Source organism: Lepus europaeus, chromosome 2, assembly GCF_033115175.1.
Source record: "Lepus europaeus isolate LE1 chromosome 2, mLepTim1.pri, whole genome shotgun sequence".
Taxonomy (NCBI): domain Eukaryota; kingdom Metazoa; phylum Chordata; class Mammalia; order Lagomorpha; family Leporidae; genus Lepus; species Lepus europaeus.
Genome location: NC_084828.1, coordinates 288,810 through 856,486, shown reverse-complemented (window position 1 = coordinate 856,486; position 567,677 = coordinate 288,810). Strand labels below are relative to the sequence as shown.

Below are 567,677 nucleotides of genomic sequence, written 5' to 3'. Positions count from 1 at the left end.
GGCCCTGGGGCAGGCTCACTCTGCGGGATAAAGACCACCACCCTGGTGCACTGCTCCGTGCTGTGCTGCCCAGGGCCCTGGGGCAGGCTCACTCTGCGGGATAAAGACCACCACCCTGGTGCACTGCTCCGTGCTGTGCTGCCCAGGGCCCTGGGGCAGGCTCACTCTGGAAGGGCGGGGTTTGCTCAGCTCGCCCTTCCGAGGCTTAAAGGCCTGAGAGCACAGTGCAGGCTCCCACAAGACCTTGTGTTGGCAACAACGGCCGAAGGGCATGGAAAGGAAGAAACCAGGCAGGAGCCGGGCCCCGGCTTTTCCCACAACTCAGCCTCGCGAGAACTCACTTCCTGCACTCCCTTCTGGGGGCACTGCCCCCGTGACCGGCCCCAGCTCTCTCAGCCCCTGTGGGGCACCGGGCACCCCAGACCGTAGCACCGGGAGCATCGCAGTGAAGCTGCAGCACCCAAGTCAAGGAGGAAACCTGGAAAGAAAAAGAAAGCCCAGGAAGAAGGTGCTTCCAAAGAAGCAGCAGTAAGACCAGCGCTTTCCACGAATCCGCAAGCCGAGGGGAACGGAACGGCACCTCGAGAGCATCACAGAACGCTGCGGCTGAGCGGGGATTCCTTTCCGGCTCTTTCAAAGAATTCGCTTCCCAACTATGAACGCTGGCGTCCAAGTCTCTGACGAGATCCAGCAAAGCTCAGCTCCCTGGGGACTTGGCACGCCGTCACTTGGCCGGCATGAGAGCACCTGCAGGCGGTGTCCCAAGGCGCTGACCACTGTGAGTTCACAGCGCTACTTGGACCCACGGAATGGCGAGGCTGGAGGGTGTCACGCATCCTCCCGGCTGCACCAGGAGAACCACCAGTGAGGTGACCTGTGGCCCTTGCCCCGGCGGTAGCTGTCAGCCCATGCGTCCCCTCCCATCCCCGGGCTTCCAGACTGCTCCGGGGACCCTCTGGGTGTCAGGGTTTCTTCTGACAGCTTTGTGGGATGGGTCAGTGAGGACAACCTCAGAGAATCTGCAAGTGGCATCTTCGCCAACCCAGTAAGGATTCAGGACTTGGCCCTACAGCAGCATCCAGCTCGCTCCTCGGGCACAGACTGAAGGCTTCACACAAACTTTGACTACGGACACCATGATGGACCTGGTTCCTTAGGGCCTGGGAGCCCGCGGCCACCACGGGGCACACAAACTTACAAGCTGAGGGCTGATGATGGTAAGGAAGAGAGCTTCTGCTGAAGATGGCACGGACAGGGCACAAGGGCAAGGTGGCCGGGCCCTCGGCGCCCCAGGGGTCACTGCCCCGAGCAACCCCCTCCGCTAAGCGGTGCTGGCCCCGGGCACTCGTCTCTAGAAGCAGGAAAAAGGGACAGATGTCTTCACAGCATGAGCCTACAAAAGGTTGCTGGCGTCTGTCTCCTTGCCGGGTGCCCGCTCTTGCGCTCTCTCGCTCTCTCTCGCTCTCTCTCACTCTCGCTCTCTCTCACTCTCGCTCTCTGTCCTCTCCCTCCCTCCCTCTCCTCTTCCTCCTTCCCTCTCTTTTTCCCTCCCTCCCTCTCTCTCCCATCCCTTCCTCTCTCTCCCCCCTCCCTCTCTCTCCCCCCACTCTCTCTCCCTTTCTCGCTCTCCCTCCATCCTCCCCTCCCTCTCTCTCTCCTGTTTGGGCAGCTGTGGTAGAAGCACAGGGGCAGAGGCTCTGCCATGCCCTTGAGTGACCTCATGGAGACTGTCCCCAACTGCGCAGCCAGGGCTCGGAGGGAGGCCTGAACACCAGGCTACAGTCTGTGGTCTCGTCTGAACCTCGCACAATGAACAGGCAGCGTCTGGCTGTGCTACGACAGGTGAACGTCCAGCAGCAGTAACATTTAAATCAGTAAAGCCTAAAAGGCGATGAGCAGTGAGTGTGAGCACACGGCTGGCTGGGAGGACGCTCGGCAGGTGGGCATGAGGGAGATCAGAGGGGGGAAGCCACCCAGGCCACAGAGGTCAGAGGGAGGAAGCCACCCGGGCCACAGAGGTCAGAGGGGGGAAGCCACCCAGGCCACAAGGTCAGAGGAGGGAAGCCACCTGGGCCACAGAGGTCAGAGGGAGGAAGCCACCTGCCACAAGGTCAGAGGGGGGAAGCCACCTCTGCCACAGAGGTCAGAGGGGTAAGCCACCCAGGCCACAGAGGTCAGAGGGGGGAAGCCACCTGCCACAGAGGTCAGAGGGGGGAAGCCACCTGCCACAGAGGTCAGAGGGGGGAAGCCACCTGGGCCACAGAGGTCAGAGGGAAGAAGCCACCCGGGCCACAGAGGTCAGAGGGGGGAAGCCACCCGGGCCACAAGGTCAGAGGAGGGAAGCCACCCAGGCCACAAGGTCAGAGGAGGAAAGCCACCCAGGCCACAGAGGTCAGAGGGAGGAAGCCACCTGGGCTACAGAGGTCAGAGGGGGGAAGCCACCCGGGCCACAGAGGTCAGAGGGAGGAAGCCACCTGCCACAGAGGTCAGAGGGGGGAAGCCTCCTGGGCCACAGAGGTCAGAGGGGGGAAGCCACCTGCCACAGAGGTCAGAGGGGGGAAGCCACCTGCCACAGGGGTCAGAGGGGGGAAGCCACCTGCCACAGAGGTCAGAGGGAGGAAGCCACCTGCCACAGAGGTCAGAGGGAAGAAGCCACCCGGGCCACAGAGGTCAGAGGGGGGAAGCCACCTGCCACAGAGGTCAGAGGGGGGAAGCCACCTGGGCCACAGAGGTCAGAGGGAGGAAGCCAACCGGGCCACAGAGGTCAGAGGGGTGAAGCTACCTGGGCCACAGAGGTCAGAGGGGGGAAGCCACCTGGGCCACAGAGGTCAGAGGGAGCAAGCCACCTGGGCCACAGAGGTCAGAGGGGGGAAGCCACCCGGGCCTCAGGGGTCAGAGGGAGGAAGCCACCCAGGCTACAGAGGTCAGAGGGAGGAAGCCACCTGCCACAGAGGTCAGAGGGGGGAAGCCACCTGGGCCACAGAGGTCAGAGGGGGGAAGCCACCCGGGCCACAGAGGGAGGAAGCCACCCGGACCACAGAGGTCAGAGGGGGGAAGCCACCCAGGCCACAGAGGTCAGAGAGGGGAAACCACCCGGGCCACAGAGAACAGAGGGGGGAAGCCACCTGGGCCACAGAGGTCAGAGGGGGGAAGCCACCCAGGCCACAGAGATCAGAGGGGGGAAGCCACCCGAGCCACAGAGGTCAGAGGGAGGAAGCCACCTGGGCCACAATGATCAGAGGGGGGAAGCCACCCGGGCCACAGAGGTCAGAGGGAGGAAGCCACCCGGGCCACAGAGGTCAGAGGGAGGAAGCCACCCGGGCCACAGAGGTCAGAGGGGGGAAGCCTCCTGGGCCACAGAGGTCAGAGAGAGGAAGCCACCTGCCACAGAGGTCAGAGGGAGGAAGCCTCCTGGGCCACAGAGGTCAGAGGGGGGAAGCCACCTGGGCCACAGAGGTCAGAGGGGGGAAGCCACCTGCCACAGAGGGAGGAAGCCACCCGGGCCGCCCTCGTAGAGCTGTGTGCACTGAAAGCTCACCCCCATGGCTGTGCTCTTATTTCCAGTTGCACACGTGACCTAAAAATGGAGTCTGTGTCTCTGTGACCCAAGTCCTCAATGGCCAGCCTCAGCCGTGGGCAGTGCATGGTGGGAACACATGAAAGCGGCAGGGATACTGAAGGGACATGGTGTTGGTGTTGATGGTGACAATGCTGGGGAGAGGTGTGATGGAGACCAGTGGTGGTGTGGAGCCTGAGAGGGTGGTGGTGATGGTGATGACGGTAATGGTAGCAGTGGGTGACGATGCGGGGGAGAGGTATGGTGGTGGCCAGTGTGGTGTGGTGATGATGGTGATGATAGTGATGGTGGTGGTGATGATGATGATGGTGGCAGTGGGTGTGGTGATGATGGTGATGGTGGTGACAATGGTGATGGTGGCAGTGGGTGTGGTGACAATGGTGATGGTGGCAGTGGGTGACGATGTGGGGGAGAGGTGTGGTGGTGGCCAGTGTGGTGTGGTGACGGCTGTGCATCTGAAGGTAGTGATGGTGGCAGTGGGTGTGGTGATGATGGTGGCAGTGGGTGTGGTGATGATGGTGATGGTGGTGACAATGGTGATGGTGGCAGTGGGTGTGGTGATGATGGTGATGATGGTGATGATAGTGATGGTGGTGGTGATGATGATGATGGTGGCAGTGGGTGTGGTGACAATGGTGATGGTGGCAGTGGGTGACGATGCGGGGGAGAGGTGTGATGGTGGCCAGTGTGGTGTGGTGACGGCTGTGCACCTGAAGGTGAGAATGGTGGCAGTGGGTGCGGTGATGGTGGCAGTGGGTGAGGTGATGATGGTGATGGTGGTAACAATGGTGATGGTGGCAGTGGGTGTGGTGATGATGGTGATGATGGTGGCAGTGGGTGTGGTGATGATGGTGATGGTGGTGGTGATGATGATGGTGGCAGTGGGTGAGGTGATGATGGTGATGGTGGTGACAATGGTGATGGTGGCAGTGGGTGACGATGCAGGGGAGAGGTGTGGTGGTGGCCAGTGTGGTATGGTGATGGCTGTGCATCTGAAGGTAGTGATGGTGGCAATGGGTGTGGTGATGATGGTGATGGTGATGGTGGCAGTGGGTATAGTGATGATGGTGATGATAGTGATGGTGGTGGTGATGATGATGGTGGCAGTGGGTGTGGTGACAATGGTGATGATGGTGGCAGTGGGTGACGATGTGGGGGAGAGGTGTGGTGGTGGCCAGTGTGGTGTGGTGACGGCTGTGCATCTGAAGGTAGTGATGGTGGCAGTAGGTGTGGTGATGATGGTGATGGTGATGATGGTGGCAGTGGGTGTGGTGATGATGGTGATGGTGATGATGGTGGCAGTGGGTGTGGTGACGATGGTGATGATGGTGATGGTGGTGGTGATGATGATGATGGTGGCAGTGGGTGTGGTGACAATGGTGATGGTGACAGTGGGTGACGATGCGGGGGAGAGGTGTGGTGGTGGCCAGTGTGGTGTGGTGACGGCTGTGCATCTGAAGGTAGTGATGGTGGCAGTAGGTGTGGTGATGATGGTGATGGTGATGATGGTGGCAGTGGGTGTGGTGATGATGGTGATGATAGTGATGATGGTGATGATGGTGATGGTGGTGACAATGGTGATGATGGTGGCAGTGGGTGTGGTGATGATGCTGGGGAGAGGTGTGGTGGTGGCCAGTGTGGTGTGGTGACGGCTGTGCATCTGAAGGTGGTGATGGTGGCAATGGGTGTGGTGACGATGGTGATGGTGATGGTGGCAGTGGGTGAGGTGATGATGGTGATGGTGGTAACAATGGTGATGGTGGCAGTGGGTGTGGTGATGATGGTGATGGTGATGATGGTGGCAGTGGGTGTGGTGATGGTGATGATGGTGATGGTGGTGGTATGATGATGGTGGCAGTGGGTGACGATGCGGGGGAGAGGTGTGGTGGTGGCCAGTGTGGTGTGGTGACGGCTGTGCATCTGAAGGTAGTGATGGTGGCAGTGGGTGTGGTGATGATGGTGATGGTGATTGATGGTGGCAGTGGGTGTGGTGATGATGGTGATGGTGGTGACAATGGTGATGGTGGCAGTGGGTGACGATGTGGGGGAGAGGTGTGGTGGTGGCCAGTGTGGTGTGGTGACGGCTGTGCACCTGAAGGTGGTGGTGGCGGTGGCAGCTGCTCTACACCCCTCCCTCTATCACCATCACAGAAAGACAGAATGTCCTTCAGTGTGGTTCCAGGTCTTTGAAAATGTGGGCTCCCTTGGAATTACAAGAACCTTCAAGGACCCAACCAAACAAGTGGGCCCTGCTCCCTGGAAACCACGCCAGACTTAGCTCAGACTTTGGAGGCCTGCCCTCTGGGTGGACCCTGGCTGTGCCAGGCTGTGCTGGCTGGCATGGCCTCACCCAAGCAGGCCAGGCCGGCCCCCGCTTAGGCGGAGCAGGGGCAGCAGGACATGCCAGGGACTCCGCTCAGTGAGCCCGGCCAGAGGAGAGGCAGCAGTGGCCGAGGCACAAATACGCTGTGGTATTGTGCAATCCGCAGGCAGTCTGGAAACTCTCGGAGGCGGGGGAGGGAAAATGCCACTGGACAGGAAGTTAAGATCTGGGTTTTCCTCCCACCTTGCCCCCTCCCTTCACCCAGGCGGGACCCCCAGCCCAGCTCTGGGCAGAGACTGCGGACGCTGCTCCCGCAGGCAGCTTCCCCTCTCTGGGAAATGACCCTTCCACCCAGGGCCGGACCCTGCGGCCACAAAGGACCCCTGGTTGCTGGTGGCTGGCGTCCGCAGGAACTTTCCCGAGGCAGCAGCCCTCGCCCGGCCGCCCGTGTCCCCGACCTGCCACCCCTGATGTCCTCGCCCAGGGAGACGTAAACAGTCGTCCACGCCACTCTCACAGCTCTGGCACTGTCATAAAACCGAAAGACAAAGACACAAGTGTCCGGCAACCAAGACCTCGGGGAGAGACGGTCAGAAAAATGAGGTGGCTGGGGGTTGAAAGCCTAAACCCAAGGCTCTGAGCCGCGCCCTGTGACGCACGCTGACTCCTGGGGGTGGGGAGGGGGAGGGTTGTCACCATTTTCCAAGCTGCCCCTGGAGAGGGCCGGGAGCTGGGGGTGGGGCGAGAGCACCCTTTGGGTCAACTCCAAGAGCGCACTCCAGGCACCCACATCCGGACATGGGAAGGCCACAGAGACTTCTCCCCACCACCCCTCGGGGCCTCCCACGGCCTGAGACGCTGTAGGCAGGACCCCTCGTCCACCCTGTGGTGCTGAGTTACCCACCAGCCTTCTGCACGGCCCCCTCTTACCCCCTCCCCCAAAACAAGACTGAAGGCAGCAGGAACACAGCAGTCACAGGACCACGGCCCTGCCCTGCTAGTCGGCACTACCGGCACCAGGTCTTGCCCCGCAGCGAGGTCAGGCGGCCGACCCCACGGGCCGAGTGGGATGGTGCCCAGGACACAGGGCAGACTACAGTGGTTGGAGCTGAGGGGGCTGCAGGGTCCTGGAAGATAAGCAACACCCCGGCAGCCTGGAATGGGCGAGGACAGGGTGGGCTCAGAGCCAGGCACTCAAGGGACACACAGAGGACACCTGCCCACACCCTGGGGCAGGAAAGGCCGAGCCAGGCGCTGTGAGGCTGTCTCTGCAGAGCCTGCCTGGGTTCTCCTGAGACCGGGGTTCCGGCCCCACCGTGGCACGCTTCAGGGACCCCACACACCGCCTGGAGCCATGGAGCCTGTGGACAGGAGGCTCGGAACCTGCTGCCTCTGCAGCCCCGGCCTGGGCCCACTCTGCCAGGCGCTGCCCACAGACACGAGGGACAGGAGCAGCGTCTCGCCCTCAGCCTCGCGGTGTAGCAAGGCCAGCCGCGCAGGCTCGGGCAGGTGACCCAGGCCCTGGCCTCCGTTCCCGCGTAGACCTGGGCAGGCTTTTGGAGGCCAACCAGGAGTCCACGACCACCCACCTGCTGGCCCCTGGGGGCTGAGCCGCCATGTGTGACTGCTGCCATTGTGACCACTGAGAGACAAGCAGAAACCGAACACGCAGGGCCCCATGCCGACATCTGTTACCCGGACCCCCTAGGGGAGCCACAGGGCAGCAAGGGCAGGGGCCCACCAAGACCCCAAAGCAAGCACCCAGCCTCCCCTGCAGGGACCCCAAGGTGCCGACACCTGCTGAGGCACAGGCAGCCTCTGAGGGCAGCACCCTCCCCCACCTTGCCGGGCAGCCAGAGCAGGGCTGACCCAGCCTCTGCACACCAGACCTCCAGCTCCACGGGCCTGGGCCACAGGGCCACTCTGCGGGAACTCGGGTTCCTGGCCACTGGAAGCCACAGCCCCGTGTGGCAAGTGGACTGCACTGGCTCCAGAACTAGAAAGGCAGGGGTGCGACGCAGCAACCCGTCCCTCGTCCTGGAGGGAAGCCCGGCACAGCCCTGACCTGGGTCCCTGGGTTCTCGCAGAGAACCTCCTGCCTCACGGGGCCTCGGCACCCCAGCTTCCTCCTCCCTTCCCACGGTGCTGTCCCTGCAAGGCCCGCCCCGTGGGACGTCCAGGTGGTCAGGGCCAGGGGCGGGTCAGCATGACCCCGGTGTGGCCGTGTGAGTGCCGCTGTCCCTCCCACCCCTCTTCCCCCACTGCAGTGGAAAACAAAGCGAGGGCTACGAAAGGTCTCCCGATCTGTAGCGGGGTGCCACGTCCGACCCCGCAGCGCAACGGGGGTCACCAGGGGGAGCCCGAGTGCTCTCCAGGGCCCCACCCCTGCCCCCCAGGATGAGCACTGCTGTGGGTCACGCCTTGGCCGTGGAGGGGCATCAGTTACCTCACACTCACTGCCCCCACACTGAGTGGGGGTGGCCTGCTGGCCCAGGGGTCCTCCACAACCAAGACCTCAGCCTCGACCCCCTTCGTTACCTGCCCCAGCAGCAGGCGAGGGAGACACGCTGAGGCTCTAGGGATCAGTGGCCACTGGGGTCTTGTGCCCAGCTGTCCTCGTGGTGCCCGAGCTGCCCCTTTCCCCAGCTCTAGGACCCAACAGGACACGTGCCACAGGGTCCTCCCTCCTGAGACCCGGCCACCTCTGCCATCGGGGTTCCGGACAGGAAAACTGGCTCGAGTTCAACAAGGGAGCAAAGGGCTGGGGTGCTCTGTAGGCCCTGCCCTCAGCCAGGGCGGCAGTGCCGTGTCCGCCGTGCCCAGCACCAGCCCACGGCGGAGTCTGCCCCTGACCTGAAGGCCTTGCCACGTTCTGAGAAGGCAGCTGCTAGTCCGTGCTCGTCAGTCTCCAACTGCGTCCGGACAAAGCGCCCTCAGAACCCAGGCCCGTGGGTCCCGGCTCCTGCAGGTCCTGCCCGTCACTCTCGCCGCTCGTGGGGTGCACGACCGCCCTCCTCCCGGAGCAGGTCCAGCAGGTCCCAGCCGAGCGGCCCTGGACTTCCCCGAGTCACTGGCTGGGTGGAGCTAGGATGGCCTCCATCGAGGGGGGATGGGAGGACCCCTGCAAGCTCTGAGGGGCCAGGGTCTGCACAGCCGCCTCCTGGGCTTCCACACGACGTCCCAGCCCACGCTCAGGGTCCTGACACTCACCGGGCCTGGCCGAGCCCCAGACACGCCCGGAGCGGGGGCTCCTCACTGCCGTCTGTGCAGCCCCAGCTCCTCCAGGTCGGAGGTGGGAGTTGTCTGCCCTCAGGCTCTCATACTGAGCCTGCCTCGGCCCCCACCCCTCTGCAGGGCCCTCAGTGCAGCCAGGCGGTGGCCAACCCAGCGTCCCCTGCAGCCGCACAGGTCACCCTGGCGACTGGTCCCTGTCTCACGCTCTCTGCTCCTCCTGCTGCGCTTTGCTGATCGGGACCCTCTGAGAAGCAGGCGAGGCAGTGGTGGTAGACGTGAGAGGCGTACGGGGCCCGTGCCTGTGAGGGAGCCAGGGGAGGCAGCCAGATGCCACGGGGGCCCTCGGCCCAGGGCAATCCCTGCAAAGGAGGGAGGGAGGCGGGGGCTGGTAGGGAGCAGGTGGGAGGGGGAGGAGCTAGTGGGGGGCGGGGCTGGTGGGAGGGGAGCTGGTGGGGGGCCTCCCTGCTCTCAAGCAGCTGGCCTGGGTCTTCTGTTCACACACAGTTCTGACACACGGGCACACTTAGCCTCAAACATGCATACTCACACCCCAGCCCCCAGCACCCACTCCCACTGGGAAGGCTGCAGGGCAGGACAGGTGTGGCTAGCACTGCCTGGAGAGGGCTGGGCCGTGGACAGTGGAGTGGGCACAGAAGGGCTGGCGCTGTGGCGTAGCAGGTAAAGCCACCACCTGCAATGCCAGCATTCCATATGGGTGCCAGTTCGAGTCCCGGCTGCTCCACTTCCCATACAGCTCTCTGCTATGGCCTGGGAAAACAACAGAAGATGGCTCAAGTGCCTGGGCCCCTGCATCCATGTGGGAGACCCAGAAGAAGCTCCTGGCTCCTGGCTTCGGATCGGCTTAGCTCCAGCCATTGCGACCAATTGGGGAGTGAACCAGCAGATGGAAAACCTCTCTCTCTTCTCTCTCTCTCTCTCTCTCTGCCTCTCCTTCTCTCTCTGTGTAACTCTAACTTTCAAATAAATAATCTTAAAAAGAAAAAAAGAAGGCAGGGGCTCTGAGGATGGGAGCAGACGGGAGGCCCCAGCTCCTGGGCCAGCACCTTGCAGGCCTAAGGGGCACAGGCGGGGGCGTTCAGGGGCGTCCTGTCCACTGGCTGCCTGGTCCTCTCTCGCTGGGAAGGTGCCGCCCACCACCCTGGGCATGCTGAAGGCTCAGCCATCTCGCAGACCCCACCATGGACAGACCGTGGACAGGCCCAGCCGGGCCCACGTCAGAGATCTGCAAAACCCCTCCTGTGAAGAGCAGCCCCATGCTAGCCTGCCTGGACCCCGGCCCTGCCCCAGCCCTGCTGCACCCCCACCTCCAGGGAAAGCCCTGCGGGGAGCCGGGCCACCAGCCCCTGGCAGCATGTCCGGCCGCCCTCAGCCTCCCCACAGGCGCCTTCATCGGCCCCGTGCCCACGGCCGGGGCGCACAGCGGGGCGCGTCCCGCAGCCAGCGCGGACTCAGCCTCCCGTGCCGGCCTAAGCAAGGGCCGCTGGGCCCGGAGGCCTGGGTGCGGGGCGCGGTCTCACAGCGCGGCCCGGGAGGAGGGGCGGGGGTCCCGGCGGGGTCCGACGTCGCGCGCCCGAGCGAGCGTCCGCGGGCCCGCAGCGCCCCCCGGTGGCCGCGTGGCTCGGGCGCTCGGAGGCGGGCGGGGCCGGGGTATAAAGCGCGCGGCCCCGCCCGCCTGCCCTCCCGCGCCGCATCTCGGCCGTCGGCACCGCAGCCTCCGCGGACCTGTGCAGCGACGGCGCCGCGCCGAGCGGTGAGCGGCTCCCCCGGGGGGCGCGCGGGGCCCGGGGCACGCAGGCTCGGGGTTGCGGACGCAGCGGGCTGAGCCGGACAGCCCCAGCTGTCCCCAGCTGTCCCCAGCGGAGGGGCCCTTGGGGGCAGCCTGGCTGCGGAGGGAGCGTCCCGTGGTGACCGCGGGCACCTCCTGCCCACTGAGCGCCGCCGGGGCTCAGTCCCTGTCAGACCTTGGAGTTTGGCTTTCCCTCTGGCCTGGGGGGCCTCTTGGGGAGGGGGCGGCTTTCCCTCTGGCCTGGGGGGCCTCTTGGGAAGGGGGCGGCTGAGCGGCCTACGTCGCCCCCTGGGCGCTCCTCTGATGGGGGGGAGTCGCTCTTCTTCCTGAAGGAGCTCAGAGCCTGAACACTGGGCTGCGGGAGAGGAGGGGTCCCTGGTGCTGGGGGAGGGGCAGAGAGGGGAGCCCGGGCTACACCCCCCTACATCAAACAGGAGGGCCCAGCCTCCCCCCACGGCTCTGCCCCGGAGCCCACCAGGGCACCCTCAGGGGCAGATTGAGGGGTGCTCAGAAGGTGAGTGGGAGCTCGGGTTGGTGGTGCCCCCACCCACTGCCCTGCTGGGCCAGGCCCCACACCCACCCTGGCACTCCTTGAGCCTGTAGTGGAGGCCCTGGGGCGGGGCCCCACAGGGCAGGGGGGCAGGCTCTGAGAGGACCCTCTCTTGGGAGCCAGCACTCACCTGGGGGGCCGAGTCCCACAGCAGGTCTCCCTGGTTTCTGTGGACCAAGTGGTTCTAGCTGGGAGAAACCAGCTCATACTTACTTAACCAAATCGGCATCTGGCATTTGTGCCGTGCCTGGTCTCACAGAGGCTGGAGGCGGCACAGGCACTGGGGCCGGAGCAGGAAGGCAGGAGGCTGGGACTGGGAGTGGGCCAGGGCACTGGGGGCACGGGAGACACGCAGGGACCCAGCACGGAGCCTTGCTGGCCAGTGTCCAGGGCTGCTGACCCTCTGCGCGTGCGGATCCCAGCAGGCTCCTGGTCAGAGGGAGTGCCTGCCCCAGGCACACATGGCCACAGGGGCGGGGACACTGCAAACACAGGCAGTCTGTTGAGGGGGGTGGGCATGAGTTCTTTGTGTTGTAGGGAGCTGGGGGCGGTCCAAGGCTCCCAAAACCCAGGGTGGGTAGAGATCCGCGGGGCCTCAGCTCGGGGGTGGCTCAGCCCACCCCCCTGGAGTCCAGAGCCAGGTCCCAGGGACAGAAGTGGGCAAGGGTCTGGCGCAGTGGCGAGCTTGGGAGGCCGGTATGGCCTGAGCGCCCGGGCTCGGGTCCCAGCTCCACTCCTGATTGCAGCTTCTGCTGCCTGCACCTTCTTGCTGGTGCCAACAGGTGATGGCTCAACTTGGGTCCGTGTCACCCACGTGGGAGACTCGGATTGAGTTCCAGCCCAGCCCTGGCTGTTGGAGGCATTTGAGGAGCGAGCCCGTGGATGCAGGCTGGCCATCTATGCTTTTCGAATAAATGACAATTTAAAATTTTTTAGAGAACAGGTAATGTAGCTCTTGAGGTTGTTTCCCGAAGAACACAGACGGCAGACTCTGCTCACACACAGCCCCACGGTCACGGAGTCCCTCCTGCGCCTCCTTGGCAGACTGGTGCTGCGGGGGGGGGGGGGGTCCCTGGCATGGGTGGTGCTGCTTGGGCCCCTGCCTGGCCCATGCCCCGGTGTAGAGCACACTACAGAGCAGCATTCTCGGGAGAGCCAGAGCACCGGGGGCACCCAGGCCAAACGGTGGGCCAGCCTGGGGGTACCTACTGCAGATACACACCTGCTGCAGACACACCTGGTGCAGATACACCTGGTGCAGATACATACCTGGTGCAGATACACCTACTGCAGATACACCTGCTGCAGACACACCTACTACAGATACACCTGCTGCAGATACACCTACTAAAGATACACACCTGCTGCAGACACACCTGGTGCAGATACACCTGCTGCAGATACACCTGGTGCAGACACACCTGCCACAGATACGCACCTGCCGCAGATACACCTGCTGCAGATACACCTGCTGCAGATACACACCTACTACAGATACACACCTGCTGCAGACACACCTACTACAGATACACACCTACTGCAGACACACCTGCCGCAGACACACACCTGGTGCAGACACACCTGATGCGGATACACACCTACTGCAGACACACCTGGTGCAGACACACCTACTGCAGAGACACACCTGCTACAGATACACCTACTACAGACACACCTACTGCAGACACACCTGGTGCAGACACACCTACTGCAGATACACCTGCTGCAGACACACCTGCCGCAGATACACCTGCTACAGATACACCTACTACAGATACACCTGCTGCAGACACACCTACTGCAGACACACCTGGTGCAGATACACCTGCTGCAGACACACCTGCCACAGATACACACCTGCCGCAGATACACCTACTACAGATACACACCTACTGCAGATACACCTACTACAGATACACCTACTACAGATACACCTGCTGCAGACACACCTGGTGCAGATACACCTGGTACAGATACACACCTGCCGCAGACACACCTACTACAGATACACACCTGCTGCAGATATTCCTGCCGCAGATACACCTGCTGCAGATACACACCTGCCGCAGACACTGTTGTGAGCAGGTGGGGTGGAGGACCAGCTCCCAGACGGGCAGACTCTGGGGCTGAGGGTCCGAAGAGTGTTGGTGCCTCCCAGCCCCTTGTCAGGTGCCCCAGGAGGAAGGGGAGGACCTGCGCTGGCCCTTGCCGGCCCGAGTGTCCTGTGTGTCTGGTTTGCACACAGCACGCTGTTTGATCGTGGGCCATTGTGGCTTCACTGTGACCTGCCGGCTTGTGATCTCCCGGTGTTCCTGATGGCTGGTTGTTTTCTACTGATCTGTAAGACCTTTCCCCCGTTTTGTGTGGTGATAAACACCCATGAATTGTCCTGCCTGTTTAAGTACACAGTCCAGCGGCGCTAAGTGCGTCCATCTTGTTATGCAGTCATCACCAGAGCTCGTTTCGTTTTGAGAAACTGAAACTCACTCGACAGGCACCCCTGCGACCTCCTCCTAGTCAGACAGCGGCCGCTCTGTGGCTAACTGGGCGCTGACGTAGGTCACTCAGCTTAATGTTCTCCAGGTCCACCACCTGGAGCGAGTGTCAGAACCCCCGTTCTTTACAGAGCTGGACGGCTTCCCACTGGACCTGACAGCTGGGTTTTGTGCGGCGCCTGTGGGCTGCTGGGCGCGAGGGTGGCTCCCTGTTTCCACTGTTGTGAGTGATGTCGCCGTGAACGTGGCTCAGGGTAGCCCCAGAGGCGGGATGACTGCCTCGGCTGGTAGAATTCCGCCTTTAATCTTAACCCCACCGGGCATTTTCCTGAGGAATCTCCAGACGGCTTTCTCCATGGCTGCACGGCCTTGCAGCCCCGCCCGCTGGGCACGCGTGTCCCTGCTGCTGCACGTCCCGGTCCACGCGGGTTTTCCGGGCCTCCCTGTGGTTTCAGTTTGCATTTCCCAGCGATCGCGTCTTTTCTGTCCCTTATTGGTCATTCGCACGTCTTCTTTGGAGAATTCTCAGTGGAACTCATTGGCCCCATTTTTAAATCAAGTTTTTGTTGAGTTTTAGGAGTTTCTATATCAATCCCTTATCAAATGTGTGATTTTCAGATAATCTCTCCCATTTCCTGGACTGCCTTTTTGCTCCATTGGCAGTGTCTTTGATGCACAAACCTTTAGAATGTTCGTAAAGTCCCATTCGTCTATTTTTTCTCGTGTTGCTTTTGCTTTTTGTGTCGCGTCCAATAAATCACTGACAGATCCAGCGTGGTGAAGTCGTTGCTGTGTTTTCTTCTAAGAATTGTGAAGTTTTAGGTCTGAGGTCAGGGACCCGCTTTGGCTTTGTGTCTGCACGCGTGGGTGAGGCCGGCTTCATTCCCCGCGTGTAGGTGGTCGTTCCCAGCCCCGTACACACAGACATCGTTTCCCCGCTGCACGGACTTGGCGGCCGTGTCAGAAGCCATCTTCCCATACGAGCGAGGGTCTAGTCCTAAGTCCCCTGTCCTGTTCCCTTGGCCCAGCGGCTGTCTTCCTGCCGGAAGCCCGCTGTTGGTCGCTGCAGCCGTGCTGCGTTTTGAAATCAGGATGCGTGAGACCTCGGCTTTGGTCTTCCTCAAGGTTGTTTTGGCTCCTTAGTCTCTTTAGAGTCTACATGAATTTTAAGATGGTTTTTTTTATTTCTACAAAAAAATCACTGGGATTTTGAAGGGATTGTGTTAAATACGTCAACAGAGTTGTTGGTGTTATTGCTGGTATTGTTGTCTTGCAATATTAAATGTTCTAATCCATGAATGTGGGTGTCTCTCCTTTTATTCATGCCTTCTTTAATTTCACTCAGAAATGTTTTGGTCCTTTACGTTTACTAGGATTTTGTTGTTTCTGACACTATAGCAAATGGAATTGTTTTCTTCTGTGACGGCTCCTTGTTAGTAGACAGAAATGCAGCTCAGTTGTGTGTGCTGACTTTGTATCCTGCTACTTGGCTAAATTTGGTAATTAGTTGTAATACTTGGGGATTTCTACATACAAGATCCCATCCGCGGCAGATGGTTTTCTGTCTGCTGTGCAGTTTGACCGCCGTGTGCTCTGTTCTTGCTGAGTCGCCCTGGCCTTCCGGGGCTGTGTTGAATACCGTCAGTGAAAGCAGGCACCCTCACCTGGGGGAAGTCCTCCACCGTGGGGTGTGGGGTTCACCGCCGGCTCTTCCTGCAGTGTGGTTTGTGTTACATTGAGGTGGTTTTCCTCTGTCATATTTCTCTTGACTGTTTTTATCATGAGAGGGTGTTGAGTCTTGTTAGATGCTCTTCTGCTTCAGTTGAGATGATCGTGTGTTTTTTCTCATTCGTTCTGGTGATGTGACGCATTGCGCTGATCAGTTTCCATATGTTCAGAGCTGTTGCAGTGGATTCGTTTCTGAGAGGAAGAGCGCCGTGGGGGCAAGAGGCGCCGAGTCACCACACAGACCCTGGGAGTCGGATGAAAGCGGGCCTGAGGCAAGCAGCCCGCAGACTCGTTTATTTCAGTTAGTACAGCTGCTTACATAGCCAAGGCAGCCAATCCAGTCAAGAGGTGGTCTATGCCCTAACCAATCACAGCCTGTTGCCAGACAGTTTCCAAAGCCATCCAATCACAGCCTGTTGCCAGTCAGGCTCTGTTGCCAGGCAGTTTCTGAAACCATACAATCACAGCCTGTTGTCAGTCAGGCTCTGTTGTCATGTGGTTTCCGAAGCCATCCAATCACGACCTGTTGCCCAGCAGTTTCTGTTGTCAGCAGCCATCTTGGACATGACCTTCTCACCTTCTTATTCCACCACACAGAGCCATCCTTGCATTCCAGGATAAAGCTCACTGGGTTGTGGCACATAATCCTTTTATATTGCGTTGGGCTCTGTTTGCCAGGATGTTCATGAGGGTTGTTGGTCGCAGTGCGCCTCCCTCGCCCTGACTTTGCCTTTGTTCGCGATGCTGGCTTCGCAGAATGAGCCAGCGCCTCCTCAGCCTTGATTCTGTGGCACGTTTGCCAGGGACTGGTGCTAACCCGTTAAACGTGTGGGGACTTCACTGGTAAAGCCGGCAGCCCAGGGATTTTCTTGGGAGATTTTTATCAGACTCACGCCCCTTACTAATCACTGGCTGCTCAAATTTTCTACTTCCTCGAGGTGTTTCTAGGAATGTATGCACTTCACCCAGGTGGTCCGGTCTGGTGGCACACAGTCGCTCACGGCACTGTCTTGCAGCAACGTCCCGCTGTCGTTTGCGATTTCAGTCATTTGCGTGTTTTCCTGCTTAGTCTGCTTTGCTGAAGGTCTGTCCATGCTTTGATCTTTCAGAAGAACTGACTTGGTCTACCTGGTTTCCTCTGCTCTTCTTCTGTTCTGTTTTATCTCTAATCATTATCCTTCTCCTCTTGGCCAGCCCTGAGTCAAGTTCCTTCTTGTTGTCCCAGTTCCTTAAGCTGTACAGTCAGGTTGTTGGTTTCAGACCGTTGATGTTTCCTTGAGGTGAACGTTATGGCTGTGAATGTCCCCTCGTCCCTGCATCCCCTCTTTCACTGCATCCTGTAGTTTTGGTCATTTCTGGTTTTATTTCATCCATCACTAAGTATGTCCCAGTTCCCTTCTTGTGATTTTCTGTTCTGTACTGGTTGCTTGAAGTGTTTTGTCCAGAGACAGGCAGGGCGTCTGATTCCAGCTTCCGGCCGTGCCGACCATGGGAGGCAGCAGACGGTCCCACCCACGTGGGAGACCCGGATCGCTTTCCCAGCTCCAGCCCTGGCCAGCCCAGCTGCTGCTGGCTGCGGGGAAGTGAATTGGCCGATGAGAGCTCACTCCCTCTCTCTAGCTGTCCCCATCTCTGACTCTGTCTCTCTGCCTCTCAAATAAGAGAGAGGAAAAAAAAAAAAAAAGAATGTGCTGCTTACTTGCCGCCCATTTCTGACTTTTCTGGTTTCTGTGGTTGATTTCCAGCTTCACTTCCCCGTGGTCTGAGGAGACACTTGGTCAGGTGCCAGTTACATCTGGTGAGTGGCACCTTCCCTTGCCGTAGGCCCCTCCCTCTCTGTTGCGGTGACTTCCGGGGGACTTAGAGGGCTGGTATCCTTCTACCCCGTGTTTCTCCTCTGGAACCCAGACGTCAGAGACCAGCACCCTCTGGGGGAAGTCAGGACGAGCAGCAGGGCCAGAGAAGACCTGCGAGGACCCTCAGTGGACCCTGCAGGCTGGCTCCGGGCACAGATGCCGCCTGTAGCCACCAGAGAGACCAGGGCAGAAAGCAAACCCTGGGAGGGGCAGGGCCTCACCTCGGAGTTCCCACGTTACTGAATTCAGAGTTTTCAACAACAACGCAAAAAAAACCACCAGGTGTAGAAGAAACGGGAAGGAGATAACTGACAGAAACCAGCTCTGAGAAGGGCTTTAGGAAAACTGCCTTAAGAGTTTGGTGATCAGAAAAGGAGGGTGTGGGAAAGTCCAGGAGAGAACAACATGGCGGGGAGAACAAGGTGCGGAGGGCGGGGGGGGGAGAGGAGGTGGGGGGTAGATAATGATATGGGGGTGGGGGGTGGAGAACAAGGTGCGGAGGGCGGGGGGGGAGAGGAGGTGGGGGGGTAGAGAATGATGTGGGGGAGGGGGTGGAGAACAAGGTGCGGAGGGCGGGGGGGGGAGAGGAGGTGGGGGGTAGAAAATGATGTGGGGGAGGGGAGGAGAGAACCACGTGGGGGGGGGGAGAATGAGGTGCAGAGGGCAGGGGGGAGGAGAGAACGAGGTGGGGGAGAGGAGGAGAGAACCACATGGGGTGGGGGGTGGAGAACGAGATTCGGAGGGTGGAGGGGAGAGAAGGAGGTGGGGGGGAGAGAATTATGTGGGGGAGGGGAGGAGAGAACTACATGAGGGAAGTGGGGGAGAGAACAATGTGGGGGTGGGGGAAAGAAGATGAGGTGGGGGAGGGGAGGAGAGAACCACATGGGGGAGGTGGGGGAGAGAACAGTGGTGGGGGGTGATGTGCAGTGGGGAGTCGAGAGACGCTGTGTGAAGAAACCAAGCCATTCCTGAAGACCCGAGCAGCTAACGAGAAACCAAAATCAGGTCCTGGAGCTGGGAGTGTGGTGACTGAGCGGGAAAAGCCGCTAGAGGAGTTGGGGGCTCACGTGAGCGGCACAGGTCTTGCCCCCCCATGCTGCACCCCCAGGACCCCCACCTCAAGTGCACAGACTCACTCCTATCACACCGTGAGCCCTCTCCTCCCAGCCCCCCCATGCTGCACCCCAGGACCCCCACCTCAAGTGCACAGACTCACTCCTATCACACCGTGAGCCCTCTCCTCCCAGCCCCCCCATGCTGCACCCCAGGACCCCCACCTCAAGTGCACAGACTCCTATCACACTGTGAGCCCTCTCCTCCCAGCCCCCCCATGCTGCACCCCCAGGACCCCCACCTCAAGTGCACAGACTCACTCCTATCACACCGTGAGCCCTCTCCTCCCAGCCCCCCCCCGTGCTGCACCCCCAGGACCCCCACCTCAAGTGCACAGACTCACTCCTATCACACCGTGAGCCCTCTCCTCCCAGCCCCTCCCTGTGCTGCACCCCCAGGACCCCCACCTCAAGTGCACAGACTCACTCCTATCACACCGTGAGCCCTCTCCTCCCAGCCCCTCCCTGTGCTGCACCCCCAGGACCCCCACCTCAAGTGCACAGACTCACTCCTATCACACTGTGAGCCCTCTCCTCCCAGCCCCCCCCCGTGCTGCACCCCCAGGACCCCCACCTCAAGTGCACAGACTCACTCCTATCACACCGTGAGCCCTCTCCTCCCAGCCCCCCCCGTGCTGCACCCCCAGGACCCCCACCTCAAGTGCACAGACTCACTCCTATCACACTGTGAGCCCTCTCCTCCCAGCCCCCCCCCGTGCTGCACCCCCAGGACCCCCACCTCAAGTGCACAGACTCACTCCTATCACACCGTGAGCCCTCTCCTCCCAGCCCCCCCCGTGCTGCACCCCCAGGACCCCCACCTCAAGTGCACAGACTCACTCCTATCACACCGTGAGCCCTCTCCTCCCAGCCCCCCCGCCCTGTGCTGCACCTCCAGGACCCCCACCTCAAGTGCACAGACTCACTCCTATCACACTGTGAGCCCTCTCCTCCCAGCCCTCCCCCCCCCCGTGCTGCACCCCCAGGACCCCCACCTCAAGTGCACAGACTCACTCCTATCACACCGTGAGCCCTCTCCTCCCAGCCCCCCCGCCCTGTGCTGCATCCTCCAGGACCCCCACCTCAAGTGCACAGACTCACTCCTATCACACTGTGAGCCCTCTCCTCCCAGCCCTCCCCCCCCCCGTGCTGCAGCCCCAGGACCCCCACCTCAAGTGCACAGACTCACTCCTATCACACCGTGAGCCCTCTCCTCCCAGCCCCCCCGCCCTGTGCTGCACCCCCAGGACCCCCACCTCAAGTGCACAGACTCACTCCTATCACACTGTGAGCCCTCTCTTCCCAGCCCTCCCCCCGCATGCTGCACCCCCAGGACCCCCACCTCAAATGCACTCACAGACTCACTTTCTCTTTTCTGTATTTTACCATAAGTGCATTTTACCGTAATTTTCTCTTCTGTATTGTACCGTAATTGGCAGGTTTCTTTGCTTATTTTATTTGCTCCGTTGTCCTGCAGAATTTTCTAGGGGCTGCGCAAGCGTCCCCATGCCATCCTGCACCTCCCTCTGTGGGGGACCAGCCAGCAGTGGGTCAGAGGGCGTGCAGACCACCGGGAGGCAGGACAGCTGGGCGCTCCTGGATCGGGGCCAGTCTTTGTGGTTGCTGTTGTGTTTCCCTGCAGTGTAGCTGTTTCTAGAAGTTTTCATTACATTCAAGAGTCACGTGGTCCCCAGCACACTTCATACAGGCCTCTGTTAGTTTTCATTGGTTTCTTTGAGAAGCAGATGGACAGACAGAGAGGCCGGGACAGAAAAAGCTCTCATCTGCTTATTTACTCCCCAAATGCTTGCAACAGTGGGGGCAGGGCCAGGATGAAGCCTCCCTCCAGGTGTCCGTGGGTGGCGGGGACCCAAGGCCAGTGCTGTCCCCACCGCCCCCAGGGCCTCCGCTGGCAGAGCTGCAGTCAGGAGCCGGAGCTGGGAGGTAAACCCAGACGCTCCCATGTGGGCGTGGGCATCAGAACCCCTGGCCAGAGGGCGCCGGCCTCCTCCAGTCAGCCCGTCCGCCTGGCGGTTGGGGGCTCCTCTGTCCCCAGGGTGTGTTCCGACCTCCAGGGTAATCGCTCAGACCAGCTGTGGGACTCAGTGGTTCCCTTGTCTCCAAAGCCTCTTGTTCGCCGGCTCCCCTGTTTTTACTGAGCCGTTTCTGGAGCCTGGGATCTGAAACTGCCTTCTCTGACCTCAGGGGCGGGGCAGAGTGAGGCCCCCCAGGCCATGGTGCCCCTGCCCCGCCCAGCGCCCCAGCCACGTTTCTGCCGCCTTCACTCCTCTCCTCCCGCAGTGGAGAGGGGACGGCCTCCCTTGGCCCGCCAAGGGTAGGGATGACTCGGCCGAGCATGGCACCCCACCCCACCCCAAGCCCACACACAGAGCCTGTGCAAGGGGAAGGAACAGGACCAGAGGGATGGGGACTGGCCAGGGTCACGTGCAGTTCCCAGGAGCCCCTGTCTGAGGCTGGCACTGACCCAGGCGGGGAAGGGGCGGGGGGGTATGCTGCTCCCTGGCGTGTCCATCCTAAGGAGAAGGGATGGGAGGACCTTGGATGTCCAAACTTGGCCCAGAGAGCTCCCCTTGGGGCTGGGGGAGGGGTGTGGCCTCCCAGCCCAGTGTGGGTGACAGGGCAGGCTCAGGAGCAGGTGAGGCTGGCAGGGCCCCGAGTCCTGCGATGTCCTGGGCACCCTTGCAGTGTCTGAAGCGGCCTCTCCTCCTCTTGCAGGTCAGCACCCAAGATGCTGGCCATGCGGCAGGGCCCCTTCCTGGCCCTCCTGCTCTGGGGCCTCCTGGGGACCCTCCGTGCCCAGCAGCAGGAGGTCATCTCACCCGACATCTCCACCTCTGACAGAAACAACAACTGCCCAGGTACCGGGGGTGGGGACAATGGGGCCCTGGAGACAGGTGACTGTGACCCCCACAGCCCCCATGGGACACAGGTGACTGTGACCCCCACAGCCCCCATGGGACACAGGCGACTGTGACCCCCACAGCCCCCATGGGACACAGGTAACTGTGTCCCCCACAGCCCCCATGGGACACAGGTGACTGTGACCCTACACACATCCCCCATGGGACACAGGCGACTGTGACCCCCACAGCCCCCCATGGGACACAGGCGACTGTGACTCCCACAGCCCCCCATGGGACACAGGCAACTGTGACCCCCACAGCCCCCCATGGGACACAGGCGACTGTGACTCCCACAGCCCCCCATGGGACACAGGCGACTGTGACTCCCACAGCCCCCCATGGAACACAGGTGACTGTGACCCCACACACAATCCCCCACGGGACACAGGCGACTGTGACCCCCCACAGCCCCCCATGGGACACAGGTGACTGTGACCCCCACAGCCCCCCATGGGACACAGGCGACTGTGACCCCCACAGCCCCCATGGGACACAGGTGACTGTGACCCCCACAGCCCCCACAGGACACAGGCGACTGTGACCCCACACACAGCCCCCCACGGGACACAGGCGACTATGACCCCCCATAACCCTCCATGGGACACAGGCGACTGTGACCCCCCACACAGCCCCCACAGGACACAGGCGACTATGACCCCCCATAACCCTCCATGGGACACAGGCGACTGTGACCCCCCACACAGCCCCCACGGGACACAGGCGACTGTGACCCCCACATCCCCCCATGGGACACAGGCGACTGTGACCCCCACAGCCCCCCATGGGACACAGGTGACTGTGACCCCCCACACAGCCCCCACGGGACACAGGCAACTGTGACCCCCACATCCCCCCATGGGACACAGGTGACTGTGACCCCCACATCCCCCCATGGGACACAGGTGACTGTGACCCCCACAGCCCCCATGGGACACACACAACTGTGACCCCACACACACAGCCCCCAGTGGGATACACACAACTGTGACCCCCACAGCCTACCATGGGATGCAGGTAACTGTGACCCCACACACAGCCCCCCATGGGACACAGGCGACTATGACCCCCCATAGCCCTCCATGGGACACAGGTGACTGTGACCCCCACAGCCCCCCACGGGACACAGGTGACTATGACCCCCCATAACCCTCCATGGGACACAGGCGACTGTGACCCCACACACAGCCCCCCATGGGACACAGGCGACTGTGACCTCACACACAATCCCCCATGGGACACAGGTGACTGTGACCCCTCCACAGTCCCCCACAGGACACAGGTGACTGTGACCCCACACACAGCCCCCCACGGGACACACACAACTGTGACCCCCACACACAGCCCCCCACAGGACACAGGTGACTGTGACCCCACACACAGCCCCCCACGGGACACACACAACTGTGACCCCCACACACAGCCCCCCCACAGGACACAGGCGACTATGACTCCCACACACAGCCCCCCCACAGGACACACACAACTGTGACCCCCACACACAGCCCCCCATGGGACACAGGGGACTGTGACCCCAACACACAGCCCCCATGGGACACAAGTGACTGTGACCCCACACACACAGCCCCCCACGGGACACACACAACTGTGACCCCCACACACAGCCCCCCATGGGACACACACAACTGTGACCCCCCCCACACACAGCCCAGGGAAGACCCTGGACACACATGACTGTGACCCCTCCACAGCCCCCCACGGGACACGGGCGACCGTGGCCCCTCCCACGCAGCCTGGGGAAGACCCTGGACACAGGCGTCCGTGGCCCTCCCACGCAGCCGGGCAGGCCCGTGACCGGCCCCTGTCCCCACAGAGAAGGCCGACTGCCCCATCAACGTGTACTTCGTGCTGGACACCTCGGAGAGCGTGACCATGCAGTCCCCCACGGACAGCCTGCTCTACCACATGCAGCAGTTCGTGCCGCAGTTCATCAGCCAGCTGCAGAACGAGTTCTACCTGGACCAGGTGGCGCTGAGCTGGCGCTACGGCGGCCTGCACTTCTCGGACCAGGTGGAGGTGTTCAGCCCGCCGGGCAGCGACCGGGCCTCCTTCACCAAGAGCCTGCAGGGCATCCGCTCCTTCCGTAGGGGCACCTTCACCGACTGCGCGCTGGCCAACATGACGCGGGAGGTGCGGCAGCACGTGGGCCGCGGCGTGGTCAACTTCGCCGTGGTCATCACCGACGGCCACGTCACCGGCAGCCCGTGCGGGGGCATCAAGCTGCAGGCTGAGCGTGCCCGCGAGGAGGGCATCCGGCTGTTCGCTGTGGCCCCCAACCGGAACCTGAACGAGCAAGGCCTGCGCGACATCGCCAGCACGCCGCACGAGCTGTACCGCAACAACTACGCCACCATGCGGCCCGAGTCCACCGAGATCGACCAGGACACCATCAACCGCATCATCAAGGTCATGGTGAGCGCCACCCCGCCCAGACGCAGCGCGTGCCTGGCTGGCGGCGGGGCTCGCGGTGACCGCTCGCTCGCTCTCTCTCCCTCTCTCTTTTTCCGCAGAAACACGAGGCCTATGGAGAGGTGAGTGGCCTCCCGTCCTGCCAGCCCCGGCCACCCGCCCCCGCCCCAAGGCTGCTGACCCCGGAGCGGACGACAGGAGGATGGAGCGGCCCCTCTGACACTTGAGCTTGGACAGAGGATTCCCGGCCAAAGCCAGGCCACTTAACTGCCCAGGCCCACACGCACGGGGGCAGGGCCTGGAGAAGGCGTTGGTGACGCAGCCTCCTGCAGCCTGGGGCCCTGTGACGTCCCCCGGCCCTGTGTGTCCCAGCCCCAGCTCGGAGCTCTGTCCTCCCTCCACACAGCTGCTCACAGTTCCCTTCCCTTAACCCTCACGGTCCATCGTTGCCTAACCCAGCTCGGTTTCCAAACCCTGGAAGGTTGACTGAAAACCAAGCTGTCCCCCGGGCGTGGGTGTGGGGCCTCAGACCCCACGCGTCTGCCCCTCCAGCCCAGCTCTGTGGGACCACCCGGCACCTCCAGGGCCCCTGGCCTTCCCCCGGGCAGTGTGTCCTGCCACCTGGCCTTGTCCCCGTTCTCTCGTTTCAGTGCTACAAGGTGAGCTGCCTGGAGATCCCGGGGCCACCCGGCCCCAAGGGCTACCGCGGACAGAAGGTGAGACGCCCGACCCCCAGGTGAGGCCAGCGAGCACGTGGAGAAGCTGAAGGTCTTCTCCACTGCCTCCCAAAGTGGCACTTTGAGAAAAGTTAGAGCTTTTTGGAAAACAGCCAGTTGCCCCGTGAACACAGTGGCCGGGCAGTATGGCCGCTGTCCCCGCTCCGTGAACACAGTGGCTGGCAGTGTGGCCGCTGTCCCGTGAAGCGCCCCTCCCAGCCTGGCCTGGGGGTGGGCTTCCTCACAGCAGAGGCATAGAGAACAAAGTGGCTGCCACAGCGGCTCCTGTCAGTCAGTTTGTAAAGAACGGCAGAGCAGGACGTGAGGCCGGAACGTCACTCGTGTCATGGGGAAGTGATGGACAGTAGCCTCTGTCCTCTCTCTGAACCCGGTGGGCGCTGCGGGGCCACCAGGTGTCTGGAGCACCTGTCCCAGGAGGCGGCGTCACCTCCTGTCTTAGTCTCTCCCTGTCCTGGTGGCAGTGCCTACGCACCAGAGGGCAATGAATTTGCCACTCAGGGCAGCCTTGGCCCCCAAGGCTACCCTTATGGGTGAGAGCTGCTGAGAGGGGCAGGGTCTGCAGTGGACACTGAGGGGCCAGGAGGGCCCCAGGACAGGGCACAGCTGGGACGTTCTGGAGGCCTCTCCACCCTCTTCCTCCTGGATCCCTTGACGCCCCCTGCCCCACCTCTTGGCCCTCCAGCTGGGAGCACGTTGATTAGCAGTGTGTTTCCAGTGAGTCCTGCTGTGTGCAGATTCTAGTTCCAGGAGGCGTAACCCACGGCCCTACAGGGATTTCTGAGCCCTGGTCCGCCTGCAGGCACAGCCCTCCCCAGTCTAGAGGAACGAACGCGGCCGAGAGTGCAGCCCAGGCCTGGGCAGTCGGGGCTGGGGTCGCTGCGGCCAGCTCTGCCGGTGCAGAGGGACCCCATGCTGTTCTGGCTGGGTCTGCAGGCCCCTTGTGGGGAGGCACCCAGCAGGGCTCCAAGAGGCACTGGTCCTCTGCAGGGGGCAGGGGACCGTCCAAGCGTCCCAGGCTGCCCACTGCCACCCCACCTTCCTTCACCGTTTCCCTCCCGTCTGCTTTTAGGGTGCCAAGGGCAACATGGGTGAGCCAGGAGAGCCAGGACAGAAAGGGCGGCAGGTGAGTGTCCTCGCCCCAGCCCCACCGGCTGCTCCGCGCCAGGCTGCCGCTCCATGGTGGCCCTGGGGTGACATCACTATTCTCTGCCCTGCTTCAGGGAGACCCAGGCATCGAAGGCCCCATCGGCTTCCCAGGACCCAAGGTAAGTGGCTGTGGCCCCGCCCCCACCCCGCCCCCCCTCCACAGTTCAGCTGTGGTCCCTAAACCAGGCTTCTGCAGGACCCCCCTCCCCAACTCCTGGCTCACAGCTTCCTGCTGCCACCCCCGCCCACCCCGTGCCCACCCCCACCGCCAACTCCACCAACCTGGCACCCACGCCCACCCTGTGCCCACCCCCACCGCCAACTCCACCAACCCAGCATCCCCGCCCACCCCAGACCCCACCCACCCCAGATCCCGCCCACCCTGTGCCCTCCCCCACCCCAGACCCCACCTGCCCTGTACCCACCCCCACCATCAACTCCACCCACCTGGTGCCCCGACCTGCCTCAACCTCCTCCTGACGCCCCTTTTCTCTCTGCACTCAGGGTGTCCCTGGCTTCAAAGGAGAGAAGGTACGTTCAGGCTCCGAGTGCCGGGGGCGCCAGTCCCTCCTGGGGGCAGGCCTGGCCTCCTGTGGGGTTCTCCTGGCCTGGTGCCTGGCCCGGAGACACCACAGTCTGTAACACTGCTTCTGTCTCACAGGGTGAATTTGGAGCCGACGGAAGGAAGGTAAGCGGGCGAGTGGGTAGGCGCCCCCCTCTCTGCTCGGGGACGACAGAATGGGGCTCATGGTGCTCTCCTCCTTCTCTCCCCAGGGGGCTCCCGGCCTGGCTGGCAAGAACGGGACCGATGGACAGAAGGTAGAGTGAGCCCCGCCCTCCTGGGCCCGCCCTCCCGGGACTAAGGTAGAGCGAGCCCCTGCCCTCACCAGGCCCCCTCTCCCAGGACTGTCCCCGCCTGACCGGCCATCCACTCATGCACACACAGCAGCCCCGGGCCTCGCTGGGCAGGTGGCTGCAGCCGCAGGGCGGGTGCCAGGACGAGAGCCTGGGACCAGCACTGAGCCTTCTCCGCCCCTCCCCTTCAGGGCAAGCTTGGACGCATCGGCCCTCCTGGCTGCAAGGGAGACCCCGGGAACCGGGTGAGTACAGCTGTGCCCTCGGCGGCCTCGGCCCCAGGGGCGCCAGGCCAGGCTGGGCAAGGCAGGCAGGGGAGCCCTTCGGCTTCTCCCAGGGTTCAGCCAGGGCTGGGGCCACATGTATGGTCGGCCGGCCGGGCCAGGCAGCTCCTGATGCCCTGAGACCAGCACCTCTGGAGCTTTGGCACATGGCCTGCTCCATTTCCAGGCCTGGCCTTGGCAGGGTTCTCACAGGGCTGGGGACCTCACGGCAAAGCGCAGGGTGGGCCACGTCTACCCTGGCTGCAGCGCCATCTGGCCAAGAGGGCAGCCCCAGGCAGCAGCCCCAGTACACCTCTCAACCTCACCTTTCTCTCTCAGGGTCCCGACGGTTACCCAGGGGAGGCAGGGAGCCCTGGTGAGCAGGGAGACCAAGGCGCCAAGGTAGGTGACCTCGCCCAGGGGAGGCCACAGGGCCACCACCGTCCTGGGCCTCCCTGCCCCCGCTTGGGGCCTCAGAGATGCAGCCCAGAGTGAGGTGCCCAGGCGAGGGCTGGCCCCCAAAACTGTCAGGGGCCACGGGCCACGCGAGCCCCTCCTGGGACCTCAACAGCTCACGTCTCTCTCAGGGACTTGTGCACCCCAGCTGGGGACAGCTGGGTGACAAGCACCTCCTCTGGGTGGAGCCACACCCGGACCTGAGGGGTCCTGGGAGGAGGCCCCCAGTGCCTAGGACCCTCCAGCAGGCTCTCCCGGGAAGCCTCCCGCTCAGACCCCAGGCACCCACCCCCTCCAGTGCATTAAGCCGCCTGTGCTGCCACAGGACAGTTTAGAGTGACCCGGGCCTGGTTTTCGGCCGGCGCCTGGCATCCCAGGTGCCCAGGTGTCCTGACCATGGGGGTACGGAGCAGGGAAGCCCCCAAGTCCCCCCCGCCAGGGTCCTGCTTGACTCAGGGTGCTGCACCCTTGCCCCTGCCAAGGGCGGGAGAATGATTTCTCCGTACCCTTCCAGGGGGACGCAGGCCGGCCAGGACGCAGAGGGCCCCCGGGGGACCGCGGGGACAAGGGAAGCAAGGTAAGTCGCTGTGCACTTCCCCAGCCACTGCCCGTGGCCAGGAAGGACGCCACACTGGCCGCATGCGCTGCTCTCCCGGGTGGGGGAGGGGTGGAAGGAGCCACTGCTGGGCGACGAGAGGGGCACAGATCCCAGTGGGGGCACCGGGCATGCACTGGCCGGGGACAAGGCCAGCTCCCGGCCACCTGCCCTGAGCCTCGGCTGAGCTGTGTCCTTGCCCACAGGGATACCAAGGCAACAACGGAGCCCCAGGAAGTCCCGGCGTGAAAGGAGCCAAGGGCGGGCCTGGGTCTCGCGGCCCCAAAGGCGAGCCTGTGAGTTCACCCAGCCCCTGCACGCCCCCAGTACAGAGCTGCACACAGGTGCCCTCGGCCAGCCTCCTGCCCGAGCGCTCTCCCTGCCCTGGCCTCTCTGAACTCAGGTCCGCCCATTGCAGCTCCAGGGGGCCACTGGGGAGCAGGCGGGGGGCCAGGGGCAGCGTGCTGTGTGGGCAGGGCTCAGCCAGGCTCCTGCCCCACCAGGTGGCCTCTGCTGGGCTTCCCAGTCACCCGAGGGCTGAACACAGGGCATGCGGGGGTCGCCTCCAAGGTCTAAGCCCCTGCCTGGGAGTGGAGCGGAGCTAGCGTGCTGACACCCACCCAGGACGTATAGCTGGGCCAGGATCCTCCCGCGCCATCGCTCCTACACCCAGCTGGGACCCAGCTGAGCAGCAGCAGGACCGGGGTCCGGGGGCCTTGGCTGCAGCTTCCGGAGGAGCCGGAGTCAAGGTCCCCAGACCCAAAGCCAGAAACCCCCTGGTGAGAGGACATCGGGTCCCTGCAGTGGCCCGTGGGGTATCCCCTTCCCCGACACATCTGTTCTCTGCAGGGGCGCAGGGGAGACCCTGGAACCAAGGGCAGCCCAGGCAGCGACGGCCCCAAGGGAGAGAAGGTGAGAGCTGGAGTCGTCTCCTGGAGCGGGGAGGGTCTGGTGGCATTTGTGTTTGCGCCAGGGTCTCATCTTGGCGTGCACAGGGATCTCCTGTCCACCCCAGAACAAAAGGACTTCCCTCGCCACAGAGAGCAGCAACCCCGCAGGGTCTGGGAAGTTCCCCAACGCCAGCTTCCTGCTGAGGGTCCTGCTCGGGCACTGCTCTCCTGGCCATGCCACACACAGCTGTGTGGGCTGTGCACTGCTCGGCCCTGCGGTGCCCCGCAGGCACTGGGTGTACCAGCTCTCAGGGCCGCCACTTCCCTGCAGATAGGGGCGAAGCAGCTTCCTCCCTGGGGGAGCCAGGATCCCTGCCCGCCTCAGGGGACTGTGGAGGCCAGGGGCCTGCAGGACGCTATAGGACACGTGGCCCTCCACACTGAGGGCCTGCACAAGGAGTGAAGGGACCATCCACACCCAACCCTGCCTCTCTCCTCACAGGGTGACCCTGGCCCAGAGGGGCCCCGGGGCCTGGCTGGAGAGGTCGGCAGCAAAGGAGCCAAGGTATGGGGTGGGTGGCAGGGGCCAGCTGTCCCTCAGGAGGGGCACTAAGTCCTCAGCTGCAAGGGGCTGCACCTGCCCCTGCCCCTCCCCCACCGCGCCCAGCAGCATCTGCTCTGGCCAGGCCCCCTCAGTTATAGCTGAGGGCCAGGCCGGGTTGCAGCAGTAGAAGCTGGTGGGGCTGTGCTCTGCCCCCAGACCCAACCTCATCCCCTCCATTTCCAGGGAGATCGTGGCTTGCCTGGACCCAGAGGCCCCCAGGGGGCTCTTGGGGAGCCTGGGAACCAGGTCAGTACAGCATGCCAGGAGCTCTGTGGCCAGGGGTCAGCCCCATCTGCCCTCTGACCCGCCCTGCTGGGTCCTGGGGTCCTCCTGCCTGCCCCGGTGCCTCACTGTGTACCCACCCCCACCCCAGCCTCTGCAACCTTGCACTGCCCTGGAGGGACCTCCTAGGGCCCCCACCCTGCCCAGGTGAGGGCTCTGGGGGCCTGGATCTGGGCCTAAGTGGATCAGGAAGAGAACGCTGGGCCCACGGCCTCCAGGGCAGCACGAGGGGCTAGGGTACTGGGGATGTGTTGGTGACCCCGGGGCATGGGTCCAGCCCAGCTGTGCAATCCACGGTCTCTCTCTTGCTCTCAGGGATCTCGGGGAGACCCTGGTGATGCGGGCCCCCGCGGCGACTCGGGACAGCCAGGCCCCAAGGTAGGCCCCTCCTGCCGCAGGGTGAGGTGGGTGTAGGTGGCCACCTGGGGAGCCACTGAGGCTGCGTCTGAGCCTCCTGCTGGCGGCTGCAGAGTGCAGCTGGCCCGGCATGGGGCTCTCGGGACGCAGGCAGGCCTCCGCCCACCCCAAGTCAGGCCCGCACGGCCTTCCCACGATCTGTGTTGCCCCGTGTGGTGGCCGCTCCTCGGCCTCACTGCACACCGCGCCCCAGGCTCACAGTGGATGGGGCAAAGCGGGCCCTACTCCCAGCCGTGCCCAGCGCTCCTCGTCCACTCCCACGGCGGCGCTCTCCTTGGCCTGGGCACCGTCCCCAAGCCTCAGCCCATGCCCCATTCATGCTCACTGACAGCCTCCTCTTTCCAGGGAGACCCTGGCAGGCCCGGATTCAGCTACCCAGGACCCCGAGGGGCACCCGTGAGTCATGGAGGGGTGGGGACTGCTGAGAGGGGGGAGGACGGATGCTGGGGGACCCGAGATTCGCGGGAGTTTCCTGGAGACCTCTGCATTCTCAGGGAACCGACTACAGCTTAGCTTGTGTAAACGGCGTGGCGCTAGCCCGATTGGCGTGCGCTCTGATAGCAAGAGCCCCGTAGGGCGGGAGGCAGGGGGCCGCCCCCCTGAATTCTGCTGCAGGAGGCAGCCTCCTCCCGCCCTGGGCTCGAATGCAGGCTTCTGTGGCCAGGGGACCCTGACTTTTGTTTGCTTTCCAGGGAGACAAAGGCGAGCCTGGCCCACGGGGCCCTGAGGTATGTGGGGCCCTACCCGTCTAAGCCTCTGCTGACCCCACAGGGGAGGAGTCTGCACATGGTGGGGGGGATTCACAGCCAGAGCCCCGCCCTCAGGCCAGGCCATGTGGCTCTGGCCAAGCATTCAGCTGGGTAGCCAGCCACATCCAAGCCCCCTTCAAACCAAACCTCAGGGCTTGTCTGAAAGCCCGTCTGTCGCCACTCAGCCGACCCCGAGTCGCCAGATGTGTGTGTCTGTGTCCCTGGTTGACCTCTGAGTGGTGGGGGGAGGGCTGCACGCATGCAGAGACCCCAGCTCTGGGCAGAGCTCACGCGTGTGTCCCTGTCTCAGGGAGGCCGAGGCGACTTTGGCATGAAAGGAGGACCTGGGAGGAAAGGAGAGAAGGGAGAGCCGGTAAGCACCCTCCCCCTTGTAGTAGGCGCTGGTCGGAACACAGGGCGGGGCAGCAGGCAGGTGGGTGGGGGTGGGCAAGGAGGTGGCGGGATGGGCAGGTGAGTGAGTGGGTGCTGACACTGATGGGTGGGTGGACAGGTGGGTGGATTATGGGAGGATGCATGAGTAGATAAATGGGTGGGCTGATGAGTGGATGGATTGATGGGTGGGTGTGTGGATGAGTAATGGGCAAATGGATTGATGGGTGGGTGGGTGTATGGGTAGGTGGGTGGATTGGTAATGGGTGGATGGATTGGTGGGTGGGTGGGTGTGTGGGTGGGTGGGTGTGTGGATGGATTGATGGGTGGGTGTGTGGATGGATTGATGGGTGGGTGTGTGGATGGATTGGTGGGTGGGTGGGCATGTGGGTTGGTGTGTGGATGGATTGGTGGGTGGGTGTGTGGATGGATTGGTGGGTGGGTGGGTGTGTGGGTTGGTGTGTGGATGGATTGGTGTGTGGGTGTGTGTGTGGATGGATTGGTGGGTGGGTGGGTGTGTGGATGGATTGGTGTGTGGGTGTGTGTGTGGATGGATTGGTGGGTGGGTGGGCGTGTGGGTGGGTGTGTGGATAGATTAGTGGGTGGCTTGAGGAACAGTGGAGGTTGGGCTGGTGGGTGAATAGAGGGCCATGGGGTGAGGACAACTGTGGGGCAGCATGTGCGCTTTCAGCCCCCATCTGTCTGAGCTGCTCTGTGGCGGGTGTGGTTCGACAGTGGCCACCTGTGCTGCTCACAGCCTGGACATCCTGCCATGGTGCCTGACTCAGGACCGGGCGCACAGTGCAGCCGCGCCTCAATCCTGACACCCGCCAGGCCCCGCAGGCAGGACCGGAGGGTGTGGGACACAGGGACCAGGCCAGGGGGTTGCTGAAGACCACATGCCCTGTCTTTCTTAGGCTGACCCTGGTCCCCCTGGTGAACCGGGCGCTCGGGGACCGAGAGGAGTCCCAGGACCTGAGGTAGGCCACTGTGGCTCCCTGAGCCAGCCAGGCGAATGCACCAGGTCTTGCGGTCCCGCTCCTGGAGGGCTCCCGGTGTGCAGCGGGTGGTGGCACGGGGTACAGGTCACTCTGCCAGCTCACACTGTGTCCTGTCGTCTCTTCTCCAGGGCGAGCCCGGCCCCCCGGGAGACCCTGGCCTCACGGTAGGTAGCACAGGGGATGGAAGCCCCTCCTCCTAGAAATCAGAAGCCATGGGCAACAGGTGCAGGGGGAGATCAGAGGGCACCCGGCCACCGCCCTGCCACGGCGCTGCTCCACACCCTGACATGGTGGCGGACGATGTCCTGGGGCCCTGGCCGGGAGAAAGCCACCGATGCCTGTGTTGCAGGAATGTGACGTGATGACCTACGTGAGGGAGACCTGTGGCTGCTGCGGTGAGTCCCTGCCCGGGGCGGGCTCGGGCTGGGGTGTGGCCAGGGCGGGGTCGTCCCAGAGTCCCTGCACCTGCCCCCGCCCCTGTTGCCCACAGACTGTGAGAAGCGCTGTGGCGCCCTGGACGTGGTCTTCGTCATCGACAGCTCCGAGAGCATCGGCTACACCAACTTCACGCTGGAGAAGAACTTTGTCATCAACGTGGTCAACAGGCTGGCGGCCATCGCCAAGGACCCCAAGTCGGAGACAGGTCAGGGGCAGGGGCCAGGCAGGACAGGCAGACGGGGGTGATGGGAGTCCAGGCGCGTCCAGCACCGAGGTGTCCCAGCCCAGGCGTGGGAGGCGGGCGAGCCAGACCCTCAGCCTGGGCGTGCTGTTGCAGGGACGCGTGTGGGCGTGGTGCAGTACAGCCACGAGGGCACCTTCGAGGCCATCCAGCTGGACGACCCCCGCATCGACTCCCTGTCCAGCTTCAAGGAGGCCGTCAAGAACCTCGAGTGGATCGCGGGCGGCACCTGGACGCCCTCCGCCCTCAAGTTCGCCTACAACCAGCTCATCAAGGAGAGCCGGCGCCAGAAGACCCGCGTGTTCGCAGTGGTCATCACGGACGGCCGCCACGACCCCCGTGACGACGACCTCAACCTGCGGGCGCTGTGCGATCGTGACGTCACGGTGACGGCCATTGGCATCGGGGACATGTTCCATGAGAAGCACGAGAGCGAGAACCTCTACTCCATCGCGTGCGACAAGCCACAGCAGGTGCGCAACATGACGCTCTTCTCAGACCTGGTGGCCGAGAAGTTCATCGACGACATGGAGGACGTCCTCTGCCCCGGTGAGTGGCTCCGGGTCAGGGTGGCCGGCCCTCCCACCTCGCCTGAAGGGATGCACCCGGCACCCCAGGTGGGAGGGGGCCAGGCCCTTGCAGGGGGCGGAGTTCAGCCACACTCTGAGCCCATCCCTGCGCGGGTCACTGAGGGGCCACCAAGGCATTGACCATGGCCCTGGCCTCTTCCTCTCTTCCAGACCCCCAGATCGTGTGTCCAGAGCTTCCCTGCCAAACAGGTACCGCGGGCGCCCCTGACCCCCACCCCCCATCTCACAGTAGCAGAGCTGCCCCCACGCCCCTGGGGGACAGGGGCTGTGCAGGGCCCCAGGTCAGGCTCTCCCAGTCTTTCTCGGGGTCACCCGGGACCCTGCACAGCCGAGGAGGGACTCAGGGAGGGGCAGCTCCCTCTTCCCCCTCCTGGCACCGTCAGTCCGGTTGGAGCGGACGCTGCCAGCCTGGTGCTGTGCTTGCCTCGCAGCCGCTAGCCGGGGGAGGGGCTGGGGCCCCAAAGACCCCTCAGGCAGGACCGTCCAGCTCCCCTGTCTGGGCCATGCGCCAGGTCACTTGGGAGCAAGCCCTGGACTTGGCAAACAGAAGTGGTTGATTTTAAACCATCCAGGAGCCCAAGGAGCTGATACCCACAGCGGGCAACCCGCTTGCTTCTAACCCCGCCCAGGCTCAGAGCTGCTCCGCGGTCAGCTCTGGGAGCAGAGGCAGCTTGCGTGGGGGAACCCGTGTCCCTTCAGTGGCCGTATGGGTGGCTTCTGGGGTGCAAGGCAGAACTAGGGGTGCCTGAGGCAGAGGGTCTGCTGGCGCCGGGGCCGGAAGGGAAGAAGAACACTGTCCTTGCTCTGATGGGGCCCTCACAGTGCCTCCATGACCACTGCTCCCGGCTCTGCGTGTGGGGCCACAGACCCACAGGAGGTGCAGAGGGCACAGGTGCTAAGCTCCCCTGTCCGTGGGCCTCCGGGGAGTGCTGGGGTGGGCCGCCCAGAGCCAGTTCTGGGAGGAGGGCCGCCGTGGATGCAGGCTGGGCTGCGGCAGGTGCACCCAGGGCTGCAGGCACAGTGCTCGGGTCAGCATCTCTGTAGCTGTGCACAGTCCGTGCACCTCGGCCGCCCCCAGGAAGGGCTCCTCGGACGAGGGCGCCTGGTGAGCATCTCCACAGGCGCTGAGGCCCCCTGCAGAGAGCAGCCGTGTGGTGCTGGGGGCCAGCAACCTGCACACCAGCTCCTACAGAGGGCGTTCCTAAGGAAATGCTCATGTGGCTGTGCGTTGTCACCACACTGAGGCAGGACCTGCAGAGCTACCTCAAAAACTGTAGCCCTGGCCCAGAGGCGAGGGCTGGGGCTGAGCGGGACCCCCCAACGATGAGGGGTGGGGCTGAGCGGGACCCCCCAACCACAGCCTGGCCCAGAGCCGAGGGGTGGGGCTGAGCGGGACCCCCCTCAACCACAGCCTGGCCCAGAGCTGAGGGGTGGGGCTGAGCGGGACCCCACCAGCCACAGCCTGGCCCAGAGGCGAGGGCTGGGGCTGAGCGGGACCCCCCCTCCAAAGGTGAGGGGTGGGGCTGAGCGAGACCCCCCAAAGATGAGGGCTGGGGCTGAGCGGGACCCCCCTCAACCACAGCCTGGCCCAGAGCCGAGGGGTGGGGCTGAGCGGGACCCCCCCTCCAAAGGTGAGGGGTGGGGCTGAGCGAGACCCCCCAAAGATGAGGGCTGGGGCTGAGCGGGACCCCCCTCAACCACAGCCTGGCCCAGAGCCGAGGGGTGGGGCTGAGCGGGACCCCACCAGCCACAGCCTGGCCCAGAGGCGAGGGCTGGGGCTGAGCGGGACCCCCCCAAAGGTGAGGGGTGGGGCTGAGCAAGACCTCCCCCCAAAGGTGAGGGGTGGGGCTGAGCGGGACCCCTCCAACCACAGCCTGGCCCAGAGGTGAGGGCTGGGGCTGAGTGGGACCCCCCCCCAAAGGTGAGGGGTGGGGCTGAGCGGGACCCCTCCAACCACAGCCTGGCCCAGAGGTGAGGGCTGGGGCTGAGCGGGACCCCCCTCAACCACAGCCTGGCCCAGAGGCGAGGGCTGGGGCTGAGCGGGACCCCCCTCCAAAGGTGAGGGGTGGGGCTGAGCGAGACCCCCCCAAAGATGAGGGGTGGGGCTGAGCGGGACCCCCCAACCACAGCCTGGCCCAGAGGCGAGGGCTGGGGCTGAGCAGGACCCCCCCAACCACAGCTCCCAGCCCCTGGCTCCTGAGGCCCAGTTGGGGCCTCCAGTGAGCGGTGCCTTCAGTAGGTTGGCAGCATCTGGGGGCGAGAGGTGCCCGTTCCTGGCCCACAGGGTGATGGAGCCCCTGGGTGGGACAGGGCCCCCCAGGGGGTGCGCGGGGTCAGTGCCGCCATCAGCGCCGCCGGCAGCAGCCAGCCCTGCCTTGCTGGTGTCTGCAGAGTTCCTTACGGAGGGAGGGACCTCCCCGCGCCGCTCTGTCCCAAAGTTCTCACCAGCGGGTGCCAGGTTGCGTCAAATGCTCTTTCTGCGTCTGTCGTCTGTCGCTGCGATCTCGGGATTCTTTCTTGCGCCACCCGCCGCCAGCTCACGGTGTGCACCCCTCCCCACACTGCCGCATCCGTCTGCTCGTGCCGTGTCTAGGGTTCTGCATCTGTGGGCAGGGATGTGGATCCGCAACGCTGGTCTCTGTCTAGCAGGGCGGCGCTGGCATCGTCCAGCCACGGGGCAGCAGGACCTGGCAGGGCTGGGGAGGGAAGTCGCAGATCTCTGGGCCGTGGGGAGGAAATGGGGACCCTCGGAGCTGTGACTCCTTCACTTCCCAGCCTTCGTACCTCACCCACGTTTACCAAGCCTAGCCCCTGACAGCTGCTGGAGAGTCCAGGAGGCAGCTCCGCATAGAGCGAGCCCTCTCAGACTCCGGGGGGGGGGGGGGGGAGCCCTGTATCTAGAGCGAGCCCTCTCAGACTCCGGGGGGGGAGCCCTGTATCTAGAGCCCTCTCAGACTCCGGGGGGGGGGGGAGCCCTGTATCTAGAGCGAGCCCTCTCAGACTCCTGGAGGGAGCCCTGTATCTAGAGCCCTCTCAGACTCCTGGAGGGGGGGAGCCCTGTATCTAGAGGCGAGCCTTCTCAGACTCCAAGTGAGGTGGGGGGGAGCCCTGTATCTAGAGCCCTCTCAGACTCCGGGGGGGGGGGGGAGCCCTGTATCTAGAGCGAGCCCTCTCAGACTCCGAGTGAGGTGGTGAGGTGGGGGGGGGGGGGGAGCCCTGTATCTAGCGCTCTCTCAGAGTCAGGGTGATGGGGGGAGCACTCTGTAGACATAGCTCTCAGCACCTAGGTGGAGCCTCCTCGCCCACATTTCTCGAGTGAACAAAGGGCTGGGGAGAGGCTGCCAGCCCTGACCCGGTCCTGCCCATGGCCCAGGCCTTCCCACCCACCCGGCAGCCCAGTGCACAGCCGCGGGGCCGTCCGGATCGTGCTGACAACAGCTGTGGTGGGGAGAGAAGCTGTGTGGCTGAGCTCAGGAGAGTGGAAAGCGAAGGCAGGGACCCCTGGGACCAGGCATCGGGTTTGCTACTTGGGACGACCCCAGGAGACGCTGGCCTCTCAGCATGCGAGGATGCTGGAGCAAGTACAGCTTGAAAGCCGGGCAGAGGGAGGGACAGAGAGAGAGGGAAGGACAGAAAGGGGGACAGTGAGAGGAGACAGAGAGAGAGCAGGACAGGTACGGGGAGAGGAGCGCCGGGCAGGCACAGGCTCACAGAGTGGGCAGCACTGCCTCCCGGGCGTTCGCTTTCCAGAGATGCAGGGAAGGGTCCCCGCAGGGAAGCGCTGGGGGGCCCGGCGTTCTCAGGCAGTGCTGTAAGGCACCGGGGTCTTCCGGGGACGCCCCCTCGCTGCTGGGAGCCGCACGGCGTGGCCGCATCTCAAGGCAGGGTCTGGCTGGGGCTGCTTCGCGCCGAGGGCTTCCCCGGGGTCTGCAGTGGCCCTGGAGGTGCTGCCCCCATCTCCTTGGCAACCTCTCGGCAACGCTTGCTGCCAGCCCCCCCCCCGGTACCTCCTGCCAAGGCCCAGACGCCACCCACAGCCTGCACTGCCCATGCGCCTCCCTCGCTGGACTTAACCATGCCTCGCCTTGGTCCTAACGGTCTCTGTGAGGCACCCTCGCCCTCGGCAGGGCACCCAACAAGGGGCTGGAGGCTGCCCACTCTGGCCCAAGGCCCTGAATCTTCTCTGGACGCTCCCTTGCAGATGGACTGCAGCCTGGTGGCGAGCCCCCGGTCACCTTCCTCCGCACGGAAGAGGGGCCGGACCCCACCTTCCCCAGCACCATCCCCCTGATCCAACAGTTGCTAAACGCCACGGAGCTCACGCAGGACCCCGCGGCCTACTCCCGGCTGGTGGCCGTGCTGGTCTACACCGCCGAGCGGGCCAAGTTCGCCACAGGGGTGGAGCGGCAGGACTGGACGGAGCTGTTCATTGACACCTTTAAGCTGGTGCACAGGGACATCGCGGGGGACCCCGAGACCGCCCTGGCGCTCTGCTGAGGCCGCGGGGCCACCAGGAGATGGGCGCCAGCCCTCGCCCTCTGGCCGAGCTTCCGAGGGCTGCCCGGGGGGCTTGACTGACAGGCGTTTACTCAGTCTGGAGGCCAAGGGTCTTTAGGGCCACGCTCCCTCCAGGGCCTTGGGGGAGGCCCCCCGCCCCTTCCAGCCCCGGCTGGTGCCACAGTCTTAGCTCAAGGCCGCGTGGCTCCAGTCTCTGCCCAGCTTCCCACAGCTGCTTCTCTGGGTCCCCAAGGACACCAGCCTGGATTTAAGGCCACCCCAACCCAGGACACTCCCATCTGGGTCCGTGACTGAATCCCCCACCAGGTCCCTCTTTGCCACCTAAGGTGACCATCACAGGCTCCTGGGCCCCTCCGCCCAGCCCCCCCCCCACTGAGCTGTCACTCATTTGGGATGCAGGTGAGGGAGGAATGTGAATCCCACTCCAGAACGGGGTGCCCCATTCCAGCTGCACCTCAGAGGTGGCTGAGCCCATGGGTGCCCACAGCCCAGAGGGCATGGTGCGGAGGTGACCCGTCCAGTGGCAGTGGACAGTCCACGCTGGGGTCTGCAGTCCGAACACCAAGACGAACTTGCCAGGGCTGCCTGCCAGTGTCCTGGTCCGGGTCGTCTGGCTCTCGCTGCCCAGCCAAGGGGCATCTGGGGGTGCAGTCAGGGACCCTCGGGGGCCTCCTCCCCGACTCCTGAGGGGGCACCCTCGCCTCGCAGACGGCATGCCCAGACACAGACATGTCCGTGGAGCGTGAGGGGTCGCGGCCTGCGGTCGCACCCTGGGCTCCCGTCCGGGCGCCTCTCAGGCTCACGGTGACCATTCCTCCTGGGTGGGGTCTCTTCCCCACACCCACGGCACAGGTCCAGGCCAGGCTTCCTACTGTGAGGGTTCAGGCAGGGCTGAGCCCGTGAAGACCCCAAACGTGGCTCTCGTGCGTCTCCAGCAGCCTCCCCGGGCTCACGCCATGGACGCCCAGCTGCAGGCCGCTGGTTCTGAGGGCCTGGGCACCTCGGTCCCTGGGCGTGCACCCTTCCAGCGAGCCCAGAGGTGCGGCCTCCCAGCACAAGCTGCTCTTTCTTGGCATCAGAATAAGCTACCTTGTTGATAAGCTCATTAAAGACTCCCGTCTGCAGCGGACTCGCTCCGGGTGTGCTGGGTGCTCCTTAAGCAATCTCATGAAAGCTGGAAGAAGCTCTTGCTGCCGCAGCCGAGCGAGCGCGGACTAACAGAGGCCTGCTGAGGCCGGACACGTGGGGCTGGGCCCCTGGCCAAGCACGGCCCAGCTTAGGACCCCGCTCCCTGGGGGAGTCCCAGGTGTCAGCGTGCCTAGGCTGCTGACCACATCTGAGGGGCAGAGGAGGAGCTGGACACAATGGGGGTTGCCCTCCTCCCCTTTCCCATCTCAACAGCTGAGGTTCTGGGCAGGGCCACAGGGGTGGGGTCCAGTCACCTGTGTGTAGCAGATGGGTGGTCCGTGTCCCCTAGGACACCTGTGTGTGGAGTGGGCAGCCTGGCTAAGCCTGGACTCAGTCCTGCCCCCATGCTGTCAGCATGTCCAGGGCTGGAGACCACCCAGGAGGCCACCAGTGGCTGCTGCTGGGATCTAGCCACACCTGTGCCCATAGCGGGGACACAGGCTCCTGTCTGTCCGGGGAGATGTGGGCCGGCCAAGTGAGGGGGTCGGGGCCAGGGGTCTTCATGGAGTCCCTTCTGTCCCAACACCCCCGGGTGGTGGCCCTTTTGTCACTGGGAGGCCGATGCTTGAGCCAACAGTAGAGGCTTTCTGAACGCTTCCTGCCAAGATGCTTACGTAGCTGGAGGCCCTTGGCTGTGACAGGGCCAGCAGCCCCCAGGTCTGGGAGGGTTTCCGGGTGGGTTGACATGAGGCAGAGGGTCCTGAGAGCACGTCTGAGTGGTTGCCTGGGTGAGGACCCCTGCTGCTGGGTTGCCGTGATGGCCGCCCATCCCCGACGGGTCTATGGGGACCACAGAGGCGGTGCAGGGCGTGGCGGCTGGGGTCCTGGCCTGGCCACCCCTTGCCCAGCCGGCGCCCCCCTCACGTCTCCCCCCCAGAGCTGTACGTGGCCCAGTGCACACAGCGGCCTGTGGACATCGTCTTCCTGCTGGACGGCTCTGAGCGGCTGGGCGAGCAGAACTTCCACAAGGCGCGGCGCTTCGTGGAGGAGGTGTCGCGGCGGCTGACGCTGGCTCGGGGAGACGACGACCCACTCAATGCCCGTGTGGCCCTGCTGCAGTACGGCAGCCAGCGCGAGCAGCAGGTGGCCTTCCCGCTGACCTCCAACCTCACGGTCATCCACGAGGCGCTGGACAGCGCCAGCTACCTCAACTCGTTCTCGCACGTGGGCACGGGCATCGTGCACGCCATCAACAACATTGTGCAGAGCGCGCAGGGCGGGGCCCGCCGCCACGCCGAGCTGTCCTTCGTGTTCCTCACGGACGGCGTCACGGGCAACGACAGCCTGGAGGAGTCTGTGCACTCCATGCGCAAGCAGAACGTGGTCCCCACGGTGGTGGCCGTGGGCAGCGACGTGGACATGGACGTACTCTCCAAGATCAGCCTGGGCGACAGGGCCGCCATCTTCCGCGAGAAGGACTACGACAGCCTGGCGCAGCCCAGCTTCTTCGACAGGTTCATCCGCTGGATCTGCTAGCAGCCCCCAGCAGCCCGGCCCTGCCTGCCCGCCTCCTGTCCATGGTGCTATGCAGACCGCAGCTCAGCCAGGCCGACGCGGACTGCAGCAGACCTGAGGTCTGTTCCGCAGGGAGGCGGAGGGAGGACCTGCACCAAGGCCACCCGCCCACCGCTGGCTGCCCCGACCGCGGGATCCCTGGTCACCCGCTGAGTCCCTGCTGTCTGGCCTGGCCGGCCGCCCCCGCTGCCTTAGCCCTGTCAGCTCCTCCACCCCGCACCCTGCTGGCCCCGCAGCCCGGCCCACACCAACCCGCCCTGGGGCCCTGCCCCTCACGTCCCCTCCCGCTGGAGCTCATGAGAGCAGGCCTGAGAGTCCCTGTGCCACACACCCTCCTCAGTCCAATAAAGCCTTGAGCCCACCTCCTGCTGGCCAGTGCCCGGGTGTCTGTGCCCAGCGGGGCCCCTGTCCCGTGCGTTTCACCTGCACAGTCTCTTCCACACACCCAGACCAGTCACATGCACACGGGGGCTGATGGCCCCTGTGGCCCCTGTGGCCCCTGCATGGTCCCCAGGTGTATGTACTGACGGCCTCCACCAGGGGCCCACCCAGGCTGTCGGCTTTGGGCTGAAAATGATGTTCCTTGATCAGTGGACTCCGTCTAACCCCAGAGCAGCCCCAATCGCATGCATCCCGGAACACCTACAGATGGATAAGCTGGGTGATGGGCACACAGAGCTCTCGCTGGGTATGGGTTTTGCCTTCCAGGTCTAAGAGTGCTCCGTGGCGAGCAATCCCGGGAGCCGTGGGCTCACCTGGGTGGAGGTCCGGGCAGTGGAAACTAAGCACCACAGGTCAGGGGCTAACAGCGGAACGCAGCATCTCACACTCTGGAAGTGGGGCGTCTAAGATCAAGGGGTCAGCAGAGCCTTGGTCCCTCTGAAGGTGCTGGGGACGGTCTGTTCAGGCCCACCTCCAGCTCCTGGCGGGTTCCTGGCTAACAGCAGCCCCACGTCACTCTCCACGTGGCCTCTCCAGCGGGTGTGTGTCTGTGCCCTGCGTAGGGCCCTGCACCTTAACTGACCTCTGAAGACCCTATCCCCAGTAAGGTCGCACCGTGAAGCTTGGGGACGACGCCCTCTCCATCGTGTGTTGCCCAGCCTGCAGGTGCACGGAGGGCTCCCATCACTGCATCACCCTCTGCTCACCTGCCCTCCTCTCAAGGCACCATGGGAGACGCCAGCCAGGAAGAAAGAAGTTAGGCCTCCCCCCTAACTCCTGCACGGGAGCCCGGCCTCCTCGTCAGGCTTAGCCCCCAGGACGGGGACAAGGGTCCCTCTGAAGGGAAAGGATGTTCTGTCTGAGGTGCCGGGCCCTGCATGTGGAGCCTCTGACAGGGCTACAGCAGCGTCAGTCCCCGTGGGAACGACTCCTGGCGCAGGTGGGGGAGGGGCTGCATTCCCCAGCACACTGTCAGTGATATCAGCAGTGATCCAACACTTTCATTATTATTATTATTATTATTATTATTATTATTATTTCGTTTATTCCAAAGGCAGAGTTAGAGAGAGAGAAAGAGATCTACCATCCTTGGGTTCACTTCCCAAATGGCCACCAGAGCCAGGGCTAGGCCAGCCCAAGCCAGAAGCCTGGAACCCCATCTGAGTCTCCCACATGGGTGGCAGGGGTTCAAGCTCCTGGGCCATCCTCTGCTGCTTTCTCAGGTGCATTAGCTGGGAGCTGGATGGGAAGTGGAGCAGCCAGGACTCAAACCGGCTCTCCTATCAAATGCCGGCGTCACAGGTGGCAGCTTCACCAGCTGTTCCACAGTGCTGGGCCCAGTGATCCATCCCATCAAACACAAGCCCAAACATTCCCTCGTCAAACCTTAGCACCCTTGGCAACAACCCAAAAACAGCATCCTCTTAGCAACACCCCTCAGCACACGTGCTAGCCAACAAGCCAGACTAACGTCCCCTCAGCAACGTCCCTACAGCAGCTGGGTGCAGGGACCGGGGGATCCTCAGCAACACCCACACACACCTTCCCCAAACCAACGTGCCCTTCCCAGAGTGCATCACCGCCGTGTTGGCACCTGGGCACCTCACCAACGTCCTGGACAGATGACTCAAACCGAGGTGCTCTCACCAGCATCCCCCCACAAAGAATGCCCGCAACGTGCCCGCATCGATACAGCTTTAACCTTCCTTCATCATCCCCTCCCCAACACGCCCACCCCAACACCCCTCACGAGGATTCCCCTCACCACATCTTCCCAAAGACTCCTCCCCTGTGTCATCTCACTAACGATCCATTACGAAAACTGGCTCAGCGTGACCTCACCAGCATGACCTCATAATATTATCTCACATTACCTCACCAGCATGACCTCATGTTACCTCACCTTACCTCACCAGCATGACCTCATGTTACCTCATCAGCATTACGTCATATTACCTCACCAGCATGACCTCATGTTACCTCACCTTACCTCACCAGCATGACTCATGTTACCTCACAACCTTTCTCACCAGCATGACTCATGTTACCTCTTCAGCATTACGTCATATTACCTCACCAGCATGACCTCATGTTACCTCACAACATTCCTCCAGCATGACCTCATGTTACCTCTTCAGCATTATGTCATATTACCTCACCAGCATGACCTCATGTTACCTCTTCAGCATTACGTCATATTACCTCACCAGCATGACCTCATGCTACCTCACCTTACCTCACCAGCATGACCTCAGCAGCATTACATACCTCACAACACTCCTCACCAGCAGTGTTCTGTCACCTCCATACCACCACAGGCTCTTCACACCACAATGTCTCCAACACCCCGCACCCACGGTGCCGCAACAAGCCACATACTCCAGTGCCCATGCCCAGACACCCCCTCACCAACATGGCCCTTCAGCAGCGATCTTCACCATGACTGCCTCACAGATCAACACCTTACCCCCACACAACCCTCCCCCACCATCAGCCCTGCTGTCTCCCCCTCCCACCTCCCCTTCACCAGCCCCTCCCCTCCACGCCCTCATGCCCCCACCACGCTCCCCTCAGCCCCTCATCCACATGCTCAAGAGAAAGGGGTAGCCTGAGCCCTCAGCTCCTCCCAGAGCCCTCTCTGCCGTGCCCACTCCCCACCCAGCACCGGGCAGACAGCACACAGGCTCTCGCAGGCTACCCACACTGCCCTCCAGGGGCTTGAAACTGCGTCAGTGTTTTCCCTCATGGCCTCCAGACCCAACTGATGCCCCAACAGAAAATTCCACAGAGGAAACCAGGCTGGATAGGAGCTCAGTGGAAACGGGTCCGACCTCGGTGCAGGGGCTCTGGGATGAGGCCGTCACGTGGAGCTCACAGAGGGCTGTACACCCTGTGCCTGCACACCGACACACACCTCTCCCGGCTTTGCTGCCACCATGAGGGCTGCAGGAACCCCTGACGCCCACTGCTCCGAGCAGCTCCAGACCAAGGCTAACCTGGCCTGCAGTCTAGGGTCCTGAGGAGGGGGCCGTAGGTGTCGCTCATGGCAGCAGCCCAGGTCCCCAAGCCTGTCAGGGAAGGAGGGTCTTGAGCCACCAGCCCAGCAGGCCTGGGCCCTGCCAGACCCGATGGCCCCCAACTCCCAGAGCCTGGGGGTCTGCAAGGGGCTCAATTTTCCCCTTCAAAACTGCTCTACACCCAGGAAGGGCCACGGCGCCAGCAGCCGAGGTCAGACCAAGGCTGGGGACACCTTGGTGCAAGGCAGAGGGCCAGGGTCACAGGGACTCTCAGGCCAGGGGCCTACCCACCTGAGGTCCCATTGCTGCCCTAACTCAGCGCTCGGCTTTGTGAGCTGCACAAGCAAACATCCTGGGCCCCGAGGGCCCCGCAGTCCTGGGCGCCAGCAGCTTGTGGAGGTAGGTGGCCCCGCCCGCCCTCCCTGAGCCGGCCCGCCCCTACTGGGCCCAGTGCTCCTTCCAGTTCTGTTTGCGGCGGGGGGGTGGAGGTGGGGGCTTTTCTCACAGGCAGTCGCCTTTCCCTGCCTCTGTGTTGGACGGTGTTTTCCATCCAACAGGGTTCTGGGCATTTACCTTAAATGATCAATGATCATCATCTCAGTGATGATGTCATCTGCCTGTAGGTGATGATGTCATGAACTGTAAGTGATGGTGTCATCTGCCTGTAGGTGATGATGTCATAAACTGTAAGTGATGGTGTCATTAACTGTAGGTGATGGTGTCATTAACTGTAAGCACCGGCCGTTGCGGCCATCTGGGGAGTGAACCAGCTGATGGGAGACCTCTCTCTCTGTTTCTACTTCTCTCTGTAGCTCTTTCAAATAAATAAAAATAAATCCTTAAAAAAAAAAAAGTTGCTTTGGGGCCAGCGCTGTGGCACAGTGGGTTAAAGCCCTGGCCTGAAGTGCCAGCATCCCATATGGGCACTGGTTCAAGACCTAGCTGCTCCACTTCCGATCCAGCTCTTTGTTATGGCCTGGGAAAGCAGTAGAAGATGGCCCAAGTCCTTGGGCCCCTGCACCCATGTGGGAGACCTGGAGGGAGCTCCTGGCTCCTGCCTTCAGATCGGCACAGCTCCAGCCATTGCAGCCAATTGGGGAGTGAACCAGCAGATAGAAGACCTCTCTCTCTCTCTCTCTCTCTCTCTCTCTGCCTCTCTTTCTCTCTCTGTGAAACTCTGCCTTTCAAATAAATAAATAAATCTTAGCCGGCGCCGTGACTCAACAGGCTAATCCTCCGCCTAGCGGCGCCGGCACACTGGGTTCTAGTCCCGGTCGGAGCACCGGTTCTGTCCCGGTTGCCCCTCTTCCAGGCCAGCTCTCTGCTGTGGCCAGGAGTGCAGTGGAGGATGGCCCAAGTGCTTGGGCCCTGCACCCCATGGGAGACCAGGAGAAGCACCTGGCTCCTGCCATCGGATCAGCGTGGTGCACCGGCCGTGGGGGCCATTGGAGGGTGAACCAACAGCAAAAGAAGACCTTTCTGTCTCTCTCTCACTATCCACTCTGCCTGTCAAAAAAATAAATAAATAAATAAATCTTAAAAAAAAAAAAAACTGTAAGTGATGGTGTCATTTGCCTGCAAGTGATGGTGTCATTAACTGTTAAGTGACGGGTCATTAACTATAGGTGATGAGGTCATTAACTGTAAGTGGGGATGTCATTAGCTGTAGGTGATGATGTCATTTTCCAGAAACAAATGTTCTAGTTGTTAGGTAGAGACACCTTTCCCATAAGGGACTGGGCATTGTGCCTTGCTTAAGAGAGACACGTTCCCACCCCAATCACATCCTTCTAGGGCCCATACCTGTCTAACACACAGGCGCACTTTTTTTTTGTATTTGACAGGTAGAGATATAGACAGTGAGAGAGAGAGAGACAGAAAGATCTTCCTTCTGCTGCTTCACTCCCCAAATGGCTGCTATGGCTGGCGCTGAGCCAATCCGAAGCCAGGAACCAGGTGCTTCCTCCTAGTCTCCCATGCGGATGCAGGTGCCCAAGCACTTGGGCCATCCTCCACTGCCCTCCCGGGCCACAGCAGAGAGCTGGACTGGAAGAGGAGTAACCGGGACTAGAACCCGGTGCTCATATGGGATGCCGGCACCGCAGGCGGAAGATTAACCAAGTGAGCCACGGTGCCAGCCCCTACAGTCTCACTTTTCATACACTGGTCTGCCTGGAAGGAATCTGGGGTCTAGTGCTTTCTTCCAGCTGTTTTTTCTTTTAAAAAAAAAAAAAAGTTATTTGATTTGAAAGGCAGAATTACAAGAAGAGATAAAGAAATCTTCCATCAACTCCAACTCCCCAAATGGCCACAACAGCTAGGGCTGGGCCAGGCCAAAGCCAGGAGCCAGGAGCCCCATTCGGGTCTCCCACATGGGTGCAGGGGCCCGAGCACTTGGGCCATCCTCCACTGCTTTCCCAGGTACATTAGCAGGGAGCTGGATTGGAAGTGGAGCAGCTGGGACTCGAACCAGTGCCCATATGACCAGTGCCCATATGAGATGGCAGCGACACAGGCGGCAGCTTAACCCATTCTGCCACTCCAGTCCCTTTCAGCTGCTTTTTCAAGAACTGCTCTGTGGCAGGAGGCTGCCGCAGCAGGGTGCCACGAGTCAAGGAGAACCCTGTGGAGGAAGTGGGGGTCCTGGGATTCAGGACGGCACCACCTGGCGCTCGTGAGACTGCCTGAGTGAGGTCCTTGCCTGCCGTGTCTGGCTCTGCGCACTGAGGTCCTGGCAGCTCAGGGGTTTCTGTTCTAAGCAAAATGGTGCAGGTGCCTACGCTGGCTCAGGGTGTTCCACGCCTCCTGTGAGCAGGTGCAGGTTGTCTCGAAGCTGAGGCCACGGGGTCAGCTCAGGCTCACTGACAATAGGGCTCCTGGTATCTGCCCCTAGACCCCAGGCTCAGCCCTCAGCCCTACCCCCCAAGCCCCAAACACACCACAAAGCTTTGGTGTCAGACTTTACTGGAGGCCACAGGCGACCAAGGGGGACCCCGCCCCATCCGTGGCACCTGTCTTCGCCCTGTGGCCCATGTAGGAGCCCATCAGGTCCCGGCAGGACGGAGGTCACAGCCATAGCCCTCAGTCTCTCGCTGTCATTCCCGCCGGGCCTCCAGGTGGTCCAGGACCAGTGCTGCCTGCGTCTTAGCTTCCTGCAGGAGGCTGGAGATGCGCTGGTGGGTCTGACAGATGGGGCGGGAGGGTGGTCAGCACCCTGCCCCGCCCCTGCCCGCAGCGGCCTCGCCCCCTGCTCGTGAACCCGAACTGGCCCCTGCCCCTCCTGCTCACCTGGTCCTTGAGTGCAGGGTCACTGATGTCCTTCAGGTTGGCCAGCACGTTGAAGTACGCCCCAAACACGCCCGTCTCCAGGGCTTTGGCCGCCACCTGCAAAGAGGCCAGGGGCCCCTTCACCCCTCTGCCCCCGCCCCAGCCCAAGGCTGTGCATCCGAGGCACTGTGGGGAGGAGCCGGGCAGGGCAGCTGTTGACCACGCCCCGCAGAGGAGGCCGGCGCGGTGACGGCCTCAGGACAGCTTCTGCACTGCCGAGGGAAAAGCAGCTCCTCCCTGAGCAGCGCAGCCCGAGGAGGCCGGGGAGGCTCACGGGCTGTTTTCTGACCAACTGGGAGCCTGGTCAGCCCCCGCCCCTCAGCAGCAGTCCTGGGTCTCCCGGCTAATGGCCAGGCCATCCAGGGCCCCTCCTGGGGACAAGGGGACACTTCTGCAGGGTCTCAGAGGCAGACACAAAGAACAGGCATCTCGGGGAAGCTGCAGGAGACAGCGAACCTCGGGCTCCACCCTGCCCTGCCTCAGGCTCTCTGTTCTAGAAAGGGAGGGGCAGCCGTGTGTGCCCTGTGGTATTGGGAGGCCGTGAGAGCCCTCTGAGGCTCTGCCTGTGTGCAGGGCAACCTTGAACAAGCTCCTAGCATGGATCAAGCAAGCCGGCCCTGCTGGAGAAGGTCCAGGCCGCCGAGCTGCCCACCACACCTGGAGCCCCTGGTACCTGCAGGTCGGAGCGGCAGGCCAGGTTCCCGCACAGGGCCAGCTCCTGCAGCGCTGGCCACAGTGAGGCCACCGTCTCCGCCAGCGCCAGCGGCACCCCAGCCGCCCGCCTCAGCCCCTCCTGCAGGGCAGCCGCTCGCCTAGAAAGGAGCCGGTAAAGGTCAAGGTCAGCGGTGGGTACCCAGCCCCACCCACCAGGGCTAGGCACACAGAACCCCGGTGGGAGAGCAGAAGACCACTCCTGACACCAAAACACACCCTGGGGTGCCTACATGGGAAGGGGTCCTCTCTCGCTTGGGGCCCCAGGTCCCCAGACACCAAGGGAGGCACTGAGCCCAGTGCAGGTGGGGGCCCCAGGCGTCACCACCCTCACCTGTCCCTCTCCTCAGCTGTGTTCTTGGGCAACTTCATTGCTTCCTGCAGGAAAAAAGGGAAAGATAAAGACAAAAAAAAAAAAAAAACCCTAAAAACATACCGGGGGGACTGGCATGTGCCGACGGGGACCTGGGATACAAGGGAGACCCAGGCAGGATGTGGGGAACGTGGTGGCCACGCCCACCCACCACCACCAGCATTTCCCAGCTGGGACTGCTCGCTTGAGGGGGCCACAGGCCCCTTCCCTGAGACCCGCTGCTCTCTGGTGTGAGGTCACGCCCTTGGCAGCAGGAGCAGAGACGAGGCAGGGGGCACTGGAGAGGAGGGGTCAGCCGTGCCCCCCAGGGCTCTCGTTCCAGAGAAGGGGACAGAAAGCCCAGGGAGGTCCCCTGGGCCCTCACAACCCCAGCAGCAGGAGCAACCCCGGGGCCAGGGTCCCTTCCACAGCATCTCTCTCTCTCTCTCTCTCTCTCTCTCTCCCTCCCTCCCTCCCTCCCAAATGAGTAAATATCAACAAACAGAAACATAGAGCAGCAACCTTGGAAGGCGGTGCCCCCCCCCCCACCCAAGCCACAGTGTCCCAGCCTCAGCTTTGTCACCTGCTCCGCTCTCACCCCACCCCTGCCAGATCCTGCCTCTGCGTGGGAGCACTGCAGGTCCAGGCCAGCGCCACCTGCAGGACAGCCTGGGGAACAGCTGGGAGGGAATATGGCCACCTCGTCACCAAAAAGTCCTTATCAACCAACCCTCCACGGGCCACAGGTGACAGCCGAGGAGAGACAAAAACACCCCAGCCCCTGACAAGTGTCTGCAGCCAGCCCCGATGCAGAGGCGGGCTTAGTCCTGGGCAGGCGCGAGACCGTTCCAGCCGTGACCTGCAGCCAGGCTCGGGGTCACCGGGCTCACCTGTGGCCAGCCAGGTGTTTCTGCTCCCTGTGCTCCACGGAGAGACTTCTGCAAGCTTTCTACGTCACCTGGGAGTCACTTTCGTGGGAGCCACGCAAGGGCCGTCCTTTATTTCCTCTGGGAGTCCAGATGCTCCCTGCCTGCCCACTGCCTCCGTGCGTGGGACCCGGGCGGCCCTGTCTCACAGCATCTCTGCCACTCTCTCTAAACCACACATCTTTGCTCTTCATTTTTTCCTTCCCTGCCTTTGGTTCCATTTCCTGTTAGCACTTTTCTCCTCTAGCTGTTTACCGTGCCCCTTATTTCTTACAGTCGCTAAATGCAGGGCTCTTTCTAAGTTTTTAATATTTGTGTTCAAGCTGGTGCTTCTCTCTAAATTCCTGTTGGTGTCTAAGGCTCACCAGAACATAAAAGTCTACAAACACAACCGTGGCCTGGGAAAGCTGTGTAAAGTGAAGACCCGAGGAGGTAAAATCAGAGACTGATGGAGCCAGGGTCCAAAGACAAACACAGGAACACAAAGCCTGTCCAGCCCCCTCGCCCTGTGTCTCCACCCCTCGCCTTGCCTCTCCCTCTCTCCTCTTCCTCCTCCTCCTCCCTTTCTCTCTTCCTCTGCCACTCCCGCCCCTCCCTCCCCGGCTGGAGCTGCTTCCAGACCTAGCCCTGTCCTGGGTGGAGTCCGGGACCAGGCGCTGGTCTGCCCTGACCTCCACCGACTGCCCCAGGGCAGGGGCTTTCCCATGCCCACTGCGTGCGCCCGGAGCTGTTTGCTGGCGGAACCCTCTTGTCCCTGCCGTGGTGATGCCAGCTTTTTCTGGCTTTCTCCCGCCCGTGTCCTGCTGCGGCGATGGCCAGGGCTCACTGCCCGGGAGAAGCAGGGGCTCCTGAGTCCCAGCACCCTGCCCCTGAGCCCTCACACTCACCCCAGCGCCCCACACCCCCAGAGCTCACCAAGCAAGTGGTGAAGGCCTTGGCGTCGGCGTCCACCAGGGCGGTCAGCTGCGCTGCGGCCGCGTGGAAGGGCGGGATCAGGCGCCGCATGGCCGCGTCCAGGTGCTCGAACTGACGGCGCCCGTAGGTCATCTGCCCCACCATGGAGGCCAGAGCTGCGCCCTGGGCGAGACCAAGCTATGCCGGGCCCAGGCACAGCAGAGGGGACCCCCTGTCCCTGGGCACCTAGATTCGGGGGCAGTGGGGTCCCTGCGCCATGGGATTCGGGGGCAGTGGGGTCCCTGTGCCATGGGATTTTGTGGCGATGGGGTCCCCGGAAGGTGGGATTTGGGGGCGATGGGGTTCCTGGAAGGTGGGATTCGGGGCGGTGGGGTCCAGCGCGGTGGGAGTCCAAGGCAGTGGACCTCGGTCCCCACCCCAGGAGGCCCTGGCATCCCGCCCAGGATTGTGCTCACCATGGCTGCAGAGGCCGCAGCCACTGAGCCTCCCCCAGGGGCCGCTGAGCGGGCACCCACGTCGCGGACAAAGGTGTGCAGGGGCCGATCAAGCAAGCTGTGCTGGGCCTGGACATCAGGGACCAGGTACCTGGGAGGGAACCGAGTGCCAGGGGCATGGCGAACCCTGCAGCTACCCCGCCCAGGGCGCCATCCCATGGGCAGGGCAGGCAGCAGCTAGAAACCACCAGGAGCTCGTGTGGAGACAGCCCAGGGCCTTGCCATGGTCTAACTGCCCCCCTCTCTGCCCCCAGACCCCGCTGGACACAGGGATGCCCCTGTGAGCAGGTGACCAGGGGTCAGCCTGGTTGTGGTCCTACCAAGAAGGGGCGAGGGGGAGGGGCAGGCTTCTCACTCAATGACGCGCTCCTTGGCGTGGAAAGGGCACAGCGAGTCCAGCCCCAGCCTGCTCACCACCTGGACAGGGCACACGGGGGTGAGGCGGCATCAGCGCATGCGCCTGGCGGGCAGAGGGGCTGTGGAAAGTGGGGTCTCCCACCCTGGAGGAGTCAGCCCCTTGCTCGCCTTAGGCCTTGTGCCCCCTGCCAGCTCTTAGAGGGACTGGGGAGGGGCCCCACAGTGCTCCAGGTACAGGCACCCCATCGCCTCTTGGGGAAACAGGTGCCTGGGAGCCCTCAGCCAACCAGCCTCACCCCTCGTCCCACCGCTGGAAGGGGCAGAGCTGAATCCAAAGGTGCTGGTGTGGAGGGAGGCAGCACTGAGCCCCAGAGCCCCTGTGCGCAGAGCCGGCTGCAGGAGGGACCGCGTGTAGAGCAGAGCCTTAACCTCTGCAGAGGGCTGACCCCCCCCCCCCGCAGCCTCCCTGTGGGCTGACCCCCCCCCCCGCAGCCTCCCTGTGGGCTGACCCCCTCCCCGCAGCCTCCCTGTGGGCTGACCCCCTCCCCGCAGCCTCCCTGTGGGCTGACCCCCTCCCCGCAGCCTCCCTGTGGGCTGACCCCCCTCCCCGCAGCCTCCCTGTGGGCTGACCCCCTCCCCGCAGCCTCCCTGTGGGCTGACCCCCTCCCCGCAGCCTCCCTGTGGGCTGACCCCCTCCCCGCAGCCTCCCTGTGGGCTGACCCCCCTCCCCGCAGCCTCCCTGTGGGCTGACCCCCTCCCCGCAGCCTCCCTGTGGGCTGACCCCCTCCCCGCAGCCTCCCTGTGGGCTGACCCCCTCCCCGCAGCCTCCCTGTGGGCTGACCCCCCTCCCCGCAGCCTCCCTGTGGGCTGACCCCCCTCTCCGCAGCCTCCCTGTGGGCTGACCCCCTCCCCGCAGCCTCCCTGTGGGCTGACCCCCTCCCCGCAGCCTCCCCATGGGGAGGGCTTGGCCGTCAGAGCGTGCGGTGGGAGTAGAGACCCCGGAAGGGGACATCCCCTGAAAACCCCTGAGGAATAGGGAAACAAAACTCTGCTGGCCGCCCCGACCAGAAGTCCCCGAGGGGCACGAGGGGCACGGCTCGCTGCTTGCACCCAAGCTGCCGGCAGAAGCTGCCAGAGGCCCTGGGTGGCTCTGGAGCCAAAGTGAAGTCTTCCTCTTGTCCGGTCCTGCCTGTCGCATTGTGACTGAGCAGCCCCGTTTAACGCGCAGATAAACAACACTCGCTCAAGAATTCCAGGCCCAGAATCCCCGACCTGGGATAGGGCGGGCACCGGCTGGGAACACCAAGCCTTAGACACAACGCAAGCTGACCCTCATCGGCGGCCGCACAGCCTCACCCACGCCCCCCTCCCCCTTCAGCCTCCCTTCCCGACTTTACAAGGGTCTCCTGCTGACCAGCAAAGCCGCGAGGGGACCTGTGCAGACAGAAGACCTCTGGCCCCTTGAGGACCTAAGCTCGCTCAGCGCTCATCTCTGCAGGTCCAGCAAGAGCAGCCCGGGCCCAGCCTGCTTTTCCGTGGATCAGTCGTGCCCCCAAGCACCGGACCCAGGCAAACACAAACCCTCTTCGGAGAGTGTCCAAGAATCCCAGAGATAAAATTGCAAAGAACACGCACGCACAATCAAAAATCACGGACCCTACAGAGAAGCAGTCACCACGCTGGGCTTCAGGAGCCCCGGGCAGAGACACGGCTGTGTGGGTGGCCCAGCAGTTAAGCCAGGCGGCTGGGACACCAGTGTCCCGGCCCAGGGTGCCTGGGCTCCAGTCCTGGCTCCACGCCTGACTCCAGCCCCTGCTAATACCCTGGGAGGCCGCGGGTGGCCACTCCAGCACTCGCATTCCTGCCTCCCACGTGGGAGGCCTGCATTGAGTTCCAAGCTCCTGGCTGCAGCCTGTCCCAGCCCCAGCCACTGAGAGAACTTTTTCCCCCCACTACTCTCCCACCCCTCCTCCCCTCACCGCCTCCCCCTCTCCCCCTCCCTTCCCTTCTCCCTCTCAAATAAACATTATTAAGAGAACGGATAGAGAGTAAACGTGAGAGAAGTGAAGGGTGAAGCCCGAAGTCGGCTGGAGCTTCAGGGCACAGGACCGTATCCCAGCAGTGCCTCCAGGGCGCGCTCAGCAATTAGGAAGGGAAAAGCAGCAGGCTGCCGTGAATAACCCTGGGGAGGGGGTCGACCAGCTGACCCAAGTCAGCGCCTTGCGACCCGGACACCCCTGCCCCTGCCACCTGGGCCCCAGCGAGGGCCGGTCCTTGTACAGGACATCAAGGTCCGTGAAGGGCAAGGAAGGTGAGCAGCTGCCCCGGACAAGAGCAGGGAGAAGACCCAGCCTGAGGCACCAGGGCTTCTGGACCGGAGCCCGGACTGCAGGAAGCCGCGGGACGCGGATGCCGATTCTGTCCTGGCAGGAGAGTGCTGGGCTCCCATCGTGACCGCTCTGCTGCGGCTCTGTAGGGGGATGGCCTTGATCTTTCGAGACACATCCTGAATACATCAGTATGAAGGGCACCTGTCTCCATCATCCAGAAAACACCAGCATGCGCCAGGAACAGAGTGATGGAGGAAATGGCCCAGAACGCCAGCAGCTGGCGCGCTGGACAGAGCCACAGGGAGCTCCTGTGGTGTCCCTGGGCCTTTTCCACAAAACAAAGTGCCCAAGATTCCGCAACAGCCGGGACTAGAATAGACCTGGCCAGGTGCAATTTGAGAAAACCGCGAGAACACGGGGGAAGAAATGAATGGGAGGGAAAGTCAGATGGCAGTCACGGCAGGCGGAAAATGGCACAGTGTAATTAGTGGCGTAAGCCGGAGGCTAAATGGTCAAAGACGGAGTGCAAGAGAAGGTTCTCGACGCCACACAGAAGTGGAATCTGTGGGTCACCAGGAAGCGGCTGCGGCGGGCAGGGCTTGACCGCAGGAGTACCGAGGGAGGCGGAGACAGTCGGGTCCAAGGGACCCAAGTCCCAGAGAACAACAGGTGACCTGGAACTGTGGGTGCCCACCTGTCTTGCAAGAATGGACCACAGCGGGGTGCACTGTGGCATACCTGGTAAAGCCCCTGCCTGCAGCACCAGCATCCCATATGGGCACCGGTTCAAGTCCCAGCTGCTCCACTTCCCACCCAGCTCTCTGCTAATGCAGCTGGGAAAAGCAGCAGAAGACAGCCCAAGTGCTTGGGTCCCTGCACCCATGTGGGAGACTGGGAAGAAGCTCCTCCTGGCTCCTGGCTTCGGCCTAGCCTAGCCCTGTCTGTGGCAGCCATTTGGGAAGTGAACCAGCAGAGGGAAGATTCTCTCTCTCTCTCTCTCTCCCCCTCCCCTTTCTGTCTGCCTCTTGCTCTTTCTCCCTCTCTCACTCTCTCGGTAACGCTACCTTTCAAATAAATAAATCTTTTTAAAAAAACAAAATTACAGAATGACCTTCCCAGGCAGGTGGGCACCAGCCAGGTCAGAGGTAAAAGCCTCCGCGCCTTCCCTCCCACTGTGCCTGTGAGGGGCAGTATGAGCTGGGGCAGCCCCAGGAGACGCCACCCAGAGGGAGGCTCAGGCAAGTATCTGGGGAAGTCCAGCACGTGTCACGCAGTGCGTGGACGTGCTCGGGGACGGCCAGTGCTACCACTGGATGCTCGTGAGACAGGGAGGCAGAGGAGGCCGCTGAGCGTGGACAGCCCAGGCACACACCCAGGAGCAGCCACGCCCACTCGCCCCCACATACCCAAAAATAGACTGAGAGCAGTCTGTCCACACCTGTCTGCTCCGTCAGTACAGCCCAGCCTGGACACAGTCACCCGCCAGAAGACAAAGCTCCCAGAAACCCAGCCATGAGGCTCAGAGGAGTCCCAGGGGCCTGGGCCAAGCGGGAGCCCCCCAGGACTAGAGGCAAAGGTGGCAGTGAGAGCAACAGAGCCACCTCCTAGGAGGTCTCGGCGCAGCTGGGGGACACGCGCACGCAGAGACTGGCAGGGGGCGCTCACACGTGAACCTGCAGCTCACAGAGGAAACCCCCAGATGAGAATCTCGTCTTGAGCAGAAAGCAGCAAAGCAGAGCCATGGGCAGGGGGCCTGGCCCTGAGCAGGGGGCCAGGCCGGGGGCGCAGCCCCTACCCCGGAAGCAGCACGCTCCCCGCCCCGGGGTCCCCGCCCGGGTGCCCACCAGCCGGACACGGTGCTCCTCCTCCAGGACGAAGAGGTTCTCCTTGTCACAGTAGAAGGCCGCGGCGTCCAGCAGCGCTCTCAGGGGCACCAGGCCCACCAGCTGCGAGCCCACCACCGGGAGGCTCAGCGCCTGCCAAGGCCAAGGCGGGGCACGTCAGTGCGGGGGGCGGCGCCTGCCCTGCTCACCTGGAGAGTCCTCCCTACAGGGATGCCCGCCACTCACCTGTACCCACCCTCGGCCACAGGACTGCCCGCTCACCTGTACCCACCCTCAGCCCACAGGACTGCCCACCCACTCACCTGTACCCACCCTCAGCCCACAGGACTGCCCACCCACTCACCTGTACCCACCCTCGGCCACTGGACTGCCTGCCCACCCGCCCACCTGTACCCACCCTCAGCCACAGGACTGCCCGCCCACTCACCTGGGCCTCCCTGCAGGTCTCCTCATAGACTGTGTGCAGCCCCGTGACCTCAAAGTCCAGGAGGTTCGTGGACACTTGAGCCAGGCTCTTCTCCTCCAGGTACCAGCCAATGCCCTGAACCTTTTTCAGACGTCCTGGCTACACAGGAAAAGGTGTCTCCACCCGCCCCGGCCCCACCCGACCTCTGCAGGTGGCAGGGGTGGGCACGGTGGCTCGTGTCTTCTGTTCTCCCTCCCTTCCTCTCTCACCTGAGCCAGCCAGGACAGGCCCTGCCTGGCACCAGCAAGCGGAGGTCCCGAGGGTCAGGCACCGGGAGACCCACTCTGCTTGGACCGCAGAGAGGGCTCCAGCCAGGGCATGCCTCCTGACCAGTGCTCGACCCACACCATATCTGGAGGCTGCCCCCGCCCATCCTGTCCTGCCCACTCTGCCTGGGGGTGACAGACCATGTGACAAGGGAACCTCGTTTTGCCCAGGCACAGACAAGGATTCGAGCCATCGTGTTCTCGTGTCTGCGGAGTGGAGGCCACTGCCTTCCCCCGGCGTCTGCGGCACCTGTGTCTGACCTGCACTGGCTGCAGGTGTGATGGTCAGACAAGGTAACAGCCACTGCAGACTCGGGCGCGCCTGGGAGCGTGACGGCAGCTGGGGTGCCCGAGGGCGCGTGGGGCACGGGAGGACCTGCACAGGGGTCCCAGGAGGCCTGGAGGGGCTCTGGAGACCCTGCAGCGTCTGAAGGTATGTGGGGGCACCAGGCGTGCCTGGGGCTACCTGGGGGTCAGGAAGCAGCTCCCTCTGGTCAGCATGGAAGCACGGCTGTGTTTGAACCAAAGGCACAGCCCTGCCTGTGTCCATGACAAAGTGTTCCCCACCCTCCCAACCCGAACCCCCGAGCCCGCCTGGGACACGGAGGCTGAATTGGCCCCACAGGGTCCCTCCGGAGTTGGGGGCGGGGCCCACCTGGTCCTGCCCACGGCCCTGCTCCCGCAGGTTGAGAGCAATGCGGTGCGCCTGCTCCTTGGTGCTGAGCAGGTTGATGTTGAATGCAATGAGGAACTTCCGTGCCCCTGTGGCGGTGGCCCCCCAGCTGGGGACAAAGGAGCTGGGGCCGAAGTCAGGAGCCCACTCGGCCTTCTTGAGCTGTGAGGACATGCACCCTGGCTCAGGAGGGGCCCAGGCCCACCTGCCCCCACAGGGGGGGCGCAGAGTCCGCCCTCCTCCCCAGGCCCACCCGTCCCTGAGGGCCCACCTTCTCAGGAAGAGCCTCGTACTCCCCCGCCCGGATGGCCGGCAGGGTCCGGCGGCTGACCGTCCGTGCCGCCTCGCCGTACAGGTACACTGCAAGGGAGTCTGCTGGTCAGGCCCCCACGGCTGGAGGGAGCAGGCCAGTGGCTGCCCCCAGCCTCAGCCGGGGCTCCCGGCCCACTGGGGAGGGCCCAGCAGGATGGATGAGGGTGGTCCTAGAGGCACGGCTCCGCGACATGGGAGCCACCCGTGTGCCCTGCTGTAGGTTCCGTGTCAGCGGCAGTCAGGTTGGCTCGCTCCTGCACTGGACAGAGGGGCCCTGCTGGGGGCGCTCACCCGGCACGTCCAGCTCCTCCGCCAGCCGCTGGCCGAAGGCCTCCGCACAGAGCACGCAATCAGCCATGCTGACGTCACGCACAGGGATGAAGGGACAGACGTCCAGGGCGCCCATTCGAGGGTGCTCTCCTACAGAGAGGAGGAGTGGGAGGCTGGAGGCAGGGTCTGGAGGGCTCCTCGGACCCCCATCCTCTCGACACCCTGATCGCACCCCCAGGTGTCCACGCTGACCCAGGCACCCCCAACCCCGCCCTGTGATGACGCCACTCCCAGCCAGCAGTGAGTCCCGCGCATGGCCTCCCAGGGACGCAGACCGGGGAAGCAGCAGGGCCACAGCCATTTGGCATCTTTGGGACAAAGCTCTCCCTCACCCAGAAGTCACAGAAACCACTCCCCAGGGGCCTGTAGCTGGGCTCCTGTGAGCCCCGGCCAGGCTGAAAGTGGCCTCCCAGCCCCCTCCCCTGGCAGTGGGGGACCCAGGCTGCATTCTCAGAGGCTCCTCCAACAGCCCTGCACCTGCTACCGGACCCGGTGCACCGCAGTCCCCGGGGATGATGAGCCCGCCATCCCCCCAGCCCCTGGACACTGTGCTGCTCACCCTGTGGGGCTGTGCTGCTCGCCAGGTGGCCCAGCCTCCCCCGTTGTGCCCACGTGGCCTTTGGGTGGACTCCTACATGCGTCCGACCGACCCTTGACCCTGCCTGCCACTGCCATCGTGTTTGATTTTTCAGGCTGTTGACAGGTCGTTGTCCAGAGCAGCTGTGAATTCTCCCCTCAACTTCCACGACCCGGAGGGAGCCTGAGTTTTACAGGTGCAGCTGGCTCCTTCCCAGTGCCTGTGGGAGCTGTCACTCCCCCCAGTGCCATGGAACTGTCACCCCCTCCCCCCGCCAGTGGCCATGGAACTGTCACCCCCTCCCCCCGCCAGTGGCCATGGAGCTGTCACCCCCTCCCCCCGCCAGTGGCCTTGGGAGCTGTCACCCCCTCCCCCTCAGTGGCCATGGAGCTGTCACCTCCTCCCCCTCAGTGGCCATGGGAGCTGTCACCCCCTCCCCCTCAGTGGCCATGGAACTGTCACCTCCTCCCCCTCAGTGGCCTTGGGAGCTGTCACCCCCTCCCCCTCAGTGGCCATGGGAGCTGTCATCCCCTCCCCCTCAGTGGCCATGGGAGCTGTCACCCCCTCCCCCTCAGTGGCCATGGGAGCTGTCACCTCCTCCCCCTCAGTGGCCATGGAACTGTCACGCCCTCCCCCCCAGTGGCCATGGAACTGTCACCCCCTCCCCCTCAGTGGCCATGGAACTGTCACCCCCCTCCCCCTCAGTGGCCATGGGAGCTGTCACCTCCTCCCCCTCAGTGGACATGGAACTGTCACCCCCTCCCCCCCAGTGGCCATGGAACTGTCACCCCCCTCCCCCTCAGTGGCCATGGAACTGTCACCCCCTCCCCCTCAGTGGCCATGGGAGCTGTCACCTCCTCCCCCTCAGTGGCCATGGAACTGTCACGCCCTCCCCCCCAGTGGCCATGGAACTGTCACCCCCTCCCCCTCAGTGGCCATGGAACTGTCACCCCCTCCCCCTCAGTGGCCATGGGAGCTGTCACCCCCTCCCCCTCAGTGGCCTTGGGAGCTGTCACCCCCTCCCCCTCAGTGGCCATGGGAGCTGTCACCCCCTCCCCCTCAGTGGCCATGGAACTGTCACCTCCTCCCCCTCAGTGGCCTTGGGAGCTGTCACCCCCTCCCCCTCAGTGGCCATGGGAGCTGTCACCCCCTCCCCCTCAGTGGCCATGGAACTGTCACCCCCTCCCCCTCAGTGGCCTTGGGAACTGTCACCCCCTCCCCCCCAGTGGCAATGGGAGCTGTCACCTCATCCCCCTCAGTGGCCTTGGGAGCTGTCACCCCCTCCCCCTCAGTGGCCATGGGAGCTGTCACCCCCTCCCCCTCAGTGGCCATGGAACTGTCACCTCCTCCCCCTCAGTGGCCTTGGGAACTGTCACCCCCTCCCCCCCAGTGGCCATGGGAGCTGTCACCTCCTCCCCCTCAGTGGCCATGGGAGCTGTCACCCCCTCCCCCCCGTGGTCATGGGAGCTGTCACCCCCTCCCCCCAGTGGTCATGGGAGCTGTCACCCCCTCCCCATCAGTGGCCTTGGGAGCTGTCACCCCCTCCCCCCCAGTGGCCATGGGAGCTGTCACCCCCTCCCCCTCAGTGACTATGGGAGCTGTCACCCCCTCCCCCCTCAGTGGCCATGGGAGCTGTCACCCCCTCCCCCCAGTGGCCTTGGGAGCTGTCACCCCCTCCCCCCCAGTGGCCATGGGAGCTGTCACCTCCTCCCCCTCAGTGGCCATGGGAGCTGTCACCTCCTCCCCCTCAGTGACTATGGGAGCTGTCACCTCCTCCCCCTCAGTACCCTTGGGAGCTGTCACCTCCTCCCCCCTAGTGGCCATGGGAGCTGTCACCCCCTCCCCCCCAGTGGCCTTGGAAGCTGTCACCCCCTCCCCCCCAGTGGCCATGGGAGCTGTCACCCCCTCCCCCTCAGTGGCCATGGAACTGTCACCTCCTCCCCCTCAGTGGCCTTGGGAGCTGTCACCCCCTCCCCCTCAGTGGCCATGGGAGCTGTCATCCCCTCCCCCTCAGTGGCCATGGGAGCTGTCACCCCCCTCCCCCTCAGTGGCCATGGGAGCTGTCACCTCCTCCCCCTCAGTGGCCATGGAACTGTCACGCCCTCCCCCCCAGTGGCCATGGAACTGTCACCCCCTCCCCCTCAGTGGCCATGGAACTGTCACCCCCTCCCCCTCAGTGGCCATGGGAGCTGTCACCTCCTCCCCCTCAGTGGCCATGGAACTGTCACGCCCTCCCCCCCAGTGGCCATGGAACTGTCACCCCCCTCCCCCTCAGTGGCCATGGAACTGTCACCCCCTCCCCCTCAGTGGCCATGGGAGCTGTCACCTCCTCCCCCTCAGTGGCCATGGAACTGTCACGCCCTCCCCCCCAGTGGCCATGGAACTGTCACCCCCTCCCCCTCAGTGGCCATGGAACTGTCACCCCCTCCCCCTCAGTGGCCATGGGAGCTGTCACCCCCCTCCCCCTCAGTGGCCTTGGGAGCTGTCACCCCCTCCCCCTCAGTGGCCATGGGAGCTGTCACCCCCTCCCCCTCAGTGGCCATGGAACTGTCACCTCCTCCCCCTCAGTGGCCTTGGGAGCTGTCACCCCCTCCCCCTCAGTGGCCATGGGAGCTGTCACCCCCTCCCCCTCAGTGGCCATGGAACTGTCACCTCCTCCCCCTCAGTGGCCTTGGGAACTGTCACCCCCTCCCCCCCAGTGGCAATGGGAGCTGTCACCTCATCCCCCTCAGTGGCCTTGGGAGCTGTCACCCCCTCCCCCTCAGTGGCCATGGGAGCTGTCACCCCCTCCCCCTCAGTGGCCATGGAACTGTCACCTCCTCCCCCTCAGTGGCCTTGGGAACTGTCACCCCCTCCCCCCCAGTGGCAATGGGAGCTGTCACCTCCTCCCCCTCAGTGGCCATGGGAGCTGTCACCCCCTCCCCCCAGTGGTCATGGGAGCTGTCACCCCCTCACCCCAGTAGTCATGGGAGCTGTCACCCCCTCCCCATCAGTGGCCTTGGGAGCTGTCACCCCCTCCCCCCCAGTGGCCATGGGAGCTGTCACCCCCCTCCCCCTCAGTGACTATGGAGCTGTCACCCCCTCCCCCCTCAGTGGCCATGGGAGCTGTCACCCCCTCCCCCTCAGTGGCCTTGGGAGCTGTCACCCCCTCCCCCCCAGTGGCCATGGGAGCTGTCACCTCCTCCCCCTCAGTGGCCATGGGAGCTGTCACCTCCTCCCCCTCAGTGACTATGGGAGCTGTCACCTCCTCCCCCTCAGTGCCCTTGGGAGCTGTCACCTCCTCCCCCCTAGTGGCCATGGGAGCTGTCACCCCCTCCCCCCCAGTGGCCTTGGGAGCTGTCACCCCCTCCCCCCCAGTGGCCATGGGAGCTGTCACCTCCTCCCCCTCAGTGGCCTTGGGAGCTGTCACCCCCTCCCCCTCAGTGGCCATGGGAGCTGTCACCCCCTCCCCCTCAGTGGCCATGGAACTGTCACCCCCTCCCCCTCAGTGGCCTTGGGAGCTGTCACCCCCTCCCCCTCAGTGGCCATGGGAGCTGTCACCCCCTCCCCCTCAGTGGCCATGGAACTGTCACCTCCTCCCCCTCAGTGGCCTTGGGAGCTGTCACCCCCTCCCCCCCAGTGGCAATGGGAGCTGTCACCTCCTCCCCCTCAGTGGCCATGGGAGCTGTCACCCCCTCCCCCCAGTGGTCATGGGAGCTGTCACCCCCTCCCCCCAGTAGTCATGGGAGCTGTCACCCCCTCCCCCTCAGTGGCCTTGGGAGCTGTCACCCCCTCCCCCCCAGTGGCCATGGGAGCTGTCACCCCCTCCCCCTCAGTGACTATGGGAGCTGTCACCCCCTCCCCCCTCAGTGGCCATGGGAGCTGTCACCCCCTCCCCCCAGTGGCCTTGGGAGCTGTCACCCCCTCCCCCCCAGTGGCCATGGAGCTGTCACCTCCTCCCCCTCAGTGACTATGGGAGCTGTCACCTCCTCCCCCTCAGTGCCCTTGGGAGCTGTCACCTCCTCCCCCCTAGTGGCCATGGAGCTGTCACCCCCTCCCCCCCAGTGGCCTTGGGAGTTGTCACCCCCTCCCCCCCAGTGGCCATGGAGCTGTCACCTCCTCCCCCTCAGTGGCCTTGGGAGCTGTCACCCCCTCCCCCTCAGTGGCCATGGGAGCTGTCACCCCCTCCCCCTCAGTGGCCTTGGGAGCTGTCACCCCCTCCCCCTCAGTGACTATGGGAGCTGTCACCCCCTCCCCCTCAGTGGCCATGGGAGCTGTCACCTCCTCCCCTCAGTGGCCTTGGGAGCTGTCACCCCCTCCCCCTCAGTGGCCATGGGAGTTGTCACCCCCCCCCAGTGGCCTTGGGAGCTGTCACCCCCCTCCCCCTCAGTGGCCATGGGAGCTGTCACCCCCTCCCCCTCAGTGGCCATGGAACTGTCACCTCCTCCCCCCCAGTGGCCATGGGAGCTGTCACCCCCTCCCCCCAGTGGCCATGGAACTGTCACCTCCTCCCCCGCAATGGCCTTGGGAGCTGTTACGTCTCTGTGGCCTTGGGAGCTGTCACCCCCTTCCCCCCCAGTGGCCATGGAACTGTCACCCCCTCCCCATCAGTGGCCTTGGAGCTGTCACCCCCTTCCCCCCCAGTGGCCATGGAACTGTCACCTCCTCCCCCGCACTGGCCTTGGGAGCTGTCACGTCTCTGTAGCCATGGGAGCTGTCGCCCCCAGGGGCCGTGGGAGCCGTCACCCGTGGGGCCACATCCTGGCAGCCTCCACCCAGGCATACCCAGGCAGTGGCACCCCTCAACTCCAGGGCCCTCCTTCAGGAATCCTGCTCGCCAGCCCTGTCAGACCCCACACCCAGAGCCAGGCCTGAGCTTGTCCCAGGACCCCTGCGGACAGAGTTGGGCCCAGCCCCCTCTCACCTTTGTGCCTGCTCATGTCAATGAGCCGCGAGGCTGCACGGGCGGCATTGAGGGCACCCTCCACCACACACTCCGGCTGCCCCACGAAGGTGTAGACTGTGCGGTTGGTAGAGGGGCCGGCATCTACATCCAGGAGCACACAGCCTGGGGTCTGCGTGATGGCTCTGGAGATGGCGTCAATCACCTGGGGCAAAGGTCAGCCCACACCGGGGTTCCCCACTTGGAAGCAGGCAAAGGGGCTTTGAAGGGCCTAAGGAGGCGGCCCTGAGTGCTTGGGGACCTCCCAGCTGAGAGCCTGCATGGTGGGTGACAGTCGCAGGGAGACCCCATCGTGTGGGCTGTGGTCACTCCTGGCCCAATAACTGGCCCCACAGGAGGGGCGCAGGTAGCTCCACTCATGACAGCCAGGTGCCTGGAAGGGTGGCCTGGGCACTGATCATGATCCTCAGGCCAAGGTCACCAAGAGCAGGGCCCCACAACCCCCCCAAGCCTCCTCTTAGTGGAGGGAGGAACAAGCAGGGTGAGGAGGAGCTAAAGGGCCTAGAACCTTCTAGGGCCCCACATCCTGCCCCACGGGCCTCGGGCCTGCCTGGCCTGGGTCCCAGGTCTCCATAGGCTTCATGGGGTGAAAATCGCGTGCTCTGGGTGCTACAGGGTAGAGATGGAGTCAGCCTAGAGGGACAGGCACCGTAACCTTAAGCAGCTCCTGGGTGTGCCCCGGGGGTCTTGCTTTCAGAGAGAGCTCTGAGGCCCATCAAGGACAGAAGACCTGCTCAACCCCCACCCAGGAGTATCAGAAAGACCCCCGAACCCCTCACCAGACCTACTGCCCCCAACTGGCCGCCAGCAGGAGGTGGTTCCTTGGGAGGGAACACTGCCGGCCCTTGGCTGGGCCCATCCGGAGCACGCAGCTCCCCCCACACCACCATATACACCCCCTCCTCTCAACCCAAGCCCCTCAGACCCTGCCAGTCCCATGGGACCCTCACCTCCTGGTTGTTCCCCTCTGAGAAGTTGGGGACACACTCTACCAGCTGAGACATGGCCGCACTGTGATCTGACGTGTCTCACGGGGCAGGCAGAGGGGCAGAGGATGGTGGAGGGGCAGCAGCCGTGGGACCTTTATCCACTCAGCAGTGCCCTCCCCATGGTCGAGCTTCTTATTAACCAGCAAGTCGCAGGGAGCAGGGCTGCAGGCTGAGGGCCGTGACCTGGAACTGGTGGTGCCGGGCCAGGAGCTGTCCACCAGGAGCAGCTGGGGTGTGGGCTCCCCAGAGAGAAGGCCAGGGTCGCTCAGAGGCCCTGGAGTGGTCAAGTCCAGCCTGGATGGCAGGCCAGCCTCTGTGAGACCCTCCAGGTGACCCCTGGACCACTGTTTCTTCATGTAAGGGCTTGACCTTGGGGCTGTGGGGCGGAGAGGCAGTGTGTGAGGCCCCCGCATAGAGCAAATCAGCAGGGACAGGCAGGGGGGTGCAGGGAGGGCGTGAGAGGCTGTGGCTGAGCTGTGGGTTGGGCTCAGAGTGGACACCAGTGTGCATAGGAGTCTGCGGGTGAGTGTGAGAGTGTGCACATGTGTTAACATGAGCATGTGTGTAGATGCAAGGGTCCATGTGTGTGTTAGTGTGAGCATGTGTGTAGATGCAAGGGTCCATGTGTGTGTTAGTGTGAGCATGTGTGCAGATGTCAGGATACATGTGTGTTGGTGTTAGTGTGCATGTAGATATAAGGGTGTGTGGTGTGTGTGCATGTGTGTAGATGTTAGGGTATATGTGTGTGTTGGTATGAGCATGAGGGTAGGTGTCGCAGTGTGTGAACATATTAGTAGACCATGTGCATATGTGTTCATGTGAACATGTATGCAGATGTCAGGGTATATGTATGTTGGTGTGAGCATGGCTGTAGTAGTCAGGATGTGTGTGTTGGTACAAGCATGTGTGCAGAGGTCAGGGTGTGTGTGCGAACATGTAGATGTTATGGTGCATGTGTGTTTTGGTGTGAGCATTGTGTAAGTATCAGAACATGTGTATTTTGTGAGCATGCATGTAGATTAGAGTGTGAAAGCATGTGTGTAGACATCAGGGTACATGTATGTGTGTATGTGTATAGTAGTCAAGACATGAATGTATATGTCAGGGTGCGGTTATGTGCTGTAGTGTGAGCATGTGTGTAGATTCCAGGGAGTGTATGTATACTGGTGTGACCATTCATGTGTGAGTATTGTATGAGCATGCATGTAGATGTCAGGATGTTGTATATTGAGGTGAGCATATGTGTAGATGTCAGTGTGTACATGCATGTTCGTGTTGGTGTGAGCATGTGTGTAGATGCCAGGCTGTGTGTGTATGTTAGTGTGATCATGTGGGTAGATGCCAGGGTGCGTGTGCGTGTGTTGGTGTGAGCATGTGTGTAGATGCCAGGGCATGTGTGTGTGTGTTGGTGTGAGCATGTGTCTAGATGCCAGGGTGCATATGTGTGTGTTGATGTGATCATGTGTGTAGATGTCAGGGTGCATGTGTGTTTATGTGTTGGTGTGAGCATGTGTCTAGATGCCAGGGTGCATGTGTGTGTGTTGGTGTGATCATGTGTATAGATACAAGGGTGTGTGTGTGTGTGTTGGTGTGATAATGTGTGTAGATGCCAGGGTGTGTGTTGGTGTGATCATGTGTGTAGATGCCAGGGTGCATGTGTGTGTGTTGGTGTGAGCACATATGTAAATGCCAGTGTGCATGTGTGTGTTGGTGTGATCATGTGTGTAGATGCCAGGGTGCATATGTGTGTGTTGGTGTGATCATGTGCATAGATACAAGGGTGCATGTGTATGTGTTAGTGTGAACACGTGTATAGGTGCCAGGGTGCATGTGTGTGTGTTGGTGTGATCATGTGCGTAGATGCCAGGGTGTGTGTGTGTGTTGGTGTGATCGGGTGTGTAGATGCCAGGGTGTGTGTGTGTTGGTGTGATCGTGTGTGTAGATGCCAGGGTGCATGTGTGTGTGCTGGTGTGAACATGTGCGTAGATACCAGGGTGCATGTGCATGTGTTGGTGTGATCATGTGTATAGATACAAGGGAATTGTGTGTTGGTGTGATCATGTGTGTAGATGCCAGGGTGTGTGTGTGTTGGTGTGATCATGTGCGTAGATGCCAGTGTGTGTGTGTGTGTTGGTGTGATCATGTGTGTAGATGCCAGGGTGCATGTGTGTGTGCTGGTGTGAGCATGTGCATAGATACCAGGGTGCATGTGTGTGTGCTGGTGTGAACATATGCGTAGATACCAGGGTGCATGTGCATGTGTTGGTGTGATCATGTGTATAGATACAAGGGAATGTGTGTGTTGGTGTGATCATGTGTGTAGATGCCAGGGTGTGTGTGTGTTGGTGTGATCATGTGTGTAGATGCCAGGGTGTGTATGTGTGTGTGTTGGTGTGATCATGTGCGTAGATACCAGGGTGCATGTGCGTGTGTTGGTGTGATCATGTGTATAGATACAAGGGAATGTGTGTGTTGGTGTGATCATGTGTAGATGCCAGGGTGTGTGTGTGTTGGTGTGATCATGTGCGTAGATGCCAGGGTGTGTGTGTATGTGTTGGTGTGAGCATGTGCGTAGATACCAGGGTGCATGTGCGTGTGTTGGTGTGATCATGTGTATAGATACAACGGAATGTGTGTGTTGGTGTGATGTGTGTAGATGCCAGGGTGTGTGTGTGTTGGTATGATCATGTGTGTAGATGCCAGGGTGGGTGTGTGTTGGTGTGATCATGTGTATAGATGCCAGGGTGTGTGTGTGTGTGTGTTGGTGTGATCATGTGTGTAGATGCCAGGGTGCATGTGTGTGTGCTGGTGTGAGCATGTGCGTAGATGCCAGGGTGCATGTGCATGTGTTGGTGTGATCATGTGTATAGATACAAGGGAATGTGTGTGTTGGTGTGATCATGTGTGTAGATGCCAGGGTGTGTGTGTGTGTGTGTTGGTGTGATCATGTGTGTAGATGCCAGGGTGTGCGTGTGTTGGTGTGATCATGTGTATAGATACAAGGGAATGTGTGTGTTGGTGTGATCATGTGTGTAGATGCCAGGGTGTGTGTGTGTTGGTGTGATCATGTGTGTAGATGCCAGGGTGTGTGTGTGTGTGTGTTGGTGTGATCATGTGTGTAGATGCCAGGGTGCATGTGTGTGTGCTGGTGTGATCATGTGTATAGATACAAGGGTGTGTGTGTGTGTGTTGGTGTGATCATGTGTGGATGCCAGGGTGCATGTGTGTGTGCTGGTGCGAGCATGCATGTGCAGTCTCCAGGGGGCAGGCAGGTAAGAGAAGACCCACTACTCCCCAGGGAGGTGGGAGCCCAGCTATGGTCAGGAGTCAGTTCTGGCTCAAGGCTCCACCATGTCCCACTTGGAAGCCATGATTTTAAAGGGGCAGGGGTCTGCCTCCAGCATGGGGCCCTCAGATCATGTGGCTGTCCTGGCTGCTTGTGCGTACCTCAGTCCTGGAGTCCAACTCTGTGCTGCCCTTTGGGGTGTCCTGAACCCCTGGCAGGCCCCTCCCTAGAGCCAGCACACCACAGCTCACATCTCTCCAACTCAGCTGTGTGGGCCTTAGGGACCCCTCCTCTGCTGCGGCCACTCAGGGCACTGGGAGAAGGGAGGCACCCAGCGATCCCGACACCCCAGAGGCTGGGGGCGGGAGAGGAAGGGGGTCTGCTGTGGGCTGGCTGGTGTCCCCAAGTCCACGCACGAGGATCTGACCTCCAGCTCTTCGGGTAGATCTGTATTTGGTGACAGAAGTCTTTACACAGGGGATTACATTCAAATGAGACCACTATGGTGGGTCCCGATCCAAGCGGACTGCGTCCTGGAAGGGCACAGGAGCAGCTCTGTCTGCAGGCCAGCAGAGAGGCCTCAGGAAGGCAGCGCTGTCCACATGTGGCCCTGGACTGCAGCCCCCAGGACCCTGAGACCAGTCCACGGCAGTGGTCACGGCAGCCCAAGCGGACTCACCCAGGATCCCCAGGGGCTGGGGCAGCCAGACACCTGGGCTGTGAGGACCAGGATGCGGTGCCCCACGTGGCGGTCCACTCAGAACCCCAACTCCTTCACGCTCATAGCCACAGTGGACAGAGACAGGAGCCCTGCACCCAGGGCCAAACTCTGGGACTGTTACAGAAAGCTGGACGGGAGAAACTCTCTTAGGTCAAACAGGCACCAGAGGCTGGGTGCAGGATCAGCAGAAGCAGTTTATTAACGTCGACGGGCCCAGTGGAGTCACTTCCCAAGACCGGGCATCCGATCCAGGCTGTGTACAAGACCTACAGGTTTGTCAGCACCACACACTGACAGCTGCAGCGCGGGTGGGCTTTGTGCAGCCTGGGGGACTCAGGACCACCCACGAGGAACTAGACCACACAGGTGCAGGGTCTTAGTCCACCTGTACAGGATGGACTGGGTCCAAGGAAAGGTAAGTGCACCACTCGCCCGTTCCCCAGCCTCCGGATCCCCGAGACAGACGCAGCGGGGAGTCAAGTCTAGCAAGAACTCGTTTATTTCGCGCATAACAGAGCCTTTTAAAGCACAAAACTGCAGAGTCATTGGGGCAGGGCTTAAAGACCCCAATCTCTTAAAAGATCACTTTACAGGGTGATTTCTATAGGACTAGCCATATGTCTATACACTTGTTACTAGTTTTGTTACCTCCCCTGATGTTGCGCAGCCAATTAGTTTTAGTGGTAAATAACTTTGGATTCCGGGCCGGTGCCGTGGCTTAACAGGCTAATCCTCCGCCTTGTGGCGCCGGCACACCGGGTTCTAGTCCCGGTTGGGGCGCCGGATTCTATCCCAGTTGCCCCTCTTCCAGGCCAGCTCTCTGCTGTGGCCCGGGAAGGCAGTGGAGGATGGCCCAAGTGCTTGGGCCCTGCACCCACATGGGAGACCAGGAGAAGCACCTGGCTCCTGGCTTCGGAGCAGCGCGATGTGCCGGCCACAGTGGCCATTGGAGGGTGAACCAACGGCAAAAGGAAGACCTTTCTCTCTGTCTCTCTCTCTCACTGTCCACTCTGCCTGTCAAAAAAAAAAAAAAAAAACCTTTGGATTCCGCCCACCTTACTTCGTTTGGGCGCCATCTTTGAATTACCTCATGTAACTAATTTCCCCTCACACAGGGCATGTGAGGGGGGGGTGTGCAGAGAACGGAGACCAGGACACCTGCCCAGACATGTCTACACCCATGGGGTTACAGCGAGCAGGGATGGGCACACCTGTTCTCCGGAGGGTCTCGTCTCTCCTGTCTCTGGTCACAGCCTAACTTCCTCTTCAGGATGGGCAGTCGGAATTATAGCCTCGACTATTCCGCTTCTCTGGAGACTTCCACATGGCTGCTCTCCGTCCTCACTCCCTGGTGTGCTGTCAGGGCAGAAGCCAGAGGCGCCGCCGCCATCCTGCTGCCGTGGCCTCAGCACCATGGGCACTTTAGTCTTTTGTGGCGTCCAGGGTGCACACTCCAGGACAGATGGACAGACAGGGCTTGGCAGCCTGCCACGCCCACCCTCACTGGAAACCCTGTGCTACCGAGGCTGCGCCTGCACCTGCAGGGTGTGAATTCCCGGGCACAGCAATCCAGGCAGCAGCACACTGAGCAAACTGCATCGCTCGTTAAATGGGAAGACAAGCAGGGCACTGAAAACCCAGCCTACGACTTGTGTTTGGGGGTTGGGAAGGAGCCGCAGGCGGACGACGGCCGGGCCGGCCACAGCCACGTCCCACGGCAGCAAGCACACAGCATGGTCCTGTCCAGATCCAGGAAGCCACTCTCTCTCCTCCGCTCCCTGAACCACTGAGCGGCCTTTTCTCCGTGCTTAGATTAGATTCCCGTCGTCTCCCACGTCAAGTTTTAGATATCAAGTAGACCAACATTGAAACGTTAGGAAAAGGTAGTCAATTGTTTCTGAAGTGAGGGGCTTTACCAAGATCACGGGAAAATGGAAAAGACAGTGTGCCTCCTCCGTGAGCTGTTTGGGCCTCCTTGTATTAAATGAAGAAAGAGTTAGAGTGGGGAGAAAGCACCCCAGAGCCTTCACATTAAGTAGCATCCCTGTGGCGAGGAGCACTATGTTGTTAAAAACGCAGAATGAACCAAAACGGGTCTTGCACGGTCCCTGGCTCTGGGTTTGTGTTAAACCCTCCACCAACGGGAACCAGAGCTCTGATTCCAGGACAGGCCAGGAAAGACACAGGGAGCCCAGGGCGCCTGGTGGTGCTACCAAAGCGCAAAGTGTTTGCAAAGAACCCAAACCCACAGTCGTGCGTACAGAGCAGCGTCCAGCCCAGCAGGGACAACGCTGGTTAGGAGAATCCCATGTTAGTGTGTCTGGGTTTGATGCCCAGCTCTGTGCCTAATTCCGAATTCCTGCCTCCCTGAGAGGCAGCAGTGATGGCCAAGGGACCGGGTCCTGGGCACCCTCACGTGGGAAACCTGGAATGAGCTGCTGACTCCCGGCTCAGCCCAGCGCTGGCTGTTATAGCATGTTGGGGATGGGAGACCAAGCTCTCTCAAACAGATCACAGACAGATGATGGATGGCTGACAGATGATGGACAAACAAATGTAGATGGAAGGGGTCAGGAACGATTTGAGCACGGAAAGCAAAGAGGTAGAACTGGATCAAACACAGACAGCCGTGAGCCCACACACACACGCTATGGAGCAGACATCACAGGACCCTGAGTAATCTACAGAGACACGTGGCCTTGGGGCAGGTGCAGCACAGGCCCAGCTTGTACCCACCTGCAGGGCCAGTGCTGCGTGGGGGACCTGGCCATGAAGCGTCACCCCCGGGCCCTGAGTCCCCTACTCCCTCCCCCACCATCTTCCCACCCCCTCTCATCTTGTAGACAAGAAGGGCATTAGGAATGGGCTCAGCGCTCTGCACAGGACAGTCCCCAGGAAGCCCCACGTGGAAGTGCAGCCCAGAGACCCCCAGCCCGGCCCCAGCACGGCGGACATCAGAGGGGGGACGGTGGGCATCACTTCACCCAGAGCCTCCAGGGGTCACTCGAAGCCAAGCTCAAGAGCCTAGGGGACACCAAGGCCATGGGGGAGGGGGAGGGGAGGGAATGCCCAGAGGCCAGGGCCTCACTCTTCGAAGCCTCTGTAGGAGCCGTGTTCCTGATTTTCTGTTGTTCGCGCTTCTTTGACACCTTGGGGGCTTCAGCAGCTGGAGAGAGGATACCCAGGCCCAGGTAGTTGCCACGGGCAGCTGCAAGCCGGCCAGTCCAGACACATGTGCCCAGCCACTGACCATCACCTGCCTGGCCTGAGCTCCCCTGCCCTGAACTGCCACAGGGCCGGGTAATGCTCCAACAAAACCGCCCAGAGCTGGAAACCAGACCACCAGGGCCTCAACCCTGTCCCGGACCCAGACCACGAGGCCTGCGGCCCAGGCTTCCTCTCGGCCCCAGAGTGCCTGGCGCTCCCCCTGGCGGCCCCGTGTGGCATGGCAGGGCCCGAGCCTCCCACATTCCACACCACCGCACCGTCTTCCTGCGCAGGTGTGGCAGGTGCGGTCGCGTCTGCCACCCCCACCCCGCACCTGCCCGAAGCAAACCCCAGCGCCTCTGGCCAGGCTCTTGCCTCCTTGGGTCCCCAGAACACCCAGCAGCTCCCAGCCTGGCTCCCGGTGCCGCGCAGCCTCGCCCTGCCTAAGACAGCGCCCACGGGTGCGGTCAGCAGCCCCGCCACGCCGGAGCCTCCCCTGCGGCCCCACCTGCACCCGCAGGAGTGGTCGGGGCTGAGTGCAGCTCCGGCCCAGCGCGAGTGCCCCCGCAGCTCCCAGGGCTGGCTCTGGGCACGAGGAGGCCGGCTCGGCCCGGTGCGCAGAGCACCGCTCGCGGGTGGAGGGGGCGGGGAGCAGGCCGGGAGCTGCCGGCTGCGCCCACAGGTGAGGAGCGCCGCTCCCCGCGTGGAGGACTGGGCAGGGGCTGGAGTCCTGGGCTGCGTCCCCGACTTCTCCCCGGGGGAGAGAGGCGCCGCGGCTGTCGGGAACCCCAGCCCTCGGAGCCCGGGCTGCGTGGTTCCGCCCGCAAAGACCCAGCAGGCGCGGCGGCGGACAGGTAAACAGGTGGCTTTAATAACGCGCGCCGGGCGCACGCGCGGGCGGCGGCCGCGGCCCCGGGGCGAGGGCGGCTCCCCGCGGCCCGGCGGCGGGCGAGCGGGCGCGGCGGCGCGGGCCCTGGGCGCGGGCGGCGGCGGCCCCGCGGGGCGCGAGCGCGGTGCGGCGGCGGCGGCGGCGCTCACCAGGCGAAGAGCGGCTTGCTGTCGGCCTTGGACAGCTCGCACAGGCAGTTGAGCAGCAGCAGCGAGTCGCCCAGGAACTTGGGCGGCACCACGTCGATGAGCAGCTTGCGCAGCGCGGCCGGGCTGCTGTGCAGCGGGTTGGCGCGCAGGTCGGGCCGCTGCTTCAGGATGCCGTAGGTGTTGATGAGGAACTCGCTGAACACCGGGTGCACGTCGCGGTTGTAGCCCAGCCGCTCCAGGCGCGCCGTGAGCGTCAGGTAGCGCTGCGTCAGCTCGCGCAGCTTCTTCTGGTCCACCGAGCCGTCCAGAGATTTGACCGAGGTCTGCGGGACACGCGGGCGTGGGCGCGGCCGGGCCGGGGTGCGCGTCCCGCCGCCCCCGCCCCGCCCCGCCCCCGCGCGCACCTGCTTGATCTTCTCCGGGATGTTGGAGACCGTGAAGCCGTACAGCCGCGTCACGCCCGGGAACACGTAGGCCAGGATGCGCCGGTCCAGCTGGAAGGCGATCTCCCCGACGATGCGGCCGTCCTTCTCGGCGCCCGCGAAGCTCTGGATCTCTGCGGGGAGGGCGCGGGCCGCGTCGGAAACCGCTCGCCCCCCGTCCCCCGCTCCCGCCGCCCCAGCCGCCGGGGCACGGCCTCCCGTCCTTAATGTGAGAAGGGCTGCGGGGCGGGCGGGGGCGCCCGTTTTCCAAAGCCCCAGGGCCTCCCTCCCCACCTCCCCGAAACCGGCTCTCGCATCCCCGCCCGCAGCTGCGCCTTTAAACTTGAGATGATCTGAATTTAGACCCGCAAGTGACCAAGACTGCCTTGGGGAGGACAGGCTGGTCCCTCCCCTCCCCCCACTCCTGAGCTTAGAGGGGCACTGGGCGCCTCCCCGACACCCCCCCCCCCCACTGTCGGGTCTGCTCTTCCATCCCTACAGAGGGATGCTCGTCCTGCCCCCCACGGACTCTGAGACCCCTCGGACCTGACCGGCCCCACAGTAGGGCCCAGGCCCTGCCATTGCCACATGTCTGCGCCCACCCAGGCAGCTCTACGCCCGACACTCAGGACAACCCGCCATGTCCTGTTCCCCCAGCCCCTTCGCGGACATGGGGGGTGAGGGGCCAGGCTCCAGGACTCCCTCCTCCCGTGGCCTTGCACAGCCGCTCACTGACTGCAGCGCCATCCTCGAGAAAGCTGTTCGCCCCTGGGCACACATTGGTCCAGCAGGTGCCAGGACCCATGCTGGGTCGGTGTCCACAGCGACCAGGGCAGCCGTGCCCCAGGGGAGCAGGAAAGTTGTGTGTGTGAACATGGGCGCTTCCTGAGGCCGGCGAGCCCACCAGGAGGGCGCTTGGGCAGAGAGAGGGGCAGGACACGCGTGTCCCAGAACACGGGGAATACAAACAAGAAGACGGGCAGCCAGGACAGCCGCTGGAGGACAGCCCCCTCTGAGGTCAGACCAGACGGGCAGCCAGGGCAGCCGCTGGAGGACAGCCCCCTCTGAGGTCAGACCAGACGGGCAGCCAGGGCAGCCGCTGGAGGACAGCCCCCTCTGAGGTCAGACCAGACGGGCAGCCAGGGCAGCCGCTGGAGGACAGCCCCCTCTGAGGTCAGACCAGACGGGCAGCCAGGGCAGCCGCTGGAGGACAGCCCCCTCTGAGGTCAGACCAGACGGGCAGCCAGGGCAGCCGCTGGAGGACAGCCCCCTCTGAGGTCAGACCAGACGGGCAGCCAGGGCAGCCGCGGGAGGACCCGCCCCCTCTGAGGTCAGACTCCCCCGAGCACGCCCCTGCCCAGCCAGGGATGAGAGCGCTGCTGCGTCCCCAGGCAGTCTGTGTCCCCACAGCAGGGCGCACGGCCCCGTGGGGAGAGAAGGACCTGTGCCGTCCTTCAGTCCCTGGCACACCTGGGAGCCCTCCAAGGCCCGGCCACTCGGAGCCCGGGCGGCTGTGCCTCCCCTGGTTCCCTCGCACGCAGACCCTGCGGGAGGAGCCCTGGGCCCTCCTGCAGATGGAGGAGCTGAGGCTAGGGGGCACGCTGCTTCCCCCGTGGGAGAAGTAAGTCTTTTCTGTCAAACCAAAGTGACTCCGTTCTCGATGGTAGCTTCCTTATCTTGCAAGAAGTTCCCCTGTTAAGTGAGTTACAGGATTCTGAGAACTGCCGCCCCGTCCCAACACCACAAACAGCTGCTGCCCATTGCCGCCCCTGGTTTCTTCTGTGAGCTCTGCCTCGTCAAGTCAGCCGTCAGAAATCTCCACTCATTCTGCTTAGACAGCCGCGAAGGGGAAGGCAAGCCCGAGCCTGAGCCAATGGGGCAAAAGGCCCGACCTCCCGCCACACCCCACACCCCCCTCAGTTAGAAGACCAGGAGGCCGCTCGTGGCACCTGCTCCTCTGTTGACAGCCGGCCACGCACCCTTCTGCAGAAGTAAATGTTCTTGCTGAGACAGCCTTGTGTCTGTGTCTTGTTCAACACCCAGTCACTGAAATCATCTTTCTTATTAGAACTGAATCCGCACACTGCAACACTCACCCTTTTTTAAAAAAAAAAATATTTATTTATTTGAAAGAGTTACACAGAGAGGAGAGGCAGAGAGACAGACAGAGAGACAGACAGAGAGAGAGAGAGAGAGGTCTTCCATCCGCTGATTCACTCCCCAAATGGCCGCAATGGCCAGAGCTGCGCCAGGAGCCAGGAGCTTCTTCCTGGTCTCCCACGTGGATGCAGGGGCCCAAGGACTTGGACCATCTTCTACTGCTTTCCCAGGCCACAGCAGAGAGCCGAACTGGAAGAGGAGCAGCCAGGATTAGAACCAGCGCCCGTATGGGATGCCAGCGCCACAGGCGGACAATCAACCTACTGCGCCACATTGCTGGTCCTGAGCCCCATATTTTTGTCCATGTTCTATGGTTTCAGCCTTTTCAGATCTCAAGTCTTTGACCCATTTGGAGTTCATTTTTTTCTGTGGTGTGAAGAAAGGGACCCAACGTCATGTCTTTTCTTTTTTTTTTTTTTTAAGATTTATTTTATTTTTTGAAAGACAGAGTTACAGAGAGAGGGAGAAACAGAGAAAGAGAGAGATCTTCCATCTGCTGGTTCACTCCTGAAACAACGGCTGGAGCTGGGCCGATCCAAAGCCAGGAGCCAGAAGCTTCTTCTGGGTCTCCCACATGGCTGCAGGGGACCAAGGACTTGGGCCATCTTCCACTGCTTTCCCAGGCCAGAGCAGAGAGCTGGATCGGAAGGGGAGCAGCCAGGACTTCAGTGCCCTACGTGGGATGCCAGCACTGCAGGCTGGGGCTTTGACCCACTGCCCCACAACGCCAGCCCAGCATCATTGTATGTGGGCGTCCCCTTGTCCCAGCACCACTGGGTGAAGGCTTCTTTTGCAACCGAATTACTTGGCACTGTTTCTGCACTCAGCGCTGTTCCACTGGCCTGTGTGTCTCCTTGCAACAGGGCCACATCTGGATCGCTGGCTTGCTGCTTCTTCACGGTAAACACCTGGATTGCTGGCTTGCTGCTTCTTCACGGTAAATTGAAACAGGGCTAGGTCTTCTCATTTTGTTTTTTGTTTTTGTTTTTTTGTTTTTGTTTTTTGTTTTGTTTTTTGTTTTTTTGACAGGCAGAGTGGATAGTGAGAGAGAGACAGAGAGAAGGGTCTTCCTTTTTGCCTTTGGTTCACCCTCCAATGGCCGCTGCGGCCAGCGCATCTCGCTGATCCGAAGCCAGGAGCCAGGTGCTTCCTCCTGGTCTCCCATGCGGGTGCAGGGCCCAAGCACTTGGGCCATCCTCCTCTGCCTTCCCGGGCCATAGCAGAGAGCTGGCCTGGAAGAGGGGCAACCGGGATAGAATCCGGCGCCCCAACCGGGACTAGAACCCGGTGTGCCGGCGCCGCAAGGTGGAGGATTAGCCTGTTAAGCCACGGCGCCGGCCTCATTTTGTTCTCTTATTTCAAGACTGCTTTACCTATTCTGGGTCCCCATATTTCCATATGAATTTAAGATTCACCTTCTCAATTTTTTTTTTTTTTTTGCGAGGCAGAGTTAGACAGTGAGAGAGAGACACACAGAGAGAATTACAGACAGTGAGAGAGAGAGAGACAGAGAGACAGAGAGACAGAGAGAAAGGTCTTCCTTCCATTGGTTCACCCCCCTAATGGCCGCTACAGCCAGCGCTGCGCCGATCCGAAGCCAGGAGCCGGATGCTTCCTCCCAGTCTCCCATGTGGGAGCAGGGACCCAAGCACTTGGGCCATCCTCCACTGCCTTTCCGGGCTACAGCAGAGAGCTGGACTGGAAGAGGAGCAACCAGGACTAGTACCCTGCGCCCCAACCAGGACTAGAACCTGGGGTGCCGGCGCCACAGGCGGAGGATTAGCCAAGTGAGCCACGGCGCCAGCCCCACCTTCTCAATTTCTGCCAAGATTCTAGCTGGGATTTTCATAGGTGTTGCAATGAATCCATAATTCAATGCAATCTCTACAAAAAATTAGAAACTATTAAAAAAATGGATCTTCGAATCAATGAACATGAGACTTTTTTCTATTTATTTAGGTCTTCTTTGACTTGGTTCAAATGTATCTTACAATTTTCAGTGTATTTCTCTCCCAGCCACTTTGCAAGGCCACAGAAGGTACCCAGGAAAAAAGACTAAGAGTCAGACACACTGCGTGCCAGGGCAGATGCAGGCATGGGGAGCAGACACACTGTGTGTCAGGGCTGGTGATGGACAAGGGGAGCAGACACACTGTGTGTTAGGGCAGGTGCAGGCACAGGGAGCAGACACACCGAGTGTCAGGGCTGGTGATGGACAAGGGGAGCAGACACACTGTGTGTCAGGGCAGGTGCGGGCACGGGGAGCAGACACACTGCATGCCAGGGCAGGTGCAGGCACGGGGAGCAGACACACCAAGTGTCAGGGCAGGTGCAGGCACGGAGCGCAGACACACTGTGTGTTGGAGCATGGTGCAGTCTCTCTGCATTAATGCCTTCTCTCATCAGAATTGTCTTTCTCCCCATCCCCTGTTGCTACTGAGTGTAAAGTAGTCAGAAGACACACCGCACGCCTGTAATGTCTTCGTGGCCATTTCCAGTTCAGTCGAGCTCTCCAAGAATTATCTAAAGACACACACTTCAAAGAAAGCACATCAATACATCTGATCAACCTCTAGCCAGATCTATCAGGGAACAAGACGAGCAAAGTCACCATTGTTAGGAATGAGCGATGGCACCACGGAGCCTACACACATTGAAAGGATAACGGGACATATTACGAATAACTTTATGCCAATAAATTTCCTAGATAAAAGGACACTTCCTTAAAGCACACAAACTATTAAGCCCCACTTAGGAGAAGCGTCATTTGAACAGTCTCACAGCAATACAATGTAATTTGTGGCAAGAAAAGACACTCTCCTGAGGAATCGAAGCTGCCTGGTTTCAGCGCTGAATTCCAGCAAACATCTTAGCGTGAGCAGCAGTCTGACAAAATGCTCCTAGATCATGGGGGAGGGCGGAACACCTCCCCCTCACTCCCTGAACCAAAACCAGGAAACGCCCTGCAGGGAAGCCTCACCGGATCCCTCCAGAACGGCACAGATTTTCAGTGCACTGCATCTGACAATTAAAAAGTGTAATATGTCACGGCCAAACGGGGTTTATCTCAGCAATGCAAGGCTAGTGCAACTTTCAAGAATCAGTCAGGGGTTTGGCCTGCAGTTCCAATGTTGCTGGGACACCCTCATCCCAGAGTAGAGGACCCACAATCGAGTCCTGGCTCTTTTCCTAATTCCCTGGGAAGCACAGGTTCAAGAAGTCGGGTCCCTAAGATTGCCAGGGCAACTCTGGAACACGGGAAGCAACGCTGAAGAACTCACACTACCGGATGCACATACCCCATCCCTCATCACACAGGGAAGTGACCGCTGTGCAGCTCCACACACGGTGTCCCTGGGATCCAGGCACACGTGGAGACCCCAGGGACAGACTCACACAGGGACAACCTCTGCTGTCCTGCCCCCTTCAGACCTGACCCTGCAGGCTGCAGGAAATCCTGGGAGCCGGTTCCTCACACAAAGTCTCTCCCACACGCACATACGCACAGCACACGGCGCACAAAGGTTCACAGCGGTGTCGAGGCGGTTCAGCGGCGCGGGGAGAAGCAGGTGTCTGTGTGCAAGCCTCACGCCGCAGACAGAACAGCCGCCTGAGCTGAGTCGGAGAGCTCAATGCAAGCCGGAGGAAGGCACAGCGGGCACTCTTTGTGAACTTGGCTGACTAAGAACATGAAGTGCGGGGGGAGAGAGCAGCAACTCGGACGTCATCAAATGAAACGGTTTTGCTCTTCCGAAAACATTATTTAGGAAATGGGGAGGCCAGAGACCCAGGACAGCAGAGGGTCTCGCTGCTAGGTGAGAAGCCGTGCAGCTCCCGACTGCTAACACCGGCCCAGAAGTCGGGGCGCACAGCACAGCACGGCACCGCCGCCGGGCCACGCCCTCGCCCGCTCCACCCCGAGCCCACCCGGCCATACCGTTGAGGTAGTAGCTCCTCCGGGTCCTGTCCGCCGTGGGCAGGCTGCTCTCTGAGAAGCACACCTTCTTGGGCCGCGCCATGTCCCTGGCCTCCAGCAGTGTCTTGTCCACCAGCGGGTCCTGCGAGGGGCTCAGCAGCGGGGACAGCTTCCGGTCGGCGCCTTGGTGGGTGCGGAGCTCGGGGGTGCTGAGGAAAGCCTTGAAGGGCGCCTGGGCCGAGGTTGCGCAGCCCGGGGAGGCGTCATCCTCACTGGAGAGGGGCGCGTGCGAGCACAGCAGGTCCTCCAGGGAGGACGTCTGCAGCTGGGAGGGCGCGTCGGGGACGCTGCTGAATCTTCCAAAGTCTGGAACTGGGGTGGGGAGCAGAGGGGCGGGAGTCAGACACCCCAGAGCGTGGGGCTCCCCACCCCCAGCCGCTGTGTGCCGCCAGCCACCCGGGCAGCCACACCCGAGTGACCTGTGCGTGCCTTCCAACTTGACATCAAAGGTGTCCTCCTGGATGTCTGTTCTGCCAAGGACTCACTGAGATGTACCTGTGTCCAGTCCCCTGGCAGCTGCCTGGGCTAGCTGCCCGGTTACCAGCACCCGCACCCAACTGACTGTTGGTCCATCGCTCTGCTGGTGGAGGTGGGCTGTTTCAGGCCCAGTTATAAAAGCAATGCCCTGACCAGCCCCCCGAGATGTGCCCTTTGCTCCACACCTGGGCAGAGCTGTGGTCAGTACTCCCAGGAAACACCCCCTGCTCCCACACCTGGGCAGAGCTGTGACCAGCCCCCCCAGCCCACTCCCCCTGCTCCCACACCTGGGCAGAGCTGTGACCAGCCCCCCCAGCCCACTCCCCCTGCTCCCACACCTGGACAGAGCTGTGACCAGCCCCCTGGGACACACCCCCTGCTCCCACACCTGGACAGAGCTGTGACCAGCCCTCTGGGACACACCCCCTGCTCCCACACCAGGCAGAGCTGTGACCAGCCCTCTGGGACACACCCCCTGCTCCCACACCTGGGCAGAGCTGTGACCAGCCCCCTGGGACACACCCCCTGCTCCCACACCAGGCAGAGCTGTGACCAGCCCCCTGGGACACACCCCCTGCTCCCACACCTGGGCAGAGCTGTGACCAGCCCCCTGGGACACACCCCCTGCTCCCACACCTGGACAGAGCTGTGACCAGCCCCCCCAGCCCACTCCCCCTGCTCCCACACCTGGACAGAGCTATGACCAGCCCCCTGGGACACACCCCCTGCTCCCACACCAGGCAGAGCTGTGACCAGCCCTCTGGGACACACCCCCTGCTCCCACACCTGGGCAGAGCTGTGACCAGCCCCCTGGGACACACCCCCTGCTCCCACACCTGGGCAGAGCTGTGACCAGCCCCCAGCACACTCCCCCCGCTCCCATACCTGGGCAGAGCTGTGACCAGTCTCCTGGGACATGCCTTATACCTGGGCAAAGCTGTGACCAGTCTCCTGGGACATGCCCTATACCTGGGCAAAGCTGTGACCAGCCCCCCCCCCCCGATGCACCCCCTGCTCCCACACCAGGCAGAGCTGTGACCAGTCTCCTGGGACATGCCCTATACCTGGGCAAAGCTGTGACCAGTCTCCTGGGACATGCCCTATACCTGGGCAGAGCTGGGACCAGCCCCCCCCCCGATGCACCCCCTGCTCCCACACCAGGCAGAGCTGTGACCAGTCTCCTGGGACATGCCCTATACCTGGGCAAAGCTGTGACCAGTCTCCTGGGACATGCCCTATACCTGGGCAGAGCTGGGACCAGTCTCCTGGGACATGCCCTATACCTGGGCAGAGCTGGGACCAGTCTCCTGGGACATGCCCTATACCTGGACAGAGCTGTGACCAGTCTCCTGGGACATGCCCTATACCTGGACAGAGCTGTGACCAGTCTCCTGGGACATGCCCTATACCTGGGCAAAGCTGTGACCAGCCCCCCGCCCCGATGCACCCCCTGCTCCCACACCTGGGCAGAGCTGGGACCAGTCTCCTGGGACATGCCCTACACCTGGGCAAAGCTGTGACCAGTCTCCTGGGACATGCCCTATTCCTGGGCAGAGCTGGGACCAGTACCCCAGCACATGCCCACTGCTCCTACACCTGGGCAAAGCCATGCACAGGCCCACCAGCCACTCCCAACCCCACCCCGTCTCAGCACTTGGGATTCCCAGTGTAGGCTGACAATGTCACGTGGCAATTCCCTGGTCTCCAAACTTTGTGCCCACATGCACATCCTGACAGACACCTGCCCTGGGAGTGTCCCCAAGACAGCAGCTCAGCAGAAGCAGCTTCTCCCTGGCTGCTGCTGCCCGTGAAGGAGGCTGCTCAGATCTCAAGGGTCCCTCAGTCGCCCCCCACCCCAGATACTTCTTAAACTACAGAAGAATATTCTGTGCAACTGGTATCAGTTAAAATTTTCAATAAAAGACCTGGGAAATTCTTTTCAATGACTCAGTAAGTAGGAAACCTCGGGCAGGCATTTGGTGCAGCACTTAAGACACTACTTGGGGTGCCTGCATCCCACACCGGAGTGCCTGGTTCAAGTCCTGGCTCTGGCCCAATTCCAGCTTCCTGCCAATGCAAAGCCTGGGAGGCAGCAGGTGACAGCTCAAGTATGTGGGTCCCTGCCACGCACAGGGAGACCTGGATGGAGTCCTCAGCTCCTGGCTTTAGCCTGGCCCAGCCCCAACTGTTGCAGAAAATGGGGGAAGGAACCAGCAGGTGGGAAATCCCTGTCTCTGTTTCTGTCTCTCTCTTGTACTCTGCCTTTCAAGTAAACAAAATAAATAAATTTTGAAAATTTTAAAAAGAAGTAGAAAGCTAAATGGGTCGATAAAGAAGAAAAACATGTACAAGTTACAAAATAATTATTTCCCAAGGGCTGCAGCCCTGGGTGGCCTGTGAGTAAATCATTTCAAGTTCTCACACAATTCATGCCCCTTGGATTGGAACATTTAAACAACTTCAAAGATGTTCAATTAAGGCTAAAAATTTGTCCCAAATCTAATATCAAATACTCACATAGAAAACTTCGAGAAAGCAAGCCCCAGCCAGGCTCACAAAGAAGAGTGCCGAAATAACTGTGTAAAACTTCCAAACCGATGTCCAGAACACAGCGAGGGGCAGTGACCCTGCAGGCCAGGGCACAGCAATGCAGCGAGCTGCCCTGGGCCCGGGGTGGAAGTGACAGGCCCTCCAGCAAGGCAGAAGTGGGGTCACGAGGGTAAACAGAATGAGATATTCCTCTATTTTTCTGTTTTTTTTAATTTCTTTTAAAATATTTTATTTATTTGAAAGGCAGAATTAGAGAGAGAAAGGGAGAGAGAGAGAGAGAGAGAGATCTTCCACCCGCTGGTTCACTCCCCACGTGGCCACAAAAGTCAGAACTGGGCCAGGCCCAAGTCAGGAGCCAGGAGCCGTCGGATTCTGGGATATGGCCGAGCCCCTCAAGACCACTCACGACAGCACAGGGCAGTCCAGTCTCAGTGCAAAGGGCACCGGTGGCCCAGAGCTACTCCAAAGGAGTCGCCACCATTTCGGCCTCTGAGAGCCGGCCTGCAGCACCAGGACCCCAGCTGGCCGCTGCGGGCCCCTGGCAGTGCGCGGGGAGGCAGAACGAAGGGACAGGTGCCCAAGGAGTGAGAGGGAGGCAGCGCTCCCTCTGGGCCTGTTCAAAATGTACATCACAGGCCCACTAAGCTGAGCCACAGTCCAGGAAGGCCCACACAGGGAGGCCTTGGCCACGTGGCGGAAGGGGACAGAGTGGACACCTGTGATGCCCGCTGTCAGGGAGCCGTCAGTACAGTGGCCTTCTGCAGAGCACGGGGAGTGTCTACTCAACAGCCCAGCCTTTGACCGAGGAACCCTCACCCCTGCCTGGAGCTCGTGAGGGCGAAGCTGCTGAGGCAGTTACGGCCGTTGCAGCAGCTCAGCGGCTCCAGCGCTGCGGGAGCTCCCACGGGCAAGGGGGGAGCTGACGGGCAGAGGAAAGCTGTGCGTCAGTGGGAGACAGGGCCACAACATGTGGCTGAGACACCAGCATCCCCCGGGCGCCCGGGGAGGTCCCAGGCCCTGAGCTCCGCTACAAGCCACACACGGCAGCGACAGCAACCTTCACGGCACTGGGTCTCAGGTGGCACTCTGCTGAGCGTCCCCACCAAGGTCAGCAGCGCTAGTGAGGCCATGTGTTGCGGTAGCTGGCATGTGACCGTCAGAGGGTCTTATGCCTGCTGCTGCCGCTGGGCCATCCTGCACTCCAGAGTTTCCAGGGGGAAACTCGGGGCTCAGAGCCCCAGATCCTGCGGGACACCAGTCTCTGGGAAAGCCCAGCTTAAGGCCTGCAAGCCTTCCGCAGAGATGGCCTCCTGGGCATGCAGTGGGCGTCAGCAGCAGCCTTGTCAGCAGCTCCTTCCTGCAGCCAGCAAGGCTCCCAGGACACCTGCTCAACTGCTGGGGACGGGCGGGCTGGGACGTGCCCTCTGTCCCCATCCAGGCTGAGCAGGCACCAGGTCCAGAGGCACCTGAGCTTGCTGGATGAGAGAATCCGTCCCAACCAAAGGCCAAGGTCACACCCATCAACCATACTCCCAGCCACACTTTCCATGAATGAAACGACTTTTTTTTCCACCAGAGCCAACTACTTCTGCAGAAAGTGATGAAACCCTAGGTTCTCTGTAAAAAGCCTTTGAAGGCTGGGGTCAACCTGCTGGTGAACAGGCCACGGCTCCAGCTCACTCCCCCGCCCACTTGCCCTGCACAGGCACCCTGCAGAGCCCACGCACCGCCTGTTCCAGGCCACCCCGGCCGAGGGCTAACACTCACTACGTTCCAGGTGCAGACCCAGTGGCACAGACAGCAGGACCTTCCCCGAGGGTGTGGCAGAGAGGTCCCCCGGGCCTTGGTCTGCCAGACCTGAGCACAGGACACTCGTGCCTGCAGGGAGCAGGCCTCCTCCACACCCCCGCCGCCCAGCCCGCGCCTCACCTCCGCTCACAGGGGAGCAGGCTTCGGGGTAGGCGGAGGCCTTGGGGAAGAGGAGGTCCCGGCCCCCACGGCCACAGGTCTCCTGGCAGCTCTCGCTCAGCAGCCTCTTCAGCATCTGGTTCTCCTTCAGGAGGCGCACCTGCTTCTTCAGGTCCGCATTCTCGCTCATGAGCCTGCTCATCAGCTCACTCCCCTCAGCCATGGTGCGCCCTGGATGCTCAGGGGTGGGCCTGCGGCCCCATCGAGATGGAAATCCAGGGCCCGCAGATCCTCCAGAAACAGCCTGAGACCACAGAGTTCCACAGCTGCCCTGCCTTCCACGGCCTTGTGATGTCACTGCCCGGCCCTTGCCAGGCCCCTCCCACCCCTCGACCCCGGCCAGGCATGGAAGTCCAATGCCCACAGTGCACACAGGCAAGCACCCCAAATGCCACCACACGGACCGGGGAGTGCCAAGGAGGATACAGGGAGAAGCTGCAAGTTGTGGGGTGGGCAAATTTGGGGTGTGACATCCAAGGCACTAAACCAGACATGGGAGCAGCGTGTGCCAAGGTCCCAAGACCCGCCAGTACCAGCACCTTCCAGGATCAGTGAGGGGTGCGGTGCAGGCCTTCCCCATGCACAGCCCTCGGGCTGCGGTGGGGACTCTACCTTCACCATGAGTGACAAGCTTGGCCCTTTTCGTGGCTCATGCCCACAAGATGGTGCAGCCAGCGTGGTTTCCTGACCCTACAGGGCCAGCAGAGCTCTAAGGCGGCAGGACAATTGGGTTCCTTAGAACCTAGGACAGGGGCCAGCTCTGTGGTGTAGTGGGTAAAGCTGCTGCCTACAATACCAGCATTCCATATGTGCACTAGTTCGAGTCCCAGCTGTTCCACTTCCAATCCAGCTCTCTGCTATGGCCTGGGAAAGCAGTGGAAGATGGCCCAAGTGCTTGGGCCCCTGCACCCGTGTGTGAGACCCGGAGGAAGCTCCTGGCCTCTGGCTTCGGACCAGTCCAGCTCCAGCCATTATGGACATTTGAGGAGTGATGGAAGACCCCTCTGACTCTGCCTCTCTCTTTCAAAAAAATAAATCTTTAAAAAATTTAAAGAAAAACCTAGGACAGTATCTGTTGTACAGGTGTTTATTCTGGTTTGCCCTTGGGACGAACACTTGAGGAGGAAGACCAGCGTGGGTGGGAGAGCGCCTAGGTCAGCGTGATGGGTCACAAAGCCCAGGGAGCTCCGGGAAGGCCCTGGCAGTCACAGCTTCCTACTGGCCAGACACCCCATCACGCAGCAAGTCCACACAGCACACCCATGTCCACCACACAGCCCACGGGAGCAGTGTCTGGGACACCTGCTACTACCTGGCCCAATGGTAGCCTCCCTGCCCCCCAGTCAGTGGACAAGAGGCTCACAGGGCTGCTGGAGTGTGAACTCCTGCTTCTCCAGCTGCACAAAGAAGCAAACCCCGTCGTGTTTCTGACAGCCGAGGTCCAAATGGGGCATCTCCTGATCCCATAGTGCAAACTGCACGTCCCCAGCCTCCAGCCCCCAGTCCCTGAGGCAGGTGCAGGTATGCACGGCCACCCCAAGTAGAATGCAACCCTCGTTCAGCCCAGAAGGGCAAGCTCGTGTCATGTTGCTTCCAGGGCAGCTGGTGAGAAATGGGGCCTCTAGATTCTGAATTTCCCTAATGCATCCCATGACACGCCCAGTCTGGCCCCACAGCTCTCAGCTCAGACAGAGCCACGGAGGAAGGGTGTGCAGGGGCTTCTGGGACAAAGGGCAAAGCTTGACATGAGTCACAGATGCCCCCCCAGGCCCCCTCTGGTGAGGAAGTGCTTTCCCTCCACCAGCCCCTCAGCACTCAGCCGGTCTCAGCACGATGCCTCAGCCTTTCCACTCACCTCCACTCAGCTCGCTCCACTCTTCCGTGCTCCTGAGAGAGATGGGTCTGAATCTCCCTTTCCTGTAATGTCTTCATCTGGTTTTACATCAGTCCTCTAATTAGTTCCCACTCTATCTTCTGGGTATTTGTGTTAGATTTTTCTTCCTAAATATTCCATAGAATTCACCAATGAATGGATTCTAAGTCTTCTGGGGAAGTTTTGAATTTCTAATTCAAGTTCTAAAACCTACACAGGGCTAAATGTCCTATGTCTTCCATATTCATCTTGGTAACAGTAAGTCTTTTCAAGGAGTTAGCTCATTTCATAAAGCCGTGGACTATCGGCACTGAGTAGTTCATGATGCGCCCTAATTCCAGCCAAGGTAGGAAACCAGCAGGTGAGCATGGATGAGGAGAGTCACAGGCTACTCCAGCAGGAGACAAGAGGCAGCTGTGGGTGCAGAGGCGCTGGCCAAGGGGCTCCAGGCACAGTGACACAGGCTCAGCTGTGTGGGACCCACAGTGATGTATTTTCTCACTCTTGCTCTAGACTGTTTCCTTTTTCACTTAAACAAGAGCTTTGTTAATTTTTTCAGAACACCAACTTTTGATTTCACTGAGCAATTGTTTTATTTTGTGATTGATCTGACTTTCCCTCCTGTATTATTCCTTTCCTGCCACTTATTTTAAGCTTTTTTTTTTTTTAAATTATTTCCTTATCTATTTTTTTTTTAAAGGCAGATATACCGAGAGAAGGGACGAGATCTTCTATCTGCTGGTTCAGTCCTACAACAACTGGGACTGGACCAGGATGAAGCCAGGAGCCTGGAGCTCCTTCCCGGTCTCCCACATGGGCCATCGTCTGCTGCTTTCCCAGGTGCATTAGGATGGAGCTGGACTTCAAGTGGAGCAGCTGGGGCGGGCACCGTGGCTCACTTGGTTAACCCTCCCATACAGGTGCTGGGTTCTAGTCCCGGTTGCTCCTCTTCCAGTCCAGCTCTCTGCTGTGGCCTGGGAAGGCAGTGGAGGATGGCCCAAGTGCTTGGGCCCCTTCACCCGCGTGGAAGAAGTATCTGGCTCCTGGCTTCAGATCAGTGTAGCTCCGGCTGTAGCGGCCATTTGGGGGGTGAACCAATGGAAGGAAGACCTTTCTGTCTCTCTCTCTGACTCTGTCAAATAATAAAAAATAAAATTTAAAAAAAAGTGCAGCAGCTGAGACTTGAGTCAGTGCGCATATGGGGTGCCAGTGTCACAGGTGCAGTTTAACCTGTAGCTTCACAATGCCAGCCCCAAGTTTTAAGCTTCTTAATGAGAACTTAGATCATAGATTTTAAAGCTTCATTTATTTACAGTATGTTTTATTTACATCCCACAAAACTTGATGCAATGTCTTATTTTCATTCAGCTTGAAATGTTCTCTAATTTTCCTTATGTTTTTAAGGACTTCCCCCACTCCCCAGTTTTAGGCTCCCAGAAAAATTAAGTGAGAGATAACCTAGGTTCCTCCTATCCCACCCCCTCCAGGTGGCACAGCTGTTAAGCTGAACAGCCATGACACATCATCCCCGAAGTCCCCACCATCACTCACTATGCCTGGAAGCCCCTGTGCTCACCTTCCCTGTCCCTCATCTCTGGCAACCACTGACCTTGTCACTGCCCCGTGTGGCTGGAGTCCTACAGCATTTACACCTTCAAGCACCCAGGGTTCCTCCGCTTCTCTTTATGGCTTGAAAGCTCATTTCTTCTTGGTGCTGAATAATATTTCCTTGTCTGGATATACCAGTGTTTTTTCATCCATTTGTGTGCTTAAGGATGACATCCCAGTGGCTGCCGCACTTATCCATGGAAAGATTTTTGTGTGGGTTCTCAACCCATACAACTCCTTTGAGTAAATACCAGACCATGATAGCTGGACCACAGGGTAAGAGTTTTAGGCTTGCTTTTTATTAAAAAATATATATATATATATATATTTATTTATTTATTTATGTGAGAGGCAGTTACAGAGAAAGGGAGACAAAGAGGTCTTCCATCTGCTGGTTCACTCCCCAAATGGCTACAACAGCCAGAGCTGGGCCAATACAAAGCAAGTAGCTTCTTCCAGGTATCCTATTTGGGTACCGGGTCCCAAGCTCTTGGGTATCTTCCACTGCTTTCCCATGACATTAGCAGGCTGGATTGCAAAGGCTTAATCTACTACACCATAGCTCCAGCCCAGATACTACCAAACTGTTCCAGAGCGGCTGTGTCACTTTGCACTCCCACCAGCAATGACAGCTCCCATTACTTGTCAACATTTGGTCTTGTCAGTGTTCTTGACCTTGGCCATTGTAACAGGTGTACCACAACAGCTCATGGTTTTAATCTGCATTCCTCAGATGAATATAAAGGTAGAGTATCTTTATCTTTAGTTTTCTAATTGGGGAGCACATAGTGTGCTTATTTGCCATCTGTGTGTCTTCTTTGGTGAGGTCTTCGGCCCATTTTTCTTATTGCTGAGATTCAAGTCTTTTCAGATACTAAAACTATCAGATATATCTTTACTCTTTTTTTTTTTTGACAGGCAGAGTGGACAGTGAGAGGGAGAGACAGACAGAAAGGTCTTCCTTTCGCCGTTGGTTCACCCTCCAATGGCCGGCGCGCTGCGGCCGGCGCACCACGCTGATCCAAAGGCAGGAGCCAGGTGCTTCTCCTGGTCTCCCATGGGGTGCAGGGCCCAAGCACTTGGGCCATCCTCCACTGCACTCCCTGGCCACAGCAGAGAGCTGGCCTGGAAGAGGGGCAACCGGGACAGGATCGGTGACCTGACCAGGACTAGAACCCGGTGTGCCGGCGCCTGGAAGAGGGGCAACCAGGACAGAATCCGGCACCCCGACCGGGACTAAAACCCGGGGTGCCGGCGGAGGATTAGCCTATTGAGCCGCAGCGCCGGCCAGATATATCTTTAAAAAAAAAGACTTATTTACTTATTTGAAAAGCAGAGGGAGAGACAGAGAGATCTTCCATCTGCTGGTTCACTCCCCAAATGTCCACAATAGCCAGGGCTGGGCCAGGCTGAAGCCAGGAGTCTGTAACTCCATGTGGGTCTCCCACTTGGTGGCAGGGATCCAAGTACTTGGGCCATCTCATGCTGCCTTCCTAGGTGCACAGGCAGGAAGCTGGATCAGAAGCAGAGCAGCCAGAACTTGAGCCAGTGCTCCAAGACGGGACGCCAGCTCTACAGGTGGCAGCAGAACCGTGGCTCTACAACACCGGCCCTGGCAGACACATCTTGTGCAGTTATTTCCTCCTGCTCTGCAGCTTTACATTCTCTTGACACATCTTTTTTGCAAAGCAGAAATTTTCAGTTTTAAGTCCAACTTAGCAATGTTTTCTGTAACGGTTTGGGCCTTTGGTGGTGCATCTAAAAAGTTGTCATCAAACCCAAGGTCACCTAGGTTTCTTCCAGCATCATCTTCCAGAAATTCTGTAATTTTGTATTTTGCACTTAGGTCTGTGATCCACTGTGAGCTACTTTATGAAGGCCGTAAGGTCTGTCTAGACTCAGTTTTTGCACGTGGATGTCCAGCTGCCCCAGCAGTGGCTGTTGGAAAGTCTGTGCTTTCTCCATAGTTTCCTGTTCATTCCTCAGACACCAGCCCACTACATGAGGGAACAGACCCGCTCTCTCATCAGCGCCTCACAGTCGTGATTCCTGTAGCTGGGTACCAAGTCTCGGTCCCTCGAGCTTGTTTTCCTTGCTTCATCTTTGACCACAGGTTACTTAAAAGTGTTAACTTCTGAATATTTGGGATTTTCCAAGTCTTTCTGTCACTGATTCCTAATTTAATTGTTTTGTGGTCAGAGAATATACTCTCTACGGATTCAATCCTTTTCAATGTCTTGAGACTTATACCCAGCAAATGGTGTGTTTTAGGGATTAGTAGCAAGCAAGTGACAAGAACGTGTGCTTGGGGCTGGCGCTGTGGTGCAGCAGGTGCAGCTTGCATTCTTCTCAAGGAATTCGTTGTCATCTCATCTTCGTTCACTTGTGTATGTGAAGTCTTTTTTTCTGTTTGCTTTAAAGAATTAGTTTCATTTTGTTTTTCATGATTCATTTATTCATTTCAGAGGAGGCAGAGTTACAGAGAGAGGGAGAGACAGAGAGAGGCCTTCCAACCACAGGTTCACTACTTAAATGGTCACAATGGCCAGAGCTGGGCTGCTCCAAAGCCAAGAGCCAGGGGCTTCTTCCAGGTCTCCCACATGAGTGCAGGGGCCCAGGCACTTAGGTCATCTTCCACTGCTTTCCCAGGCCACAGCAGGGAGCTGGATCAGAAGTGGAGCAGCCAAGAGTTTAACCGGCACCCACATGGGATGCTGGTGCTGCAGGTAGAGGCTTAACCTGCTACACCCCAGCACCAGCCCCTTCCTCTATTCATCACTGGTCATCACTTTGGTGGTAACGTCCTGTCTGTGAGTTCACTGTTAGAGCTGCTGTGAGCTTATATAATTCACCAAACTTAGGAAACTTTAGCCATGATTACTTCAAATATTTTTCGGCTTCTCTCCCTCTTTCCTGGGACTTCAATTAAACACATGCAAGGGTATTTTTTAGAGTCATGGAAAATTGATTTGATGCAATTTTTTTAAAAAAGTCCATGCATACATGGAGTCTTCAAAAAGTTCATGGAAAATAAATATTACAAAAACAACACAGGGGCTGGCACTGTAGTGTAGTGGGTAACGCTGCCACCTGCGACACCAGCATCCAATACGGGCACTGATTTGTGTCCCAGCAGCTCCACTTCCAATCCAGCTCCCTGCTACAGGCCTGGGAAAAGCAGTGGAAGATGGCCCAAGTGCTTGGGCATGTGCCCCCCACATGGGAGACCTGATGAAGCTCCTGGCTCCTGGCTTTGGTCTGACTCAGCCCAGGCTGTTATGGCCACCTGGGGAGTGAACCAGTGGATAAAAGCTTACTCTCTCTTTCTCTCTCTGTAGCTCTTCCCTTCTCTAACTCTGCCTTTCAAATAAATAAATCTTAAAAAAAAAAAAAAGCTGTGCATAGATTTCAAATATTTTTGCAGCGAAATAAATTTTATCCAGTTTGAACTATTATTTTATTTGAAAGGCAGAGAAACTCCCAACCCCTGCTTCACTCCCAAAATGGTCACCAACAGCCAAGGCTGAGGCGGATCAAAGCCAGGAGCCAGGAGCTCCATTTGGTCTTCACATGGATAGCAATAAGCCAGGCCTTGAACCCAGGGACTCCAACAGAATCTGTGAGCAGCCCAAACAATATGTTCACGGTTTTGCCAAATGTCTGCCCTAAACTTAATCTTTTAGTTCTGTGTCTCCGTAAACTCAACGTTACCTGACAGGTCGGACGCCTGCTGCATTCTTCTGTCTTCTGCCCATCTGCAGGTGGCCCTCAGTGCTCCCTGCGTCCTGGTGCCTGAGAGCAGGCCCTACTCTCCATTCCCAAGAACCAAGGCCATCAGAGAGCAGAGCTTAGCAGGCCTGCTGTGTCCCACGCCCCGAGAGGCCCGGCTGGGGAGGCACTGGGGTGCTCACGCAGGCCTGCTGTGTCCCACACTCCCGAGAGGCACGGCTGGGGAGGCACTGGGGTGCTCACGCAGGCCTGCTGTGTCCCACACCCCGAGAAGCACGGCTGGGGAGGCACTGGGGTGCTCACGCAGGCCTGCTGTGTCCCACGCTCCCGAGAGGCACGGCTGGGGAGGCACTGGGGTGCTCACGCAGGCCTGCTGTGTCCCACGCCCTGAGAGGCCTGGCTGGGGAGGCACTGGGGTGCTCACGCAGGCCTGCTATGTCCCACGCTCCCGAGAGGCACGGCTGGGGAGGCACTGGGGTGCTCACGCAGGCCTGCTGTGTCCCACGCCCCGAGAGGCACAGCTGGGGAGGTACTGGGGTGCTCGCGCAGGCCTGCTGTGTCCCACGCCCCGAGAGGCACGGCTGGGGAGGCACTGGGGTGCTCACGCAGGCCTGCTGTGTCCCACGCCCCGAGAGGCACAGCTGGGGAGGTACTGGGGTGCTCACGCAGGCCTGCTGTGTCCCACGCCCCGAGAGGCCCGGCTGGGGAGGCACTGGGGTGCTCACGCAGGCCTGCTGTGTCCCACGCCCCGAGAGGCCTGGCTGGGGAGGCACTGGGGTGCTCACGCAGGCCTGCTGTGTCCCACGCTCCCGAGAAGCCCGGCTGGGGAGGTACTGGGGTGCTCACGCAGGCCTGCTGTGTCCCACGCCCCGAGAGGCACAGCTGGGGAGGTACTGGGGTGCTCACGCAGGCCTGCTGTGTCCCACGCCCTGAGAGGCACAGCTGGGGAGGTACTGGGGTGCTCGCGCAGGCCTGCTGTGTCCCACGCCCCGAGAGGCCTGGCTGGGGAGGCACTGGGGTGCTCACGCAGGCCTGCTGTGCCCCACGCCCCGAAAGGCCTGGCTGGGGAGGCACTGGGGTGCTCACGCAGGCCTGCTGTGCCCCACGCCCCGAAAGGCCTGGCTGGGGAGGCACTGGGGTGCTCACGCAGGGCTGTTCTCTACTCGTCTCCAGCAAGGATCTCAGACACCCCTGGAAACCTTGTCAACCGTTATCGCCACCATAATGAAACTGATGGGTGGATGTTTTAACAAACAAGTAACTCTGAAGCTATCCATACTATCCCCAGACTCCTGAGTGAGGAACGGAAGTCACTAAGCCAGCTCCAGAAAAGCCAGTGAAAATGAGATCACTGAGAGGATCAAGATGGCTGCCCCAGGGGTCCCGGTAAATTGACCCTGCTCTCTAGTGAAAGCCTCGGCCTTCAAGGGCAGCTTCTGTGTAATTGTGCGTGCAAGATCCCCCACAAAGGAGAGCCCCAGGAAACCACGGCTGCTCTTGCCCTCACCTGACTCTCCCTTACCCGACAGACTCCCCCTCACCTCTTCCTCACCCGACAGACTCTTCCTCACCCCTTCCTCACCCCGGCAGACTCCCCCTCACCTGACTCCTCCTCACATGACAGACTCCCCCTCACCTGACTGCCCCTCACCCGACAGACTCCCCCTCACCTGACTCCTCCTCACACGAGACTCTCCCTCTCCAACAGACTCCCCCTCACCTGACTGCCCCTCACCCGACAGACTCCCCCTAACCCGACAGACTCCCCCTCACCTGACTCCTCATCTGACAGACTCCCCCTCACCTGACTCTTCCTCACACGACAGACTCCCCCTCTCCAACAGACTCCCCCTCACCTGACTGCCCCTCACCTGACAGACTCCCCCTAACCCGACAGTCTCCCCCTCACCTGACTCCTCATCTGACAGACTCCCCCACTCCTTACACACTCATCTCATAGACTCCCCCTAACCCGAGAGACTCCCCTTCACCTGACTCCTCATCTGACAGACTCCCCCTCACCCGACAGACTCCCCCTCACCTGACTCCTCACCCGACAGACTCCCCCACTCCTTACACACTCATCTCAGACTCCCCCTCACCCAACAGACTCCTCCTCACCCCCTCCTCACCCGACAGGCTCCCCCTCACCTGACAGACTCCCCCTCACCCGACAGACTCCCCCTCACCTGACTCCTCATCTGACAGACTCCCCCACTCCTTACACACTCATCTCAGACTCCCCCTCACCCGACAGACTCCCCCTCACCTGACTCCTCACCCAACAGACTCCCCCACTCCTTACACACTCATCTCAGACTCCCCCTCACCCGACAGACTCCCCCTCACCTGACTCCTCACCCGACAGACTCCCCCACTCCTTACACACTCATCTCAGACTCCCCCTCACCCGACAGACTCCTCCTCACCCCCTCCTCACCCGACAGGCTCCCCCTCACCCGACAGGCTCCCCCACTCCTTACACACTCATCTCAGACTCCTCCTCACCCGACAGACTCCTCCTCACCCCCTCCTCACCCGACAGGCTCCCCCTCACCTGACAGACTCCCCCTCACCCGACAGTCTCCCCCTCACCTGACTCCTCATCTGACAGACTCCCCCACTCCTTACACACTCATCTCATAGACTCCCCTTCACCTGACAGACTCCCCCTCACCCGACAGACTCCCCCTCACCCGACTCCTCATCTGACAGACTCCTCCACTCCTTACACTCATCTCAGACTCCCCCTCACCCAACAGACTCCCCCTCACCTGACTCCTCACCCATCAGACTCCTCCACTCCTTACACTCATCTCAGACTCCCCCTCACCCGACAGACTCCCCCTCACCCCCTCCTCACCCGACAGGCTCCCCCTGCAGACTCCCTCTCACCTGACACATGCGCCCTCACCTGACAGAAGCCAGACTTCCTCCTCTGCCTGCAGCTCATGGCTGCAGTTACACAGACCCTGGTGCACACTGTATGCTCACCCTGCTTCCAGTCCCCTCCTTCTTCCTCTTCTTTCCCCCTTGTTTCAATGTTCCCACCTTAATTCCATTTGGAAGCAAAATAAATTCTAAATAATTTACTGCAGATGGAGAGATGAAATAAATCCAAATGGCCAATTAACCTATAGTTATAGTATCTGCTGAAAAATTAAAGAATGAGAAAGCAACAGTATATAGCACTTATGTGTTAAAAAAAATGACCAATTGGGGCCGGTGCTGTGGTCTGCAGGTAAAGCCACTGCCTGCAGTGCTGGCATCTCATATGGGCGCCGGTTCAAGTCTTGGCTGCTCCACTTCTTTTTTTTTTTTTTTTTTTACAGGCAGAGTGGATAGTGAGAGAGGGAGAGAGAGAGAAAGGTCTTCCTTTTTGCCGTTGGTTTGCCCTCCAATGGCCGCTGCGGCCGGTGCATCTTGCTGATCCGAAGCCAGGAGCCAGGTGCTTTTCCTGGTCTCCCATGCGGGTGCAGGGCCCAAGGAGTGGGCCATCCTCCACTGCCTTCCTGGGCCATAGCAGAGAGCTGGCCAGGAAGAGGGGCAACTGGGATAGAATCCGGCGCCCCAACCGGGACTAGAACCTGGTGTGCTGGCGCCGCAAGGCGGAAGATCAGCCTGTTAAGCCACGGCGCCGGCCCAGCTGCTCCACTTCTGATCCAGCTCTCTGCTGTGGCCTGGGAAGGCAGTCGAAGATGGCCCAAGTCCTTGGGCCCCTGCACCCACATGGGAGACCCAGAAGAATTCCTGGCTTTGGATTGGCACAGCTTCAGCCATTGTGGCCAGGTGGGGCATGAACGAGCGGATGGAAGACCTCTCTCTCTCTCTCTGCCTCTCCTTCTCTCTCTGTGTAACTCTTTCAAATAAATAAACAAATCTTTAAAAAAAATGCCTAAATGAAATTTAAACCTATGTAGCAATAATAGGTACATTCCAGTAAGGAAAATGTTGAGTCAGCATCTCCAGCTGGACATCCCCTCACAAGAGGCTCTGAAGCTCACATGATGAGGAACAAACAGCCCTTAAGGTGGCACCAGAGGGAACTTCCAGAATATTCAACAATTGCTCCTGACAACCAAAAACAAAATGACCCCACTGACTCACTCAAGGTGGAGTTTGATTTTTAATCACATCGAGGCAAGCACTTTCCCCCCAAAATCTGAAGACACATCCTGCTTGAGGGGGTTTCCTGCGGACCCCATGCAGAAGAATCCATACAGAAGACAAAGTATGATACATTCTGCCTGAAGGGCCGGACCCCAACATTTCCAGTACAAAAGTAGATTACTTTTCAGCAAACTTGCATTTAGTACAGTGATTTGGTTAGGGCTGGGGGTTGCTGGGACAGCAGCACTGCAGGTTACAGACCCTGGCAGGTCATTCTGTCCTGCAGCCACCCTAACTGGGAGCGGGTGTTTCAAAGGAATGAAAATAAAGCCTGGTTGTAAAATGTTGGGCAAAGTGCCAACATTCGACAGGCACCTGCTGCACACCTGCCGGCACGCACAGCTTAGCCAGGCCCTGTAGGGCTGGAGCAGGGAAGAGATGCCCTGGGCAGTGGGCAAGGGAGAAGCCAGCCAGTGGAGAGAACAGCTTGCACTATGGCCTGAGATAGGGGAGTCCTTGGGAGCCACGCAGGACAGCCAGGTGGCCTGAAGCCTTGGCGGGAGCCCTGGACCCTGCACTGCAGCAGAGGGGAGGCCCTGGAGGGTTCTGGCAGATCAGAGAGCATTTCTCCAACTCTGATGGATCAGAGAGCATCTTTCCATCTCTGACAGATCAGAGAGCACCCAGGCATGGCCCTCCTGGTATATGAAGGAGGACAGTGGGCCACCAGCCCAGGAGGTAGCAGGGGTGCAGAGGAAGACCCAGGAGGCATCTGGTGGCCTGGGCTGAGTGAGGACAGGGCAGCTTCGCGCTGTTGGGCCCGCATCTCACCTTAAAGCTCCTGTCAAGTCCTTCTGATGTCTGGGGGAACAGACGGATGAGGGCTAAAGCTAGGACAAGTCCAGGGCAAAGCTAGGATTTGATGCTTCCACCCAGAGCCCTGCATCCCCACAGGCCACACCAACAGGGTCAGAAGGCAGAAAGGAATTCAGAAGATCCCTGAAAGGCACTCAATGTGTTCTTACCTCAGCTTGGGGTACGCACTGGGGCATGAGGGCTGGCAGCTGCCTGGGGTGGCCCAGGATTCACCTGGGGCTCAGGCGTGCCACACCTGCCTTGGCACGTGGCAGTGACCTCCTTCCCAGTCTACCCTCATCCCTTGTTAGGCTTGGCCTCCCTCATGTCTCTACAGACCTGGGGCCGGGATGCCTATGCCACCCGAAGTAAACGAACCGCACGCAATCCCACCAGCTCCACCAAGGGCAGGATCAGCTGCCAGGCTCGGCTCTCCACAGCATAGTTCTCAGGGGTACACTGTCATGCCACCATCATGAGGTCCCCATGTGTCCATCAGCACGGCAGACAGAAGCTGGGGGAGCAGCTGGGCCTGGGGAAGGAAGCCCACAGGAGGCAGAGGTCCTCCTCCAGCTGGGGAGGACCCAAGGCCGGAGCAACAGCGTGCACTGCACCTCCTCAGTGTCCCGGCTCATCATGTCCCTGTCCTCAGTCGAGCCTGACGAGCTGGGCTCACAAGCAGGCTCGTGCTGGAAAAGATCTCCTGTCTAAAGCTGCTGCTCCGCCCTCCTCCTGGCCTTGGGCCTGGGCCCCAGCTCTCAACTGCAGAAGCTGAGAATGTGGGCTGGAGCAGAGTCAGGGCTACAGGGGGTTCCCACCACCCAGACAAAACACCGTGGCCTTGCGTGGAACTTGTGTGACGATGATGTCACCCACTGGCCCGCTGGCCACTGGTCCAAGATGCCCTGCTCTCAAGGGCGCCCAGCAAGGGCTCTCTCAGGGTGCAGGCGGGAGAAGCGGCCAAGGGTCCAGATGGGGAAGACGTTCCTGTAGCTTGTGTAGCTGATGGCACAGGACTTGTTGAAGACCCCAGAGATGTTCTCCTGATGGGACAGGAAACAGACACAAAAGCCTCAGCAGAGGGCAGAGGTCACGCCCACACTGACAGCTGAGGAGGCAAAAGTTCGGGGAGGCTGCCGGCAGGCCGTCTGGTCAGTCCACTCCGCCCCAGGCAAGGACCCAACCACCCAGCTAATTCTTTATCCTACTGCAAACCCTCACCCAGGTCAGCAGCCCCTCACAACCATGTCGGCCTCTGCCACCCAGGATTCATGCAAGGGGAGAAAGGTCCCCACACGCACAAGCACAGCTGAGGCCCATGTAGGAGGAGCCCTGGCTCAACAGCACAGCCCCAAGGCTCTGCCCTACAGGGGCTTTCCTGCACCAGCAATTTGTGCCAACAGCAACATCTGCTCAGGACTTGAGGGCCCAACAACCACCCCAGCCCCACCACCCACACACTCCACTTGCTGGCAGTTCCTGCACCCTGCATCCTCAAAACACCCCAAGAGGTGTGTGGGGACAGGAAGCATGAACACTGGCGCCTGAGCCCCTCACAGCATACCTGGGGCCAGTCACCATTGGGGAGCTGTTTGTCAAGCAGGCACCTGACTCCTCTCTCCTGGGCTTCCAGGTCAGGATGCCTGGGGAAGAGCAGACAGGCGCATTGACATCTTCACCTTCATGTAGTCCAGTGCATGGACAAGCCCTGGACGCTGCAGGGACAAGGGTGAGTCGAAGCCAACACACTCACTGGCACGCAAGCACCCAGGCCTCATTTAGACCTGCCCCACAGTCCTAGCACGGGGCGCTCCTGCTTCCTAAGCCTTGTGCCCAGCTGGCCGGCTACAGAGGTGCCCATGGAGGCCACCTGTAGTGGTGCATGCTTGCTGGAAAGGATGAGCCACCACCAGGGCCAAGCAAGGTCAGCTGTGGGTGCTGACAGGGCGAGGGCCCCTGCCTGTGCTCCCTTGGCACAGACCCCGGACTCCACTGTAGCTGCTCACATCAACCAGGACTTACTTCACGAGGTTTTTAGGAAGATTCCTCAAATGACCTCAAATCTAAGAGGCAGTACAGCCTGAGATAGCATGTGCATGTGTGAGCATGTGCCTGCATGTGCACAGATCTGCATGTGCATCGACCTGTGTGCACGTCATTACGCACATACATCTGCACCAGCTCACACCTGCCCATGCACTCTGTAGGTGCATACACTGTGTGTACATACGGGTGTATGTGCGCAGACCTACAGGTACATAGGCCTGTGTGTGCGTACCTATGGCTCAGCATAGGCTGTGGAAAGAGGGCCACAAAGCAGCTGCAGGGACCTGTGCTCTAACCGCGGAAACAGCAGCCACAACTGCCATGGTGGAAAGCAGCCTCCCACCAAGTCCACCTCACTCTTTCTGTGGGCCCTGCCCCCTTGCTCTGCCAATCCGGCTGTGTGCACACTAGCATTAGCAGGGGTCTACTTCCAAGAAGCAGACCTCACAGTAGGGCCCGCTTGCTGCATGGGCAGCCACTTTGCTCTGGGACCCTGGGACCAGGCTCCTGCAGGTGCCTCTACTGCCAGGCTGGGAGATGAGCAGAGGCAGAACCTAGGGCCCTCACCTCCATGGCCCCCCTACCCAGGCCAGATGCCTGCTCATGGTGTCCCTCCTCCACACAAGCCAAGGCCCAGGGCTGGGGCCTGCTGCCCTACCTGACGGCCATGAGCCCCATCAGGGCCCAGCACGTGTTGTGGATCTGGGACTGGGCACTTTGCACGTAACGCCGCTGCTCACAAGACTCAAAGTCTTCTCCCCAGCCTCCATCTGCCATCTGCTGGGACAGCAGGAAGTCACAGGCTCGGGAGACCTCCGCACAGGCAGTCCTGTAGAGACCACAGACACCAGGCTCCGTCACTTGGGGAAGGTCCTGGGCCCTCTTTCCTGACCCTGGCCTGCAGGGGGAGAGGCGCTGGGAAAGGAGCCACTGTCCCCTGCAAGTAAGGGCCACACCCCCGCTTAAGCCCCTCGGGTCAGCCCTGCCGCTGTGGAGTGGGGACAGGGACCGTTGCTGGGAAGAGCAGCTGCAGACAGCTCCACCCACGGCACAGGTTGAGTGACACTATGCCAGTGGTACTCAAAGAGAGTCCCCAGGTTGTACCCGACTGGGCATGGTGCAGCCCCAAACACCCACATGGCAAGCAGAGCTGGGGGACGTGGCTGGAGGCAGGGCTGGGACCCACGACCTCCTCCCTTCTCATAACTTGGCCTGGTGAGTGTCTTGGGCCCTTACTGCCTCCCACGTGTGCAGGGAGGAGTGGGCGCTGCGAGGAGCCCCTGGACAAGGCTCCTGAGAAACACCCTGAGGCTGTCGTACTTTCTAGAACACTGATCTCACCTCACTGTCACCAATATTAAAACACCCCAAAATGAAGCAGAGGAAACACCTCCCTCACCACGGGACGGGCAGGTGCACTCACCCATCTTGGTACCTCTGCCCCATGCAGGCGAAAGCTTCCAGGCCGAACCAGGTGCCGTAGGTGAAACAAACCCCCCACGACCTGAGAGACAGAGAAGAGAGCCTCAGCCCTGCGACTCCCGCTCACCGCGGCGAGCAAGACGACAGGCCCTCAGCTCGGCTCAGCACCACGGGCAGGGCTGGGGCTATTTTTAAGAAAACGTTCAGAGCATCTCAGTGAGGCCCACCACCCCAAGTGCCACGGTGTCAAGGTCCCTCTCAGCTGCACCACCAGACACGTGGGCACTGACCCAGACAGCAGGAAGCAGAGGGACTAAGCACAGTCAGGCCACAGAGCCCTCACACACTCAGCCCGATGCGTTCACAACACTGTGAGCAGTCATCACCATGGAAGGGGCCAGGCACCGGACAGAGGAGCAGGACCCACCACAGCCACCGGCCGGCAGCTTACTCCCAGGTGCCGGCACGTGTGCTGCGTGGGGCATACTCCCCCTCCCCGGAGCCATCTGGACTGTGTGTGAGAGCAGAAACCACACACACACACGCACACTCCGCACCTGTGCCGTGCGGGACATACACCCCCTCCCCGGAGCCCTGTGAACTGTGTGTGAGATAATAAACCACACACACATGCACACTCTGCACCTGTGCCGTGCGGGACATACACCCCCTCCCCGGAGCCCTGTGAACTGTGTGTGAGAGCAGAAACCACACACACATACACACTCTGCACCTGTGCCATGCAGGACATACACCCCCTCCCCGGAGCCCTGTGAACTGTGTGTGAGAGCAGAAACCCACCCCCCCCATACACACACACATACACACTCTGCACCTGTGCCGTGCAGGACATACACCTCCCTCCCTGGAGCCCTGTGAAATGTGTGTGAGAGCAGAAACCCCACACACACACACTCTGCACCTGTGCCATGCGGGACATACACCTCCCTCCCTGGAGCCCTGTGAACTGTGTGTGAGAGCAGAAACCCTCCCCCCCACACACACACTCTGCACCTGTGCCGTGCAAGGCACACTCACCCCTCCCAGGAGCCATCAGGCCTCTGCTTCTGCCGGCAGAACTCCAGGCCCTGTTGCAGCGTCTCCCTGGAACACAGGCAGTTTGGCCAATGAACATCCCATCAAAGCCGAATTTCAGCTGTCCCAACTGCGCCCACGCTATGATCTCCCTTAGAGAACAGGCAAAGCCACACTGTTCAGACCAAGAAAGAGGGTTTGTAAAGACGCAGCCACCGTACCCAGGAAGGGGAGTCCAAGATAGACATGCAAGAGCAGAAACAAAAACCTCAGGAAGAAGCCACCTTAGAAGCAACTAAAACAGGGTCAACGCCACTGAAAGCAACATCAGCAACACAGACTTGAGTAACAAAGGAACTAAATAAAAAAGAGAAGCATCCACTAGAGAGAAGACGGCAGGCGTGGAGGACAAAGACGACGCATCCTAAATCTAGCAGCTGCCTCTTAACCTCCATAACTGCGACCCCCCACGGGGCCGGACTGGTTTCTAACTCAGAGATTACAGCACGGCTGATGCGGGCACTTCTGGCACTTTCCTGAGACTCAACTGCCTGGCAGGCTCCCTCCCTTGCAGGCACATCGAGGCCCAGGGATAACCCATAAGGCACAGCATCCTGCCAAGAACCATGTGAGCTTGGACGTGGATCCTCCCGGGGCCCTGCACTGTTGGTTAAGCCACTGCCTGTGACACCAGCATCCCATATGGACAATAGCTCATGTCCCAGCTGTTCCAATTCTGATCCAGCTCCCTGCTAATGGCCTGGGAAAAGCTGCAGAAGATGGTGCACGTCTTTAGGGCCCTTCCATGCACATGGGAGACCGGGATTAAGCTCCTGGCTTCTGCCTGGCCTAGCACTGGCTATTGCAGCCACCTGGGGAGTGAACCAGCAGATGGAACACCTCCCCTTCTCTCTCTGTAACTCTTTCAAACAAATAATAAAAATCTTTTTTTAAAAAAAAGGAAATGGATCCTCCCTTTGCTGACCCTCTGATGAGGCCATAGTCCTCAATGACCCTTCAACTCAGGTCCAGGGGAGCCCCAGAGCAGACAACTCCAATGGGCCCCACCCTACTCCCAAGCCAGAGACTGTGAAATGATGAATGTGCTATTCTCAGTTGCTATTTGTGGCAATATTGTTACTCAGCATTACAAAAAGTAAAGCTATCAACAAACAATAGTAGCAATAAAGAGTGCTACCACTATGCACACGGTGCGAAACAAGAATAAGCAGGAAAACAATGCAATTCGTAAAAAAAGTCACCCAACATGTGAAATAAGTAGAGAAAATAATTTATCAAAACTACCTCAAGAAATAGAGAACCTAGAGACTCCTAAAACTACTAAAACATGAGTAAAAAATATAAACTCTTCCTATAAACACAACTCCAGGCTTAGGAGTTTCATCGGTAATCCTATTAACTTATCAAGAAAGTGCATTCTAACTTAGAGCAATCCTTCCAGGAAACAGGCACAAGCACCTAACCTCAGCAGGAGCAGGGACACAACTGCTACAATTCAACACCTTGGCAGACAGGGAAAGAAAGAACATCATCAACCTGAAAAGAGACGACCCCAAAACCTACATCAAACATCATTCTTGAAAAACAAAAGGTTTATCATTTATTTGAAAGGCAGATTGACAGAGACAGAGAAAGAGATCTTCTATCCCCAAATGGCCACAATGGCCAGGGTTGGCTCAGGCTAAAGCCAGGAGCGCCATCAGGGTCTCCCACATGGGTGTCAGGGAGGGGTCCAAGTAGTTGAGCCATTTCCACTGCCTTCCCAGGTGTATTAGCAGGGAGCTGATGGGAAACAGCAGCCAGGATTGCAAGTGGCACTCTTACGGGACACCAGTGTCATAGGTGGTGGCTTAACCTGCTGAGCCACAAATCCGCCCCCCAAATATCATCCTTAATGGAGAGGGAGCAGAAGTTTCCCCTTTAAAATCAAAATGCGACCAAGATGCCAGTATTCTTAACCACTTCCCCTCAGCAGGAAAAGGGAGTGAGACAAGAAAAGAAAAAACTCAAAAAAAAAAAAAAAGCAAAAGCAAACTGAGCCAGTGTCACGGCACTGAGGGTTACGATGCCTGTGCGGGAGCGCTGGCTTGCTGGCTGCTCTGCTCCAAATCCAGTGCCCTGCTAGTCCGCATGGGAAGGCGACGGGTGATGGGCCAAGTGCTCAGGCCCCTGCCACCCATGTGGGAGACCAGCATGGGGTTCCTGGCTTTAGCCTGGCCCAGCCTAGGCCGCTGCTGCCATTTGAGGAATGAACCAGTACATGTAAGGTCTCTCTCTTTTTCTTTGTGTGTGTGTGTGTGTGTATGTGTGAGTGATTCTGCCTATCAAATAAACTAATCTTTTTTAAAGAATTATTTTACTTATTTTGAAAGACAGAGTAGTTACAGAGAGAAGTAGAGCCAGAGAGAGAGAGAGAGAGAGAAAGGTCTTCCATTCCGATGGTTCACTCCCCCAGATGACCATAATGGTCAGAACTAAGCTGATCCGAAGCCAGGAGCCAGGAGCTTCTTCTTGTCTCCCACTCGGGTGCAGGGGCCCAGGGACTTGGGCCATCTTCTACTGCTTTCCCAGGCCATAGCAGAGAGCTGGATCAGAAGAGGAGTAGCCAGGACACGAACCGGCACCCATATGGGATGCCAGCATTGCAGGTTGGGGTCTTAACCCGCAGCACCACAGTGCCCACCCAACAAATCTTTTTTTAAAAATTTAATTAGAATAAAAAGTTACCCAGAGGGCCAGTGCCAAGGCACAGTAGTTTAAGCCTCCCACTGTGGCACCGGCATCCCATATGGGTACTGGTTCGAGCCCCAGCTACTCCACTTCTGATCCAGCTCCCTGATAATGTGCCTGGGAAAGCAGTGGAAGATGGTCCAAGTGCTTGGGCCTCTGCACCCACTTGAGAGAGTTGGAAGAAGCCTCTGGTTCCCTGCTTTGGATCAGCCTAGCTCCAGCCTGGCCCAACTCCGGCTATTACAGCCATCTGGGGAGTGAACCAGCAGATGGAAGATCTCTCCCTCTGTCTCTCTGTGTGTGTCTCCTCCCTCTTTCTCTGTAACTCTTTTCAAATAAATAAATTTAAAAAAAAAAAAAGGAATAAATAGAGGCGTGACTCAATCCCAAATACTCAGATATGTGATGTGATGTCCCAAGTGGCGGCTTAACCTGCTGAATCACAACACGTGGCCTCAAAAATCATTTTTCACTAAGTGATACCTCAAAACCAACTACTGATCTGAAATCTACATTTAAATAGAAGACACCTGAAAATCATTTAGTTAAGCCTCCAAGTTAGAAAAAAAAAAAAAAAAAGAAAGAAATCAATGAAATTAAAACACATTTTTAAAAAAACAGTATAACTGTATAGTGGCTAGACTCAAAGAGAAACGTGTGCCCTGTCAACGACGTGGAAGGGCAGCAAGGAATGAGGGTGGATGACCTGCGCCAGTGCTCAGCAGCTTCTTGCCACTAGACACGGAGCAAAACCAAAGGAAAAAAATCCCCCAAACGGAAATAAAAAGAAAAAGGAATGAAATATGTGAAATCCTATAAGTAAGAAATGAAACCAAAATGAAAAGCATTCGCAAAGGAAGAGTTTGGAGCTGCAGTAAAGCCACTGCTAGGGACTCCGCGCCTGTATCTGAGTGGCTGATGGCAGTATGGTTACTCTGCCTGTGACCCAACTTCCTGCTGCTGTGTGATCCTGGGATACATAGAGAGGAGGGGCAGTAACACACCTGAGAGGAGGGGGGACAGTAACACACCTGAGAGAGGAGGGGCAGTAACACACCTGAGAGAGGAGGGGGCAGTAACACACCTGAGAGGAGTGGCAGTAACACACCTGAGAGGAGGGGCAGTAACACACCGGAGAGGAGGGGCAGTAACACACCGGAGAGGAGGGGCAGTAACACACCTGAGAGAGGAGGGGGGACAGTAACACACCTGAGAGAGGAGGGGCAGTAACACACCTGAGAGAGGAGGGGGCAGTAACACACCTGAGAGGAGGGGCAGTAACACACCTGAGAGGAGGGGGGACAGTAACACACCTGAGAGAGGAGGGGGCAGTAACACACCTGAGAGGAGTGGCAGTAACACACCTGAGAGGAGGGGCAGTAACACACCGGAGAGGAGGGGCAGTAACACACCAGAGAGGAGGGGCAGTAACACACCTGAGAGAGGAGGGGGGACAGTAACACACCTGAGAGAGGAGGGGGGACAGTACACACCTGAGAGAGGAGGGGGGACAGTAACACACCTGAGAGAGGAGGGGGGACAGTAACATACCTGAGAGAGGAGGGGGGACAATAACACACCTGAGAGAGGAGGGGGGACAGTAACACACCTGAGAGAGGAGGGGGGAAAGTAACACACCTGAGAGGAGTGGCAGTAACACACCTGAGAGGAGGGGCAGTAACACACCGGAGAGGAGGGGCAGTAACACATCTGAGAGGAGGGGCAGTAACACACCTGAGAGAGGAGGGGGGACAGTAACACACCTGAGAGAGGAGGGGGGACAGTAACACACCTGAGAGAGGAGGGGGACAGTAACACACCTGAGAGAGGAGGGGGGACAGTAACACACCTGAGAGAGGAGGGGGGACAGTAACACACCTGAGAGAGGAGGGGGGAGAGTAACACACCTGAGAGAGGAGGGGGGACAGTAACACACCTGAGAGAGGAGGGGGCAGTAACACACCTGAGAGAGGAGGGGGGACAGTAACACACCTGAGAGAGGAGGGGGACAGTAACACACCTGAGAGAGGAGGGGGGACAGTAACACACCTGAGAGAGGAGGGGGGACACTAACATACCTGAGAGAGGAGGGGGGACAGTAACACACCTGAGAGAGGAGGGGGGACAGTAACACACCTCAGAGAGGAGGGGGGACAGTAACACACCTGAGAGAGGAGGGGGGACAGTAACACACCTGAGAGAGGAGGGGGCAGTAACACACCTGAGATAGGAGGGGGGAAAGTAACACACCTGAGAGAGGAGGGGGGACAGTAACACACCTGAGAGAGGAGGGGGGACAGTAACACACCTGAGAGAGGAGGGAACAGTAACACACCTGAGAGAGGAGGGGGGACAGTAACACACCTGAGAGAGGAGGGGGCAGTAACACACCTGAGATAGGAGGGTGGACAGTACACACCTGAGAGAGGACGGGGGACAGTAACACACCTGAGAGAGGAGGGGGGACAGTAACACACCTGAGAGAGGAGGGGGGACACTAACATACCTGAGAGAGGAGGGGGGACAGTAACACACCTGAGAGAGGAGGGGGGACAGTAACACACCTCAGAGAGGAGGGGGGACAGTAACACACCTGAGAGAGGAGGGGGGACAGTAACACACCTGAGAGAGGAGGGGGGACAGTAACACACCTGAGAGAGGAGGGGGGAAAGTAACACACCTGAGAGAGGAGGGGGGACAGTAACACACCTGAGAGAGGAGGGGGGACAGTAACACACCTGAGAGAGGAGGGAACAGTAACACACCTGAGAGAGGAGGGGGGACAGTAACACACCTGAGAGAGGAGGGTGGACAGAACACACCTGAGAGAGGAGGGGGGACAGTAACACACCTGAGAGAGGAGGGGACAGTAACACACCTGAGAGAGGAGGGGGACAGTAACACACTTGAGAGAGCAGGGTGGACAGTAACACACCTGAGAGAGGAGGGGGGACAGTAACACACCTGAGAGAGGAGGGGGACAGTAACACACCTGAGAGAGGAGGGGGGACAGTAACACACATGAGAGGAGGGGGGACAGTAACACACCTGAGAGAGGAGGGGCAGTAAAACACCTGAGAGAGGAGATGACAGTAACACACCTGAGAGAGGAGGGGGGACAGTAACACACCTGAGAGGAGGGGCAGTAACACATCTGAGAGGAGGGGCAGTAACACACCTGAGAGAGGAGGGGGGACAGTAACACACCTGAGAGAGGAGGGGCAGTAAAACACCGGAGAGAGGAGATGACAGTAACACACCTGAGAGAGGAGGGGGGACAGTAACACACCTGAGAGGAGGGGCAGTAACACATCTGAGAGGAGGGGCAGTAACACACCTGAGAGAGGAGGGGGGACAGTAACACACCTGAGAGAGGAGGGGGGGACAGTAACACACCTGAGAGAGGTGGAGGGACAGTAACATAACCTGAGAGAGGAGGGGGGACAGTACCACACCTCAGAGAGGAGGGGGGACAGTAACACACCTGAGAGAGGAGGGGGGACAGTAACACACCTCAGAGAGGAGGGGGGACAGTAACACACCTGAGAGAGGAGGGGGACAGTAACACACCTGATAGGAGGGGGACAGTAACACACCTGAGAGAGGAGGGGCAATAACACACCTGAGAGAGGAGGGGGGACAGTAACACACCTGAGAGAGGAGGGGCAGTAACACACCTGAGAGAGGTGGAGGGACAGTAACATAACCTGAGAGAGGAGGGGGGACAGTAAGACACCTGAGAGAGGAGGGGCAGTAACACACCTGAGAGAGGAGGGACAGTAACACACCTGAGAGAGGAGGGGGGGACAGTAACACACCTGAGAGAGGAGGGGCAGTAACACACCTTAGCGAGGAGGGGGGACAGTAACACACCTGAGAGAGGAGGGGGACAGTAACACACCTGAGAGAGGAGGGACATTAGCACACCTGAGAGAGGAGGGGGGACAGTAACACACCTGAGAGAGGAGGGGGGACAGTAACACACCTGAGAGAGGAGGGGGGACAGTAACACACCTGAGAGAGGAGGGGGGACAGAACACACCTGAGAGAGGAGGGGGACAGTAACACACCTGAGAGAGGAGGGGGGACAGTAACACACCTGAGAGAGGAGGGGGGACAGTAACACACCTCAGAGAGGAGGGGGGACAGTAACACACCTGAGAGAGGAGGGGGGACAGTAACACACCTGAGAGAGGAGGGAACAGTAACACACCTGAGAGAGGAGGGGGGACAGTAACACACCTGAGAGAGGAGGGTGGACAGAACACACCTGAGAGAGGACGGGGGACAGTAACACACCTGAGAGAGGAGGGGACAGTAACACACCTGAGAGAGGAGGGGGACAGTAACACACTTGAGAGAGGAGGGGGGACAGTAACACACCTGAGAGAGGAGGGGGGACAGTAACACACCTGAGAGAGGAGGGGGGACAGTAACACACCTGAGAGAGGAGGGGGGACAGTAACACACCTGAGAGGAGTGGCAGTAACACACCTGAGAGGAGGGGCAGTAACACACCGGAGAGGAGGGGCAGTAACACACCTGAGAGAGGAGGGGGGGACAGTAACACACCTGAGAGAGGTGGAGGGACAGTAACATAACCTGAGAGAGGAGGGGGGACAGTAAGACACCTCAGAGAGGAGGGGGGACAGTAACACACCTGAGAGAGGAGGGGGACAGTAACACACCTGAGAGAGGAGGGGACAGTAACACACCTGAGAGAGGAGGGACAGTAACACACCTGAGAGAGGAGGGGGGACAGTAACACACCTGAGAGAGGAGGGGCAGTAAAACACCTGAGAGAGGAGATGACAGTAACACACCTGAGAGAGGAGGGGGGACAGTAACACACCTGAGAGGAGGGGCAGTAACACATCTGAGAGGAGGGGCAGTAACACACCTGAGAGAGGAGGGGGGACAGTAACACACCTGAGAGAGGAGGGGGGGACAGTAACACACCTGAGAGAGGTGGAGGGACAGTAACATAACCTGAGAGAAGAGGGGGGACAGTAACACACCTCAGAGAGGAGGGGGGACAGTAACACACCTGAGAGAGGAGGGGGGACAGTAACACACCTCAGAGAGGAGGGGGGACAGTAACACACCTGAGAGAGGAGGGGGACAGTAACACACCTGAGATAGGAGGGGGACAGTAACACACCTGAGAGAGGAGGGGCAATAACACACCTGAGAGAGGAGGGGGGACAGTAACACACCTGAGAGAGGAGGGGCAGTAACACACCTGAGAGAGGTGGAGGGACAGTAACATAACCTGAGAGAGGAGGGGGGACAGTAAGACACCTGAGAGAGGAGGGGCAGTAACACACCTGAGAGAGGAGGGACAGTAACACACCTGAGAGAGGAGGGGGGGACAGTAACACACCTGAGAGAGGAGGGGCAGTAACACACCTGAGCGAGGAGGGGGGACAGTAACACACCTGAGAGAGGAGGGGGACAGTAACACACCTGAGAGAGGAGGGACATTAGCACACCTGAGAGAGGAGGGGGGACAGTAACACACCTGAGAGAGGAGGGGGGACAGTAACACACCTGAGAGAGGAGGGGGGACAGTAACACACCTGAGAGAGGAGGGGGGACAGTAACACACCTGAGAGAGGAGGGGGACAGTAACACACCTGAGAGAGGAGGGGGGACAGTAACACACCTGAGAGAGGAGGGACAGTAACACACCTGAGAGAGGAGAGGGGACAGTAACACACCTGAGAGAGGAGGGGGGACAGTAACACACCTGAGAGAGGAGGTGGACAGTAACACACCTCAGAGAGGAGGGGGGACAGTAACACACCTGAGAGAGGAGAGGGGACAGAACACACCTGAGAGAGGACGGGGGACAGTAACACACCTGAGAGAGGAGGGGACAGTAACACACCTGAGAGAGGAGGGGGACAGTAACACACTTGAGAGAGGAGGGGGGACAGTAACACACCTGAGAGAGGAGGGGGGACAGTAACACACCTGAGAGAGGAGGGGGGACAGTAACACACCTGAGAGAGGAGGGGGACAGTAACACACCTGAGAGAGGAGGGACATTAGCACACCTGAGAGAGGAGGGGGGACAGTAACACACCTGAGAGAGGAGGGGGGACAGTAACACACCTGAGAGAGGAGGGGGGACAGTAACATACCTGAGAGAGGAGGGGGACAGTAACACACCTGAGAGAGGAGGGGGGACAGTACCACACCTCAGAGAGGAGGGGGGACAGTAACACACCTCAGAGAGGAGGGGGGACAGTAACACACCTGAGAGAGGAGGGGGGACAGTAACACACCTGAGAGAGGAGGGGGACAGTAACACACCTCAGAGAGGAGGGGGGACAGTAACACACCTGAGAGAGGAGGGGGGACAGAACACACCTGAGAGAGGACGGGGGACAGTAACACACCTGAGAGAGGAGGGGACAGTAACACACCTGAGAGAGGAGGGGGACAGTAACACACTTGAGAGAGGAGGGGGGACAGTAACACACCTGAGAGAGGAGGGGGGACAGTAACACACCTCAGAGAGGAGGGGGGACAGTAACACACCTGAGAGAGGAGGGGGACAGTAACACACCTGAGAGAGGAGGGGGGATAGTAACACACCTGAGAGTGGAGGGGGGATAGTAACACACCTGAGAAGGGGCAGTAACACACCTGAGAGAGGAGGGACAGTAACACACCTGAGAGAGGAGGTGGACAGTAACACACCTGAGAGAGGAGGGGGCAGTAACATACCTGAGCGAGGAGGGGGGACAGTAACACACCTGAGAGAGGAGGGGGGACAGTAACACACCTGAGAGAGGAGGGGGGACAGTAACACACCTGAGAGAGGAGGGGGACAGTAACACACCTGAGAGAGGAGGGGGCAGTAACATACCTGAGCGAGGAGGGGGGACAGTAACACACCTGAGAGAGGAGGGGGGACAGTAACACACCTGAGAGAGGAGGGGACAGTAACACACCTGAGCGAGAAGGGACAGTAACACACCTGAGAGAGGAGGGGGGACAGTAACACACCTGAGAGAGGAGGGGGGACAGTAACACACCTGAGAGAGGAGGGGCAGTTACACACCTGAGAGAGGAGGGGCAGTAACACACCTGAGAGGAGGGGCAGTAACACACCTGAGAGAGGAGGGGCAGTAACACACCTGAGAGAGGAGGGACAGTAAAACACCTGAGATAGGAGGGGGACAGTAGCACACCTGAGAGAGGAGGGGCAGTAACACACCTCAGAGAGGAGGGGGGACAGTAACACACCTGAGAGAGGAGGGACAGTAACACACCTGAGAGAGGAGGGGCAGTAACATACCTGAGAGAGGAGGGACAGTAACACACCTGAGAGAAGGGGGACAGTAACACACCTGAGAGAGGAGGGGGACAGTAACACACCTGAGATAGGAGGGGGACAGTAACACACCTGAGAGAGGAGGGGCAGTAACACACCTGAGAGAGGAGGGGGGACAGTAACACACCTGAGAGAGGAGGGGCAGTAACACACCTGAGAGAGGTGGAGGGACAGTAACATAACCTGAGAGAGGAGGGGGGACAGTAAGACACCTGAGAGAGGAGGGGCAGTAACACACCTGAGAGAGGAGGGACAGTAACACACCATAGATAGGAGGGACAGTAACACACCTGAGAGAGAGGGGGGACAGTAACACACCTGAGAGAGGAGGGACAGTAACACACCTGAGAGAGGAGGGGGGACAGTAACACACCTGAGAGAGGAGATGACAGTAACACAACTGAGAGAGGAGGGGGGACAGTAACACACCTGAGAGAGGAGGGACAGTAACACACCTGAGAGAGGAGAGGGGACAGTAACACACCTGAGAGGAGGGGCAGTAACACACCTGAGAGGAGGGGCAGTAACATACCTGTGAGAGGAGGGGGGACAGTAACACACCTGAGAGAGGAGGGGGGGACAGTAACACACCTGAGAGAGGTGGAGGGACAGTAACATAACCTGAGAGAGGAGGGGGGACAGTAACACACCTCAGAGAGGAGGGGGGACAGTAACACACCTGAGAGAGGAGGGAGGACAGTAACACACTTCAGAGAGGAGGGGGGACAGTAACACACCTGAGAGAGGAGGGGGACAGTAACACACCTGAGAGAGGAGGGGGACAGTAACACACCTGAGAGAGGAGGGGCAATAACACACCTGAGAGAGGAGGGGGGACAGTAACACACCTGAGGAGGGGCAGTAACACACCTGAGAGAGGTGGAGGGACAGTAACATAACCTGAGAGAGGAGGGGGGACAGTAAGACACCTGAGAGAGGAGGGGCAGTAACACACCTGAGAGAGGAGGGACAGTAACACACCTGAGAGAGGAGGGGCAGTAACACACCTGAGCGAGGAGGGGGGACAGTAACACACCTGAGAGAGGAGGGGGACAGTAACACACCTGAGAGAGGAGGGACATTAGCACACCTGAGAGAGGAGGGGGGACAGTAACACACCTGAGAGAGGAGGGGGGACAGTAACACACCTGAGAGAGGAGGGGGGAGAGTAACACACCTGAGAGAGGAGGGGGGACAGTAACACACCTGAGAGAGGAGGGGGCAGTAACACACCTGAGAGAGGAGGGGGGACAGTAACACACCTGAGAGAGGAGGGGGACAGTAACACACCTGAGAGAGGAGGGGGGACAGTAACACACCTGAGAGAGGAGGGGGGACAGTAACACACCTGAGAGAAGAGGGACAGTAACACACCTGAGAGAGGAGGGGGGACAGTAACACACCTGAGAGAGGAGGGGGGACAGTAACACACCTGAGAGAGGAGGGGGGAAAGTAACACACCTGAGAGAGGAGGGGGGACAGTAACACACCTGAGAGAGGAGGGGCAGTAACACACCTGAGAGAGGAGGGGGGATAGTAACACACCTGAGCGAGGAGGGGGGACAGTAACACACCTGAGAGAGGAGGGGGGACAGTAACATACCTGAGAGAGGAGGGGGACAGTAACACACCTGAGAGAGGAGGGGGACAGTAACACACCTGAGAGAGGAGGGGGCAGTAACATACCTGAGAGAGGAGGGGGGACAGTACACACCTGAGAGGAGGGGGGACAGTAACACACCTGAGAGAGGAGGGGGGACAGTAACACACCTGAGAGAGGAGGGACAGTAAGACACCTGAGAGAGGAGGGGGGGACAGTAACACACCTGAGAGAGGAGGGGGGACAGTAACACACCTGAGAGAGGAGGGGGGACAGTAACACACCTGAGAGAGGAGGGGGCAGTAACACACCTGAGAGAGGAGGGGGGACAGTAACACACCTGAGAGAGGAGGGGGTAGTAACACACCTGAGCGAGGAGGGGGGACAGTAACACACCTGAGAGAGGAGGGGGACAGTAACACACCTGAGATAGGAGGGGGACAGTAACACACCTGAGAGAGGAGGGGGACAGTAACACACCTGAGAGAGGAGGGGGGACAGTAACACACCTGAGAGAGGAGGGGGACAGTAACACACCTGAGAGAGGAGGGGGCAGTAACATACCTGAGCGAGGAGGGGGGACAGTAACACACCTGAGAGAGGAGGGGGGACAGTAACACACCTGAGAGAGGAGGGGACAGTAACACACCTGAGCGAGAAGGGACAGTAACACACCTGAGAGAGGAGGGGGGACAGTAACACACCTGAGAGAGGAGGGGGGACAGTAACACACCTGAGAGAGGAGGGGCAGTTACACACCTGAGAGAGGAGGGGCAGTAACACACCTGAGAGGAGGGGCAGTAACACACCTGAGAGAGGAGGGGCAGTAACACACCTGAGAGAGGAGGGACAGTAAAACACCTGAGATAGGAGGGGGACAGTAGCACACCTGAGAGAGGAGGGGCAGTAACACACCTCAGAGAGGAGGGGGGACAGTAACACACCTGAGAGAGGAGGGACAGTAACACACCTGAGAGAGGAGGGGCAGTAACATACCTGAGAGAGGAGGGACAGTAACACACCTGAGAGAAGGGGGACAGTAACACACCTGAGAGAGGAGGGGGACAGTAACACACCTGAGATAGGAGGGGGACAGTAACACACCTGAGAGAGGAGGGGCAGTAACACACCTGAGAGAGGAGGGGGGACAGTAACACACCTGAGAGAGGAGGGGCAGTAACACACCTGAGAGAGGTGGAGGGACAGTAACATAACCTGAGAGAGGAGGGGGGACAGTAAGACACCTGAGAGAGGAGGGGCAGTAACACACCTGAGAGAGGAGGGACAGTAACACACCATAGATAGGAGGGACAGTAACACACCTGAGAGAGAGGGGGGACAGTAACACACCTGAGAGAGGAGGGACAGTAACACACCTGAGAGAGGAGGGGGGACAGTAACACACCTGAGAGAGGAGATGACAGTAACACAACTGAGAGAGGAGGGGGGACAGTAACACACCTGAGAGAGGAGGGACAGTAACACACCTGAGAGAGGAGAGGGGACAGTAACACACCTGAGAGGAGGGGCAGTAACACACCTGAGAGGAGGGGCAGTAACATACCTGTGAGAGGAGGGGGGACAGTAACACACCTGAGAGAGGAGGGGGGGACAGTAACACACCTGAGAGAGGTGGAGGGACAGTAACATAACCTGAGAGAGGAGGGGGGACAGTAACACACCTCAGAGAGGAGGGGGGACAGTAACACACCTGAGAGAGGAGGGAGGACAGTAACACACTTCAGAGAGGAGGGGGGACAGTAACACACCTGAGAGAGGAGGGGGACAGTAACACACCTGAGAGAGGAGGGGGACAGTAACACACCTGAGAGAGGAGGGGCAATAACACACCTGAGAGAGGAGGGGGGACAGTAACACACCTGAGGAGGGGCAGTAACACACCTGAGAGAGGTGGAGGGACAGTAACATAACCTGAGAGAGGAGGGGGGACAGTAAGACACCTGAGAGAGGAGGGGCAGTAACACACCTGAGAGAGGAGGGACAGTAACACACCTGAGAGAGGAGGGGCAGTAACACACCTGAGCGAGGAGGGGGGACAGTAACACACCTGAGAGAGGAGGGGGACAGTAACACACCTGAGAGAGGAGGGACATTAGCACACCTGAGAGAGGAGGGGGGAAAGTAACACACCTGAGAGAGGAGGGGGGACAGTAACACACCTGAGAGAGGAGGGGGGAGAGTAACACACCTGAGAGAGGAGGGGGGACAGTAACACACCTGAGAGAGGAGGGGGCAGTAACACACCTGAGAGAGGAGGGGGGACAGTAACACACCTGAGAGAGGAGGGGGACAGTAACACACCTGAGAGAGGAGGGGGGACAGTAACACACCTGAGAGAGGAGGGGGGACAGTAACACACCTGAGAGAAGAGGGACAGTAACACACCTGAGAGAGGAGGGGGGACAGTAACACACCTGAGAGAGGAGGGGGGACAGTAACACACCTGAGAGAGGAGGGGGGAAAGTAACACACCTGAGAGAGGAGGGGGGACAGTAACACACCTGAGAGAGGAGGGGCAGTAACACACCTGAGAGAGGAGGGGGGATAGTAACACACCTGAGCGAGGAGGGGGGACAGTAACACACCTGAGCGAGGAGGGGGGACAGTAACATACCTGAGAGAGGAGGGGGACAGTAACACACCTGAGAGAGGAGGGGGACAGTAACACACCTGAGAGAGGAGGGGGCAGTAACATACCTGAGAGAGGAGGGGGGACAGTACACACCTGAGAGGAGGGGGGACAGTAACACACCTGAGAGAGGAGGGGGGACAGTAACACACCTGAGAGAGGAGGGACAGTAAGACACCTGAGAGAGGAGGGGGGGACAGTAACACACCTGAGAGAGGAGGGGGGACAGTAACACACCTGAGAGAGGAGGGGGGACAGTAACACACCTGAGAGAGGAGGGGGCAGTAACACACCTGAGAGAGGAGGGGGGACAGTAACACACCTGAAAGAGGAGGGGGTAGTAACACACCTGAGCGAGGAGGGGGGACAGTAACACACCTGAGAGAGGAGGGGGACAGTAACACACCTGAGATAGGAGGGGGACAGTAACACACCTGAGAGAGGAGGGGGACAGTAGCACACCTGAGAGAGGAGGGACAGTAACACACCTGAGAGGAGGGGGGACAGTAACACACCTGAGAGAGGAGGGGCAGTAACACACCTGAGAGAGGTGGAGGGACAGTAACATAACCTGAGAGAGGAGGGGGGACAGTAAGACACCTGAGAGAGGAGGGGCAGTAACACACCTGAGAGAGGAGGGACAGTAACACACCTGAGAGAGGAGGGGGGGACAGTAACACACCTGAGAGAGGAGGGGCAGTAACACACCTGAGCGAGGAGGGGGGACAGTAACACACCTGAGAGAGGAGGGGGACAGTAACACACCTGAGAGAGGAGGGACATTAGCACACCTGAGAGAGGAGGGGGGACAGTAACACACCTGAGAGAGGAGGGGGGACAGTAACACACCTGAGAGAGGAGGGGGGACAGTAACACACCTGAGAGAGGAGGGGGGACAGTAACACACCTGAGAGAGGAGGGGGACAGTAACACACCTGAGAGAGGAGGGGGGACAGTAACACACCTGAGAGAGGAGGGGGGACAGTAACACACCTCAGAGAGGAGGGGGGACAGTAACACACCTGAGAGAGGAGGGGGGACAGTAACACACCTGAGAGAGGAGGGGGACAGTAACACACCTCAGAGAGGAGGGGGGACAGTAACACACCTGAGAGAGGAGGGGGGACAGAACACACCTGAGAGAGGACGGGGGACAGTAACACACCTGAGAGAGGAGGGGACAGTAACACACCTGAGAGAGGAGGGGGACAGTAACACACTTGAGAGAGGAGGGGGGACAGTAACACACCTGAGAGAGGAGGGGGGACAGTAACACACCTGAGAGAAGAGGGACAGTAACACACCTGAGAGAGGAGGGGGGACAGTAACACACCTGAGAGAGGAGGGGGGACAGTAACACACCTGAGAGAGGAGGGGGGAAAGTAACACACCTGAGAGAGGAGGGGGGACAGTAACACACCTGAGAGAGGAGGGGGGAAAGTAACACACCTGAGAGAGGAGGGGGGACAGTAACACACCTGAGAGAGGAGGGGCAGTAACACACCTGAGAGAGGAGGGGGGATAGTAACACACCTGAGCGAGGAGGGGGGACAGTAACACACCTGAGCGAGGAGGGGGGACAGTAACATACCTGAGAGAGGAGGGGGACAGTAACACACCTGAGAGAGGAGGGGGACAGTAACACACCTGAGAGAGGAGGGGGCAGTAACATACCTGAGAGAGGAGGGGGGACAGTACACACCTGAGAGGAGGGGGGACAGTAACACACCTGAGAGAGGAGGGGGGACAGTAACACACCTGAGAGAGGAGGGACAGTAAGACACCTGAGAGAGGAGGGGGGGACAGTAACACACCTGAGAGAGGAGGGGGGACAGTAACACACCTGAGAGAGGAGGGGGGACAGTAACACACCTGAGAGAGGAGGGGGCAGTAACACACCTGAGAGAGGAGGGGGGACAGTAACACACCTGAAAGAGGAGGGGGTAGTAACACACCTGAGCGAGGAGGGGGGACAGTAACACACCTGAGAGAGGAGGGGGACAGTAACACACCTGAGATAGGAGGGGGACAGTAACACACCTGAGAGAGGAGGGGGACAGTAGCACACCTGAGAGAGGAGGGACAGTAACACACCTGAGAGGAGGGGGGACAGTAACACACCTGAGAGAGGAGGGGCAGTAACACACCTGAGAGAGGTGGAGGGACAGTAACATAACCTGAGAGAGGAGGGGGGACAGTAAGACACCTGAGAGAGGAGGGGCAGTAACACACCTGAGAGAGGAGGGACAGTAACACACCTGAGAGAGGAGGGGGGGACAGTAACACACCTGAGAGAGGAGGGGCAGTAACACACCTGAGCGAGGAGGGGGGACAGTAACACACCTGAGAGAGGAGGGGGACAGTAACACACCTGAGAGAGGAGGGACATTAGCACACCTGAGAGAGGAGGGGGGACAGTAACACACCTGAGAGAGGAGGGGGGACAGTAACACACCTGAGAGAGGAGGGGGGACAGTAACACACCTGAGAGAGGAGGGGGGACAGTAACACACCTGAGAGAGGAGGGGGACAGTAACACACCTGAGAGAGGAGGGGGGACAGTAACACACCTGAGAGAGGAGGGGGGACAGTAACACACCTCAGAGAGGAGGGGGGACAGTAACACACCTGAGAGAGGAGGGGGGACAGTAACACACCTGAGAGAGGAGGGGGACAATAACACACCTCAGAGAGGAGGGGGGACAGTAACACACCTGAGAGAGGAGGGGGGACAGAACACACCTGAGAGAGGACGGGGGACAGTAACACACCTGAGAGAGGAGGGGACAGTAACACACCTGAGAGAGGAGGGGGACAGTAACACACTTGAGAGAGGAGGGGGGACAGTAACACACCTGAGAGAGGAGGGGGGACAGTAACACACCTGAGAGAGGAGGGGGGACAGTAACACACCTGAGAGAGGAGGGGGACAGTAACACACCTGAGAGAGGAGGGACATTAGCACACCTGAGAGAGGAGGGGGGACAGTAACACACCTGAGAGAGGAGGGGGGACAGTAACACACCTGAGAGAGGAGGGGGGACAGTAACACACCTGAGAGAGGAGGGGGACAGTAACACACCTGAGAGAGGAGGGGGGACAGTACCACACCTCAGAGAGGAGGGGGGACAGTAACACACCTCAGAGAGGAGGGGGGACAGTAACACACCTGAGAGAGGAGGGGGGACAGTAACACACCTGAGAGAGGAGGGGGACAGTAACACACCTCAGAGAGGAGGGGGGACAGTAACACACCTGAGAGAGGAGGGGGGACAGAACACACCTGAGAGAGGACGGGGGACAGTAACACACCTGAGAGAGGAGGGCACAGTAACACACCTGAGAGAGGAGGGGGACAGTAACACACTTGAGAGAGGAGGGGGGACAGTAACACACCTGAGAGAGGAGGGGGGACAGTAACACACCTCAGAGAGGAGGGGGGACAGTAACACACCTGAGAGAGGAGGGGGACAGTAACACACCTGAGAGAGGAGGGGGGATAGTAACACACCTGAGAGTGGAGGGGGGATAGTAACACACCTGAGAAGGGGCAGTAACACACCTGAGAGAGGAGGGACAGTAACACACCTGAGAGAGGAGGGGGACAGTAACACACCTGAGATAGGAGGGGGACAGTAACACACCTGAGAGAGGAGGGGCAGTAACACACCTGAGAGAGGAGGGGGGACAGTAACACACCTGAGAGAGGAGGGGCAGTAACACACCTGAGAGAGGTGGAGGGACAGTAACATAACCTGAGAGAGGAGGGGGGACAGTAAGACACCTGAGAGAGGAGGGGCAGTAACACACCTGAGAGAGGAGGGACAGTAACACACCATAGATAGGAGGGACAGTAACACACCTGAGAGAGAGGGGGGACAGTAACACACCTGAGAGAGGAGGGACAGTAACACACCTGAGAGAGGAGGGGGGACAGTAACACACCTGAGAGAGGAGATGACAGTAACACAACTGAGAGAGGAGGGGGGACAGTAACACACCTGAGAGAGGAGGGACAGTAACACACCTGAGAGAGGAGAGGGGACAGTAACACACCTGAGAGGAGGGGCAGTAACACACCTGAGAGGAGGGGCAGTAACATACCTGTGAGAGGAGGGGGGACAGTAACACACCTGAGAGAGGAGGGGGGGACAGTAACACACCTGAGAGAGGTGGAGGGACAGTAACATAACCTGAGAGAGGAGGGGGGACAGTAACACACCTCAGAGAGGAGGGGGGACAGTAACACACCTGAGAGAGGAGGGAGGACAGTAACACACTTCAGAGAGGAGGGGGGACAGTAACACACCTGAGAGAGGAGGGGGACAGTAACACACCTGAGAGAGGAGGGGGACAGTAACACACCTGAGAGAGGAGGGGCAATAACACACCTGAGAGAGGAGGGGGGACAGTAACACACCTGAGGAGGGGCAGTAACACACCTGAGAGAGGTGGAGGGACAGTAACATAACCTGAGAGAGGAGGGGGGACAGTAAGACACCTGAGAGAGGAGGGGCAGTAACACACCTGAGAGAGGAGGGACAGTAACACACCTGAGAGAGGAGGGGCAGTAACACACCTGAGCGAGGAGGGGGGACAGTAACACACCTGAGAGAGGAGGGGGACAGTAACACACCTGAGAGAGGAGGGACATTAGCACACCTGAGAGAGGAGGGGGGAAAGTAACACACCTGAGAGAGGAGGGGGGACAGTAACACACCTGAGAGAGGAGGGGGGAGAGTAACACACCTGAGAGAGGAGGGGGGACAGTAACACACCTGAGAGAGGAGGGGGCAGTAACACACCTGAGAGAGGAGGGGGGACAGTAACACACCTGAGAGAGGAGGGGGACAGTAACACACCTGAGAGAGGAGGGGGGACAGTAACACACCTGAGAGAGGAGGGGGGACAGTAACACACCTGAGAGAAGAGGGACAGTAACACACCTGAGAGAGGAGGGGGGACAGTAACACACCTGAGAGAGGAGGGGGGACAGTAACACACCTGAGAGAGGAGGGGGGAAAGTAACACACCTGAGAGAGGAGGGGGGACAGTAACACACCTGAGAGAGGAGGGGCAGTAACACACCTGAGAGAGGAGGGGGGATAGTAACACACCTGAGCGAGGAGGGGGGACAGTAACACACCTGAGCGAGGAGGGGGGACAGTAACATACCTGAGAGAGGAGGGGGACAGTAACACACCTGAGAGAGGAGGGGGACAGTAACACACCTGAGAGAGGAGGGGGCAGTAACATACCTGAGAGAGGAGGGGGGACAGTACACACCTGAGAGGAGGGGGGACAGTAACACACCTGAGAGAGGAGGGGGGACAGTAACACACCTGAGAGAGGAGGGACAGTAAGACACCTGAGAGAGGAGGGGGGGACAGTAACACACCTGAGAGAGGAGGGGGGACAGTAACACACCTGAGAGAAGGGGGGACAGTAACACACCTGAGAGAGGAGGGGGCAGTAACACACCTGAGAGAGGAGGGGGGACAGTAACACACCTGAGAGAGGAGGGGGTAGTAACACACCTGAGCGAGGAGGGGGGACAGTAACACACCTGAGAGAGGAGGGGGACAGTAACACACCTGAGATAGGAGGGGGACAGTAACACACCTGAGAGAGGAGGGGGACAGTAGCACACCTGAGAGAGGAGGGACAGTAACACACCTGAGAGGAGGGGGGACAGTAACACACCTGAGAGAGGAGGGGCAGTAACACACCTGAGAGAGGTGGAGGGACAGTAACATAACCTGAGAGAGGAGGGGGGACAGTAAGACACCTGAGAGAGGAGGGGCAGTAACACACCTGAGAGAGGAGGGACAGTAACACACCTGAGAGAGGAGGGGGGGACAGTAACACACCTGAGAGAGGAGGGGCAGTAACACACCTGAGCGAGGAGGGGGGACAGTAACACACCTGAGAGAGGAGGGGGACAGTAACACACCTGAGAGAGGAGGGACATTAGCACACCTGAGAGAGGAGGGGGGACAGTAACACACCTGAGAGAGGAGGGGGGACAGTAACACACCTGAGAGAGGAGGGGGGACAGTAACACACCTGAGAGAGGAGGGGGGACAGTAACACACCTGAGAGAGGAGGGGGACAGTAACACACCTGAGAGAGGAGGGGGGACAGTAACACACCTGAGAGAGGAGGGGGGACAGTAACACACCTCAGAGAGGAGGGGGGACAGTAACACACCTGAGAGAGGAGGGGGGACAGTAACACACCTGAGAGAGGAGGGGGACAGTAACACACCTCAGAGAGGAGGGGGGACAGTAACACACCTGAGAGAGGAGGGGGGACAGAACACACCTGAGAGAGGACGGGGGACAGTAACACACCTGAGAGAGGAGGGGACAGTAACACACCTGAGAGAGGAGGGGGACAGTAACACACTTGAGAGAGGAGGGGGGACAGTAACACACCTGAGAGAGGAGGGGGGACAGTAACACACCTGAGAGAGGAGGGGGGACAGTAACACACCTGAGAGAGGAGGGGGACAGTAACACACCTGAGAGAGGAGGGACATTAGCACACCTGAGAGAGGAGGGGGGACAGTAACACACCTGAGAGAGGAGGGGGGACAGTAACACACCTGAGAGAGGAGGGGGGACAGTAACACACCTGAGAGAGGAGGGGGACAGTAACACACCTGAGAGAGGAGGGGGGACAGTACCACACCTCAGAGAGGAGGGGGGACAGTAACACACCTCAGAGAGGAGGGGGGACAGTAACACACCTGAGAGAGGAGGGGGGACAGTAACACACCTGAGAGAGGAGGGGGACAGTAACACACCTCAGAGAGGAGGGGGGACAGTAACACACCTGAGAGAGGAGGGGGGACAGAACACACCTGAGAGAGGACGGGGGACAGTAACACACCTGAGAGAGGAGGGGACAGTAACACACCTGAGAGAGGAGGGGGACAGTAACACACTTGAGAGAGGAGGGGGGACAGTAACACACCTGAGAGAGGAGGGGGGACAGTAACACACCTCAGAGAGGAGGGGGGACAGTAACACACCTGAGAGAGGAGGGGGACAGTAACACACCTGAGAGAGGAGGGGGGATAGTAACACACCTGAGAGTGGAGGGGGGATAGTAACACACCTGAGAAGGGGCAGTAACACACCTGAGAGAGGAGGGACAGTAACACACCTGAGAGAGGAGGTGGACAGTAACACACCTGAGAGAGGAGGGGGCAGTAACATACCTGAGCGAGGAGGGGGGACAGTAACACACCTGAGAGAGGAGGGGGGACAGTAACACACCTGAGAGAGGAGGGGGGACAGTAACACACCTGAGAGAGGAGGGGGACAGTAACACACCTGAGAGAGGAGGGGGCAGTAACATACCTGAGCGAGGAGGGGGGACAGTAACACACCTGAGAGAGGAGGGGGGACAGTAACACACCTGAGAGAGGAGGGGACAGTAACACACCTGAGCGAGAAGGGACAGTAACACACCTGAGAGAGGAGGGGGGACAGTAACACACCTGAGAGAGGAGGGGGGACAGTAACACACCTGAGAGAGGAGGGGCAGTTACACACCTGAGAGAGGAGGGGCAGTAACACACCTGAGAGGAGGGGCAGTAACACACCTGAGAGAGGAGGGGCAGTAACACACCTGAGAGAGGAGGGACAGTAAAACACCTGAGATAGGAGGGGGACAGTAGCACACCTGAGAGAGGAGGGGCAGTAACACACCTCAGAGAGGAGGGGGGACAGTAACACACCTGAGAGAGGAGGGACAGTAACACACCTGAGAGAGGAGGGGCAGTAACATACCTGAGAGAGGAGGGACAGTAACACACCTGAGAGAAGGGGGACAGTAACACACCTGAGAGAGGAGGGGGACAGTAACACACCTGAGATAGGAGGGGGACAGTAACACACCTGAGAGAGGAGGGGCAGTAACACACCTGAGAGAGGAGGGGGGACAGTAACACACCTGAGAGAGGAGGGGCAGTAACACACCTGAGAGAGGTGGAGGGACAGTAACATAACCTGAGAGAGGAGGGGGGACAGTAAGACACCTGAGAGAGGAGGGGCAGTAACACACCTGAGAGAGGAGGGACAGTAACACACCATAGATAGGAGGGACAGTAACACACCTGAGAGAGAGGGGGGACAGTAACACACCTGAGAGAGGAGGGACAGTAACACACCTGAGAGAGGAGGGGGGACAGTAACACACCTGAGAGAGGAGATGACAGTAACACAACTGAGAGAGGAGGGGGGACAGTAACACACCTGAGAGAGGAGGGACAGTAACACACCTGAGAGAGGAGAGGGGACAGTAACACACCTGAGAGGAGGGGCAGTAACACACCTGAGAGGAGGGGCAGTAACATACCTGTGAGAGGAGGGGGGACAGTAACACACCTGAGAGAGGAGGGGGGGACAGTAACACACCTGAGAGAGGTGGAGGGACAGTAACATAACCTGAGAGAGGAGGGGGGACAGTAACACACCTCAGAGAGGAGGGGGGACAGTAACACACCTGAGAGAGGAGGGAGGACAGTAACACACTTCAGAGAGGAGGGGGGACAGTAACACACCTGAGAGAGGAGGGGGACAGTAACACACCTGAGAGAGGAGGGGGACAGTAACACACCTGAGAGAGGAGGGGCAATAACACACCTGAGAGAGGAGGGGGGACAGTAACACACCTGAGGAGGGGCAGTAACACACCTGAGAGAGGTGGAGGGACAGTAACATAACCTGAGAGAGGAGGGGGGACAGTAAGACACCTGAGAGAGGAGGGGCAGTAACACACCTGAGAGAGGAGGGACAGTAACACACCTGAGAGAGGAGGGGCAGTAACACACCTGAGCGAGGAGGGGGGACAGTAACACACCTGAGAGAGGAGGGGGACAGTAACACACCTGAGAGAGGAGGGACATTAGCACACCTGAGAGAGGAGGGGGGACAGTAACACACCTGAGAGAGGAGGGGGGACAGTAACACACCTGAGAGAGGAGGGGGGACAGTAACACACCTGAGAGAGGAGGGGGGACAGTAACACACCTGAGAGAGGAGGGGGCAGTAACACACCTGAGAGAGGAGGGGGGACAGTAACACACCTGAGAGAGGAGGGGGACAGTAACACACCTGAGAGAGGAGGGGGGACAGTAACACACCTGAGAGAGGAGGGGGGACAGTAACACACCTGAGAGAAGAGGGACAGTAACACACCTGAGAGAGGAGGGGGGACAGTAACACACCTGAGAGAGGAGGGGGGACAGTAACACACCTGAGAGAGGAGGGGGGAAAGTAACACACCTGAGAGAGGAGGGGGGACAGTAACACACCTGAGAGAGGAGGGGCAGTAACACACCTGAGAGAGGAGGGGGGATAGTAACACACCTGAGCGAGGAGGGGGGACAGTAACACACCTGAGCGAGGAGGGGGGACAGTAACATACCTGAGAGAGGAGGGGGACAGTAACACACCTGAGAGAGGAGGGGGACAGTAACACACCTGAGAGAGGAGGGGGCAGTAACATACCTGAGAGAGGAGGGGGGACAGTACACACCTGAGTGGAGGGGGGACAGTAACACACCTGAGAGAGGAGGGGGGACAGTAACACACCTGAGAGAGGAGGGACAGTAAGACACCTGAGAGAGGAGGGGGGGACAGTAACACACCTGAGAGAGGAGGGGGGACAGTAACACACCTGAGAGAGGAGGGGGGACAGTAACACACCTGAGAGAGGAGGGGGCAGTAACACACCTGAGCGAGGAGGGGGGACAGTAACACACCTGAGAGAGGAGGGGGACAGTAACACACCTGAGATAGGAGGGGGACAGTAACACACCTGAGAGAGGAGGGGGACAGTAGCACACCTGAGAGAGGAGGGACAGTAACACACCTGAGAGGAGGGGGGACAGTAACATACCTGAGCGAGGAGGGACAGTAACACACCTGAGGGGGGAGGGACAGTAACACACCTGAGAGAGGAGGGGGCAGTAACATACCTGAGCGAGGAGGGGGGACAGTAACACACCTCAGAGAGGAGGGGGGACAGTAACACACCTGAGAGAGGAGGGACAGTAACACACCTTAGGGGGGAGGGGGACAGTAACACACCTGAGTTAGGAGGGGGCAGTAACACACCTGAGCGAGGAGGGGGGACAGTAACATACCTGAGAGAGGAGGTGGGACAGTAACACACCTGAGAGAGGGGGGACAGTAACACACCTGAGCGAGGAGGGGGGACAGTTACACACCTGAGAGAGAGGGGACAGTAACACTCCTGAGAGAGGAGGGGGGACAGTAACACACCTCAGAGAGGAGGGGGGACAGTAACATACCTGAGCGAGGAGGGACAGTAACACACCTGAGCAAGGAGGGGCAGTAACACACCTGAGCGAGGAGGGACAGTAACACACCTGAGGGGGGAGGGGGACAGTAACACACGTGGGGGGGGCAGTAACAGACTGAGAGAGGAGGGGGGACAGTAACACACCTGAGAGAGGAGGGGGCAGTAACATACCTGAGCGAGGAGGGGCAGTAACACACCTGAGAGAGGAGGGACAGTAACACACCTGAGCGAGGAGGGGGGACAGTAACACACCTGAGAGAGGAGGGACAGTAACACACCTGAGAGAGGAGGGGGACAGTAACACACCTGAGAGAGGAGGGGGGACAGTAACACACCTGAGAGAGGAGGGGGACAGTAACACACCTGAGAGAGGAGGGGGGACAGTAACACACCTGAGAGAGGAGGGACAGTAACACACCTGAGAGAAGGGGGCAGTAACACACCTGAGAGAGGAAGGGGGACAGTAACACACCTGAGAGAGGAGGGGGGACAGTAACACACCTGAGAGAGGAGGGGGACAGTAACACACCTGAGAGAGGAGGGACAGTAACACACCTTAGGGGGGAGGGGGACAGTAACACACCTGGGGGGGGCAGTAACAGACTGAGAGACGGGACAAAGACCATGACCAGTGGAGGGCTCATGTGATGTGGTCTTCTGATGCCATTCCCGCTGTGTCCACACCTCAGTGGTCTGAGCACCGTGTGCTGGGCCCACACTCTTGAGCAGTAGAGGACTTCCACAGGAAATGGCTCCACAATGACCACGTATGTGCGTGCAGGTCCTTTTCTAAGCCATGTTTGCAGCTGCGCTGCTGTGAGCCTCACCCACACCCCTGGTGTGCTCTGGGGCACAGGTGTGCACTCGGGAACTGAAGCCCCGCGGTCAGAAGGTGTCCTGCACAGACCACGGGGTCTGCCGTGGTGACGCCGCTGAGCCTGCAGCTGAGGCCCTTACCTGATCTCCTGTGCCCTGTGGTCCGGGAACTGCGCATGGAAGTGCTGCAGCGCCTGCATCACAGCCGAGGTGCACTCTACGTACGTGTAGTCGATCATGATGTCCCCTGGGAAGGCGAGGCAGAGCTGAGGCGCAGGAACCTCGTCCCAGCCCCCTGGGCCTGCACGGAGGCCACATCACGGCAAACAAGAACGCCTCTGTGTACAGCCTGCCCCAGGACATCGTCCAGGCCACACGGCAAGGGGCAGAGCAGCACCTGCACGCTGCACGGCCCAGGGTGACGGGCACAATGACCCAGGTCAAGGACAGAGCAGAGAGCTGCACCTCATCCCAACAAGCACACTGAACAGGTAGATGAATGAGGCGGAGCAAGCCCAGGAAGCTGGGGCAAGAGGCTGGCCAGGAGGGAGCCTGCCCCAGCAAGCAGAAGCACAGCAGCAGTGCAGACGTGCTCCGCGGTGGCACAGCGTCAAGGTCCCCACCCAACACCTCCCTGTAGGTGCTCAGGATACACAGCGGCCGCCACCGAACAGAACAAAGCTCCTGCGGATGGAGCAGGAGCCACCCAGCTGGGACCAGACAGCCAGCAGCAAATCCCATGTGACTCTTCCTCTGACCCCCAGGACAGAGACCCCCATTCGTCTGCATCACAGGGATCTCAGCCAACCTCGGTCCAAGAAGCCAGAACAGCCATGTTTAGGAAGAACTCGAGGCCCATCTGCCCAAGTATGGGGTCCTCGTGGGCACAGCCCAGGGGAGGGAAGAACATGGGCCAGGTGTGTGCCCACATCACGGCTGATCCACTCACCAAAGACTTCTGAGGGGTTCAGCAGCTCCAGCAAATGGCCCCCACGCTTGGTCTCGTAGGTGGCAAACCCTCCATCTGGGTTCTTCATATTCAACAGCTAAAACCAGATAAAGGACATCCTGAGAAGCCACTCCTTGGTCTGTGTTCAGCCATCCAACTTGGGAGAAGTACCCCGGACCTGCAATCAATGGGGCAGGGGCAGGGGCAGGGGCATGGCACAAGGAACCACGCTGATAGCAGGCCTCGGGTGCCCAAGGGCAGCTGGAATCTCATCACTCAGCCCAAACTGTCCCCTAGGGTCGGACCCAACATGCACACGCATTTACTCATCACTCACTCACCCCTGCTGAACAACACAGGAGCTCCCTGTACACCGGCTTCTGCACTCAGGCCCTAGGTAAACAGTCCAGCTAAGGCCTCCTCCGGCTCAGCCCCCCTCCCTCACTGTTGCCTGCAGACAGTGCCCATGGGAAGTGGAGGGGAGCAGGCAGGTCTTACGCAGGACAGGGCCACAGCCTCACCACAGCCACAGCATCGCAGAGCCGCTCTCGGGGGACGTGCTCGGTGACAAAGGGACATGTCTCCTGTAGGAGCAGCACAGACTTCAAGGCCTCGGCTGTGCAGTCGGCAACGATCCAACCACAATCCAGTGTGCTGAAGCAGAAGCCACCCTGCAGAGTACAAGCAGTGACTGCTGGGCAGGGGCACCTGTGTCCAGTCCTGAGGACCACTCACAACTGTGACACAGCCCTCAGTCCTGCAGAGCTGCCACGAAAGTGCAGGTACAGCCTCAGCTCCAAATCAGGACATCCCAACCCACCATCAGCTTCCAGCACGGTGACCCCCGCCAAAGGCTACAGCTCCCACGTGAATGCTTTCAGACTGGACCACAGAATGGGCTGGGGCACACGAGGCTGTGTCCACACTTCATTCCACAGCCCGCACCTACTGCCCCAACCCCAACCCCAGGGCCGGCCATGACGTCCTCTTCCCTCCACTTTGCACTCGACACACTCTGTCATTTCAGCCCTTTACACAGCATCTGCCTCCCGTGACTGTCCCGACTGCCCCGAGGCAGGGCCCGTCTGTGTGCAGGTCAAGCTGCCACAGATGAAGCAGACCCACCAGCAGGCAGCTGGCTCAGGCATCAGCTCTAACAGACGACTCAAGGACCCACACCGGGGCAGCTCACCGTACCTTGCTCATCTGGCGGTAGTACTTCTGGTAGTCGGGCGGGTTGTCTGGGACCTGGGCAGCACCGAGAGGCATGTGCAGAAGCAGAGAGACGTTGCTATTAGGGCTGCTCTATGTCACTAAGATGGCACAGGGCATTCTGGGAAGTCTGTGCTGCTGCCAGTCATGGCTACACCTGCCCACAGCCCCACTAGACAGAAAACACGCTTAGCCAGCAAGGACAGACATCAGCCCAGACATGAGGAACCCGACTCCACACATTCCCCCACTAGGGGAGTCCAGTCCCACGCTGGCTCACTCACCCCAGCACCATAGACCCTCGGCCCTGTGTCTCCCAGCCACTAAGACAGGAAATGAGTCTGAGTGTGCCTGGCACCCAGCCTGCCTCCTGAGTCCTCCTGTGCTCACAGCACATTCAGGGAGGGCCAGGCGCAAGACCCACTATGGGAAGTGGGAGGGCTGCAGCGCTGACACAGGCCCCGGCCCCAGCCGGGCACCCTGGCACACAGACGCCCCTACAGAAGAGCATCCTGGCGAGCTCTTACGGAAGGGATGGGCTGCCAGAGGCAGGCACTTCAGGCACGGGGACACTGAGGGCAGAAGGGGGAGGCAGCCCCTGTGCCTGGGGCGGGGTGTGGGGGCTGGGTCAGAGGGCAGGGCACACCACAGGGTGCATACAGAGGAGCAGGTGAGTGTGGAAACACTAAGAACAGGTTCTGACTGGGTGGCACCTCAGAGCCTGGAGGCAGGGGTCTGTCAGGCTGGGGCATTAGCAGGCTGCAGAGTGTGTGCATGGGCTCCAGTGTGAACAGACCACGGACACGGCTGCCTTGGGGGGAACAGGGTGGCTGGAGGACGAATGGGCAACGAGAATGGCAGCATGAGGAACAGCAGGGCAGGCAGAGGCCTGTGGGAGCCCTGCTCTGATGCCGACACCCCTCTGCCGCCCTCCGAGCCCCAGGCAGAGCCTCACCTGGGAAAGCCTCAGGAACTCGTGTGCCTTCTGCAGGCAGGACGCGAACTCAGGCCTGTGGTGTGCACCTGCCTGGAGACACACAGAGCAGCACGGCTGAGCCAGTCCCACCCCCGATGGAGCCAGAATCACACCCACAGCTGTCTCTGGAATGTTCTAGTTTCCTGCTGCTCTTACCTGTAAAAACAAGCCAAAGTCTGTGAGAAGCGAGTAAGACTGAGCGACCAGAAGACATGACCAGCACAGCAGCACACAGGCCCTGGGATGGTCCCCAGACCCCCTCACAGTTCTATCACACACACCCATTCCTACCACACAGCAATGCTCGTTTCTCCACAATAAGCCACTCAAAGTTTTAGGAATAGCCTAGAGCCCACCCCTGCTCAGAGACCCCTGCTCACTCCCCCAGAACAGCCCTCCCCGGGCTCAGGTTCATCTCCCGCGCTACACCCCCCTACCTCCCGCCGCCACCACCAGACAAGGCCAGCTCCTTCATACACCAGGGGCTCAGGGCGCCAGGCTAGCATAAGCCTCAGGGTAGAAGCCAGCTGGAGGGCAGAGCCACATACCTCTAGCATAGCTTGGATGGCAAATGACGTATCCCAGATCTGCGAGCCGTTGGTGCCCTGCACACCAAGGGGGAGCCGTTAGAGCAGTGCTACCACAGCAGCCCCAACCCCAACCCCACCTGGGATCAGACAGGGTCTGGGGTCCAGACCCCACCTGAGGCCTGGGCACCCATCACAGCTAACAAGGGCCTAAGAGGAGCTAGCAGGGTCAGGAAGCCCCTAGCTAGGACTACAACCCTCAGGGCATTTCTAGACTGAACGACACGGACCACCAAGCCCCCAACCCCTATAAAAGCAGTGTGCCCCAGCACGGGACAATCAGAAATGCCCCCCACTTCCAAGTATGCCTGGAGGTGGGGGGCCCCAGCTGAGATGCTGGCTAGGGCCGCGACAGGGCTGAGAAGGCCCCACCTCAAATCCCACCCCAGAAGCCTGGGTCACAGGTCAACACTTGCGTCTCAGCTCAGAAAGCAGGTACCACCCCAGGGAGAGTGGGGCCTAGGAGGCTGAGGCAAGCAAGACTGCGCACTAGGGAAACATCCTCACCAAAACCCAAAGGATCACACTCAGGGCCTGCCCGCCAGTTCACGGGAGCTAAGGGCACATGGTCAGCAGCCAGCAAGGTTCAGAACATGGAACCCATCAAGGACAAATGTCTAGGCAGAAGGGGACATGGAAGGCTGCTAGAGTCAACTCAGCTTCCAAGAAAACCAAACACATGAGGGCCTGGCTGGAGTCCTGATTCCACACACCAGCTGCAGGCCATTTTGAACGTATTCAGAATCATTACCAACTTTACTGGGGACAGGGCTTTGAACACCCAGGAAGCAGCCCCTATTGGGTATAGGTGATGTGTGAGGGCACATCGTGCTCCACTCTGCAGGTTCTGGAAACCTGTCAGGGGGCTGGCACTGTGGCTTACGGGGGTAAAGCCCCTGCCTTCAGCACCAGCATCCCATATGGGCACCAGTTGAAGTCCTAGCTGCTCCACTTCCAATCCAGCTCCCTGCTAACGCACCTGGGAAAGCAGTGGAGGATGGTCCAAGTGCTTGGGTCCCTGCACCCATGTGGGAGACCCAGATGAAGTCCCTGGCTCCTAGTGCAGATTAGCCTAGCTCCAGCCATTACAGCTATTTGGAGTGAACCAGCAGATGGAAGACCTCTCTCTCTGTCTCTCCCTCTCTTTGTAATTCTGCCTTTTAAATAAATAAATAAATCTTTAAGAAAAAAATTAATTAAAAAAAAGAAACCTGTCACAAGAGGGTGACTGTATGGTCACCTTGGCCAGGGCTCAATGACACCAATGTGCACTGTGAGGTAGGCCATACCCCATCCAAGTGCACATGTCCCACATGTGACCCAAGACACCTCTGAAGACCTCGCTTCCACATGGACCCACTGTGACATCACCCCAGCAAAATGCACACCTAGGTACCTGATACACCACGGACCACTCTGAATCTAGCACCCAAGCCCCAAGGCCAGCACAGGAATGCTGTCAGCTTTAGTTCCAGAATGCTGGGTGAGCCACACCAATCCCAACAGAGGAACAGGGCATGTCCTGAGCACGTCACAGACCCGGGGTGCAAGCTGTGAACCCCTCTACACACTCCAGTTACAAGGGCTGGCTCTGTCGGCACCAATGCTAGGCCAGGCACCCAGAGACCAGTGAGTGGCAGGACAAGGCCAAGGCCTCCTCTGCCCTTAATTCTCAATGTTACATTTTGTCAGTATGGAGCTTTAAAGACACCAGTGGAGCATCAGCCTGGAAAGGCACAGTGCCGAGCAGGACCACCAAGGGCTGAACGTCTCTTACCCTGCCTGGCCTGCAAACCTGACTGCTTCGGGTGCCTCTGAAGCACCTGACAGAAGCCCTAGACCCCCACAGGGTGGTCGCAGATCCTCAGCTCTTTCCCAACCCCCCTCTGTAGCCAAGGCCCCAGGCAGGACACTCTTGGCCATCTGCTTGGCAGAGCCATAAACCAAAGCCACAGGCAGGACCGGAAAGACATCGATGACACATGTGCGGCCAAGTCCAGCAAACCCCACCCCCTCCTCTCCTCCATGGGAGGTCGCAAGTGTCCTCTCCCTTGTGACTGGGCACCATGCTGTTCCTGGGGCTGGCTACACACTGCCCCCTAGCCTCCTCTCCTCCCAGTGGCTGCACAGGGTAACCCCCAGAGTGCCCTGCTGGAATAGCCTCCTAATGACCGCTCAGAGAAGTGGCCCCCGTCACTACTCCCTCCAGAAGATGAGAGCTGTGCCCTGGATCTGACGAAGGGGCCGAGAGCAGACAGGAAGCTATGGATGGACCCTGGCAGCACGTCGTACTGGCAGAGACCAACAGTGCGAAGGGCAAGTCTAGAGCCTCACGCTGGCATAAGGGACTGCAGACGACTTGTCCAGTTGTTGTGCACTGCTGAACTCAGAGCAAGGAGGAGTTAGTTCTGAATCCAACCACCCAGAAGGATAAGAAATAAAGGGGAGAAACAGTTTGCAAAGGGACACGGCAGCCAGGTCCTGCAGCCCTCACCTGCATTTTCATGCCATCCAGGCCCAGCCTGCAAGGACAAAAGGATCGAATCAGGGACGAGGACAAAGAGCTCAAGGCCCAGCAGGCTGGGCTGTCCAGGGTGCTGCCTGGACAGGGGCTCCCCAGCCGGAATCACGCACGGGAATCCAACAGCAGCTCCCCGGGAAGGGGCGAGACCTAGCCAAGGGTACCAGAGGCTCCCCCACTGTGCCGTGCCCAGTGTGAGAAGGGAGGGGCCTCCAAAGCACAGGCTTCCTGCTGTGGGCCCCTCTCAGGGGATCCCAGAGCTGACAAGCTCTCCTGTCCGTGGGCTTTTCTCACACCAAGCTGAACCTGCCTTACCCTCTCTTCCCAGAACCACCCAAAGGTCCCGCCAGGTGGCAGGTCTATCCATTCAAAGACAACCCTTGCCAGCTTCCACAACCCTGAACACTTCCTGGCTCCTGAAGTCATTCCCAGATGCCACAGCAGCCTGGTACCCCTCTCCAGCATCAGGCCTGTGTCTGCAGTCAGCACCCAGCCACACTCACCAGAGGTAATCCGGGATCCTGGACACATGCTCCTGGAAAGCAGGGGAGGCCGGCCCATCCACAAACCAGCGCACGAGCATGTTGATGGTCTTTGAGATCTGCAGGAGACAGCCTGTCAGGGCTCTGCTCCAGCAGGTGCAGTCGCGCTCGAGTGTCTGCACAGCCTCGCCCCACTGCCAACCCAGAGCACCTTGTAAGCACTTGCAGGGGACAGGTCCCCAGGAAACAGTCAGACAGAAGCGAGCGTGATCAAGTCACACCCAGCTTAGGATATGAAGGGCTGAGGGGGCACAGAACACCGCCGTGGGGAAAAGGAAGAGGACTTCGGAGCAAGTGTGTCACGTGAGTGTGCAGTCTGCCCTGGGGATGACTGCCCTGGAGAACACAGGACAGGCTCTGAGGGGCCAGGAGAGGTGTGGGGACAAGACAGAGCACCAGGGACCACGGCTTCCCCTGGCCCCAGCACAGGGTGTTCTGGAGGTCCGAGGAGTTCACAACGCAAGTCCCAATCGTAGCTGCATTTCTACAGAACTACAACACTGCTGCCAGGAAAACAGGGATGCCATCGTTGGGCCAATGAGGACTTCGACTCACTGAGGTAAAGTGAGGCCCAGAAAATCCTGGGTGTGGCGCCCTAGGCATGACCCATTGGCTCAGTGCCAGCTGGGTTTACCCAGAGCCCCTGGGCCAGTGCTCTGCAGCATGGCGGCTGTAACAGCCCTGCCTACTGTCACTCCCTAGCTTCAAGCCAGCTTCCTTAGTGCTGCCCCACCAGCCTCACCTGCTCTGGCATGTGCCCTGACTACTAGCCATGTGCCCCAGAAGGTCCCTGGGAGTGTCCACACCTGGCCTTTGCCAGACCCCGTGGCCCCAGGAGGCAAAGCCAGCTCAGGAGTGTAAGTCTCAGGGAGTCGAGAGCTCCATGTCCACAGCCAGGCAGCAAAGACTGGTAAGGACACGAGGGCCCTGCCAACTCTACCCCTGGGCACCTCTGAACCCCTAAGTGCAGATGGTGGGGATCAGGAGGTGAGCGAACAGACACCAGGAGCCGCCTCAGCATCCAGTGTGCAGAGCCAGAGGGGAGGCAGAGGCAGGGTCAGGAGGGAGCCCAGGACGGGCGTGCTCCACAGCTCCAGGGAGGCAGGTCGCTCGGCTTCGGTCCCAGTTCCCTTGCCCAAAGGCTGCACAGGGGAGGGGCCACTGACCGGGCCAATGCTGATGCCCTTGGTGAAGCGGTCGTCAGCGTCGATGTGCTCATACAGTTTGCGAACGGCTCTCTGCCGCAGGCTGGCGCTGTGGTAGCTCTCGTACAGGTTGAGGACCGCTGCGAGGGGCAGGGGCCGTTGGTGGATGCCAGACACTGAGACGCTGGCCTCAGCCTGGCAGTACAGCGTCTGGGCTGCTGCTTCCCTCCTCCCGCCCCCTCACCCCACCTGCCATGCTCCCCTTCACTGACCTCCTAGCCCACCCCACCCCCCGGCACCTGCTGGGGGGGTGTCTGTGGTGGGCTTCAGAGGGTGGCAAGCCTGAATCTACCCAGCTTTCCCACACACAAGGCTGCTCTCTGCTAACCATGGAGTAAGGGAATGAAAAAGTGACTATGGGAGTGGATGAGTGAGACCTCGTCCCCCCTGCCCAGACCCAATCCCCTGGGAGTGCCCACCGTATACCACATGCAGCAGCCAGCTATGTGGTGTGTACAGGTCGTCAGGCGCCACGTTGTTCCTCTGTGCCGGCCAGCTGATGCTGGCATAATCCTCCACATAGAGCTCCTGGGGGTGTGTAGCACAGGGGCCGCTGGTGGCAGCAGTGGACTCGGAAGCCCCCAGCTGCCAGCCCTCAGGGCCCAGGGGACCCCTGCAGGGCATGAATGCCTGGGCTGCTCTGAGGACGAGCCCCAGCTGAGCGCTGTGTGTCTGCTCCCTTCCCCTTCCCAAGGACACAGCCCAGTAAACATGCCACAGCCAAAGCAGCCCCACCTCAGGCTCACATCCAGGGACACCAGGACTCTCCCTAGGGCTGCAGCACAAAGACCTTGGGCAAGCGCTGCAGGAAGGCAGAGGGCGTCTCTGCTCTGACCACAGGGGCTCTTGGCTTCACAGGGTCCCCAGGTACAGCAGGCCCCAGCCCTGCAGGCTGTGCGTGGTTTCCCCTGGTCAGGCCCCGCGGGGTGGGGGTTCACCTGGCGGAGGCTCTGGATCAGCGGGTCCTCGGAGGCGCTCAGCCGGGTGGCGTAGCAGTAACTCATGGGCAGGTAGACCTGCCGGCAGTGGCACCAGAGCGTGGAGGGGTGTGCAGGCACCCAGTCAGGAAACAGCCTGGGGGATGGCACGTGTCAGCAGGAGGCCCAGGACAGCATGGAGGTCTGGGCCTTTCTAAGCATGGACACGGGGCAGAGAGCCACGTTCCTGTGGGCGGCCAAGCCCCATGGCCACATCCTTCCAGGGAGCTCACAGCCCTACTAGCTCACTTGCTTCCCATGGTTGAAGCAGGTGACCAAACTCCCACACATTCAGCTTTGTCTATGGTTTTCTTTGTGCAACAAACACCGTGGCGACTAAAACTAACAATAGGGACATTTTGGGCTATTATTCCAGAACTCAAAGTTTGCCTTAAAGACTTATTTGAAGGGGGTGAAGCCGCCACCTGTGCTGACAGCACCCACAACAGAGGTCTGAGTCTCAGCTGCCTGTGCTTCCAATTCACCCCCCTGCTAACACACCTGGAAAGGCAGCGAAGATGGCCTGAGTCTGATGTGGGAGACCCAGATGGAGTTCCAGGCTCCCAGCTTCAGCCTGGTCCAACCCCAGCCATTGTAGCCATTTGGGGAATTCTGCCTCCCTTTCAAATAAATAATCTTTTTAAAAAAATTTACTGTAAAATCTTTAAGAACATTGTATCTGGGGCCGGCGCTGTGACACAGGGGATTAGAGCTGCGGCCTACAGTGCAGGTGTCCCGTATGGGTGCCAGTTTGAGTCCTGGCTGCTCCACTTCTGATCCAGCTCTTTGCTACAGCCTGGGAAAGCAGAAGATGGCCCAACTCCTTGGGCCCCTGCACTCACATGGGCGACCTGGAAGAAGCTCCTGGCTCCTGGCTTCAGACTGGCTCAGCTCTGGCCGTTGCAGTCATTTGGGGAGTGAACCAGCAAATGGAAGGCCTCTCTCTCTGACTCTATCTCTCTCTGCAACTCTGTCTTTCAAATACATAAAATTAATCTTTAAAAAAAAAAAGAATGTTGTATCTGGCTACGGCCTGGTTTCTGACCACTGTGTGCAGGGCTGGCACTGCTACGCCAGCTTCCCAGAGCTGGTGCGCACCTGGCTCATTTTCCTCTCTCTCGCTTCCAGCCTCTCTGCCCCATCATGTGGGCACCAGCCACAGGCCACCTGCATGTTCTTGAGGGCTGGTCCACTTTTACAGTTTGGAAAGCACACTTTTGTTTTCCTATTGCCTGAATGGTTCAGGGTCCCTTAGCCTCAATCCCACTCTCTGTCCTGTACTGTCCCTTAAGTCAACCCCAAAAAGCCAGCAGCACAGCAGAACGGGAGGGCTCTGCCGAGCTTAGGTGGTGCTGGGGCCTCCCCTCGTGACCTCGTGATGTGTGTAACACTGGGTGCAAACTTATCTGCAAAGGAATGCTTTCTAGGGAGCTATCCATGGCTTGCATCTGATACTCACAAAACCTTAAAAGACACTGGTAAAGGATATCAGATGATAAGGAATTGGTGTTGATTTTGCTAGGTATTTAACCATTAAAAAAAAAAAAGCACCTCCTGAAAACACACACTGATGTGTTCAAGGCCGAATGATGCCAGGGTTTGCTGCAACAGCCAAAGCAGGGTTCAGCACTGTGGCACTGTGGGTAAGCCACCAGCTACCAACACTGGCATCCCAGGTGGGCATAGGGCTTTTTGTTTGGTTTTGTTTTTTTGACAGGTAGAGTTATAGACAGTGAGAGAGAGAGAGAGAGAGAGAGAGAGAGAGAGAGAAAGAGAGAGAGAGAAAGGTCTTCCTTCCATTGGTTCACTCCCCAAATGGCTGCTACGGCCGGCGCTGCGCCGATCCGAAGCCAGGGGTGCAGAGTCCCAAGCACTTGGGCCATCCTCCACTGCACTCCCGGGCCACAGCAGAGCTGGCCTGGAAGAGGGGCAACCAGGCGCCCATATGGGATGCCAGCGCTGCAGGCGGAGGATTAACCAAATGAGCCATGGCGCCAGCCCCAGTGGGTATAGGTTTGATTCCCAGCTGCTCCACTTCTGATCCAGCTCTCTGCTATGGCCTGGGAAAGCATCAGCAGATGGCCCAAGTGTTTGGGCCCCTGCACCCACGTGGGAGACCAGGATGAAGGTTAGTCTCCTTTGCCCTGGCCCAGACCTGGCCATTTGGGAAGTAAACTAGTGGATGGAAGATCTCTCCCACACCCTGGCCCCAATTCCATAACTCTTTTCAAATAAATAAATATCTTAACCACATGATCAGCCAGGCAGGCGCACACTTCTCTCCACACGATCAGCTGGCCAGGGCACACTTCTGTCCACACGATCAGCTGGCCAGGGCACACTTCTGTCCACACGATCAGCTGGCCAGGGCACACTTCTGTCCACACGATCAGCTGGCCAGGGCACACTTCTGTCCACACGATCAGCTGGCCAGGGCACACTTCTGTCCACACGATCAGCTGGCCAGGGCACATTTCTCTCCACACGAAGTGCGAGCTCCCAGCTACACCACATGTGGGTTCTGCAGGGGCAATGCAGCGCCCTGCCTTCCTCCCTCCTGTCCAGCTAGGAAGCCCTTTCCCTCCGTCTAGGACACAGACGAAGCACGGCCTCTGCCAGGACACTGACCCGCTCTGCCTGCCTCTCCTGGAAACAGCCAGCACATGACAGTGGGGCCTGTCACTCTGCTCCTGGGGAAGGCAGGGGGAGCCAGGGGGAACCAGGCAGACGAGCAAGCTTACCACATCTCCGGGAACAGGGTGTTGAGGCCTTCCCAGCTGTAAACGTTCAGGATGGCCAGCCAGAACTTCCCCCAGGAGGGGATGGCCACAGCACCCCCTGGGAGAGAGAACAAGCCCACGTTATCTGCCTCTTAGACCAGGGCCTCTGGCATGAGGGAAGTCACTGAGTCCCACAGCTGCCAGGTGAGAAGCAGGTTCCAGAACTGCTCAGGACGGCCCAGGACACCACAGTGCTGGGTGAACCCCGCAGCTTCCCCACGAGCACATCCAAGCCGGCAGGTGTTAAAACCCCATCCCAGCCGGCACCGCGGCTCAATAGGCTAATCCTCCGCCTGCGGCGCCGGCACCCCAGGTTCTGTCCCAGTTGCTCCTCTTCCAGGCCAGCTTTCTGCTGTGGCCCTGGAGTGTGCAGTGGAGATGGCCCAAGTCCTTGGGCCCTGCACCTGCATGGGAGACCAGGAGAAGCACCTGGCTCCTGGCTTCGGATCAGCGCGGTGCGCCGGCCATAGCACGCCAGCCACAGTGGCCATTGGGGGGTGAAGCAACGTAAAAAGGAAGACCTTTCTCTCTGTCACTCTCTCACTGTCCACTCTGCCTGTCAAAAAAAAAAAAAAAAAAAAAACCCCGTCCCAGGAAGAAGCACAACACGGCAGTTCCCTGGGAAGATACAGGGACACGCTGGTGCTTGTGTGAGGGAGAAGGGTGTCCAGCCCTCGGCACCTTGGTTCAAGCCTAAGCTGCCCTGTCTATGGGATCTCTTGGCAGTCAGCCCAGCACAGGTGCAATGATGGGCCCAGGCTCAAAAGTGACAACACCTGGGACTCCACGTCTGACGCCACCTCCAGCAGTACTAGCCCCAGCTCTGCCTCAAACCCAGGCGTGCAAAAGTCAACAAAACCCCAGGACGCCTTCAGGAACAGCACAGCCAAACACATCCCTCCACCACGCAGGTGCCGGGGGGCCGTTCGTGACACCACCAACACACGTTCACAGGAAGAATGCGGGGTCTCCTGAGAATTTGTGACAAACACCTCACCTAGCCTGGCAGGCCAAGAGATCACGGAGTAAGTGACATTTAAGGAAGAAAGCAGAGGAGAGCGGGGCTGGGGAGGTGCTGCCCAGCGAGGGCACAGCACACGCAGAGCACTGCACTGGGAAGGGGCTTCAGGCCTGGGAGGCAGCCGCTGCGCACGAGGCGGGGGCAGCGCAGGGCAGGGTCGACTGCGCAACAGCAGCCATGGTGCCTGTCAGCCTGTAACCCCTTCTGAGCTCACAGGCAAGGGGAGGGGCAGCCCAGGCAGGGCGCGGGACGTGAGTGGAGTGCTGCTGCCCGCGCCGGGCTGCCTCCAGACAGGTTCCTGTGCCCTCTCACAAGCAGGGCACAAGCGTGTTGTTAACTCTGCCAATCTGTGAAAAACTGGGGCAGGCACTGTGCCACAGTGGGATGCCCACAGCCCACATCAGAGGTCAGTCCCGGCTGCTCCATGATTCCACTCCAGCTGCCTGCTAATGCTGATGAGGTAGCAGACGACGGCCCAAACACTTAGGTTTCTGCTACCCACCGGGGAGACCAGTCAGAGTTCCTGGCTCCTGGCTTTAGCCTGGCCTACCCCTAGCTATTGTGGGCATCTGGGGAGTTAAACAGCAGAGGGATGATCGCTCTGTGGCTTCCTCTCTGTCACTGTCTTGTAAATGAGCTAAATAAATCTTCAAACAAGAAAGAAAAAAGCAAGAAAGAAAACAATCATTTGATTCCCTTCGTTTGCTTTTCTTTTTTTTCTTTTAAAGTTTTTTAAGAGGCAGAGAAAGAGAGATACAGACAAACAGAAAGATCTCCTGGGGCCAGTGTTGTGGTGTAGTGGGTAAAGCTGCCACCTGCAGTGCCGGCGTCCCATGTGGGCAATGGTTGGAATCTGGGCTGCTCCACTTCCAACCCAGCTCCCTACTGTTGTGCCCGGGAGAGCAGCAGAGATTGGCTCTCAAGTCCTTGGGCCCCTGCACCTACGTGGGAGACCCGGAGGAAGCTCCAGTCTCCTGGCTTTGGATTGGCCCAGCTCCAGCCATTGTGGCCATTTGGGGAGTGAACTAGAGGTTGGAAGACCTCTCTCTTTCTGCCTCTGCCTCGCAAATAAATAAAAATCTCTTAAAAAAAAAAAAAAACAGAAAGAGCCCCCATCTGCTAGTTTACACTCTAAATGCCTGCAATGGCTAGGACTAGGCTAAGCAGAAGCCAGGAGCTGGGAATTCAACTTGGATAGCAAGAACCCAATCACTCGAGTCATCACCACTGTCCCCATGGTCTGCTTTACCAGCAAGGTAGAGTGAGGAGACAGAGCCAAGAGCCAGACCCTGGACACAAGGCTAAACATCCTCTGCCTTCATCTGCTTTCCAAAAACATACTGGCAGGTTAAACAGTTTATACCTATTTCCGCTTGAACACCTGTTTTCTCCAGTGTCTCAACCAAAGGTACACTGTTTCCCATTTGCAAGAGCCCATTCTACCAGTGTGACAGGAACCCTTCATCTAGCATGCACTGTACAGGGTTTACCTTTCTTGTGAAGAAGGTTCCGGGCTCGTACAAGGTCAGGATCATCAGGCCCGACACCCAGAATTCTGAGAGACACGTAGTTGAGTGCAGTCCCAAAGACCGTGGACTTGTCCTCGATGTGCCTACAGGAGTGGATCAGTGAGGAAATGGTGTCTGGCACGACTTTTAAGTAAAGCAATATCCCAGCAGCATCTCCTTAGGAAAGTAAGAGTGCTTAACACACTTGACAGCACAGAGGTCAGCCCCCGCGTCAACTGAGCAGCGCAAACCATCCTGCCAGGACCTCACCGCTCAGCCCACATCGACTCCTCTGGTTCAAGCCAGGACCTGTCCCCGGAGTGCGTGCCACACCGCAGGCAAGCGGCTGAGACGGCCCCCAGCCCACCCGCTGCTGCTGCAGAGTCAAGCGCAGTTTTCGCTGGTCTCAGTGATTACAGACGGAAGGTTTTCACTGAGGCACGTGGGTCTCCCAACCTCCCCTCCCCTGGACGGCCACCTGGAAACCTGGCAGCTCCTACAGGAAGCACACACAGGACGCGGGTCAGGCACACTCACAGGCCCCAGCCGCCATCAGGGAGCTGCACTGAGCGCAGGTACCGCACAATCTCTTCTCGGTATCCGGCCGGCAGAGGGATTCGTGCCGTGTAGCATGTGATCAGGAGGCCTGTGTGGCAGGAGATGGCCCTCTCTGGGAGCAGGCACCTGGCACTGCTAAGCCCAGCGAGGACCCCACCCCACAGGTGGGCCCCAAGGGTCTCCTTCACTCAGAAAGGAGCCCTCCCTGCAGCCTGCAGAGCCCACCTGGCCATGCCTGGATCCCAGGACAGAGTCACACACCATGCAGCACACAGCACCTTGGGGAGGTTTCCCCAGAGTGCCCAAGGCCCAAGGGGAGCTAGCATTGAAGGTCAGTGGGGCTGGGAAAGAAATACTAAATGGATCACTGCTGGATGGGACAGTACTTACTTGCTCATTTATATTTTTGCTTCATAAAATGTTTATGAGCGCATGCCACTCTGCAACCATGCTGGGGGAGATAACGGTACATACTACCCACCAAGAGCCTTCCATTTCCAGGCTGGTCCTCCCAGGCATGGTGCCCTCAGGCCATCCTCCACCTAGGGCCTTCTCCATGTCAGCTCCATCAGCCTTGCACCCACGTGTCTGGCACAAGATGGGTCTCAGGGAAAGTTATCCCAGAAACAAACTCAACTACACAAGAATTCAAGGGGTGCCACTCGCACAGAAAGTCCCAGCCCCTCCACTTCAGCCTGGCCCGGCCCTGGCTGTGGAGGACATTTGGGGAGTGAACCAATGAATGGAAGATTGATCTCTCCCTCCCTCTCTCTCATTGTTGTTCTTTCAAGCAGATGAAAATAAACAAACATTTAAAAAAGAAGAAGCAGAAGAATGTGCCCACACTGTGTTCACAGCAGACATCAGCTTCCACCCACAACCCTGCCCACCTATAGCACCTTGGCTTGGCCCAGGCTGGGCCCTGCAGTCTTTCCACTCTGTGCTGGGACTCCCAGCACAACCCGCCTAGGGAAACCCTGGTGTCTGGTGTTTGGCACCCTCTCCTGGGCAGGGCTAGCTGTGCCCTCACGCCCATTCTCCAGCCAGCACCAGCAGCAGGAGGACTCAGATGCAGGGCCACCCTCCCCAGCCCTTTCCTGGGTTTTCACCTGCTTCAGCAGGGGCCTAGACGAGGCCAGGCCAGGCCAGGCGGGATGAGCCAGGGTGGCCATGCCCTAAGGTTGAGGAAGCACGCACCTGGCAGGAGGAACAGTGGGCCTCCGTAATCACCTGTCCAGTGCCCATCCTCAGCCTGCAGTCCCACGTAAAACGTTATTCCGTTCAGAGCCCCCTCACGGGCAGTGTGGGCTTTGGGCAAGTCCTTAAAATACCTAGTCTGCAAGAGAAAAGGAGAGATCAGTGCTAAGGGGTCTGGGGCCCTGCAAGAGGGGCCTTCATCATTCAGGCAATGCAAGATGGCAAATCTAAGTGAAATTCCTGGCTCCCAGGTTCAGTCTGGTCCAGCCCTGGCTGTTGTAGGCATCTGGGGAGTGACCAGTGGTTAAAAGATCTCTCTTTGCCTTTAAAACAAAACTAAAATAAATTTTAATTAAAAATATGATAGATAAGTTTCAACTGCTTCAGTCAAAATTTTCAGAGTGAGGGTTGGTGTTGTGGCGTAGCAGGCATAGCCACCACTTGCAACACCTGCATCCCATGTGGGTGTCAGTTTGAGTCCCGGTTGCTCCACTTCTGATCCAGCTACCTGCTATGGCCTGGGAAAGCAGTGGAAGATGGTCCAAGGGCTTGGGCCCCTGCACCCATGTGGGGCACCAGGATGAAGCTCCTGGCTCCTGGCTTTGGCCTGACCCAGCACTGGCTGTTGCAGCCACCTGGGGAGTGAACCAGCAGATGGAAGATCTCTGCCTCTCCCTGTCTCTCTGTAACTGACTTTCAAAGAAATAAATAAGTGCTCTTTAAAAATTGTTTTCAAAGTCCACACCACACCTCAGCAAAGCACAAGGGCTGTTCCAGCACTGACGGTTTGGGTTTATTTGCAGACTCTCTCCACCATTTCCCCAAATCAATCATGGGTCTGAGAATGCAGCCTGAGGCTGGGGAGCATGCTGCCCAGGTGCTGAGCTGCAGCACCACGTATGGCAGTGCTTGGTTCGAATCCCAGCTCCTCCCCTTCTTCCTAATCTGTACCCTGGGAAGCAGCTGGGTCCCTGTCACCCACGATAGGGAGAGGGGGCTGGAGCCGCATCTGGCTTTGGCCTGGCTCAGCCCTGGCTCCTGTGGACATCAGGGGAGTGAACCAGTGGGTGAGAGATCGCTCCATGCGTGTCTGCCTTTCAGAGAAAATAAAAATAAAAGCAGGAGGCAGGGCGGGGCACTGATGCCCACCTCGGCCTCTCAGCGTGGTCCGGCTTGGCGAGGAGCCCTAGCCGACACCACACACCGACACACAACCAAAACACCGGGCCAGAAAAACACCATTACGACTGCCTGAAGTCCTCTCACGACCGGGAGCCACTTACCGTGTCCAGCCCCACCGAGTGCGCCTCCAGGGCGGTCTGCGCGCGGCCCGGGGCCTCGCTGTCCCCGACGTACGTCCACGTCTGCCGCCCCAGCTCGCTGCGGAGGCGCCAGCGGCTGAGGTCCGTGGCGGGCTCCGTCTTATAGGGTCCCCCTCGACGACGCAGGCTCCTGGCGCGACACAGCTCGGGTGAGCGCGCTCCTCCCGACCGCGGCCCCGGGCCCCGGGCGCCCCCCGCCCCGCGCGCCCCTCTGCTCAGCACCCGGCCCGCCCGGCGCGGGCCCGGCGCGGACTCACGTGCCCTCCGTCATGCCCGCAGCCCGGCTCCTCGTCCCCGCAGCCGGCGACTGCAGCACCCCTCATCCGGACCCACCGCGCCCGGCCCGCCCCCGCGCACCGCGCAGGCGCGCGCCTCGGCTGACGGGCGGAGCCGGGTGAGCCGACGGACTCGCAGCCAATCAGGACGCAGCGAAAGTGGGCCCGGGACTCGCCCGGCGGCCGCAGTGGTGGAGCGCGCGACGCCCCATGGGGAGGGAGGCGGGACTTGCGGCGGGGGGCGGTGCCAGCCAGAGCCTCCCGGGTGAGTGGGCGGGGCTCGGGGCGGAGCTTCGGGCGGGGGCGGGGGCGGGGCGGCCTACCTGGGAGGTGCGCCCGGCCGGGTCCGGTCCTCCCGCGCCGGACGCGTGTGGTGGAGCTCCCCGAGGCGAGTCCCGCCCAGGCGGAAGGAAGGCGGCTCTGGGGCGAAGGGGCGGTGAGGGCAAAGGCCCTGCAGCGGGAGGGGACCCTGAGACCCGGCGCTGGGCGGCGGGAAGGGCGGGAGAGGGACGCCCAGGGAGCAGGACCTCGGCCTGGCTGGTGGGCGCGGACGGTGCGGGCGGCGGGAAGGGCGGGAGAGGGACGCCCAGGGAGCAGGACCTCGGCCTGGCTGGTGGGCGCGGACGGTGCGGGCGGCGGGAAGGGCGGGAGAGGGACGCCCAGGGAGCAGGACCTCGGCCTGGCTGGTGGGCGCGGACGGTGCGGGCGGCGGGAAGGGCGGGAGAGGGACGCCCAGGGAGCAGGACCTCGGCCTGGCTGGTGGGCGCGCACGGTGCGGGCGGCGGGAAGGGCGGGAGAGGGACGCCCAGGGAGCAGGACCTCGGCCTGGCTGGTGGGCGCGCACGGTATGGGCGGCGAGAGCGGGAGAGGCCCTGGCCGCCGAGCGGGGCGCCGCGCCCGGGCCCCGAAGGCAGAGGCTTTGGCAGGCCCGCGTCTCGGATAGAAGCCCGGCGTGCAGAACAAGCTTCAGGTCAGCAGGCAAGTGGCTTAGCCACTGCTCGCCCCGGAGTCCGAAAACAGCTCGCGGGCCAAGCCAGGCCCAGCTGGACACTGCAGCCTCCAGGCCGCAGAGCGCCCATGGATGCCTTCAGCGAGGGGCCAGGAGGACCCGCACTCAAGGATTCCCCACCTGCGCCGCTGCGCCTTCCTGGAAGCAGATACTGCAGGGTTTTGTCCAGCGAATGTGAAGAGTGGAGGAGCCCGCTGCTGCTTTGAGCACCAGGTTCAACTCCGGCCCCCGCCTCTGCCGATGGAGACCCTGGGAGGCAGCAGTGATGGGAGGGGAGGGGGGGAAGGGAGCGGTCGCTGCCACCCACTCGGGAGACCTGGACTGTGTTGCTCCTGGCGGCAGCCCTGCTGTTGCAGGCATTTAGGGGAGTGAACCAGTGGACAGCCGTGTCTCTCTGGCTCAAATAACCGCACCCCCCAGTTTTTTTAACTATGAATCGTGGAGGTAAGGGGCTCCAGGGGGCCGGCTGTGTGCGGAGCTGTGTGAATCTGAGTGCGGGTACTCTGGGGTCCCTAGGCTGAAGGCATCCTATCGGCACTCCGCTGCATGGGGCGGCTTTGTGGCCTGCAGGCTGCAGGTGTCCAGAGTCCCGGCTGCTCCACTGTCAATCCAACTCCCTGCTGATGCACCTGGGAAAGCAGTAGGCGATGGCCCAAGATCTTAGCCCCTGCCATCCACCCAGAGGGAGCTCCTGGCTTCAGCCTGGCCCAGCCCTGGCCGTTGTGGCCATTTGGGGAGTGAACCAGCAGATGGAAGACCTCTCTCCCCTCTGTAAGTCTGGTTTTTTGTTTGTTTGTTTTGTTTTTTTGACAGGCAGAGTGGACAGTGAGAGAGAGGGAGAGACAGAGAGAAAGGTCCTACTTTTGCCGTTGGTTCACCCTCCAATGGCCGCCGCGGCCGGGGCATCACGCTGATCCAAAGCCAGGAGCCAGGAGCCAGGTGCCTCTCCTGGTCTCCCATGGGGTGCAGGGCCCAAGGACCTGGGACATCCTCCACTGCACTCCCGGGCCACAGCAGAGAGCTGGCCTGGAAGAGGGGCAACCGGGACAGAATCCGGCGCCCCGACCAGGACTAGAACCTGGGGTGCCGGCGCCGCAGGCAGAGGATTAGCCTATTGAGCCGCGGCGCCGGCCTGTAAGTCTGCCTTTCAAATAAATCTTTAAAAAAAAAAAAAAAAAAGTAGTAAAGGGCTGCAGGCTTCGTGGAATCCCCAGCGAAGCCAGGTGATGAAGGGTTTGATAGGAAAAGCTTGGGTTTGATACTTCACAGGGATGTGTTTCGCAGTTCCATTCCAGTCTCTTGCCCCCATGTAAGGGAAGAGGCATGAGTAATGAAAGCAGGCTATATTAGAAGTGAGAGCATACATTCAGATGGAAATGCAGGCAAACCCCTCTCCCCAAGAGAGGTCCAGAGAAAAACCGAGGGCTGTCCAGTGAAAAATAGAGGACAGAGGCAAGAGAAAGCCCTCCAACCTCCTAAAAAAATGTGCTCTCACTTCAGTGCTCCCTTTATGGAGTAGGGGGTGGTACCCTAAATGAATATACAAACAAGGTGGAGTTTGGGTGGGGTTGAGTGGGTGTGAAGTCTTCTGGGACAATTTTTTTAAGATGTATTTATTTTGCTTGAAAGTCAGAGTTACACAGAGAGAGGAGAAGCAGAGAGAGGTCTTCCATCCGATGGCTCACTCCCCAGTTGGCCACAACGGCTGGAGCTAAGCAGATCCAAAGCCAGGAGCCAGGAGCTTCTTCTGGATCTCCCACGCGGGTGTAGGGGCCCAAGGACCTGGGCCATCTTCCACTGCTTTCCCAGGCCACAGCAGAGAGCTGGACAGAAGTGGAGTAGCTGGGACTCAAACCAGCACCCGTATGGGATGCGGGCACTGCTGGCGGCGGCTTTACCTGCTACGCCACAGCGCCGGCCCTGGGACAGTTTCATGCACAATGAAGAGTGGGTATGCTGGACTGGTGCGTAAGTTACAAAGCAGAGCTAAACTAAAAATTTCCACTTCATTTTTCCCTAACTCCTGCCTATTCTGGGCCCATAGCAACAGGACTGTAACTTTTATGAGTTAGATAAATATTCTTTTTTAAATATCTAAGAAAAAATGCATCTGAAATTCAGATAAATTTCTAGGGACACTCATGAGAAAAAATTTCTCTCTCTGCTTGTGCTCCACAATGTCCAGGTGGTTCAGAAAACTGCATACAGAAAGGGCCAAGGTTTGTGGGCTTGACAGTAGGTATATATGGTCATTTATCAAAACAAAACTTCAGCTTTCCACATACCAGGGATCTGGTATGACAGATATTAGACAAATGGAAATGACGAGTGGGCTGGTATCCAGGAGAAAGGACAAGCTGCACAGGAGTCTGGATGTCAGCTCTTCTCTGGCACTGTGTAAAATCATGTGATCGGGTAAGATCAGCTTTGAAGAGGATGACACAATTGCAGACAGGAGCTGTCCAGGCTATGACAGGCAGACAGAGTCCCCATAGTGTCATCTTCCAGAGAAAGTGGGATTAGCACACTACCTGATATGCAGGACTGAGGGGCATCATTTTAGATGTAGTAGTAACAGGAGTACAAAACCCCAAGCAGTTATTAACTCCAGGAAAAACGCAAAAGTTTTACCAAAAAATACATAATATGCATGGAAAATGCATATAATTCTTTTTTTCCCTTGTAGAATCATAACTTAATGCATGGCTCAACCACAAACAGTAAACACAATCATACTTTAAATGCAAATGTCAGCCAACATTGTATTAAACTGTTTGAGACCAACAGGAGAAGAAATATAGGTATTTATTTGAGGGTGATAAATGCCACAGGGAAGAGAGTGTAAGAGCAAACTCCTTTCATTGTAGGAAATCAACAAGTCTAAAATCAAGATTAAAAAATAGTAGTAAGCCTTTATTGATAAAGATGAAGTCAATCACTGAAGAAACCCCTCAAAAAGTTGAGTAGGGGCCAGTGTGGCATAGCAGGATGAGCTACGGCTTGCAACGCCAGCATCCCATACGGGTACTGCTTCCTGTCCTGGCTGCCCGACTTCAGTCCAGCTCCGTGAATATGGCCTGGGAAGGCAGGCAGAGCACATGCTCCCCAGCCACTGGTTCACTTCCCAAATGTCCCCAGGGTCCAGGCTAGGCTGGGGACTTGAACTCAATGTGAGTACTCCATGAGCCTGGCAGGGAGCCAATCACTTGAGCCATTACAGCATACCTCCTAGGTTCTGCACTGGCAGGAAGCTTAAGTTCAGAACTGAACCTAGCCACACCAGTGTGGGACACAGGCACCTTAACCGCCAGGCTAAATGCCCATTCTCTGACCACCAATCTTAAACTGGGTACTTAGGGGTAGACATTTGGTGGTGTCCATTCCAGAGGCCTGTGTCCTGTATCAGAGTGCTTAGGTTCAAATCCTGGCTGTGTTCTCCAATCCAGTTTCTTACTGATGCACACCCTGGGAGGCAGCAGGTGGATGGACCAAGTAATTAGGTTTTTAAGGACCCAGACTGAGTCCTCAACTCTTGACTTCTCTCCAGCTCTGGCCCTTGTGGCCATCTGGGGATGAACCAGTGGATAGAAGATCTCTCTGTATCTCTTATTTCAAATAAAATAAATCTTAAAACAAAAACAAACAAAAACCCATTAAGTAGTGTTTGGGGGAAACACGGATTGACAGATCTCCGAATCCACTGGTTCTTTCCAAATACCCAAAACAGCTAGGGCTGGGCCAGGCTGGAGCCAAGTGCCAGGAATTTAGCCTGGGTCCTCAAATGGGTGTCAGGAAACCAACTACTTGAGCCAACACCTACTGCCTCCCAGGGTGTACATCAGCAAGAAACTGGATGGGAGAACACAGCCAGGATATGAGCCCAGGCACTCTGATACAGGACACAGGCCTCCTCAACAGGTATACAAATGCCCACCCCTAAATACCCAGTTTATGACTGGTGCTCAGTTGGGCATTAGCATTAAGACGACTGTGTCTGATACTGGGGCGGCTGGGCTCAGTTCCAAACTTCAGCTTCCTGCCGATGCAGAGCTTTGGAGGTAGGCAGTAATGGCTGCAGCAATTGGGCCCCTGCCACCCACATGGAATACTCGATTTCCAGGCCTCCAGCCCCAGCCACTGGGAACATTTGCAAAGTGAACCAGTAGATGGGGAGCACACGCTCTGTCTATGCCCCTCAAATAAATAAATGTTTTTGTTGTTACTGTTGTTTTTTAAGGAACAAACTGCAGACACATGCAACAACATGAATAAATCGCAAAAATATTTTTAAGGAACCAAACAGATAACAATATCTGGATGTCATAGGAGGAAGGAGACTTTTATTCTGAAAACTGGGAGCGATCTCATTAGACATTTAAATGATTTCTTACATGATTAATAATCACATTTCTAAGAGTGCATCAGGCGTCTGAGAATGACATTATTTTGAGTAAAAGGAGAAACTTCTAGAGCGCCCCCAGCCCTCAGGTCAGCGTGCTCAAATGTCCACCATGTCCAATAGTGCAGAGAGATGCAGCTGGGAGGCAACTTCCTCTTCCCTTGAACTCTGGATCAGCTGGTCCAGGTGCTTCAGCCGTTCACTCAGACAAGTGCCTGTAGCCTCTGACAGCTGTGTTGGCTCCCCTGTCCTTTCACTCTATTGGAATGAAAAAAAGAAACCAAAGGAGTTGTGAGATACTGATAAACCAACACCTACTTTCTGTGAAGGCACTAGGTCTGGCTCATGGTAGAAGCCTCATCTGGGGCCTGCTGGGCTCAGGATCTATCATACATCCTTCCAGCCTCTTCTAGCACATTCACACAGCTGGTATCATCAGCAAATGGACTATTTCTCTCTGTATTCTATCATGAACAATTCCAGTGTCAATCATTTTTATCAAATATTGTCAAGGAGGGCCAGCGTTGTGGCACAGTGGGCTAAACTGCTGCCTGCATTGCCGGCATCCTACATGGGCACCAGGCTGCTCCACTTCCCATCCAGCTTCCTACGAATGTGCCTGGGAAAGCAACAGAAGATGGCTCAAGTCCTTGGGCCGCTGCACCCATGGGGGAGACCCAGATGGAGTTCCAGGCTCCTGGCTTCAGCCTAGCCTAGCCCAGCCCAGCCCTAGCAGCAGCAGCCATTTGGGGAGTGAACCAGCAGATGGAAGATCTGTCTCTTACACCTCTCTATACCTCTCTTTCAAGTAAACAAATATTTTTTTCTTCTTCTTAGAAATAAATCTTAAAAAATGTTGTCAAGGGCTGTGAACTGCTCCATCATATAAATGTATTGTAATTGCTAAAACAGACTCCCAGCAGTTACTTGCTCTATTTTTAGAACACTCAGTACTACAATGAACATGTTGGGGCATATTTGGTAATTTCTTTGTCACGGAAATGTTGACTCAAAGGGTAAAAATACTTTTTGCCAAATTGATAAATGGAAACAGTATGTCACCTCAATCTGCTTTGCTCCCTTAAAGGGCTTCCGAAAGTCAGTCCAGGACCACCCTTTTTACCTGTCCAACAGCACATATCTGTGACTAAAACTCTGTTTTTGCTTCTTTAACCACTGAAGGAAGGCTAGTGAGGTAGACCTGGGACTTGGGAGTCAGTTAGATCTGGCTTTGAAAAGCAGCTCTGCCCCTGACGAGCTGAACATTCTTGGGTGAGGTTCTTGAATTCTGTGAGCTTACCATCATTTATTAATCTTCCTCAGGAAAACTCAACTCTAGAAGCCAACTCTGCGTGATACCAAGGCTATGACACAATGCTCCACAAACAGAAGCCACCGCGATCACCTTTGTTACACCTGTCCATGCCCTTAATGTATGTCAGCACATGGTCACAGGTTTCATTCAGTTCTTTTTATTTTTTTTAAACATTTATTTATTTATTTGAAAGAGTTCACTGGTTTACTCCCCAATTGGCCACAACGGCTGGAGCTGCGCTGATCCAAAGCCAGGAGCCAGGGGCTTCTTCCAGGTCTCCCACGCGGATGCAGGGGCCCAAGGACTTGGGCCATCTTCTATTGCTTTCCCAAGCCATAGCAGAGAGCTGGCTCAGAAGTGGAGCAGCTGGGTCTCGAACAGATGCCCGTATGGGATGCCGCACTGCAGGTGGCGGCTTTACCTGCTAGGCCACAGCGCTGGCCCCTCATTCAGTTAAGCATGTTTCAGGGCCAGCATCATGGTGCATCAGGGTAAGACGCCACCTGCAACACCAGCATTCATATGGGCGTCAATGTGAGTGCTGGCTGCTCCACTTCCAATCCAGGTTCCTGCTAATTGGCTTGGAAAACAGCAGAGGACGGCTCAACTACTTGGGCACCTGCCACCCACAAGGGAGAGCAGGATGGAATTCTAGGCTCTTGACTTCAGCATGGCCCAGTGCTGAACATTGCAGCCATTTGGAGAGTGATCAGCAGATGGAATCTCTCTCTCTCTCCCCCAACCTTGCCTTTCAAAGAAACAAATCTTCTGGGGGCTGGTGCTGTGGCTTAGTAGACTAAGCCTTCGCTTGCAGCAGCACATCCAATATGGGTGCTGGTTTGAGTCCAGGTTGCTCTTCTTCTGATCCAGCTCCCTGCTGATAGCCGGGGAAAGCAACAGAAGATGGCCCAAGTGCTTGGGCCTCTGCACCCATGTGGGAGACCGAGAAGCTCCTGGCTTCAGATCAGCCCAACTCCATTTAGGGAGTGAACCAGCAGATGGAAGACCTTTCTCTGTCTCTCCCTCTCTCTGTCTGTAACTTTCCCACTCTAATAAATAAATAAATCTTTAAAAAAAAAAAAAAAAGCCTTACAAGAATATTAAGAAATGGCATAATTCAAGTTAATAATTTGCTGGTCATCATAACATCATATGATGAATTAAGACATTACATTTTTTCCCCAGCCATTTTCTGTCTTTAATGAATGTGTTCAGGGCTCACCTGAGGGCTGGTGGCTGCAGATGTTTTCACCACAGGCTCGATAGTCTGGGGGAGAGACACTAGAGTCTGAGGGAGGTAGAGAGGAAGTGAAGGCTCTCTAAACGCTCTCGAGTCGTCAGACAACCACTGCTGAAGTTGATCTTCAAACCTGAAACAGTGATCACAAATTCAGAAACATCTGAGTATTAGGAAGCAAAAAGTGAATTGTTATTCATTTTTCTTCTATATATACTTTTTTTTAAAAGATTTATTTATTTGAAAGGCAGCACTTCACAGAGAGAGAAGGAGAGGCAGAGAGAGAGAGAGAAAGGTCTTCCATCTGCTGGTTCACTCCCCAAATGGCTCCAATGGCCAGAGCTGCGCCGATCCAAAGCCAGGAGCCAGGAGCTTCCTCCGGGTCTCCCATGTGGGTGCAGGGGCCCAAGAACTTGGGCCATCTTCCACTGCTTTCCCAGGCCACAGCAGAGCCGGATCAGAAGTGGAGCAGCCAGGTCTCAAACCAGTGCCCGTATGGGATGCCGGGACTGTAGGCAGTGGCTTTACCAGATATGCCACAGCGCCAGCCCCTATATATACTCTCAATTTATATATAAGCTTTTGCTTTTTACTAAGAACAGAGCTTCTCAACTGAGAAGCAGAAATGTACTTTTAAAAAATTCAATATCTTCTCAATATGTAAATCCAATTAATATTTAATGAGAAATGTGACACTGACTTTAAAAAATACATTTATATTATACTTAATAATACCTGTAATTCTCTCATTTGGCATATCTATTTGACTTACTTTGGTTTTATGCACTTAGAATTAGTGAATTAGTTTTTCTTTTTTTTTTTTTTTTTGACAGAGTTACAGACAGTGAGAGAGACAGAGAGAAAGGTCTTCCTTCCATTGGTTCACTCCCCAAATGGCCGCCATGGCCGGCGCTGCGCCAATCTAAAGCCAGGAGCCAGGTGCTTCTTCCTGGTCTCCCATGCAGGTGCAGGGGCCCAAACACTTGGGCCATCCTCCACTTTTGCCCTCCCAGGCCACAGCAGAGAGCTAGACTGGAAGAGGAGAGAGCTGGACTGGAAGAGGAGCAACCGGGACTAGAACCCAGCACCCATATGGGATGCCAGCGCCGCAGGCAGAAGATTAACCAAGTGAGCCATGGAGCTGGCCCAGTTTTTCTCTCTTGATGGATTATTTAAATATATGGATTGTTCACAGTTTAAAATTAACTCAACATCCTAGTGCCACCCTAACACTCTCCAGAGCTGTCTACCTTGATATACTTGTCTTTTCAAGAAAAAAATCTCATCCCAAGCCACTTAAAACTCTTCAGAACTAGGTAAATACACTTTCAGAAATCATGATACCTTCTTTCACTTTTTCAACACATATTTATCAAGCCTCCACCAGATGCTGAGTTCCATTCTATGTACCAAAGATAACAGCACTGAAACAAAACAGAGAAGACTCAGACCTACTCAGCTTGTTTTTATGGGAGACAGAAAAAGAACATGTAACAGGAAAATGGGGTCTGAAAATGACAAAGAAACCAAAGCCATTGAGACAGGAGGGACCAAGAGACGAGTCAGGGGAGCCTGAGAGGCAGACAACGAAGCAGAGACCTGAAGTGAGTATGAAGTCAGCCCCATGGACGCTGGGGTGGCAGGTGGAGCTGAGGAATCACAGGCAAAAGGAATGGCAAACTCAAAGGGAACAGCAAACAAAGGTCTAGCAATAGGATGTCTAATGAGGAGAGGTCAGAGGAGATGGCCTTGGCCATCTAAATAGAGCTTGCCTTTGAATCCAGGTGAACAAGAAGGCCACTAAAAGGCTGTGATCTCTTACACTGGAGAAGCTAGGTCTGCTGAGACAACTACAGTTACTGTAATAGTCCAGAAGCAAGATGACCGTGGCCTGAGTCAGGTGGTGGCAGTGGAAGTCATAGAAATGGACCAATTCTGAATACATTTTTCATACTGCCAATAGGTTTTGTGGATAGACTGGATGTGGGGCAATGATCTGAGGCATTTCACAGGTGCACCTGGAAAAATGGAGCTGCCATCAATCAAGGAAGACCACTGGAGGAGATGGTTGAGGGGAAATCAGGAATTAGATATGGGACATGCTGACACTGTAGTGGCTATCAGATATCCAACAGATGTCTAGTGGTGATTTCAAGGAAGCAGTAGGATGAATTCCAGAATTCAGAGGGCTCAGGGTTTAAGGCATAAACTGGGAAGTGTCAAAATACTGATGTGATTTAAAAATCCAGGAAACCAGATGAAGTCACCAGAGAATGAGTGCAGTAGATACAGAGGTGATAGGGCCGGCGCTGTGACACAGCAGGTTGAGCCACCGCCTACAATGCCAGCATCCCATGTGGGCACTGGTTCAAGTCCCAGCTGCTCCATTCCGATCCAGCTCCCTGCTACTGTGCCTGGGAAAGCAGGGGAGGATGACTGAAGTGCCCACAGAGGAAACACAAAGAAGCTCCCAGCTCCTGGCTTCAGCCTGGTCCAACCTCGGCTATTGTGGGCATTTAGGGAGTAAACTAACAGATCTCTCTGTCTCTCCCTAATTCTGCCTTTCAAATAAGTAAGTAAGTCTTATATTTATATAAAATATTTATATAAAATACATAATTTTACATGTATATACAGTATGACACACAGATGAAATCTAGAGAGTGAGCCTGGGGGCAGCTGAGGAATGACGAAGACCTGGCAGGGCAGTCCTGGGAGGACATCCCAGGAATATGGAAACAGAAGAGGTGTGTGAATCACCGCCAGGTGGGGACGGGTTCATGGCCATGGCCAACCAAGTGCATGCTGCAGGAAACTAGAAAGAGGGATGAATTACTGAGTATTACAACAGCTTTTTGAGGAGCTTCACTGTAAGAAACAGAAAATGAAAAAAAACAACCTGGTGTTAAATTGGAAATGGCATAGAAAATTAATTAATTTTTTTAAAAAACTATTATGTAGGATCTCTGTCTTTAATGTGCTGTACATTGTTATTTAATGCTATAATTAGTACTCCAATGGTAGTTTTTTCACTTTATGTTGCTATATGGGCAAACTGTTGAAATCTTTACCTAATATGTACTAAACTGATCTTCTGTATATAAAGAGAATTAAAAATGAACCTTTATGCGAATGGAAGGGGAAAGGGAGCGGGAAAGGGGAGGGTTGCGGGTGGGAGGGAAGTTATGGGAGGGGGGAAGCCATTGTAACCCATAAGCTGTACTTTGGAAATTTATATTCATTAAATAAAAGTTTAAAAAATATATATATTCTGCTATACTTGGAGAGGCGATAGGACTACTGAAGCAGTTCTCCATCATTGATTTTCCAAAAAAAAAAAAAAAAAAAAAAAGAAACAGAAAATTGGGGCACAGGGAGAAACCAGCAAATTTTCATGTTTGTACACTGATAGGCACAATCTAGTACAGGTCGCAGGGGAGGGTGACGACACAACATAGGGACACCCACTGGATGGCTGCCTCTGAGGCTGGGAGCTGAATGATTCTTCCCAGCTACCAGAGGGGATCGTGAAGGGATGGGCTGGGTGCAGACTGGCTGCTGCATATGGTTGGGCAGGGCAGGGAGGAGGGTGGCCCGTGTAAGCGCCCTTCCTGCCTCTGCTTCTCAGTAAAGCCGACAACGAGGGCAAGAAAGGAAGTGTACAGGGTGCGAGGGAGGCAGGGGAGCAATGTGGAGAGGTCAGCTCCAGCCCCACCCTCCAGAGTGGAGCATCCTGCCCACTCCACAGATTCACAGGAAAGCAGTAACAGCCACCCCTACTTCCCACTAGAAAACTGAGCACTAACTTTCTATAACAAACAATAAATGAAATAGATTTCAAGTAAAACGATTAAAACATTGTCTAGGGCACTCCCTCTTCAAAGAGCTAATACTTTTAAACAGTCATTTCCCGATAGCCCTTGCTAATCCACTGGTCCTCCTTCATCTGAGCTCTATTCTGACTCAGCTGAGGAACGGCCAGTTTCCCTCTCCCAGAATGAAGTGGGCTAAGTGACACATGGGTTTTCAGGGAATGGGCTTCACCTCTTGCTCTCCTCCTTCTCCATCAAGAGACTGCTGGACAGACACTGCACCAGGAGCTCCTCGGCAGACGCCCCGCGCACCAGGTCCTCCGTGCTGGCAACCTTCCCCTCTCGTCTCCGGCCTGCAGTCCTCTTCCCTCTGCGGTGCACGTGAGGCCACGGAGCAGGAAGAAGGTTCGCAGAAGGATGAAGAGACTTTATCCCCAAACTGGAAGTACACGTTTGGAAATGCTTACAATCAAGACAGGGAGGAAGGAATCCTATGGCATTATGTAAAGTATGTGGGCAGAGCCACACAGGTATGTTCACACGTGAAAACACATGCCTTAGATCCCTGTGCCCTTGAGCTAGCTCATGCTCATGCCACTCCACATCTGCTTCTGGATACCCTCCAGGCAGGGAATGGGTGCTCTGTGTGGGACCACCTGGCTCACTGGCATCAAGAGGACCTTCCTGTTCCCCCTGGAAGCTTTTGCTCTTCTAAGGCAGCTACGCCCTTTGAGCCTCTCTCTTCTGTATCTTGCTTCCTGCCCCAGGGTCTTAAATAGACTCCCTAGTATAGGCAAGGTTCTCCCTTTTTACATTTTGCTCTTAAATCTATCTAGAAGTAATGTTGGCAAATACAGGAGATGTAACATTTTTCTACACACGCCAATGTCTGCCTTTCCCTATTCATCTCACAAATGTAACATGGCACTTTGGTCATAAGTTCTATTTCTGGACTTTCAATTCTGATCTGAACGTTCACTCCTGAATGACCACATGGTTTTCAGCACCAGAGCTTTTACTATATGTTTGCTATCAAGCCAAACAGATCTTCCTGTTACTCTTACTCAAAAGTTCCTACGCAAATGCTACACATTTTTTTTATCCTGATTAATTTTGTTTTTTAAATTCATTTATTGGGGGCCAGCACTGTGGTACAGTAGAGTAAGCCTCCACCTATGGTGCTAGCATCCCATATGGGCATCTGTTCATGTCCCAGTTTTCCTCTTCCGATCCAGCTCCCTGTTGCTGGCCTGGGAAGGCAGTGTAGGACAACCCAAGGACCCCTGCACCCATGTGGGAGACCCAGAGGAAGCTCCTGGCTCCTGGCTTCGGATTGGCCCAGCTCCAGCCACTGTGGCCATTTGGGAAGTGAACCAGCACCAGCACATGAAAGATCTCTGTGTCTCTCCCTTTCTCTGTAACTCTGCCTCTCAAATAAATCATCTAAAAAAAAAAAAAAAAAAAAAAGATAAAACCAGAGACCTGGAGGGAGGTTCATTTACTTATTTGAAAGGCAGACTGACAGAGAGGGAGAGACAGAAAGAGAGCCCTTCCATCTGCTGGCTCATTCCTCAAATGCCTAGCCCACAACAGCCAGAGCTGAAACGGGCTGAATTCAGGAGCCAGAAACGCCATCTGGATCTCCCATATGGGTGACAGGAACCCAAGTACATGGGCCATCACCTGATGCCTCCCAGGTGCATCAACAGGAAACTGGATCGGAAGAGGAGCCAGGATTTAAACCTGCACTCAAGTAACCTACTGCCCCACGACACCCACCCTATATCCTGATAAATTTTTTAATTAACTTGTCAATACCAGTGGGGAAATTCTAGGCTTTTGATTAGAAATGCCCTGAACTTCCAGGTGAGAGCTAACATTTTTGCAGTATTGCATCCTCCCATGACACAACGAGCTCAGACTTTGTTTACTCAAGTTTCCTTTGCACATTCATGGCACTTGCTAGGGCCTGGCAGCTCTCCTTGCTGTATACCCTTGTGCTGTGGGTTTGTCGCTGTTGCAAAAACTGTTTTCTATGTTGTGCGTCACCTATCTGATCACCATACTGAACTCTGAACAGATCTAGAGTCTTGACTGTTGATTATTTTGGACTGACAATGTATTGTCTGGAAAGGACAGTTTCTCCTTCCTCCCAACACTGACACCCTTCTACCCCATGTCTCTGCCCTGGTCAGAATTTTGGAGACAACAAATAGCAGTGACAACAGGGGTAGCACAAGACAGGTTCTGATTTCAGTGTTTCTAGTGTTTTACTAGAAACATGCTTTCTTTTTTCTTTTTGAAAGTATAATGGTAGATAACCTTATTAAACTTAGGAACTTTTTTGTGCTCAAACTTGTGAATTTTTCAGGAATGGGCATAAATTTTAGGAAATGTATGATGACACCTCCTAAGATGATTACTTATTTTTCTGTCATGGCAGCAAATTACATGAATAGATTTCTACTTTTTGGTATTGTTTATCCTGAGAGAAGGCCTACTAGGCCATGCTGTTATGTGCTAGAAGACTGCGTGTGCTAACATTTTATGTTTTGTTTTTGAACCAGGTTTCTAAGTGAGATGAGAGGTCAGTTCCCTTTTGTCTGTACTCTCCCAGGTGGTTATGATTTCAGCATCGGATTCTTCTGATAAATAAAGTGAGTCACTTGTACATTGCTCTAGAACAGTTTCTGCTACATAGGAATTATCTGTGGCTTAAGGGTTTTTTAGAATATGCCACAATTGGAAGGATTAGGCATTTAGGATATTAATTTCTATCTATGTATTTTGGAAGAGAACAGTAGTTTAGGACAACAACAGAAATAAACACTGAACATGGATCTCACCGGCCCTGACTCAGCTGTAGCTCCTTCTGTGTCTGCAATCTGGCTTGTTCCCAAGACAGAGGAACATCATATTTTTTCAAATGGTTTTTAAAAAAGTATACACATATCTGACCATCTTCACTCAGAGCTCCTGAGGGAAAAAAAAAAAAAAAAAACAGGTAAAAAGAATATCAAAGCACAACAAGTGATTACTTGACATCTGCTTAAATTCACTGACATAGGAACAAGTCCTCTGATTCACTAAAGCCACAATATTATGTAACTTCCATTCCTGAGTCCAATATGCTTCAAACAGACTTGCATCCAGACTGTAGCAAAGGCAGTAAGGACTACTGATATTCCACTCCAGGAGCCAGCCTTAAGTGTCTGTTTAACAGCTGCGAGTCCAGACTCTCCCGGAACCTTCTTTGTAAATCACCCGAAAGCCAGTGGTTTAAGGGCGAAGTTGTAAGGAAAAGGGACTCAAGGGAAAAGCAACAACATCAAGTAAACTTTTTTTTTTTTTTTTTTTGCTAAAATTGTACAAGGGAAGTCTCATGAGAAGCTGGCCCCACAGCACCGCGCTCTGACTACCTGATGTGACAGGGAGTCTAGGTGGCGTCCAGTCTCTCAGCTTGTGGTTGATACACAAGGCAATGACGTCATCCCACGGAATCTCAGTGACCGAGGGCCCTGTCCCCTGGGCTGGGGAGGGGCTCTTGCTCTTCCACCTGCCATATGTTCTACGCAGCAGGTTCTCCACCTGAGAATGGAGGACAGGCTGTGTCTGGCGTGAGCTGGGAATCTGGGAGGCATACTGGATGACCATGGTGCACACAGGAAGCCAGGGCGCTAGAGAGAAAACACCCCATTAGTTACACATTTTGTCAAATTACAGGCGGAAATATTCTTAACTGTTTTCTTAGGAGAGGGCATCTGATTAATGAGAAATCTGCTTTTAGATGTGAACACAGCAGAGCCACAGCTATGGAGGGAAGAACCAGCTTACAGCCAAGGTCCAAGTGAGCATGCAGTGTTCACAGGAGGACTTTGACAGCAGCTCTGACTGTACAGGCCTGAGGGTGTGCTTAATCTACTTGAACAGCCTCCCTGGGGAGTCTAACACAAGTGTTCTTGGTTTTTTTTTTTTAATTTAAAAGAGTTACAGAGAGAGAAGGTGAGGTGCAGGGGCCCAAACACTTGAGCCATCTGCTGCTGCCTTCCCAGGTGCATTAGCAGGGAGCTAGATAGGAAATGGAGCAGCCAGGACCCATATGGGATGCCGGTGATACAGGCAGTGGCTTTACCTGCTATACCACAGCACCAACCCCCCGCCTCTTAATAATATTTCATGTTTTTGGTTTTGGATTCTTTTGATAAGCCCCACCCTTACTGAGGGCTCAGAAGCAAACAGTAGTTTGCTTCCCTTTGAGTTCCTGCAATCATGAGCATTGGACAGAACTACTGAAGACCACACCCACAGTGTAGAAGGGTGTGTGAGGCTCAATGGAAAGTGTCTGTGCCAAGGCAAAGAGCTCTGCCCAGGAAGAAGAGAGCAGTACCTGCTGCACTAGGCTGGAACCAGCCAAGATGACCTGCACAGTCTGCGTCAAAATAGACCAAAAGTGGGGCCGGCGCTGTGGATGTAGCAGGTAAAGCTGCCGCCTGCAATGCTGGCATTCCATATCCTCGTTCAAGTCCTGGATGCTCCACTTCCAATACAGCTCTCTGCTATGGCCTGGGGAAGCAGTAGAAGATGGCCCGAGTGCTTGAACCCCTGCATCCACACTGGAGAACTGGAAAAGGGTCCTGGCTCCTGGCTTCAGACCGGCCCAGTGCCGGCTGTTGCAGCCACTTGGGGAGTGAACCAGTGGATGGGAGACCTCTCTCTTTCTTTCTGCCTCTTTGTAACACTGCCTTTCAAATAAATTTAAAAAAAAAATCTTAAAAAGAATAAAAGCTTTTTTTACCCAGGCACACAGTGATGGGCACAGAACTTTTCTGACAAAGAAGGAATATGGACATGGCCCCAAGTGCCAAGGCGTCAGGAGCTCAGGAACGAGGCTTCATGGGCTCCAAGTTCTCTTCCCAACTCCTCTGTTCTGGTAATGGGCCCTGTGCAAAGCAGGACAGGCCTTGGGGCTGGTGCTCCTCCAGCTGTGCTCACCACCTTCCTCCAGGGGCTGAGCAGGCACCCACACCCTGCTCTGTTGCTGAGTAAATCCCCCTCCACAAAACCCCCACATGTTCTGACCCACGGACCCAAAGGCAGGTTCACTCAAGTACAGCACGGGAACAGGTGGGTACACAGTGGAGATGGGTATGAACCTCACATTGGTATCTGCCACCTGCCGGACTGGCTAGAGCAGAAGAAAACCAAAGGCCCGGCCATGCCCCCCAACCCCACCATGCCTCCCTTGGCAGGAGCACACACCCCCAGGTGGTGGAAGGTCCATCTGTGGAAGCTGGAACCCAAGCACGGCCTGCTTCAGCCAGGCCAGGTGTTCTGCGTCATTCCAGTGCAGATGAGGAAGCAGCCGGCTGCCCCCTGGCTCAGCAAACTCAGTGACTGGCCAGGAGAGGTCACACAGTTGCTCAGAGGACACCACGGAGGCCAGAAACTGCAGCACACTGTTGAACAGTTCGATGATGGTGCCCGGTTCCTGCGAGGCCAGCCCACCCAGACGCCTCTCTCTTCTGTCATGGAAAAACCGGCCACTAAACTCACGGCCAAGCCCATCTTCGATGTACTGAATGAGTGTCTGGCAGCAAAGGTCAAAGGCACGGGGGCAGCGGTAGACCAGCCACTGCACAGCCTGTGAAACCTGAGAAGCAAAGACTCAGTTAGAGGATCCATGCTGGTTTTCAAGAACAGCTTTCTGAAGAACTTGCTCTCCCTGTGCCTGCACGTGACAGATACGGCCAGAGCACTGAGCTCCCACCCACAGCAGGAAGGGAGCAGACACTTCCTCTGCAGCTGACTGGCCTTCTCAGGCTCTGGACACACCAAGCAGTGGCATCAAAATCAATCCCCCTACTTCCCATCTAGCCAAGGAGTGGGGGCTGCAGGGCCTCCCTGGAAAGGTCCAGAGCTTCAGGACACAAGCCTGTACTCTTCTTCAGAAGCCACACCTTGTTCTTAGGACTCACGGTCTCACATGTGCCAGGATGCCTTCACTTCCTGTGTTATCTTTCTTCCTATATTTACTTTTAATTCCTGAAACTTTCTTTAACTGTAATTATCAGCAGACTCTTTCTAAAGGAAATCTCAGATAACATTATTTCTTCATATATTCTAAGTGTAATCATTCTAGAAAAATGATTTGTGTACCTGACATTCAGATGGAAGACATATGTGGGCAATGTAAATTCTATTAAATTTATTACAGATAGCAGGACTATGGCAACTTTTATTTTGTTTAATCTCCTTTTAAAAAAATAAATGTTTATTTTAATTGAAAGGCAGTTACAAGAGAAAGATGAAGATACAAAGAGAGAGAGATCTTCTAGCCGATGGTTCACTCCCCAAATGGCCACAACAGCTGGAGCTAACCAGGCCAAAGCCAGGCGCCAGGCGCCAGGAACCAAGAGCTTCAGGGGCCCCATCTCTTGGGCCTTCTTCCACTGCTACCCCAGATGCATTAGCAGGGAGCTGGAGCAGAAGTGGAGTACCTGGGACTCGAATCGGTACCCATATGGGATGCCAATATTACAGGTGGCAGCTTTACCCACTAGGCCACAATGCCAGCCCTTGTGATTTTTATCTTTTATTTTGATTTCTTCTTGTATTTTTAGAAGGTTATAAACAAAATTAATTGGGCAGGGGTCTGCCGCGCTGCGGGGGGTGTAGCCATCCAGAAGGTGTCTTCCGGCATCCTGGGGTGGGAGGATCAGCAGTCCTAGCCCTAAGCCCCACACAGGTGCTTCCGTTTAGAATCCGAAAGCTTGGGCCAGGCGGTGGGACTGGAACCCAGCACCTCTGCGAGTGGAGCGTCCTCAATGCACAGGGCTACAAGCTTAGGATGGAAGCGGAGTGTGGCTCTCACAGGTTCCCGGCTACTTCTCCCTTCCACCCCTGCTGACTCAGCTCCATCACCCCTCCCCCCTCCATGCCACACACCTGGATCAAACATTTCCTTCCCCTTTGCTTCAGCCCTGCCTGCCCCTTTGGGCCTTTGGGGGTGGGGCCGGCAGATGGGAGGGGTCTCAATAAAGTTTTAAAAGGAAAAAAAAAAATTAAAATTACAAACACTAATATATACTAAATTCAAGATAGAGCAAAGGGGTAAAAGCCAAAATATCTTGATGGATCTTTAAATGATAAACACTTACCTTCGTTGTGCCTTGTAAATCATTAATAGAACCAGGGATCTCGATAACCGTGTAATCTGAAACCAACTGAGCTGAAACCAAATCCTGTAGCATTAGACCTTTAAGAGAAACAGATGAAGGTCACATGTTTGCTTTCGCTCACACACGTGCTAGCGTGCTTGACCCCATGCTACCCTGCAGTTGACAGAAACCCTGGGCCGTGGTCGCAGTGAGGGCTGACACCACTCTACCAGCTCATCCCCAGACCCAGGGCCCCCTATTTACTGAACAACTGCCAGTTTATAAACGAGACTTCCTTCACCAACCATCCTCCACTTCTTTCTCGATGGCATCTCCTCCTGGGCTGGGCACCAGAACCACCAACGGAAGAGCAGGATGTAAGGGCTTGGCCTGCAGGAGCTGCCGGAGCTGCAACAAGGCTGACAGCCAGTACACGTCTTCCTCTTCCATGTCCTCACTCTTCACTTTGGGGGGAAGCAGCAGCATGAGCCCACTAGCTCCCAGGAGGTCCTTTTGTGTCTCCACAGCATCAAGGGCGCCATCACTGAGGGTACCATGAGTTACCTGCAATAGTACACAGACATTCAGGATGGATGCACCAGGAACAAGTCGGCAGTACATGATCTGCACCAGAGCAAGGAAGGCCAAAGCAACCCCTGTACCAAATACTGGTTATGCTCCAGACAAGCCTCCAAGGGCTGGGCTGGCCCTCCCTCCAGGAGATCACGAATTAGTGAAAGAAACAGCTTGGGGGACAGCACTGTGGAACAGTGGATTAAGCCACCGGCTACAACGCTGGCATTCCATGTGGGTACCAGTTTGAGTTCCAACTGCTCCACTTCCGATCCAGCTCGTTGCTAATGTGCCTAGGAAAGCAACAGAGGATGGCCCAAGTCCTTGGGCCCCTCCATATACATGGGAGACCTAGATGAAACTCCAGGCTCCTGGCTTCAGCCTGGCCAGCTCTGGCCATTGCAACCACTCGGGGAAGTGAACCAATGGATGGAAGGCTTTCTCTTTCTCTCTCTGCCTCTCCTTCTCTGTAACTCTGACTTTCAAGTAAATGAATAAATCTGAAGGGAAAAAAAGAAAGAAAGAAAGAGAAACAGCTTGGACAAGAGATATTCGGCCTCCAGCCAGTTAATCTCCAATACGTGTACAGTTAAGCTCCTATGAAGGGACAGTGGAGGGGACAGCAGGGAGGAGACAGGGACTCTGATGCATTTCTAGAAAGCAGCAGGGAGATGGGACCAAGCACTGGAAAAGGCCACACCTGAAACCTGCAGATACGGGTCCAAAGGAGCCAGGGTGACTGAATCTGCGAAAGCCCTATGCACCCAGGCCCTATGAACACCAGGGACTCGAGGTAAGGTCCAAGGCCCAGCCCTACAGGTCATCCCAAGGGCGTGGGCACAGAGCCGGCCGTAGCGGCCATTTAGGGGTTGAACCAAAGGAAGGAAGACCTTTCCATCTCTCTCTCACTGTCTATAACTCTACCTGTCAATTTTTTTAAAAATCTAAAAAAAAATTTTAAAAAATATGTATGTATATAATAATCATTGAATTTTATGGATTATACTCTTTCTTGAGTTAATTACCAGAGGCCCACGATGAGTTCAGGGCTTCTGAAATGTGCACAAAACATCACGGGTACACTGCATTTTCCAGGATGGCCTAGGTTTCCACCAGTTTCTCAGGAAGATCTGTGACAACCAAGGCTTGCTGTTATACTGGAATCCAGCCTGTCATCAAGACTCAAGGAAGGACAGAAATGACACTTACTTCTGAATATCCCACAGTCTTTAAAAACCACTTTAGGGGCCGGCGTTGGTGGTTTAGTGGGTAAAGCCACCACCTTCAGTGCCAGCATGCCATACGGGTGCCAGTTCAAGTCCTGGCTGCTCTACTTCTAATCCAGCTCTCTGCTGTGTGGCCTGGGAGAGCAGTGGAAGAGGGCCCAAGTCCTTGGGCCCCTGCACCCATGTGGGAGACCTGGGGGAAGCTCCTGGCTCCTGGCTTCAGATTGGCCCAGCTCTAGCTGTTGTGGCCATCTGGGGAGTACATCATTGGATGGATTTCTCTCTGTCTCTGTCTCTGCCTCTCTGTAACTCTGCCTTTCAAATAAATAACTCTTTATATGGCCTGGGAAGGCAGTGGAGGATGGCCCAAGTCTTTGGGCCCTGCACCCACATGGGAGACCAGGAGAAGCACCTGGCTCCTGCCATCGGATCAGCGCGGTGCGCCGGCCACAGCGGCCATTGGAGGGTGAACCCACGGCAAAGGAAGACCTTTCTCTCTGTCTCTCTCTCTCACTGTCCACTCTGCCTGTCAAAAAAAAAAAAAAAAAAAAAAAAAAAAAAAAAAAACTCTTTAAAGAAAAAAAACACTTTAGAGAATAAATAGCATTATACGATTCCAGTGATATCCAGGAGTTAGTGAAAATAATGAAATCACATTAGGAAACACATGAAGTGGCTGTCACTCACCTTTATACAAACATTGACAGAAACTGTCTGATCCCCTTTGCTGCTGAGTGTATTAAAAAGTGCAAGTGTCTGAAGCCCATCAGCATTTGTGCACACGTCGTTTATCAAGCCATCGTCTCCCATGAACTTGACTTTTAACCAATTCGCTAGAATTCTGTGGACAAGAAAAATAAATTTGAATAATCTAATTCTAAATTTAACTATATTGTGAAGTTGATCTGGACAAAAAAAGGCTGTCATTTTTAAATGGAGCTAAGAATTCTTTGGGTTATTTATTTGGGTAGAAGAATGCAGTAAGGAACTGGCTCATTCTAATGTGATCTAAGATTCTACAGGAGTAAGAAAAGATGCTGAGCAACACAAAGCATCCCTGGAGTTTGAAATACACATTCCACAGGTCAGGTATTTCATTCTGAGACCCCAAAATTCCTAAGTGACATATTTTCCAAGTAGGAAATCAGAAGATAGTTGTTTGAAGAACTGAACCTTGGTATTTTATTTGTTTTCTTTTTTTAAAGATTTATTTATTTGAAAGGCAGCATTGCAGATAGAGAGGTCTTCCATCCATTGGTTCATTCCCCAAATGGCCGCAACAGCCGGAGCTGGGCTGATCTGAAGCCAGGAGCCTGGACCTTCTTTTGGGTCTCCCATACAGGTGCAGGGGCCCAAGGATTTAGGCCATCTTCTGTTGTTCTTCCAGGCCATTAGCAGAGAGCTGGATTGGAAGTGGAGCAGCGGAACTCGAACCAGCACCCATATGAGATGCTGGCACTGCAGGCGATAGTTTTACCCACTACAACACAGCGCTAGCCCCTGAACCATGTTTTAAATACTTTTAAAATACCAAAATCCGGCTGTTGGCAGCCACATGGGGTGTGAACCAGCAGATGGAAGACCTCTCTCTGTCTCTCCCTCTCTCTGTCTGTAACTCTGCCTCTCAAATAAATAAATCTTTAAAAAAAAAAAAAAAAAAAAAACAGAATTGGAACCCTCATAACGCTGCTGGTAAGAATGTAAAACAGTATAGCCACTGTGGAAACAATTTTGGCAATTCTTCAAAGACTGAGACACAGAGTTTCCATAAAATCTAACAATTCTACCCCTATGTATATAACCAAGAGAATTATAAACATATGTTCACACAAATTCCTACACATGAATGTTCACAGCAGCCTTATTTGTAATAGTCAAAAAGTACAAACAACCCAAATACCTATAAACTGATACATAGACAAATTTGGTCACAAGAAAAAAATGAAGTGCTGATACATGCTTCAACATGGATGAGCCTCAAAAACTCCATGCTTAGGGGAAAACGCCAGTCTCAAAAGACCACGAGTTACATGAATGTTTACATGAGGCGTCCAGAACAGCTAAGTCCCCAGAAAGAGAAAGCAGCACAAGGATTCCTATGAGCAAGGAGGAATGGATCTTAATGAACACGGGATTTCTTTTTATGTGAAAAAATTATTTTGAACTAGATAATGGTGATGGCTATAAAGTACTGTGAAGATAACTAAAAATCACTGAAATGTACAGTTTAAAACTCATGGTATGTATATTAAAATTCATGGTATGTGTATTAAAATTCATAGTATGTGAATTAAATTTCCAAAAAGAAAAGTATCATGTTCTATATATTTTTTAAAAGTATGATTTTTGGGAGCTATATTAATTTTTTTAGTTTCTTTTTAAAATGCCAGATGTGTTTTGAATTATTTTTTTCCCTGAAGGAAAAAACCTGAAAGTACATCAAAAAAAAACTATTAATTAAGTAGGGTTGGGGGCCAGACAGGCCATTTGGCACAACAGTTGACACCATCTGAGATACTTGCATCCATACTGGAGTGTCTAGGTCTTGATTACAGCTCTGCGTCTGATTCTATCTTCCCTGGAATACCAGATGATGGCTCAAGTATGTTGGCCCCTACCAGTCATATGGGATTGGTTCTGGGCTCCTGGCTTCAGTCTGGCCCAGCCCTGACTGTTGCAGGCATTTGGGAAGCGAACTAGAGAGTAGAAGGTCTCTCTCTGGCTATCTTGTGCCCTTCAAATAGAATGAGTCCCTACACCCGGAGGAGGCTCCTAGCTTTGGATCAGTGCAGCTTCAGCTGTTGTAGCCATCCGTGGAGTGAACCAGGGGATAGAAGACCTCTCTCTCTCTCTGCCTCTGCCTCTCTGTAATTCTGCCTTTCAAATAAATAAATAAATAAATCTTTAAAAAAAAAAAGAAAGAAAATTGAGGTATAATTTAAAAAATATATACAAGGCATATAATATGGATAGCTTTTTTTTGTTGTTGTTATTTTGTTTTTCTGGTTTTTTTTGGAGAGGCAGATAGAGAAAGACACAGAGAGCTCCTATCTGCTGGTTCAGCCCCCAGATGCTTACAATAGCCCCTGGCTGGGACTGAAGCCAGGAGGCAGGAACCTAACGTAGGTTTCCCTTGTGTGTGGGAGGTACCTAACCACTTGAGCCATTACCAGAGCCGCCTAGTATCTGCATTAGTGAAACTGGGTATTGAACCCAGGCACTCCAATATGGGACACAAGTGTCTTAACCAATGCATAGCTTTAAATAACAAATAACTTTTAAGTGCTTTTAGACTATTGGCAAATTTATGAACTAAAAATTGAAATATTCAAATTTAAGGTGTCAACTTCAAGTCATGAGCAAAAGACTCCAAGTCTAAGCACTAAAACATAAACCTACACTTAGGTGCTCCTACCACACATGAGAAGAACATCTGGCCCAGGCCGGCAGCTCTAGCCCTGCAGATACTGTAAGAGGAAGTCCCTCCACCTGTCCACCTTTCAGACCCAAGGAGGTGAACCATCGCTGACCTGCCAGCACTCTCTGGAGACTGCTCCTTTCCATCAGGCAAGACCAGCACCAGCTTCCAAAACACATACTCCCGTCTCCCAGGGAGGTGGTCAGTCACAAGGGACGGCAGGTCCAGAGGTGCCCATGCTGCATCACTGGAAGAAACAGACCACCGTAACCGGGTCAGTGTGCGAGCCCCAAGCAGGAGCAACACACACAGTGGGGTGTGACCAACCTCAGCAGCTGCTGGTAGAAGTGCTGAACCTTCATCTGGTGAGCCATCTTGTTCCGGAGCTGCCTCAGCCTACAAAGGAGAATGACATGACAATTCCATGAAGCTAGTTCATGCTCACAGAAGGGGCTTATTTAGTATTGACTGCTGCTTCTGATGGAAAAGAAATTGGTTGGGGAGTGTTTCCTGGTAGGATACTTAGGAGATTGAGAAAATTTTCTGATAAACAAGTTAGTCAGAGGAGTCCTCCATACCCCAAATAACAATAAAGTATCTACTGCGTGCTGGTTATGGGAGATCCTGGCCTTCTAGAACACAGACTCTCACTGGGAAAGCGCTGCCTATGTAGCTAGCGCAGCAATCAGGACGCATCAGTGCTGTGCGCACATGCTTTAGTAATCTCAGGGTGGTTGGAGAAGGTGATATATGAGGGGAAAGCTACAATTCCAGGTGGGACAGCATGGAGGGTGGCCAGGCCATGCCTCTTTAGGCCTGGCATGTTTGGGGAGAGCAGTGGGGGACGGCTAGGGAACAGGAGTTCAATCCACAGTGCAAAGACAGGGGAGCCACTCAGGGATGTTAACAAGAAGTGAGGCAACCTGACTGGGCATCAGAGGATCCCTCTTCTTGGTGTGGAAGACAGGGAGCTACGGCAACAATGTGGGGAGAGCACTGGCAGGGAGGCAGGGAGACCTGGTCAGGCCTAGGAATGTTTTGCCGGCGGACCTACAGGTGTGGGTCTGAGAGAAAAATGTAAGCTCAGGTTTGTGACTTCAGCACAAGAGGACAGTGTAGCATCCTGACAGAAATGAAGGAGCAGGCTATAGAGAGATTAGGTTCACCAGATAGAAAGCTGGGACATAGGGAAGGCCCTGATTGGTGAATTAGAGAAGTAGAGTCACCTGGGGAGGGAGCAGGGCGACAGAATAGAGGGCAGGGAGCTGGGCCCAGGCCAGGGTGTCAAGGAAAGACTGAGGACATGAGGGTCAGCCAGAGGGGCGGGGAAACATAAGCCACGACTCTGAGGCGGCCAGGCTACTGTAACAAGGCACACTGATCCTGTGACTTCACAGCAGGCTTTGTGACAGGCCAGGACTGTCCCATTCTGTTTACAGCTGCAGAGACAGAGCCCATGGACTCTCCTGGGGCCAAATGAAACCCACATAGAGGGTTTTCAGACTATCCCATGATGACCGTGAGGAGCATGAGACATGACCTCAGCATGGTGTGTCTGCTGTAGCCCTTCCATACTGCCTCCTCCAGGCCTGCCCACTGGGAGCCAGGTTGACCCAAAAGAGCGCCCCCCCAATGGTAACACTGACACTGAGCCCAGCATGGCCAGGGCTAGACAGCTTGAGCAAGGCCTACACAGGCCCAGGAGCTGAACATGCCCAAGGTGACCAGGAGGAACCGGAACCACAGAGGCCCACGCCAAAGGACCTCAAGGAGAGATGCAGGGGAGTGGGTGGTGGGGTCACTCAGACACTGCTGCAGGAAATAGAAGGTAGCAAGGGAACGATAGAGCGGGAAAAACAGAAGCTCTGGAAGCAGAGAGAAGAGTGAGGGCCAGGGAAGACCCCTGGTTCCACCAACGAAGACGGATGTGGCGTGGACCTGGAGAGGAACAGGCGACACTGAGTCTTTCAGGTGACAGCTGTGTAAGATCAAGAGTCCCGCTTCCCAACACTGAGATGTACACAACCTCCGAAACGCAGCTCTGCCTGCTCTCATTTCCTGACTCCCTCTCAACTCAGCTCCTGGTAAAAGCTGCTAGAGACCGGAGAGAAGGGGGTGCACAGCAGCCGAGCACTGACCTGGTGCAGGAGATGCCCACTTTCCCTGCGTGGCCCAGGTCCAGAAGGCCCTTGGTCAGGTTCTCCTCAGCAATGGGGCACTCTGCACTGGGTGCCAGAGCCCACAGCTGGTTATTCGCATCCACACAGCAGGGTGCGGCAGGGAAGGCCCGCATCTGGCGCCTCAGTTTCTTTCGGGCTGCAACAGCTTCCCGCCACCTGGGAGATACATCAACGTGTCATCACTGGGAGTTTACAAGGTTCACTGCAGGGGATAAATGCAAACACAGGCTCTAGAGCATAACATGGGGAAACAGTTTTTGGCCGTATGTTAAGTCTTTTCCAGGAACGGTTTTCAAACTAAGAAACAAATCAGAATTAAAACTCTGACATGGCCGGCGCAACGGCTCACTAGGCTAATCCTCCGCCTTGCAGCGCCGGCACACCGGGTTCTAGTCCCGGTCGGGGCACCGGATTCTGTCCCAGTTGCCCCTCTTCCAAGCCAGCTCTCTGCTGTGGCCAGGGAGTGCAGTGGAGGATGGCCCAAGTGCTTGGCCCTGCACCCCATGGGAGACCAGGGCTCCTGCCATCGGATCAGCACGGTGTGCCGGCTGCAGCGCACCAGCTGCGGTGGCCATTGGAGGGTGAACCAACGGCAAAGGAAGACCTTTCTGTCTGTCTCTCTCTCTCACTGTCCACTCTGCCTGTCAAAAAAAAAGAGAGAGAGAGACTTTCTCTCTTTCTAAAAAAAAAAAAAAAAAACTCTGACATGACATCAAATGACAGCAGTGAAAAATCAAACAGTATTAAAAGCTAATACTGGGGCTGGCGCTGTGGCATAGTGGGTAAAGCTGCTGCCTGCAGTGCCGGTATCCCATATGGGCCCCAGTTCAAGTCCTGACTGCTCCACTTCCCATCCAGCTCTCTGCTATGGCCTGGGAAAGAAGTAGAAGATGGCCCAAGCACCCGCCTGGGAGACCCAGAAGAAGCTCCAGACTCCTGGCTTTGGATCAGCCCTGCTCTGGCCATTGAAGCCATTTGAGGAGTAAACCAGTAAATGGAAGACCTCTGTCTCTCTCTCTCTCTCTCTCTGTAACTCTGCCTTTTAAATAAATAAGTAAATAAATCTTTAAAAATGAAAAGAGAGCGCTAGTCCTGAGCAACTTTTGGAGATCAATTTGGCAAACCTAAGATACATATTCCCTTTGACCAATAAACACCAGTGATAGGAATGTATCTTCATTTACCTGTTCAGGCATGTGAAATGTTAACAGGAAGACTCAAACTAGCAGTTCAATATGGTGTGTTGGCATCACTAATGGCGGCTTAAACTGCTGTGCCACAACGCAGGGCCCACAATTGCTTATTTTAAATTTTATTTTGAAATGAATCACCATAGACTATGTGTAACACATATGTGCCCAGTTTAAATATTAATGATAAAAATTAAATACCCACATACTCCTTTCAGCTGAGAAGCCATGGCCGAGACCAGCACCCACTCCCATTCCCAAAGGTAAGAACTACACTGAGTTTATGTTCATGAATTTCTTTCTTTTCTTTAGTTACAGTACTGTATATAAACACAAAACACTATTTGGTTTGAATACATACTATTTATATACATTTCTCTACAAATTACTTTTCTCTACAGATGGTCTCTGATTTACGATGGTAGGACCCTTGATTTTTCAACTTCACAGTGGTGCAAAGGTGATATCAATTTAGTGGTACTTCAAATTCCGAATTGTGATCTCTTCCAGGGCCAGCAATATGGGGTCCAGCCCCGCTGGCAACACCTGGGGACAGCAGTGAGATGCAGCTCCCAGTCAGCCACAAAATCACAAGGGTGAACAGCCAGGATTCTACTTTTGTACTGCTACTAAACTGAAATGCTCAGTAAAATGCATAGACTAGTAAGCGCATTTTTGACCTATGATATTTTCAGCCTATGATGGATATGTCAGGACAACTGTAACCTCATACACATCAAGAAGTATCTGTACATGTGTTCTGGAAATTAATCTGTGTTGATGCAATAATTTGTGTGGTATGTTCATGGCTCTCTCCCTGTGTCTAGTAAAATGGGTAAACAGCAAGCACCTTTAAATATTCCTTACAAATATTTATTTATTCATTTGAAAGTCAAAGTTACATAGAGAGAGATCAAGACATACCATTTTCCATCCACTAGTTCATTGCCTAAATGGCCACAACAGCTGAAACTAGGCTGATACGAGCCAGGAGTTTTTCCAGGTCTCCCACGTGGGTGCTGAGGTCCAAATACTTGGGCCATCTTCCACTGCTATCCCGGGTGCATTTGCAGGGAACTGGATCAGAAGTGGAGTAGCCAGGATGCAAACCAGCACCCAGATGGGATGTTGGTATTGCAGGCGTCAGCTTAACCTGCTAGGCTACAGTGCAGATCTTGTAAATATTCCTTGAAATACAGAACAGCTGCCAGTTCCCAATTTAATGCTTTACTTATCCTTAGTTAGTACTATTCAGTAACATGTTATGTGTGTGTATCTAATCAACTAGTTCTAAAAGTCAAATTCGGCCGGCGCCGTGGCTTAACAGGCTAATCCTCCGCCTTGCGGCGCCGGCACACCGGGTTCTAGTCCCGGTTGGGGCGCCGGACTCTATCCCGGTTGCCCCTCTTCCAGGCCAGCTCTCTGCTGTGGCCCGGGAAGGCAGTGGAGGATGGCCCAAGTCCTTGGGCCCTGCACCCGCATGGGAGATCGGGAGAAGCACCTGGCTCCTGGCTTCGGATCAGCGTGATGCGCCGGCCGCAGTGGCCATCGGGGGGTGAACCAACGGCAAAAAGGAAGACCTTTCTCTCTGTCTCTCTCTCACTATCCACTCTGCCTGTCAAAAAAAAAAAAAAAGTCAAATTCAAGTAAAATAGTCCATTCACTGCTTGCTGAATGTTCTCTGACCCCTCACCATGAACCAAAAGAACGATGGCTCACACATTTTCTAATTTGGCGGAAGACTCTTCGTTGTGTGTGTGAATTTTCTCTGTAGAACACGTGACTCACCGCTGTAGATACTTGCAGAAGCACTGAAGTTCCTGGAGCGTTTCCTTAGTAGTCTGGAAAATTTCCTCTGCCAGAAACAAGTCTACCAGTTGGGTACAGACGTCCTCACAGCAGCGGGCCACACGGACCCTCTGATCTGCTTCCATCGCATTCCTAGAAGACAGGAACACCAGCTGGGGCCCAAGGATGGTGAGGGCTTGTCACACAAGTGCTACAGTCTGCGTCCTTAATAGTGAAATGTCCCGGTTGCCCCTCTTCCAGGCCAGCTCTCTGCTGTGGCCAGGGAGTGCAGTGGAGGATGGCCCAAGTGTTTGGGCTCTGCACCCCATGGGAGACCAGGATAAGCACCTGGCTCCTGCCATCAGAACAGCGCGGTGCGCCGGCCGCAGCGCGCTACCGCGGCGGCCATTAGAGGGTGAACCAACGGCAAAGGAAGACCTTTCTCTCTGTCTCTCTCTCTCTCTCTCACTGTCCACTCTGCCTGTCAAAAAAAAAAAAAAAAAATAGTGAAATGTAATTAACACTTTAAGATTTTCATCTGTCCTTAAAAACAGACAAGTGGAAAGACAGGCAGAAAGAGTAGACGTGGTACAAGGTGCCAGATTATAGGTCCAAAGAGATCCTTTTAGTAATCAAGAAATAAAATTGTACCCTAAAAATTATTTAAAATTTTATTTTAACTGACCACGAGGCAACTGCAAAATCTTTCCATCAGCAATATCTGACGCTGATACTACAAGTGTCTCAAAGACATGATACATGCTGGAGGCCACTGAGAACGGTGGCCTGTGGAAATGCAGCGGTGGCCCTCAGAGACCCAGCATCTCAAACAAAAGTTGTTTCTTAAACTAAGGTTATGTATGGGTCAGTTAACAACGTGTGACCAGAGGCTCACAGGAACAAGGGTATGGTATTCGCTAATTCAGTGTTTGCAGCAGCTTTACAGAACACAAATACCACAGATCACAAGAACCAACTGTACCTTCATATTCCTTTGTCCCTAGAAATAACTAAAAACAAGTACCCTACACAAAAGACTTTTAAGCTACTTCATTATATTCTAAATCATGTGCAGATTTCATCAGATTTTAAACAAGGATACAAGATAGAATATAAACAAAAGAAGAGATACACTCAGGGCTGGTGCTTTGGCATAGTAGCTTAAGCATCTGCCTGGAGCACCAGCCATCCCATATGGATGCTGGTTGGAGTCCCGGCTGCTACACTTCTGATCCAGCTCCCTGCTGATGGCCTGAGAAAACAGATGATCCCAATACTTGGGCCCAGCACCCACATGGGAGTCCCAGAAGAAGTTCCTGGCTCCTAGCTTTGGATTGGCCCATCTCTGGCCATTGCAGCCATTTGGGGAGTGAACCAGTGGCTAGAAGACCTCTCTCCCTCTCTCTTTGTAACTACCTCTCAAGGAAACAAATAAATCCTTTTGGAGAAAGAGGGATACACTCTTACTTTAAAAAATGCCCCTAAACACATTCCAAAACTAAATGATTACTTCCATTAGTTTTACCCTAATATTTGTGTTCTCCAGTAATAACTAAGAACTTTTTGATAATTTAAGAAAGTTTAGATGGTAGGTAGGGTAACATCATCTTAGGGGTAAACATTAACAAGTGCTCCTGGCTGCAGAGGCCCAAGTGATTGCTGTCAAAATGGGTAAGTTCACAAAACCTGGGAAAGTGGTGCTGGTCCTGGCTGGATGTCACTCGGGACGCAAAGCCATTGTTGTGAAGAACACTGATGATGGCACCGCCAACCGCCAATACAGTCATGCACTGGTGGCTGGAACAGACCACTATCCTCATGAAATGACAGATGCCATGGGCAAGAAAAAAGCTGCCAAGAGGTCAAAGATCAAGTCTTTTGTGAAAGTTTACAACTACAGTCACTTCATGGCCACCAGCTACTCTGTGGATATTCCCTTGGACAAAACTGTGGTCAACAAGCATGTCTTCAGGGACCCTGCTCTTAAATGCAAGGCCTGACAAGAGGCTAAGGTCAAGTTTGAAGAGAGATACAAGACGAGCAAGAACAAGTGGTTCTTCCAGAAGCTGCGGTTTTAGGTATTTTGTGGTTCCAGTCATTAAAAACTTGAGGGAAAAAAAAAACAAAAACCTCCGTTTGGGTGGGGATCACAGACTAGTTTATTTCATACAAGTTCTCTGATTACAATTCTTGTTTATTTTGTTTGACCAATAGTAAGTCATTTGCCTTCCTTATCATTTAAATTTATTAGTGTAGAAGTTTATTTTCTTAATTGTTATCTGGTATTCTTTATTTGAAAGACTGAGAGAGAGGGCCAGCACTGTGGTATAGTGGACTAAGCCTCTACCTGTGGTGCGAGCATTCCATGTGGTTGCCAGTTCAAGTCCTGGCTGCTCCACTTCTGATCCAGCTCCCTACTGATGGCCTGGGAAAGCCACAGAAGATGGTTCAAGTACTTGAGCCCCTGCACCCATGTGGGAGAACTAGAAGAAGTTCCCTGACTCCTGGCTTCAAATTGGCCCAGCTCCGGCTGCTGCAGCCACTTGGGGAATGAACCAGCGGATGGAAGATCTCTCTGTCTCTCCCTCCCCCTGTCTGTAACTCTAAACTCTACCTCTCAAAAAGAGAGAGAGAGAGAGAGAGAGAGAGAGAGAGAGAGAGAGAGAGTCAGACCGAGAGATCTTCCATCCATTGGCTTACTCCCCATATGGCTGCAATGGCCAGTCAGGAGCCTGGACCTTTATCCAGGTCTCCCACATGAGTGGCAGGGGTCCAAGTACTCGGGCCACCTGCTGCTGCTTTCTAGGCACATTAGCAGGGAGCTGGATTGGAAGGGGAACAACTGGGACTCAAACCAGCACACATATGGGATGCCAGCATCAGCAGACGCTGCTAACCTACATACCACATGGCCAGCCTGCAAATCCATCAATCTTCCTTACTCCTTTCCTTTCCTTTCAATTCCTTCCTTTTCCTTTCCTTTCCTTCCCTCCCTCTCTCTCTCTTTCCTTTCAAGACAGAGAAAGCCGGCGCCGCGGCTCACTAGGCTAATCCTCCGCCTTGCGGCGCCGGCACACCGGGTTCTAGTCCCGGTTGCCCCTCTTCCAGGCCAGCTCTCTGCTGTGGCCAGGGAGTGCAGTGGAGGATGGCCCAAGTCCTTCGGCCCTGCACCCCATGGGAGACCTGGATAAGCACCTGGCTCCTGCCATTGGATCAGCGCAGTGCGCCGGCCGCAATGCGCCTACCGCGGCGGCCATTGGAGGGTGAACCAACGGCAAAAGGAAGACCTTTCTCTTTGTCTCTCTCTCACTGTCCACTCTGCCTGTCAAAAAAAAAAAAAAAAAAAAAAAAAGACAGAGAAACCTTCCATTTGCTTGTTCACTCCCTAAATGCCCACGACAGCCAGAGTTGGACCTGGCAGAAGCCAGGACACTGGAGATCAATCTGGGTCTCCTACCTGGATGGCAAGGATCTAAGTTCTCGAGCCCTCACTGCTGCCTCCCATGGTGTGCATTAGCAGCAAACTGGATTGGAAGCAGAGGAGCTGAGACTCCAACAGGGCACTGTGATATGGGACCTAGGCATCCCAGTGGCATCTTAACCTCTGTGCCAAATGTCTGCTCCTCTGATCTTAATCACACCATAATACTTGTTAACGTATGAAGTCTGAAAGCTCTCAGTGACATACTTAATTCAACTCTCGGGTCACAGTTGCTGTTAAATTCACTTTTAAATACAGGGCTTCAAGTGGCTAGTATAGCTGTGCCTCACAGTCCCTTCTTCAACAGTTTGTGCTAATTTCCCTTATAATATTTATTGCATAAGGATTGATAAGCCATCAATTTCCCATTAGACTGGGGGATCTCTTTGAGAGTAAGGACTTTGCCTTGAGTACACACAGGTATCAAATTATTCCCTAAAATAATGAATAGGGCTGGGGTTGTGGCACAGTGTATTAAGATACCACTTGCAATGCTGGCATCCCAAATCAAGTGCCAGTTCCAGTGCTGGCTGTTCTGCTTCTGATCTAGTTTTCTGCTAATGTGTCTAGGAAGGTAGTAGAAGATGACCAAGGGCTTAGGGCCCTGCCACCTACGTGGGAGACCAGGACAGGGTTCCTGGTTCCCAACGTTAGCCTAGCGCAGACCTGGCTGTTGCAGCCATTTCAGGACTAAACCAGATGATGGATGATATAAATATTTCTCTATGTCCTTTGAATCAATCTTTATGAATTAAAATAGAGCAATCAATAATATTTCCATCCAAATGGTAGGTATTTGTCCACAATTACTGAAATTACTATTGGAAAGTAAAACAAGAGAGAAAGAGAAAGAGAGAGAGAGATGAGAATCTTCCACCCACTGGTTCACTCCTTAAATGGCTGCAACAGCCAGGTCTGGGCCAGACCGAAGCCAAGAGTCAGGCACTCCATTCTGCTCTCCCACTTAGGTGGTAGGAACCCATGTATTGGGTCATCCTCTGATACTTTCCCAGGTGCATTAGCAGGAGTTAGATCAGATGCGGAGCAGTCAGGACTCAAACTAGCACAGATATGGGATGCTGGCATCCACAACACCAGCCCCTAAATGATCTTTTTAAATTGTGGCTCTGGGCGTGATATTCTAAAAAGTCAGTGCACCTGAACACAAGCTGATATGAAATGAAAACTCAGCATCTATTTACTTCAGTCTTTAGCTTGACATTCTAGTAAATATTTTTTTTTATCTTTTTTTTTTAAATTTTTTGACAGGCAGAGTGGACAGTGAGAGAGAGACAGAGAGAAAGGTCTTCCTTTTTGCCGTTGGTTCACCCTCCAATGGCCGCTGCGGTAGGCACGCTGCGGCCGGCGCACCGCGCTGATCCGATGGCAGGAGCCAGGTGCTTCTCCTGGTCTCCCATGGGGTGCAGGGCCCAAGGACTTTGGGCCATCCTCCACTGCACTCCCTGGCCACAGCAGAGAGCTGGCCTGGAAGAGGGGCAACCGGGACAGGATCGGTGCCCCGACCGGGACTAGAACCCGGTGTGCCGGCGCCGCAAGGCGGAGGATTAGCCTAGTGAGCCGCGGCGCCGGCCCTTCTAGTAAATATTTAGCTTCACTAATTTTGCTGCTAAATAAGCAAATCCCTTGCATGACTTATGAGTACCTCTTATTGTTCCTTTTTATAACAGCAGTGTAGGGTTTATACCTAGAATTAAATATTGCTTCCAATTTTATCCTTTTGAGTTCAAGCCCACCTCTGTAATAGCGACCAGTGAAGACAGATTTCAGTAGACCATTAAAAACTTGCTTTATGTAAGGTTCTGTTTGCTTCATGCCTTGCACAACATACAGTCTACAGCAGCAGTGGTCAGTCCAAATGCTGTCACTGTACTGGCCATGGCTTGGAGAAGGAGTATAGTTCATCCTAGCACAGAGGCCAACTACACATCTTTATCAGAAAGCCACACAGGCACTGACAGCAAGCACAAACTGCCCATACACAGGGAACTTTTGTAAGAAAATTCTATCGGGGGCTGGCACTGTGGCTCACTTGGTTAATCCCCCACCTGTGGCGCCGGCATCCCATATGAGTGCCGGGTTCTAGACCTGGTTGCTCCTCTTCCAGTCTAGCTCTCTGCTGTGGCCCGGGAGGGCAGTGGAGGATGACCCAAGTGCTTGGGCCCTGCACCCACATGGGAGGCCAGGAAGAAGCACCTGGCTCCTGGGTTCAGATCGGCGCAGCGCTGGCCGTGACAGCCATTTGGAGAGTGAACCAACGGAGGGAAGACCTTTCTCTCTGTCTCTCTCTCTGTCTATAACTCTACCTGCTAAATAAATTTTTTAAAAAAATTAAAGAAAGAAATTCTATCAACCAAAGGAACACAGAGGACTACATCAAATCCATTTAATCACAGACTCAGAGTTGCTATTACACAGACAAGACATATCTGCAACAGCCCATCCTCAGGGCACTGGAAACAGCCTGCTGCTGACCTAAACTCCACGCCTCCTGGAACTGCAGGAGAACCATGCTTTCCCTGCATGGTAGCGAGTCCTGCTTTCCCTGATTCCTAAGGCTCCTTCCTGGGATTAAGAAAAGATATATATCCATCATTTGTGAGGCTTCTTCCTGACAGAAATATAGTCCCAAATAATAGGAGTGGACAAAACATTAGTGAAGGAACACACTTCTGTATATGGGCTAGGTCTACCACATGCACTGCAAGCTGGGAGCCATCACCTCCAGAGCTAGCTCAAAGAGCTTAAGTATAAGGAGAGATTGTCTTTCACAACTGAAGCTTCTCCCCAAAGCCTGCCAGTGAAACTACTAGATAAAGTTCTTAAATGAGATAGCTCAAAAAAATCTTCTAAAATATGAAACAAGAGAAAACTTCTACTTGGAAGACACAATGGTGGGGCCAGAGCTGTGGCACAGCAGGTAGAGCTGCCGCCTGCAGTGCTGGAATCCTATGTGGGCACTGGTTCGAGTCCCAACTGCTCTACTTCTGATCCAGCTCTCTGCTATAGCCTGGGAAAGCAGAAGATGCCCTAAGTGCTTGGGCCCCTGCACCCACATGGGAGACCTGGAGGAAGCTCCTGGATCCTGGCTTCAGATTGGCTTAGCCTCAGCAGTTGCGGCCATCTGGGGGAGTGAACCAGTGAACGGGAAGACCTCTGTCTCCCTCACTCCCTCCCTTCCTCCCCCCTCCCCCCCGGCTCTGTAAACCTTTCAAATAAAAAAATAAATCTTATGGCCGGCGTCGTGGCTTAACAGGCTAATCCTCCGCCTTGCAGCGCCGGCACACCGGGTTCTAGTCCCAGTTGGGGCGCCGGACTCTATCCCGGTTGCCCCTCTTCCAGGCCAGCTCTCTGCTATGGCCCAGGAAGGCAGTGGAGGATGGCTCAAGTGCTTGGGCCCTGCACCCACATGGGAGACCAGGAGAAGCACCTGGCTCCTGGCTTCGGATCAGCGCGATGCGCTGGCCGCAGCGACCACTGGAGGGTGAACCAACGGCAAAAAGGAAGACCTTTTTCTCTCTCTCTCTCACTATCCACTCTGCCTATCAAAAAATAAATAAATAAATAAAATAAATTAAAAAAAATAAAATAAAAAATAAATCTTAAACAAAAAGACACCATAGCATGTGACTTGGTGTAGAGAAGGCTCTGTGGCACTTCTTTGCTTACAGCTGTACCTGTGTGCCCACGGCATGGGCCACACTGAGAAGCAGCTTGAAAGTAAAGCCCTCCCTGCGTCCAGTTCCTGAAGGCAGCACAGTGCAGGGACAGCATTTTGTAATGTAGCTGTTGGCAAACTCAGATGTCCTATAGCCCAGCTCCTGATATCTTAATAATCTTTCCCTCCCATCTATACCTGGGGCACTGCAGAAGGTCCTGACACCTTGGTAACCTCTCCCTCCAGTCCGTCTACACCCCAGGCACTGCAGAAGGTCCTGACACCTTGGTAACCTCTCCCTCCAGCCCGTCGACACCCCAGGCACTGCAGAAGGTCCTGACACCTTGGTAACCTCTCCCTCCAGCCCGTCGACACCCCAGGCACTGCAGAAGGTCCTGACACCTTGGTAACCTCTCCCTCCAGCCCGTCCACACCCCAGGCACTGCAGAAGGTCCTGACACCTTGGTAACCTCTCCCTCCAGCCCGTCCACACCCCAGGCACTGCAGAAGGTCCTGACACCTTGGTAACCTCTCCCTCCAGTCCGTCTACACCTGGGGCACTGGAGAAGGTCCTGATGCCTTGACAGCCTCTCCCTCCCCTCCATATACACCCCATGCACCACTGAACACCAGCGCTTCACTTACTGCAGCTCCTGGGAGCAGGTTTCTCTCACATACTCTCTCACCATGAGTTCTGCCAGCTCTGCAGCCAGGCCTTGGCTCAGCTGAGTCAACACCAGCTCTCTCTCTTGTTTCAACCTTCAGCAAAGAGAAAAATGCACAAGGGTGGTATTTACCAATAAAAATAAGCAATGTGATTTTCACTACTTGACTATGCAGATGGGAAGTTGAGGTGTACTGCCCGAGTTGACAAGCTACCCCTACTCCCCCTCCTCTGCTCATGTGACTGGGAAGGCGGTATAGCCTGGGGACTCAAACTCACTCGCCAGACCACAGTGTACAAGACTGCCAGAGGCGAGCAGGGGTCTGATGGTAGCGCAGTGGACAACGACAGGGCCATCAAGAGCCAGGGCAGATCCTCTTCACACTTTGACTCCACGTCCACTGCAGAGACAAGCCATGCGCACCTTTCCTCTTCAGCGCGCCGTTCTTCCTGCTCCCTGCGCTCCCTTTCCTCAGTCACCTCCTCAGCTGCAATGCTCCTCAAAATGCCCAAGGCGGCAGCTGTTAACAGATCTTCCACAGCTGCATCAGCAGCACTAGAGAGAGCACAGCAGGCAGCATTCAAAGTCAGAGGGGAAAACGGCAGCAAACCAAGAACGAAGCGTATAATAGTAGCAAGAAAAAACATCTGGTTGGCATTTAACATAAAAATTACATTCACTGTTAAAAACACAGAATCTAAGAAAAATGACTCACAAACGGAAAATCTAAATACAGTCTATAATTGTAATTAGTAAGGAGACTGACTCAATTACCAAAAACTTCCAATAGAGAAAAGCATAGGACCAGAAGGCCTCCTGATAAATTCTACCAAACACACTTAAAGAACGAGCTCCAGCCCTCAAGGTTTTCCAAAAAAAATTAGAGGGGGAAACATTTCCTAACTCATTCTGAGAGGTCAGCATTGTCTGATCCAAAGCCCAAGGATGGACAATACAAGGAAACTATAGACCAACAGTTCTTAGGACTATTAATGCTAATGTCCTCAACAAAACATTTGCTAACTGAACTCAACAGCTACCAAATGGGATTTATTCCTGGGATATAAAAATAGGTCAATGCATATGAAAACTATGTTAATAGAACAAAGAAAAAATACATGATCACCTCAGTTGATGCAGAAAGAGCACCAGCAGGGCTGGTGTCGTGGCGTAATATCCCATATGGGCAAAGAGCATGCAGTGGGGGGCTGGCGTCATGGTATAATATCCCATATGTGCAAAGAGCACACAGTGGGGGGCTGGCATCGTGGCGTAATATCCCATATGGGCACCAGCTCAAGTCCCAGCTGCTCTGCTTCTGATCCAACTCCCCATTAATGTGACTGGGAAGTAGTGGAGGATGGCCCCAGTGCTTGGGCCCCTGTACCCATGTGGGAGAACATGAAGAAGCTCCAGGCTCCTGGCTTTGGCCTAGTCCAGCCCCAGTCCCAGCCCCAGCCATTGAGGCCATTTAGGGGTGAACCAGTGGATGGAAGATCTCTCTCTCTCTCTCTCTCTCTCTCTCTCTCTCTGCCTCTGCCCTCTCTGTCACTCTGCCTTTCAAATAAATAAATAAATCTTAAAAAAAAAAAAAAAAAAAGAATTGAGAGCAGGGACTCAAATAGCTTTCTGCACACCAATGTTCATAGTAGCATTTTTTACAGAAGTCAAAAAAAAATGGAAATGACATGTGTCTATCAACAAATGGATAAATAAAATGTGGTGTGTAGGGTTTTTTACATTTTGTTTTATTGAAATTCAGAGAGCTCCCATCTGTTGGTTCACTCCATAAACACCCGCAACAACTGGGGCTGAGCCAGGTGAAAGCTAGAAGCCAGGAACTCAATCTAGGTCTCTCCTGAGGGTGGCAGGAACAGTTAATTGAGCCATCATCACTTGCTGTCTCCCAGGGCATACATTAACAGGAAGCAGGATTCGGGAGCTGGAGACAGAAATTGAAGCCAGGCACTCTGAAACAGCATAAAGGCCAAGTGCCCATTGTGGAATGAAATTTTGATATACATCGTAACATAGATGAATCCTGAAGACATCGTAAGTAAAATAAGCCAGACACAAAAGGACAAACACTATTTAATTCTATTTATAAGAGCTACTTAAAATGGGCAAATTTATATGTATAGAAACAGGAAGGCCCAGCGCTGTGGCATAGGTTAGGCCTCCATCACCATATGGGCACCGGTTTGAGTCCCAGCTGCTCTACTTCAAATCCAGCTGTCTGCTAATGTGCCTGGGAAAGCAGCAGAAGATGGCCCAGGTGTTTGGGCCCCTGCACCCTCATAGAAGACCTGGAATAAAATCCTGGCTCCTGGCTTTGGCATGGCCCAGCTCTGGCCGTTACAGCCACTTGAGGAGTAAATCAGTGTATAGAAGGTATTTCTCTCACTCTCTTTTTCTGTTATTTAACAAGAAAAAGAAACAAAACAGGAGAATACAGGTAACTGGGGCTGCTGAAAGGGGAAATAGAGAATTACTGTTTAATGGGTATACATTTTCTATTTGGAATAGTAGAAAAGTTCCTGAAACGGACAGTGGTAACAAATGCATAACAGGAGTGTTATTTAATGCCACTGAGTGGAAAACCTAAAAATGGTTAAAATGGTAGATTTTGCAAAGTATATTTTATTGAAGTGAAAAGAAAAAATTAAGCCAATGCAAATATAGTTGTTTTACTCCCATAAAATAGAAAGTATATGTCTGGACAGGCATTTGGCTTACATCCCCTATCAGAGAACCCGTGTTTGAGTCCCAGTTCCACTCCCAACCCCAGCTTCCTGCCGATAAGCACTCTGGGAGGCAGCAGTGACGGATCCAGTAGTAGCTTGGTGCCATTTCCAGTCACAGCTGCTCTACTTCTGATCCAGCTCCCTTGGGAATGTGTGCCTGGGAGAGCACCAGAGGACGGCCCAGGTGCTTGGGCCCCTGAGTCCATGTGGGAGACCCAGAAAAATCTCCTGGCTCTTGGGTCCAGCGTGGCTCAACCTTGGCCTTTGCAGCCATCTGGGGAGTGAACCAGTGGATGGAAGACCTCTCTCTTTTTTTCCCTCTATCTTTCTCTGTGACTCTGACAGAGAGTTTATAGACTAAATAATAAATTTATTATTCAAATAAATAAATTTTTAAAAAGACTAGGAGGGGCTGATGCTAGGCACAGCAGGTTAAAGCCCTGGTCTAAAGCGCTGGCATCCCATATGGGCTCCGGTTCTCGTCCTGGCTGCTCCACTTCTGATCCAGCTCTCTGCTATGGCCTGAGAAAGCAGAAGATGGTCCAAGTCCTTGGGCCCCTGCACCCATGTGGGAGACCCAGAAGAAGCGCTTGGCTCTTGGCTTCGGGTCGGCGCAGCTCTGGCCGTTGCAGCCATTTGGGGAGTGAACCAGTAGATAGAAGACCTCTGTCTCTGTCTCTACCTCTCTGTAACTCTTTCAAATAAATAAATCTTAAAAAAAGACTAGAAAGTAAAAATGGGTTTCCTTCTCTGTAACTGACATTCAAATAAATAAATCTTTAAAAAGACAAAAAATGCGGCCGGCGCCGTGGCTCAACAGGCTAATCCTTCGCCCAGCGGCACCGGCACGCCAGGTTCTAGTCCCAGTCGGGGTGCCGGATTCTGTCCCTGTTGCCCCTCTTCCAGGCCAGCTCTCTGCTATGGCCCAGGAAGGCAGTGGAGGATGGCTCAAGTGCTTGGGTCCTGCACCCCATGGGAGACCAGGAGAAGCACCTGGCTCCTGCCTTCGGATCAGCGCAGTGCGCCGGCCGCAGCGTGCCGGCCGCGGTGGCCATTGGAGGGTGAACCAACGGCAAAGGAAGACCTTTCTCTCTGTCTATCTCTCTCTCTCTCTCACTCTCACTGTCCACTCTGCCTATCAAAAATAAAAAATAAAATTAAAAAAAAAAAAACTGCATTTAAAGAAAAATGGGTTTTCAATGTATAAACTTTAAGAAACAAAATGCTGCTTACAGAGAATATACAAATGGTAATGACATGTCAGTAAAAAACAGAAGGTCGCTGAAGTCTGAGGAAAGCGTCCAAAACTGGGGCTGGGGCTGTGGCACAGCAGGTGAAACCACCCCTTCTGCAAATGCGGACATCCCATACTGGAGTGCCAGCTGCTCTGCTTCTGTCCCAGCTCCCTGCTAGTGTTCTTGGGAAGGCACCAGAAGACCCAGATGGAACTCCTGGCTCATGACGTCAGCACTAGCTGCTGCAGCTAGTTGGGGAAGGAACCAGTAAATGGAAGATTCTCTCTCTCTCTCTCTCTCTCTCTCTCTCTCCAGCTCTCTCAGGTGTCCTGCCTTTCAAATAAATAAATCTTTAAAAAAAATTAATAAAACAATCCCTGTAACTGGTTCGTTGAGTTTTAAGCCTGTACTAATGAGGCAGTTGTGTTCCTGCGCTGAAGAATAAGAGGAAACATCCCGAGGGTTCGCCCACGTTGCCAGTGAGTGGAGGCAGAGCACTGGCTGCTACTTACCCTAGAGCTGCGGCTGCATAGGCCGCCCCAGCAGTACCAACTTCCTCAAAGTCCCTCTGCAGAGTCTCTTGGATGAGCTCGTCCACCACCTGTGCCAGGTCCTACAGAGAGACCAGCATGGAGCACGTCACCCAGGGCAGACATCTTGAAGAAGGCCTAACCACTGGGCACTGGTGACGCTGTCTGATGACAAATGTGAGTCTATGCTGCTGCTTCAGGGACGTGTCCTCTAGAGGGGCAGGGCCAAGGCTGTTGCCAGGGGGACATGTGTCCCACACGGGGCACCAGCAGTGCCCCTGCATGGCCTCCTCTTTCTACATCAAGTATCTTCAACCTCTATGGCAACACATCAGGCCCTCCTTTAGGGCTCCCTGACCCCTCAGTGGGGTAAGTGCCCAGCGCCAGCACCCAGAGAACACAACAGAGTCCCACGGCCATTCAGTGGACATCGCTTACCCCAAGCCCACCCTTGTTAGCAGGATGCAGCACCATCTGTGGTAACATGGGTGCTAATCAGCCTGTCTACCAGCTACCTTGAACAGCAGCAGGTCTTGGGTTCAGCTGGATCACACAGGGGCTCAGGCTAGGCTGTGTGACCACTGTGACAAAGATGGGGCTCCACAGTTAGCATGGAGGATCAGCCCCAGTTTCCCATCTGAGGCTGTGACTACGGGCAGGTCTCCTCACTCCTCTCTGCCTGTCTCTTCTCCTATGACACAGCCCCCATAAGGCAGCAGGAGCCAAGGACATTTGTGCACAGCAGGCTTCTCAGAGCCCTGGTCTAGATTCCCTACCATGTCCGTGTACACAGGCACAGGCTTTGGAGGAAGCAGCTCGGGCTGCACAGAAGTCTGGAAGGGGCTGGATGCCGCGGCTGGGGTCAACACTGGGACTTGAGACAGAGGTGCAGGTGAGGGCGCGGAGGCAGGCAGCGGCTGCAGGACACCAGGCGTGGGGGCCACCAACTCTGCCGCACACTCTTCTCCTCTCCCACCACCTGGAAGAAGACACAGGAAAGACATGGCCCTGCAGACATGCAGTTTGGTCTCCACATAGGGACAACTCCAGGCCATCCAGGTAGCCCTAAAGATTGGCCTGCGCTCCCCAAGGAGGACTCTGAAGCACTTCCCAAGGGCATTGCATTTGGAAGACAGCGCTGCAATGTCAGGGGTCAGGAGGAGGCTTCAGGGGCCACAGCCCACTCCAAGGGAGAAATAGCTGAGCCCCGAGTTGGGAGTCACAGCTGCTTCTACCTGCTGAGAGGCTTCCTGAAGGGGGAAACAAAGCTGGTGTCCTCCCTCAACCACAGCCTCACTCACCCACAGTGTCCAGGCTGGGCCTCTGAGTGCTGACCGGCAGCTCTGTCGCCAGGCTCTCTCCAACATACTTGTTCTGGGAGTTGAAGCTACACACAGGGGTATGTCGAGGGATGGGGGGCAACGGTCCTCCATTCACAATCTCCCCAACGGAGACTGTCAGTTTCCTGGTAATAAACACCGACTTCCTAGCTTTGGATAATCCCTCTGGTTCCAGGAACGCGGACCGGCTCAGCTCAACACACCTAACAGATCACAGAAAGGCGGCATTAACGGGAGAAGAAGGGTCCCCTTCTCAAGCCCAGCTGCAGTGCTGGAAGCCCCTTGGGCAAAAGTACCAACTCCTTCCTGAGTGCAGATGAGGACGAAGGCCAAGTCCCCACTGCCCCTGTTGCCAGCCTTCTCCCTGACCCTGAACCAGCTGGCCCTGGGAACAGCCCAGTGTACAGCTACTGTCTTGTGAATAGCTCTGGCTCATCAAAGCTGCCACATTTCCACAAGGATGCGGGAGGGCACATGCATGGGTGGACAAGTGAGAAGTTACAAGAGGGGAGGGGAAACCCCATGACCTAGGATGTTGAGTTTAATGATGCCATTTTCTGGGAGCAAGGTTGCTGAGTTTCATCATAGTCTCCAAACACTGTGACTGCACAGTGGAGAAGACCATGGCCACCAGAGGTGGGCAATGGCCTTTTACAAGCCGGTAATCACCATTTCAAGGGACAGGATAAGGAAGGTCTTATCTTTCTCTCTAGGTTCTTCAGTAATTCATAGCTTGGGGGTAACAGAGAACTCAGTCTGAACTCTAGGCACCTAAAACGGGACCTTGGGATATCCCAGCTGTTCTGAGCCTTAATGTGCTTACCTGCACACTGGACAGGCAGCCCATGGAATATTCTTCCCCAAAATTACCAAATTTCACCAAAATTTAAAAAAAAGGGAAGAAAACATAGAGACCCGCAGTCCTATTCTCAGCTCTTACCCATCAGAAACAGTGAGGCCATGGTAGTTGAGGAAGTCTGTGGCCTCCTCACAGTCTCTGAACAGCAGCATGCGCACCACACCGTCTAGGGGAAAGACCGTAGACCGCTGTGTGCTCACAGTGTAGGCAATGTTGAGTGCTCGGAGCGCATCCTTGCGGATCTGAAAGAAGCCAAGCCACTGCACTGTCAAACAGAGGTGCCCAGTAAAACAGACACAAATGTGACCCAAGAAAAGGCCTCCAGAGGGCAGTCCGTCAATATGGATACAAGCTCATAGACCTTTGCCATTTGCTCAATGGCAGATTCCCAGGAAGGATGCTAAGCAAACAGCCTCGTAGAAAATGATGGGCCAAGATGGTTTTATTTGTACAAGGGCACAGAAGGAAGACTGCAGCATCCACTAAGGGCTAAGCAAGTACTGAAATCTGTCACAAAGACTAAGACTATGCAGGGGATAGCGCTGTGGCATAGCAGGTTAAACATCCCATATGGGTGTTGGTTCATGTCTCAGCAGCTCCACTTCCAATCTAGCTCCCTGATGATGGCCTGAGAAAGCAGTGGAAAATGGCCCAAGTGCGTGGGTCCCCGCACCCACGTAGGAGACACGGAAGAAGCTCCTGACTTCAGAATGGCCCGGCTCTGGCCACTGAGGAGTAAACTAGTGGAAGGAAGACCTCTCCCTCCACCCTGGCCCCATCTGTAACTCTGCCTCTCAAATAAATAAATAAATCTTAAAAAAAAAGATTATGGAAAACTACATGAAGCATATTTGGAGATAAAATGGTCTCACAGCATTAAAAATAAGTGACTTAAAAAAGAAGACAAAGGAAAAACATGACAATTTAACAAAAATTATGTTTGTGTGCAGGGACCATGGGAAACAATTAGCCTTCTGCCACTGCCCACTGTTCTCGGAGTGCCCATTTTCAGTGCCAGGCACCAAGAGTACCCTAGTGAACAAAACCTCTGTTCCAATCTGAATTACATGCTAGGATAGACACAATGCTAAAGGAAAGTAAATGCACAAAATACATTTAGTGCTGATTAAGTGCAAGTGAGAACAAAAGGTGGCAGCGGGAGGGACAGGGTGTGCCAATGGTCTGGATGAATCCTGCTGAAGGTAGCCAAACAGGACATTCGGTGAGGTGAAGAAACAGGCCACGTGGCTCTGTGGGGGGAGAAAAGCCAGAGAGCCTGGTGGGGGACAGGAAAGCACCTGCAAGTGGAGAAAAAAGGTGAGGTCTGAGAAAATGGGGCCTCTGGTCACTGCTAATGAAAACACCACTTTTCTAAAGAAAAAACTCTTCAGCTTCTATTTTGCTTAAAGTAATTGAAGATGTCCAACATTTTTATCATATCTAATTATTGTTTTAAAGATGTTACCTACAAGTTTCATTTTTGCTTTTAAGCTTTATTTTTATTTGTTTGAAAGGCAGAGTTACAGAGAGAGAGGCAGAGACCGAGAGATCTTCCAATCTTTGGTTCACTCCCCAGCGACCACAACAGCCAGGGCTGGGTCAGATTGGAGCCATGAGCCTGGAACTCAACCTGGGTTTCCAACATGGGTGGCAACGGCCCCAGTACTTGGGCCATCTTCCACTGCTTCCCCAAGCACTGCAGGAAGCTGAGTCAGAAGTGGAGCAGCCAAGACCCAACCAGGGCTCCCCATATGGGATGCTGGCGTCACAGGTAGTAGCTTAATCTACTGCCTAACAGTGTCCACCCTTGTAGGTTTTGTTTAACAATTGTGCCAGAGATCCCCAAGGAGCAGATTGTTAGAAAGCATTACATTTGTTCCAAAACTTCAGTTCTATTGGCAGATCGGACAATAAACACACCTGCTAAAGATTCTGCCAGGGACAGAATTCTGCAGATTTACTCAGTGATTGCAGGAGGACGTGGTATGTTACCAAGCTGAAAACATCGGAGTCACACTACGCTGGCAGTCCTGCAATCCCCCAGGCAGCCTCCATCCCACTCGGCAGAGGCCACGCTACCCTCACACTCCATAGCTAAGGTGGGCAGCAAAAGAACATGCTTTAGGAGGTATGCCACGGCAACACCAGGCAGGGGGCATGATGGGTGGGTAGGACAATAATGCCACGGAACTGCTCTGTTATCCCCAAGTTTCCCAGTATGTTGGAGCTAAAGAACTGTCTTTAGAAATTCTGAGAGGCCAGGGGGCCAGCACTGTGGTATGGTGAAGTAGGCTGCTACTTGCAACACTAGCATCCCATACTGGAGGGCCACATCAAGTCCTGGCTCTTCTGCCTCCCATCCAACTTCCTGCTAATGTGCCTGCGAAGGTAGCAGACAATGGCCAAATGGTGCATCAGGCTCCTGGCTTACATCTTGCTTTGCCCTGACTGATGTAGCCATTTGGGGAGTGAACTAGAAGTTGTAAGCTCACCCTACTCCCACCCCCACTCCCCATTGCTCTGCCTATCAAATTAATCAATCAATAAATCTTTCCAAGAAATTCTGAGGCCAAGAGTTTACACAAAAACTCAGGTAAGAGACTGAATTTTCCACTGCTTTTGTAATCCAAGTGTACAACATAGCACATAGTGAAGAGCTGGCACTTAAATATTTACTGAATGAATTTAGCAACACCAGGCTCATTCCAAAAGTTAACATTAATACTGCAAAGAATTTCAAAGTTAGGGGTTTTGAGCATATGCTACAGGATTTTTGCTCTGCGGCTTCTTTGTGTTTGTGGAAGACAATTACGTCTTTCTACAGAGAGCTCTCTGATCTAAACCACAGAACAGTATTTTCCATTATGTGTTATTTTCTAAGGGTGATTAATGGTGTCAATCCTGTAAAATCAGGTGACAAAGGGAAGACCTCCCGGGGCTCCTGAGCAGTTTACATAAAAGTCAGCACCTGACCTGCCCGGAAAAGGTCTTAGAAAGTAACAACCTGCTTTCTTCCAACACTGCGAGGACACTTCATTACTCACCTGGTTAAAGTAACAGTGTAGCAGACAGGCATTCAGGTAAGAAGCAGACTGGACGAGTTTGAAAAATCTCACAAAATTATTACTGTTCAGTGCAGCAAAAGCCTGAACAGCAAATTTGACCTCAGGGGAGTTTCTAACAGCAGGATGGAACTGTTGTACTTCTCTGTTAATTAAAGGAGATAAAAGGTTAGAATGTTCTTTTTCTTTTTTAATTTTTTTTTATTTTTTTGACAGGCAGAGTGGACAGTGAGTGAGAGAGAGAGAGACAGAGAGAAAGGTCTTCCTTTTCCATTGGTTCACCCCGCAATGGCCCTGCCACCAGCACACCGCGCTGATCTGAAGCCAGGAGCCAGGTGTTTCTCCTGGTCTCCCATGCGGGTGCAGGGCCCAAGCACTTGGGCCATCCTCCACTGCACTCCCGGGCCACAGCAGAGAGCTGAACTGGAGAGGAGCAACCGGGACAGAATCCGGCACCCTGACCGGGACTAGAACCCAGGGTGCCAGCACCGCAGGCAGAGGATTAGCCTATTGAGCCGCAGCACTGGCCAGAATGTTCTTTTAAATTAGACAAAATTTCCATGAAGACAGATCTGATAAATAGCTAGATTTTAGCCACACTGAGAAGAAGGCTCTGAATGGTAAAATGAACCATTAAATTCATAGTTTATTAACTTACAATTACCATTCTTGGATTGGTCTGATAAACTAAGGTTTTTAAAAGATGATGAATAGGGGTCGGCACTGTGACGCAGTGGGTTAAAGCCCTGGTCTGAAGCGCCAGCATCCCATATGGGTGCCGGTTCTGGTCCCAGCTGCTCTTCTTCTGATCCAGCTCTCTGTTATGGCCTGGGAAAGCAGAAGATGGCCAAGTCCTTGGGCCCTGCACCCATGTGGGAGACCTGGAAGAAGCTCCTGGCTCCTGGCTTCAGATCGGTGCAGCTCCAGCCATTGCGGCCATCTGGGGAGTGAACCATCAGATGGAAGATCTCTCTCTCCCTCTCTCTCTGCGTAAGTGACTTGTAAGTAAATAAATAAATCTTTTTTAAAAAAAAGATGATGAATAAAGAAAAAAAATTGAGCAACAAATTAAGAACCACTTATCAGTTACTGTGCTGGCACTATGGTGCAGGTTAATCCTCCTCCTGCGGCGCCAGCATCCTATATGGGCATCGGTTTGAGTCTGGGCTGCCCCACTTCCAATCCACCCCACTGCTTACCCAGCCCAGACCAGAGTCTCTCACCACTACCCAACATTCGCTACTAAAGAAAACTGGGTGCCATCTGCTACCTCTAACCTTAACATCTCCTTTCTGTTAAGCCAGGCCTTTGCATACTTTGCAGACAAACTCCACACAAGGAGGAGTCTGAAATTCACCTCAGGATGTCTCCCTTGTTAAGATTGAGCAGAACATTGTAGCCCTGGAACTCAGCTTCACTGGCACAGCAGACTCCCTTGTTCCTCAGGTCCTGGTACATCTCCTTCAGGCTCTGCAGGCACTTGGTCATGTTCTCATTGTTGATCTTGGCATCAAAGGAGGACAGGGACTCCTCACACATGAAGTGAGCACAGTGGATGTGAAACCGGGTGCACTTCTCAATCAGGGATACCGTCAGGGGGTCACAGAGATGCTGCTGGGTGATGTCCTAGTCACAGGCAAGGGCAGTGTTAGCGCACACACCGCGCTCTCCACACCTGCTCCTTACACTGCACCCCGCACACACCGCGCTCTCCACACCTGCTCCTTACACTGCACCCCGCACACACGGTGCTCTCCACACCTGCTCCTTACATTGCACCCCGCACACACCGCGCTCTCAACACCTGCTCCTTACATTGCACCCCGCACACACCACGCTCTCCACACCTGCTCCTTACATTGCACCCCGCACACACCGCGCTCTCCACACCTGCTCCTCACACTGCACCCCGCACACACCGCGCTCTCCACACCTGCTCCTCACACTGCACCCCGCACACACCGCGCTCTCCACACCTGCTCCTCACACTGCAGCCCGCACACACCGCGCTCTCCACACCTGCTCCTCACACTGCACCCCGCACACACCGCGCTCTCCACACCTGCTCCTCACACTGCACCCCGCACACACCGCGCTCTCCACACCTGCTCCTCACACTGCACCCCGCACACACCGCGCTCTCCACACCTGCTCCTCACACTGCACCCCGCACACACCGCGCTCTCCACACCTGCTCCTCACACTGCACCCGCACACACCGCGCTCTCCACACCTGCTCCTCACATTGCACCCCGCACACACCGCGCTCTCCACACCTGCTCCTTACATTGCACCCCGCAACACCGCGCTCTCCACACCTGCTCCTCACATTGCACCCCGCACACACCGCGCTCTCCACACCTGCTCCTCACATTGCACCCCGCACACACCGCGCTCTCCACACCTGCTCCTCACATTGCACCCCGCACACACCGCGCTCTCCACACCTGCTCCTCACATTGCACCCCGCACACACCGCGCTCTCCACACCTGCTCCTCACATTGCACCCCGCACACACCGCGCTCTCCACACCTGCTCCTTACATTACACCCCGCACACACCACGCTCTCCACACCTGCTCCTTACATACATGCATATTCCCATGCAGAGTCAACTATAAAAAAATCAAGCTTAATTACTAAATTTTGTACATTTCAATTTGAAACAAAGCCCACAAAGCACATTTTCATAGGACTTTGTAATGGTTTTAAAAGTATATGAAATAAAACAGATTATTAAAGAAAAGGTCTCTAAGTTTGCCTTTGGCATTTAGATGCATTTTCTAGTCTCCTGATCAGAGATACCTTCCGTATGCCCCGTGTGCGGTTCCACACGAAGTCATACCAGTCCCGAAGGCTGCCCTCCTTCTGGTCCATGATCTGTGTCACAAGGTAGTCCATGGTCCTGCGGAGCACAGCCGAGGGCCGCAGCTCATGAGGCAGCGGCTCCTCCTGGTCGGCTGAGGAGCGGCTGTACTCCTTCACAGCCGCTGCGTGGTCCACCTGGAGATGCGAAGAGCAAGGCCAAGATGCTAGACCAGCTTCCCAGACAGGCATGCCTCACAGTGAGAGGGGAAGCACACACACGCACACAGATCAAGACTTACAATATGTTTTTTCTAAAGTAAATTTTCCTGGGGTGGTGCTATGGAATAGCAGGTTAAGCCACTGCCTCTGATGCCAGCATCCCATTTGGGCACATGGCTTCTTTTTTTTTTTTTTTTTTTTTAAAGATTTATTTATTTTATTTGAAAGTCAGAGTTACACACAGAGAAGGAGAGGCAAAGAGAGAGGGAGAGAGGTCCTCCATCCACTGGTTCACTCCCCAATTGGCTGCAACGGCCGGAGCTGGGCCGATCTGAAGCCAGTAGCCAGGAGCCAGGAGCTTCCTCCAGGTCTCCCACGTGGTTTTCAGGGGCCCAAGAACCTGGGCCACCTTCCACTGCTTTCCCAGGCCATAGCAGAGAGCTGGACAGGAAGTGGAGCATCCGGGTCTTGAACGGGCGCCTATATGGGATGCCTGCACTTTAGATAGCGGCTTAACCCACTATGCCACAGCACCGGCCCCTGGCACATGGCTTCTTCACATAGCCCATGCTTCCAAGTTCTGTGCATGTTGCAGCATCAACTTTATTTTGTAGCAAGCACTTTACTTCTTTCTATGGCCTAATAATATTCCATTGCCCCCCTAGACATTTATATTGTGCACCAAAAATTCTGATACTGGTATTGGCATTGTGACATAGTGGGTTAAGCTGCCACCTGTGATGCCAGAATCCCAAATGGGCACCGGTTCGAGATCCAGCTGCTCCATTTATGATCCAGCTCCCTGTTAATGGCCTGGGAAAAGCAACAGAGAATGGCCCTAGTGTTTGGGTCCCTGCACCCATGTAGGAGACCCAGATGAAGCTCCTGGTTTCTACCTTCCCCAGTCCTGGCCATTGTGGCCATTTGGGGAGGGAACCAGCAGATGGAAGATATTTCTCTGTCTCTTCCTAACTTTTTTCAAATAAATTATACCTTTTTTTAAAAAAATCCTTTACTATAAAAGATTAAAAAAGAATGTAAATCTGTTAAAAGGTAACAATAAAATTCAAAAACTAGGGACACATATTGGGACACAGCAGGTTAAAACACCACTCAGTACACCCACATCCCATTATGGGAGTGCCTGGTTCACGTGCAAGCTACTCTATTGCAATCCATGCAGCTATCTGCTAATGTGCATCCTAGGGGACAGCAGATGATGACTCGAGTACTTGGGTCCCTGCCACCAACTTGAGACACTTGGATTGAGTTCCAGGCTCCTGGCTTCAACCCAGTCCAGCCCTGACTTCTGTGGGATTTGGGAAATGAACTAGCAGGCAGATCTGCTTCCCTGCCTCTCCCCACCCAACTCTGTCTTCCTACGAGAAACAAACATTTTTAAAGCATTCAAAGACTAAATAAATAGGGGAACCTGACTCCAGCAAATATAACAAGGAATTGAGGTTGTCACAATAAGCAAAAGTCTAAGTGAAGACACAAAGGCCTAGCTCCAAAATGTGATGGGTAAAGGACTTTAGAGCACTTTGAAAGGTCTCAGACATGCTCAAATGCCAAACTGAGTCCACACAGTCCAGAAACAAAACAGAGGTGAGCAATTAGATTAATGAGAGCTGAGCAGCAGGGACTCAGGGGATTGGGGTCATCAGCTCACAGGAGGCCTAGAGCTGTATCTTCTACCTGCAAAAAGAGACTGAAGACATGTGGCTGCGAGAAGACCCAGAGATGTCCACAGGACTGGACCGTAGGCCTCTGTTGTTTCCTGCACATTAGCAAGGAGCTGGATCAGAAGTGGAGCAGCCAGGACTCAAACCAGCATCTGTATAGGGTGCTAGCATCGCAGGTGGCAGCTTGACACATTAAGCCACGATGCCAGCCCCAGGACTCTCTCATCTGTGCAAAACACAGAAAAGGGTAGGAATAAACTTATAAAAGTTTCTAAAAACAATTTTAATGTTTTATTAAAAAATGGATTGTTGGTGCTGGGGCTGTGGCTTAGCAGGTTAACCCATTGTCTGTGGTGCCGGCATTCCATATGGGCACCATTTCAAGTCTCCTATGTTCTACTTCTGATCCAGCTCCTTGCTAATGTGTCTGTGAAAGCAGCAAAAGATGGCACAAGTGCTTGGGCCCCTGCACTCATATAGGAGACCTGGACAAAGCTGCTAACTCCTGACTTCAACCTGGCCCAGCCCTGGCTGTTGCAGATATTTGGGAAGTGAACAAGCAGATGGAAGATCTCTCTCTCCCCTGCCCCCCTCCCCCACTCTGTGTGTGTGTCTCCCTCTAACTCTTTTAAATAAATAAATCTTCTTTAAAAATGGATTGTTTCTGGGGCCGGCACTCTGGCATAGTGGGTAAAGTCGCCACCTGCAGTGCCAGGATCCCACATGAGTGCCGGTTCAAGTCCCAGCTGCTCCACTTCTGATCTCTGCAATGGCCTGGGAAAGCAGTAGAAGATGGCCCAAGTCCTTGGGCCCCTGCACCCGCGTGGGAGACCTGGAAGAAGCTCCTGGCTCTTGGCTTTGGATTGGCGCAGCTCCAGCCATTGCAGCCAATTGGGGAGTGAACCAGCAGATGCAAGACCTCTCTCTCTCTCTCTCTCTCTGCCTTTCCTTCTACCTCTGTATAACTCTTTCAAATAAATAAATCTTAAAAAAAAAAAAAAGCATTGTTCCAAGTAATGAATCACTTTTTTTAAAAAATTTATTTATTTAGGGGCCAGCATTATGGTATAGCAGGTTAAGCTGCCACCTGCAGTGCCAGCATCCCATTGGGTGCCTGTTCGAGTCCCAGCTGCTCCACTTACGATCCACCTTCCTACTAATGCACCTTGTAGAACAGCAGAAGGATGGCCCAAGACCTTGGGCCCCTGCACCCACATGGGAGACCTGGAAGATGCTCCTGTCTATTGGCTTTGGCCTGGTCCAGCCCCAGCCATTGTGGCCATTTGGGGAGCAAACGACCTCTCTGTAACTCTGCCTTTCAAATAAATAATAAAAATAAATCTTAAAGGGGGAGTGCAAGATGGCAGATTAGGGATCAACATGCTTTTCTAGGCTAAGGATAAACAGTGAAGAGAAAAGTGTATGAGTACACTCTTGAGAGTGAACTGGAGAGAAAACTGAACTGAAAGTCCTACTGGGGGAGGCAAAATGGCATGGACCTGTGTGGAGGGTGCAGATGCACAGAATGAGCTTGGAGCCAGAGCAGGCCACAGTTCGGAAATGGAGGTGAAACCGGACTGCAACAGCCGGTGGTGATAAGAGCCAGAGGGAGAACGTGGCGTGGGTCCTGACTGGAGTCCTGGGGGCTGGTGCTTGCCCATGGATCCAGTGGAAGTGGATGTTGGCATTTGTTTTGCCCAAACTCCCCCAAAACAGCACCAGCTGCCCGGCTGGGAGAGGGCAGGTGTCATTTCGGGTTAGGACAGCAGCTATGGAAGTCTTTGTGTGCGTGCACGGTAGCTGACTAAGACAGAACACCTCATCGGCAGTGCCGATGGCAGTGACAGGCAGGCAGCAAGTTTTCAGCCAGTGGCCCATGTGTGCACATCTGATCCAGAGATTCTAGTGGAAGCAACAGTCTACAGTCCCCACTGACTTTGAGCCTAGCTGGAAGGTGGCTGGGCAGCCACTTGGAACAGTGCAATGCCCGCAGCCTCCCAGGGTCAAGACGCCTAGGCAGAGCTGGCAAGGCGGAGAGAAACTTCCAGACATGGCAACTAGGGAGCCTCGTGTGCTGAGACAGTGAGACTAAGTGAGAAGGTGCACACCATAGGTGGATGTTGATATCTACCACACCCAACTTGGGTATTACCCTGGAAACTCACCCCATGCTGCAACATTGACCAGAACTCCCTGGCCAAACCCACCGCACATCTGAAAGTGCAGACATTCCACTAAGCCACAGAGGCATAGGTAAAAGATAAAAGGCATCAGAAGGAAAAAACAAAAATCAACTCCCAAATGCCTAAAACAAATGCAGAAATTCAAGCAACAAGAGTAAGGAAGACACTGTGACTTCCCCAAAGGAACACAACATTTCAATATCAAAATGCGAAGATGAAGAGGTTGAGAAAATGACAGAAATGGAATTCAAAAAATTAATCATAGAATTACTCAAAAGCAATCAGAAGCAAATCCACGAACTAAAGAAAACAACAATGACATGAATGAAAAATTTTCCCATGAAATTGAAATTTTAAAGAGAAATCAAAATGAAATATTAGAAATTAAGAATTCGATAGATCAAATAAAAACTGCAGTGGAAAGCCTTAACAGCAGACATGGTGAGGCAGAAGAAAAAATAGCTAAACTAGAAGACAAATCTTTGGAAATCTTACTATAATTACAAAAAACTTCCCTAATTTGGAGAAAGAAAGTTCAAGTTCCAAAAGTTCAAGTCTTGGCTGCTCCACTTCCAACCCAGCTCTCTGCTTGGCCTGGGAAACTAGTAGAAGATAGCCCAAGTCCTTGGGACCCTGTACCCACTTGGGAGACCCGGAAGAAGATCCTGGCTCCTGGCTTCAGATAGGCACAGCTCTAGCCATTGCAGGCAACAAGGGAGTGAACCAGCAGATGGAAGACCTCTCTCTCTCTCTCTCTTTCTGCCTCTCTGTAAAACTTTCAAATAAATAAATTAAATCTTTAAAAAAAAAAAAAAAGACATACTACAGGGTACTTATAATCAAAACAGCCTTGAACTGGCACAGAAACAAATCTGTAGACCAACGGAACATAACAGAAACTCCAGAAATCCACACATCTACAACCAACTTACCTTTGATAAAGGAGCTGAAATTCATCCCTGAAGCAAGGACAGACTCTAACAAATGGTGCTGGAGAAACTGGATCTCCCTGTCCAGAAATATGGAACTAGACCCCTACCTTACACAAAAACCCACTCACAATGGATGAAAAGACCTAAATCTACCATCCAATACCATCAAATCATTAGAGAACATTGGGGAAACTCTGCAGGACATTGACATAAACAAATACTTCTTAGAAAAGACCCCAGAAGACAGGCAATCAAAGCCAAAATTGACAAATGGAATTACATTAAACTGAGAAGCTTCTGCACAGCAAAGAAAACACTCAGCCAAGTGAAAAGGCAACCTAAGAACAGGAGAAATTATTTGCAAACTACACAACTGATAAAGGGTTAACATTCAGAATCTCTAAAGAGCTCAAGAAATTCAACAACCCAGTTAAGAAATGGGCAAAGGCTGGCGCCACGGCTCACTAGGCTAATCCTCCGCCTTGCGGCGCCGGCACACCGGGTTCTAGTCCCGGTCGGGGCACCGATCCTGTCCCGGTTGCCCCTCTTCCAGGCCAGCTCTCTGCTGTGGCCAGGGAGTGCAGTGGAGGATGACCCAAGTGCTTGGGTCCTGCACCCCATGGGAGACCAGGATAAACACCTGGCTCCTGCCATCGGATCAGCGCGGTGCGCCGGCCGCAGCGCGCCTACCGCGGCGGCCATTGGAGGGTGAACCAACGGCAAAAGGATAGACCTTTCTCTCTGTCTCTCTCTCTCACTGTCCACTCTGCCTGTCAAAAAAAAAAAGAAAAGAAAAAAAGAAATGGGCAAAGGACTTCAACAGGCATTTTTCAAGAAAGGAAATTCAAATAGCCAACAGACACTTGAGAAAATGCTCAGGATCACTAGCCATCAGGAAAATGCAAATGAAAACCACAATGAGGGAGGCCAGAATAGCGGGTAAAACCACTGCCTGCAGTGCCCACATCTCATATGGACACCACTTCAACACCCAGCTGCTCCACTTCCAATCCAGCTCTTTGCTATGGCCTGGGAAAGCAGTAGAAGACGGCCCAAGTCCTTGGGCCCCTGCACCCGCATGGGAGACCCAGAGTAAGCTCCTGGCTCCTGGCTTCAGATCGGCGCAGCTCCAGCCGTAGTAGCCAACTGGGGAGTGAACCAACAGATGGAAGACCTATCTCTCTCTCTCTCTCTCTCTGCCTCTCCTTCTCTCTGTGTAACTCTTGACTTTCAAATAAATAAAATATTTTTTTTAAAAAATGGAATTAATGGATAATGCAGAGGCAGGCATTTGGACTAGTGGTTAGCTACCAGTTATGAGCCCTGGGTCTCATGTCAGAATCCCAGTTTGAGTCTCAGCTGCGTTCCCCTACAGCTTCCTGCTAATGGGTACGCTGGGAGGCAGCAGGTGAAGGCTGAAGTAATTTCAGTTCCTATCGCTTGTAGGAGACCTGGATTTGGCTTGGACTGGCCCTGCTGCTGCAGGCATTCAGGGAGTGAATCAGCACATGGAAGCTCTGTGTGCCCCTTTTCTCTCTCTCTCTTTCTTTGCCTTGCAAATAAATAAAAGTTAATGAAAAAAAAATCTTTTTTTTAAAAATATGTATTTATTTATTTGAAAGGCAGAGCTACAGAGAGGGGAAGGCAGAGAGAAAGAGATATCTTCCACCTGCTGGTTCACTCTCCAAATGGCCCCACCTGCCAAGGCTGGGCAAGGTTGAAGCCAGGAGCTTGGAATTCCAACCAGGTCTCGCACATGGGTAGCAGGGACCCAAATCTGCTGCTGCTTTCACAGGTGCATTAGCAGGGAGCTGGATCAGAAGTGCAGCAGCCAGGACTCAAACTGGTGCTCATATGGGATGATAGTATCACAGGCAAAGGCTTAACCCATAATACCAGCCCTAAGAATTTTTTTGTCTGTTTTGCAATTTTAATTTAAGCACTGCTATTCATTTTTTAACTCTCTCTTATAAGCACCAAATTTTAACATCTAAGTCAATTTTGGGGGAAAGAAACACCATCAAAAACTTCCCTCTGAAACGAAACAACGATGCTCATTCCTCTAAACATCCAAATGGAAGGTCTAACAAAACAAACAAACAAAAAAAATCCCACACAGAAATAAAAAGTAACAAAAATCACATTCTAGGAGTCAGTGCATTTCATAGTCTTCACTGTGCTGTCACATCATCCTTTAGCAGGTTTAAGAAAATTACAACCTAGTTCAGCAAAATATACATTTTCCATTTTTTTTATTAAGAATAATTTTTAAAAAACTTGCAAGAATTCACAATCAATTGCCTGACTCATTTCGACAGCATGCACAGCATGTGGCGGTCAGGAATGCTAGTTGCAGCACACATGAGTAGGGGATACTTATTTGACTTCAAGGTTTCGCTTTCTTCACAGACACCAACAATTTTAAATTAAAAAATCTTGGGGCCAGTGTTGTGGTGTAACAAGTAAACCTATTGCCTGCACTGCCAGCATCCCATATGGGCGCAGGTTCAAGTCCCAGCTGCTCCACTTCAGATTCAGCTCCCTGCTAATGTGCCTGGGAAAGCAGCAGAAGACAGCACAAGTCTTTGGGACCCTGCACCCATGTGGAAGACCCAGAAGCTCCTGGCTCCTGGCTTCAGACTAGCATGGCTCCAGCCACCACGGCTGTCTGGGGAATGAACTAACGGATGGAAGATCTGTCTCTCTCTGTGTCTCTCCCTCTCTCATGTGCTAACTCTGCCTTTCAAATAAATAAATAAATCTTTTAAAAAGAAATTTATAGCTATCTCTTATCAAGCCTAAGTACCATGCGGTCCAGCCTGCAACACAAAGTAACTCTGAAAAAACAAACACCCACATATGCAAAATCACAACCACCTCCCTCCCGCCCCCGCATACACACACCCCAACCTCGCACCCTGGTGTGAGCAGGAACATGGAGCTTACCTGGTCAGTCCCTGGGATCACTTCAAACACACTCAGCTGGCTCCGGGTCTCCCGCATGTACCGCTCCTTCTCTGGACACATGTCAGGGCACGTCCCAACAAAAGTTCTCGCTCTGTCCAGATCGGTTCTTTTCACCCGTGCTGAAAGATATCGAGTAAAGAAAGGAGGCACCACACAGTCATTAAGGAACCACATGTAATGTACAGGAAAAAAAGCACACACAAATTATGAAACCAACCCCTACTCTTGATGCCTTTGATATAGACTTTATCAGGCTCCAGTTTTTCTCCCTCACCTTGGAGAAAACAGGTCCTTTGTCTACTCTTTGATTGGTACCAGTTAACTCCTTGCTAAAGATCAATTCATTAAATTAAGGGAGTGGCACAGCATTCAATGATTACAGGGCCAGCATCGTGGCACAGTGGGTAAAGCTACCACCTGTGACACCAGCATCCTATATGGGTGCCAGTTCGTGTCCTGGCTGCGCCATTTCTGATCCAGCTCCCTGCTAACTGCCTGGGGAAAGCAGCAGAAAATGGCCCAAGTGTTTGGGCCCCTGTCACCCACGTGGGAGACCGAGATGAAGCTCCTGGCTTCAGCCTGGCATGACGCTGGCTGTTGTGGCCATCTGGGGAGTGAACCAGCAGATGGAAGGTCTCTCACTCTCTCTGTGGCTCTGACATTCAAAAAAGCCAAAACAATTTAATGATCACCTCTTCAGTTAATATTCCATAGCCAGACTTATTCTGAGAGCTTCACAAGAACTCACAGGCCCTGATCAAATAAAATAAACCCAATCTATCTGTGGATTCTTTATCCACAGGTTGCGCCATAAATAGCAGTGGGTATCCAGAGATCTGTTCTTGCAAGGGCCACCCCAGGTATATTTTGCAAAACTGGCTAATCTTAGTCATGAACCTACGGAAGAAAGAGGAAAGATGTTTTCGAAATTGTTAACACATTTGTGCTTGGATATGTTGGCCAGGAAAGTTACTTATTTTCATTACTTAAAATCATAAAAATATCTTTTTTTTTACTTGAGAACAAATAATGCAAGTGAAGTACAGTGTTCTAATTTCCTATGTATGAATAATAACAAGGACTTTTAAAGATTTATTTTATTTATTTCAAAGGTAGGGTGACAGTGAATCAGAGAGGTAGACAGAGAGACAGAGAGAGCACGTGCAAGATCTTCCATTTCCTGGATAACTCCCTATACGGCTGTCAATAGCTGGGGCTGGCCCAGGCCAAAGCCAGGAGCCAGAAACTCCATCCTGGTCTCCCACATCAGTGACAGGGGCCAAGTACTTGGACCATCTTTTGTTGCTTTCCCAAGTGCATTAGCAGGGAGCCAGGTTGGAAGCAGAGCAGCCAAAACAAACTCGTACTCTGATATGTAACGCCTGCATCACAGGCAGTAGCTTAATCTGCTGTGCCACAATGCTAGCTCCATGAAGTATAACAATTTAGCATTCAATTTTTCTGATCAAAAAAAAAAAAAATGACTTAGGAGCTGACATTGCTGCATAGTGAGTAAAGCGGCTGCCTGTGATGCCAGCATCCCATATGGGTACCGTTTCATGTGCCCAAGTTCCCCACTTCCAATCCAGCTTCCTGCTAATGGCCTGGGAAAAGCAGCAGAAGCGAGCCTAAGAGCTTGGGCCATTGCTATCCACATAGGAGACCTGGAAGAAGCTCCTGGCTCCTGACTTTGGCCTGGCCCACCAGTGCCCATTGCAGCAAAAGGAACTAGCAGATGGAAGATCTTTCCCCCCTCCCTCTCTCTCTGGAACTCTTTCAAACAAATATATAAATCATTTTTTCAAAAATTATTTAAATGGGTAATCATACTTATATCTCAGGGTTTTTTTTTTTTTTTTTTTTTTTTTAATTTTATTTATTTGAAAGGGGAACATGGGGAAGAGAGAGAGAAAAAGACACAGACAGAGCTCTTCCATCCACTGGTTCCATCCAGCAACAGCCAGGGCATAAGCCAAGAGCCTGGAACTCCACCCAGCTTTCACAGAGAGAGAAGGAGAGGGGGAGAGGGAGAGAGGGAGAGAGGGAGAGAGGGAGAGAGGGAGAGAGGGAGAGAGATCTTCAATCTGCTGGCTCATTCCCCAACTGAACACAATGGCCGGAGCTGTGCCGATCATAAGCCAGGAGCCACCACTGCTGTCTCAGGCCATAGCAGAGAGCTGGATCGGAAGAGGAGCAGCTGGGATTCAAACCAGCGCCCACATGAAATGCAGGCACTGCAGGTGTTGGCTTTACCTACTACGCCACAGCACCAGCCCCTGTAGGCATTTTTGAACCAGAGAATGAAAGCTTTCTTAGTTTACCCATCTGCCTCTCTCCTTCTGTGCCTCAAAAAAAATAATAATTTGTTAAATGCAAACATTCAAAATATTCTAAAGTCTATCTCAACATTCTTATTTTTAACATAATAGAAATCACATAATGGTAGGTAACAGGATCTTCACCTAAATAAGTAGGCTACCATTCTGACACACAGAATAGTTACAAATGTATCTTACAAATGATATTTAATGTGACAACTTCACAACTCAAAAAAATTTATTTCTATTTTGGAAAATTCCAATTCTAGTAATAATTTTATCTGCAGAAATCACATGTCAGTGATACAATGCATAGCAGCTTTCACAAATGTGCCACAGAAGCTTCATGATCATCCTAATTATTTATAGGTTCTAAAGAAGAAACTCCTACAGATGAAGTTTAAGGAAAAAAGTTTACAAAGAATACATGTGTTTTTTCCTTTGTTCCTTCATAAAATTCATGGAAATTGAATATATTTTTATTTGATGCAAGAAGGGCTTGAAATCCATGTAATTTTTTCATGATGTGAATTTTCCATGAATTTTCTTTTAAAAACCTATTTTTCATGTTATTGGAATACTTTTTGAGTGGCTAATAACATTCTAGAGGTGTAAAAATTTATCTCACGCCTGCCCTCAGACACCCAGCTCCCTCTGTCCTAGGGATGTAGGCAGGTTCCTCTGAATCTTCCCAAATCACTACATGCATGCATGAGCAGATATGTTTGCACATATATGTACATAGCCCTGAGGAAGACGAGTAGACAAATCAGATGTAGCCCATGAGAGAGAAACAAGGAGTCAGCGACAGTAGAGCCAGAGGAAAGAAGAACCCTTCTAAGTGGCTCCTACGCAGACGACCTCACCACAAGCTAGCCAGGCCTCTGGGACCTCTGCCATTACAGACCCTACCTTGTCGCATGATTCTGTCTCTCTGGTCAAGCAGTCGGTACTTCTCCTCCGAAGTCTCAGCCACGGTGCCTATCAGAGTGCTCAAAGATGACACACACAGCCCGAGACCCTCAGAGCCTTCAGACCCAGAGTCAAAAGCATCTCCCTCAAACGCATGGGCTTTAAGAAGACTTGCCTTCTTCACTGGAGAGCTACAAAGAAAGCACACAACAGTAAAGGCTCCTGTGGATCAGGCCTTCATGTCATTTCCATTTCCAAGATTGTCTCTTCATCTTTCAAGATTCTCTCATCCTCCAAGTCTGAGAAACTACAAATATCAAAATAAGATGACCCTTGATAGCTGGTAATAAGAACAAATGATACATTATCCACTGATCTTTCTTATAATTTTGAAATCTCATACTTTTAAAAATTGAAGAGTCCACCAACAGAAGACCGGATAAAGAAATTATGGGACATGTTCTCTATGGAATACCACATAGCAGTAAAACAAACAAAATCCGGTCATTTGCAACAAAATGGATGAAGATGGAAATGATACTTAGTGAAATAAGCCAGTCCCAAAGGGACAAATACTATATGTTCTCCCTGATCTGTGATAACTAACAGAGCACCTAAAAGGAAATCTGTAGCAGTGAAATCAATACCATTAGGAGCAATGACTTGAATAGCCCTTATCTTGACTGTCAAGAAAGTTTTTTTTTTCTATTTTTTTCTACTTAATACTATTGGTTGAACTCTTAACATAGAATTAATCATAGGTGTATTAAGTCAATTGAAAATAGATCCCAGTAAAAAATAAGAGTGGGAATAAAAGAGGGAGAAGCTGTACAGCACACATTCCCATGGACTTACTCCTAAGGGTAGAGCTAAAAACTTGCCATGGAACTCCAAATCCCATTAAATTGGGTGGTACTAATGCCATCGTACTAAAGTGATCATATTAAGTGTGTAACTGATCATATAGATAGGATTAAGTGTCAAAGGGATCATATAAATAAGACCAAGTGTCTGGTAATAACATAGATAGAACTTAAAAGCACTCTGACCTCAGAACTAGCCCTTAAGGCATTCAGATCTGGCTGAAAAGCCCATGAGAGCATTTAGGCATGGAGAGCCTAGACACTGTGGCAAAAAAAAATGTCCTACATGATGGATCTCTGTGAAAGAGAACCCAGGGGAAAGAAGGGGCCATCAAAGAAGGAGGTACTTTTCTCTGAAGGGAAGAGAGAACTATCCCTTTGACTAAGGCCCTGTCTAAATACTGATGGGGTTTGTGGACTCAAAAGGCTTCCAAGGCCTAGGCAGCTAATATCAACATTCTTAGGTATTCATTGATGTCAAAAATAAGAGTGTTGTTAAATTAACAACAGGAATCACTGTGTACTTATTCCCCATGTAGGACCTCTGTCCTTAATGAGTTCTGTTATGAAAATTAACTGTAAAACTTGTTCTCAAATAGTACTTTATACTTTGTGTCTATGTGGTTGCAAATTGTTGAAATCTTTATTTAGTATTGAGTTGGTCTTCTGTATATAAAGTTAATTAAAAACGAATCTTAATGCAGAAAGGGACGGGAGTCGGGTAGGAGGATGGGTATGGAGGTAAGAACCACTATATTCCTAAAGCTGTACCTATGAAATTTGTATTCATTAAATAAAAACTTTCTTAAAAATAAATAAATAAAATAAAATAAATTGAGCGGTCAACATTGTGGCACAGTGGTCTAAGTCACTGCTTACAATGTAAGCATCCCATATGAGCGCCAGTTCAAGTCCTGGCTGCTCCAATTCCAATCCACCTCTCTGCTAATGAGCCTGGGAAGGCAAAAGAAGGCTCAAGTACTTGGGCCCCTGACTTCCACATGGGAGACCTAGATGGAGTTCAGGCTCATGGCTTTGGTCTGGTCCAGCCCTGGCTGTTGGCAGCCATTTGAGGAGTGAACCAACAGATGGAACATCTCTCTCTCTCTCTCTCTCTCTAACTCTGCCTTTCAAATCAATCTTAAAAAAAAAAAAATGGTAAGCTTATTTAAATAGCTAAAATATGTGTAGACTTCTATTTCAAAGAAATAAAATTCAGCCTAAAAAAAAAAGAAAAAAACTTTAATATTAAGGAAATATTTCGGCTAAATTTTTTCGATCTACTTATTTATAGAGGGAGAGAGAGAGAGATCTTCCATCCACTGGTTCACTCCCCAGATGCCCACAATGGCTGGGGCAGAGCTAGGCTGAAGCCAGGAGCTTCACCTGGGTCTCCCATGTGACTGGCAAGAGTCCTAGCACCTGGGCCATCCTCTACTGCCCTCCCAGGCACACAAGCAGGGAGTAGGACCAGAAGCAAAACAGCCAGGACCCAAACCAGCACCCATGTGGGATGCTGGTATCACAGGCGGTGGCTTTCCTGGCTACAGCACAATGACAGCCTCTGGCTACATGTTTTAATAGGTAACTATTTTGATTAAAAAGACATACTAAAAAGGACAATGTATTGTTTCTCAACTTCCCCATTTTTAAGCTGAGTTTCAACATTTTCTGAATTTGGATGTCAGAAAATACTGGCTTAAAGGAGGAAACCAAAGGAAAATCAGAAACAAAACCACTAATCACAAAATGGAAAGTGAGGAAAACACAGAGGGGTCTTCAAAAAATTCATGGAGGGGGCTGGCGCCACGGCTCACTAGGCTAATCCTCCGCCTTGCGGCGCCGGCACACCGGGTTCTAGTCCCGGTCGGGGCGCCAGTTCTGTCCCGGCTGCCCCTCTTCCAGGCCAGCTCTCTGCTGTGGCCAGGGAGTGCAGTGGAGGATGGCCCAAGTGCTTGGGCCCTGCACCCCATGGGAGACCAGGATAGGTACCTGGCTCCTGTCATCAGATCGGCGCGGTGCGCTGGCCGCAGCGTGCCAGCTGCGGCGGCCATTGGAGGGTGAACCAACGGCAAAGGAAGACCTTTCTCTCTGTCTCTCTCACTGTCCACTCTGCCTGTCAAAAAAAAAAAAAAAAAAAATTCATGGAGGGGCCCAGGATGTGGTGCAGCCGGGTTAAGCTGCTGCCTATGATACTGGCATCCCACATAGGCACTGGTTCAAGTCCTAGTTGTCCCAATTCCAATCTAGCTCCCTGCTAATCTGTCTGGAAAGGCAGTGGAAGATGGTCTAAGCACTTGGGCCCCTGCCACCCACATGGGAGACGTAGATAAAGTTCCAGGCTCCCCATTTCAGCCTGGCCCAACCCTGGCTGTTGCAGCCATTTGGGGAGTGAACCAGCAGATGGAAGAACCTTTCTGTCTCTCTCTCTGCAACTCTATCTCTCAAATAAATAAAAATCTTTTAAAAAGAAAGAAAATGCATTTTACAAGGAAACCATACGTGGATTTCAAAAATTTTTTACCACAAATTTATGGTTTTTTTTATAAAAATATTTTTTATTTAAAAGGTAGAGTAACAGAGAGAGAGAGAGAGAGAGAGAGAGATCTTCTATTTGCTGGTTCACTCTCCAAATGGACTGTCTGGTCCACAATGGCCAGAGATGGACCAGGCCACAGCAAGGTGCCTGGAACTACATCATGGTCTCCCATGTAGGTGGCAGAGGTCCAAGTACTCAGGTTTCTACTGGTTTCTCAAAGGCATTAGCAGGGAGCTAAAATAGAAGCAAAGCAGCTGGGGCTCAAACCCACACTCATATGGGATGCTGGCATTGTAGACAGCAGCTTAACCTGCTGTACCACAATGCCAGTCCCAAAAACTTAGTTTTTGTAAAGAGGATTTTTTTTTTTTAATTTTTTTTTTATTTTTGACAGGCAGAGTGGATAGTGAGAGAGAGCTGGCCTGGAAGAGGGGCAACCGGGACAGGATCGGTGCCCCGACCGGGACTAGAACCCGGTGTGCCGGTGCCGCAAGGCGGAGGATTAGCCTAGTGAGCCGCGGCGCCGGCCTAAAGAGGATTTTATATTCATCATTTTTATTTGAAAAGCTGAGAAACAGAGAAAGACAAGCAGAAATCTTCCACCTACTGTTCATTCCCCAAATACCCACTACAGCTGGGGTTGGGGAAGCCCAAAGTCAGGAGCCCAGTACAGTCTTCATGTGGGTGGTAGGGTCACAAGCAGTTGAACCATCACTGCTGCCTCCTAGGTATGCGTCAGCAGAAAGCTGGAATATGAAGCGCAGCCAGGCTCTGACATGGGATGCCGGCATTCCAAGTGGCTCCTTAACTTCTGTGCCAAACACCCACCCCAAAAACACACTTTCTTTCATTCCATTTTTCCAAGATCTTTTTGAGGTGCCCTCATAGGCTGACCAGAAGATCAGATGATAAAAAAGGAGACCTGCTGAAGCAGGCTATAAGGAAACAAAAATGGGAGTCAATCAGGAACACGGCCACAGCCCAGGGAGAAGTCTTTGGGAACCAAATTCACCAGACAGGATGGCATAACCAAGCAGAAGCTAACCCTGGCCTGGGGCTGTGAATAAAGCTCCCACTGAACACAGTCCAGACAGTGTCCCATCACTGAGATAAGCTGGGCCAGCAAAAAGGCAGGTTGGAAACTGCTATAAATGATTCTTACAACCAGACGTTCCAGGGGGAAAGTCACTGCACGTACAGTTAAACAGACGGCACTACAGCATGCAGCTACATGGTATATGGGACTGAACAAGAAGATCAAGGAAGAAATGTTTCCATTTTATGGGAGGTAGATACTGAATGGCCATGGGGTACCACACTCTGTGCACTCACAGAAGCAGGCAATCTGGGGCACAGACAGACGCTCTGCTGTCCTATGTCCCTCCCACTCAAGTAGAAAATGATCCCAGGATCTCCTGTGGCTGCAGCTAAAAGGACTAGGCCAGGAACCTGGTGTTACAGCACAGCAATGTAAACTGCCAACTACAATGGCCACATTCCACATCAGATCTCCAACCACAGTCCCAGCTGCTTGACTTCTGATCCAGCTTCCACTAATGTACCTGGGAAATCAGAGAAGATGGCCTCAAGTGCTTGGGCCCCTGCCACCCACATGGGAGACCAGGAAGGAATTACTGGCTCCAGGCTTCAGCCGGGTCCAGTCCTGACCTTTGCAAACATTTGAGGAGTGATCCTGCAGATGGAAGATCTCTCTGTGTCTCCCTCTCTGTCACTTTACCTTTCAAATAAATAAATCTTTACCAATAAAAAAATAGAAAGGACTAGGCCATCTACAGAAGCTTCTGATCAGTTTCTTCCAGAGAAAATGCCTAAATGGGGGAAAAAAAACAGAGCAGCCTCAAAGAACCATCGCAGAACATAGGTCGTGGTGCGTGCCGACAAGATGGGAGACGCAAAAGCACTGCTCTGTCATGTCTGCAGTTGACAGGTGTCAGACTCAGAGAGTTTACTCTTCAATGTATTAAATTGTACAGTTTTATGTGCTTAATTAAAGACTAAAATGTGAAGCATCTCCTTGACTTTGGTTAATTTTTCTCCCCCAACCCCTTTTCCTGACATCTAAGTCAAATGTAGGCTTCCCTAATTTTAAATTCCAAAGTACCTTTTCCTTTATTCACACGTTACTTTATAATGGACTTGGGAATAGGTTTCTTTTTTCTTTAATTGTGAATAGTTTTAACCCAGTTTCCATTTTCAATGTTTCCAATCACGTGGGGTTTTTTTGTTTGTTTTTTTGACAGGCAAAGTTAGACAGTGAGAGAGACAGAGAGAAAGGTCTTCCTTCCGTTGGTTCACCCCCCCAATGGCCGCCACGGCTGGAACTGTGCCAATCCAAAGCCAAGAGCCAGGTGCTTCTCCTGGTCTCCCATGTGGGTGCAGGGCCCAAGGACTTGGGCCATCCTCCACTGCCTTCCCGGGCCACAGCAGAGGGCTGGACTGGAAGAGGAGCAACCGGGACTAGAACCCAGAGTGCCGGCGCCGCAGGCGGAGGATTAGCCAAGTGAGCTGCGGCGCCGGCCTATTTGTTTTCTTTTTAATATGGGAAAAGAAACTATGCTTATAATAAACATCTTTAATCAAAAAAAAAAAAAAAAAAAAAAAGACTCACTCTCCCAATCACCGAGCCTCATCGTCTATACTGGTTGGGGGCAGGTGCAGGACTCTCACCTCTCTACCTCAGCTTTCCCTGCCAAGGCTCAAGGCCCCCTGCATGCATGTCCCCAGTCCTTACGTGGATGTCACTGTGTAACCCTCCTTCTCATCCTTCTTCCTGAACAGTCACTGGGAGGGACCAACCCACCTTTTATTCAGGAGGCCACCAGTTGCAGCCCTCACCACGGGCTTGCCAAGAGGGGAGTGCTGAAAGGGGACGTCCTCCTTGCCCTGGCCGGCTTCCCCGTCACCTGGTTTCTTCTCCTTTAGAGAAAAGGGTTTCTTGTTGGGACCTGAGGATGCAAGAGTCAGATCAAGTTTATGCTATTAAGATCACCTGGCATTGGAGTCTTCTGCTCTGAGAAAGTAATGTTCTTATCATTGTGCCACACGAAGACATAAAGAGCCCCCAGGAAACAACTGAGACATAAGAGCAAGCCTCTCTCCTGTGCTGGGAAAAGATTCACACTCAAAGGTCAAAGGGCTTTGCATACAGAGCATCAGATTGTGAAAAGAATAAATGAAAACTCACTTGTTTTCTTCTTGTGCCAAAAGATAGTCATGTCTCCATGCAAATTTTTCCCCTTCTTTTTAGCCAGGGCTGCAGATGCCTGGAAAACAGTCCATACCTCACATTAGGCCTTGAGGAAACCAAAGGAAACAAGACTGAAATCTCCAATTCACTAAACAGATCATTCAGAAAAACAAGGAGCCTTGTGGACACCAGAGCGGCCCTTCCCCCCACGGTGCTCTGCCCTCACCGACTGCCTGCAGCTGTTGTGGCCTCGTCCTCACCTCCTCGAGTGTATCACATGCACGTGCTTGCTTTTTCCTTTTTGAAATATCAACTCTACTGTGACAGAATCCACAAACTTGCCTGTGTCATTTGGTGAGAAGATTTTCACCAGCTAATTACACACACAGAAACAAAAAGACTGCCAAGTCACACTGAAACACAAAAGGAAGCTGCAAAACGATACACACGGGATATCATTCACCACAAAAACCACATCTACAAAAGCCCTACCTGTTCTACCTGCAAATATAAAAATGTCTAGAAAAATACACAGCACACCAGGTAGCTGGGGTTGCTACTGGGTAATAGAAGACGGGGTGATTAGCTTTGTATCAACGAATTGTTTACAATGGCAATAGTTAATAAACTACATAATAAAAACACTTAAGGTTTGGCTAGAAAATAAGCCAATTGCAACAATCTTTTTTTTTTTTTTTTGAGATTTCATTTATTTATTTATTTGTGAGGTAGAGTTACAGACAGTGAGAGGGAGAGACATAGAGAAAGGTCTTCCTTCCATTGGTTCACTCCCCAAATGGCCACTACAGCCAGAGCTCCACTGATCTGACGCCAGGGGTCAGGTGCCTCCTCCCGGTCTCCCACATGAGTGCAGGGGCCCAAGGACCTGGGTCATCTTCTACTGCTTTCTCAAGCCACAGCAGAGAGCTGGATTGGAAGAAGAGAAGCCAGGACTAGAACCAGGGCCCAAATGGGATGCTGGCACCGCAGGCAGAGGATTAACCCACTGTGCCATGGCACAGGCCCCAACAACAATCTTAACCTGTTGTGGTGCAGGTTAAACCAGCCGTTGCCTAAAATGCCAGCATCCCATAAGAGTACCAGTCTGCTTTCAATATAGCTCCCAATTAATATGTCTGGGAAAGCAGTGGAAGAATGCCCAAGTGCTTAGGTCCCTGCCACCCTTGTGAGAGACCAAGAAACTCCAGGCTCCTGACCTTAGCCTGGCCCAGCCCTGGCTGTTGTGGCCATTTAGGGGAATGAACCAGTTCTCTCTCTTTTTCTCTCTGTGCCTTCCAGATAAACAAATCTTTGAAAAAAAATTTCAAGAAAAATGAAAGCAAGGACACAACAAAAATTTGTATGATCACAACAGCATCATTATTGGAACCAGAAGGTCCAACCACAGACAAGCGGATTAACAAAATGTGATCCATCCACACAATAGGGTATTATTCACCCATGAAAAGGAATGAGGTTCTGACACATGCTATGATACGGACAAACCTCAAAAACATGTAACATGAAATAAGATATGCAAAAAGATAAATATTGTATGATTTTATGTATTGGAAATATCTAGAACAGGCAAATTCATATCAACAGAGTAGATTACAGGACACCAGGAGCTGGGGATTAGATGGGGTGTTCCTATTTAATGCTTTCCGTTTCTGTTTGGAAAGATGAAAACATTCTGGAAATAACAGTGCACAACACACGACTATAATTTATGCAACTGAAGAGTTTTTAAACAATCAATAGGACAGGAAACACAGCAAAAGTCCTAAAAATGTTTGTTGAGCATATTTTGACACAAAAATTCCACTCCTGGGGATTTAAACAAAGGAAATGAGCTAATCAAACAATAATGCCCACCTACTTGCAAAGACATTAACTATAATATTCATAGTTGGCATCAGAGAGCAGAATTACAGATGATTTTGTGTCTTTCCCTGCAGTCTCCAATAGGGATTTCTGGTTTTTTCATAACACTGACAAAGAACACTTCTATCAAAAAAGTTAAGAAAACATGCTTTCTACTTTATATATTCCCAAGAAACTCTCATTTTTTCCCAAAAGAATATTCAGAGAAAATAATAAAGCCATAAAGCTACATTAACATGAGCAGTATATGTATCCTACAACCAATGTAATATGTATATACTTAAAGTCAAATTACAGAGGCAGGCAATAGGCGCAGCAGTTAAGATGCTGCCAGGGGGCGGAGCCCGTGATGTGGGTTAGCAGATAAAACCGCTAACTGCAGTGCTGGCATCCTATGTCAGGGCCAGCTGTTCCACTTCTGAGCCAGCTCTCTGCTATGGCCTAGGAAAGCAGTAGAAGACGGCCCGAGTCCTTGGGCCCCTGCACCGCGTGGGTGACCTGGAGGAAGCTCCTGGCTCCTGGTTCGGATCAGCACAGCTCTGGTCGTTGCGGCCAACTGGGGAGTGAACCAGTGATGGAAGACCTCTCTGCCTCTCCTTGTCCGTGTAATTCTTTCAGATAAATAAATGAATCTTTAAAAAAAAAAAAAAAAAAGAGAGATGCTACCGGGGGGGCCGGCACTGTGGCTTAGTGGGTAAAGCTGCCACTTGCAGTGCCAGCATCCCATATGGGCACTGGTTGGTACCCCAGCTGCTCCTCTTCTGATCTAGCTCTCTGCTATAGACTGGAAAAGCAGAAGAAAATGGCCCAAGTCTTTGTGCCCCTGCACCAGAATGGGAGACCCGGAAGATCCTAGGTCCTGGCTTCGGACAGGCACAGCTCCAGCCACTGCGGCCTTCTGGGGAGTAAACTAGCTGATGGAATTTCTCTCTCTGCCTCTATCTGTAACTTAGCCTTTCAAATAAATAAGTAAATAAATCTTAAGAAAAAAAAAAAAAAAGATGCTACCAGGGAGGTAGCACTGTGGCAACAGCAGTTAAAGCTACCACCAGCAGTGCCAGCATCCCATATAGGCACCAGTTCGAGTCCCAGCTGCTCCACTTCTGACCCCACTCAGTGCTATGGCCTGGGAAAGCAGTACAAGATGGCCCAAGTCCTTGGGCCCCTGCACTCACAAGGGAGACCTGGAAGAAGCTCCTGGCTCCTAGCTCTGGCCACTGCAGCCAGCCATCTGGGGAGTGAACCAACAGATTCTCTTTCTGCCTCTGTTTCTCTGTAAGTCTGCCTTTCAAATAAATAAATAAACAAATCTTTAAAAAAAAAAAAAAAAAAAAAAGAGGGCTGGCGCAGCAGCTCAAAAGGCTAATCTTCCGCCCGCGGTGCTGGCACCCTGGGTTCTAATCCCGGTCGGGGCACCGGATTCTGTCCCGGTTGCTCCTCTCCAGTTCAGCTCTCTGCTGTGGCCTGGGAAAGCAGTGGAGGATGGCCTAGGTCCTTGGACCCTGCACCCGCATGGGAGACCAGGAGAAGCACCTGGCTCCTGGCTTCGGATCAATGCGGTGCACCGGCTGCAGCGGCCATTGGAGGGTGAACCAACGTTAAAGGAAGACCTTTCTCTCTGTCTCTCTCTCTCTCACTGTCCACTCTGCCTGTCAAAAAAAAAAAAAAGAAGAAGAAGAAGAAGAAGAAGTAAAATAAGTAAAATGCTTCCTTAAAAAAAAAAAAAAAGGTGCTACGGGGTGGGAGTGGAGGGGTGTGGTGCTGTGGCACAGCAGGTTGAACCTCCACCTTCAGTGCTGGCATCCCATGTGGGCAGCAGTTTGTGTCCTAGCTACTCCACTTCTGATCCAGCTCCCTGACAATGGCTTCAAAAAGCAGAAGATGGCCCAAATGCCTGGGCCCCCATTCAAACGTGGGAGAAACTCCTAGCTCCTGGCTTCAGATAGGCCCAGCTCTAACCATTGAGGCTATTTGGGGAGTGAATCAGCAGATGAAAGACCTCTCTCTCTCTGTTATTCTGCCTCTCAAATAAATAATCTTAAAAAGGAAGGGGGGGGGGGTGGCTGACCACTGCCTGCGGTGCCGGTGTCCCATGTGTCCCTATCTGCTCCTCTTCCAATCTGGCTCTCTGCTGTGGCCTGGGAAAGCAGTGGAGGATGGTTCTGGTGCTTGGTTCCCTGCACCCAAGTTGGAGACCCAGAAGAAGATCCTGGGTCTTGGCTTAGGATCAGCCCAGCTCCAGCTGTTGTGACTATTTGGGGAGTGAGCCAGCAGATGACAGTCCTTTCTCTCTGTCTCTTCCTCTCTCTGTCTGTGGCTCCACCTCTCAAATAAATAAATATTTTTAAAAAAGATACGACTTGTGACACTTGCATCTCACATCAGTGTCTGGGTTCAAGTCCCAGATCTTCTTCTGATTCCAGCTTCATGCTAACATGTACCCAAGAAGGCAGCAGTGATCAGCTCAATTATGTGGGTTCCTGCTACCCATGTAGGAGACGGACTGAGTTCCCAGCTCCTGGCTTCAGCCTTGTACAGCTCTAGCTATTATGGGCACATGGGGAGTAAATCACCAGATGGAAGACGGATGAGTCAATCAATCAATCTCTCTCTCCCCCCCTCCCCTCTACCTACCTCTCATCCTCCCTTCAAACAAAATGAAAATAAAAATTTAAAAATATAACAAGAAGATGAAAACTTTAAAGTCAGAGTATTAAGCCAAAAAGTAACAGTAGTTATCTCTGGGGACTGTGGTTAGCAAGATTTCAAGGGTTTGTATTTGAATATTTACAGTGATCATATAGCATGATCAAATAAAAATAAAACCTGCAAACTCAAGTTAGGAAAACTGCCGTGTGGTGACAGTTCCCACGCGAGCATGTCTCATGAACCCGACTCAGCAAACCACTGGCAGAGCATTTCCAGAGCACCCTGAGCTTTCACAAATGCCTCCAAGTTACAAAAGAAACTGCCATCCTAGTCTCGCTACGCTGAGCGAGTACTTTCTCTGTATTCTGGAACACAAGGAACTACTACATGAAGACTAACAACAAACGGGGTGAGTGCAGGTAACAACGGCAAGTCTGGAGTACTCACATGGTCAAAGAAATGCACCACGGCAAGCTTTTTGCTGCGCCTGGTGTAGATGCGCTGCACCTTCGCGATTTTGCCGAAGTGGTTCTCCAGAATAGTTCTGTCGTTGAGATAGTCAGGGATGTTCTTGCACTGGATTGCTGTGACTTCCATGGGAGACAAGCCTCCGAGACTGTCCACGCTCTCACTCCTTTTACTCTGCCTCACGGGAGTTCCTCTTAGAGAATCTACAGGTTCAGAGAATGGACATATAAACCATCGTACAGAATGCTTTCCAACAACAGAAAGCACCAACACCCAAAAGGAATGTTCAGGGATCTAAGATCTGGTTAGAAGTCCCGTGTTAGAATTCCTAACGTTTACAGGAAATGTATCTGAAAACTCAAGCTAACGTCTGGCGAGCCTGAAGGAAACCTGCCAGCAGGATGTACTCTGTGTTGTACATTCTCAGAGCTCACCTTCTTTTTTATCTCTTTCGGTTTCTTCCTCTTTATTCACACCCGAAAGCCGGGAAGGTGCCAGGACAGACTGACTCCCTCCTGGGATGGCCATGTGGTCACTTTCCCCAGCCTCCAGGAAGCCAGTTTCCTTTTTAGATTCCTTGTTACCCAGACGACCTGCTTCTTTATTGCTTTTGAAGACATCCTGTATCGTCCGACCAAACAGAGTGCCTCCCCGGGGTCGATTCAGGCGGACAGGCCGTTTATCTGGAGGATGGTCGCCCCGGGACAGAGGATCCCAGTCTTCTAGTGTCTCATGGCCATGTCTCCTCGGAGAGCGATCCTGGTCCTCCTTCCTCTTCAGTCCTTTCATGAGGCTGGGAAGTGGCTCCACCTGCGAAACGGCTTCTTCACACCCTTGTCTGACGCCTGTTTTACTGACTGGGAAGGACTCACCCACCGACACAGAGGACATGGGAAAGGTGCTGAAGCTGCTGTTACAACTTCCAAATACTGATTTCGAGCCTCTCTTCTCTTCCTCTGCACTTGGGCCAGACAATGCAGGGGCAAAGGCAGATGATGAATTATTAGTATTAACTGGTTTTGAAAAGGTAAAATTTGAATTGGTAGTTGAACTACTGGTCACAGGAGGAAAAGAAAAAGGGGCCAGGCCCCCAGGTCCACTACTAATTGGGTGGGAAAATGTGAAAAATCCAGAAGTAATTTGGCTCTGGGTTTTCTCTGGCTCAGTCTCATTTGCCAGTATTGGTCTGAAGACTGCATTTTCCAGAGGTTTAAAGGTGAACTCTGTTTTTCCAAAACCAGAGCCAGGTAATTCTCCACCTTCTGGTCCAAAAGTAGAAGTACTTGGGAAAACCTCAAGGTTAGTGGATGATTTAAAACTAAATCCTGGGTTTGCAGGTACAGATGAACTTGAAGGCCCAGAAGTAGCTGCAAAGGTAGGAGTGTGTTCAAGTCCAGAAAAGAGTCCAGCACTGGAAGTCTGGGCAAATCCTAACGTTTGCACTGAAGAGGAATGGCTTACTCCAGCAGCCGCTGGGAAGCTGGATCCCTGTGAAAATCCCGAGTTCTTCCCAGACAATGTGTTGTTTTGCCCAAAAAGAGAAGGCTGACCAAATCGAAATGGGGGCTTCGCCTGAAATGTTCCTATGGGACCACTAGCAGAGGCTGGAAAAGCACTAGGTTGCTGCCCACTGAAAGGATTTGGTGGGTTCATCTTCCGATTAAATTGCTTAAGGTAAACAAAAAACTATGTACAAAGTTAGCCCTCTTCCTCAGCAGGAAACTGCCCTCTATCTTCAGGATGAGCTGAAAGACAAAAATTCAGACCGTCAAAACTACGTCCTATCGGAAGAGTAAGAAAAGGATTTTTAGTCATGTCACTGATTTAAGGATAATTATTTAAAAGGCACGCAATAGGTTCTTCTGTTGAAGGGTGGTGTGGAGAATGGTTCAAATAAATTCCTGTTACATGATCCTTTAAGATTAAAAAAATTTCAAATCTCCAGCTCTCTGTTATGGCCTGGGAAAGCAGCAGCAGATGGCCCAAATCCTTGGGCTCCAGCTGGAAGAAGTTCCTGGCTCCTGGCTTCGGATCGGCCCAGCTCAAGCCCTTGCGGCCATTTGGGGAGTGAACCAGCAGATGGGAGACATCTCTCTTTGCCTCCAACTCTGCCTTTCAAATAAATAATAAATAAATCTTTTTAAAATGTTCCAAATAGTTTTACTTGGCTGGTAAATTCATGAAGAACCTCAGTTGGCGATAAGAAGATGAACACCATTACAAACCGCTTTTCATCTGCAGAGGGGAACCTCTGACATTTCCCGGTCTGCGTAGCCAGAGGATTACAATGTAACACCGTTAACACATCAGTGTTTCAATGTTTCCTCCCATCTAACTTCTCCCCAAACAACCAGAGCACGGAATACTTCTTCCAGGGTTTTTCCCCCACCCTGGCGACACCCCAGGACATGGCTCCACCGGCCAAAGCACTCACCCGAGGGTGCGGGCCCGCGCTGGGAGAGGCCTCCCCGGCCCTCCGCCCCGAAAACGCAAGCAGGCCGCTACCGGGCGGCGGGCGGCGGCGCCCTCGGGCCCAGACCGGCCGCCGGGCGTCTCCCCGGGGCTCGCAGCGCCGCCCTCCCCGGAGCGGCCCGTCCCCGGCTCGGCGGGCGGCGCTCCCCCGCTCGCCCTCCGCCGCAGGACTCCCAGGCCCGCCCCGCGCGGCGCCCCGGCAGCCCCGGCTGTAGGCGCAGGCGCGGCCGCCGCAGCCCGCGCTTCCCCGAGCGGCGGGCAGAAATCGCGGCGGACCGACTTCCGGTCCGCGCGGGCCGGGTCCGGCCGCGGCGCGCGGCGCTCGCGTTCCGCCCTCGGTGCGGCCGGCCGCGGCCTCAGAGCCCGGTGCGAGCGCGGGCGCGGTCTCTCCCGGCCGGAGGGCAGTCGGTCGGGGAGCCCCGGGCCTCCGCGCCCCCTGCCCGCTCTCCCACCGCGCACCGCGCCCTCCGGGGCCCGCCCGGCGGCCGGTGCGGCCTCAGGACGCCGACATTTTCCCGGCGGTGCACGCCACCCCCCCCCAGGTTCCCTGTCAGGTCCGCCCGGTCGGCTCCGGGATGAGCCTGGTGGTCCGGAACCTGCAGCGAGCCGTGCCGCTGAGGAGGGCGCCGCTCCGCCGCAGGCTCGAGGCCGTGAGGAAGATCCTCGGCGTGCAGACCTTTGACCTGGGCGTCGTCTGCGTGGACAGCCGGAGCATTCAGCGCATCAACCGAGTCTACAGAGGGAAAAACGCGCCGACCGACGTGCTCTCGTTCCCGTTCCACGAGGTAGTGGTCGCGCTCTCGCCCACCGGCCCTCCCGAGTCCGTATTCACCTGGGTTAGGGGCGGGGTTTCTTGTTGGGAAGCTCTCACAGCCGCGGCGGGCGCCCCTCCCGCGGGCCGCGCCCCTGCGCCCACGCCCGCTCCGCCCTCTCACGCCCGCAGCGCGGGGGAGACGCGGAGGGCGCTGCGCTAGAGCCTGACTCAGTAATGCATAGTGGTGGACTCGGAAAATTAAAATAACGCTGAAGAATGGAAGACGGCGTATTCAGCCGGAAACGTGCGGGCTGCGGATTAATGTAAATGACTTCAGGTTGCGGATGTTGTCAGCAGCAGCGGAAACTGGAGCAACCTTTGGGAAAGCAGCTTGAAAGGCAGAGTTTCCGAGAGCGAGAGGAGAGAGAGAGAGAGAGAGAGAGAGAGAGAGAGAGAGGTCTTCATCCGCTGGGAGAGAGAGAGAGGAGAAAGAGAGAGAGAGGTCTTCATCCGCTGGTTCACTCCCCAGTTGGCCACACGGCTGGAGCTGTGCTGATCCCAAGCCAGGAGCCAGGAGCTTCCTCCTGGTCTCCCACGTGGGTGCAGGGGCCCAAGGGCTTGGGCCATCTTCTACTGCTTTCCCAGGCCACAGCAGAGAGCTGGATCGGAAGTGGAGCAGCTGTACCACAGCGCTGGCTCCTGGGAAAGCAATTTGGCAATATGCAGGACTTGAAGAGCTTCTAAAAGATTATGTAGGGGTCGGCGCTGTGGCTAGCTGCTAAAGCCGCTGCCTGTGGTGCTGGGATCCCATATGAGTCCTGGCTGCTCCACTTTCAATCCAGCTCTCTGCCTCTGCCTCTCTCTAACTCTGCCTTCCAAATAAATAAAATAATTTTTTTTTTTTGACAGGCAGAGTGGCCAGTGAGAGAGAGAGAGAAACAGAGAGAAAGGTCTTCCTTTTCTGTTGGTTCACCCCCCATTGGCCCCTCCAGCTGCGCGCTGCAGCCGGCGCACCGGGCTGATCCGAAGCCATGAGCCAAGTGCTTCTCCTGGTCTCCCATGCGGGTGCAGGGCCCAAGCACTTGGGCCATCCTCCACTGCACTCCCGGGCCACAGCAGAGAGCTGGACTGGAAGAGGGGCAACTGGGACAGAATCCGGTGCCCTGACCGGGACTAGAACCCGGGGTGCTGGCGCCCCAGGCAGAGGATTAGCCTAGTGGGCCGCGGCGCCAGCCAAATATATCTTTTAAGAAAAAGATTATTTGGGGCCGGTGCTCTGATGCAGTGGGTTAACGCCCTGGCCTGAAGCGCCCACATCCCATAAGGACACTTGTTCAACACCCAACTGCTCCACTTCCAATCCAGCTCTTTGCTATGGCCTGGGAAAGCAGTGGAAGATGGCCCAAGTCCTTGGACCCCTGCACCCACGTGGGACACCCGGAGGAAGTTCCTGGCTCCTGGCTTGGGATCAGCACAGCTCCATCTGTGTGGCCAACTGGGGAGTGAACCATCGGATGGAAGACCTCTCTCTCTCTCTTTGTGTAACTCTGACTTTCAAATAAATAAATAAATCTTTAACAAAAAGATTATGTACTTTTAATCACACCTGAGGAAATAAAAGAAGAAAATAAAATTTTAAAAGCATAGCATATAAATGTGTCAATTACTGTTTTCCATAATAGGAAAAAAAATACAAGCCATAGATGACTGTCTTAGCATGACAGCTCTAAACCATGTCTTTGTGTGGAGAATGCAACAAAACACTGTTTAGCATAAAACGGGAAGTGCAAAGAAGGAAAATACCAAAATGCCTGTCTGATGATGTAACTCTAGAAGTTGCAGATTTGTGTGATTCAGAATTGGGAGGGATGAAAGAAATGAAGAGGGCCTCATCTGGCCAGGTGGGAGCATTCCCAGTCACTCTGTCTAGTGGCTGTGCTATTGCTCTCCACAGGTCCACCCTGGGCCCAGACGTCGGGCATGCAGCTAGAGCTGTGTGGTCCGAGAGCCCACTGCCAGCAGGGTTTTCCAGGTGAATCCTGTGGCCGGTCTGAGGCTATCTTCTCCAATCTGTGTTTCTCATTTTTAGAATCTGAAGGCAGGTGAATTCCCCCAGCCTGATTCTCCAGATGACTATAACTTGGGGGACATTTTCCTGGGAGTGGAGTACATTTTCCAGCAGTGCAAAGACAAAGAAGATTACTATGACGCCCTGGCTGTAAGTGGGGATGCAGGAGTCGCGTGTCCTAACGAAATGGACCATGTAGGCCGGCGCCGTGGCTCAACAGGCTAATCCTCCGCCTTGCGGTGCCGGCACACCGGGTTCTAGTCCCGGTCGGGGCACCGATCCTGTCCCGGTTGCCCCTCTTCCAGGCCAGCTCTCTGCTGTGGCCAGGGAGTGCAGTGGAGGATGGCCCAAGTGTTTGGGCTCTGCACCCCATGGGAGACCAGGATAAACACCTGGCTCCTGCCATCGGAACAGCGCGGTGCGCCGGCCGCAGCGCGCTACCGCGGTGGCCATTGGAGGGTGAACCAACGGCAAAAGGAAGACCTTTCTCTCTGTCTCTCTCTCACTGTCCACTCTGCCTGTCAAAAATAAAAAAAAATAATAATAATAATAAAAAATAAAAAAAAAATAAAAAAAAAAAAAGAAATGGACCATGTAAAGGTGCTAGGACATGACCCCTGTGGCCTCACTGTCACCACAGGTACCACAGGATTACAGGGGGAAGCCACAGCAGAGAGAAGGGGGTAACTAGGTAACTAGAAGGTGGGGTCTGTGTGCCCTGTGCCAGGTCAGGTGAAAGAGAGAGAGAGGACACAGCTGTGGAAACACAGAAGCTCCCAAGGAAATCGTTTCAGTTTTTATTCCTAGAGGGCAGCAAATTGACTTCTTGGCCAAAGTGGGAAGATTTAAACCCCAGTACCTTCCAGATTTGTCTCCCCTCAGCTTAATGGAAAAAGTGTTCTGAAAAGTGATATTTAGCCCATCGATTCCTATGGGATCATCCCATGAGCTGTTTGATTTTCTGACAGGTGACTGCTACCCATGGATTGTGCCACCTGCTGGGCTTCACACATAGCACAGAGGCTGAGTGGCGGAAGGTAGGAGCATGGCCTCCCAGCCTGTGCAAGGTGGGCATCTGCGTTGGGCAGGAGCTGACCGTCGCCAGGTTCCCTATAGATGGAATGAATGGGTGATAGACTCTTGTGTCCACATGTGAAAGGGGCTTCTTAGGGGAATTGGACCACACATTATGACAGCTGAGAACTCACCACTCCACAGGCCATGAGCTGAGACCCTGGGATGCCAGCAGCATGGCTTAGTCCAAGTCTGAAAGCTTTGGAACTGGCAAGGGAACCACTGGTTCAGGCCAGAAGGATGGAGAGAAGGAGTTCTGATGTCCAAGGCAAGAGAGGCGTGGGTCCCAGCTCTCAGGATAGAGCTCCAGGGCTGCCAGGTGATTGACAGAGCAGCCCACATGGAGTCCAGGCCCTCACATCTGGTCCACTAATATCAGCAGACTCACCTCTAAAACACTCCCACAGACACACCCCAAATCAGGCCATCACCAGGCCACCCCATCTCACCTTTTATTAAAAAAAAAAAAAAAAAAAAAGACCCACACCTGCCACGCCAGCTCAGCTCCCTTCAGCCCCAGATGCTGACCCTATGTCTCCTTCTCACCCCACTGCCCACATGCCATGGATCACCCAAAGCCCTTCTCCCTCAAGCCTTTCCACTTTTCCTGGGCCACGCCTCCCTGCTCCTCTGACCCCTCCCACAGCCCCACCCCCACTCCACCATCCCTACTGCCACCATTTTCTCTGCCTACCTGGAGCTTTGCTGGCTGACAGGCACAAGTGCTTGTATAAGTAGGTAGAACTAGGTTCCGCTCTTTGGCCTGGGCAGGATCCACAAGGCCCAGGATTCTCCAGGCCACACTCTGGACATGGGCTACAAGGAGCAGCCCTTGGGCAAGATCAGGGACACCAGGCGGGTAGGGAGCTGGCAGCCAGCATCCCTTCCTAGAGGGCAGTGCTCTCCACCCCTTTATTTCAGATGTACCAGAAGGAGGAGCAGGTGCTGCAGGAGCTGAGCCGGCGCATGGGGACCCAGCTCCAACCGCTGAGCAGAGACCTCTTCTGATGACTCCTTCCCAGACTGCCGCCGTCCTGCCTGGCTTTGGACGAGTATCATGAGGGGAACTTGACTTGGTGTAGAACACTGCAGATGAGTGCCATTGTTGTAAATAAAATGATTCTGAGCCCCCAGGTTTGAAGAAGAACAAAATCCATACCCCTCCTGGGAGTTCTGCAGACCTCAGCAGATTGCATTGCCTCCTCTACTGTGTGGCGGCTCAGGACAAATTGAGCCACTGGAGGTCAGTGAGGGTCACGAACCCTGCCTGGACCCAGCTCCCCAGCCTGACCTTCAGACTGATCACCTCTTGGAAAGGAGGGAGCAGGCCAAGGAGACAGCCCCTGCCAGCAGGGAATCCACTGTGTCTGACCCATGGCCAGCATCGGAGATGCAAGAATGTCTCCTGCCCTCTCATCTCTCATGAGAAGGGTGCCCTGGTTGTGAACTTGTATCCTGGTTTGGCCATGGCCTTGACATGTTCCCCAAGAACAAGGTGGCAGCAAACAGCAGGTCTGTGGTGAGCAGTCTGCTCTGTGCCTCATGGGAGTACTCCTGTCACCACCACTGTGCTGTACCATTGTGTGGAGGCATGGCATGGAGCTCTCACTGCCACACCCCAATCCCTAGCAGCGTTACCTGCTGCAAGTGTGGGACGCTTAAGCCATTGCACACTGTCAGTGCCAGACATCCGCATTCGCTGATGACGACGTAGGGGGCCACTCCTCTGAGTGTGGTAGTGATAAAGCAACCCCTTACAGACTCTTCCTCATCCTAAAGCCAATGATGCTGTGACCATTTCTCATATCAAGTGGTTCCTGCTGGAGGAGTGCCCTGTTTTAGCCTGGACTTCCTCTCTGGCTCTCAGGAGCACCCATGGGTCTGTGACACATCTCAAGTCCTATTGCCCGTGCCTAACCTGCTCCAGCTGATCGAGTGTCCTCTATCTAATGTCTAATACAGCAAAGATCACTGGACGTAACCCTAACAGAAGCTCTTGGATCCACAGTCCTTTTTGACAGAAGGGTCCTAAGACCTTCTGGTTGTGTCCGACAAGCCTCTGTTCACATCTTGGCACACTCTCAAGCTTCAAAGCAGAATTCCTGGGGGACTTGGGGCTCAGAACCCAAAGGCTTCTGGGAGTCTGGGTCACTTGCTGCCTGGCAGTCTGTAGCACTCCACCCTGGGTGTGTCCCAGACCCTCTGCTGTACTTCACCCCTGTATGTACAGCTGCCCTGCCTCTACCTCTGTAAAGTGACTGCTTCTACCTGTTTTCTCTATTGTCCTCTTGATTTGGTATTTTTATATATTATTGGAAGATACCCTGAAAGCAAGTGTCCTGACCTAAGTGAGAAGAGGCTGCCCCACAGTCAGGTCAGCAGCTGCATCACCTGTCCCTGGCACGGGGCTGTGACAAGGCTGTCCCATGGCAGCCGCTCTGCCCCGAGTGGGGGGCACGTCCTCCATTATGCTGCTCCAGCAGGCAGTGGGCTCCTGGGCCCTTCACTCTTCTGTGTGTTTTCCAGGTTCAGCTCCTCCAGAGCCACAAGGAACCAGAGTCTTGGTGAGCATCTCATTAACGCAGCATCAGGGGCCATGTGCAGGCTCAGCCCATGTTGTGTGGGTCACCTTCAGTGTCTCAGTGGGTGCATCACATCACCAGGTATACAGCTATACACAGTGTGCCCCAAGGCCCAGCAAGAGGAGCCCCTACCCATCACACCTGCAGGCAGTGGGGTGCGGCCATGAGAAGCCCTGTATCCAACCACCAGGCTCCAGATATTCAGCCACCAGAGAGCCCGCCCAGGCAGCTCCAAGCCCAGCAGAGCCTGCTCAGATTCTTCAGCCGCCAACGGTAGACAGTGGGGATGGAGTATAGGAGGTGAGTTCACCCTCTCTCCTCTTCAGGTATGACCCCACCCCCACCACAGGTCAGCCCTGTGACAGCATCATCCTAGTTCTCACAGAACCTCCACATCTTAGAACCTGGAATGATATACATCTCCTTCACCCCAAACCTGGCGAGGCCAGACCAGCCAAAGGCAAGTTGTGTCAAATTACTTCTCCCCATGTTGATAAATGAACCAAAGAGAATCCATGTCAGAAAAAGTCAGCATGGGATTTCAGCTTCCTGTTAACGCAGACCCTGGAGGCAGCAGGTGATGGCTCAAGCAGATCGGTTCCTGCCACTGATGCAGGAGACCCAGACTGAGTTCCCCGCTGCTGACTCCAGACCAGTCTCAGCCCCAGATGTCGCAGGAATCTGGGGTATGAACCAGCATACGGGAGATCGTCCTGTCTGTCTCTCTCCCTTCCTGTCTACTGCCTTTCAAATATTTTTTTTTTTTAAAAGCATGAACTAGGTCAGGCTTTTTTAAATTTTTAGATTTATTTAAAAGAGTGACAGGAAGAAACAGAGAAAGAGATCTTCAGAGACTTTTAATTAGTGCTTTTAACGAGCACAGACTCAGAAATCACATTAAAAATAAGCCAAAGGCCACTGGGAGAGGCAGAGGTCACTGCCTGTGGTTCTGCTGAGGCTGCTCGGCACCCAGTCCTGTCTGGCCATGCGGGATCTCTGGCTCTGGGCACCGGGAAGCTTGCCTGGGCGCCCACAGGCAACTAAGTAGCAGCTCGGACACCGTCCTGTCTTCTCCCTGGAGGTTCCCAGGATACAAAGATAGGGACAGGTTCCTGCTTGTGAGGGGCTCAGGGAGTGAAATCGATTACCCTAAAAGGAAGCCAAGAATGAAAATGTAAGCATAACACTTAAAGATAATGTTTAAAGAAATGCAACACTAAAAACAAAGGAAATATAATTCTACCAATAACAAATAGGGAGGAGCGAAGGGAGTATCACAGGCACTGGAGTGAGTGGACCAGAGAAGCGGCTTCCCCTCAGCTCTGGCAGGAACGGCTTCTCTGTAGCTTTCACTCCACTTCCAGGAGAAAGCTCCCCCTGCCGGCATGTGGGTCCACACCATGTACATAGTGTACTCTGTGTACATACACACACAGTTTCAGTGATGTTCAGATCAATGACAGGCAGTGAATGAGTAGGGGTGCAGTAAGATTACATAGAGCTGGAAAATTCCTATTAACTACTATGTGCTTGGGTTTAAAATTCTATTTTTATCTGAGAGGCAGACAACATAACAGCTAGGATCTGGGAACTCAGTACAAATCTCCATGTAGGTGACAGGGAGCCAGCTACTTGAGCCATCATCTGCTGCCCCCAGCATGCTCATTAGTAGGAAATTGGAGTCAGGAGCCAAAGCCAAGCATTAGATCCAGGCACTCTGATGTGGGAGGTGGGAGCCTTTTGGGGCGGGGGGGAGCAGTTAAGAGTTTGGGGAGCTATATTCAGATCTAATTGTTGTACTCTTTTCCTAAGATTGATTTAGTTATATGAAAAGCAGAGAGACAGAGAGATTTTTCATCTGGTTCACACTCTGAATGGTCACAACAGCCAGGGCTGGGCCAGGCTGAAGCCAGGAGCCAGGAGCTCCATACAGGTCTATCTGGGAGTATTAACCAGCATCTTGGCCACTAGGCTGAATGCCTACCTCTGTGTTCGTGTTTTTTTGTTTGTTTTTTAAAGATTTTTTTATTTATTTGAAAGTCAGGGTTACACAGAGAGAAGAGAGGCAGAAAGAGGTCTTCCATCCACTGGTTCATTCCCCAATTGACCACAACAGCCGGAGCTAGGCGGATCCGAAGCCAAGAGCCAGGAGCTTCTTCAGGGTCTCCCACATGGGCGCAGGGGCCCAAGGACTTGGGTCATCTTCGACTGCTCTCTCAGGCCATAGCAAAGAGCTGGATCGGAAGTGGAGCAGTCGGGTCTTGGACTGGCACCCACATGGGATGCCGGAGCTTCAGGCCAGGGCATTAACCCACTGTGCCATAGCGCCGGCCCTTGTGTTCATGTTTTAAGCTATTATTTTTGTTTTAAGTATTATTTTTTAAAAGGATTTATTTATTTTATTTGAAATGCAGAGTTACAGAGAAGCAGAGGCAGAGAGAGTTTTTCCATTCGCTGGTTCACTCCCCAGATGGCAACAACAGCCGGAGCTATGCCGATCCAAAGCCAAGAGCCAGGAGCTTCTGGGTCTCCCACGTGGGTGCAGGAGCCCAAGGACTTGGGCCGTCTCCCACTGCTTTTCCAGGACATAACAGAGAGCCAGATCAGAAGTAGAGCATCCAGGACTCGAGCCGGCACCTATGTGGGATGCCAGCACTGCAGGCAGCGGCTTTACCTGCTACGCCACAGCCCTGGCCCCTAAGCTACTTATTATTACAAGAATCAAAAGTTTTTGAAAGTCTTAAAGGGAAAAAAGTTAAAGTAGGCTAAGGTTAATTTATCGAAGAGAGAAAAGGTTACTTGTAGAAATGGTATAGTGTGAGAACACGAACTTGAGGTCTGCAGCAGGCCTCCACGTTCTAGCACAGCTCACTCACTAGGGTTTGCCACCCAGAAGCCTCGGCCTGTTCCATGTAGGCCCGGTGCACAGAAGGCTGCACTGTAAGGGTCTGCATCACAGCTAACTGTGTGATGTCCATGCGATGAAAAAACTGCCAAGGCCTTCCTCAAAAACACATTGCCTTCACTAAGGGTACGTGACTGAATATGTTGCGTCCTCAAAGTCACATTGTACACATGTTCTTTGGTTTTTCTCACTTCAACACGAGGAGCCCATTCCATGCGTATGGTGAGTGAGTGTTCCCAGTGATCGTGTCTGACTTTGCTCAGGGGGTCCCAAGGGAACATCCACAGCTGCTACCTTTGCTGCGAGGCTTCCAATCCAGGAGTTCCTTCAACTCATTCCTAATGAAACCCTTGAACTTGGCAGAGCTGCCAGTCCTGTGATGTGCTTTAGGCTGGCTTCCTGACCATGCCCATGGAGGGCAGCAAAGGTGGAAGACCCTGCTGCTCACCAGTACCAATGAGACACACCTGGAGGAAAGGCAAGGGTACCTGGGCCTGCCCTGGCCTGGGTTGCAGACCCCACCCTGTAAGGAGTCAGCACCCTGGTTGGGGTACTCCCTGGCCTACTAGGACTGCACACTGCCAGGGCCAGTTCTGCTGGACTGGACAAGAGACCCAAGTTGCAGCAAACTTTCCCTAGAGGTTGGTATGGCCTCTGCCTGGCTTGGCAACGTGCTCCTTTGTGGGAGATACAAGGTCTTTCCAGGCTCTTTTAACCCTTCAGCCACAGTGTTCAGGCCTGATGAGGGCAGGTGTCTGCTGGTTCCTTAGAGAAGTGAGGGGGACCCAGTCCCTGAGGTCCTCCTGCCTTGCCTGCCCCAGGAAATTGGCCTCTCCCACCAGACTTACGTGCTAAGGGTACTCAGGGCCAGTGGTGTGGTGCATGGTGGGTGGCAAGCCAGCTGTGGGTGGGACAGTGGTGGCCGTGATCACTGGGGGCCACGTGGCATAGCTGACGGGAGCAACAGGGCTGGGGCCACCCTGCAGCAGGGCTGTAGATGAGTAGTGGTGGTGGTGATGATGCACCGGGGGCGGCTTCGGCCTCTCAGCCCGGACAGCTGGATTCGCCCACTGCAGTCAAACACAGAACACACACCTGGCTTAGGCCCTTGGCCACCACCATCTAGCCCACCAAAGGGACCCCACTCCCCGTGCCTCTTTTTGACTGGTGGTCTGAGCATGAAGAGCAGGTGAAAATGAGGTGCCAGACCCTATGCAGAGTTCAGGCCCCAACTGTACAACCCATTTTTGGGGTGGGGCTAGGGAGTGCTACACCGTGGATCCAGAGCCAGGAATGAATGCACTTTCAGAACCACAGAGAAGCAGAAATTTCTAGATAGGAAACCACACCAGGCCCTCTGGTTTCCCTGTGGTCTCCTGGGGCAGCCTACCTGGGGTGCCGGGGGCAGGGCTCTGAGCAGCATGCCCTGCAGCAGGACCTGGTGCATCTGCGCACTCTGCATCAGCATCACCTCCACCATGTCTGAAAGGAGACAACGCTGCAGACAGGCTTGTCTAGAGAACAGAGCTCGCTGTCCGTGCTGGTTAAAACAAATTCAGTACCCAGCACGTGTGCCACGTGTGCCTGTATGGTCCCTGGGGAGTGTGTACAAGATGTGGAGCTGCAAGGTCAGGGTGGCCTCCCCACCACTCCTCCTTCTCCCAGTGATTTTTCAGTTGTCCCCTGGGGCTGCATGGTGATCCCCCAAACATCTTCATGTCCTGACCCCCTAATCGCTGTGTGACCCCATTTGGAAAAAAGGTCTTTGCAGATGTACTTAAGATCAGAAGATGAGAAGTCATTCTGGTTTTTCCAGCAGAGCCCTAAGTCCAGTGTTAAGTGCCTTTGTTTTTAGGATTTATTTTATGGAGTCAGTGCTGTGGTGTAGTAGGTTAAGCCTCTGCCTGCAGCTCCAGCGTCCCTGTGGGCTCCGATTCATGTCCTGGCTGCTCTTTTTCCCATCCAGCTCTCTACTAATGGCTTGGGAAAGCACATGCCCACACCTGGATGCTGGGCTCCTGCCTCCAGAGCCAGGAGGGGAAATATTCCTGCTGTTTGAAACCATTCAGTTGGCTGGTTACCATAGCCACAGGAAACTACACACTCACCAACACAGTACTACAAAACATTGTAACTTTGGACAGTGTGATAGGCATAGATTGGCTCTTTCCACAGCAACCTGAGCCTTGAAATCACTGAGCCCTGGGGCTCTGTCAACCTCAGTAAAGGAGAGCCAACCTCCCAGAGCCACTGTCCTAGCCAGATACACGCACGCCCAGCCCAGCTGGCACTGCAGGCTTTCGACCGGCAGCAGGAACTGTGCTGCCTGAGCTCAGGGTCAGAAGACCAAGGAACAGACAGCACAGGGCAGGTGGGTCTCTGGCAACACAGCTGTGTTCAGTCTGACAGCCTCACCCCACCCATTCATTATCCGCTCTGTAGCAAAGACTGTTGCTGTGCTGGGAAAGCAGGAGCACTTAGCATCTGGTTCATATCCAACAAAACAAAACAGCATTGGCCCCATCATAGCACATACAAGAAATCTACTCCAGGGGCCGACGCTGTAACACAGTGGGTTAAAGCCCTGGCCTGAAGCGCCAGCATCCCATATGGGTGCTGGTTCGAGAACCGGCTGCTCCACTTTCTATTCAGCTCTCTGCTATGGCCTGGGAAAGCAGTAGAAGATGGCCCAAGTCCTTGGTCCTCTGCACCCACGTGAGAGACCCGGAAGAAGCTCCTAGCTTCGGATCGGCACAGCTCTGGATGTTGCGGCCATCTGGGGAGTGAACCAGTGGATGGAAGACCTCTCTCTCTCTCTGCCTCTCCTCCTCTGTGTAACTCTTTCAAATAAATAAATAAATAAATCTTTTTTTTTTTTTTTTTTTTTTTTTTTTTTTTTTTTTTTTGACAGGCAGAGTGGACAGTGAGAGAGAGAGACAGAGAGAAAGGTCTTCCTTTGCCGTTGGTTCACCCTCCAATGGCCGCCGCGGTAGCGCGCTGCGGCCGGCGCACCGCGCTGTTCCGATGGCAGGAGCCAGGTGCTTCTCCTGGTCTCCCATGGGGTGCAGAGCCCAAGGACTTGGGCCATCCTCCACTGCACTCCCTGGCCACAGCAGAGAGCTGGCCTGGAAGAGGGGCAACCGGGACAGGATCGGTGCCCCAACCGGGACTAGAACCCGGTGTGCCGGCGCCGCAAGGCGGAGGATTAGCCTGTTGAGCCACGGCGCCGGCCAATAAATCTTTTTTAAAAGAAATCTACTCTAGGGGCCGGCTTTGTGATGACATAGCAGGTTGGGTCACCGCCTGGGACACCTGCATCCCGTGTGGGCAGCGGTCTGAGTCTTGGCTTCTCCACTTTCAATCCAGTTCCCTGCTAATGTGCCTGGGAAGGTGGCAGAGGATGACCCAAGTGGTTGGGTCCCAGCCACCCATGTAGGAGACCTGGATGGAGTTCCAGGCTCCTGGCTTTGAACTGGCCCATTCCCTGCTGTTGCAGCCACTGGGGTGTGAACTACCAGGTGGAAGAGATCTCTCCTCTCTCTCTAACTCTACCTTTCAAATAAAGAAATAATCTTTTTTTTTTTTTTGGGGGGGGGGGAGAATCTAATCCAGATGGATCATAAGCCCAAGTGTGACAGGTAGGCAAAGCTGTAGAAGAAAATGCAGACCCTTCCTTATGAACTGAGTGGGAGAAGAGTTCTTAAACAGGATATAAAAGGTACTAACTATAACAGAGAAAGCCTATGCCAGGCTTAATTAAAATAAGAACATCTGTTCATCCAAAGATACAATGAAGACAGTGAACCAGCAACCACAAAAAAAGAGCATGATGCTTGCAATACTAGTAGGAAAAAAAAATCTCATTGCATGAAATGTACAGGGTTGCTAAGAAGCCACAAGACAGGCAGACAGCCTGAAAGAAAACTGGCAAAATACTTCACTGGACACTTCACAGAAAAAGACATTCAAGTGGTGATAAATGCATGAAAAGTGATACCAGAATGACCTTCCATGACATGCCCACCAGGCAGATAAAAATGAAAAAATCCTGAGGTATCAATGTTGGTAAGATGCTGTGGGCAACTTAAATTCTCACTCCCTCCTGTGAAGTAAATGCTTCTGACCATTTCTAGCCTGGATAGGAATTGGTGCCCAACTCATGTGGATGTTTAAACCCCAAAGTCACAGGCTGAGTGTCTGAGGGTGTGGCCTTAGGAAAGTGGTTAGACTGGATTATGCTGTTAGGGTGAAGTCATGGGCTTTACAAAAGAGGCCATATACACAAGGAGCAAGCATGGCCCCTCCCCCCTCCTCAGCCTAGCTGTCAGTCACCATACAGTCCTTCACCTCCCTCCTAGAACGCCAGACAAAGGGGGCCACCCATCTTGGACTGAGAACCTCTGAAAGAGTGAAATAAACCTTTCTCCCTAGGTAGTCCCTTTCAGGTATCTGTTAGGGTGATGAAAGGCTGACTAATACAACCATGTATTTATACATCCAACAACAGTGATGAGTCTTAATTTTGTTCAGTGAAAGAAGTCATGTGAGAAAAAAGTGCATGCTGTGTAATTCCATGTTTATGACAATCTGGGAAATAGAAAATACAGTTGCTTGGGGGACAGGAAGGAAGGATTGAATGGCAGATGAGAGGGGCTGGCTTTGTAGTATAGCAGGTAAAGCTGGAGGCTGGGACACGAGCATCCCATGTAGGTGCCTGTCTGTGTCCTACCTGCTCCACTTCCAACCCAGCTCCCTACTAATTCCTGGGAAAGGCAGCAGAAGATGGCCCAAGTATGTAGGCCCCTGCCTCCCACATGGGAGACCCAGATGGAGTTCCAGACTCCTGGCTTCATCTGGGCCCAGCCCTGGCCATTGCAGCCAAATCAGAAGTGAACCAGCAGATGGAGGATCTCTCTCTCTCTCTCTCTGTCTCTCCCTCATGCTCTCCAACTCTACCTTTCAAATAAATAAATATTTAAAAAGAAAAGAAGGAGATGAGGAAAATCTCTGGGGCGATGGATACGTTCACCATCTTCACTGCTGTGATGGTTCCACAGATAGAAACATGTGAACACTTACCAATTGTACCTCTGAATATTTGGACATACATGTGACTCGTTCTAATTCACATCTCAGTAAAGCCACTTTAAAAATCAGGTATTTAAAAGTGATTTTAAAAGCAACAATTTGGCCACGTCTTTTGTATAGCTAACAACTGTGATAGGATTGTGGCCCAGTTCCTTCAACTGCTAATCCAGCCCTCTTCCTTACACCTCATGTTTTCTTCCCTCAGAGATTTCTTTCACATAAGGATTTCTTTAAAAAAAAAAAATATTTTGTTTATTTGAAAGGAAGAGTTAGAGAGAGATTTCATCTGCTGGTTCACTCCCCAAGTGGCTACAAAAACTAGAGCTGGGCCGGACCGAAGCCAGGAGCCAGGAGCTTCATGCAAGTCTTGCTGCTTTCTCAGGCACATTAGCAGGGAGCCGGATCAGAAGCAGAGCAGCTTGGATTCGAAGTGGTGCCCATATGGGATGCTGGCATCACAGGTGGTGGCTTTACCTGCTATGCCGCAATGCTAGCCTCACGTAAGGGTTTCTTAAAGTTAAGATTCTTTTTATGTTGAGTAGCCAAAAGCTGACCCTAGATGACTATCCTGCTTATGAAAATATTTTCTCTTCCAACTGTGAATTTCATAAACCCATAATAACATTAATATGGAACACTTACCTTCCTTAATACTTCCTGACCTTTGAGTGGGGAAGACCTGGGGTGGAGGGATCTGTGTGATGAGTGGCTGCTGAGGTAGCTGCTGACTGATGGTGGCAGGAGGCTGGGGCGCCTGGAACAGCCAGGTGGTTAGCCATCTGAGTGTATCTCTGGAGTTCATCCCCAGTGTCTACCCATCCATCTGCCTGTCTACTCAGCCAGCCACTCACTCACCAATCTATCCACCCTTCCATTCACCATTTACCAGTCTATCCATCCGTCCATCTGCCCACTCATCCAGTCATCTCTCCCACGTATCCAATCACCCATACACCTATCTATCCAGTCATCCATGTAGCCATTCACTTATCAATCCATTCATGTATCACAAAGAACTTTACATGATTAATCCTAATGGTTGAAAAGAGAGATAATTGGATCTGGTCAGTTATGACATGGTGTTTGTTAGTTAAAGATTTATTTATAAGTCATAATTACAGAGTGAGAGGGAGACAGACACACACACAGAGTTATCTTCCATTAGCTGGTTCACTCCCCAAATGGCTGCAACATCTGGGGCTGGGCTAGGCTGAAGCCAGGAGCCAGGAGCCTCCTTCAGGTCTCCCATGTGGGTGCAGGGGCCCAGGCACTTGGGCCATCCTCTTTTTCTTTCCCAGGCACATTAGCAGGGAGCTGGATGGGAAGCAAAGCAGCCAGGACTCCAACCAGTGCCCATATGGGATCCCAGCACTGCAGATAGCAACTTAACCCACCGTAGCGCAGTGCCAGCCCCTATGATGTTTTTAATGTTTCTCACATTTCCTAGGCTGGGCAAGCTAATGCCTGATTTCATTAATTCTGCGTTAGTAGAAGCATCCAACACTTGGCATGTTAGCCATTCAGTAGGGATGCAGTGGTAGCTCACTGTGGTTTTAACTTGCATTTCCCCAATGACAATGGTGTTAGGAGCCCAGTGCACCTGACCCGTGCAGAATACTGAGTCACTTGATCTGTCTACCCTAGCACCAACACCACCATGGTTAACTATGGTGGCTCTTTCTTATGTTGTAGTGCACATATGGGACTTCTCATGAAAATAATGTCTGATTTTTCTTCTATGTGAAAATAAATGTACAACATTTTTGAGCATGTACCAGAATTCCCTCGGCTTTAGTCTTCTGATTTGTGAGATCCTGCATGACTTTGTCCCTTCTTCCTCAGCTCACAGAAAGGATGCTACAGACCAGGGGCTGGCAAGCTTTCCTGTAGAGCCAGACAGTACTGTTTTGGTTTGTTAGCCACATGTCTCCTTCTGCTGAACGCTGCTTTACAGTGGAAAGCAGCCACAGACTGTATGCAAACAAATGAGCCTGGTCCAGTGACATTTTAGTTATTAATACTGAAGTTTTCACTTCATGTATGCTCCATGTGTTATAAAGTATCATTCTTCTGTTGTTTTTCCCTAAATATTTTACCATGTAAAATCATTCTTAGGGGGGCTGGTGTTGCTAGTGTGCCACGTGGGCGCCGATTCAAGTCCCAATTGCTCCACTTCCAATCCAGCTCTCTGCTATGGCCTGGGAAAGCAGTGGAAGATGGCCCAAGTGCTTGGGCCCTGTACCCATGTGAGGGATCTGGAAGAAGCTCCTGGCTCCTGGCTTCGATTTGGCTTGACCCTGGCTGTTGCAGCCACCTAGGGAGTGAGCCAGCAGATTAAAGGGCTCTCTCATACTCTCTGTCTCTCCCTCTCACTCTTTAACTCTGCCTTTCAAATAAAATAAAATCTTACAAAAAAAAATTCTTAGCTCGCAAGTTACGTAAGAACAAGAGGCAGGCCAGCTCTGGCCCAAGGCTGTAATTTGCCAACCCCTGATGTCGACTGGGGGGTGAGGGGGCATCCTTAGAGCAGCTGTGCCTGGCCTGGCCACAGGACCCTCTCCCTCTGCTGGGAGATTCACTTCAATGACCCAAGGCTCCTGATCCTGCTGTTGGTATAATTGGACTATGACTGAAACCCACAGGCAGGACTGGGCAGTGATGAATGTGCAGTCAGTGCAGACCTGTGTGGGGACCTCCCACACCTGCAGCCCCCACTATTCCCACCATCCTGGAAGGAGGATCCAGGTGCTGAAAGATACAGCAAGGAGGAGGATATTGAAACCCAGGCGTAACCATCGGCAAAGGGGGCTCTCGGCTCCATTCGCACAAATCCCTCCCTCTGGTCACTCCCAAAGGACAGGTGCATGCCAGGTTCAGTCTCAGGCAACCTGTGTAGAGCTGTCTCCCTCTCCTTAGCCCTGCCCTCCTGTTCAGCCTCTTCTGCACCTCAGTCACTCTGAATTCACACAGGGGCCTCAATGCGCCAGGCCTAGCTTCTGCCACTCTTCTGGGTGTCCATTATTGGATACATTCCCTTTTGTTTAAGAAAGAATGGTTTTCTGTGCGTGCAATCTAGAATGCCAACAAATAGGTGAAACTCACAAAACTAGAACACCTTTTCACCCTGTTAATTCTGTCCTGGAAACTAGGGTCTTTGGCAGTTTTGGTCATTATGAAGTTCTGAGGAGGAGCTGACCCCTTCCCCAGAGTCGAGGCCTCTGGTTGCTAAGCTCCCCTAATAAGTGTACCAGTTAGGACTTGGGGAGGGGGCAAGCCGGAAAGGCAGAGTGGGGAGCTTGCCTCTCCTCTGTCATGATGGCTGAGACCGTCTTCCTCCTTACCTGTCCTCAGGGTACCCACAAAGTCTGATAAAGTGCCTGAACACAGGAAAGCCTCCTGTTGTTGGTTCTTGGCAGCCTGTGCTGTGTCCCAAGACATGGGTGCTAAGTTTCTGTAGGCATGGTCCACTCCCTACTTTTCTATACAACCTTAGTCCCCCTCACCCCTCATGAAGATGTTGGTTTCCCCTCACCCTTTACCGAGTGCAGGATGACACGTGGTGGCTCTGGGGCTGCTGGAGGCAGGGAGGGGGTGGGGTAGATACCCACTGGAGGCACCTCTGGAGGTGGAGCTGATCCACAGGTTGCTCTTTTTGGGCTGCTCCAGGCATGGGTCCGAGAGAGGTCGTCCAGCAGCTGCTGTTCCTGCAAGGCCAGGGCAGAGCCTGCTGCGTGCAGGAAAGAATGCAATAGTAGCAGGGGAATCCCAGCCTGGGCTCTGACCTGCCTGGACTGCAGGCACAGATGCGGCTTCCTGGGGGGACGGCTGAAGGGCTGTCACTGGTCCTGGTTTTCTCAGCCCCCACCCAGGGCTCACAGGCCCTCTGGTCCTCATGGAGCCCCCTCTGGAACGGAGAAAGGCTGGGAAAGCTAAGCCTTGGGGGCACTTTGTGTGGTGCACATGTAGAAGTACAGTTTCTAGGCCAGCGCTTGGCCTAGTGTGTTAAGCCCCAGCCTTCAGCGCCAGAACCTGATATGGGTGCCAGTTCGAGTCCCTGCTGCTGTACTTCCAACCCAGCCATCTGCTGATACACCTTGGAACAGCAGGGGATGGCCCAAGTTCTTGGGTCCCTGCACTCACATGGGAGACCAGGAAGAAGCTCCTGGCTCCTGGTCTCAGCCTGGCCCAGACCTGGCCATTAAAGCCATTGGGGAAGTCAACCAGCAGATGGAAGACTTGTCTTTCCCTCTCTCTCTTTCTGTAACTCGGCCTTTCAAAAACAAATAAAATAAATCTTAAAAAAAAATGAAAAAAGAATATGGTTTCTTTTACAATTTGCTAAAAATTTAGACAAGTTTCACGCTATTTCTTTCCCCAGGCAAAATAATTCTCTCTTCCAAACCTGTTCATACATGCACTTCACTGCAAAGTTCTTCCTCTTTCCCTAGCACTGGTTTAATGGAACATGCATTAAGCCAAGTGCACCCTTGGGAGCTCATTCCTTCTTGTTTGGATGAGACTCTAGGCATTCTAGAATTCCACTTCCTGCTGATATTGAGCCCTTTCTCAGTATTCCCTCTTTGATATGTGCAACCATATCGAAGATGATTTCTGAGCTTTCTGAGCTCACAATGCCCACGTTTGTGTCCAGGGCTGCGTGTTACGTTCTCTCTGTGTGTGGCTGAGGGGTGGAGTCTCTTAGTGGTTACAATAAGCAGGAACCTGTCATCGCAAATATCAGAGAAGCAGCCCCAAGAGTCCAAATGGGTGCCCCATGCATTTGGCTCAAGCGTGGTGCCAAGGCTCACTTGCGAGTGCGCAGGCCTACCCAGAGTCGCTGCAGAAGGTCCCTCCTTCTCCGCAGAGCGCTCTGCAGGGCAGTGTCCAGCCCGTCGTCCTTGCCTGGAAGGAAGCACATGCTTGTGGCTGAGGACGCTTCAAGGCTGGTGGCCTATTCATTCAATGCGTCCCACAGATCCGACCAGAATGTTCCAACCTCACCCGTACCCTTGGGCACCTGGGGGTGACCTGAGAACCCTCCTGGATAAACACCTGTCCCAGAGAAGGAAGGCCTAGTGCCCGGGACTTGTGAGGGCGAGGGACGGCAGTGAGGAGGGAGGAAATCAGGGACTTGGTTCTGGAGCTGGCGGTCACACTGCGGATTTCCCCTTGGGGCCTCCGTGCTGCAGTGCTCCTGCACGCCATGGAAGGAACGTCCCTTAGGTGCCAAGAGGCAGGAGGGCCCTACAGGGTCAGTGGGAGTCAGCGATGGGCTGTCTGAAGGCTGGCCTGCCCTTCCAGTGTCGGGTGAGTTCTGCACTCAGGAGAAGGCTCTGGCAGGGGGCTGGTCAGTCCAGGTCAGGGCTCAGGCCTCTTTCTTTCCCCAAGGCACTGTGGCCCTGCCTGCTGCCCAGCATCTCATTGGAGCTGTCTATTGTGGATGCCTGAGCAGCCTCATCGGGGGTTCCGCCAGGAATCTACTTCCATGTCAGCATTACGGCTCTCACAGCCTCTGCGGTCGAGTGGCCTGGTTTGGGATTTCCTTTCTGAATTTGGAAGCCTGGTTGCATCCAGCTGGCCTCAGGAGCTACCCGGAGCCCCCACAGCCCATGGATGCCCCTGTGGGCCTCCTTAGCTCCTCATCCAGAATGCCTGAACCGGGACCCCGCTGCCAGGTAAGGATGAGGACAAGATGAGTCCCCCCCTCCCCCCACCTCGGGGCCCTGGAAGCAGCAACCTGAGGAGGGTATCTAACTTCCCTGTGCCTCCATCTTCTCACCTGCAGTATGAGAATGATGACTGAGTCTTTCTCTCGGGCTGGTAAGCTATGTGGGGGTGACTTTTATCCCTGAATGTAAAAGATTCACATCAAGGATGGTCTTGCTGGTAACAGTAGGAGGGTGATTCCCACGGCCTCGCTCCCTTCCTCCCCTGGGACAGCTGCCCATGGCCTACCTGGCACAAGGTGGGAGCCCTCACAGTCCCCTTCCATCTCCTCTCGTTCTTGCTCCAGCTTCTATGAAGTACAGAGACAGCGACAGGAAAGTTGGCACTAGGCAAAGTCATGGTGAGTAGGGCCTGCCTACTCCTCCCAGCTGCTACCCATGAGCTCTGAGTGTCCAGGGCTCCAATAGAGGTGTCAGGGACAGGAGGTGCTTTGTGATAGGGAAAGGAATGCATTCGGCATCACGCACGTGCTGCATCTTAAGACCCAAGGACAGGCCGGCGCCGTGGCTTAACAGGCTAATCCTCCGCCTTGTGGCACCGGCACACGGGGTTCTAGTCCCGGTTGGGGCGCCGGATTCTATCCCGGTTGCCCCTCTTCCGGGCCAGCTCTCTGCTATGGCCTGGGAAGGCAGTGGAGGATGGCCCAAGTTCTTGGGCCCTGCACCCTCATGGGAGACCAGGAGAAGCGCCTGGCTCCTGGCTTCGGATCAGCGCGATGTGCCGGCCGCAGCGGCCATTGGAGGGTGAACCAATGGCAAAAAGGAAGACCTTTCTGTCTGTCTCTCTCTCTCACTATCCACTCTGCCTGTCAAAAAAAAAAAAAAAAAAAAAAAAAAGACCCAAGGACAGATGCTTTGGATGGCTCCTGTGGAGGAGGTCGCTGCCCAGGAGAGACTGTCCCAGTGAGGCCACCAGGCTTCCCAGCCAGCGGCCACCCTGATCAGCCCACCTAAGTCTTGGGTTGAGCAGCTCCAAATTGTGTCTGCCCTATGACAACTGCTGCTTGTTTCTTTTGCAGCAGCCTGTGGGCACCTGCACTCCAGGTTGGAGGGCTGGCAGGAGGCAGGGGGCAGAAAAGGAACAACACAGGCAGTGGATGCGGAGCAGCTGCAGCCACTGAGAGTGGCTGTGGACCCTGTGCTCAGTTACTTGTGAGGACAGACCCATAACGGTCTACCTAGACCCTCAGAGAAGGCTAAGAGGACAGGTCATGACGGTTCAGCCCTCAGGGCCCTGTGTTCTGCACCAACCAGGCTGTCCCTTAAACAGTGACACCTGGGAGATCTGGAGGGGAGCTCTGTGGGGCCTGGCCAGGGCTGCATGCCTGCTTCTTGTCTGTGGGAACTGCTGGAAGGACCTTATTGGTTCTGTACAGATATAAAGAAGAAACCAAAAGTCACATTTCTTCATGACAAAAGCTAAAAACCATAGAAACTGCTTTAGAAGCAGGAACTTACAGGCAGTTTGCCAAAGGCAGGGCATATGGCTTACTATCTTAGGTTTCCTCTCATGAGCTGTTAAAAGCAGTAGTGTTGGGCTGGTGCTGTGGCATAGCAGGTAAAGCCATTATTTGTGGCACCGGCATCCTTTACGGCTGCCAGTTCAAGTCCTGGCTGCTCCACTTCTGATCCAGCTCCCTACTGATGTGCCTAGTAAAGCAGCAGAAGATGGCCCAAATACTTGGGCCCCTACACACAGTTGAGAGACCTGGAAGAAGCTCCTGGCTTCTGGCTTTGGATTGACGATTTGGGGAGTAAACCAGTGGATGGAAGATTTCCTCCCGCCCCTACCTGGTATCTCTGCCTTTTGGGTAAATAAAGAAAAAAAAAAAAAGCAGGAGTGTTATTGGCTGTCTTACCTGTCCCAAGAGTTTCAGTGTCAGCCGGGTCATTTGGTCTGCCATTGATTGGTCTGCCATTGACGTGTCAGGAACTGTGTGAGATGGCAGGAGAGGCGGTGGTGGGTGCTTTTTCCCCGGCCCTCAGTTATCTGCTCAGCAGTGCCAAACCTTGTGGAGAATACCCCGCCGTGGGCTCTGCTTACTGCCTGGAGACCGTCTTAATCCACAAGAGAAGCCGCCAGCAGGATGACCACATTGCTCCCTGGACTGTGGAATGTGTGGAGCCAACCTGGGTGCTGCCCGTTGCTAGGCCAGTGGGGGTCTGGGTTGCCAGGTCTCCAGAGAGCCTGTTCCCAAGTAGGGCTCGCCTATAAACAATGCTGTCAGGTGTGGCTAGGCAGGGCTCAATGGGAAGGTAAAAGGGGCAGCAGCAGGGGCTAGAGCTGTCAGAAGTGTGTAGTGGGGTGGGCAGTGGCTCAGGACAGAGCTCAGAAAAATGTGTCAATGGGGAGAGGGGAGGCATCCCTTCCCTACCAGATGTGCTGCCCTGCCCTGCTGCTCCCCTCCCCCGTTGCTGTCTCCAGAACCAGCAGTGCCCCGTGCCTGTGCTAGGACTCTCACCACTGCTAAGACTCCCAGGGCAAGAAAGGAGCCCAGCTCCGACACCTGGAAGGAGAGGGCCATCGCCTTGAAGATTTCAAGAAATTGTGGGCTGCAGAAGGGGCAGGGTAGTGGAAGGGCCCATGAGTTGTAGAGGTTCTTGGGGTTGGGTGGGGCATGTGCTAGGACCCACTCCATCGTGTCCAGCCCAGAGGACTAAGTGGAGGAAGTGCAGATGGGAAGTCAGATGGTGTCACCCTAGGGTGTGCCCAGGGGACTGAGGCTTGCTGGGGACGGTTGCTAGTACCTTCCTCAGTGCAGCTGACCCATAAACCTACATCCAGTTGCCAAAGTGTCCATGACTATCTGTGAAATTGCCACCATTCTTCAGACCTTTTCTGGTTGTTTGGATGCCGAGACTTTTGGCTGGACACAAGGTGCCACGTTCTCTGCTATCAAGCTCCCAGGGCTAGCTGGGGTGACCAATTTCATGTTCAGAGCCCAGCTCACCTGCTGGCTGGGGGCCAGGTCCAACATACCTGTACATGGAGGGTGAGTCATGGCACTGATCAGCTGTGGCACTGCTGGGTGTGGGCCTTGCACCTACCTCCCCACATATGTGACATGGCACATGTTCCCAGCTTTCCTACAGTGACACTCAGGTAGGTCAGGGTGTGCACAAAACTGGCTCATTTAGTTAAGCAGCTCAGATTGCTAACGGGTACTCCCCAGTGGTATGGGTAACAAGTTCCAGTGGGCATGGGTTTTTTTTTTGTTTGTTTGTTTGTTTGTTTTTGTTTTGTTTTTTTGACAGGCAGAGTGGACAGTGAGAGAGAGAGACAGAGAGAAAGATCTTCCTTTTCCGTTGGTTCACCCTCCAATGGCCGCTGTGGCCAGCGCGCTGCGCTGATCCAATGGCAGGAGCCAGGTGCTTCTCCTGGTCTCCCATGGGGTGCAGGGCCCAAGCACTTGGGCCATCCTCCACTGCACTCCCGGGCCATAGCAGAGAGCTGGCCTGGAAGAGGGGCAACAGGGACAGAATCCGGCACCCCGACCGGGACTAGAACCTGGTGTGCCGGCGCCGCAAGGCGGAGGATTAGCCTAGTGAGCCGCGGCGCCGGCTAACATGGGTTTGTTAAGTTTCAAAATATGCTTTTTTTCTGGAGTTTCAGATTGACAGAAAAATTGATAGTATAGTCCCACATATGACTTCCTTGATAATAAACACCTCACATGAGTTAGGGTCATTTTGTCAATATCAACAAACCAATACTGAGACATTACTAACTCAAGTTGACGTTTTCGCCTATTGTCCCTGATGTGTGTGGTGTTTCATCCAGGACACATGACATTGAGTCCACATATCTCTTAGACTGCTCTTGGTTGTGACAGTTTCTTAGATTTTCCTTATTTTTGATGCTTTTGGCAGTGTTGAGGAACACTGGCTCAGGCGTTTTGTAGAACATTCCTTAGCTGGGATCCATGGTTTCCCCCTGGTTAGCTCAGGTTGAAGGCTGTTGGAAGGTCTGCCCCACATATCACAGTGATTCTCCCCTTGGTCACCTGGTGAAGTGTGTGGATCAGATTTTTTTTTTTTACTGGATAGTGACTCTACCTTTTATTGTTTTTTGGAGGAAGTTGTTATGCATAGCCACATTTAAGGAATTGGGGAGTTATGTTATGCCTTTTTGAGAGTATGTACATAATTTATTTTGAAAAAATTTTAGTTAAAAAATAGACTGAAGTGAGACTCATATCCAACATGTGCAGAACCTCTCTGAAATGTCTATAGAAATGACTCTGGGGTTCTGAGGGATTCTGTTGGGGCAAATTGGGCACATGAGCCCCTTTCCTCAAGTTTTTTTTTTAAGATTAATTTATTTGAAAGGCAGTTTATAGACATGAAATCGGACAAGACCCCCTAAAATTCACACTAAAATGTGGCCCCTTAAAGTTCCATAGAAATGCTATCCGGGGTGCCACATGTACTACCAGAATTTGAGGTGCCTTACGATTTCAGCACGGGCTTATTACTAAATCCCTGATATTAATAAGCCCAAGAGGGTTCTTGCCTAATATTTAGAGAAGAATTCTAAATACCGGCACTGATAAACGAGGCAGCATGGTACGTTTTAAGCTTTTATTTAGTGAGAAAGGTGCTTAGGAGAGTAAGAGCTTTATTTAGGAGAAAGAAGCGAATGGGGGTTCATACCGAGCACCAGGAACCATCCACGTGGATGAGCATCTAGGCCAGGAAGCCTAGAGCACAGGGCCCGAAGGCCATGCGCCCTGGAGGCTCGGGGCTACAGCCTCCCTTCCTAGCAAGAAGCCAGGGAGAAAGAGCAGGGTGGGTACACTGTGCCCCAGGCTTTTAACCCACTCCAAAGGGGAGTGGTTAATTAACCTGATTGGCTGGTGGGCACCCCAGTATGGCCAGGTAGGGGAATGAGGCCACACAAGGGCATGGCAAAGGCATCAGGTAGGAGAATGAGGTCACACAGGGGCGTGGTCTTCCAGTTCACAAATCCGATCAACTCCAACCTGTATGCCTGCCTACTTCAGACACAGCGAGAGACCTTCCATCCTCTGGTTCACTTCCAAAATGGCCACAGGTGAGCCAGTCCAAAGCCAGGAGCCAGGAGCTTCTTCCAGGTCTCCCCCATGGGTGCAAAGGCCCAAGAACTTGGGCCATCTTCTGCTGCTTTATCAGGCACATCAGCAGGGAGCTGGATTGAATTGGTGCCCTTATGGGATGCTGGCTCATCCTATGGTGGTGGCTTTACCTGCTATGCCACAGCACCAGCTCCTCTCTTGAGGTTTGAATGCATTGTAACACATAAAAGTTGAGTCAGGCAAAATGTGATCTGGTAGCCTGCCCCATCCCTGCTCACCCTGGCCAAAGCAGCATATGTTGCTCAAACTACCCAATTCAGGAGACTACTCTCCACACAAAGGGCTATAATGACTGAGGAATTAACTCTCCCCAGGGCTTCATCAGGGAATTTGTTAAGCTGTGGTTGTTTAGAATCACAAGCCATATCCTGGGTTTGCTTTCCTTTTACTTTAGTAGCAAATGGGATGCTATTGATAGAAAAGGCTAAAGGCAGCTGAGAAGTTAAATCCATCTAGATACACAGGCTCATTGCTGTCTGAGCATGGCTGCTTCCGGCTGGGGCCCACACCCCAGACATACATCTATCCAGGCAGTTACACTGACAATAACACGAGGTGCAGGGAGAGAACGCCTCGGATTAATGTAAGTCAGTTTATTTTCTTCCAGTGAGCTTGAGGACACTAAAAACACTGTTTATCAAAACTGTGGGACAAGAATAAAAACCTTACATATCTTCCACATCTGGACTTACACGCTCAAGTCTGAATCTGAGGAACAAATAATGATCACGTCAGACTTCAGATTCCCACACAGACCATGAGTTTGTAGCAAGACACACTTTCTTCCTTTCTTTAAAGAAGAATTGAGAGCAGTTTTTTGGGTTCATAGATTGAGTGGGAAATACAGCATATATATTTTTCATGAATAAAACACACTTTAAAAAAAAAAGATTTATTTGAAAGGCAGAGTTACAGAGAGGCAGAGGCAGAAAGGTCTTCCATCCGCTGGTTCACTCCCCAGATGGCCGCAAAGGCTTGAGCTGGGCTGATCCAAAGCCAGGAGCCAGGAGCTTCTTCCGGGTCTCCCACACGGGTGCAGGGGCCCAAGGACTAGGGCCAGGCTCCACTGCTTTCCCAGGCCACAGCAGACAGCAGGATCAGAGGTGGAGCAGCTGGGACTCGAACTGGCGCCCATATAGGATGCCAGCACTGCAAAAAGAGCTTCACTCGCTTAGCCACAGCGCTGGCCCGAATATTTTTTTTTGAAACTGAAGTATATTTGGAACAATTCACAGAAACATTTCAGTTTTAATCCATTTCTACTTCAGAGACTTTTTTCATCAAATGAGGCCTCTGTTGATCCAATTTCGTACCATGTAAAACTGCATCCTCAGGGCTGGCGCTATGGCGCAGTGGGTTAAGCCGCTGTCTACACTGCCAGCATCCCGAATCGCTCCCAGTTCGAGCCCCGGCTGCTCTGCTTCTGATTCTCCTCTCGCTGCCTGGCTTTCCCCGGCGAAGGGGCCCCTGTGACCCACGAGGGGCAGCCCGCAGGTGGACTGCGGGGGAGGGCGTGGGGAGCACCCCAACCCCTCCCAGCGGCGGGCGCCTTCGGGGTCTGCCTCAGCTTCCGGAGGAGCTCCGACAACTGAGGACCGCTCTGACACAAAGGTCTGCCTGTGGGACCGACCCGGACCAGCGACGGCTCCAAGAGGCTCTCGCCGCCGGTGGCAGGCGGCCTGACTTCCTGCAGCCTCGACCCCTCAGACGGTCCGCACGCGACCCAAGCCTGTATCCGCTGCCAGGGCCGGCCTCACCTCGGAGCTGAGAAACCGGCCATCCGCGAGCGACCGCACGGCGCGTCAAGCCCGCAGCCAGGGAAGCGCCGCACCTCACACACCCGCAGCGGCACAAGCCCGCCGCGGCTCGGCGCCCGCCCATTTTAAACCTAACCATTGGCTGAGCGGTCCTCTCAGAAGGGGCGGGCACGTCAGCGCACCAATCGCAGGCCGGCGAGCAGCAGGGGCGGAGCCTCCCCACGGGCCGCTCCTCCTTGACTGCGCGTGCGCGAGAGCGGGAACGCGGGGCCCTCATTGGCGACGCAGCGGGGCGGGGCCGACGGCGGGGCGGGCCCACGGTGCGTGACAGTTGTCGCTGGGGGAGGGCGAGCCCTGGCGCGGGGGAGGGAGTGTCAATAGAGCGAAGGCGGCGCCGTGTCTACCCCTCCAGCTCCGGGCGACTCGTGAAGACTCCAAGAGGGAGATGGAAGAGGACGAGCAAGAGCAGCGGCGCAGAAAGGTGGAGGCTGGGAGAGCGAAGGTAAACGGCAGCAAGCACGCTCCTCCTCCCGCTGCCCCGGCGTGAAGTCTTCGGGGCAGGCTCCGGTGCTTGCCGCCGCCCTCTGCCAGGGGCGGACGCGGTTGGGCGTGGAGCCACCGCCAGGCCTTGCCTTTCCCGCCGTCTCCGCTGGAAGTTTTCTCCTGACCGCCGCCATCTTGAATCCGCCGCCCTCTGCGCGGGCCCGCCCCCACTGCGGCTGTAGCCAATCCGCGGCCGGGACGCGAGCGCCTGGCGGGCAGGCGGGGCGAGGCGGGGCTGCGCCTGCGCTCTGGTGTTCTGCCGGCCCCGCCCCGTTTCCCGGGAGACGCGATGGCGTTCTCCGGGGCGCTGCGCGCCTTTGGCCGTGTGAGCGGCGCGTGCGGCCCCGGGCGCTCCGCCCACTCGCGGGTTTTTACCTGGGGTCAGCCAGGGGCCTGGCCCAGCGCACTTTGGCGCTCTCCGTGCGGGTGTTACCTGCGTGAGCCGGACCCGCCTGAGGAAGCGTTCGGGGCTGGTTCTCTCGGTGCGGGGCAGTGACAGGGACCACAGAACCTGGTCCTCACTTGGCTTCCTTTTGCGGGTGTCCGGACGGGCCTGAGGCAGGCTGCTCGCCAGGACGCGAAAATGAGCCGGAGCCCAGAGCTTCCGCATGTGTTCCCCGAGGTCCGCAAGGAGAGCCAGCGTGCTCCAAGGAGCCTGGGCAGTCATGAGTCCAAGGCCTGTGGCCGGGGCCGCGGGCCAGGGCCGCGTCCGTGCTTCAGAAAGCGAGGGAGGGCACGTGAGGAATAAAGCTGGGGTTGGCTTCGGAGGCAGTGTTCAGCCTTGATGTGGTTTTTTCCAAAAGTAAATGACCCGGTGTCCATGAAATGTGCCCTTACGGTCCAAGTTATCATTTGACCTCATGCCCTTTGCGTGAGGCGGTGGGTGACCACGCACGAAAGCTCTCAGAGTTGAGGGGCTGAGCAGAGCGAGGCTGTACCTTCTGACGGACGACATTCTGTGGAGGTCCCTGGTGCTTTGGTGAGCTGTGTCATGAAAAATAGAACATCTGATTCCGTAAAGGAAGATGTTAGATTGACCTGGCTTAATTAATTTTTTGCTATTTTGGTAGCTTGTCTCAGATTCTATGGCTAGGAAGTTTTGGCTGGAATATATATTTCCTCGGTTGGGGGAAAAGGGCAAGAAGGGAGCGATTTAGCTTTTTGTAATTTTGAACCTAAAATAAGCCTTGATTAGTCTATTCAGCCTTTAAATAGAGTTAGGTTAAAAATCCTAATTTTCTCGTAAACCGCTAAGGGTCAGAAAAGCTATTCTGCCAATCAGCTCTATTGTTTCTTTTGCCTGGATATAGGCATACTCAATGTCCTCGTTATTAGACTCTGTGTATATAATTCTGAACTTAATGCTGGAGTCATAGATATTAATGAAGGCAGCATTTGTGGGAAAGTGATCTTATTGGCCAGGTGTGGCTGCGTGGACTGAGTCAGCGCTAGAGCCTCATGTTCCCCTCGAGTCTGTTGACTTTGTGGTTCTGTTATTTTTTTCTCACTTACCTTTGCCTTTACTACTTCTCCACGTTCTTGCGCAGCTTGCTCACTTCCGACAGAGAAAAACAAAAGGTGACTGTGCGCATTCGAAGAAAAAGACGGCGAAGAGGAAGGGCTCGGCTGTCCATGCGCCTGTCCAGGAGGAGAGCCCGGTAGCCGCTGAGGACAGTGGACTCTTTGGAGTGAGGGACGTGTGCAACACATGCTGCGAAACCCCTGACGGGGCGACAGGGGCGTTTGCGGCTGAGGTAGGTTTCCTCAGCGTTGTGTTTTCACAGTTTGCTCTTGTCATTGCTAGTGTAGTTTACCAAAAGTAGACTTTGGTCTGCTTTTCCCTTTCAAAGGTGGGAAAGAGAGTTTGTTTTAGTTTACAAAAGGTGAGTAAATTTTAATAATGGTTTTACTGTTTTTAAGTATTTTGTCTTTATTATATGAATTTAAGAAATTTTGGATTGATGCTTAAATAAGTGTTAATTTCAGTGGTTGTTTTAGTTAGGGCAAGTTTTATAAGTGTGACTTGTGTTGGTGTGTTGCGGTTGCATGGGAGGTTGTCATGTGTGGTGTGTGTATCAACCCCTTTAACATGGTTTCTTTGGACACTTAGAGTACTTCTTCATCTACTCTCATATGTACCTGCCTGTTTTCTTTGTCCTTTACCTTCTTACTGAAGGTGATGAGATGGGAAGAGTTGTAGGTGTCATAGAAATGCAGTATTTCTGGAGGAGGCTGGCTGACTGGCTGGCTAAGGCCTTGGGAGCAGCCTGGGTGAGCCCCCCAGGCGCAGGTACAGCAGGTGAGTGGCCGTTGAGGGTGCTGCAGGTACTGGCTCTCATGGCTCCCCTGGCTCTCCAGATCTGCCCTTAGGTGGAATCTCCCTGGGATGGTTTCTCCTGTGGATTATAAGTGAGTTGTCTTGAATCTTGAGTGTCCCTGCTCTGCACAACAGGGTGGGTGTTGGTTTAGGTCTTTGCTAGGATAAGCTGGAAAATACAGATTTACAGAACTTAGAATATAATTTTGAGGGCAGAATTTGGCTCAGTCATGATGTGTCTGGCCTGCCTTATTCATAAAAGATTGATTGTCACCAGCATGTAAAACTTGTGATAGTCTCCCTACAAATGTGGAATTTTACTTCTTTAAAAAATTTTAAGACCTTGCTGTGGTGCTCCCATGGATTCCCTGTGGCCAAGCCTGCTGTGTTGCTGTGGATTCATTCTGAGAGGAGGAGCATGGTGTGGGCAAGAGGCACGGAGTCATGACACAGACATCGGGAGGGAGTTGGGTGAAAGCGGGCCAGAGACCAGCAGCCTGCAGACTCATTTATTTCAGTTGGTGCAGCAGCTTATATAGCCGAGGCAGCCAATCCGATTAAGGGGCAGTTTATGCTGTGACCAATCACTGCCTGCTGCCAGGCAGGCTCCTTTGCCAGGTGGGTTCCAAAGCCATTTCCTGAGTAACTGATGCTTGCTCCCCAGTGCCATCTTGGCACGGCCTTCTCATTCTACCACATTGCTGTGCTCAGTTCACCAACTCTCAGCTCCCACAGTCCTGAGGTCAGTTTTTACTTGTCAATTGTTGTTCTCTCATTGTTTCTCTCAGAGGAAACCAGCAGTTCTCAGAAACCATGTCTCAGTGACGCTGAGAAAATGAAAGCTCTGCTAAGGGGCACAATATTTACTCCTAGTGATTTTTCTTTGTGTGTTTCCAGCCTAGAGTCTTTGAGGAGAAAGGTTCATTTTGTATTATTAACATTTTTTACTTTTTTATTTTATTTTGTTTTTTATTTATTTGGAAGACAGAGTAACAGAAAGAGGAGAGACAGAGAGGGAAATCTTCCAGCAGGTGTTTAACTCCCCAGATGGCAGCAAACGGCTGGGGCTGGGCCAGGGTGAAACCAGGAGCCAGGAGCTTCCTCCAGGTCTCCCAAGTGGGGACAAGGGCATAGGCACTTGGGCCGTCTTCCACTGCTTTCCCAGGCATGTTAGCAGAGAGCTGGATCAGAAATGGAGCAGCTGGGACTCGAACTGGTGCCCATATGAGATGCTGATGCTGCAGCTGATACTGTGTAACCTGTTACGCCACAGTACCAGCCCTCAACTTTATTACTTTATTTTTTAAAAAATATTTATTTCTTTATTTGAAAGAGTGATATAGAGAGGGAGGAGAGACACACAGATCTCCCATGTGCTAGTTCATTCCCCCAAAGGCCACAATGGCTGGGGCAGGTCCAGGCCAAAGCCAGGAGCTCCATCTGGGTCTCTTATGTGGGTGACAGGAATCCAAGCACTTGGACCATCAACCCGGCATATTAGCAGATTACTGGAATGGAGGGGAGCAGCTGAATCGGAAAGGTGCTCTGGTGTGGGATGCTGGTGGCAAACGGTGGCTTAACCCACTGTGCTACAACACCAGCACCTCTTACAGTTTTTTTTTTTTTAACTTTCAAATAAAAACATCTTTTTTAAATTTTAAATTAATATTTTTATCATTTTTACCTTTGATTTTGAAATAATGTCAGAAAAGATGTATGAAAATAGCAGAGTTCCTGGATACCCTTTACCAGCTTTCCGAAATGTTAAAGTCTTACTTAATTTTAGTATAACTATCAGAATTAGTTTAACAGTGAAACAATGCTATGAGCTAGTAATGGTAAACTTTCAGATTTTACTCTTTGTTCCACTAATACCCCTTTTCTGGTTTAGGATGCTGTATTGCATTTCTGTGTTGTGTGTCCTTTGCTTCCAGTCTTAGACAGATAGTCTCTCAGTCTTTTTTTGTTGCCTTTTTTTTTTTTTTATTAAGACTTTGGGGGACCAAGCCTTTCTTTCTTTCTTTCTTTATTTTTATTTATTTATTTATTTTGACAGCAGAGTTAGAGAGAGAGAGACAGAGAGAAAGGTCTTCCTTTTCCGTTGGTTCACCCCTCAAGTGGCCGCTACGGCCGGCGTGTCGCGGCTGTTGCGCTGCGCTGATCTGAAGCCAGGAGCCAGGTGCTTTTTCCTGGTCTCTCATGTGGGTACAGGGCCCAAGGACCTGGGCCATCCTCCACTGCACTCCTGGACCGCAGCAGAGAGCTGGACTGGAAGAGGAGCAACCGGGACAGAATCTGGTGCCCCAACCGGGACTAGAACCCAGTGTGCCAGCGCCGCAGGCAGAGGATTAGCCTATTGAGCTGCAGCGCTGGCCATGCCTTTTTTTTTTAAAATTTATTAAATGACAAGTAGAGAGGAGAGGAACAGACACACAGAGAGAGCTCCCATTGGCTGGTTTACTTCCCAAGTGCATGAAACAGCTGGGGCTGGGCTAGGCCAGGCCAAAGCCAGGAGCTAAGAACTCAATCCATGTCTCCCAGGTGGGTGGTGGGGACTCAACTACTTTAGCCATCACCATTGACTCCTATGACCCCTAGGGTACACATTAGCAGGAAGCTGCAATCAGAGACGGAGCCAGGACTAAAAAACCCAGGTACTCTGATATGGGATTCTGGTTTTTTAACCACTAAGCCAAGTGGTTGCCACCTCCTTCACCATGATGCTTGTTTTTTTACTTTAAATATATATATATATATATATATATATATATATATATATATACATATTTTTTGACAGGCAGAGTGGATAGTGAGAGAGAGAGACAGAGAGAAAGGTCTTCCTTTTTGCCGTTGGTTCACCCTCTAATGGCCGCTGCGGCCAGCGCATCTCACTGATCCGAAGCCAGGAGCCAGGTGCTTCTGGTCTCCCATGCGGGTGCAGGGCCCAAGGACTTGGGCCATCCTCCACTGCCTTCCCGGGCCACAGCAGAGAGCTGGCCTGGAAGAGGGGCAACCGGGACAGAATCCGGCGCCCCAACCGGGACTAGAACCCGGTGTGCCGGCGCCGCAAGGCGGAGGATTAGCCTGTTAAGCCACGGCGCCGGCCCTTTACTTTAAATATTTATTTGAAAGGTAGAGTGACAGGTTGAGGGAAAGGAAGAGACAGAGACTTTTCCATCTTCTGGTTCACTTCTCAGATGGCCACAATAGGCAAGACTGGTCCTGGCCAAAGCTGGGAGACAGAAGCTCCATCTATGTCTTTCATGTGGGTGGCGGAGGCCCAAGTATTTGGACATCTTCTGTTGCCTTCCCAAGTACGTTAGCAGGAGGCTGGATTGGAAGCAGAGCAGCAGGAACTGGAACCAGCGCTCATATGGGATTCGAGAGTCACAGCAGCAACTTAACCTGCTGTGCTACAACACAGGCCCCAATTTTCTTTTAAAGATTTATTTATTTTGCCAGGCTGGTGCCGCGGCTCACTAGGCTAATCCTCTGCCTTGCGGCGCCGGCACACCGGGTTCTAGTCCTGGTCGGGTCACCGATCCTGTCCCGGTTGCCCCTCTTCCAGGCCAGCTCTCTGCTGTGGCCAGGGAGTGCAGTGGAGGATGGCCCAAAGTCCTTGGGCCCTGCACCCCATGGGAGACCAGGATAAGCACCTGGCTCCTGCCATCGGATCAGTGCGGTGCGCCGGCCGCAGCGCGCCTACCGCGGTGGCCATTGGAGGGTGAACCAACGGCAAAAGGAAGACCTTTCTCTCTGTCTCTCTCTCACTGTCCACTCTGCCTGTCAAAAAAAAAAAAAAAAAAAAAAAGATTTATTTATTTTGCCAGCGCCGCTGCTCAGTAGGCTAATCCTCCTCCTTGTGGCACCCGCACACCGGGTTCTAGTCCTGGTCGGGGTGCCGGATTCTGTCCCAGTTGCCCCTCTTCCAGGCCAGCTCTCTGCTGTGGCCAGGGAGTGCAGTGGAGGATGGCCCAAGTGCTTGGGCCCTGCACCCCATGGGAGACCAGGAGAAGCACCTGGCTCCTGCCTTCGGATCAGTGCGGTGCACTGGCTGTGGTGCGCCAGCTGCGGCGGCCATTGGAGGGTGAACCAACGGCAAAAGGAAGACCTTTCTCTCTGTCTCTCTCTCACTGTCCACTCTGCCTGTCAAAACAAACAAACAAAAAAGATTTATTTATTTTAAAAAGATTTATTTATTTATATGAAAGAGTAACTTACAAGGAGAGTCAGAGGGAAGTTTTCCATCTACTTGTTTACTCCTCCAATGCCTGCAGCAGTCAGGCCAAAGCTTGGAGCCAGAAACTCCATTTGGGTCTCCTAAATGTGTGGTAGGAACCCAAGAACGTCAGCCATCCCTTGCTGCTTCCCATAGTGTGTACTAACAGGTAGCTGGATTGGAAGCTTGGCGCAGCTGGGACTCAGATTGGCAGCTGGGCATGTGGACATCCCAGCAGTGGCTTTATCTGTTGTGCTACAATGGCTCACTGCTCCTGTGACACTTTTTAAAAACTAGCTAGTTATTTTGTAGAAATCATGTCAGTTTGGTTTGTGGATAATTCCTCATGATTAAATTCACATCATTTTGGGGCTGGCACTATGGCACAGTGGGTTAAAGCCCTGGCCTGAAGTGCTGCTTCTAGTCCCGGCTGCTCCTCTTCCGATCCAGCTCTCTGCTATGGTCTGGGAAAGTGGTGGAGGATGGTTCACGTCCATGGGCCCCTGCACCCACGTGGGAGATCCGGAAGAAGCTCCTGGCTCCTGGCTTCAGATTGGTGCAGCTCCGGCCGTTGCAGTCATCTGGGGAGTGAACCAGCGGATGGAAGACCTCTCTCTCTGTCTCTACGTCTCTCTGTAACTCTGTCTTTCAAATAAATAAAAAATAAATCTTAAAAAAAAATAACTAAATAAAATTCACATCATTTCTTTTGGCAAAGAATGCTGTAGAAGTGATGACGTTTTCTGTTCAGTGCTTTACCTGAGGGCCCCTGGTGGTGGTATTTGACACAGCTCTTTACAGACGGTGCTAACATTATGTCTTAATTACGGTTATGCCTGCCAGGTTCCTTCCTGATAGAAAGTTTGGTTTTCCTTTTGTAGTTAACAAACACATTGTGTAGACTTAGAATTCTGCAAAAATCTCGTTTCTCATCATATTTTCTTCCATCAGTTTTAGCTTTCATTTCTTGCCTGAATAATTATTACGGTTGTGTTCACCAAGTGATGACTTTTTATTTCTATCATTCTAGCCACATAAATTAATTGGCATTCTACTGTAAGGAAAAGCTATTGCTTCTCTCCAGTTTATTCAATTATTATACTGTGGTCTCATACTGGACTCAGTGTGGCATTCCTTTTCTTCTGTTGGTTTTACTCCATCATATCAATGTTTATTTTGTTGCTGAAATACATAGGTTTGGCCCTTGAGACCTCCTTTGAGTTGGCTTGTATATTCTTTCAGTGTGCCGCAGTTGTTTTTGAAGACCTCCTTACTTCCTGGAACCAAGATTTTCCAGGTTTATTTTGCCCTTTTCTGGCTGTGGCCTTGGAATCAACCATTTGTTTAAGAAGCTCTGATTCTTTTTTGTGGAGAATGGTGTTAAGAAGACAAGATCTGGCCGGCGCCGTGGCTCACTAGGCTAATCCTCCACCTGCGGCACCGGCACACCGGGTTCTAGTCCCGGTCGGGGCACCGGATTCTGTCCCTGTTGCCCCTCTTCCAGGCCAGCTCTCTGCTATGGCCCGGGAAGGCAGTGGAGGATGGCCCAAGTCCTTGGGCCCTGTACCCGCATGGGAGACCAGGAGAAGCACCTGGCTCCTGCCTTCGGATCAGTGCGGTGCGCCGGCCGTGGTGCGCCGGCTGCGGCGGCCATTGGAGGGTGAACCAACGGCAAAGGAAGACCTTTCTCTCTGTCTCTCTCTCTCTCACTGTCCACTCTGCCTGTCAAAGAGAAAAAAAAAAAAGCAAAAAAAAGACAAGATCTGAGTTCTATGTGTGCTTGTCTCAAATGTTAGCACACACAGGTCCATTTACTTGGGGTGTCGACAAGTAATCAGTCTCAAGCAACAGCTGCTAAAGGAAAGCTCTGTTTAGTTGTGACAAGGAAGGTATGGTTTCCTAGAGACACTGCCTCCTGGAGAAGCCATCTGCCAGAGCTGCTGTAGCAAGGGCTGTGGGAGAGTAGTGGAAGCAGCACAGACCTTCCTTCATTGTGTCCAGAAACCTCACCTGGACTGAGCCCTTGCAGCTTGTGTTTGGTGCAGGATAAGCTTTTCTGATACATGCTCTCACAAACAAACCCAAGCAGTAAATTCTTTGAGATTCTCTGCCTTGTTCTGTTTTTGTTTTTTGTTTTTTTTTTAATTTTTAAAAGATTTTTATTTATTTTTATTTATTTGAGAGGTAGAGTTACAGACAGAGAAAGGGAGAGATAGAGAGAAAGGTCTTCTTTCCATTGGTTCACTCCCCAGATGGCTGCAATGGCTGGAGCTGTGCCCATCTGAAGCCAGGAGCCAGAAGCTTCTTCCGGGTCTCCCCTGCAGATGCAGGGGCCCAGGGGCTTGGGCCATCCTCCACTGTTTTCCTAGGCCATTAGCAGAGAGCTGGACCAGAAGAGGAGCAGCTGGGACCCTACATGGGATGCCGGTGCCGCAGGTGGAGGATTAACCTACTGCACCATGGTGCCGGCCCCTGCCTTGTTCTGATACTCCCTTTTTGCAACAGTTCTGCACTCATGGTTATATTGCTGGGGTGTCTTTGTTTGTAAGCTCTTTGAATAGACAGAGCTAGTAAATACATATTCACATACGTGTTATCTATTTCTTTATTTATTTGCATGAATATAAAAGCAATGAGTTTACACTGATACTTTTAATTCTAAGCCAATAACGGAATTCATTTTAGCTTTCCCACTTTTCTTATTTTGAACTCCTTTTAGTGATAGAAACGTGGCTGTCTTAATAATACTTACTTATTTGGACATTCCTTAAATACAAACTAATTTCAAAATTTCTAGCCCACACCCCTGTAAAAAACAAATTTACTAACAAGTAAAATATTTGTGTACAGTTTTTTTTTTGTTTTTTGTCTTTATTTTTAATGTTTATGGGAGTGAGTATTGTAGTGCAATGGATTAAAACGCTGCCTATGACACCCACATCCCATATTGAAGTGACTGGGATTGAGTCCTGCCTCTGCCTCCCACCCAGCTTCCTGCTAATGTGCCTGGGAGGCAGAAGATGTTGGCTTAGGTACTGAGTCCCTGCCACCCATGCGGGAGACATGAATGGAGTTCCTGATTACCTGGCTCTGCCTGGTGCATCCTAGGCAGACCTCATCCTCATGAGGTCTCAGGCATGTACAGAATGAACCAGTGACAAAAGACTTGTTGTCTCTTTGTCACTTTGCATTTCAAATAAATAAAAAATGAAATAAACATTAAAAAATTGCTCACGTGAAGACAAAGTTATTTAAAATATTTATTTGAAAGGCAGAGAGGCAGAAAGAAATGAGCATGAGGACACTTGAGTTCATTGGAGTGCTTCGATCCAGTGGTTCACTCCCTAAATGCCTGCAACAGCTGGAACTGGGCCTGGCTGAATCCAGGAGCCAGAAACCTCACCTGGTCTCCGTTATAGGTGGTAGGGACTCCAGTCCTTGAGCCATCATCTGATGCTTCTCAGGATGTGCATTAGCAGGGAGCTGGTTCTGGGACTTGAACCTGGCACTCCAGTATGGACTGTGGACATTCCAAGTGGTGATTTAACCTGCTGTCCTCTCCCATGGAAGTTTAATACCACAGATGTATTTTCATCTGTCTATTTCCTATATAAAATTATGTTAAGAATGACGAGACATTTTTAACTTCAAGCTGAAGAAAGCTATTAATGAGAACCTGAACACGTTTTTACATAAAAGTGAACTTAAGGGGCATGACAGAAACTTGCTCCAGTTAGCCTCCTGGAGGCTCAAAGTCCAAGACCAGTGTCTCAGCAGGGCTGCTTCTACTGAGGCCTCTCCCTGCCCGCAGACGGCTGCCTTCACTGTGTTCTCTCCCATGGTGTCTCTTCCTGCTCTTGCAAGTTTGGGGCCCACCCTATGACCCCGTCTAACCTTAATTCCCTCCCAGAGGCCGTGTCTCCAGATGCAGTCACAGTGGCTGTGAAGGCACCAGACAGTGAACATCGGTGCAAATATTCAGTCCATGTTAGGCATCCGTAGTAGGAGGGCAGATGTGTGGCTCTGAAAGTTGTGTTTAGAGAAAGGTATTGAAGTTTGACTTGAGAGGAGGCAGGAACGGGGTGGAAGGATCTTTGAGTTTTGAGAGTGTAAGTAAAATAATTACCTTTTTCTTTTAAAGGACAGAATATATTTGCCTGTGGATCAGAATCAGTTTGAAATTAAGAATGCCCAGGCCAGAATAACTGAGTTGGAAGCAAAACTTCTGAGTAGGGAAGAAACTATTGACAGACTTGGTCTGGAAGTGAAGGACCTGCAGGATCAACTGGCACAGCGTTCCGGATCTGTTCCTTGCCAGCAGGTTTGTTGCTAACTCACAGATATCTGATTTATTCAGAGAAAATGTCGATTTTTCATGTAAAATGTGAAGGCTGGGATCACCTTCTGAGTTACATGGTTTGTTTGGATATGTCTGAGTTGGTGCTTTCCCCTCCTCTTGTTAGTAGTGATTATACTATTTTATTTATTAAAGATTTCTTTTTTATTTGACAGATAGAGTTAGACAGTGAGAGAGAGAGACAGAAAGGTTTTCCCTCCGTTGGTTCACCCCCCAAATGGGCGCCATGGCTGGTGCTGTGCTGATCTGAAGCCAGGAGCCAGGTGCTTCCTCCTGGTCTCCCACGTGGGTGCAGGGGCCCAAGCACTTGGGCCATCCTCTGCTGCTCTCCTGGGCCACAGCAGAGAGCTGGACCAGAAGAGGAGCAACCGGGACTAGAACCCGGCACCCATATGGGATGCTGGCGCCACAGGTGGAGGATTAACCCAGTGAGCCATGATGCCGGCCTAAAGATTTTTTTATTTAGGGGCCGCCTGCAGTGCCAGCATCCCATATGGGCACTGATTTGAGTCCTGGCTGCTCCACTTCCGATCCAGCTCTCTGTTATGGCCTGGGAAAGCAGTAGAAGATGGCCCAAGTCCTTGGGCCCCTGCACCTGCGTGGGAGATCCTTGCTCCTGGCTTTGGATCAGTGCAGCTCCAGCCATTGTGGTCAACTGGGGAGTGAACCAGTGGATGGAAGGCCTCTCTGTCTCTCCTTCTGTTTCTATGTAACTGTGACTTTCAAATAAATAAATACATAAATAAATTTTTTTTTAAGGATTTATTTATTTAAAAGAGTTATTAAGGGAGGGTGTGAGACAGGTTCATTCCCTAGATGGCTGGGGTTGGGCCAAGCTGAAGCCAGGAGCCTGGAATTCCATCCTAGTCTCCCTTGTGGGTGGCAGGGTCCTAAAGACTTTGGCTTTTCCAGGTTCGTTAGGAGGGAGGTGGATCAGATGTGGAGCAGCTGGGACTCAAAACTGGTGCTCATATGGGATGCTGGTATGGTACAAGGCAGCTTAATCTCACTGAGTCATGCCAGCCCCGTGTACTGTCTATTTAAAGATGAGGGCAAGATGAAGGTGTCTGCTTAATTGAGTAGATCATGAAAGAAACATTAAAGGCGGAGAAACAAGACCATACCCAGCACAATAGTTGGGATTCCTTGAGCCACCTGTGCTTGGTGTCTGTGTTGGGGGTTCAGGTCCAGCAGGGCTAGTGGGGCGTGAATGTGCTGATTCCTGGGAAGGCCCTCTGGACCTGGGTGAAGGTCTGGACATGGGTGACAGTGGTGCCTGGCAAGGAGCCCAGTGCCCAGAGTCCTCCACCTGCAGCTCTCATTCCCTTGTTAGTGGAGGGAATGGCTGCTGTGACCATTGATCTGATTTTCTCAGATTAAGGGAGTATAGTTAATTCTGAATTGGCTAAATGGGTTGAAGGGTCAGAGGGACCAGTAGTGCAGAACTTTCCCTAGTTGATTTTGGAGTCAGTTATAGTTTGGGTAGGTTTGCCTTTCTCCTCAGCTCAGCTCAGTCTAACACTGAAATAAAGTTGCATTTTGTGCCTGCTGGTGGGGGGTGGGCTAGAGGGAGCTGGGCAGACAGGGCAGTAATGAGTCAGGTTACAGTGTTGTTAGTGGGCAGACTGGGTCAGATTACTGTGTTGTTAGTGTCACTTCAGAATGCCAGGTGTCTGAAAGGCTCAGAGAGGGCCTTGCGCTGTGGTACACAGTGAGCTCCCATTGCTTGTGACGCTGGCATCTCATGTTGGAGCACTGGTTTGAATCCCAGCTGTTTTACTTGCACTCCAGCTTCTTGCTGATGTGTTTGAGAAAGGAGCAGAAAATGGCTCAAGTGCTTGGGCCGCTGCCACCCACATAAGACACTTGGGTGGAGTTCCTGGCCCAGTCCTGGCCTTTGCAGCCATTGGGGATTAAACCCTCTCTGTCACTCCTTCTTTCAGATAAATAAAATAAAAAGAGATCTTCCATCCACTGGTTCACTCCCTAAATGACCACAATGGCGAGGGGTAGGCCAGGCCAAAGCCAGGAGCCTGGAACCCTGTCCTGGTCTCCCACAAAGGTGGCAGAGTTCCAGCTGCTTGGGCCATCTTCCATTGCTTTCTCAAGCAATGAGAAATTAGCAGTTAGCTAATTAGCAATTAGCTGATTTCTCAGGCAGTTATCGGGGAGCTGGATTGGAAGTGGAGCAGCTGGGACTTGAACCTATGTGCATATGGGATGCTGGTGTCACAGGTGGCAGCTTAAATCTGTTCCACAACACCCACCCCCCTAAAATAAATTTTAAAAGAAAACAACTCGAGTGATCCATTCCTTTATGGTACAAATGTTCATGTTATTTTCTATTCGTGTATCCATTGCTTGGTAGGATACTAGGCAGTGATATGTACGATAGGGTGATAAATCTTGTTTTTCCTTTGATAATAAAAAGAAATGGAATAATTACAAATAAATTGAAGATTGTTTATTTGAAAGGCAGGGTGACAGACAGAGGGAGGAACAGAGATCTTCCATCCACTGATTGACTCCTCAAATGCCTGCAGTAAGCCATGGGGATGCCAGGCTGAGCCAGGATTCAGGAGCTCTGTCTGGGCATCTACTGCCCGCCAAGTGCAGTAGCCGGCAGCTGGATTGGATGCATTGAAGAGTTAGGACTTAACCAGGCACCCTGATAGGGGATGTGGGCTTCCCAAATGGCAGATTAACCTGCTGCACCGTAATACCAGCCCCTCCATTTTTATTTAGAATAATCATGACTTGTTATGACTTGTTTTTACTCCCCCCCCCCCTTTTTTTTTTTAAGATTTATTGATTCATTTGAAAGAGTTACAGAGAGAGATCTTGCATTCTCTGATTCACTCCCCTGATAGGTACAAGGGTTGGGACTGGGCCAGTCCAAAACCAGGAACTAGGAGCTTCATCTGGGTCTCCTGTGGGTAGTGCAGTCCCAAGCACCTGGACCATCTTCCACTGCCTTTCTTAGGCCACCAGCAGAAAGCTGGATCAGGGTGGAGCAGCCGGACATGAACCTGTGTCTGTATGGGATAACGGCATTGCAGGCGGCCGCTTGATCTGCTGTGCCACGATGCCAGCCCAGCTTGTAGTCTTCTTTTATTGTAGTATTGTTACAGGGAAAACTGCAAAGAAGAAGGTGACCTGGGTTCTTCTCTCACATAGAAGGAGAATTTCCGTTCAGACAAGGCAGTGAGCAAAGCAAGATTTATTTAAGTCAGAAACCTTCTACCACAGCAGCCACAGAGGGAGCTCCAAGAGAGGAGTAGCCCTTGTTTTTACTTTCTATTTGTGTTTTAGACTCGGTTGAGTGTATTCTACACATCCCATTTAATCTTTTTTATTTTTTAAGATTTATTTATTTATTTGAAAGTCATGGGGCCGGCACTGTGGCACAGTGGGTTAATGCCCTGGCACAAAGCGCCCGCATCCCCTGTGGGCACCGATTCGAGGCCTGACTGCTCCAGTTCTGATTCAGCTCTCTGCCATGGCCTGGGAAGGCAGTAGAGGATGGCCCAAGTCCTTGGGTCCCACACCGTGGGAGACTCAGAGGAAGTTCCGGCCGTTTCAGTCAGTTGGGAAGTGAACCATCTGATGGAAGACTTCCCTCTCTCTCTCTCTCTGCCTCACCTTTCTCTCTGTAACTTTCAAATAAATAAATAAACCTTAAAAAAAAAAGTCATTAGCAGGGAGCTGGATCAGAACGGAGCACTGGGACTTGAACTGGCACTCCACTGTGCCATGCCAGCCCCACTCCTCCATTTTTGTAAAACTTATTTATTTGAAAGGCAGAATTACAGAGAGAGAGAAGGAGAGACAGAGAAAGAGAAAGAGGTCTTCCATTAGTGGTTCACAACTCAAATGGCCATAACAACTGAGGCTGGGCCAGGCCGGAACCAGTAGCCAGGGGCTCAAGGACTTGGGCCATCCTCTGCTGCTTTCCTGGGTGGATTAGCAGGGAGCTGGATCAGAAATGGAGCAGCTTGGACTGAACTGGCACCTGTATGGGATGCAGATGCTGTAGGCCATGACTTTACCTGCTACACTACAGCACTGCACTCCCCCAACCATGTCCCCCCCTTTCTTTTTTTAAAGATTTATTTATTTTACTTGAAAGAGTTACACAGAGAGAAAAGGAGAGGCAGAGAGAGAGAGAGGTCTTCCATTCACTGGTCCACTCCCTAGTTGGCTGCAATAGCCGGAACTGCGCTGATCCGGAGCCAGGAGCCAAGAGCTTCCTCTGGGTTTTCCACATGGTTTCAGGGGCCCAAGGGCTTTGGCCATCTTCTGTTGCTTTCCCAGGTCATAGCAGAGAGCTGGATAGGAAGTGGAGCAGTCAGGATTCGAACCGGTGACCATATGGGATGCCGGCACTGCAGGCAGCAGCATTACCTGCTATGCCACAGTGCTGGCCCCATCCGTTTTTTTTTTTTTTTTTTTTTTTAACCAGGAGATTGAGTTCATTAAAAATTATTTGCTGAGCCCTTGCTATGTGCAGGCACTGTTCTTTGTGCTGGGAATATATTGTATTGACTAGGAACAAATCCGTGTCTGCATTGTGCTTAAACTCAGAGGAAGGTTGCAAGACTAAACAAAATAAGTAAATTGTGACGTTAGAATGGGATCAGGACTACAGTGACCCAGAACAGAGCAGTTGTGCGGACAGTGATGTGCTTTGTGAGCAGCTGTGTGACATGATCTTATCAGGAAATTTTTCAAAACCAGGAAAGAACAAATAGTTTCTTTGTTAGAAAGCCTGTATATCCATACATGATGAAAGAAAATATGTAGTGCTTATTGGAATTTTCAAGAAAGACATTTAAAGGGATTTAAAAACATAAGAGTAGAACTGAAAATGGGAAAGGCTGATCTTAGACGGTAGCAACGCAGTGCAGGGTTCTCAGGGCAGCAGCTTCCGGACTGTGGCCACACTGCCGTGCACGGTGGATCTGAGGAGTCCTGTCAGCTGAAGAGGGCTGAAAGGGGCAGACAATGTGGAAGACTTCAGTAGCCTTTTTTTTTTTTTTTTTTAAGATTTATTTATTTATTCAAAAGGCAGAGTTACGGAGAGGAAGAAGCAGAGAGAGAAAGGTCTCCATCCACTCTGGCTGAAGTGAAAAAGCCCAGTCTTCAGTGAGATTCAGGGCACATTCAGTTTTCCTGGTTGAATTCCCAGTTTTCTGTTTGGCTTCCGCCCTTTTTTCAGCAGTCTTCTGTGTTTGGTGGCACACAAGGCTGTGCTTCCTGTAAGTTCCTTGAACTGACCAGAAGAACAGCATGGGCTCCACATCTGCCATAAATGATTTCCCTTCTGGAAGCATCCGCAGGATCCCACCATGTAGCTTTGCATCCAAATTCTTGTTCCAGTGGTAGACTGAAGGGATACAGCGGCTGTCACCATGTCAATACAACCTATTCCTTTTCCTGGACAGCAAGTACCATTGCCTTGGGTCCCTCCTTGGCGTAGTATTTGCCCAGGCAGCGCTCAATTTACAGAGCCAGCCTTTGATGTGAGAGATGGAAAGAAGCTGATGGCGTCCTGCCCCTCCTCACTGACCCTGTCCATGTGGTCTGGTATCTGCAGGTGCTGCTTGGGGACACTGGGGAGCTGGCATTCCACAGGGCCCTGTCCTGGTGCTGCTGCACACGTTGCCTGCTTCCTCGCCCAGGAAGTTGCCAGGGTGGCAGGAGTTGACCTCGTGCAGGCAAGACACAATGCACTCCAGAGTGATTTTCTCCAGATCCCCCCTCATGATGTATCCCAGGGGCATGTGCCCACGTCAGGGCTCCCCAGCATGCACCCAGAGAGGAGGAGACCTTCCTGAGCATGAAGCAGAGGTGTGGGAGAGCATGGCTCCCGGTTCAGCAGTGTATGGGCCATGGTCCCCAAGCCAGGAGCTACAGCTGCACAAGGGACAAGGGAAGGTTGCCTGCAAGTCAGGAGAGGTGGATCTCCGTGAGGGCCAGCAGGAACTGGGGCTACACCACCCAGCAGAGGACTGGCCCAGTGAGGAGGTGGAGGCCTTTGAGATGAGAGCCGCTGCAGCAGTGGCTGGCAGCCCGAAAGCATTACAGAGAAGGAGGGAGAGAGAAAGACCTTCCGTCCTCTGGTTTACTCCCCAGATGGCCTCAATGGCTAGGGCTGGGACAGGCAGAAGCCAGAAGCTTCATCTGGGTCTTACACGTGGGTGGCAGAGGCCCAAACACTTGGGCCATTTTCCAGTGTTTTCCCAGGTCATTAGCAGGGAGCTGGAAGTAGAGCAGCTGGGATATGAACTGGTGCCCATATTGGATGCCAGCGTTAACAGGCAGTGGCTTTACCTGTTAAGCCACAATTCTGGCCCTAAGAAACAGATATTTTATTAATGTTTTATCTCATTATTCAGTTGTCTTCATTGGGGTGGATGGATTAAGTTACCTCTTGGGATTCTCACATCCCTTATTGGAGGGCCTGCTTGATTCCTGGCTGCTTACTTCTGATTCAGCTTGCTGCTGCTGCACCAGGAAGGCAGTAGATGTTGGCCCAGGTGCTTGGGTTCTCACCACTACGTGAGACACCTGGGTGGCATTCCTGGCTCTTGGCTTGGGCCTGGCCCAGCATTGGCAGTTGCAGCCATTTGGGAAGTGAACCAGCAGGTGATCTCTGTCTCTCCCTTTCTCTTGCTCTGGGTCACTTTTCCTTTCATATAAAAATTTAAAAAATCAGTTGTGGGTCTGGTGCTGTGGTGCAGCCGATTAAACTGCTTCCTGTAGCACTGGCATCTCCTGTGGGTGCTGGTTCAATTCCTGGCTGCTCCACTTCCAATCCAGCTCCCTGCTGGGAAAGTGGCATAGGGTGGTCTAAGTTCTTGGGCCCCTGCCACCCATGCAGGAAACCAAGAGGAAGCATTTAACATGTTATTTCCTCATTTGAAAGGGGGAGAGAGAGAATCTCCTATCCAGTGGTTCACCTCCCAATTGCCCATATTAGCCAGGCTTGGGCCATGTCAAAGCTAGAATGAGAACTAAAGCCAGGTCACCCTGTGGGTGGCAAGAACCCAACTACCTGAGCCACCACTGCAGGCTTCCTGGGTGCACATTAGCAAGAAGCTGGAATAAGAAGGCAGTGTTGGGACTTGAACCCAAGCATTCCACTGTGGGATGTGGGTGTCCCAAGTGCCATCTCAACTCCTACAGCAGATGCCTGTCCCAGCCAGCTGTTAGGTGGCTTCTGATGAGTGGATTGAATGGCATCAGGTGCATGTGGGTGAGAGAGAAGGAGAAGTTGCAGTGCTTTCCAACATATGTGTGCTTTGTCTTCAGAAGTATACTTTGGTATACTCATTAACTCTTGGGTAAGAACTGATGACTTCTAGCATAAGTGCTGTTCTTTAATAACCTAATACATTGTTTATCTAGACATGTAGAGTGTTGATTTTCTTTAGAAATAAGAAAAGTGGTGGGAAGCACATGCCAGGAACAGGAATCCCTGAGGCTGTGGAAGCTCAGTGGGTTTCTTGGTTGTGCTGTCCCTGTAGTGCCTACCTCGGAGTCAGGCCCGGTATGGAGCCCAGGCAGGTCTGGCTTCTTGTGAGAGCAGAAATGTGAGTGGGTTTGCCGTGTAATAAAATTTACGTCTTCCTGTTGAATTGATCCCTTAATCATTATATAGTGCTCTTCTTTGTTTCTTTCAACAGTTTTTGTGTTAAAATCTATTTTGTCTGATATTAAGATGGGTACACCAGCTTGTTGGTTTCTGTTGGTGTGGAATATCTTTTTCCATCCGTTCACTTTCAGTCTGCATGCATCTTTGTTGGTGAGATGTGTTTCTTGTAGGCATCAAATAGATGGGTTTTATTTTGTGTCTTTTAATTGAGGCCGTTTACATTCAAGGTGACTATTGATAAGTAATGACTTTGCTCTGCCATTTTTCCAAAAATATTCCTATTTTTTACTTTGAATTTCCTTTGAACTTTTTTTTTTTTTTTTTTTTTTTACTTTTTGACAGGCAGAGTGGACAGTGAGAGAGAGAGAGACAGAGAGAAAGGTCTTCCTTTTGCCATTGGTTCACCCTCCAATGGCCGCCGCGGCCGATGTGCTGCGGCTGGCGCACCGCACTGTTCCGATGGCAGGAGTTAGTTGCTTATCCTGGTCTCCCATGGGGTGCAGGGCCCAAGGACTTGGGCCATCCTCCACTGCACTCCCTGGCCACAGCAGAGAGCTGGCCTGGAAGAGGGGCAACCGGGACAGAATCCGGCACCCCGACCGGGACTAGAACCCAGTGTGCCGGCGCCACAAGGCAGAGGATTAGCCTGTTGAGCCACAGCGCCGGCCTCCTTTGAACTTTTATGGAGAGATTTTCTTCCTTCTTTTGTAGTGATCACCATGTTTCTGTGTTTCTGTGTGCAGCACATCCTTAAGCATCTTTTGTAGGGCTGGACGGGTGGTGACAAATTCTTTTAATTTCTGTTTTTTAAGAAAGGTCTTTACTTCATTCACAAATGAGAGCTTTGCAGGGTATAATATTCTGGGATGACAGTTTTTTACTCTTAAGACTTGAACTGTATCTCGCCATTCTCTCCTAGGCTGTAGGGTTTCTGATGAGAAGTCCACTGTGAGTCTAATTGGAGATCCTCTGAGAGTAGTTTGGCGTCTCTCTCATGCACATTTTGGAATCTTTTCTATGTTTCACTGTGGTGTTTGATTACAATGTATTGTGGCAAGGATCTTTTCTGGTCATGTCTATTGGGTGTTCTGTGTGCTTCTTGTACTTAGACGTCCCTCTCTTTAAAGCTGGGAAGTTTTCTGCTTTTATTTCACTAAATAGGCCTTCTAATCCCTTGGCTCTATGCCTTCAGGAACTCCTAGAACCCATATGTTGGGTCATTTGATAGTATCTTGTAGATTCCCAACAGTGTTTTTTAGTTTTCTAATTTTCTCTTCTTGCCTTTGGTTTGACTGTATACTTTCCACAATTTGCTTTCCAAGTCCTATATTCTCTCTTCTGCCTCACTGATTCTGTTTTTAAGGCTTTCCCCGGCATTTTTTTTTTTTTTTTTTGTTTGAAAGTGGACTTAATTGGGGAACGTTAATGAAAAAATTCAAATTCATGAAATTTAAATAAGACAGTAAAATTAGACCTTGCAGCTCGAGTGATTGCTATAGTTATCACAAAATAGGGTAAAGACTAAGTTACTGCCCAAGGCAGGGAACACTCATGATCAGAAGTAAGCCCAATGATGAGTTTGCAGCAGGGAGAAAGGGGGGCAGGGTCCACTGCATTTTTTGTTTGCTCTATTGAAGTCTTCATTTCATTTTGATTTCTCTTTAATATCTCAATTTCATGGGAGACATTTTCCTTCATATCCTGTATGGATGTCAGTAGTTGGTGTATTTGCTTCTGATTACTTCTGTGTAATCTTATGGATCAGTTTTTTGAATTCCATTTCTTACATTTCTTCTGTCTCATTGTCTTCACAATCCAGTATTGAAGTGTCTTGTTCTTTTCGGGGAATCATGTTATCTTCCTTATTCTTGTTTCTTGAGTTGGTGCATTTGTTGTTCAGCATTTGTGGCGATATTCTTTTTTTTTTTTTGCTGTAGTGACTTTTATCTTTGTACTATGACTTTGTAGATAAGTGGACTGTCTGCTTTCAGTGAATCTCTAGAGGCTTGTAGTGTATGTGGCCAGAGAGCTCTCTTCAGTTCTCTAGGGTTAAGGTCGTGCTTAGGGGCCAGCTCTGCGCTGTAGTGGGTAAGGCTGCCGCCTGTAGTGCCGGGGTCCCATGTGGGCGCCAGTTCGAGTCCTGGCTGCTCCAGTTCTAATCTGGCTCTCTACTGTGGCCTGGGAAGGCAGTAGAGGATGGCCCAAGCCCTTGGGCCCCTGCACCCCTATGGGAGACCTAGAGGAAACTCCTGGCTCCTGGCTTCGGATTGGCAGAGCTCTGGCCATTGAGGCCAATTGTGGGGTGAACTAGCGGATGGAAGACCTCTCTCTCTCTCTGCCTCTCTTCTCTGTGTAACTCTTTCAGATAAATAGATAAATCTTTAAAAAGAAAAAAAGGATGTGCCTAAAGTAACACACCCAGATTCAGTGTAGTAAATCTTCTTTCTCTTTTGTAATAAGAAGGGAGATTTTTTCTGCTCAGCTGAGCTCCTCTCCTCAGTGGAGACCAGTGCCTGAGCGCTAGCCCCAGTGGGTGTAATATTCGTCTGCTCTGTCCCAAGGACCACACAAAGGATCTGTGCAGTGTAAGCTCAGATTCCCCAGCAGTGTCTCTCACCAGGTAACCAGGGAACCCTGAGCTATGGAGTCTCCCACAGCGACTGCTCAAAGTCCCAGCCATGCTGTGAGTCCTCCCACACACTCTCGGGTTTCTTCACAATCCCAGTACAGAAGCCTCACGGTCACAAGCTCCTAGCCCTCTTTAGTTCTCACTAGAGTCAGGAGTCTCCACTCCGCTGGTTGCTGGGGGCACAGACACAAACTAGTGCAGCTGTTACGTATGTCCAAAATGGTGCCTGCTCTATTGGCTTGCTACAGTACTTGGTTTTTTAATTTTTTAAAAATTTTTATTTGACAGATAGAGTTAGATGGGGAGAGAGAGAGAGTGAGAGAGAGAGAGAGAGAGAATGGTCTTCCATTCATTGGTTTACCCCCAAAATGGCCGCCACGGCTGGAGCTATGCCAATCCGAAGCCAGGAGCCAGGTGCTTCTTCTGGTCTCCCACGCGTGTGCACGTGCCCAAGCATTTAGGCCATCCTCCACTGCCTCGCGGGCCACAGCAGAGGGCTGGACTGGAAGAGGGGCAACCGGGACTAGAACCTGGCGTCCATATGGGATGCCGGCGCCACAGGCAGAGGATTAACCCAGTGAGCCATGGCGCTGGCCCCGTTGTTACAGTGCTTGTTTTTTTTTTTTGACAGGCAGAGTGGATAGTGAGAGAGACAGAGAGAAAGGTCTTCCTTTTTTGCCGTTGGTTCACCCTCCAATGGCCGCTGCGGCCGGCGCATCTTGCTGATCCGAAGCCAGGAGCCAGGTGCTTCTCCTGGTCTCCCATGAGGGTGCAGGGCCCAAGGACTTGGGCCATCCTCCACTGCCTTCCCGGGCCATAGCAGAGAGCTGGCCTGGAAGAGGGGCAACCGGGATAGAATCCGGCGCCCTGACCTGGACTAGAACCCGGTGTGCCGGCGCCACAAGGCAGAGGATTAATCAGTTAAGCCACGGCGCCGGCTGTTACAGTACTTGTAACAGGCTTGTAATGTGATGGTGATCCGGGAGAGAGAAACAGGTCCGTCCCATGCTTTTTTTTTTTTTCCCCCTCCTCTAGTTTGGCTGGTACACTTTACCCCATACAGTTCCAAGCCAGGTTCCCTCTAGGCTTGTCCTGTAGCTTTTTCGCCGGTGGATTGGGCTGCTGGAGTCTGGTTTCACCTCACTTTCTTTTTTTATTTATTTGACAGGTAGAGTTATAGACAGAGAGAGAGGCAGAGAGAAAGGTCTTCCTTCCGTTGCTTCATCCCCAAAATGGCCGCCATGGCCTAACCTGTACCATTCTGAAGCCGGGAGCCAGGTGCCTCCTCCCGGTCTCCCATGCAGGTACAGGGGCCCAAGCTCTTGGGCCATCCTCCACTGCCCCCCCAGGCCATAGCAGAGAGCTGGACTGGAAGAGGAGCAGCCTGGACTAGAACCGGTGCCAGCCCCTCACTTCACTTTCTAACACTGTTGCGTGGACTCTTGGCTGCTGGAGTCCTGAGCCGAGGGCTCCTATGCCCTCCACATAGGTCCACCATGTCCCTCTAATTTTGGTAGAGTTTTCTCTGCCATTTTCTTCCTAACTCTTCCTTGAGACTACACTCTTTCCACTTTTTTTTTTTTAAGATTTTATTTTTATTTATTTGAGAGGTAGAGTTACAGACAGTGTAACAGAAAGAGAAGGAGAGGCAGAGAGAGAGAGGTCTTCCATCTGATGGTTCACTTCCCAAATGACCACAATGGCTGGAGCTGTGTGGATCTGAAGCCAGGAGCCAGGAGTTTTCTCTGGGTCTCCCACGTGGGTGCAAGTGCCCCAAGGACTTGGGCCATCCTCCACTGCTTTCCCAGGACATTGCAGAGAGCTGGATCAGAAGTTGGAGCAGCTGGGACTTGAACCAGCACCCATATGGGATGCTGATGCCACAGATGGAGGACCAACCTACTGTGCCATAGCACTGGCCCCTCCACTTTTTTTTTTTTTGACAGGCAGAGTTAGTGAGAGAGAGAGACAGAGAGAAAGGTCTTCCTTCTGTTGGTTCACTCCCCAAATGGCCACTACGGCCAGCGCGCTGCACCAATTCGAAGCCGGGAGCCAGGTACTTTCTCCTGGTCTCCCATGTAGGTGCAGGGCCCAAGGACTTGGGCCATCCTCTACTGCCTTCCCGGGACACAGCAGAGAGCTGGACTGGAAGAGGGGCAACCGGGACAGAATCCGGCGCCCCAACCGGGGCTAGAACCCGGGGTGCTGGTGATGCAGGTGGAGGATTAGCCTAGTGAGCCGCGGCACCGGCCCCTCCACTTTTTTAAAGCTGTCTTCTCCTGGGCTATAGCAGTAAGCTCCCTCCCTATTCCGCCATCTTGGAACCCAGTTCTAGAGTATTTTATTTTATCAGTGAATTTTTAAAAAATTCTGCCTCTACTTACTTTGAAGTAACAATATACACAGTTTCTAAATAGTAGGCTGATGAATTACAACATATACATTTAATTTATCTAAGTCTAAATTTAGTCAACAGCTTCTTTCTCCTCTTAGATAAGGAGGTTAATTAAACTCTGTTTATACCTCCCTCAACTGAAGTGTTTGTATGGTGGTTTTATTTTATTTATTTATTTATTTTTTTAGACAGGCAGAGTGGACAGTGAAAGAGAGAGAGACAGAGAGAAAGGTCTTCCTTTTGCCATTGGTTCACCCTCGAATGGCCGCCGCGGCCGGCGTGCTGCGGCCAGCGCACCGTGCTGATCCGATGGCAGGAGCCAGGTGCTTATCCTGGTCTCCCATGGGGTGCAGGGCCCAAGGACTTGGACCATCCTCCACTGCACTCCCTGGCCACAGCAGAGAGCTGGCCTGGAAGAGGGGCAACCGGGACAGAATCCGGCACCCCGACCGGGACTAGAACCCAGTGTGCCGGCACCGCAAGGTGGAGGATTAGCCTGTTGAGCCATGGCGCCGGCCTGTATGGTGGTTTTAAATATCTTCTGTTGAGAATAATTTTTAACCGTACAGTCTGTCCATCTTTGTGGCTACCTATCTGTTGCTTTTTTAAGTAAGCCTTTTATTTTGGCATATTTAATGGATTTATAGAGCAGAGTTCACAGTTCTGCCTTCCCTTACGCAGCGCCGCTGGTGTCAGCGTCTGCACACGGCCGGGTGCATTGGTTGGAACTGCTGTATTAGTGTTTGCTGCAAAGGTTTCCTTTGGATTTCACCTGTATCTCCAGGATGCCATCCGTTCTCCAGTGGTCATTTCCCCTCTCTCTCCCACATTTCTGCTGCTTGGCACTCTGTCTCTCCTTGTTTTTGATGACCTTGACGGTTCTTCCTCAGCTGGGGTGTGTCCCTCCAGGCGGGGTGTGCTGCCTCACCTGCGGTTCCATTGTTCTCTCCTGCCTGCACTCAGTGCAGCCTTCACTCAGGCCGGACGTGAGCAGTGGCTGCCTGTGAAGGTCTATGCAGAGCTGTTCTGTGAGGAAGGCTCGTCTCTTCCCTCCAGTACTTAGTTGATTTAACCATATTTTTGCATACATATGACCTCAGTGTATTTTTGACCTTAGTTATCATACCAGATGACGTTATTTATTTTATTGCCCCATTGTTCCAGCCCTGGCCAGTGTGAGTGGTTCTGGGATGGTTCCTGGGTCCTGTGACACACCCTGAGCCTAATGAGCACATCCTGACTTTCAGGTACTACATGGTGCTCCGGGCTCCTCCTAATCCGGGCAGCCCTGGAGCCTTTTATTGGATTTGTCTCAGAAGCCAGGATCTGGGGCTTTGTGTGCTCACTGCTCCTTAGGTGTCGCTGCCTCTAGGCCGTCTTAGTGGACTGCACTAGGAAACGTGCCTGTGTGGACTGTTGTGTGCATGCACATTTGTCTGTGTGTTAGAATCAACATGAGTGAGTCCTGAAATCCCAAACAAATTCAACATTACATGCTTGATTCCTCTCCCTGATGCATCTGTAATCTCTTTCTTGGAGCGTGAGACATCTGGCTTCTGTCTCTACTGGTTATTTACTTATTTCTTCAACTCTAGTATAAGTGTAGAGCAGTTTCAGAATTAACTAACCCATATCTGCATGAGAAACCAACTTATGTAGTATAGTGTTTGTTTATATCTTTGTCTTTAGCTTCCAATCTAAATGTGTCTTCCATTGTGGCAAGCACCTTTCATCTTCACCCCTCAGTGTCTTGGCTGATCTATGTTTCTCCATGAGTGGTCACACTCATTGGCCACACGTTAATCACTTCCTGGGATTCCCCTCACATGCTGGTCAAATCAAAAAATATTTGTGGGGGCCAGTGCTGTGGCGCAGCGGGTTAACGCCCTGGCCTGAAGGGCCGGCATCTCATATGGGCACCGGTTCTAGTCCCAGCTGCTCCACTTCCCATCCAGCTCTCTGCTATGGCCTGGGAAAGCAGTGGAAGATGGCCCAAGTGCTTGGGGCCCTGCACCCACGTGGGAGACCCAGAAGAAGCTCTTGGCTCCTGGCTTTGGATCGGCTCAACTCCTGCCACTGGAGCCATTTGGGGAGTGAATAAACCAGTGGATGGAAGGCCTCTCCCTCTGTCTTTCTTCTCTCTGTAACTCTGCCTCTCAGGTAAATAAATGAATCTAAAAAGAAGAACAATATTTAAGAAAAATACTTGCATACCTTTAAGTTCATTCTTTGTAATGCAGAGTTGCATAGAGTCATGTGCCCACCACCCAGATCCATCCAGAACAGTCCAGTTCCTAAAAGTTCCTGAGTGTCTATAATCAACCACTCCCCTACCCAGCCCCTGCTACCAGTTGTCTGTTTTCTGTTGTATGGATTATCTCTTCTCCAGGTTGCATTCTACAGTATTGTAGCCTTTTGCGTGACATAGCAAAGCTAAGTTGAAGATTCATGTAGATTTTCTTTTTTTTTTTTTTAATTTTTTTTTTCTTTTTTTTTTTTTTTGACAGGCAGAGTGGATAGTGAGAGAGAGAGACAGAGGGAATGGTCTTCCTTTTTGCCGTTGGTTCACCCTCCAATGGCCGCTGCGGTCTGCGCATCGCGCTGATCCGAAGCCAGGAGCCAGGTGCTTCTCCTGGTCTCCCATGCGGGTGCAGGGCCCAAGGACTTGGGCCATCCTCCACTGCCTTCCCGGGCCATAGCAGAGAGCTGGCCTGGAAGAGGGGCAACCGGGATAGAGTCCGGCACCCCAACCGGGACTAAAACCCGGTGTGCCGGCGCCGCAAGGCGGAGGATTAGCCTGTTAAGCCATAGCGTTGGCCTTTTGTAAAGTTTTTAAAATTTATTTGAAAGTCAGAGTTACACAGAGAGAGGAGAGGGAGAGAGAGAGAGAGCGAGTCTTCCATCGATGTTTCACTCCTCAGTTGGCTGCAACGGCCGGAGCTGGGCCGATCCAAAGCCAAGAGTCAGGAGCTTCTTCCGGGTCTCCCACACGGGTGCAGGGGCCCAAGCACTTGGGCCATCTTCCAGTGCTTTTCCAGGCCATAGCAGAGAGCTGGATCGGAAGAGGAACAGCCAGGTCTCGAACCAGTGCCAATATGGGATGCCAGCGCTTCATGTTATGGATTTAACCTACTGTGCCACAGCGCTGGCCCCTGTTTTATTATTTTTTAGAAAAACATTTGTTTTATTTGAAAGGCAGAGTTAGAGAGGGAGTGAGAGACAGATCTTCCACTAGGTTATTCCTCAAATGTCCACAAATGGGGCTGGTCCAGGCTGAGGCCAGGACCAGCGTTCCTATGGGATATGGGCATCGTAGCTGGCAGCTTAACCCCCTGCACCATGTTGCTGGCCTCCTGAATTTAGTTTTTATTTGTCAATTTTGGTGGGTTAGGTTTTTTTTTCTGACAGGCAGAGTGGATAGTGAGAGAGAGAGACAGAGAGAAAGGTCTATCCTTTTGCCGTTGGTTCACCCTCCAATGGCCGCTGTGGCCGGCGTGCTGCAGCCGGCGCACCGCGCTGATCTGAAGCCAGCAGCCAGGTGCTTCTCCTGGTCTCCCATGGGGTGCAGGGCCCAAGGACTTGGGCCATCCTCCACTGCACTCCCGGGCCACAGCAGAGAGCTGGCCTGGAAGAGGGGCAACCGGAACAGAATCCGGTGCCCTGACCAGGACTAGAACCCGGTGTGCCGGCGCCACAAGGCGGAGGATTAGCCTGTTGAGCCGTGGCGCCAGCCGGTGGGTTAGGTTTAGTGTTTCCTTTATTATTCTTCCTCTTCATTCTTTCCTTGGGATTACACCTTTAATATTTCCTGTGAAAACTTTCTCGAGGCAAGTATTCCCAGGTTTTGTTCTCCCAACTGTATTTTTATTTCTTTTCATTTGTCCCAGGTGCTGCCAGAGTACCGAGGAGTTCAAGTGAGAATGAAAGGATCATATGAGGTGGCCATGGGTGGTGGTCTGCTGAGTCTTGGGGCAGGGTTGCAGGACTGCACCTGACATGCCACAGGGGCCGCAAAGGGGGCAGATGACAGTAGCAGGGGCCCTGCCATTCTCAGCACATTGCCTGACCCTTGAACAGTGAGGTTCCCAGGGAACCTGCCCCCACTTTCTGTCTACTGTGACCATGCCAAGTCCCTCTTCACCCTCAGAGCCCCCAGTTTCAGCAGGAAGCTTGAGTTCAGTTTCCATCATTTTGAGTCTGCAATGCTGTGTGGACAGATGGGTCCTCTGGGCTGCAGAGGGTTCTGGTTCTGGCTGCTACATGGCAGGTGCAGGGATGTGGCTCCCGCAGAAACTGGGTGGAAATGTGGGCTGAGCAGGGCTGCTGGGTTGTTCATCCTCAGGTGCAGGCTGCAGCTGTTCTTCAGTGCAGCTGTTGCAGGCTGGGTGTTACAGCGCAGGGTGTGCGTCCCTGTGACCTCTGTGACAGGCCAAGTGTGGCTTGCCAGCTTTGACTCATTCACTGACTATAAAGTGATGTTTGACATTTGCATCTTCAGGTTGGTTTAGCTTCTATGGGACCTGCCTCTTCCAGGTGTTTTTTTATTTTTTTAAATTTTATTTATTTTTATTTATTTATTTTTTTGACAGGCAGAGTGGACAGTGAGAGAGAGAGACAGAGAGAAAGGTCTATCCTTTTGCCGTTGGTTCACCCTCCAATGGCCGCCGCGGTAGGCGCGCTGCGGCCGGCGCACCGCGCTGATCCGATGGCAGGAGCCAGGTGCTTCTCCTGGTCTCCCATGGGGTGCAGGGCCCAAGGACTTGGACCATCCTCCACTGCACTCCCTGGCCACAGCAGAGAGCTGGCCTGGAAGAGGGGCAACCGGGACAGGATCGGTGCCCCGACTGGGACTAGAACCCGGTGTGCCGGCGCCACAAGGCGGAGGATTAGCCTAGTGAGCCGCGGCGCCGGCCAATGTTTTTTTATTTTTTGAAAGGCAGAGATAAGAAGAGAGAGAGGGGGTAGAGAGATGGAGAGATTTTTCCATCCACTGGTTTACTCCCCAAATGGCCACAATGGCCATGGCTGGATCAGGCCAAGGCCAGGCTCCAGAAGTCTCTTCCAGGTCTTTCAAGTGAGTTCAGGGGTCCAAGCCATCTTCTACTGCTTTCCCAGGCACATTAGTAGGGAGCTGGATCAGAAGTAGAGCATCTTGGACTTGAACCAGCACCCACATAGGATGCTGGTGTCACACGCGATATGTAGCTTTACTCGCCGTGACAGAATGCCAACCCCTCTTCCAGGTATTGGACTGTGAGTGGGAGGGAGGTCATGTGCCTGTCTAGTGTCAGCATAGCTGCAAGTTGGGATGGAGGCGGAGTCTGCAGCTTCCCTCTCTGGGTTCCTAACTTTACACTACTTACTTAAGCCACTTGCCGACACAAGTTGAATATTTTCCCATTATTATGTTTAAAAATGATACATAGTTCATATAACACAAAATTCATAACTTCAAAGTTTGTACCTGAGTGTTTTTAAGACACTCACAGTGTTACTCTTACCCAGTTTCAGACGTTTTCATTATTCCAAAAAGGAGCCCTGTTCCCATTGGCAGCCACTCCCCTTCCCCTCCTCTCCTCAGCCCCACAGAACAGTCTTCCTCGATGTTTCTCCTCAGTGTTACTCACTGTGTGGCCTTCTGTGGCGAACCTCTGGGGTCAGTGTGTCTCCGGGGTATCCTCCATGTTTTTTAATGGCTGAATAGCATCCCATTGTGTGGATACAGTTGACCTCTGTCCGAAGAGTCAACCAACCACAGATTGAAGGTTTTTGGGAAAAAAAAATCTGTACAGAATAGGTAGTTTCTTGTCATGGTTCTCTCAGTAATACAGTGTAACAGTTCAGTATTGTAACTGCCTGGAGGTCACTCAGAGGACCTGGGAATCACAGCAAATACTGTGCCAGTTTATATGAACAACTTGAGCATCTGTGGACTTTGCTGTTTGGGAAGGGGGTCCTGAAACCAAAGCCCGCAGACGCAGAGACTGCTGGGTTACACACTTTGTTTTCCATTCACCCATCACTGAGGCTGTTTGTACCCTGTGGGTATCAAGAGCAGTGCTGCTGTGAGCTTTTATGGATATGTTTTGTGAGGACGTGTGTTTTTAATTCTTTGTGGCATCCTCCAGTTCTTTTTTTCTCTCTCTGTTTTTAATGTTTGTTTTCATTTGTTTGAAAGGCAGAGGAAGAGAGAGAGAGAGCGAGCTTATATCTGCTGGTTTCCTCCCCAAATGGTAACAGCCAGGCTGGGTCTCTCTTAGCCAGGAGCTAGGAACTCCATCTGGGTGTTCCACATGGGTGGCGGGGCCCAAGCATCAGCAGGAAGCTGGATCAGAAACAGAGCAGTGAGGACTTGAAGTGCTGCTTTGATATGGGATGCTGGTGCAAGCTGCAGCTAACCTGCTGTGCCCCGGCGCCTGCCCCACCACAGTGCTTTCTCAGCGTGTCTCTTTCCCTGTGAATTCCCTGGCTACACCCTCTGCTTTCCTTCCCCAGGCACACGAACAAGAGCATGAACTTGAGACTGCTGAGCACAGTAGCAGACAGAAAGATGAGGGAGGCCGGCAGCAGCGGACTCAGGTGACTCTCCTGTGGGGCACAGGGCTGTCAGCCTCCTGGGGCCATGGGGCTGGTCCTGAAGTTCACACAGGCTCAGCAGGTCTCAGAGCCGGGTGGGGCCGTTGCTGGGAGAGGCTTGTGCGAGTAGTCGACTGTGTTCTGTGTGTGAGCTGTCCTGGGACCGATGGCGGGAACGTGGGTGGATGTCCATCCTGTGGGCAAAGTTCTAGCCAGGTGCCAGACTGTGTGAGAGACATCCCTACCAGCTTTGACAGACCCACACTGCAGTGAGGGAAATGGGGGGCACACCTGGGGGCTAGAGTGTTCAAGAGAGGAGAGGGTGTAGGGGCACAGACCAGTGGTGGGAGTGAGCAGCGACCCAGTGCTGCCTCCTCACGATGTCCGTGCTCTCCCCGAGGAGAGGACAGCCGGCTTCTTCCTCTCCTTCATTTTCATTTTGAGCTTTTCGGCGTCTCCCTTATGTTGGTCCACACGTGTCTTCTCATCAAGAATGCTCTTCTCCACAGACGGTGCCCAGCCTGGAACTGGAAGCCCTGCGCCTCAGCCTAAGCAACATGCACACCGCGCAGCTGGAGCTGACGCAGGCCAACCTGCAGAGGGAGAAGGAGACGGCCCTGACGGAGCTGCGGGAGATGCTCAACAGCCGGCGAGCCCAGGAGCTCGCCCTGCTGCAGAGCAGGCAGCAGCACGAGCTGGAGCTCCTGAGAGAGCAGCACGCACGGGAGAAGGAAGAGATGGCGCTCCGGAGTGCGTGCGAAACAGGTGCTTCACACAGGGGTGGGCCGTGCCACCTGAGAGCCCTTAGAGCCACTGCAGGGGCTGCTGCACTGCAGGGATCTTAGAAGTCAGCTGCTTCTTTTCTAGATAACTTTTCCTGACCGTCAGATACAGAATCCTGCTTCTGTTCCTTGGGTTGCCCATGATTGTGTTGGTGGCTCCACCAGTGTGAAGTGCTTCCTGCCAGGTCTCCACGCCCCGGCCCCTGTCCTTGCACAAGGATGTGCCCTGGCGGCAACCTTGCTCTCTGGCCTTTGTGTGCTGCTCAGGGCCTTGCCCTAGCTGGGCTTGTGTGGGCAGCACCCAGGCCTAGAGCAAACATTTATTCACCCTGTTCTGCAAGGCTCTGGTGTTGAGTCAAACGCCGCCTTCTTCTTAATTCCCTTGCTTCTTGTTGACTTCTCCAGTGGACTTGTGTGCATTTGGCGGGAAGTTTCCTCATCGGCAACTTTGGTACAATTCTGTGTATCTGTGGGCTTTGCTTAGACCCAACCCACACTCTTGACTGTGGACACAGACCTGGAGGGTGACTGACCTGAGCACTGCTTTACTTTGTGATTATCTGGCTTTATGTCTGTTAGTTTTTTTGCAGTTGTTTTTAAAAGATTGATTTCTTTATTTGAAAGAGATCTTCCACCACTGATTCACCCCCCTCCTAAATGGCAACAACAGCCAGAGCTTCATCCAGTTCTCATGTGGGTGGCAGTGGCCAAAGTACTTGGGCCATCTTGTTCTGGTTTTCCCAGGCCATTAACAGGGACCTGCATTGGAAGTGGAGCAGCTAGGGTACGAACCAGCACCCATACAGGATGCTGCTATTACAGGCAGTGGCTTACCCACTATACCACAAAGCCAGTCCCTAATAGATAGTTTTATAGTTATGTTTCTTTTTTGATAGGCAGAGTTAGACAGAGAGACAGAAAGAAATGTCTTCCTTTTCCGTTGGTTCACCCCAAAAATGACTGTTGCGGCCGGCGCACTGCGCTGATCTGAAGCCAGAAGCCAGATGCTGCCTCCTGGTCTCCCATGCGTGTGCAGGGCCCAAGCACTTGGGCCATCCTCCACTGCCTTCCTGGGCCACAGCAGAGAGCTGGACTGGAAGAGGAACAACCGGGACAGAATCCGGCGCCCCAACTGGGACTAGAACTCGGAGTGCCGGCGCCACAGGCGGAGGATTAGCCAAGTGAGCCGTGGCGCCGGCCAATATTTTCATGTTTTAATCTTAGTGGTTTGTTTGTACAATTCTTTGTTACAGTAGTTAGTACTTTCCTGAACATCTTTTTTTTTTTTTTTTTTTTAAATTTCCTTTTGTGTGTGTGTGTTTTAAAGATTTTGTATAGGGCCGGTGCTGTGGTGCAGTGGGTTAAAGCCCTGGCCTGAAGCGCCGGCATCCCATATGGGCACCGATTCTAGTCCCGGCAGCTCTTCTTCAAACCCAGCTCTCTGCTATGGCTTGGGAAAGCAGTAGAGGATGGCCTGAGTCCTTGGGCCCCTGTGCCTGCATGGGAGACCCAGAGGAAGCTCCTGGGTCTTGGCTTAGGATCGGCACAGCTCCGGTTGTTGCAGTCATCTGGGGAGTGAACCAGCGAATGGAAGATCTCTTTATCTTTCTCTCTGCCTCTCCTCTCTCTGTGTAACTCTTTCAAAAAATAAATAAATCTTAAAAAAAAAAAAAAGAGAGAAAAAAAGAGTTACAAAGAGAGAGGCAGAGACAGAGAGAGGTCTTCCATCCACTAGTTCACTCCCCAGATGACCGCAATGGCCATGCTGTGCTGATCCGAAGCCAGAAGCTAGGAGCTTTCTCCGGGTCTCCCACGTGGGTGCAGGGGCCCAAGGACTTGGGCCATCTTCACTGCTATCCCAGGCCACAGCAGAGAGCTGGATCAGAAGAGGAACAGCCAGGACTAGAACTGGCACCCATGTGGGCTGCTAGCACTTCAAGTCAGGGCTTTCACCCATTGGGCCATAGCGCTGGCCCCCAACTGAACATCTATTTTTGTTGTTTTGCTATGAACATCTATTTTGAAGTAACAGTGTTTCTGAGGTATAATTCATGTTCCACACAGTTCACCCCTATGTGCCGTAAGGTATTTTGGTTTTAATATAGTCAGAGTTGGGCGGCCATTACCACCTGTGAATTATGAGCATTCATCACCCCAGGAAGACATGCTGTCCCACTCAGAGGGCCTCCTGGGGCATTGCCTATCTGCTTGTTTGTCCCGTTTTCCACGTAACAAGGTCTCGGACTTGCTGAAAAGCCCTGACTGGGTCCTCCCTGGCACTCTTCGACCCTAGGGACCAGTTTGCCTAGCTTCTTTTTTACTTTTTCTTGTGATTCTTTGTGTAGCTTCAAGCAAACTCAAATACAGATTTTCTATGCTCTGGCATTTTTCCAGTGTAAAACATGGTTTGCTCTTTGTGCCTTTCTGTGGAGCTCTGTGCTCCCAGGACAACTTCAGTGCAGGCCTCCCCTTCAGCTGCCCTGAGCTGCTTGTGCAGAGCCTTCTGCACACTTGCACATTGCCCTCAAGGCTGGATCCTGCAGGAGAGGGTCCTCCCCCAGGTCCACCTCCGTGTTTACTGAGGCCTCCTGCCACTTCTCCCTGTTGTACACCTCTCCAGGTGTGTGCCTGCATCTCAAGTCCACACAGCTTAGTCTCCCTCTGCCCCGCGACTCATTTTCTGGTCCTGCCTTTCCTTGGTCTGGCACCCGATGCTCCTTCAGAGGGTCCCTGATGCCCGAGATGCTGCTCATGCCGTGTTCTGTGCGTCCTTCTTATGGTGCAGCCTGTTGGATCCTTAGACTGCCTCTCTCTCGATTCCCAGTCCCTTGCTGGCCTCTGGTACGTTGGGAACCTGAGCTAAAGGTCCTGGGATTTTAGGGAATTCCATGATGGGAGCCTCAGGAGCTGACCCTCACCTGCTGTCTTACGTCCTGTGTTCTGCTTGAGTGCAGTTGTGCTGTTACCCAGGCACGTTCTGCTGTCCTGTGGACACTGGCGAGTGTTTGTGGTGCGGCAGTGCGCTCCAAATCCCTGAGAAGTGAACTTAGGGGTCTAAGCTACCTTTTGTTTTTCTTGCAGCTGAGCTGAAGGAGCAGTTACAATCCGAAGTGGAGAGAAATGTCCAGATGATGGAGGTACGTATGTTGTTTGATCAGAAAACATACTGCTTTTCCTTTCTCAACACACCCACAAAAAGCCCCTCACTTTGGTTCAACCAAGAGCCAGTCAAACCTGGCAGGAAGTGAATTGCATTCGTATGTGTGTTAGAAGTCCTTTCCTGTGTGTTCTGTGTTGTGTGTTGGCCCCAGCTGTGTCCTCACAGGCCTGCCTGCAGTGGGGGCAGCGGAGTCAGTGCATGGGTTGTGGGGGGAGGGAACCAGTGTTGGGTAGGTTCTCAGGTGTTGCAGCAGTGTTTTCTAGGCTCCTCCTGAGTTGACCTTCTGCCTGCTCTCTCAGGCTTTGGTGAAGGGCAGATGTCCGTCTGCGGTTTGGGATCAAACTCTAGCCTCTTCCCCATCCCTGGACAACTGGGGATTATTTCTTAGGGCACTTGGGAGAGAGCCCAGCCCCTGGGCAGAGGTGGGCAACATCTTTGAGACTTTTGACCCCTTGAAAGTCCCTGGGGTTAGCATTGTTCACTACCTCTGATTCTGTCGTAGTCCTTCTCTGTTCTCTGACTGCTGGCCTTATGTGTGCTCTGTTTGTGTCCTTCTAGAAGCTGAGGGAGTGGCTGAGCGGCCATTAGAGCCCATGTCCAGTCTGGGGGGTGAGGGCCCATTCTTGCGATTGATGGGGGGATTTCAGTTCTTTCTCCATGGATGATCAACTATTGACCACAGTTCCTTTTTCTTTTAACCTAGACCCTGAAGCAAGACTGGGAATCTGAAAGAGCTTTATGCCTAGAAAATCTACGTAAGGAATTGTCTGCAAAGCATCAGTCAGAAATGGAGGATTTACAAAACCAGTTTCAGAAAGAATTGGCAGAGCAGAAAGCTGAGTTGGAGAAGATTTTTGAAGCCAAAGATCAGGCTGAATGTGAGCTTCCAATGAGAATGGTGGAGTTTGGATGGGGGACTAAGTGTTCCTCTGCAGCATTACAGTAACCACCCTATCGTTCCACGTGTTTGAACGTGTGCTCCTCCCCTTGCTGGTTTTCTTTTCTTTTTTTTTTTTTAAAGATTTATTTATAGGCCGGCACTGTGGCTCAACAGGCTAATCCTCCGCCTAGTGGTGCCGGCACACCGGGTTCTAGTCCTGGTCGGGGCGCCGGATTCTGTCCCGGTTGCCCCTCTTCCAGGCCAGCTCTCTGTGGCCCAGGAGTACAGTGGAGGATGGCCCAAGTGCTTGGGCCCTGCACCCCATGGGAGACCAGGAGAAGCACCTGGCTCCTGCCTTTGGATCAGTGTAGTGCGCTGGCCACAGCGCTCCGGCTGCGGCGGCCATTGGGGGTTGAACCAACGGTAAAGGAAGACCTTTCTCTCTGTCTCTCTCTCTCTCACTGTCCACTCTGCCTGTCCCCCCCCCAAAAAAAAAAAAAAAGATTTATTTATTTATTTGAAAGGCAGAGTTACAGAGAAGCAGAGGAAGAGAGAGAGAGGTCTTCCTTCTGCTGGGGTTCACTCCCCAGATGGCTGCATGACTAGAGCTGCGCCGATCCAAAGCTAGGAGCTAGGAGCTTCCTCTGGGTCTCCCACGTAGGTGCAGGGGCCCAAGCACCTGGGCCATATTCTATTGATTCCCAGGCCATAGCAGAGAGCAGGATCACAAGTGGAGCAGCCGGGTCTTGAACCGGCACCCATATTGGATGCTGGTACTGCAGGTGGCAGATTTACCCACTATGCCACAGTGCCGGCTCCCCTCCCCTTGGTTTTTAAAATTTTTAACTTATTTTATTTGAGAAGCAGAGAGACAGAGCAAGAGAAACCTCCCATTTGCTGGTTCATTCTCCAAATGCCTGGGAGCCAGGAACTCAGTGAATCTCCCACTACTTGAACAATCTCTTCAGCCTCCCTGGGTGCACGCTAGCAGGAAGCTGGAGTCAGAACCAGAGCCTGGACTCAAACCCTGGCACTCTGATACAAGATGTGGGCATCCCAAGTACTGTCTTAACTGTTGGGCTGAAAGAAAGTCTGCCTTTACATCTTAGATCACTGAGCGCCCATGACCTTCTGGGTGACAAGGCTGACCCTTCCTGACCTTTGTCCCACAGATGTCTTTTGCGTGTCCAGTTACTACTGCATTATGACCGAGACAGTAGTGGTTGTTCACTTTTGATTCTCTATACCATGCCTGAATGTGTGTGGCTCTTCCTCCTCCCCAGGGAGAGCAAGGCATTTGCTGAAAACAAGCTCTGGGGGGAGCCTGCTGGCCACTCCCCCAGCAGGACATGTCTAGAGATGCTTGAGGTCGTGGGCATCCAGGCTGGAGCCTCCAGTCGGGCTGTGCTCTGAGTACCAGTGGTCATCTTTACTCAGTGTGATGTGCTGGCCAGGGTTACTGCTGAGGAGGAAGTGTTGTCTTGTCATCAACCAAGCGAGATTTGTGCTGCCTTCTAGTTACCCTGAGGAATCTGGAGGCACAGCATCAGGAAGCAGTTGAGAAGCTGCGTGCAGACCTGCAGTCTGAACACTGCCAGTATCTAGAAGACTTGGAGCTGAAATTCAAGGAAAAGGAAAAAGAAAAACAGCTAGAGGTAGGCCAAAGCTTTTTTATTCTTAATTATTTGGAATGTTAAGGAGGTTTTAAAAGATTCTGGGATTGGGCCATTTTGCATTCTATTATTTACTAAAAATAAAGACCAAGACTACTTTTAGTATTCTTAGTGTTTGATAAAGTAGAAGGACATAGCATCAGTGAGGTTGACTTAATAATTATGTTCATTCTCATACTCTGAGACATTTAGAAGAATTCTACACACTAGGTGTGTGAGGCCACGTGCTCTGGCCATAAGTAAACAGTGTTTGCTGCATGTATGCTCAAGGTGCTTTTCTGGTGACACCACACATCAACACGTAGGAGATGTCACCAGGTTTTGTTTACAAACCTGAAGTGCTTTTATTACCAAGCCCAGGACTGAAGCTATGTCCTGAAGATTTGGTCAAGAAACCAGAAGCTGTAAGTAGCTTTGTATGTGAAGATCTAGAAACCAGACAAGGTAGTCAGGTTCCAGGGGTCTTCAGGAGACCTGTCCTGTCCTGTCCACGCCCCTGCCCATCTCCAGCTTTGGGGCTCTGCCACATGCACCGTCCTCTCTCTCCCCCATTTCTTCCTCAGTGACAGTAAAGAGGACTTGGAGCACCTTGTGGCCCAGGGCCCGTGAGGAAAGGCTGAAGGCAGGTTCTACGAGAATAGAGCAGCCTCAGGCTCGTGCTGCCCTTGCTGCAGCCCCAGCTCAGATGGGGTGCATCCTTCAGTGGCTCTTTGGGTTGCCATGGGACTGTGGCCCACAAAGAGGTGGGAGGCAGTGCATACTGTTCTTGAGCACAGTCCTCCTTCTCTTGATCCCTGTGGGAGCTTCCCTGTTGACTGCGGGAAGCATGTATCCTTGCTCAAAATCATGTATTTTCTTCATTTTTGGTATTTTGACAAATTCCTATGTTGCCAGACTGTAGGGCAGTGGTCCCTGTGGTTCCTGGTGGGGGCTGCTCTGCAGCATGATATGGAGACGCAGGGCAGCACGTTCAGATACCTCAGGGTCACATGACCAGCTGGCCCGGGATCCACCCTGGCCTTGGTCCAGGTGCCAGTTTGTGCACTGAGCGTTCTGGTTATGGTGGTGAGCATCTGAGAGTTCGTCCCATGGCAGGGGGCCTAGGTCATCAGATTGTGCTATGCTGGTCTGTGGGTTCGTGGTGTGATGAGGAATACGTATGTTGAGGTGTAAAAGGCGACTTGCTTCCTCAGTGTAGAAGCACAAGACCCCCTCCTGGTTGTGAGTGTGGGTCCTCTGGGCTGAAGCTGCTGCCTCAACCTCATACGTAGCGAGGACTGTCTCTAGAATGAACTTGGGTCCGTCTGTGTGACCCTGCACCACGCTGTCTGCAGGCAGATCCAGTCCCTCAGAGAACTTGGGTCCGTCTGTGTGACCCTGCACCACGCTGTCTGCAGGCAGATCCAGTCCCTCAGAGAACTTGGGTCCGTCTGTGTGACCCTGCACCACGCTGGCTGCAGGCAGATCCAGTCCCTCAGTTGTGTGGCTGTGGTTGTGGCCCTGCAAGTGGCAGCCTTACTGCTCTCTGCTAAAGTTGTGCTGGGAACAAAGCAACCAGTGCCTAAATGAGTAGTTGGTCGACGCTGCCTCTGACCCTTGCTGTCTCATGACGAGCCCTTCTGGCTGCTGCTGCTGCTGGTTGTAGGTTGAGGCATAAGCGTTTACTCCACACGTGCTGATCTCCTGCCTGGAGATGCTGGGCCCTGAGGTGCTTGCAGGTATTGAGAATGACGGCACAGAGGCCCCATGGGCTGCCCTGTGCTTGGCCTTGTTTGATCTCACACTGACACTTCTCTTTTTCACAGTTAGAGGCTCTTCAGGCATCATATGAAGACCTGAAGGCTCAGTCACAAGAGGAAATCAGGCGTCTGTGCTCCGAGCTTGATTGCATGAGAGCCGACAGACAGGAGCTGACTGGTGAGTTTCACGTGGGAAATCCAGATCCTTAGAAGCCAAAGCTATGCATTTTTAATTGTTGAAACCCCAAACTAGAATTTAACCACGTAACAACCACGTAAGTCACATGTTTCACATTGTAAAGATGGATGCATGTAGCTTTGAGATGGAGATGTGTGTTGTGAGAGGACCTGTCTCACCCTTCGTGAGTCGGCTGACTGATGACTACCTAATTATGTTCTTAACAGTTGAGATCCACATTGATACGGGTTACTTTCAAGGGTGAGATGAGAATTTGCCAGAGGTGCTTAACTTGAACCTGAAAAGTATGATTGGGTGCTGTGCTGTGCCCTGCCACAAGGGTCCTGTGAGCTCCCCTTGTGCTGGGGGTTGTCAGGCTCCTGTGGTTCTGTGGAGCTTGGCACCCAAGTCTGCAGGGCCCAGGAACTGCAGCCACTTTTGCTGAGGGCAGCTCTGCCTCGGGTCCCCCCACCCCCACTGTGGCCGGGCTCCTGTGACAGTCCTGAGTCTCTGCCACCTCTTTTCACATCAGAGAGTTCTCTGCTCAGTGTCAGGACATGGCTGCTCCAGGGAAGCCTTCAAACCGACACATGCTTCCTGGTGTTTGTCCACACACAACGCCTATAAAACTAGGAACTCTACTATGCAGCTGTGATGTGAAGCAAAGGGCCAGGGGCAGCACCAGTGGGAACTACCCTCTGTCTCGGGGCAAGTGTGGCCTGGGCGCCACCTCCAGCCCTGAGTGCTGCCTGATGTTGGGTGTGGCAAAGCTTCTTGGTTTGTCTTTCCCTTGAAGGTGTCTCTCACCAGAGGTTATAGAAGAGAGAAACTGATGGGGCCGCAGGCAAAGCTGCTTGCACACATGCTGTGCCTCCAGCACGTTCCATGCAGGTGTTCATCCTGCGTCTCAGTACCTGCACAGGGAACTTTGATTTGAAATTGCTGGCACAGTGATGAGTTGAAGTCCACATTGTCATGAACTGCTGTAGGCCAGTTGCCGCTTTCTGTGGACCACAGTTGTGCTGGTGAGAGGTGCTCTCTTCTGCTGTGTGACAGCCTGAAACAGCATATGTTTATTGTCTTGTAGCCTGACGTGGTGCCTGGGATTGTCCTCTGACAAAATCCAGGTGTTGGTGCCTGTGTGCTGACCTCAGGCCACTTCCAGACTCATTCAGCTTATAACAGAATTGGGTTCCTTGGAAATGTAGGACTAACGAACATCCTATTCCTTACCAGCTGTTGGCTGGGGCTGCTCAATTCCTTGGGGATGTTCCTCTCCCTGCCACCTCAAGTCTCTCTTAATTCCCCATGGCTCTACCAGTTGGAAACAGCACTTTTTTTTTTTATTAAAGATTTTATTTATTTGAGAGGCAGAGTTAAGAGACAGAAAGGTCTTTCATCCACTGGTTCACTCCCCAAATGGCTGCAATGGCTGGAGCTGAGCCCATGTGAAGCCACAAGCCAGGAGCTGCTTCCAGGTCTCCCACGTGGGTGCAGGGGCCCAAGAATTTGGGCCATCCTCTACTGCTTTCCCAGGCCACAGCAGAGAGCTGGATGGGAAGTGGGGCAGCCGGGACTCGAACCGGTGCCATTATGGGATGCTAGCACTGCAGGCAGCAGGTTTACCTGCTATGCCCAAGTGTCTCATTTTACGATGACTATGTTTGCTTCCAGCAGAGTTCCCTGAGCAGCTCTTGGTGCACGCAACCCATGTGGAGGAATTGGAGCACCTAAAGCAAGGCTTCGCGCAGGAGCAGCAGCGGCAGAAAACCGAGTATGAGTCTGAAATGGAGCAACTGAGGATTTATTTTGAGAAGAAATTAAGGGATGCTGAAAAAACTTACCAAGAAGATCTTACCTTGTTACAGCAACGGCTGCAGGAAGTGAAGGAAGATTTTCCTCTGGAATCTGTGGAAATCAGGTATATGGAGCATTTATCATCTTACATATATTTCTAAGATATAAGGACCTTTGCTGGCTTCAGACCTAGTTTTGATTGTGATTATATGCCACTGTGGAGACTAATTTTAAAACACATTCTGTGGTCAGGACTCAAAAAAGCATGATGACTAACACTATACTCCCGTGTTTTTGTGGAGTCAGTGATGTGTGGCCAGCTGTGCGGGTACCTGGTGGATGGCCTGTCGTCCAGGCCAAGTCCCCGTGCTGTGGTGTAGCCTGAACGCCCACCCCAGCGGTGTCCCGGCCTTGAAATGTAAGCAGTAGGAAGGGGCCTCTGCTCTGTGCTGCTAGTCCCCAGGGAGTGTGGAGTGCAGATAGGAAAGGGACATGTATAATGCTCTTTTTTTTTTTTTTTTAAGATTGATATATTTAAGCTGCAGAACAACACAGAGGGAGGAGGAAGGAGATCTTCTTTCTGATGGCTCTTTCCCCAAATGGCCACAAAACTTAGGTCTAGGCTAGGCAGAAGCCAGGAGCCAGGAACTCCATCCATGTCTCCTATGTGAGTAACAGGGTCCCCAGTACTTTGGCCATCTTCTGCTGCCTTCCCAGGCACATTAGCAGGAAGCTGAGCTGGAAATCGAACTGCTGGAATTTAAGCAGGTTCTCATGGGATGCCTGGCTGGTGAGTGGCAGCTTAATCTGCTGACCTGTGTATGTAATGATTTTAAGACATGTTTTCTCTCTTAGTTCATCCTGTGTGTTTTTCGAAGAGATGTCTGAAGACGAAAGAAAAGATCACCTGGATCAACTTTACCTTCAACCTGGACATGATACGGTAATGGGCCAGTGTTTTTCTTTAGTCACTGAGAAAAACCTGAGTTTCCTCCTTCTTTAATTAAAATTTTGTATCTCATATCATAAAATCTGAGTTTCGGCTGGCGCCACAGCTCACTAGGTTAATCCTCCACCTGCGGCACCGGCACCCCGGGTTCTAGTCCTGGTCGGGGTGCCAGATTCTGTCCTGGTTGCTCCTCTTCCAGTCCAGCTCTCTGCTGTGGCCCAGGAAGGCAGTGGAGGACGGCCCAAGTGCTTGGGCCCTGCACCCGCATGGGAGACCAGGAGGCAGCATATGGCTCCTGGCTTCAGATCAGTGTGGTGCGCTGGCCGCAGCACAGCAGCCATTGGAGGGTGAACCAACAGAAAAGGAAGATCTTTCTCTCTCTCTCACTGTCCACTCTGCCTGTCAAAAAATAAATAAATAAATAAATAAATAAATAAATCTGAGTTTCTACCCTTTTCATTGATACCTCCTGACATACCAGGTAGAGGAGGGCCTGCTCCTGTTGGTCAGGGTGCCCCAATCATGTCATGTGTCCTGCGCTTGTCTCTTTGCTGATGTGTTTTCTACAAGGACCCGACACAGAAGAGAAGCTTTGCTGGAGTCCATACTTCTGTCCCAGGCAGCCTCCTCTTGCCCTGTGTCCTCCCCAGCCTCTATATTGTTGAACTGCACTCTGACAGTTTGAAGAGAGTGAAATTGTGGATTATTTTTTTCTGCTTCACACACTGAGTATTTTTTCATCGTATTTGTGTTTTTTCTTTTCTAAAATTTCTTTACTTGAGAAGCAGGGCACTATGATATGGGATGCTGGTGTTGTAGGTTGTGATTTTTTTTTTTACATTTTTTTTAAATTTAAAAGTTTTTTTAAAGATTTATTTTATTATTTATTTGAAAGTCAGAATTTCAGAGAGAGAGAAAGAGAGAGAGAGAGAGAGACAGAGACAGGTCTGCCATCTGCTGGTTCACTCCCCAGTTGGATGCAACGGCCGGAGCTATGCGGATCTGAAGCTAGGAGCCAGGAGCTTCTTCCTGGTCTTCCAGGCAGGTTCAGGGGCCCAAGGACTTGGGCCATCTTCTACTGCTTTCCCAGGCCATGGCAGGAAGCTGGATCAGAAGCAGAGCAGCTGGGACTCGAACTGGTGCCATATGGGATGCTGGCACCGTAGGTGGTGGATTTACCCGTTACGCCACAGTGCCATTCCCTGTAATTTTTTTTTTTAAAGATTTACTTATTTATTTGAAAGTTAGAGTTATACAGAGAGAGAAGGAGAGGCAGAAAGAGAGAAAGAGATCTTCTATCCGCTGGTTCACACCCTAATTGTCTTCAATGGCCAGAGCTGCGCCAATCAGGAGCCAGGAGCCAGGAGCTTCTTTCAGGTCTCCCACGTTGGTGCAGGGGCTCAAGGACTTGGGCCATCTTCTACTGCTTTCCCAGGCCATAGCAGAGAGCTGGATTGGAAGTGCAGCTGCTGGGACTTGAACCCGCGTCCATATGGGATGCTTTCACTGCAGGTGGTGGCTTTACCTGTTATGCCACAACACCGGCCCCAGCAGTCTGTGACTTAACCTGCCATGCCACAGTGCTGGCCTTGTGTTTATTTTTTTGTTCTCATTTTTGGAAAGGATTTTATTTATTTGAGAGGTAGAGTTGCAGACAGAAAAGTCTTTGTTCTGCTTGCTCACTCTCGAAATGGCCGCAATGGCCAGAGCTGGGCTAGTCTGAAGCCAGGAGCCAGGAGCTTCCTTCAGGTCTCCTATATGGGTGCAGGGGCCCAAGGACTTGGGCCATCTCCTCCTGCTTTCCCAGAGAAAGTGCAGAGAACTGGCTTGGAAGAGGAGCAGCTGGGATACAAACTGGCACCCAGGTGCCACAGGTGAAGGCTTAGCCAACTATGCCATAGTGCTGGCTCCAGCTGTGTTTCTTCTTGAGTTGCTTCTATGCTATCCATTTCTGTCTATTTCACCTCTGTGGAAAGTTCCCTATAAAACTGAATTGGATGATGGTATGTTCCGGATCTGTGTGGCCAGTGCAGTGGCTGTTCGAATCAGCACACATGGCTCTTGAGCCCCTGACACAGTGCAGGTGGCTCACCTTCTCGCACAGGCCCTTTGCCTCCTGTGGCTGCTCCAGGGCTGCCATGACAAAGGACAGACAACAGACTGGCTTCAGGAGCAGACACGAGCTTGCTCGGAATCTGGAGGCTGGGTCCTGAGGTGCCAGGGCCAGCAGGGCCCTCTGTGTGCCTGTGCTCTTATTTCCTCTTCTCATAACACACAGCTTGGGGCAGGACCCACCCCAGTAACCTCAGTTTACCTTGTTTACATTGTTAAAGACACTGTTCCAAAATGCAGTCACATTCTGAGGTCCTTGGGGTTAGGGCTTCAATTTGTACATTTGAGAAGCATAGTCAACCCCGTGGCAGGTGATCTGCAGCCCCTGTGGGCCACACCGCTTTGCCGTGTCTCTGGGAACACTTGAGTTCCACTTTCTCCATTACACTTACAGCTGCCCTTCAACCATGCACATTTGGGGTTCCCCACATGTCGTCTTTGGGTTTTGTTAGTGCTCAGCCTGCTTGTCAGTGTGTGGTCTGTGTTAATGGTACTGCCTTGTGCACTGTTCCGTCTTGTGCTCTGGGTGTCCTGGGGTCACCCTGCAGTTTCACTCCTGCCAGCCCTGTGCCCGCTCTTGAGGAGCAAGTGTCTGGGCTCCTCCCTGGCTTGCTTGCAGCTTTTCCCCCAGCTGACTTTGAGGGGGTGACTGAGCAGCCCAGGCTGGGCCCTCACCAGAGAACTGGCTTCACCCTGTGCTTGTCGAGTGTGGTTCTTTTCAGTGCTTCTTACCCAGTGCTGTTGCAGAGCTGTCCTGTCCTGCCCCTCCTTGACCCCTCCCTCCAGTGCCACCTGTGCCCTTTTCATTCTGTGGAGCCGAGCCATGGCCATCTGTGCCCACTTTCCATCCTGAGGTTAAAGTGAGTCTTGGATATCAGGCTCCTTCCTTTGCTGGCCTTCATGTACTTGGAGCATCTTTTCCTGCTTTGTCCTGTGCCACTGTGGCAGCCATGCTTGACCTCCAGCGTGAAAGCAGCCATAGTCTCCAGTGTCTGTCTCTTACCAGACATCTCCTCTGGCTCTGTGTTCTGGCTGAGAGGTTCTCTCTCTTCCCTCTTGGAATTCTTCAGCTGTGTTTCTCGCCCCAGCCATTTTCAATTCCTGGAGGCTTTGCTGTCTTCCTTCCTCATGTCCCGTGCTGATGGGGACACAATATGATCGTTCCGCTGTTGGCTGTCTGGGTCTGTGTGTCTGGTGTTGTAGGTAGGTTGGTGAGTATGGCTGTCTGCTTTCATACAGTGTGTGAAGCTCCGTTTTTCTCTGGGGGCTCTTTGTACCAGCATCACAGCTGTCCCCACCTGCTGCCTGCAGATGCTGGCCTCCTTCCCAGGGCTAGTGGTTTTCTCCAGAGACGGCTCTTCTAGTCTTCTGCTGGGAGCTGCTGCAGACTGCTGGCACCCGAGGATAGATGGACAGGAGGGTGCGTGGCTCCCCACTGCTGCTGCTGTACCCAGTGTCTCCTGGTCTGTGCTGGCACTGAGTGTGGTGTCCACCTCCCAGTTTTCTCCCTGGAGCCCAACTTGCTTCATTCCTGGTCTCCCTCAGCATCTATGGAGGCTAGCTCCTTCCCTCTGTGAGCCTGGAGGTTTCAGTGGCCTCTACTTCCTGTCTTCCTGAAACTGCCTGCCATTGGTTTATTGGCAGCCTCTTTTTTCTATTTCTTATCCTCATTGGTTTACCAGTTAAATGTCTTTTTTCCTGTAATTTTAACTATGTTTCAGGAAGGTGAGTAGATTGCAGTGATGCATTGTGTGTGGTTTAATCAGAAATTTGCCTGTGTGTATTAAAAATTTCAACAGACCCCGGTGTCCTTCCTGGCTGGATGCCATGTGGGCTTGGGCACTTGTCTGGTGGGTCCCAGCCTCTCTTTGGAGTTATGTGTCTGATGATTGCAAAGAATGAGTGTCTTCACCTGCCTCTTCACCATTGTTTCTTTGTGGTAACTGTGTCCCGTGCGTTTGCCCCTTCTACAATGTGGTGTTTGCCTTCTCTCTCTGGTCTGTGTGGCTCTCAGGTCTGGGTCATTTTCAATTTTGCTTGTTGGACCTGACCTAAATTATTTTTTTTAAGATTTATTTATTTGAAAGAGTTATAGAGGGAGGGAGGGAGGGAGCTCTTCCATTTGTTGGGCTTACTCTCCAGAGGGCTGCAGTAGCCAGGACTGGGCCAGGCTGAAGCCAGGAGCTCCCCCGTGGCTGCAGGGGCCCAGACACTTGGGGCCATCTTTCACCGCTTTCCCAGGCCATTAGCAGGGAGCTGGATCAGAAGCGGAGCAGCTGGGATATGAGCCGGTACCCATATGATATGCCTGTGTGGTAGGTGGTGGCTTAACCCACTGCACCACAATGCCAGCCCTGTGACCTCATTTTCTTACGGGTGGGGCCTGAGATCTGGTGCTGCCTCACCACTGCTCCACTTGCCTTTGGCTCTGTTTGCTTATTATTACATTGCGTGCTATTTTACGTGTCAAGCATTCTTGTGACCATGTCAGACCTTTAATCTCGATGTGAAGGACAGTGTTGGGCCCAATGGGAGCCTGTGTGTGGGAGCCTGGGACTCGTGCTGGGGCTTCATGGGTCTGTTTAAAGAGCAGCAGGCAGAGTCCATCACTCAGCATTCATTCATTCTGCAGTGTACACCCAGGGTCCTGCTCCTGGGGCTGAGACCCTGCTTTGTGGGGAGATGGGTCATGTCTGGGTCACTGCAAGCAAGCCGGTGTCAGGCTCTGACGTGGAAACTCAGAGAGAAAGATGCTGCGGGGGAGGGAGGAAGGGCCACAGCAGGGGAGAACCTAAAGGCCACCGGTGTCAGTGCTGGGGCTCCCACAGTGGTCCTGGGTCCTGTGGGCTGAGGCACTTGGCCTGTGGGAGGCTGTCAGGAAGGCACTGGGTGGGGGCAGACTCTGAGAAGTAGACAAAATTACAGGATCCCATGCACAGGAGGTTTGGGGGACATGGCAGAGCTGTCTGCCCAGCAGGCTCCCACCAGAGGGAGGGGTACTGTGACGGAGGTGGTCACCTCCCCTGTGTTCTGTCTTGGCCTGCGGGAGCCAACCACCTGAGTGCTGTGTGTGTACGACAAGGACACACCTGTTAGTGAGTAGCAGGTCATAGGTGCTTGGAGGTTAGGAGAAATCCCCAGACCTGAGATGTGAGGTGGGCTGCACCAGGCCCTGGGAGGGAGGGACAGTGACCCTGAGAGTGGAAGAGGAGGCGCCGAAGCCGAGGCCAAGAGTGTGGACAGCACAGGCCGTGGGTGTGGACACCAGCCAGGGAGTGCCTTGGGTATTACAGACACAGGAGGAAGCTTCTGCCACGGGACGCAAGGAGGAGCATGTGGCCTTTGCTGCGTGGGATCAGGGAGGCTGTCACAGAGCAGCACCCTTACGTCAGCACCACGTGCACTCTGCGGTCCAGTGTGGATGTGAGGGTGGAGGGACCGGGAGATGGTAGACACCGTGTATGTGGTGTTCTCGGAGTTCAGCAGAACGTGCCTTCTGGGCAGTGATGGGCTCATTGACATGTTCTGTGTCCTTATTCTACAGGACAACCTGACACGGTTACACATGAGGTTGGAAGAAAGCTGCAGGCGCGAATCAGCGACGTTGAGTTCTCCCCTGCACCTGCAGCATGAGGAGGACACTGAGGAACTGGAGCAGGAGGAGCAGTGTCATGAGCTTGAGCTGCTCGGAGCAGCGCCTGCCAAGGAGGACAGCCAAGGTGAGTGTCGTAGCTCTGGCCAGCTCCCCTCAGTGCTGTGACTTCATCTGCTGGGCCAGTGCTGGCAGCTGAGTACATGCGCATCCTGTCTGTGGTGGGGCAGGAGCCCATGTGTTGGTGCAGGTCTGACCTGGGTGGCAGTTCTGAGTTCACAGGCATTGCCTGGCAAGTGGGGACCCTCGAGGGAGGACATGTGTCATGTGGGCTGGTGGGAGACTTCTAGGATCCTGCTCTGCTCCTGGCAGGCCCAGTTGGCCAGATCAGGCCCCGCCTGGTGGTCACAGCTAGTCAGACTGATGCTGGGGCCATCTCGGGGGCCCTGGAGTAGTCATGGGTAGTGAGATAGGCAGCACAGACCTCCCAGGTGTACAGTGTGGACCTAGGAGTGGATGGGCAGCCGTGGGTGGCCGTGTGCTGCCTGGAGGCATGCTGCCTCTCAAGCACGGCTCTGCAGTGGGAAAGCTGTGGGATCCTGTGGTGGAGGTGACGAGATGCGGTTGAGGTCCCTCCCTTGAGAGAGTCGGGGGGACCAGACCCCCACTGGGGTGCTGTGGTGTGAGAAGCCTGTCTTTTGCCGAGAGCTTACTTGGAGCTGGATGGGGTGGACTGAGAGAAGCATGGCCCCTCCCAGGAGCGAGGGTCCTCCACACAACACCTGCCCATCATTGCTTTTGTCCTTCCTCACCAGGGACGTCCCATGGTGACGCAGGACATATCTTTGTCTTTGGGCACTGCTGGTGCTCAGACACCCCTCCCTGTGACTCAGCTCATTGTCGTCTTCTGCAGGGGAAGACATGGGCCTGGGGACGCAGGGGCTTGGATGTGCTGGTTCCTACAACCAGCACGGGGGACTGGGACCAGAATCTCCACAGGCATCTGATCTGAGGGCCTTGAATAGCAGGCGTCTGCTTCCATCCAAGAAGATACCCAAGGCTCACCCTGGCGTGTGACCTGACAGGAGAGCCTTGGTGGCCATGTGGTTGCTGTGCAGACCTAAGGGTATCCTGTGACTCAGGACTGGACTCAGGACTCCAGAGGGAGCCATGCCCGCCTCCCTCATGGAGTTCACAGGGAACTTAAGTTCAAGGTGTCTTGTTATCTGAATCCATTTAGAGGTCACATGTGGGCCTTGCATGTGACCGTCCTCCCTGTCTCCCTGCCCCCTGCAGGACACGCTCAGGTCTGTCTCCAGACTGTGCATGATGTGGCTCTGCAGGTTGACATGGAGGCCACCAGAGTCCTGGGTTTGGAAACCGAGAACAAGGTTAAACTTAGGCTTCTTCAAACTGAGCTCAAGGAAGAAATTGAACTTTTGAAAATAGAAAACCGGAACTTACACGAGAAGCTGCAGCACGAAGTCCGCCTGAAGGAGGACTTGGAGAAAGTAAGTAGTGGTCTCCTGTCCCAGAGACAGCTCAAGACCACACATGTCACATTTGTAAGGTTTCAGTCCACACAGATTCTTGAAAGTGATGACTGGAGAGAGCTTTGTCGGTCAGCACAGGAGTCCATCCCTAGCCAGTGCAGAGTTCTTTCTCAGCAGCTGCCCCCGTGTCCTTTGAGGGCCCAGGAAGGGCATAAGACAGCGAGTTGAAGCACGTAGCTCCCTGTGACGTTGTTCATCCCATGTCTTACGCTGTCTTCTGAGTTCTCCAGGCTCTTGTTGGTGACAGCTGTGCAGCATGGAAAATGCAGGCTCCTTTGCCAGCCGTTTGCAGGTGTGATAAAGATACTCTTTAGCCTGCAAGCACTGATAGAAGGATCAGACACAGATGTCCACACAGCTGTTACTGGGCTTCATTTTGCAGCAAGTGCAATCTAAGATTTTATCAAGGTTGGGATAATACAATTAAAGTGAGCTTCTTTCTATTATGCGCATTTTGACTGAACTGTATTCCCTGATTGTCGTGTGTGACTGTTCTCACCCCTTGTTCTGCCCTGTGAATGTCTTTTTGGATTTTCATTCTGTCAAAACAGTTTCACAGGGAGCAGTTACTACTGCAACTGTAATCACCATGTTATTTTTTTAAACGGAGGCTTTGGTGAGGATTTTGAGCAAGATATACAGGCAAGATTAGAGTTTCTGGAATGTGTGGCCAGCCGTGAAGGTTGGTAGCTGTGAACTCACTGGCAGCATGCAATGATCAGGGCATGGCTTTTTCAGGCACTGTTATTATTATTTTTAATATATTGATTTTTTGAAAGGCAGAGCAAGAGAGAGAGAGAGAGAGATTGAGAATACTCTTTCATCCCTGGACTGTTCCCAAGATGGCTGCAATGACTGGGGCTGGGCCAGGCAGAAGCCTTGAGTCTGGAACTCCAAGGTCTCCCACGTGGATGGCAGGTGCTCAAGTACTTGTGCCATCATCTGCTGCTTTCTTAGGCACATTAGCCGAGAGCGGATTGGAAGTGGAGCTGCTGAGATTCAAACCTGCAGTCTGATATGGGATGCTGGTGTGACAAACAGTGGCTTAACCCACGGTGCCACACTGCAGGCCCTCAGGCACCGTTGACTGAGACAGACGTTTCCTGTGTGACTGCGACGCTCGAGAGTGTGTTTTCCCCAGGCCACTGTTTTACTCTCTTGCTGGGACAAGGATGTGCCTGGCTCTCTCTTTAATTTTGTCTTAAATATTTCGAAGGTTTTACTTTGTATGATTATGATTGTAATTATCCCAAAAGCTTTACCCTTTCTGAAATACCTTTTTTTCTCTTTTGTGATACTTTGTCCTGAAATCTGCTCTTGTGAATCTGGTTGTTCTAGCCTTAATGGGCATTTTGTTGAGTGATGCACCTTTTTTTTAAAAAAATTTTTTTATTTTTTGACAGAGTGGACAGTGTGAGAGAGAGACAGAGAGAAAGGTCTTCCTTTGCCGTTGGTTCACCCTCCAGTGGCCGCCGCGGCTGGTGTGCTGCTGCCGCCGGCGCACTGCACTGATCCGAAGGCAGGAGCCAGGTGCTTCTCCTGGTCTCCCATGGGGTGCAGGGCCCAAGCACTTAGGCCATCCTCCACTGCACTCCCGGGCCACAGCAGAGAGCTGGACTGGAAGAGGGGCAACAGGGACAGAATCTGGCACCCCGACCGGGACTAGAACCCGGTGTGCCGGTGCCGCTAGGCGGAGGATTAGCCTGTTGAGCCACGGCACTGGCTGAGTGATGCACCTTTTAAATGCAGTTTTCATTTTTAAGTGGACAGCATGTAATTAAGGTATTATTAAACCCATCCTGACAAATTCTCCCTTTTAATTGGAACACTGAGTCTGTTAATAGTCTTTTCTTTCCTTTTTTTTTTTTTTTGTTTTACTATTTATTTACTTATTTGAAAGGCAGAGATACAGAGAGAGAGAGACAGAGAATGTAGGTGTTCCTAGCAATATCTTAACTGCTGCACCAAACACCTCCCCCTGTTGTTAGTTTTTTTTATGTGCCGTATGTTTTGAGAAATTTGTTTTTACTGTTGTTTTCTGCTTTTGGGGAAAGGGATTCCTCTGTTCCTTTTTTCTTCCCTTTTGGATTATTTGAATTTTTCTTAAAGATTTATTTATTTATTTGAAAGTCAGAATTACACACAGAGAGAGAGAGAGAGAGAGAGAGAGAGAGAGGTCTTCCCTCTGTTGGTTCAGTCCCCAAATGGCTGCAATGGCCAGAGCTGGGCTGATCTGATGCCAGGAGCCAGGAGCTTCTTCCGGATCTCCCATGCAGGTGCAGTGGCACAAGGATTTGGATCATCTTCTCCTGCTTTCCCAGGCCATAGCAGAGAGCTGGATTAGAAGTGCTGGCTCCCATATGGGATGCTGGCACTGCAGGCAGCAGCTTTACCCACTACACCACAGTGCCAGTCCCTGAATTTTTCTACAGTTAATATCAATGTATCTGTTAAGTTATGAAGGATCTTCAAAATGTTCATGAAAAATATGTTTTATGCAAAAACTACATGGATTGAAATTTTTTTGCACCAAAATAAACTTACTTTTTAACTCCCATTTCCACACGCATTTTGAAGTATTGTATACTTTCAGGTAAACCCTAAGATCTTGTGGTTGTGGGAGATGCATGCTCACTTTTCTGCACTTTGTTTCCACAGCTGTTATCCACCCATGCTGTGACTGCCATAGTTTGATCAGTGTTGTAAGAGCAACTTGGACATGTCATGGGTGTTTGAAGGAAGTCAAGAGCATAGACTTGCCCTTGCCATTCCTGTTGCCCTTGGCATTTTTTTAGAGATTTATTTACTTATTTAAAAGGCAGAGTTCAGAGAGAGAAGGGTGAGGGAAAAACAGAGAGAAAGAGAGATATCTTCTCCAAATGGACATAATGGCTGGAGCTAGGCTGACCCAAAGCTTCTTTTGGGTCTCCCATAGCAGTGCAGGGGCCCAAGGATGTGAGCCATCTTCTGCTGCCTTTCCCAGCCACATTGGCTGGTAGCCAGATAGGAACTGGAGCAGCCAGGATTTGAACCGACATCCATACGGGGTGCTGGCATTGCAGGTGGCAGCTGTGCTACAGTGCTGGCCCTTGCCCTTGGTTTCTTGTTGTTTGTATGGATTCTCTTCAGCCTGAAGGATTTCCCCCACCATTTCTTGTCATAAAGATCTGCTGCACCAGTGTTCTTGTTTTTGAAAATATTTCACCTTCATTCTTGAAGAATCTTTTTGCTGAGTAAAAAAAGCACCTGAGATGACTGGGTTGGTTTTTTTTTTTTTTTTTTTTTTCATTTTTCCAGGATTAAAAGCATTGTTTAAAACCTTGTCTCCATTGACTGTATTTTCCTCATAGCATAGGTCTTATCTTTTGGTGTTTTATATGTTAATAATTTTGGATTGTATCCTGGATATTATGAGTAATATGCTGTAGAGACTCTGTGTTATAGTTTCTTTCTTTCTTTCTTTCTTTCTTTCTTTTTTTATTTGGCAGGTAGAGTTATAGACAGTGAGAGAGAGACAGAGAGAAAGGTCTTCCTTCCTTTGGTTCACCCCCCAGGTGGCTGCTATGTCCGGCACTGCGCCGATCCGAAGGCAGGAGCCAGGTGCTTCTTCCTGGTCTCCCATGCAGGTGCAGGGCCCAAGCACTTGGGCCATACTCCACTGCCCTCCTGGGCCAGAGCAGAGAGCTGGACTGGAAGAGGAGCATCCGGGCCTAGAACCTGGTGCCCATGTGGGATGCTGGCGCCACAGGCGGAGGATTAACCAAGTGAGCCATGGCGCCGGCCCCTGTGTTATATTTTCTTTAAGAGTATTGGTGTTGGTTTGTTGTTTCCCTAGGCAGTTAACCTGGCTGAACTCACACACCTTCCACCATCTCCTCTGGGTTGGGCTGCAGTGTGGCATTGGTTTAGTTCCTTTAGCCCTAGCTAGCCTGTTGTGGGAGTCTGCCCCAGGTATGGACCAGGGGGCCAACCTCTGGCTCGGGAAGGGCGTATTCTTATTCCTAAGGGCTTCCCCCTCACTTTCCACTTTTGGTTGAAACTGCGGTGGTGGAATTCCCGTGCCTGGCAGAGTGGGACCTTGCTCAGACACTGCCTCAGTTGAGAGGGACGTGAGCCGGCGCTGCTGCTTTCTTCTGAGAGCCCAGCCGCTTCTCCAGGCTCTGCCTGCTTCTGGTTCTCTCCTGCGATTTCAGTAATTTCTTCTATTTTATTCAGCGTTTATTGTCATCATATGGTTTAGCTGCTCAGCCATCCCTAGGAGCGAGGGGCCAGACTTGACTTGTGAAGAAGGGGAGGACAGTCCCACCTACCTTGTTTCGTTTCTTGTTGTTGATGCTCAGTGGTTTATTGACCTACTTTCTTCCTTTTTAAACATACTTGCCAGTCTCTAGCTTTCTTGTTCAATTCCCTTTCTTACAAAATTACCTTTGAAATTACTAGTTTAGTTTATTGATCTTTGCTCAAGTTCTTTGTACGTCCTGGCATACAAATTGCGCAGACCAGAGACTGGAACTCATTCCGCTGTGGCTTTTCTCACGGATGTGTCTTCGGCTGCTGCAGAGGGCGCTGCCTTTCTGCTGTGGGGCCCTTGGCCGAAGACACAGGGTGCCTCGTGGGTCAGCGTGGCTGGATTTGGTATCAGTCTCGATGCAGAACGCCTCCAGCCGTCTTTGCTCCACTGTTGTGTGTGTTTTCAGGTGTTAGTTTGTGTCCAGACCTGCCAGCTGCAGAGATAAAAAGCAAGCCAGTTCTAGGTGCACGATGTGGAAAGCATTGTCATTCAGCGCTCCTCAGGTTCCTTCCATTTCTGTTATTCTCATAGTGCCCACGTGTGCGGAAGAGATGGATTTGGGTCCTTACTTCGGTAATCTTTTCCTTTAATAATTTCTTTCTCTTCAATAAACTTACCATATATAGGTAAAACATAATTTAGTTGCAGACCATAAGGAAGAACTAAATAAAGCTAAAGAGAAGATTCAGCTAATGAAACAGGATTTCAGAAAAAAAGAAGCAGAGTGGAAAGTTACAAGTGAGGGCCTGGAAAGAGAAGCTGAAGAGAAATTAACAATGGTGCTCCTTGAACTGAATGAAAAGGCCGAATCTGAGAAATGCTTGATGATAAAAACATTTGAGCTTCGAGAAGCTGAAATGAGGCGCCTTCAGGATCAACAGGCAGCCCAAATCCTGGCCCTGGAGAGGTCAGTGGTGGAGCAGCAGGACCGGCTGCGGCAGCTGGAGTGTGGGCTCCTCCCAGGGGATGAGGCTGTGCCATGTAGCCAGTGTGGCCGCGAGCTCCCTGCAGCCCAGGACAGAGAGAGCACTGTGCTTCGTCTGAAGGAGGACTGCGCCCTCCAGCTGATGCTGGCCCAGAACAGGTAGGTGGCGCGGTTGCAGCAGCCAGAGTGCTGTGGAGCTGTCTTTAGGCTCCCGTGCAGACCTCACCCCCAGAGGCCTGGCACAGTGTGAGAGGCAGGCCCCAGGAGGAAAGGTGGAGCACGGTGTGATGTTCTGAGTTTTCACCCTAAAACCAGTACCGGGCAGCTTTGTGGCCCCTAACAGAACCTGCTGATAGTCACTGCGCCATCCGTGGTGGATGTTGGTGTGCATGCTCATTTATATCTCCATTGTTCTCTGTCGGCTTTGCAATTTCAGCAGCAGAACCATCAATCTCACTCTACTTGTTTTTTTTTTTTTTTTTCTTTTTAAAGATTTATGTATTTATATGAAAGAGTTACACAGAGAGAGGAGAGGTATAGAGAGAGGTCTTCCATTGATGGTTCACTCCCCAATTGGTCGCAAAGGGCAGAGCTGTGCTGAACTGAAGAAGCCAGGAGCCAAGAGCTTCCTCTGGGTCTCCCACGTGGGTGCAGGGGCCCAAGCACTTGGGCCGTCTTCTACTGCTTTCCCAAGCCATAGCAGGGAGCTGGCTTGGACGTGGAGCAGCCAGGTCTCGAACTGGCGCCCAAATAGGATGCTGGCGCTTCAGGCCAGAGCGTTAACCCACTGTACCACGGCACCAGCCCCACTCTACTTGTTTTTAAAACTCTTGTTTGATTATATGTATCCTCTCCTCAGCTTTATTTCATTCTTCCTGGTGGTTTGCATTTATGAGATTTACAGACATGGAGCTAATCCTCTTAATTTTTTTAACCTAAATTGTTTTCTAAAATAGACATTTTCTTAGAAATATAACCTTATTTCCTGGAGTTCTAAACAGATTTATCCCGTGCCGGACTGATTGCCCATGTTGGCATCAGCCTCTTTGGTGATGCCTGTTCAGTCCAATGGCTACACCTGCCCTTGGTTCTGCCCTTCCTGTCTGTCTGCCCCACCCCAGCCTCACTGGGAGGTGCAGGAGTTCTGCTTGAGTTGGATCAATGTGGGCCAGGTGTTTGACTGCACATCTATGCTCCAACCTATGGTGCAGGTTAAGTGTGATGAGCTGTGCATGGCCTCTTAACACTTGGAAGTTGTCATAGTTCTCGCCAGTTGTGTAAACTTATCAAGCGCACCAGTAATGCATGCTGTGTTCCCACTGGAGAACATGTGCCTTCCCAAGATGCTCTCAGTTCCAGGCCCTTCCTGGTTCCTCTTGGGATTCTGAGATGCCCGTCTCTGTTTGGGCCTCTGGCACACCTGCAGCTCTCAGGCCTCTTACTGCTCCTTATGGCCCTGATGGCTCCTATAGGGTAGCAGTGCTTCCCCGTCGGGAGCTGAGATCACCTTTGCTTTCCTCTGGGCAGGCACTGGGTTGTGAGCCAACAGTTCAGCCTGTCCTACTGGGGTCCCCCTGTAGTCTGTGACCTCCGAACTTCTGCCTTCACGTGGCGCTTCACTCCCTACTTACTTCTGGTATTAGAATCTTGGACTGTGTCGCAGAGAAGGAAGGGGGATCTGAACCCCGAGGCAGTGTTTCTCTTGGGAGGAGGGTGCAGGCTGTCAGAGTGAGCGCTGACGCCATTGGACCACGTGTTGCTCTCTGTTCACTTTGAATGTTGCCTCAGGTTTTTGGAGGAACGTAGAGAGATGACAGAGAAATTCACTGCAGAGCAGGCCGCTTCCCTGCAGGAGGCCCAGGAGAAGCATGCCCACGAGCTCCAGTGCCTCCGAGACAGGCACCAGCAGCAGCTTCTGTCTCTGAGGACGGAGCTGGAGACCAGGCACCGGGCCCAGCTGGGCGAGTTGACAGCTTCCCTGGAGAGTGAGCAGTGGGCGCTCCTGGAGGCGCGCGTGGCGGAACTGCAGGGGAAACACGCTGCTGACATCAGTGCTCTGGAGACAAGACATTTGTCTAACCTGGATTCGCTGGAGGCCTGCTACCTGTCTGAGGTGCAGACCATTCGTGCTGAGCACAGGCGGGCTCTCGAGCTTTTGCAAGCAGACCTTGAGGAGCACCTGCGGGAAAAGGACTCTTCTCACCACACGCTGTTGACTCAGGAGCTGGAGAAGCTCAGGCTGAAACACGATGAGGAGCTTCAGTCGGCCAAGGACAGCCTGAGGGCAGAGATGAGTGCCGCCCACGCGGAGAGTCTGAGAGCGCTGGCCGCCAGGCTGCAGGGAGCGCACCAGGTGAGGCGCCTTCCCCGGCTGTCTCCCAGTTGCCCTGCACGTAGCGATTGCCTCTGTATGTTTGCGGGTGGGTGTGTGTGCACGTGTGTGTGGTGGCTTGGTTGTTGTACGTCTGTGGCTGTGAGTGTGTGCATGCACGTGGTGACTTGGTTGTTGTGTAGTGCTGTTTGGAGGGAGTTTGGAGAACTATTTGATTACACACTCCTTGACCTCTGGTCCGGACATGCGCACAGACCTCTGCCAGACCCACAGGCCCCGCCGCATGCTTGAAGGCCGACCTGACTGCTGGCTAAGATGTGGCTCTGAGGCTGCAGGGAGTGGATTGATTCTGCTTTGTGTACATGGAGCCACAGTCTCTCTACTATTGATATTTTCTGAAATTAAAACTTTTTGTCAAGTTTCAAGAGCAGAGGTTCTTTTGGCAAATGACATTTTTGTGTGAAGGGGACTTTATGGGAAGTCCCTGTGGCCGCAGGCTGGGGCCCATCTGGAGAGCCTGCAGTCCTTGTAGCTCAGACTCAGACTTGTTTATCTGACCTGACCTGTCCCATGTGTGTATTTTGTACCTGCTGTGCCTTGACTATAGTCTCTGGTGCTTTATTTTTTCCTGTGGACTGGGCTCCTCTGTTTAGCCCCAGATGCAGCCTTGCATGCTGGGCCGTTAGGACAGGTGCTGCCTACTCCTGCAGTGAGGGATGTAGTTGGTCTTGTGCCACCCATGTAGGAGACCCAGATTTAGTTTCTGACTCCTGGCTATTGTAGGCATTTGAGGAGTGAACCAGTGAGTAGAAGATCTCTTTCAGACATGTTTGTCTCTCTCTGCCTTTTAAATAAATAAAAATTAAAAGGAAGTACAAATTCCAAATCATAAATTAGGGAATCTTGGACTTGAATAAACACAAATACCAGTGGAGGTATCCACTGCCACTGACAGACCTCTTGTAAGTGGAGCTGTCCTCATCTGCCGATTGTGGGTGCGATTCCTAGTTTATTTTCAGTTCCCTTCAGCTCTGTTTAAGACAGAAGGAGATAAGGTAACTGTGTGTGTGTTTATTTTTTATTATTTATTTGTTTAAAGATTTTTTAAAAAAAGATTTATTTATTGGGGCTGGCGCTGTGGTGCAGCAGGTTAACACCCTAGCCTGAAGCGTCGGCATCCCATATGGGCACAGGTTCGAGTCCTGGCTGCTCCACTTCCGTTCCAGCTCTCTGCTATGGCCTGGGAAAGCAGTAGAAGATGGCCCAAGTCCTTGGGCCCCCGCACCTGTGTGGGAGACCCAGAAGAAGCTCCTGGCTCCTGGTTTTGGATCGGTGCAGATTTATTTATTTATTTGAAAGTCAGAGTTACAGAGAGAGAGGAGAGGCAGAGAGAGAGAGAGAGAGAGAGGTCTTCCATCCGATGGTTCACTCCCCAATTGGCCACAGTGGCCGGAGCTGCACCATCCTCTGCTGCTTTTTAGTAACTGTGTTTTGACAGCTGTGAGCGCTTCACCTCATGTTTCAGATACTCTCTCTTCTGTGGTCTGAATTCTTAAGAGAGCACCTCATGCTCAGGCTACCCTCCCAGTCATAGATGGCTGCCTGTGCAGACAAGCCTCTGTTCCCTGATCTTGGTGCTCAGCTGGTGGCTGAGCAGGTGTCTGCGATGAGGAAGGAACAAGTTACCTGTCCAGGTTGACTTAGAGGTGTCTGACATCTGGAGGCCCCAAGCTGCAGTGCATAGTAGGTGGCTCCAGTCTCTTTCCATGCCCAGCTAGGATCGCTAGCAAGCAGGTGCCCCGAAGCATAGCAGCTATTCCCAATATGGGGATTTAAACTTGTAGGTGTTCCTAGTTCATTTGATGTAAATAAAATGAAATTCCAAAAGAATATTTAGAGAGGAGAAACATGCATGTTACCTATGAAGAGTATGTTTTCTAGATCATGGCTTAGCTTTTTAGAAGCAAAACATACTGTGAAGAGCATATGGAATGTTTAGCATCTTGCACACAGGGTTGGCATGTATGGGCACGAGTGATCGTGAGGTGTATTGGGAATAGGCAATGGTGAGGCGTTTGGGGGTGAGTGATGTGAGGCATGTGTGGGGATGGACACCTGTGGATGCTCTCTTGGCAGGAGGAGCTGGCTACGGCCCTGCGTGATCAGAGGCACCTGCTGGAGGAGGAGCGGGTTGCAGCCTTGGACAGGGTGGGCGCTGAAGTCCTGCTCCTGGAGCGCCAGCACCAAGCTGCCCTGCAGGAGCTGGGAGATGCATACATGGCCAAGATACAGCAGCAGGAGCCGGCGAAACAGGCTGAGTCACAGGCGATGCACGCTCCGCTGGAGCAGGTTGTGCAGGTGCGCATTCCAGGCGGTGCAGTTCCCACAGTGGTACCAGCTCTGTGGGTGCATGGGTGTGGTAGTACTGCTCCCCCAGTGAGACAAGCCCAGAAGCAGGCATCTGTGCCAAGGGCCGGGCAGCCTCCCTCCTGTGGTTTCTCTGGAGGGCAGGGCCCCGGCCTTGCTTTCTGTGGTATCAGGTGTGCCGATCTGTTCTAGAGGCCATCTGGCAGCTAGAAGCCAAAGGGGTTGGAGGTTTCTGTGTTGGTAGAGTTTTCCGGCCCAATGGAGACATAGGGATGGGGGCCAAGCTCCTTGAGGTGTGGTGCCCTGTGAATGGGCTTGCAACATGTGGGCAGCTGGGGCGTGATTGATGCTGGCTCATGGAGGGGTGTGGAGAGCCGGGGGGTGATGTGAAGGCTGTGGTGGAGGTAGAGGTGCTGTTGCCTTGAGGCGTTCATGGAGGAGGTACAGGCCTGGGGGTTGTGATTTGTGTCGGCACAGGACAGGTTCCCATGTTCCTGCTAAAGAAGCTGGGTCCCGGGGCTGGCACTGTAGCAGGCTAAGCCTCTACTGTGGTGTGGGCGTCCCATGTAGGCACGGGCTTCTGTCCCAGCTGCTCCTCTTTTGATTGAGATCTCTTTATAGCCTGAGAAAGCAGTGGAAGATGGCCCAAGTGCTTGGGCCCTGCACCTGCATGGGAGACCCAAAAAGAAACTCCTGGCCTGGCTTCAGATCAGCCCAGCTCAGGCCATTGCAGCCATTTTGGGAGTGAACCAGCGGATGGAAGACCTTTTTCTCTGTCTTTCCTCCTCTTTCTCTCTCTCTCTCTGTAGTGCTCTCTCTCAAATAAATAAAATCTTAAAAAAAAAAAAAAAAAAAAAAGCAGCAGCAGCTGGGTCCAGAACTGGGAGCAGTTCTCCTGCCCATCTTGCTGTTAGAGTGCAGGGTATGTGACTTGTTCCTGTCTCAGTACCTTTGCCCACCTGTGGTGACTGCTGTCTAAGTGCTCCTGGAGTGTCTTTGGAGTATTTTCTTTTTTAAATTAAAGATTTTTTTATTTTTAAAGATTCACTTATTTATTTGAAAGAGTTGTTTATATGGAGAGAGAGAGATCTTCCATCTGCTGGTTTACTCCCCAGATGACCAGAATTGCTAGAGCTGGGCCAGGCCAAAGCCAGGAGCTTCATCCTGGTCTCCCATGTGGATCCAAACACTTGGGCCATCATCAGCTGCTTTTCTCAGGCCATTTGCAGGAAGCTAGATTTGAAGTGGGGCAACCAGGACAGAAACCAGCGTCTGTATGGGATGCTGCCATCACTGGCAGTGGCTCTACCTGCTACACCACAGTGCTGGCCAGATTTAAAAAAAATTTTTTTTTTAAATTTTTATTTATTTTGACAGGCAGAGTGGATAGTGAGAGAGAGAGACAGAGAGAAAGGTCTTCCTTTTTGCCGTTGGTTCACCCTCCAATGGCTGCCGCAGCCGGCGCATCGCGCCGATCCGAAGCCAGGAGCCAGATACTTCTGGTCTCCCATGTGGGTGCAGGGCCCAAGCACTTGGGCCATCCTCCACTGCCTTCCCGGGCCATAGCAGAGAGCTGGCCTGGAAGAGGGGCAACCGGGATAGAATCGGCTCCCCAACTGGGACTAGAACCCGGTGTGCCGGCGCCGCAAGGCAGAGGATTAGCCTGTTAAGCCATGGCGCCGGCCTAAATTTTTTTTTTAAGACTTACTTAAAGAATTAGAGAAAACGAGACATATATACACACGCACACCCCTTCCATTCACTGGTTCACTCCCCAGATAGCCCCAACAGCTGGGGTTGGGCCAGGTTAAAGCCAGGATTTAGGAGCCAGTAACTCTATCCAAATCCTACATGGTGCCAAAGGCCCAGACATTTTTCCAGGTGCATTAGTGGGAAGCTGGATTGAAAGTGCTGCAGTTGGGACTTGAACTAGCACTCCCAAATGGGGTGCCGATGTCACAGGTGACAGCTTAACCCTCTGTGCCTCAACGCTGGCCCTGGAGTAGTCCCCTGCAGTAGTATATGTTTGTTCCAGCAAGTCAGCCATTTGCTTTGCCACTGAGATATCTATGTTATTAACCCTTGCATGATTGGCTGTTTTATTTTGTGTTGGAGAAAATTTCAACATAATCAGAAATCAGATAATTTAGTCAACTCCTTCATTCTTACTACCTAGCAATATCAGTACATCAGTGCCACCCTCCCTGCCCCATTCTCTCAGTTATTTATTTATTTTTTTTGACAGGCAGAGTTAGACAGTGAGAGAGAGAGAGAGAAAGGTCTTCCTTCCATTGGTTCACCCCCCGAATGGCTGCTATGGCCAGCGCGCTGCGCTGGTCCAAAGCCAGGAGCCAGGTGCTTCTTCCTGGTCTCCCATGGGGTGCAGGGCCCAAGGACTTGGGCCATCCTCCACTGCAGTCCCTGGCCACAGCAGAGAGCTGGCCTGGAAGAGGAGCAACTGGAACAGAATCCGGCACCCTGACTGGGACTGGAACCCCAGGTGCTGGCGCCGCAGGCGGAGGATTAGCCTAGTGAGCCGTGGCGCTGGCCCTCTCTCGGTTATTTTGAAGCAGATCTCAACATAATGTGTTTTCATCTATAAATGTAAGTGTCTGAGAGTGAGGTCTTTTTCCCCCAGTAGGACATAGCTGTGGCCTATTTTACCCTAAAACAGCAATAGTCCCTTCATTTCTTCCGCTGTCCAGGCCCGGTTCCGGTCTTGTTCCTGGCTGTGCTTCACACAGGGATCTATGCAGGACCTCACTGGCACTGCCTCTGTTTAGTCTTCGCGCTGTGGTCCTGACTGACTTTCCCTGCCCACCCCGCCCCCTCCTAGCTTCCCTCAGGCGTTGTGAGGAACTTCCTAGCTGCCCCCTCCTAGCTTCCCTCAGGCTTTGTGAGAGACTTCCTAGCTGCCCCCTCCTGTCTTCCCTCAGGCTTTGTGAGGAACTTCCTAGCTGCCCCCTCCTGTCTTCCCTCAGGCTTTGTGAGAGACTTCCTAGCTGCCCCCTCCTGTCTTCCCTCAGGCTTTGTGAGAGACTTCCTAGCTGCCCCCTCCTGTCTTCCCTCAGGCTTTGTGAGAGACTTCCTAGCTGCCCCCTCCTGTCTTCCCTCAGGCTTTGTGAGAGACTTCCTAGCTGCCCCCTCCTGTCTTCCCTCAGGCTTTGTGAGGGACTTCCTAGCTGCCCCCTCCTGTCTTCCCTCAGGCTTTGTGAGGGACTTCCTAGCTGCCCCCTCCTGTCTTCCCTCAGGCTTTGTGAGGGACTTCCTAGCTGCCCCCTCCTGTCTTCCCTCAGGCTTTGTGAGGGACTTCCTAGCTGCCCCCTCCTGTCTTCCCTCAGGCTTTGTGAGGGACTTCCTAGCTGCCCCCTCCTGTCTTCCCTCAGGCTTTGTGAGGGACTTCCTAGCTGCCCCCTCCTGTCTTCCCTCAGGCTTTGTGAGGGACTTCCTAGCTGCCCCCTCCTGTCTTCCCTCAGGCTTTGTGAGGGACTTCCTAGCTGCCCCCTCCTGTCTTCCCTCAGGCTTTATGAGGGACTTCCTAGCTGCCCCCTCCTGTCTTCCCTCAGGCTTTGTGAGAGACTTCCTAGCTGCCCCCTCCTGTCTTCCCTCAGGCTTTGTGAGAGACTTCCTAGCTGCCCCCTCCTGTCTTCCCTCAGGCTTTGTGAGAGACTTCCTAGCTGCCCCCTCCTGTCTTCCCTCAGGCTTTGTGAGGGACTTCCTAGCTGCCCCCTCCTGTCTTCCCTCAGGCTTTGTGAGAGACTTCCTAGCTGCCCACTCCTGTCTTCCCTCAGGCTTTGTGAGAGACTTCCTAGCTGCCCCCTCCTGTCTTCCCTCAGGCTTTGTGAGAGACTTCCTAGCTGCCCACTCCTGTCTTCCCTCAGGCTTTGTGAGAGACTTCCTAGCTGCCCCCTCCTGTCTTCCCTCAGGCTTTGTGAGGGACTTCCTAGCTGCCCCCTCCTGTCTTCCCTCAGGCTTTGTGAGGAACTTCCTAGCTGCCCCCTCCTGTCTTCCCTCAGGCGTTGCCCTGCTGGGCGTCCCTGGGTCGTCAGGGTTGTTGTCCCAAAATAGCAGGCACATGCTGTCCCTGGGCCACAAATACCCTGCACCTGTCGGAAGCGCAGAGTCGTGGATTTGCGCTGGGAGGCCACTGGATCACCTTCCGGGTCACCTCCCTTTGGAATTTGGTTGTGAGAAAAGTTCTCTGAAACCGTAAGCTTGAATTCTTTTTTGATAGAAATCTCTATCCCATAAAGAACTCTCCCTCTTGCTGGGGATGCTAAGCGAGGTTTTGGAATATGGAAGTAAGCTGTGTGGCCTCTGTTGATTGCATAGGGCAGTTTCATTTTTTCTTGGAGAAAACAACCACATCTATCACGGGTTAATTTTTAAACTACGGTGAGAACCTGTGGTCGTCTTAGACACGGTTTGGATGTCTGTGATCATCAGTTGAGTTTATTTCCATTCTTTTGTTGCTCGTCTTTGTGTCGTGCCGCTTTCTTCTTTCTTTTTCAGGAGTATCAATTAGCTTTTCCTGAATGATTAAAACAAATATGCCATTTCACTATAATTCTGTGGATTTTTAGAAAAACCTGAGAATATACTTTTAAAAAATATCTTGAATGTTTATAGAGGAGGCCCTGTGGAGGCAGCTGGAATAGTCTTTGGTCTGAGGACCCACGCTCCTGCCAGACATCCCCAGCCCCGCTGGAGGCCCCGAGCCTGGAAGGTCTGCCCCAGACGCTGCGTCCTCCTCCTTGCTGTTGCAGGCTGTCTGGCTGCTTGTAGTAGCCCCTTGCACCACTCAGATGGAAGGGTGGGCTGTCTCCCCGCAGTGCACAGGACGCTCCCACCCATATGCTGCTGCCTTGTCCTGCTTTGTTCCCACAAACTTGCCGACAGCCCTTTCTGAAACAAGGGGTAGGTTAAGAAATGTGATAAACTGAGGTTCCAGATGCAGATGGCAAGGGCCCGGGGTCGAGCAGGGAGGGGCTCAGTATTTGCCTGGGTACTCAGGATTACTAGGACAGTGGGGTGTTGGATTGTTGGCCTTCGCAGCCGGGGTTCTGTGTAGACTTCACTCTGCACCCTGTATGTGGCCAGTGACCAGAGGACCTCTCAAGGGAGTGGCTACCAGAGCTCCCTGGGCCTTACTCCTCCATGGGCCTTGAGTGCGCTGGGGCTCACAAAGGAATCTGTGAGTCCCGGTGTCAGGGGTGTGTGGAGTGCTTATGGGCACCTGTACCCTCAGACAGGAGTTGGCTTTTTGTTGTTTGCACAGGAGGCTCCGTGACTGTTCTGTTGGTCCACACCTTCCCAGAGCGCCTGTGGTGTGAGCCTCCCCGCTGTCCCCCAGGCGTGCCAGGCACAGTGAGCACAGCGGCCTGGTTCAAGGGTGCTGGGCCTGGGGCCTGCCTGCTGTGATCTGGTTTCCTGGTCTGCCGTAAACTGTGACAAATGCATTATTTATTTAGGAATAAAATATATTTTTCAAAACTGAAGAAACCTAGGTTTCTGAATATCTTGGGCTTTGATGGACATAATCCCAAGATAATGGTGAATTCCTTTACAGATTTTTTAAAATAAATTTATTTGCGGGGTGAGCGTTGGTGTAGCATATTAAGCCTGGGCTATTACAGCCATTTGGTGAGTGAGCCGGTGGATGAAAGATAACTTTGTCACTCTGCGTTCCAAATAAATAAGTCTTCAAAAAATTTATTTGTTGTGCTTGCACTGTAGCACAGCAGGTTAAGCTGCTGTGTGAGATACTGGCATCCCATTAGAGCACCTGTTTGGGTCCTGCTGCTCCACTTCTGATCCAGCTCTCTGCTAATGCACTTGGGAAAGCAGCAGAAGATGGCCCCAGTGCTTGGAGTTCCAGGTTCCTGGCCTCAGGCAGGGCTAACTGTGGCCATTGTGGCCACTTGGGGAATGAATCAATGAATGGAAGATTCCTCTCTTGGTCTCTTTCTTTCTGTAACTCTTTTCTTTCTGTAACTCTCCCTTTCAAATAAATAAAATCTTTTTTTTTTTTTTTAAGTTTTTTTTTTTTTTTTTTGTTTATTTGAAAGGCAGAGATAGAGAGAAGGAGAAACTGAAAGAGATAGAGATCTTCCATCTGCTGGTTCACTCCTCAAATGGCACGCAAGGTCCCAAACACTTGGGCCTTTTTCTGCTGCTATCCAATATGTTTTAGCAGGGAGCTGGATCAGAAGTGGAGCAGCCAGGACTTGAACTGGTGTCCATATGGGATGCTTACACTGCAGGTGGTGGGTTAAACTTCTGTGTTACAGAGCTGGCCCCAATAAAATAAATCTTAAAAAAAATATTGGAGAGGCAGAGAGTGCATGCCCATGCTGATTGACTTTCCAGATGCCTTCAGTGCCTGGAGCTGGGCCTGGCCGGATCCAGGAGCCCATTACTCACATTTGGGTCTCCCGTGTGTGTAGCAGTGACCCGAGTAATCTTTTTTTAAAGACAAGACTTTATTTGAAAGGCAGAGAGCCACAGAGAGGCAGAGAGAGAGAGAAAGAGAGAGAGAGGCAGGCCACAGTGCCAGAGAGAGAGAGAGGCCACAGTGCCAGTCCCTATTTATTTTTCTGAAAGGCAAAGTGATGGTGAGGGACCGAGGGGTGGAGGGATCAGTCCTCAAATGCCAGAGCTGGGTCAGGTAGAAACCAGGAGCCAGCAACTCCAATCCAGTTTTCCCACATGGGGTGCAGAGGCCCATGTACTAAAGTAGCAGGTACTTGTTAGGCCAACTGCCCATCTTGATAGTGAATTTCTTTCTTTCTTTCTTTCTTTTTTTTTTTTTAAGATTTATTTATTTGTTTGGAAGGCAGAGTTACAGAGAGGCAGAGAGAGGGAGAAAGTCTACCCATCACCCCCAAATGGCCATTAACGGCCAGAGCTGCCTGATCCGGAGTCAGGAGCTTCTTCTGTGTTTCCCATGCATATGCAGGGGCCCAAGCACTTAGGCCATTTTCTACTGTTTTCCTAAGCCATAACAGAGAGCTGTATTGGAAGAGGAGCAGCTGGGACATGAACTGACGCCCATATGGGATGCTGGCGCCACAGGCAAAGCCTTAGCCTATGCGCCATGGTGCCGGCCCGATGGTGAATTTCCTAAGGTGACTGTTTAATGTGACCCCTCCTCAGTCACCATTTGGGAGAGGAGGCAAAGTGTTGTTCGCACAGGAAGTGGGGAAAGGCCTCTCTGCTTGTGTGCAAATTTGAGGCTCAGGAAATACTTGCTGAATGTTTCAAATTCTTGGGAACAGCAAAGAAACAGAATACATGTCATTTTCCAGCTTAGTGACTTTTATTGTTATTAATGTACTTTTGTACAGGGTGAATTCGGAAGTGAGAAGAAAGCTGCCCTGCAGGAACCAGCGGAGGCAGGCAGCCGTGGGAGCGAGCAGGCCCAGCTTCCCTGCCCGAAGGAGGCAGCAGCGTCTTTGCTGCTGCAGCTTCAGGAGAAAAGCTGCCAAATCCAACAGGTGAGTAGGAGGGGCCTCTTCTGGTGCTCCTTTTCTTTTTTTGTTGATAGTATATGTATACAATGAAATTTACCATGTTTAAGCGTATAAATATTTAGTTCAGTGCCACTAAGTATGTTTGCACCATGCACTGTCACCATCAACACCCATAGAGCTCTTCATCTTCCTAAACTAAAACTCACTCCCACTGTCCTGTCTGTATTTGGCTATCTGGGGACCTTGTATAGGTAGAAGCATGTACTGCTCGTCCTGGGTAGCTGACTTCCTGCACTCCAGGTTGTAACATGAATCAGCAGTGCGCTGGTCTGACTGCAGCAATAGTCCCTGTGTGCTCAGTCTTGTTTGTGTTGCTTACCTGTCCTCCGGGTGCATGCACGTGGTTCCCCTCCTGTCCTCCGGGTGCATGCACGTGGTTCCCCTTTTTGGCAGCTGTGAACAATGCTGCAGTCAATGTTGGTTTACAAGCGTCTGATCTCTGCTTGCAGTTTTTGGTGGTGTGTGCATGTATCTAGGAATAGAATTTCTTTCTCTCTTTTTTTAAAGATTTATTTATTTACTTGAGAGGTAGAGCAGAGACAGTGAGAAAGGTCCTCCAACTACCAGCCCACTCCCCATATGGCTGCAGTGGCTGGAGCCGGGCGCACCCTACGCAATGCAGGGGCCCAAGCACCCGGGCCATCCCCTACTGCCTTCCCAGGCCGCAGTAGAGAGCCAGACCAGAAGAGCAGCAGTGGGACATGAACTGGCACTAATACAGGATACTGGCATCGCAGGCAGAAGCCCAGCCCTCCACGCCACAGTGCCAGCTCCAGAATAGAATTTCTGATTTAATAAGCTGTGTTTCAGCTGATGAACATCAATGTTGTTTTCTCAGTGGCTGCTCTATTTTGCATTCCTCACCAGGGTGCAAGAGAGATTACATTTCTCCACATTGCTCTAGCACTTACTATTTTTTTTTAGTATCCATTGTAGTTTTGATTAGTGATGTTTATTGGTCATTGGTGTGTCTTTGAAGAAATGTCTGTTCAAGTCCTTGGCCCAGTTTTGAGTTGGTTGCTTTGTGTTGATGATGAGTTGTTACATTGTTGCCTTTGAAGATGTAGATCTGTTTCCAGTTTTCAGAGAGGGTCCCACCGCGCGGGTATTATCCGGCTCTTCCTGGCTTTGTTATGCATGGTCACTGGATTGAACTTACTATTAATTGAATAATTGGGGGCATTGTTTGCTAGTAAGAGTTTGCTCTGTCCCTGCAGTTCATTGTCCAGACACAGAGGTCCCAGGAATTTGCCAGAATCCTGTGGCTGCTGAGTGCCAGAGTCACAGCGGGCAGTGTCTTGCTAGGGTTGAGAGAAGTCTCTAGTAACGGTCAGTCAGAAGCGACAGGTCAAAGGGCTGCAGACTCAGGCCTGTGCCGGGCAGTGAGGAAGCTGAGGGGAGACTCAGAGCGGGGTCTGTGAGCTCTTCTGGCCCTGTGGGGGTTTCTCTGGGCAATGCAGGACCTTGCTAAGTGTTTCTTTTTTTTTTTTTTTTTTTCCTTCAAAGTAATAAGTCTTTCTGCTATGAAACAATTTATGCGTTTTGAAAAGCTTCTGGTTCTGTAAACATTGCTAAAAATAACTTGCAGTGGCAAAAATTGCTAAAAATAATTTGCTGTGGCAAAACTGGGTCAACATAATACTACACTAAATCTATGTGAGTTTATAAGCACCAACAAAAGCAGTAAAAGAATTAACACAGTTAAAGATTATGTCACTAATTAAGGGAGAAGTTGTAAAGTAGTTCTAGTGACTTACCTTTGAAAAGTGGAGATAGTAGCTGGGTGCAGTGTGAGGAGGGTGATGGTCTTGGCCACATACCTGTGTCATGTGTGTGGACCCCAGTGCAGGTGCACCTTTGTGCAGGTGCAGTTCCTTGACTGCACAGATCATGTGTGTGCTTGAGGGAAGGCCACGTATGAGCCACTCCATGAATCAGTTACACCTGAGCACGGTATAGCCAAGCAGCATCCTCAGTTGAAAAGAAGAAACAACGCTCCTTTAGGCAAACAGACTCTTTAAAAATTTCATTGTCATCGTGAAATAAACCTATGCATTTTACCAATGTGTGAAAATGTACACATTTGGCAAAATAATGCTGTGAAATATGTAATTGTGTCCTATCAGCCAGTTTAGTTCCTTCTAAGCCCCCGTGGTGTTACTTGTGGCTTAAGCCTGCTGTTCTGAGGTGACCACTGGCCAGAGAGTTTAGCTTTTCACTGAGCGATGTCATCCTGTCCTCAGTGTCATCTGTGGTTGGTTCTTTCGTGCTTTGTTGGAGAGCCTCATGAGGTGTGTACCAGCACTGCACTGCTCCCCCTCCTGGCGGCAGCCCCCTGAGCACTCCGCTTACTCTTCAGTGACTTCTAACTGGCTTCTGGTTTTCTGCTCTTATGAATGAAGCTGTTGTGAGCATTCTTCTAGTGCCCTCCTGTCATAGGGTTGGACTCCTGAGATAGTAGCTTGGAGGCTGCAAGTGCTCTGCAGAGGTCCTTCTTGGCCAGGTCGCACCTGACTGGTTCCTTCCAGGGCCAGGTACTACTTGGTGGTGTGAGCCAGTTCTGTGGCTGGGAGAGGCGTGTCATGGGGTCTGAAGCCGGGGTTCCCAACTGCTCACCAGGTCAGGTGTCTGTTAGCCAGTTTATGACCTGCTTTGTATCTTCTTGTCTGTGAAATGCCAGTTTGTATCTTTTACCTTTTTTTTTTTTTCTATTTTAAGATAATTTGCCATTTACTGACCTTTGGGAGTTCTTTATATATTCTAGATTTCTTCTGATCTGTTTTTTTATTTTCCTCCTTCTTTGGTACTTTTTGATGGACAATTGATTGATGAATTTAGCTTTTCCTTTTTTCCCCTTTAGATTTTGCATTGCCTGTGTTCTGTTTAGGAAATATTTTCCTATTTCATGTACATATTCTCCAATAGCTTTTTAAAAATATTTTAAAAAATATTTATTTAGTTATTTGAAAGACAGAATTACAGAGAGGCAAAGAGAGAGAGACAAGAGGTTTTCCATCTGTTGGTCCAATCCCCAAATGGCTGTAATGGCCAGAGCTGGGTTGATCCAAATCCAGGAGCTTCTTCTGAGTCTCCCATGAGGTTGCATGGCCAGGTCCTTGGGCCATCTTCTTCTGCTTTCCCAGGCCATAGCAGAGAGGTGGATTGGAAGTGGAGCAGCCGGGACTCAAACCAGCACCCATATGGGACATGGGATGTTGGCACTGCAGGCGGTGGCTTTACCTGCTATGCCACATTGCTGTCCCCCAAGAATTTTTTTTTAAAGATTTATTTATTTTAAAGACAGAGGCAGAGAGAGAGAGAGAAAGAGAGAGGGAGGGAGGGAGGGAGGGAGAGGTGTCCCATCCACTGGTTCACTCTCCAGATGGCCGCAACAGCTGGAGCTGTGCTGATCCGAAGCCAGGAGCCAGGAGCTTCTTCCAGGTTTCCCACCTGAGTGCAGGGGCCCACAGACCTGGGCCATCTTCTACTGCTTTCATAGGCCATAGCAGAGAGCTGCCAAGGCTACGGAAGCCTCCTGAGTCCACAGACTCCAACATTATTTAGACAGGGCCATAATCAAAGTAGAAGTTCTCTCCTCCCTTCAGAGAAAGGTACCTCCTTCTTTGATGGCCCCTTCTTTCTACTGGGATCTCACTCACAGAGATCTCTCATGTAGGCCATTTTTTGCCACAGTGTCTTGTCTTTCCATGCCTGAAATGCTCTCATTGGCTTTTTAGCCAGATCCGAATGCCTTGAGAGCTGATTCTAAAGTCAGAGTGCTGTATAGGGCATTTGTCATTCTATGAGTCTGCTGTGTATCCTGCTTCCCATGTTGGATCGTTCTCTCCTTTTTAATTCTATCTTTTATTATTAGCAGACACTTGATCTTATTTATGTGATCCCTTTGATACTTATTCCTATATTTATGATCAGTTATGAACTTAAACTGATCACTTTAACTAGTAAGATGGCATTTTCACCTGCCAACTTAATGGGATTTAGAGCCCCATGGCAAGTTTTTAGCTTTACCCACAGGGGTATGTCCGAGGGAACGTGTGCTGAAATGTACATTTCCTCCTTCTCTTATTCCCACTCTTATTTTTAATAGGGATCAATTTTCAGTTGGATTTAAACTCCTAAGGATAATTCTGTGTTAAGAGTTCAACCAACGGTAATACTAAAAGAATAAAATAGTAAGCTGTTCCTCGACAGTCAGGACAAGGGCTGATCAAGTCATTGCTTCTCATAGTGTCAGTTTGACTTCTACAGGTTTCCTTTTAGGTGCTCAGTTGTCACAGATCAGGGAGAACATATGATATTTGTCCCTTTGAGACTGGCTTATTTCACTCAGTATGATGTTTTCCAGATTCCTCCATTTTGTTGCAAATTACCAGATTTCATTTTTTTTTAACTGTTGTGTAATATTCCATAGAGTACCTATCCCATAATTTCTTTATCCAGTCTTTGGTTGACGAGCATTTAGGTTGATTCCATGTCTTAGCTATTGTGAATTGAGCTGCAATAAATATGGAGGTGCAGATAGCTCTTTTATTTGCCAATTTAATTTTCTTTGGGTAAATTCTGAGGAGTGGGATGAGTGGGTTGTATGGTAGGGCTATATTCAGATTTCTGAGGTATCTCCAAACCGTTTTCCATAGTGGGAATAGCCCGTTTTATGCAGAAGTTTGTAGAGTGCTCAATTGGGTCTGATCCAGGAGACCCAACAGCCACTAAAAATTACATCGTATATGCCTCCATCCCCATCTTCTCTCCTCCCTCAGTGCTCCCGGTGCCTGTATCAGTGACATACAGAGCAGCTGGTCCTGCCTAGACTCTTTCTGTGTTTGGAGAAGGATCTTTGCCTGCCTGGGAGTGACCAGATAAAGGGACATCAAATGGCTCTGATGGTCAGGGGCAGGCTACTGTGTAGGCTTTTGTAGGAGGCAGTTTGTAATGGAGGAAAACTACATTAATAATTTTCACCTTTAATCACAGCCTTTGTCACCTATTGCCATAGTTTATTAAATATAACTATGAGAATTCTTTAAAAGCATTTATTTTTACCTAAATTGCCTCAACAATTTTCTCCCACAGCTGGAAAACCAAGTCTTGTCCTTAAATCAGGAGGTGGAAGGGTATCGTTCTGAGCTTGAGAGACTGCAGCAGAGGCACGCGCGAGAGAATCAGGAAGGCACGAACCTCATCTCCATGCTCAGAGCTGACATTGAGCTGTCTCACAGTGAAAGGTCAGTGTGTCCCCATCACTGCTGGTGCTCCGTCTGGCCCCTTTGTCCTGCCCTTGCACTCTTGGGGTCTGCACGCTGACACCTGGTAGACGGAGACCTGGGCCCCGTTATTCTTCTCACTTCGCAATATTTCAACACCTATGGAACTGCCATTGCCACATCTTCACATTTTGGCAAATCACAACAAAACAACCACCATCCCTCATCTCCTTTGAAGCGTGCTGTGCCGCCTCAGTCCCATCCCCTGCCTCCAGCCGAGGCTGACCCACGTGCTCTTTGGAGTCAGGGCTTCCCTGCAGTGTTCTCTCTGGATCACACTGTGCCTGTGCACACACCTTCTGTGGCTTGTGGCTTCTGAGAGCCACATTGACCCATGGCTCCTGCTGTGGAGCCGTAGAGGGTGTTGCTGCCCCAGCCTGGGGCACCCCGTGTGCTGAACTTGCTGTGTCTGGTACCGGTCTGAGAGCTCGGACTTCTACCCCAGGTGCAGGGTTGCCCACCTGACGCGGCAGCAGCTGCAGATGCTCAGACACCCAAACACTGACATGTCAGATTATTTGTTTCACTTGAGAGACAGAGATCTCCCGTCTGTTGGCTCACTCCCCACATGACTGTAACAGCTGAGGCAGAGCCAGGCTGAGCCCAGGAGCTAGGAACTCCGTCTAAGCCTTCCCTGTGGGCGGCAGGACCCAACCACTGACCGTCCCTGCTGCCTCCCAGGGTGCGTATTAGCAGGCAGCCGGAGATCAGAAGCAGAGGAACTGAGCCTCGAAGCCAGGCAGTCTGATATGGCACGCAGGCCTTCCGAACAGCGTCTTAACTACTGCACCAAGCCTGCCCTGTGTTTAGAATCTTGGGGTCAGAAGGGAAACCTGGGTGGAATTTGAGGGGAAGGGTTATGGTCAGGGACTGGGGTGTTTTCTGGGTGAGGCTCTACCTCATTTGCTAAAATGATACCTCCCTCCATCCTCATACAGTCCCCTTCTCATGGAATGAGCTCCATGGCAGGATCAGCCATGTGAGTGCTGACATAGGGTAGATCCAGCTGTCGACATGTGCGTCCCCCGTGGGCTCATGGCCCTCAGGCATGTATGTCCCAGCCACAGGCTGCTCTGGGAGGAGTGTGGCTCAGGGAGCAGGCGGAGACTGACTTGACCCTGTGAACCTCTACCTTATAGAACAGGAACACTGCGAATGCTGTGTTCACATTGCCAGAGGCCAGACCAACAGCCTTTCCTGCCCGTGGGCACTGCTGTGGGTGACGGGTGGTCAGATGGCTGAGTTTTAATATAAAACTGTGAGTTGATTGTGTTGTTTGATATTTGAACAAACATCTCATAAAATGAGATTGATGCCACCCGTGCTGTGAGGGGAGAAGAGTCCAGATGAAGTGTCGTGTGCTGGCTTGGCGTTGTCTATACCACACTGGATGACTTTCACAGGTTTCTAGGACCAATGTGCTTAAGTTACTGACAACGGTTTCTTCTGCTGTGAGAATGGCAGCCAGGAGTGGTGCTCCCTGCAGAGCAAGCTGGCACACTCCAGCAGACTCGCCTTGGTTACTCTATTGTCATCTCAGCGTCCTGAACTCACCCAGGGCCAAAGGCCAGGATCTTCTGGCCCCACATGCACAGATGTTTTCCATGCACTAAGGCGTACTCTCACGTCCCCTGTGGGCATGAGGCTGGTTGGCAGCACCTGGCCAGTGTCCAGGACGGGAGTCTCCACAGTCGTGACTAAAAGACTTGTATGTCTCTGCTGTTGTCTTAGGAGAGCTCTCCAGGATGTCCTCAGGAAACTGCTGGGTTTGTTTGGGGAGACTGTGAAGGCAGCTGTTGCACTGAGGAGCCGGATCAGTGAGCGTGTGGGGCTGTGCCTGGATGATGCGGGCACAGCAGAGGGACACGGCCTGTCAGCAGGTGTGTGCTCCACAAGGGGTTGCCTGTGGGACTGGGGGTGCCAGGGGAAGCCTCACTGAGGGAGTGTTGCTTCCATGTCCCCTGCTGGTGTTCACACTCAAAGCTGAGTTGGCCTTGCTGGTATCGGCCTGGTTCCTGTGGGTGGTGGCTAGGTGGGAGGAGCACCTCTGCTCCTGGGCGGGGTGCCCCTGTCAGATAACATGGTGGAACCACTGCTGGCTTCAGCCCGCTCCTGAGCAGTGTGGACAGGTGTCTGCATTTGCTCACCTTGTAGCCCCGGCACTGGAGGAGACCTGGCCGGATGCAGCTCTGCTGGATCTGGACCGGGCCTTGCCTGAGTGTGCAGAGATGTCCTCTGTGGCTGAGATCAGCAGCCATGTGTGCGAAAGCTTCTTTCTGAGCCCAGAGAGTACGCTGGAATGTGAGCAGCCGGTGAGAAGAGTCTACCAGAGTCTGAGCATGGCTGTGGACGGCCTTCTGGAAATGACCCTGGATTCCACCCGGCAGGTGAGGACCACAGCATGACGTGGGGCCTGGGGGCTGAGTGCACAGATGCTGGGGCGACAGCGGAGCCTGATGTAAAGTGTCATCCAGGCCCTGTGCCAGGCCTGTCCGTGCAGCGTCCCTCACACCCCCCTCCCTCCCTCCTTCCATCTGTTGTTTTTCCTATGGAAACATTGTAAGTACTAATGTTTTAAAGTTTTAAAAATTTATTTTCATTTTATTTGGAAGACAGAAACAGGTAGAGGTGGAGAGGCAGAAAGAGAGCTTCCATCTGCTGTTTCGTTCCCCAAGTGCCCATAACAGCCAGGGTCAGGCCAGGAGCTCTATCCAGGTCTCTCAAATGGGGGGTGGGGCCCAAGTACTTGAACCATCATTTCCTGCCTCCAGAGTACACTTTTTTTCTTTTATTTTCTTTAAAGATTTATTTATTTATTTGAAAGGCAGAGTTACAGAGAGAGAAGGAGAGACACAGAGACAAATCTTCCATCTACGTGTTCACTTCCCAAATGGCCCCAACAGCCGGGACTGAACCAGGCCAAGGCCAGGAGCAGGAAATTCCATCTGGTCTCCCACACGGGCGCAGGGCCTCAGCACTTGGGCATCTTCCACTGCTTTCCTAGGCGCATTCGCAGGGAGCTGGGTTGGAAGCAGAGAAGCCAGCACTCAAACATGGCCTTATGATGTTGGATGTGGGTGTCCCAAGCAACTGCCTACCTGCTGCATATGGCTTTGCCTGGTATGGCATTCCCGATTCCCAGCCAAACCTGCAGGCCTGTGAAAAGGAGTTTTGGCTTTCAGTTGGACCTGACTCTGGGCCACCCTGCTCTGCTCTGTTGGCCGTTTCTGGGGCACACTCTGCCTTCTTCTGTGCTGCCCTCCTTGTCTGACCAGTGGCGTCTTTTCTGAACTGGAGTTCCAGGGGAGGCAGCCTTGCTGTGAGTGACAGGCAGAATGTCAGTTTATTTAATTCAGACAGTGTACAAATGTGCTTCTTTCATTAACTTCATCTACTGTTGCAATTCTACCAGGAATATTTTCCACAGAGATTATCAGCAAGAAGAGGGAATTATTAATATCTTAGAACCTTTTATATAACCAGGAAGGCATTAAGTAGGAATATGTAAGAGCAGTGAAGAGGTCTTTTTTTTTCTTCAAAAGTTAAAAAATAGTCAGTTTTTTGATTATTTGACCACATTGCTGTTTATCTCAGAAATATTTGAGTGAATTTTCAAGGCTGGAAATCTGAGTTTTGTCTCTGTGGGTCCCTACGTGGCTGCCTGTTCCTTCATCGTTTGTCCCTTCCCACCCCACCTTCCCTCCACCCAGCTCCCCTTCTGTCAAGACCTGGACACTTTTGGGTGGTGTCCGACAAGTCATCGGGTGCTGTTGATTGCCTGCCCACATGTGTGATGAACCTGAGTCAGGCCTCTTCTGATTGTGCTTCTGGTTGTCCCAGGTGGGGCAGTGTGTACCCTCCAGGATGGTGCCCTGTGGTGGGGCTGTGCTCACTGGGTTTAACATCCTTTCTTGACTTGGGGAGCAGGTTGAAGTGACCAGAACAGTCTTGTGTGAGGTTAGGAGCCATCAGAGCAATTGGCAGTGGATGCAGGGACAGCAGGCTGTGCGTGCAGTCGGGGTCAGATGAGGCCTGCCCCTAAGGCATTGTTCATGGGCATGGGAGCTGGAGATGACTCGGCGGGTTGGGGGCGGGGGCGGGGCCTTGAGAAGAAGTAGCCTCGGGACTGTTTTCAAGAAAGAACCCCCAAGTTTCCTTTGAGGCCAAGTCCCAAAAAGAGGAGTCTGGTCCTCTTGGGTGGCTTTGTCTATCTGGAGCAGGCAGCAGGGTATTGGCTGCCTGAATCCACAGATTGATTTGAACCTCAGCTTGTCAGTGGCCTGGAAGTTCCAGACTGGAACTATTTGCCAGGGAGCGGTCAGGCCTGCACCAGCTAGAGGCTATTACCATCTCGGGGAGTTCACTGGTGATGGGGCCTTGCTGCCAGCGGTGGCGGAGATGTGCAGGGGGCCCTTTGTCCTGTGCCGGTCCTACCCAAGGTGATGGTCCCAGTGGACTGGGGTAGAAGGAGGATTCCGTTGGTTGTTAATGTGCATAACATATGCTTGATTGTTGCTGTGGAGTTCTGATTTTTAAACATTTTTTAACAGCTGGAGGAAGCACGTCAAATTCATTCTCGTTTTGAAAAAGAATTTAGTCATAAAAACGAGGAGATGGCCCAGGTCATTAAGAAGCACCAGGAGTTACTGGACTGCCTGAAGGAGGAGGGTGCCGCGAAGACTGCACTGACGCTGGAGCTGCACAAGGCTGAGGGTGAGCAAGGCACTGGCATGGGGCGCAGACCCAGGACGGGCAGCCTCGTGAGAGCCTTAGGAGGAGGGTTTTTTTTTTTTTAAGATTTTTATTTATTTTACTTGAGAGGTAGAGTTACAGACAGAGGGAGAGACAGAGAAAGGCCTTCACTCTCCAAATGACTACAACGGCCGTAATTGCGCTGATCTGAAGCCAGGAGCCAGACGCTTCTTCCTGGTCTCCCATGTGGGTGCATGGGCCCAAGGTCTTGGGCCATCTTCCACAACTCTCCCAGGCCATAGCAGAGAGCTGGATTGGAAGAGGAGCAACCGGGACCAGAACCGGCGCCCATATAGGATGCTGGCACTGCAGGTGGAGGATTAACCTACTGTGCTATGGTGCCGGCCCCAGGAGGAGGGTTTTATAATAGGTGTATAGGTAGCATGTAAGAGTCTTTAAAAATAATTTATTTATTTTCATTTCATTTGAAAGGCAAAAACAGGCAAACAGATAAGAGGTCTTCCATCTGCTGGTTCACACCTCAAACGCCTGCAACAGCTAAGGCTGGTCCAGGCCTGAGCCAGGAGCCTGTAATTCTATCTAGGTTTCCCACATGGGTGGCAGAGGCCCAAGTACCTGAGCCATCATCTGCCTACCAGGGTGTACATCAGCAGGAAGCTGGATCGGAAGCAGAGGAGTTGGGACTCCCACCAAGCACTCTGATACGAGATGTGGGTGACTTATCTGCCATACCAGGTGCCTGCCCCAGCAGGTGGGTTTTTAAAAGCAAACCCTAAGAGCAGAGCACATGGTGTGAGGCCTCGGGTTTTCTTCTGCGGGACCACCACGTTGTAGGAGAGTGGCAGTTGTGTGGGGCATCATGGCATGGCAGGATGTAGTGTATGACGTGAGTGCAGTGTGGATCTGTCCTGGTCTGGGGGCTCCCCCTCCACTAGGGACCTGTGTGTTTTCTTGCTGTGAGTGCAGTGCTTGTCCTGACCACCTGCTGCCCATGCTCCTCTGTCCACTGGGCCAGAGCATGCTTTTCTCCCTGTCTCCTCAGGGCTACTGGAAGGGTGCAAGGTGGAGAAAGCTGATCTGCAGGAGGCGCTGGGCCTCAAGGAGGAGTCTGAGCAGCGCCTTGCCCTGGAACTGGATGGCTTGAGGCGGCAGCTGCAGCAGGAGGCCCAGGCGCATATGGTGCTGAAGGAGGAGTACTCTGTCCTGCGGGGCCTCAAGGAAGCAGCGGCCGCGACAGCAGAAGAAAGAGAAGCTGGTGAGAACAGGCCGGGGCCAGGATTGTGGCCGCAGGCAGCCCCAGCTACTGTGCTACTGTGCTACTGTGCGTGTGTGTGTGTGTGTGTGTTAGTTACACGGGGCTGTGTGAGGGTTTTGCCAAGTACATCCAGGTGAAGAACCCACTTGTTCTGTGGCTTGTGAGAAGGACCAGGTCCTCCAGGTTGCATTGCTGACCTCGTATCCTGTGCCCGTGGGGTGAGTGTCTTCTGCACTTTAGGACCCTTAGGACAGATAGCTCACATTGAGCACAGAGTGCCTTCAAAATTTCATTTAGAACAAAGTGCCTTTTTTTTTTTTTTTAAGGTTTTAAGCTTTTTATTCAGTGAGAGAAATGCATAGGCGAGTGAGAGAGGGAAATCTAGATTTATACTGAGCACCAGGAGCCAGCCACGTGGAGGAGCATGCAGGCCAGAAAGCATGGAGCGGGTGGCCCGAAGGTGTGGGGCAGCAAGGGTCTGCAATGGCGAAAGAGGCCAAAAAAGGGCTGAGCCCATCATGTTTCAGATCTTTAATCCACTTCCAAAGGGGAGTGGTTAATTAACCTGATTGGCAGGTGGGCACACAGGTGTGGTCTGGTAGGGACATGAGGTCACATGGGCATGGTGAAGGCGTGGTTTTCCAGGTCACAAACCTGATCAGTTTTATCCTGTATGCTTGCCTACATCATTCCCCCATGGAGACTCCATTCCCTTAATCCAAAGGATTAAGGGCGTAGACTCATCCATCTTCTGTAGCTGCTTCCTGCTTATGAGGGGTGTAGCACAAGCCCTGCCTGTCCTGCGTCTGGAAGTCTCTATCTCATCTGACAAGTGTGCTTTGTGAGCTGGGGCAGTCTTGGTCACCACCAATGGCTGTGTCTCCTGTATAGTCAGTTATTTCCAGAAGTCGAATTCTGAAACATGTTAATCAGCAAAAGCAAAACTGGAACAAGACCAGCTGTTAGTAGAGTGCCCCAAAAGATGGAAAGAACATATCTTTCAGACTCCCAGATAGTGGGTGGTGATAGGCTACCCTTATGTAGATTATAAACCCATTTAGGTTGAGCATAGAGTTATTATAGAAGAACCCATTAGGAGTTTTATTGTTAATAACAGTTCCCGGAGAGAATCAAGAGAGGCAGGTACAGCACGTCTGCCTTAAGGGGCAGCAGTCCTGATGTGAGGAGAGCAAAGGCCTTACTTATCTTTCTGCATTGAAGAGGTACTTAAGGTCTCGGATTGGCTTACAGGAGTCACCAGGTGGGTCTTCGAGTCCACTTGTGAAGACTCAAGAGGTAGAGGTTTAATCCTAATTTCACGGAGGTAGTCGTGCTCAGTAGCACCTGGGAAGGTCCCTTTCATTTAAGCTGCAGCCGATCCGAAGAGGCCTGCTCAGGAACTCCTGATGTTGGAGCTTTCGTCAGCAACTCCTTAATTCCTTGGAACACCTTCCGTAGCTCCCCTGTCCAGTACAGTGCATCTGCATCAGGGGCTTTTAAAGCAAATACGAAGGCTTAGAATCCAAATCCTGGAATCCATATTCCATAGAATCCTGTCATCGGCAATCCCAGTGTTGGAGCTTCTCTTAGAAGCTCCTTAATTCTTTGGAACAGCTCTTGCAGCTACCCTGTCCAGCACAGTGTCTGCACCAGGGCATTTTTGAAGCAGATACAAAATCTTGGACTCCAGATTCCACAGAATCTTGCTGTTCCCAGAAATCCCGTTAATTGTCTTGTTAGTCTGTGAAGACCATATATATGAAATAGCTTTCCTTCTTTTGACTAAGAGAGCACACTTTACTGGAGTTAGAACATCCCAGGTAATCCATATCTAGTTAGCTTAGCTTTTGTTTAGCTTTAGTGGGACGCAGAAGAAATTACCTCTCTGTACCTAATGTGAACCCTATCTAGGAACACATTTATTAACTTACCTTTTCAAAAAACATGCTATTGTAGTTGGACTTGAAAGGTCCACTCCCCAAATTCCTTTTTCTTTTTTGAAAGGGAGCTCAGATCTAATCTAATCTCTCCTTTGTTTTTTTTAAAGATTTATTTATTTATTTATTTCAAAGAGTTACACAGAGAGAAGGAGGGGCAGAGAGAGAGAGGTCTTCAAATCTCCTGGTTCACTTCCCAAATGGCTGCAACGGCTGGAGCTGGGCCAATCCGAAGCCAGGAACCAGGAGCTTCTTCTGGGTCTCCCAAGTGGGTGCAAGGGTCCAGACACTTGGGCTATCTTCTACTGCTTTCCCAGGCCATAGCAGGGAGTTGGATCAGAAGTGGAACAGCCGGGACTAGAACTGGCTCCCTTATGGGATTTTCAGTACCACAGGCAAGGCTTAACCTACTATGCCACAGCACAGGCTCCTTCCTGAATTTCTAAAACAGCTGGAGATTGGCCAGGGTGAATCCAGGAGCCGAGAAGTCCATCCAGGTCTCCCACATGGGTAGCCAGGACCCAGGAGCCATCCCTGCTGTCTCTTAGGGTTTAAATGAGAAGAGAGGTGGAAGCGGAGTTGCAAGTGGAGCTACGACTCAAACCCAGGCTTTCCAGTCTAGGGTGGGGGCTTTCCACATGGCAATTTAACTGCTCTTCCAAATGCCCGCAGATCCTTGGAACACATCTAGTTTTAACGAAGTTGTTTATTTGGCTTCAGGTTTTTAGATACTTCATATAAAAATGGTCACGAAACAAGTGTTTAAAATTGTGCAGGGAGTTGTTTGCAGGCCTGACACATCCTGTGAAGACTTCCCCAGGAAGGCTGTGGCCTGGTGCTGGCACCGAGGCTCTGTGGAGCCTGCACTCCTGCTTCCTCCCATTTGCTCGTCTGTCAGGCACTGTCACAAGCAAGAGTGTGTGTGTGGCATGTGGCACACCTGTCCAGGGTGGCCTGGGAGGGAAGGGGTGTTTCTGGTTTTCTGTCCCCTTGGAGTGGGATCACAGCTTGGAGGGTGAATCCACCCACAAGACTGCACTTCCTGTTGGAACCTGGGTCATCCTGTGCAGCACCTCACCACTTCAGGAAAATCTCACTTTTCTTTCCAAACATTCTTTTCTTTTTTTTTAAGATTTATTTATTTATTTGAAAGAGTTACACAGAGAGAGGAGAGGCAGGGACAGAGAGAGTTCTTCCATCTGCTGGTTCACTCCCCATTTGGCAGCAGTGGCCGGAGCTGCAAGATCCAAAACCAGGAGCCAGAAGCTTCTTCCAGGTTTCCCACACGGGTGCAGGGGCCCAAGGACTTGCGGCCATCTTCTGCTGCTTTCTCAGGCCATAGCACAGAGCAGGACTAGAAGTGGAGCAGCCGGGTCTCAAACCAGTGCCCATATGGGATGCTGGCGCTTCAGGTCAGGGCGTTAACCCACTGCGCCACTGCACCGGCCCCTCCAAAAATTCTTTATTCTTCTTTTAAATGGTTTTGTCCTTCCTTTCCACTTGTCCTCTGTCTCATAGGTCTGCCCCATCTTTCATTTCCTTTGCCTTATCTGTGAAGTCTCCTGGGTCGGTGCTGTTGCTGCGTCTGTTGCCTCCTTTGCAGGATGTGGGGCCCTTTGGTGGTACCCCCTCCACATGACCTCTGGTTCTTTGTGGTTACAGCCAGCAGCTTTGGTCTCCTTTGCCTAGGAGAGCTCAGGTTTGAGCTCCTGCCTCATTACTCCCGGACGCACTCTGCTGCTGCCCTTTGTTCTTCTCTGTGACACCCTTTCGTCCTGTTTCCAGGTTTTAAAAATTTTTAAGGCTTTTAAAAATTTTTTAAAATTAATTGATTCATTTTTTTTTGAGAGACAGTGGGAAAGAGTAAGAGTCACAGATGGAGAGAGAGAATATGAGAATTTTCTCTGGTCTGCTATTTCCCTCCCGAAATGCCCACAAAGGCTGAAACGGGGCCAAGTTGAAGCCAGGACTTCAATCAAGGTCTCATATGTTAGCGCAGGCACCCAAGTACTTGAGCCATCGCCTGTTGCCTCCCAGGGTCTGCCTTGACAGGAAGCTGGAGCTGGGAGCTGCAGCTGGAAGTTGAATCCAAGCATTCCCACGTGCTATGAGGATGTCTTAACCACAAGACTAAATGCCTGCCCTTTGTTTCCAATTTTTAGTGTAAATTTATGATGTTAAAATATTAATCTGATTTTTACCCACTTCTGTATCTTTTCCATTCCCTTCTGCTTCTCCTGGTACTTTGGTTTCCGTTATGTCTCCTACGGATTCTGTATTAGTGACTTTAAAAGATCTTCTGTGAGTCTCTTCTTTTGGTCTTTTCAGCCACGTTTCATTCGACACATATCCACTGAGACCTGTGCCTGCCGTCTTCGTTGTCATTTTCTTTTTGTGTATCTGCTTGTCTTGTTCCTCTTCCTAGCATGCCTCGACAGGCGGGACCTCTCTCTGCTTGTGTGAAGTTGTACCTCTCAGTCTTGGGTCTGTACTTTCAGGCCAGGGCTAACCCTGCCTGCCATCACTTCTGCCGACTCTGCACTTCTGAGAGGCCTTGCATCCCTGATATGTCTTTAGTGCATCGTCATCTCCACATGTAGTGAGCTGCGTATACAGGATCCAATCTCTGTGTCTTGAATGCCTGCCTGTTCACCTCTTCTGGGCATTGGGATTTCAGGGTGTGCAAATGTGGCAGAAAAGGCTGCAAGAGCTGTTGAGCAGTATAGTAGCCTTGGGAGGCCAAGAGCCTGGTGGCCCCAGGCTGTCCCTTAAGGTCAGGTGCTTGTAATGTGCACTGGACTCTACCGTGCTGGGTCTGGCTGCTGCTGTTGCTGCTGCCTTTTAAAGATTTATTTATTTATTTGAAAGTCTCAGTTACAGAGAGAGAGAGGTCTTCCATTCACTGGTTCACTCCCCAGATGGCCACAACACTCAAGGCTGAGCCAGGCTGAAGTCAGAAACCAGGAGCTTCATCCAGACCTCCCACGTGGATGGCAGGGGCCCAGACACTTAGCCTATTTTCCTCTGCTTTTCCCAGGCCATTAGCAAGGAGTTGGATGAGAAGTGGAGCAGCCAGGACATGAACCAGCACTAATATGGGATGCCAGTATCACAGGTGGTGGCTTTACCTGCTACACCTCAGTGCTGGCCCCTGGGGCTGGCTTTTTGTATGTGTCTTCCTCTTTGTCTCTGGTTCAACCCCTATGGCAAAGCCTAGTTCATGGGGTATCCCATTGGTGAGTGGAGTTAACTCTGCGCATCTACAGCCTGGTTGCCTTGGGAAGGCTGGACCTGCAGGTCCCAGAACAGAAGCCAAGGTTGGTGACAGGCCTGCAGGAACGGGTCTCAGGGAGCATTTTCCCACTCTCAAACCAGGCTGTCCTCCTTTGTTTTGTTTTGTCACTGGAAAGTTCTTTTTTCTCTGGGATCATCTTTTTTGGTTTCATTGTGATGTTGGTAACCCAGCCTCAGTTTCTCCCTGCCCAGCCCTGGCCCTGCTTCCATTCAGGGATTTGTGTGCATTCTGACGCTACAGGCAGCCTTAGCTACTCTGCACCAGCTGTCAGGACTGCCAACCCCTGACTTCCACATGTGGTCTGGGTGTTGGGATTTCACAAAGTCCTGGCCCTCCCTTGAGACCTGTGAACACTGACTGACTTCTCTGGAGTCTTGGGAGGTCCTTTGACCCTACTTGCCTGTGTGTTGTGTGTGTTGCCTTTGCTGTCCAGTGTGTTTGTAGCCACTCGTAGGTTGGGTCATCTGCCCTGTTTTTATCTTCTCTATACTGGATGCCAAATTCCCTGGGTACCAGGCCCTGCATCCACTTCCGGGCAGACCTCCATGGTTACCTGGGAGGCTGGTGACGCTGTCCTTGCACTTGTTTGTCACTCTCCTGTTGCACGCTTTCTGTTTCATCCCTGTAAATGCTGCACATTCTCCTTCTAGGGGCTCCTGTCACTGTAGCACACATGGACTCAGGTTTGTGGCTTCTGTGTGACGTGCTCTATGCTTGCATCAGACTTGGCAGATTATTTACTGAAGTGGAAAAACACTTCGGAGCTTTTGTGGCAAACCATTAAGTAAAAGTATTCTATAAATTTCAGTATTTGTTCATGAAACTTGACAGAGTCGTTCATTTTGGTGCTCCAGCCAAGTGCAAGCGTTCCTTTCGTAATCACCACAGTTCCGAGCTGTGATTTGTGCTGTCTTGCAGGAATTGTGTCTGTGCCTGTTGTGGCTGTTCCTGGACTAAGGTGCCAGCGTGCATCCTGCTCTCTAGGAAAAGGGCTGGGCCCTCCTTGAGCATCTGCGTGTGAGGGAGCTCTAGCAGGTCCTCAGCATGGCTGCGTGGCCACTGGGGGCCTCTGTCCCGCTCACACGGGCCTTCCCTCCAGAACCTGGGGCTAAAGACAGTGCTGCCTGGCCACGAGGGCGCATGTCTGTCATGGGCTGAGGGTGCAGAGCGCTGACTGTTAGAGCAGCCACCTCAGGCCCTGGCTTTGTGTCTTAAGGACTGTGAATGATGTCCGTGTAACTGCATGTTTCAGGCTAATTTACTGTTATTGTTGTCTATTAGCATGAAAACTTACTGAGAATGTTGCATTAATGATAATGATAGTTTGTCATAAGAGATTCACAGATTTTTGCAAAACAAAATGATTAAGTTTTAAAAACTGGTGCAATGTAAATTAAATGTATGAGTTCAGTGTGCCAATTTTTGAGTAGTTCAGACACTCAAGGATTTGGCAGTAAACCCCCCATTTTCCAAATGCTAATTGATCAGTAGTTTTTATAGCTTGTCACTCAGCGTCGTAGACTCTTTGTGCTACTGTAACAGAATACCTGAGTTTGGGTAATTTCAAAGCACAGAAATTTATTTCTCACAGGTCTGGGAACTGGAATTCCAAGGTCAAGGTGCCAGCAGGTTCTGTGTCTTTGGAGGAATTCGCTGTTGCCATGATGGCACGCTGCACAGCCTTGACAGGAGGTAGAAGGGCCAGGAGAGATGCAGAGAGATCCCACCCTGGAAAGGCCTTGCATTAAGGCCTTAAACCTGCATATGAGCTTGGAGTCCTCAGGGCCCTATTGCCTCCCAGTTCCATTACAATGCAATTAAATTTCAACATGGGTTTGGGAGGGGACAAACCGTCAGATCCTAGCACCCAGCTAATGTTAGATTGACCTTTGATTTGCTTTTAAAGCTTCGGGCCTGTCGCAGTCTGCACCCTCAGCCCTGTAAACAGCTCTGTCGGAGCCTCCCCTGCCTCCTCTGAGATGTGCTTTGTGCATGGAGGTTTAAGGCAACTTGCAGTTGAATGCATGTGAAGACTTCATTTCCAGAAAGTTACCGGGTGTGTTGTCTGAGAATACCAAGATGTATTCTTCTCAGACTTTTTTTTCTTTTAAGATTGATTTATTTATTTGAAAGGCAGTCTTACATAGAGAAAGAGAGACGGGGGAGGAGAGAGAGCGAGCGAGCGAGCTTTTTTTTTTATATATTTTAATTCATAGAAGGTCAACATATTCATATTGCTTAGTTCTTTTTTTTTAAAAGATTTTATTTATTTGTTTGAGAGGTAGAGCTACAGACAGTGAGAGGGAGAGACAGAGAGACCTGTGTCCACTGGCTCACTCCCCAAATGGCCGTGATGGTCGGAGCTGCGCCGATCCAAAGCCAGGAGCCAGGAGCCTCCTCCGGCGCCCCCACACGGGTGCAGGGGCCCAAGGACTTGGGCCATCCTCCACTGCTTTCCCAGGCCACAGCAGAGCACTGGACTGGAAGAGGAGCAGCCGGGACTAGAACCGGTGCCCATATGGGATGCCGGTGCCGCAGGCAGAGGATTAACCTACTGTGCTATAGTGCCAACTCTGAGAGAGATCTTCTAACCACTGGTTCACTCCTCAAATGGTGGCAATGGCCAGGGCTGAGCCAGCCCGAAGCTGGGAGCCAGGAGCTTCATCCAGGTCTCCCACATGCGTGCAGAGGTCCAAGCACTTCCATCTTTGGCTACTTTCCCCAGCATATTAGCAGTGAGCTGGATCGAAAGTGGAGCAACTGAGACATGAACTGGCACATACTGCACCACAACTCCAGCCCCAGACTTGTTTTTTTACAGGTATCTTTATTGAGGCTGGCCTCGTGGTATAGCAGATAAGGTCACCACCTGTGATACCAGCATCCTAGATGAGCACGAGTCTGAGTTCTGGCTGCTTCACTTCCAATCCAGCTCCCTGCTGATGTCCTGGGAAAAGCAGCAGAAGATGGTCCACCCACGTAGGAGACCTGGATGAAGTTCCTGGCTCCTTGGTTTGGCCTGGCCCAGTCCTGGCCATTGGTTTCCATCTGCAGATTGAACCAGCAAATGGAAGGTCTCTCTGCATCTCTCTCTCTCTAACTCTCTAACTCTCTAACTCTCACTTTCAAATAAGTAAATAAATCTTAAAATACATATATATATATATATGTATTGTTTTAAAAATTATTATCTTCAGTTTATTTTGAAGGCAGAGAGACAGCTAGACACAGATCTTCCGTCTGCTGGTTCACTCTCCAAATGCACACAACAGCTAAGGCCAGGCCAGGCTGAAGCCAGGAGTACAGAACTGAATTTGCACCTCCCACCCAAGCGTCAGGGACCCCATTTTTTGAGCCATCACCTGCTACCCTGCAGTATGTACATTAGAAGGAAGCTAGATTGGGGGCAGAGCTGGGACTTGAACTCAGGCACTTTGATATGGGATGTGAGTGTCCCAAGCAGCGTCTTACCACTGTGCCAAATGTCTGTACCCTCTTCTCAGCCTTTAAAACTCTTTATTTTAGTCAGTTTTTATTTAAAAGATGTGTCTCCCCTCATCCCAAACTTAATCTGTCTTTATTTTCAGCTGGTGTTTAACTGAGTTGTGGCTATGTTAGGGTGTGGGCTTGGTGTGTGATGGGGACATGGATGCGGCATGCCTGTCTCCATGGATTGCCCGTGGACAGCAGGGTGCCCACATTCAGTTGTTGTTGAGGTCTGGCACTGGTCCATACATGCTCGCTGTCAGGAAATGCATGCTTTGTGTCCTGGCCTGCTGCTCTCTGTGCTAAGTTGCCTGGGTCCTCCATGTGTTGTGATTTGTTTTTTCTTTTCTTTTCTTTTTTTTTTTTTTGGCATCATTAGCTCTGCGGAAGGAAGTTGAATACCTAACCAGGGAGCAGTTGGAGACCAGGAAGCAGGCTGAGAAGGACCGTGAGGCCCTGCTTGCCCAGATGGGGGCACTGGAGTTGGAGTTAGAGGAGCAGCTCGCTCAGCACCGAGGCTGTGCTAGGCAGGCCGAGGAGGTCGCCGCCCTGAAGCAGGAGATGGCCGCTCTGGACAAGCATCTGCGGAGCCAGCGGCAGTTCATGGATGTAAGAATCCTGTGTGTGTTCTGCTTGCATCACTACAGCTCACCATGACACCTGAACTCCTTTCCAGGCCATTGGGCCAGCTTGTCCACATTGGCTGCTGTGTCTCCTTGTCTGCTGGGGATCACCCTCCGGCCTGTGGTCCTGGCAGACGAATCCAGCAGTCAAGCCATTCTGTGTCCTGTGTGGTCTGTGTGGACTGCTCTTGCTTCCCTGCCCAGGAGCTTCACACAGTACCAGAGTTTCAAAACCTACCCTGTCTACATCTCAAGGGCTGCTGCTCTTCAGTGAGTTCCGTGTTGTAAAAATGGCTATGACAGGGCACACTGGAATCCTTGTTACTGGGTGCTGGGGAAGTTGCGTCCTTGGCCGTGCAGGTCTGGAGGCCGGTGGAGACCAGGCTGTGTCTGGCAGTTGCTTCAGCACAGTCGTCTTGGTGCGCTGCCCCTCACTGCAGGAACAGGCCGCGGAGCGGGAGCATGAGCGCGAGGAGTTCCAGCAGGAGATTGACAGACTGGAGTTGCAGCTGCGCCAGGCAGCCAAGCCACAGCCCCCGGACCCCCGGGACAACTGGGTAGGTCAGCCCTGTGTGTGCCCTGCCTGTGGGTAGCCATTCTTTATGGTGTTTCTAAGCTTTTTTTCTTTAAATTTTTGCCTTCCATGTACGTGAAAACAACAGCGTGCCCAACTGGATGAAGAGGTACGATGGACAGCCCCTGCCGGTGCTCGGGTCCCTCCTGTGCAGAGGGAAGTTCATGCTTGCCATTGGGGCTGCAGCTCCTCCCACTCTGCGTAGCTGGGTGGGGAGGGGCGGTGTGCTCGGCCCTGTTCCTCTTCCCCCTGCTTTTGTTTGCAGCTCTAGCTCTTTGCTCCCGTAGCTGATTTGCTTGTTCTCTTTTTGAGTTAAACTTACTTGAAGTAATGTAGAAGCAAGAATCAGAAATCCCTGTGGGCACACCTTGAAGAGCTGCCATCAGTGCCCACCACCCTGGTGAACAGAGATCCTTGAAGGTTCCGGGTGTCCCAGCCCCCAGGGCCCCTCAGTTGTCTTCTTAGAGCCACACCTCTTAACCCTGGCAGCCACCATCCTGTCCTCTGTTTCAGGGATGTTGTGTAAATGGATTCCTGTGCATGATGACCGTCAGAAATGGCATTGTTCACTCAGCCTAATTCTTAATCACGATGTTGTTGCCTGTATGCTTAGTTCATTCTTTTTTGTTGCTGGGTAGTATTCCACTCCTTCCTATCAAAATTTTACTGATAAGTTTTATATTATTATTTTTGCGTGTAAGATGGAATGCCTTTCTTATACACTGAACCTTGTTCTGTCCTCATGTTTCATTGTGCAACCGAGGCATTTATTTTCTCTCTGCCAGTTGCATACTTTTTAATGTGGGAAGTGGGTTTACTTTAACCGTCTGTTACATTTCTCAAGCATGTTTTGTTTTCTAGATTGAATCATTACTAGAAAAGTTGAGAGAAAAATCAGATGGATTTAATGAATTGGCTATAAAGAAAGAGTCAGCAGACAGACAAGTGTTGATCCAGGGAGAAGAAATTAAGCGTTTGGAAGAGGCAAATGCCAGCACCAGGAGAAAAGTGCTGCAGCTCCAGGAAGAGTTGGAAAGACAGAAGAAAACTGTGAAAGAGTTAGAACAAGTAAATGCCTCTTGTTGTAGTGAAGAGTCTGGATGCTGTTTGCATGTGCATCTCCTTGGGTTCGCTCTGTGCTGCTGGGTGGGGCATGGGGTAGGTGGGGTCTTCCCTTATCACTTGACCCACTGAGCCTGCACCAGAAACACACACTGCTGAGGCCAGCCAGACACTCTTGGGCTCAATAGCAGCTTCACTCTGACCTCTCTGGGGGTGCTTTGGTTACTCACGTTTTATGCCAATTTTATATTTCTTTATCTCATAAATACTCTGAATTTATACCTAGTAATTTCACAAAATAAATAAGATCTTAGGTTTAAAAAATTGTTAAATATTTAGAGCTAGTTAGAATTATTTTGATTTGCGTTAGCTACCCAGTGATAGTTTCACGTCACAGATTGGCATTAGGTGTCTGTGATGCTTTGTGTCTTTATTCACCTCCGACGTTTAAGGGTGAATGCGGAGAAGGGAACCTGCTGGACCGGGAGGGCGGCTGCTTTCCGGAAGCAGCCGTGCCCTCTGAGCTACAAGGAATTGACCTGCTGACTTTCCGTGTGCTCATGTCACTGGGAGTTAAAGGTTACCTGAATGGCGGGGCTCAGTGAAAAGCCTTATTTTACAATAGCAGTTTGGTCTTGCACAAATCCTGCTTCAGGGAGGCGAGTGTTTGTCAGGTGTTACTGATTGCTGCCAGTGCTGATGACAGCTGTTAAACGAAGCCTGGTGCTTCCCTGACAACATGGTGTGTTCTAGTCCCCCCTCCTCGGAGGGCACCACAGCACCTGCCTTGTCACCCACCCTTCCTGTCTAACCTGTGTCTTGGTAATGGCTTTTGCTGGAGAACTGGTTCCTCTGTGATTCTCTTAGCAGCATTTACTCAGCTGATTAGTGCCAGGTACAGAACAAACAGTTTTTAAAAATTGTTTAACAGTGTGGGGAACACTTTTACCTTGTTGACTAATCAAGGAAGCACATCGTGGTGGGGCTGGCTGGAGAGGTGTCTCTGTCCTCATGTGCTGCCGGTGACTTGCTGACTGCAAGGGCTCTCGCTGGGCTTCCAGAAGAGCCGAGCATGGCTTATATTTTGGTAGACAGCAGTTTGAGGTCCCTGATTGCTTAAATACTTGCCTAAACTAAGTTTCATTTTCTCTTCAACAGGATAAAGAGGCACTAAAGGAGCAGCAGCCGAGTAACTGCGTGTTTGTGTGCGCATTGCACTCTGAGCCAGATGAAGGGAGCAGGCCCGTGCCGCCCCTCTGTGGCCCTTCTGAGCAGGCTGGACTGCAGTTAGAGGCGGCACAGAGGGCACTGTTGCAGCGGGAGAGCGAGGTGAGTGTGCAGCAGGCTGTGTGACGGGACTGCCCGGCTCAGCTCACAGTGTCTGTTGATGGCCAGATGTGCAGAGAAACAGCCGGTAGGTCTGTAACTATTGTATATGCTTTGTAATTTGTTCATTTTTATGTGAGTGTGGTGTCATCATAACTGGTTTTGGCACGTCATTTTAAATCTTCCACAGCTATTTTAGTAATTATTTTATCATTTAGAATATTAGATAATTTTCCATACTTCTCTTTTTTAATGAAAGGTTTTGGAATTAAAAGAACAGCTAGAAAAGATTAAAGACAACTTAATGAGTAAAAACGAAGAAATACTGCATCTGAACTTACAATTAGATGCGCAGAACAACCGTACTGCTGCCAGCCTCAGAGAGCGTCAAGAAGAGAATGACAGCCTACAGGTAAATCCATGTCTGTGCTGATGATGTCAGCACTGGGCCCCCACAAGACGCACGGGAGCCTTCACAGGAGGGTGGAAGTTGGGTCCATTCAGGCATCTGAGTCTGGGCACCTTGCAGTGTGTGCAGAAGCAGCTTCCTGGGAATTCCCAGGCAGTGACCGCACCCAAACTCTGCTTCCTGTTTGTAACCCTGGCAATGTCTTCTGAGGGTCTCTGCTGGAATAGCATTGCCAGAGCAGCACGTCCCTAATGACAGGAACCGAGAGGGGGAAGCCGCATCCTCACTCAGGCCCTCAGGGGCTGCGACGTCCTGGAAGAGGTGACTGGGAGCAAATCGTCGCTGTCCCCCTCCCTGGCATGATAGCATAAGCAGTTTCAGATCTTCCTAACATTTGTGTGTAGTTATGCTTTTGGAAAGGAAAACAAACTCTAGAAAGCTGATAATCTAAGTGGCAGGACGGCTTCGACACATATGCGCAGTGGCTGTGCTGGCACCACAGGCCCCACCACTGATGAGGCTTGCAGGCCGTGCTGTTTCTTCACGTGAACCGGTTTGGAAATGTCTTGGGTGGAAGAGGAACTCTAAGTCTGGTTCTCTGGCTGGTTGTCCTTTCAGGGCGAGTGCTTCCTTGATTAACTGAGAGCTGGGCAGGAGCACCTATTGCCTCTTCTTTGGTGATTACTTTGAGACAGATTGCTAAGAGAAATACAATAATAGATTGTGAAAGGCAAACTGATTTTTTTTTTTTAAAGATTTATTTATTTGAGAGACAAAGTTACATAGAGAAGGAGAGATAGAGAGATCTTCCATCTGCTGCTTCATTCTCCATATGGACACCACAGCCAGGGCTGGGCCAGGCTGAATCCAGGAGCCAGGAGCTTCTTCCAGGCCTCCCAAGTGGGTACAGGGGCTCAAGTGCTTGGGCCATCTTCCACTGTTTTTTCAGGCCATTAGCAGAGAGCTGGATTGGAAGATGAGCAGCCAGAACACACTGGTACCCATATGTGATGCTAGTGTAGAGGCTTAACCTAATACGCCATAGTGCTGGCGCCAAACTGATATGTTTTTAATAGAAAAACATTCTCAAATTGCATTTCAGGTCGCATATTGGAAACCACAGGTGTATATGATTAAGACAACAGTTCGCGTCTGCCAGCTCGGGAGTCGTTTTCCCTCCTGGCACTCTTTGCACTTCATTGTCAGTATAGCTGTTGCTTTTCCCATTTGCACAGGTGATTCTGCACAAGGGAGAAAGGGATGGCACCCGAGGTGTGAGTGAGAAGCTCCCAGGGCAGCAGTGTGGGGTGGAAAGTGAAGCTCCCAGCAAGGTGAGCCCCTCCTGCACAATCGTGGTATGGGTCTTTCTCTAGCCCTGGCCACAACTGCGTCTCTGGCATGCCCTTCTCAGTGGAAGTGATCAACACACATTTGTCTCCTCACATAAAGTTCATGACACTTTTCTTAATTTTGGGAGAGGTTGAGGATGGTGGGGGCTTTAGGAGTAAAAAGAAGTTTAATCTTCAGTTTTTGTGTCTCCAGATTTCCTAGTGACAGAGGCTGTTGGGATACTCACATTCCATGTGGTGTCTGCTATACTTGGGAATATTTTTTTTAATTTTTTATTTATTTTTTAATTTTTTTGACAGGCAGAGTGGACAGTGAGAGAGAGACAGAGAGAAAGGTCTTCCTTTTGCCGTTGGTTCACCCTCCAATGGCCGCTGTGGTAGGCGCGCTGCGGCCAGCGCACCGCGCTGATCCGATGGCAGGAGCCAGGTGCTTCTCCTGGTCTCCCATGGGGTGCAGGACCTAAGGACTTGGGCCATCCTCCACTGCACTCCCTGGCTACAGCAGAGAGCTGGCCTGGAAGAGGGACAACCGGGACAGGATCGGTGTCCCGACCGGGACTAGAACCAGGTGTGCCGGCGCCACAAGGCGGAGGATTAGCCTAGTGAGCCGCGGCGCCGGCTACTTGGGAATATTTTAAAATATGCTGTTCTGTTACTTTGAGGAATGCTTTTAAAACCAGTGATTTATTTTTTAAAAGAGGAATATATGTATTATTTGCCATATGAATATAATTTTATATAATGAAAAGCGTGTTAAAAGTAGTTATGTAAGGACAATATTTCAGTCACATTAAGAATAGAAATCCTGGCTGGCGCCGCGCTCACTAGGCTAATCCTCCGCCTGCGGCGCCGGCACCCCGGGTTCTAGTCCCGGTCTGGGCACCGGATTCTGTCCCAGTTGCCCCTCTTCCAGTCCAGCTCTCTGCTATGGCCCGGGAGTGCAGTGGAGGATGGCCCAAGTGCTTGGGCCCTGCACCCGCATGCGAGACTGGGAGGAAGCACCTGGCTCCTGGCTTCAGATTGGTGCAGCGCGCCGGCTGTAGTGGCCATTTGGGGGGCGAACCAACAGAAGAAAGACCTTTCTCTCTGTCTCTGTCTCTATCACTCTGCCTGTCCAGAAAAAAAAATATTAATCCTTTAAGATTTTTGTTCATTCATAGATATATGTAAATCCATGCATCTTTTTTCTATAATTCTGATTTTTTTGTTAAGGTGTAGACAGTTTTCATGTGGTGCTTTATGTAATAAACATAACTAAAATTTAAAGGGCTGAACTTTACTGGATTTCTAATTTTTTGAAGAAAATCATATTTGGGGTTTTCTGACTTTTCATGTCACTAAAGATTTTTTTTTTTAATTTTTAATTTATTTGAAAGTCAGAGTTACACAGAGAGAGAAGGAGAGGCAGAGAGAGAGAGAGGTCCTCCATCCGATGGTTCACTCCCCGATTGGTCGCAACAGCTGGAGCTGCGCTGATCTGAAGCCAGGAGCTTCCTCTGGGTCTCCCACGTGGGTGCAGGGGCCCAAGGACTTGGTTCATCTTCTGTTGCTTTCCCAGGCCATAGCAGAGAGCTGGATTGAAAGTGGAGCAGCCAGGACTCGAACTGGTGTCCATATGGGATGCTGGTGCCTCAGGCCAGGGCGTCAACCCACTGCACCACAGTGCCGGCCCCATCACTTAAGATTTAAAAAATATATATTTTTTAATTGTATTCAAAAGGCAGAGAAGCAGAGAGAGAGAGAGATCTTTCATCTTCTGACTTGTTCTCTAGGTGCTGACAACAGCTGGTGGGAGCTAGGGACCTAAGTTCTTGAGCCATCACCTGCTGTCTCCCATGGTGTGCATTAGCAGAAGGCAGGAATCAGAAGAAGAGCTGGGATTCGAACCCAGACACTCTGATATGGGATGCAGGTGTCTCAAGTAGTCTTAACTTTTGCGCCAAAAACCCACCTCTGGTGAAGATTTTCATCTCCCTGAATCAAAATATCTCTGAGGTTTGGTGGGAAACCAAGCCCTTCTTTCCATCTGGGCAGCCTCACCATCCCTTGTTTGTGCCCTGCCCTCTCTGGTGACTCCTTGTTGTTCCTCTGCCTTACTCTCCATGTTCCCCTGCTGCTGAGTCTGATACCAGGGTTGGTGATGCTTCTTCAGTTTGATCATTTGCTGTTGCCTTGTTCTACACTTCTTAGTCAAGAGGTGCTACACATCTTTAGTTAAGTCAGTTCTTTAGGGGTGGCATCGGCACAGTGGTTAGGATGTTGGTTATGAGGTTTGCATCCCATATCGGAATGTCTGAGTTCGAGTTCCAACACTGCCTTGCACTCCAGCTTCCTGCTAATGCACACTCTGGGAGTCAGTGAATGTTGGCTGAAGTACGTGGCTCCCTTCCGCCCATGTGGAGGACGCGGATTGAATTCCAGTTTCCCATCTTTGGTCTGGCCAAGGCCTGGCAATGAAAGGCATTTGAGGTCTCTCAGTGTGTCTCTGTTTGCTTTTCTTTTTTCTTTTTCTTTTATTTTTTTAAAAGAATGTATTTCAAGCTTTTTTTTTTTTAATGGATTTATTTGATTGATTGATTTGAAAGTCAGAGGTACACAGAGCAAAGGAGAGGCAGAAAGAGAGTTCTTCCATCCGCTGGTTCACTCCCCAGTTGGCCGCATGGCTGGAGCTGCACCAATCTGAAGCCAGGAGCCAGGAGTTTCTTCTGGGTCTCCCACATGGGTGCAGGGTCCTAAGGACTTGGGCCATCTTCCACTGCTTTCTCAGGCCATAGCAGAGAGCTGGGTCAGAAGTGGAGCAGCCGGGATTCGATCTGGTGCCCATATGGGATGCCGGCACTATAGGTGGCTGCTTTACCCGCTAAGCCATAGCGTCAGCCTCTCTGTTTGCCTTTCAAATAAGTAAATTGCCTTTCAAATAAGTAAATTAAATAAATAATTTTAAAAAGTTCATTTTTCAGTACTTTAGTTTTTAAAACTATCATAAAGTAGATTGGAAAAGTTTATCATCTAGTTAGTTGTTTGCTGTGAGGATGCACACGCAGGCACACAAGCACACTCGGCTTTGAGTGACTTGCGAGTGTTTTTGCCTCTGCTCGGCTGGTAGCTGCAGTTCTCAGCAACCATTGGGAATATGACCCTTTAGGGGTCAGATTGCAGGTGTGACTTCAGTGACAACCACAATGCAGAAATTTCAGGCTCTTTTCAATATTTACAGATCCTGGGATGGGAGGGGTGATACTCAGCACGCTCTGAAATATTTCTGTGTCCATGGGCTGGAGCCAAACTGGTAAGGCATGGTGTCTGAGTGAGTGCCGTATGGAAAACTGGGTCAAAGGTGACTGAGCCCTGCATCTGGTATGATAATGTTGAACTTAACGTTTGACAATTGAGCTGAGGTATCATAAACTTGAAAGTATTCACTGTACATACACACACACACAGACACACGCATCAAAATATTACCTTGATATGTTCTTGTTTGAGGATACTTCAGCATCTCTGGGAAAAGGAGTGGATGTTTAGTCTGGCAGTCAGGATGTCCGTATCACATATCAGAGTGCTTGGGCTCAGTTCCTGGCCCTGGCCTCTAACTCAGGTTCTCTACCATTGCAGAATTTGGGAGGAGCTAGCAGTGGTGGTTCAAGTAATTGTGTTCCCTGCCGCCCAAATAGGAGACCTGGATTGAGTTCCTGGCTCCTGGTTCTGGCCCCAGAATGAGCACATGGGAGTGCCCTCTCTCTCTCTCTTCCTCTCTCCATCTCTTTCTCTCTCTCTCTCTCTCTCTCTGCCTGTCTCAGAAAGATCATTAGCTCTGTTCAGCCATCCTTGAGATAATTCCATCAGGTGTTTTCTTGTTTTTGTTTTTCATAATAGGTTAATATTTCCTTGGAAGGCAGAATGACAGGGAGAGACAGAGATCTTCCGTCTTCCAGTGCATTCCCTAATAGCCTGCAGTAGTTGGGGCTGGGCCAGGCCAAAGCCAGAGCCTAGAACTCAGTCTGGATCACCCTCATGGGAGGCGAGACCCAAGTACTCGGACCGTCACCTGCTGGCTCTCAGTGTGTGTACTAGGAGAATGCTGAAGTCAGGAGCAGAGCCAGGACTCAAACCAGGGGCTCCGCTGTGGGTTGGTGGGCATCACAAGTGCCTTGTTAAATGCTAGGTCAAATGGACTACTCTTTTAATATATTGAATATGTTGTTGGATTTGGCTTGGTATTATTTTGCTCAAAGTTTTTGCATCCATGTTCATGAGAGCTATTTACCTGTAATAGCTCTTGTTATAATATTTCATCAGGTTTTGGTATAAAGGTCCTGCTGGTTTCATAAAATGAGTTGGAAAATTTTACACTTTTCTAGTTTCTGAAGCCAGGAGCCAGGAACTCAGTTTAGGTCTCCCACACGGGTGGCAGGGGCCCAACTACTTGAGCCATTGCCTGCTGTCTCCCAGGGTGCACATTAGCAGGAGGCAGTAGTCACAAGCAGAGGAGCCAGGACTCAAGCAAGTCACTCTGATAACGGATGCAGGTGTTCAAGGGCAACTTAACCACCGGGGCATGAATGTAGTGTTCTTCTGCTTATTTGGTTTCCTTTTCATTCCTTTCTTTGATGTTTCATAGTTTTCAACTGAGATATTCTTCATCTATTTTGTGAGATTTTTATCTACATATTTTGTTTTATTGTAGTGCTGTTACCTTAAATGGTATATTTCCTCTTGAATACTAATTGTTCATTGATAGGATATAGAATTATACTTAATTTTTGTATATTACACTGTTTCTTGATAAATTTACTGTAGGAACTTTTAAAAAAATTTCCTGGGATTTTCCATGTAGATTATCTTGTCATCTGCAAAAAGGGACAGTCTAATATTCATCTTTCCAATCTGTGTGCTGTTAGATGTTTTTCTTTGTTGAGCTAGCTAGAGCTTCCGCATTCAGTTTCCACCATTAAATGTGAGGTTAGGTTTTGGCTTTTGAAGGAGATCCTTTTTTCAGTTGAGGACACACTCTATTCCTTGTTTCCTGCGAGTAAGAATTGTATTTTTTTTTAGCATTTGCTAGCATTTAATGAACCGTGTGGCGTCAAGCCACCAAGACACAGGCTCCCCCACGCCCTTAATCTTCTCCTCAGCTCTTCTGCTGAAGAATTGGGCCTTCACGATGACAGGCTGCTTTGGGAGCTTCCGCTTTCCCAGAACTTTGTAATAGCCCGACCGCACCACATCAGTGATGGGAGCAGCTCCAGTCTTGTTCTTGGCAGCATTTACCCGTGTCTGCTCACTGACCAGCATCCACAGCTTATCAAGGTTGACAGCTGGGCAGGAGCTCTGGTTCCTCTTTAAGTGATAATGCCTCATACCAAGTATCCCGAAGTAACCTGGGTGATATTTATCAAAGTTGCTCCTGTGGTGATGCACGCCACCCGCATTACCTCGGCCTCCCGGTGCTTACGGTGCTCGCTGATGCGGCTGTGGCCGTGGCTCACGTGGCCCCACGGTTTCCGGGTCTTCCTCAGTCAGTGCAGTTGTATGACTGCTTCTTTCCTCTGTTACTGTTACTTTTATGAGTTCTCAAGTATGGGCAGCTTTTTCTCCCTGGAACAGCCCGTTTGGTTAGGGTTTATAAATCTTTTCATGTGTTGCTGGATTTCACTTACTGACCTTCTGTGAGAAGCTGTGCATCTGTCTTTGTCAGGAACTTTGGTCCACAGTTGTCTGTATCTGAGTGCTGTCCTGCAACTGCTGGCTTCATTGAGTCAGTTGTTGCATCCTCTTGTGCTATTTGAGTAGAATTGTTCAGTGGCACCAGTTGGCTTGGTGAACTCTTCATTGGGATTAAATGATTATAGATTGTGTTTTCTTACTAATTATTTATAGGGTATTTGAATTCGTTTCCAGTTGGGAAATTTTTGGCTATTTATTTAAGTATTTTTTCCTGTGTGGTTTTCTCTTTTTCCGCAGGCCCAATTACAAAAATGCCCTCATTGTCCTACAGATATTTGAGGCCATCTCCACTTTTTAAAAAAATAATTATTTTTCTTTCTCTTTCTCTGACTCCATGGACTTTGTTACAGATAATGTTGTTCTAAGCACATTAAATGAATTTTAAAATTTCAGATACTGTCATTTTTGTTGCAGAATTTTCATTTCTTTTTGTAGTTTCTATTCTTCCCAACTTCCTGTCTTTTTGTTTATGGTGATCATCCCTGTTTTTACATTTTTTTTTTTAATTTTTATTTATTTATTTATTTTTTTGACAGGCAGAGTGAATAGTGAGAGAGAGAGACAGAGAGAAAGGTCTTCCCTTTTGCCGTTGGTTCACCCTCCAATGGCCGCTGCGGCCGGCGCATCGTGCTGATCCGAAGCCAGGAGCCAGGCGCTTCTCCCGGTTTCCCATGCAGGTGCAGGGCCCAAGGACTTGGGCCATCCTCCACTGCCTTTCTGGGCCATAGCAGAGAGCTGGCCTGGAAGAGGGACAACCGGGATAGAATCCGGCGCCCCAACTGGGACTAGAACCCGGTGTGCCAGCACTGCAAGGCGGAGGATTAGCCTGTTAAGCCACGGCGCTGGCCTTTTACATCTTTGAGCACAGGTGTACCATTGCTTTGACATCCTTGTTTGTTTGTCCCAATGTCTTTGTCATCTCAGGATTGGTTGCCATTGGTTGTCTTTTCTTTCTTTCTTTTTTTTTTTTTAAGATTTATGTAGGGGCTTGCACTGCGGTATAGTAAGCTAATCTTCCACCTATGGTGCTGGCATACTGTATGGGCGCTGGTTCATGTCCCTGCTGTTCCTCATCTGATCCGGCTCTCTCTCTCACCTATGGCCTGGGAAATCAGCTGAAGATGGCCCAAGTGCTTGGGCTCTTGCACCCACATGGGAGATCCAAAAGAAGCTCCTGGCTCCTGGCTTTGGACTGGCCCAGCCCTGGCCATTGCAGCCATTTGGGGAGTGAACCAGTGGATGGAAGATCTCTCTCTCTCTGTCTCTCCCTCTCTTTGTCTGTAACTCTGCTTCTCAAATAACTAAACAAATCTTTTTAAAAAATGATTTATGTATATATTTGAAAGGCAGAGTTAGAGATTATCCGTCCGCTGGTTCACTCCCAAAATGGCTGCAACAGTCAGAACTGAACCAGGTCAAAGCCAGGAGACTGGAACTCCATCTGGGTCTCTCCCAGTACTTTTGCCATCTTCTACTAGTTTCCCAGGCTCATTAGCAGGGTGCTGGATCAGAAGCAGAGCAGCTGAGACTCCAACTGGTGCTCATATAGAATGCTGGTGTTGTAGGCAGTGGCTTAATCCACTGTGCCACAATGCTGGCCCTCTCTTTTCAGAATTGGTCATATATTCCTTTTTTTTTTAACGTATATTTTGAGGAATTTTGATTTGTATCTGCAAATTATGCTTTGGGGCTCTGGCTTTTGAAGAGCATCAGGTTTTGTTTTAGTGGTAGTTGGTGAGGTCAGACTGAGAGTGCACACAGGGAGTGGTTCCCTTCCCCAACTGTGGGAAGAAATTGAGATGTGGATGGGCCTGATCTTGGAACCTGGCTGCTCCTCTGTGTCTATTGCAAACATGTCTTTGCTCTCCACAGCCTTGCTGCCCTCTTTGCCACTGTGCTGCCAGAGGGCAGAGACTCAGAGTGGAAACTCTCCCACCGGATGGCCTCTGCCCTGTCTTGAGTTTCCTGCAGGCAGGTGCCTGTTATCTGGCTGGTTCATGAAGAATCTTCTGAGGGGCATCTTTCCACACCTAGTAAGGAACTCCAGCCCTGGCCAGTCCTTTGGCCACGTTGCCTCACCCCTTCCTGTCCCCTCTGAGTTTCCTGCTGATACCATTTCTTCAGACACCCCACAGAGCCACATTTCTGAGCAAGTCATGCTTCTTAGATAAAATACCACTTGCCTTCACTACCTGCCCAGAGGGTCACACCGACTGTCCTTTAGGGCCCACTGTGATGGCACAGGGCCTGTTGCAGCGCGTGTGTGACCCCAGTGTATGTGCTCTTGGCACAGACATGCACCCTTTTCACCAGCACCCACCCTCCCCATCTGATCTCCCTGCTGGCACGTCCGCTTTGCTGCACCTCGAGCACTGGTCTCAGGCGATCTCAGTGTTTGACGTGCTGGCGCCCGGGTTTTCGGTGTAATGCTCGTGCTGTGGTCGTGACTGCTCTGCAGTGCATTCCGTGCGTCTAGTGAATGGGCAGCAATTGTATCCAGACAGAATTGTCCTTAAAAGTGTCTTCACTCAATGGAAAACTTCCCCAAGACAGTTTCAAATTTAAATTAAATGAAGTTGGTGTTTAAAAATCTATGTATATTTTCCCTGTCTGTATAGTACAGAGATGTGGGTTGTGCAGTGCACAGCAGCGGCATCCAGAATAGAGCTGAGTGTGCGCTGTGGGAGCCAGCCTTTCATTGAGCAGTTTCCTGCCACCAAATGTGTAATTACTACCTTCAGATACAGTAATGCAGCATATCACCGATATCCAAACCAAAATGAGAGGGAGAGAGAGAGGGAGAGAATTTCTTCCACCCTGGGGTTTACTCTCCAAATGACCACAACAGCCCAAAGCCGAGGACCAGGGATTCCATCCATATTTCCCACATGGGTGGCAGGTGCTCAAGTACTTGGGCCATCTTGTGCATCCCAAGTGCATGAGTAAGAAGCTGGATTGGAAATAGAGTGCCCAGTCCCTAATTTTTGTTTTTACTATAGGCCAGATTTGTATTTGTGTCTAAAATAATTGTGAAATATGCTGAAATCAAGGATTGTTAAGGAACTCCCAATTTTTTGGAAGCAAAGCATTAGACTGTAATGAATGGTTTGAAAATTGTTAGCTAAAACACGAATTATGACATTATCTTAAGATAATGGAGTTTATAGGGCAGTGTTATAGTGTAAGCTCTAGGCTCCAGGCTGCTAGCTTTGGCCTGGCCCAGCCCTGGCTGTTGTGGCCAACTGGGGAGTGAACAGGCTAATGGAAGGTCTCTCTGTCTGTCTGTCCTTCTTTCTTTATCTCTAACTCTGACTTTCACATAAGTAAACACATCTAAGAACAAAACAAGATAATGGAGTTTAGTGGCTGGCGTTGTAGCCCAGGGACTTGAGCTTGCACTTGCAGTGCTTGACTTTCCATATCGCACCGCGGTTTGCATTGCTACTCCGTCCCCAATCCAGCTTCCTACAAATGTGCCTAGGAAAGCACTCAGGTAGAGAAGTGTTGAGGAGCTTAAGGCTCATCCAGGTCTTCATTATTGCAAACAAAATAGCTTTTTTTCTTTTTTTTTTTTTTTTTTAAGATTTGTTTCAAAAACAGAATTGGGGGTGGGGAGACACACACACAGAGAGAGAGAGAGAGAGAGAGAGAGAGAGAGAGAGAGAGATCTGGCCTCTGCTGGCTCATTCCCCCAAATGGCTGCAATGGTTTGGGGTAGGCCATGGCAAAGCTAGGAGCCAGGAGCTTCTTCTGGGTCTCCCATGTGGATGCAGGGGTCCAAGCACTTGGGCTGTCTTCCACTGCTTTCCTAGGTGCATTAGCAGAGAGCTGGATCGGAAGCAGAGCAGCTGGGACTCAAACTGGCACTTATTTGGGATGTCAGTGCAGCAGGCGGAGGCTTAACCTGCTGTACCACAGTGCCAGCCCCCAAATCAGCTTTTCAGAGGTGATCAAAGCATTGTGGTAACAGTAGCCTGGTTAGAGCTTCCTGGTGAGGGCAGACATAGCACATGGTGCAGCTGCTGTGGGAGGTACCAGCTGTGACCAGGGTGTGCCTTGAACAGCTGGGTACCACATCGGCATACCTTCTGGTGACATGGCTTGTTGATTTGCTTTTCATTCTGTTGAGTTATCTCCTACAAGGATGAATTCAGCCTGACCTGTGTGTTGCAAGGGAAGTTTTGGAGTTGATGTATTAAAGTGTCCTCTGAAATTTGCTTTATATTCAGGTTGTGTATGATAGAAGCTCTGAAATTGAAGAGTTGAAAGCCATTATTGAAAATTTGCAAGAGAACCAAGAACGATTACAGAAGGATAAAGCAGAAGAAATTGAACAACTCCATGAAGTCATTGAGAAGCTACAGAGTGAGCTGTCCCTCATGGGGCCTGTGGTGCATGAAGTCAGTGATAGTCAGGCTGACAGTCTCCAGCACGAACTCCTCTGTTGTCAAGTAGAGGGCCCAGCTGTGTTACAGGGGGAGCTTGAAGCTGCACATGCAGCCAAGCAGGCCCTGAGCCAGCTCCTGGCTGACCAGGAGCGTGGCCACAGCCAGGCACTGGAGGCTGTGCAGCAGCGCCTGCGGGGTGCCGAAGAGGCTGCTGCTCGGCAGCTGGTCGAACTTGGGCGTAGTGTGGCACTCAGAGAGGCTGAGGTGCAGAGCATGGCCTCCAGGATCCAGGAGTTTGAGGCTGTTCTAAAAGCAAAGGAAGCTACGATTGCAGAGAGAAATTTAGAAATCGCTGCCATGAACAAGTGGAAAGCGTTCCACTGCACTGAGCTACAGGCCATCCTGCTAGCCGTGGCCCGTTTCCGCCATGCCCTGGAACAGCAGCCCCTGGCTGCCTTGGATGAGCCTCTCGAGCTGCAGCGCCTGCGGGCACAGTGTGTCCGCCTCAGTCGCCAGCTGCAGGCACTGAACCAAAGGTTCCTTAGGTGCCAGCGGGAGCTGGACAAGCGGCAAGCCCGTGGTGCTGCAGCCTGGACACAGGTGCCTGGGGGCCACCCCAACCCTTGTGTGAATACAGAGACTGCATATGATGACGACTTGGAGCAGCTGACCTCAGTCTCCCGTGGCCCAGATCATGACCCACAGGTAGGTCTCATTTCCTGCAGCCCATGGGAACCGAGGACCCTGAGGAAGTTAGCCATTCTGGGCCAGGGGTGTTGGGTGTTCTTCAGAAGAGATGGCGTTTTTCCTTACTTTCCTCCTCTGTCTCTCGAAATTTTAGTGCCTGCCTTCTGTGCTGGACAAGTTGAGGGTTGCATTTACTGTTGTTGGCTTCCTGACCTGGTAAAGAAAGGAGCCTGGCCCAGCTCTGGTTATTGCAGCCATCTGGGGAGTGAATCAGTGGATGGGAGATACACACACACACACATACACCCCCTTCACCCTTCCCCTTCTCCTGTAACTCTGCTTTTCAAATAAATAAGTCAGCCTTAAAAAAAGGTCATTACTTACTGAAGGGTTAATCTTATGATTATAAAATAAACCAAAAGCATGTCACGTAAAGATTAAAAGACAAAAAGGAGAAAGGGTGGGAACATGGGCAGGGGTGGGGGGGAAGTGTCAGCTGTGCTCCTAAGTTTGTACGTAGGAAATTTGTTCTCCTGGTGTTAATAAAAAAAAGTAGAAGAAAGGAGCCTGAGGCTCATGTCAGCCTCGACTTGTCCAGGGTCTGGCGCTGTGAAATCAGGCTGGGATTTCACTTTTTGGTACAGTTTTAAGCTTACATCTTTTTAAATTTCTGTTTTTGGCTTCTAATTAAATGTCTTGCCTTTTAACAAGCACTTCCTGTGTAAAATGTTTTAAGCCCATCCATTCTGGAACAGGAGGACTTAGATGAATTGTCTTTTTTTTTTTTAAGATTTTTTTTTTTATTAATTTGAAAGTCAGAGTTCCACAGAAGTAAGAGAGGCTTTTCAGATGTACCAGCCTGACCTGCTATGTGGCACCCCGAGTGAGCCCCTTGGGCAGCGGGCAGTGGCAAGACTTTCTTTCCTTGTGATAGTTCTCAGAAACTGAGTGTCTGATGTATTCAGCTGTCACTTTCTAAACATTGTCACAGCATGCCAAAGTCCTGGTGACATTGAAGGATGCGGGTCTGCAGAGACAAGACAGTGTGATGTCAGTGCTCACAGTCTGCCAGAGGCAGCTGGAGTCAGAACTGCTCCTGCTGAAAAATGAAATGTGCCCGAGTGTGGATGACAGCAGCAAAGTGTTGGGAAGACGGAAGGTACGTGCACCTGGGAGGGCAGGCTGGAGCCCAGGAGCTCTGTGGACAAACCTGGCCTCCTGCTGAACTGAGCAGTATTTTGATGCTAGCGGGACCTGTTCTCTAACATGCTCTTTATATCTGCTTTAAAATATCCCAAGTGCTACACATTTCCCAGCGGCTAAGAAGCTTGTGAACATAAATAGTTACCTTTGCCCTAGAGTTAACAAGGTGCATATAACGGTTTGTAGCACATGCCCCGGCTTCTCCTTGCCCTTGTCTGTTTAAGGCTTCAGATTTGGTTTTGAAGCCTCAGGTGTATTTTTTTTTTCTCTGTGTATTTTCAGTTCTTTGTTGAGGGAAAAGGTTGCACATTGGCAACTTCAAATCTGTAGACGCTGGTGCAACTCATGACCCATGTACACCAGGCAGGTTCCCAGCGACCCTACCTTGGAAATGCTTAGCCCAGGGATTGGAGCTGTTTCTGACAGCCTTCTTTTCTTTTTTTAATGTTTATTTATTTTTAATCTACTTGATAGGTAGAGTGACAGTTAGAAAAACTTCTTCCATCTGCTGGCTCATTCCCCAGATTCCCACAACAGCCAGGGCTGGGCCAGGCCCAAGCCAGGAACTCCGTCTGGATCTCCCACGTGGTTGGTAGCATCCCAAGTGTAGGAGCTGTCATCTGCTGCCTCCCAGGATGCACTAGCAGGGAACTGGATCAGAAGCAGAGTAGGTGGGACTTGAAGTGGCACTCACTCCGGTATGGGACGTGGTGTCCCAAGGGGCAGCCCGCCCTCGGCGGCACAGTGTCTGCCCTCAGCTGTGTTGCCGCTGGCACTTCCCTAGCCTGTACTGTTATGCTGGTCCTCCTGTCCATCTCAGGACCCCCATACCTGGTCGACACACCACTGTCCGTGCCTCATACTCATCACATTACAGCTCCTTATCCAAACTTTCCAGTCCAACCCCAAAGGCTCTTCACACCACAAATGGTTGATTGTTACTCTGTTTTCCCAACTGTGCTGCCATCATGTGCTTGCCTTGACTTCTCACAGAAGCTCAGCTGTGAATGATGTGTGTGTCTGGAATGTTTTGTGAGAGAGGAGAGGTGTGGCCCCAGCCCTCTGGGCACACTCGTGTCTATACCATGTGCTCCATACCCATATCTTAGAACCTGAGAAATTCTGAATTCTGCGGCACACTGGGCCCGCGGTTTCCGAGCAGGTTGTGGCCCTGGCTGGGCCTGGTTTCTGAGAGATGAGCCTGGCTTCATAATGTTGGTTGGTGGAGTACCCTCAAGAAACCCACTCTGCAGAGAGGGGGCCTTGTCACCATCTCTGCAGTGAGGGTGTCTCATCCTCCTCTGCATAGGATGTTCATTTGAATTCTTTTTAAAAATTAATTTATTTTCACTTCCCTTAAAGATAGAAAGATAGAGATATCTTCCATCAACCGATTGACTCCCCAGGTACCCACAACAGCTGGAACTGGACCAAGGTGAAGCCAAGAGCCTGGAACTCCATGTGGGGCTTCTACCTAGGTGACAGGGACCCAGGCTCTTGTGCCATGACCTGCTATCTCCCTGGGTGCATATGGGAGCCAGGTGCAGAACGAGCCAGGACTTGAACCAGGCATGCCGATGTGGTATGCAGTTGTCCAAATGGTGTCTCAACCACGAGCCAAATGTCTGCTCTGTGACATCATGATCTGGTTGCCAAATTCAAGTCACACACTGGCATGGAAGCTTCAAATTCATTATTTAAAATATGGTTTTGTGTTTTTTAATGTTAAGGTTTAGAACCTTCCTGTCCATTCTTCCTCAAAGAAATCTGTGTCCTCTGTAAGTTATCCCTGAAATAGGATGAGAGTAACCCTTTACATAGAGAGCTTTTAAACTTTGATTGTGTTTTTCATGAGACTACATAAATGTGCAATCTTTCATGTCTCACATAGGCCCCACGGGGCTCCTAGACGGTTTCCCAGGTGCTCCGGCAGGCGGGCAGACAGCTGTGCAGCGTGGTTCAGGGAGCTCACTCTGTGTTCCTGCTTCTTACCTGCAGGGTAAGGAAAGACTTCTGGACGGTTGCCAGCTGTGGAAAGTGGATCTCGTAGCCCAGGTCAAACAACTTCAAGAAAAATTGAACCGTCTGGTGTATTCCCTGGCCTTCCAGAACGTTGACAGTGAAGCCTTCAAACTTCAGCAGGCGTCAGCAGTGGCGTGTGCGTGTGTGCAGGAGGGGAGCTTGGATGATGGCTCCCATAGCCCTGCAGGAACTGCTCCTGGTGATGTGTTTGATTTTGACAAAACCACATGGGATCTTGTTGATGGGATTAAAAATCGAGATTCTTGGTTAGGAAAGGAGATGCCAAATGTTCCCATTGAAGAAAAATTAGGAACACAGGATGGGTCTCTTTCGTTACAAACCAGGGTGCACAGGGACTCCTGTGCCCTGAGTCATGCTGAGGAGGCCAAGCCCCTGACGGAAACTGCCAGAATGTTGGACCTGTCTTCCTGGAGCTCTCCCGAGGTCCTCAGGAAGGACTCGACCCTCGAGCCCCAGCCCAGCCTCCCCCTGACGCCCTGCTCTGGTGCCCTGAGCCTGTGCAGTGCTGGTATCTCCCCACCAGAGAGGATGGGTGCATCGCTGCTGCAGTCCCACACGCCAGGGCTGCTGAGTTCACCAGGTGATCTGGCAGGACAGCCCCTGTGCTGGGCAGAGTCGCCATCAGCTGACTACAACCCTGGGGAGAGGATGGCTGCGGTAGGTGCCTCTCACTCCCTGTCCAGCATCTGTGGGGTGTGCAAGCCAGTGTTCCCAAGGGGATGTGTCCTCAGGGTCTGCCCAGGGTCACAGCAGCTGCCATTGTTGGCTCACCTGACAGTGCTTGGGTGCCTCCCAGCCCCTGGGGAGCAGCTTTCTGCAGGGCCACTGCAGGTGAACATTAGATCATTCCAGTCACTTCTGACGTGTGAGATACACCTGCCCTCCTCAGAAACCCCCCTGGGCCTGCTTCTGACTGATGCCGACTCTGAGGGGCACAGTCATAAACCCATCTTCTTGTAATTTGCATAAGAATTATGCTCTTTGTCTTGAATGTGTTTTTTAGTTGTATTTCATATTTAACAAGTCTCACAAATAATAATAATTTTGAGTACTTTATTATTTTTGAGTTAGATGATATTTTTTTCTAACAATACTAGGATTTTGCATATGTTCAATAAGAAAAAAATAAGGTGATATGGGGGATATGTTATCTGAGGTATCCATAAATGTAGTGTCACTTATTTCTTTTTAAAAAATTATTTATTTAGTTATTTGAAAGTCAGAGTTAGAGAGATCCTCCATTTGATGGTTCACTCCCCAAATGGCTGTAACAGCTGGGACTGAGCCAGGCCAAAGTCAGGAGCCTCCTCCAGGTCTCCACATAGGCGCAGGGCCCTGAGCACTCGGGCCATCTTCCACTGCTTTTCTCAGGCCATTAGCAGGAAGCTGGGTCGAAAATAGAACAGGCAGGATTTATTTATTGGGATGCTGGCATTGCAAATGGCAGCATTACCTTCTGTGGCACAATACTGGCCCCTGTAGTATCATTTCATGCAAAGCATTTTAAAATGTAAAATATTTGCTAGTGGCTACTTTAAAATATTCCTCAATTACTGTGGGTTACTTCCAATTAAAACTGGAAGCACATGACCCTGACGGGTTCCCAAGTTTGAAGACTGTCATCTGGCTTCTTTGTGGGCCGATGATGAATTCCAGCCTTAGAAAAAAATTCCCCCTGGCAGGTTCAGTCTTGTGATGTGATGTGGTGACTTATTACTTTGACCATTTAAAAGTCCCCCTGTCTGAACAGGAGAAAGATATCGAAGATTTCATCATAACATCTTTTGATTCTCAAAATCCATTAAGATCACCTCCTCTTGGGTTAGAAGGAAAAAGCAATGGAAGTGAAACAGGTAAGTCACTTATCCTTTTTTTCAACTTCTTGTTTCCTTGATTTCGGAGTGCAGAGCAGCACATGGAATTCCTGTGAGTCTGCTCTGAGGTTCCCAGCAAGCACTCTTGCTGTGCTGCCCCCACGTGCTTCTGAGTCGAGTTGCAGACCTGAGGCCGTCTCTCTCGTATGCAGTTCCCTGTGTACTTGTTAAAATCAGGGTTGCAGTGCAGCACACATCACTGAGCAGAGGCCACTGCACATCTGTGGACCTTCCTCACAGTGGTGTCCTGGAACGGAAAAGATGTCCAGCTCACACATTGTTCACATCTCTTTGGGGTGGACACTGGGGAGAAACAAGCGAGGCTCCAGCCCTGCAGGTAACGCAGGTGCCTCTGTCTCACTGCATTTAAAGATGCTGACAGGTGAGGAGAGCAGAGGCAGTGGTGGTGCAGGGTCCTCAGCACATGTGTGTCTGGCCTGTGGTTCCATGTGGGGTGTCGTGTTCTACTTGGCTTCCAGACTCCTCGGCAGTGGCAGGCTCTGCCAGCTCATCTTGCTCTTTTTTCATAGGGTGTAGTCCTGTGGGAAGACACTGGGGATTTTGTGCGTGTTCTCTGGCTTCTCAGACCATCCCCCTGGCTTCTGCCTCCACTGAAGCTTCTTGCCTGGATCACTCATTGCAGTGGCTGGTTACCAAACTGAGGTTTTCCTTTTGTAAGAATTATTTGTTATGGCATTGTCGCATAATGGGTAAAGCCACCATCTGCACTGTTGGCATCCCATGTGGGTGCCTGCTCTACTTCCGATCTAGCCCGTTGCTGGTGCACCTGGGAAAGCAGCAGAAGATGGCCCGAGTGTTTGGGCCCCTGTACCCACGTGGGAGACCTGGGGGAAACTTCTGGTTTCTGGCTTAACTCTGGCTGTTGAGGCCATTTGTGAAGTGAGCCAGCGAATGGAAGACCTCTCTCTCTGCCTCTTCCTTTCCCTCTCTGTAACTCTGCCTTTCAAATAAAATAAATAAATGTTTTAAAAATTATTTATTTCTTTGAAAGGCAGAGTTAGACAGATCTTCCATCTACTGAATCACTCCCCGGATGGCTGGACACAACAGCCACGACTGGGCCAGACTGAAGCTGGGAGCTTCATTTGTGTCTCCCACATGGCTGGCTGGGGGCCAAGCACTTGGACCATCCTCTGCTGTGTTTCCCAGGCCAATTAGCAGGGAGCCGGATTGGAATTGGAACAGCTGGTACCTGAACTGGTGCCCCTAAGGGTCGCTGGTGTCTCAGGTGGTGGCTTTATCCACTCTGCAGTAGCATCACTCCCTAAATGGAGGTTTTCTAATTCTGTAATTTCTTCTTTAACTGAATCAGGCTAAAGTATTTTGATTCTTAAAATTTTCATTGGCTCTTTCAATGATTTTTGAGAATAAGATCATAGTAAAACAGATCATTGAAAATTTTGGCACTTGCATATTGCTAATCCCAGCAACTTATAAAATTTTAATCTGTCTTTATTCCACGTGGTGTGTGGAGTAAGAAGCTGAAAGGTTCAGTGAGGGGCATTCCATGAATGGCCTTCTGTCCGTTCCTTTGCCTGGGGACATCCCTGTCCAGCTCCCAGTACGACACAGCATGTTCGTTCTGGGGATCATACTTGCTGCTTAACCCCCACCCCCACCCCGAAGCCCCTCTTGCTGCTCTTCCCTGTCACCCTGGGACAGCCCTTCCACACAGCACTGAGAGCTGCTGTGTGAGAGCGTCCATCTTCCCCACACAGCTGCCAGGGTATCATTCTTTTGCACGCCTGTGTCTTCCTTTGCTTCTGTTCCTCTGTGTGCTTGGTTGCTGGCCTCCCCCATGGTGCCCTAGAATTGTGAGGCTCTGCCCATCCGCCTTTCTTGGTGGTCTGGAGAAACTTTGTGGGTGGCGCTTTTTCCCTGACAGCTTTCTTACTCCCTAGCATTCGTTGAAGGTTTGGGCCTGGTGCCGACTGCTGGTTGAAGCTCGTGTTTCCTCAGATGTTGCGCACGGCCGCCCTTCTCCATCCCTGTGGCCATGCCCCCTCTTGGCGGGACCTGCCTGATTAGGGTGGTGCATTTCCACCCACTCTGAAAGTCTGTGCTTTATTCCTGCTGTGGTCATTTCTCCTAAGTTTCTCTCTTCTTTCTAAGGTTCTTCCTAATCACATATTGGTCTTCCTGTACTGGTTTTCTACTTTTTTTTTTTTCCCTCTCTTGTATTTTTCTCACTTTATTTATTCAAGTGGCAGAGAGAAGACAGCATTCAAGTGAGCTTCCGTCCACTGGTTCACTCCCCAGATGCCTGCAATGGCTAGACTGGGCCTGGGCTCTAACAGGAGTTAGGAACTCAGTCTTTGTCTCACTTGGGAGTCAGGGACCTAGCTCCTTCAGCCATCACTTGCTGACTCATCTCCCGTCTGCTGGCTCACTGCTTAAATGTCTACAGCAGCTGGGGCTGGACCAGGCCCAAACCAGGAGCTGGTGATTCAGTCTTGTCCCACGTGGAATGTGATGGCCCAGGTTCTTGAGTCCTCACTGCTGCCTCCCAGGGTGAGCATTAGCAGGAATATGGAATCAGAAGCAGAGCCAGGACTTGAACCAGGCACTCTGATATGGAATGCAGGCATCTTGAGTATGCCTGCCCCCAAGAACTCTTATTTCTTAAGCATGCATTGACTATTTTTATTTCTGTTCTCATGATTTAAATTTCTTAGAGCTCCTTATTCTACACCTCTTTGTTCCTTTCCCCCACAGCTTCACTTCCTTGTTCCATGCAGGATGTGCCCCTTTGTTTCTCTGAAGATAATTTCTCTCTCTCATTTTAAAAAAGAAAAGGATTTATTTATTTGAAAATCAGAGTTACAGAGAGACCGGGGAGGGGGGGAGGGAGGGAGGGAGAGAGAGAGAGAGAGAGATTGAGATCTTCCATCCACTGGTTTATTCCCCAAATAGCTGCAATGGCTAGAGCTGGGTCAAACCAAAGCCAGGAGCCAGGAACTCCATCTTGGTCTTCAAGTGGGTGACAGGGGCCCAAGCACTCGGGCCATCATCTACTGCCTCCCAGGTTCATTAGCAGGGAATTGGATTGAAAGTGGAGCAGCCTGGACTCAAATAGGATCCTTCCTCCCTCCCTCCCTCCCTCCCTTCCTTCCTTTCCTTCCTTCCTGTGCCGATGGTTCACCCTCCAATGGCCGCTGCGGCCAGTGCACCACACTGATCCGAAGCCAGGAGCCAGGTGCTTCTGGTCTCCCATGGGGTGCAGGGCCCAAGCACTTGGGCCATCCTCCATTGCACTCCCAGGCCACAGCAGAGAGCTGGCCTGGAAGAGGGGCAACCGGGACAGAATCCGGCGCCCCAACCGGGACTAGAACCCGGTGTGCGGGTGCCGCAAGGCAGAGGATTAGCCTATTGAGCCGCGGCGCTGGCTGTCAAATAGGATTCTTTCTTAACCTGCTTCACCACAATGCTGGCCCCCTGAAGTTTCCTTTTGTTTGGTATATTTATTCTGTTTCTTCCTGTATGTTCTATTTCATGTGGTATTCTGTATTAGAAACTTACCTTTACGTGTTTTAGATTACAGGGATGGGAAACATCTAGCCCTTGAGTGTTTAAGTCCTGTAGATTCATTTAGTGTGGTCCTGCCAAGGCACCCGCAGGCAGGACTCAAAATCTAATAAATCTGTAGCAGGCTAATTTTTATTCTGATAATTTTGGATTCCCCATTAATGATATTATAAATATCCAAATGGCCCTTGGCAGAAAACAAATTCCCCAGCCCTAGAACTTGGACTACAACTTAAAAGACCGGGAAGGTCTGTCCTTACAAAAGGTCCTTGTCTCTGGCATCTTCATCCTGGCCCTGCCTGGGCCTGGTGGAGTCAGCTGGAAGGGCCCCTCATCCATCTTCACACGGGCATCTCCCCTTTGACTGTTCCTCTGTACCATGATGAGCATCTGCCCTGTCTCCTGGAGCTTGTAGCTCCAGGCTTTCGTGTGACGACCCAGGCTCTGCAAGCCCTGTGAGTGGACCTGGGTCTGTTTGCTGTTGGGGTTCCCCTTCTGTCAGGCAGGGGTGCCTGGTGTCTCTGCTTAGGGCTCCTCAGCCCTGGTTGGCTGTTTTTTTTGGAGGTTGGGATGCTTTTCTCTACCCTACCCCCTTCATCTTTTCCTGACCAGATGCCACTGTTGGTCCAGCTGCCCAGTTGTCTCGCATTGGCCAAACCTTCTGTTGCCACCTGCCTGCTCTTTGCTGCTCTCACTGGGCTTGGTCACAGGCCCTGTGGCCGCCTGCGGGGTGCTTGCTCCATACTGTCTTTGGAGGAAGAGGAATAGCGTGTCCACATTTGGGTGGCAAGAAGCCAAGGTAGCCACGAGGTTTATGTGTAATTCTGTGCTTTTTATCACTGAATAAGCATTCTCTCTTGAATCACATCTTTTTTTAAAGAAAAAGATTTAAATGTTTATTTGAAAGGCAGAGTTAGAGAGGGAGAGAGAGAGAGAGAGAGAGAGAAAGAGAAAGCTTCCATTTGCTGGTTCACTTCCCAAATGACCACAATTGCCAGGACCATGCCAGACCAAAACCAGGAGCCAGGAGTCTCCCACGTGGATGGCCAGGGCTCAAGCCCTTGGGCTGCCTTCTGCTGGTTTTCCCAGGCCACTAGCTGGAAGCTGGATCATAAGTGGAGCAGCCGGGACACAAACCGGCACCCAGATGGGATGCCAGCATTGCGAGCATTGGACTGCTACACTGGACCCCTGAATTACATTTTACATAAAAAACAAAAACCCAAGTATGATCATGCACGCTTTCCTGTGTGGAAGGAGCCTCAGCTACAGTTGACTCTGCTGTTGAGAGTCTTGTGTGCACCCTCCACAGGGTGCACCAGACTTGTGACGGCAGCTTTACCCTGTGGTCTCCTCAGGTGACAGCTCAGGCTGTGGAGCGATGCTGAGCACAGGGCCAGGGGAGTTGGAGGCTCCCACTACTGGTCCTGAGGATCCTGCCCCCTTCCCTGAAGGATTTCAACAGCCTCTTGCAACTATGAAGAAAGAAGTCCATCCCAAGCAGGTGAAGGTAAGGGCTGGCGGAGCTGGGGCTGCCCTGGCACGCACCTCATACCATGTGCCACTGGTCTGCACTGTGGTCCAAGCCCCATGCTGGCTGTTGTGACTTTATGCCTTGCTTGAATGTTTCTGGAAGGTGAAACCTGCTGCTGGAGGGGCGTGGGGACTCGTGGCCTGGGTGAGGGCCTTGGTTGTGGGGGTCGCTGTGGACCAGCTGTTCTCATGGTGCCTCCCAGTGCGTGTGTTTTAAGGACTCTTGAGAATCTGAGCTGGGAAGCAACTTCCTGAGTTCACTCGTCAACATTTGTCACCTGTTGGGCAGTGATAAGGTTCTGTTTTCTTATCTTAGGGGTCCATCGTGCCAGGGCTGCCTGTAAGTGAACAGCAGCTGTCAGTCTTGAGCACCACCCAGAGGCCTTCAACATAGTGATGAGGTGTGCAGGTGCTGAGGACTGTATGCTGCAGGGGGCCCCTGCCAGCTTTGCTGTTGAAACACGCTGTGCACAGACGATTCTGGGGCGACTTGCACCACGCCTGGTTCTCGCTCTTCCTCTTTGTTCTTGCTGTGTCCTCACTTTTGTTTCCCTTGAGGCTGGTCTCGAGGAGGTTGTCTTTCTGGGCTTGTGGAGCAGCTTGGAGGTTTTCCTTTGGGCAGTCTTGACCCTACCCCAGTCAGGCAGTGTCAAGGCCCAGGGAGAATGCCCTTGGTGACACCCACCCCACAGCTGTGCTCACTTGTTCTGCTGTCTTGCCATTGGCAGGAAGGTTGTGGCTTTTCTAGGGTTGGAGGGGTATAATGGCCTCTTCCCCAATAAAAGGGCCTCCCTGCCCCTGGGTGTGCACCTGTCTCAGGCTGCTCAGTCTCAGTCATGTGTTGGACCCACCACTGCTGGAATGTACTGCTGTGATGGCCTCCGTGTGGCATCCTCCACCCAGGAGAGAGGTCCATGGAGCCCAGTGCTATCTATTGTGGGTCACAGTCTGGCAGGTCCACCTCTCCTGTCCACTTTTGGTGGGAGGAGCCAAGGCTCATGGAGTGTCTGCATGTTCAGAGCCAAGGAATAAGCCAGTTGGAAATCATTTAGATCATTTTATGGCAAAACCATTGATGTAAACATGGCCAAATGAGTAGTGCATGTTCTAATACTAATATTGTATCTTATTCAAATAGTAAAAGTATTCCCAAGCATAACAATTTTGAAATTAATAAACTTCTGACATTCTTATTCCTTTAAGAATAGAGGTTGGAATAGTTTTTTTCTTATATTTTGTTTCCTTTTTGGCATTTCCTAAACTTCTGTATAAAACATGAGATACTCCTATCCAAGCAACCTGACTTTTTTTATGAATGCATTTGGTTATTAGTGGTAGTTCTTTATACTTAGGCCTGGGGTTCGAAAGAGAGGCAGCAAAGCCAGAGAAAACCCCAGAGACTGTGAGAAAGCTGCTAAGACGGCAGTGAGGGAGGAGGGAACAGGGGGCTGGGCTGGGAGCTGTTCTAGGCAGACCTGCTGCTCAGTGTTTCAGCCGAAAAGTCACATAAAGGTGTTTTCTGAAAGGTTTCTCAGACTGTTTCACCCTTAGTGTTTTCCTTCATGGTTTTATTTATTTATTTTTTATTTTTATTTTTTGACAGGTAGAGTGGACAGTGAGAGAGACAGAGAGAAAGGTCTTCCTTTACCATTGGTTCACCCTCCAATGGCCGCTGTGGCCGGTGTGCTGCGGCCAGCGCACCGCACTGATCCGAAACCAGGAGCCAGGTGCTTCTCCTGGTCTCCCATGCGGGTGCAGGGCCCAAGGACTTGGGCCATCCTCCACTGCACTCATGGGCCACAGCAGAGAGCTGGAATGGCAGAGGGGCAACCGGGACAGAATCCGGCACCCTGACCGGGACTAGAACCTGGTGTGCCGGCGCCGCAGGCAGAGGATTAGCCTAGTGAGTCGCGGCGCGGCCTCCTTCATGGTTTTAAATTCCTCCACTGTGCTTCCAGAGCATGGCGCACCCTCAGGTTGTGCTCAGCACTCAACAGTGAGGGGCAGCTGCGTGAACAGGGTTCACTGTGAAGCCGGCTCTGCCTGCTGTGTTATGTTCAAAGGAACATAGAAAGGCCCTGCTGCTCAGATGTCCTGTGGTCGCCCGAGGTCACCCGTGGGGTCCCTGTTCTAGTAGCCCCTACACTGAGGAGGCTGGAAGGGTCAGAGGAGTCCCAAGGGAGCTCCTGCACAGAAGTGGGCCCCAGCCATGTTCAGTCCCTGCTGGAAGCCTGTGCGTAGGGTTGGAGAAGTGGCCTGAGTGAGGCTGCGCATCAGCTGACACGAACAAGGGCTCCTGGGCAGACAAGGCACAAATAGAGACAGCCTGCATGTGTAGACTGCACTTCCTCCACAGAGCTACTTGTTCCGGAGTGCCAGAACCTTCTCAGACCTAGTGGTTGTGTCTTTGGTACCCACAGCTGCCAGATGACTGGTTTTCCCTCAGGGCCCAGTGCTGGCCTCGGAGCACCTGACAGGCATCCAGGTGCCTGTTGGACTCTGCACCTCCTCCTCACCTGGGACCTGAGTCCGGGTATTTTCTCAGAGAAAACTCAGTTCTGCAGACATGACTCACCTGGCCGGGAAGCTGTGGGCAGAGAGCTTCATGTGTCATGAGTTTCCTTTTTGAGATATACTTAAAAATTCATTTTCTTCTCCTTGTTACCAAACCAAGAAATTGTATAAAAAGTTTAAAGATGGCCAGTTGTCTGCAGCGGGGGACTCAATGTGGTCATTCCATGTCAGCTGCAGTGGAGCTGACCGGCACCTCGACATCTTGGGCCCCTGCTGGTGCCGCCTTCTGCCCGGCTCATCCTAGCCCTGATCCGGAGATCTTGATTTGATATTGTTGTATGTCTAATAAATCATTTTAAAAGTGAAGTTGTTTAAATTGTTGAAGACGATTATCTTTAAACATAAAATACAGTTAGGTGTTTACCCTTTTTTGGTCCCATGCTGGAATTCTAGTGAAGTGTGCTTGCATTTAACTCGCTTATTCTCTGTCACGGGCCTTGGTGCTGCTTAAGTTTGCATTTCTCTCTTTTTGAACTTTGTTAGTTTCCTTCCCGTCAGTTTTCTAGACAGCAAGTGTCCGGTGCAAAAGTCTGTGTCATGCACGTAGTGAGGCCACCTCAGCAACACTGTCCCCTGCAGTCCTGACATTTGCCTCTAGTGAGGGGCTCTTGGGGCCACACACACACACACACACACACACCCCGTGGGCAGCACAGATGCAGCATGCCTGTCCCTGATCTTCCTCTAGAGTGAACACCCCAGACCTGGCGATGTGGAGTGCTATGTGAGGCTCACTGTGGCTTTCCCTATACCCCATGTCTGCTGAGACACCTTTACCCACGCCTTGGGGCGTGTGCTGGCTGCCGGCTGTGCCAAGTGCACAGGCTCCTGAGCGGCCCTTGTATGGCTTCGAGGCCCTGTGTGGCCCTTGTATAGTGCTCGAAGAGGGCTGGGGAAGGGCTCAGCACACCTGGTGGTGGGTGCTGGCTGGGTGCTGCTGACTGTAGGTGCTGACCTGAAGTGCCGACGAGGGAGCACGCCCTGGGAGCAGCTTCGTTGTCTCTCTGAAGGCCTCATGGTCAGAACTTTAGACTGGCCCAGGGTCCACCCTGCATGGAATGTTTGACCCTACGCCTCTCTGGGATGTGAACGACATGGTGTGCGGATGGGCGGTTGCCAGCTGCTGCTGCTCTCTGATGTGATTTTCCTGCCACAGGCTTTGCTGCAGATGGTGTGTGACGAGAGCCACCAGATCCTGGCCTTGTCGGAGAGCCGCGACCCCCCCAGTGCTCTAAGCAGGGGCGAGCCACACAGCCCCCTGCACCACTTGTCAAGTGAGGGGCGGGGCCTGCTGGAAGTGGCCCCTGACACAGGGGAGAAGGTACGGACCTGTTTCCTTCTGCACCTTACTGGCCCCTGGAACACTGAATCGAAGCGCTAGCAGAGATGACTACGTCCGTAGAGGGGCCTTGTGCAGAGATGAAGGAGAGAGCCCTAAAGAAGCTTCTGGCCTCCCTGTGGCCCACGCTGGCTGTGTGGGCAGGTTCCCAGCAGGATGTGCTATGGAGGGACTCGGGGGTCTGCACGAGCTGGCCAGGGACTCTTGGGGCTCTCCTTACAGGCTGAGGAGGGTGAGGCCACTGGATGATCACATGACTGAGAACCTCACTACCTCAGCCTGTCCTGTGCACAGGATGTTGCCTGCCAGCCTCCACGGGGACCCCTACGGCGCCTCCTCCTGCTCCTCCTGTGACCCATAGCCTGCTTCCTCCTCCCTCCATACCCCATGCTGGACAGGCTGCTAACCCCTGGACTTGGCTCGACCCCTGAGCTTTGCAGTGTCTTTGCCTGTCTCCACCTGGTACCCGGGGCTGCAGGCCAGGTACGTGGTGACCTCTAGGCCCGTCCTTCACATCTGCCACTGCTTGTTGGAGTGAAAGTGCCACAAAGGGGAGAACTGTGTCCTTGTGCCTAGGACTTGCTGGCACGTGGCTGGTGCCCACTGAATCTAGTGGGAGAATGGCTGCCCTCCCTGCTGCCATCCATGCCCCGCTGGCTCTGGTGGGGTATGAGCTGCAGCTGGCTCCCCAGAGGCTCATAGCACTGCCACAGGTCTCCAGCCGGGCAGCCATGTACGCCTAGGGCCTTGCAGATCCCACAGAAGGGGGAGAAGGAAGGAATTTGCTAGCATTTCTCTCCTTCTTTCACTGCTTCCTTTTGTGTTCTCTTTTCTGTTTACAGTGCCAACTTCTGCTTCTCATCTTTCGATAGTCCTGGTACATAGGAATCTTCTCTGCTGTCCTGCTCAGTGGCTACAACAGTGTCTTTCCTACAGACACTGATCTCATAGTTACAGGGACCAGAAGTCCTAGCGCAGGGTGCAGCAGGGTCAGATTGTGGAAGGGACGCAGTCCCTGGCCTTGTCACGGCAGGGGGAGAGAGAGAGGGTTCTGATAGTTCTTGTTAGAAGGACACAAAGCCCATCACAGTAGTCCCACCCTCATGACCTCATTTAACCCTAATTGTCTCCAAAACTGTCACACTGAGGGGAGACAGCCCTGACACCAGCCTTTTGGGGACAGCACCTGCAGAATGCGTGGGCAGGAATACTGAGCTTGCTTCGATATTACAGGAATCTCCGGACCCATGCTTCGACTGGCGAGGAACGTTCCTGCAGGCCGTCCGGGAGGCACTGGCAGTCGAGCTGCAGCCCAGACTTTGTGGTGCAGACCCAGGGGATCCTCGCTCTCTGCTTCAGAGGCTGGAGAAGGTCATCCGAGAGCAGGTGAGGGGTGGCTCCATTTCAACAGGACTTGTGGTGTCGGAGGAAGTCACAGTCGGTGCCTGTGTCACTGTGCACGTGACTCGAGCTCCCTGACCGGACAGCGTGTGCACTGATTCTTCCCACAGCTGCCGCAGAGTGGCTCTGAGCAGCCGCTGCTAGTTGTTCTGAGAGTCCTGGGCCCAGCTCAGAGGAGACAGTGCTTGGGGACAGTGGCAGTCCTGTTTCCTCCCCTGCACTCAGGGACACAGGCTGGGAGCCCAGGCCTGGGGCTGTGTACTCTGCCTTCCAGATTGAGTTAGCTAAGAGCAGGGGCTGGCCATTTGGGTTGCAAAGGGTGGACTGCAGGGAGGCTTGGGTGGGGTGCTCTCCTTCCTAGGTCTGGGGTCCCTAGAGGCCCTACTTTTTTTTTTTGACAGGCAGAGTTAGACAGTGAGAAAGAGAGACAAAGAGAAAGGTCTTTCCACTGGTTCACCCCCCACCCAAATGGCTGCCATGACCGATCAGCTGCGCTGCGCCGATCCAAAGCCAGGAGCCAGGAGCTTCCTCCTGGTCTCCCATGCGGGTGCAGGGCCCAAGCACCTGGGTCATCCTCCACTGCCTTTCCAGGCCACTGCAGAGAGCTGGACTGGACGAGGAGCAACCGGGACAGAATCTGGCGCTCCAACCAGGACTAGAACCCGGGGTGCTGGCACCGCAGGCAGAGGATTAGCCAAGTGAGCTGTGGTGCCTGTCCAAGGCCCTACTTCTAAGTCTGCTCTTTTCCCTTTCCTTGCCGCCAGGGAGACCTACAGGAAAAGTCCTTGGAGCACCTGCGCCTTGCTGACAGGAGCAGCCTGCTGTCCGAGATCCAGGCCCTGCGTGCTCAGCTGCGCATGACTCACCTCCAGAACCAGGAGAAGCTGCAGCAGCTGTGCGCAGCCCTGACGAGCGCGGAGGCCCGTGGGAGCCGGCAGGAGCACCAGCTACGCAGGCAGGGTGGGTGTGTTGCCCACACACCTGATACACACCTGTATGGGAAGTTGGGAGTGCATGGTGAGGCCCCTTGCTGCCCAGTGCTAGGGTCTCATCAGGCCTGAGCGCCACACACCAGGGCCGCTGCACTTCTCTCTCGTCAAACTGAGTGCAAACGGTGGGTTCCTGTGGTGGGCACTGACTCCTGAAGCTCACCCTAGAACGCAGCTCTGTGTTAACAGGACTCTACATTTAATTTAGGTTCTTTGGGAGGTTTGTTTGAATTTTTTGTTTTTGAGAGGCAGAGAAAAACAGAGACTGGTTCATTCCCTATTCTCACTGCAGCCAGGGCTAGGCTGAGGCTGTGGCCAGGAGCCAGGAACTCAATCTGGTCTCCCGTGTCTCCCAGGCAGACCCAACTACTTGATCCTCACTGCTGCCTCCCAGGATCTGCATTGACAGGAAGCTGGAGTCAGGAGTTGGGATCAGGAACTGAACTCAAGACTGACCTGGGATATGGTGGCCCAACTGCCAGGCTAAATCCCCGCCCATGGAGAGGCTCTCATTATTGTCAAGGATGATACTTCTTTTGCTATCAGGTTCCATTCTTGCTGTGGTGCCCTGAGGCCTTGGGCAGATAACTCTCCTTGTTCCATGTCTACTCTTGTACATGGGGTCTGCTTTTTTGGGGTTCAATAGGTAGAATATGTGCCTTTCAGCTGTGACCCCACCCTAGGACTTTGCCTTTGAGTGCACTTTTGGGTAATGTTTGCTAATTTGCATCCAGATTCCTGAGAGGAGTGGACTGCATTTGTGTCTTTTGTGTCTTTCTGTTCTTGTCTTTGGGGTGCTAGCATCATAGGTGACTGGGATGTGTCTCCTCCCTTTGTGTTTTCCAGAGGAATCTGTGGAACTGGCTTGATTTCTTCCTTAAGTTTTGGGAGAATTTTCTAGGGAAGCGCTGTGGGCCTGGTGGCATTTAGGGATTGAGTAGCAGATTGAGAGGCCACAGGGACAGTCACTGCTGGTCTCTGTGTGCTCCCTGCCAGAGGGGTGAGGCCTGGGAACTGAGACCTGGGCGGCAAAGGAATGTGACCCCCATGTGTCCTGGCTCCATCAAAAACTTCATTTCTCCCCAAAATGAATGCATTCCCATCTGATCAACATAATTTCTAATTTAATATCATTTGTACAGCTCTCTTTGGACTTAAGAGTAATACTATTTTATGGTTTTTAATCTTTTTCAGTTGAATTGTTGGCGTATAAAGTGGAACAGGAGAAATGTATAGCCAGTGATTTACAGAAAACCCTCAGTGAAGAGCAGGAGAAAACGAATGACGTGCGGAAGCTCCTGGTGACAGAACAGAATGTGGTGAAAGATTTGAAGTCTGAGCTGTGTGAGTGTAAACAGGAGAACGAGAGGCTGCTGAAATCCCTTGACGATGTGCAGAAGGAAGTCATCGAGCTCAGGTACAGCACCCTGAAGATTTCAGTCCCTCCTCATGACCGAGTGAGCTGGTACACAGTCATGGCCCCGCTCTTCCTGGCATGGATGTCTGCTGTGCCCAGACAGGGAAGGTGTTGGAGCACTTTGGGCAGCGGTGTCCTGGCCCTGGGCTGTGGTCTGGGAGGAGGGATGTTGCGCGATGCATAGGAGGGGAGAACATCAGGCTCTCGCCTCCCTGTCCTGGGAGCTTCTGGCCCTGGGTGCTGGCTTGTTTCCCTTCCAGAGCCCTGTGCTGCATGCTGTCCCCATGCAGGTCTGTGCTTGACAACAAGGAGAATGACCTGCAGGCTGTGCTTCAGCAACTGGAGTGTGAGCGCACGAGGGAGCGGGCCCTGCAGAGCCAGCTGGAGGAGGAGCAGCTGCAGCACCTGCAGAGGGAGGCCCAGAGCTCCAAGTCCTTGGAGGTACCTGGGTGGTGGTCAGGCCGCTGGGCAGCAGGAGGCAGTGGGAAGTGTGCAGGGCTCTCTTGTTCCTGCCTTTTCTTACTGTTCACCGCATGGTCTCCTGTGGACAGGTGTTTGATGGCCCTGCTGACGACACACAGTCCCATGGCCTCTGGGAGTTTGGTTGTGGGATGCGGATGGAGTATACAGCCTCTGAGATCTGCATACAAATCAGATGCAGGCTGGGCACTTGGCTGCTGGGGAAAGACAGGTGTTCTTTAGTTCAGAGCAAAACTCCCCTCAGTCTTTGACCAGCGTGGAAAATGCAGATCGTAGCCAGCAGGCTGTGTGTGTGTGTGAGTGCTTGTGCTGTGGTGTTTTGAGGGAGGGATAAAGGACGTCTCTGCGTCTGGGATGTGTTTTGTGCATTTACTCAGCGCCACTTCCCAAAAGTCCCTCAGCCATGCAGTTATCATAACAACGTAACAGGAATGTAGATGTTTTAATCTGTAGACTCAGTCTCAGAAGCTGTAATTGCTGGGTCAAAGCATCTAGACAGAAATTTGGGCATGAACACTATTCAGATATTTTTTGCTTTTGATTGGTTACTTTTCGCATCTCACTTTTTCGCCGACCTAGGAGCTAAGACTGTCTTTGGAGAAGCAGTGTGCGCAGAACAGCCGACTGTGCGTTGCATTAAAGCACGAGCAAACGGCGAAGGACAACCTTCAGAAGGAGCTGCAGATTGAGTACTCGCGCTGTGAGGCGCTGCTGGCGCAGGAGCGGGGCCAACTCGCCGAGCTCCAGAAGAGCCTGGAGGCGGAGAAGAGCCACACTCTGGAGCTGTCGGAGGCCTTGCAGCACGAGCGGCTCCTGACAGAGCAGCTGAGCCGGAGGCCGCAGGAGACACAGACGCATCACGCCCTGCTGCGGAAGCTGAAGGAGGAGAAGTGCCGCGTGAGCGAGCTGCAGGCGCTGCTGGACAAGGTGCAGCAGCAGGCCGCCCACACACAGCGCCAGCTGGAGGCCGAGGTCCAGAAGCGCTGTGAGGAGCTCGGCAAAGAGAAGGAGGTGAGTGCCACTGGGAGGCGACCCAAAGGCAAGAGCTGAGATGCTGTCTGGAGTGGGAGAGGGAGAACCCGGCGTGGTTGCAGGCAGAATTAGCGGTTACACACCAGAGTGAGAGAGCAAGAGGGACACAAGGATGCAAGGAAGAGAACGGAGATGAAGGTCAGCGGACGTGGAGAAGTGGAAGAAGTGGCAGAGAGACAAGGAGAAGCTGGCGAGCACCGGCCCGGAAACGGTCGTTCCTGGAAACCATGAGCAGCTGCAGGGCTCCGACAGTTCCCAGGGTGTGTGGTCCTGGCCCATCTCCTCTCTTCCTTGGTTCTGTTTGTGCATCCCTAGGACCATACCACACTGTGGGTTTGTAGCAATTTTTGAAATCAGGAAATATAATCCTTCCAAACCTTTCTTTTTTTTTTTCCTAATATAATTAGATTTTATGTTACTCTATTATTACATAGGGCATAACATTTTTCTTTTTTAAAAAGATTTATTTATTTATTTGAAAGAGTTACACAGAGAGAGAAAAAGAGGCAGAGAGAGAGAGAGAGAGAGAGAGAGAGGTCTCCTATCCGCTGGTTCACTCCCTAATTGGCAGCAACAGCTGGAGCTGCGCCAATCCAGAGCCAGGAGCTTCTTCTGGGTCTCCCATGCGGCTGCAGGGGCCCAAGGACTTGGGCCATCTTCTACTCTTTCCCAGGCCATAGCAGAGAGCTGGATCGGAAATGGAGCAGCCAGGACTCGAACTGGCGCCCATATGGGAGGCTGGTACTGGAGGCGGCAGCTTTACCCACTACACCACTGCGCCGGCCCCCCAAGACCATTTGTCAAAGTTTTTTTTTTATATATAGGTTTTTATTTATTTATTTGAAAGAGTTACACAGAGAAGGAGAGGCAGAGAAAGAGAGAGGTCTTCCACCCGCTGGTTCACTCCCCAGTTGACCACAATGGCCAGAGCTGTGCCGATCTGAAGCCAGGACTCAGGAGCTTCTTCTGGGTCTCCCACACGGGTGCAGGGGCCCAAGCACTTGGGCCATCTTCTACTGTTTTCCCAGGCCATAGCAGAGAGCTGGATCGGAAGTATAGCAGCCGGGACTTGAACCGGCACCCGTGTGGGATGCCGGCACTGGAGGCAGTATCTTTACCTGCTATACCACAGCACCGGCCCCTCAAAGTTGTTTTAGTCATGTGGGCACCTTGGAATTCTGTGTGAATGGGAGGACAGGGTTTTTTATTTCTGCAATAAAAGCTGCTGGATTTTTGATAGAGATTTTATTAAATCTGTAGATAGCTTTGGGTAGTATTAATATCTTAACAAGGGTAAGTCTTCTAATGTGGTGAACATGAACATCTCTCCATTTCTTTAGATCCTCCTTCATTTCTTTTCTTTTTTTTTTCTTTCTTTCTTTTTTTTTTTTTTTTTTTGACAGGCAGAGTTAGACATTGAGAGAGAGAAAGAGAAAGGTCTTCCTTCCGTTGGTTCACCCTCCAAATGGCCACTATGGCCAGCGTGCCGTGCCGCACCGATCCGAAGCCAGGAGCCAGGTGCTTCCTCCTCGCCTCCCATGCAGGTGCAGGGCCCAAGTACTTGATCCATCCTCCACTGCCCTCCCAGGCCACAGCAGAGAGCTGGACTGGAAGATGGAGAAAGGTCTTCCATCTGCTGTTTTGCTCCCCATTTGGCCTCAATTGCAGGGCTGGGCCAGGCTGAAGCCGGGAGCCAGGAACTTCTGGGTCTCCCATGTGGGTGGCAGGGCCCAGGCACTTGGACCATCTTCCACTGCTTTCCCAGGCACATCATGAGGGAGCTGATGTGGAAGTGGAGCAGCCAGGAGTCTAACTGGTGCCCATTTGGGATGTCAGCACTATAGGCAGCAGATTAACCTGCTAAACCACAGTTCTAACCCCATGTGATTCCATTTTTGAGAACTTCCCCAAACTATATCTAACGTTTCCAGCCATTCCTTTTATTATTTAATTTCTTTTTTTTTTGTAAAAATGAGTGGCACCATGATTACTTAAAAAAATAAATACCAGAGCTGGCACTGTGGCACAGTAGGTTAAAGTCTCAGCCTGCAGTGCCAGCATCGCATATGGGCACCAGTTCAAGCCCCGGCTGCTCCACTTCCGATCCAGCTCTCTGCTATGGCCTGGGAAAGCAGTAGAAGATGGCCCAAGTCCTTGGGCCCCTGTACCTGCATGGGAGACCCAGAAGAAGCTCCTGGTTCCTGGCTTCAGATCGGCCAAGCTCTGGCCGTTGCAGCCATTTGGGGAGTGAACCAGTGGATGGAAGACCTCTAACTCTGTTTTTCAAATAAATAAAATAAATCTCCTTAAAAAATAAGTACCATGCACATGCTTTAAACATTAGTAACTGTTGTTCACGGTGTACCTTGATGGGAATTTTAAGTGACATAGCCCTTATGGGACTGTTTTTACTGCGGGTAGTTCATGTAATCTGCATCACAGAATCCTCTAATCGTAGCTGCTGAAGCTTCCTGAGATGGTTCCTCCAGGCACAATTTCATCTTTTCCAAAGTTATGAACCTGTCAGCCCCCTCATCTAAAAAACAGATAAATCCATCGTCTCTGTTTGCTCATGTTGCTCAGGCATGGAGTGAGGTGATGTGAGGAGGATCGAGCGCAAAACAGAGCCCGGGCCACCTGAGGGAGGAGTTGGTGCCAGTGATCTGGGTCTTGAAGCCACCTCCCCTGTGGAGTTGCTCTTGGTTCTGGGGTTTCCCCTAATGTGAGGGGCCATTCTAGCCACCGCCTCTTGGCTGTCCCAGGGGCAGACCCCTCTGGCACAGCGGGGGGTTCTTCCTGAGGTCTTGCTTCTCCCTGCAGTGCCCCCGCTCCCGCTCACTACTGCTGAGGTCACGTCTCTCTGTCCCTGCCCAGTGAGTCGTCCTGGAGCAGGGAACTCTCCCACCTGCTGAGGCACTGTTCCCACACCCAGCACCGGGCCCAGCACCTCCACTTACAGAGGGGAAGGTGAAGTCAGGGAAACCAGTAACTGGCTCGAACCCCAGGCTGTGCCCAAGCTTCTCCAGCTGGTTTCTGAGTACATGTGTGTTTATGCCTGCCTGCGTCTGTGTTAGCATGTATGTTTGGGCATGGTGTGTGTTCCTGGGTGTGTGTACATGGGACTAGTGACTGTGAAACTTGCTTCAGTCATTTAGGCCTCTCCTTTTGACTCTGAATGTCTGCCTTGGGCCTGGGAAAAGCCCCATAGATCTCCACAGCGTGGATGAGGACCTTTGCCACTGTGTGCCTGCCGTGTGCCCTGCCTGCCCATCTCTGGGTGGAGGCTGTGTTGACTCTGTGGGGCCTCCCAAAGCCTCAGTTTTAGGAGCTCATGTACAGAACAGGGACTGCTCCGAGTGCTCTGGTGCTGGTGGGGAGGGCCTCCTCTTGTACACAACCAATTTTGGTCTTTTGCTTGTCAGTTTTTCTGGAAAACTCACTGAAGGTCTCTTCCGTGTGTTGTTTTTCCATTGATAACAGCGAGAATTAGAACTGCAGCGCCAGCGTGATGAGCATAAAATCAAGCAGCTTCAGCAGACGGTGAGAGCCCTGGAGTCCAAAGAGACACTGCCACGTGGTGTTGGTTCTCGCCTGAGCTCTCCCCGCAGGGCCGATGGCTCAGAGCTGGACCGCCTCCAGGAGCGGCACCAAGAACTGGAGAAGATAAGACAGCAACTGCTTGGGGCTGCTGGACTGCTGACCGGCTTCATTAACCAGACTGTGGACAGGTGTGGACTGGCCTCACTTAGCCAGATTCTGAAGTTTGGGGCGTGTCTTTGATTTCACAACCATGTTTTAATGAACTCACTGTCCTTTTTCCATGAGTTTGCAGAGAGGACTCTCCTGAAAGATACTGACAAAATTATAAGTTTTACATTCTAATGTTAGAATGAGCAGAAAAATTAATGTTGATATTTGTCTTTTTCTTTGTATAAAGTAATGTAGCTGGCAGTGTTTTCCCACCCATACCTGAGTTTGTGATAGAACTCGTGATTTCTAAGGAAAGTTCCATTTAGGATAGTGTCTCCAGTGATTGGCACACAGTCGCTGCAGAAAGCCGTTGAGTGTGGCCCGTGGGTGCCTGGTCATGCCCTGTACCAGGCGCTGAGTGGCAGGATGTTTCTTTCTTTCTTTTTTTTTTTTTTTTTAAAGATTTGTTTATTTGAAAGTCAGTGTTACACAGAGAAGGAGAGGCAGAGAGAGAGAGAGAGAGGTCTTCCATCCGCTGGTTCTCGCCCCAGTTGGCTGCAGTGGTTGGAGCTGTGCCGATTGCCAATCCAAAGTCAGGAGCCAGGAGCTTCTTCCAGGTCTCCCACGCAGGTACAGGGACCCAAGGATTTGGGCCATCTTCCACTGCTTTCCCAGACCATAGCAGAGAGCTGGATAGGAAGTGGAGCAGCCATGACTCGAACCAGTTGCCAATATGGGATGCCAGCACTGAAGGCTGTGGCCTTACCCGCTATGCCACAGCGCTGGCCCCTGATAGGAGGTTTATAAGCTTCATAGAAGTGTGTGCCCACAGGTCCTGCCACCCTGCTATGGGTTGCCAGTCCCCACCTACTTTTATGGACAAAATATGGCTTAGTGGAGTAATTCATAAATATGCATAGATTATGCACACAAAATTTTCTGGAACCTGAAAAGTAACCCTGGAGTTTCCAATGGATGCTGGGTAAACCTCTTTTCTTTTATAAAAAAGATTTATTTATTTGAAAGGCAGACTGACAGAGAAAGTGAAGGCAAGAGAGAGATTGATTTCCCATCTGCTGGTTCCCTCCTGAAATGCCTGCAACAGCCAGATTGGACTAGTCTGAAGCCAGGAGCCTGAAACTCCATCCTGTTCCCCAACAAGGGTAGCAAGCGCCCAGGTGCACCAGCAAGGCGCTGGATCAGAAATGGAGCATCAGGGACTGGAGCCAGCACTCCAATATGGGATGCTGGTGTCACACAGGGCAGCTCAGCCTGCTGCATCCCAGTGCTGGCCGCTAAACACGTTGTCTTTGTCTCTTCAGCAGAGTTGTTTTAGAGCTCTGGACAGGAGGCATTTGGGAAATGCCTTTTTGGTGTAAACCTTTTTGATGCCATGTGGTTTTTGCAGGACTATTAAGGGTTGGACATCCTCCAATGAGAAGGCGGTGACGTCTTTGCTTCACACGTTGGAGGACCTGAAGTCTGAACTGAGCACATCCCCTTCCTCTCAGGTAAGCCTGGGGCTGCTGCCCCTGCCAGTGCCCCCTGGCCTGACGTCAGGGCAGGAGCTCAGTGAGTCACATGCTGTTTCTGTCCCTGGAGAGGACATTGGGGTGGCTCTGAAACTTCCTTTTTAGTTTTACCTTTTACCTCTTACTAGTGTCTTTGTCACAATCCACTAACCACACCAGGTTCTGGGAGGTTATCGCTCCCAGCCTCTGTTAATCAGCATTCTGTGACCATATGGAGGGTTCTGGGTTGTTTTACCTCGTTTTTTTTGGCCTCCACATATGTGGGAGAATATGCAACCTTTGTGTTTCTGTGTCTGGCTTATTTCACTCAACATGATGTCCTCCAGTTCCATCCATTTGCATCAAGAGACAGGATTTCATTCTTTTTTATGGCTGAAGAGCATTCTGTTATGTTTATACACCACAGTTTTTTTAATCCATTTATCTTATGATGGACACCTTGGTTGTTGTAAGTAATTGTGGTGCAGCACGTATCTCTTTGGTTTCCTGTCTTTTGGATATTTACCCAGTAATGGGTTGCTGATCATATGGCAGTTCTAGTTCTAGTTTTTTAAATAACTCTGTGCTGTTTTCCACAGTCCTGTGCTGATTTACATTCCCACCGAGTGTAGAAGAGCGCCCTTTTCTCCACATCCTCATCAGCATTTGTTACTGTCTCTTTCTGTTAACAGCCACAACAGGGGTGGATCTCAGGGTGATTCTGACTGCATTTCTCTGGTGGCAATTGATATTTAGCATTTTTTTCATATATCTGTTGGTCAGGTTTTTCTTCTTTTGAGAACTGTTAGGTGCTTTGCCCTTTTCTTATCTGGATTGGTTAGTTTTTGGTTGATGAATTTTTTGAGTCTCTGATATATTGTGGATATTAAACCTTTGTGAGGTAAGTAGCTAGCATATATTTTCTTCCATTCTATTAGATGTAGTTTCACTCTGTTGATTGTTTCTTTTGCTATGTAGAAGCTTCAGAGTTTAATATAATCTCATTTGTCTAGTTTTACCTTTGTTGCCTGTGCTTTTTGGGTCTTATTAAAAAAATCATTGCCGGCTGGCGCCGCGGCTCACTAGGCTAATCCTCCGCCTTGCGGCGCCGGCACACTGGGTTCTAGTCCCGGTCGGGGCACCGATCCTGTCCTGGTTGCCCCTCTTCCAGGCCAGCTCTCTGCTGTGGCCAGGGAGTGCAGTGGAGGATGGCCCAAAGTCCTTGGGCCCTGCACCCCATGGGAGACCAGGAGAAGCACCTGGCTCTTGCCTTGGGATCAGCGCGGTGCGCCGGCCACAGCGCGCCTACCGCGGCGGCCATTGGAGGGTGAACCAACGGCAAAGGAAGACCTTTCTCTCTGTCTCTCTCTCACTGTCCACTCTGCCTGTCAAAAAAAAAAAAAAAATCATTGCCTACACCAGTGTCTTAAAATGATTCCTATAATTTTTCTTCCAGCAATTTTACAGTTTTAGGCCTTAAATTTAGGTCTTTCATCCATTTTGAGTAAATGTTTGTATGTGGCGAGAAGTAGAAATCCAATTTCTTTTTTCTACATATGTATATCTGGTTTGCCAGCACCGTTTATTGAAAAGACTGCAGTTTCTCCTGTGTGTTCTCGGCACTTTTATCAAAAATCAGTTGACTGTATGTATGTGGATTAATTCTGGGCTCTCTGTTCTAGTCCATTGATCTGTGTGTTGGTTTTAGCCCACTGCCATGCTGTTTTTGATTACCATAGTTTTGTAGTATGCTTTGAAATCAGATATTGTGCCTATAGTTTGATTTTGTTTTTTGCTTAGGCTTTTTTTGGCTATTCTGGGTCTTTCGTGGTTCTGTATGAATTTTAGGATTGCCTTTTTCTAATTCTGTAAAGACTATCATTGGATAGGGATTATGTTGAATTTAGATAAAAGATTGTTTTAGGTAGTATGGACATTTTAATGACATTAATTTCTTCCAACTCACGAACACAGACTATCTTCCATTTTTTTTGTGTCCTTGATGATTTTTTTTCCTTAGTATTTTATAATTTTCATTGTGGAGATCTTTCATTACTTTGGTTAAATTTATTCCTTAACATTTAAATTTTTTATAATTCTTGTGAATGGAATTTCTTTTTTTTATTATTCATCCAGCAAAATCTTTATTGGTATATAAAATGTTACTGTTTTTGTATGTTGCTTTTTGGTGCAGTGGCTTTACTGAATTAGTTTGTCAGTTCTAATGAGTGTGTAGGTTTCTCCCTGTACAAAATCATGTCATCTGCAAAAGGGGAATTTTTATTTCCTCCTTTCCAATTTTGATGCCCTTTCTTTCTTTTCTCTAATTGCTCTTGTTAATACTTTTAATACAGGGGTTGCTCGCTTCAGCAGCGTATATACTTTTTTTTTTTTTTGACAGGCAGAGTGGAGAGTAGAGGGAGACAGAGAGAAAGGTCTTCCTTTTTGCCGTTGGTTCACCCTCCAATGGCCGCCGCGGTAGGTGCACTGCGGCCGGCGCACCACGCTGTTCTGATGGCAGGAGCCAGGTTCTTCTCCTGGTCTCCCATGGGGTGCAGGGCCCAAGGACTTTGGGCCATCCTCCACTGCACTCCCTGGCCACAGCAGAGAGCTGGCCTGGAAGAGGGGCAACCGGGACAGGATCGGTGCCCCGACCGGGACTAGAACCCAGTGTGCCGGCACCACAGGCGAAGGATTAGCCTACTGAGCCGCAGCGCCGGCTAGCGTATATACTTTTAATACAGGGGGCCAGCATTGTGGTATAAGGGGTTAATCCACCAGGCTCCTATCTGAGAGCAGATTCAGGTCTCAGCTACTCCACTTCTGATTCAACTCTCTGAAAATGTGTGTGGGTAGGCAGCAGAAGATGGCTCAAGTGCTTGGGTCCCTGCCACCAATGTGGGAGATGTGGGTAGAGTTCTAGGCTCCTGGCTTTGGCCTGGTCCAGCCCCGGCTATTGTAGCTTTTTGGGGAGTGAACCAGCAGATGGAAGATCTTTCTGTCTCTCACACTTTTTCTGTATCTCTTCTGTCTCTGCCTTTCACATAAATAAATCCTAAAAAAAAATAATAAAAATAAGTGGTGAAAGTGGACATCCTTGTCTGTTCTAGATCTGAGGGGAAATGCTTTCAGGTTCTCCCCAGTCAGTATGATACTTGCTGTTGGTTTGTCATGTATAGCCTTTGTAATTTTGAGATATGTTCTTTCTATAAGTTTTTGTCAAGAAGGAATGCTGAATATTATTGCTTTCTCTGCCTCTACTGATGAGAGAGTTTCAATTACTGTTTCAGTCTCATTACTTGCTATGGGTCTATTTAGATTTTCAATATCTTCTTGCTTTAATCTTGGTAGGTTATATGTATCTAAGAATTTATCTATTTCTTTGAGGTTTTCCAACTTGTTGGCATGTAGTTGTTCATCATAGTTTCTTATAACTTATTGTTTTCTGGTGTTTGTTATAGTGTCTCCTTTTTTCATTTGTTTTTATTTTTTAATTTTTAAAATTTTTTTGGTCATTCTTGCTAAAAGTTTATTTTTTTCAAAAATTTTCAAAAAAACCAGATTTTTTTTACTTTGAATTTTGTTTATTTTTGCTCTGATTTTTATTATTCTCAGCTCTTGCTATTTTGGAGTTTCATCTTTTTCTTGTTTTTCTAAGTCCTTGAAGTGCTTCATTAGATTGTTTGACATATAATTTTTTCAGGTAGACACTAATTGCTGTAAATACTCTTCATACTGCTTTTGATATATCCCACAGATTCTGATATGTTGTGTTTTCATCTTCATTTGTTTCAAGAAATTTTTTTATTTTTTTCAATAATCCGTTGGTCATTCAGGAGCATGTTGTTAAATTTTCATGTATTTGTAAATTTTTTATTGTTCTTCATGTTGTTGATTTCTAGTTTTATTTCTTTTGTTCTGAGGAAATACATATTATGGTTTCAGTTGTTTACAGTCTTTGCTAGAAAATGTTCTATGTGCTGAATGTGTGTTCTGTAGCTTTTGGTTGAAATGTTTTGTAAATGTCTATAGATTCATTTGCTCTATGATAACAGTTCAAGTCTGAGGTATCTTGGTTGATTTGTCCATTAATGACAGTGGGTAATTGAAGGACTCAGCCACCATTATTGTATAGGAGTGTATCTCTCCCTTGAAATCTAGTGATATTGACTTTACTCTTGGTGGTCATATATTGGATGCATATATATTTATGATTGCTGTATCTTCTTGCTGAATCAATTTTCTAATAATTTTTTTTAAATTTTATATTTATGTTTATTTTTTTTTTGACAGGCAGAGTTAGACAGTGAGAGAGAGACAGAGAGAAAGGTCTTCCTTCCGTTGGTTTACCCCCCAAATGGCCACTACAGCCGGTGCGCTGTGCCAATCCGAAGCCAGGAGCTGGGTGCTTCTTCCCGGTCTCCCATGCGGGTGCAGGGCCCAAGCACTTGGGCCATCTTCCACTGCCTTCCCAGGCCATAGCAGAGAGCTGGACTGGAAGAGGAGCAACCAGGACAGAATCTGGTGCCCCAACCGGGACTAGAACCCGGGGTGCCAGCACCACAGGAGGAGGATTAGCCAAGTGAGCCGTGGTGTCAGCCTCTAATAAATGTTATATCGTTTATTTCTTTTTAATAATTTTTGATTTAAAGTCTGTTTTATCTTATATGAGTGTAACTACCCCATCTCATTTTTTATTTCCATTTGCATGGTATATCTTTTACCAACCCTTCACTTTCAATCTGTATGTATCTTTTTTTTTTTTAAAGATTTTATTTATTTATTTATTTATTTGAGAAGTAGAGTTACAGACAGAGGGACAGACAGAGAAAGGTCCTCTATCTGCTGGTTCACTCCCCAAATGGCCTAAACAGTTGGAGCTGAGCTGATCCAAAGTCAGGAGCCAGGAACTTCTTCTGGGTCTCCCACGTGTGTGCAGAGGCCTCAACATTTGAGCCATCTTCCACTGCTTTCCCAGGCGATAAGCAGAGAGCTGTATCGGAAGAGGAGCAGCCGGGACACAAATTGGCTCCCGTATGGGATGCCGGCACTACAGGCTGTGACTTTACCTGCTATGCCAACAATGCTGGCCCTGATCTGTGTGTACCCTTATCTGTGAAGTGAGTTTCTTATAGGCAACATATAGTGGTTGTTGTTGTTGTTGTTTTTTAATCTATTTGGCCAGTCTGTATCTTTTGATTGGGGAATTGGATCCATTTCCTTTCTAGGTTAATGTTGATAGATAAGAACTCAGTGCTGTCATTTGGTCAGTTGGTTACTGATTGTGTCTGCTGTGTTAGTGAATTTGGGCCTGTCATGTATTTTCTTTCTTTTTTTTTTTTCTTCTTTTTTTCTTTTTGACAGGCAGAGTAGACAGTGAGAGAGAGAGACACAGAGAAAGGTCTTCCTTTGCCGTTGGTTCACCCTCCAATGGCTGCCGTGGCTGGCGCACTGCAGCTGGTGCACCACGCTGATCTGAAGGCAGGAGCCAGGTGCTTCTCCTGGTCTCCCATGCGGGTGCAGGGCCCAAGGACTTGGGCCATCCTCCACTGCACTCCCGGGCCACGGCAGAGAGCTGGCCTGGAAGAGGGGCAACCAGGACAGGATCCGGCGCCCCGACCGGGACTAGAACCCGGTGTGCTGGCGCCGCAAGGCAGAGGATTAGCCTATTGAGCCGCGGCGCTGACCCTGTCATGTATTTTCATGATGATTTGTTCTAATGTGGGACCCCCTTTAGGATTTCTGAGAAGGCTGGGTTGATGGTGATGAATTCTCTTAGTTTTTACTTGTCTGAGAAATGCTTTATGTCTCTTTCACTTCTAAAGGATAGTTTTGCTGGATATAGTGTTGGTTGAAAATCTCTCTTTCAAGACTTTGAATGTATTATTCCACTCTCTCTTGGCCTAGAGGCTTTCTACTAAGAAGTCTGCTGTTAGCCTAATGGGTTTTCTTTTTTGTGTAACTTGATGTTTTCCTTTCACTGTCTTTAGGATTCTGTGATTATCCTTAACTGTAATATACCTTGGAGAAGACTTTTTTTCTTTCAGTCTGCGTAGGGTCCCTTGAGCTTCCTGTATCTGGATGTCCGTGTCTCTTTTAAGACTTGGGAAGTTTTGAACTATTACTTCATTTCATTCAGTGGGCTTTCAATGCCCTTTTCCTTCAGGTATCCTTATAATAAGAATATTTGTTTGCTTAATGGTATCTCATATGTCACATAGGCTTTCTTCATTCTCTTTAATTACTCTCTTTTAATTTTTGTCTCATTGGATTATTTGAAAAGTTTTGTCCTCCAAATCAGAAATTCTGTCTTCTACTTGGTCTGTTCTGTTATTGAAGCTTTCCATTGTATTTTTTATCTCATTGATTGATGTTTTCAGCTCCAGAATTTTCTGTTTGGTTCTTTTTAATGATTTCTGTCTCTTTGTCATACAACTGTTGTCTTCCTCATTTCTTTAAATTTCTGTCTGTGTTGTCCTGAATCTCATTGAGTTTCCTTGGGATCAGGCATTTCCTCGATGTCCTTCAGACCAGGATGTACTTGTGGGGACCGTTGTGTTCTTTTGGAGGTGTCGTGCTTCATTGCTTCTTCGTATTTCCTGTGTCTCTATGTTGTGTCTGCACATCTGGTGTAAGAGTTTTGTCTTCTTCTTTTTTTTTTTCTTTTTGACAGGCAGAGTGGATAGTGAGAGAGAGAGACAGAGAGAAAGGTCTTCCTTTTTGCCGTTGGTTCACCCTCCAGTGGCCGCTGCGGCCGGCGCACCGCGCTGATCTGAAGCCAGGAGCCAGGTGCTTCTCCTGGTCTCCCATGCGGGTGCAGGGCCCAAACACTTGGGCCATCCTCCACTGCCTTCCCAGGCCATAGCAGAGAGCTGGCCTGGAAGAGGGGCAACCGGGATAGAATCCGGTGCCCCAACCGGGACTAGAACCCGGTGTGCTGGCGCCGCAAGGCGGAGGATTAGCCTGTTAAGCCATGGTGCCGGCCGAGTTTTGTCTTCTTTAAGGAGTAGATTTTTTTATGGAGTAGTTTCATTGGAAAAGACTTTTTTTTTTTTAATTTATTTATTTTTTTTATTTTTTGACAGGCAGAGTGGATAGTGAGAGAGAGAGACAGAGAGAAAGGTCTTCCTTTTTGCCGTTGGTTCACCCTCCAATGGCCGCCGCGGTAGGCGCGCTGCGGCCGGCGCACCACGCTATTCCGATGGCAGGAGCCAGGTGCTTCTCCTGGTCTCCCATGGGGTGCAGGGCCCAAGCACTTGGGCCATCCTCCACTGCACTCCCTGGCCACAGCAGAGAGCTGGCCTGGAAGAGGGGCAACCGGGAAGAGGAGAATCCGGTGCCCCAACCGGGACTAGAACCCGGTGTGCTGGTGCCACAAGGCGGAGGATTAGCCTGTTAAGCCACGGCGCCGGCCGGAAAAGACTTTTTTGTTTAGATGGAATATGGGATATCACTTAGGTTTTTGCCTTGTTTTTGTTTTGTTTTGTTTTGGCTTTGATTCTAGGTGAGCCACGAAGTATAACCTCTAAGTGATTTCTTTAGCTCTAGTCAGTGTCAGCAGTGCCTAAGAGTGCCCCAAATGTCAGTTTGTAGTAGTTCATAGAGGTAGAATTAAGATTTTGGAGTGGATCTGGGCTTCCTGGGCTATGTATCTTCAGTCCCCAGAGAGTTGGGAGTCTGCCACACTTAGTTTGTGGTGGTTGGGGCCCTGCTCTTGGTACTGAGGGACACAGAAGGGGCTGTCCTTTTACCCCACCAGGCAAGCCTGGGGCTGGTGGCACTAACAGCTATGTCTCTGGAACAGTATGATGTGTCTGGTCTTGCTGGGACAATATGACTGTTTTTAGCTCCAAAAGCTATAGTCCCAGCACTGAGGTATATAAAATGGACCTCGTCCCAGTCCTACGAAGTATGCCGGGGATTTTACACTGGCAGTCATGTGTCTGGAGTGGTGGAATGCAGGCTCTGAGGAATCTAGCACTGACAGTAGTCCTGGAGATGCAGGGGCAGTGGTGTTGTTATCCCGAACTCACAGAGTCAGGACTGTTGCCTGGCAGCCACCAGCCTGAAGCAGAGGAGTGTAGATAGGGCTCTCCACAAACCGCAGGTGAATTCCGTATACTACAGGGAGTATACATCAGTGGTGATTGTCCAAGGTCAGTAGGGCACAGGGACCCTTGCTCCCAGTTCCCATGGGGCATGTAAGTGTGATACTGGGGCTTGTGCCCTGGGTACCCAGTACCATGTGCTAACAGATGCAGAGGGACTTCCTCAGGGCTGGCCCTGTTGAATGTTTTATGGGCTGCTGCTGGTGCTGATCCCTGAGAAACCAAGGGAGCTTTCCTGGATAATGCAGAGCAAGTGAGCATGGCTTTGGGGCTTGTGTCCATAATTGTCACAGCTGTAAGGTGCAGGGGTCTTGGTCTCTGCCCTGGGAAGTGCTGCCCTGCTTCTGCAGCTTCTGATACTAGCAGGGCTGCTTGCTGTCCCTGAAGTCAAAATACAGTGTAGCAGCAGCCCAGAGCCTGGAGATTTGGTGGCAGAGGGAGGGAATATGCGTGTGCTTTTAGAGCAAAGTTTGCTGGGACCCCAGTCACTGGATTTAAAGTCAGTAGGGGACTGGGGTTGTGGTGTAACGAACGGGTAAAGCTGCCTGCAGTGCTGGCATCCCCTATGCGTGGTTTGTGTCCAGCTGTTCCACTTCCCATCCAGCTCTGTGCTAAGTGTTTGGGTACCTGTCACCCACATGAGGGACTCGGATGAAGCTCCTGCCTCATGGTTCCTGGCTTCGGCCTGGCCCAGCACTGGCCATTGTGGCTGTGGGGAGTGAACCAGCGGATGGAAGATCTCTATCTCTGCCTCTTTTTCTGTAACTCTGACTTTCCAAATAATAAATAAATAAATAAATCTTTAAAAGTAAATAAAGTCAGGGAGGACTGTGCAGTTCTGAGTTAAACCGCCATCTGTGGTGGTTACAGGTAGCCGGGCTTCTTTCCTGTTTACTCTTTACAAGAGGATGCCTCTTACTCCAGCCCTGGCTAGGGAGCTAACATAGAGGATGTGGGGCGGGGTGCTTTGTTCCTCTCCCTCTGCTGGCTTTCAGAGCCACTGTGACTTTGCTGTTCCCATAGCTTCCTCACTGAAGGTTTCCCTCAATCAGTCCCCTGGAGACGTACTCTTTCCTTTGTTATTCTGGTGCTTTTCTGTAACTGAGGTGAATGAGGCTCCTCACTATTCAGGCAGCTTCCCTTTTTTAAGATTTAATTATTTGAAAGTCAGAGTTATACACACACACACATACAGAGAGAGAGAGAAAGAGAGAGAGGGAGGGAGAGAGAGGGAGGGTCTTCTATCGCTGGTTTACTCCCCAGTTGGCCGCAACAGCCAGAGCTGCACTGATCTGAAGCCAGGAGCTTCTTCCAGATCTCCCACACAGGTGCAGGGGCCCAAGCACTTGGGCCATCTTCTTCTGCTTTCCCAGGCCATAGCAGAGAGCTTGGTCAGAAGTGGAGCAGCCAGGACTCAAAGCACGCCAATATGGGATGCTGGCACTGCAGGCTGTGGCTTTCCCTGCTATGCCACAGCAACGGCTCCTTTTTTCTTTCTTTCTTTTTTTTTTTTTTTAATATTTATTTATTTTTTTAAAAGGCAGAGTTAGAGAGAAAAGAGAGTGAGGGAGAGAGAAGGAGAGAAACCTTCCCTCCCCTCTGTTGGTTTGGCCAAACGGCCAAACTGCCAGCACTGGACCGGGCTGAAACCAGGAGTCTGGGTGCAGGGGCCCAAACACTTGGGCCATCTTGCACTGCTTTCCTGGGTCATTAGCAGGGAGCTGGATCAGAAGTGGAGCAGTTGGGATTCCAACTGGCGCCCGTGTGGGGTGCTGGCGTCACAGATGGCAGCTTAACTTGCCATGCCACAATGCCACTCCCCCTCCCCAACCTTTATTTTTCTAAGAATTATTTTTATTTATTTGAGAGGCGGAGTTACAGAGAGAGAGGAGAGACAGAGATCTTGCATCTGCTGGTTAATTCCCCAGATGGCCACAACAGCAGACTGTACCAGGCTGAAGCCAGGAGCCTGTAGCTCCATCCAGATTCCCACATGGGTACAGGAGCCCAAGCACTTGGGATCATGTTCCACTGCTTTCCCAGGCACATAGCAGAGAGTTGGATCGGAACTGGAGCATCTGGGATTCAAATTGGCACTCATGTGGGATGCCAGCACTGCAGGAGGTGGCTTAACCCTCCTGCTCTCCCTCCCTGTTCTTGCTGACTTCATTTATCATGCTGTTGAGCACGTGGACCCAATGGGATTCGGGTGCCAGGTACCCTCCATGTTCTGTTACATTTTATATGGTCTTTAGGGTCTTGACCCTGCCGCCCACAAAATGTCTTTGTCTGTACTCCCCTCTGAGCATGTCACTCACCGTGCATGGCCTGGACTTGGAGGAGTCTTGGGTTCTGTTCTCTGAGGGCAGATGCTCCAGTTTTGTAGAACGTCCAGCCTCTCTGCCCAGCCTGCGTGTCTGGAGTCACATTATGAACCTTCACTGTAATGAAAACCCGGAGCTCCCTGTCCGCTGCCTCTGAGCTGCTGCCAGCCTGCACCCCTGGTGGGTGCTCTGTGATGTGGATGAAACCATCCTGTCTGCGGTAGGAGCAGTGTGCACCTGGAGAGCTGCACCGCTTGTCCAGCGTCCTGCCCTGAGACTTGCTCGTGAAGTGTATCAGTTGGTATTGGAACTGGCATCCTTTGAGGACCCTGTGTCCCCTGTAGACCAAAGTCTGGTTGTGGAAGGTGTGAACTTTTAGCTTTAAGGGACTTAAACATCTGAGCCCTCAAAGTAAACAAGCGCTATGCCTTGGACACTTCTGGATGTTTCACCCGTTATGGTCATTAGAGCAACCGAAACAGATAGTCAGTCAAATAGCCCAGTTTTGTGCAAACCGTATTTCAAGGTTGGAGAGTGTGACTGGATGTCCTGTATTTTTTACTGTGCTGTAGATGGACTGTAGTTGGAAGCCCCCATAAGCTTCCATGCCAACCCCAAGCACATTAAAAACAATCATTCTTGAAAATAAACTAAGAACATGGATGCCTTTTAACAAACAGTTCTTATAAATTTATTTTTTTTCCCTCCTTTTCAAGAAAACAGCAGCAGAGCTACAGATGCAGCTTGTAGATGTCCTACTGAAAGACAACGATTCTCTGACAAAAGCCCTCAACACAGTGACTCGGGAGAAGGCTGAGCTCGGCAAGGCTGTGTCGAGGCTGGAGAAAACCCTCAAGCACCATCTGCACAGGGGCTGCACCCTCAGTGTAGGTATCCATGCCTTCTGCCAACAGGTGGCTCAGGTGCTGCTGCTGGCCCCAGACCACAGTGATGTGGGGCAGCTGGAGTGCACCAGACTGTCCTTTTTGACCAGTGTGGCAGTCTTACTGAATGTTCTAGGATGTGTTATGTAGCAGCTTAGTGCATTTTCTGATTTATTCACTGACCCTGTACATACGCATAGCACAATATGTCCCCTGTGAGCCTGACTACTACATAACATTTGATACACATTCATAAAAGAAAATATTGACTCCTGGCGCCACGGCTCAATAGGCTAATCCTCCGCCTGTGGCGCCGGCACACCGGATTCTAGTCCCGGTCGGGGCTCCGGATTCTGTCCCGGTTGCCCCTCTTCCAGGCCAGCTCTCTGCTGTGGCCCGAGAGTGCAGTGGAGGATGGCCCAAGTGTTTGGGCCCTGCACCCACATGGGAGACCAGGAGAAGCACCTGGCTCCTGGCTTTGGATCAGTGTCGTGTGCCGGTCGCAGCGGCCATTGGAGGGTGAACCAATGGTAAAGAAAGACCTTTCTCTCTGTGTCTCTCTCTCACTGTCCACTCTGCCTGTCAAAAAAAAAAAAAAAAAAAAGAAAATATTGACTAAGAATACAAGAGTCTGATCAAATTAGAATTTCATTTGGCTCTTATTTAAAATGATTTAAAAGTTTCCTAGTGGTATAGTTTGATGGGCTTTTTTCTGGAATGCCTGCTATTTTTTTTTTAAGATTTATTTATTTATTTGCAAGGAAAAATGGGAGAGCAGGGTGAGAGAGAGAAAGAGATTGATCTTCATTGACTAGCAATCTGATAAGGGATGCAAGTGTCCCAAATGTTGGCTTAACTCACTTTTTTTTGTACTTATTTATTTATTTGAAAGAGAGAGAAGGAGAAGGAGAGGGGGGGGGGGCCTTCCATCCACTGGTTCACTCCCCAGTTGGCTGCAATGGCCGGAGCTGCACCAGTCAGGAACCAGGAGCCTCCTCCGAGTCTTCCCACACGGGTACAAGTGACCCAAGGACTTGGGCCATCCCCCACTGCCCTCCCAGGCCACGGCAGAGAGCTGGATTGGAAGTGGAGCAGTCGGGACTCGAACCAGCACCCATATGGGATGCCAGCACTGCAGGTGGCAGCTTTACCTGCTACGCCACAGCACTGGCCCCTGAAATACCTAGTTTTTTTCTTCTTTTATATTTCGATTGTTTTTTGTTTCTGACTGGTTTTATCTATTTATCTATCTATATTTTTTACAAGTGTTTAAACTGTACCCTTAGAAATGAGTCCATAGGAATGTATGCAAAACTGTCAGCTTTACAGTTGCAAACTTCCTCCTCCCTCTCTTATTCTCACTCTTATTTTTTACTGAGATCCGTCCTCAGTTGACTTTATACACATATGATTAACTCTATGTTAAGTAAAGTGTTCAACAAATAATATGAAGAAAAAAAAAAACAAAAAAACAGTCAAGACAAAGGCAGCTCAAGTCATCCCCTCTCGAAGTATCAATTTCACTTCCACAGATTTCATTTGAGGTGCTCTGTTAGTTCTCATATAGCAGGGAGAACATCTGTATTTGTCCCTTTGGGACTGGCTTATTTCACTAAGTATGATGTCTTTTGGATTCATCCATTTTGTTGCAAATGACCAGATTTCTATTTTTTACCACTGTGTAGTAGTATTCCATAGTGTACATATCCCAAAATTTCTTTTATATTTCTTACAATGAAAACTTTATTTTTTTATTTTTTTATTTTTTTGACAGGCAGAGTGGACAGTGAGAGAGAGAGGCAGAGAGAAAGGTCTTCCTTTTGCCGTTGGTTCACCTTCCAATGGCCGCCGCAGTTGGCCTGCTGCGGCCGGCGCACCACGCTGATCCGATGGTAGGAGCCAGGGGCTTATCCTGGTCTCCCATGGGGTGCAGGACCTAAGCACTTGGGCCATCCTCCACTGCACTCCCTGGCCACAGCAGAGAGCTGGCCTGGAAGAGGGGCAACCGGGACAGAATCCGGAGCCCCGACCGGGACTAGAACCCGGTGTGCCGACGCCGCAAGGTGGAGGATTAGTCTAGTGAGCCGTGGTGCCGGCCACAATGAAAACTTTAAAAATTATTTTTAAATGTATGTACAGTAAAATTTGTCCTTTCTCGGTATGTCCCACAAGTGTTCACACATGCGTAGATTTCTGTAGCCGTCAGACCATCACCATTCACAGAACACAGAACAAACTGCAGCCACACCTTCCCACTCTGATGCTGCCAGGGACCACCCGAGCCCTCCCTGCGTGTCATGGAAGTGGAAACCTCATGCTGGTGTGGGACCTCCAGAGCTGGTGTCTCTCTCTCCTCCCATCTGCATTTGGTGTCTGTCCAGATGGCTGTCAGCAGTGCTGCTTGCTGTGGCTGGCCATTCACCTGTCTGGACATCTGGGTTGTTTCTCATTTTTGGCTGTTATGGGTCATGCTGTAGTACTTGCAGGATTTCATTTCTTGGACATAAACTCCCAGGAGTGGGTTTGCTGAGTCTCATGACAGTGCCACTGGCAGTCCAGCAGAATGAAATTCCCAGCAATGCTGCCATCTTTGTCAGCAGGTGCAACATGGTATTCTGTGTGGTTTTTGTATGCCAGTGACTCTCCATGTGCTTTCCTGCCATTTCTTTATCTTTCTTGTTTTGGCATGACAGTTAAGTCTTTTGCCTGCTTTTGAATGGAACTGTTTGTTTCCTAGCTGTTGGTTTGGAGAGTTCTTTTAATTCTGAATATAAGCCAGTATGTGACTTATACATATTTTCTTCCAGTCTAGGCTGTTGTCTTCCTTCTCTGTATCATATTCTTTTTTTTTTTTTTTATCACTTTATTTATTTGAGAAATAGAGTTACAGACTGTGAGAGGGAAAGACAGAGAGAAAGGTCTTCTGTCTGCTGGTTCACTCCCCAAATGGCCACAATGGCTGGAGCTATGCTGATCTGAAGCCAGGAGCCAGGAGCTTCTTCTGGTCTCCGACATGGGTGCAGGGGCCCAAGGACTTGGGCCATCTTCCACTGCTTTCTCAGGCCATAACAGAGAGCTGAATCGGAAGTGCAGCTGCTGGGACTAGAACCGGCACCCATATGGGATGCCAGCTCTGCAGGTGGAGGATTAACCTACTGCGCCACAGCACCAACCCCTGTATCATATCCTTTAAAAAGCAGAAGTTTTTAATTTTGATGAAGTCCATTGTATCAGTTTGTTCTTTTGTGGATCTTTTTATTTAAAAGGATTATTTCTTTTCATCTACTTGAAAGGCAGAGAGAGATTTATCCTCCATTTACCGGTTCACTTCCCAAATGTTCACAATGAACCTGTCTGGTCCAAGCCATAACTGGAAGTCAGAAATTTCATCCAGGTCTCCCCCGTGAGTGGCAGGGACTCAGATAGTTGAGCCACCACTGCTGCATCCCAGGCTGCACTGGCTGGATGCTGGAACAGAAATGAAATAGCTCGGACTCAGACTGGCACTCAGGTATGAGAAGTGAACATCCCAAGAGGTGGTTTAACCCACTGTGCCACAATGTCCACCCATCATCCATTTTGAGCTAATTTTTTTAAAGGTTTTGGGAGTTGAGGATCATGTTTATGTATATGGATTTCCAGTTGTCCTAGCATATTTGTTGAAAGACTGTCCTTACTCCATAGAATTGTCTTTGTGCCCTTGTCACAGCCAATCAGCAATGTTTGTGTATTATTTCTGGACTTGCTTTTCTGTCCTATTGGCCTGTAGGTCTGTGCTTCACTGGCTTCATGGGGGCATAATAGGACACTTTCACATATTGAGTAGTGTGAATTCCCCAACTTCTTTTTTCCTCCTTTTTCAAACAGTGTAGCTTCTTATATGTTTCAATGTAAATTTTAGAATCTTGCTAGTTTTTAAAATTTTGATTGTATTAAATCTGTGGATCAATGTGGAAAGAATTGGCCGGAAATATAAAATGGTACAGTTGCTTTGAAAAATAGTCTGGCAGTCTCTCCAAAGGTTATAAATAGAGTTACTGTGTTACCCAGCAGTTCTACTCTTAGATATTTATCCTAGGGAAATGAGAGAGACTGTATGTTTACATAAAAATTTGTATGCAAATTCACACAGCTGTCACTCATAAAAGCCAGACAATTGAAATAATCCAAATGTTCTTCAAATGATCAATGGAAAAGTAAAATGTGGTAGTATGTCCATGAATGGAATATTATTCAGCAGTGAAAAAATGAAGTACTTATAACATTCATAAATCTTAAAAACATGATGCTCAGTGAACAGAAGGCAGACACAAAAGGCCACATACCAGAACAGACAAATCAGGCAGAGTGGACAGTGAGAGAGAGAGAGAGACAGAGAGAAAGGTCTTCCTTTGCCGTTGGTTCACCCTCCAATGGGTGCCGCAGCCGGCACGCTGCGGCCGGCGCACCACGCTGATCCCAAGGCAAGAGCCAGGTGCTTCTCCTGGTCTCCCATGGGGTGCAGGGCCCAAGCACTTGGGCCATCCTCCACTGCACTCCCGGGCCATAGCAGAGAGCTGGCCTGGAAGAGGAGCAACCAGGACAGAATCCAGTGCCCTGACCGGGACTAGAACCTGGTGTGCCGGCGCCGCTAGGCGGAGGATTAGCCTGTTGAGCCACGGCGCCGGCCATTGTCATTTCTCTTGGGACTTCCTTTTTGTCCCCGGGTCATTACTAGAATATTGTTTAATTTCTAAACACCTGGGGATTTTCCAGATATCTTTTTGCCTTTGATTTCTGGTTAAGTCCATTATTGTCAGAAAACATTCTTTGAAGAATTTTAGTTCTTTTCAGTTTACCAAGGTTGTTCTCATACCCACTATTCAGTCTTTCAAGGTTCCACACACACACTTGATTTTATTTTTATTTTTATTTTTATTTTTTTATTTTTTTATTTTTGACAGGCAGAGTGGACAGTGAGAGAGAGAGACAGAGAGAAAGGTCTTCATTTTGCCGTTGGTTCACCCTCCAATGGCTGCCGCGGTTGGTGCGCTGCGGCCGGCGCACCGCGCTGATCCGATGGCAGGAGCCAGGTGCTTCTCCTGGTCTCCCATGGGGTGCAGGGCCCAAGCACTTGGGCCATCCTCCACTGCACTCCCAGGCCATAGCAGAGAGCTGGCCTGGAAGAGGGGCAACCGGGACAGGATCGGTGCCCCGACCGGGACTAGAACCCGGTGTGCTGGCGCCGCAAGGCGGAGGATTAGCCTAGTGAGCCGCGGCGCCAGCATCCACACACACACTTGAATATAAGCCTGCAAGCCTTTAAGCTTTTGAATCTGAAGTCATTTACAGATATTTGGGTTTTTTGTTTTTACTACAGTGTACCTTTTCTGCAGTCCTATGTTAATAAATAGTATGTAATAAATTACCCTAGAAGTGTTAACTTTCAGACTTAAGATGTCATTTAACAACCTGGGCACCTCTCAGGAGACTCTGGAACTGAAGAGAGCGACCATGGTGCACAGTCAAGTCAGCAAAGCCTCTGCAGGGTCCTGACATGGCGGCTGTGTGCATCCAGCCTCCCTTTGGGGTTCTCTTCCTGCAGAAATCCTGGGAGCAGCTCTGTCAGTGTTGGAGCAGGGGCTGTTTGTTTTCTCCTGCCTTATCCTACTCTTAGTCACTTTTCTCAAGACGTTTTCATTGAAGAACAGCTCTGTAGATGGCACTGTTGTGGTTTGTTTCAGAAGTCAGACCGGTCTGCATGGAAGCCAGAGGGGACAGCTCTGCAGATCTCACCAGGACGGCCTACGCCAGCTGCAAGCCAGGAAGCAAATACCTGCAACGTCAAAGTAAGACCAGGCAGACATCTAAGCAGAACTAGGGGCGCAGAAAGCTGTTCTTGAGTTGGTTATTTGCAGGCAAAAGCATTTTCAGGACCAGGAGGTTCTCATTTGCTGGGCTTATCCACTGACACATAGAAGCAGCTGTGTGCTGCTCTCAGAGAGTGGCATGGTAGTTCTGGTGGTCAGGTCACTCCACAGAATGAGAAGTAGAATAAACTTTGCTTGTGTATAGATGCTGAGTTTCTGTGCTTCAGAGTGGATGGAGTGTGATGCTGAGAACATTTTGGGCCACTGTTTTTCTAGTCATGGTTTTTGACAACATGGGGATAAGCTGTGGGCCCTCTTCTGAGGAAAAATGCAAATTAGGATTCGGTCACCAGCTTCCTGGCCTCACACCATGTCCCCTGCTACCTCCACCATGACATCCCTGGGCCCTGGGATAGGGCCCTGGTTGGGACCTTACGTAGGTAGAGCCCAGGAACCCCCTCTGGCTCCTTTGAAGCTGCTGTGGAGAAGAGGCTTGTGCTTCTACATTCTGGTTAACAACTTTTTTAATATACAAAGTATTTTTGCAGTTGTAAAGTTACATCAGCTTAATAATAGGTTTGATTTGGCTGGAGACAGCAGTTTTCATTTTGGAACATCAAAATTGAAAGTTACCATTTTTCAGTGCATGGTGGTTCCTGGCTGCAGATGCTTCGTGCATACACTGAGGAGCAGACAGTGGGTTTGTGGGAAGAGCAGCTAAGGAATGTACCATGTGAGGCTGGCCTGCAAGATGTCCTTGTTTCCTGTGGATTCAGTTTCGTTGTTTTCTTTTTTCTTTTAGATGGAAAAATTATACCTGCATTACTTGAGAGCAGAGAGCTTCAGAAAAGCCCTGATCTATCAGAAGAAGTATCTGTTGCTGTTGATTGGCGGATTCCAGGATTCTGAACAAGAAACCCTCTCCATGATTGCACACCTGGGGGTGTTTCCCTCCAAGGCAGATAAGAAAGCGAGTGCATCTCGCCCCTTCACGAAGTTCCGCACTGCTGTCAGGGTAGTCATCGCCATATCACGGTAAACGCCCACAGCCAGTCCAGCAGGTGGCCCATTTAGGGTTCCTAGGTGATTTTATTCCTGAAGCCGCGATATTTCCTGTTTTGAGATGAATGGCACTTGTGGCCCTAAAGAGTGATGACACTTGTCTTCACGAAGTTATGTTGTACCAAACTGGCACCTAAAGCTAAAAGATTTTGTTACAAAGGAATGTCTTGTCCCATGACAGCGTTTATGCCAGGAATCTTTGTGACAACAGATACATCAATTCAGGTGTAAAACTGCATTTCATTTTGTAAATTCCAGTTTGCTAATATTTTAGTCAGACTTGTGTTATGTGCATTAAATGCATGGCTCATCGATGGGGGTGGTCTTGAGCGCATGCATGTGGCGGCCGTGCTGTCCTCACACTGTTCTGCAGCACTCTTGGGACCTGACCTGCCACCGTGGTCCTGGCACACCCAGGTCCACCACCCCATGTCTTTCCTGAGAAGGCATCCTTGGCTTTCCCCAGCCATTATTTGCCCAGAGTTGTCATTTTGGAGCAGGAATGTGCTCTCTGGTGCTATTGGGAATTTGATCATTTCAGAATTCACAGTGATGAAAGTTAATTTTATCAAATGCTTTTTCTTTTTAAAGATTTATTTATTTATTTGAAAGAGTTACACAGAGAGAGAAGAGGCAGAGAGACAGAGGTCTTTCATCTACTGGTTCACTCTCCAGTTGGCCGCAATGGCTGGAGCTGCACTGATCTGAAGCCAGGAGCCAGCTTCTTCTTCTTCTTTTTTTTTTTTTTAAGATTTATTTATTTGAAAGTCAGAGTTACACAGAGAGAGAAGGAGAGGCAGAGAGATAGAGGTCTTCCATCTGCTGGTTCACACCTCAGTTGGCCACAACAGCCAGAGCTGTGCTGATCCAAAGCCAGGAACCAGGAGCTTCTTTCAGGTCTCCCTCATGGATGCAGGGGCCCAAGGGCTTGGGCCGTCTTCTACTGCTTTCTCAGGCCATAGCAGAGAGCTGGATCAGAAGTGGAGCAGCTGGGACTCCAACCTGCGCCCATATGGGATGCCAGCACTGCAGGTGGTAGCTTTACCTGCTATGCCACAGCACTGACCCCAGGAGCTGGTCTACGTGGGTACAGAGGCCCAAGGACCTGGGCCATCTTCTACTGCTTTACCAGGCCATAGCAGAGAGCTAGATTGGAAGTGGAGCAGCCAGGACTCGAACCGGTGCCCGTATGGGACGCCAGCACTGCAGGTGGCGGCTTTACCTGCTATACCACAGTGCTGGCCCCTATCATATACTTTTTTTTTTTTTTTTTTTTGACAGGCAGAGTGGACAGTGAGAGAGAGACAGAGAGAAAGGTCTTCCTTTTGCCGTTGGTTCACCCTCCAATGGCCGCCGCGGTAGCGCGCTGTGGCCGGCGCACCGCGCTGTTCCGATGGCAGGAGCCAGGTGCTTCTCCTGGTCTCCCATGGGGTGCAGGACCCAAGGACTTGGGCCATCCTCCACTGCACTCCCTAGCCATAGCAGAGAGCTGGCCTGGAAGAGGGGCAACCGGGACAGGATCGGTGCCCCAACCGGGACTAGAACCCGGTGTGCCGGCGCCGCAAGGTGGAGGATTAGCCTGTTGAGCCACGGCACCGGCCCCTATCATATACTTTTAAAATTGGCTGAATCTTGTGTTCTGTTTTTTTTTTTTTTTTTTTTTTAAGATTTATTTAGTTATTTGAGTTACAGAGAGTTGGGAAGAGACAAGAGGTCTTCTATCCGCTGGTTCACTCTCCAAATGGTCATAGTGATCAGGGTTGGGCCAGGCCAAAGCTAGGAGCCAGGAGCCATATCCAGTCTTCCCCAGATGTGGCAGGGGCCCAAACACTTAGGCCATCTTCCACTGCTTTCCCCAGGCCGTTACAGGGAGCTGGATTGGAAGTGGAACACCTAAATGGGATGCTGGTGTTCCAGGCAGTGGCTTTACCTGCAATGCCATATTGCCGGCCCCTAGAATTTGCTGAATTTTGGAAAATGTTAGTCCTGCTAAGGACTGTGCAACTGTCTGCACCCTGGTGCTCAGCTGTGCCTCCCCAAGGCTCTGCTCAGCCCCGTCTGAGCACTGTGCAGAGTAGGCTGCTTGGGTGCTCTTGTCCTGTTGTCTGGACCAGTGTCCCAGGCAGAAGGTGGTGATAGGAGACATCCCTGGGCTCCTGTGTTCTCAGCCTTCCCCCGCCTCAGTGCACTCTGTTCCCTCACATCTCTGTCTGCAGCCTCTCAGGTGATGGGATGCAGACAGGAGAGTCAAGAAAACCAGGAGTGAGCAGCATGTCGTTCTCGTGCATTTGTGTGCTTATTTGAGCCTGAATGTGATGGGCCCGGCTGTGTCATGTGGGAGTCTGGGAAAGGCAAGGAGGGGTGGTCTGGGGTGGGGTCATAGGTGCTGCAGTGAGGGCTCCGTCAGGTGGTGTTAAGACATGGGAGCATAGAGAGCTCTCCAGGGGAGCCCCTGACTCCTCAGCCTGTTGACAGCCCCGATGGCCATGGCTCATTGTGCCTCACGGGGCAGCAACGTCCAACCATGCTGGTTTAGTCATGTTGGCATTTTAACTGCTCCTTTCATTCTTGCTTTACTCTGGTTCTAAATAAGTTTTGTCTCCTTTTTTGTAGATTACGTTTTTTGGTTAAGAAATGGCAAGAAGTAGATCGGAAAGGAACCCTGGCCCAAGGCAAAGCTCCCCGCCCAGGTGTGTGACTTGAGCTGCCCTCACACAGCTGTGATCCTCAGAGCTTTTCCGCAAAGATCTTTTTCGTTCTCATATTCAGTGGAAATGGCATGAACAATAAGAGCATTGGTGAATTCATATAATGTAGTTGTCACAGACAGGATGAACAAGCACAGAAAGTTACCATCTCTTAGTAGAAGTGGCCCAGAGGAGCTTATTAATGATTGAAAAAATCAAAATCTAAATGTATTTTTTTCATAATTAGTGTTTAATACAATGGCCTTTGTTATTTTCCAGCATCGGCTGAAGTTCCACATCACACTGATGCATCTGTCCCTCAGAATGCCATTGCTTCTGGGGCTTAGCCACATCTCGTCTCTGAAGTTCTCTGCCGCTGCTCCCACACGCAGAGTGCACAGCCAGCCACACTGTTAAAGGCAGAGGAGCCCTTGTCCATTCTCTGGGGTGACAGCCATGACAGTCCTTCCCACTTGGCACAGAACACCTGGAGTGGTCACCTGTCTCCCCGGGCGACCTGGGCCACTGCTGGCGGCCTTGGTGCTGGCCTTTACTGGCGTACCACATCCATTCAGGCCATTCAGAAAGTCTGCCCCTCTGTGCCCCTTCTGGGTGCCTCCTCAGCAGTGGCCTGCCCATGTGGGTGCAAGGGGTCAAGGTCAGCCTCACAAGCATTCTAAGTAGGTGGTCAAAGTCAGGTTCCTCCAAAGCTTTTGAAAATATAATAACAGAACTTGGATACTTTAAAAAGTTGATTTGCAGACTTCTAAAAGCTCATCATTTAAACTTTTTAATTAATTCATTTCTTTTCATAATCCTTTTGGCATTAAATAATTCTGGGAGAAGGACGCCGAATGTCACGGCAGCAGCAGCACTTTCCACCTGAAACCAGAGAGTCCTCTCCAGCCCAGAACACGTCGTCAGGCCCCACCAGAGACACTGCTCGAGGCCCTGGACCTGCAGCAGCCCCTCCAGGCAGGAGGGAGAGGTAGTTGTGATGTTTCACTCTGCGAATGACTGCCCGCCACTCTGCTGTTCCTCAGAGAGCTGTATTGAAAAGTTCGGGGGCTAGCCAGGCTCAGGGCAAGTAAGCGTGGTTCCTTGGAGGACCCTAGAAGTGCAGCTCTGGTCAGAGAGGTCATGGGGTTGTCTGGTGGCTGTGGTGCCACAGAACATGGTGTGGGTTGCTCAGGGCCCCCTTCACATGTGATGGTGTGTGGGTGAGGAAGGCATCTTCCCTGCCCTCGAGAGACCACAAAGTTCCTCAGGTGGGAAGTGGAAAATGACACTGTTCCTGGGCTTAGTGGAAAACTTGGAGGAAGGATAGCTGTGCAAGGCTTGGGTGGTTGTGGGGTTTACCCTAGAGAAAGAGAAACTTTGGGAAGGTCAGAGAAGGCAGTTAGGTGGTTGGGCTGCCCCTCAGACAGGTTTGGGTCTGAGGGGCACTGGTGTGTAGTCCAGTTTGGGTAATAGATGGGCACTAGAAGACTTTGAGGTGAAGTGCTATACAAGAATTTCTATACATTTTAACCCTGAGACATGATACAGAAGTTGGTTTTTAAAGCACTATGTAGCATTTAAAAAAAATCTTTGCTTTTTTCTTATGGTGACAGCCCTGCACTTGACCCAATTCCTGCATGTCTAGTTAGCAGGCCTGTGGCTCTCACCATGGTACAATCTGTTAAGTGCACCTCTTTTTTTTTTTTCTTGGTATGATGCTTTGTTTGAAGATCTACTCCATCTCCAAATTCAAGATTAGAAAGATCCCTGACTGCTTCTCAAGACCCAGAACATTCCTTGACAGAATATATTCACCATTTAGAAATGATCCAGCGAAGACTGGAGGGAGTCCAACCAGGTAACCCAAGTCCTCTGCAGTAGCTGATTGTGGAAGTTTGAGATAGTGGAAGAAGGATTGCAAGTGTTCAGTTTAGTAATTCTAATTTCAATTTTAATAATCAACTGTCACTAATGATATTATAATAAACAACCTAAGTGAACACACTCACAGGAATGTGAGCCAGGTGCACTCTGCGGTCAGAGCTGGGATCCCTCTCACTCGAGTACCAACTGAACTCTTGCCTTCCTCTCCCACTGACAAGGACAGAAACATGTTTTGGCCAGGATATAACTGACTCAAGGTTTCTTAAGCAGTATAATTCAATTACAACATGTTTTAATTGCATTTTTACCAAAATTTAGATGAATTCAGTGAAATTTTTTAAAATTATGAAATTCTTCTTAAAAGAGATGTGAAGCTTTTTATAACAAACTGCTATTTCATATTTATTCATATTTAGATTCTACTTCAAAGAAATCCTGCCGCCAGAAGATTAAACAATGAATAAACTCCTGTGGCTCTTACCTGTGACAGTTCTATTTGAGGAAAAGATTATTTTCTTTCCTAAGAAGAGCTTAGGATGTGGTATAGGGCACTTGTCACATATTTGTGGTGCTAGCCCCTGAGAGCCACTATGTGGCCCCACATTGTTGCATTGCTGAAATGCCCGGTGGAGCATTTTCTGTCATCTCGTACCTCTGGTTCTGTGCATCAGGAGGTAACCAGTGCTCCCATGGTGATAGGCGTGCAGTGTTCTGTGCATGCTGGTGGAGCTACCCCTCTTGCCTCCAAAAAGGGTAAGTGGAAAAAGGCTTCCTGTTGTTTATTTTCTTAAAGTGTATAGATGGGAAATTTGTTTAAAAATGAAAACACACACACAAAAGAAGGAATAAAATTGAAGCACTGTTTTATTTGTGAATAGCCCATGTGTTGTATTTGTGTTTTGTTTCCTTTTAGTTTCTTCTAGTTTGCTTTTCTCACTGGCAAAAAAACAAAACAGAAACCCACAGAATTTATATGTTAAACGGCTCTAAGTTAAGAATTTTCACTGTAACTTGAATCATTCTTAGTAAAGACAAATGGCCACTTGCCTGTCGTTTAATTTTACTTGGTTGTGGTTTTATTTTTGTGAGATGCTGCCATTACTTACATACCTCTCAGAACTACTATCTTGTTTTTCTTCACGCTCACTTAACACCATTCCCCTAACCCCAAACCTGAGCTCCAGACAAACTTCATTTACCCAAAACTGCTCTGCAAGTGTAAGTATTTCAGTGTGTCTTTAGGACCTGAGCTTAGGCTTTAATGTCAAACAGCTGTCTGCAGATCATTGCTTTACCATTTTGGCAACAGGCTTTTCCGTCCCCGGTCAGCACTGGTGCGGCCCCATGAGAAGGTCACTGTGCACAGCTCTTCATCCTTTCCCAGGAGTTGCCGTCCTGCTCTGGAGCTGGAGTGGGACCCAAGAACTAGATCTGGACAGGGCCCAGGGGAGGTGACCATAACAACTGCTGCCACGGATGGCAATAAAGAGAAAGAAGGACTCTCTCTGCCTTTTAATGCAGGAGGGGTGGGCCCTCTTTCATGGGGGAAAAATTATTTACAGAAAATCACCAGCTAGTTGATATAGAGAGAATGACATAATTGGGGAACCAGCCTTTTGCAGCCACAGTGAAGTAAGCATTTCAGGTTAGGCTCATCCATAATACTAGCACCAAGGTGAAATGTCACTTTTATTTATTTATTTGAAAGAGTTACAGGGGGCCGGCACTGTGGCGTAACGGGTGAAGCCACCGCCTGCAGTACTGGCATCCCGTATGAGCGCTGGTTTGAGTCTGGGCCGCTCTGCTTCCTATCCACCTCTGCTATGGCCTGGGAAAGCAGTGGAAAATAGCCCAGTCCTTGGGCCCCTGCACCCATGTGGGAGACCTGGAAGAAGCACCTGGCTCCTGGCTTCGGATTGGCACAGCTGCAGCTGTTGCAGCCATCTGGGGAGTGAACCAGTGGATGGAAGACCTCTCTTTGCCTCTCTTCTCTGTGTAACTCTGACCTTCAAATAAATAAAATAAATATTTAAAAAAGAAAGAAAGAAAGAGTTACAGACTGAGAAGGAGAGACAGAGAGAGGAGAGATCTTCCATCCACTGGTTCACTCCCCAAATGGCCAAAACAGCCAGAGCTGGGTCAGGCTGAAGCCAGGAGCCAGGAGCTTCCTCCAAGTCTCCCATGTGGGTGCAGGGGCCCAAGGACCTGGGCCATCCTCCACTGTTTTTCCGGGCCATTATCAGGGAGCTGGATCAGAAGTGGCGCAGCTGGGTCTCTTACTGGTGCTCATATGGGATGCTGGCACCATAGATGGCGGCTTTACCTGCTATACTACGGTGCCAGCCTCATACACTTGAGTTTTACAATGCAGAGATCTAGCCATCCATACCTTAACTGTGTGTCAAATTAACTGCAGCTCAGAACCTGCCTCCTGCTGAGGTCCATGAAGTGCAGCAGCACCTGCAGGGCACTCTTGCCAAGTGCTTCCCTCAAGCATGACCAAGGCCTCACTCTCGCCTCTAGTTTATAGGTGAACAAAGGGCCAGTGACAACAAGTAACTGGCTCAGCGTCATCCAATAGATGGTGTCAGCAAAAACAAGGTGCAGAGCCTAGTCCAGGTCAGAGGAGACCAAGGTGCAAGAAGCGTGGGGCACACTTGATTGGTTTCTAAACTGGAGGAGGGCCAGCTGCTGTAAATACATTGTATGTACAAGTAGGTAAATATAATCTGTACTGGATAGCAGATTTTAGAGGAACTATAGTTAATTTTCTTGGATGTGATAATGGTTGTATAAGAGGATATGTTTTTCTTAGGTTTCTGTGCTGAATGATTTAAGGATGGAGCCAAAACATATACAACTTGCTTTGAAATGGTTCAGTTAAAAAAGGTATATGGACACCTTTGTAAAAATATATACATATACACAGAGAGACTAATATGGCAGAATCTTTAAAAACATTAAATCTAGTTAGTGAGCATGTGGTTATTGGAAAGTTTTTATAAATGATGGATTTGAAAAGTACATTATGATCAGCTCATGTCTGACCCTGAAATGCCTTAATGAATCACAGAGTATTGTGTCAGAGTCCAGGCTGGAAAACAGAAACCATTTGAGATGGTGGAACAAAAAGGTTTGGTTACTTACTGTGTTAGTGTTTTGTCACTGTAACAAATACCTGCAAGAAGTTACTCATGAAGGAAGCAGCAGCTCCCAGTGTGCAGTTGGGCAGCCTCACTCATAGGTCTGGCTTCTGGTGAGGCTGGAGGATGGCAATGGCCAAGCTCATGCAGAGAAAAAACTACCCAGTGAGCAAGGAAGCAGAGAAAGAGGCTTGGCTCACCTCAGTGTTTACAACCTACCCTCTCTCAACAGCATATCCCCAGTGACCATAGGGACCTCCTACCTCCTGGATAACTTAACTGGATCAAGTCTATCTTTGTAGTACCTACTGCTAACCACAACTTTGGGGTTTAAGTGCACGAGTTCAGGAGCCAAAGTCCATTCAGACCCTAGCAGTTCCTCTGACACTGGGAGGCCTGCAACACGAGATAGCACACAAACTATTGCCATGGGTGGCAGCAGCTACAATATGTCCCCTGGGACTTAAGGAACCATGATGTTGTTGCTGGGGCTCCTTTGAAGAGGCCAGTGCCCCTCTGATGGGAGCTGAACCCACAGAGAAAATGCATCAGCTACCAGAGAGGCTGCCTGTGGCAGAGTGACAAGGAGCAAAATGCACATCTTTTCCCATTTGCCATCCCATTCCCTAAAACTAGGGAAAGGAGCCTCGGGATAGGTACCTGGCAAAAGTCAGCTTCCTTATTTTTCAGGGGAAGAACTGGCAAGAAGCAATTTGAAAGCACACAGGCAGAGAAGCAGCCTCATCTACCCTTGGTTCCTCTCAGTGTTTGTTCTCACCTTTCTACCCATGTTCATTATGAAAACCACACCTACCTCCCACAAAGCCAGTGTTCCCAAGATGCTCTGATCTTTTCTCTAAGGCTCATAAGTTGCCATCATCACAATAGGCTAGCTCTCTAGGAGTTGGACTATACCTTTGGGACTGGGTCAGCCCCTGGTGATTTGGTCATCTATGAACTAGTCAGTAAAGTTAATGTACCACTCGTGTCATACAAAACAGGAGAGAAGGGGAAAGGAGAAACTGTTCAATGCAAAACTGAAGTGAAAAATGCTAGTATTTATTTATGGAACTAGTGACAGGGTTCTCACTGGTATTGACTGGCTCTTGCTTCCATCACCTGAACCTTGTTTTCTGATCCCAAACCAGCACTGTCACTGGTCAGATGACCTAAACCACCTTCTGGCAAGATTTGAGGCCTTAATGTCCTGCCTTTAGAGGACTTCCTTTTTGCTTGTTCTACAATCGAAGCAGAAAGTAGTAAGGACCAAGAGGTGCCCAGTGAAGACACCAGACACAGATACAAGTTTCCTGTCCCCACTATGTACCAGCCGCTCACTTTCCTCTTGGAACTTGGCATCAACAGCACTAACTAGTGCAGTTACCCTATTCCTGTTTGTTAGTTCAGGCAGGAGTCTGAACTACGAGTTCAGTGGGGGCCATTGTGTCCTATCTGATGGATGCATTACTTGTATGGGGCCACAGAGCACAAAATAATAGGAAAGGAAGCAAGAATTCCTTCAGGACTTACTTGACATAACAGTAAGAGCTGTCTTAGTCTGTTTTCTGTTGCCAGTGACTATGCCACAGATTGGGTGAGTTGTGAAGAGTTTCAGGGGTGGGTGTTTGACCTGTCAGTTAAGACACCATTTGGTACATCTGTGCCCCATATCAGAAAGCCTGGGTTCAAGTTCCCAGCTTCCTGATAATGCAAAGCCTGGGAGGCAGCAGGTGATGCTTCAAGTATTTGAGACCTTGACACCCACATGGGAGACCCAGATTTGAGTTCTCAGCTCTTGGCTTTGCTCTGTCCTAGCACCAGCTGTTGCTGGCATTTGGGGAGTGAACCAACTGATGAGAAATCTCTGTGTGTGTCTCTTTGCCTTTCAAATAACTTAAATGGAAAAAACAAAAAAATAGGAGGTTTACTTTGGTTCATGGCTCCGACCCAGGGTTGAGAAACTGCCTCTGGTTGTGGCCATCTTGCTGGCAGAGTCCTAAGGTGGTGCAGGGCATCACATGGCAAGAGACAGGGAATGTGTTCTCTTTTTATGAAGCCATCATGACTCAGTCATGGGGGGATGCACTTATCTAATCCTAATCCTTTCTGAAAAGGCTCGCCTCTCAACACCACAGTTAAGTTCTCTGAATACCTCACGATGGGGATTAGTCTCCACCATGAGTTCTAGAGGGGACAGACCATAGAAGGAGCCATTCCTTCTTAGCTCTTAGCTTCTCAGGCCAGCAGATTCTGGCTGTGAGAGGAATGGCATTCTGTACTGATGGTACATTAATCTGGCAGGATAACAGCCTTCAGTGGGCCTTTCCAACATGCTTGGGTAAGCTACTTCTGAGTGATGGGGTACTCCATGGTCGTAATCCTGTGTCACACTTGCTGTGACAGTTTTCTGGTTAGAAGCAGTTATGGAGAATAAGGAATTTGGAAAGCCTGCAAATGAGTTTGAGACAGGAAAAGTACATTCACACTGGGACGAGAATGGATGGATGCTGGGGGATAGCACAGCTGGTCTTTGCCTGGTCTGCTTGAGTCTCGCCCTCATGTTGTTTTCCAGCATGTTCTCTAAAACCATCTTGGTGTCTTACAGTTCAATTCTGGCACTACTCAGATAGCATGGACTGCACAGTTAAGGACAAAGTCCTTCAATTCTTAATGCTCTGAGTTGAGTACTCAGTCCCACAAGAGTACTCCCACTTCAAACATCAGACGCAAGTGGAAGGACCCCACACTACCCACGGTTCTGTGCAGCCAATTACAGATTTGGAGTAGTCAACCCCGCTTCCTGCCTGGCACCCATCCTTTGTGCCACCGGATCTGAGAGCTTGCTAGAGTGCCTCAAAGTGCTATACTTGGGATTACTGGTTTATTATAAAGGATACAACTCAGGGACAGCCACATGGAAGCAATGTGTAGGACAGGTGTTGAGGGTACCCTCCCCGCACATCAGTGTGTTCACTGACCCTGAAGCTCCCAAAACCTCTTGTGTTAGTTTTTATTGAGGCTTCGTTACATGGTTGTGATTGAGCATATTATTGGTCATGTGACTGAACTCTGTCTCCAGCCCCTTCCCTCTTCAGAGGTTTGGGGCTGCCGCTCCAAGTCCCAACTCATTCTGATGGGTTGGGACTATGAGTCACTTCACGAGCACAAACTTGGGGTGGGGGGTCACAAGGGGCTCATAACGAAACTTAGGAAATCTCAAGTGTTTTTAAGAGCTTCTGTGCTGGTCCGGCGCCACGGTTCAATAGGCTAATCCTCCGCCTGCGGCGCTGGCACACTGGGTTCTAGTCCCGGTCAGGGTGCCGGATTCTGTCCCGGTTGCCCCTCTTCCAGGCTAGCTCTGTCTCTGCTGTGGCCCGGGAGTGCAGTGGAGAATGGCCCAAGTGCTTGGGCCCTGCACCCACGTGGGAGAACAGGAGGGGGCACCTGGCTCCTGCCTTCAGATCAGCGCAGTGCACCAGCCGCAGCGTGCCGGCCGTGGCGGCCATTGGAGGGTGAACCAACGGCAAAGGAAGACCTTTCTCTCTCTGTCCACTCTGCCTGTCAAAAAAAAAGAGCTTCTGTGCTAAGAATCTGAGAGAAATATCCTATTGTTTCGGAAGTCCTGACAACATACCTTGTGAATCTCCCCCTTGAAACCTGCCTGAAACCTGTTGCATTATTCCCTGCCATTCTCGTAACTACTGGGCCATGTGGCCCAGGCAGTAGGAGAGCTGGCATCACAGTCTGGATGTACTGCTGAGATTTTTCCTGTCTGGGCTCTTTTTAGATCTGACAGTCTTCCAGATCCCCCAATATTGGGGCCAGAACAGTATTTCCAGGTGTGGAATATGTTGCTTCCAGCACTTGTAGCAAGAACCAGCTCAGGAACTATTGCTTTCTTAATGTAGGAGGTTCAAGATACAATTCTTTTACTTTTGGAAGGGATTTCCTAGAGCGCACTTGATCACTGAACCTCTAAAAATATCAGGATGCAGCAAGCCCTTGAATTTCTGTGGGTTTATCTCCTACTCTGAAGCAGCTATATGTGTATCACCAGGATTATCACCAGCGTCTTCTCTACCTCTTGCTCACTGATGGAAAGGAATAAAGTGTTATTCTCCAGATTGTCTTTTTATTTATTTATTTGCAAGAGTTACAGACAGTGAGAGGGAGAGACAGAGAACGGTCTTCTGTTGGTTCACCCCCCCAAATGGCTGCCATGGCCGGAGCTATACCGATCCGAAGCCAGGAGCCAGGTGCCCCCTCCCGTTCTCCCATGTGGGTGCAGGCGCCGAAGCACTTGGGCCATCCTCCACTGCCTTCCCGGGCCACAGCAGAGAGCTGGACTGGAAGAGGAGCAACCAGGACTGGAACCCGGTGCCCATATGGGATTCCGGCGCCACAGGCAGAGGATCAGCCAAATGAGCCACGGCGCCGGCCCCATCCAGGTTGTCTTAAGTTATCAACATCTCTGGGCTGTGAGAGAGAACAAGAGAGGTAACAGAACCGTCAGGCAAAACTGTATTTTTGTTCCATGTGAATGTTTCTGGTCTTTTTTTCTGATATACATAAAAGAACACATCCACTAGGCCAACAGCCAGTCTGTCACAGAGGCTGCTACCTGTGATTCTTGGTGGTCTGCAATTATGTACCTCAAACAACTGACAACAAAGCAGAGGAGGTTGTCACGCTGGTGAATCAAATGTTTGAGATCAACCCCTTATATCCTGTGTCCTTAGAAGTGGCAGTATCTTGGGGCCATTGCTGTGGCATAGAGGGTAAAGCTGCCTTCTGCAGTGCTGGCATCCCATATGGGTACTGGTTTGAGTTCCAGCTGCTCCACTTCCGATCCAGCTCCCTGCTAAGGCACTTGGGAAAGCAGAAGATGGCTCAAATGCTTGGGCCCCTGCACCCATGTGGGAAGAAGTGCCTGGCTCCTAGCTTTGGACAGGCCCAGCTCCAGCCATTGTGGCCATTTGGGGAGTGAACCAGCAGATGGAAGATATCTCTGCCTCTCCTTCTCTGTGTAACTCTTTCAAGTAAAATAAATCTTTAAAAAAGTGGCACATCTCTTCCCACTCACAGATATGATATTGTTTTATAATCTCAGTAAGGGATGAGGCAATTTCAGGGTTCCATTTGGCCTTTCCCGTTGTATCTGTTAACTCCAATGTGAATGTTAACTGTCAGGTGTGTCAATACCAACTGTTCACTTGGTGTCTGCGGAAGAAACTGCCAAGTTGTCCTACTAGGTTCTAGCCACTATATGCAACAATTGTAATAGGGAATAATGCGTCAGGTGTCTGGATACCAAAGTTCAAACCCTGTGTCCAACCATCTTCAAAGTGTTTGGCTAATTACTTTTCCATGTTAGGAGAACTTTGTAAACTGGAATGCTGCAGGCCCTTTGTGGTATCTGGCTATCTCTTCAGTAAAATTTCCATTTCTGAAAACTGGCTCACATCCAGAAACTAAGCCTTGAAAGCCTAGTATTTTGTTTTTTATTAAATTTTTTTTTTGGACAGGCAGAGTTAGAGAGAGAGAGAGAGAGAAAGAGAGAAAGGTCTTCCTTCCGTTGGTTCACCCTCCAAATGGTTGCTACGGCTGGTGCGCTGCGCCGATCCGAAGCCAGGAGCCAGGTGCTTGCTCCTGGTCTCCCATGCGGGTGCAGGGCCCAAGCAAGTGGGCCATCCTCCACTGCCTTCCCGGGCCACAGCAGAGAGCTGGCCTGGAAGAAGAGCAACCGGGACTAGAACCCGGGGGTGCTGGGACCGCAGGTGGAGGATTAGCCAAGTCAGCCGCAGCACTGGCCTGTTTTATTAACTTTTAACTCATCTCAATTGTCTGAAGTAATCCATCCTTGTTTTGTTTTTTTTTTTTTTTCCAGCAGTACCCTTCTTAGCTTTCCATCTATTTTGCCTCAAGGGGATGATATGTTTATTAACCATTTCTGTAACTCCCTGAAGGTGTCTCCCTTGGCTGTCACTCAGACCTTGCTGGCCATTATAATTGTGGTCCTTTATCAGTTAGGTGCTCCCTTGGCACTTTAGTTTTAGGATCCCAGCATCCTCATTGCTGTCACTCAGCCAAGTTCTGGAACAACTTTTCCTGGTGGTGTTTTTGCCTAAAGGTGAGCCATCAGGGCCCCTTTCATCAGCCTATGTCTGATAACCTTTTTAAATGTTATTTATGTCTTCATGCGGAACATAATAACCTGGTAGGTCTTCTGGAAGTATGCTTACATCCCTGAGCTTTTTACTCCCTTCCACTACTGTCTGCCACAGAATTTTTTTTTTTTTTTTTTTGACAGGCAGAGTAGACAGTGAGATACACAGAGAAAGGTCTTCCTTTGCCGTTGGTTCACCCTCCAGTGGCCGCTGTAGCTGGTGCACTGCAGCCAGTGCACCGTGCTGATCCAAAGGCAGAAGCCAGGTGCTTCTGGTCTCCCATGCGGGTACAGGGCCCAAGTACTTGGGCAATTCTCCACTGCACTCCCGGGCCACAGCAGAGAGCTGGATAGGAAGAGGAGCGACCGGGACTAGAATCTGGTGTGCTGGCGCCGCAGGCAGAGGATTAGCCTATTGAGCCGCAGCGCCAGCCTGCCACAGAAATTTGACCATTTAAATTTTGCCATGGTGTTTTCTTTCCTTTTTTTTTTTTGACAGGCAGAGTGGACAATGAGAGAGAGAGAGACAGAGAGAAAGGTCTTCCTTTGCCGTTGGTTCACCCTCCAATGGCCGCCGCAGCCGGCGCACCACGCTGATCCGAAGGCAGGAGCCAGGTGCTTCTCCTGGTCTCCCAAGCAGGTGCAGGGCCCAAGGACTTGGGCCATCCTCCACTGCACTCCCGGGCCATAGCAGAGAGCTGGCCTGGAAGAGGGGCAACCGGGACAGAATCCGGCACCCCGACCGGGACTAGAACCCAGTGTGCCGGCGCCACTAGGCGGAGGATTAGCCGATTGAGCCACGGCGCCGGTCCACCATGGTGTTTTAAAAATACATCTGTACATTCTTGCAACACTCTTAACTTTAGAAATTGGAACTTAATTTTTCTCCCCTTGAATACAGGTGATCTGATGACTATTTTTAATGATTTGATTATTTATTTGTAAGGTAGAGTTAGTTACAAAGAGAGGGAGAGAGAAAGGTTGGTCTTCCATCCACATGTTCACTCCCCAAAGGGCCAGAGCTGGGCAGATCTGAAGCCAGGAGCCAGGACCTTCTTCAGAGTCTCCCACATGGGTACAGAGGGCCCTTAAAGACCTGGGCCATCTCTGACTGCTTTCCCAGGTGCACTAGCAGGGAGCTAGATTGGAAGTGGAGCAGCCGGGACTTGAGAACCAGCACCCATGTAGGATGCTAGCGCTGCAGGTGGAGGCTTAACCTTCTGTACCACAGTGCTGGGCCTTGATGACTAATTTCTAACAAATAGGAAGTGCAAGAAGTGATGGTGTCTTATACGAGTCTAGTTCATACAAAGGACAAGGCTTTTTCTCCCTCTGTCTTTGGATTGTTCTTGGAATCCAGCCGTCATAATGTGAGGAAGCCGAGGCTGCAGGAAACAGCCGTGGATGGGTATGCTGCCTGACATACCCATCTGGGCTCCAGTAGCAACTGTCAGTGGGTAAATGGACCCTCACAGTACTCCAGCCTGTCAGTGGGAAAATGGACCCTCATAGTACTCCAGCCTTCAGGGTTTAAGTTGCTCCAGATACTGTGGGAGAGAAGCTGCCCTCACCATCCCCTAACTCAGAGTTACCACAGAGATGATTCATGTGGCTTTAAGCTACCAGGTATGTAATAAATTATGTCAACAGATATATCATCATTTCAGGAGCCATCCCTTCAGCAAGTCTGCAGCTGGTCTGCAAGCATTTAAACGTTGGTCTTGGAAGCCTGCTCATATAGCAGTAAACTCTGACCCAACTTTACATTCCAGACCCTTCATCAAACACAAGCTTTCCCAATCTTGTGTGTATGTTGGCTGGATATTACAGCTTGTCACGGGTTGAACTGTGTCCTCCTCCCCCACAGGGATGCTTAAGTCCCAGCCCCAGTATCTGTCAATGTGACCTCATTTCAAAGTAGGTCTTTGCAGATACCAAATTAATATGAGGTCAGTATGGTGGGCCCCAATCCAGAACATGAATGCAGACCACTGGGGTGATACATCTGTATACCAAGGACACCAAAGATTGCCAACAAACTGTTGCACAGATCTTTTTCCTCCTGCTGAATTTTTAAAATTTTACAGCTCTTTCTCCTGTCCACAAAGATTCAGGCACATGGACAAGGCAGTGTGCGCAATGCAGAGGGAAGTTTATTAAGCCAAAGAGAAAGTTGCTGGCAGTGGTCGGAAGGGCCCCTGAATGGGGTAGGTGAGGAAGTTCTGTCTAGGGGTTTTGATGTTTTTAAATGGGGAACTTTCCTTGATTGGTGGCTATATATGCTAATAAGATGAGAACCTATGAGCCACTCAGGGAGCAGCTGCTAGAATCTTTTTTTGTCATTTAGATACGCCTTACTGAGGTGAAAAAAACTTGTCCTTGTATGGAGTCAGGCAGAGGTTAGAGCCAGACTAACCCATTTTGCAAAGGGTGTGCTCAAACATGTTCAGGGTGGAGGGGTCTTCAGCTGATGTGACCTGGTACAGTGATTGCATTATTCTTTCTCAGGGCCCCTTGTCCCGAATCTACCAAAGCCACAAGAAGCTAGGAGGCATGGAACAGATTCTGTGCAACAGCCCTCAGATGGAATCAGCTCTGCCAAACATCTCAATCTCAACTTTTAGCTCCCAGGACTCTTACTACTAATTTGGCGGGGCTGGCACTGTGGCTCACTTGGCTAATCCTCTGCCTGCGGTGCCGGCATCCCATATGGGCGCTGGGTTCTAGTCCCGGTTGCTCCTCTTCCAGTCCAGCTCTCTGCTGTGGCCAAGAAGGGCGGTGGAGGATGGCCTAGGTGCTTGGGCCCCTGAACCCGCCGGGAGGAGGCACCTGGCTCCTGGCTTCAGATCGGCACAGCACCGGCCTTGGTGGCCATTTGGGGAGTGAACCAATGGAAGGAAGACCTTTTTCTCTCTCTCTCTCTCTAACTCTACCTGTCTAATAAATAAAAAAAAATTAATTTGGCAAGGTGTCCAATTTTTCATATGTTAATGAAGACCTAGCAAACACACACACAGGTTTTTGGAGTAGGAAAAACTATTTCATTATATCAAGCTGAATTATGTTAAAAAAATCATCATATGTCTAGTGTCCATTAGGTGGAAGGAAGGGTAGTGCTAGATTAATGGAGATGGACAAGCCACATGGGCAGGTCCCAAGGTGGGGTGGGGGGGGGGGTGTCAAAACCTTTGAAAGGATCTACCCAGATATCTCTAACCCATGTGTCTTGGACTCAGCTTTTCACAACCAGCGTGACAATGAGTTCATCCAGGCATTTGACCAGGAGTATAGCCACTTGGGGACATTAAATTCCGAGCCTGGCCCTTGTCTTGATTGTCCTGCTGTGGGACATAGGGTTTCTATGCAATTGAAGAGACTCAGCTTTCATTTTTTAAAATTCTGATTTCATTTTATCTGAGACAGAAAAAGATCCTCCACCTGCTGGTCCATCCCTCAAACGCCAGGCTGAAACTGGGGGCCAGAAATTCAACCCAGGTCTACGTGAATGACAAGGACCAACTACCAGCTGCCTCCCAGTGTCCATAAACAGGAAGTTGGAATCAGTAGTGGCGCTGGCCCTCAAATCCAGGCACTGATATGGGATGCGGGCCCAGCGTCTTAACCACAGTGCCATCTTCCCCGAGACTCTTGGTTTTCAGCTGTCGCTGCACTGTCAGCTTTATTAGTCTCAAGAGGGTCAGCAGTGCCAAGTAAAAGCTACCCAGCCCTGTATTTTCCATATGGGGATTATTTCCATACTTGAAATGTTTTCTTATTTTGTATGCTAGCATTTCCCATTTCACTGGGTAACCCTCCTAACTGGCCACTTGTGATTCAACCACACACCCCGTCCTTGTTACCTGTGTACACTGTGGCAGGATGGTTTTTCCTGAGGCAGACGCTGAGGTGGAGTTTGGGGTACAAGAAGTTTATCTGGTATCAACACCGTGAACAGTAAACAGGATCTGGCGGAGGAAGCAGAAGACTACGCAGGCCGGGGAAGGCTCTGGCCAGTCCCTGGGGAACCGCGGAGCGAGTACTGCTTCCCACGTGGTCCAAGTGGCCCTACAGGCCTGCCTCCCGGTCATCGGATGCGGACTGCCACAGGGTACGACCTTGGGCAACGTGGCTGCGGTCGCCGTGCGCTCGCGTCCACTCGCATGTTAGCTCCACTAGGCCCCGACTGTCCTCCGGGTCCCCTGCGTGGGTCTTGGCAGCTCCCGCCGTCACTCGGTCACCGAGCCCCGTGCCGGGCTATTCTGACGAAAGGGCGGGCAGGGAGGCGCCGGCCCTCGCGGGAGCGCTCCGAGTCCACGCAGCAAAGCCGGCGGCGCCGCGGGGTGGGGGGACAGCATGCCGACCGGCAGACCGCCACTCCCGGACACCACGCCTCAGCCCACGGCCCTCGCCCAGTCTCGCGCAGAGCCTGCTGGGAGTGGCATTTCCCCGCCTCTCCCCGTGGGCGCCCGTCGTGGGCTCTACGCGCCCTCTGGGCCAATAGAAATGAGCCCCCGGTGTTGCTGGGCGGGACGGGCAGTCCCCGCGTGCGTCCTCTCGCGCTGCGCGCACGCGCTCCCTACCCGCCCTTTCCGCCGCGCACGCGCGCTCCCGGAGGGCCGCGATTCGGGGGCGCGCGGGGCGGCGGCGCGGGGGAGTCGCCCGCGCTCGTGCCTGCACCCGTGCCCGCGCGACGCTCGCGCGAACCCTCCCGCCTCGCCCCTGCTGCGCCGCCTCCCGCTCTCCGCGAGCCGATGCGGGGCTCCAGGCCGCCGGGAGCGACGTAGCCGCCGCCCGCGCTGCAGCCCAGCCTGGCCGCGCCGGCCGCGAGGCGCGGGCCATGGCCGAGCGCGGGGGCCCGCTGGAGGCGGCGCCGCTGCCCGCCGAGGTGCGGGAGAGCCTGGCCGAGCTGGAGCTGGAGCTGTCGGAAGGTGAGCGGCCGGTCGCCCCGCTGAGACCCCCGGCCCCTCGCCCCGCGACTCCTGTCAGGCGCCGCGCCCCGGACCCGCGCCCCTCCGCGCCCTCCGCGGACCCTCCGAGCGGGGGCCGGGCTCTGCCGCCGCTGGCGGAGCGACCGCCGGGCCGCGGGGCCGGGCTCGTCCCGCTGCGGCCGCCCCGCGAGGTGCGGACCCGACCCCCGGCCCGCCTCAGCTCGCGGCGGCGCTGCGCCCTCCTCGTGTGAGACGCGACCCAACAGTCCGGATTTTGACCAAGATGCCTTAGTCTAGGTAAAGCTGGTAGCGCTGAGCAGGAATGGGTTCCTTTATGCAGTGTTTAAAAGTTGAAAACTGAAGTCGTGAATATTGTTTGCGAGTGAGCTGGCGGCGGCGGTGCGAGTGGCGTTGCCCGTTGGGCGGCTGTCACTGGGAAAAGGGTTTTCTCCCCCAGGACCAGGGCCTCGCGTCCCTTGCAGAAGCGCATTCACGTGTTCAGTCTTGCAGTTGAGACGTACATGCCTTCTCAGCTACTAGATTTTTCATAGTCTCATTCTTTAAGATTCAGGTTGATGTATTTTATTGGGGCTGGAGTTGTGCAGTATTCAAACAACACCTAATGAAATTGGCACTGGGATGTACTAACGCATATAACCCTGACCACCCTTAGCGACATAGGTGCTGGTATTATGCTTGTTTTATGCATAATACAACATCTACTTGTAACTTTTTAATTCAACTTTCACATTTTAAAAAATTCCGTGATGGGGTGGGTATTCTGTGCCGTGGTCAAGTTGCTGGCTAGGACATCTGCCTCCTATATTGGCGTGCCCAGGATGCAGTCCTGGCTCCCACTCCTGATTAGTGTCCTGCGAATGCACACCCCGGGAGGCTACAGGTGCTGTCTCCTGCCCTGTGGGAGATCTGTATTGTGTTCCCCCGCTCTTGGCTGTTGGATTTCATCTGGGCCGGCTCCTACTTCTGTAAACATTTGGGGAGGGAACCAGTGGATGGTCTCTCTCTCTTTCCCCCTCTTCTTATCTGTATCCCTCCCTCTTAAAAAGAAAAACAGGTTCTGTGGTATATGGCACATTTTAAAAAATGGAAGTGAAATAAGAAATGGGTGCCTACGGGGATTCTTGGTGGTTAGATTCTGTTGGGAAGTTTGAAAAACTCAATTAGGAATGGTTCTGACAGGGTCTGCTGTACTGGATTTTTTTTTTTTTTATTGTACTGGATTTGTTAAGGCTTTTCATTCAAGGGCAGTCACATAGATGCTGTTTAGCTTTTACACATTTCCACTATGTTTTTGCAGATTGCTCTTAATTTCTGTTCCCATGTATTTATTATTCCCTCAATTCCTTGTTTTGCAAATTTGTTAAGTGCTTGCTTGGAGTTGACAGATTGGGTCCTTAAAGAACTTCATGATTTGTGTGACAACACAAGTATGTCAGTAAAGCAGTGTTTATGCAGTCCACTTACACTGTTGTCATTGTAGACATGGATGGGATGAATAAGTAAGTGAAGGATGTAAGATTATGCAATACGGAGAAGAACCTGAAAAGGTAACTTAATCTGCAAAGGGGCTGAGTGCTAAGGGGAAGAGCACCAGAGTACAGCAGCAGGCAATGAGGCCGGGGAGCTCCGGCTTCTTTCCTGGCTCCCAGACTGTCCTGACACGTTTCTTGTGGCCAAAATAGGTCAGTGATGACTTGGGCACAGCCACACTTGGCTCTGCTCCCAGGGCACTTCCACACCTTTAATGCTGGCTGCTACAGTAGATGTTGTGGTGGTTGTTGACTTGGGCTTCCCTGGTGGACTTGGAAATGCTTAGCAGTAGAGGCTATCTTGGGCAAGTTTTTGGCACCTTACAGTGTCTGGTATCTGGTAAATGTGAGTCTTCACTGAATTATAACATCTCCAAACTTGGTTTTAGTCAGCTGCAAAAGGAGGTGAATACCAGCTATATTGGTATTCAGAGTTCTTGCAAAGATTCAGTCAGACTGTTCGAAAGCGCTTTGAAACTGGTAAGGGGTTTTATTTACGTAATTAAAGGAAGAGATTCCTAATAATCATAGCCCTAAAACAAGTCATTGTCATTATTTTTATATTTTGGTCCAGAAGATGTAGAAAGTGGGACTCATCCTGGCTTCTGATTCCCCCCACCCCCATTGTGTGTAATCTTCTAAGTAGGAATAAAGTAATGTCAAGTTAGGATAGCTTCATGGCACTCAATGTTTGTCCAGGTGTGAAACTGCTTAAAACTTTTGATTTGACACTGTGGTGGGTAGAGTGGAGGGAAGAGGAAGCTTATGACATCCTAGATGCTGCCTTCTTGGAAACTGGTAGTGAGTAATACCTGGGTAATCTTGAAAATCCTGCACTGGCAGTGACTAACTGAAAGTGTCTCCCTGCCTTTGTTCGTAACTTAAGCCGATCTAATATCCTCCTGGATTCTTATCATCAGTTATTGTGGTGGGGCTTGACCCTCAGGAAGGGCCTTGGTTTGAGAACGCAGTGATTTCCTCCCGTAGGGCAGATTTGCTGAATTTCTATCATGGAGACCCAAGAAGGAAATAAGGCAAAGTTGTGTGCCTCCCTAACTTTTCTAGCTGTTTTGCCCTTTATTTAGGGGTCTCTTTCAGACTTAGATGAGGATAAAGGGTGGGGCTACATGGTTAGACCTATTTCCCTAGCATACAAAAGAATTCATGAATGTGGTTCCTGAACATGTATCAGAAGGTTCATGGATGAAAGTGAGATTGTTTAGAGATATGACCTTGATTAAAAAAAATTAACTGCCAAACCTTTGTGCTTTACGTATTATTTTAACAGATTACCCTGGACATACCTCACATCTGTTTTGACATACCAGTGCTGTACCATATCTTGGAGTTATTGCTACTAAACTGCTCTGGAAACATGGACAGTGATATAAGGACTGGCCTTTGTTTTAGTGGCCTGCAGTGAGTCTGGGAGGAAGTTTGTACACAATAGGTTACGTTTGTCCCACTCCTATTTATTCTGGTTAATAGGTCCATCCATAGCTTTAAATTTAGTCTGTTTCTTACTTTCCTTCATTCTGATATTCTGATCGTGCAGGGATCTCTGGATGGATGGAATCAAATGAAAAGGTATTGAAAAGCTCAGTTTATGTGTGTATCAGAAGGACCTTCTTTCACAAAGCTATTTTCTTTTTTAATTAATATCTTTAATTTCTAAAAGCTGTGATAGAACTTCTTAATTTTCAGAATGATAGCCTGAGATTGCCTACAGGTCAATAAATGTTTGTTCTTCCTAAATATTTTCTGATATATTAAAAATTCTCCTTTCCAAATTCTGTCAAAGCCCAGGCCAAATATCCTCAAATTTTGAGTTTTCCCTGGTAATTAATTAATTAATTGATTGATTTCTTTTCTTTCTTTCTTTTTAAAGATTTATTTATTTATTTGAAAGTCAGAGTTACACAGAGAGAGAAGGAGAGAGAGAGAGAGTTCTTCCATCCGCTGGTTCACCCCCCAATTGGCTGCAATGGCCGGAGCTGTGTCGATCTGAAGTCAGGAGGCAGGAGCTTCTTCCAGGTCTCCCACATGGATGCAGGGGCCCAAGGACTTGGGCCATCCTCCACTGCCTTCCATAGCAAAGAGCTGGATTGGAAATGGAGCAGCCGGGACTTGAACCAGTGCCCATATGGGATGCCAGCACAGCAGGCAGCAGCTTCACCTACTACGCCACAGCGCTGGCCCCTGAGATAATATACTTTTAACTTGCTTTATAGTCAAAGGCTTAACTCTCCTCAAATAAAGAGTTCAACAAGTAAAATTAGAAAGACCACAGTTCACCAGCAGTATAGACAAGGGCAATAAACAATAATCAGATCCAAAGATGTCAGTTTCAATCACATGTGTTAAATTTTTTATATTAAAGAAAGCATGTGGTATTTGTCTTTTGAGGTCAGGCTGATTTCGCTAAGTGTATTTGTTTCTAGTTGCATCCATTTAGTTACAGAAGTCAGGATTTCATTGTTTTTTGAGTCCTATTGTTTCTATATACCACATTTTCTTTATTCAGTCATCAGTTGATGGACATCTAGGTTGCTTCCATAACTTAACTATTGTGAGTTCAGCTGTTATAAACAGGAAGTGCAGGTAACCCTTCCATATGCTGATTTCATTTCCTTTGGGTATATTCTCAGGAGTGGTCATAGCGGGGTCATATGGTAGATCTATTTTTAGTTTTCTGAAGAATCACCATACTGTCTTCCATGATAGTTGTACCAGTTTACATTCCCATTAGCAGTGTATTAGAGCACCTTCTTTTCCATATCTTTGCTGTCATTTCCAATTTTTAATTTTTGCATGATAACCATTCTGTTTGGGGTGAGGTGATATCTCACTGTTGTTTTTGCTTGTGTTTCTGAGATAACTATTGTTCCTGAGCATCTCTTCATTTGTTGGCCATTTATATTTCATCCTTTGAAAAATGCCTGTTGATGTCTTTTGTCCATTTCTCAACTGGATTATTTGTTTTGTTGTTGAGTTGTTTTTTTTTTTTTTTTAAATATTTATTTTATTTCTTTGAAAGAGTTACAGAGAGGTCTTCCATCCACTGGTTCACTCCCCAGATGGCCGCAATGGCTGGAGTTGTGCCTATCCAAAGCCAGGAACCACGAGCCTCTTCTGGGTCTCCCACGTGGGTGCAGGGGCCCAAGCACTTGGGCCATCTTCCATTGCTTTCCCAGGCCATAGCAGAGAGCTGGATTGGAAGAGGAGCACCCGGGACTAGAACCGGTGCTCCAGGCTAGGGCTTTTAACCCGTTACACCACAGTGTCGGCCTTGTTGAGTTCTTGAGCTACTTGTATATTCTGGATATTAATCCTTTATTGGATGTGTAATTTGCAAATATTTTGGTTTCCTCCTTTCCAATTTGCATCTTTTGGATTTCTTTTTCTTGCATAATGGCTCTGGCTAAAACTTTTAGAACTGTATTTAATAATACTAGTGAGAGTGGGCATTCTTTTCTGGACAGGATTTCTTTGTCAGGGAATGTGAAAAACACATGAAAACGTGAAAAAAACTTCAGAAAGTTCGTGGAAAATGTGTATTATGAAAAAGCCATGCATATGCTTCAATTTTTTTGTCCCAAAATAGCATCTCTCTTTTTTTAAAAAGATTTATTTATTTGAAAAGTAGAGTTACAGAGAGAAAGGGGGAGGCAGAGAAAGAGAGATCTTCCATCTGCTGCTTCACTCCCCAGATGGCTACAACCACCAGGGCTGGGCCACGCCGAAGCCAGGGCACAGGAACTCCCATGTGGGTGTGGGGCCTGAGCACTTGGGACATTTTCCACTGAATTCCTAACAGCATTAGTAGGAAGCTGGGTTGGAAATGGAGCAGCCAGGTCTTGAACTGGTGCTTGTATGGAATGCCAGCATTGCAGTCGGCAGCTTTTCCCACTATACTACAATGCCGGCCCCAGGATGAAATGTTCTGTAGATATCAGTTGGATTAATTTGGTAGATAGTGTAAATTAGCTCTGTTGTTTCTTTGTTGATTTTGTTTCTGGTGGATTTGTCCATTGATGGAAGTGTGGTGTTGAAGGCCTCCATTATTACTGTACTGGAGTTTATGTCTCCCATTAGATCTATTAACATTTTTTTAAAGATTTATTTATTTGCAAGGCAGAGTTGCAGAGAAGGAGGGAGGGAGGGAGGGAGAGAGAGAAAGAGAGAGAGAAAGAGAAAGTCTTCCATTACTGGTTCACTCCCCAAATGGCCACAACTGCCGAAGCTAGGCCAGACAGAAGGTAGGAGCCAGGAGCTACTGGTTCTCCCATGTGGGTGCAGAGGTCCAAGGACTTGGGCCGTCTTCTGCTGCTTTCCCAGACGCATTAGCAGAGAGCTAGATGGGAAGTGGAGCATTCAGGATTCAAACTGTCTCCCATATGGGATGCTGGCACTGCAGGCTACACCACAGTGCTGGTCCCAACATTTGTTTTAAATAACTGGATACTCTAGCATTTGGATGAATATACATTTGCTATAGTCACATCTTCCTGTTGAATTGGTGCCTTAGTCATTACAGAATTAATATATAATTAATCGTTACATAATTACATAATTAAATAATTCATCTCTTTTAACTTTTTCTCTTGAAGTATGTTTTGTCTGAGAATAGCTTCTTCTGCTTGTTTTTTACTTCCACTTGCATGTAATATCTTTTTCCATTATTTCATTTTCAGTCTGTAAATCTTTGTTGATAAGGTCTATTTCTTATGGGCACCATATAGATGGGTCTTGTTTTTTAATCTGTTCATCTTGTCTGTATTTTTAATTGGAGAATTTAGTTCATTTACTTTCAAGTTTATTATTGATAAGTAGTGATGTGGCCCTACCATTTTTCCATATTTTCCAGTATTCCTATTGCTGTTTGTTTTGAATCTCCATTGTTTTTTTTTTTTTTTTTTGATTATTTATTTACAAGGAGAAGCAGAAACAAAGGGGGGAGAGAGGGAGGGAGGGAGAGAAAGAGAAAGAGAAATGAGAATCTTCCACCCACTGGCCCCTCCATTGTTCTTTCACTCAGAGGTTTTCTGCCTTCACATTCTTTCATCATGCTGTTTATCTTTCTCTGTTTCTGTGTAGTACATCCCTAAGTATCATTTGTAAAGCTAGCCTGGTGGTGACAAATTCTTTAAATTGTTGCTTGTCTGTGAAGCTCTTTATTTCACCTTCACTTTGTAAATGAGAGCTTCACTGGGTAAGTATTCTGGGTTGACAGTTTTTATCTTTTAGGATTTGGACTATGTCTCTGTTCTCTCCTCCCCTATAGAGTTTCTGATGAGAAATCTGATGTCAGTCTAATTGGAGATTATTTAAAGGCAATCTGGCATTTCCTCTTGCACATTCTAGAATATTTTCTTTATGTTTTACTTTTGAAAGTTTGACTATAATGCATCATGGTAAAGATCTTTTCCAGTCATGCTTATGTGGGGTTCTATGTGCTTCTGGTATTTGGATGTCCTTATCTTTCTCCAAATCGGGGAAATTTTCTGCTGTTATTTCACGGAGTTTTATAAGCCATCCTGTTTTTCCATACCTTCAGGAACTCCTATGACACACATATTTGATCCTTTCATGATATCTCACAGACCCCAAACACTATTTTTGGGTTTTCTAAATTTTTGGTCTGATTGAGGTCTTTCAAAAGACTTATTTTCTATTTCAGATGTTCTTTCTTCTGCCTCACAAAGTCTGTTAAGGCTTTCTGTGGTATTTTTAATTTGACTTATTGCTCTTCACGTTTCTAGTATTTCACTTTGATTTTTTGTCAGTATCTTTATCTCTTTGCAGAATTTCTCATCCATGTCATGTATGGATTTCCTTAGTTCACGTAACTGTTTCTGTTTTTGAGTGATCTTATAAGCATTCTTTCAAATGACTTGTCGGGTGTTTTTTAAGTCTCCCTGTGTTCACAGTCCTGTATTAATGTATTACTGTGTTCCTTTTGGGGAGTCATATTGCCTGCCTTGTTCATGTGTCTTGCATTTCTGTGTTGATTTTTATACTTGTCGGGCATCCCCTGTTGCTGTCTCTTCTGAGTCTTTGTTCTTGGGAGTGTGCCTCTGTGACTTGAGGAGAATGCTTGTGGTTTACACTAGAGAGCCAGAGGTATGCACTGGGTGGGCCAGGAAGCTCTGGCCACCGTTTGTGGGTGGGGCAAGAGTCCAGAGTGACACCCAAGTTGGACCTCCTCTGATTATAGTAGGTGGGGGAGGGGATGTAGATGCTGGCTGGGTGTGTTCGTAGTCTCTGCCCTTCTCTGTGCCAAGATGCATCAGCTGATTCACTGCTTGGAGTGAGCTCACAGTGCCTGCACACCCCACCCACTAAGGCACACCAACTGCCGAGAACACTGCCATGCTCTGTAGGGTGACCACCAACCCTCTGTGAGGTCTGTCCCCGGCACTCAGGAAGCTCCAAACTTCTGGAGTTGGAGCAGGCAGGTTCCTAGGAGCGCTGCTACACTCCATGCCTTTTTCAGTCCTGCCCAGGTATGTCTGTGTACACCCAGGACTTAAGTCACAAGATGCAGGGTGCCCATTCTCAGCCCTGCAAGCTGCTCTGTCCCTGGAGTGAGCCACCTACCATTCCCAGAGTCAAGATCGGTTGGCTGCAGTTCCACCTCAGCAAACTGAGTCTGGTGCTTTGGTGGGGAGGAGGGTAGCAAAGCAGTGTGACCTCCCTTCTCAGAGCTGAGTGGATGCCCTGCCCTGCCTGCTCCCCAGGATGGATTAAATGTCAGTGGGGCCGCGGAGTTCTCCCTTAGTGGAAGCCGCCTGTGGCATGAGCTGCAGCAGCCTCCTCTCACCTTGTCCTGGGAAGGTGCGTTTCCTCGCCATCCGCAGGCGTTGCTGTGGCGTGCACTGGGTGCTGGGTGCCTGTCCACTCTCCTCACTGCTTCACAGAGTCTCTGTGCTGTCTGTTCTCCCCTGCAGATTTCCCCTGGGAATATGGCCGTCCTTTGTTTCTCTGGTATCAGACTGTGGCTTAAATCACTGTATCTTCTCACTAATCAACCATTTTGGATCCCCTCCCTAAATGGTTTTTTTTAAAGATTTATTTTCTTTTATTCTATTTAAAAGGGGGACTTACAAAGAGAGAGAGAAAGAGACAGAGAGTGAGGTCTTTCATTTGCTGGTTCACTTCCCAAATGGCTGCCACGGCCAAGGTGAAGCCAGGAGCCAGGAGTGTCTTCCAGGTCTCCTACATGGGTGCAGGGGCCCAAATACTTGGGCCATCTTCCACTGGTTTCCCAAGTGCATTAGCAGGGAGCTGGATTGGAAATGGAGCAGCTGGAACTCAAACCAGTGCTCATATTGGATGCTGGCACTGCAGGCAGCAGCTTAACCTGCTATGCCACAACACTGGCCCCCTTCAACGATTTTTTGAAGTGTATTGATAGATTTTTATTTGAAAATAAATAATTTCATGTAATGGTTCACTCCCCAAATACGTACAGTAGTTGGCTGGACTGGGCCAAAGCAAGAGCTCAGAGCTCCATCGAAGTTTTACACATCGGTGGCGGGAACCCAAGTACTTGCTCCATCACTTGCTGCTTCCCAGCATACACACCAGCAGGAAGCTGGATTGGAAGTGGATGAGGACTCAGACCCATGCACTCTAACATGGGGTGCAAGTATTTCAAGCAGCATCTTTTTTTTTTTTTTTTATTTGACCTGTTATAGACACAGAGAGAAAGACAGAGAGAAAGGTCTTCCTTCCGTTGGTTCACTCCCCAAATGGCCGCTACAGCCGGTGCTGCACCGATCCGAACCCAGGAGCCAGGTGCTTCCTGCTGGTCTCCCATGCAGGTGCAGGGGCCCAAGCACTTGGGCCATCCTCCACTGCCTTCCCGGGCCACAGCAGAGAGCTGGACTGGAAGAGGAGCAACCGGGACTAGAATTGGCGCCCATGTGAGATGCCGGCGCCACAGGTGGAGGATTAACCAAGTGAGCCATAGCACCAGCCCTCAAGCAGCATCTTAATTGTGATTCCAGGATGCCACCACACTAATTTTTAAGATTGTAAAGGATGGCCGGCGCCATGGCTCACTTAGTTAATCCTCTGCCTGCAGCGCTGGCACCCCGGGTTCTAGTCCCTGTCGGAGTGCCAGATTCTGTCCCGGTTGCTCCTCTTCCAGTCCAGCTCTCTGCTGTGGCCCGGGAAGGCAGTGGAGGATGGCCCACGTGCTTGGGCCCTGCACCCACAGGGGAGACTAGGAGGAAGCACCTGGTTCTTGCCTTTGGATCAGCGCAGCGTGCCGGCCGTAGCGGCCATTTGGAAGGTGAACCAATGGAAAGGAAGACCTTTCTCTGTCTTTCTCTCTCACTGTCTAACTCTGCCTGTCAAAAAAAAAAAAAAAAGATTGTAAAGGAATCGTTAGCCTAAAACTTTTGAGAACTGATAGTCCATGCAACTGTAACAGAACTTTTAATGAAACACCTAGATGTCATGTATTTTTATATATTTTTTGTAATTTATTTTTAGCTATTGGCTGGTATAAATATTTTTTGTCTATTGATATAAGTAAGGATAATCAAGTATTTCAGTTTATCAAATATGTTTGATAATCCTTAAAACTATACTGGCTAGCTGCTTGTATGTACCCCTTAAGCAAAATTCATTTATCCATGATTCAGAAATACTTGAGTTTTTTCATAGTAGGTCATCCCCGTTAAATAGTCTCTTTTAGGATTTTGATTTATAATTTTCTAAAGAACATTGGTTCTAGAACAAATACTACCTGATAACCACTTATGTGAAGAATCTCAAATAGTCAGATTCATGGAAGCAGAGAGTATAATCGTGGTTTCCAGGGGCAGCAGGAGAGAGAATCTGGGCGATGCTGACCAAAGGGTGTATCATTTCAGCTGTACTACAGTATAGACCAGTGCGTGTATTTACAGGACCTTATGTATCTTTAAAATTGTGTCAAGAGATTTTTTTTTTTTTTAATATTTATTTGAAAGAGTTACATAAGAGTGTGAGGCAGGCGGAGGGGGAGGTCTTCCATTTGCTGGTTCACTCCCTAAATGGCCACAAAAGTCAGGGCTGGGCTGGCCTGAAGCCAGGAGCCAGGAGTTTCTTCTGGGTCTCCCACAAGGGTACAGGGACCCAAGTATTTGGGCTGTCCTCCAGTGCTTTCCCAGGCACATTAGCAAAGAGCTGGATTGGAAGTGGATCAGCTGGAATTTGAACCGGTGCCCATATGGGATGCTGGTGCTGCAGGGGACACCTTACTCGCCACATCACAGCACCAGCCCCAAGAGACTAGATCTTCTGTTAAATCTAGTCATTCATTAAAAAGGAAGAAACTTTTAGAAAAATGGATGTGTTTATGACTTTATGTTGACAGTTTCATGGATGTATGCTTAATCTGCAGATTCTTCAAGATATTAAACGTACAGGTTTTTGTAGGTCAGTCATACCTCAATTTTAAAAGAATATCAGTAATTTGATATCAACTTTAATATCATTAAAACTTTACACACTCTTGTTTGCCAACTATTTTGTATCTGGTCAGTTCCTGCCTTTGTTTTATGACTTTTGTTGTGACTGTTTTCAAAATTTTTTATTGACATAATATTTGTACATATTTATTGAGCACAGCACAATAATTTGATTCATACATGTAAAGTGCAGTGATTATAACAGGTTAATTAGCATTTCCATCTTTTCAAACATTAATCGTTTATTAGGAACCTTTGGACTCATCTTCTCTGGTCATTTTTCTTTTTTTTTAATTTGACAGGTAGAGTTAGACAGTGAGAGAGAGAGAGACAGAGAGAAAGGTCTTCCTTCCGTTGGTTCACTCCGCAAATGGCCGCTATGGCCAGCGCTGCACCAATCCGAAGCCAGGAACCAGGTGCTTCCTCCTGGTCTCCCATGCACTTGGGCCATCCTCCACTGCCCTCCCAGGCCACAGCAGAAAGCTGGACTGGAAGAGGAGCAACTGGAACTAGAACCCGGCATCCATATGGGATGCCGGCACCACAGGCGGAGGATTAACCAAGTGAGCCATGGCACCAGCCCCTTTTCTGGTCATTTTGATATATCTAATAGAATGCTGTAGATTATACTGCCATAGGAGGCTATGGGACATTAAAACTAATGCCTCCTATTTAACTGTATCCTGGTGCCTCCAACCTCTTTCTGTGCCGCCTCCTCACTAACTCAGTCTTTTTGTCATCGTTATTCTACTGTTGTCTTTAGTGAGATTGTTTTATTCCACAGATAAATAAGAACATGCCGTCTTTGTCATTGGTGCTAACGTGATGTCCTTCAGTTCCATCTGCTTTGGCACACATAACAGGATTTCATTTTTTTTTAATTGCTGAGTAATATGCATTGTTGTATATATTTCATATATTCTTCAGCTATCACTTGTTGGTGGTTACTTTAGTTGATTCCATATCCTAATTATTGTGAGTAGTGCTTTAATAAACGTGGTTGTATAGGTATCTCTTTGATATAATGATTTCATTTTCTTTAGGTGTATAGCTAGTAGTGGTTTTGCTGGATCATAGAGTAATTCTATTTTTAATTTTCTAAGGAATCTCCATACTATTTTTCATAGTGGCTATACTAATTTACATTCCTGCCAACACTCTACAAGGGTTCTCTTTCTCCTCTTCTTCACCATTTTTGTCTTTCAAATTCTAGCCATTCTAACCGGGATGAAATGGTACTTTTATTATGGTTTTGACTTGCACCCCATGTTCACTCGTTTCCTTTGCTCTGCAGAAGCTTGTTAGTCTGCTATAATCTCATTTGTTTGCTTACATCAATGCGTTGAAGTGTTTCTCTTATGTTTTCTTCTAGTATTTTCATAGTTTTAGGTTTTACACTTGGATATTTGATTCATTTTTAATTCATTTTTCTATATCATGAAACGTAGAGATCTACTTTTTTTTTAAAAAAAAAATTATTTTATTTATTTGAAAGAGTTACAGAGAGAAGTAGAGCCAGAGAGAGAGGTCTTCCACTCCCCAAATGATCACAACGGCCAGAGCTGAGCTGATCCAAAGCCAGGAGCCAGGAACTTCTTCCGGGTCTCCCATTCAGGCTCAGGGGTGCAAGGACTTGGGCCATCTTTCCCAGGCCACAGCAGAGAGCTGGATCGGAAGTGGTGCAGCCAGGTCTTGAACTGGTGCCCATATGGGATGCTGGCACTGCAGGCTGGGGCTTTAACCCACCGCGCCACCCCAGGGGTCTACTTTTTATTTATTTATTTATTTATTTACAGGCAGAGTGGATAGTGAGAGAGAGACAGAGAGAAAGATTTTCCTTTTTGCCGTTGGTTCACCCTTCAATGGCCGCTGCGGCTGGCGCACCTCGCTGATCCGAAGCCAGGAGCCAGGTGCTTCTCCTGGTCTCCCATGCGGGTGCAGGGCCCAAGCACTTGGGCCATCCTCCACTGCCTTCCCGGGCCATAGCAGAGAGCTGGCCTGGAAGAGGGGCAACCGGGATAGAATCCAGCAGGGGTCTACTTTTTAATTCTTTTGCATTCTTCTACCTGGTTTTATCCAGTACCACTTTTTTTTTTTTTTTTTAAGTTTTATTTTTTGAAAGGCAGAGAGAGAGAGAGAGATCTTCTATACATTGGTTCATTCTCCATATGACCCCAACCCTAGCTGAAGCCAGGATCCTGGAACTCCATCCAGGTCTCCCAGATGGGTGGCAGGGTCCCAAGTAATTGGGCCATCTGCTGCTACTTTCCCAGGCACATCAGCAGGGAGTAGGATTGGAAGCAGAGTAGCCATGACTCACCCTGTCACTCCAATAGGGGATGCTGGTGTCAGAAGCAGCAGTTAACTATATGTGATGGGTTTATTTCTGGGTTCTCTGTTCAGTTCTGTTTGTCTCTGTATTGGTTATTATACCAGTACTGTGCTGGTTTGGTTACTGTAGCTTTGTAGTATGTTTCAAAGATAGATATTGTGAGGCTTACAGCTTTGTGTAACCACCCCCTCCCTCAGGATTGCTTTGGCTATTCTGGGTCTTTTGTGGTTTACATGTGAATTTTAAGATTGTCTTTTCTATTTCTGTGAATAGTGTCACTGTTGTTTTGATAGGGATTGAGTTTAATATGTAGATTACATGGGTGGTATGGTCATTTTAACAATATTAATCCAGTCTGTGAATATGTGATGAATTTTGTTCATCAGTGTTTTTATTTATTTATTTATTTATTTTATTTGAAAGGCAGAATTACAGAGAGGCAGAGGTAAAGAGAGAGACAGAGGTCTTCCATTTGCTGGTTCTGGTTCACTCCCCAGATGGCCCCATGAGGGTGTGCCACCCTGATGGCCTTGGCTGCTGTGCGCTGGGTCCCCATATGTGTCCCTGGGAGTGCTGATGGGCACAGGGCTCTGGTCAGCCTGGCTGCAGCTTGCTCAGAGCTGCCTCAGTCTGAGACTTTCCCTGCCCAGTCGACCTTCCTTTCTTCTCTCATCCAGACCCACTGGCTCCCTCACAGGCATGCTGCACACCTGTCCAGTCCTGTGATGCAGTCAGATGCTCAGAGAACGGGACTGTGACAGGGCCCCTGCTAGCCCTTCACCAGAAGGGCTGGTTTATCTGGTATTGCTTTAAATGTCTGTCTCCAACACTGATGGTCTGTTTTTGAGGTTGAATGTGGCACATGGTTTTCATTCACTCTTCTCCAGATCCTGCTGCCCTTGGCTGACGCTGGTTTAGTCATCCATTGTGAGGCTTCTTGACAGCAGAGGCCAATCCTGCCTTGTTCCCTCTAAGCCCAGGCACCAGAGCAGGCTGGTGTGTGGGTTGTATCCACTGAGCTACACATCTACTTCCAGCCTCCTCCATAAAGAAAGGCACCTTTCCTCTCAGCTGTCTGTTTTCTCCTAACAACTGGCGAAGGGAGGGTGGGCTTAGAAGGGGTCTTCAGAGTGGTGGTGGAAGAAGGCTCGAGACAGACAACTTGAGTAACAAGGACATGACAAGGAGGAGTATCCTGGACAGCTGGGCCAGCTGAATCGTGGCCTCAGGGGAATGAACCCGGTGGATAGTGTGATGAGGAAGGTGACTTGCAGGTGGCAGGTCAGGCAGGCAGCCTGGGGCTGGGCCTTTGATTTCTAAGTGTGACAAGGAGCCCTGCAGCTTTGCTGCTTTGCCTACTTATGTCCTGGAAGACTCACTAACAGCTTGGAGCAGGCAGAAGTAAAACCAGAGAGATCAGTAGAGAGACAAGTCCTGCTGGGCGGATATGGTAGGGCCTGGGTGTAGGGCAGGATGCATGTGTAGGATATGGGTGTAGGGTAATGGCTGTGGGCGGGGTGAGAGGTCCTGGGATCTGAAGGTAGGAGGAGTGAGAAAGCAAGAATTGCATCCTAGTTTTTTTTTTGATCTTATGTCTCCTTAGGAAAACACAGCAGAATTGAGTGACTGGCATCCTGTGGGGAACATCAGTCTTTGGTCTCAGCATTAAGAGCTCTTGGTGTCACAGCTCCAGAAGTTCGCTTTGAAATGACCTTTGCGTCCTAGGTTTTTTACTTGAGTTGTTGCATGCATAACGGTGGGATGGGGAATGAAGGAGGATAACTTGAGGGAAAACAAGGAAAGATTTGAGAATATTTCAAGAAAGAACTGCTGTGAGCACATTGACTGTGGATTATGTCTACAAGGCCTGTGATAGGCAAGTGTGGACTTCCAGGGAGAGGCTGGAGTGGCATGCTTCTTTCATTCCTGCCTCCATGTGTGCATAGAGGATTACAGTAGCTACGTATTCAGGAGGTGGAAGGATGCTAATAGGAAAAAAAGTATGTGGAATATTTGATCGTGATAAGAGCTCTTGACAGCAGGAGGGAAGCGGTTGGGAGTGGGTGAGGGTGTATGTGCAGACCTAGAGCTGGGAGGCCGCAGTTTCAGGAGGGTGAGCTTAGGCTTTAAATCAAGGTGAGAAGCTGTGTGTATCTCTGGGGGATTTCTCTGGGTGAGGGTACTGCAGGTGGAAAGGCCCCCAAGCAGGTGAGGGCCTGTCCTGTTGGAGGCCCCTGTGGGTGGAGTGTGGGACTAAGGGAGTAGAAGAAATTTCATGGCCTTCCAGGTTCCAGGGGTTGGCACTTAGCCCAGGGGAGAGGGAGCCATGGAGGAGGGTTGTGTCTGACAGGCCCCTGTGCAGGGTCTCTGTCCCCTAGAGAGATTAGTGGAGCAGGAAGAAATGGAGGCAGAGTGTGGTCAGAGTGAGGATGCAGATGCACTTGGTGAGCATGACGATTTTGGCAGTTTGACGTGACTTTGAGGGAGTCCTCCATTATTGTGTTCACAAAATGTTCATCAAGTGCCTCATGTGAGGGCCGACTCTGTGGTTCGGCAGGTTAAAGCCTTGGCCTGTAGCATCGGCATCCCATATGGGCATGGTTTGAGTCCTAGCTACTCCACTTTTGATCCAGCTCCCTGCTACTGCACCTGGGATAGTAGTGGAAGATGGCCCAAGTGCCTGGGCCTGTACACCCGTGTGAGAGACCTGGAAGAAGCTCCTGGCTTTGGCCTGCCCTAATCCTGGCTGTTATCTCTCCTTCTCTAAGTCCACCTTTCAAATAAATAAATAGATTTTTCAAAAAAAAAAAAATCACCTGAATTATTAAACAAAGCAAAACAAATGCCTCATTGTTAAACAGCTGCTGTTAACATTACCGAGTCACCACCCTTGTGCTGTTTAATAGGTATTTGTGGCCTAACCCAACTCCTGACTCTGTCACTGCAGAAATGGCCATGGAGTTCTTGTCTTCATGCAAGGAAGAATTCAGGCATGAGACAGGGGGTGAAGTGATAAGGTTTTATTAGGGACAGGGCATCCATCAGAATGGAAGGGATAGGGAAAGAGTACCCAGTCACTGGGACTGGGGGAGAGCCAGGTTACATGGTTGAATGGAGAGACTACACCAGGGCAGGCCAGGCAGGGGGGCTCAGCCAAGAGGCAGAGGGCTGAGTGCAAAGTCTTTAACTCCCTAGGTTTTTAAGGGAGTCTGTTTACCCGCCTTCCCCTCTTCTCCTGGACAAAGGAGGTGGAGTCCTAGGGGAAGGGTTTGTTGGGTGGAAATCAGCAAATTCCTCCCCAGATTTGCTGGCCCCAGGCAGAGCAGAGGCGCTTCCCTTAGGGCCTCTGAGAAAGTTTTATTGCCACATGTTATCAGGTCAGGTCCTGAGAGAGAATCCTCCTGGGAGCTTTCCTTGGGGAAGGGCTGGGACCACCTGGAGATCATCAGGGTCTGGGCAGGACTTGGAGCTTCCACAGCTTCCACAGTAGGTGCTGGTCTTTAGGCCCTTCTTGCACACACACAGTCTAAATTTCTGACTTCCTACCTAGCAACTCCATGTTAAAGCTGTTCCCTTTTGGCTGGCGCCGTGGCTTAACAGGCTAATCCTCCGCCTTGCGGCGCCGGCACACCGGGTTCTAGTCCTGGTTGGGGTGCCGGATTCTATTCCGGTTGCCCCTCTTCTAGTCCAGCTCTCTGCTATGGCCCGGGAGTGCAGTGGAGGATGGCCCAAGTGCTTGGGCCCTGCACCCGCATGGGAGACCAGGAGAAGCACCTGGCTCCTGGCTTCGGATCAGCGAGGTGCGCCGGCCGCAGTGGCCATTGGAGGGTGAACCAACGGCAAAAAGGAAGACCTTTCTCTCTGTCTCGCTCTCTCTCACTATCCACTCTGCCTGTCAAAAAAAAAAGAAAAAAAAAAGCTGTTCCTTGAAGAATGAGTGTGGTGCTGGAGAGCTGGGCATACTTCCTCCCCCACGGGACTCTGAGCACCCCTTACTTTTCTTTAGGAGCACTTCGGCATCAGTGTTTACCTTCCCCATTCAGCAATCATAAGGACTCTGTAGAGAAACATTGCTGCCCTCAGCGCTGGCCGCCTTGACCTTTCACCAGCCATTTGTTGGCAGGGTGGATCACAGTGTTTCAGGGAAAGTACCTGTCCTCCTCCCCAGGGGAAGGCCCTCAGCTAGGTGTGTAGGATATTGTGGGTCAGGATTACACATTGTGAGGTGGGAGAGCAGAGAAGATTGTGTGAGCTGAAGCTGCTTGAGCCGTGGGATTCCAGCTTGCACAGGCAGCTGTGTGCAGATACAGGTTGGGAGTCACAGGGCTGCCTCACAGCAGTGTTTGCACAGCCTCTTAGGAGTCAGGATTGAGTTCTGTGCAGCCAGTCAGGTGTTGTGGATGTGTGAGATGACCAGCAGGCAGCTGGTCAGCTCTCTAGGGGCCTGTTCAGAACTTTCTGCAGTGATGGGAATGCTCTGTGCTGTCCACCATGGTAGCCATTAGCTACATGTGGTCATTGAATAGTTGCAGTGTGTCTGGTGGATTGGGGGACTGAACATTCAATTTAACTTTTAAAAGTTAAGCCAGTGACCGCTGTCTTAAATAACCTAGGACAGTGTGTACTCAGCTTCAAGACATTGTTAAAAAGAGGAGTACCATCAAAGTGTACCTTCTGGAGGTTTCTGCCCTCCTCTCTATAATGGGGCAGAGCGGGAATGGAAATGCAGGACTTGTGCACATTGCAGAGCTTACACAAGCCTTGAAACACATGGCCAATGTTCTGTTTTTAAAAAGGAGCACTGAGGACAGTTTATTCTTGTATGCTTTATTTTAACCAATTAAAATAAATAATGGAGGGGCTGGCGCTGTGGTATGGTGGGTAAAGCCATGCCTGCAGTGTCGGCATCTCATATGGGCGCTCCAGCTGCTCCACTTCCGATCCAGCTCTCTGCTATGGCCTAGGAAGGCAGTAGAAGATGGCCCAAGTCTTTGGGCCCCTGCACCCGCATGGGAGACTCAGAAGAAGCTCCTGGCTCCTGATCGGTGCAACTGTGGCCGTTGCAGCCAACTGGGGAGTGAACCAGTAGATGGAAGACTTCTCTCTTTCTCTGCCTCTCTTCTCTCTCCGTAACTCTGACTTTCAAAATAAATAAATCGTACAAATAAGTAAATAAAGGAGCCTGCAGTTTCTTTTCCTTTAAAGATAGTAATCAGTAGTTTAAATGTTTCTTTATAAAATGCTGACAGTGTCTGTGCTCTCTGTCACTCTATTTGATTTAGAAAAATTATCCTGGAGCAAGTAGAAAGTCAATTTTAGGAATCTGAAATTGGGGGTAGAGAAAGAGCCTGTTGCAGTTGTCCAGGGCAGGAGACTGCTGGCTGAGACAGTGCTGTGGGGAGGAGAAGGTGGTCCACTTTGGTGCAGGTAGGTCCAGAGAGTCTGGAGTTCCTCAAGTGAGCACCTGGGGGCTAGTGCTGCTGCCCAGGAAGACAACACAGGAGCTGCAGGAAAGTCTCTGGGAATCCAGGTGGTGTTCTGGGGACATTTGAGTATTTGAATGGGGTCCTTTGTGGAAAGGGCTGCGAATGTCATTAGCACATCAATAGTGAATTTAGGGCCAGGGCGCTGTGGTTAGCAGGATAGGCAGCCGCCCCAGGCGCTGAGTCCCAGAGGAGCACCGGTTCGGTTGAGTCTCGGCTGCTCTGCTTCCCATCCAGCTCTCTGCTGTGGCCTGGGAAAGCAGGGGAAGATGGCCCAAATCCTTGGGCCCCTGCACCGGCGTGGGAGACCCGGATGGAGCTCCTGGCTCCTGGCTCTGGATCGGCACAGCTCTGGCCATTGCAGCCATCTGGGGAGTGAACTGGTGGATGGAAGATCTCCCTCTCCCTCTCCCTCTCCCTCTCCCTCTCCCTCTCCCTCTCCCTCTCCCTCCCCCCTCACCCCTCCCCCTCCCCCTCCCCCTTCCCCTCCTCCCCCCCCCCCTTACTCTGCCTCTCAAAATGTTGGCCGGTACCACAGCTCAACAGGCTAATCCTGCACCTTGCTGCGACGGCACACCAGGTTCTAGTCCCGGTCGGGGCTCTGGATCTGTCCCGGTTGCCCCTCTTCTAGTCCAGCTCTCTGCTGTGGCCTGGGAGTGCAGTGGAGGATGGCCCAAGTGCTTGGGCCCTGCACCCCATGGGAGACCAGGAGGAGCACCTGGCTCCTGCCTTCGGATCAGCACGGTGCGCTGGCAGCTTCCATTGGAAGTGAACCAGCTTCCACTGGAAGGTGAACCAACGGCAAAAAGGAAGACTTTCTCTCTGTCTCTCTCTCTCACTGTCCACTCCGCCTGTCAAAAAAAGAAAAAAAAAAAAAAAAGGCCTTTCTCTCTGTCTCTCTCTCACTGTCTCTCTCTCACTCTGCCTGTCAAAAAAAAAAAAAAAAAAATAGTGAATATAAGTGCCCAAGAGGAAGGACTGAACATTCAGGGAGGCCTAGGAGGAAACTTCCAGGAAGCCACGAAGGAAAGGCAGAGAAGGGAGGCTGGCTGTGGGGCAGACTGAAGACAGCGCCCTCAGGAGAGGGTGGTACGGGAGAGGGCATCTGTGCAGCCCAGGCTGGAGAGGCTTTCATAGGAGCATTTCTGGGAGCAGAGGATTTCCTGGGTTCATACTCATCAGGTGAACGGTCAGGGCCTTCCCAAGTAGCCCTGAAATGGTTGGAGAGGCTTTAACAATTAGAAAAAAGTTCTTAGCAGAATAGATTCTGGACAGTGGGAATGATAGAACAGGGAGAACCCTCTGATTATGGAAGCAGGAATGGAGCAGATCAGGAACAGATGGAATGTGGGCCCTTTGAACTGAGTTGGGGGCAGGCATGGGGGGCTTGTGAGCAGAAGCTGAAGTTTTGGTTGGTTTGCCAGAGTCTGCCCAGCGTGCCCCTAGAAGTCACCATCAGTTTGATGGGGGACAGGTAGCGTTTGACCTTGGACAGAACAACATATTAGACTCTTCTCCAAAGACAAGTGCATTTGAAAGGAAATGTAGCTTAACAAGAAGTCTCCATACTGAGAAGAGGAAGTCTGTCCATTTTGTTTTTCAAGCTTGATTGATCTAATGTTGGCTCTTTGCATTTCCACATACACTTTAGAATCAACTTGTCATTTTTCATGTCAAAAAAAAAAAGAAAGAATTTTGATTGGAATTACTTTTGTTACTGGAGGGAAGGCCATGGAAGCTGTGGGGTTCTTGTCTTCACGAAAGAAAGAATTTAGGCGTGAGACAAATTACGATAATCAGAGGTGAATGAGGCAACATTATAGACAGAGATACTGTAGACATTAGAAGGATGATAAGGGAGTACTAAGAATAGTTCCACCCCTACATTTGGATCACCTTAGAAAAATGGACAAATTCCTTAAAAAACACAAACTACTAAAATGCATCCATAATGAAGCAGATAGCCTGAATAGTTCTATAACTATTAAAGAAAATAAATTCATAGTTTAAAACCTTCTGGAAAATAAACCTCCAAGCCCATATGGTTTCTTATTTGTTTAAAAAAGATTTATTTATTTTAAAGGCAGAGTTAGAGAGTGAGAGAGGTCTTCCAGCTGCTGGTTCACTCCCCAGATGACTGCGATGGCTGGAGCTACGCCGACCCGAAGCCAGGAACCAGGAGCTTCCTCCGGGTCTCCCACGTAGCTGCAGGGGCCCAAGGGCTTGGGCCATTTTCCACTGCTTTCCCAGGCCATAGCAGAGAGCTGGATTAGAAATGGAGCAGCTGGGATTAGAACAGGCACCTATGGCCGGCGCCGTGGCTCAACAGGCTAATCCTCCGCCTTGCGGCGCCGGCACACCGGATTCTAGTCCCGGTCGGGGCACCGATCCTGTCCCGGTTGCCCCTCTTCCAGGCCAGCTCTCTGCTGTGGCCAGGGAGTGCAGTGGAGGATGGCCCAAGTCCTTGGGCCCTACACCCCATGGGAGACCAGGAGAAGCACCTGGCTCCTGCCATCGGAACAGCGCGGTGCGCCGGCCGCAGCGCGCTACCGCGGCGGCCATTAGAGGGTGAACCAACGGCAAAGGAAGACCTTTCTCTCTGCCTCTCTCTCTCTCACTGTCCACTCTGCCTATCAAAAAAAAAAAAAAAAAAGAACAGGCACCTATAAGGGATGCCAGCACTGCAGGTGGTGGCTTTACCCACTATGCCACAGTGTTGGCCCAACCATATGGTTTCATTGACAAATTTTAACAAACATGTAAAAACAAACAACAACAATTGCACATAATCTCTTTTGTACACTTATAAACTTTTTACTTTGAAATAATAATATTTGTAAAAATAGTGCATATAATAAATCAGTTTTCCCTTGGTAACATATGAGGTAGCCATACCACATGGTCAAATCTGTCTTCCACACTTAATAATTCCAAGGATTGTTTGCTGATTGTGCTAAAACATTTAAAGAAGTCAAAAGTGTAAAATGAAATGTGTGTCACACTCTACTCAAGGCCAAGCGAACAAGCAGGCCACTCCTTGGGGATAAGCCCTCTCAGTAATTTGTCGTGCATCCTTCCAGTCATGTTCTGCATGTACACAAATGTCCATGTCTGTGTGCATGTATATGTAATCCTTCCTACTTTTACTATTTGGAGATTGATTTATTTATTTGAAAGAGTTACAGAGAGGCAGAGAGAGAGAGGTCCTCCATCCGCTGGTTTCATCCGCAGTGGCCAGGAATGGGTCAGGCCAAAACCAGGAGCCAGGAGCTTCCTCCACATCTCCCATGTGGGTGTAGGGACCCAAGCACTTGGGCCATCTTCCACTGCTTTCCCAGGTGCACCTTACTACTTTTTTTTTTTTTGAATATGTATTTTATTTACTTATTTGAAAGGCAGAGTTACAGAGAGGCAGAGGCAGAGAGATAAAGAGAGAAGTCTTCCATCTGCTGGCTCATTCCCGAAATGGCTGCTATGGCTGGAGGTGGGCTGATCCAAAGCCAGGAGCCAGGAGCTTCTTCCAGGTCTCCCACGTGGGTGCAGGGGCCCAAGGACTTGGGTCATCTTCTACTGCTTTCCCAGGCCATAGCAGAGAGCTGGATTGGAAGTGGAGTAGCTGGAATTAGAATGGACACCCATATGGGATGCTGGCACAGCAGACGGTAGTTTTATCCACTACGCTACAGTGCCGACGCCTTCCCTGAGATCTTGCCTAGAGAAACCTCTTGGACTGGGAGGGCTCATGTTGAAACTTGAAGTTGTATGGGACTCACTCAAGGATCTTGGTAAACTGCAGATTTGGATTTTATTGATTGGGTGTGGCCCTTGAGTTTATGTTGTTGAGCCCCCAGGGAATGCTGATTACAATTTTTTTTTTTTTATTTGACAGATAGAGTTAGACAGTGAGAGACAGAGAGACAGAGAGAAAGGTCTTCCTTCCGTTGGTTCACCCCCAAAATGGCCACCATGGCTGGCGCTGCGCTGATCCGAAGTCAGGAGCCAGGTGCTTCCTCCTGGCCTCCCATGTGGGTGCAGGGGCCCAAGCACCTGGGCCATCCTCCGCTGCCTTCCTGGGCCACAGGAGAGATGAACTGGAAGAGGAGCAACCTGGACTAGAACCCGGCGAACCCGGCGCCGATATGGGATGCCAGCGCCACAGCTGGAGGATTAAGCAAGTGAGCCATGGTGCCGGCCCCTGATTACATTTTTTTTAAAAAAATTTATTTAAGGTATACAAGTTTCATGTATTTCATTTACACAGATTCAGGAACATAGTGATACTTCCTGCCATACTCTCCCTCCCACCTGTACTCTAACCCTTCTTCCTTGTCTCTCTCCTATTCCCGCTCTTAATTTTTACAAAGAACTGTTTTCAGTATACTTTATTACTTATGAGGTTAACCCTATACTAAGTAAAGAGTTCAGCAAATAGTGTGAATTAAAAAACACTGTTCCTCAACAGTAGAGACAAGGGGTGTAACAATCATCAAATCTCAAAATGTCTGTTTCACCCCAGCACATTACATTTCAGGTACTCTGTTAGAACAGGGAAAACATACGGTATCTTCCTTTTTGGGACTGGCTTATTTCATTAAGTGTAATGATTTCCAGTTGCAAAAGAAAGCATTTCAGCATTCTGGGTTTTTTTGGTTTGCTTTTGTTTTTTTTTTTACAGCTGAGTAGTGCTCCATAGTATATATCATAATTTCTTTTTCCAGTCATCCAGTTATGGACATCTGGGTTGATTCCATATCTTAGCTATTGTGAATTGAGCTGCTATAAACATGGGAATACAGATCTCTTTCATATGTTGATTTCTTTTCCTTTGGGTAAATTCCCAGGAGTGAGGTGACTGGATCATATGGTAGGTCTATATTCAGATTTCTGAGGTGTCTCTGTACTGTCTTCCACAGTGACTGTATTAGTTTATATTCCTACCATCAATGAATCAGGTACCTTTCCCCCCCTGTCCTCATCAGCATTTGTCATTTGTTGATTTCTGCAGGAGAGCTATTCTGACTGGGGTGAGATGAAACTTCATTGTGGTTTTGATTTGCATTTCCGTCATGTCTAGTGTTCTGAGAGTTGTTTCAAGTGTCTTTTGTCCATTTGAATGTCCTCTCTTGAAAAACGCCTGTTCAGGTCTTTTGTCCATTTATTAACTGGATTGTTTGTTTTATTGTTGTTAAATTTCTTGAGCTTTCATAATTATGTCTGTCTTTCTGTGTTTCTCTGTGTAGCACATCCTTAAGCATCATAAGTACAACTTTAGGAATATAGTTATTCTTCCCACCATATCCACCCTCCCACCCACACTCCCACCCTTCCTCCTCTTCCCTCTCCCCTTCCCAGTCCCATTCTCCATTAAAATTCATATTCAATTAACTTTGTACACAGAAGACCAACTCTATATTAAGTAAAGATTTCAACAATTTGCACACACATAAACTGACAAATTCTTTGAATTTCTGTTTGTTATAGGTCTTTATTTCACCTTCATTCGAAAAGGAGTGCTTTGAAGGGTGTGTTGTTCTGGGTTGACAGTTTTTTGTTTTTTTTTTCCTCTTAAGACTTGGTCTAGGTCTTTTCATTCTCTCCTAGCTTGTAGAGTTTCTGATGAGAAGTCAGCTGTGAGTCTAACTGGAGATCCTCTGAAAGTAATCTGGCATTTCTCTTGCGCACATTTTAGAATCTTTTCTTTATGTTTTACTGTTGAAAGTTTTGGCTACAATGTATTCTTGTGAAGATCATTTCTGGTCATGTCTAGAAGGAGTTCCTATGTGCTGCCTGTACTTGGATGTCCCTTTCTTTCTCCAAATTGGGGAAGTTTACTTTATTTATTTCACTGAATAGGCCTTCTAATCCATTCTTTCTTTCCACTACTTCAGGAATTCCTCAGATCCATATCTTGGGTCATTTGATAGTATCCCATACATCTCCAGCACTGTTTTTAATTTTTCAATTTTTTTTTTTTTGGTGTGACTTAAAAATTTCATAGATCTGTCTTCTTGCTTGGAGATTCTTTCTTCTGCCTCATTATTCTGTTGTTAAGGCTTTCCACCACATTTTTTATTTGTTCTATGAATTCTTCTTTTCTTTTCTTTTTTTATTTGACAGGTAAAGTTATAGACAATGAGAGAGAGAAAGGTCTTCCTTCCATTGGTTCAGTCCCCAAATGGGCACCTCGGCCGGTGCTGCCGATCTGAAGCCAGGAGCCAGGTGCTTCTTCCTGGTCTCCCATGCAGGTGCAGGGGCCCAAGCACTTGGGCCATCCTCCACTGCCCTCCCAGGCCACAGCAGAGAGTTGGACTGGAAGAGGAGCAACCGCACTAGAACTGGCGCCCATAGGGGATGCTGGCGCTGCAGGAGGAGGATTAACCAAGTGAGCCACAATGTCGGCCCTGGATTTTTCATTTTGATTTCTCTTTAAAATCTCAATTTCATGAGAAAAAATTTCATTCATCCATATCAAGTATGGATTGCTTTAATCATAGATTTGCTTCTGATTGTTTCTAGGTAACCCTGCAACCAATCTTGAATTCTGTTTCAGGGATTTCATAAATCTCTTCATCTTCATTTTCTAATATTGAATTGTTGTGTTCCTTTGGGAGCATCATGTTGTCTTCTGTATTTTTTTTAACTTTTTAAAAAATATTTATTTTTTAAGGAATACAAATTTCATAAGTACAACTTTAGGAATATAGTTATTCTTCCCACCATATCCACCCTCCCACCCACACTCCCACCCTTCCTCCTCTTCCCTCTCCCCTTCCCAGTCCCATTCTCCATTAAAATTCATATTCAATTAACTTTGTACACAGAAGACCAACTCTATATTAAGTAAAGATTTCAACAATTTGCACACACACAAACTGTTTGAGAACAAGTTTTACTGTTAATTCTCATAATAAAACTCATTGAGGACAGAGGTCCTGCATGGGGAATTAGTGCACAGTGACTCCTTTTGTTAATTTAACAATTAACACTCTTATGTATGATGTCAGTGACCACCTGAGGCTAATGACATGAGCTTCCTAGGCTATGGAAGCCTTTTTATTTTTTATTTTTTATTTATTTTTATTTTATTTTATTTTATTTATTTATTTTTTTTGACAGGCAGAGTGGACAGTGAGAGAGAGAGAGACAGAGAGAAAGGTCTTCCCTTGCCGTTGGTTCACCCTCCAATGGCCGCCGCGGTAGCACGCTGCGGCCGGCGCACCGCGCTGTTCCGATGGCAGGAGCCAGGTGCTTACCCTGGTCTCCCATGGGGTGCAGAGCCCAAACACTTGGGCCATCCTCCACTGCACTCCCTGGCCACAGCAGAGAGCTGGCCTGGAAGAGGGGCAACCGGGACAGGATCAGTGCCCCGACCGGGACTAGAACCCGGTGTGCCGGCGCCGCAAGGTGGAGGATTAGCCTGTTGAGCCACGGCGCCGGCCTATGGAAGCCTTTTGAATCCACAAACTCCATCAGTATTTAGACTAGGCCATAAGCAAAGTAGAAGTTCTCTCCTCCCTTTAGAGAAAAGTACATCTTTGTTTGATGGCCACTTTTTTCCACTGGGTTCTCACTTACGAGATCCTTCATGTAGAACATTTTTGCCATAGTGTCTTGGCTTTCCATGCCTGAAATGCTCTCGTGGGCTTTTCAGCCAGACCAGGAAGCCTTAAGGGCTGATTCTGAGGTCAGAGTGTTACTTAAAGTGATTGTCAATCTGTGAATATGCTTGTGGACTGCTTCCCATGTTTGGAGCATTCTCTGCTTTTTAATTCTGTCAGTTGTTATTACCAGACACTTGATCCCATCTATATGATCACTTTAACACTTAATCCTACCTATATGGTCACTTCTACACTAAATATGACTACTTTAACAATTAAGATGGCATTTTTACATCCCAATTTAATGGGATTTAGGGTCCCATGGCAAGTTTTTAAATTGTACCCTTAGAAGTAAGTCCATAGGAATGTATGCAGAACTATACAGCATTACAGTTACAGCCTTCCTCCTTCCTCTCTTATTCCCACTCTTATTTTTTTAACTGATATCCATCCTTAATTGACTTTATACACATATGATTAACTCAAGTAAAAAGTTCAACAAATAGTAGGAAGAGGGGCCAGCGCTGTGGCGCAGCAGGTTAACGCCCTGGCCTGAAGTGCTGACATCCCATATGGGCACTGGTTCTAGTCTCAGCTTCTCCTCTTCCTATCTAGCTCTCTGCTATGGCCTGGGATAGCAGTGGAAGATGGCCCAAGTCCTTGGGCCCCTGCACCCATGTAGGAGACCCGAAAGAAGCTCCTGGCTTCAGATCAGCACAGCTCCAGCCGTTGCAGCCATCTGGGAAGTGAATCAGCGGATGGAAGGCCTCTCTCTCTGTCTCTGCCTCTCTCTGTAACTCTGTCTTTCAAATAAATAAAAATAAATCTTAAAAAAATAATAGTAGGAAGAAAAATAAAAACAAAAACAAAAAACAAAAAAAAAAAGGAAACTTTTCCTGGACAGTCAAGACAGGGGCAGCTCAGATCATCCCTTCTAAAAGTGTCAATTTTACTTGTACATTTTTTTTTAAGTGCTATGTTAGTTGTCACAATCAGGGAGAACATATGGTATTTGTCCCTTTGGGATTGGCTTGTTTCACTAAGTATGATGTTTTCCATATTCATTTATTTTATTGCAAATGACCGGATTTCTTTCTTTCTTTCTTTCTTTTTTCTTTTTTCTTTTTTTTTTTTTTACTGCTGTGTGTATTCCATAGTGTACAAATCCCATAATTTCTTTATCTAGTATTCCACTGATGGGCATTTAGGTTGATTCCATGTCTTAGCTATTGTGAATTGAGCTACAATAAACGTGGAGGTACAGATAGCTCTTCTATTTGCTGATTTCATTTCCCTTGAGTAAATTCTGAGGAGTGGGATGACTGAGTCATGTGGTATGTCTACATTAAGATTTTTGGGGTATCTTCACACTGTCTTCCATAGTGGTTTTACCAGTTTGCATTCCCACCAACAGTGGATTAGGGTACCTTTTTCCCCATATCCTTGCAAAATTTGTTTTTTGTTGACTTCTGTATGAAAGCCATTCTAACTGGGGTGAGGTGAAACTTCATTGTGGTTTTATTATTTCCCTGATGGCTAGTGATCCTGAAAATTTTTTCCTGTGTTTGTTGGCCATTTGTATTTCTTTTTTTTTTTTTTTTTATAAAAACAATTATTTTGTATTTTATACAGAATGACCTCAAGTCCACATCATCACTTGACAGTCACCCAGGGGTTTACAGTGTGTCCATCTAACAGCGTGGCTCTGGGGCTTGGTCCATTTGTATTTCTTCTTTTGAAAAATGTTTGTTTATGGGGCCAGCGCTGTGGCGCAGTGGGTTAAAGCCCAGGCCTGAAGTTCCGGCATCCCATATGGGTGCTGGTTCTAGTTCTGGCTGCTCCTCTTCTGATCCAGCTCTCTGCTATGGCCTGGGAAAGCAGTAGAAGATGGCCCTAGGACTTGGGCCCCTGCACCCACATAGGAAACCTGGAAGAAGCTCCTGGTTTAGGATCGGCACAGCTCCGGCCATTGCGGCCATCTGGGGAGTGAACCAGCAGATGGAAGACGTTTCTCTCTGTCTCTACCTCTCTGTAACTCTGTTGGGAAAAAAAAAAAAAAAGAAAAGAAAAATCTCTGTTTAAGTCCTTTGCCCATTTCCTAACTGGGTTGTTTTGTTTGTTGTGGAGTTTCTTGATCTCTTTGCAGATTCTATTTATTAGTCCTTTATTCTGTCGGTTGCCTCATCACTTTGCTGAGGGTTTCTTTTGTAGTAAAGAAACTTCTCAATTTGATATAATCCCATTTGTTAATTTTGGCTTTGGCTGCCTGTGCCTCTGGGGTCTTTTCCAAGAAGTCTTTGCCTGTGCCAGTATCTTGCAGGGTTTCTCCGATGTCCTCTAATAATTTGATGGTGTCAGATCATAGATTTAGATCTTTAATCCAGCTTGAGTGGATTTTTGTGTAAGGTGTAAGGTAGGGGTATGCTTCATACTTCAGCATGTGGAGATCCAGTTTTCCCAGCACCGTTTGTTGAAGAGACTGTCTTTGCTCCAGGGATTGGTTTTAGCTCCTTGATCAAATGTAAATTGGTTGTAGATGTTTAGATTGATATCTGGTGTTTCTATTCTGTTCCATTGGTCTGTCCACCTGTTTTTGTGCCAGTACCAGGCTGTTTTGATTTTAACTGCCCTATAGTATGTCTTGAAATCTGGTATTGTGACCCTTCCGGCTTTGTTTTTGTTGTATGGGATTGCTTTATCTATTCTAGTTCTCCTGTGCCTCCAAATGAATTTTAGCATCATTTTTTCTAGATCTGAGAAGAATATCTTTGGTATTTTGATTGGTATCGTATTGAATGTTTAAATTGCTTTTGGAAGAATGGACATTGTGATGACATTGATTCTTCCAATCCTTGAACATTTAAGATTTTTCCATTTTTTGTATCTTTTGCTATTTCTTTTTTAATGTTTTGTAATTCTCATCATAGAGATCTTGACATCCTTGGTTAAATTTTTTCCAAGGTATATATATAATTTTTTTTTTTTTTTTTTTTGGTTATTGTGAATAGGATTGATGTTAGAAGTTCAATCTCAGCCTTGGCAATGTCTGTGTGTGAAAGGCTATTGATTTTAAATCCTGTGTTGTGTATTGCTTTTATATCTGGCTACTTTATCAAACCCTTCTATGAGTTCCAATAGTCTCTTGGTGAAGTTTTGGATTCCCTATATATAGAATCATGTCATCTGCAAATAGGGATAGTTTGACTTCTTCTTTCCCAATTTGTAGCCCTTTATTTTATTTTTCTCACCTAATGGCTCTGGCTACAACTTTCAGGACTATATTGAATAGCGAATGTGAGAGTGGGCATCCCTGTCTGGTACTGGATCTCAGTAGGAATGCTTGCAACTTTTCCCTATTCAATATGATGCTGGCTGTGGGTTTGTCATAAATTGCCTCAATTGTGTTGAGGAATGTTCCTTCTATACCCAATTTGCTTAGAGTTTCATTGTGAAAGGGTGTTGTATTTTATCAAATGCTTTCTTGCATCTATTGAGATAATGATAGGATTTTTGTTCTTCAGTTTTGGTTGTTTGATAGTATCCTGTGGATTCCCAACAGGTGTTTTTTTGTTTGCTAATTTCCTTCTCTTGTCTTTGGTTTGACTGTATAATTTCCTGTGCTTTGTCTTCTAAGTCGAAGATTCTTTCTTCTTTCCTGACTCTGTTGTTAAGGCTTTCCACTGCATTTTTTAATTTGCTCTATTGAATTCTTCATTTCATTGGATTTCTCTTTAAGATCTCAATTTTATGGGAGAAATTTTCTTTCATGTCATGTACGTATTTCAGTAGCTCATGCATTTGCTTTTGATTACTTCTGTGTAATCTTGCGATCAATTTTTGGAATTCCACTCCTGGCATTTCTTCAATCTCATCATCTTCACACTCTAGTATTGAAGTGTTGTGTTCTTTTGGGGGAATCATGTTATCGTTCTTATTCTTGTTTCTTGAATTGGTGCATTTGTTGTTTGGCATTTGTGGAGATACTCATTGGTTTCTTTGTTTTTTTCTGCTGTGGTGGCTGTTATCTTTGTACTATGATTCTGTAGATAAGTGGAATGTCTGCTTTCAGTGAATATCTAGAGGCTATGTTGCTTGCGGCCAGAGAGCTTTGTTCAGTTCTCTAGGGTGAAGGGCTTGTCTCTGAGGTTACACACCCAGGTATGATGCAGTAAATTGCTTTTTTTTTTTTTTTATCAGAAGGGAGGTTTCTTGTCTGTTGGTGTAGACTCAGCTGAGCTCCTCTCCTTAAAAGAGACCAGTGCCTGAGCACTAGCCCCATTGGGTATAATATTCATCCACTCTCCCCCAAGAACCACACAAATAATCTGTGCAGTCCTCAGTGTATGCCCAGATTCCCCAGCAATGTCCCTCACCAGGTAACAAGCGAGCCCTGGTCGTGTTGAGCCTCCCACAGTGACTGTCTAATGTCCCTGCTACACCCTGAGTCCTCCCATGTAGCCTCAGTGTTTTCATAGTCCTGGCACATAAGCATCCCACAGTCACAAGCGCCCAGCTCCCTGTTAGTCCTCCCCACCAGAGTCAGTAGTCTCTACTCGGCTGTTTTCTGGGCACAGACACGAGCTGTCACAGCTGTTTTGTATGTCCAAAATGATGCCTGCTCTATTGGCTTGTTACAGAATGCCATTACAAGGTGATCGGGGAGAGAGAAAAGTGTCCCTCCTTTTTTTTTTCTCCTCTAGTTTGGGAGGTACAATATCCCCCATGGGGCTGCAAGCCAGGTTCCCTCTAGGTACTTCCTGCAGCTTTATCTCCAATGGCTTGGGCTGCTGCAGTCTGGTCTCAACTCGCTCTCCAGTGCTGGTGCAGAGGCTCTCTGCTGCTGGGGTCCTGAGTTGTGAGCGTTCATGCCTGCCATGTAAGTCCACTGGGTCCCTCTAATATGCATAGTTTGCTCTGTCATTTTCTCCCTAACTTCCCTGAGACTGCACTGTCTCTACTTTTTTAAACTATCTTCTCCTAGACTAAAGGAGTAAGTTCCCTCCCTACTCCACCATCTTGGAGACTTCATCCTTCCTTATTTTATTTCTTGAATTTTTATGTTTATTTTTAGGCATTTGTGGAGATACATGTTGTTTTTTTTTTCCTGATGGCTTTTATCTAAGGACTGTGCATAGTGTGTCTGCACTTTCAGTGAGTAACCAGAGGTTTGTGCTGGGTGTGGCCAGGGATCTCTGGTCAGTGCCCCAGGGTGGGACGAGTATCCAGGTAGCACCCAAGTTGGGTGTGGCAGATCTCCTCCTGTTAACAGAAGGAGGGGTATGGTCACCTTGTTGATGTGGTCACACCCTCACCTCCTCTCTTCCAAAGTGATCAATGCCCGGGTGTAGCCCTCTGGGTGCAGTACTCATCTGTGTTGCTGTATGACCTGCAGGGAAGGATCTGTGTAGTCCTCACTTTGAACACAGATCCCGCTGCCGGGACCCCAGGCAATCAGGGAGCTCAGAGTGTGTGGAGCTGCACACTGTGATTTCACAGAGACCCAGCTACACCCTGCTCCCTCTCGTGCAGAGTCCCCACAGTCTCAGCAACACAAGGCTTCCACAGTCACGGGGTACAGAGAATCTGCTCTGCCCTGCTGCCTGTGTGTACTCCGCCTGGGCAGTTTGAGCCGGAGCCTGTGGTGTGTTGGGAGGCTGGGTGCCTCAGAGTCCTATGTGGCTGCCTGGCCCCCTCTTAGACTGCCCAGCCAGACTCAGAGCCAGTGGGGAATGTGGAATTTTTCCTCCGCTCAATCACACGTGTATACAAGAGCCTGTGGCCAGACATTATCTTCCTCCCACCAGTTGCATGGAGCTGCTGCCACCAGTACTGCTGAGAAAATGGCGTCTTGTCTCAGCCAGTTGCTGTGTGTGTGCATGAAGGCTTCTGTGGTTGCCGCTTATGCCCAAAATGGCGCCTGCCCTCTCTGCTGGTTGCCTGGCTCCATTGTTGGGGGTGGAGTGAGACACCCCCCCCCCCCCCGTTTTAACTGGGCGCATACCTCTCTCTTAGGGCTCCAGCCTGGACTCACGCCACACTCTCCCTCCATCTTTTTCAGCAGCGGCACAGGTTGCTGCAGTTTGATTTCACCTTGGTCTCCAAAGCTGGTGCTTTCTCCAGCTCTCGGCTGCTGCAGTTGTGTTGTGTCTGTGTTCATGCTGCACGTCCGTACCTCGCACACAGATCGACGACATTCCTCTTCCGTAAAATTTCCACTGTGGTTTTCTCTAACTTTTCCCTGAGAATGTACTTCCTACACTTTTTTTTTTTTTTTAATTACTTATCCCTATCCTAGCACACAGTATGTCATTCCCTATTCTGCCATCTTGGAATTGAGCTACCACAACTTTTTAAAAGCTATTGTTTACCTACAATAAAACTCATCCTTTCTGGTAAATGCGTACATGACTGCCACCACATCAATTCACAGAGCAGCTTCTCCCCAGACTCTCTGGTCCACTCTGGTCACCGCCTCCCTTTCTTTCAACCACTGGCACTATTGTCTGTTGTTGACCTTACAGTTTTGTCTTTTCAGAATTGTCATATAAATGGAATAACTAAGTATGTAGCATTTTGAATCTGGCTTCTTTTGCTCAGCCATGTGCATATGAAATCTGTACTAACTGCTGTGTGTATCAGTCACTCACTTGAAGCTCATGAATGTTTCCATTTTTAATTATAAACTAGTTTTTAATCTAAAAATCTTAGAACTTTATAAGAAGTATAATTCTTCTTTTCACTGTTGTTCTAGGTGACATCACTCAAAAAGGATATGAAAAGAAAAGGGCAAAGCTGCTTGCTCGTTATGTACCGCTTGTTCCAGGTAAGGCCAGCATGCTCGGGGTTCCACAGCGCTGACTCAGGAATTGAGTTTAGAGTTCAGTATTGGTTAAGAATGTTAACTCACATTTAGACATTGGTATATATTTGATACTTTAGTAGTACTGAAAAAACATTGTTAGTACTAAGTAGAAAAATTCGAAGGCATAGATTATAATTTATAGTTGTGACTTGGTATAGGTTTCGTTTCCAAGTAGCACTTGTTTTATTTTTACAGCTGTAGGACAGCCTGGCACACTTCTTTACTGGGACTAGAACAAATATTATAAAGAAGTTAGCTGTTCTCAGCCAGACTGATATGAAGATTTTACACATTCATCATTTCAGCACACTTTTTTTGTGAAACTTAAGCTAATTATCAAATTTATGCCCAAGTGTGAAAAGTCAAAGGATCCAAACCATGCTCAAAAGAGATGAGTTGGGAGGATTTGCCTAACCTTGATACGAAGAGTTCCTGGAAAGTTCTTGTTGTTGAGACACGGTGGGCTATGCATAGCTGAGCAAGTGGGATAGGAGAGCAACCAGACCCAGAGGCACATGAATGGGCTTGGCATGTACAGGGCAGAGATACACATACATGTAGGCTTGGTGTGAGCAGTACAGAGGTATATACACATGGAGACTTGGCATACCCAGGGCAGCCGTGTATAGATAGGCCTTCCGCACCATGGAGTAAACATATATGTGGGTCTCGCATGTCTAGGACAGAGGCACACACATGCATGGTGGGCTTGGCAAGCATAGGACAGGAGTACATGCGTGGACTTGACATGCACAGGACAGAGATGCACACAGGGGTGGGCTTTGCCATGCCTCAGGCAGAGGTGGCATTATGGCCGTTGTGCAGGCACAGCTCATTGTCTGTTTCTAAGGGTCACATCACTGAACACAAAACTATCAGAGGCTGTTGTGGCACAGCAGGTGATGCCAGCATCCCTATAAACGAGCACCAGTTCAAGTCCTGGCTGCTCCACTTCTGATCCAGCTTCCTGCTAATGCATCTAGAAAGGCAGCAGAAGATGGTCCAAGAGCTTGGGCCCCTGTACCCACATGAGAGACCCAGATGGAGTTCCAGGCTCTTCCCTTCAGCCTGGCATATCCCTGACTGTCATAGACATTTGCGGAGAGATCCAACAGATGGAAGATCTTTTTCCCTGTCTCTCACTCTCTCTGTCACTCTTTCAAATATATAAAGTAAACTTTAAAAATAAATCTGTGTCTAGGTGTATTAGACCAAAATACGAGAGGCAAAAACTAGAGCCCGGTGTTGTGGCACAGCAGGTAAGCCTGCACCTGAAATGCCAGCATTCCATATGAACTCCACTTTGAGTCCCAGTTGGTCCACTTCAATCCAGCTCCTTGCTAATGCACTTGGAAAGCAAAGATGATGGCCCAAGTGCTTGGACCCCTGCACTCCCATGGGAGATGTGTGGATGGAGCACTAGGCTCTTGTCTTCAGCCTGGCCCAGCCCTGGCTGTTGTGGCTGTTTGAGGAGTGAATCAGTGGATGGAAGCTCTCTCGCTCTCTCTCCCTCCCTCCCTCTCTCTCCTTCTACCTCTCCCACGCCACCCCACCCCCCGCCACCATGTTGGAGAGGAATTGAAGAGTGGTGCAAGGCAGCTAAGGTTATGCAGGGAAGTCAGAAAGGTCAGCAGTCTCCCTCAGGTGCAGGTAGACCCCAGAGGAACTCCTGATAAGTGCTGTGTGCGCAGGAATGTCCGTTAGATCTCTAAACTGCCAAGAATGCAGATACCTTTCAGCGGGGTTCAGACAGTGTCAAGCTAAAGAGCTACATGCATTAGCAAGGGTGAATTTCATAAAGATTATGGAGAATGACAAAAGCCATTTTGAGTGTTGCCAATGTAAGTTTAAAAAGCACCAAACTGTACTAATTATAGACTCTTACATAGTTGGTAAAATGGAAAAAATGAAATGGTTTTCCCAGAAGTCAGAAAGGTTTCCTTTCAGAAACCTTTTCAGAAAGGGGCCAGTGCTGTGGCGTAGTGGGTAAGGCCATCGCCTGCAGTGCCAGCATCCCATATGGGCACTGGTTCAAGACCCAGCTGCTCCACTTCCGATCCAGCTCTCTGATATGGCCTGGGAAAGCATTAGAAGATGACCCAAGTGCTTGGGACCCTGCACCCAGAGGAAGCTCCTGGCTCCTGGCTCCTGGCTTCGCATTGGCGCAGCTCCTACTGTTGCAGCCAGTTGGGGAGTGAACCAGCGGATGGAAGACCTCTCTTTCTCTCTGCCTCTCCTCTCTCTGTGTAACTGACTTTCAAATAAATAAATAAATCTTTAAAAAAAGAAAGGTTTCCTTGTGGAAGCAAGGTTGGAGATGGCCACAGGGACCTCCTGAGGCTGTTGAATGATTTTTTTTTTAGCAATGTACAGGGGGTACATTGATTGGTTCTTTTTTTTTTTTTTAAATAAACATTGAGTTGTCAACTTTATTATTTTTATTTATTTGAAAGGAAGAGAGAGAGATGGATAGGGATCTTCCTTCTGCTGATTCATTCCCCACAGGCCTGCAATAGCCATGGCTGGGCCGGCCAAAGCCAGAAACCTGGAATCCCATGCACGTTTCCCACGTCGGTGGCAGGCACCTGCTGCCTCTCAGAGTGGGCATCAACAAGAAGCTGGAATTGTGCGTCCAGCTGGGACTGGCTCCCAGGCACTCCACCATGGAGCGTGGGCATCTCGGGCGCTGTTCCTGGTGCTTGACAGATACCTGCCCTTACACTGGCCATTTACTGTAGAATACTTCTTCAGTTACACAGTGCTTTGTACTACCTATATTGGAATGATATATTTTATAATAAATCAACAACAAAAAGATTAAGAAGACTCTTTATGAACTGATGTGCTAAACTGATCTTGTGTATATAAAGAGAATTGAAATGAATCTTGATGTGAATGGAAGGGGAGAGGGAGCGGGAAAGGGGAGGGTTGCAGGTGGGAGGGAAGTTATGGGGGAGGGGAAGCCATTGTAATCCATAAGCTGTACTTTGGAAATTTATGTTCACTAAATAAAAGTTTTAAAAAAAAAGTTCATGACAAAACGGAATTAAATGATGCTTATTTTGGTGCAAAAAGTTTTGGAATCCTTCCATAGGTTTTTTTCTTAAAAGGCATTTCCATGAACATGTTGAAGATGCCTTGTATTTATAAATCCAAATAAACAAAAACAAGCAGCAAAATTAGAACAGAAGGAAACTTTGGAACTATCTTAAGGCCCATATGCCAGAACCAGCAACTGTCCAGCTGGACATCAGTCACACAGAGTAGCCATCTCCATTAGAAGCAGGGTGGGCAGGGGTGGCTACTGTGCCCACTGAGGCCTCACACCGTGCTTGTGGCTGTGACTGGGGAGGCACAGCAGAATGAATGTTAGAGAGCAAAAACCAGCCATCGTGATTCATGGGTGAAATTTGATGCTGCAAGAACCAAGGTGACTCTGCTTATTTAACCATTCAAATTAGTAAGAATTTTAGGCTTGATAGATAGGTGAGAAATGGAGTTAATGGCTTTTCTTTAGCAATGTATCTGTTATGAGATATGAAAAAGATATTTGTCATGAAATCTGTCAAATGCCTATTAATACATGGAATAAGAAGGACACAACCTATCGTAAGATCAATATCTATTTCAAAGAAATAACAAAGACTCTATATGTGAAGAAAAAATTGAAAAACTGGATACTGTAAGACTAGCAGTTTCAGGGGCTGGTGTTGCTGGCAATAGTGGGTTAAGTGATAGCTTACAACACTGGCATCCTACATCCGAGTGCTAATTTGGGTCCTGGCTGCTCTGCTTCCTACCTAGGTTCCTGCTAACGAGCCTGGGAAGGCAGTGGAAGATGGCTTAGGGACTTGGGTCTCTCCTTACGGGAGATCCAGATGGAGTTCTGGGATCCTGGGTTTGTCCTGAACCAGAACAGGTCGTTGCAGCCATTTGAGGAATGAACCAGTGTATAGAGTCTCTGTTCCTCTCCCTTCTCCCCCCTCTCTGTGTCTGTGCCTTTCAAATAAATAAACTCAAGTTTCCAAATTGATATGAGAACCTAAGGTAGTCCAGCCTGAACACCACTGGCTGGTTTTCTCTTAAACCTGGGGTTAGAATTAGTAATCCATTAGAAGGAGAAAAATGTTGAGAGTATCCAATAATTAAAAAAAAATTTTTTTTGAGATTTATTTGTTTATTTGAAGGTCAGAGTTACAGAGAGACAGGGAGAGTTAGATCTTCCATCTGCTTATTCACTCCCCAAATGGGCACAGTGGCCAGGATGAAGCCAGGAGCCTGGAAGTTCATCCGGGGTCTCCCACATGGGTGGCAGGGGCCCACACACTTCGCCATCCTCCACTGCCTTCCCAGGCCATTAGCAGGGCGCTGGATCCAAAGCTGGAGCAGTCAGCACTCAGACTGGCGTTTGTTTATATGGGATGCTGATGACACAGGCAGCAGCTTAACTCTGTGCCACATTAAGGTTTTGAGAAAGAAAGTAACGACTATTGGACTTTGAGATTGTGCATGTTTTATGGTAGCCACAGGATGGTGTCAGTGTGTGGAGCTGATGACCTGGTTAGGAGGGAAGGGGGCTGCAGTCGTTTGAGGCCATGGCCAGGATCCATGTAGTCACTGGTGCTGTCCTGGAAGAGGCCAGAACACTCTTCCTCACCACCAATCTTGAGTGGAAACTTGAGGATTAACACTAAATATGTTTTTAGTGACAACAGTTGTAAGTTCAGGACCATATTTGAATAACCTTTACATAGGGGTTGTCTTCATGGGCAACATAGGAGAGCTGGCGACAGGCAGCTGTGACTGTGTCCACAGACAGAGACATTTTGGATGGCGTCACCAGCCCCTGCCAGGCTGCAGCTTTTGAGTGTGTACAGCCCAGCGTGGCTTGAGCAGCGGTGCTGGGCTTTCTGGTCCTTCCATGGGAGACTCATTGGCTGGGTAAAATGGAGAGAAATTTGAAGAAGAGAAAATGTGGATTGGCAGTAAACATTAAATTACGTTCAGCCTCAATAGTAGTTACAGAAATGCAAATTAAAATGAACCATTCTTCTCTAATTTCAAAACCTTCTGATACTGGTGCTGACAAAGATGTGGAGAAATGGCACTTCTATATGTTGCTCATAGGAGTATGAATCGCTGTGATCTGTTTTGAAATTTATCTTGTGGTATCTGTTGAAATGAAAACTATTATCTACTCTTTTTTTCAAGTGTTTATTTGAGAGAGTTCCCATCTGCTATTCACTCCCCTAAGGAATGCAGTGGCCACGGCTAATGCTAGGAACTGGAAACTCAATCCAAGTCTTCCATGGGATGGCAGGGACCCAAGTACTTGAGCCATTACTGCTGCCTCTTAGGTCCGCATTGGTGGGAAGCCGGAGTTAGGACTCAAACCGAGGCACTCTGCTGTGAGATGCCACATCTTAACTGCTAGGCTGAACACCTGCTCCTGTATCCCATATTTTAATCCAATAGTTATTCAGTAATTCCACATTGGGCTTTGTATCTTCATTGAGTGAATACATTTCTCTTAAAGAATAAAAACACTCACATTTTGGAGCATTTCAGGTATATCACTATAATTCACAATGCATAAGGCTCCATGTATTCTCCATTATGAACTTCACAGAGGTCTTATCCAGTGACAAAAAGAAAGTAGACATACTGATCAGTATTGCTGTACACTCATATCTGTATATGTACAGATACATCTATGTGTGTACACACATGTGCCTGCACACTCCAAGTTTGGAGAGGTAAGCATTGGCTTCTGGAGGGTGTTCCTGCTCTCCAGTGCTACAGGTTTCCGTGTAGCTGTTCTGCTCACAGGTCTGTGGTTTGGGCCATGCTGGAGGGCAGCTCTTTGTGGTATACAGAGAGCCAGAGCTGGGTGCTTGAGTCCAGGACCAGCGTCCTGAGGACCCTTCAGCACGGGTGTGGCTGTCAGGGTGGGGAGGCTCTTGCAGCTGAGCACTGGGCCTCCCCCCCTCCCCCTGGCACCTCCATCTCTCTCTGTGTCCTCTCACTTATTTCCCCAATGCAGGGCTCACTGGCTTCACGCGTGTTGTTATAGGGAGTCAGGTACAGCTGTGTCACCTTTGTGAACAGCCGGGGGGTGGGGGGGTGGGGGAACATTCACACAGTGTCCCTTCTGCCACGTGACCTGTCATGCAAATTTGATGCAGGGTTGTCTCTGCCTCTTTTCAGGGAGTGGTAGGACTAAGGGAGGAGCCAGTGGTAACTGTGATTGTTGCTGGCCAATTTTGTGAGATGCTTTTAAAACAAAGGCTAGAGTTAAACACATTCCTGTTTTTGTTGACACAGAACTGAAGGTTTTGTGCTGTTTGCTGTCAGCTCTTAGGACTCAGACAATGCCAGGGATTTTGCCTGATGACCTGCTCACTCCTACCTCGTTCCTTCCCTCAGCATCCAGAAGGCATCTTGTGGTCCATGAGTGGGTCAGTGGGTGCTGCAAGACCCACAGTGCTGGAGTGTGGGGAGCACTGGTTGCTTGTAGGAACAGAGCAGTTTGGAGACAGAGTCAGCCGATGGCGCGCGAGGCAGCTGGGCAGCCTGACCACATGGCTGATGTCTGTTCACCTTGTGGCTGAAGCTGTCACGCTCCTCCCGTTGTTTCCTCCACTCCTCTCTGTTGTGTCCAGGGCTAGTGGTCATCCCAGGAATGAGTTGGTAACTGTTTCTCAACAGAGTTTATTGACCCCAGGGGCGGTGCTGAGGAAGGGAGTGAACTGGGCCATTCAGGAAACACACACAGAGACAGGCCTTGGAGGACTCTCTTGAGCAATCTCCGGCAGAGACCTGTGGCTGCGTACATCGGAAGAGCTGCCCAGGGCAGGAGGGTGTTTGGTGGGCCCCCTTGCCGTGGTGAATGTGGGGTAGGGATGGGGAGAAGGGAGCGTGAACGTGGCCATTGCCGGCCTCTCAGCGGTTCCGTGCCAGTGCTGACTCCAGAGCAACAGGTTTTCTGTAGCCTATGTGTGACAAGTGCATGCTGTTTCACATGAATTTCTCATAATTGGAAAAGCAAATTGTTTATGCACAGAAAATTGTGTTGCAGGAGTAAACCTGTCTCTGCCAGCAGAGAATAAGATCCCTGGGCCTTCACAAACCACGGCTGTGCCCAAACAGAAGTCTCGGCCCACCACCTCCCGCGATGAGCGCTTCCGCTCAGGTAGGCTCACAGCCCTGGAGGGCAGGGTGGCAGGCCTGGGCCTGCTGTGTTCTGGTCACCGAGGATTTCAGTTCCTTTTTTCTTTGCTAAAATGTGTGCTAAAGAAACTATTTTTATTTGAGCGATGATTTATGTCATATTTTTCAAGAAAAAAAAATTTAACTTTCATGTAACTGGAGTGTGTTTCATGTATCACACAGCTGATGTGCTGTGTTCCTGGGGGTGCTTGTAGAAGTCTGCAGAAATCACTCTCCACCTTTGCTGCAGGGATTTCTTCAGCATTTTTGGCCAGTTTCCGGCTGTGTTTGTGCTTTGTGGAGCAGTTGCTAAGTGCTGGTACTTTTTTCCTTCTCAGTGCATTTCTGCCATTGTTTGGCAGACTTCTATGAAAATTTAGATTAGTCTTGGATATTTCACTTCAATGATCAGAATGCCCTTTGGAAAGAAATCTGTGTTTCCCGTTATAGGTTATATTTTATAACTTTTGAACATCCTATCTGCTTAACAGCATTTCCAACATTTTGTGATTGTGGATTTCTTTTACATTTATGCTTTTTTAATTAGTCATTTTCAGAAAACTTTCAATAGGGATAAGAAATGTTAAGAATGTCTAAAAGAACATGAAGGTTTTTTTTTTTTTTTTTTTTTTTTTTTTTTTTTTGACAGGCAGAGTGGACAGTGAGAGAGAGAGAGACAGAGAGAAAGGTCTTCCTTTGCTGTTGGTTCACCCTCCAATGGCCGCCGTGGCCGGTGCACCGCTCTGATCCGATGGCAGGAGCCAGGTGCCTATCCTGGTCTCCCATGGGGTGCAGGGCCCAAGCACTTGGGCCATCCTCCACTGCACTCCCAGGTCACAGCAGAGAGCTGGACTGGAAGAGGGGCAGTTGGGACAGAACTGGCGCCCTGACCGGGACTAGAACCTGGTGTGCCGGCGCCGCAGGCAGAGGATTAGCCTAGTGAGCCGCGGCGCCGGCCGAACATGAAGATTTTAAATGTTCTTTCAACATGAGACTAAAGAAATAGTCTAATAAATATTTCACCAGATATTTTACCAGTTGGAAATAGTTTATAAAAACTATCCTACTGAAAATAGTTTTCTGATCATATAAAACTTACTAGTGTTAAATAGATATGTAAACTATTTTGCCCAGTTTAACAGAGGTAGAAGCTGCCACATCCCTGAATCCTGAGACGACTGCCCTTGGCGTTTCCTGGGCATTGTTCAGCCCTAGTGGCAGGTGCCTGCATGGGGACTTTCCTGAGTGGGGTCCTTGGCAGGGTCTTCCCCTTCTCAGTGAGTAGTGCTTTTGTTCTTAGGTCTACGAAGTCTTTGCCTAGCCCAAGTTCACAAAGAGTCTCTTTTGTTTCTTGTAGAAGTTTTATAGTTCGGGTTTTACCTTCAGGTCCATGATCCACTTTTAGTTTTAGTGTAGGTTTATAGGTGTGGATCAAAGGCTGCATTTTGCCTATAGCTGTTTAGTGTGTTCCTGACCATCAGTTAGGAGGAACACACTTTCTCTAGGAAGTTCCCCCTGTAAAAAAATTTATTTTATTTATTTGAAAGGGAGAGTGACAGAGAGTGAGAGGGTGGGAGGGAAGAGAGAGAGGTATTTTCTATCCACTGGTTCACTGCTCAAATAGCCACAAGGGTTGGGGCTGGGCCAGGCTGAAGCTTGGAGCCCAAAACTCCCTCAGAGCTTCCCACGTGGGTGCAGGGGCCTACGGGCTTGGACCATCTTCCACTGCTTTCCCATGTGCATTAGCAGAGAACTGGATCAGAGTTGGAGCAGCAGGGACTCAACCAGAACTCTGCATGGGATTCTAGGGTTCAAGCTGCTGCTTAATCTACTGACCCTTAGGGAATTCCCTGTGTACTTTGGTCTAAGGCAGGTGCAGTGTATGTGAGCCTCTCTTTCTGGACCCTCTGTTGTGTCCTGTTAATCTCTTCAGCTGTCTTCAGGGCAAAATTACACTCTCTAATGACTGTGCCTTAATAGTGAGTGTGGGCTCAACTGTCAGTCCTCCAGCGTTGCTCCACATCTGTGTTCTTGTGTATGGAATGTGCCTTTTTCCCTCTGGCACTTTAAGACTTTTCTCTTTATCACAGTACTGTAACCAATTTGTGTCCCCATGTCTTCTCCACTGCCACCAGCAGGGAGGTGGTATTTGGCATCAAGACCTTTGGGAGACAGTTTTAGATGAGGTTGTGATGGTAGAGCCGTTATAAGAAGAGACATTGGGAGCTATGGGAGGACACAGCCATCTACCCAGGAACAAGCCCTCATCAGAAATCGACCATGCTGAACCTTGGCCTCCAGAGCTGCAAGAAGATTAATTTCTGTGGTTTAAGCCCCCTCTGTCTGTGGTGGTCTGTTATGGCAGCCTGAGAAGACTAAGATACACTTGTATTGAGAGATATGATTAGGATGTACCTGGTGTCACTTCATTTGTTTCCTGTACTTCAGGCTTATTCTTTTTCCTGGATTTGTTTATACCACTGTCCAGTTGATATTTTCTAGAGTTTTAGTTCTGGGTTGTTTTAGCTATATGTAGGTTCGTGGTGGGGAAAACTTTGGCACAGCAGTTAACTGTCTGCATTCCATGCTGGAGTGCCTGGTCCAAGTCAGCAGTTCTTTTCTGATACAGCTTCCTGCTAATGCATACCCTGGGAGACAGCAGGTAATAGCGCCAGTACTTGGGTCCTTGAAACCCACATGAAGACTTGGATCCAGAGAGTTCTAGACTCCTGGTTTGGCCTGGCCCAACTCCTGCTGTCGGTTTATATTTAGGGAGGGAACCAGCAGATAAATGATCTCTCTCTGTCTCTCTGCCATTCAAATAAAATGAATACTTTTTATAAGTTTGTGAAAAAGTGGATTAAAATGATAAATTGGGGCTAGTGCCGTGGTGTAGTGGGTAAAGCTGCCACCTGCAGTGCCGGCATCCCATACAGGTGCCTGTTCAAGTCCCGGCTGCTCTGCTTCTGATCCAGCTCTATGCTATGGCCTGGGGAAGCAGTGTAAGATGGCCCAAGTCCTTGGGCCCCTGCACTTGTGTGCGAGACCTGGAAAAAGCTCCTGACTCTTGGCTTCGGAACAGTGTAGCTCTGGCCATTGCAGCCAACTGTGGAGTGAACCAGCAGATGGAGTACCTCTCTCTCTCTCTGCCTCTCCTTCTTTTTCTGTGTAACTCTGTCTTTCAAATCAATAAATATATCTTTAAAAAAAAAGAAATGATAAGTTTTATTTTGGTGTAGATTTTTTAGATCCATGCATAGTTGGGCTTTTTATGCCTTTTCCATGGACTTTTTGAAAAATCCCTGTGCTTATGTTCTGTTTTCTGAGGCAGCAGTAAAATTCTCAGTGTGGTTGCAGATACTGCCATACCCGAGGACTCTCAGGTCTCACTCTCTATCTCACTCCTGTTTGTTGAACAGCTTCTCTGTGAGTGTTCTCAGTTGAGCCCTTGTGTGGCAATGCTTTTTTTTTTTTTTTTAAAGAAAGCTTTTATTTAATAAATACAAATTTCATTGATACAGCTTTAGGAATACAGCGCTTTTTCTGCCCATATCCACCCTCCCACCTGACTCCTGTCCCACCTCCTATTCCCTCTCCCATCCCATTCTGCATTAAGATTTGTTTTTAATTATCTTTATATACAGAAGACCAACTCTGTGCTAAGTAAAGTTTTCAACAGTTTGCACCCACATAGACACACAAAGTAGAAAGTACTGTTTGAAAACTAGTTTTACTGTTAATTCTCATAGTACAACTAATTAAGGGCAGAGGTCCTGCATGGGGAGCAAGTGCACAGTGACTCCTGCTGTTGATTTAACAATTGACACTCTTATTTTTGACGTCAGTGATCACCTGAGGCTCTTAGGAGCTTCCAAGGCTATGGAAGCCTCTTGAGTCCACAGATTCTGACATTACTGGGCCATAATCAAAGTGGAAGTTCTCTCCTCCCTTCAGAAAAAAGTACCTCCTTCTTTGGTGGCCCCTTCCACTGGGGTCTCACAGAAATCCTTCATGTAGGTAATTTTTTTGCCACAGTGTCTTGGCCTTCCATGCCTGAAATGCTCTCATGGGCTTTTTAGGCAGATCCGAATTCTTTAAGGGTTGATTCTGAAGCCAGAGTACTGTTTGGGGCATTTATCATTCTATGAGTCTGATGTGTGACTTGCTTCCCATATTGGATCATTCTCTCCTTTTTAATTTCATCTAGTGTTATTAGTGGACACGTGGTCTTATTTATGTGATCCCTTTGACACTTATTCCTACCTATATGGTAAGTTACACACTTAAAATGATCACTTTAACTAGTAAGATGGCATTAGTACCAGCCAGCTTAATGGGATTTAGAGTCCCATAGCAAGTTTTTGGCTTTACCCTTAGGGGTAGATCCATGGGAATGTGTGCTGAACTGTACATCTCTTCCCTCTCATTACCACTCTTATTTTTTACTGGGATCTATTTTCAATTGGATTTAAACTCCTAAGGATAATTGTGTGTTAAGTAAAGAGTTAAACCAATGTTATTAAGTAGAAAAAGAAAATAGTAAAAAAATAAAAATAAAAATAAAAAATAAACTGTTTCTCAATAGTCAAGACAAGGGCTCATCAAGTCATTGCTTTTCAAAGTGTCAGTTTCACTTCTACGGGTTTCTTTTTAGGTGCTCAGTTAGTTATCACAGATCAGGGAGAACATAGGGTATTTGTCCCTTTGGGACCAGATTATTTCACTAAGTATGATGTTTTTCAGATTTATCCATTTTGTTGCAAATGGCCAGATTTCATTTTTTTTTACCACTATATAGTATTCCATAGAGTACATATCCCATAATTTCTTTATCCAGTCTTTGGTTGATGGGCATTTAGGTTGATTCCATGTCTTAGCTATTGTGAATTGAGCTGCAATAAATATGGAGGTGCAGATGGCTCTTTTATTTGCCGATTTCATTTCCCTTGGGTAAATTTCGAGGCATGGGATGGGTAGGTCGTAGGTACAACTATATTCAGATTATTGAGGTATCTCCAAACTGTCTTCCATAGTGACTTTACCAGTTTGCATTCCCACCAACAGTGGATTAGGGTACCTTTTTCCCCACATCCTCACCAGCATTTGTTGTTTGTTGATTTCTGTATGAAAGTCATTTTAACCAGAGTCAGGTGAAATCTCATTATGGTTTTGATTTGCATTTCCCTGATGGCTAGTGATCCTGAACATTTTTTCATGTGTCTGTTGGCCATTTGGATTTCCTCTTTTGAAAAATGTCTGTTGAGGTCCTTGGCCCCTCTCTTAAGTGGGTTGTTTTGATGTTGTGTAGTTTCTTGATCTCTTTGCAGATTCTGGTTATTATTCCTTTATTCTGTCGGTTGCCTCATCACTTTGCTGAGGGTTTCTTTTGTAGTAAAGAAACTTCTCAATTTGATATAATCCCATTTGTTAATTTTGGCTTTGGCTGCCTGTGCCTCTGGGGTCTTTTCCAAGAAGTCTTTGCCTGTGCCAGTATCTTGCAGGGTTTCTCCGATGTCCTCTAATAATTTGATGGTGTCAGATCATAGATTTAGATCTTTAATCCAGCTTGAGTGGATTTTTGTGTAAGGTGTAAGGTAGGGGTATGCTTCATACTTCAGCATGTGGAGATCCAGTTTTCCCAGCACCGTTTGTTGAAGAGACTGTCTTTGCTCCAGGGATTGGTTTTAGCTCCTTGATCAAATGTAAATTGGTTGTAGATGTTTAGATTAATATCTGGTGTTTCTATTCTGTTCCATTGGTCTGTCCACCTGTTTTTGTGCCAGTACCAGGCTGTTTTGATTTTAACTGCCCTATAGTATGTCTTGAAATCTGGTATTGTGACCCTTCCGGCTTTGTTTTTGTTGTATGGGATTGCTTTATCTATTCTAGTTCTCCTGTGCCTCCAAATGAATTTTGGCATCATTTTTTCTAGATCTGAGAAGAATATCTTTGGTATTTTGATTGGTATCGTATTGAATGTTTAAATTGCTTTTGGAAGAATGGACATTGATTCTTCTAATCCTTGAACATTTAAGATTTTTCCATTTTTTGTATCTTTTGCTATTTCTTTTTTAATGTTTTGTAACTCTCACCATAGAGATCTTTGACATCCTTGGATAAGTTTATTCCTAGATATTTGATAATTTTTGTAGCTATTGTTAATGAGATTGATTCTAGAAATTCTTTCTCAGGTGTGACATTGTGTATACAAAGACTGTTGATTTTTGTGTATTGATTTTTAAAAATTTATTTGAAAGTCAGAGTTACATAGAGAGAGACAGAGAGGCAGAGAGAGAGAGGTCTGTCTTCCATCTGCTGGTTCACTCCCCAATTCGCCACAATGGCTGGAGCTGCACTGATCCAAAGCCAGGAACCAGGAGTTTCTTCTGGGTCTCCCAGGCAGGTACAAGGGCCCAAGGACTTGAGTCATCTTTCATTGCTTTCCCAGGCCATAGCAGAGAACTGGATCGGAAGTGGAGCAGCTGGGACTTGAACTGGCGCCCATATGGGATGCTGGCACTTCAGGTGGTAGCTTTACCCACTACACCGCAGTGCTGGCTCCTGGCAATGCTTTTGAAGTCTTGAATGGCTGAGATAATAAGCTCTCATTTTAAAACTTTATTTTAAAAATTTTTTTAGTTTTTATATTTGAACGGCATAAAGAGATTTCCCATTTACTGGTTCTCTCCCCAAATGCCTGCAATAGGTAGGGCTGGGCCAGGCTGAAGTTAGGAGCCTAGAACTCAATCTGGGTCTTCTGTGAGTGGCAGGGACTCTGGTACTTGAGCCACCATCACCTGCTGCCTCCCAGGGAATGTTTTAGCAGGTAGTTGAATCAGAAGCAGAGTAACTGGGACTGGAGCCAGGCACTGATATGGCATTTAGGCTTCTCCAGGGGCTACGTAACCACGGTGCCACATGTTGACCTCCAAGCCCTCATGTTTAAATGATAATTTTCCTGGGTATAAAATTCTAGGCCCAATGCTTTTCTTTTCAGTATTGGGTTGCTTCATGTTCTGCTTGGTATAGGAAAGGCAAGATGAATACTTAATTCTTTCCATTTGTTTATTTCTAGAATGATTTAGGTCTTTGACATCCTCCAGTGGCCAAGTTAGTTTTCTTTCTTCTTCCTTTTCCTCTCTTCTTTTTTCTTATCATATTTGATGTTTCAGTCCATTCCAGCGCTGATACTTATTGACACTCAAATGTCTCATCCTTGCCATTGGCAACCTTTTCACCCTAGCTCCAGAGTTGATGATGGCTGGTGCATCTTTGGTGGCTGTCTGCGAGTCGTGGCCTAGCTCTGCCTGAGCATTTTTGCCCAGCCCTGTTTCTGAGGATCTGTGACTGAGGCTGTGTGATGAGATCACAGGCAGACTGAGGCAGGTGTGTGATGAGAGCACAGGCAGACTGAGGCAGGTGTGTGATGAGAGCACAGGCAGACTGAGGCAGGTGTGTGATGAGATCACAGGCAGACTGAGGCAGGTGTGAGATCAGAGCACAGGCAGACTGAGGCAGGTGTGTGATGAGAGCACAGGCAGACTGAGGCTGTGTGTGATGAGAGCACAGGCAGACTGAGACAGGGTGTGATGAGAGCACAGGCAGACTGAGGCAGGTGTGTTATGAGAGCACAGGCAGACTGAGGTAGGGTGTGATGAGAGCACAGGCAGCCTGAGGCAGGGTGTGTGATGAGAGCGAAGGCAGACTGAGGCAGGTGTGTGATCAGAGCACAGGCAGACTGAGGCAGGGTGTGTGATGAGAGCATAGGCAGACTGAGGCAGGGTGTGTGATGAGAGCACAGGCAGACTGAGGCAGGGTGCGTGATGAGAGCACAGGCAGACTGAGGCAGGTGTGTGATGAGAGCACAGGCAGCCTGAGGCAGGGTGTGTGATGAGAGCACAGGCAGACTGAGGTAGGGTGAGATCAGAGCACAGGCAGACTGAGGTAGGGTGTGATCAGAACACAGGCAGACTGAGGCAGGTGTGTGATCAGAGCACAGGCAGACTGAGGCAGGGTATGAGATCAGAGCACAGGCAGACTGAGGCAGGTGTGTTATGAGAGCACAGGCAGCCTGAGGCAGGGTGTGTGATGAGAGCACAGGCAGACTGAGGCAGGTGTGTGATGAGAGCACAGGCAGACTGAGGATGTGTGTGATGAGAGCACAGGCAGACTGAGGCTGTGTGTGATGAGAGCACAGGCAGACTGAGGCAGGGTGTGTGATGAGATCACAGGAAGACTGAGGCTGTGTGTGATGAGAGCACAGGCAGAGTAAGACTGGGTGTGTGATGAGAGCACAGGCAGACTGAGGCTGTGTGTGATGAGAGCACAGGCAGACTGAGGCAGGGTGTGTGATGAGATCACAGGAAGACTGAGGCTGTGTATGATGAGAGCACAGGCAGAGTAAGACTGGGTGTGTGATGAGAGCACAGGCAGACTGAGGCAGGGTGTGATCAGAACACGGGCAGACTGAGGCAGGTGTGTGATGAGAGCACAGGCAGACTGAGGCAGGGTGAGATCGGAGCACAGGCAGACTGAGGCAGGTGTGTGATGAGAGCACAGGCAGACTGAGGCAGGGTGTGATCAGAACACGGGCAGACTGAGGCAGGTGTGTGATGAGAGCACAGGCAGACTGAGGCAGGGTGTGATCAGAACACGGGCAGACTGAGGCAGGTGTGTGATGAGAGCACAGGCAGACTGAGGCAGGGTGAGATCGGAGCACAGGCAGACTGAGGCAGGTGTGATGAGAGCACAGGTAGACTGAGGCAGGTGTGTGATCAGAACACAGGCAGACTGAGGCAGGTGTGTGATGAGAGCACAGGCAGACTGAGGCAGGGTGTGTGATGAGAGCACAGGCAGACTGAGGCTGTGTGTGATGAGAGCACAGGCAGACTGAGGCAGGGTGAGATCGGAGCACAGGCAGACTGAGGCAGGTGTGTGATCAGAACACAGGCAGAATGAGGCAGGTGTGTGATGAGAGCACAGGCAGCCTGAGGCAGGGTGTGTGATGAGAGCACAGGCATACTGAGGTAGGGTGTGTGATGAGAGCACAGGCAGACTGAGGCAGGGTGTGTGAGGAGAGCACAGGCAGACTGAGGTAGGGTGTGTGATGAGAGCACAGGCACACTGAGGCAGGGTGTGTGATGAGAGCACAGGCAGACTGAGGCAGGGTGTGTGATCAGAGCACAGGCAGAATGAGGCAGGGTGAGATCAGAACACAGGCAGACTGAGGCTGTGTGTGATGAGAGCACAGGCAGACTGAGGTAGGGTGTGATGAGAGCACAGGCAGACTGAGGCAGGTGTGTGAGGAGAGCACAGGCAGCCTGAGGCAGGGTATGATCAGAGCACAGGCAGACTGAGGCAGGTGTGTGATGAGAGCACAGGCAGACTGAGGCAGGGTGTGTGATGAGAGCACAGGCAGACTGAGGCAGGTGTGTGATGAGAGCACAGGCAGACTGAGGCTGTGTGTGATGAGAGCACAGGCAGACTGAGGTAGGGTGTGATCAGAGCACAGGCAGACTGAGGCAGGTGTGTGAGGAGAGCACAGGCAGCCTGAGGCAGGGTGTGATCAGAGCACAGGCAGACTGAGGCAGGTGTGTGATGAGAGCACAGGCAGACTGAGGCAGGGTGTGTGATGAGAGCACAGGCAGACTGAGGCAGGTGTGTGATGAGAGCACAGGCAGACTGAGGCAGGGTGTGTGAGGAGAGCACAGGCAGACTGAGGTAGGGTGTGTGATGAGAGCACAGGCAGACTGAGGCAGGGTGTGTGATCAGAGCACAGGCAGAATGAGGCAGGGTGAGATCAGAACACAGGCAGACTGAGGCTGTGTGTGATGAGAGCACAGGCAGACTGAGGCAGGGTGTGTGAGGAGAGCACAGGCAGACTGAGGTAGGGTGTGTGATGAGAGCACAGGCAGACTGAGGCAGGGTGTGTGATCAGAGCACAGGCAGAATGAGGCAGGGTGAGATCAGAACACAGGCAGACTGAGGCTGTGTGTGATGAGAGCACAGGCAGACTGAGGCAGGTGTGTGATGAGAGCACAGGCAGCCTGAGGCAGGGTATGATCAGAGCACAGGCAGACTGAGGCAGGTGTGTGATGAGAGCACAGGCAGACTGAGGCAGGGTGTGTGATGAGAGCACAGGCAGACTGAGGCAGGTGTGTGATGAGAGCACAGGCAGACTGAGGCAGGGTGTGTGATGAGAGCACAGGCAGAATGAGGCAGGGTGAGATCAGAACACAGGCAGACTGAGGCTGTGTGTGATGAGAGCACAGGCAGACTGAGGTAGGGTGTGATCAGAGCACAGGCAGACTGAGGCAGGTGTGTGAGGAGAGCACAGGCAGCCTGAGGCAGGGTGTGATCAGAGCACAGGCAGACTGAGGCAGGTGTGTGATGAGAGCACAGGCAGACTGAGGCAGGGTGTGTGATGAGAGCACAGGCAGACTGAGGCAGGGTGAGATCGTAGCACAGGCAGACTGAGGCAGGTGTGTGATCAGAACACAGGCAGACTGAGGCAGGTGTGTGATGAGAGCACAGGCAGACTGAGGCAGGTGTGTGATGAGAGCACAGGCAGACTGAGGCTGTGTGTGATGAGAGCACAGGCAGACTGAGGCAGGGTGTGTGATGAGATCACAGGAAGACTGAGGCTGTGTGTGATGAGAGCACAGGCAGAGTAAGACTGGGTGTGTGATGAGAGCACAGGCATACTGAGGCAGGTGTGTGATCAGAACACAGGCAGACTGAGGCAGGTGTGTGATGAGAGCACAGGCAGACTGAGGCAGGTGTGTGATCAGAACACAGGCAGCCTGAGGCAGGTGTGTGATGAGAGCACAGGCAGACTGAGGCAGGTGTGTGATCAGAACACAGGCAGACTGAGGCAGGTGTGTGATGAGAGCACAGGCAGACTGAGGCAGGTGTGTGATGAGAGCACAGGCAGACTGAGGCAGGTGTGTGATGAGAGCACAGGCAGACTGAGGCAGGTGTGTGATCAGAACACAGGCAGCCTGAGGCAGGTGTGTGATGAGAGCACAGGCAGACTGAGGCAGGTGTGTGATCAGAACACAGGCAGACTGAGGCAGGTGTGTGATGAGAGCACAGGCAGACTGAGGCAGGTGTGTGATGAGAGCACAGGCAGACTGAGGCAGGTGTGTGATGAGAGCACAGGCAGACTGAGGCAGGTGTGTGATCAGAACACAGGCAGCCTGAGGCAGGTGTGTGATGAGAGCACAGGCAGACTGAGGCAGGTGTGTGATCAGAACACAGGCAGACTGAGGCAGGTGTGTGATGAGAGCACAGGCAGCCTGAGGCAGGGTGTGTGATGAGAGCACAGGCAGACTGAGGCAGGTGTGTGATGAGAGCACAGGCAGACTGAGGCAGGTGTGTGATGAGAGCACAGGCAGACTGAGGCAGGGTGTGTGATGAGAGCACAGGCAGACTGAGGCAGGGTGTGTGATGAGAGCACAGGCAGACTGAGGCAGGGTGAGATCGGAGCACAGGCAGACTGAGGCAGGTGTGTGATCAGAACACAGGCAGACTGAGGCAGGTGTGTGATGAGAGCACAGGCAGACTGAGGCAGCGTGAGATCAGAGCACAGGCAGACTGAGGCAGGTGTGTGATGAGAGCACAGGCAGACTGAGGCAGGTGTGTTATGAGAGCACAGGCAGACTGAGGCAGGTGTGTGATGAGAGCACAGGCAGACTGAGGCAGGGTGTGATGAGAGCACAGGCAGCCTGAGGCAGGTGTGTGATGAGAGCACAGGCAGACTGAGGCAGGTGTGTGATCAGAACACAGGCAGACTGAGGCAGGTGTGTGATGAGAGCACAGGCAGACTGAGGCAGGGTGTGTTGAGAGCACAGGCAGACTGAGGCAGGGTGTGTTGAGAGCACAGGCAGACTGAGGCAGGGTGTGATGAGAGCACAGGCAGACTGAGGCAGGGTGTGATGAGAGCACAGGCAGACTGAGGCAGGGTGTGTGATGAGAGCACAGGCAGACTGAGGCAGGGTGTGATGAGAGCACAGGCAGACTGAGGCAGGGTGTGATGAGAGCACAGGCAGCCTGAGGCAGGTGTGTGATGAGAGCACAGGCAGACTGAGGCAGGTGTGTGATCAGAACACAGGCAGACTGAGGCAGGTGTGTGATGAGAGCACAGGCAGACTGAGGCAGGGTGTGTTGAGAGCACAGGCAGACTGAGGCAGGGTGTGTTGAGAGCACAGGCAGACTGAGGCAGGGTGTGATGAGAGCACAGGCAGACTGAGGCAGGGTGTGATGAGAGCACAGGCAGACTGAGGCAGGGTGTGTGATGAGAGCACAGGCAGACTGAGGCAGGGTGTGATGAGAGCACAGGCAGACTGAGGTATGGTGAGATCAGAGCACAGGCAGACTGAGGCAGGTGTGTGATGAGAGCACAGGCAGACTGAGGCAGGTGTGTGATGAGAGCACAGGCAGACTGAGGCAGGTGTGTGATGAGAGCACAGGCAGACTGAGGTAGGGTGTGTGATCAGAACACAGGCAGCCTGAGGCAGGGTGTGATGAGAGCACAGGTAGACTGAGGCAGGGTGTGTGATGAGAGCACAGGCAGACTAAGACTGGGTGTGTGATGACAGCACAGGCAGCCTGAGGCAGGGTGTGATGAGAGCACAGGCAGACTGAGGCAGGTGTGTGAGGAGAGCACAGGCAGACTGAGGCAGGGTGCATGATGAGAGCACAGGCAGACTGAGGTGAGGCAGGGTGTGATGAGAGCACAGGCAGACTGAGGCAGGGTGTGTGATGAGAGCACAGGCAGACTGAGGCAGGGTGTGATGAGAGCACAGGCAGACTTTGGCAGGGTGTGTGATGAGAGCACAGGCAGACTGAGGCTGTGTGTGATGAGAGCACAGGCAGACTAAGACTGGGTGTGTGATGAGAGCACAGGCAGACTGAGGTAGGGTGAGATCAGAGCACAGGCAGACTGAGGTAGGGTGAGATCAGAACACAGGCAGACTAAGACTGGGTGTGTGATGAGAGCACAGGCAGCCTGAGGCAGGGTGTGTTGAGAGCACAGGCAGACTAAGACTGGGTGTGTGATGAGAGCACAGGCAGACTGAGGTAGGGTGAGATCAGAGCACAGGCAGACTAAGACTGGGTGTGTGATGAGAGCACAGGCAGACTGAGGCAGGTGTGTGATGAGAGCACAGGCAGCCTGAGGCAGGGTGTGTTGAGAGCACAGGCAGACTGAGGCAGGGTGTGATGAGAGCACAGGCAGACTGAGGTAGGGTGAGATCAGAGCACAGGCAGACTGAGGCAGGGTGTGATGAGAGCACAGGCAGACTGAGGCAGGTGTGCGATGAGAGCACAGGCAGACTGAGGCAGGGTGTGATGAGAGCACAGGCAGACTGAGGCAGGGTGTGTGATGAGAGCACAGGCAGACTGAGGCAGGGTGAGATCAGAGCACAGGCAGACTGAGGTAGGGCCTCGTACCACGTTTGCTGGTAGAACTGCAGGGTTTGCCTACTTGTTTTGTCTGCATTTGTGCCACCTCTGTCTCTCTCAGGTGTGCCCATGCTCCCAGAGCTCATGGGCTTGGATTCTGGTGCATTGTTTTGCTCTGTCCTGGAGACCCACTGAATCGCAGAGCGATGGTGCCCTGGTGCCTTCGACAGTGCCATAACGGAACTCCCACTTTGTTGGCAGTTCTTCTGTGCTCAGTAGGTATTCGAGAGGAACTGGCTGAGCGGTGACTGCAGTGTTTTAAGCAGACAACCAGAGACACATTAGGCTCATTTGCTTCACTTTATTTAAATTTCAGGGATTTCCTTTTATCTAGTTTTAATGCATAATGGAATATTTACATGGTTCCAAAGTCTAATCTGTGAACAGAGAAATCTTTAGAGAAATTCAAGACAAAGATAAGACAGGTAGGCAGAGCTTTAATTCTTTTTATATTCAATGAAAACAAACAAAAACAGGAAAGTTGTTTTCTAACCTGTCTGAGAAGAGCATTTTCACTGCTGTTGTTTCCATGCAGATGTCCACACTGAGGCTGTGCAGGCAGCTCTGGCCAAATACAAAGAGAGGAAGATGCCTATGCCCTCAAAGAGACGCTCCGTTCTTGCTCACTCGTCGGTGGGAGCCTACACCCCTCCAGGTACCAAGAGATGTGGCAGGACGGCTCCTGTGAGACGTCACAGGCCTCATGTCGCCAAACCATTTCTTACAGAGCTGGAATAACGTGGCCTGTAACAGGGCTAGAAAACCTGGAATTAAAAATATACCTGTAAGAGTATTCCTAACCTAAAAATCTGTGGATACTTGCTTGCTACTAGACTTTCTGTGTATATTTTATTTTATTTTTACTAAGATGCTATTATGTCATTTGGTAAAGAGTGGAACCTAAGATACTTAGTGGAATGTCATTGATTCCTGAATTAGAAATTTCTAAATTATTTGTATCTTTATTTTATACATACACACACACATATGTATGTTTGTATGTATATGTTTGTGTATGTGTATAGACTTCTTGCTAGCTCTCCTTTGATCCATGAGATACTTAGAAGTGTATTTTTTTAAGATTTATTTTATTTGAAAGATAGAAAAGGAGAGAGATTTCTGTCCTCTTGCTCACTCCTCAAAAAGCCTTAAGAGCTGGGGCTGGGCCAGGCTAATGGGAAAAGCCAGGAACTCCATCTGGATCTCCCACTTGGGTGGCAGGAGCTCAAGTGTTGAGCCATTATCTTCTGCTTCCCAGGGAGCTGGATTGGAAGTGGAGTAGCCGGGACTTGAACCGGCACTCTGATATGGAATGCCAGTGTCCCAGGCAGCAGCTTACCCAGCTGCTCCACAGTGTCCTCCCTCGTTGTTCTCACTGTACTATATATTTAATATGTTCTCAGGATTTAAATGGGACAGTATAAAACTATTTGGAGACCTTTTAGGTTTATTTTATGTTATTTTTGTTGCTATTAGAAATGAAAACTTTTAAACAAGAATGTATTCTGTGTTTCCATTAAACTGTGGCCAGCTGTTGATGGTGTCTTGTGACTGCATATCCATGAACTTGTACTGTTTGACATCATGTTGTTGAAGTAACAGAAGTAGTGCCAGTCATTTTTGTTGTGATGCCCTTGGTGTTAACTACATAGTAAAAACAAGTGCACCAGAGCCACAGGTTATCTTAGTCTTTGGGTAACAGTTCTCTTGAAGTTATTGTTGAAAATCTTACAAGTGATTATCAAATTACTGTTTCTACTAAATACATGTAGCTACAGGCACTATCTAGTTGTGGAAGAATTTTTCAATAATTTTAAAACTCATAATAAGACACAGTCATGCTGATCTGGTGGAACCTTACTTCACGGATATTTTTATTGACTAAAGTAGTTGTCTTGGGGAAGGAGTTTTTTCTAGAGCTGCTTCACGTGATTTCCCTGTGAGGACATGTGTGGGCAGAGCCACAGCCCACCTCAGCCACCACAGTGCTGTTGGGGCTCACGCACAGACCAGGACACAGGGACTGGCCTGCCTTCCGATGTGCAGGCCCGGACAGCGAGCTCCTGTGGATGTGTGTCTGGGCTCTGTGTGGACATGCACTGGGAACACTGGGTGTTCTCAGAGCACCTGGCAAGGTGTCTTTTGCTTTGGGGGACCCCACTGAGGTATGAAGCAAGGCCGAGCAGGAGAGGACAGGTGGTTTTCACTTCTGATGTGTGGTTCCTGGTGGCCAAATCCTCTCTGGGAGTCAGGGCTCATGGAGCCGTTTGCCCCACAGCAGGGCTCTTTACATGCCCCTGCCCACTGAGGGTGGCCTTCACAGTGGTGCATGGCTACTTGGGCAGTGTTGGGCCACGTGGCCAGAGCATGTTGTGCAGCACTAGGCAGCCCTGAGTCAGTGTGAGACCCTGTCCTGACCCATCCCAACATCATGCCTGTCATCGTTATTTTAACCACAGACACGTCATCTGCCTCAGAAGATGAGGGCTCTTTACGGCGACCCGGGCGACTTGCCTCCACTCCGCTCCAGAGCCATCCCAGCGTCGAGCCCTGGCTCGACCGGGTCATTCAGGGCTCGTCCACCTCATCCTCCGCATCCTCCACCTCATCTCACCTGGGAGCGAGACCTGCCGCTGCTCCCAGCACTGCTGCCGCCACCGCGCTCGCAGGCCTGGTGGCCCACACCCACATAGGTCAGTAATGAGCTGCTGAGCTCCCCACGCCAGCAGGGCAGGGTCAGGAGTGCCTGGGACTGAGGGGCTATGCCCCTGATGCGGGGCTGCTTCCCTGTGGGAGACAGGTGGAGAGGCCCCGCACTGCGGTGCCTCCCTGCAAACCAACCTGCAAACCAGGGCCCTGTGAGTGACCAGGTCCTGCACCAGACATCAGAGGGCAGCTCATCTGCCTGAGATATCAGCTGGTTTTGAGCTGTTAACAATTGTACTTGAAAGACATTGGGGTGCTCGTTGGTTAATGGGTTGTCCAGGTTAAATCCTGCACAACCTTTTGAACAGTATGGCTTAGTCGCCGAACTTTTCCCCACCAAGAGCCGCCTCTTATCTGGGAAATGTCTTTTTGGTAACAAAAATGGGTCTTGATGCTTCTGTGATTTGGCAATGCTGGACCCTCGTGGCTTGTGGCCTTCATGGCACACAGAAGGGTGTGTGATGTTTCTGCAGGGTGTGCTGAGCGTGTAGCCACAGGGAGCAGGCACAGGGTGAGTGGTGCGCACACCTACCGCTTGGTGGTCGTGACCGTCGCCCCTGGCCTGGCCGCTCCCCTGGTGCCCTGTCTCCCCTGGCCTGGCCGCTCCCTGGTGCCCTGTCTCCCCTGGCCTGGCCGCTCCTCGGTGCCTGTCTTTCCTCTTGGCCTTTTGGTTTGCCTGCAGGGCCGTTGGTGGTCCCCACCCTGGGAGGGTCTTGAGGCAGAGGTTGGGGCCATGGCTGTACTGACCTCTCTTTCTCTAGAGGTGGTGAACCCCCACTCTAAAAACAAGTTGTTAACTAAAGCTTATCAGAGATACATGGGTCTTTTCCAAATTGTGGAATCATTTGAACCGTCAATTTTAGAAGGAAAAAAGCACCATGTTTCATTATGTGAAACCCTATTTTGAAAATTATTATTATTATTACTATAAATTCACAAAACAAAAATCGTTAGGTAGTGCTACTACTACCACACCCATCTTCCCCTGTTTCTTTAAATCCAAATTCTTCTTGTCCTTCTCCCCCTCCCAGCCTCTAGTAATTACCATCCTGTGTTCAGATTGAGGTTTTTATTTGTGTGTGTGTGTCTTTAAAGTTACCTCCCACATATAAGGGAGAACATACGGTATTTGTCTTTCTGTGTCTGGCTTATATCATTCAACATGATGTCCTCCAGTTCCATCCATGTTACTGCAAATGAATCCTTACTTTTTTAACAGGAACAGTAACATGGTTAGCTGTGTGTAGCTAGCAATGAAGCCCACAGACCTCTCACACTGGCACATGAAGATACAGTCAAGAATGTCCCCTCCTTTTCCTTTTTTCTTTTAAAATGCGTATTTGAATAGTTTCTTCTCCTGCAGGAGTGGGGAACATCTGGCCCACAGGCACTTAAGACCTGTGAAATCACTTGGTCTGGCCCTGCCCAGGCAGCTACAGGCAGAACTCAAAATTCAGTAAATCTACAGAAGGCTATTTTTTTAGAAAGCTTTTATTTAATGAACACAAATTTCATAGGTACAACTTTAGGAATATAGTAGTTCTTCCCCCTATATCCACCCTCCCACCCCCACTCCCATCACACCTCCTATTCCCTCTCCCATCCCATTCTGCATTAAGATTCTTTTTAAATTATCTTTATATACAGAAGACCGGCTCTATACTAAGATTTCAACAATTTGCATCCCTCCACACACACAAAGTATAAAGTACTGTTTGAGAACAAGTTTTATAGTGAATTCTCATAGTGCAACTCATTAAGGACAGAGGTCCTACATGGGGAGCAAGTGCACAGTGACTCCTGGTGTTGGTTTAATAATTGACACTCTTATTTATTTATTTATTTTTAATTTTTTTCTTGACAGGCAGAGTTAGACAGTGAGAGAGAGAGAGACAGAGAGAGACAGAGAGAGAGAGAAAGCTCTTCCTTTTTCCGTTGGTTCACCCCTCCAAGCGGCCACTACAGCCGGTGCATTGCAGCCAGCGTGCTGCGCCGATCCAAAGCCAGGAGCCAGGTGCCTCCTCCTGGTCTCCCATGCGGGTGCGGGGCCCAAGGACCCGGGCCATCCTCCATGCCTTCCCAGGCCACAGCAGAGAGCTGGACTGGAAGAGGAGCAACCGGGACAGAATCCGGTGCCCTGACTGGGACTAGAACCCGGGGTGCCAGCGCCACAGGTGGAGGATTAGCCTAGTGAGCCATGGTGCCGGCCGACACTCTTATTTATGATTTCAGTGATCACCCGAGGCTCTTGTCATGAGCTGCCAAGGCTATGGAAGCCTTTCGAGTCCACAAACTCTGTCTGTATTTAGACAGGGCCATAATCAAAGTGGAAGTTCTCTCCTCCCTTCAGAGAAAGGTACCTCCTTTGATGGCCCCTTCTTTCCACTGGGTTCTCTCTCACAGAGATCCTTCATGTAGCTCATTTTTGCCACAGTGTCTTGGCTTTCCATGCCTGAAATGCTCTCATGGGCTTTTCAGCCAGATCAGGAGGCTAATTTTTAAGATGATAAATTTGTATGACCTATGAATAATGTTATAAATATGCATTTGGCTCTTGGCAGAAAAAGTTTCCCCACTTCTGATCCACATGAAAGGCAGAGTGACAGGGTGTGGGATGGGGTGGGCCTTCCGCCCACTGGTTCACTCCCCAAAGGTCCACAACAGTTAAAGCCAGGAGCCCAAACTCAGTCTGGGTCTTCTACAGGAGAACAAGGACCCAAACACTTGAGCCATCACCTGCTGCCTTCCAGCTGTGTTAGCAGGGAGCTGGATTCGAAGTAGAATAGCCAGAACTCCCAAAAGGCATGTGGGCTACCTGCTGCACCACCACACCTGCCATGAGGAAGGAAGGAGAAAGATGGGCGATTTTAACTTGCCTGAGATTACACAGCTACATAGAGTGGGGAAGCCAGGATTGGCATCCATTTTCTTGAATCCTGTGCATTTTCTTACACTTGTTTTCCCCTGGAACTGGGTGAATGTTTCAGTGTACCCAGGGCAGAGCAGTGTTTGGGGGGATTCCCATGGCCATGCCAGGCAGGGGTTGGGCTCGTGTGCTGAGCTGCTTTCCTGTAAAATCGCAGATGTTTGGCTGGATTGAGATGGGTTAGGTGTTTTAGAAGGCCCTCAGCGTCTGTCTCGGCATCTTCTGTGGGGCACGCCACTGTTGCTTTTCCTTTTTGGTTTGTTGGAGTCAGTCCACACAGTCAGCATTTTTCACTTGACTGCGTCTTTCCATTGACAGTGTGAGTCTTAGGTGAGAACATGAGGTGCCTCACGGAGCACTCACACCAGCTTCCAGCTCACAGAGGAGCCGTCAAGGCCTTTAGAGTAGTGGGAGGCAGCATTCGCCACAAGAAAGCGCCCCTTGGGAAGCAGCTGCCTCCACTGTCTCACGCAGCTTGCCTGGGTGTCCTCGTGATGGTGGTGTCGCTGCCCACCTCTTCTCCAGGAGGTTCACAGTCAGTAGCTGGGAAGTTGCTTTTGCTCTGTTATTTTCCTTCTCTGTGCATCCTGGTGGTGTTAACTTTATAGGAACATAGTTAGCACCAGGGTGAGGAAAAGAGTGGGTTTCGAATGTTCCGTTCCCTTCTTTCGCTTCCTGTGATTCTTTGCTAGGAAAGCAGAGTGTTTGCAGTTTGAGTTGAAGCCTCTGCGGAGCTCTCTGCATGATGTGTCCTGGTGGGTGAGAAATTAGCCACAGTTCACAGCGTTTAACCAGATTCTTAGCTTCTCAGTGGTGTGGAGTGTCCTCTAACAAAGCACTTGGCTCTAGTGTGTTTTTCACTCTGTGGAGACCCTGGTTGTAGATGTACATGGCCTACGCCTATTACTGCATTGGGGGTGGCAGCTCCTGACTCCTGCATGAGTGACTGTGATAATCTTTTTTTTTTTTCTTTTTTCAAGATTGATTTATTTGAAAGGGAGAGTTACAGAGAGAGACAAGGAGAGATAGAGATCCTCCATCCACTAGTTCACTCCATAAATGGCTGCAATGACTAGGGCTGGTCCAGGCCGAAGCCAGAAGCCAGGAGCCAGGAACTTCTTCTGAGTCTTCCATGTGGATGCAGGGGCTCAAGCATTTGAGCCACTCCCTACTGCTTTCCCAGGGAGCTGGATCAGAAGTAGAGCAGCTGAACTTGAACTGCCCCTCATATGGAATTACTGCAGGCTGCAGGTTAAACTGCTGTGCCACAGCGCTGGCTCCTGATCTTTTTTTTAAGTAAAGATTTTATTTATGTACTTATTTGAAAGTCATGTGACAAAGAGGGTGCAGGAGAAGGAGAGATAAAGATCTTCTATTCACTGGTTCACTCCCCAAGTGGCCACAATAGCCAGGGCTGGGCCAGGCTGAAGCCAAGAGCCAGTAACTCCATCTGGTTCTCCCACATAGGTAGCATGGAGTTAGGGACTTGGGCCATAATCTGCTGCTTCCCAGGTGCCTTAGCAGGAAGCAGATTCAAAAGTCAGTAGCAGTGCCGGCATCCCATATGACGCCAGTTCAAGTCCTGGCTGCTCCTATTCCAATCCAGCTCTCTGCTGTGGCCTGGGAAAGCAGTAGAAGATGGCCCAAGTGCTCGGTCCCCTGCATCCACCTGAGAGACCTAGAAGAAGCTCCTGGCTCCTGGCTCTTGGCTTTGGCATGGCCCGACTCCAGCTATTGCAGCCATTTGGGGAATGAACCAGCAAATGGAAGATTGCCTGTCTGTCTCTCTTTCTCTCTCTCTGTCTCCCCTCTTTTCTCTGTAATTCTTCTTTTCAAAATAAATAAATAATTTAAAATGCTAATCTTTCCAATTTCTTTTTTAACAAAATTTTTTAGACTTTTTTATTTATTTGAAAGGCAGAGTTACAGGCAGAGAGAGGGAGAGTCAGAGAGACAAAAAGAGATCCTTCACTAGTTCACTCCCCAAATGGCCTGAAGCTAGGAGCCTGGAGCTGCTTTCGGGTCTCCCACAGGCAGTGGCTTAACCTATTATGCCACAGCGCTGGCCCCTCCAATTTCTTAAAAAAAAAAAAACAAAAAACAAAAAACAACCGCAACTACTAATTTGATCAGCGTCAGGTTTATTCCTGGGTTGTGATAATTTTGTGTATTAAATAGCATGTGCTTTGCTGCCATACTATTTCAACTTTCTACATATCTAAAAAAACTCTTATTTTGCATTGTATCTGGATTAATGGAATTGTAGATGATCAGAATTTAGATACTTAGGGAGTGAGAGTACCATAGTGAGATGGCAGCCACATTGATGAAAATACTCACGGACCAGTTTCCCCTTGGTCTACAGACTAACACTGTCTCTCAGTATGTGTGCTCAGTGTGGTGACAGCACAGTGTCTGACAGTCAGGCAGAGCCAACTGCAGTGACAGTGCCTCCAGCAGCCTACAGACTGTACTGTGCTGAGAGAGACAGTGATATTCAGGCAGCAGAAGCAGTGGCCTTCAGACATTCGCTGCGTCTAAGATCATCAGTCTTTCAAGGTGGCATTGACACATTCTACCTTGAGAACTGGCTGGTGATTGCCTAGTGTTGTCCGTTTTTATGACTGGCATTAGAGGAAGTTTAATTTTTGTAGTTTTATTCTTCAGGACCTGCAAAGGCAGTATCTTCATCATGTCCAGTATACTTTTGGGGTATTGGAGATTGTTTATAGAATATGGAACAAGCACGTTCCAGTGGTAACTGATTTCAGATTTGTTTGTACTTCTTTGAGGGGGAGTTTTTACCTCAAGTCTTGTTGGGCTGACGTGATACCAGTTTCTTTGCTCCATCCCTGTCTCTGTATGATAGCTGAAGGCCTGGCCCTAGATCCATTTGTGAATCGAGCCACCCACATGCACACAGACTTTTGCATACCATGTCTGGGAGTTCACAGGGTCCTGGGATGCCTATGGTCAGCCAGGAAAACAAAATGAATGAGAAGGTACCACACTCTCCCTATGCAGGGTTCAGCTGCGGAAACTTCAGACCAGTGGGTTAGAACAGTGACATAATTAATGGTCCCTTTCATCTGGGTGTGCTTTTTCCCCACACAGATCTGCAGTCTGCCCCTCCTGATGTCACCACAGGCCTCGTGGAGCATGTGCACTATGAGCGTCCACAAGTGGCTTCTGTGAGAGGCACTCCGCGGGGGTGCAGCACGAGCGTCCTGGAGACAGCAGATGGTGAGCTCTCCACTGAAACTCAGAGCAAACCCAAGCTCACTTGTGACCCGTACAGATCAACAGAAACCAGAGTGCACAGTGAATATTACAGAAAGCTTCTGTGGAGAATTATGGGAGATAGCTTTGGAAGTGGGATATTGGGAATAAGATTTAGGGATAGAAAAATCCCCAATTTAGATTGGACGCCAGAGGACTTTGAGTCTACAGTGCAGGGAATTGAGAAGCCACGGGAAGTTTCTGTGTTTAGATCAGTGGGGCAGCCAGAGCAGACTGCGGTGTGAGCAAGCCACACACGTGTCAGAGAACATTGCCTTACCTCTCCATCCCCGTGGCCTGGGCAATGGATATAAGAGCTTCCTTCCTAATGTGCAACTTCAGAGATGTCAGTGTGATTTTCATAATGTGCTTTTTTAATACCATTTCTTTTTGAAATAATTCCCTGTCTCTTTTATAAAAATCATGTCATTTTTTTTCTCAAAGTATCTTTAAAAACTTATTTTCATTTTATTTGAAAGGCAGAAAGATCTTCCATCTACTGGTTCACTGCCCAAATGCTTGCAACAGCCAGGGCTGGGACAGGCCGAAGCCAGGAGCCTGGAACTCCATCCAGTTATCCCATGTGGATGACAGAGACCCAAGTACTTGAGCCATCACCTGCTGCCTGCCAGGGTGCACATCAGCAGGAAGCTGGAATTGGAAGTGGACCCAGGACTTGAAATTAGATGCTGACATGGGATGTGGCATATCAAGCAGATTTATGTATTTATTTGAAAGTCAGAGTTACACAGAGAGAGGAGGAAAAGCAGTGAGAGAGAGGTCTTCCATCCACTGGTTTACTCCCCAGATGGTTGTAACAGCCGGAGCTGCGCTGATCCAAAGCCAGGAGCCAGGAGCTTCCTCTGGGTCTTCCCACATGGGTACAGGGGCCCAGGGACCTGGGCCATCTTCTACTGCTTTCCCAGGCCATAGTAGAGAGCTGGATCAGAAGAGGAGCAGCCGGGACTCTAACTGGCGCCCACATGGGATGCTGGCATTGCAGGCAGCGGGTTTACCCGCTATGCCACAGCACCGGCCACATCCTAACACTTGCGCCAAACACCCACCCCTGAAATTACCATTTTAATTCACAGAAAAATTCAGGATCTGAAATCTGGGACCTTTATTTATCTCGATACTCCTAAGCAGAATGTCAAGTCTTTGATCTCCTTGTTCAGGTGCAAAAGAATACTGAGTCAACATGAAGCAGACTGTACATTGGTTAGACTTTTTCTTTTTTTTATGAGTCCTAGATAAGTGGGGGTGGCAGAAAGACAGGAGAGAGGTACAGCCTTCATCTGTTGGGGCTGGCTGAGGCTGAAGTCAGAGGTTGGGAACTCTCGCCTGTGGGTGGCAAAGACTCAAGTACTTGAGCCATCAGGGTCTGCATTAGCAGGGAGCTGGAGTGAGAAGCACGAGAGGTGAGAATTGAATCCAGGCACTCTGATGTGGAACATGGGCATCCTAACTGGTTGGTCAATATCTGTCCCTAGTCAAATTTTTAATTTGATTTATTACATTTTTTTAAAAATAGAGCTTAATTAAGGTATAATTGATATATAATACATTTCATGTATTTAAAATATACTAGTTTATAAGTTTTAAGGTGTTTGTGCACCTGTGAAAGCATCAGTGTGACAGTGGGAACACCTGGCTCTGTGTGTCACGAGTTCCCAAACAGTCCTCCTCTCTGCCTTCCAGCCTTCTCCCACTCTTCAGAAAATCACTAACTTACTATTTTTTGTTTGTTTGTTTGTTTTAAGATTTATTTATTTATTTGAAAGGCAGAGTTACAGAGAGGCAGAGGCAAGGCGTGGGGGTTGTCTTCCGTCCACTGGTTCACTCCCCAGATGGCTGCAACAGCTAGAGCTGTGCCTATCCGAAGCCAGGAGCCAGGAACTTCATCTAGGTCTCCCCCATGGGTGCAGGGGCCCAAGCACTTGGGCCATTTTCCACTACTTTCCTAGGCAGAGAGCTGGGTTGGAAGTGGAGCAGCTGAGACTCGAACTAGTTCCCATATGGGATGCTGGCACTGCTGGCAGTGGCTTTATCTGCTATGCCACAGTGCCGGCCCCTATACATGTTTTGTTGTTGTTGTTGTTTTTTAAAGATTTATTTTATTTATTTGAAAGACAAGAGTTACAGAGAGAGGTAGAGCCAGAGAGAAAGAGAGGTCTTCCATCCGCTGGTTTATTCTCCAATCAGCCACAATGGCCAGAGCTACACTGATCTGAAGCCAGGAGCCAGGAGCTTCTTCCAAGTCTCCCACGTGGGTGCAGGAGTCCAGGAAGATGACTTGGGCCATCTTCCACTGCTTTTCCAGGCCATAGCAGAGAGCTAGATCGGGAGTGGAGCAGCTGGGACTTGAACTGGTGCCCATATGGGATGCCGGCACTACAGACGGCGGCTTTACCTGCTACGCCACAGTGCTGGCCCCCTTACACGTGTTTTTAAGTTCTGTTATTAGGTGCATACATATTCAAGATTTTTGTGTTTTGATGAATTGACCCCTTTATCATTGCAGCATTTTCCTTGGTGCTGAGTCCTATCTATAATCTTCTTTGCGTGATCTTATTGGAACACCTTCAGCTGTCTTACAAGTAGCATTATCTGTAAATCCATTCATCCTTTTCTTTTTTTTCTTTTCCTTCTGTGTCTTTAAAATTTCTTACGTTTATCATTTATTCATTCTTGATTTTTTATTTAAGCACCTTTTTGCCTTTTCATTGGAATGTTTGAGCCATGTGCAGCTGATGTAATTATCAGTATTGTTGGGTTTAGATCTATGACCCTGTTATTATTTTTTTCTATTTTACTTGTGTGTCAATTTCTATACTCCGCCCTTGCCACTTTTTCTGCCTTCTTTAGGTTTAATTTTTCATTCTGTTTGTCTCTACTTTTTTATTTTGGTGGTGACTACAGGGTTTGTGATATGAATTGTCACTTCATCACAGTATGCCCTCAACTTAACATTGCACTGTCTTGGTGTGGCAGTAGTACAGGATCACTGGGAAACCTTTGGAAAAAGTTAGAAATAGATTATTTTCTTAGACCATCAACAAGGAAAAACTAGAAATGATCAGATATCTAGATGTAAGAAATGAAAAACAGAAGAGAGCAGTGGGTGAGTTTCTCTTGAACCTGGTGATAAATAAATGCTTTCTTATTATAACTCATAATCTACCTGCAGTGAAAGTAGACATAGATGAATTTGAATGCATGAAATATAACAAGTCTTTTGCATAGTAAAATAATACCATAAAGAAAACCAAAAGATATGACAAACTGAGAGAAAATATTTACAATATATGGGATGGGTAAAGATAGACTATTTCTAATAATTCTTTATTTAATTTTATTTATTTATTTGAGAGATAGAGTTACAGAGAATGAGAGAGAGAGACAGAGAGATAGGTTTTCCATATGCTGGCTCACTCTCCAAATGGCCACAATGGCCGGAGCCGTGCTGATCTGAAGCCAGGAACCAGAGCTTATTCTAAGTCTCCCATGCAGGTGCAGGGCCCCAAAGACTTGGGCCATCTTCCATTGCTTTCCCAGGCCATAGCAGAGAACTGGATTGGCAGAGGGACAGCCTGGACTAGAACTGGCACCCGTATGGGATGCCTGCGCCGCAGGTGGAGGATTAACTTACTGTGCCACAGCACTGACCCCCTAATAATTCTTTTAAAAATCCGGAGGAAAACAGTAAAAATTGTGTGGATCAGGGGTTAGTAAACTAGGCTCATGGTCTGGCAGTCTTATAAATAAATAAAGTTTTATTAGATAGCCCTGCCCATTCTTCACCTTCAGTCTGTGGCTGCCTGCATGCTAAAGACAGAGATGCGAAGCTGCTGTGGAAACCACATAGCTCACAAGACTGCTTATCATCCAGCCCTTTAAGGAGAAGTTTGCCAGCTTCTGATGTGGGAAAAAGGACCAAAGATAGAAACAGATACACATAAAAGGGTATGAAGACAGTTTATAACATAATGTCTAACTTTTTTTATAATTAGAGAAATAGGTACTTTGGTGAGGATTACAAAATAGTTCAATGCCTTTGGAAGGAAAATTGGTAAAATCTATACGCACACTTAAGCTTTGAACCCAACTGTATCAATTTGGACAACATATACCTCCAAAAATAAGTGTGTGTGTACAAAGTTATTTATTGCAGCACTATTTTTAATTGCAGTATGTTAGCAACTAGCCAATTACCCAAGCTTCACAAATTGTTCGAATAAACCAGTACATTTATACTGTGGAATACTATGCAGCTGTCAAAGTGAATGAGCAATAGCTTTATGAACTGCAGTGAGGTGATTTTTCAGATGTTGTGAAGTTAAAAGAATAAGGAACATATATATCACATTTTATGCAGGAAAGAAAGGAAAATAACAAATCTTTCCTCTGCCTACTCTTTGTAGAAGAAAACACAGGGAGGAAGTTGGTTACTTCCAGGAGGACGGGCATGGGCTGAAGGCCTGCAAGAGGGGGTGACAGTGCGTTGAGTTTATCTGTCACGTTGTACAGATGCGCTCATGATCTGTATGTTGAAACCATAAGCATGGAGCGGCAGGGCTGAGCAGGTGAGCAGAGGTGTTAGCGCGGCTTGGAACAAGGGCATCCACATGTAATTGGGGAAAGACGAGAAGGGTACCGTGGAGCAGCCTGCAGTGCTGGTGAGGAGCTGCGATGCCTGAGGTGTAGACGCTTGTCTGTCTGTGGCGGGCCACGTGCATGCGTTTATTTTGATGCCCCCAGATCTTCAAGTCAACTTGTAGGGATTCCCACTGGCTAAATTGGGACAATTTGTGCATCATTATAATTAAGAACCATAGTGGTTTATAATCAACTAAAAAAAAAGAAACAGCAAACCTATGAGTCTTGCCAGTTAGATCAATCACTCAATGGACAGATGAGTGCCAAGTGCCAGCTGGAAGATCTGAACAGAGCACCAGGGTTGGGAAGTCATTCTGCAGCCGTGGTTCTGGGGCAGGCACTTGATGCCGTAGTTAAGTCACCACCTGAGACTTCCACATCCTGTATGGGCTGCCTGGTATCAAGTCTCAGGTCCTCTGCTTTCTGTCTAGCTTCCTATTAGCACACACCCTTGGAAGGCAGCAGCTGCTGGCTCAGGTACTCAGGTTCCTGCCACCCAAGTGAGAGACTGAGTTGAGTCAGCCAGGCTGCACCCTGGCTCATCCATGGCTGTTGTAGGCTTTTGGTGAGTGAACCAGGAGATGGAAGATCTGTCTCTGTCTCCTTCTGCCATTTTTGCCTTACAAATAAAATATAAATACATAAAGATTTAAAAAGTTGCCTGCAAGAGTGATCCAGTGACTGTTCGATGCAAGAGGAAAGTTTGATGAGCATCAGAATATTCACATGGTCTCGAACTGTCTCCTTCCGCACTGCGTGCAATCACACATAGAGAGGTGCGATGCAGTGGAGAAGTCAGACAGCACTTCGGGTGATGAAAGCAGCATCACACTCGAGGTGGGTGGGTGTTGCCTGGCTCTGGATGTGATGTTCTGGCAATGCTTCAGCCAGGAAGGCAGCATATGAATCAAATAAGGAGAAAACTTTAAACTCCAAAGGAGGTTTCTTCTACTCAATGAAAAGAACTGTGTTCTTTCAAAATGTCAATGCCGTGAAGGACAGGGAAAGGCTGTGGAAATGCTCCAGGTTAAGGATGACTCGAGATGTGGCAGGTAAATGTGGAACCAGCCCAGACCAGTGCTCCAGAGTGCAGCCTGCAGCAGCTGCCCTTGTGGGCTGGCGGTGGTCAGCTGGGCTCCCCACCGTAGCTGCAGGAGTGTCGGGCTCTGTGGTGCTCCCGCTGCCTTTTCCATGTGAGGTGCCCCCTGCTGATTGGCAAGTGTGTACTGTTGTTTTTTCACCCAGTGCATGGTGAGCTGTGTGAGGGCAGTCTCTTTATCTTTTTTGCTCACTTTCCAGCTCCCAAAACAGTGTTTCTTAGTAATTATTGAAGACACCTAACAGCTTAACTTGATGTGTATCGTATTGGAAATTTTTTTTTTTTTAGTGTTAAAATTTTTTTTTTTTGTAGTTGAGTATTTTTTTTTATTAAACTTTTATTTAATGAATATAAATTTCCAAAGTACAGCTTATGGGTTACAATGGCTTCCCCCCTCCCATAACTTCCCTCCCGCCCGCAACCCTCCCCTTTCCCGCTCCCTTTCCCCTTCCATTCATGTAAAGATTCATTTTCAATTCTCTTTGTATACAGAAGATCAGTTTAGTATATATTAGGTAAAGATTTCAACATTTTGCCCATATAGCAACATAAAGTGAAAAAACTACCATTGGATTACTAATTATAGCATTAAATAGCAATGTACAGCACATTAAAGACAGACAACCTACATAATTTTTTTTCAAATTAATTAATTTTCTATGCCATTTCCATTTTAACACCAGGTTGGTTTTTTTTTTTTTTTTCATTTCCAATTCTCTTTATATACAGAAGATCACTTCAGTATATAATTAGTAAAGACCTCATCAGTTTGTGCCCACACAGAAACGCAAAGTATAAAAATACTGTTTCAGTACTAGTTGTAGCATCACTTCGCTTTAGACGACACATTAGGGACAGATCCCACATGGGGTGTAAGTACACAGTGACTCCTGTTGCTGATTTAACAATTTGACACTCCTGTTCATGGCGTCAGTAATCTCCCTAGGCTTTAGTCATGAGTTGCCAGGGCTATGGAAGCCTTTAGAGTTCGCTGACTTTGATCTTATTCCGATAAGTGGAAGTTCTCTCCTCCCTTCGGAGAAGGGTACCTCCTTCTTTGATGGCCCCGTTCTTTCCACTGGGATCTCACTCACAGAGATCATTCATTTAGGTCTTTTTTTTTTTTTTTTCCATGATATCTTGGCTTTCCATACCTGCTATACTCTCATGGGCTCTTCCGCCAGATCCGAATGCCTTGAGGGCTGATTCTGAGGCCAGAGTGTTGTTTAGGACATCTGCCATTCTATGAGTCTGCTGTGTATCCCACTTCCCATGTTGGATCTTACTCTCCCTTTTTGATTCTATCAGTTAGTATTAGCAGATACTTGTCTTGTTTGTGTGATCTCTTTGACTCTTAGACCTATCAGAGCTATCAATTGTGAGCTGAAATTGATCACTTGGACTAGTGCGATGGCATTGGTACATGCCATCTTGATGGGATTGTGTTGGAATCCCCTGGCACATTTCTAACTCCACCATTTGCGGCCAGTCCGATTGAGCATGTTCCAAATTGTTCATCTCCTCCCTCTCTTTTTCCACTCTTAGATTTAACAGGGATCACTTTTCAGTTAAAATTTAAACACCTAAGAATACTTGTGTGTTAATTACTGAGTTCAACCAATAGTACTAGAACAACAACAACAACAACAAATACTAAAAAGGATAAAGTATTACATTGTACATCTAAAGTCAGGACAGGAGCTGATCAGTTCATTGTTTCTTATAGTGTCCATTTCACATAACAGGTTTCCCCTTTGGTGCTCAGTTGTCACCGATTAGGGAAAACAAATGATATTTTTCTCTTTGGGACTGGCTTAATTCACTCAGCATGATGTTTTCCAGATTGCTCCATCTTGTTGCAAATGACTGGGTTTCATTGTTCCTTACTGCTGTATAGTATTCTATGGAGTACATGTCCCATAATTTCTTTATCCAGTCTACTGTTGATGGGCATTTGGGTTGATTCCATGTCTTAGCTATTGTGAATTGAGCTGCAATAAACATTAATGTGCAGATGGCTTTTTTATTTGCCAAATTAATTTCCTTTGGGTAAATTCCAAGGAGTGGGATGGCTGGGTTGTATGGTAGGGTTATGTTCAGGTTTCTGAGGAATCTCCAGACTGACTTCCATAGTGGCTTAACCAGTTTGCATTCCCACCAACAGTGGGTTAGTGTCCCTTTTTCCCCACATCCTCTCCAGCATCTGTTGTTGGTAGATTTCTGAATGTGAGCCATTCTCACCGGGGTGAGATGGAACCTCATTGTGGTTTTGATTTGCATTTCTCTTATTGCTAGTGATCTTGAACATCTTGTCATGTGTCTGTTGGCCATTTGGATTTCCTCTTTGGAAAAATGTTTATTGAGGTCCTTGGCCCATCTCTTTAGTGGGTTGTTTGTTTTGTTGTTGTGGAGTTTCTTGATTTCTTTGTAGATTCTTGTTATCAACCCTTTATCTGTTGCATAGTTTGCAAATATTTTTCCCATTCTGTCGGTTTCCTATTCACTTTCCTGACTGTTTCTTTTGCAGTACAGAAACTTCTCAATTTGATGCAATCCCAAATGTTAATTTTGGCTTTGACTGCCTGTGCTTCTGGGTTATTTTCCAAGAAATCTTTGCCTGTGCCTATATCTTGCAGGGTTTCTCCAATGCTCTCTAATAATCTGATGGTTTCGGGTCGTAGATTTAAGTCTTTAATCCATGTTGAGTGAATTTTTGTGTAAGGTGATAGGTATGGGTCTTGCTTCAAGCGTCTGCACGTGGAAATCCAATTTTCCCAGCACCATTTATTGAATAGACTGTCCTTATTCCAGGGATTAGATTTGGATCTTTGGTCAAATATAAGTTGGCTGTAGATGTTTGGATTGATTTCTGGTGTTTCTATTCTGTTCCATTGGTCTATCCATCTGTTTCTGTACCAGTACCATGCTGTTTTGATAACAACTGCTCTGTAGTATGTCCTGAAATCAGGTATTGTGATGCCTCCGGCTTTGTTTTTGTTGTACAGGATTGCTTTGGCTATTCGAGGTCTTCTGTGTCTCCATATGAATTTCAGCATCATTTTTTCCAGATCTGAGAAGAAGGTCTTCGGGATCTTGGTGGGTATTGCATTGAATGTATAAATTGCTTTTGGGAGAATAGACATTTTGATGATATTGATTCTTCCAATCCATGAGCATGAAAGATTTCTCCATTTTTTGGTATCCTATTTCTTTCTGTAAGGTTTTGTAGTTTTCATCGTAGAGATCTTTAACATCTTTGGTTAAGTTTATTCCAAGGTATTTGATTGTTTTTGTGGCTATTGTGAATGGGATTGATCTTAGAAGTTCTTCCTCAGCCATGGCATTGCCTGTGTATACAAAGGCTGTTGATTTTTGTGCATTGATTTTATATCCTGCTACTTTGCCAAACTCTTCGATGAGTTCCAGCAGTCTTTTAGTAGAGTTCTTTGGGTCCCCTTTACCTTCTTTCATATTGGTGACCGTGTTTCTGTGTTTCTGTATGTAAAACATCTTTAAGCATCTTTTGCAGGGCTGGACGAGTGGCGACAAATTCTTGCAATTTATGTTTGCTGTGAAAGGTCTTTATTTCACCTTCATTCATAAATGAGAGCTTTGCAGGATATAATATTCTGGGCTGGCAGTTTTTCTCTCTTAGCACCTGGGCTGTGTCTCGCCATTCTCTCCTAGCTTGTAGGGTTTCTGATGAGAAGTCTGCTGTGAGTCTAATTGGAGATCCTCTGAGAGTAATCTGGCGTTTCTCTCTTGCACATTTTAGGATCTTTTCTTTGTGTTTCACTGTGGTGAGTTTGATTACGACGTGTCTTGGTGAGGATCTCTTTTGGTCATGTTTATTAGGGGTTCTATGAGCTTCCTGTATTAGGATGTCTCTGTCTTTCTCCAAACCTGGGAAATTTTCTGCTAGTATCTCACTAAAAAGGCCTTCTAATCCTTTCTCTCTCTCCATGCCTTCAGGTACTCCTAGAACCCGGATGTTGGGTTTTTTAAGAGTATCCTGTAGATTCCTGACAGTATTTTTTAGATTTCTGATTTCTTCTTCTTTTCTTTGATTTGATTGTTTCCTTTCCTGTTCTCTGTCTTCTAAGTCTGATATTCTCTCTTCTGCTTCGCCCATTCTGTTTTTAAGGCTCTCTAATGTGTTTGTCATTTGATCTATTGAATTCTTCATTTCATTATGATTTCTCGTCACTATCAGAGTTTCTTGTTCCACTAGTTGTTTCATTTCATTTTGATTCCTCCTTAATATTTCATTTTCATGAGAGAGATTTTCTATCTTGTCCAGTAAGGATTTCTGTAGTTCAAGAATTTGTTTTTGAGAACTTCTTAATGTTCTTATCAATTTTTTGAGATCTGCTTCTTGCATTTCTTCAATCTCCTCATCTTCATAATCTTGAATTGGGGTGTCTTTTTCATTTGGGGGTGTCATAGTGTCTTCCTTGTTCTTGTTAGCTTGGTTTTTGCATTTGTTGTTTGGCATGTTGGAGATATTTGGTTTCTTCACTGTGGTGGTTTTTCTTGTTACACTATGGCTCTATATTAAGTGGACTGTCTGCTTTCAGTGGAGCCTTAGAGGCTTGAGATGAGTGTGGACTGAGAGCTGTGTTTGGTTCCTCAGGGTTGAGGGTGTGTCAAAGATGACACTCCCATATTAGGTGTGGTAAATCTCTCTCTTTTTTGATTCAAAAGGGAAGTAAAACACGAAATATATATTAATTAACTTAAAAATAAACAGAAACTCATTACATGTTAACATAAATAGCACATACTTATGAAAAAAATTCCAAAACAACAAACATTGCAATGAGCTTGTTTTACATACATTTTTGCCATTTCGTGGCTGGCATGGTAGAAGCCTTTGAGTTTGCGTCAGTTGGCTACGATGCACATACACACAACACGTGGCCTCTTCAGACCTCTTGAGAGGAGACACTGAGAAAGCCACATGACTTCTGGATATTAACACCCAGTGGTCTTCACCTCACAAACTCCTGGAAGGGTCCCAGGTACTCCTGAGGGCCATGGTCTGCTGTGAAAACTGCCAGCTTAAAAGAAATCCATGGACACTAAGAGAGACAATGACAGGACCAGCCCTTGTCTAGACTGTTGAGGAACAACTGACTATTTTACTCCTTTTAGTATTTTTGTTGTGGTGGTGGTTGTTGTTGTTGCTCTGTTTGTTCTACATAAGACCACTGGTTGAACTCTGTAATCAATGCACAATCATTCTTAGGTGTTTAAGATTAACAGAAAAGTGATCTATGTTAAACATAGGAGTGGGAATAAGAGAGGGAGGAGATATATAGGTTGGCACATGCTCACTTGGACTTACCTCCAATGGTGGAACTAGAAATGTGCCAGGGGATTTCAAATCAATTTTACCAAGGAGGCAGGTACCAATGCCAGCGCACTTGGTAAAGTGATAAGTATAAATACACAACCGATCAAAAAGATAGGGTATGTGTTGAAGAGATTTCACAAATAAGACCAGTGTAAGCAAATAATAAAGGATAGAATTAAAAGGGAGAGAATGATCCTGCGGGGGAAGCAGGACACACAGCAGACTCATAGAATGGCAAATGCCCAAAACAGCACTCCTGCCTCAGAATCAACCCTTGGGACATTCGGATCTGGCTAAAAGGTCCATGAGAGTCTCACAGGCATGGAAAGCCATGACACGGTGGCAAAAAACAATCTAAATGAAAGATTCTGGTGAACAAGACCCCAGCAGAAGGAACAGGCCATCAAGGAGAGAGGCGCCTTTCTCTGAAGGGAGGAAGGAACCTCCACTGTGACACAGCCTTGACTAAACAAGTTCAGAGTCGGTGAACTCAAGGGGCTTCCATAGCCTAGACAGCTCATAGCAAGAGTCTCGGGTGATTGCTGACGTCATAAATAAGAGTGCCAATTGTTAAATCAACAACGGGAGTCACTGGGTACAGGCTCCCCACGTAGGATCTCTGTCCTTAATGTGTTTTACTATGAAACTTAAAAACACTACTAGTGGAACAATACCCTATACCTTGTGCGGTTGTGTGAATGCAGCCTGTTGAAATCCTTGCTTAGTATATACTAAGTTGATCTTTAGTATATGAAGGTAATTGAAAATGAAACTCGATAAAGGGCGGGATGGGAGAGGGAGAGGGGAGGGCCGAGGGAGGGAGGGAGGTTGGGGGGGGAAGCCACAACAATACAAAAGTTGCACTTTGTAAATTAACATTTATGAAATAAAAAATAAAAAAATAAAAAATTTTTAAAAAAAGAATAAAAAAAAAGAAATCCTATTTCCTGTAAGGCGTTCAGTAAGTGCTTATTAAGTGAATCAGTGGCTGGTCAGTTTTGGTGCCCCGTTCTCCAGCTGGTACCTAGCCTCTGCGTCTCTTGTTCTCCCTGTGACAGGTGTCCCTGTGAACAGCAGAGTGTCCTCCAAAATCCAGCAGCTTCTAAACACCTTGAAAAGGCCAAAGCGCCCTCCACTGAAGGAGTTCTTCGTGGATGATTTTGAGGAGTTGTTGGAAGGTAAAAGTTCTCCAGCTCTGAGCTTTCATGTTGCTGTGGATGGGGTGGCAGATGAGTGTCAAACAGAGGTTATTGCTGCTGTGTGAGAACGCATGGAGTCCTCATCTATATAGACCAGGATCATCACGTGTAGTGCAGAGTCCAGTGGCACACGTGACCAGGTAGGAAACTGGTTGCTCACACTAAAGTGCCTTCGCGCTTCTGTGGGCATCCAGTCCAGTGACTCAAGCTTCATTAAAATAATTCTAAGGTTCCATTGGGTTCATGTTATTAAATTTTTTTAATTTAAACTTCAAATGTGAAATGCTTATCTTTCCATGGTATTAATTAATTCACATTTTTAACATAAATTTGGCTCCTTTTCAGAGTTTTAGTCTCTCACATATGAATGAAATGTATATCCAGAAAAGAATATAGATTAATTTTTTAAAGCTTTTTTTTTAATGAGAAAAAGTTAGAGAGAGAGAGGAGGGAGTGACAGAGAAAGAGAGATCTTCCATCCACTTGTTCACTCCCCAAATGGCCACAGTGGCCAGAGCTGAGCCAATTCGGAGCCAGGAGCCAGGAGCTTCTTCCAGGTCTCCCATGTCGGTACATGGGCCCAAGGATTTGGGACATCTTCCACTGATTTCCCAGGCTCATTAGCAGGAGCCAAATTGGAAGTGGAGCAGCTGGGACTTGAGCCATTGTCCATATAAGATGCCAGCACTGCAGGCAATGGCTTTATCTGCTAGGTCACAGTGCTGGCCCCTAGATTAATTTTTTTGAAAAGAGAATTGGCAAGAAGCAGAAAGATGGGAGAGGAACAGAAAGAAAGTCAAGGACCCTTGTGTGTGTGTGTTATTAGAGTTTGGGGCACCCTGCGGCCCAGCCCACAGCCCTTTGCCTCTTGTGCAGTATCCTGGCAGCAGGTCAGCCCAGGGGTGGCCTCCAGACCTGAGGAAGACACAGGACTTTTCAATCATGTTTGTGTTTCACAATGTGACAGTGCCTTTCAAATTCAGAGTTCAGAGGTGTGCATGCATCGTAAAGCAATCTGTCTTATGGGTTGGGCAGATTTTGATTAGATTGCACTGGAAATAGGATTTACTTTGTTTTTCCAACAGAGCAGTGGTCTCCCTGATGCCAGACTGAACTGATAGCGCTGCTCACTCCCATCCTGTGTAAGCAGGTCTCTAGGACCTGGCCATTACCCTGCTACTCTGCGGTTGGATTGTGGGCAATAGAGGGGCCACATTGCAATACAGAGGGTGGGAAAGTAGGAAAACCATCATGAGGTCATCTTTGATTGACAGGATGGTGGGCTATTTTTAACTTTATTTCAAAGCCATCATCATCTATAACCAAATCTCTTCTATTCCTTTGGTTATTTGTCTGTGACTATGATATTGATGTAAGAAATTAAACAAACTATTGTAAGCTTTTTATAGTTGATAGTAAAAACAAAATGATAAAATATGAATGCTTAAAAACAAAATGTGTGCATTTGAAATGTTGACTTTTAAATTTTCATTTCCTTTAGTTCAGCAGCCAGATCCAAATCAGCCCAAGCCTGAGGGGGATCAGATGGTGGTGCTGAAAGGGGAGCCTCTGTCTGTGGGCGCTCCTTGGCCCCCATCCCTGCTGGCCGCCCTGCAGCACTGGGGAACAACACAGCCCAAAGCCCCCTGTCTGACTGCTTTGGATACGGCGGGGAAGGCCATCTGCACCCTCACCTATGGCAAGTGTCAGTAGGACCAGCGGTACTTCCTGTTTGGCCATGAAGTATTATGTAACAAACACAGCGCACACACAGCTTGATTGAGAAACCAACACAACTAAGTTATGCTCCTTCTTCCCAGCAGAGGCCACTGCCTGGCTGGTTTCGATTGTTTGCAGTCTTAGAGAATGCATTCTGAACAATGTAGTTAAGTTTTATCTTATTTTGAACTTGGCATAAGTGGAATCATGTAGAATGTATTTTGTGTATGGCATCTTTAGGTTCCATATTACATTTTTAGGTAGTATAAGTCTTATGCATGCTTGTGTATACAGCATGGTGTGTTTTACAGACTGAATGTGCTCCTGTGCACAGCACTCAGCAGAAGTGTGGCCAGGTCCAGGCCCCTCGTACCGCCTCCAGCACTGACACCCTCCACACTCAGAGGGTAGCCATTGTCCTGACTGTTTGCACTGCTAGCTTTACCAGGGTTACAATTTTATGTTAACAATACTTTATAAAAGCTATTCTTTTCTTTTTGCGTTCATTTGCCAAGCATGTGAGACCTATCATGGTATTGTGTGGAGCTGTAGTATATTCTCATTGGTGGGGATTCTCTTGAATAAATATATCAGAACTTAAACATACAGTCGGCACTGCGGCTCAATAGGCTAATCCTCCGCCGAGTTCTAGTCCTGGTTGGGGCACCAGTTCTGTTCCAGTTGTTCCTCTTCCAGTCCAGCTCTCTGCTGTGGCCCAGGAAGGCAGTGGAGGATGGCCCAAGTGCTTGGGCCCCTGCACCCGCATGGGAGACCGGGAGGAAGTGCCTGGCTCCTGGGTTTGGATTGGTGCAGCGCCAGCTGTAGTGGCCATTTGGGGAGTGAACCAACGGAAGAAGGACCTTTCTCTCTGTCTCTCTCTCAATGTCTAACTCTGCCTGGCAGAAAAAAAAAATAAAAGAACTTAGACATACTTCAGTAGATGGCTGTCTGGGCAGTTTCCAGTTTGGGGCTATGTGGTGCTATAGTGAACATTGTGTGTGAGTCTCGTGGAGTGGGTCGGCGTTGTGCTAGGTGAAGGTAGCAGTGCAAAGTTCTGCAGACAGGCCCCCTAGCCGTATTCCAACAGCGTTCACTCCCAGGAGCAGTGTGTGAAGAATTCCAGTTGCTTCACACACTCACCAGCACTTGATGTCTGCCTATTTCATCTTACTGTTTCTTGTAGGGGGTGCTCGATTTAGGTGCTCAAATTAGGTGGCTCTAATTTGCATTTCCTTATGAATGATATTATTTAGATGATTATTGGCTATTTGAATATCCTCCTTTATAAACTATTAAAATCTTTGACTAATTTTTCCAGTTGCTTGCTGATGTTCTCTTGCTGCTGTGTGTTTCAGATATAAGCTTTCTGTCATATTTTTTGCGGCTGTCTTATCTCAGTGGCTTGCTGTTTAACACTTCCCACTGTGGCTTTTGATGAATGAAATCTTAATTTAATGTAATCTAGTTTATATATTTTCCCATCTTTATTGTGGTTTTTGTCCTGTTAGGAAGTCTTTGCCAGACTTAAGGTCACACAGATATTCTCCTATACACTCTTCCACAAAATTTGTGGTTTCACTTTCCCACGAAGGCACTGTGATGGATCTAAGGTTTCATTGTGATGTGAGGCTGGAGTCAGTCTCTTTCCTTAAAAAGTTGTAATTGGGTATCACTTCCTGAAGTGGCAGGCTTTCCCCCAGGCGCAGCAGTGCCACTTTGTCCTCTGTCAAATGACAAGTAGACTTGTGGCCTACAGCTGCTCCAGTCTTTTCTCTCACACTCTCTGAGATAGTGGATAGAGTCTCAGTGTTTGGTGTGTGAGAACCTCCAGTTCTGGGATTGTTCCTTAAGCTTGCCTTAACTTTTCCAAAAGTGCTTTTTTTTTTTTTTTTTTTTTTTTTTTGACAGGCAGAGTTAGATAGAGAGAGGGAGACAGAGAAAAAGGTCTTCCTTCCATTGGTTCACCTCCCAAATGGCCGCTGCAGCCGGCGCCGTGCCGATCTGAAGCCAGGAGCTAGGTACTTCCTCCTAGTTTCCCATGTGGTTGCAGGGCCCAAGCACTTGGGCCATCCTCCACTGCCTTCCTGGGCCACAGCAGAGAGCTGGACTGGAAGAGGAGCAACCGGGACAGAATCTGGCACCCCAACTGGGACTAGAACCCGGGATGCCAGCGCCACGCCACAGGCAGAGGATTAGCCAAGTGAGTCGCAGTGCCGGCCCTAAAAGTGCTTTTTTTTTTTTTTTTTTTAAATTTTTATTTATTTATTTGAAAGGCAGTGTTAGAGGCAGAGAGAGAAAGAGTTCTTTCATCACTGGTTCACTCCCCAGATGGCCATAACAGCTAGAGCTGGGCCGATCAGAAGCCCAGAGCCAGGAGCTTCTTCCAGATCTCCCACATAGGTGCAGGGGCCCAAGGACTTGGGCCATCTTCAACTGCTTTCCCAGGCCATAGTAGAGAGCTGAATTGGAAGTGGAGCAGCTGGGACTTGAACTGGCGCCCATATGGGATTCCAGCACTGCAGGTGGTGGCTTTTCTTGCCACACCACAGCACCAGTTCCAAAAATTATTTTTTTTTAAACATTGATTTAATAAATATAAATCTCATAGGTACAACCTAAAGAATATAGCGGTTCTGAGGCCGGCAACGTGGTGCAGTAGGATAATCCTCTGCTTGCAGCGCTGGGATCCTATATGGGCTTCAGTTCTATTCCTGGCTGCTCCTCTTCCAATCCAGCTCTCTGCTATGGCCTGGGAAAGCAGTAGAAGATGTCCCAAGTGCTTGGGCCCCTGCACCTGCATTGGAGACCCAGAAGAAGCTCCTGGCTTTGAATCGGCGCAGCTCTAGCCATTGCAACCATTTAGGGAGTGAACCAATGGAAGGAAGACCTTTCTGTCTCTCCCTCTCACTGTCTGTAACTCTACCTCTCAAATAAATAAATAAAATCTTTAAAAAAAAATAGCAGGTCTTCCCCCCCATACCCACCCTCCCACTTCCACTCCCATCCCACCTCCTACTCCCTCTCCTATCCCATTCTTCACTAAGATTCATTTTTAATTATCTTTATTTATATTTACAGAAGATCAACTTAGTATATACTAAGTAAAGATTTCAACAGATTGCACCCACACAGACACACAAAGTATAAAGTACTGCTTGAGAACAAGTTTTACCGTTAATTCTCATAGTACAACTCATTAAGGACAAAGGTCCCACATGGGGAGCATGTGAACAGTGACTCCTGTTGTTGATTTTCTTTCTTTTTTTTTTTTTTTTGACAGGCAGAGTGGATAGTGAGAGAGACAGAGAGAAAGGTCTTCCTTTTTGCCGTTGGTTCACCCTCCAATGGCCGCTGCAGCCGGCACATTGTGCTGATCCGAAGCCAGGAGCCAGGTGCTTCTCCTGGTCTCCCATGCGGGTGCAGGGCCCAAGCACTTGGGCCATCCTCCACTGCCTTCCCGGGCCATAGCAGAGAGCTGGCTTGGAAGAGGGGCAACTGGGATAGAATCCGGCGCCCCAACCAGGACTAGAACCCCGTGTGCCGGTGCCGCAAGGCGGAGGATTAGCCTGTTAAGCCACGGCTGGCACTCTTATTTATGACGTCAGTAATCACCCAAAGCTCTTATCATGAGCTGCCAAGGCTATGGAAGCCTCTTGAGTCCACAAACTCTGACATTATTTAGACAGGGCCATAATCAAAGTAGAAGTTCTCTCCTCCCTTCAGAGAAAGGTACCTCCTTCTTTGATGGCCCCTTCTTTCTACTGGGATCTCACTCACAGAGATCTCTCATGTAGGTCATTTTTTGCCACAGTGTCTTGTCTTTCCATGCCTGAAATGCTCTCATGGGCTTTTTAGCCAGATCCGAATGCCTTGAGAGCTGATTCTAAAGTCAGAGTGCTGTATAGGGCATTTGTCATTCTATGAGTCTGCTGTGTATCCTGCTTCCCATGTTGGATCGTTCTCTCCTTTTTAATTCTATCTTTTATTATTAGCAGACACTTGGTCTTATTTATGTGATCCCTTTGACACTTATTCCTATCTTATGATCGGTTATGAACTTAAACTGATCACTTTAACTAGTAAGATGGCATTTTTCACCTGCCAACTTAATGGGATTTAGAGTCCCATGGCAAATTTTTAGCTTTACCCACAGGGGTATGTCCGAGGGAACATGTGCCAAAGTGTGCATCTTTTCCCTCTCTTATTCCCACTCTTTTTTTTTTTTTTTTTTTTTTTGCCAGGCAGAGTTAGACAGTGAGAGAGAGACCAAGAGAAAGGTCTTCCTTCCATTGGTTCACTCCCCTAACGGCCGCTACGGCCTGCGCTGCGCTGATCCTAAGCCAGGAGCCAGGTACGGAATTCTTCCCGGTCTCTCATGCGGGTGCAGGGACCCAAGCACTTGGGCCATCCTCCACTGCCCTCCTAGGCCACAGCAGAGAGCTGGAGTGGAAGAGGAGCGCCCCAACCGGGACTAGAACCCGGGGTGCCGGCACCACAGGCAGAGAATTAGCCAAGTGAGCCATTGTGCCAGCCCCTGCTCTTATTTTTAACAGGGATCAATTTTCAGTTGGATTTAAACTCCTAAGGATAATTCTGTGTTAAGTAAAGAGTTCAACCAACGGTAATACTAAAAAGAATAAAATAGTAAGCTGTTCCTCGACAGTCAGGACAAGGGCTGATCAAGTCATTGCTTCTCATAGTCAGTTTCACTTCTACAGGTTTCCTTTTAGGTGCTCAGTTAGTTGTCACAGATCAGGGAGAACATATGATATTTGTCCCTTTGGGACTGGCTTATTTCACTCAATATGATATTTTCCAGATTCCTCCATTTTGTTGCAAATGGCCAGATTTTTTTTTTAACTGCTATGTAGTATTCCATAGAGTACCTGTCCCATAATTTTTTTATCCAGTCTTTGGTTGATGGGCATTTAGGTTGATTCCATGTCTTAGCTATTGTGAATTGAGCTGCAATAAATATGGAGGTGCAGATGGTTCTTTTATTTGCCGATTTCATTTTAAAAAAAACTCTTCTGAATTTTTCAAGTAAAGTTCAGAGTCAGCTCATCTGTTTCCATAAAAAGTCCTTTGGGATATTGGTTAGCATTGCACTGGCTCCGTAGTCCAGTGTGAAGACAACTGATATTACAATTGTGGAAACTTCCATTTCATGACTGGAATATTTCCCATTTTTAAGGCCTCCTTCAGTTTCTCTCAGTATCGTTTCTGTACTTTTGAATACAGAAATGTTGAGCATCTTTCATTAGATTTATTCCTGTTGTAAATGGTATAACTGGAAAGACAGAAGGAGATCTTCTGTCCACTAGTTCACTCCCCTAATGGCCACAACAACCAGGTATGGACCAAGCTGAAACCAGGAACCAGGAACGCCGTCTGTATCTTCCACATGGGTGGGCAGGAACCCAAGTCCTTGGGCAATCTTCTGTTAGTGCATTGGCAGGGAGCTGGATCAGAAGTGGAGCAGCCAGTACTTAAACCTGGGTCTCCGATATGGGATGCCAGCATTGCAGGCAGCAGTTTAACCCACTGTGCTACAACACGGGCCCAGTAGGTTTTTAGAAATAGAAATCATAGCATGTATCTTTCAGACCACAGAGGAATAAAACCAGAAGTCAACAACAAGAACAATAATAGAAAATTCACAAAACATGGAAATTGAAGATACCCCTGAATGATGAATGAATCACTGAAGAAATTAAAAAGGAAATAAAAGTCGAAATTTAGTTTAATTGTATTTAAAGTGAGTTGTGAGCCCTTATTTGGAGGGCCTGGCTATTCAACCTGCAATCTCTTATGTCCCAGGAACTGGGGAGACTGAGGATGTTTGTGTGTGTGGTGTTTTTTTTTTTTTTTTTTTTTTTTTTATTTGACAGAGTTAGACAGTGAGAGAGAGACAGAGAGAAAGGTCTTCCTTCACCCCCCAAACAGCCACCGCGGCCGGCGCACCGCGCTGATCCAAAGCCAGGAGCCAGGTGCCTCCTCCCTGTCTGCCATGTGGGTACAGGGGCCCAAACACGTGGGCCATCCTCCACTGCCTTCCCGGGCCACAGCAGAGAGCTAGACTGGAAGAGGAGCAACTGGGACTAGAACCCGGTGCCCTTTGGGATGCAGTGCTGCAGGTGGAGGATTAACCAAGTGAGCCACGGCGCCGGCCCCGAGACTGAAGATGTTTGTGTCACTTCTTTTAAAAACTGCATAGGATGGATGTTGAGCAGTTTCCGTGTGCTGTTGGGGGTGGACTCAGTTACCTGATCTTTCTGTCCTGTTTGCACTCTTACCTCTCTCCAGCGGCCCAGACACCTTCAATCTCTGGTGCTGTCTTTCTCCGTGGGGCTCTCCTTTGCAGAGCACCAGCCAGGGCTGTTCCCCACACAGGGCAGGCAGTCACAGTAGATGCAAGGCTACAGCAGCTGCAGCTCTCTCAAGTAAGCTGTGGAGACGAGCTGTGGCCCATTTCACAGGCTTGTCACGCTGAAAGGGCCGTGTGCTGCCTCCATAAATGGTTTGATTTAGGGATGTGGAGTAGTGAGAGGGCACTCATAACGCAGTGCTAGTCACTTCTGGAAAATGACACGTGCACGTATCTGCAGACTCACATGACCAGATTCCTACTCTTTCTGTCTGCTTTTCTTTATTCTGAATTTTCTGTAAGAAAATGCCATTTGTTTTTCTATTGTGAACAAGAAACTTGCACCTTGTTTTTGAGAGAAAGCTCTGATGTTCATCACAGCATTGTGCAGCACAGTTATGCGGTGGAAACCCCTGGTTTAATGCTGTATTATGGAGTGTTGTGATTGTTGCCTTAAAATGTTAACTACTAGTTTCTTAAATTTTACATTTTTTTTTAATTTTAGGCAAACTTTGGAGTCGGAGTTTAAAACTAGCTTATACTCTACTTAATAAGCTGACTAGTAAGAATGAACCACTCCTTAAACCTGGAGACAGAGTAAGTAACAAGAATGTAACTTTATTGGAATGAACAAAATCAGAGGCTTTAAAAATCTGTCACTGAAATCAGTGTTCTATCAGTTGGGTAGAAATATAGCGTTAACATAAGGGATTTAAGGTCAACAATGAAAAAATATGGAAAAAGCGTGAGATGTGGGAGAGAATGAGCAGTCATTGTCATCCATTGATTCTTCACTTCTCTTTTCTTGTACTTCATATATATTGACATTAAGAAATGTTAAATTTCTGAAGATTAAATTTTGAGTTAACACTGATTTCACTTTAAATTATGTGGTTTGTTATTCGTCTGCTTCCCATCCCTTGTGGCCAGGCAACTGCCTCTTAGTTGTCTACCAAAATAGAACCCAAAGGGAATGAGAGGCTCTTCTCTTGTCCTGTGCTGCCCTTCATGCTGCATAGGACTATTTAAATTAACCCAAATCAAATAAAATCTAAGACTTAGTTCCTCAGCTGCATGAGCCATACTTTGAGGGCTCAGTGGCTCAGGGGCTAACAGCTACTGGAGTATTTCTGCCGCCGTGGGAGGTTCTGTTGAATGGTTGTGCTCCCGGCAAGCTGAGGGCACTGGAAGGTCCGGCATGGGAAACTGGAGGATATGGTAAAAGCCAGTGTACTTCCCAGTGGAGCCTCTAATGAAAAATTGCCAGTGTTAGGTCACCAACAAGGAAACTTCCAGGTGATAGGAAATCCCAGGGAACTCTGTGGTGCCTCACTCTTTGATATGAACTGAGGACATTCAAAGAGGGGCGCTCCAGTATGAAAGAAAACAACCTAAAGACACATGAGAGGGAGGAGAAGGAAGGGCAGAGGAAATACACATGGAGGAAAGCTAGATACAGAAAGCAAATTGTCTAACAGTAGTGTTTGTATCCCTGAACAGCTGGGAGTGTTATTCCATAAAGCAAGAGAAGGGAGTTAGCAGGAAGGACCAAATTAGGAAGAAAAGCAGAAAAACAGTAAACTTGGTCAGGAAAGTCCAAGGTCTGACTGCTAACGGGAGTCCAAAAAGAGATAATGAGAACAGTGAAAACAAAAGCACTGCTGTTTGCCAGACCATCTGCAGTGCTGCCCCAGGCTAAGGAAACAGTAAAGAGCTTGAAACTTTCACAGGAAAAGTAGGGAGTGTGCTGTGCTTCGGGTCTTCGCAGTACCGAACCTGGAAGAGAAGGCGTGGTGCTTCCGGAGATGATTTCTTAAAAAAGGTTTCTTTGAAAGGCAGAATGACAGAGAGAGAGACAGAGAGAGAGAGAGACAATATCTTCCATCTGCTACTTCACTACCCAAATGACTACAACAACCAGGTCTGGGCCAGTGGGAAGCCAGGAACCAGGCACTCCATCTTGGTCTCCCACTTGGGTGGCAAGGGCCCAGGTATTTGGGCCATCATGTGCTGCTTTCTTCGGCCACATTAGGATGGAACTGGGTCAGAAGTGCAGTAGCCAGGACTTGAACCTACACTCCAGTATAAAATGCCAGCATCACAAGTAGCAACTTAACCACTGTGCCACAACGCTAGCCCTGAGATTATGATTTTTAACCTGCAGTTCTGTTTCCAGAGATAGAACAAATAGGAGAATGACATAACCAGTTCTAAACTTGCAGGACCCGAAAGTCTGACTCATAAGCCCTGTTTTGGCGAATTCCTAGAGGATGTGTTTGAGCAGAGGACGTGTGAGCAGAGTCCAAATGGGAGCCACGTGAAGGGTCCAGGATGACACTGGCCACAGCCAGGGAGCAGCCCAGACAAGACCAGCAGGGCTGAAGCAGCCCAGGAATGGGATAGAATGGTCAGCACCAGGGATAACCTGCAGGGGTGGGAGCCTGTGTTCAGCCAAAGGCCATTTGGATATTCACATCATTCATGGGCCATAAAAATTAATAAGCTTAAAAAATAATCTTACTATAGATTTATTGAATTCTGAATCTTGCCTGTAACGGTTGCCTTGGCAGGCCCAGACCAAATGATTTTATGGACATTATATGGCCAGCAGGCGGGATGTTCCTCACTCCTGAGGAGGTTCACATTACTAGGTTGTTTTTTTTTTTTTTTTAGATTTATTTTTATTTATTTGAAAGGCAGAGCTGCAGAGAGTTACAGAGAGAAACAGAGAAAGAGAGGTCTCCCATCTGCTGGTTCACTCCCCAAATGGCTGCAGTGGCCAGAGCTGAACCAATTGGAAGCCAGGAGCCAGGAGCTTCCTCTGGGTCTCCCACGTGGGTACAGGGGCCCAAAGACTTGGACCATCCTCTGCTGCCTTCCCAGGCGCAGTAGCATGGAGCTTGATTGGAAGTGGAGCAGCTGTTGAAGGCTCGAACCTACTGTGCTGCAGTGCTAGCCCCTCATCATTTAAATACCATTCTGCCTTATTGCATATGGTGTCAAGCACAGTTATAATTTATGGAACTTTTATTCTATACATAGCTTTTAATTCAACCAGATACTATTAACAATGGAATTTGGGATGATGGAGGGAAGGAAAGGGGGAAGCATGCAAGGCAGTTCGGTATTTACCCACAGTAACAGCAAGCAGAACAGACACCTAACTGTAAAAGTAAAAACCATGGCAGTGGAAACATTATTCTAAAAAAAAATGGGAGTAAATAATAAAAGAAAGGTCTGAAATATTTTTAAAGTGGTTGCTTTGAAGGGGGAGCATGGGACTCTTATTCCTTTTAGTACTTTTGTCATTTTAAAATCTTTTAAAAGTAATTTTGATAAATGAAAATGTAAAGCCACTAATGTAGAGCTTGTATTTGACACAGAGCACTGTGACCAGGTGGGAATGAAGGGCTCCCAGAGGGGCTCAGGATGGGAGTGTCTTGGCTGACATCTGCCCACCACACTTCCTGCCAGTGCACTGAAGCCTTGATTAGAGACTTCAGTTGAAACCTTGGTGTCAAGATTTTTTTCTCTTGGAAGCTGTTATATTAGATATAATTTGATTCCCTGTTCATTTTCCCTATTGGTAATGGTGTTTTCTCACCTGGGCTAATTGATAGGTGATGGTCAGCATTTTTGGGAACTGGGTATGGATGCTGCAGCCAGACTCTTGCTGGGCTGCCTTTAAATCTAGAAATGTAAAATAATTTTTTGCTGAATGTGGAGTAAAATCTCATCTTTTTTTTTTTTTTAAAGATTTATTTATTTATTTGAAACAGTTACAGAGAGAGAGAGAGAGGAGAGGCAGAGAGAGAGAGACACAGAGAGAGACAGACAGAGAGAGAAGAGAAAGAGGTCTTCCATCCTCTGGTTCACTCTCCAGTTGGCCACAACGGCCAGAGCTGCGCTGATCTGAAGCCAGGAGCCAGGAGCTTCTCCCACATGGGTGCCGGGGCCCAAGTACTTGAGCCATCTTCTACTGCTTTTCCAGGCCATAGCAGAGAGCTGGATCAGAAGAAGAGCAGCTGAGACTTAAACCGGTACCCATATGGGATGTCGGCTCTATAGGTTGTGGCTTTATCTGCTATGCCACAGTGCTGGCCCCAAAATCTCATCTTAAAGACATAGCTAAGTTTACATGAATAAGGAAATATAAGGGCAAAGCATTAATTCCAAAATTAAATTTTCTGAACTAAATTTGGAAACTCATAAGGGAATCTAAAATGTTAGTTCCATCTAATCAGCAGAAATTCTAATAGTTGAGAAGATTCAATTATCCCCACATCGATTTCATGATTTCTCTTTGCTGTTGTAGGTGGCACTTGTGTTTCCAAATAGTGACCCCGTGATGTTCATGGTTGCATTTTACGGCTGTCTCCTGGCAGAGCTGGTTCCTGTGCCCATAGAAGTGCCGTTAACAAGAAAGGTAGTAAAACAGTGCAGGCCCTGGGACTCCTGGTGTCTCCTGCCTCTGGGCCTGTAGGATGTATGTGGGCCCGCAGCCAGGGGCTGTTTGGAAGAGAGCAGCTTGATGGCAGGAAGGCCAGGACGTGGGAGGGAAGCGAGGAGCACCTTGTGCACAGACGCTGTTCTCTCCTGCTGGGGAAGGACTAGAGCAGCTGGAGCTGTCCGACCACCCAGCTGATTTCCCAGCAGAAACTGTGGGCAGTTCTCCTCTTACAATTGGCAAGTTAAAAACTTTTTTGTTAAACTTTTCATCAAAGCCATATGCTTATTGGTGATTTTCATTTCTTAGGGATCACTATATCATTACAGTGGTATATTTATAGTATACTTCTCTACAATTAACAAGCTGGAACTTCTCTTGATTTTTATCATTTATTTATTTATTTGGAAGGCAGAGCTACAGGGAGGCAGAGGCATAGAGAGAGAGAGCGGTCTTCCATTTGCTTGTTCACTCCCCAAATGGCCAAAATGGCTCGAGCTTTGCCCATCCGAAGCCAGGAGCCAGGAGCTTCTTCTGTGTCTCCAACATGGCTGCAGGGGCCCAAGCACTTGGGCTGTCTTCCACTGCTTTCCTAGGAAATAGCAGGGAGCTGGATTGGAAGTTGAACAGCTGGGTCTCGAACTGGCATCCATATGGGATGCTGGCACTGCAGGTGGCAACTTAGTCGTTATGCCACAGTGTGCTCTCCCCCCCAACCGGCTGATAAGTAATTAGTGTGGGCAACTTGCCGCTCTAGGTAGCTATAACATTTTAGATATAAATATCAGCAATCTGATAAATGAAAAAAATATCATTTCAGGAGTAGGCCCAGCACCCAGCATGCATTTTAGGAAATTAGGGTTTTCTATCGTCTTTCCCAGAGTTCAGGCAGTTGTTAGTGTGAGCGTTACCAGTAACATATATTCACAGATCCCAGAAGTAAATTTGCAGGTACAACCAGTAAGCCTCAAAGGATGATGTATGATGAGCAAGTATTTGAATACAGAGATTCTTGGGACAAAAGCTAGAGATTTGTCAGATATGAAGACAATAATAAAACTTTGCTGAGGGACATATGTTAAAGACTTGACTGAAAGGAAGTAGATATTGAATTTATAAATTTCAAACATGAATAAATTTCAAACATGATTTAATAGAAATTGTAATGACATTGAATTTAGAGTTTTTAAAAATGCTTCTAAATGTCTTTTGTAAGAATAAACTTTGAGATATTAGCTCATTACTCAGAACTTTATATTTCATCGCAAAAACAAGCCAGAATATCTTTTAAATTTAAAAATGGTTTATTTTCATGAACTATTTCATGAAAATATAATGTGGGCCCATAAAACAGAATTGAATTGTGCTAGACGTTTTATTAAAGGTGAAGCAAAGAGTGCATTCCCTGGGCCTGGCTGGCGTGCCAGCCCCTGTGAGTGCCCCACGTCTGCCACCGTTGCTCTGTTTTCTGCAGGATGCAGGCAGCCAGCAGGTTGGGTTTCTGCTGGGCAGCTGTGGGGTCACCCTGGCCCTGACTACAGATGCTTGTCAGAAAGGCCTGCCCAAGGCACAGACTGGAGAGGTGGCAGCTTTCAAAGGTGAGCCCTCCCTGAGAGAGGAGACTTGGTAATCTGATTGTGGTCTTTGTTAGATCGTGCCCATCAGGCATACATTCCAGAAATGAAGCATTATAGAGGCTGAAGGGTCATTAGAAAAATGATGCCTTGCTGAATCTTGGTTCCAGATTGCATTCAGTTCATGCAGTCCAGTATGATAGCCATTGGCCAGAGGTATCTGTTTAAAATTATTTATTATAATTAATTTATTAGGTAATTAATTGAGAGGCAGAGATCTCTCCTCTGCTAGTTCACTCCCCAAATCCCTGCAAGCCAGGAGCCCGGAACTCCATCCAGGTCTCCCACCAGGGTGGCAGGTACTCAATTACTTGAGTCATCACTGATGTCTCCTAGGGTCTGCAAAGCAGGAAACTGGAGTTGGAAACTGGTGCTGGAAATCAAACTGAGATATTCCCATATGGGGTGCAGTCAGCTTAACCACTAGGCTGAATGCTACCCCAGTTATATCTATTTAAATTTAATAAATTGGGAGTAAAGCTGAGTTTCTCGGCTGTTTCCCTGACTACTTGCTGTACTTGGAAGCAGGCTCTGACTGTAGAGACAAAGGTCCTCTGACTGCCGGTGGTGCCGGGTCCCCTGTCTGCCGTCACAGGTTGGCCCCCCCTTGCCTGGCTGGTGATTGATGGGAAGCATCTGGTCAAGCCCCCCAAGGACTGGCATCCTGTGGCCCTGGATGCAGGGACTGGGACTGCCTACATCGAGGTAATTATCACCCCTAACTCAGGGCACCCCAAAACATACCCTCCACTAGGGCTTTATTTTTCATAAGAACATAGCTTGTTACTCTTAACATTTCAGGCTACGTTTTATCTCTGCCTTAGAACTGTCACAAGCCACGGAACCTTACTCAGGTTATGACAGCCCTCATCTGAGCTTTGTTCTCCTCTAGCACTTGTGGCGGAGCCACATGTACCAGTGCCCTTGGGCACCTGGAGCCAGGGCTCAGGCGTACTTGGGATGGTTAGTGAAGAACACCACCACCACACCTGCTGCTTTTGGATTCCATTGTACTCTGTGTGTCTGCCCTGGCCTCTGGAAATACCACATAATGTTTCTGTTTTCCCCTTGAAATCTTTCAGTATAAGACCAGCAAAGAAGGAAGCACCGTGGGGATCACAGTGTCCCATGCATCCCTGCTGGCACATTGTCGGGCCCTGACCCAGGCCTGTGGATACTCAGAAGGTAAGGTTTTTCAGCATGGCAAGTGCTGGCGCTTCCTGCCTCACACAGGTGCCTGGTGTACCTGACCATGCCTGACCATACCCCAGAAATCATCACTACACGTGTCCTGTCCCTCCTGGTACTGCCTCTGCCCTTTAATCCAGACCACACCAGCTATGGAGGTTCTCTGGGGTCTCTGGCTGTGCTGGACTCGGGACACACAGGGGTCTCAGCAGAGCCTGGGCAGCCCCTCACAGGGTTGCGTTCAGTAAATGCACTTGCGCTGATTTTATAGCACATGAACTTTATATACCCCCAGTTCATTCAAACATGCATTAGCTAGGTGCACAGGCCAGCTCCCGTGGCTGGTTCAGTCTGTGGCATACTGAACGGTATATTCTGTGTTGAAAAAGTGAAGGAGACTCTTATTAGAACACGTTTTTCTGCTGCTATTTTCTATGGCTATGGTTTTTGCCTAAAGTGTCATACATTAAGTATACAAGTGGTTTCTTTGTGGTTATAGATTATTTCTTGGCAAAGTATGAGTAGCAGCCGGTGCCGCGGCTCACTAGGCTAATCCTCCGCCTTACGGTGCCGGCACACCGGGTTCTAGTCCCGGTCAGGGCGCTGGTTCTGTCCCGGCTGCCCCTCTTCCAGGCCAGCTCTCTGCTGTGGCCAGGGAGTGCAGTGGAGGATGGCCCAAGTGCTTGGGCCCTGCACCCCATGGGAGACCGGGAGAAGCACCTGGCTCCTGCCATCGGATCAGCGCGGTGAGCCGGCCGCAGCGCGCCTACCACGGCGGCCATTGGAGGGTGAACCAACGGCAAAGGAAGACCTTTCTCTCTCTCTCTCTATCCACTCTGCCTGTCAAAAAAAAAAAAAAAAGTATGAGTAGCCCCCGAATTACTGTTAAATATCAGATATTTAACTTAGAAAAGTTTTTTTCAAATGTTATTCATTTTTTTGAGAGACAGAGACTGAGAGTGCCCATCCATATTGTTTTAAATTAATATTGTTTTTAAATGATAGATTATATATATAATATATGTGGGGGAAAAGTACAATATGAGAAATCACTTTTAAAACTACTGAATTTGAAGGTAAGTTGAGTGGTATGTTGGCTGCTAAAGTGCGAGTGTCTAAAAGCAAGGTGTTGCTTGAGTTCTGTAGCTGACAAAGGATGGTCACAGTTCAGAGTGCAGCAGTATTTCCTGGCACACACATCAAGCCTCAGCTCTTCTGGTTTTCTCTGTGAGTGCATCTGGGGTGGCTGGGACCATTAGTGAGGAACCAGGTCAGCTGAAAACCCTGGACTCTGTCCTCTGTGCTGTGTGTGGTGCGATCCAGAGGATGTGGCCAGGGCTTTGCTGATTACCCTGGGGACCCTCATCCACCCAGCCCTAAAACCTGACAGCTGTGTGCCTCTGGATGAGATGGATGGGGGACAGGAGCATCTTTCTGAAGCGGTGTGGAGCTGCCTACTCTCAGAGAAGGAGGCTGCAGGACCTCGGCCTCCAGCAGTGAGAATTCGGGGGCTGGTATGAGCTGAGAGATGGAGAATATCTGTGACCATGCCCCACCCAGCCTCTTGATTCTGAAAAGAATGCATCCACTCAACACATAAATGAAATATGAGACAGCATGTTCTCTAGCTTCTTACGTATGTGATACTCCTGTGCTCGATTAGTGATCAGCACATATATTGATCTAAAACTGTCTGACCTACTTCTGTGTTTTTCCAGTAATCTGGGTGTGTCATTAATTAGTTGGCATGTGGTGTTTAGTGTTGATGATGTGCCTATCTCAGGATTTTGCTGGAAAGCGCACAGGGCTTCGGGAGCTGTGGAGTGGCTCACCCTTCTTTGTCCACTTTCAGCAGAGACATTGACCAATGTGCTGGATTTCAAAAGGGATGCTGGGCTGTGGCACGGAGTGCTGACGGTGAGTGTGGTCTGCTGCCGTGAGGTGACCCGGCCTGTCCCTGTGATGCTGCTGTGACAGTATAGGTTTGGGGCTGCTTTTTGTGGCACAGTGTGGCATGGCTCAGCTCTGTTCCTTTCTCACAGAGCGTCATGAACAGGATGCACGTGGTCAGCATCCCGTACGCACTCATGAAGGTCAACCCACTCTCCTGGATTCAGAAAGTGTGCTCCTATAAAGGTACTCAATGCCCCCTCACTGACTCATCCTTCTTTAAAGAAATCTCTTTGAGCTGATCTGCAGTCATTAAGAAAAAATAAAGCTGATGTGTGGAGTAGCAGATAAGGGTCCTGTGGGGTTGATGGGGGCCCACCATTGGTCCTGCAGCCACCCATGGTGTGACCAAGTCTAGTACAAGGCCTGGGAAGCCACTTGCAAAGAATCATAGACTCCTAGTTCTGTTTTCTTGTAATTTCCTTTACAGTTATGTTCATACTCCTAATCTTAGGATTTGCGATGGCTTTAATTTGAAGTTAGACTTTGTAAGCTGCCAGAAGCAAAGCTTCTCGTTCTGATGGCGCTGTCTACAACTGAGGGGTGAGAGGCCGCCACACGGTGGCATCTGAATCCTGCCGTCTCTAACCCCTGGTGATCAAGGTGTCTCCTGAGTAGGAGGCTCCGACACAGCTACACCCACACAGTCAGGGTGTCCATCTGTCTCTGCCCCAGGGAAGCCAGGAGGCACCTCCCCCTTGGGCCACCTGTGTGTGTTCTGCACTGGTGACCATGGTCCATGGTGCAAGTCAAGGTGACAGCTGTTTGTTTCTTTTGTGGAAGAAAGCTGCAGGGTGGGCTGGGGGCTGTGATTTGCCTGATACCACACACAGTGCATGGCAAGGACTGAGAGCCAAATCATCTATTAAATTCTGGCTCTCTCAGCTTCTGCACTTGGCCACCAGGTGACAACAAGGCATGAACGGTGAGGCATCGTTAAACCAGGGCCTGCAACCAGGGGAGGGCAGTAGGAGACAAAATGGGCAAATGTGAAGATGGGATACAGAGCCTCTGAGAGAAAAAAATTGAGAGAGGATATGAGTTTATTATATCTAAATTATATGTCAAAGATGATTCCTAAGAATCTGAGAGTGCTTCCCGTCTGTGGGAGTGTGTGGCTGCCCACCTCTGCTGTGACACAGGATGTCTGTGTGGCTCCTCTCTCAGCCCAGGCTGCCTTGGTGAAGTCCCGAGACATGCACTGGTCTCTCCTGGCTCAGCGAGGTCAGAGGGACGTCAGCCTCAGCTCTCTGCGCATGCTGATTGTGGCCGATGGCGCCAACCCCTGTGAGTAGCCCCTGCGACTGAGGGTGTGTCCTGTGCAGGGCTCCCTCCTGCATACCCTGACTCACCAGGGGGTTGGGGTGACCTGTTGGGGTAGAACACCTTGAGAAGCAACATTAAGAATTTTTTGCTGCCAATGTTAGGTAAAATGTAAATGTCCTCCATGTTCTATGATAAATAACTTGGTGACTGTTGGCATGCCTCACACATGCTTGTAGGGCACTACATTTAAAAGCAGCTTTAATACAGTTGACAAACCACACCTTGATTAGTTCATCTTTCTTAAGAAATCAACAGATTGTTCTGTGGAATGGGGAGGCCCTGTTTCTCTTTGGACTTCATCCCAAGTCTCCTGTCCTTTAAAGTTTGTGCCTCTGTCTCCACCCTCCACCCCCTTACTCCTGGCCCCAGCTTCTCCCACTGGGCCTCACCCAGGCTTCCTCTGCATGCCTGGCTGCCCCTGCATCCACCTGGGAGGAACCTGCTTAGGCTGCTGCCTGGGTACCTAGGACCCTCCTTGGCACAGTGATCTGAACAATAGCTGCTGGTGTGGTAGCTACGAGTGTGAGTGAGCTTTGAGGACCTGGGACTGTCTAGGGCCCAACTCAGCGACCTGTGGGAATGTCCCAGGTAATGCCTGAGTAGGGGTTCCCCATACCACGTGTACCTGCTGGCCAGGTAGGAGGAGCTGACTTGTTTAACAAACTGCCTTGCTCCCTGAGTACCCTGCCTCTTGGGAGAGCAACTCACCTTCCAGCTCCCCTAAAGCCTTCCCTTCCCTTGGTGCCTGCCTCTCGACCCTCACTCCTCTCTCCGGCCTGACCCCCTGCAGTCCGGGCTGTCTGCTCATCCTCCTTGCCTCAGTCCACACGAGAAAGAGCACGCCAGCCCCTCCAGCGCCTTCTCTGCGAGTCAGCATGTGCTCCAGGTCCCTTAGGACGCCGCTGTCCACTCTCCTAGCACTGAATGATCAGAGATGGTCTTGTGTCCTTATAAGACCTCTCTCCTGAAGGACATGAAGTCTGAGGGCTCCCAGGAGTGCCCCCTTCCTTCCCATGTGCCCCTCTGGTGTCAGGTGTCGCAGCAGGCAGAGCCCTGCAGATGCAGAGTTCTCATGCCAGTGACAGTGACTCCCCAGTCTGGGAAGGGGCCTCCCGGAGAGGAGTGTCCACCTCGGAGACCACTGCCAGGTGCTGGGTGCTCACCACTGTGGGGCCTGGCCTGGCCTCACTGGGACATGGAAGGTTTAGGACACACACGCTCTGGCAGTGTAGGACCGGAAGCCAGGGAGGGCTGTTCCCACTGCCCTGTCCACAGCAGGCAGGGAAGGGCAGGGTCTTGGGAACAAACACAGGGTTAAAGAGAGACTTGTGAGATGTATATAAACTCTCACCTGCCAGTGATTTGGAAACGCATCTGTGTATTTCATGGAAACAGCCCTACCCACGCCCTCTGTGACACGGCCTTCCTGACCCACCGTGTTGTGGCAGCAAAGACCAAGTCCTGCTCAGTGTGGCCCCAAGGTGTGCTCTTGTGCCTCGGCGGCCAGGCTCCTCAGCCCCTCCTCAGTCCCTCCAGGACTCCTATTGTGCTGCTGTCACTTCTCACAGGGTCCATATCCTCCTGCGATGCCTTCCTCAATGTCTTCCAGTCCAGGGGTCTGAGGCCGGAGGTCATCTGTCCCTGTGCCAGTTCTTCCGAGGCACTAACGGTCGCCATCCGCAGGTAACTCAATTGCTTGCTGCGTCTGTTGATCACTGACTCCATGTCCAGCTGAGTCACTAGCACCACGTTTGGTGGAGTGCTAAAGCAGTGCTGTCCTGTGCCAGCATCCAGGCACGTCTACACAGGAGTGGAGTGGCCCTCAGGCCTCACACTCGCTCCATCAGCCTGGACTTTGGGGAGAGGCTTCCTGGCTGTGCCCTGCATTCTTGCAGGCATTGGCTTGTTCTCTTCCTAAGAAAGCCTTGCCAGGTAAATGTCACAGCCTTGGCAGTATCCTGATTCTGAGACAGGTGCAGGTCTGCCTAGGTGCTCGGTACCAGACACCCTGCCCCATGAAGGCTCCAGCTCTCCTCATGTGTGGGCCAGGCTCAGGGTCCTTCCTGTGCCCCTTCCACGTATCACAATGCTCCCCAAGCCACAGTGGGGGCTCTGGGTTCACTTTTCCACCCTGGTTGTCTCACCTCCTCTTGGCCATCCCGCCCCAGGACTGACAGCTGAGGGTGTCCTCTGTGTTACTTTGCCATCCACTCAGCCGTTACAACATTAGTCTCAGTTGTAGTCCTGTGCAGTGTTATGTCTATATACATATACTCAGAGAAACTGTGTGTGCTTACCTCTATGCCAATATTAAGTAACTCTAAAGCTTTTTTTCTTAATATTTATGTATTTATTTGAAAGGTAGAGTTAGAGAGAGGAAAAGAGAGAGAGAGAGAGCAAGAGGTCCTCATCTGCTGGTTTACTCCCCAAATGGCTGCAATGGCCGGAACTGCGCTGATGCAAAGCCAGGAGCCTGGAACATCTCCAGGGTCTCCCATTGGGATCAGGGACCCAAGGACTTGGGCCATCTTCTACTGCTTTCTCAGGCACATTAGCAGAGAGCTGGATCAGAAGTGGAGCAGGACTCAATCCGGCGCCCATATGGGATGCTGGCACTGCAAGTGGTGGCTTTTACCTGCTACACCACAGCACCAGCCCTACTCTAAGGTTTTAATAACAGCATTAAAAATGCCTTTATCCTTTATAAATGATAAGTTATTCTTGATTCCTTTTTTTAAAGATTATTTTTATTTACTTGAGAGGCAGAATTGGAGAGAGAGAGTCAGAGAGAGAGGTCTTCCATCAATTGGTTCACTCCCTAAATGGCCACAATGGTCAAAGGTGAGCCAATCTGAAGCCAGGAGCTTCTTCTGGGTCTCCCACATGGGTTCAGAGGCCTAACCACTTGGACCATCTTCCACTGCCCTCCTAGGCCACAAGCAGAGAGTTGGATCGGAAGAGGAGCAGCTGGGAAGACATGAATCGGCACCCATATGGGATGCTGGTGCCACAGACGAAGGCTTAGCTCCCTATACCGCAGCGCCGTCCTGGTCCCTTTGTTCTCTGGTGATTTGTTTTGCTCAACAGTGTAATTTTTTCTTATGGAAAAATACTGAACTTTACTGCTTATGTAATAAATTATTTCCAAACTTAGTGGCCTGAGGTAGCAGGAGTCATTTTACTATCTCTCGTGCTTTCTGTCAGGAGTTAACCTTGCAGGGAGATGGTGTCTGGCCTGTAGCTTTAGGCAGCTCTGAGACCATTGCTCTGTGTCTTGGGATGGGCTGGTTGGGCTACCTCATAGCAAGGCAGTGCCAGTGCAATCCTCCACCTCACCTGGCTACCCAGGCTTCAGGGTGAGTGTCTCAGGACAGCAAGGTAGAAGCTGAATCCCCTTGTGTGACCTACCTTGGAAGTCATGTAGTGTTCCTCCCCCTGTAGTCCCATGCTCAGCTCCAGTGGGAGGAGTGTTGGGTCACACTGCACGAGGCACATGATTGAGGATCACCATGGCACAAAGGAACCAAGAATAATGTATCGTTTGTGAGGGAGGAAGGTGTTTCTAGTGCTAAGTTATCAAGACTTTAGAGCTCCTCAATACCTGCATAGAGGTAAGCACACTCGATTTCTCCAAGTATACCTGTACGAATACAACACTGCACAGGACCCAATTGAGAACACTCAGTTCTCAGGTTGACTTCTGAGTGCTGGCTTGGCGCAGAATCACACTGCAGGCAAGTTGGGTCCTTGGCCACATCTGCCCTAGAGTTTTAACCCTGCGTCGGTTCCCCTGGTGCTGCTTTTGTTTTGCAGGCCGCCTGATCTGGGAGGACCTCCTGCACGGAAGGCTGTCCTGTCCATGAGCGGTCTGAGTTACGGGGTGATCAGGGTTGACACAGAAGAAAAGCTGTCAGTCCTTACTGTGCAGGACGTCGGTCAGGTGATGCCTGGAGGTAAGGGGCGTAACTGGAGCACCCTTCACCTTACACCTGCAGTCATAACAGGGTTACCAGTGCCCCTTGTCTGGGTGCTTTAGAAGGGCGCACGCAGTGAAAGATTTCTCAGAAACACTGTTCGGTGGGGCAGACATTTGGCTTAGCAGTTAGGATGCAGGTTGGGTCCCTGGGATTCATGTCCTGGCTCCAGCTCCTGACGACGCAGACCCAGGGAGGCAGCAGTGATGGCTCAGGTGGCTCCCTGCCACGCACATGAAAGACCTGGATTCAATTCCTGGTTCGGGACTTTGACCCTGGCCCACTGGCAGTTAGCAAAACAGGCATTTGGGGAATAAACCAGTAGATCGGAGTACATGCACTCTCTCTCAGTCTTTCTTTTTTCTTTCTTTCTTTCTTTCCTTCTTTCTTTTCTTTTCTTTTTTTTTTTTTTTTTTTTTATTATACTGGCAGAGTTAGACAGTGAGAGAGAGACAGGAAGAAAGGTGAAGACCTTTCTGTTGGCTCACCCCCCAAATGGCTGCCACGGCCGGCGCACTGCGCCAATCCGAAGCCAGAAACCAGATGCCTTTCCTGGTCTCCCATGTGGGTGCAGGCGCCCAAGCACCTGGGCCATCCTCCACTGCATTCCTGGGCCACAGCAGAGAGCTGGACTGGAAGAGGAGCAACCGGAACTAGAACCCGGCGCCCACATGGGATGCCGGTGCCGCAGGCAGAGGATTAACCAAGTGAGCTACGGCGCCGGCCCTCTCAGTCCTTCTCTGTCTATCAAGCAAATATAAAAATTTTAAAGGAAAATGCTCTTCCATGTAAATCAGGGTTTTAATTTATAAAATATTTGTTCAGGGTAGACATTCGGTGTGGCAGTTAAGATGCTACTTGGGAAGCTTGTGTCCCATATTAGACTGCTTATGTTCCAGTCCTGGCTTGTCTCCCAGTTCCAGCTTCTTGCTGGTGTGCACTCTGGAGCCAGTCGTAATGGCTTAGGGATTTGGGTCCCTGCCACCTGCATGGGAGACCTGGATTAATTTCCCAGCTCCTGGCTTTGGCCTGGCCCTGCCCCAGCTGTTGGAGACATCTGGGGAGTGAACCAGTGGGCGGGAGATTTCTGTCTCTCTCTCTTTGTCTTTCTACCTTTCAGATGAATAGCAAAGTAAAAAATTTTAATATTTTTTCAACTTTTTCCCCCCTCCTCTTGTGTTAAGTTTAAAGAATAGCCAAAAGATCAGGTGTGTTGATGGTCTGTGACGCTGAGGTGCAGTTCTCTGGTTTCTGGGGAGATGATGGTGAGAGCTCACTGCACGCAGGCGATGTCTGCTACTTCCTGCATGTTGAAATGTTGACCCCGCCTACCCTGTGTGGTGGCATTTCTGAAGATTGTGAAAGACTCGATGACCAGGTTACTGAAGTGGGTTGTACCAAGTGTGTGTTGTGGTGGGAGCTTGATGTGGACTCTTCCCAGAAGTCCCTGTGGGTCCCAGAAAGGCCCCGTGAGCCCTCCTGCAGCAGCAGCCAGCAGGCCTGCACATCTCCCTACATGTGCACCTTCCCACTGAGGAGGATTAAGACAGAGCCTGGCTGTGGCCTCCAGTGATGGTCATGAGTGGTGGACGCTGTTTGCTGCCCTGAGGCTGCCCCTCAGTGTAGCCTCCCAGCTTGCCCCACTCCATCGTGGCCCTTCTAGGGTTCCTGGGCAGCTGTCTTGGTGCCTCCTAAGACCTGGAGAGTTTTCACTTGTGTTCCTACTCCTGCTTCTTTACTAATTTGAATTGCATCGTTTTCTGTCTGTAATTCTGTCCAAACAAGGAATCATCAGACTTGTACAAGAACCCGGTAATGAGGAAGGCACCAGACACTCTTCTAAACATGAGTGGAAACTGTGAGGTTTAATGATTCTGAATTAACATGGGGACATTCAGTTGTGCTCAATCCCTCTTATTCGTAAGAAGTGGATTACAGAAAGACATGCATGTGAGGTACTCTAGGCCTGTGTGTCCACGGAGCTCCGCAAGAGTGTGCATGTGTTGCTCTCCCAGTGTGTGTGCATTAGGTGCTCTCCAGGTGTGTGTAGCACAGTAGTCCCCAGGGATGTGTGCATGGTGTTTCCCAGGTGTGTGTGTCCACGGTGCTCCCCAGGTGTGTGTGTGTATGTGTGTGTGTGTCCATGGTGCTCCCCAGGTGTGTCTGTGTGTCCCCATAGTGCTCCCCAGGTGTGTGTGTGTCTACAGTGCTCCCCAGGTGTGTGTGTGTGTGCATGTCCATAGTGCTTCCCAGGTGTGTGTGTGTGTATGTGTGTGTCCATAGTGCTCCCCAAGTGTGTGTGTTTGTGTGTCCACAGTGCTCCCCAGGTGTGTGTGTGTGTGTGTGTGTCCACAGTGCTCCCCAAGTGTGTGTGCATGTCCATAGTGCTCCCCAGGTGTATGTGTATGTGTGTGTCCATAGTGCTCCCCAAGTGTGTGTGTGTCCACAGTGCTCCCCAGGTATATGTGTGTGTGTATTCACAATGCTCCCCAGGTGTGTGTCTGTGTGTCCACAGTGCTCCTCAGGTGTGCATGTCCATAGTGCTCCCCAGGTGTGTGTATATGTTATGTGTGTGTCTACAGTGCTCCCCAGGTGTGTGTGTGTATGTGTGTGTGTCCCCATAGTGCTCCCCAGGTATGTGTGTGTGTCCCCATGGTGCTCCCCAGGTTTGTGTGTGTGTGTCCCCATAGTGCTCCCCAGGTGTGTGTATGTGTGTGTGTCCCCATAGTGCTCCCCAGGTATGTGTGTGTGTCCCCATGGTGCTCCCCAGGTTTGTGTGTGTGTGTGTGTGTCCATAGTGCTCCCCAGGTGTGTGTGTGTGTATGTGTGTGTGTCCCCATAGTGCTCCCCAGGGGTGTGTGTGTCTACAGTGCTCCCCACGTGTGTGTGTCCATAGTGCTCTCCAGGTGTGTGTGTGTGTGTGTCCACAGTGCTCCCCAAGTGTGTGTGTTTGTGTGTCCACAGTGCTCCCCAGGTGTGTGTGTGTGTGTGTGTGTCCACAGTGCTCCCCAAGTGTGTGTGCATGTCCATAGTGCTGCCCAGGTATATGTGTATGTGTGTGTCCATAGTGCTCCCCAAGTGTGTGTGTGTCCACAGTGCTCCCCAGGTATATGTGTGTGTGTATTCACAATGCTCCCCAGGTGTGTGTCTGTGTGTCCACAGTGCTCCTCAGGTGTGCATGTCCATAGTGCTCCCCAGGTGTGTGTATATGTTATGTGTGTGTCTACAGTGCTCCCCAGGTGTGTGTGTGTATGTGTGTGTGTCCCCATAATGCTCCCCAGGTATGTGTGTGTGTCCCCATGGTGCTCCCCAGGTTTGTGTGTGTGTGTGTGTGTTCATAGTGCTCCCCAGGTGTGTGTGTGTATGTGTGTGTGTCCCCATAGTGCTCCCCAGGGGTGTGTGTGTCTACAGTGCTCCCCACGTGTGTGTATCCATAGTGCTCTCCAGGTGTGTGTGTGTGTGTGTGTCCATAGTGCTCCCCAGGTGTGTGTGTGTGTGTCCATAGTGCTTCCCAGGTAGGGGTGTGTGTGTGTATGTGTGTGTCCCCGTCCCCATAGTGCTCCCCAGGTGTGTGTGTGTGTGTGTGTCCCCGATGCCCCACTGGTGTCTGTGTCCATGGTGCTCCTCTTGCCTTTTTGTCCAGGGTACTCCCAGGCAGATGTGCACATGGTACACTCTAGCTCTGTGTGTCTGTGGATCTCTCCAGGCCTTTGTGTCTGTGGTTGCTCCAGGTCTGTGTCCAGGGTGCTCCCCAGGCCTGTATGCTGGTCCCTTGGTGGACCTGTCTGTTGTTCCTATGGCCTGCACAACCCTCTGTGCTTGTAGGTGGCAGGACTGATTGACAAAATGAAGTCTAAGGGTGAGGTGTGCAGCCTTCCAGTGTGTGAGCCCATGGCGTGTGTATTTGCCACAATATAAAATGGATTTGTGGCAGTTTGTGATTTTAAATTTCCTGCTGCGCATGCCTGTGAGTGTTGGTGTGGCACTGTCATAACACAGACAGGCTCAGCCCCTACCCCAGCTGGACACCCTGCGTCCTCATCGTCACCTCACATGGTCTTGGAAAGTGGTGTCTGAAATAGAAAGCTGTGAGGAGGTGGAGCGTGCATGAGGCCTGTCACCTCCTTCAAGAACGTACCGCACACACAGTGTTTCCACTTAGGACTGTTCTTGGCTTGTGACATTGAGGCCTGTCTCTTCTTAGCTAGCGTGTGTGTCGTGAAGGTGGAAGGGACCCCTTATCTTTGCAAAACGGACGAAGTTGGAGAGATCTGTGTCGACTCCAGTGCAACGGGTACTGCATACTATGGATTGCTCGGGATCACGAAGACTGCGTTTGAGGTTTGACGCTTTCCTGACCCTCCCATTGAAATGAGTCCCGTGGGCATCGATGAGGCCTGCATGCCGGACACAAACGCCTGCCGGGTACAGCAGCTGCTGCAGCACCACAGCACCCTCCTCCCCGAGTGGGAGAAGGGCATGCAGTGCAACCTGCGGCGTTGGCCCACAGGAAGGCACCCGGGTGCCCCCGGGGAAGCGGCCATCTGCTGTGGTGCCCCGTCGTGATGCACTTTGTTCAGGGCAAGCCTCCTGAGGCCAGGGAAGCCAGGCTCTGGGAGCATAAAGCCGAGATGGGGTAGTGGGGGCTCAGAAATCCTGGCCTTTCCTCGGGAGTCTCTGGTGACCACCATGGTTGGCCAGAAGGCAGTGTGGACAGTGCTGAGCTTCCGGCTGCCCAGCTGATACCATGGCCTGACCATCTGTCTTCTCTACGCAGACCGTGCCCATCACTGCAGGAGGAGTCCCTGTCTCTGACCGGCCTTTCACCAGGACGGGTCTGCTGGGCTTCATCGGGCCTGTGAGTCTGTGCTCATATTCCAGGACCAGCAGCTGGGGCAGTGGGCTCTCGTCCCCACTGCCTCTGACCCTGAAGTGGCCTTGGCTGGTCATGCCCACCCCTGCCTGTTGCCCCATCTCTGTGCAAGGCCGTCATGCCTCTGTGAGGCAGCCTGGCCCCCTGCACACAGGCCCTGGCTCTTCAGTGCCTGCAGGGTAGATGAGGGAGTTCTGCTTTTCTCACAGGGCATTCACAACACCTTCTTTACTATTCCTGGGGTCTGTGATACATAGAAATAAATTATTCTTGGCCCAAGTGGTTCTCAGCTGGATGCCTCTGCCCCCATCCTCCCAGGGGACATTTGGCATGTTGGGAAGGCTTGGGAGGAGAGTGCCTCTGGCATTGAGTGGGTATACCTAGCAGTGCCCACAACTATGCCTGCTTGGGGCTGTCACCCAGAACACTGCAGCGCTGGGTCCAGGACCAGCCCTTGGCCAAGGAGTTTGCAGAGTCCTTTAGAAACTTTGTGTGGCACCATGTCTCCCTGAGCCCTGCTGGCCCAGCCCCTCCTCCCACACAGTGTGTCCCCAGCGTCGCTTGTCACAAGTGCCTGTGGCTCCTGTGGCCCGTGGGGGTGACCCTCTTCTGAGGTGCTGTCAGCTCCTGACCACACCCTTCCCTCAGGACAGCCTGGTGTTCGTCGTGGGCAAGCTGGATGGGCTGATGGTGGTTGGAGTTCGCAGGCATAATGCAGACGACGTCGTGGCGACTGCCCTGGCTGTGGAGCCCATGAAGTTTGTCTACAGAGGCAGGTGATGGACTGTGTGTCTCACTTCCCTTTTCTCCCTGAAGTATGAGGCGCCTTCTGTCACAGCTGAAGTTAAGCCCCGAGAGTGTGAATTCACAAGCCCCACAATATGGCAGAGTTGCCGTCCCAGCTGTCCACAGATTTCACTCATTTCCTTAAGTGAACATAAACTAGGTCCAAGTATGTGATGGGGCAGTGGGACGAAGACTCAGCCACACAGGGAAGGGCCTGGGTGACAATAGAGACAGGTGCAGCCTCTCGTGACCTGAGTAATGTAGTCAGACGGGAAAGTCCACTTTCTCTGTGAAATCACCGCAGGCTGATTGTGGTTTCTCCTAGGTTTGGTGAAACAGAGTATCCTGTCCCTTGGGTAAAAGTCATTTCTGCTTTTCTGCGCGTGTTAAGCACAGGCCCTGGAGGTTCTCAGTTCCAGTGAGCAAATAATTGGACCCTGGGCCTGCGCTGGGTGGGCAGAGGGTCTGGGAGGGGCCTCAGCAGCCAGGCCACTCCAGGAGCTTTGGAGGAGGCCCTCCTCCCACGCCCCTCAGACTGCCACTGCCGAAGGTGCCTGTCTTTAAGAGGTGTTTAGGAGATCCTGCCACCTGGGAGGGGGTGTGTATCAGAGTAGCCACACCCCCTTTGATATGCGGTGACAGTGGTGACACTCTGGAGCGTTACAGTGTCTTAACCTGACTTTGTGTTCATCTACATCGTCATTTAATTGGGAACTTGTTAATAGTACACAAATACACTTTTTGAACAAGGTACTGAGAGAAATAAAATCTGGAAGTCCCACAAGAGGTGTGAAAGTAAGAAAAACTCAGTATGAGGAAAAGCCTTGGATAAAAGGTGTATGGTGTTTGTGTGCGCTGTGTTTGCAGGGTCTGTGTGCCGTGTGTGTGCTGTATGTATGTGCAATGCCTATAGGATGTGTATGTGTGGCAGGCATGTACAGTAGTGTGTGTGCCGTGTAGTGTCATATGTGTGTAAGTATGCATGCGAGAGCTCTGGAGGAGGGTATGTTTGTGCCATGACATGTGTGTGTGGTGGAGGGAGGATGTATGCCAAGTAGGGGTGTGTGTGCACCATAGATATGTGTGTGCCATGGTGTGTATATGCCATGATATGTCTGCCCCAGAGGAGAGTGTGTGTGTGCCAAGGAGGAACATGTGCCCTGGTTGTGTGTGTGTATGTATGCACGTGTGTAACCAGCCAAAGGAAAGAACAAGAGCTAGTGAATCCACAGTGACCCAGGATTAGAATGGGAGATACTGATGTAGGTTGGGGAGAGCAACTTCTTATCACAGACAGGAAAAGATACAAGGAGTAACTCAGAAATTCATGGAAAAGTAGAATTAAAAGTAACTTTATTTTAGTGCAAAAATTTTTGAAATCTATGCATAATTTTTTTAATAATACATATTTCCCATGAAGCTTGAGAAGAACCCTTGTAGAAATCGCAAAGTCTAGAAGAAAATAGAGACACAGCAAAGGGGATGGGTTGAAATTCTTACAGCACAGTGGTAGAAACAAGTCCAGACACGCTAGTCACAGTACACACAGGAAGATTTGAACATAAAATAGGGAAGTAATAGAGCTCTAAGGTAAAGATGTATGTACCAACAACATGGAATTAAGGATTATTGGAATGAATATTTGAATTATTGGAATTAATAATTATGGAATAAACAATGGAATTAAAGTTATTTTTTAACGTGTGCCTGGTTTTTTGCTTGGCACTGAAGTGCTGTCTATTTTTATGAATTGACACTTGCTTTAGACATACTCAGGGAACTTAGAATGCTGGGCTACTGTACGAATTTGCAGCAAGCAGTCCATTTGTTAAACTGATGTGTAAAAGGAATGCAGCTTGTGCAGGCGCCTGTGTCTTGCCTGGTGTCCTCTGGCAGTGTGGTCACTCTTGTCACCACCATCCGCCCTCAGGATTGCTGTGTTCTCGGTGACCGTGCTGCACGATGACCGCATCGTCCTGGTGGCCGAGCAGCGGCCTGATGCCTCTGAGGAGGACAGCTTCCAGTGGATGAGCCGCGTGCTACAGGTGAGTGCCTGCTTGAGGGAGGGAACTGTGACCCAGAGCCGTGGCCGCCAGGGCCCCGTTCCACACGGTGCTCACATCATGACATCGCAGAACCCTACTCTCACACGTTTATCTTAATAAAATCATAAACGCTTCATGTTGGACTATTTCAGATACATGACACAGAAGACAGCGAAGCTGCAGCCCCACATTCACGGATGTGATTTTAAACATCTGAGCACTGCTGCAATGCCCTGGTTTTTGTAGATGACTTAGTGTACTAGACTTAGCCTTGAGGTGTCTTTGGCCTATTGACGCTGGCTGTGCCCATTTACCTGAGAAGGCAGGGCGTGCAAGCTGCATTTCCCCACTGACGTCTCGCCGGCACCCCGTGTGGCAGCCTCTGCCCTGTGACCTACCTCACTTTCACGGCAGCTCTCTGGCAGTGTTTCCCTAGGGTCCAGCTTGGGAGCTGCTGGGCTTCCCTCTGTAGCCGCTGATGGCTGAGACTTCACAGTGTTGAGGCTGGTGGTGGTGTTCCTTCTTCATCATTGTGACAGGCTTCCAAGTGTTTGCTTCGAAGAGGGCCATGTCCTCTTCAACCAGTGGGGCCTGGAGGGCAGGTTGTGCAGGAAGCACAGATCCTGAGTTCTGTTTTGCTCGTTTCATTATCAACCAGCAGATGTAAACATACTGGCTGAGTTTCAATCTGTTACTGCTCTGATTGTGGTTTTTCAGCGGCCGTGGTAGCCTCTTCAGGCTGGCTCTTGTGTCTTTTTCACACACCGGGGGTCTTTTAGGGCCATAGCAGAAGCAGGAAGCTCAGCGGTGTGGGGTGGGCAGTGTCTTTCCTGTGCTGGACATGCGGCCTGCAGGACCACAGGGGTCCTGCCACCTTCCAGGGGTCATGATGGAGGACACTTCTATCTGGCATCCGATGTTCCTGGCTGACTTTTCTCAGAGGAGAGTGGGAGAAGAAGTATATCAGTTGGTTTGTATGATTGCCTGCATCCTGAGTTTATAAGTTCAGGACCATGGCATTTTTACTAAACTTGCTGACCTATCTCCCTCACTAAAAAACTGGTTTCCAATGACCCCAGCAGAATCACTCAAGACTTCGGCCTCATAGCACACCTGAAGTCCCCAAAGAATGCCCTCCGCACTGCCTGTCCACAGGAGACCTGGGGGCAGCTGGAGATGTCCTTGTAGTTCTGTCTCCTACACGTGTCCCACGAGGGCTGGGCTGTCAAAATTCTGTGGAGACTCACTTTAAATAGATCTTCTCCCTAGAGCTATGCTACCGGCCTAATTCTAGTTGGGGTCATTCATTTTGTTTTCAGTGTTAGGGATTGCTTTTAACATTTAAAGTTTGTGGTTTGTGAAATACACAGCTCCAGAGTCAAAATTAAGAGCAAACACTTTAAACACATCTGTGCTCACCTCTCACCTGTGAAACACTGCTGGGGCTGCTTAGCTCTGCACTCTGAGTGGGCAAGGTTCTAAGTTTGTGTCACATGTTCTTACACACACACACACAGCATGTTTATATACACATACTCACACAGTGTACATCTGTGTTCACAGAAAGTGCTCCTTGTACGTGTTCAATGTTTATATACATGGGTTCATACACAGTGTTTTATGTACACGTGTTCACAGTGTGAATACACATGTTCACAGTGTTTTGTGCTTGTGTGCACATGTTCAAAGTGTGTACACTTGTGCTAATACACAGTGCTTGTGTAGTGTATTCACACAGTGTGCTCAAGTACAGTGTTTTCATGTACATGTGTTCACACAGTATGTATACATGTGCTCACACAGTATACACATGTTCACAGTGTGCTCGTGTGCACGTGTTCACACACTGTATACGTGTGCTCATGTACACATGTTCACACACAGTGTCTGTATACCCGTTCACACAATGTGGTTGCCTATTCAGGGTGCTCATGTGCATATGTTCACACACAGCACATTCACATACATCACACACATGTGCTCACACACCGTGTGTACTCATATTTAGGGTGCTCATGTGCACGTGTTCACACGCAGGGCATTCACGTACATGTGCTCATGGTGTGTTTGTATACACGTGCTCATGATGTGTAAGCTTATTCACGCAGTGTGCTCATGTGCACGTGTTCACACGCAGGGCATTCATGTACATGTGCTCATGGTGTGTATACACGTGCTCATGGTGTGTATACATGTGCTCATGGTGTGTATACACGTGCTCATGGTGTGTATACATGTGCTCATGATGTGTAAGCTTATTCACGCAGTGTGCTCATGTGCACGTGTTCACACACGGTACACCCATGTACATGTGTTCATGCACACATGCACAGTGTGTACGTGCTCACACAGTGTATGCATATTCACAGTGTGCTCGTGTGCATGTATTCACATGTAGCACATCCATGTACATATGCTCACACAGTGTACATGTATCCCTTTTCTTACTCACTGGTAAGAAGGTACACATACTTCTCTCTGTTTGGTTTTCTCATTTAACAAAATGACCCGAAGCTCACCTGCCTCTTCCACAACTCTCTGTGATGTGTCCATGCTGCATGGCCGCCTCTCCTAGCTGCACACCAGGCTGGGGTTGGTGACCTGTGCTCAGTAAGGTCCTTTCCTCCCAGGCCATTGACAGCATCCACCAGGTGGGCGTGTACTGCCTGGCCCTGGTTCCTGCCAACACCTTGCCCAAGGCGCCTCTTGGAGGGATTCACATTTCCGAAACCAAGCAGCGCTTTCTGGAGGGGACACTGCACCCATGCAATGTTCTGATGTGCCCTCACACCTGTGTCACCAACCTTCCCAAACCTCGTCAAAAACAACCAGGTCAGTTGTATCTCTGCGCTCCCAGTCATGGTGGGGGGCAATAGACCCAATGGGAGGAGCTGCCCATGTCTTTGGGCAGTTTGGGGTTCAGAGCCACAGCGAGTTTGCACACCAGGTTGGTCACAACCTGAGCTAAGTGAGGCTGAGTACAAATGAGAGAACTTAGACTTCACCTATGCAGGGGCTTGCACCTGCCCAGTGGTACCAGTTTTGAGGATAAATTTAAGGACAGTGCCTTAGCTTTGCACTGGAGATGGGTCCCTGGGTGTAGCTGACACAGGACTTGCATCTCTGGACCTAAAGGGCCTCTGCTGGCCATTGCTACACCAACCACTGCCCACCTCAGCACTGGGCCCTACCAGGGCAACAAGGCTGGGGGGCCCTCAGATGTCTCAGTGGGTTTAAAACTAACTTGAAAGACTGTTTTGACTATTACATGCAGTTTTTCATTACTTTGTGATAATTGATTTGCTGATTGTTGAACAATTAGCATAAAATTTCAGAGTGGTTTAATTTCCTGACTTACACATAAAATACAATAAAGCAATAAAATGTGTTAATTTGGTTGTGACTGAGAGCAAATCAAATCATTTTGAAGGGGACTTCAAAAAGTTGGTGGAAAATTTAATTGAAAAATATGTATTTTGTTGCAAAAAAAAAATCCCTGCCACTTGTTCATAAATGTATTTTCTGTAAACTTTTTGGAGACCTTTCATCTGTCACATGGTAAATTTCTCAACTCACACAGTTCACAGGTAAGAGAGACTCTGCTTGTCACTTGGCACAAACCTGGTGGCTGGGGTTCTGAATGCATCTCAGTGCAGGAGTTACATGCCGAACTCAAGTGTTGCTTCAGAGCAACTACTGGTGCAGTTATCAGCTTCTCAGAATTTCCCCGTTTCTAGAGGTTGGACCCGCCTCCATGATCGTTGGGAACCTGGTCGCAGGGAAGAGAATCGCCCAGGCCTCTGGGAGAGAGCTGTCCCACCTGGAAGACAGCGACCAGGCACGGAAGGTAATGGGTGCTGCTGGAGGGTGGCCTCGCGGCTCCCAGGTGCAGCGTCCTTGACTGAGGGCCCCTCTCTGCCCAGTTCCTGTTCCTGGCTGACGTGTTGCAGTGGCGGGCCCACACCACACCAGACCACCCACTGTTTCTGCTACTGAATGCCAAGGTGAGGGTGAGGCCGCTGGGAGGTGGGGTGCAGCTTCTGCAGTTTAGGACGTCAGCAGGTCAGTGTCCTCATGTCCTCATGTTCAGAGAGTGGCATAGCTTCACACGACAGTGTTTGTAATCATTTTCTGAAAGTTGGCATATAAGCTTTCTACATTTATCTACAGCTTTAGAATGCAAATGCTACTTATGGTTGTGTTTCTGCTGTGCTCTGGAAATCCATTCATTGTGTTCCTAGTGCCAGTGGGTGCACGTTGTGCTGTCCTAGGACCGTCTAGGATATGAAGAAGGAGAGCCTATCACCCTCCCTTGCCAGAGAAAGTTGAATGGCAGGGAGACCCCATTTGATCCCGTATCTGTTGTATCATATGTGCTGTCAGGTCTTGAGCTTTTGCACAGCAAGGGGAAGCCACTATGCTCTTGGAAAATGTGCATGTAGCTCTCTGTGCCACTTAGTCGTCCAAAAATACATACTGATGCTTCCTATGTGTGCGGTGTTAAATAAGACGTAAAAGACTGCTGCTCTCGGGAGGCTTGAAATGTCCTCCCTGACAGGAAGCAGCTCAGGAGGGAGACTCGTGGAGCTCTCTGCAGCTAGTTTACAAGTTCCACAGCACGCAGGCCACCAGCGGTGAACCAGAGCAGGGGGCGGGGGATGGGGAGGGGCTTCTGCTGAGGGCGAAAGCCTGCCCGGCAGGGTGAAGGGAGCCAGCGTGGCAGGCCCAGGGACAGCACCAGATGAGGCTGCGGTGTGGGCTTTTTCCCACGGGTGCAGTGGGCAGCTTTCTGTGGGACTGAGCGGCAAGGAACCAGGTGCAGGCTACGATGACAGGCCATTGCTGCAGAGTGCAGGAAGGCAGGTGAGGGGCTGGCTGTGGCACGGGATGCAGAGCAGAGGCATAGAGCAGCACCATGTGTGGTCAGCGGTGGGGCCTGAGGGTGTCCTGTGTGCGTCTGGGAAGTTGACTAGAGCTGGTGGCGAAGCCCTGGGTGACAGTGTGCCCCCAGGGGCGGAGTGCTGACCACATGGCTTGGTAAGAGGTGGTCGAGCTCAGCAGGCCCCAAGCCCAGATGGTCCATCCTCCAGGCTTGTGCCCAACGTCAGAAGTTGTCACTGAGTTCCCCAAGGACATGCCAGGAGGGGCTGGTGGCAGTGCCGGTGGCTGCTGCAGTGTGGACGGCCTCTCATTTGTTCTAGCAAGGCCCCTGAGGGTGGTTCCTGGGGTCCAGCTGGATGACGAGCCAGTGTGCTTGCTGGTCTCCTCCGTGGTCTGCCGTGGTAGAAGCCACCATTGAGAGGAGGTGGATGATAGTGGGCTCATCTGGCCTGTAGTTTTGTGAGTTAGGCCAGGCTGCACTTTCCATTCTCTAATGATGAGCTGTGAGGCTGCTCAGCCTGAGGTTAGGAAGGTGAATTCAGAGTGGAGGGAGGGGTTTCTGTGTTGGTCACAGCCCAGGGCCTGTCCCCAGGAATGGTGAAGGGATGAGCTGGGGCACCCAAGGAGATGCCGTGCAGAGGGCGCCTCCGAGAGAGCAGGTTGCCAGGGGACGTAGGCCCTGCCTGAACATGAAATAGTCCAAGTCAGAAGCTTTGCTTATTGCTTGTCACTCCTTTGTCTGTTTTTCTGATGAGGATCATGGCTACTTGTGGGGAAGGGGGTGGCATTGGAGTGATTCGCAGGTGCCTTCAAGTGTCATTCGGATGACTTCCTATAAGAAGGGGAATTCAGACAACGCAGCAAAGTACAGTGAGCTGGCATGAACTTGAGTGCTCATCATGTTCTCACAGCATGGTTACACTTGAAGTGTTTTCTCAGACAGGCATACAGTGTTTCTTTAGCTGTCTGTCCGCTGCTGCTGGGGAACGCAGGCTACTGGGAAGACAGACATGTGCCTTGCATTCTGCTTGTACCCACCGGCACGTGATGACCTGGTGATTGCTCCCCTAGGGCACGGTCACTAGCACAGCAACCTGTGTCCAGCTGCACAAGCGGGCTGAGAGGGTGGCTGCCGCCCTGATGGAGAAGGGAAGGCTGCGTGTTGGGGACCACGTGGCTCTGGTCTACCCCCCAGGTAAGCTTGCCGTCAGGGTGTGCCCGGCGAGGTACACGTTCTTCAGCATGCCTGGCCTCTGCCCCTGGTGGCTTTCTTGCGTTCAGGGTGGACTCAGACTTCATTCTCTTCCTGTGCTACCTCCTTGCACCCAGACCTGGGGTACCCAGGAGCCTGGTTCTGATTTTCCAGAGCAAGTTTTGGTACTGGGCAAGCTGGGCTGCCTGTTGTTGGTCTTTCAGGTGAGCAGCGCGAGTGGTGATAAATAGACGCAGTCATCGCTCCTCAGAGATGCTGTGCTTACGAATTCATGCTGTTCCATCCATTCAGATCCAGGGTACTCACTCCGCCTCCTCGAGAAATCTCCTGTTTCTCACCCCGGAGTCCCGAGTCTTCAGGACAGGGCAGGATATCTGTATCACTCGTTGGCCTGATCCCAATTCCTGTGCAGCATTCTCAGAACCCCATGTGGCTTCTCTGTTGTCAGTGGGGGCTGTGGCTCCCTGTGCTCTCACCTCTCCTCACTCCCTAAACAACCGCACATCCAGTGCACACCCTGCTGTCCCCGTAAACCAACTGCAAGTTTAACTCCTGGAAGCCGCAAAAGCACTCTGACCTGCAGAGCACCCTGTCTAGAATGCTGCACACTGAGGACGGAGGGTGGCTTCTCCTCGGGGCCACGGGCAGATTAGAACCGGCATGCACCCATGCCACCTAGGACTGTGCTTGCACGGCGGTAGCCTGGGAGAAGATCCAGGTTCGAAATGGGAAGTACGATGTGTACTGAATGACGTCACTGTTGCCAAAGTAAGACTGAGTAAGTGAAAAGTCATGAAGTGAATGATCGTATGCCGAGGGCTCTCTGGAGTCTTGACCGCTGAGAACCTGTGCTGGGTTAGGGGCCTCAGATGACTCTGCTTTTTGTTACATGGGATGCTACTTATACAAAATTTTTAATGAGAAAAGAAAATTAGCATTTTAAAAACTTTCCCACAGTGGAGAATGTAATGGCAGGGAGGCCATGGCCCTGCTGGAGGCCTGGCACACCCTGGATGGGTGCCTATGTTTGTGGGTGGGCACAGGTGGGGGTATTGTGCGTCTTCTGGGGGGAGAATCCAGGACTTTTCATCTGTGAGTATGACCCAGGGTTAAGAACCAGCATTCTGTAGAGCCCACACAGGCAGCTGCTGGAGCACAGCCCACAGGGAGGTGCCAGGATCGGATCCCTGAGCTCTGACACTCCAGAGAGAGAGCTGCGGATGACAGTCTCTGTCGAGGTACGCAGGGGAGAGCACGCCTGCAAGCGTGCTGCCTGCTGAGTCCTGCGTCTTGTGGCTTCGCGCCCAGTTCCTGAGGCGGGGACCTGGCCACTGGGATTGTGTTGGGAGAGCTATAAGTGGCTCTCCCATGTGAATGTTGTACATTGCATATTTACTTAAATTTTTATTTTTGTTTTATTTGAAAGGCAGAGAGACAGATCTTCTGTCCATTGGTGTACTCCCCAGATACCTGCAACAGCCAGGGTTGGGCCAAGCCCTGGCTGGAAGCCAAAATTTTATTTTGGGTCTCCCCCATGGGTAGAAGGGACAACTACTTGAGCCATCACCCACTGCCTCGCGGGGTCTACTGAGACTTGAGTACAGAGAGTGGAGCTAAGACTTGAGTGCAGGCATGCTGATGGGGAGTCTGGACCTTCCAAACCGCTTCTTCACTGCTGAGCCCAATGCCCACGCCTCTTCTGAGTCTGGAATCCAAACAACATGGAGGCTGGTGTCCCCAGGGCCCTGTGTGATCCCGTAGCAGCTCTGGAACAATGCAGAAGAAACCAGAGTTCTCCATTCAGAAGAGCTCAGGACAGGAAAGCAGGTTTAACCACGGGGAGTTTTAAGGCCATAGGAAGCTGCGAGAGTGCTGGCCTGGTGTGGGTGAGGCGGTGGGATGGCCCAGGCCAATGCCAGCCCCTGCCACCCCAGGTCCCTCACACCTCCTCCCAAGTCTCACCACCTGGAGGCAGCTCTGCCCGGTGTGTGTGTGCTCATATGGGGCCCTTGCAAAGCTTCTCCTCGGGGTCTTTGTGTGCAGACCCTGCCACCTTGTGGTAGCACCATGGAGCCTGGAGCTGGGTTCATAGGAGCCACCACTGGTCCTCTGCCTCTGTAACTCCTCTTGCTGCCGGCCCTCCAGGGTGAGGGGCCACCTCCGGCGGTCAGGCTGCTTTGTGCCCACACTGGAAGCACTGGGTTCAGTAAACTTGCCTTGAGTCTGGAGTCACTCGTGACTGTATCACGGTGAAGCCGATGTTCTCCTTCCTCTTTGCAGACTTTGCTGGCCGTCCTTACCTTGGCCCTGGATGCGGAGAGCCACGCTCCGATGCACTGACCATCTGATACTCTCCCCAGGGGTGGACCTCATCGCTGCCTTCTATGGGTGCCTCTACTGCGGATGCGTGCCGGTCACCGTGCGACCCCCACACCCCCAGAACCTCGGCACCACACTTCCCACTGTCAGAATGATCGTGGAGGTGTGTGCTAAGCCTCACGGGTGGGATGGGGTCTCCCATGGGACACTGCGGCCCCTCCTTGCAGTCACCTCTGCAGCTCAGGGCACAGGAGAGGCACCACAGCTCACTTGGGATGGGCCCTCTGCCATGCAGGTCAGCAAGTCTGCGTGCGTCCTCACCACGCAGGCCATCACACGGCTGCTTAGGTCCAAGGAAGCTGCCGCTGCCATGGACATCAGAACCTGGCCAACCATTCTGGACACAGGTATGTGTCCTGAGCAGCTGCCCAGCGGGTTGAACCCCTGTCCTTTGTGGCGGGGGCTACGTGGTTTGCCGTCCAAGAATGAATGTTAGGTTAGAGGAGAGTAAACAGAGAGCAAGAATGGTCAACTTCCGGCCTTGCTGTCTCAGACGTGGCGGGCTCTCCTGGCGTGGGTGAGTGCGGGTCCCTGTCTGCAGCCAGCACTTCCCATCTGCCCATGGGAACTCCTGTTTCCTCCCCAAGCCTGCGAGTGGCACTGGTGCCTTCTCCTGCAGGCACCATGGGCGGCAGTTGTCTGAGGCCTTCTGCTAGTCCTGGTGACGAGCTCCCATCATGTGCCCCACCCCTCGTGCCATCCTGGGTGAATGCTGCTTTGCCCCACAATGCTTGGGGGACCAGCTGAGCCCCATCCCCTGCTGGATGTGAAAGTTGCCCATCCAGCCCAAGATGCTCAACCCCAGAGCACCTGCCAGCTCTCAGCACTGGCCACAGGGCAGACCAAGGTCCCTCCTCTGCAGTAACACCCCTGGGGCACAGTGCTGTCCTGAGCAAAGGCCAGGGCCACTGTTATCCACGGCCACCTGCCTGGTACCCATAATGGCGCCAGACAGCTGCTGAGGGGTGGGCTTGGGCCAAGCATCTCACAGACACACTCCAAAGGGGAGTCTATCTTTATTAGCCTGTGTCCAGTTGTACCTGGAGACAGTGGCAGCCTGGATCCCATCTGTAACTGCCCTTGCTGTGGTCAGAGTCCTTAGTCCTCTGACCTTGGTCACATGCCAACACAGTGAGTTCTGTGCATCTTCCAGGGCCTGTTGCCCGCCTCACCCCACTGTTCCTGTCACTACATGCTCAGCTCAGCTGTTCCCGTGCACGGCGGCCTGCTCTCTCCAGGTCTCCCCCAGCATGATCTTATGTCATCCTGCCGTGAGGGCCCAGGCTTTGAGCTTGCTCAGAGTGTGGGAATACTGACACGCTGGTGTCTGTCTGACAGATGACATGCCGAAGAAGAAGGTAGCTAGCATTTTCAGACCCCCTTCCCCAGACGTGCTCGCGTATTTGGACTTCAGTGTGTCGACCACTGGGATATTAGCGGGAGTGAAGGTAGGTTCTTTGAATAAGCCCCTGTCTGCCTCAGCCCTGGGAACATGAGGGAGTGGACCGAAAGGGCTCGGGTTGGGACCTCCTGATCCAGCACTCAGAGCCAGTGGTGTTGTCGCTTGAAGCTTGTGTAGATCCAGTGAGCCCCAGTGAGTATTAGATGGGCTGGGAACGATGTGTGTTTGGGTGATGTCTGGACTTGGGAGCCAAGAGCTCAGTGAATATTCTCCTCTCTGCTGAAATTTTGTTTCAAAGATTTTTAGTGCCATTTCCTGGATGTTACTCAGGTTATACGGGGATTTGAACCAGCACCTTTTAAGGAAGCAAATACGATATTCGAGTTTGGAGCTACAGGGCCCTGTGGACGGCAGAGGTTGCCACTCCCCCCCTTCCTTCACTCACCTAACAGATCTCTCCTTTTGCCCCCTAAGATGTCACATGCAGCCACCAGTGCCTTGTGCCGCTCCATAAAGCTGCAGTGCGAGCTGTACCCCTCACGGCAGATTGCCATCTGCCTCGACCCCTACTGCGGACTGGGCTTTGCCCTGTGGTGCCTGTGCAGGTGAGTGGCCAGATGCCCCTGCTGCAGTTGGGGGCCTCACCTTTCCCGGAGGCTTACAGCGCACCTGCCAGTGAGTTTGGTTGGGGATGAAGTGGGGTAGAGTTGAATTCTGGAGATGAATAAGACAGTGAAAACACTTTTCCTTAAATTCAAACCCTGCCCTTTGGTAGTAACTGGGGGTACCTACTTGATTTCAAGTGCTAGCGAAGGGGGGTCCTGGTCCAGAAGTAGTCCTGGGGGTGGGGAGGAGAGAACCCAACCCTGCGCCCCCTCCCAGCTGAGAACCCTCCTGCAGTGTCTACTCAGGACACCAGTCAGTGCTTGTCCCCCCGCTGGAGCTGGAGAGCAACGTGTCCCTGTGGCTGTCGGCCGTCAGCCAGTACAAGGCGCGTGTCACCTTCTGCTCCTACTCGGTGATGGAGATGTGCACCAAGGGGCTGGGTGCACAGACAGCTGTGCTCAGGGTGAGTGCCACGGGCTCACACTGCCAGCTCTGTGTGCGTAGCCTCGCTTCCCATCAGCACACGGGGTGGGAGGGGAGGACCCGGGCACCTGACACACGAGCAGGCCTGGCCAGAGAGCAGAGGACTGGGGCAGGGTGGAAAGCACCTTATGCTGTGTGCCTGCCCTGCCTCCTGCCACAGATGCAGCCCCTGCTCAGGGCCCCTCCCTGCCCATCTGCAGATGAAGGGCGTGAATCTGTCGTGCGTTCGCACCTGCATGGTGGTGGCAGAGGAGCGGCCCCGTGTGGCATTGACACAGTCCTTCTCCAAGCTCTTCAAGGACCTGGGGCTACCTGCGCGCGCCGTGAGCACCACGTTCGGGTGCAGGGTCAACGTGGCCATCTGCCTGCAGGTAGGGCGCTGCGCCCTGGGGTGCCAGAGCTTCCCGCAGGTGCACTGGAGGTGCAGCCGCGTCCCTGAGCCCCGGGTGTTTCCTCTGCACCTGAGGTTTCTGCTTTGGGAGACAGGAGGTTTGTAGTGACCCTGCTCTTGTGAGGAGTAGGGGTTCCTGGGAAGAAAAGCAGCTTAGTTTGGATGGTGCCTGTTACCGTGCCTCTGAGTTGGATATGACAGGCAGCCAGTTGTAAAAGTGTGCCCTTATTGTCTGAAGAAAATCCAAGCATGATTAATGAGAACTTGTAGTGACCCCAGAGGGCAGTCGTGGTCTCAGCATGGGAGGCCGGTGTTTCTGGTACCCAGGTTTTGTACCAGTGTCCCAGTTTCACTTCTTCGTGTAAATGCCTTAAAACCAAATTGCTTATTAGACATCCCACATGATGTTGCTTTTCTCACCCACAGTGCAGGAACACCGGGCAGAAAAGGCAGCTGGGAGTCCCAGAGCACAGCTGGGGCAGGGGGCAGCTGTGGGTTCTGCCATCCCAGTGCTGGGCCCCAGGTGCAGGGACCACACTTGAAGCAACCTCGTTCTGCTTTCCCAGCCTTTCTGTCCTCAAGTCCCTTCCTGTCGCAGCTGCGTGACTGGGCGTCGGACAGGGTGCATCTGAACGCCAGGCTCCGTCTCAGTCTGGGGGGGCTCTGTCTGTCAGCACCCGGACGCCATGTGTGGTGGCACACATCCTCAGGGGATACTGTTCGCTCCTTAAGACACAGTGATGCCTTCTGCTCTCTTAATGTGTGTTTCTCATGTGGCCTGTGGCCTTCTGTTTGTTTCCTGTGGCTGTCTCCTCCCTGTCTCCCTCTGCTGGCCTCCTTGCCTCTGTCAGCCCAACAGGCTGGGAAAGCTGGCTGAGCAGGTATGACCTAGACCTTGACCTCAACCTCCTTGCCTCCTTGATGCTTCTGTGCAGCCCCCCCCCCCCACCTCATGTGACGTTCTTGTGAATCTTGTGAATTCCAAAGGAATACGTTTCTTCTGCTGTCTGTCCATGGTGGATGTTATTTGACATACTATAAAAGCTCCTTTATAACCAAAATTAAATCTATTTTCAAAAATCTGTAATGTTCTTAGTAACGCCTTGGGAGGAGGGACCCGTTCAGTCCCGGAGCAGAGGTCTGTGTTTTGGTTTCAGGGCACAGGACAGGGTGTGTGGTCTAGGGCGTGACTCAGCGAGCGATGCTGATCGGAGTGCTCATTTAATGGGATGCTCCTTAGCTGACAAAACAGCCCGTATCGTCCTGACCTAGGACCACATCCGATAGAAGACTGACAAGTCAGGAGGAACGTTGTTCAACTCATTAGCCCGAGACTCAGCTGTGCTTGGGCCCTGGCGACAGGCCCGGCCCAGCCCTGACAGCTTGCAGCTTCACTAGAGGTGCTCCCAACCATGATGGTATCTGCCGCAGAGTGGAGCCGAGTGGGAATACAGAGTGGCTGGAACTGGCACGTGAAGCTGTATGACTGGACATTTCCATTCAGTGTTCAGTGCGTCACTCAAGCCTACTGGTGTGGGTGTGTGGATGGACAGCAGGGACCCTGAGCCCCTGGGCAGACTTGCTTCTCGGGCAGTGCTACTGTCCTCCTGAGCATCCCTTGAGGCCTGGGAGGGGCTGCCACACAGCTGTGCTGTGAACCTGAGAGGAGTATCAGGGTCCTGAACAGAAATTTCTCTGCCGCCTCCTTCCAGGGCACAGCTGGCCCAGACCCTACAACCGTGTATGTGGACATGCGGGCTCTGCGCCATGACAGGTAATGTCCTGGCCTGCACGGCCTCATCCATACCCAGTGGCAAAAGGACACAATTGTGGTCCATGCTGACTGCCCCTCCAGGGCCCCAGACCTTAGTGGGCAGCTGGCCAAGGCAGGATGGCCCCCCACAGGCACACCAGGATGTTGAGTTCGCTGAGGCAGGGCCATCTGCATGGAGGCCTGGGCCACAGCGGGCAGCTTGGGCTCCTGTCTCTGTGGACCACTGTGCCGGCAGCGGCAGTGTGTGTCCCTTTATCCATCATACAGCCAAGCAGGGTGGGAAAACAGGCCCAACAAGACACCTGAGTGCTGCAAGGACTTTGTTGCCCAGCACTGTTTTAGCGTCAGCCTGTTTTCATGCCAGAACATGTATCTGAGGCCCCAGTGTGGCCACCAGTTTGCTCACAGGTATTTGAGTTCAGGGTCCCTCCCAGCTCTGAAACTCAGATCCAGGTTGTGGTCCTGGTGCAAACAGTAGGTGCAGCCCCTGGGTACCAGGAGCCAGCCGGTCTTCTGGATGACCTAAAAGACACACAAGCTGCTGCTCTGAGCAGATGCAGCAGGTGGAGTACATGCATGGCGTCCACACTCTGGCTGCCCAGGGTGGCATTATCGAGAAGCTGACAGACAACTCTCAGTGACTGTCGGCTCAGAGGCCTCCTGGTTTGTCTTTTTAGAAGTAACTGTCTGGGTAGCAATTTTATTCTGAAACTTTTTTCTTGTCAATTTTTAGAGTACGTTTGGTGGAACGGGGTTCTCCACATAGCCTGCCACTGATGGAATCTGGAAAGGTAGTACAAGCTGGGGCTTACACATCCTGTGATGAGTCTGATCCTTTCTGTCCTCAGGGTCCGTGTGGGGGAGGGGCTGGGGGCTGTGGTTCTCCCAGTGGACACCACTGACTCGAGTGGCTACAGAGGCCTCGTTCCTCCCATGCTGCAGACAAAGGTCAGAGCTAGGTTAAGTAGGAGCTCAAAACCAAGAAATGGAAAATTCAAGTTTAGAAACAGAAGCAGCTCTCGTTGGGCAAGCGCAAGGCCTCTGGGCACTGCCAAGAGCAAGGCGCCTGGCCCTTCCACATATCCAGAGCCAAAGGCAACAGCTCTGGCCCTGGATTGGAATAGGAAGAACTTGGCCCCAGAAAAGGATGCAGCAACAAAGAAACCCCCCAGGTCCTTGGGCAAGAGGTGACATCCTGGACCCCATGTAGGGGTTTGCCAACCAAGCCTGGGGAGTACCCCATTGGCTGCTTGGGGGTGGGAAGGAGCAATGAGCCTGCTTGTGGACACCCAGGTAGAAACTGATCCATTCGAGGGGTCAGCAATGTCGGCGCAGGGAAGAAGGTATCCCCAGCACCAAGGAAGTTTCAGAGGAGGGAGGAAAATGCCCATGGCCTGTTGAGAATGTAGGGCTGGCAGTGTGAGTGCAGTCCTGTGTGCCCAGTCTAGATGAGAACCCGCAACCCCTTCACAACCCCAGAGGCAAGAAATAGCTCGGCCACCACCATCTGCTCACTGCAATGGCACAGCCACTCTCAAGGAGGCAGGGATGTGGCCAGAGATGGGCAGAGCCAGGCCACATGGTGACCAGCATGCAGGTTCCTGCAAGGTAGGGCAGAAGGCGTAGCTATGGCAGAGGTCCTGGGTGGGAGCCACAGGGAGACCACTGTGGCTGCAGAGGGGTTGGGACTGAGCAGGAAGAACGGATGGACGGGTGGGTGGGTAAGTGGATGGATAGATGAGCTCGCTGGGAAGGTGTTGAGAAACTCAGTTCCCCTTTATAAAGTTAGTCTAGGAGCCAAGGTTAGGCCTAGCAGTTACAATGGTGTCCTGGATGCCCCCATCCCATATTGGAGTTCCTGGGTTTGAGTCCTGACTCCGCTCCCAATTCCAGCTTTCTGCTATGTGTGCCCTGGGAAGAAGCAGATGATAGGTCAAATACTTGGGTCCCTGCCACCACATGGGAGATCTGGATTGTGTTCCAGGCCTAGGCATCTAGGGAGAAAACCAGTGTGCGCAAGCTATTTTTCTTCTTCCCGTTGAAATAAGCAAGTAAATATTTATTAAATACAAAGTAAAGTTACCCTAGGAAGCAGTCTAGCCGAAATTTGAATCAAGTAACTGTAACGGGATGTGGCCTGCACTGTGGAGTATAGCAGGTAAAGCCGACACCTGTGATGCTGGGATCCCTTATGGGCGCCGGTTCGAGTCCCAGCTGTTCCACTTCCAGTCCAGCTCCTTGCTGATGTGCCTGGGAAAGCAATGGAAGATGGTTCAAGTGTATGGGCCCCTGCACCCACGTGGTGAACACGCTACATTCAGACTTGGTTGGATGAAGCTCGTGGCTTCAAACTGGCCCAGTTCCAGCCATTGAGGCCATTTGGGGAGTAAACAAGCAGATGGATGCCCATGTGTCTGTCTCTAACTCTGCCTTTCAAGTAAATACATAAACTTCAAACAAAATCATAACTTTGTCAGAACAACAAAAGACAAAAACCATGTAATGAGATAGCCCATGTGTGGCATGTCCCATCTGCATGTCTCAGCTGGAGTGCCCACTCTGCATGGTTGTTCCTGGTCCTTTCTGTACACCAAGTCTTCCCTGTGTCATTGGTCCTCAGAAGGTGTTTTTTTTTTTTTTTTTAAGATTTATTTATTTATTTAAAAGGTAGATTTACAGGGGGAGGAGGGAAGACAGGGAGAGGTCTTCTGTCTGCTGATTCACTCCCCAAATGGCTGTATCAGCTGAGACTGGGCCAAGCTGAAACCAGAAGCCTGGAGTTTCATCCAGGTCTCCCACGTGGGTGCAAGGGCCCAAGCACTTGGGCCGTCTTCCACTGCTTTTCCTGGGCACATTAGCAGGGAGCTGTACTGGAGATGGACCAGCTGGGACTTGAACCAGTGTTGCAGGCATCGGTTTAACCCACCACACCCTATTGCCAGCCCCAGAGAGGTGCCTTTTCCTGCCTGTTTCTCTACAGCGTTATATGGCTGGGTTGTAGTCTTTTTCGTTGAACTTTTTAGCCCTCTCCCGTGTGATACCACAGTAAATTGGGTCTGATGTATTTATGTTCTGGAAGGAGAGCCCTGGCTTGGGGGTTAATGGGGTCACACAAGGAGAAGGTGAAGACTCCAGGAGCATCCAAGGAAAACTGCAGTCCCAGCAGGGCAGGGTGTGGGGAGGGCCTGGCACCAATGAGGAGCTGCTGCCTACCTATGGCTTTTTTTTTTTTTTAAGATTTTATTTATTTATTTGAAAGGCAGAATTACAGAGAGGCAGAGGCAGGGAGAGAGAAAGGGGTCTATCATCTGCTCGTTCACTCTCCAATTGGCCACAATGGCTGGAGCTGCACCGATCTGAAGCCAGGAGCCTCTTTCGAGTCTCCCACGTGGGTGCAGGGGCCCAAGGACTTGGACCATCTTCTACTGCTTTCCCAGGCCATAGCAGAGAGCTGCATCGGAAGTGGAGCAGCCGGGACTCAAACCAGTGCCCACATGGGATGCCGGCACTGCAGGCGCCAGCCCCTCCTATGGCCTTTGCCCTCTCCTGCCTGCACTGAGATTCACACTGTCATTGCCCTTGGGCCCTGGGAGAGTATAGGGACCAGTGGTCCCAGTCATATCCTGCCTCGGCTGCGGGGATAGCAGCCGCAGGAAGAAGTTACTCAGGATCAGGATAGAGTGGGATGTTGTTTTTAGCGTCATGAATCAAGAGGTCTTGTGTCTTGTTTCCTTCAACAAGGGACACTGCTTTCTCTTCCAGATCCTCCCTGGAGTGAAAGTCATCATTGCACACACCGAGACCAAAGGGCCCCTCGGGGACTCGCACCTGGGAGAGGTGAGCCAGGCCAGGCTGAGGCTGGGCACCTGGGGAGGGGCCCGAGCTCTCAGCTCACCACCCTACCCTTTGCTGCCCCAGGTGTGGAGATCTTAAACCTGCTGGGGTCACAGTATCCCAGAATCCATTTAGCTTTTTTCCTCAGTGCATGCCCTGCCCCTAGGCTGGCCTTTCTGTAGGCCCTCAAGTGCTGTGGGACCAGCTCTTCCGGTCACTCCTGGCAGAGGCCCCTAGGAAGCTGGAGGAGGCACACAGGGACCCACAACATGTGGCAAACAGCTGCTCCTTGAAGAGCAGCTCCGCGCTGAGTGGAGTGTAGACCCAGAGGGGGCTCAGGGCCAGTGCAGTACCGTGAAGTGTGGACCCCTGCCAGGGGTCTATGCTGTGAAGTCAGTCTGGGGGCTTCCAGTGAACCACGCTGGGGGGCCCAGTCCTGAGGGTAGATGGTATGAGTGGCCCTCCCTCAGCCGTGTGCCCCTCAGAGACGGTGGTCCCAGGCATTCAGGAGAACCTCTCCCGGCTACCCCCTCCTTTCAGAAGCTGCCAGCTGAGGCCATCTGGGAGCAGTAGCGAGTGTGGGGGCTGGGCTGTGCGCTGGACAGACCTCAGTTCATGCGGCCCCATGTGAGCGGGTGGCCTGCACTGTGTCCTTGGTCCCTGTTGTGGAAGCTGGGATTGCCCCTCGCTCTCCCTGCTGGTCAGCAGTGGCTTGCCGTGAGCAGCCTGGGTTCTGTCTGCACGCACCACGTATGCCTGCGACGTCAGTGAAGGAAAGAAGAGCTTTTTGAGGAGAGAGAAATTGTTTAACTGGGCTCCAAAAATTAGGGGCTCTGAAACTGAATCCTGTGGTCAGAGATTCTTGAGGTTATTCTTGGCCAGTGGGTGTCTGCTGACAGAATTTGTCCTCAACAGCTTGTGATGTTTCCCCATTCCTGTCGTCTGGCCCCCTAGATCTGGGTGAGCAGCCCCCACAATGCCACCGGGTACTACACCGTCTATGGGGAGGAGGCCCTCCATGCCGACCACTTCAGTGCCCGGCTGAGCTTTGGAGACAGCCAGACCATTTGGGCACGGACTGGCTACCTTGGCTTCCTTCGGAGAACGGAGCTCACTGATGCCAGTGGAGGTGAGGGGTCATGGCGGCGTCCCTGTGGGCACTGAGAACCCCCGGAGCTGCAGGGCTCCTCCTCTGTGTTGTGACTGTCACCGACTCTGATGGCTGTTTTCGCTGAGAATCACTGTTGTCCTGAGGCTACCCCTTGCTGCCACTGGGCCCTGGCTGTGCTGCGTGTGGCGCTGCAGAGGAGATGGTTGGTGACTGGGCCGCCAGGCTTCTCCCCAGGTGGAGTCAGCCTTCCCAGCCCAGTTCAGTCACATGTGTAGCCCTCCCCACACAAGCCCATGTCAGCACAGCAAGCCGGCAGACAAGCCTCTGTCGATGGTCTTTTACTTCCAGAGGTGTGTTCATGTGTGGCCACGACTTTGCCACAGGCTGAGCTGTCTGCATGGGACACAGGTGACACGTGGTGTTTGAGTCAAGCTGCCCATACCAGAGAGCACCCAGTGGGGCTCACATGGCAGATGGCTGGGTGTTCACTCGGGCTCTACCTGAGTGTGCACATGTGTGCTGTTCACAGAGCCACACGATGCGCTGTATGTGGTTGGGTCTCTGGATGAAACGCTGGAGCTGAGAGGTATGCGCTACCACCCCATCGACATTGAGACATCTGTGATCCGAGCACACAGGAGCATCGCCGAGTGGTGAGAGCGGCTGAGGGGCGGTGCCTGCACCATGCGCAGGCTGGGGCAGAGCCAGGCACTCTGCACAGTTGACCTGGTTCCTGGAAGAGCCGGATGTGCTCACTCTGCAGGAGGGTCCTTCTCCCCCTGGATGCATCTCCACAAACCGGACCAGGGCACACTCCCCGTCTGTGTGGGGCAGAGACTCTTTCCAAGTGCACTGGCAAAATCTAAAATCCTGACAGCCTTCATCCTGAAGTGCTTCTACTTTTAATGTGATTTTCTTGACTTAAATGGTTGTGGCTCCTGCGTTCTTCACTTTGTAGGGACAGGCACGGCTGTCAACAGCAGTGGTGCCAGACCCCTGAGCAGGAACGTTAATTAGTGCAGACGCTCCTGTGAGGCAGGAAGCCTCGCCTGGCAGTGAGTGGTGCGAGCAGTGGCGTCACGTTCATGAGCGGGCACCAATTCTCAGTCTTTTTTGGTCACCCTTCCCTAAATGCCCATTGGCCCAGCACCTGTGCCATCAGAGTGACCGTCTGTTTCCCCACAGTGCCGTGTTCACCTGGACCAACCTGCTGGTGGTGGTGGTGGAGCTGGACGGCCTGGAGCAGGATGCGCTGGACCTGGTGGCACTGGTGACCAATGTGGTGCTGGAGGAGCACTACCTGGTGGTGGGTGTGGTGGTCCTTGTGGACCCGGGCGTGATCCCCATCAACTCTCGTGGCGAGAAGCAGCGCATGCACCTGCGGGATGGCTTCCTGGCCGACCAGCTGGACCCGATCTACGTGGCCTACAACATGTGAACATGGTGTGCCTGCCCAGCTGCCCAGTGAGCGTGCTGGGAGTCACGTGCAGGGGGGGCACTGAAGAGCTGCCACGGGGAGGAGGGGCCCAGTCTTCACAGCAGCCTACACATCCCCCTCAACACTTCCCACTCTCAGTTTAGAAGCACTGAATTACTTCAAGAAATGTACTGGAAAGCAGATGCCCATATTGTAACAGATAGTGACTAGGAAAGGCCTAGTGTGGAGAAAGAGAGGCTAGGAAAGGCCTGGTGTGGATCATGAGAGTCGCAGACACTGCAGCTGTTCTCTGCTGTACTGCAAGTTTGCACTTTTAGGCTCAAAATCTAGTTCCTGATTGTTAAAATTTGATGACTTATGCCCACTTTAAGTGACAAGGTCATGTAAAGAGTTTATCCTGGAGAGAACTCTAAGGCTCCCCCCCTACCCCGCCCAGCAATGCTCAAAGAAAGGGAGTGTGCCCGCACCATGGCCACGCAGCACTTGCTCTGCTGGTTTCTTTCTTGAAACCCGAGTGCCCAGTTGTCTGGTTGTTGTTGTTGCTAACACTTAGAAAGATAAACCAGCATTCAGTTTGATCACTTTCCAGGCTTGTAACTTCACACGAGTTAAAGTGCTGGTTTTCATAACGTTATTATATTCTTTTCATATGAATTATTTCATTACAAGTCAACAGACTGGGAAGCAGTGGTGGCAAAGTCTAAAGCTTTGTGTCCATGGTGCTGTCCAGTGAGTGTCCTGCATACAGTCAAAGTGTGGTGTGATGGCCGTGACCTTCCTCAAAGGTGGAGATGGTTACACTGTCACCGGCTTTTGTGTGTTGAGTTTTATGCCTACAAAATTTGGCCAAACCATTTTCAACTGACTTAATCTGATTAAAATGAGTGATCTAATATTGAACCTAAGTCAAAGAGGAGAATGCAAGCTCTTTTAGATACTTCTGAGAATTTGAAGTCAAGCACGAACCTAGAGATTATTTTTATATAACTAATTGAGTGTGTTAAGACCCTGCTGGGTTTTTGTGGGATTAGGGTGGGCAAGTTTATGCATTATGCATGCTTCAGAAAGACAAGCAGGCTTTTCCACATCCACAGCCTGGATCAGTGCCTAACAAAGCTGTGTCTAGTTCTCTGCAAAGGGCCTGCTCTCCCTAACCAGAGAGGGCAGCGCACACAGCAGCCCTGTTTGCCTGTGGTGTAGCTGGTTGCACCGTACCAGAACCCTAGTCATCCTGTCATAGTTACATACAGAACCTGTGTAACTTTGTGTCTGAAGTACAGAGGTCTTAGCAGGAGACTAAAGAACATTCCTCATGATAGAATGAAGGGAAGAGAACTACCTAACCCCAACCCTAATGTAGTTTTACAGCAAAAACAAATTTTTTGAATTAAAAGGTCAGTGGCAGTCAAACAAGGTATCTTGTAAATCAAGATTTTTAAAATGCATTAAAATGTTTTAGAATTGCTCTCTGGGAATTCTGTATATCACACTAAAAATTTTTATATCATGTTAATAAAAGTTATTGACTTTGTAATTCTGCATTTTGAGATGTGTGAAAAGGTTTTTTAAATTATCCAAAATAGGATGTATTTTATTATACATTTTTTTCTGAAAAATTAAAACATTAATGCTTATAGCATAAAATCTAGAAAGCACCCAAGTGTAAAGTAGAGATTAAAATCTCCTATAATCCTACCTCTGAGTAATAGCAGCATTAGTATTTGACATAAATCTCAGGGATTTTTTTCATATTTTACAAAAACAGGATCATATATTTTTTTATAATCTGCTTTTATACTTAATAAATTACAGACTTTTAAATCTATTACATATATTCTACATGTTTCAATGACTCACATGGGACGCTAGGACTACATGTAGCATTTACTGCTACGTCTGCCAGTTGCCCCACTCTGGCTCTTCCCTCCCAGGCAGAGTCCATGCCAGGTGGGTGCTTTGGGTGGAAAGGGCAGTGTGGCAGAGCCTTCCTTGCGGTGCCCAGCGGCACCAGCAGCGAGCTCTCTGAGTGTGATGGGCAGATATGCTGAGTGTGTGTTTATGGTAATGTTTATTTCTCATTTGCTGTGTTCTGTTCTGGTTGGTAATTCTTATCCTTCTCAGTTTTTTCTTATTGATTTGTAGGAGCCATTTCCTGTTAAGAATCAGAAACTCCATGTAGTTCATACTTTTCCTATTGAAAAAGAGCCATTGGTATCTGGATTCTATTTTTTAAGATTTTTTTTTTAATATTTTTAATTCAGGTTGTTTTTGAAATGTTTTTATTTACTTTATACACATAAAGTAAATAAAATACTGCTCTTAATTTCAGATTATGAATACAAAGGACTTAATTTCAAAACTGTTCTATTGGAATGTTCATCACAGGCCAGTGAACAGCACGTGGCAGAGGTTTGCTCAGTTCCTGCCTCAGGCCAGCCTTCGTGCCTTAAGAGGATATTACTAGTTTAAAATGCTTGCTAAGTGCAGTACTCGAGTCTCCAGTTTCTCAAAAGAAATGAAAGGCAAGATATTGTGAGTGTTCACCACAGACTCCATCCACGAGCTGGCAGAGGAGCGTGAGGGGCCAGATGCAGCTCTGAGCAGAGAAGAGCGCAGAGGTACTGCCACCACACCCCCAGGTGGGTGCCCAGATTCTGCAGGAGCTCCCTGTGCTCCTCTGCAGACTGCTGTGCCCTGAGTGGAAGGCGATTTTAGCACTTACTCTACATTAAAGTAGGGAAGGAAGAGGACTCTGGGAAGATGACAGAGGGAGATGCACCAGGAATCTCTCTCCCCACCGAGACAGCAATTGCACTGACAGAGTTTGACACAAACTCTTGGAATTCCAGTCTATTTGTAAGTCTTGTAACTTCCAAGGGAAGGCTTGGATGGTGTCAGTTTGAACTCACACAGTAACAGTTAGCCCAGTCCCTTAGCTCCATGGCAGGCAGGTGTGTACATGTGCTTGGAGCAGTCTGCACGCAGCCTGCCAGAGCTAGCACAGGCAAAAAGGATCCTGTCCTCCAAATACCACTGTTGCACCCTGCCCCTGTTTTTGAAAACTCCTTTACATCTGGCTTAAGTGACTTTCAGGGAATTTAAAGTGACAGCACTGGGGCTGGTGTTGTGACACAGTGGGTCAAGTCCACTGCCAGTGACACTGCACCCCACATGAGTGCCACTGGTTATTGAATCAGAGAGAAAGCCTGGCAGACCACAGTCTTTGAGTCCAGCCTTAGCACTAAGTGGGACAGGATACCCACCTAACCCAGCGAAATGACATGGTTCTCTCTCCCCATAGCCCCACAAAGGTGCCCAGTAACTGGCTGGGAAAGGGTGCCATTTTGATATTAGTAGTGGCTGCAGCAGCTTGGGTGCACATACCCGGCAACAGGTGGGGAGAAGGCCCCATTTTGAAATCAGTAGCAACTGTGGTGGCACTTGTGTGGGCTGGCAACTGGTGGGGAAGCCACCATTTTGAAATGAGTAACAGCTTTGGTGGCTCTTGTGCATGTGTATGATCCAGGGATTTTAGAGGAAAATCCACATTTCCCACTCAATTTGAGTCTGGCTGGGAGAATGGGCTAGGCTAGCCGGGGCAGATAGGCACCCTGTGACTGTGAAATGCTTGTGTGCTGAGACTGTGGGAACTGTGACTGCACGATAGTCAAAGGGTGCATCTGGGTCTCTGGTCAATCACTACGTGCAGTATCAAAGTCTCAGAGCTCCCCGACTGCCTGGGATGGGTCACTGCAGCAGCATCCGTGTTCAAATGAGGATGACACAGATCCTTTGTGGTTCACGTGGCAGCGTGGTTGAGTGTTGCATCCAATGTGGGCTAAACCAGGACACTGATCACCTTGGATGAGAGGTGGTGAGAGTGATTACGCCAACAGAGATGATCATATCTTTTTCCTTGCTGACAACAGAGGACATCTACCACACCCAACTTGGGTGTCACTCTAGATACTTGCCCCATCCTGGAGCACTGACCACAGCTCCCTGGCCACACCCAGCACACACCTCTGGGTATTCAATGAAGGAGCAGACAGTCCACTAAGCCACAGAGGCACAGTTCAAAGATAAAAACCATCAGAGGGAGAAACCAACAAGTATCTCCACAAATGTTTAAAAATAAATGTGAACAAGAGAGGGAAGAGATATACAGTTTGGGACATGCTCAATCTGACTTGCCCAAAATGGTAGAATTAAAAACGTGCCAGGGGATTCCAATTCAGTCCCATCAAGGTGGCATGTACCAATGCCATCTCACTAGTCCAAGTGATCAATTTCTGTTCACAATTGATCATAATGATAGGATTAAGAGTCAAAGGGATCACATAAACAAGACTAGTGTCTGCTAATACTAACTGATAGAATAAAAAAGCTGAGAACGATTCAACATGGGAAGTGGGATACACAGCAGACTCATAGGATGGCAGATGTCCTAAACAGCACTCTAGCCTCAGAATCAGCCCTTAAGGCATTCGCATCTGGCTGAAGAGCCCATGAGAGTACTTCAGGCATGGAAAGCCAAGATTCTGTGGCAAAAACAAAAAACAAAAAAACAAAACAAAACCTAAATGAAAGATCTCTGCGAGTGAGATCCCAGTGGAAAGAACAGGTCATCAAAGAAGGAGGTACCTTTCTTTGAAGGGAGGAGAGAACTTCCACTTTGACTATGACCTTGTCTAAATATGATCAGAATCAGCGAACTCAAAAGGCCTCCATAGCCTTGGCAACTCATGACAAGAGCCTAGGGTGATTACTGACGCCATAAACAAAAGTGTCAATTTGATAAGTCAACAACAGGAGTCACTGCACTTACTCCTCATGTAGGATCTCTGTCCTTAATGTGCTGTACATTGTGATTTAATGCTATAACTAGTACTCAAACAGTATTTTTCACTTTGTGTTTCTGTGTGGGTACAAACTGTTGAAAGCTTTGCTTAATATATGCTAAATTGATCTTCTGTATATAAAGATAATTGAAAATTAATCTTGATGTGAATGGAAAGGGAGAGAGAGCGGGAAAGGGGAGGGTTGTGGGTGGGAGGAAAGTTATGGGGGGGAAAGCCATTGTAATCCATAAGCTGTACTTTGGAAATTTATATTCATTAAATAAAAGTTAAAAAATAAAAAAATGTGGAAATTCAAGAAACAAGAATAAGGAAGACCATATGACCCCCACAAAGGAACACAACAAAACTTCAATATTGGAATGTGAAAACAAAGAGATTGATGAAATGCCCAAAAAGGAATTCAGAAGATTAATACAGGATTACTCAAAAGCAAACTCATGAGTTAAAGAAATCCATACATGACATGCAGAAAAATTCTCCCATGAGATTTGAGATTTTGAAGAGAAGTCAAATTGAAATATTAGAAATGAAGAACTCAATAGATCAAATAAAAAAACAGAGTGAAAAGCCTTAGCCACAGACTTGCTCAGGCAGAAGAAAGAATATCCAAGCAAGAAGACAAATCTTTGGAATTCCAATTTCTCAATCAAGCAAAAAAAATTAGAAAAACTAAAAACAGGGGGCGGAGCCAAGATGGCGGATAGTGAGGACGTGCGCCGATAGTCTGGGAAAATTTAGTTTCATAAAAGTGGAATTACTGTAGCCTCAGGAAAAGACTCAAGAAAAAAACTGCAGAGGAAACGCTTCCGGATCTAGTGGATGTGACACAGAGGACCTACAGGGAGCCCACCGTGTGGAAGCCCCGCCACAGGAGCCGAGCAGCAAAATCTCGCCAGCGCGGGAACCAGAGGTAAGACAAAAGCCTCAGAAACCCGAGACATTGGTGGGGAAAGGCAGAGGCCTCTCTCTCCACTTGAGCAAAACAAAGAGCAGGCACCATTTTACATATGTAAAGCGGCAATGAGTACACAAACTCAGTAACTTTGGGTCTATGGTGAAACTTGAGAACACATTGAGGGCTGCATAAACTCTTTGTGTGGTCCCAGGGGTAGATCAAACGAATACTCACAGAGGCCAGATTTCAACTACCCTCAATTCCACTCAGCTATGCGGAATTACTTCCCAACTGAGTCAAAGAAAAAAAAAGAGAGAGAGAGATCCACCAAGGAGTAAGGGAGAGAACAATCTGGGTGAGTCACTTTTTGCACAGCCTTAAACCTGAAGAATCAAGCAGAGCTCTCTGGCCACACCCATCACAGCCTCTAAGGATCCATCAAAGCAGACAGCCCACTTAGAGGCATAGTATAACGAGAAAAAAACACCACAGCAAAAAAAAAAAAAAAAAAAAAAAAAAAAAAAAAGAAAAACTAAAAACATTGTTGGGATACTATCAAATGACCCAACATACAAGTCTAAGGAGTTTCTGAAGGTATGGAAAGAGACAATGGATTAGAAGGCCATTCAGTGAACTTCAGAAAACTTCCCTAATTTGGAGAAAGAAAGGGACATCCAACTACAGGAAGCACACAGAACTCCTAATACACATGACCAGAAAAGATTTTGACTAACATATTGTATTCAAACTTTCAACAGTAAAACAAAGATTCTAAAATGTGCACGAGAGAAATGCCAGGTTACTTTCAGAGGATCTCCAATTAGACTCTAGGCTGAATTCTCATCAGAATCCCTACAGGCTAGCAGAGAATGGAGAGAAACAGTCCAAGTCTTAAGAGAAAAAAAAAAAAACTGTCAGACAAGAATACTGTAAACTGCAAAGCTCTCATTTATGAATTAAAGTGAAATAAAGACCTTCTATGACAAACACCACTCATCCAGCCTTACAAAATATACTTAAGGATGTGCTACATACAAAATCACAGAAAGATAGTCATCATTATGAAAAAATATGAAGGCAGAAAATCTACCAGTAAAAGAACAAAAGAAATCCAAAGCCATCTTTAGGAAGAGTTATAGAAAAATGGCAAGATGAAGTAATTACTTATCAATAATAACCTTGAATGTAAGTGACTTAAAATTCTCCAATTAAAAGATACAGGCTGGCTGAATGGATTAAAAAAACAAGACCCTATCTATTTGCTGCCTACAAGAAACATACCTCACCAATGAAGATACACACAGACTCAAAGTTAAAGGAAGGAAAAAGGCATTCTATGCTAACGGAATACAAAAATGAGCAGGTGTAGCCATGCTAATACTAGACAAAATGGCCTTTAACACAAAAACTGTTAAAAGGGACACAGAAGGTCACTATGTAGTGATTAAGCGATCAATTCAACAGGAAGATGTGACTATAATAAATGTATATGCACTCAATTACAGGGCGCCCGGCTATTTAAAACAAATGTTAATGGATTCAAAGGAAAGACATGGAATCCAATACAATAGCAATATGGAACTTCAACAACCCACTTTCATCAATGTACAGATCAACCAGACAGAAAATCAAAAGAAACAAAGCTGATTGACACTATAGACCAAATGGACCTGATATCTACAGAACCTTTCATCCTACAATTGCAGAATACACATTCTTTTCATCAGTGCATAGAACTTTCTTTAGGATAGATCACATGCTAGGCCATAAAGCAAGCCTCAGCAAATTCATAAAAATTGAAATGATACCTTGCAACCTTTTTGATCACAATGGAATGAAGTTGGAAATTAGTAACTCAAGAATCTCTAGAAAATATACAAATACATGGAGCCTGAACAACATCTCCTGAATGTACAGAGGTTCATAGAAGAAAACAAAAGGGAAATTTTAAAAAAAAACCTCTTGGGAATGAATGTAGATGACAATACAACATAGAAAACTTATGGGATACAGCAAAAGCAGTGTCAAGAGGGAAGTTTCTAGAAGTTGGATGGCAGAGTAGGGAGGGAGCTTGCTGTTCTAGTGCGGGAGAAAATAGTTATTAAAAGTGGAAAAAGTGCAGTCTCAGGAAAGGAAGAAAACAGCAGAGAAACTCTATGCAAATTGGAGGGAGACAGTGGACCTATGTGGAGGGCATAGACGTGCACAACTCAGCACCCAGCAGCCAAGAGCATCCACACAGCGTTGGCGAGTGAGGTGAGACCAGACTGCAGCAGCCCATGCCACTGGCGATAAAGCTGCAGGAAGAGCTTAGAGGGAACCTGGCTTAGAACCCCATGGGGGATAGTGTACCTTCCAAACTAGAGGAGAAACAACAAAGTAGGGGCATGTTTCTCTCTCCCTGATCACCCTGCAATGGAGTCCTGTAACAAGCTGATAGAGAGCAGGTGCCATTGTGGACATACATAAAAGCTGCGACAGCTTGTGTCTGCGCATGGAAACCAGCCAAGTGGAGATTACTGAGTGTGTGTGTGTGGGGGGGGGAGAACAGACAGGAGGCTGGGTGCTTGTGACTGTGGGAGGCTTATAAGCCAGGACTGTGAAAACACTGAGGCTGTGTAGGAGGACTCGTGGTCTGGTTGGGACTTTGGACAGTCACTGTGGGAGATTCCACATATTCAGGGCTCCTTGGTTACTTGGTGAGGGGCATTGCTGGGGAATCTGAGCTTACACTAAGGACTGCACAGATCCTTTGTGAGGTCCTTGGGGCAGAGCAGACAAATAATATACCCACTGGGGCTGGCACCCAGGCACTGGTCTCCTTTGAGGAGAGGAGCTCAGCTGAGTCTACACCAACAGAGAAGAACCACCCCTCTGGAAAAAATGAAAAAGGAGATTTACCATGCCAAACCTGAGTGTGTCACCTCAGACACTCCCTTCACCCTGGAGAACTGAACAGAGTTCCCTGGCCACACCCAACAAATCCATCTAGGTAGTCACTGAAAGCAGACAGAGGAATCTACAGAGGATTAGTACAAAACAGAAGCCACCACAGTGAAAAAGCAAAGAAGAAACCAATGAGTATCTCCACAAATGCCAAGTAACAAATGCATCAATTCAAGAAACAAGAATAAGGAAGACAACGTGACAACCCCAAAAGAACATGACACTTCATTACTAGACTGTTGAAGATTATAAGATTGAAGAAATGCCAGAAATGGAATTTTAAAAATTGACCATTGAATTACTTAGAAGTAATCAGAAGTAAATGCACAAACTAATGAAATCCATAAATGACATGAAAGAAAATTTCTCCCATGAAATTGAGATCTTAAGGAGATATCAAAATGAAATCTTGGAAATGGAGAATTCAACAGAACAAATAAAAAATGCAGTGAAAAGCCTTAATACCAAAATGGGTGAAGCAGAAGAAAGAATATCTGACTTAGAAGACAGAGCATAGGAAATTATACAGTCAGACTAAACACAAGTAGAAGAAATTAGAAAACTAGAAGCCTCTAAGGCACCACTGAAAGCAGACAGTCCACTTAATATAGAGCCATAGTGTAACAAGAAAAAACAACACAGTGAAGAAACCAAATATCTCCAACATGCCAAACAACAAACGCAAAAACCGAGGTAACAAGAACAAGGAAGACACTATGACACCCCCAAATGAAAAAGACACCCCAATTCAAGATTATGAAGATGAGGAGATTGAAGAAATGCAAGAAGCAGATCTCAAAAAATTGATAAGAACATTAAGAAGTTCTCAAAAACAAATTCTTGAACTACAGAAATCTTTAATCGACAAGATAGAAAATCTCTCTCATGAAAATGAAATATTAAGGAGGAATCAAAATGAAATGAAACAACTAGTGGAACAAGAAACTGTGATAGTGACGAGAAATCATAATGAAATGAAGAATTCAATAGATCAAATGACAAACACATTAGAGAGTCTTAAAAACAGAATGGGCGAAGCAGAAGAGAGAATATCAGACTTAGAAGACAGAGAACAGGAAAGGAAACAATCAAATCAAAGAAAAGAAGAAGAAATCAGAAATCTAAAAAATACTGTCAGGAATCTACAGGATACTCTTAAAAAACCCAACATTCAGGTTCTAGGAGTTCCTGAAGGCATGGAGAGAGAGAAAGGATTAGAAGGCCTTTTTAGTGAGATACTAGCAGAAAATTTCCCAGGTTTGGAGAAAGACAGAGACATCCTAATACAGGAAGCTCATAGAACCCCTAATAAACATGACCAAAAGAGATCCTCACCAAGACACGTCGTAATCAAACTCACCACAGTGAAACACAAAGAAAAGATCCTAAAATGTGCAAGAGAGAAACGCCAGATTACTCTCAGAGGATCTCCAATTAGACTCACAGCTGACTTCTCTTCAGAAACCCTACAAGCTAGGAGAGAATGGCGAGACATAGCCCAGGTGCTAAGAGAGAAAAACTGCCAGCCCAGAATATTATATCCTGCAAAGCTCTCATTTATGAATGAAGGTGAAATAAAGACCTTTCACAGCAAACAGAAATTGAAAGAATTTGTCGCCACTCGTCCAGCCCTGCAAAAGATGCTTAAAGATGTGTTACATACAGAAACACAGTCACCAATATGAAAGAAGGTAAAGGTAGGAAACCTCACACCAAAAGATCACAGGAGTCTCAAACCAGATATTAGAAAAAATCTTTGGCAAATGGCAGGGCAAAGTTACTCCTTCTCAATAGTCACATTGAATGTTAATGGCTTGAACTGTCCAGTTAAAAGACACCGATTGGCTGATTGGGTTAAGGAACAAAACCCATCCTTTTGCTGCTTACAAGAAACCCATCTATCCAACAATGATCCATACAGGCTGAGAGTGAAAGGCTGGAAAAAGATATACCATGCCAACAGAAATGAAAAGAGAGCGGGCGTAGCCATCTTAATATCGGACAACATAAACTTTACCACAAAAACTGTTAGGAGAGACAAAGAGGGGCACTATATAATGATTAAGGGATCCATTCAACAGGAAGATATAATGATTATCAATGTATATGCACCTAATTACAGGGCACAAGCTTATTTAAAAGACTTGTTAAGGGACTTAAAGGGAGACTTAGACCCCAACACAATAGTACTGGGGGACTTCAATACTCCACTCTCAGAGATAGACAGATCAACAGAACAGAAGATCAACAAGGAGACAGATTTAAATGACACTATAGCCCAAATGGATCTAACAGATATCTACAGAACATTTCATCCTACATCTAAGGACTTTACATTCTTCTCAGCAGTACATGGAACCCTCTCTAGGATTGACCACATACTAGGCCATAAAGCAAGTCTCAGCAAATTCAAAAGAATTAGAATCATACCATGCAGCTTCTCAGACCACAAAGGAATGAAATTGGAAATTGGCAACTCAGGAATCCCTAGAGCACGTGCAAACACATGGAGATTGAACAACATGCTCCTGAATGAACAATGGGTCATAGAAGAAATTAAAAGAGAAATCAAAAATTTTCTGGAAGTAAATGAGGATAACAGCACAACATACCAAAACCTATGGGATACAACAAAAGCAGTGTTAAGAGGAAAGTTTATATCAATAGGTGCCTACATCAAGAAATTGGAAAGGCACCAAATAGATGAGCTTTCAAGTCATCTCAAGGATCTAGAAAATCTGCAGCAAACCAAACCCAAACACAGTAGGAGAAGAGAAATAATTAAAATCAGAGAAGAAATCAACAGGATTGAATCCAAAAAAACATTACAAAAAATCAGCCAAACGAGGAGCTGGTTTTTTGAAAAAATAAACAAAATTGACACCCCATTGGCCCAACTAACTAAAAAAAGAAGAGAAAAGACCCAAATCAATAGGATCAGAGATGAAATGGGAAACATAACAACAGATGCCGCAGAAATAAAAAGAATCATCAGAAATTACTACAAGGACTTGTATGCCAGCAAACAGGGAAATCTATCAGAAATGGACAGATTCTTGGACACATACAACCTACCTAAATTGAGCCAGGAAGACATAGAAAACCTAAACAGACAAATAACTGACACAGAAATTGAAACAGTAATAAAGGCCCTCCCAACAAAGAAAAGCCCAGGGCCAGATGGATTCACTGTTGAGTTCTACCAGACATTTAGAGAAGAACTAACTCCAATTCTTCTCAAACTATTCAGAGCAATCGAAAAAGAGGGAATCCTCCCAAATTCTTTCTATGAAGCCACCATCACCTTAATTCCTAAGCCAGAAAGAGATGCAACATTGAAAGAGAATTACAGACCAATATCCCTGATGAACATAGATGCAAAAATACTCAATAAAATTCTGGCCAATAGAATGCAACAACACATCAGAAAGATCATCCACCCAGACCAAGTGGGATTCATCCCCGGTATGCAGGGATGGTTCAACATTCGCAAAACAATCAACGTAATACACTACATTAACAGACTGCAGAAGAAAAACCATATGATTCTCTCAATAGACGCAGAGAAAGCATTTGATAAAATACAACACCCTTTCATGATGAAAACTCTAAGCAAACTGGGTATGGAAGGAACATTCCTTAATACAATCAAAGCAATATATGAAAAACCCACGGCCAACATCCTATTGAATGGGGAAAAGTTGGAAGCATTTCCACTGAAATCTGGTACCAGACAGGGATGCCCTCTCTCACCACTGCTATTCAATATAGTTCTGGAAGTTTTGGCCAGAGCTATTAGGCAAGAAAAAGAAATTAAAGGGATACAAATCGGGAAGGATGAACTCAAACTATCCCTCTTTGCAGATGATATGATTCTTTATTTAGGGGACCCAAAGAACTCTACTAAGAGACTGCTGGAACTCATCGAAGAGTTTGGCAAAGTAGCAGGATATAAAATCAATGCACAAAAATCAACAGCCTTTGTATACACAGGCAATGCCACGGCTGAGGAAGAACTTCTAAAATCAATCCCATTCACAATAGCTACAAAAACAATCAAATACCTTGGAATAAACTTAACCAAAGATGTTAAAGATCTCTACGATGAAAACTACAAAACCTTACAGAAAGAAATAGAAGAGGTTACCAAAAAATGGAGAAATCTTCCATGCTCATGGATTGGAAGAATCAATATCATCAAAATGTCTATTCTCCCAAAAGCAATTTATACATTCAATGCAATACCAATCAAGATACCAAAGGCATTCTTCTCAGATCTGGAAAAAATGATGCTGAAATTCATATGGAGACACAGAAGACCTCGAATAGCCAAAGCAATCCTGTACAACAAAAACAAAGCCGGAGGCATCACGGTACCTGATTTTAGGACATACTACAGGGCAGTTGTTATCAAAACAGCATGGTACTGGTACAGAAACAGATGGATAGACCAATGGAACAGAATAGAAACACCAGAAATCAATCCAAACATCTACAGCCAACTTATATTTGACCAAAGATCCAAATCTAATCCCTGGAATAAGGACAGTCTATTCAATAAATGGTGCTGGGAAAATTGGATTTCCACGTGCAGAAGCTTGAAGCAAGACCCATACCTATCACCTTACACAAAAATTCACTCAACATGGATTAAAGACTTAAATCTACGACCCGAAACCATCAGATTATTAGAGAGCATTGGAGAAACCCTGCAAGATCTAGGCACAGGCAAAGACTTCCTGGAAAATACTCCAACAGCACAGGCAGTCAAAACCAAAATTAACATTTGGGATTGCATCAAATTGAGAAGTTTCTGTACTTCAAAAGAAACAGGAAAGTGAAGAGGCAACCAACAGAATGGGAAAAAATATTCGCAAACTATACTACAGATAAAGGATTGATAACCAGAATCTACAAAGAAATCAAGAAAATCCACAACAACAAAACAAACAAGCCACTCAAGAGATGGGCCAAGGACCTCAATAGACATTTTTCAAAAGAGGAAATCCAAATGGCCAACAGACACATGAAAAAATGTTCAAGATCACTAGCAATCAGAGAAATGCAAATCAAAACCACAATGAGGTTCCATCTCACCCCGGTGAGAATGGCTCACATTCAGAAATCTACCAACAACAGATGCTGGAGAGGATGTGGGGAAAAAGGGACACTAACCCACTGTTGGTGGGAATGCAAACTGGTTAAGCCACTATGGAAGTCTGTCTGGAGATTCCTCAGAAACCTGAACATAACCCTACCATACAACCCAGCCATCCCACTCCTTGGAATTTACCCAAAGGAAATTAATTTGGCTAATAAAAAAGCCATCTGCACATTAATGTTTATTGCAGCTCAATTCACAATAGCTAAGACCTGGAACCAACCCAAATGCCCATCAACAGTAGACTGGATAAAGAAATTATGGGACATGTACTCCATAGAATACTATACAGCAGTAAGAAACAACGAAACCCAGTCATTTGCAACAAGATGGAGCAATCTGGAAAACATCATGCTGAGTGAATTAAGCCAGTCCCAAAGAGAAAAATATCATTTGTTTTCCCTGATCGGTGACAACTGAGCACCAAAGGGGAAACCTGTTGAAGTGAAATGGACACTATAAGCAACAATGAACTGATCAGCTCCTGTCCTGACTTTAGATGTACAATGTAATACTTTATCCTTTTTAGTATTTGTTGTTGTTGTTGTTGTTGTTCTAGTACTATTGGTTGAACTCAATAATTAACACACAATTATTCTTAGGAGTTTAAATTTTAACTGAAAAGTGATCCCTGTTAAATCTAAGAGTGGAAAAAGAGAGGGAGGAGATGAACAATTTGGAACATGCTCAATCGGACTGGCCGCAAATGGTGGAGTTAGAAATGTGCCAGGGGATTCCAACACAATCCCATCAAGATGGCATGTACCAATGCCATCGCACTAGTCCAAGTGATCAATTTCAGCTCACAATTGATAGCTCTGATAGGTCTAAGAGTCAAAGAGATCACACAAACAAGACAAGTATCTGCTAATACTAACTGATAGAATCAAAAAGGGAGAGAAAGATCCAACATGGGAAGTGGGATACACAGCAGACTCATAGAATGGCAGATGTCCTAAACAACACTCTGGCCTCAGAATCAGCCCTCAAGGCATTCGGATCTGGCAGAAGAGCCCATGAGAGTATAGCAGGCATGGAAAGCCAAGATATCATGGAAAAAAAAAAAGACCTAAATGAATGATCTCTGTGAGTGAGATCCCAGTGGAAAGAATGGGGCCATCAAAGAAGGAGGTACCCTTCTCCGAAGGGAGGAGAGAACTTCCACTTTGACTATAACCCTATCGGAATAAGATCAAAGTCAGCGAACTCTAAAGGCTTCCATAGCCCTGGCAACTCAAGACTAGAGCCTAGGGAGATTACTGACGCCATGAACAGGAGTGTCAAATTGTTAAATCAGCAACAGGAGTCACTGTGTACTTACACCCCATGTGGGATCTGTCCCTAATGTGTCGTCTAAAGCGAAGTGATGCTATAACTAGTACTGAAACAGTATTTTTATACTTTGCGTTTCTGTGTGGGCACAAACTGATGAGGTCTTTACTAATTACATACTGAAGTGATCTTCTGTATATAAAGAGAATTGGAAATGAAAAAAAACAACCTGGTGTTAAAATGGAAATGGCATAGAAAATTAATTAATTTGAAAAAAAATTATGTAGGATCTCTGTCTTTAATGTGCTGTACATTGCTATTTAATGCTATAATTAGTAATCCAATGTAGTTTTTTCACTTTATGTTGCTATATGGGCAAAATGTTGAAATCTTTACCTAATATATACTAAACTGATCTTCTATATACAAAGAGAATTGAAAATGAATCTTTACATGAATGGAAGGGGAAAGGGAGCGGGAAAGGGGAGGGTTGCGGGCGGGAGGGAAGTTATGGGAGGGGGGAAGCCATTGTAACCCATAAGCTATACTTTGGAAATTTATATTCATTAAATAAAAGTTTAATAAAAAAAAAAGAAATTAGAAAACTAAAAAAACACTGTTGGGAATCTAGGATACTATCAAACAACACAATGTCCAGGTTCTAGGAGTTTCTTAAGGCATTCAAAGAGATAATGGGTTAGAAAGCCTTTTTAATAAAATAACAACAGAAAATTTCCCTAATTTAGAGAAAGAAAGGGACAGCCAAGTACAGGAAGCACATAGAACTCCTAATAGACATGACCAGAAAAGATCTTCACCACGACACATTGTAATCAAACTCTCCACAGTAAAACATAAAGATTCTAAAACGTGCATGAAAGACACACCAGATTACTTTCAGAGGATCTCCAATTAGACTCACAGTGGACTTCTCATCAGAAACCCTACAGGCTAGGAGAGAATGGTGAAATATATTCCAAGTCTTAAGAAAAAAAAATTGTCAGAGCGGCAAGATGGCGGAATAGGCAGGGCGCACACTATTAGTCCGGGGGCAGAGACAGTTTAATATAAGTGGAGATACTGCAGGGTCAAGGAAGAGTAGGGGATGAAACAGCAGAGGAAACTCTTCCGGAACTAGTGATTCACAGTGGACCTGCGTGGAGAGCGTGGGAGCCCAAGTTCGGGACACCAGCGGCAGACTCAACACACCAGCGCTGGAATGCGAGGTGAGCCGAACCTCAATAGCCCGAGACACCAGCGGGCAAGCGGAAAGAGGAGGCTAGAGGGAACGAGGCTTGAAACTCCGTGGGGAAAAATTCACCAGGCTAACTAGAAGAGAGGGAGGAAAAAAATAAAAAAAGTGACCGATACGGACACAAGTTTCTCTCTCTCTGCTCACCTCTCAAAGGCGAGCAAGACAGAGCAGGCGCCATTTTGGACATACGTCATAAGCAGGGCGACCTCAGGTCTGCACCAGCCCTGAGCCTAGCAGAAAAACCTGACTCTGGGGGGAGGGGTGAAATAACAGGAGATTAGCATCTAACTTGGCAACCCAGTGGGAGACTGCAGGAGAATTGGAGCCCACACTGAGGACAGCACAGATTCCCTGTGTGGTCCTTTGGAAAGAGCTTCCAATCTCTGGCTCCTGTGGGTATATCATTTGCCTGCTAACTACCTCCAATTATGTTCAGCTGTGCGGAATTACTTCCCTTTTGAATCAAAAAAAGAAAGAGAGATTTACCACACCTAACATGGGAGTGTCATCTTTGACACACCCTCAACCCTGAGGAACCAAACACAGCTCTCAGTCCACACTCATCTCAAGCCTCTAAGGCTCCACCGAAAGCAGACAGTCCACTTAATATAGAGCCATAGTGTAACAAGAAAAAACAACACAGTGAAGAAACCAAATATCTCCAACATGCCAAACAACAAACGCAAAAAACAAGGTAACAAGAACAAGGAAGACACTATGACGCCCCCAAATGAAAAAGACACCCCAATCCAAGATTATGAAGATGATGAGATCGAAGAAATGCAAGAAGCGGATCTCAAAAAATTGATAAGAACATTAAGAAGTTCTCAAAAACAAATTCTTGAACTACAGAAATCCTTAATGGAGAAAATAGAAAATCTCTCTCATGAAAATGAAATATTAAGGAGGAATCAAAATGAAATGAAACAACTAGTGGAACAAGAAACTGTGATAGTGACGAGAAATCATAATGAAATGAAGAATTCAATAGATCAAATGACAAACACATTAGAGAGCCTTAAAAACAGAATGGGCGAAGCAGAAGAGAGAATATCAGACTTAGAAGACAGAGAACAGGAAAGGAAACAGGCAAACCAAAGAAAAGAAGAAGAAATTAGAAATCTAAAAAATATTGTCAGGAATCTACAGGATACTATTAAAAAACCCAACATTCGGGTTCTAGGAGTTCCTGAAGGCATGGAGAGGGAGAAAGGATTAGAAGGCATTTTCAGTGAGATACTAGCAGAAAATTTCCCAGGTTTGGAGAAGGACAGAGGCATCTTAGTACAGGAAGCTTATAGAACCCCTAATAAACATGACCAAAAGAGATCCTCACCACGACATGTTGTAATCAAACTCACCACAGTGAAACATAAAGAAAAGATCCGCGGCGGCCATTGGAGGGTGAACCAACGGCAAAAGGAAGACCTTTCTCTCTGTCTCTCTCTCTCTCACTGTCCACTCTGCCTGTCAAAAATAAAAAAAAAAAAAAGAAAAGAAAAGATCCTAAAATGTGCAAGAGAGAAACGTCAGATCACTCTTAGAGGATCTCCAATTAGACTCACAGCAGACTTCTCATCAGAAACCCTACAAGCTAGAAGGGAATGGCGAGACATAGCCCAGGTACTAAGAGAGAAAAACTGCCAGCCCAGAATACTATATCCTGCAAAGCTCTCATTTGTGCATGAAGGTGAAATTAAGACTTTTCATAGCAAACAGAAACTGAAAGAATTTTGTTGCCACTCATCCTGCCCTGCAAAAGATGCTTAAAGATGTGTTACACACAGAAACACAGAAACATGGTCACCAATATGAAAGAAGGTAAAGGAAGGAAACCTCACAGCAAAAGATCACAGGAAGCTCAATTTCTCTTTGACATAGAATTAAACTCTAATGCTCTGTTAAAGCAATGTGTTAAAGTAATCTATTATGTTCTCTTGATGTCTGTTAAATTCTAATTGTTCAAAAACAGCTGAATTTTTATTAAGAGCTATGGGTTATTTAAATATGTGCTTATTTTCAAATATTTGAATAATCACCTTGTAACAATGATCAAATTTGGTCTATGTTATGTCATGATTTTAAGAAATCTTATTTCAACCAGATAATTTGGATTTTGAGTCTTCTTGGCATTCTTGACAGGCATTCAAAAAATCAAAGTTCCAAACAATCTGGTCTCTAAAATTTCCAGTAAATCCTGGACTTTGGTTTTTCCAGTTTGGGCCCAACTGAAAAAATCGAAGGACCTATGTCTCTCATCTTATAGAGACACCAACTAATCAGTCTATTTGGAGTATATTAGAAGGACTGTCAAGATGTGATGTGGTACCAGACTTTAAGTTTCTATAATGGAAAATGCTATTAATACAAATGTTTGAGAATTAAAAAGTCTAATGATCTTGTGTTACTAGACATGATAGTTATCTTAATGAGAAAGCCCCAGAGGCCTAAAGGGTTAAATACTTGTACAATCCTACAGGTGCTTTCAAAACTACTGTGAAGTAAGCAAGTGCCTCTTGTTGGTGTATGAGTTTATAATTTTAAACATGGCGACTTAAAGTCTTTTGTCATCCATAGTTATATATGATGTGCTGCTCATAAAACTAAAGCATTGTTGGTTCTGTGTATAGCTGTCCTCCTATAGGTTCCTATGGACTTTTTCCAGCCACTTCTATTGTATTGAGTACTTTGGGATGGCTCTGTAAACAGATGAAGCCAATAATGTATTAACAGTACCAACTGAGAGATAGTATGGTTAACTGAGGTTACTAAAAACAAAAAGCAATTTAAATCAATTGGCAATCTACAGAAAGAGTTAAAGATTTTAAAAGCTATTATTAAAATTGCTGTATTGGTCTATTATGCTATGTTACATGTGTGTACATATTGTATGTCCACATGGGAAAATTTTATTAAGAGTTTTATTTTAAATGGCTTATAGATAAGGTTGTCCATAAATTTAAGCTGCTAAAATCAATCAAAGATACATTTTAATTTGTGTGACCTGAATCTGTGTATTATATGTTTTAAACGTGTTGGTAGAAAGAAACTAAAAACATTTTAGATGGTTGTGCTTAAGTTTACTGGCTAAACAAACTACACCATGTTAGATATTTAAGAGGTGTTTTCAAATACATGATTCTTAAAATTTATAGAAGGCATTGGACCTTCTGGTAAATGTTTTCTTAAGTTGTTATCTAGTGGTTGAAACGGTTTGCTAAGTATTCATGTAATATTGCTATTGTCAGCAAGCCATCTAGGACTTGCTCCCTCATTTCTCTATTCTAAGCCCAACTTGTCCTTTCATTTCTCTATTCTCTTCAAGGTAGGAAACTAATTCTATTATGAAGGAATCTGTAGGACGCACAATTTAATCTTTAGACCTTATAAAAGAGATGGCTAACATTTTTCTGTAATAGCATAGCCAAAATAAGAACTTAAATAATAATCTCATAGCTAGATTCACTTTGCCATCAGCGAAGTATACAGTAAGTAGAAAAAACCTCCCTTTCAGACCAAAGGGAAAGAAAGTTTTAAAGTGAGAATATAATTTTCCTCATGGGCATTGTCTACCTTAGAAAAACTACTACAGAACATGCCTGTGACTATAGACTTGTAGTTCAGGCCACCGAAGATTAGAGATGGGACTTAGGCACTCCCTTGACTTGCATCCTCTGGTCTGCTTTAACACAAACCAGGAGGAAAAGAAAGCTCGGCATCAGAAGCAATGGGTGGCAGGCCTATTAATGGCTGATCTGTACAGTGATCTGCCCTCAAGCAGACCCAACAGGCCAGTCCACTGCAGTGGCTTTCAATGTGGTAAGCCTGGGCTTCAGCAGAAGTCAGCTTGTGAAGAGCCCTGGCAGCTCTGCCAAGAGTTGGATCACTGGAAATGGACCTGCCCTGGACTCGAAGGATGCCGAGGTCAGAGCCACAGATCTTATTGGCTCTAAGCTGAAAAGCCCTTCACTCAGCCCAACTTCCAAAGTGACCACTGCAGCTGAGGGGATGGTCAAGTAGGGTCAGCAACATTGCAGGCAGAACTGTAAATTTCTTGTTAGAGATGCCCCTTGCCTTTACCTGGCCAGCTCTCCTCCCAGGCCAGCCAAGTAATGAAAGTCAACAGAGTGCCTTCCCCTAGGAGGTTCACACCTCCCTTAGGATATACCCCATGGGAAGAGATACATAGGTCTGGGCCTCCGAATTTACAAGGCCTAAAGCCCACCAGATTATTATCAAGCCCCTTCTATCAGGTTCTATTTGCCTCTCAATCAGAAAAATTACTTGTAGCTTAGACAGCACCTTTCTTAGCTCCTCTAATAATGACTCTGTCCTTTGTTCTAGGCCCTGTCTAGTGCACTTGGGCCTCATTCCTTTGTAATCATAACCTCTACTCTACCACCAATGGCTCTACTCCCAACCTGTGTGTACTGATGGTCCTCTTCCCCACTTAATGCTGTATAATTGTTCCGACCTGGTAAATGCCACTCTTAGGATCATTGGTTACTATCCTCACTCTGTCTTTTATGACCTTGTCTAAATATGATCAGAGTCGGCAAACTTGGAAGGCTTCCATAGCCTTGGCAACTCATGACGACAGCCTAGGATGGTTACTGGCGCCATAAACTAGAGTGTCAATTTGTTGGGTCAACAACAGGAGCCACTGTGCAGTTGCTCCTCATGTGGGATCTCTGTCCTTAATGTGCTGTACATTGTGATTTAATGCTATAACTAGTACTCCAACAGTATGTTTCACTTTGTGTTTCTATGTGGGTGCAAACTGTTGAAATCTTTATACTTAATTGATCTTCTGTATATAAAGAGAATTGAAAATGAATCTTGATGCAAATGGAAGGGGAGAGGGAGTGGGAAAGGGGAGGGTTGTGGGTGGGAGGGAAGTTATGGAAGGGGGAAGCGATTGTAATCCATAAGCTGTACACTGGAAATTTATATTCATTAAATAAAAGTTAAAAAAATAAATTAAAAAAAAAAGAATGCTTCAAAAGCTAAATTCTAAATTCCAGCCAGGAAATATTTGGGTAACATCAAGGGGCACTGGCTCCATGTATGGAATCAACTTAAATAAAATCTGGCAATTTTGAATTAGAACATAATTATGCAGAGCAGCAAGATGGCGGAATAGGCAGGGAGCACAAATTAGTCCGGGGGCAGAGACAGTTTAATATAAGTGGAGATACTGCAGGGTCAAGGAAGAGTAGGGGATGAAACAGCAGAGGAAACTCTCCGGAACTAGTGATTCACAGTGGACCTGCGTGGAGAGCGTGGGAGCCCAAGTTCGGGACACCAGCGGCAGACTCAACACACCAGCGCTGGAATGCAAGGTGAGCCGAACCTCAATAGCCCGAGACACCAGCGGGCAAGCGGAAAGAGGAGGCTAGAGGGAACGAGGCTTGAAACTCCGTGGGGAAAAGTTCACCAGGCTAACTAGAAGAGAGATAGGAAAAGAATAAAAAAAGTGACCGATACAGACACAAGTTTCTCTCTCTCTGCTCACCTCTCAAAGGCGAGCAAGACAGAGCAGGCGCCATTTTGGACATACGTCATAAGCAGGGCGACCTCAGGTCTGCACCGGCCCTGAGCCTAGCAGAAAAACCTGACTCTGGGGGGAGGGGTGAAATAACAGGAGATTAGGATCTAACTTGGCAACCCAGTGGGAGACTGCAGGAGAATTGGAGCCCACACTGAGGGCAGCAGAGATTCCCTGTGTGGTCCTTTGGAAAGAGCTTCCAATCTCTGGCTCCTGTGGGTATATCATTTGCCTGCTAACTACCTCCAATTATGTTCAGCTGTGCGGAATTACATCCCTTTTAAATCAAAAAAAGAAAGAGAGATTTATCACACCTAACCTGGGAGTGTCATCTTTGACACACCCTCAACCCTGAGGAACCAAACACAGCTCTCAGTCCACACTCATCTCAAGCCTCTAAGGCTCCACCGAAAGCAGACAGTCCACTTAATATAGAGCCATAGTGTAACAAGAAAAAACAACACAGTGAAGAAACCAAATATCTCCAACATGCCAAACAACAAACGCAAAAAACAAGGTAACAAGAACAAGGAAGACACTATGACGCCCCCAAATGAAAAAGACACCCCAATCCAAGATTATGAAGATGATGAGATCGAAGAAATGCAAGAAGCAGATCTCAAAAAATTGATAAGAACATTAAGAAGTTCTCAAAAACAAATTCTTGAACTACAGATATCCTTAATGGACAAGATAGAAAATCTCTCTCGTGAAAGTGAAACATTAAGGAGGAATCAAAATGAAATGAAACAACTAGTGGAACAAGAAACTCTGATAGTGACGAGAAATCATAATGAAATGAAGAATTCAATAGATCAAATGACAAACACATTAGGGAGCCTTAAAAACAGAATGAGCGAAGCAGAAGAGAGAATATCAGACTTAGAAGACAGAGAACAGGAAAGGAAACAGGCAAACCAAAGAAAAGAAGAAGAAATTAGAAATCTAAAAAATATTGTCAGGAATCTACAGGATACTATTAAAAAACCCAACATTCGGGTTCTAGGAGTTCCTGAAGGCATGGAGAGGGAGAAAGGATTAGAAGGCATTTTCAGTGAGATACTAGCAGAAAATTTCCCAGGTTTGGAGAAGGACAGAGGCATCTTAGTACAGGAAGCTTATAGAACCCCTAATAAACATGACCAAAAGAGATCCTCACCACGACATGTTGTAATCAAACTCACCACAGTGAAACATAAAGAAAAGATCCGCGGAAGCCATTGGAGGGTGAACCAACAGCAAAAGGAAGACCTTTCTCTCTGTCTCTCTCTCTCTCACTGTCCACTCTGCCTGTCAAAAATAAAAAAAAAAAAAAGAAAAGAAAAGAAAAGATCCTAAAATGTGCAAGAGAGAAACGTCAGATTACTCTTAGAGGATCTCCAATTAGATTCACAGCAGACTTCTCATCAGAAACCCTACAAGCTAGAAGGGAATGGCGAGACATAGCCCAGGTACTAAGAGAGAAAAACTGCCAGCCCAGAATACTATATCCTGCAAAGCTCTCATTTGTGCATGAAGGTGAAATTAAGACTTTTCATAGCAAACAGAAACTGAAAGAATTTTGTTGCCACTCATCCTGCCCTGCAAAAGATGCTTAAAGATGTGTTACACACAGAAACACAGAAACATGGTCACCAATATGAAAGAAGGTAAAGGAAGGAAACCTCACAGCAAAAGATCACAGGAAGCTCAATTTCTCTTTGACATAGAATTAAACTCTAATGCTCTGTTAAAGCAATGTGTTAAAGTAATCTATTATGTTCTCTTGATGTCTGTTAAATTCTAATTGTTCAAAAACAGCTGAATTTTTATTAAGAGCTATGGGTTATTTAAATATGTGCTTATTTTCAAATATTTGAATAATCACCTTGTAACAATGATCAAATTTGGTCTATGTTATGTCATGATTTTAAGAAATCTTATTTCAACCAGATAATTTGGATTTTGAGCCTTCTTGGCATTCTTGACAGGCATTCAAAAAATCAAAGTTCCAAACAATCTGGTCTCTAAAATTTCCAGTAAATCCTGGACTTTGGTTTTTCCAGTTTGGGCCCAACTGAAAAAATCGAAGGACCTATGTCTCTCATCTTATAGAGACACCAACTAATCAGGCTATTTGGAGTATATTAGAAGGACTGTCAAGATGTGATGTGGTACCAGACTTTAAGTTTCTATAATGGAAAATGCTATTAATACAAATGTTTGAGAATTAAAAAGTCTAATGATCTTGTGTTACTAGACATGATAGTTATCTTAATGAGAAAGCCCCAGAGGCCTAAAGGGTTAAATACTTGTACAATCCTACAGGTGCTTTCAAAACTACTGTGAAGTAAGCAAGTGCCTCTTGTTGGTTGATGAGTTTATAATTTTAAACACTGGCGACTTAAAGTCTTTTGTCATCCATAGTTATATATGATGTGCTGCTCATAAAACTAAAGCGTTGTTGGTTCTGTGTTTAGCTGTCCTCCTATAGGTTCCTATGGACTTTTTCCAGCCACTTTTATTGTATTGAGTACTTTGGGATGGCTCTGTAAACAGATGAAGCCAATAATGTATTAACAGTACCAACTGAGAGAAAGTATGGTTAACTGAGGTTACTAAAAACAAAAAGCAATTCAAATCAATTGGCAATCTACAGAAAGAGTTAAAGATTTTAAAAGCTATTATTAAAATTGCTATATTGGTCTATTATGCTATATTATATGTGTGTACATATTGTATGTCCACATGGGGAAATTTTATTAAGAGTTTTATTTTAAATGGCTTATAGATAAGGTTGTCCATAAATTTAAGCTGCTAAAATCAATCAAAGATACATTTTAATTTGAGTGACCTGAATCTGTGTATTATATGTTTTAAACGTGTTGGTAGAAAGAAACTAAAAACATTTTAGATGGTTGTGCTTAAGTTTACTGGCTAAACAAACTACACCATGTTAGATATTTAAGAGGTGTTTTCAAATACTTGACTCTTAAAATTTATAGAAGGCATTGGACCTTCTGGTAAATGTTTTCTTAAGTTGTTATCTAGTGGTTGAAACGGTTTGCTAAGTATTCATGTGATATTGCTATTGTCAGCAAGCCATCTAGGACTTGCTCCCTCATTTCTCTATTCTAAGCCCAACTTGTCCTTTCATTTCTCTATTCTCTTCAAGGTAGGAAACTAATTCTATTATGAAGGAATCTGTAGGACGCACAATTTAATCTTTAGACCTTATAAAAGAGATGGCTAACATTTTTCTGTAATAGCATAGCCAAAATAAGAACTTAAATAATAATCTCATAGCTAGATTCACTTTGCCATCAGCGAAGTATACAGTAAGTAGAAAAAACCTCCCTTTCAGACCAAAGGGAAAGAAAGTTTTAAAGTGAGAATATAATTTTCCTCATGGGCATTGTCTACCTTAGAAAAACTACTACAGAACATGCCTGTGACTATAGACTTGTAGTTCAGGCCACCGAAGATTAGAGATGGGACTTGGGCACTCCCTTGACTTGCATCCTCTGGTCTGCTTTAACACAAACCAGGAGGAAAAGAAAGCTCGGCATCAGAAGCAATGGGTGGCAGGCCTATTAATGGCTGATCTGTACAGTGATCTGCCCTCAAGCAGACCCAACAGGCCAGTCCACTGCAGTGGCTTTCAATGTGGTAAGCCTGGGCTTCAGCAGAAGTCAGCTTGTGAAGAGCCCTGGCAGCTCTGCCAAGAGTTGGATCACTGGAAATGGACCTGCCCTGGACTCGAAGGATGCCAAGGTCAGAGCCACAGATCTTATTGGCTCTAAGCTGAAAAGCCCTTCACTCAGCCCAACTTCCAAAGTGACCACTGCAGCTGAGGGGATGGTCAAGTAGGGTCAGCAACATTGCAGGCAGAACTGTAAATTTCTTGTTAGAGATGCCCCTTGCCTTTACCTGGCCAGCTCTCCTCCCAGGCCAGCCAAGTAACGAAAGTCAACAGAGTGCCTTCCCCTAGGAGGTTCACACCTCCCTTAGGATATACCCCATGGGAAGAGATACATAGGTCTGGGCCTCCGAATTTACAAGGCCTAAAGCCCACCAGATTATTATCAAGCCCCTTCTATCAGGTTCTATTTGCCTCTCAATCAGAAAAATTACTTGTAGCTTAGACAGCACCTTTCTTAGCTCCTCTAATAATGACTCTGTCCTTTGTTCTAGGCCCTGTCTAGTGCACTTGGGCCTCATTCCTTTGTAATCATAACCTCTACTCTACCACCAATGGCTCTACTCCCAACCTGTGTGTACTGATGGTCCTCTTCCCCACTTAATGCTGTATAATTGTTCCGACCTGGTAAATGCCACTCTTAGGATCATTGGTTACTATCCTCACCCTGTCTTTTATGACCTTGTCTAAATATGATCAGAGTCAGCAAACTTGGAAGGCTTCCATAGCCTTGGCAACTCATGACGACAGCCTAGGGTGGTTACTGGCACCATAAACTAGAGTGTCAATTTGTTGGGTCAACAACAGGAGCCACTGTGCACTTGCTCCTCATGTGGGATCTCTGTCCTTAGTGTGCTGTACATTTTGATTTAATGCTATGGCTAGTACTCCAACAGTATGTTTCACTTTGTGTTTCTATGTGGGTGCAAACTGTTGAAATCTTTATACTAAATTGATCTTCTGTATATAAAGAGAATTGAAAATGAATCTTGATGCAAATGGAAGGGGAGAGGGAGCGGGAGAGGGGAGGGTTGCGGGTGGGAGGGAAGTTATGGGAGGGGGAAGCCATTGTAATCCATAAGCTGTACACTGGAAATTTATATTCATTAAATAAAAGTTAAAAAAAAAGAACATAATTATGCAATTTTAAACATGCTGAGAAAGGTAATTTTGCAAAGTCTCATCATTACTTTCCTTCTATTGATGTACATAGTTCCAAAACAGTAGTGTTTATGAAAATCATTATAATGAAACATGCTTTTCATTTTGTGATTAATCATAAACACTTCCTTCCTTAAATAAACATTTAGACTAAAGTCTAGAGATGTATTATACCTTTTTTGACAAAAGTTTCAAATAGCAAAAAATATACTCTCTAAATAGAGTCTACTTACAAATAAGATGTTAAAGTGATTTTTAGAAATCAGTTTAAACTTAGTGTATCGAATCCTACAAGCTACTTCACAGATACTTTCTGAAAAGAAAAATCACAAAGCAATGATGTCAAAGCTAGGAAGCAGCTTTCCTTTCATCGTCACCGTGGAACTACCTCCTGACTTAAGCTCCACAACTCACTTGGTAGATGATAAGACCACTGCATGTTCACCAGAATTGACGATCTTTGTAAGATGATTTGCAACTGAGTCTTCATAAATTGTCATCTGCAAAAAAATAAATAAATAAATAAAGCCTCTGCTGTATTTCCATGGGTGCCATTTCCACACCTCAGTCCTTACTACTGTTCCATACATGGTGACATTCACGAGGCATGTGTGGACGGAGCACCGGCTACAATGAAAAAGGGGTCCTTATGCCAAACAGATAAATATCTCATTTCTGTGAAAGGATTTCAGTTTCCAGACTTCCTTTATTTTTAGAAAAATCCAGAAAAATATCTTTTGAACAAAATATGTCAAATGCCTTATTGTAAAAAGAATTCGTACAAATTAGTACAAAACAGCCAAACAATCTAATTTTTTAAACGGGCAAAAGACTAGAAATTTAAGTTGGAGAAGATCCAAATGGTCCAGAAACAGATGAAGAGGTATTCAGGCTCACCAGCCATCTGGCAAATGTGAACTAAAACTCCAATGCACATACGCTATAAGTCATATGGCAATGAATGGTGTATGTATCTATCAGAATGGGAAAAACAAGAACAGTACTAAACAGAAATGCAATTGTTAGCACACTGTGGACCTATACAACCCTCACACACCGCCGATGAGAGTGTAAGTTGATGTAAATACTCTAGAAAAGTATCCAGTGTATAAAAAAAAAATTTGTCAACCCAGATTACTGTACCCTGCAAAGCTCTCATTTATGAATGAAGGTGAGATAAAGACCTTCCATGACAAAGAGAAATTGAAACAATTTGTCACCACCATCCAGCCCTGCAGAAGATGCATAGGATGGGCTGCACACAGAAACATGGTCATCATTACAAAAGAAGGTAAAGGAATAAACTCTCCCAGTAAAGTACAAAGGGAATTCAGAGTAAAAAATAGGAATATTTTTGGAAAAATAGAAGGGCAAAATTGTCACTTATCAATAATTACCTTGAAGATAAATGGCTTCAACTCCCCAATTAAAAGACACAGACTGGCAGAATGGATTAAAAAACAAAACCCACCTATTTGCTACTGTCTGAAAAAACACATCACACTAACAAAGAAGCATGCAGACTGAAAGCGAAAGGATGGAAAAAGATATTCCATGCTAACAGAAACAAAAAAAGAGATGGTGTAGCCATCCTAATATCAGACTAAATGGACTTTAAAACAAAAACTGTTAAAGGAGACAAAGAAGGGCACTATGTAATGATTAAGGGATCAATTCAATAGGAAGATGTCACTATTATAAACATATGTGCACCTAATTACAGGGTACTTGGCTATTTAAAATAAATGTTAAAGAATCTAAAGGAAGATACAGACTCAAATACAATAGTAATGGAGGACTTCAATATGCCACTTTCAGCAACAGACAGAAAATGAACAAGCAACAGCAGAGTTAATTGACACTATAAACAAAATGGACCTAACAGATATCTAAAAACTTTTCATCATACAGTTGCAGAATATACTTTCTTCTCACCAGTACATGGAACTTTCTCTAGGATTGACCACATGCTAGGTCATAAAGCAAGTCTCAGCAAATTTAAAAAGAAATCAGAATCATACCATGCATCTTCTCAGACCACAATGCAGTGAATCTGGAAATCAGCAACTCAGGAATCTAGAACATATGCAAACACATGGAGATTGAACAACATGCTCCTGAATGAACAGTGGGTCATAGAAATCAAAAGAGAAACAAAAAATTTTCTGAAAAAAAAATGAAGATGACAATACAACATATCAAAATTTATGGTATACAGCAAAAGCAGTGTAAAGAGGGAAGTTTATAGCAATTGGTGCCTACATGAAGAAATTGGAAATGCACCAAATAAATGAGCTATCACTGCATCTCAAGGATCTAGAAAAACTACAACAAACCAAACCCAAAACTAGTAGGAGAAGAGAAATAATTAATATTAGAGAAGAAATCAACAAAATTGAAACAAAAAAATACAAAATATCAGCAAAACAAAGAGTTGGTTTTTGAAAAAGTAAACAAAATTGAAACACCATTGACCTAACTAACCAGAAAAGGAGAAGACCCAAATCAATAAAATTAGAGATGAAAAAGGAAACGTAACAATAGACACCACAGAAATAAAAAAAAAATCATCAGAAATTACTACAACAGCTGTATGCCAACAAACTGGGAAGCCTAGAAGAAATGGATAGATTCCTGGACACATACAACCTACCTAAATGAGCCATGAAAACACAGAAAACCTAAACAGACCCATAATCAAGATGGAAATTCAATCAGTAATAAAGACCCTCCCCACAAAGGAAAGCCCAGAACTGGATGGCTTCACTACTGAATTCTACCAGACATTTAAAGAACTAACTCCAATTCAAAATGATTTAAAGGGAGGGAATACTCCCAAATTTTTTCTATGAAGCCAGCATTGTCTTAATTCTTAAACCCAAAAAGGGTGCAACAGAGAAAGAGAAATACAGATCAATTTCCGTGATGAACATAGATGCAAAAATCCTCAACAAAATGCTAGCCAATTGAATCCAACAACACATCAGAAAGATCATCCACCCGAACTAAGTGGGATTTATCCTTGGTATGCAGTCATGGTTCAACATTCATGAATCAATCAATGTGATACATCACATTAATAAACTGCAGAACAAAAACCATATGTTTATCTCAATAGATGCAGAGAAAGCATCTATTTGATAGATGTATTTGATAAAATATAATACCCTTTCATGATGAGAACTCTAAGCAAATTGGGTATAGAAGGAAATCAAGGCAATTTATGACAAACCCACGGTCAGCATCCTACTGAATGGGGAAAAGTTAGAAGCATTCCCACTAAGTTCCAGAATGAGAAAAGGATATTCAATATAGTCCTAGAAGTTTTAGCTAGAGCCATTAGGCAAGAAAAAGAAATCAAAGGGATACAAATTGGAATGGAATAAGTCAAATAATCCCCGTTTTCAGATGGCATGATTCTATATCTAGGGAGACCAAACAGACTCCACTAAGAGACTACTGAAACTCATAAAAGAGTTTGGTAAAGTTGCAGAAATATATAAATTACATTCTGCATTCACAATGGAATGAAATCAGCAACTGCAATTCTTTGTGCTCTTCAAAACTCAAGCTGAAATTTAATTGCCATTTTAATAATTTTGGGAGACGGGACTTTTAAGAGGTACTCAGGTACTTGCCCTTATGGATACATTATTGCTGTTATTGTAGAACTGAGTTCATTATTGCAGGAATGGTGCTGTTACAAAAGGGCAAGCTCGCCCCCTCTTACTCTTGCCTTTCCCTGGCAGAAAGGCTGAAACCATCTATAAAGTTACTGGGCCATGGGCAGGACGTTGTAGTGTAAAATACCAGGCTCCTTCCAACGTGTGCTTCCAAGGCTGTTAGCTTACTCTCTGAAGAAACCTTTGTCTTCTTCAGGCCCCCTACACATATGGGCTGATTTCTAACTTCCTACCTAACAATTCTACTGACTATTTAAAGACAAATTAATCCCAAGCCATTCCTAAAAAGAGGGAGTTCTCATTTTATGAGGTCAGTACTGCCAGACACCAAAACCAGAGACATCTGCTGCACAACAACAATATTAACACAACTTACTCATAAACCGAATCCAGCAACATATAGTTATACACCAGGATCAAATGGAGTTTGTTCAAGAACTCCAACACTGGCTTAACATGTGAGAAATCAATATGATAAACCATATCAACAGAATAAAAACTGCATGATTCTACCAATAAACACAGAAAAGGCTTTAAGATCCAACAGCACAGGAAGAAAAGGGAAGAGACTCAACCTTCTAAAAGGCACCTACAGATACCCCATGGCTAGCATCATACTTCACGGCTGCCTCTCTGTAACGTCAGCCACACTGGGCGAAGGGGCAGAGACTACACAAGATATGAACACCAGGAGGATATGGGACACTTTAGGGTCCCTCTGCACCCCATTCAATAGTGAGGCCAGTCAGAGCTGTGCTGACCACCAAAGATAGCGGACTGACGTCACCCATTTGTGGAGCTGGATGGCATCTCCGGTGATGGTAGGTCATTCCAAGCTGAGAAAGGCTGAAGGGGCCTTTCCTCCTGAGTCAGGGAGGATGGCTCGTGTTTCACAACCTGGAGCTGATGGCAGCTGGTCTGAAAGGGCCTCCCTGGTGAGCAGTGCAGACTTGGTTGAGAAGCACTTCTGCCCTGAGCCAAGGCACAGGCAGACGTGCTCAGAAGCTGTGTCGACAGCTTTGGATTGCTTGAACCGCAGCCCCGCTGGAGCCAGGCGCAAGAGCGGCCCAGGTTTCCTGCCTGACTTGGAAGCAGAGCAGATGTCTGGGGAAAGTCCCTTGGGTCATTAGGGTCAAGGGAAGCCTGGTGGTGATCATCCTGAAGTGGTGAATTAGAAACTAAGGCAGCCCAGAGTCCATGTCTCCCTGAAGCCAACTCACCTGCTCTACCCTTTGTGCATAAGGCTACGTAGCACCTGAGATTGTTAAAGAACACCCCCAGGGGCTGGCTCTGTGGCACAGTGGGTAAAGCCACTGCCTACAGTGCCCACATCCCATATGGGCACTGGTTCGAGTCCCAGCTGCTCCACTTCTGATCCAGCTCTCTGCTATGGCCTAGGAAAGCAGTACAAGATGGCCCAATTCCTTGGGCCCCTGCACCCATGTGGGACCTGGAAAAAGTTCCTGGCTCTTTGCTTCAGATCGGTGCAGCTCCAGCTGTTGTGGCTGACTGGGGAGGGAACCAGCGGATGGAAGACTTCTCTCTCTCTCCCTCTGCCTCTCCCTCTCTCTCTGTGTAACTCTGACTTTCAAATAAATAAATATATTTTAAAAAAAGGACACCCCCAAAATTGGTTAGAGAAATTGTTATAGAATACCCAAACTGAGTCCACTTGTCTCACAGCAAGCCAATTTTTGACACTTGGGTGGAGGAATAAACCAAGTTTGTTTGCAGTGCACTGAGCAAAGGGTCAGGCAGCTATTGCACAAGTCCCAAACTCTCCAAGGGTTGAAACAGTAAATCTTGAAGTGGGAGTTGAGCATGATCAGCTTGTGTGGGGGCATCTGGTTGGTCCACAGTGTGCACGGCCTTCCTTTGTGGGTTAGTGATTGAGGCAGTATCTTTTAAAATGGCAAAGGTGGGTTAGGTATGTCTGGGTCTCTGTGGAGATTGGGTGTTAGTGTGTTTCATCAGGGCCTGTGAGTTCCTGCCAGGGGTGGAAACCT

General features: G+C 51.0%; 10 protein-coding genes and 1 non-coding gene across 22 annotated transcripts; 5 read left to right on the top strand and 6 right to left on the bottom strand.

Moving 5' to 3' along the window:
* Positions 1-10,846: 10,846 nt before the first annotated feature.
* Positions 10,847-41,276, top strand: COL6A2 (collagen type VI alpha 2 chain). 2 transcript variants are annotated; one of them, XM_062204289.1, is made up of 28 exons: positions 10,847-10,905; positions 21,419-21,561; positions 23,438-24,036; positions 24,135-24,155; positions 24,684-24,749; positions 25,840-25,893; positions 25,991-26,035; positions 26,421-26,447; positions 26,578-26,604; positions 26,691-26,735; positions 26,963-27,016; positions 27,374-27,436; positions 28,005-28,067; positions 28,292-28,381; positions 28,935-28,997; positions 29,478-29,540; positions 29,763-29,825; positions 30,177-30,239; positions 30,624-30,674; positions 30,971-31,006; positions 31,338-31,400; positions 32,335-32,397; positions 32,547-32,582; positions 32,768-32,813; positions 32,909-33,061; positions 33,194-33,646; positions 33,838-33,876; positions 40,271-41,276. In XM_062204289.1, the coding sequence occupies exons 2-28, from the start codon at positions 21,432-21,434 to the stop codon at positions 40,867-40,869; spliced, it is 3,075 nt and encodes a 1,024-aa protein (XP_062060273.1). In that variant the 5' UTR covers positions 10,847-10,905; positions 21,419-21,431; the 3' UTR covers positions 40,870-41,276. The 2 variants fall into 2 exon arrangements, with proteins under 2 accessions (XP_062060273.1, XP_062060283.1); XM_062204299.1 differs by lacking the exon at positions 40,271-41,276 and adding an exon at positions 37,889-40,221.
* A 6,044-nt stretch (positions 41,277-47,320) lies between these two features.
* FTCD (formimidoyltransferase cyclodeaminase) lies at positions 47,321-64,277 on the bottom strand. The gene is made up of 14 exons (XM_062204277.1): positions 64,139-64,277; positions 63,150-63,333; positions 57,631-57,759; positions 57,299-57,387; positions 57,010-57,189; positions 56,050-56,187; positions 55,623-55,754; positions 51,447-51,508; positions 51,053-51,182; positions 50,598-50,759; positions 48,739-48,782; positions 48,367-48,505; positions 47,655-47,750; positions 47,321-47,548 (listed from the first exon to the last, which is right to left on the bottom strand). Exons 1-14 carry the CDS (start codon positions 64,190-64,192, stop codon positions 47,462-47,464), a joined length of 1,626 nt encoding a protein of 541 aa, XP_062060261.1. The 5' UTR covers positions 64,193-64,277; the 3' UTR covers positions 47,321-47,461.
* An 8,148-nt stretch (positions 64,278-72,425) lies between these two features.
* SPATC1L (spermatogenesis and centriole associated 1 like) lies at positions 72,426-84,145 on the bottom strand. The gene is made up of 4 exons (XM_062175016.1): positions 83,944-84,145; positions 78,949-79,299; positions 72,834-72,985; positions 72,426-72,752 (listed from the first exon to the last, which is right to left on the bottom strand). Exons 1-4 carry the CDS (start codon positions 84,143-84,145, stop codon positions 72,426-72,428), a joined length of 1,032 nt encoding a protein of 343 aa, XP_062031000.1.
* An 11,160-nt stretch (positions 84,146-95,305) lies between these two features.
* On the bottom strand, positions 95,306-143,857 carry LSS (lanosterol synthase). The gene is made up of 22 exons (XM_062204264.1): positions 143,773-143,857; positions 143,477-143,645; positions 142,194-142,332; positions 140,976-141,084; positions 140,421-140,542; positions 137,871-137,967; positions 135,091-135,226; positions 134,572-134,680; positions 134,114-134,232; positions 132,909-133,006; positions 132,379-132,406; positions 129,846-129,902; positions 129,277-129,348; positions 128,307-128,357; positions 127,631-127,780; positions 127,110-127,206; positions 126,302-126,407; positions 100,664-100,729; positions 99,627-99,707; positions 98,862-99,032; positions 97,722-97,800; positions 95,306-97,200 (listed from the first exon to the last, which is right to left on the bottom strand). Exons 1-22 carry the CDS (start codon positions 143,784-143,786, stop codon positions 97,069-97,071), a joined length of 2,202 nt encoding a protein of 733 aa, XP_062060248.1. The 5' UTR covers positions 143,787-143,857; the 3' UTR covers positions 95,306-97,068.
* A 5,238-nt stretch (positions 143,858-149,095) lies between these two features.
* On the bottom strand, positions 149,096-219,647 carry MCM3AP (minichromosome maintenance complex component 3 associated protein). Of its 3 annotated transcripts, none has more exons than XM_062204220.1 (29): positions 219,626-219,647; positions 216,756-218,066; positions 216,301-216,524; positions 211,318-211,396; positions 210,934-211,078; positions 204,711-204,901; positions 201,460-201,599; positions 193,492-193,689; positions 192,044-192,312; positions 190,669-190,831; positions 187,706-187,866; positions 186,727-186,968; positions 186,202-186,404; positions 185,408-185,508; positions 181,340-181,471; positions 180,897-181,010; positions 173,095-173,247; positions 170,075-170,272; positions 168,264-168,332; positions 168,049-168,183; positions 165,206-165,359; positions 163,025-163,283; positions 162,720-162,817; positions 160,822-161,212; positions 158,982-159,239; positions 158,409-158,538; positions 155,795-156,001; positions 151,736-151,883; positions 149,096-149,456 (listed from the first exon to the last, which is right to left on the bottom strand). In XM_062204220.1, exons 2-29 carry the CDS (start codon positions 217,972-217,974, stop codon positions 149,298-149,300), a joined length of 5,940 nt encoding a protein of 1,979 aa, XP_062060204.1. In that variant the 5' UTR covers positions 217,975-218,066; positions 219,626-219,647; the 3' UTR covers positions 149,096-149,297. The 3 variants fall into 3 exon arrangements, with proteins under 3 accessions (XP_062060204.1, XP_062060195.1, XP_062060185.1); XM_062204211.1 differs by lacking the exon at positions 219,626-219,647 and adding an exon at positions 219,470-219,560; XM_062204201.1 differs by lacking the exon at positions 219,626-219,647 and adding an exon at positions 218,756-218,839.
* LOC133746756 (large ribosomal subunit protein eL27-like) lies at positions 174,762-175,094 on the top strand. Its single transcript, XM_062175005.1, has one exon. The coding sequence runs from the start codon at positions 174,762-174,764 to the stop codon at positions 175,092-175,094; it is 333 nt and encodes a 110-aa protein (XP_062030989.1).
* YBEY (ybeY metalloendoribonuclease) lies at positions 219,154-225,180 on the top strand. 3 transcript variants are annotated; one of them, XM_062204234.1, is made up of 4 exons: positions 219,154-219,578; positions 221,637-221,765; positions 222,584-222,682; positions 223,611-225,176. In XM_062204234.1, the coding sequence occupies exons 1-4, from the start codon at positions 219,369-219,371 to the stop codon at positions 223,695-223,697; spliced, it is 525 nt and encodes a 174-aa protein (XP_062060218.1). In that variant the 5' UTR covers positions 219,154-219,368; the 3' UTR covers positions 223,698-225,176. The 3 variants fall into 3 exon arrangements, with proteins under 3 accessions (XP_062060218.1, XP_062060236.1, XP_062060227.1); XM_062204243.1 differs by having other exon boundaries at positions 219,160-219,578; positions 222,584-222,652; positions 223,611-225,172; XM_062204252.1 differs by lacking the exon at positions 221,637-221,765 and having other exon boundaries at positions 222,584-222,652; positions 223,611-225,180.
* Positions 225,181-229,027: 3,847 nt separating this feature from the next.
* Positions 229,028-240,909, bottom strand: C2H21orf58 (chromosome 2 C21orf58 homolog). Its single transcript, XM_062216868.1, has 7 exons — positions 240,850-240,909; positions 239,220-239,280; positions 238,093-238,166; positions 236,804-236,968; positions 233,907-234,018; positions 229,567-229,658; positions 229,028-229,246 (listed from the first exon to the last, which is right to left on the bottom strand). Exons 1-7 carry the CDS (start codon positions 240,907-240,909, stop codon positions 229,028-229,030), a joined length of 783 nt encoding a protein of 260 aa, XP_062072852.1.
* A 5,274-nt stretch (positions 240,910-246,183) lies between these two features.
* PCNT (pericentrin) lies at positions 246,184-397,020 on the top strand. Of its 6 annotated transcripts, none has more exons than XM_062204156.1 (49): positions 246,184-246,363; positions 247,952-248,158; positions 257,082-257,261; positions 276,474-276,557; positions 277,064-277,319; positions 280,418-280,473; positions 281,200-281,374; positions 282,895-283,031; positions 284,855-284,966; positions 286,644-286,887; positions 287,619-287,706; positions 293,369-293,543; positions 294,713-294,927; positions 299,887-300,344; positions 301,974-302,538; positions 304,654-304,875; positions 312,231-312,380; positions 317,511-317,662; positions 319,433-319,581; positions 319,856-320,088; positions 322,252-322,414; positions 323,457-323,669; positions 332,767-332,996; positions 333,451-333,567; positions 333,673-333,693; positions 334,446-334,652; positions 335,805-335,975; positions 336,232-336,384; positions 337,617-337,712; positions 347,687-348,550; positions 349,524-349,691; positions 351,734-352,435; positions 353,529-353,631; positions 358,557-358,708; positions 362,462-362,626; positions 363,878-364,030; positions 364,810-365,005; positions 366,229-366,451; positions 366,742-366,892; positions 367,511-367,942; positions 371,444-371,691; positions 373,062-373,164; positions 384,313-384,483; positions 390,204-390,308; positions 391,132-391,364; positions 394,005-394,081; positions 394,925-395,066; positions 395,809-395,936; positions 396,379-397,020. In XM_062204156.1, the coding sequence occupies exons 1-49, from the start codon at positions 246,307-246,309 to the stop codon at positions 396,420-396,422; spliced, it is 9,846 nt and encodes a 3,281-aa protein (XP_062060140.1). In that variant the 5' UTR covers positions 246,184-246,306; the 3' UTR covers positions 396,423-397,020. The 6 variants fall into 6 exon arrangements, with proteins under 6 accessions (XP_062060140.1, XP_062060150.1, XP_062060130.1 ...); XM_062204166.1 differs by having other exon boundaries at positions 286,641-286,887; positions 304,654-304,842; XM_062204146.1 differs by having other exon boundaries at positions 286,641-286,887.
* A 13,088-nt stretch (positions 397,021-410,108) lies between these two features.
* DIP2A (disco interacting protein 2 homolog A) lies at positions 410,109-536,735 on the top strand. 2 transcript variants are annotated; one of them, XM_062204124.1, is made up of 38 exons: positions 410,109-410,199; positions 443,381-443,452; positions 450,570-450,683; positions 464,700-464,819; positions 466,624-466,857; positions 472,911-473,039; positions 485,248-485,367; positions 486,890-487,087; positions 493,980-494,071; positions 497,790-497,900; positions 499,396-499,519; positions 500,151-500,260; positions 500,638-500,740; positions 502,596-502,660; positions 502,786-502,879; positions 503,861-503,980; positions 505,588-505,702; positions 507,833-507,972; positions 512,198-512,334; positions 512,771-512,851; positions 513,515-513,642; positions 515,583-515,697; positions 518,328-518,529; positions 519,435-519,544; positions 519,621-519,701; positions 521,650-521,773; positions 524,152-524,273; positions 524,406-524,517; positions 525,509-525,618; positions 526,047-526,177; positions 526,473-526,641; positions 526,862-527,032; positions 528,765-528,826; positions 529,560-529,617; positions 532,589-532,663; positions 533,615-533,789; positions 534,301-534,424; positions 534,957-536,735. In XM_062204124.1, the coding sequence occupies exons 1-38, from the start codon at positions 410,109-410,111 to the stop codon at positions 535,207-535,209; spliced, it is 4,692 nt and encodes a 1,563-aa protein (XP_062060108.1). In that variant the 3' UTR covers positions 535,210-536,735. The 2 variants fall into 2 exon arrangements, with proteins under 2 accessions (XP_062060108.1, XP_062060117.1); XM_062204133.1 differs by lacking the exon at positions 472,911-473,039.
* Positions 425,133-425,259, bottom strand: LOC133752953 (small nucleolar RNA SNORA25). The gene has a single exon (XR_009865005.1). It is a non-coding gene; the product is annotated as a small nucleolar RNA SNORA25 (small nucleolar RNA).
* Positions 536,736-567,677: the final 30,942 nt, after the last annotated feature.

Coding starts and splice junctions, on each gene's coding strand:
- LSS (XM_062204264.1), bottom strand. Junction 133,007..134,113: donor AGGGCATCAGCATTGGCCCG/GTCAGTGGCCCC, acceptor TGTCTCCTGCAG/ATCTCAAAGACCATCAACAT. Junction 126,408..127,109: donor GAACCCCTCAGAAGTCTTTG/GTGAGTGGATCA, acceptor TCGCCTTCCCAG/GGGACATCATGATCGACTAC.
- MCM3AP (XM_062204220.1), bottom strand. CDS start 217,974: ATGAACCCACCAAATCCTTTCAGTGGGCAGCAACCTAGTGCTTTTCCA. Junction 216,525..216,755: donor CGAAAGAGATAAAAAAGAAG/GTGAGCTCTGAG, acceptor CTGAACCTGTAG/ATTCTCTAAGAGGAACTCCC. Junction 187,867..190,668: donor TACACTGTTACTTTAACCAG/GTGAGTAATGAA, acceptor GGCTTCTTTCAG/ATCCGCAAGGATGCGCTCCG.
- COL6A2 (XM_062204289.1), top strand. CDS start 21,432: ATGCTGGCCATGCGGCAGGGCCCCTTCCTGGCCCTCCTGCTCTGGGGC. Junction 26,036..26,420: donor TCGGCTTCCCAGGACCCAAG/GTAAGTGGCTGT, acceptor CTCTGCACTCAG/GGTGTCCCTGGCTTCAAAGG. Junction 32,398..32,546: donor GAGGAGTCCCAGGACCTGAG/GTAGGCCACTGT, acceptor TCTCTTCTCCAG/GGCGAGCCCGGCCCCCCGGG.
- LOC133746756 (XM_062175005.1), top strand. CDS start 174,762: ATGGGTAAGTTCACAAAACCTGGGAAAGTGGTGCTGGTCCTGGCTGGA.
- FTCD (XM_062204277.1), bottom strand. CDS start 64,192: ATGTCTCAGCTGGTAGAGTGTGTCCCCAACTTCTCAGAGGGGAACAAC. Junction 51,509..55,622: donor AGGAGCACCGTGTCCGGCTG/GTGGGCACCCGG, acceptor TGCCCTGTCCAG/GTGGTGAGCAGGCTGGGGCT. Junction 48,783..50,597: donor AGGCCTTCACCACTTGCTTG/GTGAGCTCTGGG, acceptor TTTTTCCTGCAG/GAAGCAATGAAGTTGCCCAA.
- PCNT (XM_062204146.1), top strand. CDS start 246,307: ATGGAAGAGGACGAGCAAGAGCAGCGGCGCAGAAAGGTGGAGGCTGGG. Junction 286,888..287,618: donor CTGGAATCTGTGGAAATCAG/GTATATGGAGCA, acceptor TTTCTCTCTTAG/TTCATCCTGTGTGTTTTTCG. Junction 319,582..319,855: donor GGGACACGGCCTGTCAGCAG/GTGTGTGCTCCA, acceptor CTCACCTTGTAG/CCCCGGCACTGGAGGAGACC.
- DIP2A (XM_062204124.1), top strand. CDS start 410,109: ATGGCCGAGCGCGGGGGCCCGCTGGAGGCGGCGCCGCTGCCCGCCGAG. Junction 502,661..502,785: donor TGTGGCACGGAGTGCTGACG/GTGAGTGTGGTC, acceptor CCTTTCTCACAG/AGCGTCATGAACAGGATGCA. Junction 533,790..534,300: donor GCTCACTGATGCCAGTGGAG/GTGAGGGGTCAT, acceptor TGCTGTTCACAG/AGCCACACGATGCGCTGTAT.
- YBEY (XM_062204234.1), top strand. CDS start 219,369: ATGAGCCTGGTGGTCCGGAACCTGCAGCGAGCCGTGCCGCTGAGGAGG. Junction 219,579..221,636: donor TCTCGTTCCCGTTCCACGAG/GTAGTGGTCGCG, acceptor TCTCATTTTTAG/AATCTGAAGGCAGGTGAATT. Junction 222,683..223,610: donor GGCCTCCCAGCCTGTGCAAG/GTGGGCATCTGC, acceptor CCTTTATTTCAG/ATGTACCAGAAGGAGGAGCA.
- SPATC1L (XM_062175016.1), bottom strand. CDS start 84,145: ATGGCTGAGGGGAGTGAGCTGATGAGCAGGCTCATGAGCGAGAATGCG. Junction 79,300..83,943: donor CTGCTCCCCTGTGAGCGGAG/GTGAGGCGCGGG, acceptor TCCCCACCCCAG/TTCCAGACTTTGGAAGATTC. Junction 72,986..78,948: donor GAGGAGCTACTACCTCAACG/GTATGGCCGGGT, acceptor CCCTCCCCGCAG/AGATCCAGAGCTTCGCGGGC.
- C2H21orf58 (XM_062216868.1), bottom strand. CDS start 240,909: ATGGCAGACCAATCAATGGCAGACCAAATGACCCGGCTGACACTGAAA. Junction 239,281..240,849: donor CACTGAAACTCTTGGGACAG/GTAAGACAGCCA, acceptor TGTACTTCATAG/AAGCTGGAGCAAGAACGAGA. Junction 234,019..236,803: donor CACGTGTCATCCTGCACTCG/GTAAAGGGTGAG, acceptor TGGCTGTTCCAG/GCGCCCCAGCCTCCTGCCAC.